This window comes from Pelecanus crispus, chromosome 6, assembly GCF_030463565.1.
Source record: "Pelecanus crispus isolate bPelCri1 chromosome 6, bPelCri1.pri, whole genome shotgun sequence".
Lineage (NCBI taxonomy): Eukaryota > Metazoa > Chordata > Aves > Pelecaniformes > Pelecanidae > Pelecanus > Pelecanus crispus.
In genome coordinates, this window is record NC_134648.1 from 33,517,139 (window position 1) to 34,019,396 (window position 502,258).

General features: G+C 42.9%; 2 protein-coding genes across 4 annotated transcripts; one reads left to right on the top strand and one right to left on the bottom strand.

Annotated features, from left to right (window-relative positions):
* Positions 1-19,787: 19,787 nt before the first annotated feature.
* DPF3 (double PHD fingers 3) lies at positions 19,788-111,495 on the top strand. Of its 3 annotated transcripts, XM_075712439.1 has the most exons (14): positions 19,788-19,827; positions 24,943-25,050; positions 27,282-27,283; positions 46,329-46,418; positions 47,519-47,520; positions 49,048-49,192; positions 53,111-53,206; positions 54,242-54,280; positions 57,919-57,997; positions 69,358-69,495; positions 81,420-81,548; positions 108,851-108,963; positions 110,295-110,376; positions 111,425-111,495. In XM_075712439.1, exons 1-14 carry the CDS (start codon positions 19,803-19,805, stop codon positions 111,493-111,495), a joined length of 1,119 nt encoding a protein of 372 aa, XP_075568554.1. In that variant the 5' UTR covers positions 19,788-19,802. The 3 variants fall into 3 exon arrangements, with proteins under 3 accessions (XP_075568554.1, XP_075568555.1, XP_075568556.1); XM_075712440.1 differs by lacking the exons at positions 27,282-27,283; positions 46,329-46,418; positions 47,519-47,520; positions 54,242-54,280 and having other exon boundaries at positions 49,065-49,192; XM_075712441.1 differs by lacking the exons at positions 27,282-27,283; positions 46,329-46,418; positions 47,519-47,520; ... (2 more) ...; positions 110,295-110,376; positions 111,425-111,495 and adding an exon at positions 84,389-84,585 and having other exon boundaries at positions 49,065-49,192.
* A 46,242-nt stretch (positions 111,496-157,737) lies between these two features.
* On the bottom strand, positions 157,738-436,156 carry RGS6 (regulator of G protein signaling 6). Its single transcript, XM_075713032.1, has 18 exons — positions 436,073-436,156; positions 266,807-266,906; positions 229,458-229,508; positions 227,963-228,069; positions 225,539-225,590; positions 222,800-222,864; positions 219,745-219,821; positions 216,563-216,644; positions 215,961-216,035; positions 214,507-214,605; positions 213,381-213,442; positions 208,839-208,949; positions 205,549-205,674; positions 196,003-196,189; positions 181,435-181,524; positions 173,463-173,516; positions 164,950-165,010; positions 157,738-157,886 (listed from the first exon to the last, which is right to left on the bottom strand). The coding sequence occupies exons 1-18, from the start codon at positions 436,154-436,156 to the stop codon at positions 157,738-157,740; spliced, it is 1,632 nt and encodes a 543-aa protein (XP_075569147.1).
* Positions 436,157-502,258: the final 66,102 nt, after the last annotated feature.

The following is a 502,258-nucleotide window of genomic DNA, read 5'->3' on the forward strand; positions in this document are numbered from 1 at the left end:
AGAAAATTTAGATTTACAGTGAGGAGTGACTCATATTTTCAGACTCTCTCCCTTGGAGATTTCAAGAAAGGGAGAAGGCAAATCAAAGATATGTTTGTCTTCTAAATTGAGGACCCACTTTTGTTCAAAAAGCGGGCAGCCATTTTTATTTCCAGTCTTGACTCTATAGCTATGGGGAAGTCATTGGAAGGTGTAGTGGGATGTGACTTCTGCTGTGTCCTGACACTTCCACTTCATGAGCCAGTTTTGGGGCATGCTGGCTGAATAAAAGTGGGGACAGGAAGGGTTGCTGGTGCTGCTTCTGTCTCTACCCATGGTTTGTTTTTCTGGTTTATTCAAGACAGAATCAAGCTCCAGGGACTGCAACAGATTGCAAATGTTAAGTTTCACAGTCAAACCTAGGAAGGCAAAACAGTTAACAAACAGGCTAAATAATGAGAATTACCTTTGGATTGATTAATTACTTTAATTTTAGCAGCCTGAACTGTCTCCTTCAATATGCTCTTTTTAAAGTCTTGTCAGTCCCTTGAAAATGTCTTCTGTTGTTACAGAGCTATAGGAAGAACAGTACAGAGTGTCCTGAATCTCCGTTTGCACTGATGGAACTCAAAAGTACTCTGAAGTATGCAGGAACTGAGTCAGCCCTCTTCCAGAAAAGCATTTTCTTCACGGGAGAAAAACAGCCTGTATTTAGAGTTTATTTAATTAAGGGAGACCTGGCTGGTGGAGAAAGAGGTTTCACTGAACTCAAATTCCCAACTTTTGCTGAGATGTGTGTTAGGGACTAAGATGCTACTATGATTCTGTGTTTATTCTCTAGGCATTTGACAGTGATTCTGTTAATGCTTCCAAAACCTGCTACTTTCTGAGCAACTCCAGCCCTAGAAGCCAGGGGCTGCATGAAAATTTCAGTTTTATAGCTGAAATTTCTGGCTCTGCTGGCTGTAGAAATATCTACATCTAACATAATCTACCAGTTCAGAAACAGGACCTAACTCATGATTTTTTGGAGTGGTTTGATTTGGAAATACTGTAAGTACCAGGTGCAGGTGGTAGCTGGAACACAGGAAGAAAGACAGGAATATCAGGATAAAAAAAGACTTCTCTACCATAAGTCTGGGGTTAAGCTTCTTGAACTTGGACTTCATCTCCTTTCTGTCTATTTTTCCAGTTAAAATAGGAGATGTGCCTGAATCTCAAGTTTAAGTTGGAACCTATTGGTAAAGTTTCAGTCAAGTACTACATTGTGAAGCTCCTGCATCTGGGGAGATGGGGAGTTGTGCCTGACCTGACTTTTCCTGCTTCCCTCCACCATGATATTTCAGCTCTAGCATTTGGAATGGGCCTTTATATACAGTTTTGAGGTCTTGTCATCCCTTGTATGCATTGTGATATAAAAAGAAGGATGGATAGGAGGAGTCCACAGTCCTAGAGACGCTTGTCAACTGTCTTCTTGGTCTCCTCCTTTGCCTTTCTCTGTAGCATGGGATATGGATCACCTCCTGGGACCATCTAAGCACATTCATCTCATGAATCCCTTGGAATTGTGCATGCCCTGGAACACTGGTGATGCCCTTTTCCTGGGGCAGATTATAGTACTTGAGAGGCCTGGTCCTTTTTACTGTAGATCTTAAGGTTTTTTAGAATACTGAGAATTTGTACTCAGTGTTTTGTGGACCTCTACGTGCTAAATACCTTGTACATTATTTTCTGGGGTTGCTGGAGACTGGGGTCCATCTTTCAGTTTGTAATTTCCAGTCCTTTGTTGTTCAAAGACACACAGTCCCTGCTGTGTGCTGTTCCATTTACTGCTCCCTTTTCACTTTTTTCTTGCCATCTTTCCTTCCTTATTCAAATTTGTCATTCCCAATGGTATTGCTGTTTTGTTCAGTGGGAGCCATGATTAACAGTTTCCCCATTGGACTGATTTGGATTGATGCCTGTCTTTTCAACCCAGCAGTCTTTGAACAAATCCCTCAGTACATAGGCAAATACCAACACCGAAGCTGTGGCCTCATTCTTCTTCCATCTTGTGCAGTCTTTTTACTTTAGCGAGGTGAGTGTAAAATACTAGGAGAAATCAGAATGGAGTGCTCAGTCTATGCAAGCGTTATTGGCAACCAAGTGTACAATCGCATGGGGAAATGATGTTTCTGAAGTTCAGATTCAGGCCTTAAATGCAGACTGAAGTTAAAATGTAGTGTGTCGTAATTTACCTGTCACTGCAATATTAAATATTTTAGAAAATCAAGTTGTATTTTTTCTGCTTCCACATTTTTTCTGTGCTGTTGCTGTACTCAAATGTATTGACAGTTGCAACCACATGGAACAATATTACTACAGTAGCCAGTCTGGTCCTTCAAGACATAACATAAACATGTTCCTCAAGTGACTGTAGAACATACGACCCTAAAGGAAGCAGATAATTGCAGAATCAAAGTACTATATTTTTATTGCCATTTTCGGGACACTAACAACTCTCTAAAAAGTGGGTATTGCAAGAACTTGGTCCTCTTCTTTCTGCAGAACCGTGTGTTCTGGGATTCTGCTCCAGTATTTTATCAAGATTTTCTCTTTTATGTAGGTAGAATTAACAGAAAACAGACAAGCAAACAAACATCAGCAGAAACATGCAGCATAAAGATTCTGAAAAGTGTCAGATTTTGGATATTAAAAACAATCTTAAAACCATATCAGCCTATAGTAAAATATAATCATACCTGCTATCACCTCAAATCCTCTAGGAATTTTTGCCACAGATGCTTGCCACATGCTGCAGCAGTTTCTGGCTGTTTCTCCACTTTTGAATGCACCAGGCAACACTGAGAAACATCATCCACTGATGGACAAACTTATGAAAAGTAAAATGGAATAGGAGCTGCTTAGTGGGAACAGACAGAATTTCATCTAAGATGATGCTGACTGAAGACATAGATGCCAGCTGTTTATCAGCTGGCTTCATACTGAAGGTTCATTTTCCTTTAGCGTGCTCTGTACTTATACTTCCCCTCCTTCCTTCAGTCTTTTGGCTTGCCAGACCAAAAGAAGGAGTATAAGAAAGAGAGCCATGAACTTATCATTCATATAAGCGCGTTGTTTTCTTATCATTGAACTTCTTTCTGGCAAGAAGTCACATGGAAAGCAAGAGAAGAAATTGCCCAGCTCTTCATTGCCCTGTGACAAGAACGACCTGGAACGGGTAGTATCTAAACACATAAAATGTCAAATAAACACCAGGCATTCTTTGCATTAAAAAACCAAATGTGAGTTCCTATAGCTCCTCCAAAGTAAAATACTCGAAGTCATTCATGGCAGCCTTACAAACAAGAATCTCCATGTGGCAGTGATTCATTTGTAAGTATATGCAATCTTGTCTGTGTATAGGCAACACTATAGATCAGTGATAGTCAAACCTGAAAAGTTTGGTTCTTGAATAGACTGAGAGGAAGTGACATAATCACCAGGGTGTGGTAACCTGATGCTTATGCTGTGACGTGCTGTCTTTAATGCTTTGTCATCATTGTTGCATATTGATGGTAAGCTTTGAGCAGATGCCTTAGTGCAGCGTCAGATCATCACACCATGATTAGCTTGTAGAACTCTGCAATTGTGTTTTTCTCCTGACTCCTGGTGAAAAGAGTTGCTTCCCATCTCTCCATCTTTCTGCCTCTCTCTCTGACTACATCAAAGAGTAAAGAACAATCTCAAGTGCTTTGAAATATTGGCTAAGCTTTCTTGTTTGTTGAGCAGAGAGGCTCTGATTAAGCCTACAGATTCCTCCAGAACCCACATGTGATGTTCTAAGGAACTCAAGTTGAGCATTCTTGAGCTATGTAATACATTAGATTATTTTCTGACTTTTGCAAAAATATTCTGTGTTTCACTGAGTGACGTGGTGCTATCTCCTAGTCTTTCTCTTCATGCTGAGAAAGATTCAGTGTGTAAGTTTTTAGTGTATGTTACACAAAAATGCCAAAGAAAGAATCTCTGATGGACTTTTCTCTCATAAGTCTCACCAAAGATGATGAGATTTTTTAGTATTCAGTGCATATGGTTTGCGGTTCTCTTTGGGGAGAAGAGGGGAGAGTGTATGTTTGGAGAGAAAGGAGATAATCATTCTGTCGTGCCTGTGATAGAACCAACAATGTTGCTGTCAAATAGTAGCGGTTCCTAAGCTAGCCGCAATGGAGAACCCCCAGTTGAGGGCAGAGGAGACATTTTACCTGCCTGCTTTGTGCTCAGTAGCAACTACACCAAGGTGATTCATCTGTGTTTGATGGTCCTCAGAAGCAGAAGGTTTCCATACCCTCCTTATTTTGTGACCTTTTTGCAGATCTTTCCATTTCCTCCCCTTCTGAACTCCTGCCAGTGGAGGGACAGTTCCCTTCCCCCTTCCATTGCCTTGGAGCTGTTTTGTTTCTCCTGATGAATGTCAAGTGCTTTGGGCCTTCAGCCCTAATGGGTGGGGGCTAAGACTTAGATCTACCCCTGAGACAGAGTGGAGCCAGCAAAGATGGGTTATTTTAAATTGTGTGGCGACAAGCCTTTTTTTTTCCCTCCCTTTTTGTTCCCAGGGATAGCTGGGGAAGTTTGTTGTGCCAAATGCCTGGAATGTGGTTTTTCTCCTCTTCTTCCCCCTTCAAAACAGAAAGAGAAAACTTTATGCTGTGAATTGTGTTAATTGGGGAACATAAATCCAAACTGTAGTGCAGCATTGCTAGGCCTAGGCTCCTATTGAAGTTTAATGAGGGAAGAGCAGATTTTTCTTGCCCTCCCCTCTTACGCTCTCCCCACATCAAACTCTTTCTTGTGGTAGAGTCCTGTTCAGATGGGAGTATGGGAATGCCAGGGAGAGCATGTGCGTTGGTCCAAAGTTCTCACGGGTCTGAAAGCAATATGTGACTCCTTTAAAATAATGCAGCCAGAGTGAGGCATGGACGTTGTCCCAGGCCAAAGTTAGTTGTGTTGCCAGTGTAGAAGAAAGAGAGAGAGATTCCTCTGGGTACCTGTCAGAAGTGGCTGCAAGCCAATTTGAGGCAAATCCACACTGCAACTGAGATTTGATGGTCCGTGTGCCCTGACCATATGTTTCTGGACTGATGACAGGGTCCCATATGGGATGTTATATGACTTTTTACTCCTTGTGTCAGGCCTGATACTTTCTCAGAACTTGATGATGAAGTATTTCCTTATGATTACTGACTGGCTGAAGAGATGTCTCATTACATCCAGAACTGAAAATAAGAATCCTTCTCCCTGTCCCACCCATGGCACTGGGAATAAATTGGTGCCCATCAGCTTGTACAGGATGTAATGGAGTCCCTTACACAAAAAGCCAGCCTGCGAGGGCCTTGATCAGAGCATGAATGGGAGTGTAATAACCCACTGAGTGTGATAACATATACTTTAGCAGAGATGGACAAGTTCATCTGAAATGGCTCTGGAGTGAATGCCAAAAGCAAAAGCTTCTCTTTGGCACTGATATTCCAAGAACAAAACCAATTCACATAGTGGAAGAAAGGTAGATTGGGAGGGTAACAGGAAGAAAGCTTAAATAGAGGGCCTTGCGAGTCCCAAAATTTATTAAAACCAATACTGACTGGCTCTGAGGTCTGCTGCAATAAAATAATAAAACACTTTCAGGTAAAAATGCTTCTCATGGTGGTACAAGACCAGCATTCATCCTTCAGTTCTGGATAATACAACATTACTACAGGAAGTAGTTTAACCTGCTGGTAATATTTTACTGCTTTTGCCTGCAAGCTCATCAATGTTTGTGTAGCATTAAGCATTAAAACTCTTATTTTTATCAACTTCACTAGCCCTTGCTGATGCAGCATGGGAAGTCTGGGAAGAACCACTTGCTTTTGCTTTGAGAGATGGGATGAAAGGTTAGAGGGGGTGGATAGCGATTGCATGAGCAATGCAGGTCAGGTTACTGGTGGATTCTTCTTGCAAGATAAGTGAGAGCCCTCTGAAAGGTAATTATTGGAAAGCATAAATTCCTGAGATAACCTGTCCAAGAAGAAATACTGACAGGAGCAGAGGCCATGTGTTAAAGGCTAGCCATTACTCCAGGGCAATGGGTTAACCTCTATCTCTCGTTTTTTCTGTAACCTCTCCTTGCTCTGACAGTTGACTCCCTCAGTTCTTTTTCTCCAGTTACTTGTCAGTCTTTTCCTGGTCTTGTTTATAGACCACTGTGATGCTTGTCTCCATTCTGTAGTACTTGGGGTGCAGATAAGTGGAGACTCAGTATGCAGTTTAGTTCCATGTCCAAATTCTTGTTTAGTCATTGTCTTTGCTTGTCATTGTCATTGTCACTGCAGTGTTCAGGTAGCTTTTACAGCATGTCGGGAAAAAAGAAAGGTTGCTCTTGTATTTTTTTAACGGATTTTTGTACAGAAGAGCTTCAACTAGCTTTCAGGGATGACATGGAGTCAGCTTTGCCTCTGAATGAAAAGAATTGCGGGATTGCAGTTGGGGAAGGAAGTATTGAAGAGTGAGAAAATGAATTTCAGGAGAAAAGATGGAACAAAAATGGGAAATAAGAAAAGTGCCTTCTCTTTCTCTATGCTTTGTTATGCAAACTCTCTGTGTCTCATCTGTAACGTAGAGATAATGATATCTACCCAGCTCCTATTTCCACTGGTTGATTGATTAATGACTCTCTCATGATGCCTAGATTACACTTTTGTGGCCTACAGCTTTAACTATTGCCATGTATTACATCCCAGAAAGAAAATGGAAGTAATGTGTTAGCTCTGGCTAGTTTCAGCTAGGAAAATGTGATAAACTGACCTGAACAGGCTTGCCCATGTGTACCCGCTTCTAAGATCTCATTCTAAAAGTGCACTGGAGTATGTGCTGCCTGTTCAGCTGCCATCTCTGTTCAGGAAGACATTCAAGTGTCTGCCTAACTTTGGACTGAAGGGGACCTGCACACTCAGTGAGATGCTTTGCTGAACTGGGACCTGATGGTTCGTAACAGGCAGGGTTTCATCATGAGTCTTTGAAGACCTCGGTGAACACACAGGGCCAAAGATGGATCTGAGATCTGCTCTAGCATGTTGGGATAGGTGTTAAACAACTGGAGTCTTTAAGAATAGTGAAATTTGCCAAAAGAGTAAGTTGTCTGAGCAGAAGAGAGGATCTTTATTGTGCAGTGATAATCGCAGCAACACACTTCTGCAAGTTTTGCTAATTGCTAAGTGAATTACAAGGCTTTTCTATTTGCTTTTCTATTTGCTTTAACTGTTTTACAGTAATAACTACCTCAATCTGATAGTTGAGTTAAGGTGGTGCTGAGAATAGGAGGCAAGCTGGAAGAAAAACACGTGCAAGGAAATTTGGTGTATAGAGGAACAACCATCAGATATTTGAGTTTATGAAAGCTAGTTGTGGCAAGTGCTTTTTCTTGACTTTATCAAAGAGTTCCTCTTATATGCTGCATAAGTATCTATAGAAACAGGGCACAGGTGTTTGAAACATCACTCATCAGAGTTAAAGCAATGTGTGTATTTGCAATGATGGTTTTCTCTGGTCCCATGGGATGTGCTCCAGGTGCAGAAGATCCTGTGCCTAGACCTTTGAGTGAGTTCAAGTGTGCTCTCAATACAGGGCATTCTTTGTGCTGAGGAAACTGTGAGATGATGTGTTGGAGGACACAGTGCATCTGTTTCACCTCTTACTTCTAACTTCCACTGTTCCTTTTTGAGGAGTAATAATGATACTTCAGCAGAGGAATACCCGTAATCTGCCTTACTTCCATTTGCGGGTAGAACTGGGGGAAGGAGGTGAAAAAAGGAAATCTAATTCACAGTCCTCTTGGGAATTCCCCTATGTAGCATTAGTCAAGTATATCCCAGCTGTACATCTGCTGAGGTCAGTAGATTTATACAAGTAACAGAATGATTGTTCCTGTATATACAAGAGAAATAATAACTCAAAGAATCATAACCTTAATTATCTAGGCTTAAGATGACTTCGTAGAGAACAGAAAATATGATTTCCCATTGTAAGTGTTTTGTGTGGTTAATTATTATTGACTGGGTAGAATAGATTTTCGTGTTTTCTTACATGTGTATTCTATTTGTCATATGTATCGTGACTGAGGAACTGAAAGTGCTACCCACTCAAGATTAGTAACTTTAAAGTATTGGCTATAGGTGATTTTTTTTTTTTTTCCCAAGGCTGACCTTAGAGGCAAAGTAAACTCTAATAATTATGTGGTTTTATTTAGATCTATATAAATCTCTGCTTTGCTACTTGTGTGATCATTTTCACCTGAGCAAAATGGATTGTTTCCTGTAGTGGGATTTCCTTTGCAGCAGGAGATACAAGGCTCCTACAAAAGAGGCAAGTCAGCAGAAAAATGTGAGCTCACTAACTCTTTCTAGTCAAAGGACAGGAATTACCTAAAATATTGATGTAATTACAGTTCTGTGTGGTGGGGAAGCTTGCCTGCCATGCCATTTAGGAACATTTCTACTACTTTTCTACTTGCACATTTATTTCAGTCTTTTCTAAATTTTGCTATTCGGATTGAATGGCACTGTACGTTTGTCTACTAAATAACTGCACAAGGTGCAGGGGAAATCCCAGCCTGGGAACTTCCAAGAGGGCTAACAGAGGTCATTCAGACCAGAACTGTGCTGTAGAGCTTAGACAGTTGCAATTCTGACATGGCTAAAAGCATGCAAAACCTTCATGCTCTTTCCTGGCATCTCACTGCCTGTTGAGATCTGATGAAGGTACATGGCTTCATGAAAGATGAGATACATAGAGACACATGAAAAGGAGTGCCTTTGTCAGCTTAGCTGATGCCATTTGGGCTGATGATGTAACTGTGGTGGTAGGGAAAAACTCCTTCCATTTGTATATGCTGTGTCTCCTGAGAGGGCTCTGCTGACTGAGTGGCATAGCTGTCACCACTGATGGTGTGGACAGGCTTTTTTCCATTGCAAACAAACAAGTCTGCTACTTAAAGACTAACCCAAGCTGGTTGTACTACTGGAGACTACCTCTGGTGGCAGAAGGGGTTTTGTGAGCTCACTCTCAGCTCCTCCAGGCAATGTCAGCTGGGTTTGCTCAAACAGATCAAATTGGGCTTGCCTGAAGTAGATGAGGGAGCACGCACGCAAGTAATGCTATGGGCGGGAGGTATGGGAACAGTAAGCTGTAGGAGCCAAGCAGTGAAAAGCAGCAGGGTAGGAGGGAACAGGTGATATTTTTAGCCAGCACAGCTAGAGCTAGGAGAGGATGTCTGTTTATGATCTGAGCATCTTTTAGTATAGACAGTGCCTAAAGTAATGCACATGGTTTATTAGTGAGGTAAGTGTTCAAAAAACGGGTAGATGTGGCACTTCGGGACATGGTTTAGTCTAGTCTACCCTTGATTGGCTTAGACTAGACTTGGTAGTGTAGGTTAATGGTTGGACTGGATGATCTTAAAGGTCTTTTCCAACCTAAACGATTCTATGATTCTAAGTGTAGGGTGTTACCCGTGTTCTGCAAGGGAACTGTTAAAGCTACAAAGGAGGTCGCGGCAGAATCGTTTGTAGAACTCTGCTTTGCTGGCTTCCTGGTGCCAGCTCGGGTGGCAGATTACGTTTTTTACTAATCTACCTTTCTCCTGGATGTAGGAATGCAAAAGGTCCACTGTGGAAAATCAGGATGGAGGGAGCTGAATGGATAGGCTTTGTCTTTGACTACACCTGGCCCCTGAGGCTATGATTGCACTAAGCCAAACAGACTTCTGGTGACCCCAAGCCCTAGCAGCTTGAGATGCTTCTTTAAAAATATATATAAAAAAATCTCTTGGATGTTGTCATGTCCAATCTAATATTGTAGCTGAAGTTTTCATTAGTTCATTCCTTTAGTAATTGGAGAGAATTTTTGACCTTTTGGGGGAGGTTAGGACCAAGCTGAATTCTGACTGCTGTCTTCAGATACAAAAGAGGTCTAGGTTATTACCTTTCACACCTGTTGTTCATTTAATTGGATGATGCTGCATCTCTTTAAAACAGAAACCTTGGCCTGAGAAAGAATAGATGCTCTTGAGATATCCCCAAGGAGTCTGCCTCTGAGATTAACCTAATTGGTCACTGTGCTGAGTTTAATAGAGATTGTATGCAATGTCTGTCTATGGAAACACCTTAGATAGCTTGGTGTGTGACATGGTAACTGCTGCTGTTACCTGTCCATGGAAATGGAGGAAAAGGAAGAGGAGAAGTGGACAAATTAGCACAAGCACCATAGTATAATTGTTCACAGTCCAGTATATTTGAATGGGGCCGAGAAATTAATCTTCTGAAATACCTCATCTAAGCACACATCATTTTGTACCATACACAGATACCTGTTGTATCTAGCCAACAATTCTGTATGTTAACTGCTGAGTAAAGTGGGCACAGTGATCCCACCTTTTTTGCCTTTGAGAGCTGGGAATGTTGCTATGGGCCTTGTGTGGGGCCACGTGCAGCTGCAGGAAGAGGAACACCTCCATCTCTGGTCCTTCTTCCTGCACAAAGATGGCAGCAGGTCTTGACCCTGAAAGCAGATTTCGCCTGCAGGCTGCTGTCAGCGAAATACCTTGATGTACCACACTCTTTTTGGCAGTATTAACTTGTGCTGCTGTTTCTTTTCTTTAAATGGAAATGCTGGCAGAGCTCTTGTACTTCCACAATACTTGTGAGGATGAGGCTAATCAGATCAGTTTTCCCCAAATTGTAAGCTCTGCCTACCTTTTGTCGTTTTTCTTCAGAGACAGATTTTTTTTATGAGATGATACCTGTAGTTTCACACTGGATTAAATTACAGTCTAAGACTGTTTCCAGAGTAGTGAATTTAGCTCACTCTATGAGGCCAAGTTCTCTGTTATGATTCAGTATCACACCATGATTGAAGCAGTGAGAAGCCTGTCGATTCTGGCCACAAACAGCCAGTAGGGATTTCCAACCCACCAGGGGAAGTCTGCTGATAAATACCTGGTAAAAGGGGATTCCTTTGCCCTGGGTGCTCACAGGATGATGCTGGAAAATCTCACATTGCTCTCTCACTGATCTAGGATTCAACCTAGTCTCGTAGCTCAGGGCATCTCCTTGACTGCTGTAACATCTGGGCTGTGACAGTGCTGGCTCAGGAACTTGTCATCAGCTCTCTGATGGCTCCTAATCTCTTGCAGCACATATAGTCTATGCACCTGGCATAATACTTTTGAACAAATGCTTGAAAGCTTGTCTGCTTTGACCCAGCTGTATGAGTTCTTCCACTGAAAGGCATTAACTCTCCTTGCAAGCCTTTCCTTTCATTTACCCTTTGATCATTGCTGTTCCAGCAACACTCTTGTATTGGGTTTGCATGGCAAGGTTTTGGTAGTGGCGGGGCTACAGGGGTGGCTTCTGTGTGAAGCTGCTAGAAGCTTTCCCTACGCCTGATAGAGCCAATGCCAGCTGGCTCCGATATGGACCAGCTGCTGGCCAAAGCCAAGCCAATCAGCAACAGTGGTAGCGCCTCTGTGATAACGTATTTAAGAAGGAAGGAAAAAAAAAAAAAACAATGGAACATAAACTGCAGCTGGAGTGAGAATATGTGAGAGGAACAACCCTGCAGACACCAAGGTCAGTGAAGAAGGAGGGGGAGGAGGTGCTCCAGGCATGGGAGCAGCCCGTGGTGAAGACCCTGGTGAGGCAGGCTATCCCGCTGCAGCCCATGGAGGTTAACAGTGGAGCAGATATCCACCTGCAGCCCGGGGAGGACCCCACGCCAGAGCAAGTGGATGCCTGAAGGAGGCTGTGACCCCATGGGAAGCCCGCACTGGAGCAGGCTCCTGGCAGGACCTGTGGAGAGAGAGGAGCCCACGCTGGAGCAGGTTTGCTGGCAGGACTTGTGACCCCGTGGGGGACCCACGCTGGAGCAGTTCATGACGAACTGTAGCCCATGGGAAGGGCCCACGTTGGAGAAGTTCATGGAGGACTGTCTCCTGTGGGAGGGACCCCACACTGGAGCAGGGGAAGAGTGTGAGGAGTCCTCCCCTGAGGAGGAAGGAGTGGCAGAGACAACGTCTGATGAACTGACCGCAACCCCCTTCCGTGACCCTCTGTGCTGCTCAGGGGGAGGAGGTAGAGAAAATTGGGAGTGAAGTTGAGCCTGGGAGAAGGGAGGGGTGAGGGGAAGGTGTTTTAAGATTTGGTTTTATTTCTTATTACCCTACTCAGTTTTGATTGGCAATAAATTAAACTAATTTTCCTCAAGTCGAGTCTGTTTTTCCTGTGATGGTAATTGCTGAGTGATCTCCCCGTCCTTACCTCGACCCATGAGCTTTTTCGTTCTATTTTCTCTCCCCTGTTCAGTTGAGAAGGGGAGTGATAGAGGGGCTTTGGTGGGCACTTGGCATCCAGGCAGGGTCAAACCACCACAACTGTCTCTGCTTGCAGCTGTATACTGCTCTGTGGTCTGATTTGTGTACTCTATCTACTACTGAAACAGTTCTGCTAGCCATTTTTTTTGCCGGACTCCCATGCTGGGGGAAGTTATACAGGCCTCTTTTTGTGCATCAGGTGAAATTATTCAATATGCATAGGAATGAAATAATTTGTCTCAATGACTCTGCCTCTTGGAGAGTCTAGGATAGACATGTGTTTGTGGGTCTTTATAAAGCTGCCAAGTTTACGTTAAAAAACTGAAAGCCCAGAAAGTTTAAGTCATTCTGTAGCCCATCTGGAAATCCTGTTTTGCCTTTGCTCACGTTCACACCCCTTACATCATTAGAAGATGTTATGCAGGGACAGACACAACTGACCGTTATGAGAAAACTGAATCTGCACATTCCTGCACTTTCTGGCTTGCCCTCGGAGTTTGTGGTAGGATTTTGAGCAATCTGTTACGCTTCACCTAACATCAGGAAAGCCATTCTGTATTTCTGTTGAGTCTTGGTACCCTACCTCTCTGCAGCTGCAAAGGGTGCTTGATTGTAGCATTTAAGAGCTGCCTGGAGACTAAAAGTTCCAGCGATTACAAAGGAGGGGCCCAGCCAGTCCTTTGTTGTTTAATGCTTAGTAGTGGTCTGATACTCTTGAATACGTCATATTTTCTTTTGCTTGGATCTTTTGATGAATGTTGTGTTAGCATCTTGCAATGTAATGTGAGGATGAGCAGAGTAGGATACTTTATCTCTTCTGGGAAGGTGCTCTGGAGCTGGGGGTCTGCTGTCCGAAGGCGCTGCAGGAGTCTGGTGATACTGGGCTCTGTTAAGCACAGGTTTCCAGTTGCATCTGCTGTTCTGGGTCTAAAAAGGAGAAGCAGTTCTTCAAGCAGCTTGAACATAGTCCACTGTGCCCTTTGTGAAAACCGGTGGTGTTTCAGAGTGTATGAGGAAAAAGCAGGAGGACAGGCTGGGGACTACTGATCTCTTTGGCTTGCTTTGTGATAGGGTAGATACCACAGTTTTGCAACTAGGTCTGTCTTTGTTGCTTATCTAGTCTAAGGTAGAGACTCATAGTAGGCAGCCCAGATATGAAAAACACACATGAGCATGGCCAGACCACTGCTTGAAAAGAGAATTATGCTGACTGGACAGAGAGAGAGAGAGAGGAAGGCCCTTTTGATGATTGTGTCTATTAGATTGTCCACATTAGCGTCTGTCTTTGAATCATAAACAACGTTAGCTCATAGTTTGTAACATTTCCCACTTCCAGCCAACCTCACTACTATCTCTTCTGACTTCAGCTTCTGCCAGCCATGCTACCCTTGCTTCCAACATTGAGAGACTTGGGACAGTGCTGTCTGCATGAGCGGGGAAAAGATACATAAAGCTGAGTGTCATCAATGTAATGGCTGGCACTGCTGCCCATATAGTTCATCATATTCCCTGGAGGTTTTGCATAGATATTAAATAGAAGTGGTGGAAGAATTGAGCCCTGTGGCATTCTTCATGTCAAGGCTCATGGAGAGGAGGAGCAGCCGCCTGTCAGGGGCCTCCTGGGATCTGCTGGAAAGGAACGAGTGTAGCTAGCTCAGTGCAGTTCTCTCGGCGCTTGCCAAGACATGCGGTTGGTCAAGCTGTACCTCTTGGTCTGCAGTGTTGCAGGCAGCTGATAGCTCAGGTAGTATCTGCATGATTTCTTAGTCTCTGTCCATCTTTGTGAGAAGGTCCGAGACCCCACTGGTGCTTCATTTTCAGACTCATTCATGAATGTCTCCAAAAGGAGAGTACAGAGTATTTTCTGAAGCTGTGTTGCATCACTTGTTTCCTGCCACTTCTCAGCTCTTGCCCAGTTTGAAACTGGATGGCAGTGCTGCTGAAGAACAATTTCTGATTTAAAATGTCTTTTTCAGTTGTCCTCAGTGTTCCTCACAGTATCAAATTATCTAAAATATAAGACTAGAGGCTAAAAGGATAGTAAATGAAAACTCCATGGTCTTGAGGAGAGCAAGTCCCACATTTTTGATCATGGCTGGGGACCATTGCAAACTTCAGAAGGAAAAGTCTGTTACTTTCTGTTATGTGATTAGTCATTTCTTTCTGTGCTATCAGCTTTTTACTTGCCTAGTCATGTAGTGAGCATGGTTTTAGAGGGAAATGACTAGAAAGGGGCCTGGCCTCAGGAACTGGAGACAGTCTGGATTCATACTCAGAGGATCTGGTGGAAATTTAAGAGCTGCCCTTAAGGAGGACTGGTTCTTTGTTATGCAAGTTTTCCAGGGGTGATGTGGACCTGTAATCATGGTTGAGCTTGGCTGGTTATATGTCTTCAGCGAGTGCTCTCCTTCTTTGGATCCTAACCTGAGATGGGATAGGCACTGCAAGAGGGGTGCGCTAGATTCTGCCCATTTCATAGCTTTTGTAAAATGTGTAGTGCACTTGAATAGCTGGGACTTTGCAGGATGGGCTGGAAAGTAGTGGTGGAGAGCTGCTCTGCTGCTTTCAGGGCCCATCACGATCCCTTGTCAGCAGAGAAATGAACATCTTGAAGCAGCTGGAGTGAAGCCAGGCTCTTGGTCCTTGTTGCTAACTTACAGGCTTATAAGCCAGGCCAGTTCTTGTTGATTTTTTTTTTTTTTGTTTGTTTGAGGCATGCCTGGACAGAGGAGTCATGGCACTAGGTACTGTACAGAAAAGTAGTAAGTCAGAGTCTGCTCAGAAATCTTATGGTCTAGTTAGAGCAGGCAGGCAAAGGTTGAGAGAAGGGAAGGTTGTTCTTTGCTGACTTTGTTATTAGCTGACCTGATTCCATGACAGAAAACCTCAGATTCTTAATGCTTAAAAGGACAGTGACCACATGAAAGTCACAGGGTCTAATCCTCCATCCTGGTGTATGCTCGCGCTCATGCCAGTGACTACCTGCAAGGCTGCATAGAATTGCACCAGCCTCACATCACTGTCCCAGGACCATGGAGCTGGTGGTGCTTTTAGAGTGCTCACCTCCCCGTTCACGCTGTGCTTCGGCTGCTCTGAGCCTGCTGTTTAGTTTCAGTCCTGCCCTTTTTCACCAAAAAAGAGCCCCTAACTCCTGCTAGACATACCCCTCCTGTGCAGCCTTGCAGAAGATTGTAATAGCATAGGTTGTTCTTTTCCAAGCTAGGGAGCTTTTATTGGTCAGCCAGAACCTGGTTATTTTAGTGTCCTCGGGCTGGAATGTAAATGCAAAGCCTGCACGTATGCCAGCAGTGTCACTGGCCCGCCTGTCCCATGCATCTGGGATTTCACCTGTGGCCCTGCGCTGAGGGGCTGTGTGCTTTTTGCAGTGTGCTGACAACTTTATTCTGTATTTCCAGTTGTGCTGCTTTGAGTACGATTTGCCTTCCTTGGCCAGCAGTTGTTCATGTCTGTTCCTTGATTTTTTTTTTTTTTCCCCTCAGCATCTTTGCAATCTATACATATGCTGATGATTTTGTGTCATTAATATCAATCTAGACAAGTCTGTGTGACCTTTCACTCCTGCGTCCAAAGGGAAGAATCGACCCTTGCAGTCAGTCACAGCACAGCACTGACTCATACATACTTTTCATAAAAATAATGCAAAAATTCCCCATAGTTTTTACAGATCTTTTTTTTCAGGAGATGAAGTGTAAGTCTTCCATAGCAACACAGCTTGGGAAAACTATGAAGCACATAACATCAGATAATTAATCTTTCTGACATATGATCCACTTTTTACTATTAATGTTGTCCATTTATTTTTTTTCTGTTCGTGTATCTCGCTTGCTCAAACTCAGCCGAGCTGTTTGAGTTTCATTTGAGCTCATGTGCTCTCCAGTCTTATTCCCGCCCTTGTCTGTTCTCCAGCTTCATTATAAACCTCCTGGGAGGAGGCTGGGATTTGTCCCACCTCCATGACTCCACATAAGATAAAATATGCTGTGTTTAGATATGTAGCACATATTTTAGATATGTAGCACAAAGGAAAAAAAACCCTCTAAGTTTAAAGTTCCTTAAAAAAGAATAACTGAAATTTGGAACGAATCAGAGCCACTTCAGTGAAGTCTCATGGTAAAACAAAACAATCAACCACCCAAAAGTAATTGCAGGGAAGCTGTTTGCCGCTGAGATATGAGTGTCATAAGGAGATACCGTTTCTTTACTTTCCTGTATTTGATTCTTTGTCACTTTTTAAAATTCCATTTGTAATTAAAGTCAGGGCAAGTCCTTAAGGTCCCAGTATCTGAATACCTTTCCAGTGAATACTTAGGGACTGTGGGTTTTGGTCAAGCTTGCAGCAGTGGAGCCAAGGCAAGCTTTCTTAAACTATGGACTAAATGCTTCTCCTAAATTATTATTTTTCTTTAAGGCAAAAGATGCATATTTAAAATCTTTAAAATAAATGTAATGAAACAGCTGGACTACAAGATTGTGTCAAGAGTGAATTTGACCCTTTAACTTGGTAGCTTCTCTGCCATTAGGATCTCAAAACCCCTTTTCTCCCTTTTAGAAAAATCTGAAATTTAATCTTACACTCTACTTGACAGAGTCATTTAAGGCCAAATATTTAACAGTCTAAGATTTATAGTTATTTTCAGTCTTAGCAGAAGGTGGAAACTGAGGTTATCTCCAGCCTGATCCTATATCTGGGCTGCTGAGATGTATTGTTTTTGTTAATATGGATGCTTTGTGGTGTGCATATTCTAATGACTGGAGTAATGTTTAGCATAAAGAAAACCTATGCAGTGATGGCAGTTTGTTGTCACAAGCTGTGCTCTTCTTTCCAGTAAACTCCTTGGAGTTAGCAAGCATCCTTGGCTTAATATAGGGGGAATCTGACATAGCTGTGTGGAAGCTCAAGTGTTTGTGGAAAGAGCTGTTAATCTTTGATCAGCTGGAGACTCCTTGTTACTGACTTTGATTACACAAGTGTACAACTTTAATTACAGCTTTTAATAAGCTTTCATTTCTTCCTAGTCACATTCTTTGTATAGTAGTGCAGCTTATCTTCTCCTTTCTCCTCTGCTCCCCTTCCGTCCCCCCCCTGCTTTTTTATGGAAAAAGGGGTTTGAGGTCATTGTGGGGGATTCAGTGTCTGGAGGGATCCCTCTGTACATGCTCTGCCCTCTGCTCCCTTGCACAGTCCAGAGAGCTCTCTCCTTCAGCTGCCCTGCAAAGGTCCCCGCACCGGCTGCTGCCCAGGAGCTGGTGGTCAGCGGGGGGTAGACAGGGCTGTGAGGCACCACATTCACACAGAGATGTTCACTGCTGCACAAACCCACTGAACAACCCTTAGAAAGTCTCTGTAAGCCAAAGGATGTACTGACTCCTGTGTGCAATTCCTGCTCGTGGGGGGACTGCCCCCTTCTCTTCCTTGGGGACACTCTGAAATGTGGGGGCTGAAGTCAGAGTGGCAGAGGGCAGCAGGAAGCTGGTGGGCTCCAGCATCCAGCCATGGTGCTCATTCCACATCCAGGGGCTCAGCCTGCTGGATACTTTCTGCTCATTAGAGAAATGACCTGCTGGAAGCTTTGTGAGAGATTTATGGACTTGTAAATAATTGAGATACGGCTTAAAACAAGCGCAAGGAAATGCTTTTTTCACATGAATCATATTTCAGCTGTGGAACTTATTGTCCCACAATGTTTTAGGTATGAAAAAGATAAGTGGGTTGAAGAATTGGTTGGATAAATTCATGGAAGAAAGATTCATCAAGGTCTATTAAACATAATATCCCCACTGTTGGGTAACCTGAGACTTGGGGAAGTTAAGTTCTGGTCACCAGAAGTGAGAAGGGGGAACTAGAGGTGCCTCCCTCTGTATTTGTCCTGCTCTTGTGTTCTTCCCTGAGCATCTGCTGTTGGCCCCTGTCAGCAAGAGGATATTGGGCCAGGACAGCCCAGGGGAAAAGAGTATGGCTCCCATGGAAGTCATAAGGTACAACCAAGGAGGGACTTAAAAGACTTGAGTCAGAAAAAAGACACGGATGGTAAAACAGAGCAATTTGCACCGATTTGACATTCAGAGGTGTGCGAAAGGAGTATACTTTTAAAATGCCAGTTGTGCCTATGGAAGAGGGTAGCAGGGAAAACAACTAATAGAACAGGAAAGGGAGCCTCTTTTATCTCTGTGCATGCATCCCTTTGGCTCCCTTGCTGTGCATGCTATACTCTTTTTGCACACTAATGAATATCAGAGTCAGAGCAAGTTATGCTATGTATCACTCTAGTCCTATTTTCTAATGAACTTACCCCTGATGGGTAGTTTTCCTAGCTATTCATGTCACGACTGAATTTCACCTTGACAATAGATCAAGAATGAGGTTCAGCAGTGTGGCCCACCTACTTTGCAATGCTCCAGCATGACAGCTGCTTTGTGTCCTCAGGGTAGCTTTACTTTGATGCTTTTCCCTGTTTAGAAAAATTTGGAGGGAGGATTTTGGTAATCTGCAGCAGGCAGACTTTTTAAACCTTTCTCAAGGGAAGATGAAGATTCTACAGAATTTTTGAACAAATAGTTATTTATGAAATAAGTGACATTGTCTTTAGAACTGTTCCTCCCACAGGGCTCCAGAGGAAAGCAGCATTTGCCATGCTGGATCTTACCAGTCGCTGTTGTAGCCTGCTGCTGTTGGTGCCTCAGGCTTGACTGTGGAAAACTCTGAAAGGGTCATGACAAAATGTCTAGTCTGACTCTTGCAGACATGGCCCTAGTTGTTAAGGGGTGTGTTTTTGTGCCTCAGAAGCACACGATATGAGGACTATGTCCTTTGCTCTTATGGGCCCGCTGACACCAGAAATGCTGGAGTGAAGTTCTTCTAAACTTGGCTGGCTTTCTGGTTGCTCAAAATATACTGCAGGAGTTGCTGTAACATAGGATTGAAATGACTGGTTTGCTGAATTGTCTGGACAATCTATGGGGGAAGAGAAACAATAGAATGACTTCACTGTGATGTATATGTTGCCTGAGCCAGGGTCGTGGGCCAGTGTGGTTGTATCATGTGCTCATTCAGTAGCTGTGCCACTACTGAAAAGATCTGTGTCCAATTCCTGAGAGTCTGATCTTTTGGTGGCACTTTCTGCACGATCTGCTTCAGCAGTGTCTCATGTCAGCAAGCTTTGCACGTGTTCAGGGAAAGCTTTTCTGCTTGTCCATTTTTAAACCAACCTTACATCCCCTTTATCCTAGTCTTGTTTGAGGAGGGAGTGCAATCTTTCTTACTCTCTGCCCTGTCTCTTTTGGCAGACTTGGGGACCAGTTCTACAAAGAAGCAATTGAGCACTGTCGCAGCTACAACTCTCGGCTCTGTGCTGAGCGAAGTGTCCGCCTTCCCTTCCTGGATTCACAGACTGGGGTAGCTCAGAACAACTGCTACATCTGGATGGAGAAGAGGCACAGGGGACCAGGTTGGTAGCATTGTGTCTGTGTATGCATGTGCATATATGGAGGGCTGACCACTGAGCCCTCATGGGGTTTAATTAATAGGAACTCAAACCTGCTACAGGCCACACAGAAGAGAAGCTGCCTAAACCTCTGTGCCTGCAGGGGATTTCCTTTGGTAACTGCAGAGAGCTCATCCTAATTATTCTTACTCTACCCAAAGAAGTGTCTGACATAGCTACAATGATGCATTCTTAGAAACTACTCTTTTAATGCTGTTGATCTCAGTCTGTAGCAGAAGACACAATGCTCTGCTCTGAGCAGGACTGGAATTATCTTCAGAGTGGAGAGGTGGAGCTGGGAGTTTCTCAGATGAATGCTGAAAATAAGGAATTATGTTGGGAAGGATATAAAGCTGACGTAAAATATAGGAGAGTCCAGTTACTGGAATGAATGTTGTTCTGACGGTTAGAAATATACCTATAACTCCTGGTTCTGCTTTGGACAAGTTACTTGGATATCAGTTCTGGAGCCGTAGTTTCCTCAGGTGCAGAAACAAGCTGGTATATGTCCTTAAAGAGCTTTGGCTAATGCCTCTTCCAAAGCTCAGTGAAGCTCAAGGGAAAAGAGCACTGTTATTTTTGCAGACTTTGGTCAGTCTTTCCTTTGTTAGAGTAAATCCATCTGCAATCCTTGTTTGAAAGGCAAGGGACAGTCACCAGTTCAAAGACTGGAGATGTTACTCAGGCAGAAGTCCTCCTAAACACCAGGGGGAATTTTGCTAGAGTATGGCTCAGGGAACAGAACCCAGCACCAAACTGGGTTTGTATTTTTTTGTCTTTTTCAGTGCAGACCAGAGAATCCAGGCAGGGACAGGGCTAGGGTGCATGGGCACTGGAAGCATGACATACATGGCATATACACATGCCAGTTCCTGTAAACCATACCGAAAAAAAACCCCCAAACTCCAGGTCTGGAATTATGGGAAGGTGCAGCCTGCTCTTACCTCCTCCACTGGCCAGTTTGCAGGAGGTGGCATGGGAGCAACACATAGGATATTTCCCTTCCCTCCTGGGGACAGACTAAGAATGTAATTGCTGCATCTGAAGAGTGCTCAGCTGAAAATTTCCCTCTCCCTTTCCTAGGATATACTGAGGGAAGGATCCTTGCACTGTGCCTATTCTTAAAATATCCAGTAGATTTAGTATTGTCTTGCAGTACTATCGGAAAACTCTTTCTATAGTAGAATGCAGCCACTTCTGGTGCAGGAGACAACAGGTGTTTTATCAGTGTTAAAAATACCCTGAGAACGTCTCAGCTGCCAAAACTACTGGGACCACTGAATGTGGTTTGCAAGCTGAGAGTTGTCTGAGGTTTTGGGCTAACCCTTCTTTTGTAGGTTGCTTCATGACCACAGTTGCGTTTTTGTTTCAGCTGAAAATTCCCCGTTCCTAAGAGATTACGTTTTAGCAAAACTAGCTTTCTTTTTTTTTTCGCTAATCCGTTTACTCAAGGAATTTCTGTTCTTGTAGCATCTCGTTGTGAGTAAGGTGCTGCTATTTTTATCCTTTTGAACACAGTCATAAGCGGGTATACATCCACTATATCCACAAGTAATGTTTTGGCAAGAGCATCTGCTACAAAGATAGACATAGGTAGTCTTGTATGGGTCTCGTTGGTGTCTCGGCACTTACAGAAGAAGTCATCATAACAGTGTTACAGCATCATACCAGGAATCAAGAGGTCTTAAAGCTTTGCGTTTCTCAGCCACAAGCTCTCTGCACTACCTTGAGCAAATTCACTGTGCAAATCTTTCTTTCCTTACCTCTGATCGTGAACTGTTTGGCAGCTTACCCTGCAAAAGAGGATCAGTGGCATTTCTCCTGCAGAGCTTCAGGGAGGACTAATGGTAGAACATTCGTCACAGAGAGTCTTAAGTGAAACAAGCTTCCTGCATCTGCATCAGCCACCAAATCTGATGCCTTTGTTATTCTGAATTAGAATAATCAGTGCAAAATGAAGCAGCCCTCCTCCCCCATATTTGCTCTCCTCTTTCTTGATTTTTATTAGCCCATTTAGTGCTCCCTTGGGTCTCTTTGCATCATCTATTTCTTGTAGTATTATGGTGGGTCAAAGCATCCCTCTACGGTTTTAGCATGCCTGTTTTCAGGCTGTACACAATGCGCTTATGCCCATACGGAAGGACTCTGAAAATTCTCTGCCAATGACCCTGGTGCCTGTCTTGTGTGCTGTATTCACTGCCATTTACTATGCCTAACCTGAAAAACTGTATAAAGACAAATGGCAAAGCTCCAGGACCTCTTTTAACTTACAGAGGGCTTGAAAAACAGAGAGGCGAGTCAGGATCTCAGCATATTAACCTGGTTTCATGCTGTCCTCTTTGTTAAAGGAGTCAGAGAACTGCATCTCATGATAAACAGTTCAGGGTTAATTTCACACAATACTGCACATAACTCCCTCCTCCTTTTCCCCTCCTCCCCCGGCCTTTCACACGAGCTTTGAGTTATGACTCTCCTACACTAATGAGATAAACAACATAACTCACTGCAGGTTCTGCTATTTCCTCTATAAGCAAATGGTTGGAACCTTCTCTGGTTGCCCTATAAGGCACCAGAAGGAGAGACAACTGAGCCACGACTGAAGACAGCAAGACCTGTATATGCATTATTTCCATATGCACTGCAACATCGACTGTGGAGGGGCTAGATTCAAAGCGTTCAGAACTGACCCTTTCCTTGTTGCCCCTCCTTTGTGTAAACAATCAAAGATCCACGCTTCATGTGAGCTAGCACGGTGACAGATGGGGGGTCAGGGTGGAGAACCGAAGGTAGCATTTGATGGGTTTGCATCAAGTGAAGGTCTGGTATATATTTTAAGTTCATTGGATGGCTGTATATTAATGAGTAAGGGTATTGTGAATAGGAACAGGGAGCTTACCTCAAGGGGTGCAGAGATGGATGTCGGATCATCCATCTTTTATTGATCTATCTGCCACCTGCTGTGGGCTGTATGTCCTCTAGGGAAGAGGCTTTCCCACCTCTGTCTTTTCAAGGATACCTGCTTTGTTTCTTGTTGGGCTTTCAGCATTTCTGGTTGGCTTTCACTGTCCTGGCTGAATCCAGAACTGGTAATTCATATAAGTGCTCAATAATTGAACCCACATTAACAGATACTCCCCCGAAACATCAGTAGATCCTTGCTCCTCTCTGTCTGGGACAAATGCTCAAAGCTGTGGTGCTCATTTCATTCAGATGACTCCTCTGTGGAAGCCTGTGGAATGGAGCACTGATTCTCTGTCCTATTGCTTTGGTCTAGCAACTGCCATTTCAATGTTGTGAGTGAGTTCTTGCACAGGACCTGCTGTGAAAGGGTGAAGCTTCTTGCCTCCACCTCTTTAATGACTTACATCAGAGCCAGGCACAATCCACCTCATCATAATAGCAATTGTTTGCAGTGGTTAATGTTTGCAAAGTGCCATGAAGAATTGTGTCCAAACACTATAGAAGTGCTAGTTATTTGTATTTTTATTCCCAAACCAGTCCCAAGCACCGCGCTCTGAAATGTATCCTTCTTGGGTGGGCGTAATGCCCAGCAAGCTGTGCAGCAATGAAAGAAGGACATGAAAAGCCCCAGTTCAGTAGCGCTCTGTGTCCTGGAACAGCCAGGATCTCTGTGAATGCTCCATCATTCCGCCGTTCCTGGGCAGCATGCTGTGGATGCTCCTTTTATGCACCAAGGCCTTGGAAGTGTGTGGAAAGTGCTGGTGTCTGAACTGGCATTCCCAACAGTTGAAATATTTTAAACCAGGAGCTTAGGCTTCACTTGCAGAATTTGATTAGCTCATTCTCTTGAGGCAAATAATTTTGTTGTGTCTCCTCCCCCCCACCACCTGCCAAGTAACAGGATATTGTTTTTTTCATTATCCTCATTTGGTTCAGTGTGTCGGTTTTGTTCCCAAGCTGGTACGCTTCCCTGGCTGTTTCAGAAGGCATGGCTGAGAACTATTGGGGCATCCTGCTGCCCTTGAGCTCTTCTGCTTTACTGGCACTGGCTTGATGTTGTCCAGCTGTTCACTGTTGGTACAGTTTCAGATATGGTAACACCACTCCTGTCCTCTCTCTTATGTGGTCTTACCTGTTTTCTAAGGGCAATGAGTCTAGAATTACAGTCTCGCTTTGTAGCCCCCCCGAGACTAACAGCAACAGCAGAAGCACAGAAGAGCCAAAGCAGAATTGGTGGATGGAGAGGGCAGGGGAAGCAGGGGAGAGAATGACATTCTCCCAACTTTTCTGTATCTTGCTGGGAATTTCTCTGTGTCATGAGTATCTGGGGCAGTTGAGGATACTTTGAAGCATTTGGCAGTGTGCTTCTGTGCCCCTAGTACTTGAGACATTCATGAACCCCTGCTGTGTTCTGAATACAAGAGAGCAAAGCATAGCTTGACTGTTGGCTAAGGGGTGTCTGTCAGGAGAGCCAGGGCAGCTCAGAAGCCAGTGATGCCAAATGTGATTCAATGAAGCATGCAACAAGATAAACATTACTGATGTATCTCCCCTACCTCATTCAGGGTGTTGGTATGAGGAGGTAATAACCAGAATGAAGAATCTGTCTTCAAACAAAAGTCCAGAATTTAAGCAAAAATACAGAGTCCAAATAGCCAGACCTCATGGATCTTGGTTTGCGCCTGCTTGGAAGACACAAATTTTCTGAGCTGCTCTGCGCATCAGGGACTTAAATGATTTGCATGTCAGAACTTCATCTCTTCTCTCCCAGGGGGCCTTCTCTGCCCATGGAGGAGGCATCACCTCTGTGACCCAGGAGAGTCTGAAATTCTATTTACCCTGAAGAAATCACAAATTATTTATGTGCAGCTCTGGTTTCAGTGAGCTGAGTGAAGTGTATAAGTGAGACCTAGATTCTCTGTAGGCCTGATCCCAAGAGGTGCTGAGGAGCCTCAGGAGCACTGGATGCCTTGAGTCCGTAGTTCTGCTTCACGATTTGCAGGATTGAACCCTCCAACAAGGCGGCACTGGAAGGGCAAGAACAAAGATGCTAGAGACAGTGCTTGTGGTTTACAAACTGAAATGTGATTATATTTACTTTTTGCTTTTAATCTTCAGGCCTGGCCCCAGGTCAGCTGTACACGTACCCAGCACGTTGCTGGCGCAAAAAGAGGCGTTTGCATCCCCCTGAGGATTCCAGGCTGAAGCTGCTGGAAATTAAACCTGGTAAGTATTTGTTTGCTTCACTCTCTCTCTCCTGTGCTGCAGAGCAGCTGGCATACATGCAAACCTGGCATGCAGACCTTGGGCTTTATCTTTGCCCCTCTCCAACCGTTTGTCTTTGCATCGGGTACATCTTATTTGATTTTCTGTAACAATAACCACCAAACCCTCTGCACTCAACTCATCCCTTAAAGAAATGTCTACAACTTGTATTGAATGCAATGGGAGCTGAATTTACCTTCCGTAGGGGTGAATCCTGGCCTCTATTAGCAAATTCATAAAGATGTAAAGGATCAATGTATTACTAATTATTGCCTCAGTGTGTTATTAATAGAAAATCTCACTCTGGCATCTGCTGCCTAATCTTTGTGAAAAAGACTGCTGTGTGCGTGGAACAGTACACTGATAAGATTTTTCATAATGGGGCTGGGGACCAGGGGTGTGACCAGATTATGAACAGCAAATAATAAAAGTTAGTGAGCATATGCCACATTTGTATATGTGTGTATGCTTGTATGTGTACCTTAGTCCATTCTTCTTTCATTCTTGTCCTTGGTACTCTTCCCGCACAATTAAACTATGTGAAGTGATGAGTCTGGATGCTGAATGAGTGACTGTAAAGCACATGTGGAGGAGCTACAGCTGTGTCAGGTAGAGCGTAGTGTTGTGCGTTCTTCCCTGCAGTTATTAGTAAAGGCTTGCTGTCTTTGGGGTCAGTTAATACGAGAAAGAGGGAACACATGTACTCACAGCTGTATGTGGTTTTTAAGAGGCGAGACGCTGCCAGTATAAAAAGTACAGGAGAAACCCCCAAAATGTAAATTAAGGATATTTAAAAAGCCTGTTTAACAGAAGAAGGTGTCTGGGAACTGAGCTATGCTCAGCAGTACTGATGACTTTTCTTCTGTGCAGTAGTTGGTGAAGAGAAAGGAAGGGGTGATAGAGACAAGTACTAAACCCAGTAAAATCAGAGGCAAATTTCATGTTGATTTTAGTAGAAACAGTTCTTGAAGGTTCCCTACCTTCAATGCAGGAGACATCAGCAGATAGTTGGACAAGAGGAAGAAATGCGTGTAACCACCCAGCTGGGGTTCAAACCAAGGGCAAAATCTCAGCCAGCAAATAGAACCAGACCTCATAGCAGAGCTGATCAGAAAGAACTGGTGAAATAGTCAGGTTACACTGATGGAAATGAGGCTGGACTCTAGGAAGAGGATGATTTCTACATTGGCCCGTAAAAATGTCTACCTCGGACTTCATGATGATGCAAACACTGCTGTGCCTTGGTAATTTAGTAAAGTAAAGCAGTAGTGTAGAGTTTGACTCTTCTTTATTTGCATTATGTTTCTTTGCTGTATTCACTGAATGCCAAATTAGGGCATCCTACATGCCACAGGGCATGAAAGGCAATTACCACAAAGTTATCAGATAAAGAGACCTCAGCATGTCTGTCTCTGTGTTGTTTTCCCTACTATAAACATCTCTTCTGCATCTCAGGAGTGCTACTTTTGTTGTATTGCCGGTGGCAGCCAAATAAGGCAAGTTATATTGCTCTGCCATTTAAATCTATTTTCCAACCAATTTCTACCTAGTGATTAAGTTTCCTTATCAGTTACACCACAAAATAATTTCACTCCATCTGTGCATATCCAGAATAGACTCACTAGCCAAAAATGTGGTTTTTCCCTTCTGTGATTTAAAAGTATAAAACCTGTGGAAAGCATTGGATCTCTATTTGCAGGTAGCTTTTGACAATTTGAGAAAAAGATTTAATTTCATGTACTTTGTTTTCAGCATGGATAGCAGAAATACTATCTGTTTTGGAGCGGGATACTGGTAAAGCCTAATGCTGAACCTAGGAAGCTACCTTATGCTGACCTCTTTATTCCTCAGTTAAACATTAGACGACTGTGTGGGGCAAAGATATGGCAATTTAAGATCCCTTAAGAAGCACAGAGATGACAACTATAGGACATCTAAAATAAATTTGGAAGAAATCTAACCTAAATGTTCCATAGTTTCACTCCACCTAGGGCATGGACATCCTAGTCATGGCTTAGAGCTGTTAGCAGCTAGAGAGTGATTGTGCTGGGTTATGCAAGTAGCTGATTTTTATACAGGAGGCTGTTGAATTGGTTATATGTTATATAACATATGTAAGCAATGCAATTCTACAACATCAAATTAGGGCTAAACCTTAGTTTTATTATGTTTTATATTTGTTAACTGTTTAGAAGTACTTCTAGTAAGACTGCCACTGTAACAAACACAGAAGGGGATCTTAGCTTCAAAAGTTGTCAATCCAGCAGTCAATGGGAACAGCATCAGGGCATGTGAATACTTGCTTGGACTGCATCTGGGCTTTTGGAGTGGCTCATTATAGTGATAAGTCGTATCCAGAAGTTCAAGACTTTTACGTAACTCGGGAGATACATAGTCCTACGATTTTTGTTTTGGTCAGTAAACCAGTTCAACAGCCGGTCAGTAACTAGAGGCAAACTATTGTCTGGCTAGCAGTTCAATGGTATAATAAATCATTTAGTAATAATATAGCATTTGTAGTTACAACCTCCTTTTGCAGTGTTGGTATCTTGCAGGTTTAGCAAGTGCCTGGCCCAGCTCAGTGAGTGAGAGCTTCATATTTGGTAATACCAAAACCTAATGAAGAACATAATCATGCTCCAACAGTCTCCTGTTTTTTGTAAAATGCAAGTGCACTATAATGTTTTTCTTGGGGTCAGTTGCTGCTTGCTTCTTAGTAGAACATGGTGCTTTTATTGTCCTGGTCGGTTGCTTTTATTTGGTTTCAAGTAGAAGTGTTTGTTTTAAGAATAGTTACAGCCAAAGCTGTAAAGATCAGAACACTGGAATGGGTGTTGCTGATGCAGCCTTTAGATGTCTATTTTCCTCTGCCACTGTGCTCAGAGTTACGTGCCTGCATTGCCCTAGTAAAGTTTCAAGGGTCTAGCAGTGTTCATGTTAGTACTATTCCTAAGCATCCTCCATCCCATCCAGTAGCCTGTCCAATAGATATGTGGCAGAAATAAAGTATTGCCAAAACTTACTTATGATAACCGCTTCAGTGACAATACAGTCAATATTATTACCAGACCTTTAGGAATTACAGTAAGTATTCCCATTCACATGGGCTGGTGGTCTTCATCTTTCAGTGGTATGTTCATATCATCAGAACCAAGTGTTATGGCTCAAGTGCAGCCAAGTTTTCATTGTTGTAATGGATATGAGCTGTTACGTGAGTCATTATAGTGTAGTAGTCAAGACTCCTATGAACAGTGGTATAGATTTGAAACACATCTCCAGTCATGGGCAATAAATTGACATGTTGCTAACACTGTGATTTTCTAGGTACAGAGTGCTGAAGTTACTAGATGTTGATACTCTCATAACATTCATGAAACTAGGCTTCTGTTCAACCAAGTATGGGCAAACCTGATTCTCTGCAGAACTGGACAGTGGTATTTGCATGGCATTTCAGTGCGGAGTAGTGGGAGGGCTGGAAGCAGCTTGTCTGGCTGTTCTCCTGCCCAATAAAAGAGCAAGAGCAGAGCAGAGCTCCTGTGCGTGCTCCCATGTGAGTCTGGGAATGGGTGAGGGAGAGGGTTGGGCTGGGTTGGGTAGCCTGTTCTTCCAGAGGAATGAGAGAAGAAGGAGAATTTCCGACTCTCCTACCACCACCTTGAACTGCAGGTGCCGCAAAGGCAAGCAGGAGGGTTCTGGCCCTCAGTAATATCAGAGCAGATGGAAAGATGAGGGTTGGAAGTGGAAGAAAGATCCCTGATTACACCCAAGGCCCTTTGAAATCTTAATTGCTCCTCGTCCTATATACTTAGTGGTTTTGTGGTACTGGGTGGTATCATGATTCTGTGTTGGGTCAGGTATCAATATTGTGGAAGTGGTATTACCTACAGTAAACCCTGCTGACAGTCAGGTATTACCCAAGCTTTGCAGCTATGCAGATGAGAACAGATAGGGTGTGTATGGCCAAAAACTCTGGTGGAATTTAAACTGGTAGTGTCCTACTTCAGGTTTACAAGATGGCTAAATACAGATACATACATACGTACACACTGAGCTTTCATTTCACGTGCTATGTAAGTGTAAAGAATATGACTGGAAAGCTTTTGTCTCAGTTCGCTGCTGTCCTTCGGTTTTGGACTGAAAGCCAACAGTGAGGTCTCACAGTGGGCAGCCTTCCCACCCACTTGGAGGGTGGGGAGTAGAGTTTGTGTGTGCTGCTAGTCTGGTGAGACTGAGCTGGTGTCCTGTGCTAGTGTCTGTCCTATTACTTATCTCTGGGCAGTCTAGTGTTCAGCTAAACTACAGAAATGGCTTTTTTTTTTTTTTTTTTTTTTACCAGCTGTTGAAGAGGTAAAAGTAAGCAAAACTATTTTTCATTTGCTATGATGAACCATGGTAGAATTGTTTGAGGCAAGCGCTGATAACAGATTTTTAGATGCCACTTAAACAATGCCTGATCTGTTTTTACTCTGACATATAGAATATACCTATGTGAGTGTGCTTGTGGATGAATGAACGTAACCCTTAGAGATAAGCTATTATCTCTTTCAACCATATCAATTTACCTTGTAGAGACTGTGTCTGATTGTACAAGGAAGGTACTATAGTCTCCTGGGAGGTGATGAGTGCCCCCAACTCTTGTGGAAGATGCTTAGCATGTCTGTGGAGGTCAGTGCTCTTTAGGATGGAGCACTTCACCAAGATAAAGTTAAGATGAAATTAAAAAGCAAAGGACAGATTTAGCATTAGTATCACTTGGATGGTAGCATCTAGAGACTCAAGCAGCCTGTTAGACCACCATCCTAGGGATCGTTGTGAAGGCTTCTTATACTCTTTGCTATAGTCATATACTATAGAAGATCCTAAAATCTGAATATACAAAATATAGTAAAGGAAGTACTTTGATTCCAAAATGGAGAAATGAGTGACAATAATAAAACTACTTGTACGAAGATTTAACCAGAGGTTTGTGCTAGAGCTGGAAGTTGAACCCAAGAACACAGAAAGAGCTCAGTTCTCTTGAGTTCCATATTCTTTTTTCTTTCCCTGATTGCTATGTCTAGTGTCACCCAAAGACATTAGAGCCTAAACATAATTGAAAACACTAATTTCATGAGAATTTCTTTTTATATTTTTTTCAGATAGGCAATTAATATTGGCTAGTTTCACTTCCAATTTCAACAATTTCTACACAGTCACACGTTGGTTCTTGTTCGGTACAAGACAGCAGTGTTGTTTCGCTATGAACACTGTAAGGAAAGGCGTGTTTTTTCTTAACAAAGTTTTGCTGCTATTTCACATACATGGAAACTTCTCTGTGATTAAAGGTTAGATTCCTGTTATATTATAAAACCTACCTATGGCTCCTTAAGATCCATTAAGACTGTCTTAGGATCAAAACTGGCAGAATAATTCTGGTGCCAAATAAGAGTACTTCTGTAAAATTCAGATGAATTGGATAAATATGCCTGAAGAGGGCTATAATATCAACGTATTGATTGTTCAGACTTCTGACAGGTTTCTGCAGATGTGAATTTACCAAAGATACTTTTGTGTAGAGCTGACTTTATTTGTTTCAATTGTTCATGGCTTTTATAAACATTTGCTGTCATGAAACCTAAATTTGGGGCAGATATGACATGACAGCCAGCAGACAGGAGCAACTTTCGTTCTCTGATGACTCGGTCCGGATTCCTCACGTAAAGATGGCGTTTAACAGCCTGTTATCAACTACTGTGACTTTTGCTGCCTTCCCTCCCAAATCTTGAAGTTAATTTTTTTTTTTTTTTTAAGGTCTGCTTTTTGTTCAAGTACTTCTGCGTTCTTGAGTACTTTGTCTTTGAAAACAACTCTCCTCATCTTTTGTAATAGATTCCTTAGTACTTTAAAATACCACTGACTTTAGGATGTTTGAAAAGATTTTTTTTTTTTTCCCTTTCTTTCTTTCTTTTCTTTCTTTTCACATGCCTGGTTCCACCTGCCAGGTGCTCGGTGGAGGTGGGCAATGGGCAATGGGCTCGGCGTGACGCCCGCCCCCCGCTCGGGCACCCGCGGCAGCCGGCGGCGCGGCGGGGCCAGCAGAGGGCGCAGTGAGCAGCGCGCCGCCGGCGCGCGCAGGGCCCGGCTCCCGTTCCCATGCACCGGAGGAGAGCCCGGAGTTCCCTCTGCGGAACGGAGCGGAGCTCCCTGGGTGGAAAACTAGGGTGGGAGGGGGACTGAGCCTACCCCATGAGTCAGCTTTCTACCACGTTTTCTTCTGTGGCAGGAAGAGCCTGTTTTTAAATTATTATTTGTTAGGAAACAGGGTTTGATCGTGGTAGGTGGTGCCAAAGCAACAGTCCTGCAGTGTATTTAGGTCAATTAGGCAAATATTAGGTCAAATGTCAAATGACTCAACATCACAGAGTGCCGACGATGATGAGCTTCATATTTGAAGAAGCTGCGTGACCCACGTCGAAGAATTTTGCTGAGCAATTCCACGTGGATCCTGTAGTTTCTGGTTGAGCTAAAGAAGATCTCGTTTCCACCCATTCCCGCCAATCTTTATTTTTGGCACCTCATGTAAAAGAAAACAAAAAAATACTTAACTCTTTGTGACAGGGAGGGTGAATAATTTTCAGTTCTCATTTGATGTGTTACAGTGCACATCTGCATGCTGGCTATGCTGAAAACTGAGGTTGGTCTATCATGTACCTATATATGTCACATTTCTGTAGTACTTTGGAATAAAATGAAGCTTTATACTGTGAATCCACATCTGGGAGCAGGAATGCTGGAAGGTGTTGGTTTTTTGGTTGTTTTTTTGTTTTTTGTTTTTTTTTTTTTTTTAGGGCTAGATGGGAAATTTCAATGTGTAAGAAAAAGGAAACACTGTAGGAATCCCTGAACACCCGAACTGTTTTTCTCCTATCATTTCTTTAGCAAATTGGGAACCTCTCATGCAAATGGGGGGAAAATTAGTTTTTTACCAGCTCTAGCTTTTATTTATACCAAAATAAATACTGATTTCTGCTGGGCCTTCTCTTTTGGGCTTCTTATCCAGCAAAGAACCTAAGTATTGGCCTAAATTTAAGTAGGCGTTTATTCATCAGCTAAGCCTGCAGCTTGCAGATGAGTCCATCAATGCTACTGAATCAAAACAGTAGGTTCCAATTCTCCACTAATCTTGCCTTCAGATTGTTCACAGCAGGACATGGCATCACAGGCAAGAGCTGCTGCTCTATGGCACTTACACATCCAGCTATGACTTGGTTAGAAAAAGTAACTTTCTGTCACCAGGAGAAAACTCATCAGTGTGGGACCTCCTTGTGAATCAGCTTCTTCCTTTTACACACAGATTTAACCAGCCTCTATTCTATCTCATCCACCACCTTTAAATTCTTCCTACAACGGGGACCTTTGCTGGTCCAAATCTCTGGCCAGATAAGGCTTGCTTTCCTTTTCTTACGTGCCACTAAGAATACCGGAGAACCTCTCTGTTTCTGCATGTATTCACTGACGCCGAATCATGATGTAGAAGTCCTGCAGTGAAATATCTTTGTTCCATTGCCAGTCTGCAGTAGAGGTGCCAACCTCTGCATTTAATGTCCTGCCTCACTATCACATACTTGCATCACCCGTACCCTGTACAGGACTACACAGGACCAGGGACAAGGGAATATCTCTTTTTCTCTCAGCTTCTCAGTGTGTAAAATGAAGGTGCTAAAACATTGATCTCATTTATCTGTCTCAGAGAAGTGCCTAACAGATAGTTAATAAATCTTTTTAGAGGGTTTGGGAGGGGTAGGAGAGACCTTTTTATTTAAAGGAATGTATGAATAAAGTGTGCCACTTGCCAAGCCTTTAAAGTGCCAGTATTAAATGTTGTGGCCATCAGCACGAAGCCTTGCAAAACTGGTGTGAAAGTGTACCAGCTCTGGTGCAAAACCTGGGCTTATGTGTACCAGGATGGTGATGAAAAACAAGTAATTTGTTACACACCCATATACACAAATAGACTCACTCACCATAGGTGAATTGTTAAGCCAGTTTTTGCAAGGCTGGCTGTGCAGTGTCTTAGAAAGATATCTCAAGTTTTGCACAGCGTAACTCTTCTTGCTTCTTTTTGGCCACAGATGAGCTGGCTTTCTGTACGTCATGGTGGCCGGGGCTGTAATAGCTTCTCCTTCAAATCATGCACTGTTCTTGCTGGGTATTGTTACATGTGATAAGCTGCAAATTCTTAGATTAATTCAGTGCAGTAGGTTCAAGGATGTGAGTGAATATGTATTTTTCCCCAAATGGGATTTCGTGATTTTGCAGGTATGGAATTCAAACACACTAATTTCTAGAAAAGCAAGTAATATTCTATAAATAGTCCAGTCAAGAAAACAAAAACATTGTTTCTGCTGCTTAACTCTGCAGTCATGCTGTTAGAATTTACAGGATTAACTTTGTGTAAATAGTTTCTCTTTCATTTGTGGGATCTGGAACAGGTCACTACAAGTATTTTATATGCACAGTTTTACCAGTGCTCGTATGAATCACCTGGGATTACTCCTGGTTCTTGTGTGGCTGAGCCAGTTTGCATAATTAGGAGAAAGCTGCGTGAAGAAGCCACCAGGCTTTGGAACCTCTCCGGGTTTTGATCAAAAGCCTATTGAAGCCAGATCCCTCTGGCTCTAGTCATCAAGCTAAGGCAGAAGTAGCAACTGAACAAGATAAGGCAATTTTGGAAACTGCTAAATCTTTATCTGTCTGAGTTCTCTGGGTCTCATCCCTGAGAGTGGGAAAGTAGGCTGCATGTGCAGTGACCCACAGATACGAGGCTGTTGTAATTTCAGAATAAATTCAGCCACTTAGAGGTGATTTTTCCACCTGTGTGTAGTCTCATCTGTATTTAGTATATTTGTGAAAATAGAGTTATGGTGACTTTGGAGCCAGGCTGCTTTGAAAAATTATTTGGTCACTACAAGTAGGCCATTAAATTGAAGGAATGGGTTGTGCTAATGAACTCCTCAGAGCATCTACAGCGTGACTGTAGGTCATCTCCTGGGGCTCGATCTGCGGGACGTGAGGAAAGCTTGGAGGGCTCAGGCAGCTGAGATGGCGTTGGCTTGAAACACCTGGGCTGCTTGAGGGGGAGCTTACTCATGGTGCCGCCCCCCTTTCTGTGTTACCCAGCCCATTGTTTTGCTCTCTCACTTTTCTTGGCTCCTGTGTGTTTGACCTACATCTGGCTGCTAGGACGCGTCTTTGGGAAGAGGTTTTTCAGCATGTGCCTCTTAAGCTGCCAGGGCCTGACTGTGAATGCCGTGTCTCTAGGAGACATATTATTCCTACTGGAGAGGTAAAATGCTGTGGGATTTATCCCCTTACTATGAAGTTAACATCGATGTTTGTAAGTAACCATCAGGATTACTTATTTCTGAAATAAATGGATTTAACCTTAAAAAGAGGGAAGTGCAGGCGAGCTGAGGATGAGATTCTCTTCTTAGGGAAAAGGTGGCTTTGAACGAGTGTTTCGGCACTCCCCGAGTAGGCGTGGGGGGCCTAGGAGTGGGTTGCCCAAGTAGTTCCCTCAAGGCTTGTCAGGAGGAAGGGGTGTGGGAACACCTGGGGAAGCGCCAGGGGATGGTACCTGGGGAAATGCTGGAACCTGGCAGATTTGTTTCCCCAAAGGCGCAAATCATCAGCTCTCCAGCAAAGGGGAGGGGTGGCTGGGAAGCCGTCTGCCCTGTAGGAGTCTTGCAGCTAGAGCTGAACCTGAACAGCTTTGCTGGCAAACCTCCTGGCACTTTTCTTAGTATAGCTGGTACCGATGCCCGAAAAAGAATAAGCCACATTGGCAAAAGGATTTTTGTGAAGCACAAGAACAGTTTAGATGCAAGTACGAGACGCAAGATCCTAGAAAGTGGGTATCTTTTACCTAATTCACTCCATCTATTTTGTATGTTCATGTGAGTAGTCCTGGGAGTTCTCTGGTAATCACATGAAAAAGGGTTTATAGGATCAAGTCCCCAGGGCTTAGTCTTGCAAGATGCCAAGCTGCCTAACCCCAGACAAGGAAAGTACCTGAGCTTGGACTGTAAGAACATGAATGATCTTTTTGTAATTAATGGGACTTGTCACATGCTTAAAATTAAATCCACATGTAAAGTATCAGGTTGGACCAGACTTGCAGGTCTGGTACTCAGCATCCTGCCAGATAGAGCCCAATAAAGTCACTGGGCTGCTAGACCAACCGTACAGTAGAACCTGTGCACTATTTTATAGAAGAAAATGTTAACAAAAAATAGCAAAGAGATTATGAAATATCATTACATTCAAAATATGATTTTTAAAAAACTTTTATTCAATTTTATTGTTCTCCTGACACATAGCAAATGAAATTGTTTTGTAGTCTGAAATGCTATAAAATTTATAGCAGGTGATATTTTTCTGGTGCATAATATAAAGGAATGAGCAATAAATGTTAATATAAAGTCCAGTTTGAAATCTTACAAGCCAAGCTTTACAGATTTTTCTGAGAGTAGAATGGAGAGTGTGATGGCTTCCCCTCCCACATCCCTGCACCTCCCACCACCATCCTGGGTGGAAGTCTTCAGTCTGTCATTCCCATTCTCTGGAGTAAACATTTTACGGCCTCATAATCATCTTGTACCTGAGAGATATTAAGTATGTTTTTACTAGATAACAATTCATTTGAATATTCCCTGCATTTTGCATTTGATTGCTTAATAGTTTGTTACAAGTATTTTGTGCTTCAGGATTCTGACACCGTTGGTGTTTGCCAGGGCGTTCATTCCCAATAATGAACTCCTTGGGTGAAGGAGGGTCGATGCAATGTGTGTTTGGAGGGGAATTTAAGAATGGAATAGATGGATATGGCTTTTCTGCGCAATGTCTTCCAGACCAGAGATCTCACTTAGGATGCACTTGGAGCATGGTTCCCCTTAAACCAACAAGGTAATTTAGGGCCAGGACCTTAGCTGTTGTAGGTGGGTACAGCTCCATTAAAGGCTACAACGAGCAGCAACTTCCATCAGCTAAAGTTGTCGTTCTTGATGTAGGAGAAAGGATGAAAACTTTACTCCTCTTGATGGAAATGATCCACTCCTGAATGCATGTGATAGCCCTTGGGAAGTATGGGGTTGACGTCTTAGGAACACATACGGTCATGGTTAATATCCTATGCATGTCCTACAGAGCTGTAGTGAAAATCCTTTTGTTGTTGGCCTAAAATAAACAGCATTGCATGATGGGATTAAAAGACAATTTTCAAAGCTGGCTCAGACAGTTAGAGTACTAAAACTACATTTAAACACCTTAAGCAAGTGACTCATTTCTTTGTGTTTTTGAGAGATGATGAATGCTTTTATCTTCTCATGATTTCCTTGGTGCAATATCTGTGAATGACACAGTTACAGATATGTGCTACTCTGACAAACTGAGGTTCGTAGTTATAGGAATTTCTGGAGTGATACTGTATTTGTAAATGATACTATGGGTACATCTGCCGTGTAATGCTCATTGCCTAAGTGAGGTAGCAGCATGGCAGGAGAACTGGAAACACAGAGGCTGTGTCTATGAGCAATGCGATAGACCAGGACAGTATCAGCAAACAAAGACACTATTAACTAAATAGAAAGGAGTCAAGATTAAGTGCTTTGCGCCTCTGAAGCTGCTATACCAGGGTTGGCACTATAAATATACTTACAGTATATTCTTCCAGGGAGCTTTCTGTTAATATCTGAATGGGCAAAATAAAAAAAATTAACCCCTCTCTGCTAAAGATGATGCCCCAAGTACATCTGAACTCTCAGCAAGTGCTACAGATGGAACCAGAGTGCATCCAACTTTTTTGTTTTGCCTTTCAATCCTGAATCTTAATTAGTTCCCTACTGCTTTAGTACATGCACAACATTTTAATAGTCATAAGGACTTACTCCAATCCACGTTGCCATTTCCACAATTCACTCTTTCATACCAGGAGCAATTCTACCCCCCCTGCCATTTAGGAATAGCATAAAGAAAACTAAATAGCCAAGCGTGTAGCTGTAGATTGATGAGGTTGTCACACTATTCTCTTCACCGTTTTCTTCCGACCTGCACTGTGCTCTAATAGATGGATGATTGCTGGGGGAGGGAGAGAGTTAGCAAATCCCACAGCCAGATGTTCAGGGATGGACAGAGCGACCTTCTCAAGGAACCCAGAGGAGTATAACTGTGTCCTTCTGAGGGAGAAGGACACTCAGGTGTCTCCAGCTGCCCGTGTTTATCTCTCTTTTCAAAAGGAGCACGAATGGGCTCAGCATGGCTGCAAGGATGGATGTTTCTCAGTGCATCGGGGGAAATGACCAGTCATCCGTCTCTTCACTGTGGAGTTTGCCTGCAGCCATCAATCTTGTAGCCCAGCACGGCAGCTCCTTTGGCTTAGTTTGGCTTAACGTTAGATGAACAAAGGGAAATGAAAGCTGAGCAGGGGGAAAGGAGAGAAGAGCAACTATTCTCTATTTCACTTTGTTTTCCCCTTGCATGGCTATCTCTCCCTCTTCCCCATTATAATCTATTTTCACTGTGTTTTGCAAGGTGCTGAAAGGGCCCAGAATGTATATTTTCAGGATCTAGGAGTTTACAGAGTTTCTCTGTTAGCAGAGAGGAGAAAGGAGAGAGATACTGAAAAGGCATAATTCAAAGCCCAGAGCTACCATTTTTCAGACTTTTCTGTGGCAGTTTTGAGAACAAGCCTGCCATAGTCTGGCTGCAGTAGGCAAGGAGAAGGAATATAATAGCTTTCCTCCATCTTGCTGTTTTTCCCCCTTGTTCTTCCCGATTCCTTCCTCAATGCCACTTCGGTCTTTTCAGGTGTGTACTTCATCTCTCCATTCCTGTTCTCTTCAAAAAACAATCAACAGAGCCACATGATGGGGCTTTCTGGACAAAGGTATATATTGATGTCCGCAGTCCTGATGGCAACTCCTGTCAGCAGTTACAAGCTCGCTTGAGTCAAGCCTGCTTGATGCAACAGCGCTGGGGCTGTGCAGGCTTTGCACAAGCTGCCTGAGCTCATCCAGCACCCGGGGTTTCTACTGTGAAACTGGAGGTCATGCCAATATCTTCATTGCAGTTGGTATGCAGCCCATCAGAATAAAAACCATTCAGATATGTCTGCTTGTACACTTAGCACTGAATTAACTGATTTCAGCACTGAACTCAGATGGGCCAATTTTGCCTGAAATACTCAGATTTGATGTACTTTTAGCTAGGCTGGAAGGAAAAGAGGCGTGTGAATTTGCTACCTGCTGGACTCCCACAGCTAGGGTCTGCTTTTTTCCACAGTGAGCTGTATGTAATGTGGTTGCTTATTCTGTTTTCCCCTAAAATTCTTGCCTCTGGATGTCACAGCAAAACATGTTTGGCTTATTTTGCAGAAGGCTTATTTAGAGATAGCATTGTTTCCCTTAGCACTGCCCCACGGTGGTGCTTGATTGATGTATTTAAAAACCACGTGATTGCATTTACTTTTTAGTTTTCCTGGTTGACCTCAATGATCTAAGCATCAGGTCTGAAAGAGCCAGGCTCCTGTGCAGAACTGTGGTAGGAGATTTCTCTCTCCCACTACTGTAGGCAAAGAACTGAGATCCCTGAGGTGTACACAAAGCTTATTAGGAGATTCAAGGCCCAACTAAGCACTGAGACAGAGCAAGGGAACTCTGTAAAAGCAGATATTGGACACAGAGATGTGTCTGAGGACTCTTTACCTGCTTTCAACCCAAATGTGCCATCTGGAGTGAATAGACTTATGCCAAGATGGGGAAAATTCATACCCTCATGGGTTTAAAGGGCTGCTTTGCAGTTTTTGCTGAGGTTTGGGTTTGGCTTTTTTTTTTTTTTTTTTTTTTTTTTTTACCCTAAACCTAAAGCATAAACCCTCAAGGAAAAACATTTGTTTAGAGAAAACCAGTTTCTCCTCCCCACACCTTGTGTGCGCAGGCTTTACAAGTGGGCACAAGACCTTTCGGAGTGGGGTTATTCAGGGAGTTCTTTTGTATTTTCTTTACAAAATAGATACATCCTTTTCCAACCTGTGCATTTAATCGTGCCCCTTTTGAATGAATGGTCATATTTTCTGCCGCTACCCATTTTGCCTCCTTGCAAATTTTGAAAAAGACAAATCTTGTTCACATTGTCATGAGACAGCCTACCCCAGATGGCACATCTGTGTCTCGGAATGCCCTCTGGCTGGCCTGTTGGCAGGCATTCCCGTGGCTTTGAAGGTCACCTTGTTTACACCTTGCCTTTTTCCCCCTCCCTATTCAGAGTCTTGCTGAGCCTGCAGGCTGGGCTTCACCATCTGCATTTTCTCTGGTGCCATTAATCTTCCTGTTTACCATTCTGTTATTAATTCTAGAGTTCACCTTTTTGTCTAAACGCTTTATAGGCCTCTTGGAATTTCTTGCCTTTTTGTGGCAAGAGATCTGAGCATCTCAGTAGATGATTTGCTTTGTTCTTTCCCATTTCTGAAAGGATACCTACTAGCATCTCATGCCATTTTTCTGTTACAAGCCTTCCTTCTTATAACATTTTTCAATTATATAGCTTCATCTGTCAGATGCATCTTACCGTATGAGTAAATATTATTCCTTGGAATCTGTGAATTGGCCACTGAAATCTGGTATCTGTGGAAATAGTCTTGCTTTTTCAGTGTTTTTCTTGGCTGGAAAAAATATGTTTAAACCTGGCTTTGCAAGAACCTGTAAGAACACCTTGCATTTTTGGTGCATTTTGTTTGAATGCCTGAACGCCTATGAATATTCAACAAGCCCTACCAAACCCCAGAGGATAGATGAAGACTATCTCCGTTTGACAGATGATGGAAAAGCAGAGGGTACCTTTGTTAGAGTTTGGCCCAAGATCACATGGTGAGACAGCAGCGATGCCAAGGGCTGCGTCTAGGATGATTGTTCCCTATCCCATCCTAAAATCATTGCCACTTTGCTGTGGCCTTTCTGTTCTTCAGTGGTTTATGCAAGTTTGGTATTTACTGAGCCAGGGATGCTGAACCAGCTCTGCTTGGCGTGGCTGACTTCTTCAGACACCATGCCATGCGAATGTGGCTATCCTGCTTCCCAGGCCTGCCTGGGTTGCAGAACACTGTCTTCCTGCAAGTGGGAGCTTTACAGAGATGCAGGATTGGGACACCTGTAATCTGGCTGAGTGGTGCTAATGCACCCTGCCGCATCCTTGCTGATGCCTTCAGAGCTGACTGCATGTCTCTGCCTGCTCCCCAGCTCTGGGTTTTAGAAGGGCCTCATTAACAGAGTTGCCGCATCATGTGGGCATGTGGAGCCAGCCAGAGCTGAGCGCTGTGCTCAAGCAAATAACCCCGCTCAGTCCGGAGCATGAGAAAGTGCAGAGCAGGCTCCCAAGAATCATTGCAGGACTCAGATTGGCTTTGGCAGGTTTATCAGCTCTGGCTTAGTGCCGGCTCTGCTAGGCCCGGACTGAATTAATTGGGATGCTTGTGCACTGCAGTTGAGAGATAACTGCATTACAGAGATTTATCTGTTACTAAAGGTATCCCCTCCACTGTCCTCGATAAGGAAAAGGAGAAGCTATGCAGAACCTCACAGAATTTGCAGCAAGGTTACAGCATGGCTGGTTTTATGCATGGTTTATGTATGAGTTTGCATTCAGTATGAGTGGTTTTATTCAGTGCTGTCACATGTGGAAATAGTACGGTTGATTGCAGTGGAAGTCCACTCCCTGTTACCATTTGCAGAGTGTGCATTGTGGGGGTGACTGGCCCAGCTGTGTGGTGTGGGGGTGACTGGTGTTTGCTGATAGCTGTCCTGTTACTGGACAATAATCAGATTCTGGTTCTTCTGGTGGGTCAAAAGGCCCATCCATCTGTGCAAGTGTATCCATATGACCACTTGCAGATAGGTAGGCCAAGTTATTATCTTACTCCAAACAGGCCAGAAGCCCTGTTAGGGTGATGCAAAGCCCAAAGGAATAGAATTTGTACTCAGGAATTTCGTCTAAATTGTAGCAGTTACCCAGCCTCTGTCCCTCGATGCTGCCTACAGCGTTCCTTGATGCTGCAAAAGTCCTGGTACAGTGTGAGCCCAGCTAGAACGTAAATGCAACAGTGACCAGAACACAAATGAGTGCTAGAATAATGTTATTGACTGGAGATATTCCTTCATGATTTGAGCCCTGAGGGTAGTTACCTGATCCAGTATTTAGCCTGATACTGTAATTTGGCAATCTTTGAGAAGCAGGTACAGTATATTATATGTGACAATGATTTATATCTGTGCTGAGAAATAAATCTGTAAAGAACTTCCAAGAGACAACTGACAGGAGGGCTTTTTTTTTTTTATTGAGAGATTTTATAGAGGCATTCTAGTCTGCCAAAGAAATACAGCTGCTTGTAAAGTCCACATTTTGATGATGGGTTAAACTAAACAATGCTTAACCTTATGTTTGAGGGCCTCTGCTGTTTTCTGCAGCTTTATTTCTCCCTCCTGTTGTGTTGTAGCCTCCTGGGATGTATTTTAGCTGGGGGCTGATAGAAGTTTTGCATTGGATCCTGGTCTTAAAATTTGAAGTCACCCTCTGATTTTTCTGCAGTTTATGGCCAGGCTGAAGAGTGAAAGTGTACAGTCCCCCCATATGATAGCTTCCTCTGTCTTCTTCCATCTCTTCACTTTCTCCCCTTGCCCCCTGCTCCCCCCCAACCTTACCACAAGACTAGCAGCTTTGCAGGAGGAGATGCTAGGGAGACATTGGGATTTTCCAATCTGCCAGTGCTTCCTAGAGCAAATCTCAGTAGGGCCTAAAAGTTGTAACAAGTGTTTACTAAGATTCATTTCAGAGCTTTATAGGATCCCATGGCTGCAGCCTGAAGAGGAGTTTTCACTTAATGGCAGATAGTCCTCCAAACTATTCTTTCCACACAAAATGGTTTGTTTCTGAGGAAGCAAATAATCTTTGTTTTCAAGTGCTCTTGCTTCTAAAACTGGTTTCTCACTCTCTTTGACTGGATTCTTGTTCTTACCATGGCCCTGTTTACCTTGAGAGTGCAATAATAATACATGAGGTTTGAGGGTGGAATTGGTGGGGGAGACAAAGAGTTACTGGAGTAGCCTTACAATCTCCAGTACATCCACAGCTTCATTGTGCCTGGCTTGGATTAAAGATAAAGTGAATTTGATGTTTACTAGTCTATAGGGGTATTTGTTTGGCTTTACGGACTTACTGTGAGATTCTGTGTTATCAGTAGTCTAGTCTCAGGGGAGGCCCATGGCTGGTCTGGCAAGAGGTCCTGTGGACCAGGGTTGGAGAGGGTTGTAAGTGTAGAACTGGCACTGACAAGTCTGCTACAGATGGGTGCTGAATTGCAGTAGTGTTGGGAGAGCAGGCTGGGATAGCAGGGACTGTGGAGGGTCAGGATTAAAGCATAACAGCAATGATGTGAGCATCTTCCCCTGGGATAGCAGGAGATGGTGCAGTGAAAGAAGGTTTCTGAAGCTCCAGATCTGCAGGAGGAGTGAAGGTCTGTGCTGCGCTGTGCTGGCAGAGACATGCTTATGAAAAAAGCTTGCAGGGCCTTGCCTTTAGTATACCTGGTTCTGGTCACTGCTGTGAATGCATCCATTCCAAGGATGGTAACAAATCACTGTACTCACCATGAACATAACAAGCAAGCAAGCAAACAAGCTGAGGAGAGTCTGGTTGTGTGCGCACAGAAAAGCTACAAAATCCAGCTATTCATGTAAGGCATTGTCTCCTCTTTCTTTCTTAAGGGATTCCATCCCCCCTGCCCCCACCCTTTGCACTCTAACGCTATATTTGTGCCTTGGAGATGTGGAGATGAGCATATGATGGATGGATGGATGCTGCTTGTCTGGGTTTTTCACCACCATTTCCCCTGGGGCACTCTGTCTGCTGGCAGAGAGCACCATCCCAAAAGATGGTATCTTTTGCAAACTCGACAGCTAACAGACAGCTTCTCTCTCTGCATATTTCCCCAAAGAAGAGCAGGCTTAATCTGGTTTTTATATGGCATATTTCATTATAATCTTTTTGACTTCCCATGTTCCCAATACGCCATCATAAATAAAATGCTGGGGGTGGGAACAGCAGAGATGCTGAGGCTTCACACTCTTGTGACACTGATAGATTCTCATTTTAAACTGTCAGGGGATTTAATTGCTTGCTGAGCCACTGCACTGCACTTTCAGACACATCCTGCCACATCCTCTTAATGAGCTTAGTGGCTGCATTCGCTCAGCAGTAGTTCTGTTTGCCGTGAATTAGGTGGCTTTTTTAGACCACCTATATGATTTTAAAGAGGTAGTGGTTGTTAAGGTAATATCCTTGGATTTATCCATCTTAAACAGCACTTCATGGACTCTTAATATATAGTTTCCTCTGGCACTTTTTATGTTCCAAAAAACCAACACCAAGAAACAAAAACGCAAGAATCTATGTGCAAAGTCAGTGTTTGTCTAAGAGGGTTTTTGGAAGCCGGATTGCTTTGGTTTGCATAGTAGCTGTCTCTGGCGTGATAGATCATGCTGGAACTCACCCAATAAGTATCTCTGTTCCCAATTAGAACTGGAAATGGAGCTGCTTACGAGTGCGCAGAGATGATGGCTTGGGTGGCAGCTGCTACTGTGGAGATGGAAATGATCCATTGTAAAACAAATACATTGCACTGTATAGAAAAAGGGATGGTTGTTTTTAATTTATGTTTCAAAGAGACACAGAAAAGTTGCTTAGCTCCCAGTGCGTTGTAAACCAAATGTAGCATATTTAAGGACAGGCATTTGCAGCTATTTTGGTGAATCAAAACTTGAAAAAGCCCACCATTTTGTAGGATTTGTGAAAATGTACTTCTTTTGGAGGCAGCAGTTCAACAAAAAACAGATACAGGAATGATGCTGGCATGGGTGCTTGTTCAGATTCTACCACCACAGTCTAAGGACCTTGATAAATAGAGAGGTTGTTGCACTGAGCTGGTAAGCAGAAATAACCATGTTAATTTAATCACTATGAAAGGGACTCTGCCAAGTTAAGAAACATAAATTTTAATTATATGCACACACACATATTTGAATTATAAAATATGCACAATATTTAGCAGAGATACCAATAATACTGTGGTTTATTATAATGGGAAGAATTCTTAAATAACTTTATATTTTTCATTGATGATTTTTGTTGATTTGACACTTCTGTTTTGTATGGTTCTATTTCCTGAATCTCCTACAGTAAACAGGTGCTGTTGCATTTGCAATACTAATCAAAAGGAAATTTATCTACAAACCTTCTTAAAATTTTTATGTAAAAGAGTAAGCTTTTAGTTACAATGCTTTTACTAGTAGTTATTACTTGTAATAAAGATTATGTTCTCTGAAATTGCAATGTCTGAAGAAGAGCTTGTGATACAAACTAGGAGCTACAATAGAAAGAATTCAGAACAATTAGTGGGTAGCAAATGTTATTACCTATATTTAAAAAGGATTTGGATGTGATTCAAGGATTTAAAGACCCATAAATTCTACATGAACATTTGAGAAATTGATTGAAACAGTAATTAGGTATAAGCAGTAAAGCACCTGGGATGATATAGGAGGTTCTAACTGACTTGTTTTTCACCAAGGAAAAGTACATCTCACTACTTACTTAAAATTCTTTACATGATAGGTAAAGGACTAATAGATAAGGGGGTTGACAATTTAGTTAGACTTTCTGAAGACCTTTGGTATGTAATAGGCCTCCAAAGAGAAACAAAGCATTCTTGGATCAAAACTTTCAGAACAAAAGATGAAACAAAGAGCATAATGAAACAAAGAACTTTTATTATAGAAAAAAGGCTAACGGCTGGTGCATCAAGGTTTGGTGTTTGGTCCAGTGTTGTGTAATATAGTAATGAACAAGCTGGAGAGAGGGAATACCTTGTAAACTGTAAAGATTTGCACATAGTACAAAGTTATTTAGAGACATCGTGGCCAAGGAGGTCTGCGTGGGCCTCCTTGGGGAGATCTGAATGTGCTTGGTGAATGGGCGGTGGGATGGATGTTTTAATTTGTCACCTGTGTGTTGAAAGTATTACTTACGGGAAGTTGTTGTCCCTGTTACAGGGTTCCTAATTGTGCTTAGTATACAGCTTGGACACTGCAGGACACTGCCTGAGGGGTAATATAAAGAATATTGTAATGCATTTGTTTAAATAGGGGATGTGGCTTCATCTGAAAATATCAGGTGCAGTATTGGTCCACCTTGGGAAGATTATTGAAGAATAAGAGGAAGTTCAGAGAGGTCTGACAGGACAAAGCCATATGGAAATCTTCCCACAGCAGAGTAATAGAAAAGACTGTTTATCCTCGAAAAGAGACGAATAAAAAGAAATGAAAAAAAGTTTCGTCAGGACTTCTATTTTTCCTGTCTCATAGCAAGAACAAGGGGGCAAGCAATAAAGTGAAACACTCCTTCTTTCAAACCATAGTTTAACTGTTAAACTCACTTAGTTTAACATAGAGGGCAAAAGTGTATAAAAATTCAGAAAGAGCTGGACTATTCTGTGCACTTCCAGAAGAAACAGATTTAGGATAACTGGAGGTGTTACTGCATTTATCTCTTAGGACTGACCTGTTAGAGATCAGCATGAAATGTTAGTATTAGGGTAGATAATCTTCTTTGCATTTCTTTCCTGACAGACACTCATACCTTCTTCTGCAGCATCTGATGTGACTGCATAGTATAGCACAACAAATATCAAAGCAAACAGAGGCAAGTGTGGGGTCACAACTTAATTTCTCAAGCCTAGAAGACCCTCTCTGGTCTTGTTTGAAGCTTCTGACATTGGCTGGTGCCTTCATAAGCAGGACAGTGGGTGGAACAGACCCTGCCTTGCTTCCGTACCGCAGTTCCTGTGGTCTGGGGGAAGCCTTGATCTTTCACATGAAAACTACATTTCAGGCATTGAGTTGGCTTCTCAGTTTTCTTTAGGATACAGGCATAAGAGAAAAATATACTTTTCTAGCTTTTGTGGGAAAATCCTGGAGAGTTAAATAGGAAAGAGAAAATTAGGGATTTAGTGAAATGAATTTAATGATCCCTAGTAGTGATTAACTATTTCTCTAGGTTAACTGAACCATCATTTAGATTTTTGGAGACTTTCATCTCTAGGGATTCAAAAAGTGGTTTGGAAATGTAATTTCCTGTCTTCATTACTGTATCCTTTACAGACTAGCCATTTTCCAGGAAGGACCGAATTCATTACAGAGATTGAATTCGTTACTAAGAGGTTGTCTTTGGACCTTTGTACGTTTTATACTGTAAACTTTACATTCCAGATCAGATAGCATCTGCCATTTCCCACTTATTAGAGCCGCTTAGGAATGAAAATGGACTCCTAGAAGCTACCAGTGGACAACAAAATGAAGGAGCTGAATAGCAGTAAGCTTAGTGGGCAGATGGGAGGCAGCTGCCCTGAGTTTTTTTTTGCTGGTTTTCCTACTCACTAACTTAACTTCTTGGTGACTCAATCTCCCCATCAGTAAACTGGGAATAAAAGTATTACCTCACACCGCCTTGTCAGTGGGATGTTAAATTTAATAATTAAAAAATGCTCTGAGAGTTTTGCATGAAAAGTCTCCTGGAGTGTTGCTGGTGGGAAGTAGCAGCACCACACAAAACAAACATGCCTATTAAAGACAGCTGCTGGTTTTTGACCTTAAAGCCTACCTTTCCCTCTGACTTAATGTTCAATGTCTCTGGAACAAACAGGAAGTAGTTTTACTTTCATATACATTTTACTTATCCCTCACCCCTTCCTTGCCCATTCCCTTTTACTAATGCGTTTGCTTGATGAGTGTATCGGTATCTAGAGACAGGCATAGCTTGTCACAGTGAAGACATGTTTGTTTCTGATGCCCTTGAGCTTGCTTGAAGCTTCTTCTCTTTCTGAATGTATGATGACCCCTTGGGTTTTGCAGTCCCGCAAGGTCCTAAATACAAAGCAAATGCCCTTTTGCACCTAAGCACAGGGCTTTGAAACCAAGTCAAGCCCACAGCCAAAGATGATTATGGATGTTCCTTAGTGGCTTTAGATTCAAGTGTTGGGATTTGCACATGAATCAAGTCTAAAATCCCTTCTTTCTATTGAAATGTCTGGATTTAGCATCCAGAGGGAGGTACTAGGAGTTCATACAGGGAAATTCAATCTGTACGATTCTCTGTTGACTTCTCTGTCTTTTTTATAGCTCAAGTAAGGGAGAAGTTGGGGAAGGTGGCAAATGGGTGTGTGTGCAGAGCTTAATGCCAAAAACAGAGGCCTGATTGAATAGACCTCCTTGTGATGAGAAGGGGGATCAATTCACTGTTGACCCCATCCCATTGTGTGGGTTGTCTTGGGAGTTTCCTTTGAAAATCCCAGTGGTTTGGGTTTTCTGCATGGTTTATACTCAGCCTTTCCCTCCATGAATAGAATAGCTTTTGCTGGAATTTTTGCTGGATTTTCTGTGGTTATTGGCTGAGCAATGCTCTCGCACTTCAGAAGGCTTGAGCAAGCGTGTTGTGGAAGCACTGATCAGGGACCCTGAATCATTTGCTGGCTTAGAGTTTTTCATATATAGAACAAACATGTTCCTGGGACGCAATTGCCCCCAAGAAACAGGCTATACTTTACTGTCCCAGGTGGAAGTGTTCATTCATTATTCAGATTGCAGGAGTGATTTGGGGCTTTATAAACACATGAATTTCTGCCCTGCAGAGTTTACAACTCATGGTGATAGGAAGGCAGGGAGGTTCAGGCAGACTGGGGAACACAAAACACAGTCCTAAAAGATGAGAAGTGGACAGAGCTATGAAATAAGGACACCAGATGATGATTTCTGAGTGTCTGTCCTGTACATTATTACTTTATAAATCTGTTGGTCTAGAGGAAGGAATTAATTTCAGAATGGAGGGAGTACTTGAGAAATCCACACCTTGGCATTGTCAGGTAAAGAGACATTCAGGATGTCTCCCTGCCATAGGGTTGCTCTGAATGAACTCCTGCATGAGTGGGGTAGAGGCCAGGATCTGCAAGGAAAACGGAATTCTCTAGGTGTATTTTAAGATCTTGCTAAAATTGACATGCTGTATTTGCCTGTCTGCTGCACTCATAATCTGGTGGCAGCATTTGGAAGGGGAATAAGGCCCTGTTCCTTAAGTTGTATGGCCAGTTGCATTAAACTTCCTCATAAACCTGTGCTGTCTCTTGGAGTCCTGTGCCCCGGGCCTGCCCCCAAGCCAGCCTTTGGCTCCTCTTGCAGTGGCTGGGTGTTGTCCTATTTTATGGGCTGGATTCTGCACTCATAGCTGCGTTGACTGGTGTTCCTTCATTGGTATAGGCCCATTTAAAACAAGCTGAAGATTTTATCTAGTGAATATTAAATGAAAATTCAAGACCCATCCCCTCATTTTTTCAATTTAAGTTCTCAGCACTGGCCCCACACTAGCTTTCTGCTTCCCCACGTGTAGGACATGCCCTGGTGTAGGAGAATGCTACTTGTAGCTGTGCGGTGTAAATTGTGCCAGATGCTGAATTGCATTCAACTACTTTTCTACTTCAAGAGATCAGATCTTCATATTTGTTATTTCGGTATCTTGGAAAGTCCTTATTGTGTTCTTTATTTGAAGCATAAGGAGTTTACATAAAGGAGAAGGATTTTTTCCCCCCATTTATTTCCTCCTGGTACAATATGTCCAGCCTTTTTTTCCTTAAGCAAACACAGCGACTGAAAAGATATCAGGTTTTCATTAAGATAGAAATGAGTCCTATATGGGGATCCTTAGCAGTTAAAAGAAGAACTTGAAGAACTCTCCTTCAAGGTAGAAACAAGCTTGAAAGTCTGTCAGTCTTCTGTTTGTCATCTCTGTCTTTCTGCTTGTTAGCTGTCTGGGTGAGACACATACAGTCAGTGTGTTTTGTTTTTCAGAAGTTGATCTGCCTCTGAAAAAAGATGGGTTCACATCAGAAAGTACAACTCTGGAAGCCTTGCTGCGTGGAGAGGGAATAGAGAAAAAAACAGACACTAAAGAGGAAGACACTATACAAGAAATCCAGGTAAAGGAGAGCCCCATGCCCTGACAGCAGGGCTGGATTTTACAATTTGTCTCTAAGCCCAGCAGATTTTGTCCTGTAGCAGAACAGTACATCTGTTGATAGTTGTGTCATTTTACTGTCAAAATGTTATCAAACCATTGTGCTACACTGTGATGCTCAAAATGAACTCGGGATCTCGCACACTTGTCCTGTCACAAGAATCTCAGTCATTTGGCTGTGTTCTGCACGGCTCCTGTGTTGGAATTTGTTTTGCAGCACTATGAGACGATTACATATAAAGCTGACAAGCAGAGATTGGTCCCAACCATAAACTGAATTTTAGTGCCTCAGATTTAAAGTGAATTTGGACACGGATTTGAAGTTGGATTCACAGCTGCTGACTGCAGACAAAAACGTGTTATTGCCTTGTCTGTTGTTTCTTATACTGAGAAGTCTTCAGGAAGTACACAAGCAAAATAAATCATTAAAAATATTCTAATGTTAATTATCTCAGTTATTATTAGTGACGCAGGAATGAGAAATATTGCCTCTTTACACCCATTATGGCTTGAAAGTTATTTGTCAAGATTCCATCTCATCCTTTAACAATTAAAAGTAGAAACACATTTGTGGGTCAGTCATAGAAGGAATTCAGCTAATATAAAGGGTTCTTATATAAGGGCATGCCACTTTAGAAAGACATCTTAAATCACTAGGGAAGTGAGCCTTTCCCGGGGGAGCAGCAGCAAATCTTTGGTGATGCTAAAACACCATTGTGCTATGAGTCTCTCTTAGTGATTTTTAGCAAGAGCCACTGGCACTGTGTCAAACTTGGTAATTTTGGCTGAGATACAACATGATGCATCTATACCTGAAACTAGTAAATATTTGAGTGGGCAGCCCCATGCTAAATGAAACAGAAGAGCGTGGGCATCAAATCTATTTTACTTGGAGCTCAGTCCTTCTGGTCTTTTTGCTAGAAATTTCACACGTGTCAGGGCAGCAAAATTACGTCTCCCATTCCCAGTTCCACAGGTAAAGGAGCACCATCAAAGAGGAAGCATCCCATCTTCATGGAGTGGGGAAAAGCTTGGCACGAGGCCACCTCTGTGTTTCCTTCTTCAGTAGTATGCCTGGGTCTATTAAGCTGAGAGCCCTAAAGCTCTGTTTATAACTGCTTCCAAGGGCACAAGAAGTCATGGTGCAGCATCCTTATGAGATTGACAAGTGTCTTAGGATGTTGCTGTGCAATCTGAGCTCCCAAATTATCCCCAGCAGCAGTCCAAGGAAAGAGTCTTCAGAGATGGTGGAACTGACGCAAGTCTGGGCATTGCAGAGCAGGGAGGGGGTGCAAAAATATACAGAAAGTTTTCAGCTAAACTGCCCTGGCGGTGACCTGTCATCTGAATGCTAGTTTCATCAGAACAAATGCAAAAGGCATGTCGTGCTGTTGTTTCTGATGCAAGCACAGCTTATCTGGATTCAGTCAATAGAACAATGATTGTCCAAGCCTTTACTGGTAGCCAGCTTTCAGTGTGTACTTCAGCACCTGGCAGCTAGACTGTACCAGATCAAAATAATGATCGGTGCCTTTTATCCGTATGACAAATAAGAGAATGCAAATCTCTCTTTTGTTCCTTTGCATGCTCTTCTGTGCCATAACTTGAAAGGGCCCAGCCCCAGTGGTGGTGAGAGCGAGCAGGCGGGATAGGCATAGTTGTAATTCCCACCTCAGTCCCAGCCACTTACCACCCTCTCAAACTCACAGTATCTGTCAGGAGGAGACAACTTGGTGCTTAGCTGCACTGAAGTACGTTGGGCGGTGAAACTTTTGCAAAGACAGAATAGGAAAAGAAATGTTACTTTGCTAAAAAGGGTAAGGGTTGCCCCTGCTAAATAGATGCAGTCATTGGGACCTGCTGTACCGTTGGTATTTAACAGGGTTGAGGGTTTTGCCCTACAGTAAATTGGTATTGAACATGTGTCTCCATCGTTTGCTGGAGAAGACTTAGAATAGCCTCTCGACCATTCATCAGAAAGGCTATGCCCCTTCTATCAAGAATTAAAGTCATTACCCTGGCAGTGTCACCAAATTCACACTTGGTTACTTATTATCTCTTTCCTAAATTGATGCTGCAATTTTAAACAAAGAAAGTGGTTTGTAATATTTCTCTTAACTGCTCTTGTGTAGTATTATTGTTGTAAACTACCTCCTTCCCCTCCCACGTACGATATAGTTGCAGCCTTCTCTTTTTCTGGAGATATGTGAAAATACAAACTCATATCAGTAAGTTTGATTATTTTCTTACATACCACTAGTCTCCTCATGTACAACTTGTACACATTTTCCAAGTGCTTCAGTTTCCTAAGATGAAGGCAATTAATGTATGCAATTACATGAATTTTGAAGAAACATTGTATGTTTGTAGAACTGGAACTTGCTTAACTTTTACACCCTCTAGTATTTAGTACTCTAGTATTACGCAAAATTCTGTTTCATGATGGTCTGACTTCATTAACAGCCTCCTGAGATTTAAAAATAAAAGGAGCAAAAACCAGATGAAGACTTGATCCTCTACCATGTTCTAAAAGTTGTTTGTACTTTTTAAAAGGGACACTGTCCAATATTAGTCTTAAAAATTTAGCTGGTAAAATAAGAATAAACTTGTATAGTTGGTTTTCAAAATACAGGCTTTTTTAAAAGTGAAATTTCTGTTGCATCCTTTGAAACAAATTCAGAATTTAGTGCTTGAGGTATGTAGGAAGGAGAGAAAGTGAGTGTGATTTGCTCCTGTTCTCCCTCTGCTGGCTCTCAAAGAGCTGTTAACTAGAAATTATAGGGAAGGGACAAATACAGTAAGACTGAAAAACCTCTCCCCATCAGTTTAAAGTCACTGATCTGAATCTGCATCATGGCTGCGTGGTGTAATTTAAATGAATGGTGACACAGAAAAGATAAGTTAGTGATTCCAGATTAGTCCCTTATGAAATGGCACCGCACCATGAATGGCAAGAGTGGCTGGGGCCCATTTCTGTATTTCTAGCAGACATGCCCAGGGTTGAGGGGATTTCAATGGGACTCCTTTCCACATTAGTGTTGTGATGGTTTGTCTTGCCTTTGTCCGTGCAATGTCTGACTTGTGCATGTTTTCAGGCCGGCCAGCCTGTGTTTGGTTCTATGGAGGTTACATTTCAAAAGATCAAGATAAAAAGATTGAAATTCCCTGTCTTGGGCATCTCACAGTTATGTGAGATGATGAATTATTGTTCCTATTAGATATTTAATTGAAGGAACTATTGCTATTGTTCTTATTAATTTCAATGAGACCTGTATTTCCTCAGCATTCTCATGCAGCAAGACCCCTGCTTCCAGATTACAGATTTGTACCTGTGGTGTAAGCCCTGAAAGATGTCACTTTCTAGATCCAGTAAACATGCTGAAATATATGGGGGAATTTTCTGTCTTTTTGCTAAACAAAATTCTGAGCTGCCAAGGAGACAAACGCTGATTTTTGTCGTCTTAAAGTGCATTCTCAATATTAGAGGAAAACAAAACAATTTAAGGTGCAAGAAACCAAAATAAAAAAATCATGGAAACAATTTCCCAGACAGGGCCTGCAGTTATGCATACTAATACTTGTGTCGTCTTGGGATATCAGTGCTTGGTGATGCCACTGTTATTTCTTAGGAACTTTTTTTTTGTAGTTGACTGATATCAGTGGTATTTTTTAATAAGAACTCCCTGGAGAACTGAGGGTGGAAGGGAAAGCAAATTTTGCTTCAGCAGAAAGAAGTAGGGGTTCTGGGATCTGATTTGGCATTATATCATTAATCAACTGTAATTTAATAACCTGCAGTCTCTGTGGGTAAAGAGCAGCAGTTGGTTGTATGTGTCATCTTCTTTTCTTCTAACCATTCCTGTTTATTGTTCAACCACAGAGGGTTTTAGAAAATGATGAAAATGCAGATGAAGTGAATGAAGAAGAGGATTTGGAAGAAGATATTCCAAAACGAAAGAACAGGCCTAGAGGACGGGTAGGTGGAGACTTTACTGGAATGGAAAGGAAGGAAGCAAACCTCTGCTTTCTAGTGTGTATTTGTCATGTGTATTGTATATGCAAAGTTTTTATCCATGGATATATGATAGTGATAACACTGTAGGTAATTTTCTGTCATTTCATCAAAGATTTTTTAATATTTTTGCAGTTTATTTTTGTGAATTACCAAGAAAAAAAGACTATTTGGAGAGTAAAAAGTTGGGCTAAATTTATTATAGTGTTGTAATGTTAACTGTAATGATTATGATGACATCCTGCTATTACGATGTTCTTACTTTAAAACAACTTTTACTAATTACAGAAAGCAACAAATTCAGTCATGACAGCCAAAAAAAAAAAAAAAAAAAAAAGTAACTTGAACTGTGTTAATATGTTTTGCAGCTTTCTCCAAGGTAGCACTTTGTGGCCGACACTGGCCCTCTTGAGCCAATGGCATATCTTCCATTTGCTTAAAATGGGCATTATTTTATTCTTAGGGGAGTCTGTGTCCCTTCTCTTACCTAAGATGTCTTTTCACAATTTCAGCAGGGCACCAGTTAAGTAATGAGGCCAACATTTTAAAACTTGGAATCAACATTTTCAATTGTGGCCCCTTAAGCTAGGCATCTATTATAAATGTGAACACAATTCTCAGAAGTTTTGAGCATTTTCATCTTTCTTTGGCTCCAGCAGATGCTGCAGGGGCACAGGAGCTCTACAAGTACCTTTTGATGTGTTTGTAGGAGTCAAGCAAGAATGGCCACATTTGAGGCCAAATGAGCAGGATATAATAGCTTTTGAATAAGAGAGAGACATGAAACCACATTGAATACTTGCAATGTACTTATGCATCAGACCCTCTCTTTTGGTTTCTTCTGTTGTTGTGTTGTTTCAGTTTTCTGCTCCTCTTTATTTTGGAGCTTAAGTCCTTTAATATAAGATCAAAGCACTTTAATAATTGGATAAGTATATATTTCACCTTCCTTATTCTCAAAATCACCTGAACCAGTTTCTTTCTTTCTTTCTTTCTTAGCCAAAGACCCCCACCTGGAAAAAAATTTTCCAGAAAAATGTAAGTTTCAGAAAATTTGTATGAACCAGTAACCAAAACCAGGAGTTAGAATCAATACATGCACACAAGCTTGACTATAGTGATCAACTAATATTCCAGGCTAACAACTCTTTTCTAATAAGTTGCTCTCACATAAATTGCGCATGCTGGTTAGGGTGAGTGAAAGGGAGTGAATAGCTAAAAGCAATATACTGCTCAGGAGAAGGGAATTTGCTGTATTCATATATCCCAGGCCTACACAAACAAAGTCCTGAAGTTACTGTTATGTGCAAAGTTTTACTCCCCTGTTCAGGAAACTGTTTCAGAATAACTCTATTACTTTTTCTCTGCTACTGTAGGGAAAGGAGTTGGAGGGTACTAGATGTCCCATTCATTTTGAAGCATAAATTTACATTTTATTTTCTGCCCTAGAACTGGCCCCCTATTAAGTATAGGAGCAGCAGGATCTCTTGCCTTTTTCTTGCAACTAACTCCTACTCTGCTAGTGCCCTGGCTTCACTCAGTACAAAAAAGAGAAGTCTGAAGAGTGCCAAATACTTTAAGCAATTTTCGTTTTTATTTGATGGCATCAATAACCAAAGCAAAATGTGGTATAAATTAGGATTTCAAAATTAGGGCCAGATTCCCTAGCTGCTGAAAACTGGTAAGCCTGAAATGCAGCCTGAATTGCGTCTGGTCAAGAGTGTTTTGCCACTCTTGAAGCAGCCCTTCTCTAACATGAGCCTGACCCAGTGTAGGGAATCGGGATCCAGGATTTGAAATTAGGGGACATGAAACCTGGGCAGCACTTTGTTTCTGGGAAGGAGTTGGTTAGGTTATTTTTAGAGGGCAGAAGAGGGGAAGGACATGCATAGGAAACTAGATCCTGCAGAGTGTGGCCTTCGGGGATTCAGAGAAGGAATGAGAAGGGCTGACAGCATTGATGCAGGATTAATGCGACAGAATTACTGCTCTGGACTTTCCAAATTGCACATGCCCCTTCCTTTCCCTATAGCATGATTTTATTTTTAATGCTGGACTCTCCATCTGTCCCTCTGGCTACTCTCTCTGGCTGCTTCAGGGCTGCTTCAAGGCTGCTGTGCCATGGCTTCCAGGCCTCGCACGTCAAGTCTCGTAGTCTTTGCTGCATCCCGTCAGGAGAATGAAGGCAGTCGGATTCAGATGACTGAATTCAACAGACTGGAGTGCCGACAGCCAGCACGTGGCACTGGTGCCTCTGGGGCAGCTGCTCGGTTTACTGACCCCTCACGGCTAGCCCTGAAATTGTGGGAGCATTAGAAAGGACACTGAAGGCCGAAGAGATGGATTTACGGAAGGAGTTTTTTAGTACCTTTGCTGGACAGGGACAATGTGGTAGGAGTTGGGAAGGATAGATTGCTAGGAGAAATGAGGAATGCATCTGCACCTGTACAGATTGTCTGCTTGTCGGCTGAATATCCCATGGGACAATTTCAAAAGCACTAAAGACATTTAGGAACCCAAGTCCCATTGAAAGTCATTGACTTGAAAAATCTCCCTCTGTGTGTTCAGTGCATGAAAAAGTATATCTGACGTGCGGTCATGATATGAATGCTGTACCCTTGCATTTCTGTAGAGAATGGTTTGAAGGGAAACAGCTGGCTGTAAGACTAGTGAAACTCCGAGCAACGGACCTTAAATTACCATCTTATTCTGAAAGGTGCCTATGTAAAAATAGTGCCTTCTTACTCAACAGATCTGTTCTCAGTGTGTAAACAGAGTCAGACCTACTGACTGGTGACAAAAAAAAGACTTTACAGCTTTTTCACAGCCCTGAAAAGCCAATGCAGCTGGTAGGATAGGGAAATTGGATCCTAATCCAGGTATCAGCAGAAATATTTATTAAGGGCCAATCACTTGTCTCTGTGAAGACTCTTTGATGAGCTGAGGGTTGTATAGGAGCTGCCATGGACCGAAATTCAGCTTGCAGCCCATTTTGCAGTAGTGAGGGAAGAAAGGAACTAGCCTGGGATTGGTTTCATAGCCCAGAGGGGGTTTACAGAGCTGGCAGTCAGAGAGAAAATATTGCAGATTAGTAAGATGATTTTATGTGATATGGTCAGTAAAGTAGCTTCCACCAAACAATTGTTGCTGGGGCCTTTTCCAGGGTGAAACTGCTTTTCAGTTCACCCTTACAAATCTCACTCCGCACATGTGTGCTGATCTGCACAGAGGTCTTTGCAGAAGGCAGAGCTAAACTTGTCACACCTAATAGTATTTACCCCATCCAGACAGCTGCAAATCCATGTCTTTCCTTCAGGACTGTGTTAAGAGTTAGACCTGAGCAATCCCAGGGAAATAACATGTTAAGTTTTTATAAATCCCTGTTTTGACAGACTGTGACAGGCCAGTGTAAAACTGTTCCTTGTTCCTTCTCTTTAGATGTCCGATGGAATGCAGCTCAAATAGTGCTAGTTCAGTGCCAAATCCATAGAAGAGGGACAGAGCTCATATGACCCCTTTGTGTCTGGGGCACTAATATTCTCGGAATTTCTACATCTTCTCCAGCTTTACTTGATGAAGCTCTGTCCCTTTCTTATTTTTGCATGCAAAAGCTCGAAGGATTTTAGTCAGGAGGCCTTGTCTAGGGTGAGAAACATCAACAGTTTAGTAAGAAGAGCAGCAGAAACAATTTTGTTGCTTTTACCCAGGAATAGAGTAGCTGGCAGAATTAATAAAGGGCTACCTAGCGACCCACATGCCGATCACTTCCTCAAAAAAGATCAAGTCTAAAATTATTGTCATCTACAGACTATACATTAGTGAACATGAAAGAATTGAAGGCCTTGGCTCAGTTCCCAGTTCCACATCGCAGCCTCCACCATTGGACAGATATCAGCTGTCCCCTTGTTGGCATCTCAGCTGAGAAGGGTCAGGACCAAGTAACTTTGATGCTGAATTCTACTCTTACCCCTGGAGCTCAGGACAGAGCAGCCTGTGCTGTGGAGAAACAGAGCTTTTCAGTTTCCAGGGCTGCCCACTGGTATGTTGTAGGAACACAGAACTGCAGAGAGACCTTTCTGGGTAATTCCCATTCTCTGTTATTGCAGGTAGCCAGGTTACCTAATCTTTTCTACTAACTGACCAAAGCTCCATTTTCTAATTAGCCATGGTGTCTTTGTCCCAGAAGGGCATTTCAAAACATTGCTTTTCAGCTAGAAAACAAACCAAACCAAAACAAACAACCCCCCCTTTGAAAATATTAAAAGGAATTATTTTACCTCTGTTTTATTTGGGGCCTGTTTTCTGGCTGATTCAATGGTTATATTTATCCTCTAACACCTGTTCATCTATTCATTCATTCATTCATATTCAGTTAAGCAAGGTATTTGAACATCTTCAGAAATGAATGTGTGATGATACTCAACTGAATATGTGGTGGCAGTGACCTACTGCTATGGATGAACAGTTTGGGTTATCTGTGGAGGGGATCTCCACTGCATTAGAAGGTCCATTAACATAGTGCATATCTTAGGAGATGGTCAAGCCCACCCTTGACAGACTGTGTGGAAGCTGAGGATTTGTTTAGTTTATATTGCACATTTTTCATAGGAGGGTGAGGGGCACAAGAAAACCTGAGGGGCGATGGAATAATATTAACATTCCTCTTGTCCTTGCAGGCTCGGGGATCTGGAGGTGGCAGGAGACGGAATGATGCTGCCTCCCAGGATGATCATGACAAACCCTATGTTTGTGACAGTAAGTAGCACCCAGACAGCTGATTCTGCTTCCAGCCTGGTCCTACCAGCTCGGTGCACTCAGGGCTTCATCTTTTCCCTTCCAGCAAAATATTCTGCTGCTCTCTGACTTGCATGTTTGCCACCTGCTGCTGCTGCTGCTCTTGGTGTTTTTGCATGAAGGAAATAAAATTAAGTTCTCGGCAAGACTCCACTTCCCTTTGTCCTATAATAAATCATCTCTTATATTTTCTTTCTCTTTCTCCTTCTCTTATATTTTCTTTCTCTTTCTTCGTCTCTTTTTCTGGCTACTCTGCCTTTTGTCTTCCTTTCCCCCATGTAAGATTCACCCTCTATTTCTTTCTGTTTCAGATAGTTACAAACAAAAGCATAACTCAAAAATCTCCGACAAAGGTACTTTCACCCTTGTTGTATCTCTTCATATATTTGGTGATTCTCTTTCCTTCAGTCCTTTTAAAATCTCACTGGGCTAAATTTTGAAGGTCTTATTCTCATCCCTCACTCAGAAAGTACTCTTGTGGCATCATCAGGAGTTGAGCCCTCCTAAGAAACAAACACAACTAGAATACTTTGTTTTGATATATATTCCCTTTGGATATGGCCACGCTGTTTGGCATCTTGCAGTGGGACTGCAGGTAAAGTAAGGCATTGCCCCAACTGAAAAATTATACCAGAGCCCACTGCCCAAACTGAAGAAGGATACCAGAGTCTTAGTATGAGGAAGGAGTCTAATATTTGATACACAGTGTGGGGTTTTTTACAGTCTAGTCCTTGGTGCTTTCCTTCTTCTTTTGATATTCTTTTTGCTTCACTGTGCCTTTTCTGTGAAGAGCACTTATCTTACCCACATGTTTTTGAGGTCTCCCATCTTAAGGCTTACTGTAGAGTGTACATGCAATAATAATTTGTGCTACTGGGTGCCTTCTAGCCTATAAGACAATAACCTAACAAAAGTTAATAGGAGAGTAGCAGGAGGTCTTCACTTCTGCGATCCAAAAATGTTTGGTGGTTTTGAGGACAATTAGAATCCTCCTTTCTCCACTATTTACCTATCTTGCAACATTACTGACCTCAAAAAACCAACCATTACTATGTCAATCTATGGGGGTATTTCCTGCTTATTTTTAAAAACATGAAGAAATAAGGAGCATGCAATAAGAACTATATTCCATGTGATCAAATCATATTCTTTTATGGTGACACCATGTGACCCTGCACAGTACAGTGATGGACATGTTGGGTATTTTGCTTCAGCAAGGTGGATATTCTAAAGGCAATGAGTAGAAATGGAAAGACTTGCACATAAAAGGGAGTATCTGTACACATGATCATGGAGGAAGAGCTCTTTAGGATATGAAGAGTCAGGAGATTTCTCTGTGGTTAAATAACTGTTCTTGTGTGTTGGAAGAACTAAAATGTGTCTTCTAAGACTTCCCTGGGAGCCCAGTATGTCTCTTGCTGAAATCCACAGCTTTTCTCTGCTGTTATATGCATAACTGTCTTTATCTCTTTTCTGGAACATCCTTCTAAATCCAGGACACTTGTCAGTGGTAGTCATTTTGAACATAATGACTATTGTCTGATCTTGCTTTGCTTTTGGATCTTACAGAGAACTCACAACATGCATAGTAGTGATTTGTACAGGGTAGATAATACATCTAAGATATCAAAGCAGACAGCAGAAATCTGGGCTGAAATCAAGGCTCTGGTACATTGTTCTACTGATGGAATTTTGCCTTGGCTTACATTTTGGAGCATAAATTTCCTCTTTGGTTTTGGAAACACAAACTTTCCTATTTCATTTGGCTGATATCTTTCATTTTCAGGAAACTTACAGTTAGAGGTGAGTCATAAGGAGTTTTGGAATCTAGACTTTACACAGTGACGACTGCTTTTCCATTGTAGAAAGCTGAGAAAAGGGTTATGTGGTAGCAGAATTCTTTTACCTGACTATGGAGCAGAAGGAAAGCACTGTCCCAATTGCAATGCCATCATCCTGAAGTAATATCCTGCCCTTGTTAACTTTCTGTAGAAATATTACATACAATTCATTGTGAATAATGGGCTTAAGTTGAGGCCTCTTCCTGCTTGGGTGGATTTCTTGAATCAATTTTTTCTTTGAAATTATCTATTCTTATAGATAAATCTCAATCTGGTCGTAGTAGGTTAGAAATTGGTTTGCAGTACTCCATGTGCAGACATTTTTGGCAGATAGTTTTGTTTTACATGGAAACATGCAGGTCAAAAATAGTGAATCTGTTTCCTGTTTGGGAAAACATGATTCCCACAATCACATTGTTGGTATAAATAATTACCTTAATGGGTTGACACTTTATTTTTTCTGTATATTATTTAATTTACCTCCAGGTTGCTTTTTCTGCAAGTGTTCTGATATTTGAGTTTGGAAAGTGACCACAAAGAAGAAAGCATAAGCATTATCTAAACCAAATTAATTTTCTTATTTAACTGCACGGGCACAAAAAATGATTTGCGGTGAAGAACTACTCTGCTCTTTTTTCATAGTTACACAGTCATATTTATGGGAAACAAGAATATATCACCAGGTTTCATCAGTAATAAAAAGGTTCTGGGAAAAAACTAGTCTGTGTGTCAGTAAGATGATCCAAGAGTGGTACCCAGCTGACACTGTCCCTTGTGTTGGAAGATAGCAATGTTATTTTTGAAAAGGCCTGCCTTTTTTGGAAGAGGCATTCAGCTATACACCAATATTAAACCTGGTCCCAATATTAAAACTGACTGGAAATATGGAATTTCTATATGAAGGAAGATTTTCAAAGCTTAAAATGTCTTGTCATCCTGTGTTTTTAAGAAAAGGTGGTTGGTTGCTTGTTTTGTGGAATGAAATATTCTGAAATACTTCAGTTGATTTTATTGAGCATCTACTACAGAATTTCAGAATACAATGTTTGACCATTCAAAGCATCAATAAAATTGCTCACATAATCATGAAATGCCTTGTTTCATCCAATCAGCAAGTGGAAAACTAGTTGGTCAGATTTTCAACCAGTTGCATTGGGTAGTGTTGTACCTTAAGCTCCCTTGGGATAAATGCTTGGATAATGAAAGTGGCAGGACAGCCTGGTGTGAGATGGGTATAGGCTGGAAATAGTAACATAGCCAAATGGGTCAGCTGCTGTATGAGACCAGACCCAAACATAGCTTGAATAACTGGCTAGGAGATAGAGCAGGTGCCTCAAAGGATGGCAAAAAGTAGGGCTTGAGGAGCAAAGCAAAGCCTCTGATGTCAAGCAAGAGAAGTGGAAAATATACCACCACAGCTGTCCACAATAAACTGGACATGTGATTTTTAAAGGAGGGACAGAGTGAACAAATGTATGAATACCTACGTATGTAATAAGAATTGATGTCATGTTGTTGTCAAATGATCAGCTGGGGAACCACCAGTTCTACCACAGCAGTCATCTTAAAAATCATTCTACTATTTTCATATTGGTTTTCATATATTATTTGCTACTTTTTTTTAAAAAAAAGCTTCTCTGAAGTTTTGTCTGGAAACTTGTATACTGGTTTAAAAGTTGCAATCAGTTGTAGCACCTGAGCTTCATGACTCCAGATGTCTACTTCCTTTAGCCAAAGTGGTTAGTTTGTGCTGAATCTCTACAAGTTATTAACTTTCCTGCTGTCCATCCTCATTTGTCTGCTTTCATTCTTCTCATGTTCTCACAGAGACTTACCTACATACGTACTTCCAACTTTGTATTCTGTCCCTCTATCTAGGGAAGATTTCCCTTGCCCATCTCTAAAAGAAGTTGTTTCTTTCTTTTCCTTTTACCAATATGTCCTTGTCTCCTTTTAGTTTTATTCCTGTATAAACTGCTATTTTAGCATAACAACTTATGTTTGTATCGTATCCTTTATTCACAGTCCCTCTGAGGCTGCGATATGCATTCAGATCCATTCCTTGTGCAAAACAAGAATTGACTGAAACCTTCCTATGATCTCTGCTGGATCAGTGACTAATGCAACCTTGCATGTACCCAGAGATACTGATCCTATAGTGTTTTGCAGAAGCTGATTCTTTTGTCAAAATCTTCATTTTCACGTTTCTCTAGTTATTGAACCTGACTTTTCTCTGCTGCAGTCTAAGACCAGCAGTTCTTGTTCTGTTCTTAGTGGATAATGATGTCTTCTTTCTATGTCTGTAAACAGCTACTGGGGCTTCTTTCAGCTGTGTTTTCTTCAGCTCTTTTACTAAGCTTGTTTCTTTTCTCTGAAAAATCTCCAAGGGGTCTTATTTAACTAGTGGTGGCCAAAACTAAGTAGAATGTGCTGTTCTGAGGATAGAAGGAATTCAGAAGACGAGTGGTTGACACATTTACATGTAACTTATATTTGCTTATAGAACTTGGATTTATGCAACTTGCTCTGTTATGTATCTATGAGAGGTACAGAGATGGCTGACCTAATAGGTTGCTTAGTAAACCCTTTTTCAATGCAAGATGCTCCTCTCCAGTGCTGTGTCATGTTTCAGTGGCAAAGGTATTTCCATCCTTGTCCATCGTGTGAGTTCATATTTAATATATCATTTGCTATGGCTGCTTGTTCCTTCCCTGTTCAACGTGTTTCTACTCAGGCAGATTATCTATCATCTTTAATTTCCTCATTATACTTCTTTGTCCTGTTTATACTGTGTTTTATTTATCTATACTAGATGTCATATTAGTATTTACTAATTACGTTACTGTTTGAAGGAATTCGATTAATGAAGCTCATATGATATATTTCTATTATTATTCCAATATTTTTTCCAACATCAGTTCACTGTATGTTTGATTCTTTCACTCTCTATTCCACCCTCCAAATTAATGATAAAAACAGAGGCAAGAATTGGGCCCAAAATAGACTCTTTCAGATGCTTGAAGATGCAGAAAGGTGGCTTGTGAAGTTTTCAGAAAAATTAGGCTCCTAATTCTGACTGATTTCAACTGGAGGTAGGCTCCTAAACTGTTTTTCCTGAATATCCCACTACGTGCCTATCTGCTTGTATTGTGCCTACAGATCATGTAAGGTTTTGGTCCCTAAGTAGACACTTTGAACTTGACTTTGAACTGTTAATAATTATTCAGAACATGGTTCTGAATAATTAAAAAATGCTTGACCCTACATCCAAATCACTATAGCTTGAAACATCCTCCTGCTTTTTCTGTAAGTTCATCATCTAGCAGGACATTGAAATTTCATTATTTTGAGGTTAATTTTTTTCTTCCCCATTCCCTTTCTCCACTAAACATATAGTAGGTGCTGCCAACAAAAGGCTGGAGTCTTCAGGTAGTTTAAGTGATTTACAATGACCAGATTCCACTGAGTTTCAATAGGTACTGAGGATCTCTCTCTTTTAGTTTCCTTAAAAAATCCCAGTTAAATGTTATATTGTTCTAGCATGACTTGCCAAATGCAATTCCTTGAGGCCTATTCTCTAGGAACTCTTTTATTGTATATGTTCACGAAGTGACAACTCTAGTAATAACCTTCCTAATACACCTGCCTTCTTTCTCATCTCCTTGAAATGCACCTGATCCTGTCATACTCATTTTAACAAACATCTCATTGATTCTCTGGTAGGTTTGCTGGAGTACAAAAGGCCTACAAGATAAATCATGATTTAGCTTGATTTTTACCAGTTCTCTGACATTTAATACATTGTCTTAATTCTTACAGATAGTATGAATGAGTCCAGCACTACTAACTGCTGCTTCTTAGGACAGACCTTTGGTTAAATATCATAATGACAAGCTGATTTGAAAATGCTTTTGATTATAGCATTATGTTTTTACATGCTTCTCATAAATCTCCATCATGACTTCAGCTTCCCTTTAAACTATTAGCAGTTTAAGCCCTAAATCATCTCCTGGTATTATCCTTTCTAGTGAATCCCTAAGTAGTTAATAAGCAATAAGATCTAGAATAAGATGATTGTTCAGATGAACCTAACAAAAAACTCTCCCACCATAGCTGCTATACTTGGCATTCATTGACTACCTTATTGGTAGAAAAGCCAAGATTAGAGTGGGAAGGACACTTCTTTTTTTTTTTTTTTTTTTTTTTTTTAAATATTGAATAACACAGGTCTGGAGTAGAGCACATGGTAAAAGGGGAACAGAGTTGACTCTGATAGTTGAATATTTTCTACTCATATAGGCTACCTGTTTTCTCCTTTGCCTCTGCTAGCAATTCATTTATTGAAATAAGGACATATTGTTGACCTGTGCACGTTTGGCACTGGAGTTCAACGTTCCTGTGATCTTAATACAGCAGGTAGATTCTGGGACTTGTCCTCTGGGGGCACTGAAACAAGGACTATTTACTACCTACAGAAAATCCCCTGTGAAATGGGTTACTAAATAGCTGCTCTAATACTAGAGGTGTATAGCATGACAGTAGTGATCAAAGCAGGACAAACGTAATGCCTTTCCATCGGTGGAGGTCAAAATACACTGTTAGTATTTGAGGTCTCTACATGTGCCAGAGTGTGGACATAACTGTAACGGGGGAGATTATATTACCAAACCAGTGCAAAACAAGGAATGTTTTTTTTGGAGTGGAGTGAATGGTGGGACAGGAAGATAACTTTGAGGAATGACTGCCTGCCAGCAGTTAACTTAAGATTTAGCATTTGACACAGCCCAGCTGAGAAGAAAGAACAGGAGGCAAAGGAGAAAAGCAATGAAAGACAATGAGGGGGGCAAGATTCAGTGACAAAAAAAAAAAAGCATGTACTCCCCCAATTTCCTGTTTCCACTAAAAACATGGATTGTTTCCTTCTGTCTCATACTGGTGACAGATTTTGCAAAATGTATGTGGAGAGCTGGCTGGAACATAGCTCACAGCCTGCCAAGGACCAAATGTGTAACAATTTCAAAATGACAGCAACACAGCCATTATATATTTCATGAGGAAGTCTTTTAAGTCATAGATTTCAAATCCCCTTTTAAAGCAGGGGAAGTATTTTATAGTAATTTTACATATTGAGAAACATAAACCGAGTGAGAATTTGCTTATCCAAAGAGTTGCAGGCTGTTACAGGCCAGAATTTAGAACAGAGCTCTCTTTTATGAAACACTCAATGCTTGTGATTAAACTGTCTTCAAATTAGGTTTTTCCCCCATAACATAGTCGTATAAAGTCTTTGTTTCAGTCTTCAAATTGGAAGGCAAGTAAGGTTCATCATAGGAGTGTGTCTGGTGGCCTAGTAAAATCTCCCTCTCTTCCCCATTTGTGGGGTTAGATCTGCACTGCGGTATCACTGTTTACTTACCCAGTTTGTTCCTAAGATGGCATTCACATCAGGTTATAGCAAAATATATCCTTTGAATGCAGGAGGAATTGGAGTGCGTTACTTCTACACACTCCTGCTGTTTTCATTGGGCTTGGCTACCTAATTAAAGATCAAGTCAACTTCCCAGTGTTGAGATTCAGGATGAAATCTACCACATGCAAGGATGATGAGCCTATCCAGCAAGGAAAATTAAAGATAAAAAAGTCAAAGCTGCTGAAAGAAAGGCAAGGCCACCCAGCAAAGTTTATGAAAGGCACACTTTCACTTGCTATGTGTGAGCTGCATAGTGTTAAGAACGTAATCACCAGCGTACATTTCAGACTGGGGGAACCAGTTCTCATTATGCTTTTGTCAGCTTGGAGAATGAGAAAGATGTGGTGTGAGCACTGGTCTGGATGCTGGAACTCATGAATTCCAATCCTGGTAATGACAAAAGATCACTGTGTGGGCAAGTCACTTAACCCCTCTGTGGTTCTCTTTTTTCAGAAGTGAAATGAGAATACTATTTCCCACTCAGGAATGTGGAGGAAGATTAATTAATGTTTGAAAAGCCAGTCTTGCAGTGGGAAGAGTTATATAGGAGCTAAGTGTTTATTAATGATTGCCCTTTTATAGAAACTACTTCTTAGCACAGTGATATGGTAGATTAATAAAATGTGCTCTGTCTGGAAAATAAGAGATTAGGGTGAATTCAGGAAGATTCAATCTGTTGGAGAAACCATGAAGTTCTGACTTAGCTTTTATTCTAGCAAAGTCTCACTAAAGCCAGTGGTTCTTTTGCCCGACTAATATATGATACCCTTTTTCCCCCTGCAAAAGTCTAATTTGCTTGGGGAATAGGAAATCTCTGCAGTTTCAACTCATGGCATCACTCTGGACTTTTTCCATGACAGAACATGAATTTGAAAGGTGGAAAAGTCTAGACACCAAGAAAAAAAGCTGCTGGAAGCTGCACATCTTTGGTCCTACAAAGGATCTGCTGGGACTGTGCAAACAGAACTCGTTTGCCTCAGCTCTGGTTATAAAGCCCTCCAAATTCCTTTTTAGCTAGGCATGTCTCAGCTTGCTGCCACCCTTGAAGGCCATCTGAAAGAGTTTTGGCAGTGGGAAGGGCTCAGCTGCAGAATTACTACTGCCTCAGCTTGTATCAATACTTGCTCTTTTTTTTCCTTGTGAGCTGATGCTTTTTGGCTGGAGAAGGGCAAGTCTGCAGACCCATCTGATTTCCTATGCCATCCTAAACTCCACAGCTAAAATCCCTGTAGGATCCTGTAGGCAATGGAGGCAGGGCCACAGCCTTGGGACTTCCTGCAGGGTATGCTAGTTTCCTTTTGTGCATTGAGGGAGAAAGATGCATGGGACCTATATTCAAGGACATGGTGCTTTTGTAAGGTAACAACAGTAGAGCAAGAATTGTGTGTATGTTTTCTGGTAGAGTTGAATGAAATAAAGTCTGGTACAATTTTTTGAAATATTTGGTTTGAAATTTGAAACTTCCTCAAATAGGCAAATGGGACTGGGGTTTAGAACTTACCTGATTTTGCAGCTAGGTTAGCAGTAACACAGAATCAAGCTACATAAGAGCAAGTTATAGTTGGACAATAAATATCATACAGCTGTTAAATCCAAGTGCCTCCTCCTTTGTCAGTACAGTGCTGATCAGCTGACAGTACCCTGAAAATAATTTAAGTAGACAGAAGTTTTTGAGCAGTATCAGTAATTTGTAGCAGAAGAATAATTTTTTAACTTTCATCTTCAAATGCACACAAGGGGGATAGAGTAGGATACTTAGTATGATACTTAAATGATCTGCTAGAAATGTAAATCTATCTCTCCCTTCTAAGAAATGCTATAACATTTGTGTAATTAGAGGAGGGTATCTTTCTGAAATGATTTAAACAGTGAGCATTTTGTAGCTGTCTCTGGTTTGATGATTACTTTTGTGTTACACTTTTCCCAATATTCAAAAAGTAGAGGCGTAGAGACAAAGCTGTACAGAACTGTGGATATCTTGCTGTTTGACTCTGTGTGAGCATCTGTTCCACTGCATGTCCTTTGCTCTGTAGGACCTCAGAGGAGGAGTTTCCTTCTCCAGAATGCATTAGAATACACAGCTGGCACTAGAAGAAGAGAGACCAAACTGACGTTTTGTGGAGAGCATATATCTAAGAGCAGCCTAGTTGTTCAAAATGTCTGGCAATAGAGTTAGGTTTACATAGGAAATGAGGGCAGATGCTTCAAACAATGGATGTGCATATGTATCTGGGCATTTTATTTCTCCCCAGCTTTCCCCCCTCCATCCTGCAGGAATTCTGATTTCTAAATTAAGGGCATTCAAGACTTAAAAAACCCCTGTGTCTAAGGACACGTTACATTTAGAAACAGGTTTTGTCCTGTTATGATGACTGTATGACCATCATCTTGCAGGATGGAGAAAACTGGGATAAAAGTATCTAATATTCCAGATCACTCATTTATATCATGAGGTTGTTTTACACGTTTCTAATAAGGCGACGTATTTTCCTTGAGGGATTTTGCAAATCAGCTAGAAGAGATGGAGAATGAAATATGTTATCATGCTAGGCTTCGATTTACAATTTTCTATCATCTGTTCCAGTATGGTCCATCAATTGGCTTTTTGTGAGTACTAGCAGAAAAGTATAAAAACGGAAGCTTTACTTTTACTTACATTTAAATGAATAATTGGGGTGGGTCTTTTTTTTTTTTTTTTTAATGGAGCCTTATGACATTCCCAGACTGAGGTGTCTGGGGAATGGGCAGTAAGTATCTATACACATTGCAGGATACATTTTCAGTATTGGGGCTGAGTGAAGTTTTTAGGAGTGGATGGTGACTTCCTCCTTGGAGATTTTTTCAAGGGGTCTAAAAACAAGACAGAATTAGAGACTGCTGGGTTCTCTTCTCTCTTCTGGCACCACTTCCTTCGCTTTCCTAAGAAAGCTATGCAGGGCGGACTACTGGGCATAACATTTATTCCTGTGTGAAATCCTTGAGGTTAATAAAGCTAATAAAGTGACTGAAAATGTGGCTGGGAGTAAAAATTTGCAGGAAGGCCACTAAGCTTCTTTGCCTTTGTTTCCTAATCTTTTAAAATGGCAATAATTGTATTTGGTAGACGAAATAGCTGTATAAAAGAAAACGGACGTTCAGAGACTGCTTTGAAGTTGAAAAGAGATAACTTTTAGAGACAATAACATGAATTTAAAACTTTATAGAAGCTGAATTTGTATGTAATGAATCTTATGATGAAGCTTGCCTTTGTGGTGAGCTCCCTGTGAAAATGTTGACCTTTCATCACCCTGAATTGTTTGATCCTGTTCTTAATATCTGTTGTCTTATTCCTAAAATAAACAAAAGTTCAGAAAGAGGATTCTCTCTCACACATTGTATTATTTATCGGTATGCTGAATATGAAATTTACCTGGACAAACAAGTATCACTACTGAATGTTCTTCTAGCAAGAAACTGTGGATGGTTTCCATTTCCTTGTCGTGACTGGGAATCTGCGAATAAAGCTATTTATTACCCTTTTACAGAAAGCCTTTTTTTGCTTGTTTGTTTGTTTAAAAAAAGTGATACTGTTTCCTTTTCTCAAAGAGCAGTAATGAAGAAAATAATGCCCTTTCTTCTCAGTTCAGTTTCCATTGCTGTGTATTGTGCAGCACCAACATCGGAACTGGCGTTTCATTTAATTTTATGTGCAATCTTCTTAGCAATCTCAGCAGACAGGATTAGGGCTGTATGAGCTGCAGAGACTAAATGTTCAATTTGCCTAGGCCTGTAGGAAGGACTGCTGGCAGCATGGTGGGAAGAAAGCTTGTGTGGGGATGACCGGCTGCAGGGCTGCCCTTCTGTCACCTTTCACCAAGATCGGTTGGAAGAGTTTCGGGCAGGCGCATGGAGTGTGTGGTGCTGCTCTTGGGGGAGAAGGGAGTGTTATTTGAGAGGATGCTGCCATTGTTGCAGATCACATTCATTTTTCCATTCTCTCTTCCCCTCCCTCATATCTCCTTTCCTCCCAGTCTGTGGCAAGCGTTACAAGAACAGGCCTGGGCTGAGCTACCACTATGCTCACACCCACCTTGCCAGCGAAGAGGGTGATGAAGCCCGCGAGCAGGAGACCCGCTCTTCCCCTGTCCACAGAAATGAAAACCACAAACGTGAGTAGTATTTTCCCTTTGCCTTTGAGATCCTTTTCAGGGATGTTGCCTCCACCCTGTCTTTGCCTTGTAGAAGCTGGCATGATTGCCTGGCTCCGTTGTGAGTGATTGGGACTTGGATGCTTGGAGCTAATCAGCCGCAGCTCACACGGGTGCTGGCTCAGCTAGTCAGGAATTCATTTCAAACCCAGCATTATCTCTGCAGCAAGTCACTTTTCCATTACTGCTCCTGTGGGGAGGAGGTGGCAAGGAGAGGGGGGAAAAGAAGAGGTGCCCAACCCATCCATCATCAAGCAGCCTCCCAGCAGCTGTTAGCAGGGATGTCAAGGAAATACACATCCTGTCTTTGTTTTGCCTTTGAATAAGTGACATTTATCCATGTCTTAGTCTTTTAGGTATGAAATTCACAGCACCTGTCCCCCTTATCCCTGCATCTCCTCCCCAGATGACTTACCCTCAACTTTACCAAAAGCCACTTCTTAGTTACAGTTTGGAAAAATCTATGAAAAAGCATCAGTACTCATCTGAAAGGAGGAGAGCTGGAACATGGGAGGAGAGAAGAATTATGTGCCTAGATTCCCCACACTGGTACAGGGCTGAAAGAAATCTTAGTGGTCCATGTGGCCCTATTTGGCTGTCCTTCCTCTGCTTCTTAGGCACAGAACTGGGAGTCAAGGAGACTGTGTTTTATTGCTGATTTTTGCAAGTCTCTAAGCCTCTGTTTCTCAGTTTTCCAGTGTGCAATACTATGTGATGGTTGCTTTCATCTTGGGATTTGTGTAGATGCCTTTGTTCACCTTCAAAAAGTCCTTTCAGATCACCATGTGAACTGTGTCATTTTAGTTCAAAGTAATGAACAATGTGGACAAAGTAATAAAATACTTATGGGGAAAAATATCCAGGCAAACACTTTCTAATACATTAAGAAGAACTGGAAGAAATATGGAAGTAGGAAAACATTTCCTTTCTAAGCAGGATAATTGATAATTGTCCCCAGGGAAGTGTGGGAGGGGGTTTCCTTCCTCCAAAGCATCTGCTACTAGCCCCTGTCTGAGCTTGAAGGGCCGTTTAGTGTGATCCCATTTGGCAGTCCCTATGTTTCTGTCACTTTTATGCTCTACCTTTTAGTTATTCACATGTTTTGTAGGTTCACAGCAAAAGTAATTTTGACTCCTCCAGCTGTTGATAAACTTGAGCTGTCAATGCACTAAGAGCAACTGCTTGGGCAGGCTGGAGAATGTCAGTGTTCAGCCAGTAGCTTCTGTTACTTAGCATTTACATCATCTCTGTTGGTTATTTTTTTTTTTTTCCTGTGTCTGTGGTAGTCCGTAATAGTTGCATATCTAAGGGGCTTATTGCAAATCTGTATTGAATTAATATGTATAATGGCCTTGCACAAATGCCCAAACAAAGAAGGGTAGTGTCCCCTACCCTTCAGCTTATCATAGAGGCCAAGGACAGTCTCAGTCCTTCTGTTTCTGGTGCTTAGGAAATGATAGAATTTAGTAAGAAGAGGAGCTAGAAAAGCTGTAGAAAGGTTAGCAGCAGCTGGCCATGGAAAGAAAGGTGTGCTCTGCACTTTGGGAAAGGGTAGAGCGGGAGCTGCTTGGGCTTGTGTTCCCCCAGAGCTCCTGTGTGACGCGTGTGGCAGAGGGAAGCTGCTGATGCACAGATCCCCATATAGGTAGAAGTTTAGGGCCAGTGGGGTAAACCACTCTCAGACCCAGATTCCTGAGCAGAAAGAATCTGCTTAACAACCATCCAGGAGCCAGTGAGGTACAGGCAACAGCCATGTGAATGTGAAGATCACCCCTGGGGAAAGTCCCAGATGCCGGAAGGTAACTCTCCCAAATGGCTTAGCTGTCGCAGTGGCTGTTTGTTCCTTTTTGCCTGTTTATTTGTTTACAGCCTTGAGCTCAGATCTTGCATCTTTGCTCTTTCACTTGGCTATATTTAATTTATGCTGCCATTTATCTTCCATGTGAATGCTAATTGTCCACATTGCTAATGTGCAGTCATTAAATGGTCCCTTTGTACAGGGGAATGGTGGGAAGCCAGGGCATCAGATTCTTCCTCTCCCCTAAGAACTGCTAGGCATGTGTTATGAATTAGATTTGACAGGTCTGCAGTGTCGCAGGGCTTGGGCTGCAAGAATCCTCTCTGCATGGGCTTGGGGGGTAGGGGGGAGGGAGAGGGAGAGGAAAGAAGGGAGGGGATGTTAATCCAAACAACTAATCTGCAACCTACTGAATAGGAGGACCAGAGATATGGTATAGAGCAGGGTCTGGTTATTTGCTTAACAGTGTGTCAGAGACATATGAGCAGCCTGATTTAGAAAAGGCAAGGCAAATTCAAACCAGCCATTTGGAATTTGTTGTGCTGTGGGAGGTGAGCACTGGGTCAGCAAAGTTCAGGCGGGTGGCTGCAGTATGAACTTCCTTCCTTCGTACCCGCGTCTGCTCTGCAGCCTCCGCTCCTTGCAGTACCTGTGGTAACAGCAGCTGTGCTGATGCAGGAGGGAGCTTTCTGGAACAGGGCTTCTGCAGGATTCAGCTACTGATGCCCTGGCTGGTGCCAGCTCAAGTCTTTCTGCACATTCAGTCCCCTTTTATCTTTACTCTTCTCCTCATGCACGGACCAATTGGGTAGTTCAGTAAATTATCCAGGGACTGGAAAAGAGATGTAGATAGGAGGAACCTACCTGAAAATGAGAACCACTGCATAGATGTGTATCAAAGAGCAGGGACTGGCCCAAGCCTCAAGTCTTGCCTCCTCGGCACATCTCGCTGTCCTTGGCTGTTGTAGAAGGTTTGTTTATTTACATCTCTCTCCTTCTGTCCTTCTTCCTCACCTATAGATTACCCTTTGCAACATGGAAGATAGTTCAACAGTCTACTCTGGCCTTTGCCTTTCCTAAAATAACAGCCTGTACTTTGTTTGAGCTTTAGTTGCTTTGTTTGTATGTCTTATCTAGCCCTTTGACACAAATAGCCCTTCCTCAGTACCTAGCCTTGCCTCTGCCTACACACACATTTATTTTTGACCTACTCTCTGATTTTTTTTTTTTTTTTTTTACCTGAGTATGGAACTGTGAAAAGGAAGTTATAGAAAAGCCTTAAGAAAGTTAACACCTCCCTTCCCCAACTCCACTGATAAAAAGAAATGATCCCACACCATTCTCAGCGTTTTTTTCTGCTGGCTTTTCCTCCACATGTTGGCACCGAGAGCGTGAGATTTGTGAGCCCAGGGTGCATCCAAGCCTGCCACAAAACACCTGCTGTTTTATTCCATCTCACTCCATGGGTACAGGCCAGCTCTGAGGACAGCTGGTGCTCACAAATTTTGAGACACTTCTGATATAGGGATTACATTAGGCTTCTATCTATTGAAATGTGTGTGTGAATGAGCGTACTAGTATAAATGCTCTTCCTTAATTCCTGGGAGAATAGGATAGTGTGTCTACACGGAGAAAACTTCCTCTCCTTTAAAGGAGAAGAGTTTTCAGTGACATTTTGCTGTGTGAAATGTTGGTTACAGGCAGCTGTGCAGTAAACAGCATCTGAACAGATCTTATGCCCACAAACATTCTGGCCAATGACAATCCTAAATAAAGCACATTGTGAGGGCTGCTGCTGGCCTAGCTGCCGTGTGCAGGTTAGTCAATCCTGCAATACATGTAGTTAATGAGAATGCAGTCCTGTGCCCTCCTGTCACTCTGCTATCTTGCGCATCTGACCTGCAAAACCACCTGTGTATGTTATTTTGTGGCATCAGCCTGTTGTGCCCAGTTCCATCGCAGATTTTATGATGTGGATAAATCTCTACTGGAGAGACCAGCCAAAGTTGTTTGTGTACTCTAAGCATAATTGGATACCCAGTCTCCAGAGATAAAAAATTAATGTGCTAACCTCAGTGTGCCTCCAAGCTGTCCTCCAGCTCCCCCACACAGTCATCTTTGAAACATTTTTATTTCCATCCAGGCAGGGGGCTGGCCATGAATAAATGACGAGAGTCAGCCCCTCAGTTGGAGACGAGCTGTTTGTTCCTCTCCACAAGCAGCATCAATTTGAAAAGCTACATCAGACCTACTTTTTCCCTGCCTCAGTGCTGATCCTTGCTGGGGCCATGATGGGAGCTGCTTCTGAATGCAAGGATGCATCAATGCCCACCTTGCGACAAGATACCCTGCAGCAGGTGCCTTTCAGTGAAAATATGTACATTACCTTGATTTGACTTCTCATTAGTTTAATCTGTTCAGGTTTTTTTCTTTTCCAGAGATTTTTTTCATAAGGAAAAAGAGTCAGAATACTAAAAGAAACAGTAGTGATTGCAGAGTCTGGAACTGCGTAACAATTTCCACTTAAACCTTGTTTGCAGCTGTAAGTTTCTCAGGCTTCTGCTCCTGTGTTTTGGGATGCTGAGGAAAAAATTAGATCAGTTGTTTAGAGTTTTGGAATAGTGGAAAGTCCCAAACTTGTCTCCTATGTACAGGGACCCATAAGGGACTTTTTGTTGTTTTGTTCGGAGTTGGGGGGGCGGCATTGGTAGTTTGGGGTTTTTTTTGATATACTGCCTGGCCAGGACCTGAAATGTTGTTATCAATGGACGATTCTCATTGAAGAGAAGCACCTAGTGCTTCTTAGTAGTTTATGGGAAAATGTTTCCAATTTGACTAATTAGTTTTTGAAAACCATATGTTGCTTCAATAACATGTCAGCTCTTGAGACAGAATGGTATCATTTATGTATTTGTAATTTTTTTTCCTTTCTTGCTATCTCCTTGCTTTCTTTCTCCTCCATGTAGAACTGGTAAAACCCAAAAGTTTTGACTGAATTTGAACTTAGGTACTCTGCCTTCTCACACTCCTCCAGTGAGTAATTTCCAGCTCCGAAGTCTACAACATATTGCAGGGACCCATTTCATGACACTGGCCATTCTTACCTGAATACTGAGGGATGCTGCTGGAGGGGGCTGTAACTCCTTGAGTTCCCTGAGCTGATGAGAATGATGCATTTCAGTGCAAGTCTCAGGAGGGGTACCCCTCAAAATCAGGAAATCTGTATGTTAACATGTCAGACTCTTTTGTCTGCCTTCCTATTCTGTATTTCCTACTGTTTATTGTCATGAGGCACTGGACAGTTACAATGATTTATTGTGAGCAGTGGGATTTTGGCCCATGCTTTAGGTGTTCCTGCAGAAGACTCTGTAAGATCAGTGCACAGACATTTCTATGAAGCACTGCCTTATGGTTCAGGAACGCTGACTCCCCAAATCTACGAGATCTGATCAGTTGATTCTATATTTTCCTAGCAGTACCTTCCACTGCCAACCTCCCAGCTCATTCATTAACTGTTCAGCTTAAGGGCCATATCGATTCCTGTAAAAGACATGATCAAATGCTCTTCCTTCCCTCACATTCAGAGGCTTCCTCTGACTGCTACAGATGTACCTCCTTCTTGTAGCACTTCTTGTAGCTTGTAGTGCTCCTTGGCCATGCCTCTCCATGAGCCAGGGCTGTAGGAAAGGGAAACCTGTCAGAGTTGCTAAAAACTGTGCAAAGGCAACAGCTTCTTCTATCCCCACAGCACCAACTGACTCAAAGAGGAGATAAAATCCAGTTACTAGGGAGAACTGGCAATACTTTGGGTGGGTGGTTTGCAGCACCACTCTTGGTAGCGTAGCCTGCTTCCCTGGCTGCCAGCAAAGGGCATGCCCGTGCTGTGCGGGGGAGCGTGGTGCGGGGAGCCTGAGCTAGCGGACGCCCATCACGCTGTGCAGGCTGGTTAGCTTGGCTCTGGGAACAGAACAACAGCTGTTTCCCAGTGCTACACCCAAGTTCAGAGCTTATTTGGTTGAATACTGTGCCACATTGATACAGATGTGCTGCTACCAACCTAAGCTGCACTTACAGCCTGCTGGCTGGTCTCTGTATCAAGTGCCCCAACACTTCCCAGTTTGAGGTTAGCCAACATGCTTATCTCTGGTGTTAACAACAGAGTAAACATGCCCAGAGAGACTGGCCATTTCCTCTCATTCAGTTTGATTTACATTTTTTCCTGGAAAACTGCAATGAAAAAAGCCTGTACTTAATTCACGGGCGAGGCGGCCGCAGAAATGACCGTGCGTATCTCTGCCTGGCTGCGCCCATACGAGAGAGCAAGAGCCTTGAACGCATTTCAGCTGTGCTTGGGCTGTTCTTCACCACACCAAGGTTTATATATATATATGTTTTTCTTTTATTGTTCCTTTCCAGGGCAGGGTCTAGCCCCACGCACAGAAGCACCTCCACAACCGGCCTCTCTGACCCCCATCATTGCTCACTGCACCCCAGCAATGACCGGGGCAGAAGTGGGTGCGTGCCCAGCCAGGCATCTCCCTCCTCTTCCTTCGACAAAAGCCACAGTCCAAGTGCCGCTTTTCTTTTCCCTTCTCCTTAAAGCCTTTTTTTTTTTTTATTTAATTACCACGTTGTAATTTCTCGCACAAGCCTGCCTATCCTCCACCGATGCATTTGGAGCGGCAGATGAAGGGGGCCGCGCTGCAATTCCTTACACTTGAGAGATGAAGCAATAGCAGGTGGCAAGGCCAGAGGCAGCCCTGGCCGGGCACTGCGGTCGCCATGGAGACGGGCCAGGCCTGCCAGGGATGAGCGCTGGTGGCGGCAGGGGGGCGTTGAGCGAAAGCACATGGGGGCACTTAGGCTATAGGTTGGGATTAGATGTCATCAAGTCCTCCAAGGGGCTCGATGACCGCAGGCTCAGGCTCTTGGCTGGTGTTTTGCTGCGCAGGCGGCCAAACGCTGGACTTGCACTTCGACAGAGAGAAAAAGGGAGGTGTCAGAAAGGAAAACTGGGCCCCCGCCTCAGACAAAGGGTCTTGTAGATTAAAAAAAAAAAAAAAAAAAAAAAAAAAGCAAACCCACCCCTTTTCCTCCATTGCTAAGGGCATTGACTTGATTCAGGCCTGCACGCAGATTCCCGTGGTCTCTATTGTACTCTGCAAATTTCTGTTGCAAACAGAGTAAATGGCCTGATTCAAAGCCTTTCAAATTGAATTCAAAACCTCCAGTGGACTTTATTGGTTTTGGATCAAGCCCAGAAGAAACAGGTAAAAGCTGGACAAAATGTGCTAGGAAAAATCCCTTTGGGAGCACATACATGTCCAACTGTAGCCAATTCACTGTAATCGTTTGAATGAACGATGCAGAGCCCCCCACTCTGACAGCAAGGCACACACTCTACTCCTCATTCTCCACTGCCTTTCCAGTAGTGTGGGTAGGATAAAAAATAGGGATAGAATGCTACCAAACCTAGATGCACAGCTTAAACCGTGGTTAAGTATTATGCTGTATTACCTACAGACTGAAGAAATATATGTGACTGTGATTTGGTATCAAGGAACAGAGAAATCAGTTTTTCTTTTAAGCAGTGGTTCCAGCTCCAGGTTTTTAAAGATCGTGATCCAAATCATCAAAACAACTTCTCTTAGAAACCAGAAAATTGAAAAACTACAAGGTTCTATTTATTTGGCGTTTCGTCTATATGTATTTAAGGGTCACATTTTGAAGGAAAGCTATTTAAAATATATGTATTCTGAGTTTTCTGATTAAAAAACAGGGACAAGAACTGCTGCTTCTAAACTTGCCTTCCATTCAAGACATTCTCTGCAGCCATGAGAGCTAGAAAACTGAGAATCTTACTGAGTCATGTGGCTCCAGGAGATGATGTAGAAAAGAAAAATCCTAATTTCTTGATGTTATTTCTCTAGAAGCAGCTTTCTTTTATTATTAAACTGAAACCATGAGGAAGATAACTTCCAGGTTTTTTATTACTTGAAGAGGGGAGAAGGGAAGCTAGAACTCTGTTTAGAGCCCCTCCCTTCAAAATCAAGAAGGCACAGAAGATATTTTAAATATAAACCAAATCAATTTGTTTAGCTTTTTAGGTTTTGTCTACAGAGCAAAGTTACTGTGTGATATATTACAGAATTTATTTAATTTACAGTACTTATTTTGCAAGAAGACTCCTGTGAATGATGGTACCATATTTTAAATAGGTCTTTATTCTGCTAAGCTTGATATAGTTTGAAATTAACTTGATTAGGCTAAGATGAAAAAATATATTTCAGAATAAGTGCATACCAAAGTTATTTGGAAATACTGACTTCGTTCTCAGTCTGCATCCTGTCTTCACACGAATCAGCCTTCAGGTACAGAGAAACCATCATTTGAACTGTGCAGATCTTTCTGTGTCTCTCCTTAATCCATTTTTTAAAGTATTTAAAAAAATTGTATACTCTATTTCTTTTGGGGCAGATGTAGATGAAGACAGGGCCTTTGATGAAACTAGAAAGCAACACTGAGTTGAAATGGCAAGAGGCACTGATTTAAATACACCCCCTATGAGCACACCTTAGCTCAGGCAGTACTCCTCAAAGCTCCCCGGAGCTTTTGATCTGTTGTTGCACTTTGTAATGTAAAAGAAAATCAGAGCAGTTTTGAGTAAGTTAGGGCAAGACCATGGTTGGTTTTCTAGGCTTTGCTTTAAAACAGTGTCTGATTCTGGGTGAACATTTTTTAGACAAAATTCTTGGTTGTAGTCACTTGATCCAAATGACTGAGCTAGCAGTGAGTTACTTCCCATTAGCTGAGCTATTGTCTGGCTTAAGCTAACACCTTCTACTTTGTGATTAACGTGTGCAAAAAGTGAATACCTAGTAAATTACTGTGTCTCAGATGAAAAGCAGCTACATGTTAGTCCTGAGTAATTTAATTGCTTTCACTTGTGAATCCATTCCCATACTTACTTTTGTGAGTAATTTTATTGATTAAGGGGGGGGATTAGGGTTGGGCTTTTGGTGGATGATACCCTTCTCATGAATATTGCACATTATATGTTGTTATCTTTGCTTTGTTTATTAATTCCCTCATCATTTGTGAACCACAGTAAAATAGAATTAAAAGCTTCAAGGGCATACACACAAAAAAATCCTTTGAAAGTAAGAACCCTACTTACTGTCATCTGGAAATCTCTTTGTTCTCAAACCTTCTGTGATTTAGCCTGGGGCTTAATTCACTGTACAGCACTGATCAAGAAAATAAACTTGAGTCATGTTTGATTCTAGTTTTTGCACCTGTTAAACCAAATAACCATTGAAGAGGATAACATTGCCTGGCTTAATTGGCTCTAGAGATACATCATTTAAGACATCATTGATGTAACTTCAGGAACTTTTCATCTGTGTATGACTTTTCAGGCCTGACGTCTCTATCACACTCAACTGAGCCAGGTCCATATTTATGAGTGACAAGCAATAGATGAGCAGATAGGCACTCACATGAAAAATTAAATTAAATTGGAAGAAAAAGAAAGGAAAAAAGAAAAGAAAAGAAAAGAAAAGAAAAGAAAAGAAAAGAAAAGAAAAGAAAAGAAAAGAAAAGAAAAGAAAAGAAAAGAAAAAGGAGGTGATCAAAACCCATGCTTATTCCCTTGCCAGTAGTCTAGGAGAATCCCTTCAGCTTCATCGCAGTCAGCGAATACACTCCACCTGTCCCACGCACTGCAGACGAATTAATCAGTATATGTATTTTCACAAGCTCCCCTGTCCCATTTCCAGCTTCACAGTCAGTGGATCTTAGGGTCATAAGCTGCACTGGAAAAATTTAAGTGAATATATGCAGAGTATTAAATCAATTATACCATTCTGAGCGGTAGTGGAAGCAGAGTTCTTTCTTAAGTCCGCTGGCTGGCACCATGAATGCTTATTTTTATTTGTGGCCTCACCACAGAATTGTTGTGTGTTTGTGAGTAAGCCAGTTCATCGCTCTACCTCCAAGTCTTTCAGCTGTAAAATGCAATGCTGCCTCCTCACCATGAGATTTAATTAGGGCCCAGCAACATTTTGGTTAGAGTCAATGGTAAAAGACTTTTGACCTCATTGAGGGTTAATATTAGCACCTTAGGATATGTAAGGCACTTTAAGAAACTTGGAAGAAAGGTGAAGTAACATAATAAGGAACAAAAAAAAAAGTCACTGAAGATTGAGCTTGCTGAGTTTGCATTGCACATGGCTTGTCTGTAGATGCAGCGCAATATAAAGAAGTAATTACTTAACTTTTTCAGAATGGGGCTGTAGTGGGAAAAATAAATGCTAGGGAGATCTGCTTTTTATGCACAAAATATGTACAAGTAGCAACTTTATGATCATTTTGTTACAGCTCTTAAAATGATCCGGTATGCTAGGCTTCCACCTGGTTCCTGTTCTTTTTTGCTTATCTTGCATGAACGTATTAAATGCCCCTCTGCAAACAGGCAAAATACTAACCAAACACTGGGAGCTTCTCTCTGGTTTGGGGAGAACTGGGGATCTGCTAACCAGGACCATTTCAGAGCAAAGCCCATTGTTTAGTAAGTAAATACTGTCAGGGACTCAGCGACTATGCAGGAAGATATTGATGTGTTTGCAGCCTTATGGGGTTTAATTTTTTTCTTCATTTCACCTTACCTGCCATCTTTCAGTTACCAATCTCCAAAAAGCTCAGCTAATCAACAGCTGGAAGTAAATTAGTATCTAGATGCACCCAAACCAGAAAAGCAAACTGAACTCAGAGGAAATTTTAATTTTAAGTGTATGTCTTGGACTGCTACCAGAAGCCCTTTAGAATGTCATTGTTCTTTGGGGGAAATTTGGATGTGGACAAGAAGACCATTAATAAAGTCTGTCAAAACATCTGTTAAAAATCTGCAAGTTACAAAATATGCATTAAAAAGATAATTAAATATAGATGGTACAGTTTAAAGGTCTTCATTTTCTAGTTTGTAGAAATCTTCATGGGGTAGGACTAGGCCAGGTATACCACTGGTATTTTTAAGTTAAAAAAAAGAGAAACAAAGACAAAGACCAACCATTCCCCCCGCTCCCCTCTCCCTTCCCCAGTTCCTAGTTAGAGTGTGCAGGAACAAGAATTTTTCCCTCTCTGGAGAGCAGAGGAGAAAAATGGCAGCTGTGAGAGAGAAAAAAAGCACATTGCTGTTCTGCTCAACTAATACGAATGCAGAAGACCTCTGCCCTTCTTTCCCATCTAGGGGAACTGCCTCCTCCTCTGAGCATTAAATGCTCAGTGTGTGTCTGTTCCTTCCCCTATTCCTAGCTGGAAAATAAGAATGTGATTTCCCTCCTTTTTTCTTGGCTGAAGGAGTTTTTAGCTCTGCCAGCTAGGACGTCTGCCCCAGGCTGACTCTTTGTACCTGTGGTGGGTGCTGGGGTAGTGCTGGACCTGCTGCCCTCCCCGCTCCTCCCAGGGGACATGCACTCTGCTGCAGGTAGCTTAACCCTTGGGTGAACCACCCACAAGTGGCTTTACCTGTGAATATTCATGGGCATTTGAACCAACTTCTTGACTAAGGACACCCCGCCACTTTGAGATGTACTCCCCAAAAAAGCTGCTTGAAATAAAACCAGTTAGGGTACCGATCCCCCCATCTCCTTGCTGTTGGTTTTTGAGTTTTAGGGAATGTATTTTTCCTTTCTGAATTTGTATTTTGTGGGTTTGCAATTATGATTGCTGTCTGAAAAAACAGGCTTGGCTCACTGACAGCACAGGTCTGATTCTGCATTAGGCACTGTTTCTATGCCTGTGCGTGTTATCAAGTCCCTGAACTGTACAGGGACCTCTGGCAGCAGGTCTTTCTGAGGGACTGGCCCAGCTGGCATTATAAAGGAAACGGTGAAGTGCATTTCAGGCAAAATATGTACAACACAGGGTGTACTTAAAATGGAGGTGACTTCACTTTTTGTTCTAATTGACAATATTTTGGGAAGACTGTGGCCTGCAAACTCACCAAGCTAACATGGTATCACGGAGAAGGGGGAAATGTCCAAATTGAATGCTCTTTAAGTAAATCTGATTTCTAACCCGACTGCAGCCCAGAAAGGACCAGACGGGGTCATCATTCCCAATAACTACTGTGACTTCTGCCTTGGAGGCTCCAATATGAACAAAAAAAGTGGCCGGCCTGAGGAACTTGTATCATGCTCAGACTGTGGGCGCTCTGGTAGGTGACTCCTTCTTGCAAGTTTCTTGTACAAAGGCATTTTTGTGATTTGTTCTTTGCTCTTTCTGAAGATTTTGAAGAAAGGCAGTGCATTTGGGAGGGTATAGAAGATAAGGTTTACCTCTTGTCTGTGTTTGTGGGAAAGGATGACTGCGAAATTTTCTGTCATAAAACCCATTGTTGGATTCACATTTTAAAAATGCCGATGAGGTCCTACGAAATAATAAAGTTTTAATGTATTTATTGGCTTCTGTGAACATTGGTACATGTACTAGTTGTTCTTCAAATGGAAGGAGAAAATCCTGTGACAATGTTAAAGAATGGGCTCTGTCTTCAAATGCTGCAGTTAAAACTATAAATTACTTACAAGATTTATGAAAGTTGCATGACAAGCATTTCCATTGATTACACATTTCATGCATTTCTTCATCCAAAAAAGGAAGAGGGAGGAAATTACAGGGTAGGGATGGGGATAGCTGTCAAGAATTATCCTCTTACAAGATGACTATCATTAATTTTGTTTAAAGAGGTTTTTATTTCTCCGTTTTCTTCCCTTCTCTCTTTTTAAATGTAGGCAATTGTGTCTTTCCCATTCTGAGTTGTCTTTATTTTGGGACTGTTGTTTTCTTCCTTCCTTTCTTTCTTTTTTTTTTCCCCTTTCTTTCTCTTTTTTTGGGAAATTTTATCTCAGCTGAGCAGTTATTTATGGCTCACATGGGAGGTGGTGGCGGTGGTAGAGGGAATGGGAAACCTTTAACAACTGCATATTCCAGCTTCGGTCCAAGTTTCCAGTTGTGATATTTCTGGACAGTGGTGATACTAGCAGTGATAAGACCATCACATGGAAATCTGAAAACCAAAGAGACCTTGAATTTCAGTATCGCTGCTGCTGCTTCTGTACTGTAATCACTGAAAGATGTCTGTTGCATGATGGCTGAAATGTGTTCTCGTGCCAAGGGAATGGCCTTTTTATGCTCCCGCTGAAATTCATAGTAAGCCTCTTACCACATTCAGTGGGAGCAGGACTAGACTCTCATTGACAAATTGCCTTCTGCAGTTGTGACCTTTGAAGACATTGTGAAGTGATACTGACTGGTCACCAGAGGACCGATGGCAACCCCTTCGGTTTTCTCCAGGGGCGTTCTTACAAATGCTGTGCAGTCAGGAGCATGGACCTTTTAGTGTATACGTGTTTGCTTCTTAATAATTGAAGGGGGAAGCTCATGTGGTCTGTGATGCCATCTTGGAAAACCATTGCTGTTCCCCTTGACTGTTATAGTTCAATATAACTAGTTTCAGCATTGTCCTGATACGGCACAGTGAGACGGATCCATATTTTTTCGCTATTTAAACATTGCTATGGTGATTATATCAGAATGTAAGACAAATACATTAATTCCCTTGATTCCTTAGTGTGATAGAACAAGTAGATCGGCATGTAACCTAAATTGTGCAAAATCAGTTCCATTAAATGCTATCCTTGTACAAATTCTGACCCACCTGGGTCATTCATAGGGGTCTGCAATGGTGTGACTGATGTGTGATGAAAGTGATTAAGGTACAACCACACACTAATCTCTAAACTAAAACATTGAAACCTCTTTGGTGGCTGCCATCTTTCTCTTTCTTGATAATGGAGAACATTTTCATTATACTGAAAGAGAGGTCATGGAAATTATATTGTTTCATAAAGTCAGTAAAATCACATCTCTACAAGGTGGTTCATCTGCCAATAATTTTGTTATATCCATTTTCTTTTTGTGAACAGGATTTAATTCTTCGTGTCTCAAGCAATGCAGTGTACTTGTTATATGGCTGATTCCTGTAGCTGGAGTGGGGACCAAATAGTTGGTTACTTAATACCATGCTACTGTTTCTGAATAATAAGATAGCTGTTCCCTAAAATCTCACACTTTCATTTTCCTGGGGCACAAGAGACATCTTTTTCTCTACCTTTCCTGAAGAGAGAATTTGAAGGCTATACTATTAATCACATAACATGTTTGACTGAGGGAGAAAATAAACCTCAGTTTCTCAGGTTTCAGTATTTGACTTCCCTTTTTAAGAGTCTTCTTTTTGTTGTTGTTGATGTTGTTGTTGCTGCTGCTATTGATGTCCTGTGTGGAGAATTTCCTGTTCCATATTGAAAGTTGGATTGACTCACACACATTTGAACTTTTTGGTGTTCCCCAAGACAGGTCACTTCTCATCTTAGTTGTTTTAGTTGCTGAACTGTATATATTTGTTTGTGGGGGGGGTATTTTTGAAGGAGATGCCATGAAATTGGAATAAAAGCATTTGTTTAGGTTACTTTCACTTAGTCTTCAAAATATACTTCATTTTGTCTACAGAGGAGGCTCTTTAGGATCAGGTGAAGGACAGAGATAAAAAATAGTCCCGAGGTTGATGAACTATCTAGTGTTCTATAGCAGTAAATTTATGACAGTTGATGCCAGCCTGAAGGACAGTGATTGTGCTTAGAGCTAACGGTGTCTAATTACTTATACGGTCTAAAAATCTTTTAGAATTGATTTAAGTAATCATGAGGAAATATTCTAATGTCTTTTGAAGAGAGGAAAACATGATTAACCCTTTCGCTGCCGTATCTATGGGCACCTATGTTGTTTGTAGATTTTCTTCTTTGAAAGAGAAACTGATCCTTTTTTATTTTTCTTACTGTAGTTCTACTGAGCTATGTTGTTGAGGTGCACGGGCACATACAAGCACATACCTATGAGCTCGATAGTCTGAATTGTTTAATAATAACAATGATTAAAAAAATTATGATGATGATGCCTGTTGCTTAACCCATGTGCTGATATATTCATCATACATGTCAGCTCATTTGGGAAGAGAAGGCAGGAGGGACGAAGCAGCGCCAGCACGCACTACGGAGGACTTGTTCGGTTCCACGTCAGAAAGCGACACCTCGACCTTTCATGGCTTTGACGAGGATGATGCAGAAGAGCCTCTCTCAAGCCGAGGAGGTGGCTGTGGTGGCAGCTCTCCCTCTGCAGACAAAAAGGGCGGCTGCTAAGATAACTAAAAAGACACACAAACTCTGAGCAATTTGCTGTCCTTTTTACTACTAGGATTATTATTACCTTTTTCTTTTTTTTAATTTTAGGTCCTTGGGGTTTTTTTTGTTGTTGTTGTTATTTTTGTTGTTTTTCCTGTGGGGTGTACACTGAAAGCACAAGTGTTTAAAGCTCTTGACAACTACTTTGAAGAGACAGAAGGTTTTGATTTTCCTGTTATTTTTTTCATTTTAATTTGTTTTCCTCCCACTCCCCTCCTTCTCTTTCTCTCTGGAAACGTAAAAGGTGGATTTAATATTTTTTTTAATAGTGAGCAGAGTTGATTTTCTTGTCTTTTAATATATATATCGTCAAACCACAAAAAATACAGATGGGTTGGAGAGCAGAAAGCAAACCCAAATAGGTTTTTTTAATTATTATTATTTATATATTCTATATATTATTAGAAAAACTACTTTTTAAATAAAAATACAAAAAAACAAAAAAGCAATGGATGTCTACTTGATAATAGAACTGTTTCTAGAGAACCACTGTGGGCGGACTTTATCAGAGGACAAGGAAACCCTTGATGTGATGGCTTCTGCATTTTGAGATTTTGCACTTACTGTAGCATGTGGAGTTTGGCTCTTCTTGTACTCCTGCTACGCTTGTCTTTAACAGCCTGAAAATATGAGCAGCACCATTGAAGACCATGACCTTGGGGAACACGTTTCCATCCTTCCTTTGGACACCTTTACACTCAATAGATCTCTTCCTCCCTGCACCCCTTCATGTCTTCCTCACTCCGTCCTACTTTTTTTTCTTTTCCTTCACCTTTCACTTCATGGACAGCAATTTCCAAGCATAGGGATGGAATATGAATGGCAAGTGGTAGACATCAAAGACAAAACAGATGGAGGAGCAGAATCATGGAAGAAATTATATGGAAAAATACCTCACCTGTACTTTTCTTTCCGTTTTTAAATTTTAATTCACAGCATTTTTTCCTGTGTCACCCAGTTTTTTCTCTCTGTAGTGTCTTGTGAGACACTTTGTTTGCTTTTCAATAGCTTCTCTTGAATTAAACCAAAGCAATACTCATTAAAGTTCCAAGGGCAATGGAGAAGAGAGTGACTCCCTTCCCAGCGACTTTCCCAGAAAGGAGGAAACATGCAGCAGGATTTGAAAGGTATGTCCAAGCTGAAATGTCTTTCACTCAATTTGAAATCTCTGTGCCCTGGATTTTCAACAGACCCTTGACTGAGCTTTGTTGTAGGAGTAAGTCCTGTGGATTAAACTGTGTTATGAGTATGCGCCACGTTCACACTCCTGGTGAAGCTAATGGAAGTTCTGTGGGAGCAGGATCCAGCTTTGTGTACAGTCAGAAGTGATTCAAAAGGAGTCAGTTTGTAGGTTACATTTTGCTGTCCTAATGCAGGCAAAAATCTCCCTGGAGTTGGGGCAAGATTAGGTTCTAAGGATATATTTTTACTGATGTGTATAATGCCAAACAGGGATCATGACCTTATTTAAATCAGAGGCAAGATAGATATTAATGGGCAGTGCCTAATCCTTAACCTGGAGGTGTGTGTTTTTGATACCAGAATAAAAATCTCAGCCTCACAATGAAGACTTTGGATATATATTGTTCTAATGCATGAATGAAGCCTATCCAAATGGATTCAATTTCTCCTGTTTCTTTTGCTGGAGTAGCACAATACTGTCTGTAAGAGCTCTTTCAATTTTCCTTTCCCCCCGATAAACCTTAAAAAAAAGAGAAAAGATCCAGTCTCTAATTTTTTTATTGTTCACTTTTGACATAGAATAAGCAGTGGACAGATTCTGCTTTTAGGTACATGGGCGTAAATCCAGAATACATGCTGCTGATGTCTAGGTTACATTAATAATCTGCTTTCAGAATGGTGTTACAAAACGTTATGAAATACCTCTGTGTGTTTATACCATAGGGCAGTGGATGCCAGAGCCATGCACACCTGCCAGGAGAAAGCCTTGTTTAAGCTTTCCCCATATTGATAATCCTTTTCTGTTGCTATTCTGTTCCTGCTGGTGTATTATAATCGATCCAGTGTCAAATCAATGATATTTTGACATAATGCTGTCCATGAGAAGTGTACTTTCACTGATAAAAACATTAATTCCTTCCACAACCAGTCCTTTTTTCTCTGAAAGAACACAAGATAAATTTATACTATTTTGCCACTCTTCCATATTTACTAAAAGCTCAAACTTCGGATTGTTTCCAGGGGTCAGGCACAGACATATAGGTGTCTGCTTTTCAAAAATCCCTGAAAGACTTAGGATAGTGTGCATATCTGTATCATTTTATATGTGTGTGTGTGTGTGTATAGGTAAACATGTATCAGAAATGTATGTACACAGAAACATACACATGTATAGGTAATGCAGACATTAAAATAAAGACCAACCAGCAGAAGTCAAGATGGAGGACACTTCCCAACCAAGAATGGGTGGAACCAGCCCTTGTGTGAGGCACTGTGGGCTCACTTGTTCCATACTGACCTTACTGTAAGCAAAGAATAATATCAGTAAAGTCCAGTGGATTTTGTCTAAATTTATGCTAATGTAACTGAGAGCAGAATCTGGTCTAGAAGTAGCGTTGTTCCCAGTTCACAAGGAAATACTGCAAACCTGAAATGTTAAAGAATTTAAAAAATGAAGTTCAAATTGATTTCTTCTGCTACTCCTGCCCTTCAAGCCCTGCACTTACATTTGTGGTATTAGTATTATATTCTCTTCCTTTTAAAAACAATTTTTTTTTTCTTTCTCTTGCTAGTCTTTAACATGCCCATGTGAACAACAGGGAAAATAGAAAGGGAGCAAGTACCTAGAAATGTGCCAAATCCACAGTAAACAAACAACATGATTTCTTGCATCCATCTTGTGTCTACTTCTTGTATCCATGTAGCAGCCATGTCAGACAGATTAGAAGGTTAAGAAAAGAGTTTTAATTTTACCCAGTGTTCCTCAAAATACAATCAGAGTATGCTTTGATAGGGAAAGGCTCACAGGAGTCATGGAGATCTGAATTGTCAAGGACTTGAAGAGAGTTCAGTTTTCATTTGTCTACCTTTTACTGCCTGAGAGCTGTAGGCTTGACACAGTTGGAACCAGCCAGCTGCACCTGGCCACTGGTGCAGGGATGGTAGCACAGAGCTCAGCATTTACTAAGCGCTGTATTTACGCAGCTTCTTGCATGCTGTTGCAGCCCATCCGGAGCTCTGTGCTGCTGTGCTAATATATTCCTTGCAGCACCTGAGCTAGCTAGCAAAACCTACCTACATATGTCTTTCTGAAGAACTCCAGTCACTGCATCAACTACAGAATAAGCAAACTCTAAATATAATTTTTTCCAAGTGGAGTCCTTACCATTGTCTTTTGTGAACCATGCCTAACACATTCTGGGCTCTTCTAGAATACAAACAATAATCAGATGCCCATAATTCATGAAGTCTTGATTTAGTTTCACAAATGCAGTTACTATAACAATGCATACAGTCTTAATCCTTTCGCAACCTAACCACCCATCTTTGTGACAACCGGGCAGCACAGTACCCTCAGAAAGAAGCCACGACAGCTCACAGAGTGCATAAAAATTGCCAGCTGATATTTATTACAGACAGCATTGAAAAATATCCATCGCTGTTACTTATACCGTTAATGTGTATATGGACGGTCACTGGTTCAATCTAGTCCTGAGAGAAGAAGGAAGGTAAAATAAATTCATCGTTATCTTATTAGACTGAGATAACCAACATGAGTTTAGTCCAGCAGGCTGAGTAGTGTGGTACTGACCATAGCAAAGCATCAGTCATAGGGAGGAAATTAAGATGTAGAGATGGAAGCTAAAAGAGTACTTGTTTAAGCTAGGTTGTAAACTAGTGTTAACAGTGAATATTGAAAGAAATGTTGATACAGAAATGAAATATTCTCAGGGCAGGTACTGCTGGAGTAAATGCTGGGAACAGGGAAAGAGGGTTGGTAGCTTATAAGTTAAAGATGAAAGCAAAGCAAAGGGGCTGCTACATAAGACCCTCTCAGATGGACAAAGGGAAGATGACAATGTTAATGAGACAGAAAATATGTAGGAGGAGATTTCATAAGTGCAATGAAAAAGAAAAAAATAGAGGAGCCTGACACTGGCCTAGCCAGGTCAGAAATGAGAGAACTACACAGTGTCAATTGTATCTTCAAAGACTCATAAGTCCCAAACCAAATTAGGATGGCGTAAAGAGAGTTTTCAATGTGAATTCTGGGTTGTACCTAAAAAATACAGTCATCTTTGAAATCAGAAAGGAATGTGATGCTCTGTATTCCCCAGTGATTTCAGCAGTTCAATGAGACCTGCTGTTCTGAGCTTCATAAGAAGATCTTTGAAGGTGCAGTCCTTCAACTAATCACAAGCCTGGCTCTTCCAGTCCACCTCCAAAGACGTGCTTCTTACTAGAGGAAGGTTAGCACAAGGCTGTCCAAAGATTATCCTGAAACACAGGCTCCCCCAAAACCCATGTATCAAAATAAGACAGCTCCAATGTGAAATGTGAATAAAGGGATGTTTCTTATCAGGTCCTAAATTCAGACTTTTCTGTGTTTATCATGTGAGCTGTCTCCTCAGGCACCTTTCTACTGCTCCATACTAAAGGATCTTAGAAAAGACACATAATTTCCTGAGCCTCTGCAAACTCTGATTCCCAGATGGGAGCACGAGAAATACGGAAGTGACGTGCTGCTTGAGCAGCTGATTAGTGGGAAGAAAGGCTACGTAGACTGTGCACTGATCCTTAGCATGTTCCCTTTTGTGGCTCTTAATTAGTTGACATTTTAGCAGAGACAGACCTCAGCTCTTGCATGAAAACAGTTTAAAATTTTAAGCATAACAATATATATTGAGAAAATTTTAAGAAAATATGGGATTCTGGCATAACAGTTAAAAAATAAAAGGAGACTGTGGGGCATGTGGCAGAACAGGGATGGAACTGAAATCTATTTTCCTTCACTTTACATCTCTTCCCTCTACCTGGGACCCCCCCAGTTTTGTGGGTTGGATATTTATTTCTTGTATATGTAATGGTGCTTGGAATAACGTTGTACATATGTGGAAGGTCATAAATGATGAGCCTAGGCTGCTGAAACAAGGTCCAGAGAGAACTTTGCCACTGGCTTCAGAAGGATTAGCACTGTGCTTTCTTAGCTGTTGCTTTTATTGAATGAAACCTCACTGTTAATACGCTTGCTAGTATGGTGAAGACAAGCTCCGAGATGGCCGTTTGTTTCAGCAGAATGTGTTATTAGAATCCCCTCCCCGCATTGTTTTGCCTTTGAGCTTTTACATTAGTTATTCATTTTGAGTTCCAGTTTGCCATTTTACAGACCTCAGCTTAGGCTCTTGATTGAAGACAGAGACTCAGTTTGCTGCCTGCTGATGCACGGAGCAAATGAGAACTGCACCCAGAGAGTCGCTGAGTCCGGGCTGTGCCGGGTCACCACTGTGTTCTCTCCTGCCTGCTTGGCCTTTCTTTGGTTAATTCTTGCAATGATATTTTGAGATGGGTCCTAAAATTATAATTCAAATACTATCAACTATGGAGCTTTCAAAGCCTGGCTCCTCATGCAATTTGCCTCTTCCTCATGGCAAGCAATTTGACTGAATCAGTTCCTCAAGCAAACATTGTATTGACCCCACTGGGAGTCATCTTATTATAAAAACTGCAAAATCTGCCCAGTGTGTTTTCTGCTGCAACATATGTAGATGTTTCCAATAAACACCCATTTCTTATTCTCCGTGATTTTTTTCTTATTTATATAAAATTTGTAGCTATGAGTATATGTGAAGTATGAGGCTCATGCATGTGTTCATGCTGGCATGGGGTTGTTTTGACAAACCCTCACAGTGCAGGAATGTAGCCAGGCTGAATTTTTGCTGACTGAGCCATTACAATAAACCCTACCAACCTTTGTTCTCTTTGCCAGATATCTACCAGGGTTGAAAAAACCCCAACCTGTATAAATACCATAGAATACTGAAATTGGGTTGGAACTATTTTCATCTCCCTGTCTGTATTTCCATGAGTGTTAAGTTGCCAATTTCAGACAAGACAATTTGTAATAACATTTAGAAAAAAAACCCAGCTGTTGCGATTTCAAGTTCTGATACCCCTGTTAAGGGGATGCTACCAGTTCATATCTTTGAGTTATCCTTTTGGTCACTGGCATCTCCTAAGATTTTGGACCTTCATGTTGTCCAGAACTGATATGAGGGGTGTGGGGAAGACATGGGGGGAGGCACTTGCATTTTGTGGAAATGAAGAGATGATTTTATTGGCTATCTAATACTGCTCATGAGCAGTATGCAACTTGGCCCATTCATGGATTAAACACAATGCAAAATGCAGTCTTTCACTTATTTCCAGAAGTATCACATTGCTGCCACCCTATGTGTACTGTTAAGACTTCTAAAAATGCCTTTTGTGCAGCACCGCATACACTTGTGGCTCTGTACAAATTGTTAGTAATATAGCAATATAATCAGAGCAGGATTTCATAAGCAAAGGTCTTAACATATCCAATGAAGAGACAGCTATGTAAGCTGAATGATGAAGGTTATTTAATGATGTTCACTGTAAGAAAGATTGACAGCATTCGGTGCCTTTCTTTTGGATATGCTCCTTCATATCCTGTTTGTTTGCTTTGTATTTACTTATGGCTCCCACAGTCAGTTGAAACTGAGTCTGTCGAGCTATATTCTCAAAGAACTAGAATGCAAACAGTGTTGGAAGGTTGGTTTGTGCTTCTGTTTTTTTTCTGAACGCTTGCTTTTGTTGTCTGTTGGAGTTTGTTTAGTTTTACTTTGTATTGCCTTTCCTTCTGCAGTCAGCCCTGCCCTCATGGACTCCAGCATCCTTCAAGCAAGACATTTCAGAAGAAGGCCAAGAGAAGCCAGGACACTTTGATACTTCTCTCCTTGCCCTGACCCTTCCGTACCCGTGTTTCATCTGGCACAGGAGCCTGGACTGTGGGAAGCTGGCTGCCAACTGTTGAGAGAAGTTCTGGGGATGCCCTAAGCTGGTGCAATACAAAGAAGTTTTTTAAAGTCTTGATTTCACTTTCTTTTAAGCGTGTGTATAAACCCAGGTCAAACTGGAATTGATCTACAGTAGAACTGACTAAAAAACAAACTGAAAAAAGACTTAACTATTTTATTTATTTCGATATTTAAGAGAGAAAAGAAGTGCTGAAGTTGCACAGTATTTTTGTTTGAAATACATTTTACTTCAAATTTTAAATGCAATTTTGTGAAGACATGAAATTTTAAAAAGCACTTAATGTAAAATAAAGACTGAATATTTACTTTAAGGAAAAAACTTTTTTTAAATAATGAAAATAAAGATCAACTCTGCTCTCTCTCTTACTTTAAAGAAGCCATTCATACATGTGCTGGGTATCTTTGTTTTTTGCAAATTGGATGTGGTAAGTGAAGATTGTTCTGGTTTACTTTCTCCTTAATAATATTATCCTGTTAGATGCTTAAAACTTACTTTGCTGTACTGTGTTAGGCACAAATCTGAACAAAAACTGTTGAAATAGCAAAGACCAGGCTCAGTGGCTGGATTTTTTTGTTACCAGATTTTGTGTCCCATTCAAAGGACTGTCTTCTCCCAGTAGGATTGATGTGTCTCTTCTGCACAGTAAAAGAGGTTTGCTCTTGAGCAACTCTGTGAAATACTTCTGCTGAAAGAGGGGTTTAAAAAAAGGAAAACAACTCTGTTAATTTTAGTATTATTTTTTGCTTTGGTAATTCCACAGCTGATTGTGACTTGGTTGTAAGGGAAGTATCTAAATGTTCAAGTGCTCTTGGCACAGAGCTTCCTGTTGGCGTCAAGGATGATGCCATGTGTAGAAACCTTGTGTACTTCAGCACTTTCTTAAATGGTAGTGGGCTTCAAAAAGCGTACAGGTGCACCTGCATGTCAGCAGTACGCAACAGGGGTTATGCAGCAGAAGAGTGTGAGTACCTGCAGGTACAATCCTAAATTGTCCTGTGAGGCAGCGGTGAGGGATGTTCACATCCTGAATTCTAAGTTGTTAGTCATCTTCTCAGTGAAATAAGGTGTTCTGCCCTGTACAAGCACTGGAGGATTTTGTCGGCTGCCAAATCTGCTCCCAGTGGATAGCACAGGACTGTTTGCTGTCATGTGTGATGCAGTCTAGTAAGGATGCAGGATAGCCTTGCGTCCTAGGAGAAAGGTATTGGACTTGGCTCTGAGATTAGCTTCTCCTCTGTAACAGGGGTGCCAGAGGTACCTATTGGTATAGACCCAGGGTATAGATAGAAAAAGTGGTTTTGTTAATGTGGCTTATGTTGGCTTTTGGAGTGAAAAAAGCTATGTCCACAAAAAAATGCATCCTGAGTAGGTGAAACTGCCAGAGAGCCTGATCCTGCATCGTGTTTCTTGCACACCTAAAACTCAAACTCACCTCATTGAGAGGTTTCCATGTGTCAGTAGCAGCAAATTTTGTCCTCTTCTCCCTTCCCCTTCTCCTGCTTCTTCTCAGATTAACACATAGGGCCCAAAATAACCATGTAAGATGTCTGGTAGACCTGAGTCCTGCTCCCACTAAGTTAAATGACAAAATTTATGTCCTAACCGGGCTCTTTAGCAGGATGGGTTTGTTTTGTTCATTTTGTGGGTTTCTTAACTTGCAGTGGTGAACTGCCTATAGAGAAAAAAAGAAATCAAATTTTATTTCATCAAAATATAACGACGCACAACTGTAATGAAGGTTTGCAAACTGTAGGGTCTGTGTTCAGCTTGTGTAATATTCCTTCCAAATAAAAGTTCCACTTCCAACGTCCCTAGCGTATACTCCTCTGTAAATATTATTTTATCAAACCAATTCCACAAGGTCTTTTTTAGTGCAAATAATGTCCTTTTAAAAAGACATTGTCGAATAACATACTTGTACATATACTTTTCTAAGCTCTCCATTGTTTATAATACTCTCTTTGAAGCTTAAAATAAAACTTCCTCCTCTATTGATTTTGTTTCCCTTTTCCATTTTGTAAATTATGACATTTGTCCCTGGCTTTTGTTTTGTATTTCTTAATGAAGCATGACGTTAACCAAGAATTCTCTTCCTTTTTCTTTTACTTTCTCTTCTCCATTCATTGGACTACAGAAACTGGTCCTGTTGCTTGCTGTAGTGAAGGTAGGCAGGAAATAAAATACTGCTTTTGTGTAGGACTCATTTTAAGAGTGTTTCCTATCATTTGGTGGTAATAGAGGATCTTCCTAAATGTGTTTGTATGTTAACAACCTTCTCCATGAGATTAATAGAGTTGCATTAAGTTAATTTAGATTCAAAGGTGGAGTCTGAATTATACGAGAGCTTTTTGTATAGATTTTAGTGACATTGCCTTAAGGAGTCCTGACCCTATCTATGCCATTTCTAATCCAGTCACTGGAGTAACTGGAAACAGTGGTTCCCTTTGCTGCATTTCACAGTGCAGGCATGAACCCTCCCTTTCCCTTTACACACATTAGATTAGTAGTATGGTTGTACAGGATGGGAAGAAAAAGAGGAAGTACTGTTTCAGATTAGATGCCATCTTTTTAGGAAACTCTGTGTGTCCTCTTCCCTAATAGGCCTGCTGTCATTTTTATGAAGCTCTGTTGCCTTTCCTCTGCATTCCCATCAATTTCTCTGCTACCAGTAGAGGCTATAGATGGCCCTTTTTTCTTTGGCAGCTGCTGGCAAAAATAGCAGCTGAGGTGTAGTTTTTAAATGATCTTCTGACGTGGGCATAGATCCTTTAGAGTAGTGAACTGCCCCCGCTCTCCCCCCCCTGCCCCCCCTCCCCCCGCAGATTAAACGGCAAATAAGTCCTAAAGAACACATCAGAAATTGATCCAGTCAGGCAATATAGGAATTGTACAGAATTGTACAGCTGGGCTCCTACTTGCCTGATTTTTAACAGTTATGTTAAAAATGCACAGACAGAGTGTGTGTCTTTGCAGCAGAGAATTAACTATTCTTGGTCGTCTTTTATAGCTTTTCCCTATAAAGTTTTATTTTTCACATGTGTAATTTTAATTTCCAGCAGTGTTTTGTTTCTTCACTCTTTCTTCAGGTGATAGGACTTGAAAACTTCACTGCTTGCCTTCAGACCTTATCTTTACCTGTGCAAGGCCTTTGGCTGATCCATTGGAGGAAGGAGGAAACCAAAAGGCAGTTTCAGCTACCTTTGCTGTCCTCAGTCACTGTGGCTCTTGGGAACCTCTTTGGGATCTGATAGAACAGCTCATGGACTCCTTACTGGGTTGTCCTCAGCTTTTCTGTGGCTAAAAAGGTCTTTCCTTCCTTTTCACCTGTTGGGCACTGGGGACCAGAGGCAGCTGAAAAAGTGGGGTAAGGTGCTAACCGTACTTCTGAGCTGTGCTGAGAAGGTAGCTATGATGCTCTCCTTAGAGCACATACTGGGTGATAGGATTGCTGGCTTTAAAGCCCCTCCTAGCAACTTCCAATTTCCTTTCTGTGATTTGCTCTCAGATATTCTTACAATAATCTGAGTTGATATTCTTACAATAATCTGAGCTGCAGGCCTACAAAACTACTTTTCCATAGGGATTTCACAGGGGGCAAGTGATCTTCTTTTCCTGCCCCAAAGCAGAGAGAGGAGGGAGGGTACATGATGACAGATCCTGAGCCCCTGGCCATTGCTGCTTTTGTTGTTCTTCTTCTAGCTCCTTTTGAGCTTTCTGCTGTGCTGCATAGGACAGAGAGACCCAGACAGAGGTTGGACCGAGGGCAAAGCTGAATGCTAACAAATCAAAGAAAGGAAAGTTGAAGAAAGGAAAGAAGGAAACTGCTTGTGGCATCAGTGCACTTTTCTTGTTCAATAGGTCATCTCCCATTCTAACTCAGTTGTCATTTTCATTGTCCCCAGTGTGATGGATGCAGAGAGCAGAGCTAGACATTTCTGCTAAGGTAACCAGGAGTGAAAGTGTACGTTGAAATTGGCCTTTATGGATGTCTGTCAACACCCTGTTTAGATGAATGGCATCCTTCCCACCACAGCAGAGCTATTGTTACAGGCTGTCAGACTCCAGAGAAAACTCTGCATAAGTCTTATTACTTTGAACATTTTTGTGCCTTTTTTGTTTGTTTGTTTGTTTGCTTTGGGTTTGGGTTTTTTTTGAGCTATAGGCCTGGAAATAGAATTTTGCAGAAATTATCTGAACAGAAAAAAATACCACTGTTCCTTAAGCCCCAGAGCAGATTTACATTGGCATGCTGGCTAGGAAGGTATCTTATTTTCCTGTCTGGAGAAAAGTTCTTGCTGGTGAGAGTCAGACATGGCAGGAGGAGGGAGTAAAAATGTCTGCCAGCATTGTGGCAGCTAATGGGTGCCCCCAAAGCCAGGTTTTCCTGGGCTGAGACTGAGATGAAGGTTGGCAAAGCTGAGGGCTAGAATCCCGAGTTCTCTGAGTGGGCTGAAAACAGCATTGGCTTCTTTGCTTTGACCTGAACTAGAATATTGCACTGGTTTAAGATTTATTCCAAACTTTTGCCTGGAATCAGGGGAAGAATATCTGGTTAAATTTGCATCCTGGAGCTGTGAGCCCTACTTGTAATCAGATCCATCAGCCTACAGATGATAAAAAAACCCATAGCCCTTTCTCTCGCAAACCAAGCTTTTAATGCTCATTAGCAATGACATAAACTTCTCTGTAACCCGTCCCAGCCCTAGTGTTGAAGATGGCTGAATAGGACCTCAGCTACATAAAGTATACGTAGCAGAGCACATAAGCAGTGACTACTCCCCTTAGCTTTGGCTGGGCTTTTCCAAATTGTGGCTTGATGTGTTTAAGATCTCCATTGTCCCTTGGAAATTATTGTAAAATTGTATTTCCTTTGCTGCACCAAAGCTGGACATTTGCCATAGTTTAGTCATATCTTTGATTTTAATGACTTAAGATGAGTCATTAAAGTCATCCATCTGTGGCATTTTAATGTCACCAGTATATTTTTTAAGACCTGACTGCATTTTTTGCTGTTGCAACAAATGCTCTTGCTGTGTGCATTAGAAACTTCTACCATATCATCTGTTATTTGACAAAGTTTTGTCCTTGCAGCCTGTAATTCTTCATGATTCCATGGTATGTGCATCACAATGGGAGAAGGATGGCATGTACCTTTAAAAAAGCACAGATTTCTGGAGCGCAGTGTTGTGGCTAATATTGCCATCCAGGTTATAATTAGAAACAGTTTTATTTAATGGTGTTGTCTAAGATAGCTGTGGTAGCTCTGAATGGCCTTCAAACCAACTATGGCACTGCTATGGAAAAGGCAATACACTTTGAACATTGAAGCTGGGTGCGGGGCTGAAGCTCTTGGAACTACTGCTGCCTCCCTGAGAGAGGCAGCAGCTCTGGGGAGCGTGCAGAGGAGTACTGCTTCTTTGGGATCCCAGCTGATGGATGGTACCTCTTGAGCAGGAACAGGTGTAGCTTCCCTTCAATGTCTTACGCTGAGTGGTTTTTTTCAGAGTGGTTTCATTCCTTGGTGCTGTTCATCTTCCATAACCAATTCTTAGTAAGACCTTCTCATTTATCTCTAGGTTTGCACAGGTGTTGAGTCATTTTTTGCTTGGACTGAAGCCCCTTATGTTTCTTCAGTCTTTGCTGTTAGTTTCCTGGTGTCGGTGGCTTCATTGTGGACTGAAGGAAGAGAATGATTGTGACCAAATCTTTCAGATACAGCCTTCTTTTCTGAAGTAGATTAGAGATTTTAATTAATGCTGGAGAGAGTTTTGTCAAGTATTGCTGAAGACTTAGCTTACTAATTTGGATTTCTTTCATAAGCCAACAGCCATTAACTTCTTCATATGATGATGTCAGGAGTCAGTGTTGAGGCCAGCTCTCCAACGTGAGAGGAACTCATTGGATGGGAAATCACTGAAAGCTGTGCTCTCACTAAAAGGGTACTTTTATTTTAGTGTCAGATAGCCAGTGAGACATAGCTTCCAAGTTCATGTAGCACTTTGTATGGTGGAGTTTACATGGGGTGGTTTTCAGCCTATGGTCGCAAAATTAATTTTCCCCTGTTGGTACAAATCATAGTTGCTTCATGTCTGTGCTCTGCTGGGGGTGGCTTAAATGTGTTAAACAAGACCAAAGTCTTTTCAGCCCTTTCCTCAGGCTCAAAAACTTGTTTTACAGTGCAGTGGATTCTGCAGCTGGGTCTTGGCTCATAAGTCTCATCCATTGCTGGGCTATCTGGGCTTGGCCATCTTAAAGAACAGGTCCCAGCTCTTCCCATGTCTTTCCGCACCAATTGTGTCTCTGAATATGTCCCTCAACCTGGAGGCTTAGGAGAGTTTTTAGCTGTCCACAGACTCTCTCTGGGTTGAATTCAGATTGCTGTTCAGACATCCAGATGGTCCAGAGCCATGTATTCCTTCACCTGGAGAAGACGACCTTCCCTGGGTTAGGGAGATTCATTTCCCGTGCAAGGCCAGGTCAGCCTCTTCATTAATTAGCTCTCCAAGACCCCTTCCTCACTTCCATTAAGGGTGAGATTTTACAGTACTTAGTGATCTGAAATAAAAAAATGGAGAAGAATTTCCTAAGGACATCTGCACCTATTAGATTCCTCTGTGACTGTTTACATATTTACGGGTCTGGCATTATGTGAAGAAGAACTAGTCCCCATTAGGCTCAGTGCAGCTATCATTGAGAATTGCCAAACATCTCTTGGGTGATGGGATCCCACCTAACAGTGAACATCGCAGGTGATGAACACCCTCAAAAGCTGTTAAAGGTGAGAGGAGTTGGGGTGCCCAGAATCTCGTCAGACCAGCCTGCAGGAGAGGACTTCTCAATCTCTTTGCCATTAACAGAACCACCGAGCAACAGTCCCACTAGCAATGTAGAAACCAGCTAAGAGCAGGGTCAGAAGACTTGCAGATCCCCGTAGTACCACAGAAGATCATTTTCTGGAATTAATACGATAATGTTCTACTTTTGTATAGGCTTTGTTAAGCAATTCCTCTGGTGTTGAAAAGGAGCAGGACTAGTGGACTGTTTAATGAGGGACATTTGTGTCCACTGCTGTGGAACTAGCTAATTTCTTGTTTAATCTGATCTGATATTTAGCTGCTATGAAGTATTGGTTCTGTAGGTTAAAGCAACGCTACTCACTTGTTACAGGTTAAAGAATGGCCTGCACTTTGACTTGGCTAATCTGGGGTGGAAGGTCTGGTGAGCTCTGAGAAAACAGATCATGGATTTTAATCTGGTGTTTTTCCAGTGAAAAACGAACAAAAAACCTACTGTTTTGGGGTCTGTGGCAGCATTTTGTTGGACAGTTACTCAAAAAGGTTGTGTAAATAACTGATCTGAAAAATACCCTGGTAAGGAGAAAAGATTTTGGTTTGATTCAAAATGAAACGCGTTCTCTTTTTCTCAATGAAACGACCCTTTCCCACTGCCAAGTGTGCACAGGCTTGAATGAAACATTTAATCTGTGAGTATTTTTTCCCTCTCTTAAAAACACTCCATTGAGCTCACTTTTAAAGCAAGGTACTGCTCCAAAATGAAAGGCCGGCTTCTTGTTTGTGAAATACGGGCACAAAATGTCTCACCCTTTCTGAAAAATCAGTTTCTCCCTCTGCTGCCCCTTAACCCTTCCAGCCCTCCTGCTTGATTTTGACTGAAACTACTTCATTCAAATTCACTCCTTCACTCAGATGTTTAGATCACCCTGAAATTGCATTTTTTAGAGAGCAAACTGAGACATTTCACCCCCCCACCGAGCGCATACTGCTGCTCTGTAGGGTGCACTTGTAGCTCTTCCCTCTAGATATTGATGTTGCTGGGACTTTGATGGGGAAGTGAAAACTGGCTACCATATTGATGAAATCTCAATTGGCACTTAGAAATTCTCAACCAAACGGGGTTTAACGGAGAAGGGAAAAAATCAGTAGACAATGGGATTTTTCCAGCTTCTGGCACTGCATTACAAACAATGGAGAGTGTGAGTGGAGAACACTGCCCGTTTGGCAGCTGAAAGGGTTTCTTTAAATCAGTGAGGGACTGAAGTAACTTGCTCCAAATTGTTTTTGTTTGTGTTTAGTTGAGTGAGGCAGTTCTACTTATATCTGAATATAGAATCACATTAGCAACAGTGTAAATTATGCTTGCATGGGAAAGTCAGACCTCTTGCATTTACAGCGTGTTTGCATCAGTTATCAACCATTTACCCGTCATGTGCTGAATTTCTTTACCTGGATGATACGTGGTTACCTCATGTAACAGCAATGAGGTCACTGCCTGTGCAATGGCATGGTGTCTTCTGCATAGTTAAGTTTATTTAATATTAAAATGATGACGTTTAAATAACTTCTCTGGAGTTTGCCATTTGATTTGAAATTTCTGGAACCGTGCTGGCAGGGCATTAGTCTTGAGCCGTTCCTTAATCTTTCTAGAAAGAAAGTTTGTCCAGAGATTAGTAATACTCTTTCCTTTTTCCCTTTCGTGTCCCCTAATTCATCAGCATAAAGCCAGCCTACCCTGTTTTCAATCGACAGTTACTTTTATGGGACGGCTGTTTCCTGGCCCATGGGTGAAATCACCTCTGAAGTTCTCCCCAAAGCCCTCGGTGCTTGAGGAGGACTGCAGTGGTGGAGAGGGCTTGTCTTGATGCTCTCCAAACTGACTGGGTGAACGTGGTCACTCTTTAGTGAAGAGATGCCCATGTCACAAAGCATTGCCTCCATCGCGCTATTCTGTGTAATCCCAGCAGAGAAGTGCCGGTCGGAGTGCCCTGGGGAAACGACGTGTCCCCTCCGCTGTTGCCACTGGCTTGGGTTAGACACACTTGGTCGGGTCGGCATGAAAATGCTGGGGCCAGTCTTTCTGAACACTACCTTGATAATATGGGTACGCTGGGCAGTGCTGGGTGTCCCTGCAGACGTGCTGCCGTCTGTCTGGGTGTGTTAGCGGGGCAGTTTAACACCAGGAATGTTGGGGAATGTTGACCAGATATTTGGGCAGCAGACACGGGTTCAAGCAGGTAGCAGAGTCCTTGTTCAGGTTAAAGGGAGGGGAGGAGGGGCAGAGCTGATATCTTCTTTTATGGGGGGTTTTAACAAAGGTAACGCTCTCACGGAAAGCTATTCAGGCTGCCGTTTCCCTAGCATTTTAAATACCACCCCACTCCTCTCTTTATAGCTGAGGATTTTGGCTCTCCCAGGGGGGAGGAGATGTTCTAAATGGGCTGCCAGGGAGGTGGATTTAATGCACTAGGAAGAACTGGCTTCACCAAGTTAAAAAGCAAAACAAAACCCAATCCTCCATTCCTATTTTTAGTGTTTATGACCAAGTATTTTTGCTTGGTTGCTCATTTTGAAAGGGTTTAGTGAGCCTGCCAGTTGATTGAAAGCTCTGTGGTGTGTGAGCTGGCCTGGCTGGGGAGCCTGCAGTGCATAGCGACGAGGTCGGAGCCGCGCCGGAGGTTTTTTTCCACTGCAGTTTGTTGAAGGGTAACAAAAATGTCCCCCGGGCAAAGGGGATGTTGGCTTTCCAGGTTGTGGTGATTCATCTTGTCTGGATAAGCAGCCTTCCTCCCACTGCCGCATTTTCATCTTCATCTCCCTCACCCCTACTTCACTGTGCAACCAAATGCAAAACCTGGGCATTGCGTGGGCAGTATTGCTGGGGGGGTCTCACATAGCCGACCCCCGCGAGGTGTACCTGCTGGGCAGCATTAGCATTCGGTGCCCGTCCTCCTGGCCGGTTCGCGCTCTATAAATGGGTTTATTCTCGTTATTAGGAGCTATGTCCCTGGCATATGGAGTCCGTGCGGTGCCTGCAGGCAGGTTTCCTTCCTGTTGGTGTTGGTAAGCAGCCCAAGTGCCTCCTGGCAATTAGCAGATCGTTACCCATAATGCGGTGCGCAGCTATGCAGCCTGGTGGGTTTTCTGGAGGTCACTCTGACCTAATTCACCCCCAGGAATTGTACAGTGCTGGCATGACTTACCAGTACATTAACAAGCTGATGCTTCAGTACGAGGTTATTTGAGTGCTTCCACATTATTTTTCTTAGGCAAGAAATAGCCATTTTGTCTAGTGGCCAACAGTGGCTAATAGGGGCTTGTCTGGAAGAGGAGGGAGCAGAGTGCTGGCTGGTTTTGAGATGGGACATTGTGGGCGTGCGGTATTTCCTTTGGCTTTAAGGTTGGGGGCCATTTCTGATCCCCCGTGTTGGAAATGCACAGAGCCCAGTCTGCTGCCTTACTTCTGCATTACCACAGCATCTTTGCAGTGAACTGAGCAGCGTGTCAGGTGTGTGCCCGAATCTCCGCTGCTCAGCCTCGGAGGGGAAGACAGAGGAGCAAGATTCTGCAGACCTGCTGCAGCCCAAACCCCCAGACGATATGAAATGGAGGTGCAGATGTCAGCTGTCCCATGCAGTTTTGGAGGGGCAAAACAGGGTGTTCTCCCAGGGCAGTGATCTGTATATGCCAAAGTTAATTGTCGGCAGTTTTTAGAGGCTTTTAAAAACTGTAACTTCTGTTTTCCATTTCTCCCTGCTAAGATATGTATGGCTGGACTGTGCATGCTGAGGAACGGGGGCTACGCAGGCAAAGGCACACACAAACCTATCGCAGTAAAACTCTTTTAAACCATTGCTCAAGTAGTTTTCCTGTAAGGCTTGTGGCATCTGCTACCAAGGGGATGGTGTGTGGGGAGGGAGTGATTTGACTGACAAACCACTGGGATGCCCAGAATAACTTGCTCCTGGCTTCTCTCTTTGCATGCTCTGGAGGTCACCCCCAAATCCCACCCAGCTCCTCCCACCGCCCCATGCCAGACAGAGTTACTCTGCCTTGTGCGTGGCCGATCTCTCTGGGTGCACGTGAGTCTGTGTATGCACAGATCCTTCATTTTGTTTATGCACATGAGCAGCCTTTGAGCCAAGCTCTGCTCCCGATGTAGCCCAGGCTCTTTGTCCTAGCTCATGCTCTTGACGCTTCAAAATGTTTCAGAGGAAATTATGCGGCGTTGTAGAGTCAAAGCTGGGAGCGAGTTGAGCTGGTGGGTGGACTTCCCTCAGGCAACAAAATTTTCTGGGGAGTGCCTCAAGATAAGGGGTGTTTCAGTAGGAGCTCACTCCTCCGATGCCCTTTGGTGTTTGCATGCCTAAAGCAACAGCAGGGTAGTGCAGGAGAGTGAGCTGCAAGTGCCGCCTTCCGCACACCACCATTTTGTAACTTCCTCAAGATCTCTGATGTTAATTGCTTTCAAACACAGGTCTGTCCCATTGACTCCAATTACACCTGCCTAACTACCACTGGGGCTGAGCTACTATCTTTTGCACAGGGGTTTTATTTGTCCCTTGGGTGAGCAATTAAAGCGGGCTCTCCTCTACCGGTGCCGAATCTTCGAGCAACTGCTTGTAATTTATGTCTCTTTTTCCACTGGAACTGGCAGTACTGAGAAGCAAACCACCACCTCCGGAGTGCAGCTGGCTGCCAGTCCCGGGTGCTAATGCAGCAGAGTGCCCCTTCCATTTCTGTGGGCTCGGTTTAAGCTCTGTCCATGCTGGCCAGAACGACTGTAGGGCCAGGAAATGAAATAATAGGAACTATAAGCTCTGCTATGGTTGAATGGTTTCAGAGCTCCATCAATTATTAAAAGCGTTAATTCTTCCACAATTACTAGGCATATTAGATTAGAGGAAAGTTGGTCTCTGACCAAATCAGACTGACCAGCCTATTCACCGAGGCCCCCGAGTCCTTTTGGACTCACTTCTGCAGCAGAGTTGGTGGTGCTGGAATACAGTGCCTTGGACACTGGGAGAAAGAGCCAGATTTTCTGATTTCCATCAGGATGTAGAAATTCAGGGTGGTAATATTTCTTCTCCTCTTCTGTCTAATAGTAATAAAACCCAAGGGTGCCTACGAGGAAGACTTTCTTTTTTGTTTGTTTGCTTGTTTTTCTTCAGAAGCTGGATTCAGCAGGGCTCTGTGCTGGAGGGGGTGAGACAAGAGCTCTGCACCTGCAGCCTCTGACACTCACCCCTGCCCTGGCCGCTGGGAAGTATGTTCCATTTTTCTATAATGAAATACTCCTGCTTCCCTGTATCACAGAGGTACTGTGGCAGGTGGTGCCTTGGATCCTTACCCCACAAACAATTTTGAAGGCTTCTGTTTATGAGTACCTCCATTTGAGGAGGCAGGCTTATGTCCCTGCATTGTAACGCCTTCATGTTGCAAGATGGGAAGGGCCAGGAAGATGCCAGGAGCTCCCCATCCTCATCCTGTAGTAATGTTTGGTCCTTTTGAGAGTTGCAGCTCCTTGAGCCCCAGGTTTCTGGCAGAGCCAAGCCTTTTGGTGTTGCTGTGTGGTTTGTGCTTTTAAGGGCCCTTTCTAATCTCTCTGTTGTTGACACTCATATCTATAAGCATGCATTCTTAGACAGACAAATGAGGGCTAAATTTTTATGTCTTAACCATAGAATCATATCCCTTATTAGAATTGCAAGTTATTTTCCCTTTTTTTTGTACAAATAACGGTAATAATTCTGTCTAACGATGGCAGTGGTCACAGCAATGCTTATTCAGTCTTAGCAGGAGGAAATTTTGCAGTTTCTTTGCATGTAAAACTTCCATTATTTGGATGGGGTTCCTCTGACATAGGTCATTATATCTGTAATATGTATTTATAGTTGTTTAAAGACCTGAACAGTTTATGGAATAAATTCTGATGTGATATAGCCAGGAGCCCTGTGAGTTTTCATTATGCCATTGATTAAAAAGCCCACCACTACACAGTGAAGATAAGGGAAAGAACTGGAAACCGGGTGAAAATTCTTTTTACTCTATATAAATAATTTCACATTTGTTTTAAAAAAGGAGTCTTTGCTTATTTTTTCTCTCAAGATAATCTCTGCCTTTGTTTGAAAAAGGTTATTGATTGGATTGTTAACTTAAATAGTCTGTGGCGGGTGTGACAGAGCACATGGCTGCAATTAATCTTGCGATGCAGAATCCATTATTGAAGAAGCACTAATGAGCCGTTCTAAGGCCTTCACTGGTCACAGAGCGCCTGGGAGCAGCAGATTGCTCCTGCCCTTTAATGTCAGTTTTGGTCTTTAGTGTTATACAGCCAGTGTAAGCAGAAGAGATTTTTAGGATTTGGCGGGGGGGTATTTATGTTAATAAATACTCCTCAACAACAGTCTGCAATTGCACCGGGTGTGGGAGTCAAGAAATGGTCTCTAAATGTGTTCACCCCCCACTCCTCAGACCAGATGTCTGGTGGACATAGTGTACAATTAAAGTCAGTGGCATGTGAAACATGGGTGTCACTATAAAATACAGTCTCAGTTGCAGGGTTCAGATCCAGAGGAGAGTTTCAACAAAGATGAAGGAGCTTTCAGGCCTGATCTGTACTTTAAAATATTGCTCTAAGACAGCGGGATGAGCTGTTGGAAACCTTCTCACTGCAAGTTTTATTGTCTATGTTCTTTATAGCTATTGCGGCATAGCAAAAGTTTAGGTAGAGAATAGTTATGGTAGATTAGAAACTGTCGATGTTAACATATCACCTTCTCCTTCAGCAGAACTGCTCCTGGGGTGTATTTTAGAGGTCTGTCTATTGACTTTGGTGACACCATAAATATGTGTTACTTCTTCCCTCTGTTAGATCTGTGGAGCTGATACAGACATGTGAGAGTGATCCAGGGTTTGCCAGGGCCGAGCCACCACCTGAATTATTAACTGAGCTCTAGCTGTAGACTCTTTGCTGCACACCTTTGTGGTAGCAAATTTCGTTTATCTCAAGATTAGCAAAATGAAACTGTTTCTTCATCTTGACCACATAAGTGATGAAATTAAGCAAGAAAGACCTTTCCAGCTCTCTGGCTCGTGTGCTACCACAGTGTCTGTAACTTGAACCATATTTTGGACTGCTCTTTGTGTAAAGCAAAATTGTGAGCTGAACTAGCCTTTTTTTTTTTTAAAGGGAATTTGAATCTACCTATAGTACCCCACCATATGCAGCTGCAGGGCTTTATCTTCAGATATTCTGCCACGCAGGGAATGCCAAGCAGTGCTGTGATATGGAGCAGAGATCATGTTCACTAACACTGCCCCAGGAAGTCTCAGATGTGTGAATTTTCTCCTAGGTCATGAAAAACACTGGGTTTTGAATCAAAGTAGCAGGAAAATAGATTGTGAAGAAGGAGAGCAGGGAGTGCAGGAAAAAGAGTTTTAATATTTTGAGTATCTACTGACATGCTTGCCATATACTACAGTGCCTCATCACGCTGTTGGCATAAGTGAAAATAGTCTTTCCAATGACATTAGGTTGGGGTCATGTTACCACAAGGCACATTGTTTAATGTGAAAGAGGATCTGACTTGGAGGCTGAAGAAAGACATGTCCACGAGGAATTCTTTTTCTCTTAGACATGTCATAAGCCCTGGGCTAACAGAGAGCAATCTGCGGCTATGCAGACATGGCTGTGGGCATTTGTTGGACTCTTTCGTAGTCACAGCATTTGGAGAGAGAGCCCAATGGAATGAATAAATTGGTATTTTTTCGCAATAGAGTCTTGCATTGCCACTAAAAAGAAGCCACCATGGCCCTCACTCCACTATTAATATTTTCTAAGCGATACTCAGCCCACAAGAGCCCATTTCTTTTAGGTTTGTGATGGGTATTGTTCTTAAGAAGAGCTCTGGAAAACAGGATGGATCACTTCAAGGATGAGGCACCATCGATACAAGATGCAGCACAGAAAACCTGCAGAGGTGTTTTTGAGGCAAATGAGGAATGAGACAGTCAAGACTGATAGCTGGAAGAGAGCAGGAATGGCTGTGAAGGGACAGAGATAAAGTAATGAACAGAACCTGACCTTCATGTCATTTGAGAAAGGGAGAGACTCTAGTTGAAGTCTCTGCAATGAGCAATGTGTGTACGCAGGCAAGTGAGCACGTGAATGTGTGTATGCATTTAGCCATGATTTATTTCTGTAAGTTTGATTCCATTCTTTCCGTTTCTTTTCAAATGTGACTGAAGCTATTTAACTCTCTGATTAACTCACCTCCCTGTATGAGTTGTTTTCTGTGATGTATTCCAGCACCGTACAACCTTTCTGGAAGCTGACTTGCTGCCATTGGGATGAATTCCTCCCCAATGTGCAGTGTGGCACATTTGTTCTATTTACTGGTGTTGGAATGAGGTTCCACATTTGCTGTAAATCAGATCTGGAGGAACATTTCAGTGTCATGTCATGTTCTGCTAGTTTGGTAGTATCAGAAATTATATGAAGTCCTCTCAGCAAGAAAAGGTATCATGTCACAAAATCTCCTTCTGCACTGTTGTGGTTTCAAGGTCCCCAGAACTTCAGTTTGGACTTGGTCTATTGTAAATCTCAGTAAAATCTGACCCTTGTTTTGTGCTGACATTTCAAGGGCTCCAAAACCCAGTGATCTTCTTAGCCAATCTGAGATCATCAGTACTGTCAAAACATTTCTTTATTCAAAGGCTTAAGAGTGATATGAACAATGTCATTGATCCCTCCTTCCTTAAATACCTCCTTTATTTTCTATTCAATTTCCTTAATAACTTATGTACACACATTTCTTTGCTGGACAAGCTTAGTTTTCATATCACTACCATGCGAATATAACTGGAAAACCAAAATCCTTATTACATCATTTGGTGGTATCATGGGCACATAAAGGAAATATATTCCCTACAGCATTACTGCATTACCCAGTAATTCTCAGCAACTGTTTGCTTCACTAGCTAGAAAATATAGAAGCTTCTTGTAGGGTGGTGATGGGTGATGTGACAACACAGCAAAATACCGCTGATAGGTCTGGTAATGAAGATAGTGCATCTACTCCCACATCTACTGTAGCCATGCCTCTTTTTCTTATTGGAGAATCAGCCTTTCTTTCTCTGCTCTTGAAAAGATATTTAGGCTGGTGGAGGTGGAAATTCCACCCTTTGGCTGTAGTCTAAGAACAGCAGATTGGCTAGAGGTGAAGAACCCCCAACCACCTGACGGTGTAAGGTTCTAGGAGTAGCACACGGTAGTGCTGGATGTGCGTACCTGTATTTCTAGGTTTTCTATGTATTAGCAATTGGCTATCCCAGTCCCATGCCCCCCGCTCCCAACTATGCGCAGTGTTAATTCTTACATGTGTCGGAGAGGGGTGCTAAATACAGGGCTTTCCAAGAAGGCAAGCAATAGATTATTGCAGGTGACTTAGGGACTGCCTCAGCCTGATAGGGGTGGTCTGGAGTACAGTACTTTATTTCAGCGGTATATTTTTCTTGTTTTGTTTTGCAGAAGGAACGCTGATCATACCTTTGGTTTGTTTGTTTGTTTGTATTTTCCCCTCCAGAAAGCCCATTGCTGACCCTGCTACTGTGATACCGCTGTTTTGCAAAGCTGGAGTCGACACGCATGTAGGGGTGGGGGTTGTAACTCTGGCATTGTCCTTCCCGATTAGATGTGACTGTTCTGCTAGCTTTCCCTTCTTTATTCCTTTCATTTAGTTCATTGTGGGAGTTGGCTTGGGTTTTTTTCCTTTTGGTTTCTTGTTTTGATCCTGGAAGGTTAGCTGTGCAATTTGGTTTCTTCTGTGCCAACCAACTTTAGTGGCAGAGCTCTTAAAAAAATTAAAAGCTGCATCCCTCCACCCTGTCTTGCTTCTTCTCTGTACACTACTGCTTCCATTTAAGCAAAGTTTACAGAATTACTCCACCCACTTGGACACCAGGAAGGGAAGCTCTGAAATGGAGAATAACCTCATTTCCACAAGGTCCTTCAGTCCGGTCGAAACAACGCTAATTGAAACTGTAGTCCAATTTCTATTAAGACGGATGGGCTCTCTGTGAAATTGCGTTTGTTTCTGATTTCATCCTTTCTCTTGTTTTCTTTCCAAAAAAAGCCCCATGAAAACCAAACCCAAAGCCAAACCATTTTTAAGAGCTCTGAATAAAACTGCTTTGCCAGTGGGGAATGGGTGGGGATGACTCTGATTTTTCTCTTGTGCCCGGCAGCGAAAGGGTTAATGCCTGCTTTCCTCTTTGGTATCTGTTAGTTGCAGCCCATGTTGTGATCAGTCCATGTCCATGTGCGTTTTGTTCCCAAATTTAATACCGGTTAATGAACAAGCAGTAAGTGAGCCTTAACAATGACAGTTGTTTTCGATCTTCCTCAGGACACCCGACCTGCCTGCAGTTCACCACAAACATGACTGAGGCGGTTAAAACCTATCAGTGGCAGTGCATTGAGTGCAAATCCTGCAGCCTTTGTGGGACCTCTGAGAACGATGTGAGTTCATTTACCTTTTCATGCAAACAAGTGTCACTGCAAGCTACTGTCATGCCCGCCCTTGAGGAGCACGTGGCAATGATGTGGGTCATGGCTTTACTGCTGCTTTCATGCATCTCTGAGGAAGAGCCACCTTGAAAGTAGAGATGGGCTTCTTCCCAGTGCCCCCATTCTGCTGTCGGTCTATGCTGAAATCACCGCGGGTATCATGTAGGGCCACTTCAGATGGCGATACTTGTGGTTTGTATGCTTATCCAACAGAAATTAGCTGGAGGCCATAAACTCATGTCGCAGGGAGCTGCAAAAGAGTGGTATTTTCAATATGGTAATCAGGAGTAGATGTGAATGGGTGATAACCCGAGAGACGGCAAGTATATTTCTTCTGTCCCTGATTTTGCTTACCACCTTGGCATGATTTTTAATCTTAATTATGAGACTTGGGAAACATGAAAGCATTTGAACTGGGATGGCTAGGCCTCGCTCTAGTCATGTAATCACCTATCCCAGTGATTTCTAATCCATGATCCAGACTCTGCAGCTGAACAGTGTCCTCTCTGTGGGGTTTTCAGTTCAAACCTGATGCTAAGGGTCCTTGATAGTCTGTGAGAAACTTGGAGAATTGACAGTGTCTGGAGAACATTGGAGGTGATTGGCTAAGACTACAATCCCTATAACAGAATAAATTTGAAGCCTGAGATTTTGTTCTGCTTTAGCAATAAATATGGAAATCTGAAAACAGGGAGCTGTTCTGTGTTAGGAGTCATGGGATACTTCAGAGCAGATTTCCCCCCACAAAAGTATGAAAGATCTGCAGACCACATGGTGGGACCACATCATTTCTATCTGTTTCACAGATCATTCACCACTCAGCTGAGTTTTGGAGAACTGCTTGAGCCCAGGCTTTTGATGAGAAAGGTTTCCCCTGAAGGGTTGAGATCCAGCACGTGGTCATGTTGGAGCCCAGCAGAGTGGGGATGCCTGTCCTCTTCTCTCAGTACAGCATATCCCTGGCCTAAGAGCTTTTGCTCCTGCATTGTGAGGCCACCTTGGAGAGGAAGTCCTTCACCTCTCAGACAGATTTTCCAGATAGAAACTGAACAGACTTTGTGATGAGAAGGGTGGTGGTTGACCTTGGACACAAACGTGATGCCTTTTATGTTCCCAATAGTCTCTTAGTCTCTATGTTGCCGCTCTGTGTTCCTAGCTGAGCACTGCTGGTTACCATGCTTATTTTCATCTGGGCAAGAGACTAATTTACATCATTTTCTCTCTCTCTTCTCCTCTTCTTCTCTCCCTGTTTCCCTACTGTCTCCCCAACAACCCTGCCTCAGGACCAGCTGCTCTTCTGTGATGACTGTGACCGTGGCTATCACATGTATTGCTTGAATCCACCAGTCTTTGAGCCCCCAGAAGGTAACATGTGTTAGAAGTCTGCTTTGAAAATCCTTCTGGAGAAGGGAAGAATTTCAGAAAGGTGGCCTGGGCCATGCAGAGTTAAGGAAGTAGTAGTAAAGCAGAGGCAGGCAGCACTGGAAGGAAAGGAAATTAATAGACATGGAAGTCTAGTGTGATCTGAGATGCCCTATGCAATCTTGCCTGGTGTCTACCTCCTCTTCCAGGACATGGCTCTTTTGCAGGTCATGGATACCTTTGGATGTCCCAGATGGCATTAGACACCTCAATTTAGTCAACTGAATTGAGCTCCTGTGAACTGTGACTTTGGACTTCCTAAGAAGTCAAAGTCCCAGAGAGAAAGCCCCAGTCAGGGAGGTCTTCTCTGGAATAGCTGAGAGTCTGTTGTCAGGAGACTGGATTAAGAGGAATGACCTTCTTTGTTCTCCGGTCTGTCTGTGCCTCAGAAGGCTGAGAGCTTTACAGTCTCTGTTACATTTGGTAGGTAGTTCTGTCCTCTGCAGGGGATTCAATCTGAATATACTACAGCTGGTTGTAGTTTGTCACTTGGGTGGGGAGCCAAGGAACTAGTCCCTTACCATTATTGATTCTCTGACTAAAATCTACAGAGAGCAGTAGAATTGGAGAAGGAGACATGCAAGTGCAAATGATTGCGGTTTACATGAGGGGCAAGACAAGAATAATTACAAATCAATCATGCATTCAGGAGCTAAATGTCTGTAACTTTGATAAAGAGGAAACTAAATTAGGAGGAGAAAGTTTTGAAATGAAGCTAATAATTAGCTAAAGGTTTCTGTTTGACTGGGAAGTGGTGTACTGAATGTACAAAAATATAAAACACCTAGTGGCAATGTACACCCCAGCTATGTTGTAACTTGTGTAGAGAGCCTACGTACACAACACCAAGGGCAGCAGAGCCTGCTTTCAGAAAAATACAGGCAATTCCAATGTTAGGAATATTTGATATCCTGTTCAAGCTGATTGTGACATAAAGTCTGAGTGCCTGGATTTGACTTCATTCCTATAAGAAGGATTTCTTCATTTGCAGGGAGCTGGAGTTGTCATTTGTGTCGGGAGCTGCTCAGAGAGAGAGCATCAGCTTTTGGCTTCCAGGCCTGAGGAGCTCCAGCAGTCAAGAAACACTTTGTTCCTGGTGTTGCCATACCAGCACACAGTTCCCATCCAGAACACAAAGGCACAACCCACATCAAAACAAACGGACACTTAAATATGGGAAGAGGTATCTGTGGTATTATTCACTGTCACTAATGCCGTACCTCCTGGGCTCTACTAGAAAGATCATGTACTTTCCCGATGCTCCGGATGAAATCTCTTCACTGCTATGCATGGTCGCTGCTTACCATTACGGGCTCACCTGCATAATAGAAGGGGGAGGGTTGCTATATTGACATGGAGAAGTCAATTTTGTGTGGCCTTGTGCTTTCTGTTTAGTTTTCTTTGTAAAGAAGAAGTAATAAGATATCTCCCAAGGAATTACTGGTGAGTACTTTAGCTGGGAGCAGCACCAGTTGTTTCTCTTCACATGCTTGACTGGAACTCTCTTTACTGCAACCACTTTGTATTCATAGGGGGCTTTGAGAGTTGCATTAGTTCAAGACTTCCTGGGTCATGAACAACACATTGTCGCTGAGAGAAGCACTGATCAAAAATTTTGGGGGTGATGCTTTATCCCTTGGATCAAATGCTTTGATTTGGCAGATCTTTAGAAATCTGGTTTTAGTATCTCTGGAGGAAGAACAGTACCAGTATGTACACACAGAGATGCTTAGAAAAGTCTACCGTCTTTGCTATTTCAGGATATTCAGGCACACTGTCCCACTGCAGTGCCAGCATACAGTCCAGGCTCATAATTTTATTTTTGTTCAGAAAATTGTGAATGGTTATGTATGTAACTGACTTGCTGTTTAGCTCAGAAAACTGAACAAAAGAAAAAGGTCATCTTAAGTTGATCGTGGAAAATAAAATTGTCAGTTTTCTGAGCATTCTAAAGTAAGCTGCAAAAAGGAACAACTTTGGTTTAGGGTCAGATGAAGCACTTTTGATTAATTTTTTGAAATTTCTAAACTAAAATGTTCTGCAATTGAAAGTTGCGTTTTATTTGGGGAATTGCCTAATCAGGACTTCCAGCATTTCCAAAGTGTTAGTGTTTTTTATCAAAGTAATTATCAAGATCTAGCTGAATTTTCAAGTATTTTTTCCCCCAAATTCTCTACAACTGCATTTTTGGCAAACGTGATAATTTGGCAAAAAACCTTCCCCAGCTCTAAAGAAGGGAATAATTTACTGAACCTAATAAGAAAAGAAAGATTTTCATAATGACTTTAAAATTTAAACAGAAGTAGTTGTACTTTATTTAAACAACCCCCTACATGTGAAATGGAGAAACATTAAGCAAGAGCATCAATTGAAAAACTATTATTACAGTTGAGTCTCTTTGAATAATTTAAGACATCTCTAGGAGGACAAGTGAGTACATTAAAGAATTTTTACCAGATACATCTTTAAGGTTAAAAACCTGCAAATCCCCAAACTGCCAAGTAGCCCAGAATGACCATTTTCTTGGGTATGATGTATATTACTTTCTATACATAGATTTAAGTGGGTTTATAATATAAATTCAGGGGAGTCCCAAGCAGCATGTGACTCAGGTTGCTTGTACAAGTAGGTAAGGACACTGAAGATTATATTGGGCATATTTATATTGGTTGACTTTTCCGCAAAATTAAATGTCCCCAAACACTTGAAAAGACTTTGTGAAAGAATATCGGTGAGCTAATTTTTCTTCCTTCTCCTGCTCACTTAGTTAGAATGAGCTATACTGACCTAATGCACTTTCCCTCATTATTTAGATTCTTCACCTTTTGTATTTTGTTCAGCTTGCATGCTGAAAGTAGCCATGTCACCTGCTGGATTCTTCCATGTACTGTCGCAGTCTCTTCTCAGACTGAAGCAGGAGTATTGTAACCTGTTAGAAAAAGGCTTTACTAAGGTTTAGAAAGTATTTATCCTAGTTGTATTGGACCAAATCTCTCCCAGAGCAGCTGCACCGGCTGCCTGTGAAATTCATTCAATACCTTAGGCTTTCTGTGTGATGGCCCCTCAGACGAGCCAAGAGTACAACAGAATTTGAGCGTCAGGTGTGGGGAGGGTAAAGCGGGAGCCTGTGGACCTGCGTTAGGTGTCTGTTGGGACAAAACTCTATAAAAAATGTAAAATAAAGCATCTTCTTCCCAGTCTGGAACTGTCCTGGCCCTGGGGAGCACTTGGGGGTCACAGCTCATCCGCATGAGCATTTGCACCCATCTGTTGGTGTGGTTGAACCCTGCTGATCTGGCACTTTGGGACCATTGCACAGTTCAGGCTGATACAAATTCCTGTTGCTGCTGTGGCCAGGAGTGCAGGTATGTATTCACCAGGACACTGCTGGGCTCTCTCATGGAAAGTGAGTGTTTTGGCAAGAAGGACAGGAGCTGAGAATTGTGTGCACCAGAGGAAGGTTTTGTGGTGGTGCTGGTGGTGAGAGCAGCAGAGGTGCGTTAATGTTTGGGCTGGTGCTCAGCTACCAGGCCTGCTGGGCTTAGGGGGCTAATAAAAATGGCTATTGCCTTCCAGTTTCCTGGTATTTGCATTGACCTTGGGAGATTAGTAGGACATTGTCTGCATTATCAAATGGAGAGGAAAATGCATATTGTTGTAGCCAGTGTATTAGGGAGACAGTGGTGGCTCATCATGTAAGTCTCAAGTAGCCTTATTGGTGGGACCAATTCTGGCACAGAAAGTCAGTGCTCTGACACTGTGACAGAGACACTGCTAAATGCACTGTGCTCTGCACGCACACTTGCTTTCCTGTTTTGTGGTTTTGATCCATAGCACTGACTCTTTTCTCCTCCCACAACCATTCTGCAGTGAACAGTGTCTTTCATATTTAGAAATATTCCTCAGTTGCCTTGCTGAAGTTTATCACTAATGAGATACAATGGAAGGCGAGATTGCTAGATCTTCAACAGCAAAACATTGTTTGCCATTTGAGATTGGTGTAATAGGGTACTTACCCACGGTGGTCCAGCTGCATTTCATTTCCTCAGCTTTGTTCTGTGCTGCTGTGTAGCCAGGCAGCTCCAGGTAACTTTGGCAGTAGATGACATGCCAGCTCTCCCATGCTGAGAACTTCCTCCAGCTACAGTCTTCCTTCTTCACTAGCTCGGTCTAAGATGAGGGGCTGCAACAGACCTCTCAGTGACATTTTTAGCATGCATTCAGAGCCATACATCTTGGCACACTTTAGAAATATTGAGTGAACAATGCTGTACCCGCTCTACTGAGATGTGGAGAGGTTGTGGCAGAGCCATCAGGGTGAGGAAGAGTTTAGAAACTCTGAGAACTGATTCCCTGTCACCTGGTACACCCTTGGGGACCACCTTCCTGCATGACCATTGATGTGAACTACTTGGCCGACTCCATCTGCTGTCAGGCAAGTCTTGAAACAGCTTGTAGCAGCCATCTGGTCTGGGCAGCAAACAATATGAGGACTTCGACTCTTTATGCTTCTCTCTCTTTCTATGGCAGGATGTGCAAGTTTGTTGGCAGCCCTTGAGGTGATCAGACTCTGGCATATTTCAAAACTCTTCTGTGTAGATAAGGCAAGCAATATCTTAGCACAAATCAGGGCAAACTACCATGGGAGATGGTAGATCCCGCATCCCTTGAAGTCTTCAAATCAAGAATGGGCAGCTTCTCAGAAGATGTATTTTAATTAAATGCAATCTTAGTTAATCACAGGAATGTCTGACTGAAAAAAGCTTGTGTTATAGAGGAAGTCAGGCTGGATGATGTAATTGTTCTTCCTGTCCTTATTATAAAAACAGATGTTTACTGTGGGAGAGGATGTATTTAAATACAAGCTGTGTCTGCATAATGGCCTTAAAGTATGTTAGTTAAACATATTCATGTGATCCTTCTCATTTTTAACCCATTTTGGATAACCTAAAAAAGGTCAGTTATAGAAAATCGCCTTTACTGATACAGTAAATTGCACATTACCTCCTTCATGCCCACAACGGCAGCTGCATTGGTGTTAGCTACCTCAGGCTGCTCCAGAGATTGAACAATGCAGACTATATTGCATGGCACCATGGGTTGGTTCTGGCTTTCCCTCCATCACATTTGTGTGCTGTGTTGCCCGGTTTTCTGCCCCATGGTGTGAAGACTGGCTGGGGAGGGGAGCTGCTGCAGTGGCAGCCTCGGAAACCAGAGGGGTGGAGAAATGGTCACAAAACCAGGGTGCATCCAAGTCGTACCACTGAGGAGGTAAGGTCATGTTACTGTCACAGAGCTTCCTCTGTAGCTCAGAAAAGGCAATACCTTTAAGAAACATGGGATGGATCCGATTCTGCCTCCAAACTGTACTTCCATAGACGTGTCTTTGGGCTGAATTTACAGCATTTCTGTAAACGTACCTTAGGCCAGTCCTTGAGCTAGGAAAGCCACCATCTTTTGAAGCAAATGTTCATAGACTCATAGAATCATAGAATGCTTTGGGTTGGAAGGGACCTTTAGAGGTCATCTAGCCCAACCCCCCTGCAGTGAGCAGGGACAGCTTTAACCAGATCAGGTTGCTCAGAGCCCCATCCAGCCTGACCTTGAATGTTGCCAGGGATGGGGCCTCCACCACCTCTCTAGGCAACCTGTTCCGGTGCTTCACCACCCTCATTGTAAAAAATCTCTTTCTTATGTCTAGTCTAAAGCTATTCTTCTTTAGTTTAAATCCATTATTCCTTGTCCTGTCACAACAGGCCTTGCTAAAAAGATTGCCCCCATCCTTCCTGTAGGCCCCCTTTAAGTACTGAAAGGCCGCAATAAGGTCTCCTTGCAGCCTTCTCTTCTCCAGGCTGAACAACCCCAACTCTCTCAACCTGCCCTTGTAGGAGAGGTGCTCCAGCCCTCGGATCATTTTTGTGGCCCTCTTCTGGACCCACTCCAACAGGTCCATGTCCTTCTTGTGCTGAGGGCCCCAGAGCTGGATGCAGTACTCCAGGTGAGGTCTCACCAGAGCAGAGTAGAGGGGCAGAATCACCTCCCTCGACCTGCTGGCCACACTTCTTTGGATGCAGCCCAGGATTTGGTTGGCTTTCTGGGCTGCAAGCGCACATTGCCGGCTCATGTCCAGCTTTTCATGTACCAGAACCCCCAAGTCCTTCTCCACAGGGCTTCTCTCAATCCCTTCATCCCCCAGCCTGTATTGGTATCAGGGGTTGCCCCAACCCAGGTGCAGGACCTTGCACTTGGCCTTGTTGAACCTCATGAGGTTCACACAGGCCCACCTCTCCAGCTTGTCCAGGTCCCTTTGGATGACGTCTCGTCCTCCTGGCATGTCAAACACACCACTCAGCTTGGTGTTGTCTGCAAACGTGCTGAAGGTGCACTCAATCCCACTGTCTGTGTCATTGATGAAGATGTTAAAGAGCACCGGTCCCAGTATGGACACCTGAGGTACTCCACTTGTCACCGGTCTCCATTTGGACATCGAGCCATTGACCACTACCCTCTGGACGCGACCATCCAGCCAATTCCTTATCCACTGAACCCATCAAACCCATATCTCCCCAATTTAGAGAGAAGGATGTTGTGGGGGACCGTGTCAAAGGCTTTACAGAAGTCCAAGTAGATGACATCCATTGCTTTTCTCTTGTCCACTGATGCAGTCACTCCTTCATAGAAAGCCACTAGGTTGGTCAGGCAGGACTTGCCCTTGGTGAATCCGTGCTGGCTGTCTTGAATCACCTCCCTGTCTTCTGCACGCTTGAGCTTAGCTTCTAAGAGGGTCTGTTCCATGATCTTCCCAGGCACAGAGGTGAGGCTGACAGGTCGGTAGTTCCCAGGGTCCTCCTTCCTTCCCTTTTTAAAAATAGGCACAACATTCCCTTTCCTCCAGTCACCAGGGACTTCACCTGACTGCCTGGTGACTGGAAAATGTTGCTCTAAATAACTTTGGAATCATTATTTCTCAGCTTTCTTTAAAAGGAGCTTAGTAAATTCTGCCCCAAAGGAAGACTCTCCCGCACCATGCAGTGTTATGGGACTGTTGCATGTTCTTTACACCTACAGCATGTGTTTTGACAGGGGTCATTTGGGAGGTGAGGAGTGGATGGGGGTAAAAAGGAATATTAATTAAGCTTGTCACTGCCGGAGGGACAGTGTGCATTGTGCGCAAGGAAATTCCAGGTAGAGCTGGGCATGATTTTTCTGTGTGGAATAAATTTATTTTAAAAAAATGTATTTATGAGAGAACCACAATTATTCACATATCCAAGTTCAATCTGGAAAATTATTTTGTACAAAAAATATCAGAAGAGTTGAAAATGCTCATTTCAATCCTTTTAGAATTAGTCACTTCAATATTTGAATTTCAAAGTTAATTTAATTTCAAAATAAAATAAATAAATAGCCTTCATTTGACGTAAAACATTTAATGTGGGGCTCAAAAGTATTTCAGGTCTATCTGAATTGAAATTTTCCAATTTTTCCTATTTAGTGTCATATCCACCACTGTCTATCTGGTTAATTCAGTTCCAGCATGTCAAGAAATTGCATTAGAGAAAACTTTACAGAATCTACGTAAAAGAAAGTTAACAGCTATGAAGGAATAGGAATCTTTAACATGATGCCACTGATTCATCTAAAAGTAAGAGAAGATAAATAAAATGGAGAAATATGTAATCTTGAATGCTAGGAGCACTTTATCTTAGAGTGAGACATCTTGGTTGCTCTTGTCTGTCTGTCTATCTAATCATTTGGCAATGCCAACTGTTAGTCTATAAAACTGTCTTTCAGAGCAGAAGGGGAAAATGCTTTATGTTTTCCTGCTATATTAAAAAAATGGACAAAGCAACAGAGACTATATTGGGAATGGTTTGGCACCAGTCTGGGAGGGCAGAAAATGCAAATCATATGGAGGAGATGATTAAAAGATGGATTGTCCTGTCAATTTTGTTATAGGAGGCTGCAGGTTGGACAAGAGGAGGTCCTCAACTGAAATTTTAACAGTGGACAAGATCTATATTTTTGTAAAAATAAGTTCTGTGGAGAGGAGCAGGCAGACAGGACAGGAAAGCCCTCTTCTCTAGGCAGTTCTGTGTTTGTTACAGTCTTAACATCTCATACTTTTGCATGATATACTACATGGCAGGACAAGGGAAATATGCATTAATTTTCTTTAGGCAGTCAGGCAGGGTGACCATCACTGCCTGTGCTGGAGCAGACGGGTGCCGTCCGTCTCCTGCCCCGGCCCCCACAACAAGAGGTGTCTACAGAAACAACCCGCAGCTAAACAGGCAGAGATGCTCACATACTCATTGCTGTACTTAGGCCTCGGTTAACAACAGCTGACCCGAATGGGACACAGCCACAGCCTGTACAGCAGAGCTGCTGGCTGTGCCAGGCTGCCCGCTGGCCTGGGGAGTCAGAGCTGCTCTGAGGTTATCTGGCAGCGTGACATTTCGCCCCACCTAAGCAGAGTTACAAAGTGTGGGGTTTCTTTCCACTTAGAACAGGGAGTGTGGCACCGCTGTAGGCAGGTACACAAACTCTCTGTGTCTCGCTTCTGGAGAAAAGGCAGGATGGCAATTCTTAGCTGTTTTTGTAAAGCACTTGGAGGCTGCCAACTGTGTGCAAGCACTGAGTGCTGCCATTTACTGCAGTGCTGCAGACCCAGGCTGTGGCAGAGCAAGCAGAGCCAACGCTCCTGTGCTGTTCCCTACGCCATTTATTTCTGCCCGTTGTGGGCCCGTGACGCTGCCCCGGGAGATGGGAGCAGATGACAAGCCAGGAGCTGGATGCTGAAGGTCCGAGACCCTGCAGAGGAAATGAGAAGTTTTAGTTACTATGGCTGTGCTTCTCCTCTGGTCAAAGAGGGCAGGAGCTCGGACTGGCAGGCAGCCAAATCCATCTTCAATGGTGATATAATTACTAACAATGACCTCCAGCCCCAGCAGTATTTAAATGGCTTTTCAGGGCAGGCACCAAACTCGGTCTGGTTTACATAAGATAAACTCAGTTTTGCTGGAGGGGAAGGGAGAGGAGGGCGGTCTCTGGTCTGAAAGGGACTGATTTATAAGCGCAGCTGCCCAGCCTGCTCCCCGTCATGTTCCCATGGCAGTGCAGGCTCAGGCTGCCTCCTTCCTACCAGTGCTGGTGCCATCGACCGGGGCCAGAGCATCAGGTCCCTGCTCCTGGGGAGCAGTTCTGCAGAGGGAGTGCTGGCATGGTCCCAGCTCTCTCCCCTGCGGTGCTGGCCTCTCTTACTGCACTGCAGACAAGGGCGAGAGTGACCAACGCTGCCAGGCAGCGTCCCTGGCTCATGGGGAAGTGTGCCTCTCTTCAAGTAGCCAGGCTGCAAGATGTGGGAGCACAATTTGGCTGTCCTGATGACCAGCTCTTAGTGCAGGGCAGAGGAGAGGTGCATTACCATCCTGTCTCTCCAGCTGCACCACTGGGCTGTTTGGCGAGTCCCACCACCACTGTGCATTCAGGCACTTAACTGAGGGTGGGGGGAAAGGTAAACAATAGCAATTACTTCTGGGGGACAGGAGGGTTTTTTAAGGTTTACCCTCTTATTGCATAAATGCCAGTGAGAATGCCAGACATTTTGCAGCGGGGGAATCAAGCCAATAGCTTAATAATGTGTGTTTCTGGCACGTTGGATGAAAATGTAAAGTATTATTACAGTATTCACCCATGCATTTAGAATACACATTGTTACTGCTATTTTGAAATGAGGAAACTACTATTTCCAGGTCAGCTTCCCTCCCTTTGCATGCATGAAGTTAACAATAAAACACTTCATACCTGGAAATTGCTGATTTTTCAGGTATTGATATTTTCTTTCAGACTCCTGTCAGTCTAGTCACCCACCTGAGTCAGTTCATTGTAACAAACCATAGGTTCCACCTCCACAGTGGCTCAGGAAACGTTCCCTCTGTCCCAACTTTTCGGAAGCCAAGGAGAGAGAAGGGCAGGTTTTATTCTTCATATTCTGAAAAAGTGATGAAGAATGACAAGTCTGTTTCATGTTCATCTCCTTTCCATGTCTTGAATGAATGAATTGGTTGGCTGGGAGAGAGCTCCTGTCTGTAGCAGTCTGAAAGGTCTTTGCTAGCATCTGTCTCACCTGTGCATGAGACACCACAGTCTGGAGTTTTGTACCCTTGGATAGGACTCTTCCTGCTGTTGCCATATAAGACACTGAAACTGCTAATTCTCATCAAGGAACCATGTGTCTACAGTCCTAAAAATCAAGATAAGGACTTCCCTTAGATTCCTCAAGATTCTCTGCCAGGAAGGCAGAAATTCCCTGGCCCATGAACTCTGCTGGAGCACAGATCTGTTTCCAGCCCAGACATCTGCTTCTGCTGCACTCAGGACTGCATTTTCATGTCCACTATGCACTGCCAGTGCAAACTTTGCCAGTGACATTAAAAGCAAAATATCTGCTGAAAATCAAAGGATGAGATATGAATGTTATGGCTAATGTACTCTTCCTTCATAGTTCTCCTAGGAGTATAACACAAGAGGTGTGCCCCTGCATTCTTTTGGAAAGCCTATAGCAAGTACACAAGGAATTTCCGAGTGTCATCTCCTTTGAGCTTCATTACAGACTATCCTTCATTGTTCATTCTTGTTTTTTTTCTTCTCTTACAATATATTGCTGGATTTCAGAGACAGTGTGTACCAAAGCTGATTTGAAGGGTCTAGAGCAATTCGTAAATAGAGAGAGGTCCAAACTGAACCATCAGCTTTCATCTTCCCCTTAGAAGTGTTCAACAAACCCTTGATCATTGCAGGGAATCAAACTTGTGTGCTGACTTAATCCCAACTCAGCTTTAAGGTCACACAATAGTTCATACGGACTCTTTTGTAGTCATAAAATGCTCTTTAAAAATGCAGGGAGAAGTGTTTCCTCTTTACCTTGATGGTTTTCCATTTTTTGTGCTGCAGCAGAGATCAACAGTCCTATTTACTCTGACTTTCTTCCAACACTGCAGCCTAGGTCAGCAGGGATGGGGACAGGCCTGGGAATAATTTATTTCACTGAATTGCAGATGTAAAGAGAGGCTCAAGAGCATTCAAGTAAATTTTCATCTGTACTAGACAGCCAGTTCTCCTAAGAACCAGAAGTTTTGTGTGCATGTTAAGTTATTGTTTCACCTTTTCTTCGTCTGCCATTTCAGACTGAGTGTGCCATTGGTATACACATGGTTTTTTCACTAGAAGCGGTTGCAAAGAAAAACATCAACAACTAAAGTTGGGGGCGGGGAAGACTGAGTTAGGATCTTTGCTATTGATCCTGTATTTGACTTTGGGACAACATTGTTCCCATTATTCAAAAGGGGACTAGAAGAAGGATAAATCTGTGACATCACAGATGATCTCTCAGATAAAAACTGTGATGTCATCAACTTTTAAGTGCACTTTTAAAATGTTTAAGTAATGATCCCAAAATAGTGACATTCCCATTAATACATTGGTAGAGCCTTACTGTGTGATGCTGTAGTATTGAATTTTAATTAGAAGGAGACTTTAAGTTATATATACAAGTATATATGTATTTGTGTATCATATTAATGTTATTTACTGTAAATATTGCTCACCTATCAGGAATAGATCTGAAGTCCTATAATAAGTGTTACTCACCTTGAAGGAGAAGAAGGAGGAGGGAGAAAAATCTTATTTGTTTTGCAAAGGTGTGTCAGCATTCTAACAAAATAAGACAAAGCATTATCCCTTACAACTTAATCCCAGTCCTATTTGGAGCATGATTTATTGACACATGAAAGAGTACCCATACTCTAAAAGATAGGCCAGATTCTCAGCTGCTCTCAATCAACATTTGTCCATTGACTTTAAGCCAAGAGGTTGTCCTGGTGTCTTATAGAGGCCCAGTCTAAGTAGTCTTAGACTTTAATCTTTATTAAAAGATGCATGGTGCTTAATAGTTGAGCACACGCAACATGCATAAGAAAATAAGTATTTCTATCCCAGATGAGTCTGGTCTGTTTACACTCAGTTCTGGTTCAGCCTGGTTCTGGTGGTGCCATGTCGCAGGCTCCAAAGGAAAGTGAGAAACCTCAGCAAACAATAATGGTGGAGAAGTCAGCAACCAGGGTAAATTTCTCTCTAACTCAATGGAGTCTGGATTTGATTCATCAGTTTTCAGGGTATTGCCTTCTGATTTTCTGAAAACAATGCCTTACTGCTGTATCAGGAAACAGTGAACAGCAGTGCATAATTTTCCTCTTCTGTATCAGATCTCACTTCACTCAGCTCTAACCTCCCCTCTCTTACCCATTTCTAACCTGTTCTAGTCTTTTTGATCTCTCTGTCTCCTCACATGGAAATCTATTCCAGCCCCTATCATTTTTAGCATCTGTCCGTGGAGTCAGTCCTCTTCAGCATGATTTGCTCTGAGACAGGCTGAAGTGAAAGTTCGCATGACCAGGATATGCCATAGGTTTACAGCGTGGTGCTTAAACCTTTTAAGCTTTACTTCTCTCCCAACGGTATGTCCTGACAGCGTCTTTGCTTTTTAGCCACCCTGTGAGTGGGCCCATCCTCACCTCTGGAATATTTTTCCTTTGTGGTTACAGCTCATCTCAAAAGAACCTGTTTTACAGCAGTGAAGCCACACAGCCTTGCTGCCGGCACACACTCGCCCTCCTTTCCCCAGTGCTCCAGCTGGGGACGTGGTCAGGCTGCCGGCGCATGAGATCACATCCAGCACGGCTACTCCCTGGAAGCCAAAGTGTTGCTTAGTAACCCACTCATGGAAGTACCAGAAGCATTTTTCAATCTGTCACATTGGCGAAAAACACTGGCTTCTTGATTTAGAGGCATTCTGCTGTGCATAGCGGGGCTGTGCTCCATTACCTTGCATCCAGCACTATCTGCAAGTGAGGAAATGAACCTCCCATTTAATGGAGGGGCTGGGGGTGAGGGGGGACATGAGGCACAGAAAATATTTGCCCAGGATTGCATGTGAAGCCTTTAGCTGGTTCTCCTGGCATCTAGTCCTCATCTTAATTCCCTTCCTGTGGGAGATATTCCCTCCTTATGAAAGTGCACTCCAGGGTCCTATAGCAATTGGCCAAACAGGACCCTGCAGCACCTTCATCTATTATGAGACATTACTGCAATAAAACATGGTGTGTCATACAGAAACTGGATGAGGTATTGCAATATTTATGTTGTAAGCCTCAGTGTCATGGACAATTGCTACAGAATAATGTATGTCTTTTTTTAATGTAGTGGAGTCACAGCCACTTCACAAGAGCACACAGAACACAGACCATCTGGGATCACATGGTTTCCTCAGTTATTTTCAAATTATTCTGTTACAGAGAGTTAAATGAAAAACATCCTCTCATTTAAAAATAGGCTGTAAAGGCTCTTAGGTTACTTCCCTTCCCTTTTTAAGAATAATTCAATTTTGGAGCAAAACATCCAAGAACTGTGTTCTGATTTCAGAGGGTTGCTCCTTTATCTGGCATGGGTTTATCCTTAAAAATGGCTTCAAAAAGTAACTTGAGGGCTTTTATTTGAGGTACCTTATTGATTTTGCTATCAAATCTCCTCAGTTTGGTAATGAAAATGTATTTTAAACCATGTCTAGCTTTGAGCTCCAGGGTCCGGCTGGGATCTTCCCCTTCCTACTTCTTGTCATTGGAGCGGGTAGAGCCATAGTCTGTGTCCAGCCATGGTATCACTCATTTCTGTGGCTTGCCTCTTGTTGTCAGAGTGTGTCCTGGAAGCCCTCTGCAAAAAAAATGAAGGGGTTTTATAAGGGTCATGGAATGTCCAGAGTGGTCTGAAGACAAGGTTGTTAGACAAGTGTTCCCGAGAGGCTCTTTTGGTCTTCAGAGAGTCTCTTACCCGGGACAATGGTCAAAGTTGTGGTGATGAAATCAGCAAAGTTTTTGTCCTGTCCAAAGCCCTTTCAGTGCAAGGTCAGTGACACACATAACAGTTGTGGGCTAAAGCTTGACTCAGCATAAAGATGAAAAAACATCCCACAACATGAGAAGCTTCTGACTTGATTTCTGAGGACTTTCTGAGGAAATGAGTACATTCCTGTGGTCTTTCCTAGTCTAACAGATAAATTTGTGTATGGGATAAAGAGTCTTTTGATGTTATCGCACGTGGTTGTGTTTTTGTTGCACATAGTTTAAGAAATACAGAAAGTGATCAAAAAATGTTCCTGATGACTGGTGTGTAGCCAGCGTAAGAGCAATTGATGACCTGCTGTGGGTCCAAGTGCCAGAGTGTCTACATCACACAAATATTCAGAATGAACTGGCTTCTCTAAGGGGCAGGGAGCATTTTTGGCAGGGGAGCCAAATACTGTGAAGGCCGGATCTACATTTTAAATCTTAGAACTGGCTGTGCCAGCTCAGGACTGATGGAAATCTTGCCCTTGTGATGCTTTGCTCTGTGGAAAGAGGCTTCAGAGAAGCACTAAGTGTACAATGCATCATTTGTTTTAAAAGTATCAGGGTATCTATTTCCAGTCTTCTCATACATTGACCTTGAATTTTGTTCGTAATTAAATAGTCTTGTCTTACCAGTTAGCCACTGAAGCAAAAGAACTGTTGTTTTAAAGAGGGTGGGCTAGGGAAGAGCAGGTGGACTGGGTAACTTCTAGGCAATACCGAGAAAGCACATCCACTCCCTGCATTCACAGGGGAAGAGCACCTCTTTCTTCGCACGTTCTGCACATTCTGCATGATAAAATTATTTGGGCTGAGAAGGTTTTTAGAGCAACTGGGTTAGCTACAAAGCAGGGAATATTCTACTAACATTAATTCTTGTTATTTAGTTTTTGAGGTTTCTATCTGCTCATATACTCACAGCCTTCTTTTCAACATTGGGGATGCTCTAGGCTATCTCTGTCTCACCTAACTGGGATCTGCCTGCCCTTATGGAAACAACAAAATGTGGGTTGGAACCTGTCCCACTTCCTGGCTGTACCTATGCATGATATATGTGTATGTTGAGTGACTGCATCATAGTGGCTTTTGTAATGCAATAACTGTGGTGTCAAGATGATGTGGTTGGAGAAAACTGGGAAAACTTAAACTTAAAACAAATAGAAAATCAAAGTCACTGAAAAGGTGATACAGCTGAAGAAGCTTTCTTACTCTGAGCCACCACCGTGTTTTCTACAATGTGCCAACTTCTGTATCCCCTAAATAGCCTTTTATCCTCTTTGCAGCAGAAGAGAACTTGACTTTTGTGTCTCTACTCTGAGCTGGAGCCATTGGTGTTCAGTCTTTTCATAATGTGCTGATGAATTGAAAAGCTAACTTTGTCATGGGTTTGCCAACTTCCATAGCTTCCCACCGAAATAATCTAATGCCAGTCAGTGAATAGCCTGGAGGAGTTTTGGGTGCTGCTCACTGAAGCATGCCATTGAAATGTTGGTCTTCAGGGCAATAGTGATAAGGAGGTTTTGTATCGATGCTCATGAGAAAAACCCAGCAGTCTCAGATGAAACCGATTGTCCCGTTAGTCCCATGGTAAGTACAGAGGTGAGCCAGGACAACTGAGGGAAAAAATAAGGACTCCTGCCTGAAGAATACCCCAGATATCACTCTCACTTCAGAGGAAAAACCCTTCTGTGACCTATCCTGGGGTGGCAAGTAGGTGGGCTCAAAAGGCTGGAGAGACACATCACTGTAGCATGTTTGTCACTGTGTCTTCGATTCTGGAAACGTACCAGAATAGGAGAAAAATGCCCATCATTTCTTTCAAATTCCTTTTCAGCTATGTACACTAACTCCAGGTTGCTGGTTGCTATCCCCTGAGAGGTCTCATGGAGTTTACACTACGCTGCTTGGTATTCGATTACTTTTGGTGGCCACAGACTAAGATTACAGGTTTGGGAACCAGTACATAATTGTAAGGACAGCTTCTTGTGTTATTTTTTTTCCCTTTCCCTCCTTTGTAAAGTGTGAACTTTTCTTTTGAACTCTGAAGTGACTGTATCGTTACAATGTATGTATGTAGAGATTTGTTTTGACACGGCTTGTGTGGAGGACCTTTGCTCTTCTTATCTCACACTCAGTTTTATTAAGTGCTTGATAGCTTTGCCAGCCTTTTATGGGGGAGGAGAGGTGATGGGGCTGGTTCTTACACTTCAAAACTTGGCGTTTTTTGAGGGAAATTTGCCCAACTTTATCTAGAGTGGTGTGAGAATCCAGGGTGCTCCCGACTGTTCTTCAGTCATCCCAGTCTGATTTCTTCCAGGAGAAAGAGATCAGTCTTGAAACCCTCAGAAAAATATATTGCTTAATGCTATGAGCTAGCACTGACCACGAAAGCTCATCAGTTTGTCATGCATGGAAACTTGCATGATGTTTCACCCCCATCTGAAGGTGTCTATCTGAGCAGAGTGAACCACACCCTTTGCTCATGACAACTGACTTTGCTCCGTGGACACTAGTGGAGCTACCGCAGCTTGCACCAGCCAAGGATCAGCCCTTCTGTGTTTTGGTGGTTAGGAAATCCATGAGAGAAATCCTACAGGGGTTTGAGAGAAGAGGGCACTGTGTGTTGGAAACCTCTCAACTTTGCAGGATTTCTTTGGTATTCATACACATTTGCAAGAATGTATTCCAAGCATCTTGTACTGTTATTAGTAACTTGTACTGTAGTTTGTTAGCAGTGTTGACTACCTACGTAGCTAATATTCCGTTGCAACTTAGAAAAAGTGTAAACACTTGCAGAAAACAGGAGTTTAGAACTTGTATGTACTTTTTTTTTTTTTTTATATTAAAGCACTTCAATTAAAAGTACAAGGAAAAATGCTCCTGTAGCCTTTGTTGTACATCCAAACGTGTGGAAAGAGAGGGGAGTGCTCCCTTCCTGAGCTCTTCCCTGTGTGCTTTGGTACTAACAAAAAGAGATGGTCAAACGCTGGGGAAGGACTCTGGATGTTAAAATTTATTCAGCAAACAGAAGATGTCAGCAACCTAGTCCAGTAGGTATTATAAACTGATGGAGTCCCTGTGACTGAAGCCGAAGCGTCTGAGGGATCTCCCAGCCATTACTAAGTGGTGATTCACACAGATGTGAGTAGCTACAAAAGGGGTGGTAACTGGGGAGGAGTTAATGAATGAGTCCACCGTGTAATATGTTAGATTTCCTTTATTTTTATCACAAAGTGCCTCAGAGGTCACTGGGAGTCTGTTGATGTAAAAGTGGAGGAAAAGCATGCACAGTCCAGGGTTACTTCAGGAGTGCTAGAAAGCTGTGGGTTTGGGTACCAGAGGAGGGGTATTGGAAAACAGCAGCACACACAGGCAACAAATGGTTCTCACCACACATCCCAGAAATTGTTTTTCTACACCTCTCCTCCCCTCCCCACCCCCCCTCCAAAACGTGCATATCCAAATACTTTTATGGATCACATCACTGTGGGATCAGCGTGCGTAAACAGACGTCTCTTAAAGCGGCTTGTGATTTGGTGATCTCAGCCCAGCTCTTAGTAGCCAGATGCCCATAATATGAAAACAACCATCAAAACTGTCTCTTTTGCTGGCACTGTTTAATCAAAGGGACAATGAGAGAGAATGGCAGTCTTATTTCTACAAAGAGCCCTTCAATGTCAAATTTGCCATACAGTAGAGTAGCATTCACCTCTGTGGCACAGACCACAGCCACTCCAGAGAGGAACAAAAGCTCTCAGACAGCACGCAATTAATCCAGCATCTATTAAACCAAGCACGGGTAATTTTGAAGGAACGTAACAGATTTCTGCTTTAAATTATTCTAAGCACTATTTTTTTAACTCTAGACGGTACGCACAGCTCAAAGTACAAAACAGAAGGCTGTATTTCTGGCAGCTGTTATCTTCCTGGTAGCTGTTTTACATCCCACCATCTCATAATCCTGAGACAAAAATCAAGCAAAGCACAGCAGAGGAACAACATTAAAATGCTGCTGGCTTTCCTGCTGCCCACAGCCATGATCAGGTGCCCAACGCAGGAGCAAACAATTAGTTCCATGACCAAGGGAACTAATGAAATCTGGTTTCCTATGGATTTATGACAATATGTTGCCTTGGTGCCAGAGACTTGAGGAGTTATTCTTTCTGCTGATATCTTGAATCCAGATGAGGATTTTATCAGCTATAGTCTCTGGATTGGCTTAATGAACTTTGAAGTAGTGATACATTTAGAAAAAAAGATATATTGCACACTACATACGGTAAGAGATGAAATTTAGTGGTGGGAACTCACAAGATAATTTAAAAACACCGATCAAAGCAAATATAGCTTGTCTGCTAAGTCCCAAAAATGGGACGGCTGCTGGTTTTCTTTCTGTAATGTCTGTCTACACTTTTTCCAGTGCAACTCTGTTCAATAATAGTGTGATTGCCAATGGGGTGGTTCTAATAAAAGACACAGAGTAGTTGCAGCAGTAGAGTATAAAGGTGTGAATAAACAGTATGTTTTCACAGAGGAGGAAAATTACCCAGAGATCTAAGCAGGACGTGTATTTTTTAATCTATTTACAAGTGATTTGGAAACGAAGATGAAAAGTGAGGTGAGAAGTTTACTGAGAATGAAAAACTGTTCTGGGCAGTCAAAACAAGAGTTGACTGTGAAGAGTTGCAGAAGTTTTTCATGATAATGAGGGACTGGGTTGTAAAATGACAGATGAAATCCACTGTCGATAAATGCACAGTAATGCTTCTGGGGAAAAAAAACCACCCTAATTATACATGCATAATGAGGGGCTCTAAATCAGCCATCACTGCACAGGAAAATGATCTTGGCGTCGTTGCTAATTTTGAGAAAATGACAGGTCAAGGCTGAGCAGGTGTCAAAAAAGCAACTAAAATGTTAGGAATTACTAGGAGGGGGAGAAAAAAAGGAGAAAACAGAAAACATCATTATGTCCCTGCATAAATCTGTGGTGTGGTCCTATGCTGGGTAGTGTTTGCAGCTTCCCCATGCCCCCACCCTCCCATCCCCACAGCCCAGCACGCATCCAAAAAGCCTGTAGCAGAGCCAGAAGAGGCACGGGGGACAGCCAGAAAGCATTGGCGCTATGGGGCAGCTTCCATGCAAGGAGAGAACAAATGCGCTGGGACTCGTTGACTGTCAAGGGAGACGGCAAATGAGAGACAGGTTTGCAGGTTTGCCAGAAACCGTCCGCCGCAGTGAATGAGCTGCACCTCCAGCCCCAGATGTCCTGAAACATCTGGCTTCCTGCAGCTGAGCGGACACAGCCCAGCTGTGGGGCGCATGCTGGATATGCACCTTGCTTCTCATATGTTTGGCCCCCAAGCTTCCTTTAGAGGTCATTGTTAGGGAAGGATATTTCCCCAGCCAGGCTCATACTTTGGTTCTCACACCTTATATTAGCAAAGTTTATTTCTGTTCCTGGATATGTTTTCCTACCACTTTAGTATGTGCCCGTACTGGGGAAGGAAAATCTATTTGACACGTTAACTGTAGTCCTTCTCAAGCAAGTTATGCTGTGCCTGCTTATTTCATTCAGTATAGTTGATAAAAGGTTATCAAACAGCTTGTGGTTGAAGCTTTCAGCATTTTTCTGGCGCAAAACCACTATGAAACAGTAAGTCCAAACTCAGCAAACCACAGCTAAACTTGGGGGGTGCAAACCTAGGACGACGTAAGCAAAGGGTGAACCTCCCATCCACTTCGGTGGGAGCAGGATTTCATCTCTAAGTGTACGAGCTTCCTAAGAAGTTACAAGGCTGATCACAAAGACTGAAGGTGGCCTTTCACAACAGTCGAAATTGATTTAATGGCTTTTTATTATGTGCTCCCAAAAGGCCCTAGTGCAACTATCTGGTTTGATACCACAATAGCTCACTGCTGTGCAGCCTCTGCTTTAGTGATTTTTTTTATATGCCCACCTTATTCCCAGGAAATAAGAATCCATAGGAATTGAAAGAGCCTCCTCCCCAAGGTTGCCTGCCTGTGCTGAATGGAAGAAAGACCCATCAGTCTTGAGGAGAAGCTACAGAGAGCAAAAGTACCTCCCCGGCAGCCTGACCTTGGCAAGGAGACAGGGGACTCAACATTCGTGACAGGCGGCAGCTCTCTTTAATAAATATTTCACGGCAGAGAATGGCAGACTTGGGGAGAAAATGGAGGGCAGGGTTCAGCCTGTGACGCAAGGTGATGTGACCGGACCTTGTCTAGCGGGGCTGGAGGCCACCTAATTGGCATTCCCGCGCCATGCTTACGAAGAGCATTCTGTAGTCCTCTGGGAACGCAAAAATAATTAAAAGGCCCCTTAGCACGCAGTGTTGCTAATGGGCTATTGCCTGCCATGTGATGTTTTTGTGCTCAATTAGAGCTGAGCAACACAGACTGCTAAAAATTCACGTCTCCCTCTGAGAGACACCTGGGTGGACCAAGCCTCCTCTTCTGCTGCATGACGGCCCTTGTCGTGCATTTGCCCTGCAGGTTTGTGATAAGGAGCTGAAGGTAGAGGCGACGGCTAAGCTTCGTGCAGCAGAGTACACAGCACTCTATTTACTGTGCTGCAGACTGAGCTCTGGCACTGGGAGCCTGAGTGAGCGAAGCTGGTCGGTTCAGAGCAGTCATCCTAGCATACCCAGGCACCTCTGTGGTGACCTTGAGCTGCAGAATGACCGTGCATATGGTGTGAAGCAAAGACCCTGGATCTCTTCCAGGCAAGAGCTCGCTCGCGCATTGCATGTCTGTGTGGACTTCTGGCTTCTCCCAGCGCAGTGCAAGGCTTAGCCGGTGCCAGCTGCGGCTGCCTGGCAGAAGAATTCCTCCAATAGCCCCCCTTTCGCTGTGCAGATCCTGTACAAGATGATGCTGAGAGACCTATCAACACCTTTTGCATTTTCTCAGGAGGGATTTGGCCACCGCAAGGCAATTTCTCTCTGCAATCTCAGATTTGCCTTCTGTCCAGGCACCTCTTTTTATTTACCAGCTCTGCTGTGGAGGCTGCCTTGCCAGGTCTGTGTGCCTAATGCCTTGTGTCTGATGCTCTCACAAGCCTCAGTTCGCTTTGCGAGCCATTGGTGCTTAGTTAGGGCCAAAACAACAATTCATCTCTAAGGTATGGTTGGTTGAGTATTCATGGGCTAAACTTTAGGTAATTAGCATTGTTAATGTTCTCTGTGTGATATTACAGCTGTGGGCCTCATTAAAATGTTCTCCTGGGAGAAGCCAGGCGAAGAGTCAGGTGTCAGCTTTGCTTCATGTGGAAAAGCCTGCCTGTTATTCCGAGAGAATTATTTGTTTAAACACAGGATTTACACATGATGGTGTATTTAATCCCCAGTGCCTCTGACAGTCTGAGAGGTGGGCTGAGCTGCTGGGCAGCATCTGGCGTGGCTCAGATGGCCAGCCCCTGGCAGCCTCACTTCCAGGAGGATACCTGGCCAGAGGGAGGAACTCAGCAGCAAGGTTCTCCATCTCATCTGCCTAGGAAAGCCTCGGGCCCGTGGGCTCCTCCCCAAAACACAGACAGCAGGCAGCAGGCAGGAGCCCGCAGGCTGATCTGCCCCAGTGCCCATTGTCTCACCCCATCAGAAGGCCCTCTCAGGTCCTACCCGCCAGCCCCAGCCCCAGCAGCGGGAGACCAATGAGCGCACTTAAAAGAAAGGAGAAAGACAAAAGGCCACAGAGGAGATCAAGCTGGTCTCAACCGAGGGAAGTTCAGATGGTGAGAAGAGAAGTAGAGGTTGCATTTCATTCTCTGGGGGAGATTTCCTGTTCTTGCTACCAGGGAGGCTCCAATGGTGAGACAGGAGAATGTGGCAGCTCTTCCCACCATGGATTAACCTCCCTCGGCGTGGGTCGCCATACAAGCCACCCTTGTATCAAGTGCCACACCATCCTTCAGCATCTTCCTGGGGCAGCACCAACTCCTGCTCCTTGGGGAGAGAACAGCATGGCCCAGGGCCACCTTCCTATGGCACCACCAGGAGCAGTGCTGATTATCCCACCCTGCCTCCATATTTTATACAAGGAATGGGAGAGTTGAGCATGTTACCACCCTGGGCAGGGGAGTTATGCCCCAGTAAGGGGCCTGGAGGAGTCCATATACCTCAGGTACTGGGCACAACAGAACTGTGCTCTGCAGGTGGCTCTGCATTTGCTCTGTGACCTTCCGGAGTCCTTTTCCCCAGGCCTGCCAGCAGCTGGTCGGGCAATTATTTATGAATGAGAGCAGAGCTTCTTCAGCTGAAGGTGGTAGCTGTGGACAGATGTCAGTGCAACACATAGGCACATACCAGCTGTTTGCAGGCTTTGAGCACAGGCAGGCAGAGATGCCCATTAACAGAGACAGAGATGTACAGCAATGCGTGCTGGCTCCAAACCTGGCCTGCCAGTAACTGCACAGAATTTAAAGCATAAATACTGTTGCTGTTGTTATTTTTTTAGATTTATTTTTTATTTTTTTAAGTTTCTCCCACTATGCCCCCAGTATCGCTTACTGGGGTGCCTTCAGGGGAGTATGGAGAGCTGTGCTTGTGCCTGGGGAGAATGGCCACCTATGTGGCTAGCTTGAGTGCTCAGTCCCAGGCAAAGCCTTCCATTTTGAGATGCCACATGTGACTGTCATCTTGCCACCATCTGAAACCAATGGCTTCAGCTTCTAGGTAAGTTTCTCAAGCAACAGATTTTGTTGCTATGTCCCTTGGGGAGTTTGGCAGGCTGCTCAGATGGGTGATGACCATGTCTGAAAGTCTTTCCCTTCCTTTCCATTTTAGCTAGTTAAATGTCCTCACTTCCCACAGATCTTCTTTCTGCTCGTGGGAGTGGTAGGTAGGTGGCTGGAAGAGCAGAGAGATGGAGAGATGCAATGGAAGTATCGGGTTCCTGGTTTGAAAAGAAGCTGAGGGCCTGGGTGGGGATGAGGGATGCTGACAGGCAAGTAGGAGGAAGCCTAACAGGAGTGTGAGAGAAGAGACTGCAGGATGGGGACGGGGGTTGGAAGATTACCTGACTACAGGGAGAGGATTTGTACAGGAGGATGCTGCTTTGCATCAATTATGCAAATCACCTGTAAGCATTGCACAATGTTTTCTTGGTTTTGCTGTTTTGGTGGAGGAAGGCTGGCTGCTCCCAATGCTGCTGCAGACACTATCAAAGGAAACTATGTCCTTCCCAGAGCTCTGCTGACACCATTGCCTGTCAGCACCCAAACTCAGATGCAAATGAACAGAGCCGCCTCGATGTCTGCTGAGTTAAAAAAAAAAAAACAACACAAAAACCACCCTTAAGGGGGAAGGGGAAATTGGGCTTTGTCTGGTGAAGACCTGTAGTTCAAAATCTTTCCCCAACACCCCAGACAGTCCAGAGACTCACCCTCTAACACATCATTTTCAGGTTGCTGTGGCAGGGCAGAATAAAAGCAAAAATCCCCATCTCTCTGGAAGCAAATGTGGTGATGGGGGTGTTAATGGCCATCTGTCTGTCTTACCAGTGTTATTTAATAACTTCTGTTGCATTCCTGCCTGGTTTTAGCCCAGCTTCCGAAGGAAAGAAGACTAGTGCCATCATTCAATCATCTGCTTCCAGCTAATGCTTTCTAAACTTGGTCATTTCAGCCAAGTATGATAAAACCATGTAGTTGTTAGGGTCTTATAATTTTATGAAAACATGTGGATGAGCAAGGGCAGGAGAGGGAGTGCAAAATATCTTGTTAGTCCCGTCTGAAGGAAAGGACGCAGCGTGACATTACACCATATTAAACACTAGGGAATGAGAGAGAAAGATTATGAATGCCCCAGCTGAATGGAAAATTGCAATTGGAGCCTGCATCTTAAAGGCATTGGAGAATCCCATACAAAGCAATAGAAAACCATAGAAAACAATGCATCATTTCTTCTGCTGCTCATGGAGCATCATCTCTCACACAGTGGTTGAAAGATAAAAATGTCTGTCAGAAATGTCATGGTGGACAGCACCAGGCCAAGAGCACAGGAGGGTAAATGTAATTGCCTTGGTCAGCTCTTCTGGTAAACACCTCAGCTGGTTCACATTGGAGTACCTCCACTGAGTCTGCTATGCTGTTTTACACCTGCCAAAAATCTGACCCATCAAATTTTGTGCTGAGAGAAGTGTTTAGTTCTTCTTTCACTAATAAAAGTGTAATACATCAGCAAAATTACCTGTCATACCAGGCCCTGCCTGCTCTTTTAGGAACATTTCACCAGAGCTAAATCCAGCCCACATCCCTGTTGTTCTGGACCTTCTCAGAGCTGGGAGGAGCCTGGGGCAGAAGAATGACACGGTGTAAAGCTTAGGAGGATCCAGTTTTTCTCCTGGGCCTGTCCAAATATCCGTAGTCCATCCACGCCCAAGCCTTCAGTGTTTCCAGACGTGGTCTGCATTTCAGCAATAGGACTTGTGAAAAGCGGTGTCCTTCCTCAGGAAGAGAGTTGCGCACAGCACTCTCTGCCCTCATACCCCACAAATGGCTCTTGGAAAAATTTGACGACTCCTGTAGCCAGGGTGTGCAGCCAAGTCAAACTGCAAAATCTGGGTCCACATTTTGGCTGGTGCATGGTCAGGGTATTCAGAGTAGACCTTTACTTTGCCTCATGGGTTGGAGGCAAATAGCAGAATTCAGAGGTGGCAGCGCTTGCCCCAAAGTCTGTGCCATACCCAGACCTTCATACACCTGGAGCAGAAGCCATGGACAGAAACTCCACGTAAGAATGGGAATCACGTAAGAAAAACAATTTTGTTTCAGGAGAATTCAGAGCAGGTTTTTATACGGTGGTAGAGGCCAGAGCAGTGCAATATCAACTATTAACATCTTTGCTAATAACACTAACTTTGGAGAATTGCTGGGCGCAGGGATTTTATCCAATTTAAATATAGCTCTCCTGCGTTTCCTTTGCTGTGAACTTGCGCAGATGAAAGGAAGAATAATAACTATCTCGCAGACAAGCAGTTCCACGTACCGGAGATTAGCAGAGGCACCGGTGAGGCACAGGGCTCCTGCCGGGTGCTGACATTCCCGTGGCACTGAGCAGAGCCTGCATTCAAATTATTCTGAGGAGAGCCGGCTCTTCTGCAGGGGCAGCACAAAGAACGCATCAGGGACCAGGCAAAGGGGTGCTTGTTACTCACAGCTCGCCGAGCGCAGGAGCGTCCGCTCGTTATCTGCCCGATGGACCGGTGTGTGCCTCATGCTCTGGTGCACGTGTGCGTTTCCGTGTGCATCTGTGTATCTGTTTCAGGGCTGACATGTTCATCTGATGATACATATTTAAATAATGTAAATAATTGACATGCAATAAGGAAATGTGCTTTTTCAAATGAAGTGAGACCAGGCAAGGCCCAGCATCAATTCATATTCATATGCTGTGCATTTCCTCCCTGTTTAATCTGTGTTTTAAAGGAACCTGTCCCTACTGGGAATTCCACTGCCAGCCCTCACCGGCCTCATTTTGTGCATAGCATGCCTTCAAAACTAATCCATCCTCAAAGCCAGAGGCTCATGTCAGCTTCATTTTGAGAGTGAGCATTTAATTTCTGCTTGCTCCTGTCCTTTAAAAAAACCTCAACATTTAAGCTAATAAAGGGGAAAGAGCAGGGAGGGAGTAGAGAAACAGCAACCTGACTCTCCATCCATCCATCACAGCTAAAGCCAGCATTTTATTATGAAGATGGATTTCTCAGTGCCCTCTCTCTACCCTGCGTTGACATTAGGACTTTGTGGAAGGCTCCCGAGGCCCATTTCTCATGGGTTTAAATTCAATGCCCCTGCACTTCTTTCTCCTGCCTTTAAAAGTTCCTTCTCCCCTCTGCTTATTTTGTACTGGGAGCATAAAGTTTTGAATGACCAAACAGGGACTTAGATTTGTAGCGCCTCGTGATCCTGACGGCAAGTGCTGGCTGAACAGTACAAATCTTCCCTAAATCCAGCTTGCCTTTGATCCATCCGTGTGTGTACCCTTTTCAGTCTCTGTGCCTTCGAACGTTTGCGGCGTTCCTTCTTTGTTTTTGGGAATGTGTGGAGCAGTGCTTTTATTAATTGTGTGCCGCAGCCTGTGAACAAATTAGCATGTGTGCACAAAGGTGCTTTCCTGGCCACCCTATCCGTGCAGCTATGCTTAATTGGTGTGAGTGTGCCAAGGGAGAAGCGGTCAGGCAGGCAGTGCATTTAGCTTCGCTCTTTCTTCCCCTCTCACTCAGGAATTCAGCTACATTATTTTTGAATCGGAGTCTCCAGGCATCTTGTTTAATTTATGCTGCAACTTTCTTATCGTCCCCGGAAATGCAATTGGAAAGAAAAAATCCATGCGGAGGATCTTTAGGAGAGGGCAAGGGAAGCTGCCGATGGTGATTATGCAGTGAGACGATCAGCATGAAGAGCGGCTAGTGCCTCTGAACAAACAAGTTATCGGTAAAAAATGGCAGCTTTGATCAATTTGTGTTTTCATTTGCCTCCATGCAAGGCTGTAACCCTTTAACTTCAAGTCCAGCCGTTAAACTCAGGCTGCCCTTTCTTGAAAAAGGACTACATGGAAAAAACCCCTCTCTTCCCCTCCACCTCCCTGTCTCAGGCATTTAGGATTGGCACAGCATCTCTGAGCTCATGCCTGGTGTTTCTTCACCTCCTTCTGAGCCTGGGCTTTTGTCTTTGGCCTGTTCTGCTTTCCTGTGCTTTGTCCTGTTTTCACTCACATACAGACCATGAAGAACCTGCATGTCGTCAGTGTTTTCAAGGCGGGGGCTGATGAATGCACTGCTGGCCAGGGAATATGCCCCAATACAGTGTGAGGGAGCGTTTTTGTGCACCTTGCCTTGGGTATTTGCAAAGCTGCAATCCAGAGGGAGAGCTTCTGCCACTGCGCAGGGAATGTCCCCCAGGCATTTGCCTCCAGGGTTTGTGCCTCCCATGAGGGTGGGGGTGGGGGGAAGTCTGCAGCCATCCCTCAGCCAGGGTGTCCCCCAGCACATCTGCAGCTGGAAATCCTGCCACAGCAGGTGGCCCTGGCACCCCACCCCTTGCAGGGGGGCAGTTGGCGGTAGCACAGCACTATCCTTTCCCAGCAGCACTGCTTTTAGGGACTCAGTGGCCCAGCAGCACTTGGTGGTCTGTAGGGCTGCAGAGGAAAGCAGAAATTAGCATGCATGTCCCCATGCCTCTTGAGCCCACAGCATCCAGGTCTCATAAGTCTCCCTTTCTCTGTGCTGTCCTGATGCCTCTATTGTTTCTCATCAGCTCTCATTATGTTGATTTAATGTCTTCTGCCTTCCCGGGGCAGAAATAGCACTTGTCCTTCCCCTGCATCTTCAAGACAACGCTGTGCAGCTGCAGAGAGTCTTTGAGAGTGCATTAGTGGCAGCTCTGACCCACAACCATCTCTTACTTATCTCCTCCAGACAAGAGATTGAATTCCCCAGTCCTACAGACCATAATGAAAAGATAAATGGGAGACCAGGGTCGTTACCTGGGTAAAGCAGAGCTGTCATGCTCTCTGCAGAGGCACTGATTCAGCTCCCCCTCGGTGCTCCCACTCAGGTATGTTGATGACAATTAGGAGAGGTGGTTTTGGTACTGTCAGAACAGTGCTGGTTGCCTTTTTGGACCATGTGTAAACGAGCAGGATTTCCACAGGGCACAAAATCCCTGGAAGATGCAAGACAGCTTCTCCATGCTGCCTGTTTTTCCGGTGCTGCAGGTGTGCAAGGCGGGGTATACTGCCCAGGCACTCAGTGGAGAGAGAAACTGAGGCACGCTGTGGTGTGCCTCATGACATGGTGCAAGAACAGCAGGTTTAGTTTGTGCTGAAATGACGCAAACATGTGACTGTCCCAAGGCCATACACTGTAGTAGAGGTTTCATTCAACACAAAGCTTTGGCTCACTTGAAATGAAGGAATTGCTGGAAAACACTGTCCTGAAAATCACTCAGAGATATTGCTGGACTCAACAGCTCAACATCTCCTGTAGAGTTGTTCAAAAGGTAACAACAAGCTCATTTGAAATGTGGCCTGAGGCTTGCTTGGAAGCTAGCTCCAGGCTGAGAAGGCTGCTTTGCCCACCAACACCCCAGCCCAGTGCTGACTGCAGCCTGTCTCCACCTGAGCTGACTTGCTTGTAGGGCAGCCCCAGGCTCCCTGCAAACCCAGGACCCCTGTGAAACATTCATCAGTCCTAGACAGTCTGCAGCTGAGACTGAGCTTAGCTTTGTGTCTTGCACAAACTGAAAAGCCAAATATATTTTCCTTGGTTTCACTGCACCTCCTGTTCTTAGTCTTTGGCTCTCATATGCAATGTCACTGCTGTTTGTTTTCTCCTAGGGACAAGTCAGACAGGCAGCGGCATCTTGTCCTGCCGTCTCTGAACCCACCGAAGTCTTCAGTACTTTTTCACAGAGGTGTTCCCAAGCTCCTCTGGTTTGCAGTTTTGTGCCCCAGCTTCCCTTTCCCTCTCCCACCTCTCCCAGCTGCCGCAGGTGCATTTGCCCAGACATCCGTCCCCACCATGGCTGAGTGATGCTCTGTGCTCTCCAGCTGCTGCAACAGCTGGGGCTGGGATTTGCTCTTTCATAAATGGGACTGGAGGGAGGCTGTCGCATTAAGGCAGGTACCGTGACACCGATTCAGGGCAGCCTGAGCCAGGAGGGACGATTTTGTGTTGGTAATTGGAAGTTGATGGGAAACCCAGTGCAGGAGCTGGAAGCTGGCTATTTCTGGCCTTTCCAGAAACTTGAACCACTGGGAATTTTGTGAGTGCAGAAGGTTGGGCAGCCAGGGGCTCTGGCCTTGGACAAGAACCACCCTGGTTCCCTGCTAGAAGCTTTTTCTCATCCCTCCCCTTTGGGTTTCTGCCTGCTTGAGGAGGCAGGTGAGTTGTGATCTTGAGGAACTGGCATGAACACGGAGCCAGGGGAGACCAAGGGCAAGCAGACAATGATGGGAGCTGTCATGGGAGTAGGTTAAAGATGGGAGTAGAAAGAAAAGAGGGAGGAAAACTCAGACTTAACCTTCTGCCGCAGTTTCCAGGGAAGACAACCTTATTCTCAGCAGTGAAAAGGTTAATTCCCGTGACAACCTCTCCCCCTCTTTCCCAAAGTCTATCTCAGAAATAATCAAAGTATTTAATTAATATTGCACTAGTCCAAATAAGTACAATCATCTTCCAGGAGTATTTACATGTCGGGCTATAATTAGCAGCCTCCTTGGCACCAGCCCACATGAGTTAACAGGTCACGGTTTCCATTACATACTACCTTTTTCCATATCATTGTTCAGTCATGAGTAACTATGAAATGAGTTAACCAGACTCAGCAGAGAGGAGGGATTGAGTGAGACATAGTGGGGAGCAGAAGAGGAGCAAGTGATTTTTCTTGTCAGGAGCTTGCTGAGAACCAGCACCACCTCAGTTAAATGACTACCTCCTAAACTATACTTTTTTAAAGTATGGTTTTCAAGTAAACTGAGAAGTGGAATTTCAAAATTTCTGTATTTCCTAGTGATGATGAACCATTTGTTCCCTGACTGAATTTCTTTTTCCTACTGAGGTGGAGAGTAGTGCTTTGTCCAACCTACTGGAAGATGCCTCTTGTTCCAACAGAGGCAGATGGGTGAAGGAGAGATGGCACTTAAAAACCCAAAAATATTCTTGAATGCCTTTTTCTCCTAGACCTTGCTGTTAGTTGCTCAGACAGGACAGGACATGTAAGGAAGCTCAGTGAAGCTTCAGACCAGAAATGAACTTCTGCCTGTGGAGGAAAGCTATTTGGTTGTGATCAGAGCCTCAGGAGGCCGAGTCCTTGAGCATGGGCTTCCCCCACTGCATTTACTGAGATTTTTCAGCTTGTGTCCCATGCATTGCAGCTGTGTCCCATACATTGCAGCCATGTCCCATACATTCCAGTCAGACAATGGATGGGCTATGCTAATGCTGCAACTGAGAAGCAAAGCTAGAAATGAACCCTTACACAACTTAAATACCAACACTCCCCTTGGCCTGACCCCATAAATAAGGCTTAATTAACTTAAATAAATAACTTAAATTAACTTAATTAAATTCTGCAACTATAGTCAAGAACAGCTTCACAACATTGTTTTTTCCCTCAGGAAAGACACCACCAGCATTACAGTGAAACTACCTTAGGATTTTATTTATCTTTTCAATAACTTATTGCTTTTTTTTTTTTAATATTTCTGGTTTTTTCCCCTCATTTCAAGAAACTGTTGCTATAGATAATCTATATACATTCAAAGAAGTAACAGCTTTTATGGAAATGTCTTGTTATAAGTTGAAAAGCAGTACAGGTCATTAAAATAAAGAAAGTTAAAATTTTCAGTGAGCACGTGAGATAAATGAACATTTTCCTGAGGAAAGGGATTTCTTTTCTGTCCGAAAATGTTATTTCATCTGAACTGAAATTTTCCACAGAAAGATGACCATACACTTGATAATGAACTATTGTGAAAAAAAACAGCGAACAACCCCCCTGATTAAAAAAGCCATTTCAACTTGAAATGTTCAATTTTGGTCATCTTTAATGTCACACTTTAAACGGCTTTCTCTTAATTATGTTAATGTCAAATTGAGTTATATAATAAAAAGTAAAGGTAGAATGAAATAATTTCCTTTTAGCTAAGTCCAACACCTGGATCAAAATGAAAGTCAGTTTTTTTCCTAACTTAATTCAGAATTACTAGGCATTTTCTGTTTCATTGCATTCTGCAGCAGAAGTATGAAAGTCCCACCCTCAAGTGAAAAAAAAAAAAAAAAAAATTTGCTACATAGTTCTTGGGAACAGTGATAGCACCTAAAAGATTCCTTGTGAAAACATGAGATCTTTGCCTTGTCCCTGGAGGCACCCAGTTGGCATTTGACAGATTTGTGATGCTGCGGTAAAAGGTACAGGAAATCTGCTGAGGACTGCATGGTTTGATGCTGGAAAAACATGGAGTATATATACAAAGGCTATTATTATTATTATTATTATTATTATTATTATTATTATTATTATTATTATTATTATTATACTTTAAAAAGTGATTCATAAATGTTCCAAATATATACATGCATAAATCTAGAAAAAAATATCAATGAGCAAATTCTCACCTTTTCTTTTACAAAAACATTAGCATCCTTATTTTGTCACTCAGATACACGTGTTGCCTATTTGCAAGAGCAGTTGGGTGGGCAGAGGCCCGGTGAGGTGGGCACCCATATTGAAGAGAGTCCTTCATTCTCCCTGGGTGCTTTTTGACTTTCTTGCTGGAAATTTGGCCCTACATAATGTACAAGGGTTTTGCAGAAATGATGGCTCTTGGTTTGGTACCATGTTCACTCCTTAACTGGGTTTCTGCTCGGATGTGAGCTCCAAAGATGACTTTTCTGCATTGCTCCTCACTCCTGGTCCACTCAGAAGACGACCCATGCTGCAGTTTGGGTGGGAATGCAGAAGCACTATGTTTGAAGGGGGAGGAGGGAAAGGAAGGATGAAGCACTTAGGGTGCCTGCAGATTTCAAGCTGATGCCCTGCCTGGCTGCAGTGAGGAGACAGGAACATTCATGCTGACCCCCACCTACGGGTTCTCTTGCAGCTGCAGCTGGACAAAGATGCTAACAAGGAAAAGTGCCTCCTTAGGCAAGAGAAAGCCAATGAAAATCTAGCTACTGCGACGGGTGAGGAAACCTAAATCAGATGTTTTTACAGTGAAGTTTTTCTGCTGAACCTCTTGCCTGGGCCTCCCCCGATGCCTCATGCGTGGCTGCCACTGGTCCCCTGTGCTCGCGGCAGTGGACTGCCCTTCATGCCTCGGAGCGCGCAGGGCTCTATTATGCGCTTGCATATCTCCCTCAAAATTGGCACCATCTGGACCACCACCTGAACGTAATTTTTTCCTGCACAGCTTCTCACATGATTTGCCAGCTTGTGTTTGTGATTTGGAGAGAGGGGTGTGAAAGGTGGTGAGATCTGGCACAGGTTTTTTTGCATAAGCAGTGCCACTGACAGAACTTTTTTTTAGGATTTAATTGATCTTTGCACCTCTTTGGAAACCTGGGGCACTTATTCAGAGGAGCTCCCTAAATCTGTGTCCCTCAGCCTCCAACCAGGAGTAAGTGGAGTGCTGCGATCCCTCTAAAAAAAGAAACACATTGACCAGCCTAAGGACAACCTCAGAAATAATAAGCAGCTTTTTATTTGCAGTGCTTCTACAGGGAAGGGAGAGCATGCCGGCACAGGACTTGGAGAGGCCGGTCTGTGTTGGGTGGCTGGTGGTTTAGGTAGCGTAGGCACCCACTCAGCATCCTACGATCAGTTCTCACTGACAACCTGCTCTAGGATGCGCAGGTAAAGCAAGTATTGCTCCATCATCTACAGTGCAGATAAAGCCCTGTTCGTACAAAAGTAACCACAATCACAACGTTCTGTTTAGGAGTTTGCTGTATTCCAGGACACAGACTCCTAAATCAAATTTTGATTTCATAAATCTGACAAATCCAGGCTGTTGGCCTGTTACTGCAGATTATGTTCCTGTACCAGTGCTGCCTCTGCTACCAGCCAGTTGCTGTATGGATGGCACAGGAAAGTTATGTAAAAGCCACCATTCCTATAGGCTATACTCAGATGGTACCTACACACACAGTGTCCAGTTGTACAGGATCCAGTTACGACCTGTTTCTCTTTCTGGGATGAACAATAACAAGTACATTGGACCACAGGGAGTGAAATTATTTGCATACACCAGTAAAACACAAACAGGGCAGACCATACAACATTTAATAATGAAACTTTTAAAATACTGAAGTTTTAATAATATTAAATATACTACTTCTTAGAGGGATGCTTTGAAAGGAAAGTTCAGTGCCTGCTGCCTTCACAGAGACCTTAAGGAAATGAGTCAGTTGCATTGCAACCGATAAATTACAAAATTTCTAGTTAAAACCTCTTTGAAATCATGCTGCCTCACAGTTTATGTCAACCAAACAAGGGTTTAAAATGTTTTATCACATGAAGACACGCAGTTTTGTCACTACATGTGCCATCACTAGTGAGCTAACCTGAGTCGCATGTCTCTCTGCCTTTCCTGGTACAAAAGACTGTGCAGTTCCCATCATTGTGGAAGCTCTGTAAACACACAGATATTTTCTAGATACCTGTGAGCACTGATCCTCAAGGACAAGGAAATCTAGCTATTGCCTCACCAATGAAGCCGATGGGGAGCCAGGAGCCATGGAGAGCAGCACCATCTCCAGGTAGGGACTAGTCATGTGGAGACTGGGTGACACCTTCACTGGTATTAAGAGGAGGATTTGCCATTTTGGTTCTACCTAATGGTCAATGCATTAAAAAGCAGGAGTGGCCAGTGTTGGCTCCCACTGAAGAAAGGAGAAAACAGGTGCCTTGCTGGGAAGGGCTCATGAAAGAGCCTACAGAGGCTATATGCATACTCTATAGAGATACTGCGCATTCATATTCGCACTGCAACATGCAACTGCAGCAAGCCCAGGGTAAGGGAAACTTCAGGAAGACATGTTGCCTCCACTGCTAAGGGAATTCTTCACCATTCTTCATTCACTATTCACTCTGCCATTTTATCTGCTGCCTAACTTCTTTTTTTGTGTGAGGGTATCACACTGCTGCCTCCCCACCTGCCCAGGTCCATCCTGAGAGATAGGGGTCTGCTTACATACTTTTCAGTTTTGGGGAACTGGTCACTCCAGGTCTACTGTCCCTGCTCCTCTCATTTTTCCAGCCAGTGAGGCTGTATAATCCGCTGTATCATCTTCATCTTCCACATTTACAAACAAGCCAGCTCCACCATGCGACAGCCATGTAGCCTGGTAGCCTTCTGGTGGAGTCTCTCTGAAAGCTCTCCTAGGTTACAGCCAGCACATATATTGTAGAGACCAAGACAAAGATCATATCCATTCCTAAATACAGGAAGGAGAAAGGGGTATGCTGGGCCATTCACAGCTGACTACAGGTAAGTGGGGTAGGGCTGTAGGTCTGTACTAACCAAAGGATTTGCCATGTCCTTCTGGGAACCAAAGAGGTCTAGGTCAGCCAGCAGAAGCTCTGCCAAGGACGGGCCATGGGTCTTAGCCTTTTATTTGAAACTTAACTTCATTGCAATGTCAAGACCTCAGCTGCTGGTTCAGCACAACCCTAATTAAAACTGTATCTATGACCCTTTAATGAAAGGTGTAACAAATGTGAGTAGGCATTGATCATGTATCAAAAGTCAGTTCATTTTGGCTGCTCTAGTAAAACATGAGCAGTACTTGCACATAGCTTCAAAATAGGTCTTAGCCTGACACACAAATGGATTAAGACACAAACACAGAATTAACTCCAAAGAAACTTAAGGAAAAATATGCTTTTGATCAAGATGCTGGGAGAAGAGGTCCTTTTTCTTCCCAAAGTGCCTGTCCTAAGTTTGAGGAGAGGATGGATGAATGGATGGGTGGAGTAGGATAAAATAAAATGATTGAACTCACTGATACGTTGCTTGTTTTTAACAGAAGGAACTGTTGGGGTTTTGGGGGGCTTTTTTTTTTTTTTCCAGAAATAATCAACCACATCTTCCATGAAGTCCAGGGGGCCAACAATTGCTCTTTGCCTCCTAAAAACTGAGTCTTGGAGTGGTGCCAACTCTTGGAGAAATAAAGTGCTAGCCAGTGGCAAGAAATGCAGTTTGATTTATTGTATACCTTTAAAGTGAGTGGTAGGCCTCTATGTACATTAAAACCAGCAGCCTTTTAATTATGGATTGGTTATTTCTAGTAGCCTTAAGATACAATTATTATCTGTCCAAATGAAAAACCACTTGGGTGGCAAGGCTGGAATACAGGCTTGCTGGTTTTGCCCAAACAAGGAGACTGTAACAACTTTCATGGAAGTTTTAGCTGCATAAATACCATAGGCACCTACCCTGCAGCTGGATACAACCCTGCACATCCCCTGTGTCCAGAGCACAGCACATGACACCAACTACAGCTTTTCAGAAAATAAATAATTATTTAGGTTTGGCTGTTTTCACACCTCTTTTCTTTCCAGGAATGGTCTGAGTTAGAACTTGACTTAGAGAAATGTTTCTGGAAACAATCAAATGAAAACAAATACCAGAGAAGGGTTGAGCAAACCTGACAGTAACAGTTGTATCCATATTTTTGGGTGGCAGAGACAATACCAGGTGACCTGCACGTCCAAGCAAAACTTGAATTTCAACTATCCAATGCCAGTAGCAACCACTTTGCAAATGAGCTGCAGATCAAGAATTTCTCCAGGAATAACTCTCTGGCAAGTAAATATTTGGCAAGTATATTCCAATAGTGAATAAATCTTGGAGATACTGCAATCTACTTGCAGGCAATTTGTTAACACAAGAAGAGATGGAATTCGTCAAAGACATCTTTGCCCAGGAATGACAGGCTCATAGGCTAATAGAAATTAATTTTCCATCTCTAATATTGGGCACTACTTCTGCCTGTTATCACAGACCTTGACACTTCTTTGGCGTGTGATGTTGAAAACAGCCAGTTGCAATTTATGCTTGCTTTTAAATTTACAGTTTACCCAAGGGGGTAGAGAAATGCTTCCTGCTGGGAGCAAATTCGCCCCTCCTCTGGGCCCACACAGAGTCTGCACCATACTTTGAAGTTCCCTGTAAAACCTCAAAGCAGCCTGGCTGCGAGGTGCAAGCCATGCATGGCCCCACCTGGCCCTGGAGGGAGGTGTGTCACCCCGTGTGTGACCTCTCAGGAAATAGCTGGGGTAGGGACAGGTTACCTTCAGCACATTTGAGGTTAACACGTTATGCTCTGCCTGCATTTTCAAGTCTCCCATCATCACTGTTGTGTAGTGGTAATGAGCCTAGTATGGATGGTGGTAACCCCCTCCATGATGATCATAAATTGCATCCCTGATGCAAGTGCTATCTTAAAGAAATGACCCTATATTCCAGGCCATTATCCAAGAATTCTGGAGAGGCTGGAGGTGATGGCCAAGATTTACACACACAGAAGCTCAGCAGCCTCAGGGGAGCTGAGATGGTGGGAGGGCGGCAGGCCAGGAAGGACTTTCTGAGTCACCAGCTCATCAGCTGGGTCCTTGCCTCCAAGGATCGGAACAGAGAGAGCGGGAAGGGTCGGGGCTCACTGGGACCTCTTTCTCAACCTTCTCTCCCGTGGGGATCTTCCATCAGCCTAAGTGGAGTGCCTACTTCTGCCCTGCTGAGATGAAGCCCGTTGAACCAGGTCGAACTCTGCTCCCTCTGCCGTACATATTGCCAGCAGAGACCCCACTGCAGCAGGTGCTTCTGTGGTCTTTCAGGGGAACAAGTAAATTGGATCATTTCAAGTGCACTCCCACACAAATGCTCAGCTGGGGTGAGTCACCTGGAGCAGGCTGGTAATCTCAGCAATGTCTCATGCCTGGCTGCAGTGCTAGTACAGCACTGAGGGGAGCACATTTTATCCCCAGGTAAGAGCACCTGCAGGGTATACTCTAGGAAAAAACACATTTCCCTTATTTTATGTGCATAGAAAGCCCTACTTGACTTTGGAAATATCTGCTTGAACATATGTATGTATTGACCAAGTGTGATCATATAGTGCTGTATAAAGCTTTCTCTAACATGACTGCAGGATAGTTGTATTACATGCAAACACTAAAAGCCCTGTGGCTATTAAGTAAGCCCGTTCTGTGGAAAAAACAATTCCAGGAGTGATCTAGGTGGTTTTAATGCATTTTATTGGAACTGTTTTTGAAAAGACCTTTACTCATTGCAGCCAGGTACATTAGTTTCCGTGAGGACAAATGCACAGGGTTTTGAGAATGTCATGCATGTCAATAACAGAATTATTTTCTTATCCTACAGATATTATAGTTTTAAAGTCTTTGATGGTCTGCTCTTCCTGGACTGGGCACAATTGCTGATTCCTCTTGCAGTGCTGGTCATAACCCCTTTCTGATGGGAGTCAGCTCCCCTTTTCAGCTACTGTGACAGAATTGAAAATGTGCCCAACAGGAAAGCTGGAGTGGGTTTGGCATTGACTCTGTCTCCCCTTGGCACTCTTTCTAGGGTAAATTTGCAACTGAAATTCCAAATTTGGCAAGAAAAGGAGGAACCATTTTCCTGGCAGCCCTCCATAGGTACTCAGGAGAGTGGATGGGGGGTGGTAGCCACAGAACAGATGGCAGTGTGGGATGAAGGTAGGTAAAGTGGTCAAAGGTGTGCAATAAATAGATTTAACAAATATGTAACAGCACAACATGTGTGACACATGCATGTAGTTTGCCACGAAGAGTACAATGCCAGGGCAATACCTTACTTACGCACATGATTGAGTAATTGAGCCGTATAGACGAGCACGGCCCTTCTGTCTTCACATTACTATGTTTATCCTGAGTGATCTTTTCAAGAAAGAGAAAGGCAGCAAAGTTGATGGCAACCTTTGAGAAACTGGCATATGAGAAGAGCCTCAGCCATTATAGTCTGAGGTGGGGATAAGGCTGAAAAGAGACATGATAGTCCACAAATATCTACACTGTGTCACAATGGAGAGTGGATGTTGATGCAAAATGCAATAAACTCAAGACAATGCAAAAAAACACATTAAGGGAAATACTTAGGGAAAAAATCCACAGTGCTGAACACCTTTGCTATTTGTGGCCTACAGATGGCTCTCACTGTTTTTAAACTTACTCAGAGATGGCTTTTTATGTTGTACATCAGACGTTTGGTTTTTTCCTTGCAGTAAGAATACTTCAAGTATGGAAAAATGTGTTCCTGAGGGCATCTGCTAAGGTCCCATCCCTGGAGATTTCAGACGTGTACTAGATAAAGCAACTTTGGTGAATATTCAGTAGGTAAAATCCTGCTGATTACAGGGAGCAATGCAAGATGAGCTGCCAGGTCTTTTATTATCTATGACTCCATGACTATTGGTAGTGAAGGGAGTTCTTGCACAAAAGCCTTTACTGGTTTTATTTATGCCAAGGCTGCTTCCAGGAAAGGGGAATCCATCATGTCAGAGATGAATACAAACACAGAGCTTTCTCTCTTGCCCCCTCTGTCCTTTTGGACTGTCCTTCCATCTGACATGGAGACTGCAGTGCTCTGTGTATAATCTGCAACTTGTTTTGCTTAAAACTCCCCTGAAACAAAGAGACACTGAAGGCAGGATCACCTTAATATAGTAACTTGACTGTTTTCTGGGAACTGCTTGCTTAGAAGAGAAAGTCGGGGGGGAAGGCCAGGTCCTACAAGAGTGGGCTGCAGCAATGACCCGATGGCCAGGCAGGGAGCCAAGAGAAGGATGCTGATCTGGGTCCCTTCACCTGCAGCCAGGGCACATCATTCCTGTGACCCATCAGAGACCTCAAAGCCCTGGCAGATGAGTCGAAAGGTCACACAGAAACCACTGTCACAGTGATGCAAAATTGCCACAATATTCATCAAGTCAATAATACCCAGGGTGAGAAAGAGAAAGCCCACATGACCAATTTAATTTCCTACGTGGTGCAGGTAGCTCTAGCACTGCTCTTGCCATTGTTTCCACATTTTAGAAGCCTGTGGTTTGCTGAGCTGCTTTCCATAAGGCTCTGACAACTCTCTACTTAAAGGATGGCAGAAGGCAGCTGAGCTCTGGCTGGCTTTGGCTGTGAGGGCTGTTTTGCAGAGCAGGAGGCATGGCGCAGCAGCGTTCAGCATCATGGCAGAATGGCTCTGTGACCAGAGGCAGGTCATCACAGGAGGACAGGCATTTTGGGTAGGGTAGCTACGTACCCAAAATGCATGACATGCAGAAGCTTAGGAGTCTGGCTACAGGATAGGGCTTGCAGTTTGCAGGTGGCCCACAGCAGATGATCCATCACACTGAGCACAGAAAGATGGGTTTTCCCCATGTGTTCGATATGTGTGTGTATGAGCAGGGCTGGCTGAGGGTCCTTTCTGGTACTGGCAAGACAAGCTTTTTCTAGACTGCAGAAAGCTCAAGTTAGCTTGAATTGGCCAGACCATGCCCAGAATCTGTCTGTGCCCCAGCATGGAGGATCTAACATCTGGTGTCAGCCATCGACTGAGGGAAGGACTCGAGGCTTTCCCTGCTGCCATCTGTATAAACAAATATGCAGCTGCACTGACAAACACATATAGAAAATGGTGTCAGAGATTTCAGCTGTCTCGGAGGTGACAGAACGGCCAAGCAGTCCTGAACACAGTGTGCAGGCAAATGCTGCAAACTTGCTTTTGCCAAGGTGCTGCCTGAGCTCAGGATGTGCCAGTCCTGCTCACAGGCCAGATTGCACTGTGGGGCTGAGATTCAAAGAGGGGTGAGTCCAAACCTATGTATGCATGCCCCTCCCCCATTTTTGTAATTGCAGAGCAGATATAGAGCTCAGTAGCCTTGCACATGGCAGCCCTTGAGGAGCTTTTCTTTTAGTGAAGAGACTGAGTCTTCAGCCAGCTTAAGCAGGGAAATGTCAGTTTGACAATGCCTTCATGAGCTACACAAACCAGCCTCTCTGAAAGGGGGTCAGAGAAAACAGAGAAAAGAGTGGAGTGATGACGGGGAAAGACAGCTGAGAACCGCAGGTGCTGAAGCAACGGGATGCAGGGAAAATCGGGTGTAACGGCGATGCGTTGTGCCAGCAGCATGACACATGGAACAGCACCGATGCTCTGATGAGCAGAGCTGCAGGATGGCTTGAAGGTAAATAAACAAAGCAATTAAGCCTGTCCTGCAGGACAAAGGACTGCACACGGCAGCTCTCTCAGTCTGCTTCCCAAGATATTAAAGATGCACTCTCGTGTGTGCTAAGCAGGGGGTCTAGTTGATGAGGACATCAGTTTCCCTGCCCTGTACTGGTCCCTTGCTTCAAAACCAGCAAAGGTTACAAGTGCTGCAGAGACAAATGGCAAAGAGAAAAGAGAGATGCTCTGAAGGATGAAAGCGTGTAACTCCCTTCAGCCCAGTGGCTCTGAGCTGCTGCAGCTTGGGCACAGTGCAGGGGTCACAGGCAGGTCTAGGAAGCGGCACAACCCTCAGAGCAGGGGCGCTGGTGGTAGCAGCTCATAGCTCTGCAGCTTCACTTGCACAGGTGTGCATGGGTTGATTTTGTTGAAGAGGAAAGGTTGGGCTGCAGCTCTCGGCTCTGGGACCTTTCAAACCTGAAAGGTCGTGCTCTCCTGCGAGGCGGCTCACCCAGCTCACCCAGCTCACCCAGCTCACTGAGAGGCCACTTCCCAGCTTTTTTGGGGGGAGCAGAGCCTTTCACAGGGTGTTGGTGCCAGTGGAAGGGATGAGGGCCACAGAGGAGAACATAGCTGACAGCAGCATGGATGTGGGCTGAGGGGAACCAGGTGGCTTCAACACCCCCTGGCATTTGACAGAGCTTTCAAGCTCAGAGCAGAGCCTTTGTTTTCCATGTTTGCAAAAGCTGGAAGGTGCCTCAGGAAGGGTTAAATCGCCCCGCAGAGGTGGGAGGCTGGCCAGGCTGTGGCAGCCAGGCTCCTGCTCCCCACAGCCCCAGCAGCAGCGACCCGGCACCGCCAGCTGGCTTCCAGCCCTGCCCACAAGTGTCCAAAGTCAAAATCCTGAGCGGCCTCCATGCCTGTGTGAGGCCAAAAATACTCAGCAGCAGTAACAAATTCCCACTGTGCTGGGAAGGCGGTCAACAGTGAGTTCATGAGAGGGTACGCTTCTTCCCACCTCCCCTGCCCCGGTTGTTTTACCAGCGCACTATGGGGCAGCACTAGAGGATGATGTTTCATGTCCACTGCAGCAGGGATTCACAGATCCCATCTGACCTCTGGGAGCTCACCTTCACCCACCTTTGTGCTCCTCATGCAATGGCCACCACAGCCCCCCATCCCTCCCCACCATGGGACTCCCCTCCACCTGTCACCCAGGCTTGCCCTCTGCCAGCATGGGGACGCGGCCCTGGGGAGAAACGTTGAGCCTCTGGTGTTGGGCAAGTCCCCACGGACAGAACTTGCTGTCCTGGTCTGGATGCTTTCAATCACACCATGGGGGTAGGAGGCCCTTCAGACTTTTTTCCTTGTAGAGGAAAAATCCCACAGTGCCTCATTTTTCCATGTTTGGCCCCAAATGACCTCCAAAGAGCAGAGTGTGGCATTTCAGAATCCCAGATGCTTTTAGGGGAAATGATGTGTTGTATAAAGCATCATCTGAATTTCTTATCTGGTGTGCCTTAATCCACGTGGCATCAGGCTCACGCTGAATTATGACAAGAATCAGACACCCATGGTGCTGGGCTATGAAGCTATGCAGCATGCAGGAACAACCTGCACATGGATGGATATGAGAAATCTTGACAAGGATCCAAACGAGAACAATCACTCCTGAAATCCCAGTCTAGACGAGGATCTCCTAGTTCACCCATAGAAGGTGCTGCTCAGGACTGGCCGTTGCCTGCTATTTATGGAAGGATGGCATGGTTTAAGTCCCCAAAGATGAGAGAGAGAAGCTCAGTTTAGTATCTCTGCTGACAGATAGCAATATTCAGGGATCAATGCCACAGAGAGTTGTCCTCTGCCACACGAGATGTTTCAGGGTATCTTCTGGGTCCCTAGACAGGAATGCACTTGTAAATCCAGTGTCATTGCTCTCAACCCCGTGTGGATGACCTGGGCACTTTTGACCATCTCAAACAGCATTAGACTCCTTCACTTGCAACTGATTTGAGCCCTGAGCCTGCAAATTGCTCCCTAAATTCTGCCCCCTAACATCCACCCTCTGCATGGCGTGAATCCGCAGTTTCCTATTGCAAATGTGAGAGGGCAACCACACTGACACTTGTGGCAATAGCCATAAATTCACATAAATGGCTTCAAGTAATAGCATTGCTGTGTAAAGACAGCCTTTGAAAAGCTTGTTTCCAAATGCTTAGCAGCAGGATTAAAAGGTTGCTGGCTCTTAGCTGTGAGCTTTGCAGATGCTAGGGGCTGGCAAAGCAAAATCTGTATCACATGAAAAAGTTGATCAGGTCTGACTGTCTCCTGCCATGAGATTACTTTTCTCACTACAAAGCACTTCTCCTCACCAATAAGTTCAAAGTACGTATGGGCATGAAGATAGCGTATTGTTCACCAGCTCACTGTTCTGCTGAGCAGCCACCTCGCTTGTTCTCCATCTCAGGTTATAAACAGTGTTGAGAAGCTGCAAAATTGCTCACAGCTTAAATGACGAAATCATGATAACCTAGCCTATCTTACCCCACTGTGAGCTCTACTTTAATAATCCTGCTTAATCATTAAACCACAATAAGAGCAAGCCAAGGAGTTTAAGGCAAGAGCCAAGCCAAGGCATATCAGAGCACTGCTCAGAACTTGAACTGAGCACAGTCAGCTAGAGACAGAGGAAGCCACATAAAGGGACAGCAAAGCCGTTGTGCAAAGGGTCAGAAAGATGTGGCAGAAAATTTGTATCTGTTGGGACTGGCTGAAGGAGCCAGAGCCAGCTGTAAGCCGCTCCTGCTAGTCAGGAGTCTGCAGTGGTGCCCTATTTACATCCTTTTCCAAGGAGACCATCTTGTTATCTAGCACACACACTCCATTCAAGCCTTGCTGTTGACATAGATGCTTTGACTAAACCGCTATGCCTGATGATTACTGAGTATAACAGGAGTTGCCGGTTATTTTCCAGAATGCTTTGCCCTCCACTGAAGGGTACAAAGGCAGCAAATGGGCACACCTATTCTTTGCCCACTGTGTTGCATATTGTCTTTTGCTAAGGGCATTTCATACAGAAGTGAGGTTAAATTAAAAAAAAAATACGGAAAAGCAGGAAAGGAGATAATATAAAAGAAACTCCAAACTTGAGAAGACACACTGCTTCTGTCACTCAACTGGAAACACTAAGAACAGGGTTAGGTCAAGCCCCACCCATGGATGCATCCAGGACTCGCACTGATTCCAGCAGGATTATTCATGTGAGCATGCGTGCATGACAGAAAAAACAGATTTGGTCCTTACTGCTTCGACTTTTCCAGGATGCTCAATTTATTTGTGCATTTCAGGAAACAGACCAGTACAGTCAGATGTTCTGTTCCTGGGTTCCCCTTCCCCCACCCTGAAACAGAAATAATTGTAGGCTAAAAGCATCACCTATGCCAGAAGATGAGAGCGCCAAATCCTTTCCAAGGCAGAAGACTCACCGAAATCACCAGGGTTTCACCTGAGTAAGGACTAGCTGAAGAACTTCTCACAGTCTCTGGCAATTTGCCTGAAGAGACAATGGGTCAATTTTGTATTTTCAGACCAAAATAATAGACTGGATGGGGGAACGCTCTTGCCTCAGCTTCCTTGAAAGCAGGGAGTGATAGGATTGGTATTGCTGAGATCATTCCAGAATTTGGGTTACTGTGCAGAAAACTGACTCATGTTTTGCAGTCCAAAATGGGGCATATTTTGTCTTCATTGCCTCACTGCCACCTCTTGTAGGATTTGACTGCAGCATGGAAGCATCCTGGTATAACTTTACAGTGCATCGTGTTGTTGTTACTGTAGTAACTTATTACTAGGACACCTTGTGTTAGCTTTATTGCTGCAGTACCTGGTACAAATGTACCACCGTTTGTCCGCATACACTGTTATTACTGCCTTATTCCCCAAACTAATTTACTGCAGCGTCCTGTTGTGTCTTATTGCTGCATTATCAAAATGCTACTTTACTGTAGCGGCCTGTGTTACCTTATTGCTACATTTATCCTGGTATTATTATGTCAGCTTACTGCCACTTTTTATGGCTGCCCTGCTACCATTTTATTACAGTACTCTAGAGGATCTTAGCGCTGAGTTATACTGAGAGTACATTAATCCATTTGCTTTAGCCTAATGCTGTCTGCACAGGCTTGTCGAACCTTCCTAGTGCTTGTCCTGGTGCCGTTTCACCACAATAGCCACAAATGCTCTGGATACTCTATTATCCAAATAACAGTGCACAGCCATATTTCACAGCCATAGCCCTGTAAGTATGGGAAGCTTTGTAGCTAGCTTGCACAGCATGGACATCGTAAAAGCTTTCCAGACTGCCTTTCCTTGAAACAATGCCATTTAGAACATAAATAGAAGTGGAAAGCTGATTTCCTAACTCATCTTCAGGACTATGAGGTAGTTGGAAGACATGGGACGCTTATAAAGCAGCGGATTACTGCTTGCAACACTCAATGGGATACTGGGAGTGTACAAGAGTAGCATCACTCGGAATAAGCAATGTCATTAAAAGCAATAATTCAAGGATGCAGTTCATGTGGAAGTAGTTACATATTAGTATCATCATACGTGAAGTAAAAGACAGGTGAAGAGCAGTTCATATGTGTTCCCAGGAGGAGGCCTTGTCTGCTCTCATGTTTGTTTTAGAGAAATTTAGTCAGGAAATGAGGAGCAAAGCTTCCTTCTCTCCAGAGAACATGCAGCTCTGTCCGCTCAGCTAGCCATTACTGAGCAGATTAGCTTGCACGAGTGTGCATTTAAATGGCAAGCTGTTCAGCAGCCAGGCCCCCTGATGTACGCCCATATGTGTGCTCTCTGTGTCTGTAAAAATTCCCTCCATGCACTCAACTGTTCAAACACAGTATATTCCCCACAGGCAAAACACTGTGGCAGCCAACATGACCGTCCTGCAGGAACAGGGCAGGAAAGACAGAGCAAGGCGCTTCGCTCACGGGGCAGCGGCACATCTCCAAGGTAAAGTCTGGCATTGCAGCTCCCTGCACAGACCATAACCCAAATTCTACCTGTTCCATGCACCCGCCAGCATCCTCCAGTCCTGCCCACATGTGCCCCCCTGCTGCAGGACACTGAGGAGTACCTCCATGGAGCTACCCCATCCTTCCCTCAGGAGAAGACCTGTCCAGTGTCAGGAACTCACTGCAAAGCAGAGGACCCTGGTAACACTTTGCCATCTCCGCTCCTTGCTACACACCAGAGTTTCGTGCTTTATGTGTACATTCCGCTCAGGAACGCTCTGCAGACCAGTTTGGGGGTTCACAGGACAGACCTCGCATAGGAAATGCCTCAGCCTGGAGGCTGGGAAGCACTGGCAGTAGAGTAGCTTGGGGTGTGAGCAGCTGTTGGTTTACAGAGTTCCAGTGATGCGTGGCAATGGCGGGTCTGACACAGATAAAACCACCATCAACAAGGCTCTGAGAAAAGCCAGACTTTGCCTTTTCCTAGGGACGATGTAAGAGGACATGTATGAATGTGCACGAATGGACACCTGGGCCTGTTACATGAAGACTCACAATTACCCAAGGGGACCTTTCAGCTGGGTGGGCAACAGAGGACAAATGGGTCCTGCAAGGACAGCTAAGTGACAATTTGGAGGGGACCAAATGTCCCCATCAGAGGCAGGACACCACCTGAATGTACAGGCACAGCCATGATGGTTCTGCAGCCCTGGAACTTGCTTCTGTGCCATGTGTGTGTAGGATGAATTTGGTCGGAAGACCTCAGACAGCAGGCTGTTTACGGGAATTAGATGTGTGAAAAGAACAAATATCATACTCAATATTTTACTGTACATTCATGCAGGTGTAGAGTGTCTTACGGACCTTAGGTAAAATTGGTAACAGGATTTTTCTGGGAAAAAAAAGAGGTGTCAAAATAAGAAATGTCATGGGTAAAGAGGGAAGGTCCTTTTTCTGACAGAAACTATGCTGGCCTGATTTTGTGCATACATAGGCCTTAGATATTAGGATAATAGTTGCCTCAGAAGTGAGTATTGTCAATAGCCAGCTGTCTACTTAGCTAGATGGTTTTGCCTAAATAGGAATGCAGACTTGTAGCCATATAGCAATTTCTACCACCTGCACAAAAAGCCAATTTGCCTTGGCATGAGTGAAGAAGACCAAGAAATGTCTATTTTCACATATGCTTCAGATCTGAACGGCTTGCAAAATACAGGAGGTTTTGTGGCACTAAGTCAACTGAGTCTTGAAATTTTCATACATAGGCAATATACTATATGTGAATGCAGTCCATTTTCCTGTCTGCAGCTAGTATACACGGATTTTTTAATTAAAGTCCCTTCAGTTCTGTCCTCATCCTAACCTCCATACTCCCAACAGTTTGAAAGAAGCTACTGGGTCATCTCTTGCAGTTGTATTCATAGGCTGTAGGTCAGATGAGGTTTAGTGGAAGCTTATTTCCTCTAGTGGTACAATTTCACTCTTACAGTGGTGCTTCTCAGCGGAGTCAGTTATCTGAGCTTTCTATCACAGCTGGGTGTGCTGCTGTTCAGGAACACGCCTCGCCTGCCTCACGCGAGGCACCCAGCGCCCTGCCCGTTTACACCCTGCTTTCGCCAGTCCCATCTCCATCAATTCTCTCCTCACTGTAGACTGAATTTTGACACCTGTCCACATCAGAGTTGCCTTTCCCTGTATACATGTGAGCAGATTTTGGCCCTCTGCTGATTGGAGTTGGAGTCCAATTCTATCTACTCGGAACAAAGCTTGAACATCCATCATTGAGTAAGTACGCAAAACCTTAAATAAATAGAAAATCAAATACAATATAAAACAACTCACTTTTAAATACTGCATATGTGTGTCTGTGTGTGTGTGTTTGTGTGTGCATTATACATCTAAACCATGACTTTTTAAGCATCAGGCAGAGTCTGACCACATTTGCACATGCAGAGCGATTCCGCCAATGTCAGAGGATTTGCACCAAGATCAGAGTCTGACTCAATGGGGCAGATCCTCAGGTGATGAAAACCACTCACGCTCTCCTGCCTTCAGCTGAGGATCTCACTTCAGCTGAGGATCTGGTCATCATCTCTGGACATGCTACATGCTATTGGAAAGACAGCGAGTGAACTTAAATAGTGCCTTTTTTTTTTTTTCATTGCTTTAAAGGAGAGACATACGAAAGAAAAACAAAGCTAAAGTCAATAAATCTGCAGGAGAAATGCATTTGAGATTTTGTGAGATGGAGAAGCAACTTCCAGCAGATATTTTATTGGATCCAGCCGGCCACAAGAAAGGGAGCAGGTGGGACTGCGGCACCATCTATTACAGCCATGTTTGTGCCAGGGAGAGAAGAGACGAAGGAAAAATACCAATCTCGCTCAGCTCTTCTTTCTCCAAGTTGTGGTTGGGTCTGTTTCCTTAAATAACAAGACAGCAAGCCCTTGCCTTCTTGACCTTCTGGGTATGGTGACGTGTGCTCTTCCAAACCTTGGCTGGAAACAAAGTACCTGCACAGAGCTTGGTGTCCTTACAAAGCTGTACAGGTAGGAAAGTGTTGATGTAAACTGTGAAGAGAGGTGCTCCCCTGGCGCGTGGCACTCTGCTTGCGCTGGCTCAGGCTCTCTCCCCCGCGCAGACCTGCTCTCCCCGAAACGCCCCATCCCCGGCGGTGGCACCGGCGGTCTCTCCTGCGGGGCGGACAGCTGAAGCCGTCAGGAGGACTGCATCAGGCCCGTGAGGCGCTTGCTCACCAGAGACTTTCCCTGGAGGGAGGGACAGACAGACAGACAGAAGAGACCCAGAGGTGTGAGTGATGCCGTGGGATGGTTTGGCTGCAAGTGAGGGGCGGGGGCCTTCCCCCAGAGCCCGGTGCGTGTCTGCCCACCCCGGCCCTGCCAATGGGGAGGCGGATGATGGGGGGGTGAGTGTGCCCCCAGCATTTTGTGTGCCTGCGGTTTTGCCCCAGGCGGGTGGTTTGGCAAGGAGGGGTGGTGGCTAGTGATGTCCAGGTGGCTCAAAGCAGTTGGCTGTGCCCTGGGACACTGTCTTGTGAAGACGTTTCCTTTCGCTGTTACATGGGAACTGGTCAAAGCAAAGCCCTGTCCTATGCTCACCGCTACTCATCCTGCCCGGTGCCGTCCTGCCAGTGCCAAGCCATGGCTCCCATGCAAAGCATTACCGCAGGTCAGGAAGGGCTGCAAAAACTGAGGCTGCAGTGAAGGCTGGGATGCCCTTCCTACAGCCTGTCAATCAGTATCACCTGCACATCGTCCATCAGAAACAGAAAAAAGTGATTTTAGAAATAGCTTAGCCTGTCTCTGCCCTACTGCCACCCTACTTTACCCACTCCTCAGTCTCTTGTCTCCTTGGTCACTGCTTGTCCAGTCCTGTCTGGCCTCCCTGCCTTTCCCTGCCCTCTCCTCCAAGCCACCATGCAGGTGTGGCTGTGGCAGCCTTGGTTGCACGCTGCTGGCATCTGCGTGAGGCCAAGCAGCCCCTGCTTTCATCCTGAGCAAGGGAGGACCTACAGCAGGTCTTCTCCACTCACAGACAGTAGGAAGAGTATATGCCCACAGGGGATACTGATGGCTTTGCAATTACTGATCCAACAGTGAAAGGTTGTTTCAGGTATTGCACCAGTTGCTGTCTTTCTTTGGTTAGCTTTCCTCTTGGAAAATGATGTTTCTCTTAAAAGAAAAAAAAGCCTTGGTTGAAATAAACATCCAGGAATACCAGAGAGCTGTGGAATACCTAGCAGATCTTAAACAACCTCCTCTGTGTTACTATATTTAGCCTAGATTTCCTTTGCAATAGAAAGTCTTACTAATTGCTGTTTGAAATACAGATCCACACAAAGAGCAAGAGAAACAGATTATACAGTGAAAACAAGTATGTGGAAAATATAGGAAAATTTGAAATGTAAAATTTAGCAGGTCATCTGAAATAAGCTTTGTTTAACAAGTCAAACCCTCTAAGAAAAAAGAAACACCACCTCCACTTTGATTTCTAATCTCTTCCCATTTAGGGCTGTACCAGGAGGATGTGACAGTTCTCTACAGAAGCTTAATTTTGTTACTCAGATGTGTGTGCCTTTTACCAAATAATTTGCTCAGCTGCACAAACACACATGGCCCAATCTGACCGCTTCTGTACATTGGCAGTCGGCTGCTGGAAATGCTGTCGTTATTCGGACTGTCCTGCCCGGGACAAGAGCGCCATTGTCACAGCTCTGCAGCTTCTCCATCTCTACAATGGCACTCATGCTGAGGGCACAGCTCGGGAAGGACCAGCTCCCTCCCGGAGTTCAGCAGACACGCCAGCACTGCTGCTCTTTAAGGAAAAGGTGCTTTCTTTCACTATAAAACAAATTCTTTTTTGTCTTTTTTTTTTTTTTTTTTTAAGTGCACTTCTGGGAAGCTTGGCTTTGTGCCACCCCAGGAGGTGGCCAAGTCTTCTGCAGGGCAACATGGCAGTGCTGGGGGGCTGCAACCACAGTTGTCATTTTGCTGCTGTTAAGAAACACCAGAGGAAGAGTGCTAAGGAGTTACCAGTTCCTGAGTCTAATTTATAGGAAGAAGAAGGTAAACATGTGGATGTTAATTTGTGGAAGAATAACATGGCTGGTTTTAGAAAAAAATGTTAGTTTCCACCTATATTTGGATACTTCCTTAGGAAAAAAACAAGTAAGCCTTGGGTTTGTATAATGACTATTCAGTCAGACTCTAACTAATCTGTAACAGGCAGTTCCTCTTGTTATCTTCTCACAGGCAGGCAGCTTGGGGGTATGCCAGCTCCCTGCGTCAAGGTCCAGCAGGGAGTGAGGAGCAAACACTGTTCCACATCCAGCCCCGATTTCGACATGCACATGTTCAAAGGGGGAAGGGGGAAATGCCGGTGCCAGGCTGGGCTGAGGGGAAGGGGTAGCTGACAGAAAGGCTGCCCTGGCGAAGGCATCGGATCAGAAACAGAGCCGATGGCTGTGGTTACCACAGAGCAAAACCTCGCTCACCAGTTTCCCAGTGGTGACTGCTTCCCGTTGCGGGCAAAGGCGGTGGGCTCCATCTGCAGCTCCCCCATCTCGTGGGAAAGGTGTTAGCCCAGGAACCCAGATCCGCTTGCTGGCTCTGCAGCAAACTTCCCGCCTGCAGCCTGGGATGAGTCCCCAGTGCGGAGCCCGGCTGTCCAGGAGTATAACTGCGTCAGGGAAGCGTGAGGTGCCAAACAGCCTCGCGCCTGGGGACACGCAAACAGATGGGTGCGAGAAGCTCTGTTTTAAGACAGCGAGAAGCAGGCAGCAATGTTGTCTGCTCGGCTGTCATACCCACCTCTGTGCTAAGACAGATGGTGAAAGGATCCCTGGAATCACATACAGAGATTAATGCTGTGACATTTTTGGCTACAAGCAGGAGCACTGGGGTGTAAGTAAGTGTAACGTTTGGCTTTGGTACCAAAGTGGCCCCCAACTACAGCATACTGATGTAGGGGATTTTGTTTCAACTCAACACAGAGACAAGTGTCAGCCTCACAGCATGGGTCTAAGCGATACGAACATCTGTGGGCTGGAGGTGGGTGGGATGCAGGTGATGGGTTTGGGATTCTCTCATCTTAGGGATTCTCATTAAAAAAAAAAGAGGATCAGGAAAAGAACTGCATTTCATTAGGAAAACTGGTATCTGTTTCCTGTTACTAAAATGCACACCAAGGTAGTAAATTGTGTCACAGGTGGAAATGCTGGATGGGATCCACTTGCTGAGGTAAATCAACATGACTTAGTCGTTTTCAGAGAACTGCTGCCGATTTACACCAGTTGAAGGGCTGGTCCATGGCATCTCTGTTTCTGGTTTAGCCCTCCAAGGCTTCTTAGGAACAAAGTCCAGCAGGAGACACAAGAGGTTTGTGTTAGTTGACTGATATAAGCCAAAGCGTAGCTAGCACAACAGCTTCTTCGGGGCGGCACAGCGGCTCACTCCCCAGCCAGCCAGCGCTCTCCCCAGGACCCCCAGACTGTCCAGACCCACCCACCCCTGCTCGCTGGGAGGGTCCCCAAGGCCAAACGGTCCAGGATGGCACCAGCGTGCCTTAGCATCATCGCTTTCCTGTGTCCAGAAAAGAGACATCTGGGTGACCAGGCGAGGGTGGCCTGCACCTGCCTTGAGACAGCAGAGGTGAGACGCACGCCTGTATTTTTTGCGATCCCGTACGGCGTGAGTGCCTGAGTCAGTCAGATGAAAGGCTGCTCGGAGAAGCTGGAGGCGCCTAAATGAGTTCATAGTTGGGTGCAATACATGCCAAAAAAATTCAGGCCCAACAGGTCATGTTGGGTCTCATCCGACACTCGGCTGGGATTCCCTTGGGGACATCTCTGATGGAGTGAGGAAGTTTCAGGTTATTGCAATGCGAAAGTTTGGCACAAAGAACTCCTAGTTTCTTTAAAAAGGTTCAACCAAAAAATTTATTTTTTCCTTCTCCAATTCTTTGTTTAGCATGAAACCAGCCGCTGCCCCCACATTTCTACCTCTCCTTTCCCCACTGAAAGAAAATGTCAACAACTCCTGCCTTATTTCCGGGAGAAATTTCATCTAAGCTGTGCTGGCAGGGGATTTGGAAAGCATACGATTTCAAGCTCAGCACACTGCAGTGCTTCTTTTACTCTGTTGTATGCATATGCTGAATAAGTCAAGGCAAGATTAGAGTGGACGTAAGGAGTAAATTTTTTACATGGGGTCTAAAGCTTATAAAGAAACCCCCAGTCCTCCAGTTGCAAAATATGTCACTACTAATTAGGGTTACAACAATTAAAACCCCAGACTGTTGTCGCTCAAACAGCATAGCACAAGCAGTAGGGCATATGTTGTAGGGCATATGTTGTATGTCTTGCTGGATGCAGGAAGGCTTTCTTTTCTCTCATTCCCTGCAAGCAGCTGAGCTGTAACACAGCTTTCAGGCAAGGATCATGTGAAGCTTCAGCCCCATCTTGGTAAAGGTAACGTCCAGTTCTTTCTATGCAGCTGAATGAATGATTTTTTTTTTTTTTACCCCTGAACACTGGTGTGACAGGAGCCTCAGTTTTTAGAGGCAGTGTAAAATCTGAATTTTGAGTATCCTAAGGAAAACATCAGGAAATTCTTAATAAACCTTATGAAACTGGCCCCCAGAATTTGACTTCCAAGTATGCGTCCCATCCTACTGCTTGGGTATGTGTCAGGTAGGGGACCAGACCTTGGCACTTGTGGACCATCAGGGCTCTCACTGAGGCCCAGTGAAGTGAAGATTAACCTGTAGGTCATGGGAGATGCTTAGTGTCTTTGATGGCTGAGCCTTTGCTGAGCAGCTACTAAACTAAAGTGTAAAATGCAATTAGCAATTATTATAATGAAGCAGAATTCAGCAATTTAACGTAGGCAAGAAGCCAAGTAAGGGGAAAAAAAAAAGTCTGGGATTTGACACAAAAAGGAGACAGCACTCTTTTCAAACCTGTATGAGGTACCGGAGTTTCCATCTTGCTCTTTGCTTTTATCTACCAAAACTAGCACTTTGCAGTTTGGAGAGAAGGTAAACTGTGAACTATGTTTTTTAAATAATTTAAAATAGAAAGTTTAGTTTTGTCCAGTACCTGTGGTTTCACACAATGCTAACGTGCTCTGCCCAGTACAGAGTGCAGTTTGTGTATCTAACATGCAGACATTCACTACCACCAGCATGCACCAGCCAGCACTCCCTTGCATGCCGTCAACAACTTACCTGAACACCCAGGCAGGATTTATCCCACAGGGAGCTTTGTGGCTGCAGTGATGGGGTGAGGAAGCATGTGGGGAGCTTCTGGTATGGCAGCACAGGCTCCCTGTTTTGCGATGTCAATACAGACCAAAGTGCTTTTTCATGCTGACTGTTCCCCTCCAGGCTCTCCACCCACCAGCCTAGGACTTTGTCTGCTATAGCTGGCTCCCCTTTTTGCTTTCTACCCCTCTTTTGCGCTCAGGGCTGTCCTTTTCCCAGCCTGCTGCCCAATCTGCTCCAGCCAGAAACACCACCTTCCTGGAGGAGAAGCCATTTCCTGGGGAGCAGCGTTGCCCTGTCCCTCTGTAAGACCCCCAGCAGAGGACTAGGGCTGGTCTGCATCTCCACTGAAGATGAGCAAACCCTACTTGCTTGGATCTGAGGTTTTTCACACGGTGACAGGCACTGCTCAGATCTCCTACCTTTTAGCTAAAGTACTGCAGAACTTTGGCAGTGGGCAGACAATGTCTTGCCACCAAACTTTATTTCTGAAGAAAGAGATTGCCAGGGCCCTAGGCCTGCCAGCACTCTTTGGTTTTCAATGTTATATTACACTGAAGATCTTGGGGAAATTTTATTTTTGTGTCATCTTAAAAATATTCTTTTTATTAGATTTTTTTTTTCGTGAAAAGATACATTGCAAACTAAGATAAAGTAACATAAATTAACAAAGTTAAATATGAAACAGAGTTAAAAACGTAAACAATAAAAGAAAATAACTTAGTTCAACATAAAATAAACACAGACACGTAAACTATGAACATATATAACATAAATTAGCACACAAAATGTGGTGGGCAATACCACCAGTTACATGCTGACACAGGCTGAAAACAAGAGCTGCAACGTGGCTGTAGAGGGTAAGTAGGGGAGCAGCTGCTCCCGGCGTGGAGGATGCTCACCCATTCTCACCAGCACTGTCTCACAAGCTACCCCTAAACTCCTGCAGAGTGGGCCCCACTCCTCTTGTAAGGCTTGACTGACAAGTTACCTGAGCTTCTCGCCATTACTGCTGACCGCAGTGAAGCTGAGCAACCATGGGTTAGGCTCCTACATTTGATATTGCTTTTTTTCTCTTCCAGTTTATATCACTATGGGAACAGTTCAGAACTGTAGTCCAGTTAAAATTGGCGTCATCCGTACCTATTTTATTTTGTGAGGATTTCCTACACTTCCTAAGTGAAGCATTGCACTTTGAGAAATACCAGCAGACCACTGTGTACGGCACAAACCAGGAGCTGACACAAGCCCTGTACTCACCCACTCCTAGAACAGCTTCATAATGGCTGGAGCTCTGCTCTACCATCCCACCAGCACCAGGAGGAAGATCCTCTTCTGCTGTGGCGCAGTCTGGGCTCCTTGTATCTGAGGACGTGTTCGAGCCAATTTTGGCATTAGTTGAAGCAGCCTACGGACCGCTTAAACTTACCACACTACGGAGGGCACTTTAGCACAGCCCTGCCAGGCGGGCGGCCTCGGGCTACGGATCTAGGGCCCGACAGTCCCTCCGACAAAGAAAATGGGACGACGGAGGTGCAGATGGATCACTGCAGCCAGTATACAATAGTGTAGCAGAGTGTTTTTTCAAGCCACCTCAGAAAATGCCCTTACTGCATGTTGCTGGTCTAGCTCTCAGGCAGGGTGCGATTCTGCTCTTTCCTTTGTGTGCAATGGACTCAGTTTGTTTAACTGCCTCAGTGGGACTGGGAACCAGCTATGTAAATACCTTGCACAGTCAGAGGAAAACAGAAATACACTGAAATAACAAACTCCTCTGGAGTATCAGAATAAGCTTGGCTGAATCACAGCAGGGTCTAAGCCTGCCCTCCCCTCCCCGAACACCTTGCTAAGGTCCTGGTTCAGTATCTGCAGCTAGCAGCTAGACCTGCCTGTAGTAGGAAGGTACCAAGTTTTATCTTCCAAAGTTTGTGTGTGGCTGGAATAAAAGACAGTAAATGAATACTAAGTATATCCTGAGCTCCACAGAGTGCCTTTCATCCAAAAGGATCCCAAAGCACCCCATGAACCATATACACAGGGATCACTCACCCACCGCTGGAAGGTAGTGACCTCGAGGGCGAAAGGCAGCTGCCATTCTGTGCCAGCAGCACTACACAGCAGTGTTTTTGGGAAGGGAAGTGAAGAATAACTTATCCACTAGAAACAATGAATACTTATTCTTTAAAGGAGCCCCTGTATACAGAACAGACTACACGGCACACATGCAGTACACGCAACCCACCACTTACCAAACTGACGAGCATGCAGCGTAAGCCTACACAGCGCAGACATTTTCCAGGTAAGGTACAAGGCCGATACCAGGAATAGATGCGACATATTCAAGCATGCAGCAACCAGTCAATACATGCACTGTGCAGGCCATGCACGCGGTCCCCCGCAGCGTTAGGTGCTGACACTGACTAGTTATCACACGTAAGAGAACAATCAGACGACAGGTTGCAAATGTTGACTGACTCACGCTTTGGGTACATTCTGATGCTTTCCATCACCTACGTAATGCAAGTACCTTTTCCCAGTAAAAGCTAGTATTTCTTAATGACTGGAGTAGTGGAGCAAGTACATTTTCTTTTAAAGCAAAATATCTTCCAAAGATAAAAATAACCCTTTTCCCAGATGTCTTTTCTTGGTGCCAAATCTAAGAAATGTTGGCATCCATTCCTATATCCTTCCTTTCTAGCTGTCTGTTCTGATACCCACTTCACCAGCATCTCAGTGTTATCACCTTTTTATACTTCCCAGTTTTTCTACCACTATTCTCTACCCATAATGGCTTAAACCTTTGTCTTTATTATATTGCAGGTCATGAATACTTTCCATGCCCTCAAATGCTGTTATCTATTTATGCAAGCTGGTAGAGCTGGGAAAGTGAAAAAGTGGCAAAGCTGGTAAGTGTATGACAGTTCTATGAGATTATCAAGGAAACAGTTAAAAAGAGAGCCCTGATGATATCAGGCAGCAATTCTTTCTCCAGCCTTATGCCTTCTTCACTGTGTTCATGGTTAGTATTCGTAATACATCACAGTGACACACAGCCGTGCAAAATATCACACAGTTCACCTGAGAAAGATAAGATCCCATCAATACATTTCATGTGTGTGACACCATACTCATGAATTAAGAATAGGACCAGGACAGTTTGAGTGTGACTTGGACTCTGATCCAACAGCAGACAAACCGAGAGGACAAAAACCAGCACGAAACAGTAACAGTGGCCAAGGGATGAAGCTGAGGATCAGGAAGATGGGAAAGTGGCAGCAGGGAAGAACAAGGGTAACAGCACAGAGCTGGAAGAGAAGACTGTTGAGAGCATCTAGCAAGGGCAGCCAGGCAGGCAGGGTAGACACTAAGGCTTTCATAGCTGTATAATGCAAATGAACAGATACACATAGAACTGAAACTAAACATGGGAGTTTAGATTCTCTGGGTACTGAACTGAGAAGCACTTACAGTCCTCAGCCAAGGATAGTTCAACATGAAATAGCCAAAAGATACCAGATAAGTAAAGCAGAGGAAATGCTACAATGAAAATGCCAGTTTGCACCACTGCAAGGATGAAGAGGGCGTTTTAGACTCCAGACAGAAAGCATCCTGGTCACTGAGCATGACAACGATATCAAATACAAGACCTCCAGTCCTATTCTTGTTCCTGGAAAAGTCATCCTTGCATGAGAAACCAAGGTGGGACACTGGCTCCACAGTCATTAAGGATGTAATGTGGGACTTTGCCTACAATGCTTCTGGACAAGAATACAAAACCACCCTGCTGCTGCTAATGCAAGGACTACAGCAGCTCCTGCTTACCAGCTTCTGCCTTCTGCCTACTGCAGCTCTGTCCCCTATGGTTAATGAAGCTGGGCCAGTCTGTCAATTCAGTTATTCACCTATGCCTGGGAACTGAGACAATCTTCAGTCTTCATTGACTTGCTGTCCCATACAAAATGTTCCATCCATAACATCCAGGATTCTTTAAAGAAGGCTCATTAGAAAACTTTAATTCTTATAATCTTAATCTACAGTCTACTTCCTGCGCAGCTCAAACACAGACGACCTCTTCCTTCACCTTATTCTCTTTCTTCACTGAGTTGAATTTACCACTTGGAAAAGCTCCCTGCTTCTTCATACCTGACTCCTTGATACACTTCACACCACATCTCTTCTCTGTGTCTGATGTCTTCTACTATGCTGACTTTAAAATAAATTTCCCCATTTCCTCTAGGACTTAACAGGAGGGCTCCTTTCTCATTAAGTATTACACTCTTTACGGACTGTAATGGTGAAAGACGACGTACAGCCTTGTAGCTTACCATGTGCGAGCGTAGGCTGTCGGCAGCCACGGCAGGCCTATGCACATCACACCTCTGCATACACTGCGCTGGACCACTATGGCTTGAGGAAGGAGGTAGGGAAAACACAGGGAAAGGGATTTCCCACAGACTCTGATAGCCAGCCAAAAGTCTGGCACTTGCATCTTCGCCCCCCAAGTCCTGTGCAGCACTCTCTGGCTGAAGCTGTCGGTTTTGCCCGGAGCTGCCAGGTCCTGCCATTGCTTGGGCCGAGTTTCACAAGGGACTCTGGCCAGCAAACACCTCTTGCTTCTCCCAGGTTGTGCAACTCTTCTCTCTGTCTTCAGGCAGTGGAAGAGACGCACAAGAGCTTCTTTACCTTCTTCAGGTAATGAGCTTTTTCAGTCCAGGAACGCAATGACTAACAGTGTGCCACGTCAGTTGGCAGTCAGAAGTTGTAAAAATTCTGAATAAACAATATCACTGGTCTGGCCACTCTCTTGTCCTTTAAAGCACGAAGATTGAGAACTCTGTTACTCAAAAGTTGTACATGTGAGTGCGCCTTTTGTTCTTAAAGAAATGCCAGCTGGGACTAAAATGCACAGATCTTCTCAGCATTGGGTCACCACCTTGATACTGAGTCAGAAACTTTAACACCAGTTTTCTCACAGGGGAAATTCCTTCCTTGGAATATAGCAATTTCAGGAAAGTTTGAATTCAAGTCTGAGTATCATGGCCCAGGCTTATCTAAGTTACCTGCTGAGGCTGGTACCCACAGGTTTAATCCCTGTTATTGCTGGAGTAACCATTGCTGCTTTTAGAGATAATACTCAAGATGCTGCAAGATGCAACAAAGGAACCCCTTCCTGTTTTCCCCTTTATTAAATGTAAATGGCCACCAGCACAATTTAGGCAGAGACCTGGTGGCTTCCTTTGCGAGACAAAAGCAGCAGTGGTTTCCCTAAATGTACTCATGAAAATATATTTTCCTTCTACTCTTGGCCCTGAAGGATCATCTCAGCTTATGAGAACTAAGCTTCTGCCTATCTGATTATTAAATCATTTCTAAAGCAGATGGGAAACTACAGTGGTTTAAACAGCTAGGCTGCGACTGCATGGCTAAAAATAGTATAGCAGGCTCCTTTTAATTAGTAAGATGATCAAATATGACAGAACAGAGAGATGTAGATATATGGATTTGTGTGCATGTGTGTCTTTAAAATTAAGTTATTACCTCAATACCAGGTATTATTTATAACATATATGATACATGATGTCTGATTTTTATGATGCCATTTATCTTCACTTGGGAGAGAAGACAGGCTAACTCTGCTTTCATAATGTCAATCCTTGCTGTATTCAAAAGGAAAATTGTAATAAGATAAACCTGCCACCATGCGCAGCGCCATCATTTTTTAAATGAGGTGGATTAGTAAGCGCTCCGATGCAATAGACTGTCAGATCTGCAACTCCCTGAGATCGACCCTTCCCCAGGGCTCCCGTGGAGAGTGTGGAAGAGCCAGTCTAGCTTTATACTTGCAATTTCAGGGCACGAGCCTGGCATAGGGCTGACGGGGTCAGGAACCATGATGTCTATCTTACCACTGTGCTGCCCATGTATTTTTGAGGACTCTTCAAAACCTGAACAGGGGAGAAAAGAAATCTGCTGCCCCTCTGCTCCAGCAGTGCTGGGCAATGTGTGCCCCATAGTGATCTGCTCCATCATGCGGATGTGGCCCAGATGACTGATGACCATGACATTTGGTCCTGGGACCGCACTGCAGCTGCCCAGGCTGTGGTGGGGGGATTGCCATGAAACACACACTGACGCCGCAGCTGCAGACTTCAGGCAGGTAAGCTGAGGAGGCTGAGGATGTCTGTCACGTTCGGCGCTGGGTCAGACAGATGTCCCCTTGCTCCAAGGGGAACCCAGATAAGGAGGCACTGCAAACTATGCCCTTCGCTACAGGAGGACCTGACCAGCGGTGGGCACAACCCTCTTCTTGGCCATTGCACAAAGGTATCAGCTGATACTTTGAAAGGACCTGGAAGTAAAAGGTAACACCTTCTTCACCACAGTGAAAATTCTCCTGGCAAAATCTTGCTGTCAGTGTTCTGCTTAATGCGGACCAGATAGCACCTGGCTTCCAGAAAGATTTGGTGCAAAAACTCAGTGCATACATTAGTCATGAGCTGCCTCTCCTGGTCAAAAGTACCAAGCCAAGGAAGATGAGACAGTGGGTCTTGTAGGAATTGAAGAGTGGTATGAAAAAATAAATCTGTGCAACCCTGTTCTTTCTCATTCCCCATTGATCCCCTTGAAGGTGGCAAGCCTCTGGCTGGCTAGCAGGGCTCCACAGTGTCTTTCTAAAGGATGTCAAATGGTCTGGAGTTAATCTCTGTCTCCTGGGTTGTGACCCTGAGATGAGCAGGAGCCCTGTGGGTAAGATGACTTCCACTTGCTCCAAGTCTGCGCTCCCACAGCCAAGCTGTACAGCTTTCCACCCAGTGCAGGAGAGCAATTCAGAAGCACTGAAAGATTCTGGGGAGACGTTAACCGAAGTAAGAGACAAAAAGCGTACGATATTTTTTGCAGTTTGTCGACAAAGCTTTACTGTTTCTTTTTCTGAAGTGTTGCATTTTTTTCCTGTCTTTCTCAAACAAGAGATGGTGAGATTCAAGCAACTAGAACAGGCAAACCTAGAGAGTCTGATTTTTTTTCACTAAAGTGAAGACTCACTGTCTAAGGAGTCAGGCATGTCTGGCTACAAATAGGCCTTCTCTGGTATGGAAAACAGCCCTGTAAGCACAGCATCATGAGCAAGGAAGGGGTCATGAACCTCCACCTCCACGCTCCTACTCTGGTCCTATGCCACCTACACTGTTAGTGTAACCAAGATGCCCAAATTTGAGTACAGTGATGAAAAAGGAAACCATAACATCATTAGATATATGTTTTCCCTGTGTTGCTTATCACAGCTGAAAAGTTACAGCAAATTTAATCAATAGTAACTGCTTTATTTGAAGAAACAACGGCTAAAAATTATTCAGGGGAGGTCCTCAATAGGCCTGAAGTGCCAGAGTACTATAGGAAACAATGAGTGATTGATGCTGGGAGACAATTTGCTCCATATTTCAAAACACATTTCAAATATTCTTATGACCTTACTAATAATCATGGTGATGCAGAAAGAACAAACACAGCCAAGCCGCTTTATTCCCCACCGTAAGTGTCTTTGAGCTATTCCTCAATTAATAATTTTCCTGATGTTTTTGCTAAATGACATACATCTTCAGTCAAATTGTGTTCTTGAAATCCGTATTTAAATCTTCAAATTCAAATGCAATTTACCTTAAAATTCATGTTTTTACTCAAACCCAAAGTTCTGGAGTTCTGCCCCAAGTTTTGCATTGCATTTCCATTTCCCGTAGCCTTGGCAGGGTTTCCCGGTGAGTGCGAAGGCTGCGGGGCACGTCTGGCTGGGCTCAGACCTCCGGGAGCTGCCCCGGCAGGCAGTGCATCTGCCGAAAGTGCCCAGCACCGTGAGGCGCGTGGCCCGGAGCACATGCTGCCGCTGTAAGACCAAGCCTTCAAGGACCTCATGTCAATCACTTCCCAAAACGCTGGGTCACATGCCACAGCCAAATCTGCAAATTTCCCTGGGGGTCTACTGCACCCTCCCAGTGCCAAACAGAGCGGCCCAGTCTGGAGGTGGCCCAGGTCCATGGGCAGTTTATAGTTCCACCGGTCTGGGAGCTACTACTTCATCTCAGCGATGGCTCCTTAAGGCAAATAAACTTCTAGCCCTGGTTGTTTTGGATGCTCCTCTTACAGCCATCACTGGAAACATGACCTCATATTATTCTGTTTGCAAAATAGGCTTAGGACTCCCCCCTGAAGACAGCCGAGCATTGGGGCTCTGTTCCAGCCAAACCTTAAGCATATGCTTAACTTCAGTGTGCCTCTGCAGGGTCAGCTTGAATATGTGATCCTGTAATGAGCAATCACTAAAGCACAGTGGAGCTCTGGGAATGAGGGCCACTGTATTGCTCCACTCCTACACAGTCCAGGAACTGCAGTGCATTTTGGAGAACTAGAGCATGCAAAATTAACTTTGTCTTAGTTTAGTCCCCTGAGTACGCCATAAAGTTACTGCTTTGGTAATGCTGTCCACTGAGGACATTATGACATGTCAACATAGTGACTATTTTCTCATCTGATGGTAGTGACAAACTGCCATAATGCAAAGTATAAAAAATTCAGACCCTTCCTAGTTCTAGTAGCTACCATGCCATCAGAGGACAACATCTTATATCTGTATTAAGAAAAATGAAAGAAAATGTTTACAGTATGCTAGCCAGTAAGACAAAAATGAACTAAAGTGCTGACCGATCTACAACGATTTTCTTTACAGGTACTTACATTATAATTCTACCATCCCAAACTGAGCTTGTCAAGTTACCCTTCAAATCAAATGCAAGAGAAAAAAAATCTGTCCTTGGCTGTGTTACTATAAACCCAGCCAGTCTAGTAAAGTGGGAGTTACTCTTCTATGTATTTGGCAAATCTGGGAGAAGAATTTACCACTTGGTGTAAATATTTCTGCTTAGTTTGTTTAAAAAAAAAAAAAAACAACTTGCCTATTCCTCTTTCTGGCAGACTCTTAGAAAGTAGTAAATATGCAGATGGGCATAGCGATATATTTTGTATCAACATATTTTAAATGTGTGCATATGCATTAGCTATATAAATACATTCCCCAGGAAGTCTGCCAGTGGATATACTACAAAGCTCTGCGTGTTACATTTGGGTTTGCTTGTGCAGTAACACGGCAGCATCAGAAAGAACCCCTCTAGGCTTATTTGCTCTATGACAGCTCACACTTACCTGCGCAGTTTCCCCTTTCTATCTGTATGTACAAATGTTTTATATTTATATGCCATGTGTATGTATATAGTGTATATATAAATATACACACATACATACACAAATGCAAGCATATGTACTGTATATACGCATTGTCCAATGCCTTCATTATAAAGCTGTTATAAAGCCATAACAAGGTCTATGAACTTTCTGTGAAACATTGCTCTGTACAGTAGCTTCTACGGGAATCAACCGCTTGATGACTCTCTGCTGTCCCAGTATCACCTTACAACTGATGATGGGTGATACATGAAGACCATAGCAGTATGCCAAAACCATAGGACATATCAAGTCAAAGCGTACTTGATACTGAGCAACACAAGTGTAATTCCTCACTGACGCAGTTGCTGCATCTTCAGTTCTAGCCCTGTGCTTGCTCATGCACACTGCCTGTCCCACCCCGTGCTGCCCAGTATCCCCGCTCCTCCACCCCACTTGCAGCATCCGCCTCTGGTCCTGCCCCCTCTCCGTGCTCTTCCCTTTTTCTAGAAAATCTGCTGCATATGCAGATCCCTGAAAGCAAGTGGGATGAATGGGTCTTGCCCAAGCTCTGGGGTCCTGTCTTGGGGGCTGGAGAGAAGCAGCCCTGGCTGGTGCCCAATGCCACCCTGTGCTGCAGCATCCCTTCACAGCCAGACCAGCTTCCCCCACCTTGAGGGACTGGCTGGAGGTTGGAGACTGACGAAGGACAAGAGAGGAGAGGACATCTGTCTGCTGCCCTTGAGATCCCACCATCCCTTTATCTAAAAGGTTTAACAGTGTCTTGTTTCTTGCTGTTACTGCGCTCCTTTTCCGGTATCGGTATCATGAATGAGTCAAAGGGTATCGCCCATCACTATTTACATGAGCACTGACAGACAGGCAACGGAGGAAGCGGCTGCAGTGCTGTGGGTGGAGATGTATGTGTATATACATACGGTATCATTAACCATGCACTATATAACCATACAGATACTGTTGCAATGGCACTATAAGAACCATGCTCTTCTACTTCATTGCACAAGGAAAAGCCACAACAAATACTATAGTGGGAACACAGCAAAAAGACAACCTTGCATTTAATTCTAGACAAAAATCAATTTGCTTTTGCAGTGATGATAAGCTAGAATGAGCATTATGGAATTTTGCTTCCTGCCGCCTACCCCCCCCCCCCCCCCCCCCGCCTTCTTTAGAGCTACTACTTAGATGAGCTACAGTATTAAAAGAGAATCTGCAAAGAAGCTAGCTGCAAAAATAATGGATGAAATAAAAAGTCAAGCATCCACATTCCCACCCCCCCAACTGAAAATGAAGTTCTGAGGAAAGGGAGGAGGCAAAAGAAAGGAACTTACCACGCTGCGAGTGAACTTTTCTAGAGAAGTTCTACGACCTTGCTCATTCTCTGGCTTAACAGGGAAAAAAGTGGGGAGAAAAAAATACAGAAAAAAACCCTTCAGCTTAAATGCAGTTTTTCAAAACAGCAGCAAAATATAAGGAAGCAGCAAGGGGAATAAGTTGTAAAAAAATGTAAAAAGCAGAAATCAATGTTTGCAACAGCAAACACGAGAAACAAAAACCCCTTAAAGAATGACAGACATCACTACTTTTACTCTCGGAGAATGTCACCTTTTCTCCTGTGAATTTTTTGAACGGTTCAAACAGGTCTGTGCATTACTGTGTCTCACAGCTATTGGTATTGATTTCTTGTTCATGGAATTTTCCTTCTGTGGCTGTTTGAGCTGGGACCTCTGATTCTGGTTAACATCTGCCGAACAGCTGATCGGAGGCGCCCATCTACTTGCTTAGAGAGATGAAAAACAACACAGTAACTTTGACAATATTAAAAAACAATGTGTGAGTGAGTACAGCGCTGGAAGAAAACCACCACTGGACTCATTGCCAGGGAACCTACACTCCTCTATTTATCCAGAGGGTAGAAGCATATTTCCAATAAGTTTGGCTATATCAAAACACAAGACAGCATATATATGTCTGTGCGAGGCCACGGAAAGATACGGGCAGATTTGGGGCACTGATATTTTTGTATCTGGAGTACAGGACTATTCATACGAAAGAAGACATTCAACTTCACTGCAAGAAGACAAGCGTGTGCATCATGGCTTTATTAATGTATCCCTGAGAAGGTTGCTCACTGCAGCGCTTCATTCATTTGGCACAAGGGAGATCTAATTGTCACTAACAAGGAAGAACTAAATAATTTATTGGCATGTTTGCTGGAATATCTAAGAGAAAAAATTGTTATGGAGAAGAGAAGAAACTCAGTAATCATATGAAGGAAACCTCACTGCAGTCAGAAAGCTGTGGGCAGTGCTGATTTCCAGGAGAGAAACTTATTTTAATGGGGTGAGCCAGAGAAATGGAGGTGGTAAGACAGAAGTAAAACTGCATTGAAGGGGATAAGGAGCTACATATAAGGGAAAGCCACAGTAATGATGGTGCATGACAGTGCACTGGAAATAAGCATTGCGTCGGAGGTGCTCATCAGAGGCGCCTACCTGCCGTATCATCTGTCACAGAATCAGCTGCAGTAACAACCCCCAGGACAGAGCACCAGTGCAAAAAACAGATAGAGAAGATGTAAAGAAGCCAAAAGCATATCAGATAAATTGGATGAGAACTTGTGTAGGTGAGTTTAGGCAAAGCCTTTTGATTCTTCTGCATGTTCACCACAGCTGCCACAGTTCTCTGATACCTGCAAGGTTAGTCTGAAGCATCCCAGGCAGAGATGGGACTGATGCTCCCTGCCACAGAGCCAGAGATGAGACCAGAACATAAGGCCCTTTTAAGACAAGCAATATTCTTTGTCCAAAAGAAAGAGTCAAGCAACCTCCCCACTTAAAACCATTTGAGGAAACCACACCATCAGCTCTGATGTCCCAAAAGCGGTATCAAAAGTGAAAGCTAGAGGCATGTCATTTTAGCCAACACTGAGGATGGAACCAAGGCCTCGGAGCATGTGCCAAGCGACAAAGCAGGCTTCCTGGCTGGCAGGGAGGCAGTAACATACCCACTCCAATGCTCCCCAAAGGAGTATTTAACATGCACTACCCCAAGGCTTAGTTGCCTCTCCCTGCGTGTGAGAGAGGAAAGGGAAAAGAAATGTCAGCCTCACTCTTCTGCTGAGCATAGCAGTGCAAGTGCTCAGAGCATCTCAGATCCCCTCCTTGAAGGAGCCTCAGAGGCATCCCTGCACCCTGAGACAGCAGAGGCGACAGAGAGGGGCTGCGGTCCTGCCACCTTGGCTGAACGCATCATGACGAGCGGGATTGAGGACAGCAGTGCATAGCCATGCACCGAGCCTCCGCGCTGGTCTCCTGCAGGGGCAGCAAGACCCACCAGCAGCCAAATTAAAGGCACAATTTCACCCAGGAGAAGAAATACCTAGACAAAAGACAGTGTTCTGCAAGGCTCCCTAGGGGAGCAAAGCACTTGGAGTCTGCAGCATCGCATTGCTGCGGGCTGGAAAATCAGCGTCTGGCCCAACTGCATTTTAAAGTGGAGCTTTGGCATGCACTGGGAGGCAAAGGAGAGCGAACTGCTGAAAACAGGCCACACTGTGCCCCTGCACTTGCCGTCAAAATTTAGTGTCTCTGGTTTTGCTACCAAGCAAAACATGATGCATCTTCCCACCTGGCAGGAAGGCAGGAGCAGGAAGGCAGGATGGTGGTCTCCAAAGATGACGAGCACCTTTGTTGCGGTGCTGAGAGCTTGTCTAGCACAGGGGGCCACACACAAGGCTGTTTCCCTACGACAGCTGAAGACATGCATGAGGAAGCAGGCATGGAGAGCACTGATGGTGTCCCACAGAAATGCCTTGCAAGCACAGGCTGCAGCAACCCTGCACATTTGGCATGGGGACAGCAGGCTGGGACCAGCTGGATGTGTGGAAAACTCCCCACAGCATCCAGTTCTGAGTCAAAGCATGACATTTTCTAGCAAAATAAAAAGCAGCTGAGGCAAGCTGGCTGCAGAGTGATGAGCCGGCCTGAGCAGTTTTAATGGCAGTGGGTGTGGGTGCTGGCTGTATGGCTCTCCGGCTCTTCCCGCCTGCTTGCCTGCAGACTGCATGGCTGGCAGCCTGCTGCGGAGGTAACTGCCTGCCTGCATCCCTCCAGCACGGCGCGGAGGTGTGGAGGCTGCCTCACACAGCAGAGGAAGGAAATTTAAAAATAACAAACTAAAAAAAAAAAAAAAAAGAAAACAGACTGAGTCAGACCTTTCTCAGTCCTGTGAACAGATCTGGGGTCCTGTACAGGGAGTGTCTGACGAGGCTGCAGACCCTGGAGCCGTGCCTGCTGCAGCACCGCAGCAGCGTTTGCACAAACACACACTGAGAGTGCAAAGGGCAAAGGCAGAGAAACACAATTGCGTGACAGGTCAAGCAGACCTCCTAGGTGCAAAAAAGGCCATCTTTGCCAGTAAATACACCAACAGCTAATGGCAAAGGACGTGTACATTTGGATAAAATACGAAACCAGCGCCCTGGCAGCAGATGAGAACCTCCCAGCCCAGGTACGTGCAGAGAAATAGATCTCACTACTTAGGAGATGTTCACTAATTATTGACTGTCTCGTCCAAATTTTCCTTTTTGCATGATTAATTATTTACCCAACCATCCCAGTTTTAAGTTCCTTTGTGTAGATTCTGCTAGCGCAGAGCAGTGTAAGTAGAAAAAACTTATGAAAAACAGCTGACACTGATTATTAAAAGTAATTACGAGAAAACTGCTCAGCATCTTTACAACATTCAAACCAAGTCCTGCCACTGAATCAAACTGGTTATGTGTGCTCTGATGGGACTGAGGAGGGGAGAGAATCTGCAGTAGAAACCTTCCTGGCCAATATAGAGCAGTTGGGAAAGTGTCTGGACAAAAGCAATGCTTCAAAAGGTGTGTGCTGAAAATGGAGCCTGCTCTTCATGGCATGAAGTTCCTAACCACTGCCTTGCTGACACTTTTTGCCAGGGATCGGAAAAGGGGTAGGGAAATACATCCAAAAGCTTGGTCTTCTGAACTGCAGGTCTGCAAAAACCTCTCCCTCCCTCTGTGCATTCCAGGATTAATTTTGTTGGCTATTGAATTCTTTTCTTGGTATGAGACTTCGTGGCTTGGGGTGGGTTTTTTTTAACTTGAACTTGGTGAAAACCATATGTTCCAGAGGGAATGGTGTCAGGCGAAATAAAGGATAATCACTTCCCTGACCCTGGCTCAGGAAAAGGCCAGGATCAGGTCCCTGGCTTCTCAGGCAGTCATGTACCCTTGTCCAAAGCAAGAAAGCAAAGGGCATGTACAATGCTACCAAATGGCCGCAGCAGCATTTTGCACCTGTCTTGTGTCCATTTGTGCAGGACCACAGAGATCTCGCCCTTCTCTGAACCACCTGGAGAGGAAAACAATGCTCTAAACCAAGCAAATACCAACCTGCTTTTCCCCTGGTGTGACAGGGCTCACTTCCATGGCTGTGCAGCCCGTCTGCATGGCAGCTGCAGCCGCCTTCCCGGGATGCTCCCCTGCCTGCAGGCAGGGCCGGACAGCGGGAAGCCACCCCATGCCAGGCTGACTCAAACACCAAAGCCATGACAGCTCGGCTGCCACTTCATCTGGCAGTCAGGTGCCTGCTAACGTGGAGATGCCCACCAATGTCATTGTTTCACCTTTACAGGGAGTAATGGAAAGTGCCTCGTGGTCTCTTCTGTTCCTTTCTCTCCCTTCTCAAAAAAAACTAACAGAGCACGTATCTGGCTGCTCCTTCACCGTTAACAAAGGTCCTGTGCACACCCACCCCCTCCCATGGTGCACTAACTAGTCTACACTGCTCTTTCCCCAGGGAATAAACCCCTGCCTTGCAGCCAAATCACCCAGCCCAAACTCCTCCTTGCCTCGAGCGAGGTTTGTCATGGCGCTCATTCTGACATAAGGCTCGCTGCCATCTAAGGACATCCAGCCACCATTTTGGCTACCGTGGAGGAGGGCTGGGGGGTGGTGCGGTGGTGATTACCTGCTGTAAAGTAGCCTGCAGTAACGTGCATATCAGCAGAAATAGGAGCAGGTTGATGCTTGACTCTGCACAGCACGAGTGGGGTGTGTTGCATAGGTACACAAATAAAACATGATGAGTCTGTCGGGGATCTTAGCACCATCCAGCCCTTCGCCACTAAGCTGGCCGTTTTCAGCGGTCCTGTGATTTCTATGTATCTGCTGCAGGGGGAAGGCTGGGCATGGAGGCAGAGAGCTCAAATTGGGCTGGGGGTACAGTCGTTCCTCCTGAGGACAGGGCTCTGCCCTCACCCCTCCTCTCCTCCAGCCTGGCAGGCGAGGCAGACTTCTGTGCAAGGCAGGGAGCTACACCCAGCTTTCCCCCTCTGCAGCCCACTGCTTCCAATCACACCCTTGCTGGAGGCCAACCTCATGTTCCCTGCTGAGTACCATGAATCTGCAGGATTGAGGCCAATAATACTGTGGTTATTTGTAATAATGACACTGGGAAGAACGGAGGAAAAAACATCTAAAATGGATTAACAAAGTATGTATGCCTGGTCTGTATGCAGCCTATGTCCACTGTCTTGCATCAGTTAGTGGTGTGAACAATATGTTCCTTTTATCCTCCCTGGTGCCCCTCATAATTCTGTCATTGTATCTCAGTCCCGACCCTCCATTACTGCACTCCCAGAGCAAGGAGGGGAAGCTCCCACATCTGTGGTTATTGTATGGTGTGGAAAAAAAAGTAACTCTTCAAATTTACAGTATCTAACAAATCTCAAAAATGTCAAGCATGTTTTGAGGCACTAATCAAGCCTTACCACCTCTCCACTGAGCAGGTCGCTATTATTATTCCCATTCAACAGAGAAGAGGGTATGAGGCAGGCAAAGTTGAACCTTCTTTTCCCCAAGGTCACACAAGAAAGTAAGTGGGGAAACCAGGGGAAGTGCATGGATTTTGTGGCTCCCAGTCCCATGTTTCAGCCACATAGCCAACCTTTTCCCTTCTCCTGGCCACTCAGCTTGCCACAACCCAGTGCTGGAGGCTAAAAGATCCCAAACGACATAAGCTTACCCACAAAATATTCATGTGTGAGTCTTAAGCCATAGAGATGTTAATTTGCTTTGCTCAAGCAACTCTTTTAGTCCAAGTCCATCATGCTGTGCTTCTGATGGAACTTATTTTCAGTAATAAAAGTAAGGCTATGTCGTATCGGTGTGGTATACAGGCAATGTTAGGATAATGTCTTTGGGGCAAGACATACTAATGCCCCAGAGTGACATACTCATCAAGTCTTAAACAACTACAGTGAATTTCTACTCACATCAGTGAATCTGGGACTTTGTATGCAGGCTCTAAACCAAATCCTCCATCCACGGAGGCTCTGATATGCCACTGGGTTTCTCTTTTCCTTCCCTCTGCCTTCCAGCTATTCAGAGGAATTTTAAAGGGATGCCTTCTCAAAGCTGCACCAAAGGTACTAAAGATCTTACTGTGTAGCTCAGCATACAGAAACTTCATGTTCTTTCTGTCAGCTTCTCTGTACCTACACTGCTTCAGGAACGTCCACTTGCCCAACACAATGCAACGTGATTGCAAAGAGCTTTACAGATTCTGGAGCAACGTCAACTCCCCTCCTGCATCATGTGAAGCTGGTGAACAACCCATCTACACAAATCTACTCCTGCCTTTTTTGTGCCTTGCTATGTTTACTCATGCACCCACAGCTCTTTCTAAAAGAAACTTGATTCTTACTTTCATGGCTGTGTTAACATGACACCAAAACGTGCTCCTCCGGCAGTTTGCGGGGGGAATGAGTATGTCATGCTGACACATCCAGGGCTTGATCTGACAGCAACAAGGATTGCAAAAAAAAAAACCAACAAAAACCACCTCCAGTTTGAATGGGCTCAGCTGGGAGGAGAAAACTCTCCCACTTCAAAGCACACGAACCCTCACATGTTCAATGGAGACTTGGGAGTGGAGGTCACACACCGTTAGCTGATAGGGGTAGGAAGATGGCAAAGGTTTTTTTATACTTTATAGCATCAGAGGACTGGTGCCTTGCACCTCCTTCTTTCCCCACAGCCTCTGAACTCTAAGTCAGGTCTAACCTTTTCAAATGCAAAGAGCACTGGTTTATGCTGTCTCAAAACAGACATTTTGAAACACAGGGCTGACTGCTGCCCTCCATTACCTTCCCCTAATCCACCTGCCAGTAGTCCCAAGCACAGCAGACAGAGGGGTTTGTCTCCTTTTGTCACCATATGCATGCTTTTAGGGCACACAATGACAATCAGGACAAAAATACCACTGGGATTTCATTGTATTGTGACGATGCAATGTAACTTGGCAGCACACAGAGAATGCAGCAGAAAAACAGCAGGGAAGATGATGATGGGAAACCACACACTCAGGCTGCAGGAGTCAGGAGTCAGTTTATGTATGGCCCTGAAAACCAAATGTAAGTGGGACACGTACACGTGTACATGCATGCACATGAACACAGATGGGCACGTAAACTTACGGGAATAAGTCAGGAGGTGCAGGAAGCATTTGAACACAGCCACGAATGCAGAGATCAGTAGCTTACCTCCCAGCCCCCTCAGAAAGAAGGGACACTTGGACAGGAGCTGCCGTAACTCTACGTAACCACTCCTTTGCTACCCTGAGCTGGGGGGTCCTGGCAGAAACGTGGTGCTGGCAGAGCACATGCAGACACCAAAAAGGCTAAGAGCTCAAACCCAGTTCTCCTGTGAGAAAATGTGGCTGGAATTCTTGATTACTGCATGGGTTACAATTATTTCTCATCTCCAAGGAAAAGGAAACATCTCTGGGGAGCCAAAAGCAAGGGAAAGGGAGAAAAGGAGCATGGGAATCACTGCAGGGGGGTCTATAGGTAAGGCATCCAAAGGAAAGATCACATGGTGAGGCTAGGGAGGTGGAAAACAGAATGGGTGAAATTTGCACCAGTAATGCATAGATTGATGGGTTCTGTTCTCATACCAGACACCATCTTTGTCATGAGGAAGAGGTGATACAATTTTAATTGCCTGCACTGAGTTTGGGAGACAGCTGTGCAAGACAAACACTTTTCCATACTATTTTTACCATGGGTCACCATGTTTTCCCCAAAACACACAATGAGGCTGTGCATACAGATGCCATACCCTGTGCCCCCAGTGAAGAAAACAAAAGTGCTCATTCCTTTCTTAAATAAAGGAAAAAAAAAGGAAACAATATTTTCATTTTCACACTAGCAGCAAGCAGCAGGCGAGAATCAAGAGGTGCTAAGAGATGCAAGCACGTCCTTTCCAACAGATACCTTCTTCTTCGCCAGCAATAAGTCCTGGTAAGCATTCGAACGGAGGAAGCGCGCATAGCTGTCACTCTTCATCAGCTTGTAAATGTGCTCCTGTGGGACGGGAGGAAATGAGAGACAGAGAATTGTTATCAAACCTCATTTAGACATCACAGGGATTTAAAACACAGCGAATTAGAAGGAAGAGAGACTGATCAAAGTTCTAATTAAGTCTGCTATTATTGATTATCTGTGTTGTGGTAGTGTACAGGAGGTCCATCCTGGGGCAGGACCCTGCTGTGCCTGGGGCTGTACGAACACAAAACAAAGAGATGGCCCTCACCCCAAAGGCTGGCACACATTATTCAGTAATCAGTGTTATTCTGCAAAGACTACAACTCTCTGAAGTCCCCACATTATAAGCAGGTGTCTAGCCAGGCTGAAACTACTGGCATGTCTCAAGAAGGAAGAAATAAACACGAGAAATTGTCCCATAGATTAGGTTTCATTTTACCACTCATAGCTGAACTATCACCCCGCACTCCCCTCCTGTTCATTTAATCTCCACTTAAGACACATACTTAAAGCAAGCCAACCTGTTAATGTCCTGAAAAAGCCCGTATCTCTGCTGACTATGCAGGGAGGTTATACGACTAGCTCAGATGTGGATGGCTACATCATCCATATAAAGTTACATCAGATAAGTCCCTCCCATAGGGTCTTTTTTCTCCTAGCAAGTCAAACTACTGTTATCAGTTTGCTCTGAGAGCACTTACTACATGCAACTTCAAACTTACAAAGTGGTGTTTCAAAGCAGAACTTCATGCCTGCCCTTTTCCAATCTCCTTGCTTAGTTGTACTTTCCTGCTTAACACAGTCAGCTCTTCTTCTCCTAATTATCCCTGGATTTGTAATAGATATTATCCCAAATGCAAAGAAAATAAAATCAAACTACTTTGACCAAATAAAGACTGAGAACACACTAAAGGAACTCAAGAGAAAAATAGGCACCCTGGACATTTCTCTTAGACTTTGCCCAAGGAAGCACTTTTAAAGACTTAATGAGCAATTTTATCTATACTGATTTATACAACATGAAATATTCTCTCCTGCCCCAAAGCCATTGTACATGAAACTTCAGAAGAGCCAAACCAGACTGAAGTTGCATAGCTTATTTCACAGTGTTAACAAGCCAAGCAGAATTCCCTTATCTTCACCATCATGGGTAATTAGTGATGACCTGCCTGTACACAGAAGAACTGCTTAATTCAGCTTTCTTGCACTATTTTGTGTAGTCCTAAGAGGGGTGTAACTGCCACTGGTTTTCCTATGACACAGCATAAATGTATCCTTTGAGCTACAACCTGCTGTGGAACAATTTTTACTCGTTAATTTCCATACTTGCTTTTAGACCTGACAAATCCTCATTTGTGTAGCACTATCTACCTGAAGGATAGCACAAGATTTTGCAATAGAAATCCTCATATAAAGACATTTAGCAACTGTCACCCTTCCTTGCTGCAGAAAAACACAAGGGAGGGCATGGCTTCATACTTCTCACCTACAGCACTGCCATAAGATTTCACATACAGTTGTGGGACATTTGTTCTATTTATTCAGAACAGAATGAGCCAAGTACGCACTAAGACAAGAAGAGGGAAAATAATGCACTGCGTGGATATGGTCATCAAAAGTTTTCTATTTCTCTGGTGTGAATAAGGATTTTCAATATCAGCTCTGTCTCAGATACTTCAACTAGCAGAAACTCAGGATTCAGTTGATTTAAACCCAACTATATTGCAACCAGTTCACCTGTATTGTTACCTCTTAAGGTTTCTCAAGGAGACTCCATGTCCTCCTAATGAGTTCTTCATAATTACCTGGGGAAAAACCCCACCTAACTATACACCTAAAAGTCTTTTTCCTTCGTCTTCCAGGACCATGAGGAGACTGATGAGTAGGTGAGGCAGCCACCTTCTAGCCCATCAACAGTAAAGGGCCTGAGAGGTCTCCGGAGCCTCCTTCCTCTTAGTGGTCCTCCCTTGCAGCACCCAGTACATGCAGGGTGCTGGTTGGAGGGGGTGCTGAGGCAGGCAGGAAGGTGCTGTGGGGCCGAGGTAAGGTGGCAGGTGACAGGGGTATTTTGATTAACATTTTGATAGATATGTGATCAAATTTTTTTTACTACCTTTGAACTCCAAATAGTTTCTTTACCTGTGGTCAGACAAGTGGGTCTACTCTGAAAAACAATGATAACATTTTTGGAAAATAACATTCAGTTCTCATTGCCGTGCAGACAGATCACATGCCTGTTTGCAGGCAAAGGAGAACACACCAGGCTGGCCATACAACCCGCCAGCACGCCAGCAACAACGATCATTCTTGCTCATGTCAAGACTACTTCATGTATTTGACCTTAAAACAGTATAAACTCAATATCTGGCTGGGGGGAGGGGGGAAAATTACTTCGATCCTGAGATGAAATAAACCACAAGCCGACTTCTCAACTGAAGCCCTTCCCTGAAAAACAGGACTATTGCACACCCACAGCCCAGCCGCCACCACAGTTAGCTAATTGGTATGAAGCATTTTCTCTGCTTTTCACATCTTGGAATCACTGAAAAGCAACATTGCTACCTTTCAGCTGTTCACCAAAGATATAATCAAACAGGGAATAACTATTCCTAGGCTTTGAATGCTAATGAGGAAAGAAGGCTGGGCATAGGGGAAGGGAAGGACATGCATAGCTTCAGAAGCAAACTTTACTACTTAATTGCAAGAATTCAAAGGGCTTGCTTTGAAGAAGCTCTGGACTGGAGGCACGAATGATACACTGATCATTTATTTTACAGCACTGCATTTCTGAAGCACCTGCTGGAAGTCTGAGCCAGTTCCTCAGGTCAGCAAAGACTGCCTTCCAATTTGCAACAGTACAGGACAGCTTACATTGCTGCAGCCAAAATCCCTGCTGAGACTGCACCATGAAGGTTCCTGCTAAAATTGTGGCTGCAGTGTGTGTTCAGCCCAGTTATACAACAAACCTAGCTGCAGGACAGGAAACGCCAGTAGCTGGACATTTGTTTTGATCTTTAGCCTGCTCTGTTCTTCACCACCAAGATATTTTCTGTTATACTTTCTGAAATCTGCAACTTGCTAGGGAGAATTTACAGCTAGCGTTTAGCAGCTCCTCATTTCTTAAATACATTGAAAGCTACTGGAGGTCTAGCAACTGAGCATATTCTTCTGAAGAAGCCTGAGCAATGGGCCTATCAACAGAGGCATCTGTATGGATTTAACTCCTCTGTGCAACCTGTGCGAATTGGCTTGTCCCCTACTATCACGGATTTTTAACTCACTTTGGATCACTGCAACCCACTGGTCTCTCACTTCTTATTTTACTGAGCAGCTGCTTTTGTTCCTCCTCTTTATCACATGTTGGAGAGGGAGCATAACCTCACCAAAGACTGCAATCTCCAACTGCAGCCAGCATCTCTATTGATGCACTTTATACACATGCACGGTCTTTGACATACCTGATGCTGCTGGCAAGAAATTGGAGCCTTCCCATCCTTATGCTGAGAGAACTCTGCATTTTGTAAAGTTGTTTATTAGAGGGTAATGAGCTCATTATTACTGGCTCCCTGAATACACAGAGCAAATCCACTGCTTGTGTAATTTTTAACAACACAGCTGCAGCTCTGGACATTACAGTCTCCTGCGCTGTGAGCAGTCTGGCCAGAATGATCACTGCGACATTTCTTTGTAAGTGCCATGGGAAGTTCCTGTGCCACATCTGCACAACAGCAGGAGCAACATTTCATCTAGGCAGTGTAGCATCTCCCAGACATTGCTGGGTACCAGTTCCCAGGTAGGGCTCAGACTCCCACCTCCCTGCTCTAGACTTAAGACAGCAATCCTCTGCGGAGTCCCATTGCAAAAACAAAAATTCTAAACAATCTTCTAACAAAAATTGCCCAGCTGATCTATTAAACCGTTGAACAAGGTAGCACCCTGCTTTTAAAAACAGATAGAAAGCAGAATAAAAAAGCCTTTCAAGATTTGTCAAGGAGTTGACAGGCATCACGCGTCCCACTGGCCTCCCCTGCAGCCTTGGCAGCTATCTCCGAGCACCAAGCCGCTGTCTCAGGCCACTGTGGTGGCAGCTGTGAGTGGAGACAGGGACTGACTTGACATGTGTAAGCAAGCCCTGGTGAGCTGGCTTTTGGAGCTGACCGGTCACTTAGTCCCTCACGCAGCATGCCGTTAATGAGTGCTGGCTGTACTGATGCTCCCCTGCGAGGATGGATGCACGTTTGGGAAAGTCAGTCTAACATGGAGTCTAACGTGACACAATAACCTGCTTTTGTAATTACGGTGGATTTAATCTCCAGGAAGCAAACAATTCCCTCACAAGACTCCTGCAAGCAGAGCAGGTTTGCTGTCAAACATCCCCAGACCTGTTGTTCCCCAGATCCTGAACCAAGGCAACAGAGGCAATGGGGTCTGCATGCATCTCTTCTTGAGAAAAAGGCAGACGCCCTTTCGTGTTTTGGGCACCTGAATCATGTTTCCTCCATGGTGGGAAGAACTACACAGTGGGCCTGAGGGCTATCCAGCTCCACTGAGCATATTCTCTGTACCTAGGCTTGTATCATGAGAGTTACACTTCACAATGCGTAACCATTCCACTTGCCATCGCCATTGCATGATATAAAGGAGAACAAACAGTAAATTTTAAAGGGGGAAACGTTGTCACTTCTGTGAATTAGAAAACAAAGGAACCAGCCAGGTAAATCACAAAAAAATTCTTTTCTACAGTGACGTGAAACCAAGAGGAAATCCTGCGCCAGCTACAGCTAACAGCTTAAGTGCAGCGAAATAAACCCTGCTAAGATTCAGCATCTCTCGGCTGTTTTCCTTCCACAAGCTCTGTCTTTGGAAGGAGATGAAGGACAAGCTCTGTAAATTTTCTTGACAAGAGGGGAAAGGGGGAGGGAAAAAAAAAAAAAAGTAAGTTTGCAATCCAGACGGGAATGTGGGAGGTGGCTGAGATAGCAGAAACTGTCTCAAAGCTGCACCTGCTTCAAATCAATGTGCTGCAATGTGATCTCAGGTCTCTCTCCCCCTTTGCAGTCAAAGCGCAGTGACCCTGAGGAGGGCACAGGTGGCAGCCAAGCAGGACCTTAGGAACACCCAAGAAATATGTGGGAAAAAACCTGAATCATAAAAAATAATAACACCACCTGACTTGCACAAAACACCTGGTAGACCTCAGGAATTGTGTTCTCTGTTAAGAACATTTCTTAGCAGAAAGTCTTGGTTCTTTCCTCTGAAATGTGTATATGAGACAAAAGCAGTGTTGTTGGTTAAACATATCCATTTCTAATCCCACCTGTATCTTACCCACTGTGACATTTTGTGACAGGCTTGAGACTTTTTGGGGGTTGTGAAGGCCAAGCACAATGTTCTCACGACCTTTGAACACCAGTTAGGAGCCCAGAAAGCCCTTAAATTTTAACTTGTTGACAGAAAGTTTTCCCTGTTAGTGCCTAAACACTACGTAAACTTTAGATGATGAGGGAAAACAGGGGGAAATTGCAAATTCTTTGCTAGTTTCAAGCACAGGTTTCCCATTTAGCACATTTTTAGCCCATTCCGGGGGACTTACACTAAGGCTACATAGCTGTTCAGATTCACTTGAGCCCCAAGGGCCCACGTTGCCCTTTGTAAACTGGTCAAAAACCTCCTTGCTCTAGCTATCCCACTCACACTTTTTGGATTATTTTGGAGCACCCCTTCACCCTGTCACCAAGACCTGGCATTAAACTACTGAGAGCTGATTTGGAGACCCCTTTGTATTGCAAGCATGCGAACACCAGCAGCTGCCCCTCTGGCCAACTGCAAGGGAGATTTGCAGAATGTCAGACAAATCCATTAGAAGAAAAGCCCACAAGCAACATAAAGCAGTAGATTAAATAACTAAATAAATAACAGCAAACTGCCATGAATGTTAATGTTTATTCTACCTGTATGCTGGGCACTGGGGAGGAATTTATTGCAGATTTGCACATGAGAGAGCAGAGCCTCACTGAATGCCTTGTGGCCTCTGCTGGAAGGGTGGCAACAGATGCCAGCTGAGGACCTGCCCGGGGTTTGCTTTTTGAAGAGCTGTCTCCACAGCACAAAGAGGACGTGGGAAGGAGAAAGCAGGGAGATGCTTTTCCGAGCATACGGTGTGCGACTGCTGCAGCTTCCAATTAGACTTGGCAGCAGCCTAATGCCTTTCTGTCGGCACCTCTACTCTGCACGGACATCTGTGGCAGAGGGGGTGAGGTTAACCCCTGTGCCAGCACGCATGCATACTGCAGTCAGCAAAACCTGCTATCCAGAGGCTGTTGGAGACACATCCTATTCACTCTGTTGTACCTTTCCCAGCCCATCCTCAGGAATCCTGCCTGAATGGCAGGACCATCTCACCACACCACCACCAGGATCTTCCAAAAAGCTGCAGAAAGGAAAGGAGACCTACTTCTCATTAGCAGTTACTTGTGCCACTAAGGAATGCAACAGTTTTTAGGAGCAATTATGATCAATTGCCATTCAGTCTAACTGACGGTGATGAAATACCCTTTTGAGAAAGCAGGAAAAAACACTGCATTGGCTCTGGAAGCTGAAATAGTTGGTAGCAGACACAGCTGAGATGAGGCAAGCAGTGAAGAAGCTGCAGAAGAAAAAAGACCTTCACACTTGCCCTGACTGAACCTGATGGGAAAATACCCGTGGGTAGGAGGAGGCAGGGAAACACGGGGGTTTTATTCCATTCCCCTTAATGTCTCCAAATCTCCATTAAGAACGCCTCTCGATCTGCTTATTCTGGTCCTTGCATTTAGGATTTTACTCTTCTCAAAAATGCTGTACTGCGGGGTTTGAGCTGTCTGCATGCATTAACCAGGGAGAGCCCCCCTCCTGCAGCCTCCCTGGTACCTGGCAGTACTGCCATCTAGCAGGGCGAGGGGTAAAGGAGGGCTCCGGCTGCTGCAGGAGTGCAAGGCTTTCCTTGATTTATAGTTTAGAAAAGAAATGTTTCAGGTTGGTAAATGGCACATAAGGGTCTTGGCCTGAGCGTGAATTGCTCTGGAAAATCTGAGCAATATCTTTTTGGCCACTCTCAAGTTATTTAAGTGACACAATAATTTACACCCACAGTTTTAGCTGGTGCATTTTCTTCACACTCAACCAAGTTGTTTTTGTTACTAAGGGGAAAAAAAAAAGAATAATTATACTGTAATATATACTAACCTCCCTGCTAAACTAAAAAGCATAAAACCTCTTTTCAGGCCACAAATGAAATTACACCGGGCTGAAGGCACAAGAGCATAAGAGCGAGCTTTAGCAGGAGGGATAACTGTAAGCAATGAGAGCTCATTTTGAGTAATAGAGTAATACACAGAAATCCTTTGTTTAGCCCTGTAGATACATAGTTGGAAACACAATGTAAATCTTTCGGGGGAAAGTGCGTTGATAAAAGTAACACATACATTTAGCTTTGGCTCCTCTGTAAATTGATGAGACAACTGGTTTGCTTCACACCTCCAAACGTACAAATGGGCAGGCAGAGCTGCCGGGGGCTCCATGGCAGACGCGGTGCCACGGACTGCAGAGGCGAAGGGTTGTCGAGTGCTGTGCAGTTCAGGGGTCAGCCTGGTACTGCAGGAGGATTTAGTCCTAAATATAGCAAGGGCTATCCTGGGAGACAAGAGTGGGCTGCTGGGAGTCTAACGCTGTATGAGCAGCTTTAGGTTTTGAGAACAATGGCTAAGAGGCTGATTCTCTCAATATGGGCCAAATCCTGGCTACTGGCAAAAAGCCCAAGTGAACAGGTTTAGCTTGGAAGGAGGGGACAACCTAGTGTAGCATTTGGGAGATTGGCATCTCTTTTCCAAACAATACAATATCTAGGAGTTGCAGCAATGAAGATGGGGGTTTGCACTCCTATACATGCTGTGGTACAGCCATGAGATGAAACTACTCAACTTTTTGGCCAACACCCTGACAATTGCAAGGCTGTCTGCAGCTTCCTCTTTTGTTTTCTCTGGCAAAAATCCTGCCAAAAACCTGAGCTGTGCCATGGAGAGGAGCACGCTGAATCCCTCACACAGCAGAAATGAAATTCTGTTGCACTGGGGCTGTCTATGACCTCCAGGAGATGGTGACAGAGCAGGATGCAGCCTTCAGAAACAACAGCATCTGACTTATGCATCAAGGTGGCTATGCTGAGATAGGGACCACCAGCCCTGCTTGGATACCTACCTAGAGAATATATGCTGAATACATAAACAGCCTTCCACACGTCATCAACATTTTGGGCTGTAGGATATCTACTGCTATATCAACTTGGACCTGCCTTTAAGTGATTGAGCTTGAACTCTTGGAGCCCATGCTATAAATGCATATCAAAATCTTGCATCTGTTTGCTGATGAACCCCATCCAGACAGCACATGACACTCATACCTGCTGTGGTCTGAGAAGGTGACATGTGAAATGCATTGTTCATAAACCTTCCCAGGGATATTTTTTTTTTTAATTTTTTAAATTAGAAGGATGAACACTTTGAGTGTTAGAAGAATTAGACTGCAGTGTTCCTGCAGCATGTGGGTTTGGCAGGGGTGGAACTGAGTCATCTGCAAGAACATTCACCCATTGTCCATGAGAAGTGGACTCCTGGAGTCCTGGCTTCTCAGGTAGAAAGGGAAGCATTTTCAGGCACTTTCATTCCCTGCTTGGGAGAAACAGAACAGCATCAGCTGCTTCCTGACTTCCACATGTGAGGAAATGCTCTTGCTCTGGATTTGACATGCAGTTGTTTCTTGCATTCAGGCAGCACAGTGCACACTACTGGCACAAGAGGCCCCGAGTCCGAGTGTTGAATTCAATTTTTAAGAAAGCTAGAGACTTTCCCATGTAATCCATTTAAAGGTATTTTTCAGAGTTAGGAAATGTCTGGCACATGAGGCATTGTTATTGCTCGTGCACATGGTTCTAGCCAGCTTGGCAGGATCAACACACTGAATAACAGGCAGACTATTGTCCTGTGGGAGTATGCTGACTGTTTTTGTCACCCCATTCTCATCATCTTTCATTTGGAGAGATCTGCTGTCTACTGTCACTGTATGTGCAAGGAGAGCCCCTTTCCTGCCCATGTGTAACAGGGGCATTAGCTTAGACAGTTGTTTGATCCCCGATGCCTTCACAGACAGAGAGGCAACAGCAAGGCAAAGGCTGGATGTTAGATGTTTTTCATATAACATGACTACTAGACCACAAATTAAAATGAAAGGCAAAGGATAAAAGAAGTACTTTCTGATATGTGGTGCATATGTACATTTCAAAAAAAAAATTCTGGGAAAGTAACAACACCGAATATCTGCTCCTATGCAGACCTCTGCTTCAAGTCTTTTCCTTCGTCCTTTGCACAGCATCAGGCACGCCAGCATAAGCCTCCAACATCACTTTCCTATTTTTGCTCCAGACACCTAATTGCTCTTCTGGGTGTATTTGTGGGGCTCTTGGTTTTAGATTCTGTTTGGTTGTAGGTTGTTTTGTGAAATCCACAAGGGAAGGAGCTTGCATTTTTGTTTGTGTGTGTAACAAATACACAGCAACAGCAAGGCTTCGTGTGAAGGCTGTTTCTACAGTCACTGTAACCCACATACAGGGAAGGCAACTGGAGTGCAGTGTAAGGAAGGATTTTCTCCTCCAGTCCCACAGAATCAGAGCCAAAGGAGGAGAAGAGAATAAAGGTCATGTCCTTGTGCAGTCACTAACCTCCACAGGAAGGTCTAGGCTGTCAAAAACCTCCAGGAGGCCTGGACACCATCCATGTATACATATGGATGCAGCACTGCAGCACTTTCAATTCCCTGTAGTGCAATCGCCAGGTTTCCGAGCAGCACTGGCTCAGGTAGACTTGAGCTCCCCTTCAAGGCAGAGTGCCTGGGTCTGCCCCATGCCCCCTTGCTGACTGCCCACGCTGCCGACCAGTGCTGTTTTGCTGTTACCTCGATTCTCCATCCTTAGTCACCGTCCTTTACAGGCATGCAGCTGAGGTGACTGGGTGAAACTTTAAGAAAATAGGAATAATGTTTCTTCAAGTTGTTACATAAAAGGCGATACAGATGCACAATCAATGATTATTTTCATGTTTTCCTTCCGTGCTGTGATTTTGCTCAAGACCTACAAAAGGAGTTCTGTATGCCCACTGAACAGGCACCAGGCATACATTGCTCTGTATGCTTGCTTTCACATCCTGTGCATGCTTGAAAAGACAAAGTCAGTGGAAGAAAGGTCACTCCCTCATTTTCCCTTCTTGGTAGAAAATGACATCCCACTACCAAGAGATCCTTGCTCACACTTGGAGTTTGGTTTTGAGTTCAACAGGATCCTCTCAAGTTCTGTCAATGCTCCCAGCTTCCTGATGCGACCAGAACGCAAACTGAGGACTGATCACTGATGAATCCTGCAAGGGCTTGTATCTCTATCACAGTCCAGAACAACCTGAACCAACACCTGGGGCAGCTGAGAGCATGAATTGGGTCCAGATCTGGGCCAGGTACATTTCTGGTTTGAGCAGCCTGGAGTTTGGCATTATAGTCTAAATCTCCTCTGGAATTAGCCAAGGATCTGCACAGCACAGTTAAAATCCCTAACTGAGCCGGGATTAGAACTGAATTTCCCCGACTTGTCTTCACAGAAACAATAGCCGATTAGTTCAGGTAAAGGAACGTCAATCTAAAACTCTATTTTATTTACTAAAGAAGAAAAATAAACAAAGCAAACAAGAAAGTAATTCCAAAGACAACTATGTAGCTTACCTTACTTTAGCATACCAGTAAAGCCTACCAGTAAATGCCCCTACAAGCAAACATTACTATCAGGACACACAACACATTCTTGTGATACTAGTTCCCAATGCCAAGGGACTGAGGCAGGGATTAAAGACTTGCTGACGGCAGAAAGAGATTTCAGGGAAGGCAAGGAGATGCTTGAAGTTGGGGGGAAAAAAAATGTTTAAAAACTAATTACGTGTTGTACAGATAAGCCATAATGGTCACTCTCACAGCTCTGGGTTCCCATGTTAAAGATGAATTACTCTGGCTGTCAGCAGCTTCATTAGCCAAAAGAGGCCATTCGGATGGACCCGAACCTATTTACTTTCCAGAGCCGGCTGTGCCTGCTTCATATTGCAGGGCCCCACACTGGTTGTTCAATGATGCTGATAACTCCTGTGGGAGCTTACATCCTGCTAAGTAGTTCACTGTTTAATTGAACTGACCTTTCCTGACAGTGCCCCTTGTATTAAAAGCTGCTTTACTCCCCAGTGAAAGTGGTTTGATAATCATAATATTTTACTCAGTGGACAGTTGTTTAAGGGTAGAAAATAATCAGCTGAATTGGTAGGCTCGCCTCTGGAGGGCCCCAGCACTAAAATGACAAAAGGCGCTGCAGATCAAGATAGCTGGCAGAGCTGATGATCAGGACAGAGCTAGGAGTGGGAGCTGTGCTGCTTGAGGATGGGGGATGTCAGCAAACCTGGATGGCTGTGGGAGGCGAGCGCAGGCTCAGCTGGCGCGGCGCGCACTGCTGAGAGCCGAAGCAAGCCGGCACAGCTTGAGCGGGGCACGGGGCAGGCAAGGGCATGTGCAGGAGACGCAGTGGCTCTGTGCAAGCGGAGTGATGCTGGACTGCAGAGTGCAGCAGCAGTGAAGGACAGACAACAGGGCAAATATCGTAAGCTGAGATGGGGAAATGGTTAAACGCTTGCTTCTGTAATAAAGGAACCCATCTTAGACAGAGCTCTGTCCCAAATAATAAATGCGCACCAAATTCGGGTTTGGATTAGGAGCCCTTTGAGGACGTTTGGAGCTGAGATTTTCAGTGTCGCTTTTCTTAAATAGAGGAACCATTTGCCTTCAGAGAGTGAGTGGCTTTGGGACGAAGAGGTCTTAAGCGAGAGGCATGCTTGTTGGGAGCCCCCCTTTCTCCCTGTTTTCTTCTAGGCCAGTTGTCTTACCAGATGGTTGTGCAGCATCTGGGAGAGCTCCTTGGGGCTGGGAGCCAAGGTTGTGCAAAGAAGCACATCCATGTAGACTGTTAAGCACCTGATAACAGACGATGCTTTGCTTTCAACTTATGTTTATAACGCATTCACTAGCCTGAAGTATACTGCGCTCTGATACGCCTTCCCCTCCCAAGTATAGCAATGTGTTCATTCCCAGTGCTTTTTATACAGAATTGGCATTTTGTGGGTCTCCCAGGTCAGCGTAAGGCCTAGAGTGCCACATCACCTTCTCCTATTTTTCCACTGCAGGAACAGCAATTTCCTTTTCTCAGTTCAGTCAACCCTTTTCTTTCCTCTTAGTCTTAGTCAGAGCTGCAGGCATTCAAAGAATGTGCTGTTCAGTAAACTAAATTTTTTCTTGTTCTCTATTCACAAGGACATTTCAGTTGTTTTCCTCTTTGTGCTAAAGCTACACAGGACAGGACAACACTCATATTTTCCCTCCCACAGTGGGGTGTTTTGACTGGTTGTATCTGGTTGAGTCCCTAGGAATGCGGGATGTGTGGGAGCTCTCATGGGCTCCTGGTGCCAGGGTGCCAAGATAAGGCAGCTGGGCTACAACCTGCTGCAGATTTGTGGAAAACAGAGCCCCCAAGGTGGCCGCGCTGACCTGGGGGAGATGCCAGGACAGTACCTGGGAGATTCAGAGTGCACTGTGGGGACCTACGTTGGCTCCCGTGAAGTGGATGTGCAAACAAAAATGCCCCCTCTCCAGGATAAGCCACTAAAAGCCAACATGGCTCCAGCTCTGCCAGGGCACTATGCCCTTCAGCAGTGTGCTGTTTCTCCCTGCTTTTGTTAGGCAGCCTTCTTAGCTATCTGGTCAAGCAGTCAGAAACAGCTTGCTTGGCCTTTGGAGAGCTACCAGAAGTCCACTGCACAAGAAGGTAACTGGGTTCATCTTCCACATTGCCCTATCCTCTCTTGGCACAGATTCGGTCTCCAAGAGGACCATAGCTGGGCCTGAAGGTCTACCTTTGCCTCATACTTCTGTTTCCATGAAGTAAAGCAGACAAGTTGAGGACATCTGTCAGCATAAAAACCCTCTGAAATAAAATTAACCCAAGGAGCTAAAATTGCAGTCTAACTGCAAGAGCTCCAGCTTGATTTCATCAGCTTCCCTTTGAATGGCAATTACATTGTGAACTGATCAGTTAAAGCCTAAATCCTCTGTGTCTTCTTCTGACTAAATACTCATTGTCTAAACATCCATCTTATTCTCAGTACTTCTACTTATCAATTTAATCAATTCCCCCATTATTCACCTATCTGTTTTAGCCTGCATTTTGCCATCATCATTTTTTTCAGGTGATGCAAATTTGCAGAAGTTCTTGTTCACTATAACTGCAAAGCAAAAAATATGACTTAGCTAGAATGCCTTCATACTCCTGTGCTTCTTAGCTTTAAAAAGAACATTTAAGTTGCCTGACATTCACAGGGGATTGCCTTGAAACTTTGCGTACATTTCTTCTATGTTGGCCCCAAGGAGCAAGATTGCATTCAGGAAAATACAGGATTTGATGCTGGTTTGAAAACTTCATTGCCTAACCTTGTATAAGTGGTCCACAACATCTCCCCTGAGATGGAAATATTTTGTTAGTAGAGTATTTTGAAGAACTGCCTTTGAATGCCAATTTAAAGAAAATGTAAGAACGGGGATTCTTTTCATCTGCTGTTGGTTTTACTACATGCTTTTGATAAAAAATGATTACAAGGAGGATATCTTTTAATTGTGTCCCTGGTAATATTTGCCAAATGATCCCTTCTTCCTTTTTCTGTTTTAGCCTTTATAAAATGGTATTTCCACTTTCTCAGAACGTTATGCAGCTTTATCCTTGCTTGTAGCAGTTTTTCTCAAATTATCTGTTTTCCTAAAGGCATTTTCTGTGTACATTTTATCTGTAAAAGTTCCCTGATAAATCTGGGGCCCTTAGGAGGGAAGGATTAAGCTCACTGCATTGCCTGCTGTCCTATCATTATTCTAAGGTATTGTCTGGTGAACAAGTTTCTAGCTGCGTTGGAGGGAGCTGCTGCATTTGGGGTTTGGTGGGGAGGTGGGGGGATACAATTAGCTATAAATAAATAAATGATTTAAAAAGTGTCTTAACCAGGATTTTGATATGATATCAGCCATTCTGTAAATACGCCAGACTTTGGTGACAGGGAGTACAAAGAGCCAAACTGAACTTTATAGCACTCTTTCATCTTTGCCTTCTCTGAGACATGGCTCCAGCTCACTGCGCCTTGCAGACTTGTAAATTTTGGAACATTTGTTCCCAGAGGAGCATTAGCCTGTTATAACTGACAGATTCAAAGAAAATATAATTTTCCCAGCTTGAATAGATATCCTCAAAGTCACTTCAAACTGTGCGTCTCCTTTTTCTTACAAGTGAGCAGTGACAATGTGATAGTGGAGTATCACAGTAAAACTGAGAGTTTTATTAGCAGTAGTTCCATAAAATCAAAAACAAACCTGTGCATCTTCGTATGTGTATCTCCCTGGGTCTTTGACATTTTGGCTTGTTTTCTCATAGCTGTGGGAATCCAGGTTGATAGCACTTTGGGCCCCAGGAGCTAGAAACTCTTGCCAGATTTCTTCCACTCTGGTGGTTACATCCTGTAGAGGTTGTTTCTTGAGATCTTGGACAGCCAACCAAAACCTGTACTAGGCAAAAATTAAAAAGGGAGAAAAGAGAAAAAGAGAGAAATCTAGATAAGACTTCATGGATAAGCCTGGGCAGAGTCCCAAAACACAGACGTAGAGCCTAACCCCGCATCTGGCTGAATTCACAGAAGACTCTCCATTTAGCATGATTTCAGGGGAAGGTGTGATATACTTTACACCAAACCCTCAGGCTGTGGCTAAGATCAGAATAGGGACTTTAAGAAGCTATACATTCTTATACAAACTGTCCCTACAGAAATGTGACATTAGGTATGCAAACAGGAAACCTCCAGAGCTGTGCAGCTGGAGGAGGGGAGCAGGCTCTGCCTCCCGCAGTCCTGCTGCAATCCACTGGTCATTCCTGCCTGCAGGATCGGTCATCCGGAGGGGATGCAAAATGCAGAACAGACTTAATATTCATATCATTTCCAGGGTGAAGTTGTAACAATAGCACTTAGAGAAATCTTCTTTTTTTTTGACTTGTAAGCTGACCAGCATTCAGATGGATGCCATGGGAAGAGATGAATCTTGTCATAGCCATACTCCAATTTTACAGGGATTTTTTCTTGACTGGACTTATGAACTAAAATAAATTCATAAACATTGAGAAGATAATCTCTTTGACAGCTAAGGGCGTAATCCACATCTCGATCTGTGAAACCAAAGGCCATAGAATATTTTTGCAAGCGTGACATGCATTGTCTTTTACCCTAGAAAAAAAAAGTTATTTTATTGGTGGTGCTGGTTTTATTTATTGTTGACAGAAATATGCTCTTTCAGGTGATTAATTCAGAAGATGCACAGCCCCCAACAGCCTTTTGTTTTGGTCAACTCTACCTTCTAGCAAGAAGATATCCCCCGAGGCCTCTGCCCTGGGTACTCAGGTCCTGCAACCCGGCTGAACGGGTACAGTAGTGCTCTGTAGGTAGTGCTGAGGGCTGCAGGGCAAACAGGTTACAGAAGGGACCTTTGCAGCCACCTGCCATAACCAGCTCTTTCCTACCCCATGGCAAAGGAGCCCATTGCCCAGGGGTGACAAGGAGGGCAGGGCTCGCTTTGGCCATCCCTGCCCTGCACCACTCTCACACGCTCGCTTCTGCTTGGCACACTGTGCAATGGCGACAAGGTCTGTGTGGGTCACTGCTTGTTCAGGGCATCTGCAAGAGCTACTCAACTTAGAAAATCCTGTGTCCCCTCTTGTCATTATGGGAGACTACTAAATAAACCAGTTGAACTTTAACTGAAAGCCTGATTTCCCACCCTGAATGATTCAGTGGTGCCAGTGTGCTGCCACTAAGGCAAATGTTCCCCCATGGTGGAAAGAGAAAGATACAGTCTCTCCCAAACCAAAACCCCGTTGGCAGCGAGGGTGGGTGGAGGAGCCAGCAGCCCGGTTACTCCTACACTGTTTCTGACCCTCACTTCCTTACCAGCTGCAGGCAGTACCTAACCACCCCAGAAACACTGGGGTTATCATAATCAAATGAGGCCGCTAACCCATTTAGCCTGGTCCCCTACCTGCAAGAGGGAAACGACCAGTTTGGGAAAAAAAGACATCTGCACTGCATGCAAGGCCAGGCTAAATCCTCCTTGCCTGTCCCCCACCCCTCCCCTGCCAGGAGGGGGCCTAATGCCACAGCCCTGATTCACCCAAGCCACTTGGTCATATTCCTTCATATGTTTTTCCCTGCTCCCTGGCAGGCTGTCAGTAAAATGGACCGGGGTATGCTCAGACAGTACATCAGTACCTGTGGAGCCATACACTGGTGGTGCTGACACAGTGACATTTGGTTTTATTAAACTGAAAGAGAGTATATGGGATTGGCGGAGGGGTGTGGTTGGCCTTTTTCCATCTTTGAGATGTTAAGTGCGCCTGATGTCCTGCCTTGTTATTTGAACCATACGTGACACCCCCACTTATCACATGCATGCAGGGAGTAAAGGGCAGCACTCACTGCGCAACAATCTGATGCCATATGTGGCTTTCTTTACTTTGAAAATATTTTATCATTCAATTTCAGATGAGATGGGAACATGTGAATGCAGAAAAGGCATAGAGAGAAAAGATGCTAATCATTCCAGAGTAGCTGGGACACTTCAGACAAACACTTGGCTAGAAAGAACGTTTTCTGCTGGCTTATCTTCTGCCCCTGGAGCCGGGGAGGCGGGCTGGGAAAGCACGCTCGTGAGAGAACTGGGCGCGCTGTGAAGTGACAGCTTGCCAGAACAGGAGCACCATCCATTTTAATAACCATTTGGCTCAATCTGAAAACCAACCAACCAGACCAACCTGACGCTAACAAGAACAAGTTCTTTTTACTGCAAGCGATTGCAAATTCATGCCCAAGGCTGGATGTCCTCTTCAAGGCAAAGGCGAGTTTTGTCTTGGTAAAAATTTGAAAGCTATTCACTATAGCTGGTATCTGAAAATTGAGGTACATCAAACAGGGGTACCCAGCCCTGCAGCCTCGACTCCAAGGCAAATTCACTGCCACAAGGAATCATCCTGAAGCCAATGCATAAGCAGGGCTTCCTGTGGGATTTATACAGCATTTACAAGAGAGAAGCAGGTATTTCTGCCCAGGAAAGGAACAGATACACGATGGCTGCACTGGAATTTGTGCTCAATTATAAACTGCAAATACACTCCGTGAGTCAGTCCCACAATTTCTGAAGCACAAGCCTAGCCCCAAGTTCACAAGGAGTCAGGCGAAGATCCCGCATTGCCTCCTCCCTTTCTCTGGGAGGCAGATCTCCAGTGGACACCTCTTGCACAGGGCAGGGGAGGAGGGAGATGCCCTCGTCCACCCTCTCCGCAGGTGCCCTACAAGCAGAGCAGGACCGGCATGGGGACTGTCTGCACAGTGGGAACAGCAGCACTGATCACAGGTTCTTTGCCCTTTATAAAACAGCATGTAAGATCTGGAGAAGGCTGATAAAATGGTGTCCTAAAATGTTGTCAGAAGCATAAACCATTCCAGCCTCATCCAGCTTGTAATTAAGCTGCTGTCACTTGCAGGAGATATCCCGTAATGGCGCTTTAGCCTGTGCAGCCCCCTCACGGCACAGCGAGCTCCTGGGCCTCAGCTTGCCCACTCCGCCTCCCCGCAGGGCGCTGCGGAGGTGCTCCGTCACCGCGGGCTGCTGTTCGCAGATGCCCCTCGGTGAAAAGATGGCTGGGGAAGGCCAGGCGATTGCTTCTGAGGTATGTTGTAAAACAAAAATTAATTTTCAAACCTGATCAAGAGACGAAATACGGATGACTCCAGAGACTGAGGAACGACTGTCGACATAAGGACAGGTTTGTATCCCCACCTTGAGGAGGACACGATACCCCTGGCTTGCCGCTGAAATCACCGAGGGACTATCTGGGTTTGGAATATGAGCGCACTCAGTAGCTGCATGTATCTGGTGCCATCCCCCCCCCGTCTCACATCCTCATCATTCACAACGTTGCTCTCGCTTCCGTTCACCAACAGAAGAAATATCATTTTAACATCACCGCTGGGAGGGGAAATTAATGAAAGTAATAAGTATAAATCAACACGCAGTTCAGACAGGGGAAACAGTTACATCTTTGTGTCGCTTAATGGCCAGATGCTCGCTAGGGTGAGCTTGGCGTGGCTGGGACCAGCAGCAGCCTGTCCTGCGTGGGGCGTGTTGGGGACAGCTGCCTGCAGCGGGGCTGGGGGCTAAGGGCGCAGTCCCTCACTAAGAGAAGCATTTCCAAGAAGGAGGGCGAGCCCCCGGCTGGCCTCCCCCTCGCCCTCCTTCCTCCTCTCTCCTCTCCCAAGCCGCGCGCCCCGCGCCCAAACTCCAAGTCCCTCTTGCTGCTGCTGCCTTTGAGTTTTCTGAGGCGGGAAACGTCTCTCTGTAGCTAGCCAGCACCCGGTCGCTCGCCAGCGAGATGCCGGTGTCCTCAGGACCGACAGCCGGCGCGGAGAGACGCCGGCCCCTCACTCCCGCCTCCCCGCGGGGCGCGGGCGGCCGCTCCCCGGGCAGGCCGGGGCCGCCAGCCCGCCAGCGCCGGGCCCGATCGGCGCACGGAGCCGGCTCAGGCGCGGAGCTGCCGTGCCGCCTGCTGGCCAGCCGGGGAGGGGCCCCGCCGGCCGCGGCCACGGCCACGGCCACTGCCACGGCCCCCGCTGGGCCCCGGCCACGGCCCCGGGCTGGGTGACGGCCCCCGGCGCTGCCCCTTGCAGGGGGCACCAAGGAGCAAGCGCGAAACGCTCAGTACTGCGCCCGCCGTTCTGGTGGCTTCGGCAGTGGTTCAAAACCTCCCGTGTAAGTGCTTTTTATTTAGAAAACAAGGGCCTTGGGTGGCTTTTACTTAGTATATCTGCTCTCCTCCACGCCCCGAACTTTTCCTTTCCTGATGTACGCTAAAAAAAAAAAAAAAAAAAAAAAAAAAAAAAACCAACATCGGCAACAAGTTTCAGTCATTAGGGGTCATATAAGATACAAATAACTTTCTGCCTCCCAGAGAAAGGGAGGAGGCAATGCGGGATCTTCGCCTGACTCCTTGTGAACTTGGGGCTAGGCTTGTGCTTCAGAAATTGTGGGACTGACTCACGGAGTGTATTTGCAGTTTATAATTGAGCACAAATTCCAGTGCAGCCATCGTGTATCTGTTCCTTTCCTGGGCAGAAATACCTGCTTCTCTCTTGTAAATAAAATTCTTTTCCGGCTAACTCGGTTTTCAACATACAACTCGGTTTTCAACATACAACTCCGTTTTCAACATATGTTCACAGTAACGCACAAAACGCCTGCATTTGCGCACTGCAAGCTTCACGGCGCATTCCTATAAAGCGTCATGTGCTCTCTGTTTAGATCTATAAAAAGGTGCGCAGTCTCCTTTCCCTTCGGGTAAAATTCCTGTGTCCCATATTCCCACTTAGTTGTTTCTCTTTCCAGCTGACACTCTTTGAAGTTGGGGGGGGTGGGGGGGCGGAATTCAATCCACCAGTTAGATGAACATCTCAGCAATCTTGAGATGTCTCAGGAGATTTCCAGGTCATAAAAAATGCATAATAACTCTCTGTTGGCGGTTTGTTTTTTTTTTTTAATTGAAGCTTGGCATTTTGTCTGCTATATTTTGGGTACTTCAAAAATCAACAGAGTCAAAACAAATTGTAGATGAAAGATAACAACAGAGAAGAGAAAGAAAAGAGAGCAAGAAAAGAGTTAAAATAAAAACAGAGAGAAAAATACCCAACTGACTGGCTTTCCTGCTCTCACATAAATAATGGACAGCCAGTAAATAAATAAGTTACAGGGCTCAGCCGAGCCCAGGAGACTGGTGGACATGATCCTGCAAGTTTATTAGAACACAAAAACACAGCTGGAAGGAGACCTGGGAGGTCACTGAGTCTAGTCTGCTGCTATCTCCCACAGTGTCTCACTTGAGACCCCCACCGGGACCAATTTTTCTCAGCTAGGAAGATATGGAAATACCCCACCACAATCAACCCTGTGATGTGGGACTTGCACCATTGGGTAGAAGAGCAGAATTTGGTCCCCTTGCTATACCACTGAATTACATTAATTTCAAGGCATTCTCAAGTGCACACTTCATGAAATCTTTTCTAGCACTGCCAGGAATTTCTAGGTTTTCCAGCAGTCACTTGCTCAGATCCGCCTTGAGGACAACACAGGGGCCTACAGGACTCCTGCCAGCGTTAATGAAGATCCTACTACCATTCCCAGGAGAGAATACATCCCAGCTGCAACACGTCCCATATCTCTGGATAGTCGTTGAGAGGAAAGTCCTTAAAAGATAACTGGAAATGTAATTTTTCTAGCAAGGTACTAGATGCTGTGCCCTCAGAAAGTTCCTTACAGCTTCCCAGGGTTTGGGTGGGATACATCTCACTTAAATGTAGATGTCTACTGTGCAGACACTGTCATTTGAATCAGTCTCTCCAGGCTTATAGATGGTAGAGAGAGACAGGCGCTTTACAGTGTAATTTAGGTGCTTTTAGTTTTGTTTCCACTTAAAGCTGAAACAAATCCTTCCCAGGTGATTCACTGACTCCTCTTCAGCCTCTCTTCTCTCACTCTAAAGAGAGCCTGGATGATACAGAAGAAAGCATGTGCTTCCAAGCTGCCAACTTAAGTGAGACAGATCCCAACCTTGCTGTTGGGTGTAACTTAAATTTTGCTTGCATGTTTAAGCATCCAGCAGTTGCTTTCCTTTCTGCCACACACTCCTAATGAGAATTCAGGAGCTTTCTCTGCCATACCTGAACCCTGGAGAGCCACCTTCTGCTCTCTAGCACCACCGTTAACAATCCATCCTATTCCAGTTTTCTTCATTAATATTTCTGCCTTTATATCCTGTTGTTGTTTAAAGCTTTAAGCGGCTTGCTAATCTGATACATTATTTGATAATAATGATACCACACAAGCCAATACCATAATAATGAATACCTTAAGAATGATAGCAAGGTTCCCACATTAATTAATGATGATACCAGTGTCTTCCAAAAAGGATGCGGGATTTAACCTCTCTACCCCAGCCCACTGACTTGCAGCCTCCCTTTGCTACAAGCCATCTCAAACCCAAAGAGAACACACATTGGCAGGAGGAGCAGCTCTGATTGACCGAGGAAGGTACATGCTTGCCTTCTCATAATGAAACTTTTTCCATTTGTTTGATTAGGATGAACATGGGGGACACCCGCTAGTCATAAAACCTGCTGGATTTCATTAGTGCAACCCCAGATATATTTCAGAAAACCCATTTGAGGAGTATTGCAATACAGTATATTAATTTTGCACTTCATCACTACAATTGAATTGCAACTGAGCACACTGTACATAAGTGCAGTAAGCATATACAAGTTTAGTACCTGTTCAGCAATAAAATTTCAAGCTCATTTATGTAATTTAGTAACACTTCCTTGTTTATCTTACAAGTTAACTTTCAGGTTTTTAAAAATAAGAAACGTAAAAGTGCATTGATTTTTCACTGTTTGGCTGCTGGCATGCTTTGTGTGTTTCTCCTCAGACAGGCAAATCTGATAAATACGACGGTCAAGTTCCAATGTCGTTTAAAGTCACTTTCTGGGGAATTTCCCTCAGCTCTCACAGGCTAGCAGACTGCACTGAAGTGGCAACTGCTCACATGCTTTACTAATGTATTTGATTTTCTAAGTGAAAAAAATTAACAAAACAGAAACTTACAGGCTGTGCAAGCCAGTTCTTAGCCGGTGTAAGCTGAGAACAACATCAAACCTACTCACTACCAGCAAAGGCCAAAACCCGGCTGACTGCATGCTCAGTTGACAGCAGATTTCCTCATCCTGGGAGCAGGCACGGTTCTGCCTGTGAAACTGTGAGCTCTCTGGCCATCTCTGCCAACGATCGCTGGGCATACTGGAACAGGACTGCCCCAAAGAAAGCTTGTGAACTGGTCCCTGTGCCCATCCATGTGCTGAGACAGCACCAGAGCACCACAACGAAGCAGTGTAATTCAGACTCTGTAAAAAAAGTGTTTTTTACTGGATACTGCCAGGCATAGGGCAGTCAAATTACATTACTGCTGGATCCTTCTGTGTCTCCAGGACTAACCAGGGGAAGGAGCAGGTGAGGAGCGTTGCAGATAGCTGTGAAGTGCCTCTGACCTGCTGTACCTCAGTTAAGGAGCCAGGTTAAGGATCCCACACACAGGAGTACAAGAGCACAGACTGGCACCCTGACACCAACTCAAACCCTTGCCTGCAGCACAGGCCAGTGGCTGCAGCCTGCCCTGCTGCCAACCACAAGTCATCCGCCCTGCTGCTAACCACCGTCTTCCTGCTTCTGCACAAATGCAAGAATGTGGCAGTAAATTTAGATGTTTGTCACGTGCAGGAGAGAGTCTGAACCGTAACGTCAGCCACTGAGTATCAACCTCTACCTGTTCAGGCTGCCCCTCTGGCTGGCACAAGCCCTCTCCCGTTGTCTTTGGATCAAACAACAAAGTTAGCATTTAAACGCCTGCAGTCCTGAACACTGATCCCACTGTTTGCCCCAGCCCTGTTTCAAGCATAATCCTGGGAACCCCAATTTCTCAGAGCTCACTGTAGTACATTTGCTTGTGCTGTTATGGGACCTGTTGTGGTTTGGTTGTATCTGCAGGATACAAGAAGACACTAGCTCTTCTACAGACCTCACCCTCTCCACAGCAGGAGATTTGCTTTCCCTAAAATGAACTTCAGGGTTAGGGGGTGGGAATTAGAGTTAAGATTCAAGACAAGGATGATAAAACATGTGGCTATATCCTGATTAATACTAGGACAAGCAGCGGACTTGGATCCTTGCTATATAGGCAGGGCTCTGGGTTTAGCTTAGGGTCTATGGGAGGTATCTAGCTAGACCTCTTTTTCTGTCAGTGTGAGAAGATACCTGGTATCAGTAAGGGAAAATGGCTTAATACATTAGTTCTAGGGTACATAGGGGTGACTACTGAATCTTAAGTTGCTGAGTTTAGCACTTAGTTTTGCAGCTGGAAGGGCTGAAGAGATAGGCGTACTCTTTGAAGGATTACTACCCCAGAATGTTGGCACTTCCAATCTCTTTTCATCAATTCTGCAATGGGACTGTATTGTGGAGCAATGTGCTAGGGCCAGAGACTGGGTTTAGAACAGTGTTACAGACAAGGCCAGAGGGGCTGGATCTTCTAGGAAAGGTTTTGTCTTCATCTAGTGTTGGTACACAAAAAAAAAATAGCAACTTATTACTGCTGCCTATTCCTGCTGTAGTTGAAGTAGCAAAATTGTGCACAATAGATTTATAGACTCTCAGTCTGATGCAGGATCACGTGGGTATCTACGTAATTTCATAATAGAAGTTTTGTCTTCTTCACAACATGAGAAGCCAGATACTCAGAATCCCCACACAGAGAGAGCTATTCGAGTCAAGCTCTCGAATAGTTAGGAGATGCCAGAATTAAAAGTAGTTGTTGCAAACCTGATTTGGTGAGTGCCAGTACTGCAACAGTTTTTAGCTACATGATCACCATACTACATTTCTGTCACGCAACCCCTGCCACAAATACACATGTAAATCCTATATGTTGTTAGGGGGCTTAATAGCAATATGCCATGTCTCATCACATTATTACAACTTTGCAAGCCTTCGTATATGATACTTGACAACACTGGCTCTGCTAAACACTGTTCCTGAGATTGATTACTTAGTTCTAGTACAAGCATCCGTAGCACTGCTATGGGCCAAATCCTGCCATTGTCAACTTTATTCGAATGGGTGTTTTGGTGTTTTTAGCGGACAGACAAAGCATTGCATTTCACCTATGCAGGAGACTAGGATTGGTGCCGTTCATTTCATTCAAGTCAAAAAAGGTTTCACCTGAGATTTTCTGAGCTGAATTCTGATTCCAGGAAACGAAGGAACTGGTCTCGTCCTACTGGGTCCTTCAGCACCTCATCCATGGAGAAACCCCATCTTTTCACACGCTGCTGACTAGGTTCTTTGCTGTTTGGAGAGAGAAGGGAAAAAACAGATGGAATGTGCATTTCTGCCTGCTGTCCAAGCAGCTGCTGCTGTTTCTGCTAAGCAGCAAAGGGAGGAAGATTATCAGACAAGGAGATGGTGGTTTTTTTCTCAAGATTTTGCAGAAATACAAGTTAGGAAATAACATACAAAAAGCAGCTATAAAGACCAGGGTCATCATTAAAGCAACTGCACTATCTGGGTGCTACGTACACAGCAAAATGAGAGAGACAGTGAATGATATGATTTTCAGAGTAATTCCTGGTAGATTTCATGTAAAGAACAGCATACCATACTTGAATGATTATTCATTATGCACTTCTTATATATGTCCTCAAATGTACCTTGGGATTTATTACATGTCAAGGCAGAAATTTGCCAGCAGTGTTCCCTGGGCTGCTGGTGAGCTCCAGAGCATCTCCTTGTGTCCCACACAGTGCTGGCTGGTCACTTGGAACTGGCTTCAGAATTTCAGTTCCACATTTGCATTAAAAAAGCAGTTTCACTAAGAAGCAGTGCAGACAAGATTTCTAAAAAATGATTACTGGTTTGTGGTCTTTCATTTTTCAGTGCCTCTGATTTTTGGATGCCTAAGTCTTGGAAGACTAAAAAGCGTCTCCCTTCTACCCTCCATGATAATCAGACTCTTATTTTGTGTCTCAGCTGGGACACTGAGATGCAGAGGCACCCAAAATCACTAAAAACCTTTCTCCTAAATTATTTCTTAATACAACCCCACTTACATAAGCTGTTGTTTGAATTGCCAGACATGTTGCAGAGATGCCTATAGGGAGAGGCAGTGCCTGGGAATCACAACGAGGATCCTACAAGACAGTCCGCATCAGAGAGTAATCTGGGCTCACAAAGTGTTTGAAAGCTTCTGGTGTGATGGCGTCATACTATGAGACAACCATTAAACTACAACTCAGCTGCTCACATTTGTGACAGTAGAACCATTGTTAACAGTACATATCTATTAAACTACACGTCTCGTCATGTCCACAGTGATTCCTAATCCTGGAGCCTTAGGGGACAGTGGCGATCTGCGCTGAAGACAAATAAGCCAAAGGGGTAAATAAAATGCCCGCTTTGATTTCCTCTTGGTGTAAAGACTAAGCAAAATTGATGGGCATGTCCTCACTCGAAGTGCAGAGCTCTTGGGATGGCTCCTCCTGCACTCACCCAGGAGCCAGCAGCCCTGCGGACAAGGGCGCAGATGCCAGCCTACCTGTTAAGTGAGCCAGCCTGGACATGGGGACATGAAAGCTATGTTTGTGCAGAGCTTTGCATGAGCTAAGCTCGGAGAATTTCCTGCTGAATCCAGAGATCTGTAGCTGCTCTTCTTGCCGCTGCACAATGTTCTAGCATGAACGAAAAGGCCAAAGTGCTGTCTAAAACTGAAGGCTTTCTGTGGCATTTCCAGAGTCCTGAGTGCCATGAAGGATGAACTGTAGTGGCACAAGGCTGTCCATACTCAGCAGCTGGCCTCACCATTAGAAGTGAGAGGCTCTTTGTTTTCCTGAGCAAGGGCTCTGCTCTGAGGAAGGAACTTTGCAGGCAACACAAGGGCTACTGCAGCTCTCGGGGATCATTTAATTATTCATGCAAGTTGCAACTAGATGCAGATGCAGTGAGTTCTCTTACAATAAAGTGGAAATACAGAGCTGTTTGTTCTTCCATCTCCCAACAATAAAACTTTCTCTTTTCATCAGCAGGAGAATCACCTTCCTTAAATCTGAAATTATAGCAGAAACCAGGCGTTTATTTTAAATTCCTATAAAGGCCATGACATCAGGTTAATTGTATTCTTCAGGGACACAGACATCTTTTCTGGGATTTGTGGCTACCTCAACAGATGCAGAAATAATGGGTGCCTGGATTACGTTGTGGGTGGGGGTTCCTCCAGAGAAGTATTTTGCAGAGGCTGTATCTGGTTCTAGCCCTGCTATGGAGGATGGAGAAAATGAGAGAAACTGACTAAAAAGGAAATCCAAAATATTAAAATTATGTGAAGAGGAGCAGAGATTAGGGAACTAATGGATTTCTGTGACTACCAGAGAAGCAGGTGAAAACACCTTTCACATACCAGACCATGTGGTTTTTAAACAGGGAAATAACTTGCCTTTTTTCTGGAACACTGTTTCACTACAACTCTTTTCAAAGATTTGCTGAAGTGAACTCCCAGTTCAGATTTGGTGCCACACAGCAGCAGCTAAACACTAGGAAAAGCTGCTGAGCACTTGCAGTAGTTGGCCACAGGATGTGAGTAGTGAAGGTGATATGTGGCATGGTGATTCCATTCAAGCCTGCTGAGATAGCTGCTAGGCATAGAGGCAGGCAGGACAATTCTAGCCCCACTACAAGGGCTGTGGATAGCCTGTGATGGCAAGAGATGTAGACACTGGCCAGACTTCTCTTGCACCAGCATCACATGAGCAACAGACAATCTAGACTGCAGTGCTGTGCTTTTTTTTTTTTTTTGAGAAACTCTCTCAGGTGCAAGACATTGGAGATCCTACAGTCATTCCTCCTCCTTTTCATCTATTGGACACCATAACAGAGACAAGCCAGCTTGTTACTAACAGATGAGGCACAAACTCACTTTGTCAATCTATTATAATTCTGACCTGCCAAGTCTTACACATTACATGTGAGCTACACTCCTCTGGCTCCTGTGCTAAATCCACTTTCGCACAGTGGGAACGACCACTGCCCTATAATCCATCCTGTTCTGCCAGTGGCATCTTTCATGGGATCCCAGGACAGGAGCAGGGCTGGAGCACTGCAGCTGGGGGAGGACCAGAGAGCAGCCTCCCATGGGTCAAAGAAGTTGTGCTGGAACGGGTATCTCTAAGCAGTATCCTGTTATCTGTGGACTTTTAGACCTGAGTCTGTGCATGTCCTTGACAGGCATGAGAACATCCGTTACCTGACTTACAAAGTACCACACATCCAGTCATATGGAAGTGGAAGGGCTGAATAATTCACAGAAGTGATAAACCGTAAGCTCGTTTAAACTTTAGCTATGCACTTGTATCTTGTAAAGTTACAGACATCCAACTTCCTATCCAAACAGGGCAGTGGGAAGAGCATACAAACAAAATGGCAAGACAACTCTAACATTACTTAAAACTACCAATTCTTACCTCATTTCAATGTCCCACAATGCTACATCATCACTTATCCAGGGATTGGAAGGCTCAGCAGGAGTTATAAAGGGGTCATATTCCACATACTGCTCTGTGTAGGCTATTAAACTGACAGATATAAAAAAGAAAAAAAAAAAAGAATCAGGGCCTGAATACTCAGTCACATGTCAGAGTGGTACAGCTTTTCTTTTTTTTTTTTTTTTTTTTTTTTTTGTGTGTGCTTCTTTTTATTTTTGTAGGGATTAGTCAGCTTCTCAGCAACCACAGGAGTCCCTTTTCCCAGGGATGGTGTCTGCAAGGTTTTCTCTGCAAAAACCCACCAGCTCACTGCAGTATTTTCCTCGAGCTCATCTCTGTCGAGATGCCCACAAAAAGCCCGATGAGGCAACAATGGATTGCTAGGGTAGGACTTCCCCCAGAGAGCCACAGGATGACTACGAAGCGTGTGTCCTCCTCTTCATTTGTTGCATGTTGCTATTGCCTCTTACCCTTTTGTTTTTTGCAGACTTTTGCACCCACATAACTTTATGCATTATAAGTAACTCATCTAAATAGGGTCATGTGCTGTAGCTAAGAATATACTTAAATCTTCGGAGGATCACAGTCCTGAGCATCAAAGCTTCAGGCTATAGATCATTTTTTTGTTATGTTGGTATACCATTTAGTCTAATGGCACTATTGTAAAATACTTCAACAGTAGTTTATAATAATTAACTTAGAACATAGTAAATTATATCCATGTTGGAAAAACACCTGGCCTTTATATTGGCTTGCTTCATGATGAGTCAGATGAGACATATAGCCTCTAATCCTCACTAGGGTGATATTCAAAGAGCTTCCTGGGAAAAGGACTGTGTCTGCTTGCATAAATGATTCAGGTATTCCACGGGGGTTGGGCTGGGGGCGCATTTTTACAAAAGAAAGACAGCATGTATGAAATAAATTAAAAGAAATTTGTCCTAGTCTATATTGGAAATACTCCAAGGCACTTTTTAATTTTTTTGCCTAGGTCTGCCAAGTAATTAACTAAGCTAATTGAGTCTCATCATACTGAACAACTAATCTACTTGCACTGTGATTGCCCATGCTAAACTTTACCTCTGGTCTTCCACATCTCAAAAAAGCAGGAGAATGAAAAGAACCTATGAAACAAAGGGTCACAAAAGGCAGAAAGTTTCTCTGACCTGCTCTACAGTAATTATTTCTTTTTGTTTGTCCTAGCTCTTATCATGAGGCATTAAAATCACACACTTTTGTAACCACAGCAGGTTCCCATTGCCCCTCAGGGCACTCAGGGCTGTCTCATCTCATTTCATTAATTACATTTCATGACTGCTGTGGGTCAAGGGTTGGAGGAGGGAGCAGCGTCCAATTCAGAGAGCAGCAGCAATCCCTGAGACATCAATGAGAAAGAAGGTTGGTTAAAAAAACCCCGACAAAAAGGATCAATTGGGAGATATCTACTGTGAAAGTTATAGATTAAAATAATAAGAAGGCATCAGAGGTGCTAGTACAAGTACTAGCAAAAATAAAAGGGGAAAAAACTAAATTAAATGAAACAAGGGGGAATTGCTAAGCACATTTTGCTTATTCAGTATAATGACAGCAGCGGAATCGTTGCCTCATTGTCTAAAGGAGGCTACAGACAGGGGACTCCTAAGGGGAAGCATTTCTGTCAAAATGCAAACCTGGACTTTTGGCCTTTGAGGTGATGCACTGTAATTCTGGTAGAAGGGGTGGTGGGAAGAGTTCACTGAAGGGTGCAGAGCTTGCCTTGAGAACCCAACTGTCTCGCAATCAGGGGGCCCTGCGGAGCATTCACAGTAACTTTGAGGAGCTGAGAGGACAGCAGAGATTGTCATCTAGGGAGCTGTGATTGCTTCTGGTTGGAATATGCTCTGGTTTTCCCCAGCCATTTCTGTGAAGCCACCTGTAGTGGCATTGCACTAACACTGCACAATGCAGTCAGGGAAAACAGTAGGTAGAATATACTGATAGTTTTGCTCAACGGTTCTCAAATCTCATTGCCAAATCCTAAACCTGACAGTGTGCAGGTCCCAAATGGGGAGAAAGGATGTGGAAGAAAGGAGAAGAAAACTGTTTCCAAGGTGCCTGGAGCAGCTGAGGGATGCCTGCTCCCACAGTTGGTGCAGATCTACTCCTGGAAGGGTAACAGGGAGGAGGGGGAAGAAAAGTTTTAGTAGTGGTCATTTATTTCATGGGAGCTGGGGATAACCTTTTGAGAGCCCTTCCATTCCTCTTCTGCTAGAGAAGGGCTATCCCATAGAATAGCATGCATTAATGGAAAAATGTATGTGATTGGTCTATCATTATTAAAATAATTTATATCTTATTCCTATAACAGATCAGACAGCAGCTTGTTCCCTCACTGTCCCCTGTCTTATTTGTTCCTCGTTAATTCCCTCGTCCTGCCTGAAAGTGCCTTTGCGCTGTACTGAAAAAATGGCAGGTGATGCCACTGTCAGGCTTGGCTGTCGAAAGGAGCGTGCCAAGAAGTCGTTTCCTGCACCCCGATCTGCCACACTGTCACTTAAACTAGTCCTGAAAGTGGGGCCCAGCCTGAAAAGTTACTTGCTAATAACGGCACCTCCTTACGCGGCAGATTTGTTCCTGGCGCTCGTATTCAGCATTTTATATTGGGCTTTCAGGCCACACAGGTTTTTATTTCAGGCAATCGTTCAGCTCAGGTCATCCACATTCATTCCTCCTCACCTATCCCCACCCCTGCCAAGCCACTGGACTCATCAGCCCCTCTACTTCCCTCCCGCCTGCTCTGTGACGCTCCACATCCAGGCTGCACTTCCCACCGCTCTCCGCACCAAGCCTTGGGACCCTCCAGCAATGCTGCCACCCAAAGTCATCACATAACCAAACACTTCTTCACAAGATATAAATATCACAACCATGATTTTCGTTCTTCATAATTTCAAAATGAAACTTTCAAAACAGGAGAAATGAACTTTTTGATGGTTCTCATTTTATTTACTTTTCTCCTGGTTATCAATTTGCACAGGTTTTGATAGCAACATTTTCTTCTCCAATTTGGGACCAATAAAAAAAAAAAAAAAAGGCCCAAAGTCCTTTCAAACCAGGAAAGTTTTCTGTCCAGGTTTACTGAAAACTAATAGGTTTTTTTGGCATTGACAATGTTACATGTATAATGTCAGTAGCTCCTTGTGAACTTGAACAACAGGTGTGTTGTGTGGACAGCATTCGATGTTCACAAGTGAATGAGTTTTACTGAGTCCATCTTATTGAATAAATACCTACCTAGAAAAAACTCAAGCAAAACAGATCTTGCTTGTAAATTACCAGCCTGGAAATTATTACTGTCTCAGTATATTAAGGTCATTGTAAGTAAATTCAGTACAACCTGAGTTTTTCATAAAGCACAAGTGTATCTTCTTAATAAAAAAGAACCAGAAAGCCTAAAACATAAATATGAATGTGCTAATTTCAATTGTACAATACAGTGTATGCAGGATTTCAGGGAGCCTCTGAATACTTTCTATTTAATTGGATAAATTGTCATTTTAATTGTTAAACTTTATGAGCCAATAGGAACTGACTTTGGGGCTCTTGCCATTTAATTTGCCTATTTTAGTACACACATGCTAATTACAGGTGCAGGCACTGCAAAGCACATTTCATAGGATAATCTCTTTTTAATTTGCTTGAATAAAAATTCCTCTATTATTTCTCTACAAGGCACCAGCCCTTACCATGTCCCTCATGTTCAACACAGTTTTGCTCTAAAAGTGATGTTACCGAAAGCATGCTGATCCCTACATTTGTCGCAGTGATTCCCCTGCAAATGTGCACAACTTAGAAATATCTAAAGGAGCTGTTGCTCTTCAATTAAATTTGAGCTTGTTCTTTACCTGTTCATACTTTCCTACCAGAACTAAATATTCTGCAAGTCAAGTTGTGCCTTGGCTTGCCTCTACGAGAAATCCACCTCTTAAAACACTGCCTTGAGTAGTCCAGGTACAACCCCAGTACTTCCCATAGGGTTTCATATATAAAGTGGGAGTAGAAACCGGCCCTACAATCCCAGTATGAACATGGACATGAACACCACGTGCAACAAGACGCAAACGCAGCTCCTTCCCCAGGCTGTGCCAGCCTAACAAGAGATGAGCACTGAGAGTTCACCCACAAAAGAAAAAAGGGTATTTTCAAATTGAAACAGGAACGACTTTTCTGAAAATAAACTCTAGGGTTGTGAAGGGGCGGGAAACAAAAGTATTGCAAGGGTTCTCTTTTGTGAATAGTATTTCTTTTCCTTTTACAGTACAACAGCATCCTCATTTTTCACCTACTTTTTGTCAGTGGCAGAAGAGTGAGTGCAGAAGTGCCAGTGGTCAGCAGACAGGCAACACAGCCGGTCAAGGAGGGGGAAGGATTGATGCACAGAAAGGGGACCTGCCTTGTGCGTTCCTGCCTGCTCTCTGTTTCTGGAAATGCCAAACTGGAGATGAGGAAAGAAAGGGAAATCATGCAAACAGGGACACTCACCTTTCTGCTACTTTGGACATCTTTAAACAATGTCTTTCTATCTGCACGTTCAGAAAAGTTATCTGAGGAAAGAGATGACAAGGACATTAACAATCCGTGAGCTCTACAGCACACATTGATCATATCCCAACACACTATTGATTTCTCTTTCCAAACAGCTTGAAAGTAACTCAGAAGGAAATGGGACCCTTCCCTAGGTATTAGAAGAAGCTTATTAACTGCTTCAAACAGGATTCTCCATTTCCTATGGCAAAGACCCAGGGGAAGCTTCAGAAGACATAATTAAAAGTAGGAAAGGCACATACTTGGGGCCGAGGTTCCTAGACTACTCAGGATGCAATAGGATCGCCTTTTTACACCACACTTCTCTCTTCCATTTCTCTGACTGGTATCACAAGACCAATAACGGTTTTACAGCACATTTGCACTCTGCTATGAACTAGTTCTTCACAGTACTCTGAAGCCTATGTTGCCTGTGATAGAAAAAGCTCAAGAAATTTAGTGTTCAGGTCTAGTTCAGAAGACCACCCTAAAACTGCCTAAGAAACATGTTTAAAGCTGCCTTTACTAAAATGCTGACCTAGCAATTCCTGCCTGTACTTCAGTGAATGCTGCTTGTTGCAGGAAAGTAATTTTGAGGAAGAGCTCCCTGTGCCAGGGTAAGGATGTGCGAGTCAGCTGGCCATTCCTTGAAGTGATTGTGCAAATAACTTCTTCCTAGTTCCCTGAAAGCTCTGACTGTACAGTCTAACAGTCACGCACCAACCGGTCCCCAGCCTGTGCCCCAGTATGCTGGCTTCTTCCCTAGACTTTGTCACTGCCCACTTTTCAGACATCCTCAGTGAACTGGAAATTAATCTGTCTACTGGTCCACAGACAGAATAATAGTAGATTGAAAGGTCAGTATTACCCATAATACATACCATCATACAACTGCACTGCTCAATGAAAATATATCTATATCTATATCTTTAAATACTTACTACTTTATGTAAAGTATGTGAGGATCAAGGACAGGTAAAGCATACAATTGGTTTTGCCGATATCGCAATAACTTTTATATGCTTTTTTTTTTTTTTGGCAGATAACAGTTCTCAGAAGAGTTGCCGTATAGCTGTCTACTTACTTGTTTCCGGAAATCCTCTTTTGTAGTTTTGCGTACAGGTTGGGAGGGCACGTGCACAGGGCTTTGGGACTGAGACTCCTCTGTAACCCCGTATACTGACTGTGAGGAACCAATAAACAAACAGAAGAGATTATGGCATTTTTCTCTGTTATGCAATGGGGAGAAGTGCAGTATGCAAAGCAGTAAGGTAACAAGCCAGCAATTTCCTACTGTTTATATCCACACAGGTCAATAATCATTCAGCCTCGAGCAAAATTTACAGATCAGACTGTGCTTGGAGATGCCTGCACTTGGAAGGTCTGCACACATGTTAAGAAAAGACTTTATTTTAAATGTTAAAATGCAGCTGATAATTCTTAGGAGCTCTGAAGGCTGTGTGTGTCAATGCTTGCCGGATGAACACTGGGAGCGGTCATCATGGTGAACGAAGGGGAGAAAGAAAAGACTAGAACCTAATCCTATTTTCTTTCACTTGGTTTAATTTCTTGTCATAAAACTACACATTGAAGAAAGAGCTTAACCAGGCATGAATGGGTCAAGTTCACGTGAACCTCTCTAAACAAAAACCTGCAGATTGACTTGTAGCTATTCATTTGCAGGACAGAGACCTGCACTGAAAGTAATATCAGTTATCCTTTTGTGCTTTTGCTTTTTATTTAACATTTGTAAGAGACATGTGAATAGCTCTGCTGCAATGTAACTGCCAATGAAATTTCAGGAGTCTCGTGTCACCTCCAAAACAGGTAACAAGCGATAGGACGAGAGGAAATGGCCTCAAGTTGCACCAGGGGAGGTTTAGATTGGATATGAGGAAAAATTTCTTCACTGAAAGGATTATCAAGCACTGGAACAGGCTGTCCAGGGAAGTGGTTGAATCACCATCCCTGGAGGTATTTAAAAGACGTGTAGATGTGGCATTTAAGGACATGGTTTAGTGGTGGACTTGGCAGTGTTAGGTTTATGTTTGGGCTCGATGATCTTAAGGGTCTTTTCGAACCTAAACGATTCTACGATTCTATATACACAGAAGAGCTAAAACTTGCTGGAAGGCAAAGTCACCCAAGTTGCTAATGATCCAGCCTTTGAAATGATTAAGGTGGGTAAACAGCTCTGAAAAATCCATGCCCAAATAATTTCTGAAAATGGGACCTACGTACTTTTGCCAATTGCTTTTAATTTTATGGGAATGCAGAGCCAGCAGGTATCTGGGACACAGAGCTCCTTAATGCCCTTCTCAGCTCTACCCATCACTCAGTCTGTACTGCTCTACTGGTAAAACAGGAATAGTAAATTCACCAATTAGAACAAAATGGAAGTCATATTTGCAAAAAGCTTTTTTTGGTTCCTATTGGGTAAGTCTGATATACTGTAGGTGTCAAGCGTGATTTGCATTAAAAACAAAACCAACAACAGCAGCAAAAAAACCACAACCAAACCCAGAAACTCAAACTGACCTTTTTCACCTTCTGTGGGTTTTTCATACGACGACACTTTCTAATGTCCATTTCTGTGGTGTTCACACAGCCTGGCTGAGAAGAGATGGTAATCGTATTACTCCTCTGTTTACAATCCACATGCTACCTTACCTTTCTAAAATATACAATTAGATCTTGTCCAAAATTCTTTCCTGAAGTTTGTGTCCCATAAATTATCCTTGTTAAACAAAAGACTGCATATACCCAAAGTTGGCATCTCAGCATCCAATCCATTCACTCATAACTTTGGCACCAAAAGGAAATATCTCAGCTAAGTGGGCAGCTTTTTCTAGGAAGTCTGAGCCAAACTAGGTAAGCTGCTTTTCTTTTGTACACACAATAACTAATCTTCAAAACTTCACATTTATCATATATTTCCAAATCAATAGTTCCATGCACGCAAAAGCCTGGAATGTCTAAAATAATCTTGTAGACACTTGGTGTGTTTTGAACTGTGAGGAAAATCCACATGGTGACTTTAAAGGCAATGTCTTTATGTAATACATGGCACAATGTTTACTAATATTAAAACTTTCCTGTCTTCAAACCTGGAAAGTCTCATCATTCAAAAAGAGCTTTACCACAGGCCTGTGCACATCCCAGAATGCTCTTTCCTGGCTGTCCAAAATCTTTCTTTCTGTTTTATCCTTTTTTCTGTCGATTCTGAAAACAAAAGCATAAACATTTAAGTCAATGTACAAGTAATGCTTTCTTCTTTTTTACAGTTCCTAGCTGGGGTTTTTAACCCCATGATAAAAAAAAACTTACAGAAATCCACTTTTTTGTACAGCAGTGTCACACGCCCGCTTGCAAGGCCATGTGCCATGAACTAAATATCAGTGCTGTTTACTCCAATATGTGTCAAAAGAGATTTTCCTATTAAGGTGGAAAATTTACTTTAATATCTGTTTTTTCATCTGGAGAGGAAAACAACCCTTTCCAATACTCTGCTCCCATTCCCTGATTTGGCAGGCTGGGGAAGTTCATGTTTGGCTTTGTCTTTGTCAGGAGACCCACAGGAACCTCTTTACTCCAGGTGAAGCTCTTGGCTGGTGCTGGATGGAGGTCCACATCGGGAGGCCCCGTTGCACCCTGGTGCCCCAGCAGCACTGCTGGCGTGACCACAGATTGCAAAGGAGCAGCTATCCCAGGCATTCCCAGCAGCAGCAGCACGGGCAGCACGTGGGGCCACCCTCATCAGGGCTCTCAGCAGACTGGCTCTGCCCCCCGCCCGCCCCGGTGTTGGCAAAGCGAGGGGTGACAGCATGGGCAACCAGAGCAGAGCTTGCTGCATGACCCCATGCAAGCCAGTGCTCACCTGAGACACGCGACTGGGCCAGCACAACTGTAACTCAGTAATTTCAGCCCTGATGCAGCCAGTGAATTGACTCCCTCAAAGCACACACATCAAAGGCGACCGGAGGTTGTTCAAAACAACTGTTCCCCTATCTCTCAGCAGCATTAAGCAATTTGCTTCTGGTGCCTCACTCCTGTGCTCTGCTCTACACGTGAGCACAGCAAAGTCACCAGCAGCTTCCAAGATCTACCTGCGGAGAGACTGGGTGAGGCACGGGAAGGAGGAACCGCCTTTGCCTCCAGAGCAGGATTGCAAAGCTGACAGCTTCTGCATTGCCGCCATCCAGGAAAATCAAAGCAGTGAAGAAAAAAACAACACCAGCTGGGATTTCCAACCATCAGTTTCTCCCCACTCCAGTTTTTCTTTTGGAGGGGCAGTGATCCTCAGCTAAGTCTGTGCTAGAAAAGGGATTAGGAAATGGGGGACTGAAACTGAAGTTTCTGAACACTCCTCCCCACAAAAAGCCCGAGTCCTCCACAGTTTGGTATCACTTTCTGAATATCCTCCCTGCAAGGCCGAGATGAGAAACCAGCTCTGCACCAGCTCTGTCCCCGCACAAAGACAGAGCAGCCGCCAGACAGCAGTTGCCATACTGCACTGGGGAGCAAACGCAGACACCCAGCCCAAAACTTTTTCTGAGCAAGCCTTTTGGCCCAGCCAAGGGGGAAGGCGAAGTCTTTGGCCAACCTCACACCACACACGAACTGGAGGTACTCTTCAGAGGCTCCATGAATTGTCTTTGCAGGTGCTTTGTGCTGAACGGGTTCATATCTCCAAACTTACTGATAACTCAGTATTTCACATTTTAAACTATGAAGACACAACATAATTAGATGCTCTGGTACTGCAGTTTTTGAGCAATGTAGGTACCGCAGTGGAAATCCTGTGTGCAAACGAAGACATGGAAAGCAGAGCAGCAGAACTTGATAAGCAGGAGGATTGTTTTCAGGTATTTTTTGTTTGTTTTCCTTTTTAGTTAATTCAGGGCTGTGAATTATGCTATGAATTACACTCTGAATTCCAGCCCGCCTTGTTGGAAACCTGAAGACTGAACTGTCACATGAACTGGGAACCAAGAAGCTGAAACCAGCCAGCAACAAAAGTTGAGAGTGGCCAGTCCATGCTTCCACTTCAAAGAAAACTGAATGGAGAAAAGATGAATAAGCAACAGTGATCACATCAAGAATCTGATATCTACATTTCTTTCTTAGGTAATAATCGTATGCTGTGGACGGAACGCAGAATTTTGTTTTGACTTAGATTTTTTTTTTTTTCACCTTGGCAATAAACCTTTAAGTAACTGAAAGTACAATTGCTATCTTAACTTCTAATTTTCTCTTCCAAACAGAACACTGGTATTCTGGTCGGAAAAAATCCCTTAATTACTTTGTAAATTAAAGGATAATTACCATGTACTTAAATAGTGCATAATTACAATGTTATTAACCAAAGAATTAATCAAAATTCCAAAGAGTTAATCAAAGATAGAGACATATACCTCAGCCACACCCTCAAAAAATGATGTTCCTTAACTTTTTAGCATCTAATGCTGAAAGTGCAAATTCCTTCTAGTGGTACAGTGTCAGTACTGGTGTTCTCATGCGCCATCTTCACCAACATTTCCATTTTATAGGTGACAACTACATACACTAAACAGACACGGAGGGTTTTAGGCGCTAGTTTTTAGACACTGGTCTACAAAACCTGGACCATACCCATTTTGCAGCAATAATGAAAACGTGCTCAAAACATTGAGAGGCTTCAAACTGTTTTCACAAGGGAAGATGAGAAAAAAAATGTAGATTTCAATTATGAGCAGAGGATGGGAAAACCCCAAATACTGAATCTGAGTAAGTTTCATGTAAGCAGTACTCAATTCTCCACACTAATTTAGTAGCACAAGTCGGACTGCAGAGAGTAGCGGTACAATGGAGTCAACTGGGGATTGGTATAAATGAGAAAACCAAATCCAGTCTGCTGTAAATACCACCCTTATAATGACTTTGAAGTGGCAGTATGTTTAAACTCAGAAATACTTTACAAGGATAGAGTAACATAGACAGATGACAAAGTTCTGTTCTTTCCATTTTTACAAAACAAAAATACTACACAAAAGTAGAAGCAGAATGGGCAAGTGAATTGCCCAAGCTCCCATGGTGAATCCAGGCTCAGGAGCTCCTGACCAACATTTCCATGTACAGATAATTAAACCCATCTTTCAGATTCCAGCACAAACCTTCAAAATTGGCTCTCTATTGTTTCTAGTCTGCCGATGATTAAAATTCACCAACACCTTCTGAGCTTAGCTGCAGTAAAGACTTCGACAGAGAAGTTTTATCTGTACAGAATCCCCTTCCCTTCACAGCTCTAAATACTGGCACAGTTTAGTGCTCCAGGATTACTCACTTCACTTGGGCCTCAGCTTGCATGAAGATGAATTCCCACTTTCTTGCAAATGCTCTCTGAAGTCTTGCTAAGTTTTCCTGACAAAAGATAAAAATAGTAAGCACAATTAATCCCTGTAATTATAACAAATGCTTAAGAGCACAGTTAGCATGGTGGGTGTTTATTTTGTTCCTTTTTTTTTTTTTAATCTGGAAAAACTCAAGACACAGAAGTCAGTGTTGGTTTCAGGTGAACTACCTTGCAGGCAAAGCAAGGCTGTAACACATCCTTTTGGGCTGCAGCCCCATAGCTGCAGCCAAGAGGGCCCTGTCAGAGAGAAGGAATGGAGTATGATGGAGACAGCCTGAGCTCTACTATGAAAATAACAATGGACTTGTTCCCAAAAGATAACACTGAGAAGCTTTGTGAAGCTGATGACTTTCATTTCTGATGGTAGATGGCTGCTACCTGCATGTTTCCCTCTCATCCCCACTTTCCCTTCCTCCCCCCACTGCTCGCTTCTCTTCAGGCTTTTGCTAAGGTGCAAAGCTTGAGCATCCCTTGCTTTGCTCAGTCCTGGTCACTGCTAAGAGCATTGCGCAGCTGCACAGCACTGAAGGCTGGGGATTGCCAGGGTGATTCATAAAAGGAAATAGCTTGTTTGTCTGAACAATGAACATTGCTAAGTGCAAAGACTGGGTCCAGATGCAGCCTTGCTCTACATCTGAAGTAAGAGCTCTGGTCCAGACCCATTACAGAGAACATCGTGATCTGAACATTTGGAGGTGGATGTGACTTCATCACAACCCAAGGTCAAACTCAGGACATGGCCAGAATTTCAGGCTCAAATGGGACCCCGAGGTCACATATCCACACCCACCCTGACAAGGAGGCCTACAAGACCATTAACCTGATGCTCTTCTCCATTACAGCTGGCTCAACTGTTGCAGATTTTCATTGAAATGAACACTATTAGTTCTACTGCTGTTCTTTTTATACCTATTCCCTTTATTTCAAGAAAGAGCTTAAATGCATGCATTTCAATGCTAGAAGAAATCTTCCTATTATTTACTTTAAACTGTTGTATAATACAAGGCATAAAACTTGGCCCTCTTACCACCAAGTCCATGTAAGAGTCTCAGTCTGTATACATGGAAGAAAACAGTTAAGCAAATGATTTACAGCTGTGCTGAACTGTGCTGATTTTCTTAACTGTGGCTACAAGGAAGAACTACTTGTAATTATCTGCAAAAACAATTTTTTGTGGGTTTTTTTTTTTTTTTTAATTTTAAATTATGTTCACATGTGCCCTCTGGAGCAAATATGCTGAAGCCAATGAAACATCACCAATTGAAGCAATATTTGAATTGTGCTTATGTTTGGCCAATTACAAAGAGAATTGAGTGCAATTATGTAAGCTTAATCATATCATCAAGACCCCTGCTCTATCAGTTTAAATGGGAGGTGGGGGGGCTGTCTATGAATGCTGCAAGCAAAGCCTAGAAAAGAGATGTCCTCTGAGATGCTTTGTAGAGATTCTCTTTGGAAACTCCAGGTCAGTGCTGATGCCTACAGAGAAGCATTCTCATACTACGTCTCCAAAAATGTGTACTAAATATACAGGGCTCCTTCCCAGTCCTGTAAGACTGTTTGTCTCACTTGTGCTCAGCTTACATCTCCATTGCCGGATCTGCTTCAGCTCCCATAATGACTAGGAAGAGTCAGTGCCATTCTTATCTGATTGTCTCTAATTAAGAGAGCAAAGTTTGAATGCAGAAGCAATCTCTAATTGTGCAATGCAATATTCACAAGAAAAATGAGAGACTGCCAAGATCTAATTATTTGCCATCACTGGAGCATTGCTACTCTCAGTAGACAACGATGTGCAAAAGTACTTAGCCATAGCCTTGCTGCATGTGTGTGGGAGTATGTGCGCTGCTGAACAGCCTTTTGTTGCTTTATGATAGATCTTTAGAGTACTTACAGTTAATTGGTTGGCTGTGAGCAATTTTAATGGTTTTAATAATGAAATCAACAATATGCAGAAGAGAAAACTCAGCAAAAGGATGTGTAAGTGCATGCAGATTATTACATTCCTTCCTTTATGCCTGTGCTTCAAGATTAGAACTCTTGGGAACTCTGGATGCGTTTCCAGGGTGGACTAGATAAGTGGCAATTTTTGCATGCTCTTCACTGAAAGGACCAAATGACATGTATAATATACCCATGTGCACAGAAGTCCCAAAATGTAGAAGGCAAGGAAGAAAGAAGTAGTCCGTTCTTGGAAAAAAACCCTAAAATACATGCAATGTAAGTGTTTTCATTGTAATAAACATGAACACAGAGAAGTCCACTAGAACTAGCTTTGTAAACAAAACCTCCAACCAAAAACTCAGCTGTTACGCTGTTGAGCTAGTAAATAGAAAAAAAAAGTCAATATGATAGGAAGAAAAGTTCAGCTGGTCAGTGTTACACTTCTGGCACTCAAAGAAACTCACACCAGCCCAACCCCTCCTGCCTCCATCTTCCCATTCCTCTCTACCCAAACCCTGCACAATCTGAAGCCAAGGTTGGGGTTATTTTTATGGATAATCTTTCATAGCAGAAAATACAGCCTGAATAAGCTTGAGTAATAGTTTTTATATGGCATATTGAAAACAGTCCAAGTCTAGTATCTGAAAACTTCCCTTTTAAGGTCCGTAACTAGATGGGTCATCAGCAATTTAATTGTCCAATAATGCATCTGAAAGCCATCATTTTCATGTGTTAATATCTGCTATATAAACGAGGAACTGTTAACTGGAAAGAGGAAACCACTGTAAACTTCTGTGTAATTTCCCCAATCTTGGAGGGCTGGCTATACAGCAGATGCTTTAATCTGAGATGTTGCAAAGCCAGGGACATTCCCCAATCACGTTCCTGATGTTGTCTCCAGATCAACCTCCACACAATTCTGACAACTGAAAAAAAAGACACAGTAAAGGCTGACCCCAAAGCACAAAAAGGCAGCATTCAATTAGCAAGCAAAGCTCTCCCCACACCCCCCAGCTTTAAACTCTAGCAGCAGTGTACCTACGGCTTCATAATCCGCCAGCTCCAGCCTAGCTTTGTTCTGCATGGTCCGTTTGCAAAGATAGATGGCTAAAGGTAGAAACAGAATGGAAAACAATTACAGACAGATTATTAGTACTAAATCTTAAAAAAGAAAAACGTGGTCCCTGCATTGTTCTTTCTCATCAGAAAGCAACATGAGGCAAGGAATGAGAGGGCTGAATACTGAGCTGACATTATCCACTAGTAGTCTCAGAGGCCTTAAACATCTGGGACATCTCATTTAGAAGTGCTGAGAGTAGATGCCAGGATCTAACAAGATCTCTAAGAAAGGCACAATTGCTTCTGGGGCTGGTAAAAGATTTAGCATTAGCAACCTGTTCCCTTCAGCACTTTGGGAATATGTCTGCCAAAGTGAGCAGCCCTGCACTTCTTTTCCCTTGTTGTTTAAAAAAAAATAAAATTCAGGATATTGAAATGAAAACAGAAATACAGGCCAGATCTTAAAGGTATGATCTGAGCATTTTTTCATATGCTTCATCCCCTTATTCTACACAACTCAAATGGTTAAGAAAAGCCTTCTCACATTTCACCATAGGCAGACACTGCAGAAACTGGTGTGGTTTGGGATTCTGAGGGTCATGATGAGCCCAGTGCACGACACCAAACCAGTCCCAGCTGGGCTGCTAGCTCACCCCATTTCTATTACAAGCTGAAACACAAGGTCCCCAGCACACCCTGGGTATACAGTCAGGTCTGAACTACATAAGAGAGGTCTAGTGCTCTCATTTTGGGATGGATCTAGATGTGAATTTTATAGCTTCCTTGTGTTTTGCCCTCTCATGCTGTAGGGCCAGGTACTTATTGTCCAACAGTGTACCAAACTGGAGCAGGGCAGAATGCAAAGCATCATCTACATAAAAGTGCAATATATCTTTTTGAAAAAATTTCAGCTTTTCTTTGAAAACCATGGGGTTTTGGTTTCCTGGTAAGTACAATTTTCTGACACCTCCATAGATGTTTTCCATTGGAAACCTATTCTTCTATTTAAAAATACATGTAAAAACCAGCGCTACTCATGTAATTCTATTCTTTGCTATTCCTATATTTCTAACCTTCACATAATGAGCTAATATTATGCACGGTAACCAGAGCTGTTCAGTTCATATATATTTATATTTATACATCTCAAGAACAGTTTCATCCATAAGCCATTTACAACACCAAAGAAAGTGAGAGTCAGTCATCTCACAGTATTTCTTCATGCTAGGCAGTGACCTGCCATTGGCAAGTTAGTTTCTGTCCTGTGAGTGGATCCATGCAAAGAGAAGTATGAAGAGCTTCTGGGATTTCAGGTTTATTTGGGTCTACTGCTAGTTTGGGATTAATTCTTGGGAAGACTCCATCTGTACAGACCTCTGATATGCAAAGACTGATTATAAGCGTATGTTAGAGATTTCTGGGACAGATGAAAATCTGTCACTACAGGGCTCAGAGCTAATGCAGTTGCAGCTTGTCCAGCTGTGGGTCAGCTCATATAGGACTTTATTTTGAGGTGTACTGTTCCACTCAACGCCCTTGCAGCACAATAATCTCACTGCAAAACCAGTTATTTATCAGATACTATAAGAAAAAACAGAACTTCCCTCTTCAGATTGTTATTCTGATATTTACAGAATACATATTTGGCACAGTTCAGACAGTTACATATTGTGACTGTAAAATCTGGAAATTATTTTGCATATAATGAACAGTATCATGTTTTCTCCTAAGCACTTCCTTCACTGGGATAAACACATAAGTATGTGCTAGCTTCCCTGCAGATGAGGACTGCAAATGAACTATCCCATGACAGACACCATTCCAGAATCCGTAATGGTGAGTAATTATTGCCCGGGAAAGAAAAAACACCTGATTATTCAGGGAGGAGTTCTAAACTGATCGTAGATTATGAGATATTTCAAAAGAAGCACTTCCAGAAGCTCCTGTTTTATGAGAACACACGTGGATTCACTTCCTCTTCCAATGCCACATCAGGATGCAACAATTGACTTTATCATTTAACTGTGAAAGAAGTGCAGTTCTGGAAGAGACAGCAACATTGCATGCAGACAGCTAAAGATAACAACACTGACATATTTTCTTTATGTATTATCACTGTCTGCAGGCACTCACATGTTTAACGCACCATGGTGCAGTTTATTAGCTCATAAACCATGCTCAGTCTTCTCTTTTTTACCAGCTATCAGCTGGTAATCTTAAAAAAATCGGAAAAATAAGTCAGATGTCATATATCAGAGAACTTTAACTATGGGTTGCCGTCAGTTATATACTGGTTTATTGATCAGCCAGATGAATGCCCAGATGAGGTAACTTTTTATTGATCAACATATCAGATTCAGCTACAGATCAGAGTATGTTCTCCCACAAAAGCAATATTGGTATTATTTAAGATTCCCAAGGAGCAGTGTTCTGCTTGCCATAAATCCTGCCGAAACGAACAGAGCTACGGGAGAATGAAGGTAACGGTAGGTAAAACCCTGGCCCTGCTGAACTCGACAGCTACAGCTCCGTGGGCTTGAGACACCCTGGGATTTCACTTCATGTATTTCAGACAGGCACAAATCTGCCTCTGATGCTGCGGTATGACAAGAAGCTCTGCTGATGAAGGGTTTAGATGACTAACAGTAATTGTTTTAAGGACAATTTTTTCCACCACAAACTTTCTTACTAACTTTCTACAATGAAATAATTATACTCTCACCATAATCTGTGTTTTCTGGTTCCCAGCAGTTTGAAGGCCAAAAGTACGGTGCCTAAGAAACAACATATGCATTTTTGTAATTTAAGAGATGAAAAACAATTCAGATGCAGAAAAACATTACAAGTACAAAAAGAAGAATCACAAAGTCTACGGCCCAATCTCTGCCCTCAGGGGAAACACTGCCACAGATCTCAGTAAAAGTGAGGAAGCTTTTGCAGGAAGGTATCACATTTAACATTGCCCACTGCAGGTAAATAGAGATGTTGTAATACAAGCATCTCTTGAGGAGAATGTCCAGTATCCTGATAACATTTTAGACGCTGTTGCCATCTCATCTGAATGTGGACCTCTTACCCTCTATCCCCAGAACCTCCTCTTTCCCCAGGAATTCACAGGCACCCTGAATATTTTTTGTTGGTGGTTTTTTTTTGGTTTTAGGAGCATGAGAAACCTCATGGCCTTTTAGATATGCTACACACTACTTGCTTTTTTGGAGCAGCTACTGGTGTGGTTGGCAGCCTACAAGACAACTTACTTTTTAAATATAACAGATGGCAGAGGACAAAACTCAGCTGATTAGAGTAATTCTGAAAGCAGAAGTCCTGCTAAGCTTACTGTTTTTGTTTTCTATCCAGGTCTGCATATTGAAGTTGCTACAATTAATCACAAGATATTACTACATGCGGTTGTATTTCAGTTTTAACATGAAAACTGAATGAATGAAACATGAATAACATTCATTAACATGAATAAAAAATAACGTCCCTGTGATCGCACAAATTACAGAACATTGCTTTGCCTTACTGATGTAATTCTACAAATGGGCATAGGACATTACACACACAAAGACTATTCCTTTCACCAAAGTACAATGAGAAAACATGGAGGGATCAAACAATACAGTGTTCAATGCTCCTCACTGATATATATCTTATGAACTTCACAAAATGATGAGCTACTGTTAAAGGTGCGACTGATGTTGAGGAGAAAGTGGCAAGAAGAGAGTAATGGAAAAGAAAAATTATTCCATCAGGTTTTTTGTGCAGAAAACAGCTGAGGAGAACCATTGCAGGAAATGACAACAGGCAAAGAATAAGCAAAAGTTGCAGGAAAAGATAAGGGAAAGAAAAGTCAATAAGCTGTCAAGACAATTTGATGATATAGTTTACACAGGCTGAAAATAAGGAAAAGAAATTAAATGATACCCTGCTTTTGAAATCTAGCTCCTGAGCGCTGCACAGGACAACTTCTTATGGTGTCATTCTTTTAAAATAGAGAGAAATACAGCTAAATGGGCGATCAGCATTACCCCTGCTTCTGTCAAGTCTTGCATGACAGGAGGAGCAGGACTTTCAGAAAAGCAAGGGAACTGTCATAAAAAAGTCTTAGTCTGAATGATGCCAGGTAACTAGAAGGCGGGGTGAGATAAGGGGAGGTCTGTGATCTCCTGGGCTTCTTTGTTCACTGTGCCATTGGTCTCATATGATAACACAATATCACATTAACGGCAGGACAGTGAGCATGAGCAGCAGCAATGTCAGATGCAAAGAGAAGGACAGGCTTTTCAAATAGAAACTAAGTAAGAGAAAACAAATGTAAAGGAGGAACGGGAGGGTGAACAGAAGAGAGGTCACAGGAAAGATAAGGGAGCTGGCTGGGATCATGTAACAGAAAAACACAAATTCAGCCAGCAGGATTAGGCAGTAGGACTCCAGGTCTGAACTTATTGCCTCTTTTAAAGTTATATAATCTGTCCAAAAGGAGTGTTGCAGCATAAGCACTCAGTTATCTAGGAGGTTGACAGCAGCAGTTTTTGGAAAAGGCGTGGAACTCAAGCGCAGGATGCTTTAAAAATTCAACACATCTGGAGGTACAGGGACACTGAGGGATAGAGATGTCCCTGCTTAGGTGACTGCCAAGGTCATACATCCTCTGTAAAAGAGCCAAAGCCTGAAGCTTGCCCCCTCTCACACCAATCTGTAACCAAAAGAGGATAAAAATTTGAATTTTCTGCTGTGCCAGAGCTTGAATGCCCAACTCCAAAGTTTGCCCTGGTCCATTTTGCACAGGAGGGTGGCTACTCAATTCTGTGCCAGGGTTAGAACCTGAAAGTCATTTTCTTTCTCCTGGTTTAATTCAACTCTGAGTACAACAGCACTGAAATCACCTATGAAAAATAACCACAGGACATATCAGTTATTCATGTAAAAAACTGTGAGTCAGAAAGTAGAAAAGAGTGATTTTGGATTCTAAAGCAGATCTTCTTGAAGGGATCTCATAACCTCCTAAGACCTCTACCAAGATAGCCTCAATCCCTGGCTTCATAGATTTAACAGGTGCTTAAGGATAAAGGCCGGGCGATTTCAGCAGTATTATTGCAGGGACAGTAGAAGGGGCCGCAAGGAAGGCAGAGGGATCACCAACCTGAAAACGATAGAACGTCCCATCATCTTTCAGGGTAAGGACGTGGTCTGAGATTGGGAAGACATAACCCTGTGCAGCGATAAGACTTCCCAAGTGTATCGCTTCCCCTGTGAAAGAGAGAAAACAGCAGGGATGTGTCAGGAAGACATGCACTGCACACTCCTCTACTTTCAGCAGTGGCCCTGGCAATGACTCGCACAAAGACCTGGTGCACACATGCCTCCCCCTACCCACACCGCATCTTTACACCTTCCAACCAAACTGCACAAAGCAGGAGAGCAGAAATCAGCCTTCAATACAGATGAAACACTGCTCAAATATTTAACCTGCTGGTTTTATGTTTACAAAATGTCACACACCAGTTCAGCTCTAGAGACTGAAATTCAATTTAAAGCACATTATCCACCACAGGTGACAGCTGAGAAGCCTGTTCCATCAGTGAACCCCACTTGCCGCTATCAAATCTGACAAAAATCTGCAACACCAGGTCATTAGCAGCATGTTTATTCATAAAGACAAATCCTGACACTGTAGCATTGCCATTTGTTAGAGGAAACAGTGCTGAGGTAAAGCAAAGCACGTATCCAACAACTGCCAGGGCAACCTTCACCACCGCAGAGGTACATCTGCACAGATTTTCAACCAATGTCAGCTGTCAAAAGCTGCATCAACTTTCTCAGAATTGTAAAATACACATCAGCTGCTCATGCGCCCCCAGGCAGATAATAAAGCTACTGTCTGCAGCTGAAATTCAGATTTGGGACTTGACTGGACTGATGAGAAGGGACGGGTGTATAGGGATGCCCTGGGTGAGACAGCACTTATCTGCTTTTACATGGTGACAGTAGGCAGCAGAAACAAACTGGGAAGTGAGATGCTGGATTTTTTTCCTTTCCAGAAAAGGAAAAGAAACTTCTGGACCTGTGGATCTTTTCTTCCTCTTTTCCCAATAGTTCTTAACTGTGCCAAAACAATTTTGGTTTCTCTGAAGAGTGAACTATTTGGACTGGGCCCATATACTGATCATTGTTTATGGCTGATTATCCATTTATCTATCTGCTGTGATAAATTAGCAGCCATCATCTGATCCCGTGATGGTGTCTGTGTCATCCTTGGCCAGTATGTCTTGTCAGTCATGGCTACCTTCCTCCACATGAAAAACTGTCACTGCCTTTGCCTGCTTAACCACGCACATCCACCAACTTCCTTTGTAAGTCTGGGAAGAGCCTTGAAATCAATCAGGCTTTCTTAGGTAGCAACAAATTCACCGACAGGCTAAGACTCCTACAAAGTGCTTTCTGTGTGTTGCAGTGTAAGGCATTAGACTTAATTAAGATGTTGATTCTTATCTCTTTCCCTCCTCCTTCCCTCCAATGCTTAAATCAACCTTGTTGTTCTACTGGTATTTTAGACTGCAGCAAAATAGTATCTGCTGTCTAATGGCACATGTAATACAGATGGAGTATCTGTTTCTCCCCAGCTGTGGTCACCTTACCTGGATCCTCAATGCTGAGGTTCTTCATAAGCCACTGCACAATATCAGCACCTTAAAAAAAAAAAAAAAAAAAAAAAAGTGAAGAAAGCATTAAACACTGAGACCACAAGGGTTGAGAGCCCTAAAGAGAGATAACATCGAGATGGATACAATAGAACTGACATGAATTTTATTCCATTTTCCTTTTTATCTCCACTGAGGTTTCAGAATGTTTTTCCTTCTTGTGCCATGCTGTAATTATATAGTTACTGAAAGCTACTAAATCCTAAAATACTAAATACTAAAGTATTCTGTGTGATAGCAGCCTTGATACTTTAAGCCAGATATTACTCTAATGGTTCCATGTAACTTGTTCTCTCCCAGTTGCTTCTCTCTCACCTCAGCATACAGGGAGTTACGTTTCTGCAAGCACTAGCTAGCAAGGAGACAAAGGAGCATTTACTGGCACCTTGCCCCTGTAATGTCAGAGGCAATAATTGAAAAGTACAGAACTAAGCTATCAGTCAAAAAAAGACAGAGGAAAGTCTCTTGTGTCAAAGACAAGCAATGTCTTGGAGAAGGAAGTGGGATTCAGTATGCCTGTGACCAAGGCACTGTTGAGCTCTCACCTGCTAGTGATCGCACCAGCAGCATGGTGGCCAGGAGCAGAGAAGTGAGTCTTTAAGGCCCATCAGGTAGTTTGTTAGGTTTGCAGGGCCCATCAAGCAGTACAAAGCTTGTCGTTATCTTATAAACAGCATAAAGATCTCTAGGATCGATCCACTGCATGTATACAACCTCTCTGTTGCTCACATGGAAATCACAGAAGCGGAAAACTTGTCGCTGTTCAGTAGAAGCTAAGGCCTTTTATCAAAATACAACATGACAAGGCAGCAAAATTTAGTTAAACCCCATACTCAGAAAGTTAAGCTTAAAATGAAACATAATGGTCGTACAAGTCAGCTAACATGACTTGTCCAAAGTCAAAGGCAATCAGCAAAGGCACTTGGAGGGAATTTAGCAAGTCCATGCCAAGTTATGGCAGCTTGCAGCACAACCTAACAATGCCATGCCTGGATGCAGACATAACACCAAGCCCTTCTCAGTGTACAGTCAATTTGTTGAGAAATATTTGCATTCACATACAGTAGGCTAATAGCCCCAGTAACACTTACTGCTATGCTTTGTGATAGATAAGTTGAAGATAGCATACAAAAAGGAACTGATCAACCGTATGGTTCAGGCTTACTAAACAAACCCCAAAGGATCTTATTTGCATGGAGCACATCTGAGTTTAGGCATGGTGGGTACTTCAAGAAACAGCATAACCCACACGATGCCTGTTCCAGAAAGGGTCTGAAGAACATCTTGTTTTCCACAGGCCCAGAGCACACCCTCAACAAACCTTAAATACAACAAAGGCCAGGAGTCACAAGTATGATGTGCCACAGAGAGAGAGAGACAACAGGCACTACTAGTGTCCCAGGTCCCTGCAATATCTTCAGGTCTGCGTGACTCCCCCATACAGGTGAAATTCCCACTAAAAATGTGGGCTCTACTCCACGCAGTAGGACAGCAGCTCCAGCTCCCCCCAGCAATGCAGGTTGACCCACAACTCTGCAAGGAGCACCAGTAAACCCTCTTCAGTCAGGCTTCAGCGGCGAGAAGGAATGTGGGCCTGACCTCCCTCGTCCCCCACCCAAGGCAAGTGAAACAACTTACTTGTCCCCCACAGGCAATCAGCAGAGCTCCTGAAGATCAGGGAAGCATCTGCTTTTGCTTAAATACTGGGCAAACAGATGTGACCAACAAGCAGCAGCTGGGCAGTCTCAATATGCCTTGTAGGTATCAACAGAACAGATACTAAAGGATCAATCTCACAAGCTTGCATTCTCAGCTCTACAGTCACTCTCCATACCTTCCAACTCCACCTAAAAGAAATTTAAATTGCCACTATCCTATTCGGAAAGTTATTCCAGAACCCTTTTTTTCTTTTTTCTTCTTCTTTTTTTTTTAATATAGAACTCTTTTTGTAACTTCCCAGCCTAAGTTTATTAATATGCAATTTATATGCATTTGATATCATACCTGTATTATCATTTAACAGAAAGAATGATCCTTCATCCTTGACAGTTCCTCCAGAAAGCTGACATGTTGCCTCCTTACCTCCATTTCACTAAACCAACCAAACTCTTAATCTCCTCTTAAGATGCTCTCTCCCTCTACTTTATCATTCAGCAACTTTTCAAATTTAAGTTCCATTTCTTTGCACTGGGGTCACCAGAACTGCAGGCAGTACCTTGCAGAACATCTAACCAATGCCTCTGGCAATGGTGCCAGCACTTTCCTGTCTCTACTGAAAACAGCTTGCCAGGTGCATCCTAAAGTCACATCTTTTTTTTTTTTTTTTTTTTTTTTTTTTTTTGTGAATAGTAAATTCATTCAGAAAAAGATGTCTGAGGGGTCCAAAACTACCTGTCTAGATGAGAACACATTCAGTGAACCCTAACCTGAATAACATATGGGGAAAATGTTCAGAGCCAGTAACTGTTGTTTTGACAAGCTTCTAATAAGATATTCTATTTTATAAACATGAATGTTCCCTTTGCCTTTTACAAAACGAAAATATCCTAAAGATATAACAAAACATTTGAGGTTAGAAAAACATTTCAAGAAGACTCAAACTGAGGTACTTCTGTATTGTTAGAAACAAACCAAAACCTGACAAAATGCTGTCTTTGTTCACGCTGAACCAGAATCTTTCTTGTTTTTTCTGTTCATGCTCCAAGCTAAAAAGTCCACTATTTCTCCTGATTTTGGTCGCAGATTATAGGCTTGCAGTGATCTCTTAGGCATCTTATTGCCAAGTGATGTGACAGCCCATATCTGAAAATCATCTAGAGTAGTGCATTGCTTTGCTCAAGGGAGGTGAAGTGCATTCTGCATGATCCCTTTCCAGATATACAGGAATACTTAATGCAGGATTAAGTCCCACTCCATTTTTACATAGAACGATTGTGTCCCCAGTGCTATGCCTCTTTTGAGGAATCTATTCAATTTTCATCAAACTACAATGAAAAATTCAAGTAATGCTGAAAGCTGGTTCCCCAGTCTTTCTTCCCCCTCTTATCAAGATTAAAAAAAAGAAAGGTTTAAAGGGGTGAGTAAACTGAAGGCACCGACTCAATCAGAACTTCTGTGATCAGCCACTCTGGAATATAAGCAGCACTTGAGATCAGGGATTTTAATTTGTCTCTGTTAAAAACATGAAGTCATTCCTGAATGTTGCCAAGAGCCTGGAAGATTTTATAGTTGTTCTCCAGTTGTCCTGAGGCAGACAGATTATCTTTCTGCTGAGTTTGCTGAACCATTATTTATCACCTGCCAAGACTGATTACTCACCCTCGGGACAATGACAAGTCTTTCCTTCCTCTGTTAATTACTGTCATCATTAATAGCCATGTCACTAATTAATATTCAATCATAATGAAAACTCTTTACTGCCATCTCCCACAACACCTTCAATTTTTAGGGTTACCCTCACACATTGGCTTTGCCTCTGCTTGTGGTTCTTTCTATCACTGTAAGCTACTTTTGCCCACATAGAAATACCACTTACGCCCTTCCTCAAACAAGAAAATTCAATTTATCCTTATAAGACATGGTGAAGACTTGAGTGAATCATTTACAAGACTCTCCTCTGTCAGACCAAGACACAGATTCCTTTATCATTAAGTTTTCCAGAAAACTTCATGTTAACCTCTCCTGTAGGTTAAGCCCAACAGACGGTCCTCACGTAACTCACCTTCCCTAAAAGATCTTTTCTGGCTGGTTTTCAGATTCCACATTTCACAAGCTCTTTCAGAGGACACCTGAGGGAAACTCTTGACCCTGAACACTAGTTTAGTTTCCACTAAACACTAACGGGACATTTGAGATCTTCTGAAAACAAATAGTTAGGCGTTTTCATAACAGAAAGTGTTGCTGGATCCAGGTAGAGGAATGGCTCCCATCTTCTCTATGCCCCTCTCCATACATCTACATTTCCTCTGAGCCAGTATACTCAGTTCAAGGATAGTCAACGGCCTGTGAACATCTATTTCCTCCTTGCCTATAATAAAATATATCTTTTTGCTTTAGGCTCTTCTTTGAAGCTGAAGTAGATTAAGTTGCTTAACGCCAACAGAATAGCTGTGTTTCTATGTGCAAACATTCACAATGACCATTTATCCAGCTACATGGTTTAGAGACAGACTAGCAGTTTTCTATTTCCTGCTATTTTCCCCATTTTCTGTTCAGCCTCAGTGATCCCATAATAGTAGCTAGTGTTCTCAGAAGGCCATTGCCTGTCAACATGACAAATGAGTGGCCAGCCATGAAAAGATAAATTAAAAAAAAAGTTCACAAGGTGTGAGGCCATCTGCAAGATGCAGTTAACAAGGTGAGTCACCACCACTGTATTTGATACCTTTTCTACTCAACCTAAGTTGTTCTACCTCTTTCAGAAAATCCAGTACTTACTTGGAATATGTAGAGCCATCTATAATCAGATTTGCCCATCTTCCACACGCTGTATGAAATGGCAAAGGCAGACAGAACAATGCACCCTGCTCCAGCAATTTCTAATGATCTGCTGCGTGGAGTGCAGACTGTGCCTCTGGTTGTGGACAAAGGAGCCAGGACCACCGGGGTCTGCTTGTTGTCCAGTGGACTGGACATGTCCCTGACAAGGCATACATATGTACGCACACACACACACACATGTATACAAATAAAAAATACAAGAAACTTTCTGAAACTTCAGCAAATGTGCATCTTTGCATTTCTTTTTAGGCCTGATAAGACAACTGCATTTTTTGGTGAGTGTCCTAAGATGGCGGAGCTGGCAAGCACCGACGAGTGGAGCTCCACAGTGATTTGACATGGGACATCTCATGTTACCCAGGTGTGGCATCAGTGACTGTGGTGGGTTGACCCTGGCTGGATGCCGAGTGCCCACCAAAGCCCCTCTATCACTCCCCTTCTCAACTGGACAGGGGAGAGAAAATTTAACAAAAAGCTCGTGGGTCGACGTAAGGACAGGGAGATCACTCAGCAATTACCGTCACAGGCAAAACAGACTCAACTCGGGGAAAATCAGTTTAATTTATTACCAGTAGGATAATAAGAAAGAAAACCAAATCTTAAAACACCTTCCTCCCACCTCTCCCTTCTTCCCAGGCTCAACTTCACTTCCGATTTTCTCTACCTCCTCCCCCCGAGAGGCACAGGGGGACAGGGAATGGGGGTTGCAGTCAGTTCATCACACGCTGTCTCTGCTGCTCCTTCCTCCCTCAGGGGAGGACTCCTCACACTCTTCCCCTGCTCCAGCGTGGGGTCCCTCCCACAGGAGACAGTCCTCCATGAACTTCTCCAACATGGGCCCTTCCCATGGGCTACAGTTTGTCACGAACTGCTCCAGCGTGGGTCCCTTCCACGGGGTGCAGTCCTTCAGGAGCAGACTGCTCCAGCATGGGACCCCCACGGGGTCACAAGTCCTGCCAGGAAACCTGCCCCAGCGTGGGCTCCTCTCTATCCATGGGTCCACAGGTCCTGCCAGGAGCCTACTCTAGTGCAGGCTCTCCACAGGGTCACAGCCTCCTTCAGGCATCCACCTGCTCTGGTGTGGGGTCCTCCACGGGCTGCAGGTGGATATTTGCTCCCCTGTTAGCCCCCATGGGCTGCAGGGGCACAGCTGCCTCACCAGGGTCTTCATGGGAATCTCTGCTCCAGTGCCTGGAGCACCTCCTCTCCCTCCTTCTTCACCAACCTTGATGTCTGCAGGGTTGTTCCTCTCACATATTCTCACTCCTCTCTCTGGCTACAGTTGCACAGTTTTTTTTCCCTCTTCTTAAATACGTTATCCCAGAGGCACTACCACCATCACTGATGGATCCGGCCTTGGCCAGCAGTTGGTCCATCTTGGAACCGGCTGGCATTGGCTCTGTCGGACATAGGGGAAGTTCTAGCAGCTTCTCACAGAAGCCACACCTGTAGCTCCCCCCCCGCCCAAAACTTTGCAACGCAAACCCAATACAGTGACCAAGGACTAAAGTCTGTCCTTTCTCATGGGAGCTGCTAAGCTGAGCCCTGATCACTAGATGCCATCCCAGCAACCGCAGCCAATGAGGTGAGATGCTTTGGATCTCAGATTGTTCACAGCCTCACATTGCACTGACAAATACTAACAATGAAGAAAGTAAGGTCTTAAAAAAAAACCCTAAAAAATACCGTCTGATCATGTTATGAAAGAACTTGTCATATATACATGCCTACAAGAAGAGACATAAGATTGCTTGGTTATTTCCTGTCTTTTTCCAGTGTTACTGTAACCCTAACATTGTCTGAACATATTTTAATGATTTTTAAAAAACATTAAGTATTTTTGCATAGTAGGTTTTATTTTTATTTTACAAAAGGAATATGAAAAATGCGAAATGTTCAGATCCTTCCTAGACCTTATCTCCACGCTCCATGACACACTCTACGGGCAAACAAGCTACATGCCTAGCCTCTGTTGTTAGTCACCTCCAAACTCAAGGTCCAGACAGTCTTTTGATGCAAGGGTGAAAATGTGTTCTCCTTCCTGTCACTTCATTCTTGAAAACAGATGAACCCATTTTAGCACCAAAGTTTCCAAACAATTTGCTCCTGAACTCAGACCAATCTTTAAATATTTCTATCAGAAAAGCAAGATCGGGGCAGGGGGAAATATCAAAAGCAGTCAGAATAACGTAAGAATACATGCATAGGTGTATGAGCAGCCACTCAAGCTGCTTTCTACCCTGCCAATCACAGCAATCATACTATTAAATGGAAATAATGCGTTTTGGTCCCTCCCCAGACAGCACTGGGTCCTTGGTAAATCTAGGCCAAAAAGGTTAATTAGTTATCCACACTTTTACCACTGGGCTTGCAAAAGTAAACAAATGAACATCACCCACGATAAAGGGCAAAATGATTTCATACAAAATTTCTCAAGGCCTCCAGCGCTCCGTGCTACTATTTTTCTTACACAGAGCCCCCCACTGACTCCCACAGTGATTGCAGCTAGATTGGAAGTATAGACTCCTGCTCACAGTAGGGATTTAATACAAAGTGCCAATTTTTATGGCAGGGAAAAAAAAATTAGAAAGAAATATCTAGGTCCCTCCCTAGTATTGTGTTACAAATATTGGGGAAGCACTTTATAGAATTTGCCTACAATAAGCACATAAATAAATAACAATGCCAACTGAAAAAAAAGATCTCAGCAGTTGACTCAGAAAATGTGGTAATTGCAGCTCTCCTCCGTCAGCATGTGGTAATTGCACCACTCAGTGTCAGCAAGGAGCATCATCAAAGCTACAACAGCTCAGAGCTTCTAGCAATAGCAATTTTCCTTTACATTACATTCACTTTAAATCTTGTTTGTGAATTATTAACAATCATTAGCAGCAGGAGCGTTACCCCTTTTTGATCAAAGTAGCCAAAGTTTCTAAGGAGTCTTTTTGTTCATCATAACTTTTGAGTGCTTGAATTTACAATTTACTTTTCTTGTAATAAAAAAATTTGTAAATGTGATACTTTGTATGAAGTAAGAATGATGTTTGGTGGGAAGGTGGAAAGCAGCACATGAAGCTAAGTTGTGCATGAACATTCTAGGATGATAAAACAATGACAAGGACAGAATATTCGTAAATTTAATGGGTTCAAAATCTCTGATCTTCTGCCTTTTCCTGACAACAGCACGGGTTATTTATCACAGTGTTGGGGCTGATACGACATTCCAACCATTTCTTCATCCCTCCTCTGTCTCCTTTACTAAGAGTTATCTACAGAAAGCTGTTCAGTATGCTTGCCCATTTATATCAAATGTTGCTATTTCAGAGAGGAATCCCATATAAATACTAATCACTCGGTTTTGTATGTTGCTTTTGAACTTAGAAAGCATGATGTACCTCTGTTGCATAAGTGTCCGTATCTCTGTAAACAAAACCATATGGGAATCTGATCGCAGATTTATCAAAAGCCTATTAAAATTAACAACTGTAACGTTTGACTCGTGCACGTTCTTGTTGCTGATGCCAGGCCCTGAAGCAAAATTAATAGCAAATCTACTAATAAATTCTTTCACAAAAGGGAATAATGACCCAGACCTATGGCTGCACTGCAAGGTGTTGATAGACACTTGTGGTGTTGGGAGAGTGACAGAAGATAACCTTCTAAGGAGAGATAAAATGCCATGGGCTCCTGTAATCATGGTGGGGAAAGATGATGAGCGGCTCAGGGAACCAGCTCAGGGAGCAAGACCAGGCAGAGGGCAACACACCAGAGTTGCAGAGCTGCTTGTGTGCTGTAACTAGGAATTGAACGGGAATTTCTAGCAACCGAGTGCTAACACACTTCGAAATAGCTTATGAAGTAATGAGCTGCAAATTCACAATTTAACCATCAGCACTGCAGTGTAAATTTGATATTTGTCTCCAATATGTATTTTACATGTAACACAAACACACACAATCTCTCCTGCCTATGTTTTAAATATAGACAGAGATGAAAGATGAAAGATGGAGATTTAGATTTGTGAAATCCAAATTCCTTGTATACTTTCACCCTGTTAGTAGTTCCTTCTTCTGGACTGCTGTTCGGAGGGACTTTTGCCTTCTCATCAAATTGGCCAGGCTACCAAAGTGCACGTACCCTCTATGATGCAGACCTGTAGAGGGAGATTTTCACCAGGCAGGAATCAATAAATGATCAGACGTGACAGCGCAGAGCTCTGTGTGGGCTAATTTACCCAGGTAACAAAGATAAATTAGAGCGTAAGATCTCAGAGATATCGTGGCCAGACGGCTTTCGTTACAATGCTGCCCATCTAAAAATAGTTCAGGTAGCTTTACAATGTGTGAAAGCAACTAGCAGAAGACACACCTGAAGACAGGTTTCTGGCTTGCAATACCCTCCCATCAGCAACGCTTAAAAGCATGCAGCCAGCGCTGAGGAGCAAAAGGATGCCACTAGCTGAGAGCCCTCAATTTAAAACGATTGCTCTACAGTGGTATTAGTAAGGCTGAGTTAGCAAACCTCTTAATGGATGCACAGTTAATCCCAGTGGAAGAAGTCTGCCAGCAGAGCTTAAACCAGGTCCTCAACTGGAAAAAAAGCGGTACCGGCAAAAGGTCTTTTTCCAGTTGACCTGCGCCGATATAGAGCGTTTGGTGCCATGCCAGCCTCAGCCTTGTTCTCACTCTGCTTCGACAGAGCTGCGTCACGTCGGCATTGGCCCAGCCCTCACACCCGACGCTCAGCGCCTTTGGCTGCTTACCCACTGATGTTTGCTCACACTGAGAGATGCCAAGCAGTGGTCTTACCACAGGAGCAGCCACAATGATTTATTTGTGCTAAACATTCCTCACCTGCCTTGGAAAATCTGAGCTGCTATCAGGTCTGTGCTATGTGACAGGCCTGGCATCAATAAGCATGCTGATAGACCCAAACAGACACACGCACCCTCCAGAACTCGGAATATACCATAACCCCAGTGCAATCCCCGCTGCTGTTGCGTCGCTTGACTAGAATTTGACCTGCTCTAAATTAGAGACATACTGTGCAACCTGTGCCCAAACCTTGTTCTCTCCTCAAATGCAACCCCAAACAAACTGCTGTTACTACAAGTACGGGAGGAAACAACAAACCCCAAAAAGTAACAATTCCACACTTTGCGTCATTACCTGTTCCTCCTATAACACCCACAGAAGACGAGCATGTTGCTTTGAGAGCCATTATAAAGGTATACAAGAGGCAGGAAAATTGTACCTTGCAGTCCCAGCCTCCCAGCAGCAATAGTAACAGCATTTCGTAATAGCATCAGAAGTTATCTCCTTTTACAAATCGCTAAGAACTACAAGAAGTCTCAAGATGTGCCTTTTACCTTTACACCTACAATTGATCACAAATTTACAGTTGCTTTTCAGGCTGCTCTGCCTTTGCATTACTCAGACTACAGAAGTGGCTCATACAGCTCAGCGGTTTGGCGCTCTGCCATATAGTAGTGCTTAGACGCTGTTCCTCACACTGTCAAAATGATTCAGCCACACAACAGCAAGGGAAGCAACTCCAAGCACTGCTGGAATCGGGGCTTTTGAAGATTCCCATGTCAGATCTTGTTAGGGCTGAAACGTTTTTACTGCTATGCAATTCATGCACACAGTCCTTAAATCAAAGGCAATCTTCCTGTCATTTTAATCATATGTTCATATTTTTAATAGCAGATGCTCTTCGCCAGGAAAGAGGAAGATCGATAAAATGTAGAAGCGACTGGTGTATTTCAGCATGTGACTATCAGGTCACTTCACACTGCGTCCTCATTCACAAAGCGGGTTTCAAAGGCTGTCACATCAAGGCCCTCCTTGCCCTCACCAGTGCTGTAACTGTTTCCCTGCAAAGGTGTAAATGTCACCAACTGGTGCAAGACGGTAAAGTGCTCTGAAAGCTGCAGCATTTTAACGATTTTGGCACAATATTTATTTACTAGGAGATCTGACCATGTAGTCCTCATGTATACCGGGTTCCTATGAATTTCCACAGTAATTCTGTTTGCAGAAGCACTCAATTTTTAAACCTCCTGAAGAGCTCTAGCCATGACAGTTCTCTCTTTCACAAGAACATGCACTTCCACATTAACTGTGGCAACATTATTGTCTGTGCTCTCTATTATAGGTGAGGATAATTAGCATCATCAAATTCTCTAAGAAACCAGATTCATCATAACATATTGCTACTCTTCTCCCTCTCATTCTTCAGGAAAGGTTGAGAACTACACGCAGTGTTTGCGGTAATGCAGTAACAGTCATATTACCTGGAAAATGAAATAACCTGACATCTGTAGCTCTTTTCCCTCGAGGAGTTCCTTGTCCTGAAAATGAAATAATCTGTATTGTACAGCTTTTTCCCCCTTTCCCTGCTAGGACTTTCTATCATGCATAACACAGGGTGCACTGGAGTGCAGCTGCCTGCACTGGATCTCTGTACCGGTGCAGCAGTCAATCAGGGACAATTCTGCAGCGGGATTAAGGTTGCACATATAATTTCTTTTAGCCAAGGGTAATGCCAGATGAATTACGATCATATAGCAATTGCTGACAATTAACTTACTGCCACGCTAAACAAAGAGATAGCATTGGCACTAACGCTAGAGGCCGCCTTTTAAACAGAGCTCCTTAAAACACGTGAAGGGTGCTTACACTGGCAAGGAGCTGCTGATTTTGCTGGCAACAGCTCGTTCCTGCATTTCACATTTGGGCAGAGATATATCTCTGTGTGAATTTTAAATGTGCAGAACAATTTGATGGTAACACTGAAACAATCAACAAGCACGAATCTGTTAGTATTCATAACTAACTAACAAGTTCAAAATAGGTAAATTACTTGTTCTTTTCTACATTTGATGGATTTCACAGGGCTGCGCATAATAATGAAAGCAGTAAAAACAACAATCAACTTCTCTTAAACACCTACGTTTTAAAATTGCGTTTCCTGTCTGGTAAATCTTTCAGGTTTATTTTACCAAATAACTTCTGAAAATAAGAAGCATTTTAAAAAGCTGAAAGCTGCAGTAAACAAACACCATTAAGTTTAACTCAAACTACTGTCAAAACACTGCATAGCTTAGAACTGCAAAGTATCTGTCTATATGAATTTTAGAAGGCATTTTTGTTTCCACACTAAGACAGAGAGAATCTAGTAAAGTATTTTCTTTTCTTTATCTTTTTTCCCCCCTCCAAGAATTTGAAGACCAACATTTGACCAGCTGGGTCAGCTCAGTTGGTTAGAGCATGGTGCTAATAATGCCAAGTTCACAGGTTCAATCCCTGCTTACTGCAGGGGGGTTGGGCTCCATGATCTCTCAAGGTCCCTTCCAACCCAAAGCATTCTATGATTCTATGATTTTATTTAACTCCTCTCCATGTAAGTATGGGCTTGGAGTTGGAAAAGCTGATGGGCTGCTCCAAAGCAGCGATGACTTTAGACAGCAACAGGCCCTGAACGTGGGATGGGCTCAGAACAGACGCGGCTGCTATTTGGTGGTTACAAGCAGGGGCACAAAGCGTAGCTTTCCTACAGCCATTCATTGCGTAGTGAGGATCAGCCTTGTTCAAAGCAGCTCCTCAGAGAGCTTCGTGGTGCAACAGCCGACAGCAGTGGGACAAACCAGACAGTGCTGCTGCTTTCCCATTTCCATCCAACAACGCCTCAGTCTGAGGCCCAGCAGCTTCACTCGCCTCCTTCTGGAAACCTCACGAGGGTGAGGGCAAGTCGTCGACTGTCACCGTTGACTCTTAACAAAACCCAGTGTGGTACAGCTCTCTAGAAACAATGCCACCGGGCACATCAGCCGCTTTGTGTCCTCCGAACTCAGCCGCGTCCTGGCGAGTGCGGCAGGAACGGCCTCGGACCTCACGACGTTTCTCAGCGTTGCACAGTTTGCCTGGGCAAATTTACACAAAACAGCCTTATAATGCAGCAAAACACATTCTGGCGCTTTTAGTTTCCAAATAGGTGAAACTCAAAATCCTCTCTGTGTAAAGCAAAAGTTTTTTTTAAAGCCTGCAACACTCAGTTCTGTAAGGTCTTGGGAAGTATTTTAATTTATCAGAAGTTTAGGGAGAGAAGTCTTAAAAGATCTTCAGAGGACAGAGTTTCACAAGTAATTGGAGAAACTAGAACTATGCAAATACTTTAACGAAAAACCTTCCTGTAAATAATAAAATTAAAAAAAAAAAAAGAAGCAAATACATTTAGCTTGTGTTCACAAGACTTTTGTATTTGCTTTTCAGTTATAACAACCATTTCACATTTATATTGTAATATCCTCTGGGTCCCGCCAGTAAGTGCTGTGCAAACACAGACAGAATTAGTCCTGCTTCTGAATTTCATTACAGCAGCAAGCTGACTGACAGGCATGTCAGAGCAACAGTTACGTTTCAACGAGCAGCGATGGAAAGCAAATGCTGGTTTTGTAGACGTGAGCGTATCTGCTGGAAACCTGCTTTACAAAATCCCGGGCACTGCCCGCAGGGACCGTACCACATGGATTTTATGGTAAATCAACGCTTATTGCAATTAAAAAAGAAATTTTCCTGGGATTACAAACAAAGACTTTCAGATCACACTCACGTTTAAAACACATATTGCTCCTTCCCCTCGTTTCACCTTTTGCCCATTCTCCCTCCTCTTTGCCCCAAACCTCTGGGTCGCAGCTGGGAGGTTGCGCTCACCCAGCACCAGCCCTGACACGGCCTCTGAGGGGGGGAAACAACGCTGGGGCTGCCCGCCGGCCGCCTGGGCCGTGCCTGGGTCGCGGCAGGGCGGGCAGGCCGGCAGGGCGGGCGGGCAGAGAGGGCAGGCGGGCGGGCGGGCGGGCCGGCAGGGCGAGCAGGGCGGGCCGGGAGGGCAGGCAGGCAAGGCGGGCAGGCCGGGCGGGCGGGCCGGAAGGCGGGCAGGCCGGGCAGGGCAGGCGGGCAGGCCGGGCAGGCAGGGCGGGCAGGCAGGCAGGGCGGCGGGCAGGCAGGGCCGGGCGGGCAGGCAGGCGGGCAGGCAGGGCCGGGCGGGCAGGCAGGCAGGCAGAGAGGGCAGGCAGGCCGGGCAGGCAGGCAGGCAGGGCGGCGGGCAGGCAGGGCCGGGCGGGCAGGCAGGCAGAGAGGGCAGGCAGGCCGGGCAGGCAGGCAGGCAGGGCGGCGGGCAGGCAGGGCCGGGCGGGCAGGCAGGCAGAGAGGGCAGGCAGGCCGGGCAGGCAGGCAGGCAGGGCGGCGGGCAGGCAGGGCCGGGCGGGCAGGCAGGCGGGCAGGCAGGGCCGGGCGGGCAGGCAGGCAGAGAGGGCAGGCAGAGAGGGCAGGCAGGCAGGCAGGCAGGGCGGGCGGGCAGGGTGGCCGGCCGGGCGGGCAGGCAGCCGCCCCGCGCGGCCGGGAGGTGGTGGTGTTGCCCACGGAAAAGCCGGCAGCACGGCGGCGGGCAGCGCGCGGCGGCTGCCCCCGCGCCCCTGCCCGGTCTCGGCGGCTCCTGGGCAGCCGCGGCTCGGGGCCCTGCGCTGGGGACGGGGGACAGCGGCTTTCCCAGGCTCAGAGGTCCTGACCCGAAACCGCCCGACGCCAGCTGACCGGACGCCGCAAGCGGCAGGCAAGGCCGATGGCAAAGCAGATGGAGCCCGCACCTGCTTTGAAAGCACCGCCCGTGACCCTAAGATGTAACTCATTTCGCAGGTAACCACAGCGAACGCAGACTCCAGGCTGCGAGGAGCGGGCACCGTCCTCTCCCTGCCCCGGGGAGAAACACGGGACAGACACGACATCTCCGCTGAAGTCACTCACAGGGCGCAAGAGAAGCGAGACCAAAAGGTCCCAATCAACACGCAGAATTACAACGTCACGGTAAAATACGACAGGTCACGCCATCAGGTTGAATCTGAGAAGACGCGTGGAAAGGTGAAGGGAGGAAAGGCCTTGTTGATCTGCTGTTTATTTTTCACTTTCATCTCAGGACCACGCATTCGCGAGGAACACGCTCAGCTGTGCGATGCTCCTGGTTTTCCTCAATGAGTCATCAGCATCTCGCGCCAACAGTCCCCAGGAAAGGTGGTGACAGAGCGGACACCGCGCTCCAATCACCACACCATCAGCCCGGGGAGAGCCGTGGAGCGGTGTCCGTCGCCCATCCCACACAGCCAGCTCACCAGCCTACTCCCAGAATAAAGTTAGCTAACATACAGAAACATGTGTAAGACCTAGTGGGGATGCCGAGCTTTTTCACTGTGCTATAGACCTTGCCTTTTATAAATGTATTCACTTCTGTTTTACTGGGGAGGCAAAGGACAATCTTTATTTCTGTGGATCTCAGAAATGCAATCAGATAAAAAAGCCTGGACCTTGAGGAAAAGATGAACATCTGTAATCTGAACTTCTGTCCTCCCAGAGGAAAACAACCCACCCAAACCTGAATGGGTTAAAGTTACGACCTTACAAATTAAACTGAATCACTTAACAGAGTGGAAATGTAAGCAGTGAAAGATACAGAATGTATTGAGAGGAACAAAAGTTTTGAAGAAAAAAAAAAGTGTTTTGAAAGTACTACAGCAAATTAATCTAAAGAACGGTATAACAGAAACAAGTGAAGAAAGTCAGTTCCAAAAGAGATCATGTTAAGCCCAGGGGAAAAAATGAGACACAAGTCACTTCTGTGTAACAAAATGTTTTGTCACATAGAGAGGCAGGCACAAAAAATGAGGTAAAAATACAGGAATCCATGGCTTTGTCTCCATATATCCACACAATCCCTCCTCAGGAGCACAGGTCAGAGAGTAATTTGCTGGATTGCTTATGTATGGTCCCCACTGCAAGAACAAGCATGAAAGCAATGCGTGGAAGAAGTGGGACCAGAAACCCCACTGTACAAAAGCAAGGTTAACTCAGTGACAGTTAATCATGACACCTGATTAAGCATAATGACACTGAATACATTTATTAATTTTATAAATACTACACAGATCTCAATACAAAATACTCTTCCAAAGGCCATATTAAAAAAAAAAAAAATCACAAATCAAATCAACTCTGACATAACAAAAGGCCTCACAAGTGGCCTTGTATTTTCTGTGAAAACATACAATTAGCAAGTCCCAAACCAAGAGTTATACTCTCGGAAAGAACTGTCTTCAGTGGGCCACTGGGAAACCTTTACTGGGTCTGTCCTCTCAGGGCTGCTAGGCTACATATCTTGACCACAAGAGATTCCAAAATGAAGTATAATCAAGAAACAGTGCAGGCCCTTGTGCTACTTGTAAAACTCAGCTGGCATTGACCAATTCTTCCCTTACTCTTTTCCCCACCAGGTATGCATTTTATTATCAATGTTTACTGAAAAAAAGGGCGAGAGAGACAGAATATCTATGCTTCAGCTAAAAGCAAAGTACAGGCAGGAACCTTGCAAAGCTTCTCGCAGACTATGCCAAAACTCCCTGGAGGGACCTCACAGAGATTGGGAGAATTACTTAATCCTCCTCCTGGCCACTTGGCATTGTCAAGGAGGGTACCACTAACAACTGCAGTTTTTTGTGATGTAAAAGTTTTTTCCATAAGGAGTTAAATTGCAAGCCATAGATCAGCACACACACAGCAATTCTGAGAGAATTTTTGAGAAAACCAATTTTCAGATAAAATACTCTAGAAAGGCCAACTTCTTTTATTCTTTCTTTCCTCCTGCTCCTCCCCCCAGTGATATACATAGAATAAGCCTGTGGGCGTACCTCATATTCCTTGGTCAAAAACTGCAAACAAAGTGTCTTCAGCTAACTGCAACCACACCACCCCGCCAGTGTTGGTTGAGCCTTCTCCTTGCTGTGGCCAGCATTTGGGGTTTTGTATTGACTACACTGCTAATGGCACTGTCACGACTCTGCTGAAGCCAGTTGAAAACATGGCTGGTCACTATTTACAACCGTGGTATCTCACAAGCTCAGCAGATTCTGTCCAACATAATGCTTTATTCTGAAGTAAACTTTTCAGCCTGTTCACACTCCGATTAGCAACAGCTCATGCTGTATGTACAGAGGCAAGTGCAGGTGTGCAGAGCTGCATGCTCTCCACTGCCAGCTCAGGTTTGTTCCTTGCAGTTAGAAGGAAGAAAGATTGGGAGTGGAGAAAATGTACTAGGAGCAAGAGGATAACCCTGTAAAAAACAGTCCCAAGGAATAAGAACATAGATGTTGAAAACAATGATAGGTATGCAAAAATAAATTACACTTACAAAACCTAAATGGTCCAAATGCTACTCTGAAATATGTGAACATATTTTCCACTGAAGTCTGTAAGAGTCAGCACATATACCTGAATGTAGGTCAGAAATATAAAAGATGACAAAGTCCTTTTCTGCTACTCATTGTACCTGGACTACTTCATCTAGTACACTGGAGCTTGACATCAGGGATGTCCAAGCTTCAGTTCTGGTACATTGCTGTACAGCTTTGAAAAGACCATATGATGTTCCTGCAGGTCAATTATATGGCTGAAAAAAGTGCAATAAAAATATTCAGGCATCTCTCAGCAGGGTTGTAACGATTAATGAATTGATGTTTACCTAGCACTTTGAAAACATAAAACACCATTCAACTTCATAGTGCGTTGAACATTAATACTAATTCCTGCCAATGGAGTTTCCCAGTCCTACTCTCTTGTGCAGAGTCTCTCCTCTTGAAATGCTCATTTCTGATTTTACTTTCACAGATTGAAACCTGTCAGTGCTTTGCAAATTTTGCTAGCATTATGCCCAGAGCAAACCACAGCATGTCTCAAGGCAGGCAACTCAGAATATTGTTTCCAAACTGAGAGAACAAATTGAAAGGGCAATATTTACATTCTCTTGCCAGCTTACTCACAGACTGCGTTGTGCAAACACAATCAGTCTAGGACAAGGCCATGCAAATTTGAAAACAAGATCCCAATCACATAACTTTATCTTTGCAAGATATTACTTGGCATTTGTTTGGTACTGTCTAGTACTGGGCAGGTCCTTTTTGTAAGGCCCACAGATACTAACCTCATTCAGCCAAGGACCATGTCCTCTATTTGACCCATTCCTCTTATTGCACAGCTTCAATGCTCCAGTCTCAGACAATGAGCTCGCACAGCTTCATTCCATGACTATGACTACCTGTGCTGCAAACTTTAAGCAAAGGCTGCCAGATTATGGCTAAAGCAGCAATTTGTTGCCAGGAGCTGGTCTGGTAAGAGGAAAAGAGATTAAAGCAAGAGTTGATACTTGCTTCTGGAAGTCATGAGGGTCTTCTATGCATTTAAATTTGAAAACACACGGAGAGGCATGTCACAGATGTGGAGGTGATAGCCTTATGATAAAGCACAGTACAGCATGACAAATTATTGACCCACTTCTTAAAGAAGCATCTCACACACCAGTTACATCTCATCTTCCTTCCAGTATCTAAGATTGCAAGCCACAGTCAGCATCTCCAGCTTTCCCCATATGTCCCATTGAAAATAAAAACCTTTCTTCAAACTACACCTACAAAACTCCAGAATGCTGGTCTAGCCAAATCACTGCATTTCTGCCAGAGATGCTTTTGATATTATGACTAACTCTCCTTAGATTTAGACCTGGACCTCACAAATAGACCTGGACCTAACCCAGCTTAACAGGAACAGCTGGTCTTGTGAAGGCTTCCTGAGGATACCAGTTCCCAGTAAAAAGCAAGCACTTACATACATCAGTCAAAACCGATATCATAGAAGCCTCCAGAAAAATACAGAAAAAGCCAACAGACTTGTGGCCTCATCAGTAGACCATAAACAGATCAAAGAAGCACAAACAAGTTAAACGGTACAAGATATTTATTTTGATGTGGTTAAACTGTTCTTCTGCTCTTCCTCCAGCCCACAGGAAACAGAACTGTAGCCCCCAATCTAGATGGGTAAGCTAAGGGAGAACAGATTTGTCCCTTGTTTGAAACATAAACACAAAATGGTAAGGATGTGTTTATTTCACAACCATTTCAGATCTAAGTTTGCAGAAAACTGGCTGATTCAGGATATGCAATCACATCCAGGAAGCAGAGCAGTGACAGCAAAGCAGAAAAGCATACAGCAGGCTTGCCAGGGGCAACAAAAAAGCAGTTTTCAAACATTTGCAGATGCTCAGGAGTGGGAAAGTTGTTGGTAATGCCCATCTGAAGCACTACTTGCAGGGATAGCCAGCTTATGCCTTTTGGGCCACATGGCATTCACGAAGGGCTCAAGTGAGGTTCCCACCCCAAGTGACTCCCTTGCACAGGAGCTTCTAGCTCATCCGAATCCCTGGCTCCAGGAGAAAGAGTGCCTGCACTGCTGGATTTACATTGGAGCCAGCATGGGGAGGTGGATACCATGGAAGGCCATGGGCACCTCCACCAGCTAATCGCTCTTCCAAGTTACGCTTCTGAGGCTTGTAAAAATGGGGTCAGGAAGTTGGCTGCCTCCAGCCTTTTGGCATGATTCTGTTACCCACTCCGTAGCACAGAGTTGCCTAGCTAGCCCAGGGAATGCTCTGACCTGTCACCACATCAAGCTGTCCTGGCTGGGCAATAGCTGGCTGGGTTAAGTTCTGGTATTAAGGAAGAATGTAATTGCCCATAAATACAGACCAGTTTGACCACTACTGAATTCCTCCCTGAGGAGACAGAGAGCTCTATACAAAACCCACAACACCCCCTGCCAAAGCACATGGTAATGAAGACAGCCACACTGTTGATGGGGCTTAATTGCTTTCTTAGTATTAAAATAATGGAAAAAAGTTGATCTATAGCAACAACAAAATGGGGTGGGGGGTGGTTATCATCTTGCTGTTAACCTTTTTGCAGGAAAGCTATCGGTGGCTATCAGGAATGGAGATAAGTAGGTCCCCAGGTTGGCTTAGATTCAGCTAGAATTTTTTTTCCGTGAAGATCTCTTCAGTTTTATCATCTGGTTATTAAATGCACATTTTTGTCTTAAATCTATTTTGGAGTAATTATATGGATTATGCTGGTTTAGAATGCTCCCTTTTATGAAACTAAATTGTTGGGTATTTGTATGCTGTCTGTAATTTGGTATTCAAAAGTAATAATTCTGAGAGCAAACCAATGCACTTCCTTGCCTGCTTCTCCTTTTCTTCTTTGCCTCCCTGAATACACAAAGACATGGACATTTCCCTCAGATCATTAGTGGGCCATGGCAGCCTAATAACCATTCATGCTTTTGAGAATTTCCCCTAGATAGATTTGTTACATCTTTTGACTATAAAGGATATCAACCCCAGAAAAATACTAACACAATTAAAAAGTGTCCTACAGACAACCTTTCTGTATTTTTAAAAGATGATGCTGGACAAGTTTCAAAAATGCCAAAATGACTTAGACTCCTTTGTTCCATTTTCAGACTGAACGGCCCTCAGGAACCTACATCCTATCAGCTTTCAACAAATATGTACTGGCATAATAGTTACAGCATTTTTTTGTTTTAAACAGCAGAGTTACTTTTTCAAAGGCACTTCAAGTGTTCGACCTAGCCAGTAGATAATGGAAGAACCGGTCCTTGGTTTCAAGCATTCAACTCTCTCTTAAGCTGGCATATAGTCCCAGGCTAAATTCCATAACTCATCAGTTATTTCTTTTCCCTTCACAATTCAGCAGTCAGCATTTTATAAAACAGATTAGGATTTCCAGGAAAACCTGGGCATATTTTTCTCTAGTTACACTTTCCTGTATAATTATACATTTTTAAAAACCATCCACAATGTGTAAATGTTTTAGTTCGTACACATTAAAATAAACAGCTATGTAATTCACATCAGTCTTCCAGTACTGCAAAGATTTCTTCTAAAATGATCAAAGATATGTATCAAAATTGTCCCTTAAGGGCAAGTGGATAATTTCTTGCATGAAAGTCATCACTAATGGAACATTAAAGGGACAAACCACCCTGTAGTTCACATATTTGAATAACTGTAAGCCACACACTTTAGACCTTGGTGGACATTTGGGGTTTTTGGTACATTCCAGGCATATCTATAAATCAAAAAATCTAAAAAAAATTAACAAGTTTTGCATCAAAATGCCACCATTCAGCATGATCCCAATCAAGCATAAAAGGGTAAAAAGCATCTGTGTGACAAGCACAGCCCAGAGATGTCAGGAAAAAAGACAAAATAGGGGTGACGGCAAGTGGCAAACAAGATTAGTACAGCAGAACAGGTCAAGCGTGTCGTGGGATGTGTTGAGATAAGAAAGGGAAAATAATTTCCTTGAACTACAGGAAAAGATGAAACCTTCAAGCATGCCTGCACACTAAGGGTGAGATGTCCTGGCTGCTGAAGGTAATCAGTGCAGGATCCTCCTGCACAGAGCAGCTGGTTCTCTGTGGCACTAGCAGTACCTCCAGCTACCAATGCATGTTCTCAGCCAGCCTCTTCATCTTCAGTTAAGTAACCGAGATAGTTACTTGACTGTCATTTATTATATTAGTCAGGTTAGAAGCAAAGGACTACTTTAAATACCTACATGTTAACCTGAATGTTCTTTCGGTCAAACACTCAAATCCAGCTCTATGAGAACATACTTTTGCCTATGTCACACACACAAGGTAAAAAGTACATTATGTGTACACTTACATGATTTTACATATGCCAATGTAAAATGCTGAAAAAATTATAATCATATTCCAAACTATTTCCTATAGGGCTTTTTTATCTTTACTGTGAGGTAAAAACATTTCTTCTGCATTTCTGAAAAATGAAAACACGATCAAATCCAAATAAAATGGGAAAACGTTTGACTGTGTCCTCCACCGAGTCCCTCCTAGCAGACAGCTAGAGACTGAGGAATATACCACCACAGCATTGCTCTACATGGCGCTTTTTTTTTTTTATCCTTATATACTACCCTAGATATCCACTACAGGATCCATGGCCTAACAGAATATTGATGGGCGTTGGTTTGACTCAGAGCAGGCATTCTTACTACCTCCCTTAGAGCCCACCTTTTGCAATTCATACCTGCTAATGTGCTCCATGTTAGTTAAAAGTCTCACCTCAGAGAAATCTCCTGTAATGTCTCATTAGGTGAGGTCAGTCCCTTCAGCAGCTGCAGGTTATGAGGAAAAAGGCAGAAGCAGGAGGGAAGGGACACAACTGACAAGGACATGCCTTATCTTCTGTCCCTCCCAGTGCCTACAGGGACCTTGCAAAGGTATTGTCTTCACCATAAGGGTTCCAAGGGCAGCTGCATACATGCATGTCCACAGGAGCCTGGCTTCCCTGGAACCTACCCTTTTAGAAAACTAGTATCCCAACACCAACAGAGATCCTTGCAGAGTCTCTCTTGTGACTGTCCTGCACAAACCCACCTCAGAATAGAGCACTTGCAGCTAATTCCCTAAACAGAAACAGTGCGGCTCCTCTAGACTCCAAAGCCCCTTCAGCAAGTTCTTACCCAAAATATGGTATTGCACATTTTCATCACTACTACAGCCCTACCTGGCAGATTTGATTATTTACAGAGAGTAGGCTGTATATTATCCTGTGCCCCCATAACATACCATGAAATTACCATCTTCAACACCAAAAGCTTAACCTATAAAGCTCAATAATAAAAAAAGGTAAGTTTACATGACAAAAAATGCAGTTGCCATTCATGTTAATGTGCAAGTCTATATAGGTTTTCATTAGAGGTAGGACAGTGGAATTCAATACTACTACTCAAGAAATAAGGTTTTCTATGCAATGGGACAAAACAGGATGAACTCTGCAAGTGACTCCCTCCCTTAGCAAAGAGAGGCAGAAAGAGGCTCAAAGACTCAGTCAGGCTGATCAGGCACTGCCAAGTGACACGGCTGAAGAGCAGATGCTACCTTCCTTTAATTTAGTAAATCCAGCAAGGTGGCTCAACCGACCCATGCAGACATGACGCAAACCAGCTGCAGGTTTTACCTCTCACTGTGGCAGCATATTAATCCATCTCTCTCAGTACCACCTGTGAAGGACATCCCTCCTGTTCTACAGGGCAAACCTCCAGGTCCGTATTAACGATCACTGTTACCCAGAGATAGCCTCAAGTGAAAATGTAATTGCAGGTGACCATAACAATCAAGATGTGATGGCTTTTCAACCTCTCCTCACATAGCCCCCAGCTCCCACTCCTACGTGCTGTCTTGCCACACATGCCTGCTCTGATCCTTGAGAAATGTGGACTGTTTTAATCTGCCTCTGCCCCGGATCCTGCTTGCCATGTCTCCAACCTTCTCATAGCCATAGCGAGGAAAGGGACACTCTTGTACCTAGGTCTCCATGCTCACCTGTGCTACAGCCTTCTTGTCTAACACCAGGCAAATCACTTAGTCTTTATCTTCACTACTTGCGTAAATGGATACAATAAAACCTCGGAAGGGTGCTGTCAAGCTGCACAGTTTAGCAATGTAAGAGACAGAAAGCCCATACGAAACCATAGGCAAGGAGCTCAGCTGCTTGTGTCTGACCTGTCTTCAACTTCTTAACTGGTGAGTTAGCATGGTTAATTCATGTTTTCAACCCTGGGAAACAAAAGATACTAGAAACATGCAAAGGCTTTCTGAAGGCACCACTCTGATAATCACCAATGTACCTGGCAGCCAGGTTGTGAGAGGCTGCTCCAAGCACAAGAAATAGCAGAGAACAAAGTGTGAAGCTGGGAGGAGAAAGAGGACACCAGAAGGCGGTGGGGGTTAATGGTACCAAGCGCAGAATGAAGCGATTGTGGGCTTGGAGCAAACTGCAGTGGATGAGGCTGTGCAGAACCTGCCAGTTGGGGGAGGCACCACACACAAACGCAAAAAGAGCAGACTGGGACTGAAGGGTGAACTAGGAGGAGCAGCAGGATTTCTTCATTTTAAAAAAGAAGCATTTTTTGAAGGTGCTAGTAAGGCACCTACTGCAGTACACAGATGCAAACTTCTAACAAACTGCCCCTAAAACAGGCAACCCCTTTTCCAGGAACAGACTAGTCCAGGAATCCCAGGAAAGAGGAGTGGGTGGTGACAAAACCAGGTGGCTTTTTTTAGGATCTTTTCTTTTGACAGCACGGGCCCTAACAGAGTGAACCCTGCTTTAACGACAGTAATCGCAGACTGACAAACCTCCAGCCTGACACTGCACATGAAATGCTTTTTTTCTTTAGTCTGGTACTCTACACTCCAGCATGACTTTTCCAGCGCTCACACAATCTGCTTTTACAGTGTTGGTATTATTTTGAGTCACATAGTGTAATAGTCTCTGTTTCAGAAAATGCTTCATGGCCTGAGACTATTTAGAAGAAAATTCATGCAACACGTTGCTGAATCTGTCCAAACTGGTAACAAATCCTTTGACTGCTAAAGAGAGGTAATGAACGGGAATTTAGTCTTGACATTTCTGGATTAAACAGTTGACACGCAAGGACTAGAGGACTCGGTGACACAGAAGACATCTGTTTCCAGAGCTGTGCCTAATCTGACAGTCTAGATGTTATGAATGAGAACTCGGCAGAGCCAGAGAAGCTTGTCACAGCAGAGGTGGGAATCCAAATTTTAATGATTCAATGAAAGAATGCCAAGGCTGGTGGAAAACACCGAGCTATTTCTACCTCTATGTCCTTACAACTGCCCTCACGCTACTGTGGGTGTAATTACATAAGACACACAATCCTTTAATGGAAGGTAGAACTATTTAAGGAAAACAGCTGGCAAATTTAGAGCTAAGTAGGAGCACAGAAACGTCAGTGCTGAACTGAGTGTGTCAAACATGACCCAGATACCTAATTAGAAGTCATGCTCAAATCTAACTTGCACAGGGCTCAAGAAACAGGCTGACTGAATACAGCAAAGAGGCTGCAAGAGATGCGTTCCTGAGCTTTATTGCCCTGATTGCATTAGATACTGTTCTGATCTCCCTACTCTTCCCAGCTTTAATTTCACTGCTGAAAAATTTGCCAGGGAAGAGGAGGGGAGAGCAGCATTACAGAATAATGACGCAATGAGCCTCATCTGTGAGCTTTGAGGGCAGTGTCAAGGTTGTGAGGGAGCTTCTCCCAGCACAGAGAGGTGGGAGCTCACTTGGCTTCATGTCTGTCCCCCACTGACCTGCTCTGAGCCAGCACCCAGCCCTGGGGACTGAAGAGCCAGGAGGGAGGTGCTCTCCCGTGTGGTGCTGGTGCTGGCTGTAGTAACGCCTCTGCCTCAAGCAGCCCAGCCTAACAGGTCTCTGCATCCCTGGAAAGTACTTGAGGAAAGAAAACTGGGCAACGCGGAGGAATCCGCAAAACCTGAACGCCATTCTGTCTTATTTATGTTCACACAGAGAACAAGCGTCTGCAGCTGAGTCCCAAGCCACCAAAAGGATTAACAATGTAAGGGAATACAACACATTATTTAAAGAATGGCTCTATGAGAACTAACTATAATCAGTCAAAATAGTACTTTCTTAAAATACAGCACCCTGCAAGAAAAAAAGCTCTGGTCATGTTTATTTTAATTTTTCCTTATGCTATTCTCCACTGAGGCAGAGAAATAAGTTCCTTTGTGTTTTTAAAGGAAACTATCCAAATACAGAGGAACACACTCAGCTGTCTTGTACAACGAATCAGGGGAACCCACAGAGATCTTCAGTTATCTGAATGAGTCAGATGGTCCCTACAGGACAGCTCATACAAGTTAATGGAGAAGAACAGTCTGCAAAGAAAGATTCTAACATGCCAACATGCTCTCTCACTGGAACCAAGACATGAAATAATGTTTGTAGACTAAGTATGTTTCTTAACTTGATGCTCAAAGACCATTGCTAACAACAGGAGCAAAAAGCTGAATAGGGAACAAATGAGGAGTATGTCATTGGCAGAGGTGATGCCAAGATACGCTAACATACTATGTAAAAGGCAGAAACTCATTCATCTGTTTATGTATTATGTATAAGAACAAAGGTAACAGAATGCTTACCAGATCCTTTCTTGATAAGCATCTTCCTGTTGGGAAATTGCACCCAGTAGGCAAATGGATAACCTGAGCAGTCAATGTGGTGCTCTGCCTCTGAGGGGGAAAGTGGTTGTGGAGCGGGATCACGGAGGTTATGGTACCCCTGCACTTGGCACCAGTGCAGCAATTAATGGAAAACTTCAGACAGTTCTGGTGCTCGCTGTTCAAAAAGGTTGTTAAAAATTTGTGTCATGGTTTAGCCCCAGCCAGCAACTAAGCACCACGCAGCCGCTCGCTCACTCCCCCTACCCCGATGGGATGGGGCAGAGAATTGGAGGAGTAGGAGTGAAAAAAACCACTCCTGGGTTGAGATAAGAACAGTTTAATAACTGAAATAAGGTAACAACAATAACAACAACAACAACAACAATATAATAATGATAATAACAATATACAAAGCAAGTGATGCACAACCTGTCCAGTCAAGTGATGCTCATCACCTGCCGACCGATACCCAGACAGTTCCCGAGCAGCGATCGCTGCTCCCCAGCCAACCCCCCCCAGCTTATATACTGAGCATGACATCATATGGTATGGAATAGCCCTTTGGTCAGTTTGGATCAACTATCCTGGCTGTGCCCCCTCCCAGTTTCTTGTGCACCTGGCAGAGCATGGGAAGCTGAAAAGTCCTTGACTAGCATAAGCAGTACTTAGCAACAACTAAAAACATCAGTGTGTTATCAACATTCTTCTCCTACTAAATCCAAAACACAGCACTATGCCTGCTACTAGGAAGAAAACTAACTCTATCCCAGCCGAAACCAGGACAATTTGGAAAAGGGTCCAGGAGAGAAGTACAAGAGGAATTAAAGGCCTGGAAAAAGTGCTCTGTAGTCAGACATGCTTTCAGGGACACAATTTATTAACCTCACAAACGGAAAGTGAAGTGGCTATTTCACTGCAGTGACTAAGTATTTTTTTGGGGAGAACAGATATCTTCATTGTCAACCATAACACCAGGTTCAATACCAGAAAGTGATCTGGACAAAGTCAGACCAGAAAAAAGGAACGACTTTTGGTCATAATACTACTTCTTTTGAGGGTGACGGTAACTTTTTTAAAGGTTACAGCAGATTTTTTTATGCCAGTCATTTTTTAAAATTGGATACTTTCCTATAAGATCTACAGTTGTAAAGAGAATTTGAGGCAGGGAAGCTGTATGTAAGCAGACCAAACCAAAGGACCAGCACAACCTCTTGCTACACAAGTCAGCACAAGGGACAAAGGTCTCCATCCCTCCCCTGCCCACTCACGGTCAGCCCTCTCAGCCCAGGAACATGCACTGCACTTAACAACAGTTAAAGGACACACAACAAGACTTGTGAGCCTTTACACCTGTGGTATTTATTGCTGGACATACAGCTGCAGTGTGCAAAATGGTGCCCAGCCACACCAAACTTGTAGCAAAGCAAGTTTCTGAAATCGGTAAACAAAGGCATACTGACAAACTCATTTTGATTTTTTTTTTTGTCTTTTTGGGGTTTTGTTTGTTTGTTTTTTTATGGTTTCAAGGTATGTCTTTTCAACTTCTAGGCATGTGTCATCTCCAAGTACATCTTACAGCTCTCCAAGAAAGCAAGCTACTGTGTCAAGGACGCAACACTCTTTGGAGCTCTAAAATCAACTCTTCCTACTTGGGGGGGGTGGGGGGGGCAGGGGGAGGAATCTGTAATGCAATATCCATGTAGCAATGACGTAAATGATGAATAAGCGATGCTACAATGGAAAACTATAAATCACCTTTTAAGAGATCTAGTCTTCTGATTTTCTTTTTTCTACTTGACAAAAGAAATAAACTTTGATGAATATGCCACTGCCAATTCATTAGTTTTAGCAATGACAGCCTTGAATAGCCTTATGATTGAAATTTTATTAGAATACAGTAACTTTTATTTCTTTTCCATGGCTACTACCATTCCCTTAGAAAGCTCACCTGTCACTGTGTCTCTGGTAGGAGAAAATTGTAGACAGCATTCAACAAAATACTGGACATTTCCAAACAAACAAAAAGAGATGCAATCCTATCCACAATAAAAATAGGTACAAAAATAACAGAATAAGACTTTCTGTGCAATACAACAAAAAACCCTACAATAATTAGATGCAAAACCTTTCCACTGCTACAGACATACATTACTTTTCTTATCAGTCTATGGGGTTTTTCTCTGTGTGTGTGAGTATAATTAGCATTTTACATTAACCAACTTCTCAAAGGTTCTTACCTGTTTTATTACTCATTTCTAGGTAAGAGTTAATCTGCAATCCTGGCCATACTGTGGAGGTATCTGCATGGAGAAAATTCTTATTGTGCGAGTGGCCTTATGGACTATAATCCTGAGACTCTCTTCTTGCAGAGCATGCGGCCATCAAATAGGAATTAACTGAACAAAGACCTAATTGCTTAGTTTTATTTCTCTGCAGGACCAAAATATAATTTTCGTCCCTGCATGTGGTAGTGAATCATACATCAAAAATATCCAAGCTCATCAATTCACACCATACTCAAAACAAATCCATGGGAAACCAGCATGCAATTTTGAGAAATGTATCCACACAGGAAAAAAAAAGTTAAAGAAAACATGCAAATGTGTATTATTTATAATAATGGATATGTATGGAAAGCCTGAAAGCTCTTTCTTTTTCCTGTTTGCCATTTCTGATGGAAGGTTCTAAAGCCAAGTCTATGGCATTCTCAGGTGCTATGTAGTGCAAATACGTAACAGACTGAAAGAGCTGAGTATTTCTACTGGAACAGGCAGAGTAAAACAAGTTATTCACCAGCTGTTCAGGGTATCCAGACAAACCAGGTGATACAGTTTGTCCACTCTAGCACTATGCCAACCCCCTTCAGCTACAGCATCTTCTGGAGATGTATTCTAACTGTCCTCAGCATGCCTTTTAGCAACAGCGATTTCTGACTGATGCACTATTTATGGCTGGTAAAAATAAGCTGTTGCGCTATATAATTCTTTGTACTTTTTAATGCTAAAAGCCAAAACCAACCCTTCCTTTTCACCCCACCCCCAACAGTTACATTAATGGTAACTTCAATGTTGTAACTGAGATACATCATACATAGAAGAATCATTCACATATCAAACATAATGTATGTTGAAAACAATAGAAAATAATCATAGAAAATCAATAGAAAATAATCCAGTCATGAGACTGGATTTACAGTTACAGAAGTTAACTTCTGCATTTCATTAGAACAACACGTTGATTAAAGTCAGGAAATTTAAACTCCAGAACAAACTGCTGTGTTTTGCAATGTAAGCCCTTTAATTAAAATGCAAGTAAGAATCTGCTTAATAAATAATACCCTGAAAATTACTTTGACTAAAAAAGCCAAAGAATCATAGATAAGAATGAACAGAATATACGCATGGAATAATGAGGCAGATGTAGTCACCGAAAAATGAGAGGGGTTTATTTTTCTAATGGCTGGAATGGCATTGAATTAAAGCAACAGCTTCAAACCACACTCAAAGATTTGCTCCTTCACATTGCTATTGATTACCACTGGGCACTTACATATCATTGCTTTTGCAGTACCTCAAGGTAAAAATGGTTTGTCTAAGGGTCAGATCTCCACATACACCTCAGTGGGTATGAGGCTTCCCAGGCACAGCGGGAGCAAAGCTGCTCTGCTGTGTACTTGATGCTTAGCAGCCCACAGGAGTGCTGGAGGCAGGGCAAAAACAAAGCTAGAGGTGTGAAAAAACAAAACTGTTGGTAGAGCCTTCACCACGCAAATCCCAGGTTGCTATGAAGTGAAGACAGGAGAGGTGAAGTATTGCAGCTTGAGTGCAGTCTGCTCAACATTCACATCCAAAAATCAAAGTCATGCAGTACTCATAATTAATCTCTGCTCTTTTGCTGTGTCATTCAGATCTGGAAACAAACTTTTGTAATAATGCTGTGCTTTTGAAGATAGCAAGATGACTGCAGAAAAGCATTCATCATTCGTTCCTATGAATTTCTACAGGCATTGAAATATTGTTGACTTTTCTTTTTAATGCTTTATTCATTAGCCACAATATTCCATCAGCTAAAAGCTGTGTTTCAGAATAAAACTGCAGTCAGCAACAAGAATGCTCTTTGTAACATTTTTTGTTGTTGTGGCTGAATTACTAATTCATCTAAACACTGGAGTTCAGCAGGTAATTTATCATCAAATCTGTCTCTATTCCAGCTTTTAGTCTCTACTGAAAGCAAGTCTTGGGGGGGGAGGGGGGGGGGGGCAATTAAACCATTTTTAATAGACCTGCTTTGTTCCAGGCTCATAGCTTTCATTTAATGCCTTCCAGCCCAGTAATTTTTATGCTCTTATTATTCAATAAGAGAAATTATAATTTTATGTTGTTATAACTTCTGCCCAAGTGGCTGGAAGGTCCTCTTGGTTTTATTTTCCCTTCTGACAATATCTCTGGTGACTAGGAAGAGCAGCCAAGTCACTGCAGAAAGATAAAGCTGGACCATTTGGTGATTTTAGTCATTTTTCATTGTATTTTCATTGCCAACAGGGATATTCATGTAGCATAATTATTTAAGCTTCTGATTTATCATAGCTTCACTTGACAGATGCAGAGGTTCAAATCCAGCAAGGACAAGTAGGACCTTCACAATTCTAGTGAAAGAAAATTAAATTCCTCATAATATTCAGGGCTTTTAGATAGCACTTGAGACACCATTTTTCTGACTGAATACTGAAGTCTCAGGATGTGTTTCATAAGCATTCTGTAGTGGCCTAACCCAAATTTTGACGTGCCCACTGCTGTGATGTGCTCTTCCTCTAGTGTTTTCTACCTCAGGTATGACTACTTCGAAGTGCTGTCACATGAAAGTACACGGTTATGTAAAATGTCCAATTTTGGTAATTTTAAAAGTGAAGCTTAATCTCATTTAATCATTTAGGCTTTATCCCATAATGTGTGCACACATTTTTAAGGGATACATAAGCTTCACGTGATGTATAAGCACACTAGTGCAGAGGCAAGCAGTCCCAAAGAGAACAGAGAACTATGAACAAGACACATGGAAGTGGCATCAACAGCCAACTATGAAAACCATTCTTCCTCTCAAAACTCAGAGTAGCTGTGGAGCCACGCATACTGCAATATTTGGGCTGGGTTCATGCCACACAGCTAGGGGGGGACCACTACTGTGGAACGAGCTGCACACAAAATGCGCCACACAAACCACACCTGAGCCGGGAGAGCACAGTACAAACACAGCATGGCTTGTGATGAAGGTGAAGTTGCACAAACTGAACTATAGCTTAGTTGCGGCAGAGGGCAGTGATACACAAACACTAGCAGTCCTCATTCTGCGTAGCACCTGCAAATGCAGAAGCCTGTCCTTGTTTATTTCTAGCATACAAGACTTACCACTCTTAGGCTTATTCTTAAGAAAAATTGCAAGCTTTTTATTTGTATTTAAGTGTACACATGTGCAGATGCACAGAGAGCTATATATTGAATATTCACTGTTTAAAATATTAGTTCTGGTTGCTTTCTCTTATTTCTTTGACAGTCATACCCTATTCAATTAAACTACTATCCCCTTCGTCCTCTGAAAATCAAATCCTTTAAACTTGTGCTTCACAATGCATTGACTTGCATCTTATCAACAGGCAAAGAATTGCTACCCTTCAGAGAGCTGATTTTCATCTTTCCCTCCCCCATCCCTCTCACTCTTCAAAAGGTAGGAAGCTGGATGCAGTTAAAGAGAAGCAGGGAGGGAGGAGGGAGCTGTGGATGAAGACAGCATAACTCTTTGGCTCCTTAACTGGGTTAATTTGTCTCCTGGCATGGGAATAGAGAGCTTAAGAGAAAGCTACAGGGAAAAAAACATTGCAAGGCATGAGCTACTTGTGTAATAGCTGACATGTCTAATGCTATGTGATTCACAGCAGCTTTGAAATACTAGATTAAAAGGTATAACAATCATCTTACTGAGGGAAGGATGGATTACATTTCCATTGGGTGCAATTTGAAGAAAAGATGCATGAAAGGAGAAAACATAAGTTGTGTTGAAGAAGCCCAGTCTTGACTTGAATTAGTTTAAATGCACCTTGCTCAGGGCAATTGATTTTTTATGGGAAATAAGTGTATTTGTAGGCTCGACCAGTGTTTGCAAGCCAGTTTCCACCACACAGTTGTGCAACTGCTGAATTTACTCTGAGGCATCTGCTGCACATAAATGTGGAAAACCATCAGAAATGATATAGTACTATATATGTATATATAACTATATGTCAATTTTAACCCACAAGCATGTTCTTTGTATCCTTTACAAATCGTTAAACACCCAAAATTAGTCTGGATATTGATTTAAGTTTTGGCAAAGTTTGGTTGGGTTTTTTTTTTCCACCTTGTTTTACTTGTTTTAACTAAATAGGCTTATTCATATTTAGCAAACAATTGAACTTAGTTTAGATTTGGGACTATCTGCATCTACTAACTTTGCCTGAAACAGAGTCAGTACCACATTTCAAGTCTCCTGTCTCTCAAAGCAAAACTGCAGAGGAAAGACAAAAAGAAATAAAATTTAAAAAAAAAAAAATCAACCTGGGCTAGAAGTTCAGTCTCAGACACTCATTTTGACAAATGTTTCAGCTGTTCAGGTTCAGAGACCAGTGCTGTCCCAGATCTAGGGGTGAGTGGTTTAGGTCTAGAATGAAACTACCCAAATGTTCAGGGAGATCTGTATCAGGCTCAGTCCTCCAGTTAAGACCCTATGGTCAGGCGATGCAAGCAGCTGGACAGACAGCCCAGGGGAAGCCAAATCCATTTGCAGCCAGCTTATGGAGTTTTTTTGGTCCCAACGAAAGTAGTTTCTGTAAGGCACCAAGGCAAGAACTACCCTTGAAAAAAAGCATTAAGAAAGTGAACATTGTGGCAAAGCACTCAGCCTCACAGCCTGCTCTCCAGGCCCCGCTGGGTGATGGGTGCTGGCTTTTGTCAGCATTGCCAGTCCTGTTCCTGCTGCCCACGCCACGACCTCTTTCTTTGTACAGTTCCTCTGAACAGGGACTTTTCAAAGCCTGGAGACGAGGAACGTGCTCTTTTCCCTTGCGCCTCTGGCTGCCACATCTGGATGAGAGGTGTGTTTGAGCTCCTCTGAAGGGAAAAGGCTATGAATACCTTGAGATTGGCATCAGCAGAACTCATTTCACAACGAGCGCATGAAGTCCTCCAGCAGAACTTGTCTGTCCTGAACTACACTGTCAGGGAAAGCTATCAATAATAAAGTCTCTCTTTCCCAACACTATGGGATTTCCATACTCCACTCAAATGCATTTTCTTTGAGCAAGCGACATTCTGATGTGTTCTGGGACAACTACATAGGCATTTGCCAAGACACATGCTGGCTTCTTCAGACAGAGACACATGGCAGTTTAAACTTGGTTTAGATCATGAGTCTTGAGTAATGACAGGCCATCTGGCACATTTCAGTAATACTGGCACTTTCTCCTCAGAGAGGGCCGGGACTTAAATAAGACAGACATGGCAGGTCAGGAGTGAAATGCATTGGCAGGGCTGCGTGCACGAAGCTTGCACGGCAGCACTTATCCCAAGCCAGTACAGCCAGGACATCACCCATCAATCCATTCACAGCCACACAGGCAGCTTTGGGAGCAGAGCAAGACGACAAGCAAGCGTTGGAGTAAAGGTCAGGAGCAGTGCGTAAGTGAGGTGCCAGCTAGGGGACTGCTGCGGGAAGGAGGTATCACTCAAAATGGAGCTGTGGGGACAGGCCTGCTTGAAGTCAGGGGGTTATGGGTCAGGATGAAGTTGTATCAACGCTTCCTGGGAGGAGGGCAGAACGGTGCAAGGCTTGTAGATTGTATGCCTGCCTTGGGTTGCAGTAGCAAAGATGCTGGTAGATGGCATCAGACAGTACACAGGACCAGGAGAAATCTGGAATGAGGTTGTAGGCAGATTGGCGAGCATGAAGGAGGCTTTTTGCAGTGGGAAGTTCAGCTGTTGCAGCACTAACTTCTTCCTGACTTGTTTCAGCAATGTTGTATAAGGCCAAGTCTGAATCAGTAGGAGAAGAAAGTATATGCATTTGGTCCTTCTACTGAACAGGAGGTTAGTTTTAAGATGCAATTGTACAGAAATGAAAGAGAAGATTAGAAAGCCAGGTGTTTGTTGCTGGTTAGTACAAGGAGATGTTCTTACAAGTCTGATGACTGCGAAAACGGAGAATTGCTGATTCATTTACAGAAACAAAATCATTACTGAGGAAACTGTTTTCTCGCTAAAAGAGAAATGTGAAACTTCATTTATTGCAGCAACTGCCATCATGGACATTGACGGATGACCCAGCCTGGGCATGGATCACAGCACTAAACACCTACCCTCAGTCAGTTTTTCCCTTGATTCATCCATGTCAGTGCTGTACTCAACTTTCTGTTGGGCAATCTCCATCAGTTACATGCACACAGATGCCACATGGACTGGTTTCATCTTACTTTTGCTCTCTGTGGCTTGCCCATAAAAGTGAAGACTTAACCAAGAGTATAGTGGTGTGACGTGTTGTCCTACTTTGACTGACCTACTTTGAGCCAAAAGCCAGGGAAGAGGATACACAAATCTACTTCTAATGCAGATTAAAGCCTGCCTTTGGCACAGCATCCCCACACGGACTCATCATACATTCAAAAAACGTCGGTTTTTTCATCCTTTTCCCAGATTCCTGTTGTCGAGAGGGGACCATTAATGATAACTCCCTGAGGCTCCTTCTCCTCATGTTACACAATGCCTCATTCACAACTTGGGCATCAGGACAGATGAAAGCAAACCAGAGATGAGCAGTTCTTTCCCTGGTATTCAAACTTTGAATCAAACACCCACTTCGCTGTACTATAAACACAGCTGCCTGTTTAGAGCACCAAGACACTGCTGTAAAGTTTCTTTTTCTTTAAGATTTTACATTTCTCCTGTGAGAAGCAATTACAATAGAAGTGTCAAGCAAAAGTAAATCCCTGTTAATCACAGTCACTGTGAGCCTGCCCAATAAATCACGTCTCAGTGTTGCTGTTCCATTCTTCAGGTAGAAATAAAAAGTGCGTGGGAATGCTAGAGTCTAGAAATTAAGCTCTTCCCAAGAGGGGGCCCAAAGTTTTTGAAAATACAAGCTCTTCCCTTGTGTTCATGGCATTGAGTGGAATTAGACAAGCACTAAAATTGAGTATCCAGTGATCATAAGAATAATTCAGGTTCGAAGGATTCTCTGGAGGTCTTCTAGTCCAACCTCCAAGCAAAGCAAGGCCAGATGCAGAGTTAGGTCAGATTGCCCAGGTCAGCTATGCTCAGGGGTTTTTCTGAACAGCTCCAAAATGCTGGTTCCATCACCTCTCCAGGTTGCCAGGCCCATGCTGGCAGCCACTCCGACCACCAGCTTTCTTCCTGTATCTAGTTGGGCTTTCTTTTCCTGCAACTTGTGTACATTGTCTTTTGTGCTTCCACCATGCACTCCTGTGAAGGGTCTGACCCCATCTTCTCTATAGCTTCTCATTCCCTTCAGCTTTACCTTCTCCAGACTGAACAAACCCAGTGTCCTCAGCTTACACTCAAACATAGGTGCTCCTGCCTCTTCAAGTTCTCCAGCTCTTTACCCACCTACCACAAGTACTGAAATGATATACAAATTTCTTTTGGTTTTGGTCTATATCAGCAGGTCTATGCATCTGAAAGGAGAAATGAGAAATGGAGAAAACTTTGGGCACTCTTCTGAGACATTATTTTCCCATACTTTTCAAACTCAGAGGCTTCATCCACTGCCCCGTGCATCACAAGGGAGTTGCATTCAAATCACCTGAAGGGATGGTACTGAGATTCTCCCCCTTCAAATCTGAGAATTTTCTGTGAGCTTTGGAGGGAGGTTTTGCTCTTATTTTATCTTCATCTTTTCACTATTCCCCATGCTGTGAAAACCCAGCCATTTCAAGGTGATGCAGTTACAGCTGCTGTTCCAGGACAGCAGAGTGCAAGTTTCCAGCATGCCACAGGGCTGCCAACCAAGGTGGTACCTAAGGATCAGTATAATCAGTTTAAAGATGCTACAAGGTCTCCCATTTCCTTTTTTCTTTGAGTAACAGCTAGCAGCTTGACAACTAGATCAATTGCTTAATCAATGCTATGAATATTAACAGGAATATCAGAAACCTGTTTTAGCTGAGTAAATCTTAAGACATCCAGTTTATGTATTGTGGACTTGAGCTCATGGAATGAGTTTTTAAATCAGATAAATTGGTATTTTCCCCAGGAACCTTCAAGAACAGTTAGCTCATACATGCTTCAGCCATAACCTGCAATTTAGTAACACAATTTTCACATCTCATTCTACATTCAGGTTTCTCTTCCACAGTAAAACCCTAATCCTGCCACTGCCAGTTACACTGAGTCACCCCCTGAAATCAATTTCAGACAGGAGAGCCTGTTGCTCAGTAAAAAGGGGTTAACTGGACTGAGCCTAATTTAAGTAAAAACTTCATTCCAATTTCCATATTCCCTGCCTATTCCCAAGAACTCTGCAAACTTGTATTCCGTCCCTGTAGCTTAAGTTGGACATCTTTCTGATACAAGGATATCAATTCACACTCCTGAATCAATCAACACAACCTCAAACTCTACTCAATTCAACCATTTTCACAGTAAAGACATTTTTGAAGTACTTATATGCTCCACTGCAGGGAACCCTCTGCAATGACTTTAAACCAGCTGCATTGCCAGCATCCCTGTTGACTAGGGATATTTCCCCATTATTTTACAACAGTATAAAGTCCCCAAGAGCAAGAAAAGTCCCACTGAACTGCCAGTCTTCTCAGTTATTGGTTTGCTGGCTATATGCAACAATGCAACTTTTGCATTTTTAGTGATCATCTGAATTTTACTGCACCAAAGTCGCAGCTACAGAGAAGGAAGCCCTTCACTTTTCAGAACAGAAGGGGAAACTTCCCTAAACAGAGTCATCAGTGTGTATGTGGTCTGACTTGGAAAGAGGCTCCGCAGGACGGATAAAATCATATTTACTTTGCAGAGATAAACAACATCATAAATTATAAGTAACAGGAGTAGTTAGGGATCTGCAAATGGACAATAGTCTGCTGGTACAGAGAGGAAAAACTAGTTTTGTGCCACCATAATGAATACTGCTATAGAGTTAGTGGAAGGAGATACCAGAAATGCAAGTACAAATCCTCCAAGCAATTTACGCCACCCTGAATAAACTCATCATCTATCAAGTTCTTTGTTGCACCGGAAGATATTCTCTCTGGAAATATGGGTAGGAATGGTTTTGTAGTCTGTCTCCCAGTTCCCGTACCATCCACGCTTTTATTCATATAGCTTTAATAAAACAGCATACGTGCATAAAAGGTATTTCACATTCCTCTGCATGTCACAGAAGAGGAATACTCTTATCAAGAGTATCTGGGTATCAGTGAGAAAACACTGTTTCAACTTTCTTTCCTGAGTTCTTCCCCAAGATCTTCCTACTCCCATCATAGGGAATGACTCTGCTTGGTTATACTGTAATAGCCACAAAAACTGTGTAACATTTTAAAGTATAACTCACCCCAAAGAAATATAAATGCTTGCTTAAACAGAATTAAGAAACCTTGGTTCAATACTTCACCCCATAGCAACAACATGCAGAAAACATAAGCAGAGGGGGCATTTTTTTTTCTTTCATTTTTTCTTTTTTTGTGGCTTTAGCAATGTGCTTGCTTAGAGCCAGTGAGTAACAGCTCACACTGTCTTCCCTGCTAACCAGGGTCCTTACCGGTGACGACGCTGGGGATTTTGGACAGAAAGCTCTTGACAGTGCGGATGGGAACTCCACCTGTTTTGTCATCCTGCATTCTCGTAATGATGTCTTCAATCTGTCAAAAGGAAGGAGAGACTTAGTAGTTTATGCAAAATGATGACTTATGTTTGTATAACATGAGTGCTTTGGAGCCCTGCTGGTAGGAAGGGCTTCAAATACACTGTGTGTGTTACTGCACAAACACAGACCTAGAGACATGACTACCACCTCCCAAATAGAAACCCTGACACTAGAAACCATGAGACAACATAGACCTGCTTAAGAGATGGTGGTCTGAGCATACTGACAATTCTACTGCAACTATGCTTTTTTGCTGACCAGGGGTGACAGAAACATGTTGTTTGGCCCACATGTGAATTAGATTAGACTCTATACTGAGATCAGCTTACGGCGCTTCCTGTCCCGTCCAGTTTCCCTCCCCCCTTCTCCCACATTCGAGTCCTCGATACTGTGACCTTGGGAGGGCTTTCATTTTCCAAAGGCTCCCAGACATTGCCAATGGCCTACGGCTTGAGAAGAGCATAAGACAAAACAACCACAGGGTGATTTCCCCCTGCCTCATGCTGTAGGCGGGGATGGTACGTGTCTGTGGTCACTGTATGAAGTACACAACCAAAGTTAAAATGATGATAGAGAAAAACTGGCTAGATTTTCACAGCCAAGTTAACTTTTACTTCACAAGCACATAATCTATCACATACAGGAAAATACACAATCATCTTCAAAAGCCATGGCAATCAGAGGGTCTGATTACTGAGGAAAGGAGCTTAATCCTCCTCCCATTTAAAATGGGAAGGGATTTTTTTGCTCCTTTTGAGGCTACTACCCACCCCGCATTTACTTGAAGGCAACACCAGGGAGAACAAAAAGCTGAACATAAGCACAGAGCAGAAATTTGGTATCTCCAAAACCTCTCTTCTTTCAAGTTAATAAGGTCTCAGAAGCCCAAGAAAAATAAACCCGAAGCTGTTGGCTCTGTTAGCTCGAGGGGTTGACAGCACAGCCCCTACCCGCTGGCAACAGGGGGCCGAGACCAACGGCAGCCAGACAGGGAGCACAGCTCTGATTTTACCTGAAGTTTTTCTCCTCACAGATGCTACAAAACACAACCTTGGCAGAGAGGTTACGTGGTGGGAGCATGGCCCCTCTCTCTCCTAAATGCAGCCTGAGAGCTCAACCAGCTCTCTTCAACTCTGGAAAGCCAGCTTCGTCTAGATGTGCAAGTGAGTTTCTTTCACAGACTTAACACCTACATTTCAAAACAAGTTTAATTTCAAGTCTTCCCGAGGCGGTAAGACAATCTCCCTGCCAACCTCAGACACTGAATTTGATCACTGTGTTTTTAACCTCAGGCTATCACTTCACTGAACTGTTCGCACCTTGTTTATATATTATTTTTAAGTTAACACATGCCCTGAACAAATTCTCAGCAGGAATGAAGTCACAAAGATGAAAATATCCTGAGATATTCAATAGATTACAGGAGGGTTAGGTACCAAGAGTTAATTTGCAATAGAATAATGCTGCTTTCCCCCCCAACCCAAACACTATGAAAATTTTTTTCCCCTTTACCTGAACTTTATGCAAGGTTATTTGCTGATCAACAGTTTCTTCCAGTCTGAGGATACCCGAGGAGTAACTGCTCCTCTCAGGCTGGGCAAGAAGCATTTTACAGCACCCCATGGTGTTGAGAGGGGCCTGGCAGCATTGCTCATTGTTAACCCAGACCTTTGAGGATACAGTGCTCTGACACCAGACCTTCCAGGGGGACAGGACAGCTCGGTTGCTTGTGAAGGGTGGACCAAGAAGGTCAGCCACACTAAGAACCACTCCAATAAGGCAATGAAAAGGCCTCTCTGACCAACTGGTTACATGCCTTCATCCATATGCACTTGTAGCTGGCACCAGAGAGAGATTGTTCCATGCATATTAAGATGAAACTACTCTGGAATGTGTTATGAGTCCCATCGGGAACACTTACGGGCTTTAAACACACAAGCATAATTTTTGGTAAAACTGTTGTTTTCTCTTTTTCTATTTCAATGAAAAGTTCAGAATGAAAAATGAGCTAAAATACTTGTTTTGATGCAGGAAAAAAACCTTCTTACTCTTTTGCTCACTGTATACTAAAGGAACACCATCCACGATTTATGTCATTATCACCCCAAGAAAAGTTCAATTTCAAGCAAAATAAACCTTTAATTATATTAAAAGCAAAATATATTGTTTTTACCTAAACTATCTCCATTTCAAGCAATCATGCAGGCACTGGTGTCTCAAATGGGGCCATTAATTTGGGTTTCAGTCACAATTACAAAAGCGTACTGCAATTTTAAATCAAAATAAACAAAACTGCCCTAGAGATAACTCCTTCCCAAAAGGCTCCTTCTTCCTCTCGTCTTCCAGCCTGACTACCGGCACCTTCTGCTCTCCTTATTTCTGACTGTCAGATGTTTCTTCTCTCCTTCCCTTTCTACTCAGATGCCACATCTCCTTCCTTCCCTGTCCTCTCATCTGATCCAGACATGACTACACATCATCCTCCTACAGCACGCCAGCATTTGCAGCCTGCTGCCCGAGAGCCTACAGAGTTACAGCCTCTGGTTGTACATAGTCTTTCCATTCCCAACCTGCTTTCCTTGTGCTCTCCAGCAAATTTCTGCACTGCTCAAAGGGGACAACATAGCCTACTCAAAGAAACATTTGACGATCATTCTATCCTTTCTTAAAGTTATAATCAAGTTTTAAATAAAATATTAAAAAACATATTTAACAACCTATGACAAGTTTTTGTTCAGTCCACTACAAAGAGAAGGTCTGACCCTTTGTACCAGCCTTTGTGTTTTGCATCTACCCAACGTTTGCAGATGTTACCACCCTGGATCCAAATTCCTGCCTAGCTATGGAGATGTTTAATGAAATAAGTGATACAGTGACAAAGTGGAAAAAAATTATTATTAGAGCTTCAAGTGTGGAGAAAAGCAAAGAGGGAACATCAAGCATGAAGGTCACTTTCATCGAAGCTTTTCGTCTTAACTTTTAAGAGAGTTACCTAGACACTTCACTGCTAATGATTCTCCCTTCAGTTTCTGCATGTCATTAAATATCCTTTAGGTTTCCCTATCTGGCAGACAGGGAATAAGAGTCCTTGGATAGTTCATTTCATCAGGCTAGGGGGCAGGAACTAGTAAAACTAAGCGTTCCTCATATTTATCACTCCTAAATGAGCGAGACTTCGTGAACTGACTTCTGCCCAACAAAAGTCATTGTAAGAACAGGCAATGGGGTGTGGTTTGTTTTTTTTTTTTTTTTCCTATTATTGGGGTCACTGCTATTTCAACCTGGTCTGATTTTGCATCAGTAAAGGGAAATGTTACTCTTTCCTCCGAGTGGATTCTGGGTCAGCATCTCCCTGAGAAAGCCAGAGCCAGTTATGTATCTGCTGTTGCTGTTAGCTACACACTGTAACGTATGCCAAACAAACTAGATCTGCTTTTCCTCCCAAGTAGTTGCTGACAACTCTGCTCCCTACATTTGTCCAGAATGATTTTATTTCACATTACCCCACTTGCCATGCATTGAAAAGAGCGTTTGGCTTCAGGAGCACATTATCAGTGGAGACAGGACACTACAGCAGGTAGTTTATGAGAGTTTACCAACACATTCTGTCTAACAGAATGTGCTGGGGATTTAATGCATATATGGGATTTGCTGGTTATGCTTTAGACTTTCTTCTTTTCCACTATGAGCACTTTTGTTGGCCTAAGGAGGGTGAAGGCACGAAGTAGACTTTGAATTTTTGTCAGAGCCGAGATGTCTATCACTGGGAGATGAGAAGTCCCCTTTCTGAGGCAAGGGAAAGTAAAATATTGCATTGATTCTATGATTTGTTGATGTGATATAATAAGTAATTCATAATACAACAACAAATGTAATGATCACAGTCTGGCAACTTTGGGTCAGTGCCACGCAACGTTGCTAGTGTTACCATTATAAAGGGGAAAAGGGCTCTCAACTTTGCAGTAGCTTCTCTCTCTCCCAGCACCAAAATAAAGCAGGCACCCAGACAGCAGCACATTAGCGTGCACAGCCTTGCTGAGCCCTGGAAGCACCCTGCTCACAGTCAAGGCTGACCTTGGAGGCAACACACTGAGGGAAGGGCAAGTAACACACAAAACCCAAAAGCTAACAGCTCCTACCTCCCATGCCTCCATGCCTGGACACCAACAACAGCTTACTGGAGCTACCCGGCTGAGCATGTTTAATTGCAACCAACTACCACATAATAATGTCAGAGGCCACCACAGTCCCATTTTGCCAGCACATTTTTTGTGAGCTAGCGAGGGAAACAGTGCCCTTTTCATATTCTAGCTTCTGAGTTGGCTGCACATGCTCCCTCGGACCCTGCAGGAAAGGTCCTGCTGCCTATTTCAGAATATTTCGATACGCACCAGATTCCTGTCTGATTACTCACAGCAGGTACCCTAACTCTTGGGGATTCCTGTCACCAGCTAACCTGTGGCTGGAGAGTCTCTGAGCATCACTCATCAGTGTCAACATTAAATATATAAGGCTGGATAGAAAACTCTGTGCAATGCCAAATATCCTCGTTGACCTGGCAGATGAGAGCTCTCATGAATATTGGTGAAGCTGGATGATACAGGAAGGAAAGGATCAGTCTGTTGTCAGCTAGCATGATGGCAACAATTATAAATACATTCGATCTTTTACTCTTCACTGAAATATAAGTTTAAAATAGACCGTTTCTCACGTTGCCAACCCATACGGGTCCCATAAGCACCTCTGACTAGTTCTCTGACACTACCAGCGTGCCTGTGCCTTCTGCACCTGCTGACTCCTGCCACGCAGCCCCACACACACACAGACAAGGAAAGTTAATTTGACAAGATGTCTGAAGCCAACTTGCCTCACCATTCCAGACAATTTCACTTTGTTCAAACACAGGAAGAGCAGGCTGGGAAAAACAAAGGGCTAATACACCTCTCCCTTTGGCACCGTTGAGGGAGAAAGGACAACCTTGCCTCTGAGACAGCGCTGGAAAGCAGCGGAGCAGCACCACCAGAGAACTGCTGCGTGACCTTCAGCAAACAGCTTCATCTGTCTCTGTCCAAGTCTCCCCTCCTGTATAATGGAGATAATACCGAATCACACAGGGGCAGTGAAACTTAATTCAGAGACATCAGAGAAGGACTTGGAGTGCCTCGGATAGTGGATGCTACACGACTACGAAAGATACGCTCCCCATCTCCGACAACCTTTCCCAATCCCAACAGCAGCAACAAAACCAAAGCACGGCAGAGCACCGACGTGTCAGCCGGCAAGGCCATTTGGCTGCTTCCCACATGACTAACTACCAACGACGACTGAGGGCAGGGGCACTGATGGGACTTGTCCTCTTCCCAATGGAGCTTTTATCTCTGCTTCTTTTTAAATTTCAGGGCTTATTTCAGATAAAGGCAGAGTATACCACATAGCTCCCTCATGCTTGAGTGTGTTTCAGGGAAGAAAGAAAATAACAACTATGTTCTTCAGATGCTTATTGGAAGGGTGAAACAGAGCTAATGATGTCACCTTGAAACTAGTAACATGCTTTAGCATTTATATATCTCTATCATGAATGGGAGGGAACCAGTGAAGGAACAACTACCAAGGCACTCGTTGCGATTATTTATATACTGCTGCTAATCTAGCTAGAGCTTCACACAGGGATTATCTACTCGCCAAATCATCATGTGCAGGGACAGGTTTCACTACATCAATTGAATTGACCAAAATGATGCTTAGGGAAAAAACTGTGACACGTCTTATTCAGCTTCTGAGGTGCAACACCGAAGTCTGGGGAGTACCAGGCAGCAGCTTTTTGATCAGACCATGCCTCCCCTAACACAGGCTATGATACCAGCTCTGCACGGCACCCCTGGCTCGCCCTGGGCTGCATTATAAGAAAATGTAGTCATGGAAAATGGGAGCTGGAGATATTCCCCTCAGGCAGTATATGCACAGTTGGAAAATAGGGTTTAATATTCAGCAGAAAAAACAAAGCTTAGCAAATTAATTCAGCAGACAGAGATTCTCCAAATGAGCTGAACTAATGCAATTTTCTCCCTCCCCAAAATCAAGCTTTTTAGCCCATCAGTGTCAACAGTTAGAAGCAAAAGACATCAATGTGTCAGTGTTATGCAAACTCAATTTTTCATTAAAAACATTTTGACAGACAACTCCTGATGAGCTTAAATTCTACATGAGCTGTAATTGCTTAAAAGAGGAGGCTATTTTTGTGTGTTAGAAAGCTATATAAAATACTAAAAGTGAACACTTTGTAAAATAAATAAAATATTTGAAATATTAAAATATTAAAATAAAATACTAAAAGTGATTGTGCAACTATAATTACAGTAGCAAGTGATTGGGACTCTTACATTTTACAGCATAGCAGAAGCTTCTTGTGAACAGTGGTGCATTTTTTTCCCCATGCTTTCTACAGTTACAGTAAAGATATCACATGTGTGCATGTAATGAGCTTGAGAGATCTCGCACTACTTACAGCACAGCCACTCTAATTAGAAACCTTCTCAGGTTAGCTGCAAATTAGACCAAATATTTACTTTGCTCTGTAAGCAGAAGTGTTAAGCTTTTTATGACTGTAGGAAAGTATCATAAATATCCAGTGAATACGATGTGAATTTTAAATAAAGCACTCCAATGGAAACCAAATGGCCGTAGAATTATCACTGAGGTGTGATGCAAGTCACATTTTGGTGAAAGAAATTATACCATCACTGCCATACAGTATGTATTGAATAGGCGTGGCTTTTTGTGTGACTTATGAACTATGCAAACACATATGCAAACCTATGCACAGATACACACATAAACGCACAGACTGTTTCAACCAGGAAAACTGTAGGGTGGAATCATCTATAAACTGTTTCTCAGTGTATAGTCTGAATTGGAGGAACCACTTTGGGGAAAAAAAGGAAGAAGTGCAGTCCCTCTGTCCCCTAAACAGTGCTGCAAAGGGAGCCAATGGTCCTGACATCATTTGGGCTGTTGGTATCTGCCAGCTAGTGACAGCACTGAACATCCCAGACCATTTTACACAGGTCACACCAGTCACATAGTACTAACTACTTCTGACACCACCATCCTCAGCAAGATTTGAACGGATAATCCTGAAGTGCTCTGCAATGACTATCTGCATTTAGAAGGCTGAATCAAAACAAAACCAGCAGCATGGGTTGAAATATCAAGGAACAAAGTTACAACAGGAGATCTAGAGCTGCACTTAGAGTAATACATTCACCACAGTCCCCTTATGTCAATAACCAAGAGGGGCATGGGGGGAGCACAAGAGCATGTGATTTCTTTTGACGAGCTTTTACTGAAGTCACCGACTGTAGGGACTGACAGCATCCTGCTGCCTCGCTCCAGCCAGGGTCTGACGCACAAGTTGCCGTGGAAACAGCAGAGATTTTATTTTCTGTTGCATCACTGCACCGAATGTAAAACTACACAGGTCTCCAGATTGCTCATCTGGTGATGAATGAGGAGCAGAGCAGACGCGCTTACCACAGCCCGCACAGGGACTACTGTAGAAGGAGTAAACTCCATACATGACATGGCAGAGCTCCTTTGGGTGCCTGCTCCCACGCGGGCATGCACATCTGGGCCCCTTGCCACTCCCACCGCAGGCAGGGCACCAGGGTGAAGCCCATTAACTCAGCTTCAGGAATGCCCAGAAGCAAAGCTGTGACGCAGCTGCCATCTAAAAATCACACTGCACAAACTCCTTGAATTGGCAAGTGTCAAAAGGAAGAGAGTTTAGTTCAACAGCTTTGATTTTGCAAATGCTTCTTTTGGGGGTTAGCTCCCACACCCTGAATTTCACTTTGAGGCCTGGCCATCAACCAATGATTCTCACGCAAAACAAAATTGTGCTGAAACCTGTTTTTGTGCTGGAACAACTGAGAAAGCTCCAGGAGTCTTAAATCCTCCAACAACACTGGGCTGAGTCGCCATCATTTGAGGCCAGTTTTTCAAGCCTGACTAGAAGGAGCACATAAGAATTTTAGTATTACGCTAGATTACATGAAATAGTCAATAATCCTAGCCTGTGGGGGTCTATGCATGACCTGGCGTGAGAAAGCAGCACCTCTCTCCCCCGTGATGCTGAACTGCAATTTGATAAACACAGTACTTGCCGAGGAAGTTCACTTTCCTCTAGAGCATCAAATACAAGGCACTTCCAGACAGGAAAATGCCAGACTTCGGTGGGTCACCTATCTGTTCCCACACAGGAGCTTACAGTTCACCAAATCTTGATAAAACTGAAGAGCTGGTTATGAACTGCACCCAAACCGCTTCAAACCAAATCCACTAACCCAAGCAGACTCTCATTTGCACCTTCCCAAAGCTGGGAATCAGACAATATTCTCAAGGCTCATCATCCTTCTCCAAAGCTGGAAACACAGGGCTGCCACCTCCCACCCCGCCTGCCTTCACCGCAAGGCTGGGGAGGAAAGGACTATCCAGCCACCTCTTCCACAGTGCCACTGGCGTGTGAAAACGAGCCTTCCCATGCAACGGGGTGGAAAAGGCCATTCCTGGGTCTGGCAGAAAATAACGTACTTTAAACAATGCTGAGGAGGTGTAAAAAGACAAGTCGTTCCTCATGAGTGACGTTCCCCCCCACTACAAAATGCGGCAACTGCTAAATAATTAATCTGAAGTATTTCATTAACTATATTACTTATCGAAAAGAAATACAGAGACATAAATATTAAAGCAGATAGGAAGTGGGGATGGAGCTGGTGGATGCCTGATCAGGGTTTTGGCATTGCTACTGCTGTCTTTAAAAAAATCTGAGTAACGATGAGCAGGGAATGTCATTGTACCACCTCAAACTCTCAGAGAGGACTGTTGTTCTCCAGTTCTCACTTTTTTAAAGCAAAACAGATTTTCTACCCCACTAGCAGATCTTTAACAGGGAGCAAACTCTGCAGTGGGCTGGCGGGGGGAATCTGCTGCATTCCTGACCATATTCTGCATACAGAGGAAGAAAATGGAAAGAAACCAACTCCCATTTGAAGTGACTATTTTCTGTTTAAAATGGTAAGGCCTAAATTTGTACTTGGATTTAGGCCCCACGCCTGAGGGAAGATTTGCGTCCATACCCTCGTGAAAGGGCAGAAAGGTTTTTGTAGTAAAAAGAAGGACACACGACTCATGAGACAAGACTTCTACGCTGCCGACTTCTTGTTTCAATCTGAGCTTCAACAAAGTACTATCGACTGCTGGCAAAATCAGATGAAACTATGTAGTACGGACTTGAAAATATTATGATTTAATAAGAAATGCAGCGTACCGTCATTTTCTATTCATTTTACAAAGCTTCATAAACATGTTCCTAACTTTTCCCACAGTAATGAAGCTACTTGGAGCCATTCAGAAAATAATTCATAACCTATTTCCAGTATGAGATGCAAAGCTTTGGTTTTGTTGTTCCCTGCAGGAACACTGTATCACAGGCACTGAATCTCCACCGTTACATTCCCTAATGAATTGATGAGGGAAACTATCTAGCATATCCCTTCTTTCTATTTTGGTAGTTGATGGGCTCCTGTGGCTTAGCTAAAATAAATTATGCAGAAATATATATATACACACCCCAAATGTTTCTCTTCAAAATAATAAAAAAGTGGGGCATCAGGAATTGTTTTTTTGACTTTTTTTTTTTTTAAGGATACCTCTGTGTATATAATACTGTGGCACATAATGCAGTGTGACAGGTCATTTCATGCATCATTTAACTCTTTGCACTGCAAAGTGCCATACCACAATAAAGATTAGATACACACCCCTCACCCCAAATGCTGTGAAGTAGATGCAAAGCAGAGCAGTTTATAAATTACAGAAAACCCTATTCACCACCATCAAAAGGTTGTATTTTGTTTCTCTCCCTCTCCACATGACAGTGTCACCTTGCAAATTTTTTTCCCTACATAAAACTAAAAAATTACTTAAAAAATTTATAAAGGCAAAGACACAGAAAAAAACCCAAGTTTTCCACCCAGTATTTAAAGGTACCACTGCAAAAGGAAACTTTATCTTCATTTGAATTTCAGAACAGAGGGAAGAAAGAGGCTTAGTGAAGATTTGTTTGTTGGAGAGTAAAAGAATGTAGATTTGGAATTTTTTTTCATAGCTCTATGAACTACATCTTTTCTCCCCGTTGCTTTTTAATACTTTTTAAATACATATATAAAAAAATTGATAATTTTATGATCACAAAAATGTACAAGATTGCCAGCATTGGAAACTGAAGACCTTGGTTTAGCCCATGAAGAGACAAAGCTGAAGTGTTTAGCAGTGCAAGACTTTCTGTACTAGCTCTAGGGAAGAGTTCCAGACAAAAGGCAGTGACTGGCAGGGCTGGTCTATCCGCCCACACCACATCTAAACACTCTGCAAAGTACACATGCCATTTTCTTTAGTGAGGTGATAAGGTTTGGGCATTTAGCAATTATTGAAAAAACATTTTTCAAGTGCTCTGCCTCACACTCTGATATGTTAGTGAGCAGCAGTAAAACAAAAAGTATTAGAGAAAAATTTAAAATAAATCTGAACATTAATCAAACCAGATCTGATACTGTCTGACCAAAGTTATCTTAATTTAGGAATTAATTTATACAAATACGCTAAGTTATGCCGACAGGCCAGTTTGCATAATGTAGGAGTCCCAGAGCCTCTTGAACCGAGTCACTCAATTGCTTTGGCCCTTGACTTTGATAGCAGCTATTGCTAGAATGAAAAACCCAAATCCAAACCTCACAGATTGCTAAATGGAAGGCATGCATTAAAAATGCACATACAATTCTCATAACATGATCATCATTACTGGATTCATTAACATTTTCATGCACTGCAACTACCACTTATTATTCTAAGACTGACTGGTGCCTTCCCTCTGGCAAAGCAAATGTTGCAAACCAAACAGTATTTACAAGTTCTGCTGCGACTCAGCTACAGTCCCCACCATGGGTGAAGTTATTTACTTCAACACTGATTTTTTTATGATTTACTCAGCGGTTCTACTACTGGTAGCTCTGTCCTTTGGTAGCAATGATATTGTCAATTTACTAAGAGGAATACTTAAACAAAACAATTTATAACAACACTTTGGAAAATGAATAATTTTCCTTGTTCATATAAAAAGAAATGTCAGATTCTTTTTCCTCCAACAAACTTTTCCTCCTGCTAATAATGAATCAAGGAATACATCACTTGCAATAAACTTGTGGCAGTTAATAAAAATGATGGTAGGTCTGCTTTTCTTTCAAATCTCAGCATCAAACTGCTGTTTGACTCAACTCTGGCATTTAATATGTTTAACGCCCAACTGGGGCTCTGCTGTTCCTTTTAACCCTCTATTTTATGATACACATTGAAACACTTCCCAAAAGAGTCAGAGGTGCCCCAGCTCTGCAGAACACAAGTGCACATTGGTTGAGCAGAAATGGCTACAACTTCTGTGAACCCTGCTGGAGACACCAATTTTAAAGACCACTTCGTCTTGACACCTAACCAGTATTTTTCTTAATTCAGGGTGGGTGTGGGGGGAGCTGGAAGAGTTACCTGTAGAATGAAAGTTAGAAAACCTACAAAGAAAGATATCGTTTACTTTTGGTAGCTTATTGCTATCCTCTCTACAGGGGCCTGTGTAAGAGGCAGCCGAAGACACTGCTCACAATGCAGAATTACTCAGCAAGAACATGAGGTGCTCTTGCCTGCCTCTCCTGCCAGCAGACAACACAAAAGCCTGTCTCTGGCCCTGTAATGCTAACTTGCCGTTTTATTCACTGAGAAAGGACAGAACAGAATAAAAGGAGCAGACACTGCATCCTGTGGCTACAGCTCTGTGGCTGTTTCAACATGTGAACATACCAAATGAAAGCGAGCAAGCTACCTCCAGAGCACAACGAAACTACTCTTACCCTTTTTTATGTCATTGTCACGTGATATGTGTATCTATACGCAGGATTTTTTTCTTTTAAATGCAGAAAGTATTAGCTCCAAAACATAAACAGTAAAGAACCCTTTTGCATGACACAGGTAATTTTTTTCTCATAGATTTCATGTTCAATTAACTATGTTTTTGTTGTGTGGAAGGAGAACATCTAGCACAGATAACACCACCATAAACATACTAAATCTTATTGCACATAAACAGCTGATTGTACAACATGGTCTTGACTTCCACTCTACCTTACTTTACACAGCAATGGCTTCTGCACTAGTATACTTTTGCTTGTAAAATACTGTTTGGATTAAAAAAAAAAAAGTTAAATACCTATACAACTCAGTTGTGTAAGTCCACAAAAATGGTTAGCCAGAACATCTTTTCCACTACATTTTTAACTGCTTGATGCCAAAAGATGGAATTGTTAAATACAAAACTATGTTGCAAGAGTGGATTTTTTTAATTGTAAAATATCAGCCGAGATACAGATGGGGTATTTGGCATAGTCATATCTATCTAATGTACTGAAACAGAGTAACATACTAAGCAGCACACACTAACAACATGGGTTTTAAGCACATGAGTTACAACATAAACCACAGGCCACATTAAAATGATTTACCTTCTTCATTCCAAGACAGAACAGAAGCAACCGTACACACAGATGGGAAATACATTTCATGGTTTTAGAAGTACACCGGGATCACTGTTTTATGATGTTTTAAGCTGTTCTCCTCTTCCAGCTTTTTATAAACGCACTTAACCTTCAGAGCTATGACTTTGACTTTTAGATACAAAGGAGTTACATATTAGCAGGCCTGACTTGTACCTCTATGCTGTTTAACCTTATTAGTGCTCAAGTCTGACACTAGTACTTAACAGTAAATTATTAACAAAAGAGTATAAGGGGTTTTCACTTTGCTATAAAGTCATCTTCTTACCAGCTAAGGTCATTATTAAAGTCACTGAAGTATTGAAATATTCACTATTGAGGTAGATTCAAAGTCTCCCTGTTCCATAATTTTCTAAGAAATTATCTCTCAAGTTTCTTCTCTGTCTGACTGCAAAGCAACATAACTGTCTCTAAAACAGAATTAAAAGATATCTAACACATTTCCCAGCAAATCATCTTTCAGTGGGCTAACTTTTTGTAGCAGTATAGCTATAGGTCTATCTATAAATGGACAGAAAGAAAAGTAGGATAGTAATTCTTGTTGGCAAGAACAAACTTTGCACAAAAATAAATTTCTTTCAAGCCTCCTCGTCTCACAAGGAATAATATACTTTTACCCATAAATTCTACCCTCAAATAAAACTATGTAGTTCTGCAGCAGTGGAGTTCTTTTACTCATAGAGGAAGAAAAAAAAAAGAAAAAAACAACCCACCAACAAAACAACACAAAAAATTTACTCCAGAGTATCTTCTCCTTCATGTTTGCCCTTCCTTGGCAGCCTCTTGTGCCCCTCATCCACCCTGGCTTGCTCCTCCATCCAGCCACCAGTTCCTGCCCCTGAGCCCCCACCACATTTCTCTCATTTGTGCAGGTTTTCTGAGGACTTGAGCGCATGCAGCTCTAAAGGGATAAGTGCTATATGCATTGAAATATGGTGCCACATTTAAGTCTCAGTGTCTTCATCCCTCTGCACAGCAGAACCAGACAAGAGGCTCAGCAACTTTTGATCCCAACCCTTCCTAGGGAAGGAGAAGAGCACAGTAACCACAAGCCCTTCCAGGCTGAAAGCCAAATGTGGTAGCTCACGTCAGTGCTGCAGTGGACGACTGCATCCTCCTGGATTGCTATCGCTCAGGTTGAAGATGGTGCTATGACAATAAGTGGTAGGTAAAAAGTTTCAGCAGAACCAAAGGTGCAGGCACTTAACCATCAGTTACAAGGCAAGAGAGGAGTCTCAGGCTGCCTGCGTCCAAGACTACGTAGCGGAGAGAAAGGAATGGTTGGGCTCCTGGCTCTATGTTGCCATACAGACTCTGTTTATTAGGTTTGGGAAGCTTACGATGCTCTTAGCCTTTGTCTATTAACAGAGGAGATTGGCTAAGATAAATAATCAAAAACTTGTCTTAGTGTTTGTCCCCTACATTAGTTGAACACCCTAATTAGCTGTTTGCTGTTAAAATATCTTAATGACAGGCTTCTTGGGGACTTTTTCTTTTAGCCTGCTAGCAGAGAGCAGATAAACATGTTTAAGCTAAAACCTAGCTTTGATGAATATTTTTGATTGTGACCATCTCCTGAACCTAAAAATTTATTTGTATTTTTCAGGTAGTTTGAGTAACAAGTTTTGCAGTAAGCTTCAGTAACTATTCAGAGCAATTCAATAACTCTTCTGCCACGTGCCTAAGAGTGGTTTCTTGCTCTGATGCAATGTCACTTTTTGTGTAAGACACGGAAAGACCAAATGTGGATCCTTCTATTAGTGCATGAATACTGCAACTTGCATAAAGCTAAGAACACTTATTTGAAATAAAACCCTTCTCTAAAGACAGATGCACATAATTCTTACCTGTGTGAACATGCTTGGCTAATGAAAAATACATGCATGTGCACATGCGTACACCGTTAAAAAAAAACAATCTTCAAACATGAATGACAGTGAACTGAATTTTTTTTTTTTTAGACTCAACCATGTTTGAATGCTGTGTCTATTCACATTTCCACAACCATAATGAAATGCAAAGGGTATACAGTGAACTACTTCTCTTTACAATTTTTAATACAGAGCATTCCTTTAAAAGTGACATTTTATGTCCTATATAAATGTGACTAAATGAGAAACTTAAGAAACCCCTGACATTAGTACTGACAAATTTTTGTCTACTTATTTTACCATAAGTCAAATAAAAGTGAGTGAGCAGGATTTGGTACTTAATGCTAACAATTTCTTAAAAAACAAACAAACAACCCCACCCAAACAAAAAACCAACACTGGTGAAAAATCAACAGGAATTAGACAGTTAACGCCCATCTAACGTATCTTATGACACCAGTTGTCTGAAGTGCAAAGGCAGGAAACATAAGACTGCATAAATCTGTTACTGAAACAGGGTGGTAGGGGGCAGTGGTGGAAAACCCTTATACCTGCAGACAACTCAGCAAGACACAGCTCTGCATTTCTTACCCAGCTGACCAGTAAGATATTAAAAAGAAAATGAGTAGATAACTGGATAAAGAAGAAGAAGAAAAAAAAAAGATTCTCTACAAGTCCTCTTCAGTTTCTGCGCCAGTACCAAGCGGTCCCTATTAGTGCTAGGAAGTACGCATGAAAAGGAACAAGACTTGACAGCCTGGAGATCAGCAGCTCGGGCTCCACGCTGGTCTCTGCACCTGCCTTGGCTCAGCGGTGCACAAGGGCTCTGCAGGAGCAGGGCGAGGGAGGATGGTGGAAGGCCATCAATAATACATGTCTGAACAGCCAGAGGGAAGAAGAAGGGAACTGCACGCTGCATGGAGATTTCAAAGCTGGCGTTCCTGAGAGCATTCAAGGCCATTTCTGTGAGCATGGCCACAGTATCTTCCAGTACCTAAACAAGCTGCTGGAAGGGGTTTACTCTAGACTGCATCCCAGGCCTGAGCAGCTCTCGAACATGCTTGCAGAGAGATGGGATGGTCTCTACCACAAATTCAACACCAATTCTTCTCCTTTAACATTCAGGACTCGAGTTCGTATTCAGGGAGATCTGACTGCATTCTCACATTTGACACATCAGAATTTGGCTCCTGATACATAGGCAACTAACAGGTTTGCAGATCAGGCAACTAACATTGTGAAAGCTTTTCAAGAGCCAAATAATCCATAGGTGTCTCTTCTCTGTTGCTCATAGTCCTTATTCAGACAAAAGATTCACCACCAGCTTCCACATATCATTTGTCTGGTCATTTCTGTTGCCATCCTGCATCCTGAGACATCACTCTGTGGAGTCAGCAACAGCCTTTTTCATCTTCTCGGGACTAAGAACTAGCACATTTCAACACAGCTGAAGCAAAGCTTTGCAGCACACAATCACAGTACAGTCAGCCTCCGAAGTTCAAGTCATCCTGAGAGTTTAATGCTCATCTTCCTGGTATTTGCCACTTCCCCTCCTGTCTAGATTCCTGTCCTTCCCACTACCCTGTTGCCAGCAAGAAGAGACTGTCCACAAGCATTTTGTCTTCACTTCCAGGTGTACCAAGAAAGTAGTTTGGATCCTCTTTCTTCAGGATATGCAGCTCCTCCTCGTCAGTTCCCTGGGCTTCAGGGAAGGTTACTTCCCACCTTTCTGCATCTTTACCTCCAAGCGCCTCAGTCTCCTCATCTACTTTGTCAACCTGCTCCCCACCATGGATTTGCTCCTCTGTAAATACAAGAACAAGTCACTCCCCAGTCCCAAGCTTGGAGAGCTCTCTGGGGGGTACAACACATGGACAGGGAGAATGCTCCAAAATCTCAGCTTATTCAGTCTTGCTGCCTTTATATTTGATTCTCTCTCTGAAACTCACAGTTTGCACAACTTTTGAACCCACTGGCCCACATTTGGTGGGGAGGGGGAGATACCAGGTACAATTACAGTTCTACAGGTTCTACAAGTGATTACGTATTAGCGAGAGTTCATCTTTCGTGTCAGCGCCACAGCTGTGGGAATTGCAGCAGTGAGCACTCAACACCCATTTGCCCTGAGACAACCCCCACGCCAACTGAGACCTTACGTACGACCCATCTATTTGGGAAGAGCTCCTGCTAAAACTTGCAGTCAACTTGGACATGCAAACCTGAGAGAAGCTGTGTTTCTGTTGTTCACCAAACTGCCTAGCAGGCCTGCCTTTCCTGTCTCAGCAGTCCTACAGCACACCCTGTTCAACACCAGCACCAGTTACGTGCCTCCATCCCAATGCAGGGCTATTTGTTCTTGCCCCTGCATTGGAGTATGCTGCCCTTGGCAAGGTGCCAACACAATTAGTTGTTAATCAGGACATAGGAAAAACTCTACCTGGTTATACTGTACGAAGTTGGAAGGCAACTACTTCTGAACGTATCAGTTTGGGGGGGTTCAGGAGAGGGCAGATTCTTGAACAAGAAAAAAAACAGTCTACAGTTCAGTATTTAAAAACTTATCTGGTTACCTGTGAAGAAATTCACAGGAAACTTGTCCTCAGTTTTAGACAGTAGCAAAAGTTATGTTATTTTCAATAAGAACAATAAATGTTTCATATCTCAATCATAAAAAAAAAAAAGTACTATTATCATCTTGATAGGTAAGTACTACTAGGTATCACCAAGTTAATTAATGTTGGCTTTTTGTTAAGCACATTGTACTAGAAACTTCAAGCACCGCAGGAATCCATGTTTGTAGTTTTACTAAATATCTACTGAAAAAAGAATACCCATTCACACAGTATGAATACACGTATACAACACACACACCCCGCTTTCCACATCATCATTTCATATGGCAGATTTATGAACAAGTGACACAGTTTTTGACATCTCCAAATAACTTCAGTAGAAGTTAGGGCTCCTCCCTGTTTTTAGAAATTAAACTGCTCAGCTACCATATAGCATCTTTCAGTGGTTCTCTTTCAAATTCTCTGTAGGTTTTCATGGTCATGGGAGTTGCAACAGGAGTTTGGCTGTGAAGTTTTTCTTTATAAAATACCGTAAAATATTTTAAGAAATTATTCTTTTATTATTTAAAAAGAATAACAGTGATGACTGTCTCAGATTTTCCTTCTCTTTTGATATTGACAGCTGCAAATAATTATTTTCTGATCATTTTCATTGACAAGTTTAAAGTTTATGAGTGTTTCTATTAAAGTATAACAACTCATCCCACTGGAGTTGTATGTGTAGTTTGTTCACCCCTCCCAGCTCTGTTCCTACATGTGTTGATCTTACACATATAGCAAACTGCAGTACACGTCCCTATCAATTTATTGATAACATACTGACAAACCATTAAGTAGATATTTAGAGTATCTTGACTTATTACCCAGCTGAATAGAACAGTTTAAAGGATCTGTGACAAGAAGGAGACAGGGATACATTCATGCAAACCCACTTAACTAGACTGGTTGCCACTGCCAACAGCTATGCTTTGGCCAATGAAAGTCTGAGCCAACAACTATTGCTATATGCCCTGCACATTGAAATACAGAAATGAGTTATCCCTAAGTGGTATTACTCTGAATTGCTTTTGGCTTTTTCTTTACTACAGCCAGATCTTGTGTGTTATTTAAAACTATTTTAATAACGTTTCACTCATTTAAAAATGCTACATGTAACCTGGTGGATTTGCTTCATCTGAATGATGCTAAAGGCAACTCTTGGCATGCCCTAGTTGCTGAGCTCAAAACAAACAAATCTTTTAGCGATGTATGCACGAACAGGGGTTTGTTGCTGTATAGCTCTGTCTTAAGTGGAAATATCAAAAAAGCCACAAGAAAAGCCTATCTTTTTAGATCGAGTCTTCTATTTTCGTCCTCTAGGAACTGAAAACTAAACTAGCATAAAATACCCTTCTCTCCCCTTCCTTTGAGGTCCCAGTAAGACAACTGGGCAGCAGCTGCAGACACAGGCAGAGATGAGCAGTGTGCTGCCTAGGGGGGAACGCTGGAAGACACACTGCTTCACAGAAATCTGGGCCAATATTTTTAAAAGCCCGCACTTAGTCTCCAATACCTGTATTCCTATCCTTGTTGCTTTACCTGCTAATTCTTTACCAGAATTTCCTCCTCCAGAGAGCCAAATGAGAAATCCCTCCCTTTCCTGCAGTTTATTCAGCCAGCCAGCCTCGGTGGCTGAGGTCAAGCAGGGACAGGGCCACATCTCCTCTGCCAGCCCTCTCCCATGGCCTGCTTTGCCCTCCAAAGCAGGGCAAACAGGGCTGTCCAAGCAGCATCTGGACTTGAGATGCTATCTCTCAAAGCATGCTGTTGAGGGATCAATCTTATGCTCCGTTTTCTTGCACAGGGTCAGGTCACAATCTGGTCTCTTAAACTAGCAGCAGCCCTTCTACAATTTTTTCTTTTTCTCAGTAAGGATCTCAAGGAATTGTAAAGATGTGTGACTTAGATGTTTTTCTTTAAACAAATAGAAATTTAGGAAGAGTCAATGTTGTGTCTTTTCAGCCTTACCTGTCTCCACAATTTTTAAAATAACTCATGACTACACAAGTTACAGGATGCTGTTTTGTACAAACTTCTGTTGCTTATATTGCACTAAATCACATTTATGAATTGAGTCTATTATCACTAAAACATAAACAAGCTACAAATACAAAAGCAACTGCTATTACTATTAGCACTGGGAGTCCAAAACTTAGTCCAGGGACATTTTTAATCACAACCGACATGAACCTTGGATTTTTGTTCTAATTAACTGAATGAGAAATGAGCATAAAAACTGTATTTTGGGAGAGGAGAGTTGCCTTACAAACCTGTTGCCAGCTAGCTAAGAAATAGTCAGTGACCTTCACAGCTGGGTGAGGAGCCATGGAAAAGCAAACCCCAAGAAGATACAGAGCCCCACTGACTCAGACACAGGTCAGGGAATTTAACCCACTGTGTGCTTCAAGTCACAGACAGCAATCAGAGATGAAGAGAATTGCTTGCTCATCTTCTCTTGGATTTTAAAGGTGCTTCGCTAACACAATTAAAATTGAATGCCCAAACATCACTGGACTAAACAAGTAAAAGCTGGAGCAGGCCCTGGGCTCTCACCATCCCTGCCCCTCCCCTGTGCCAGCCGGCCCTGGGGAGGGGGACAGGCTATCACTGCTCCAGCAGCTCCCTGAGAGTGGTGGCTTTTGCCAGTGAGTGTTTCCAGCCATTTCACAAAAAGAAAAGCACACACGTTTCTGGGTAAGGGCAAGGTGGCCCCTGGTTCTTGCCACAGGCAAACTGGGGACCCAGGGACAGGCTGTGCCACCTCCTCAGCCCTGTTCAAACCTGCTGCGTGGGTTAACGTGGATGAATCAAGTCAGACTCACCCATGCATGTGGGACAGCTAATGGAAACAGATGCAGCTTTCCTGCACAGGCATAGCAAGTAAAATGGCTCTCACCTAGCCCAGCAAAGTATCTTTAATTAGAAACACACCTTCATGAGAGTCTTTAAAAGGAAAATTCAATTTGCACCTAACTTGAAGGCTTTTTACATTGCTTAATTAGTAGCAACTATCCTACCTAATGAAAACTAAATACCTTCTTCACATGCTCTTACTTGGGAGGTCATGAGGTGCAGCTGCACATGCAATCAGGCTTTCACAAGAGCACCCTGGAGACAGGAACAGTGAGGAAACCTGGAGTTTGCCAAGGGCTGATACTGCCACTGCAGCAGCTTCTTGCAGGATGCCCGGCCAAGCCCTCTGTGCAGCTCTCCTCTCTGGAGGCCTTCGCTCTCCACAGGTCCTTTAACAGGCTCTTCCAAGAAATGAAGAAATGGCATTTCTCATGTGTAAAATGTCCCAGCTGAAAGAGGCAGGTTGCCCTAAGCATAACACCGTGCCTCAAAGGGAAAGCTGTGGCATTTCCTTACCCTGTCTCCATCCTGCCATACTGAGCAACATCTCAGTATTTCCAAGCACCTGATCTTCCCTGAGCAGAGAGGAACATTCACAGACAGTGTGAGGTTGCTACCACAGTTACCCTTGCACAGCTCTTGAAATCATGCTCGTAGTTTCTAGTAGTCATAAATCCCTTCAGAAATGCCAGTGGGCACAATGTCATGCTTCAGGCATTGCAAGTTCACAGGAGCTTATACTGGGTGCCTGTTATACACACAGGGTGCTTCAGCTCACACTTGCTGATGAGCCACCGCAGCAGCTTAGGATATTAGTGTCCCAGCTGTGTGTGTGACAGGAGTTGCAAATTCCCCCCAGCAATGTCTGCAGAAGCAAGTCTATACTTAGGTGCAGTTCACACTCTGATGTCTTAGTGGAAACTCCATTTCTTAAGAGCTTTAAGGTATTATGCTGGGCTGCGAAGGGGTGCAGCTAAGGCTTAGAGCACATATTCTTTCCAGGCTCTTGTACAGAGAGGAACATTCAGAGTAATAATATCTGAAGCCACTCTAGCAAGGTTCCCCTCAAGCTCATCCCTAGCACACTCATCTTGTCATAGCCTGCAGCAAACACTTGCAAACACAGGCATTTTTGTTTACGTATCTTCTGTTCCTCCTCTAGATCTGACCTCCAGCAATGCATTGATAAGTGCTTCTGAGAAGGGTACCAGTTTACCAGCTAAACCCTTAGCTCTCCTCTTGTCAAGCTGTTAACCACTTGCAATCAGACTGTAACAGGTATGGCTGTTAGTATGTGCAGGTGACTTTGGAAACACCAGCCTGTAAGCAGTGAGTCATGGTAGTAAGTAACCTTTAGTTCCTAAGTGGCATAAACCCCAAATTTAGTAACTTGAAAGCCTCAGGAGGCTGGGTAGATCAAAGTACAGCAAGCGTGTCTGCAGCGTGAGACCCTTCCCGTCTTTTCCCGCAGGAGCGAGCCCACCAGCTTTGTGAGTAGGCTCACAAAACCCCAAACCGTGGCACATTTCTAGGATCTTCTTGTCTCACATATGGCACATCCCTTCTGCACAGTGACTGGAAAAACAAATGCCTCGCTGCTCTCGGTGCCTCAGCCCCCTTTAGAGCCTCCAGACACTTGAACTTCCTTTGAGCTACTCAACTTCAGCAATTTTCTTTTGAGTATAAGTCTTCAGTTGAGAGATAATCTGTCCAGTTCATCAAAAAGCCTGCACTAGCAAAAAACAAGCATTTCGCTTAGAGACCCCATTTCAGAGGATTTGCTTGTTTCCTTTAGCTGCATATTTCCTTGGCCTGTGGGGGATGTACGTACCATCTTTGACAAAGGTCTGGCAGCATTGCAGCATCTTTGACTGTTTTCAGAAGTAACTGATTACAGCAAGACTGCAGTGTGCTGGTCACATCACTTCCCTGACAGCCCAGATAATGAAAAATATGCTGTATTTTGTTCTCGTTACACTTTGGTTTCGCCTTGTTTTTATTTTCATCACCACTACTCCCTACCTGTCAGCTTCTTCCCACTCAAACCAGACTTTTTTTACTTTAAGTACTCATTTATAACAGTGAGAGCATAGGATGCAATCAAATATGCATATGCATTATATTACCTTGAACACTCTTGTTTTATTCAACACCTAGATAACAGGCATTTCCTCATTCAAAGCAGCATCTGAAAACAGCATACTTATTTAAATACTTATTTCAAATGAGACCTCAAACTATTTAAACTATTTAAACTATTTAAATGCACAACAAAATATCAAAGGCTATCAAACTATGGACCATTTGACAATAGTATGTATTTAAACTACTAATGGAAAATTGTGGAGTTAAAAAAGTACCTTAAGTGCAACACGCATTTCCATAAAAATATTGACAATTAAAAAAGTTCATCCTCCTGTGGCAGCAATGACCTAAGAAAGCATGTTCATTGGACCTGTTATTTATTGCAATATTCACTATACTAGAGCAAAGCAAAGAAAGTCAAGCTCGCTTGCTCTGCTACAATTTCACCCAGTGTTTCTTTGTGAGACCTGGAAAGCCTAAAGCCAGCCCATGCTTTTGCTGGCAGACGAAAGCCAGTTGGGTCTACCCGGATTCCTCTTGTCCTACAGTTACAACAACTGAACCATGAGTACATAACAGGGATTTCTCAAAATTTCAGAGGAGCACAAGACAAAAATCACACCCAATTTACTCTGTAGAGTTCAACAGCACCTTCTCCTTCCTTGGCACTGTTTTCCCCGTCATTGGTCAGTATACTACCCTTATCTATTTTCAGTGCTACAGCCACTGATCATAAACAGCACAAACACGCGAGGACACCACTTCAGGAGTGCTATGTTGCTTCATTCTGCTACCACCCTAAGTTTCAGCATTGCATTTTTCCTGGACATATCTTATCACAAGTACAGTGCCCTGTCATTCCTGATTATAATTCTGCAACAACTTTAAGAGGTATGTGTACATGTAAGCTAATTTAAACTAATAAGACCAGGTTATGTGCCCTTTTCCTCTCTACATTCATCTACTTTGTGTCCTCTGCCACAGTACTGCAGACCTGGACGTCAGCAGAGTGATTTATGACCAGTGATAAGCTGTGCTGCAGATCAGATCCAAGTTACGTTGCCAGATCAGTTTGGAAGCCTGGGCTGGAATAAAAACATGGCACAAGAAGAGAGGGACGCTCTCAGAGCTGTGCACACGCATGCATCTGTTTATGAGCCTGATGATGACCACGGTGGGGAGGAGGTCCAAGACTGAAATAGCACAAGGAATTGCTAAAAATGAGGATTAAGATGCATCGGCAGGGCTGTGAAGGAACCTTTGCACATAGGCTGCCTACACTGCATCTGACTGAGCTCCTAGTCACATCCGTATGAATAATATTCATCAAACACTCAAATGCAACTGTTTGCGGAACAGTATCGGTGTGACTGGGCCAATTCAAACAGTGTAAGCGACTCACCCCTCCCCAAGTAATTTCAGGTTTGCAAAACCTGCAGTGGGCTTCAGTTTCAGATACTGCAAGAGGCATACATAGGGGTATTAGAAAATACATTATTATGGTCCTTTAACTGTCTCACCTAAATGAAAATAAACCATGGAGGGAAGTACAGCAATTGGTGCAGCAGAGGCCCAAGCTGTTCTGCACAGCATGCTTCTCCCCGATCTATTATTCTCCGAGATCACTCAGAGCACCTTTTCTCCTGATCAGTAAAATTTACATTTACTAATGAGCCCCAGACACACAGCAGCAGCAAACAGAAGAGAAGACCCCACTGGGCAGTAACCAAATGAAAGGGGTATGGTGAGAGCGAGGCACGCGTTGGCAATGGTGAGGAAGGTAAGGGCTGCCGTGGGAGCCCACCACCGTGGCTTCAGGCAAGGCTGCAGGCAGCCAGGGAGCAGAGGTGGGAGGCCAGGCTCTCAACAGAGTGAGGGACAGCAGGTGCTGGAGCTGTGGTGTGGGCCTAGATACTGAACCATCAGTCCAGATAATCATTCATGCTCATTAACGGAGCTGCTGAGATTTCCTTTGTTCCCACACGTCGCTTTGGAGGCAAGCTGTCTGTAAGCGCAAAGCACTGCTAAATTTTTTGATCAGGGATCAGACTCTTCAGACAAGCACTGCTCAGTTCCAGTGACCTATCATGTGCGACCCCATCTGCCTTGGCTCCTCCAAATTTTTCCCTCTGACAAAATCTTATCTTCTTTTCTCTGAAAGGTAACCCCAAGGCAGGAGACCCTTCCTCACCTTTAAAATAGATAACCTGTCAAATCCTCCAGTCCTGCACTTACTGCGTGCTATGAATCTGAAGTGACAGCTTTGCTCTGCCCCACACATGAACGTGAATACCTGACACAGGATTTTTGTTTAATTTTTAATCACAGATCAGGATTCAACTTGGCTCTGCAAGATCTTAGCAGGGGGTGATGGGAGGACAAGCAAATACCTGAAAAGTTTATACCTGCAATCTTTTAATGATGACAGCACTCATCCGTGTAGCTTCTTTAAGTAATAACAACTAAGATATTTTATAATAGCTACTGTACAAGATGATTCCAGGGGATACGGCTACTATGGAGCAATCAGTCCCATAGGATTAGAAGCAGTCTGCTGAGCCTAATGCCTTAACATCTAAGAATTATTCATCATCTCATGATAACCATATTTTCTCTAATGTATTATTACTTATATGTTAATGGCACCCTTACAGCATTTAAAAGCCTGTCACACCCAGCACCACACTGCCATTTATTTCCTGTATATATACCGCTTGCTGTCATCAATGCCTCTTCTCAAACCTTTTTAGCTGTTGACCCAATTTAATGCCTTGCTGGAGATTGTCTTCCCAGCTGTAATTACAGTAAAAAAAGGACATCACAATAAATGCATTTCTCCAGTGCCCATAGCATCTGTTAACTCTTCTCTCAGTGTATGTGCTTGCCTGCTAGACATGTTCCAAGAAGATACAGGTTTGGTAGCATAAATTCTGTGCCTTCCCAGTACAATTCACCTCAGAATAAATATTTAGATCCTAGTAATGAAAACTCAGCTAATGCTTTAGCTGACATTTTGCAGTACTATACATGCTTAGAAAAGAACTTGGACATTATAGCGATTTGCAGTGTGTTACTCACGACACTGCAATCCAGCTTTACCTCAGTGGTGATTACAGCATGGCCATCAGTCAATTTAACCTAATTTGGTTGCTCTTTCTCTGACAGCTTGACACTAAGATTGCAACAAGCCCTATCTACAACATGATAATTAGCAACATGCATTAGAATAAAACAGCTCATACACTACACATTAGCAATCTCTAAGATTACATTAGCTGAATGACCTTCAGGTATAGCCTTTCTAATTCTATGAAGTAAAATACGTTTGGGGTTTATCTGAATTTTCCTGTGATTCTTCCCTTTCTGCAACTCAGATCTACATTAGAAATAGATAATAATGCTGACAACTTGCTGGACAGGACAATCCTGGTAAATGATCGTTCACAGTATCAGATCAGGCATCCCCAAATATTAAAAAAAAAAAACCAAGACAAAACAAACCACAACCAAATAAACAGGCCACTGCTATTTCTTTATTGCCCACCACTCGCTACAGAAGGAACACATTTTGAAGGGAAAAGAAAACTGTACTGAAGGTGCACTTGTGGTTCTCTTCTTGTACTCTGTGTCTATATAGGAGGGACATTACCCACTCTTTGCCTCTCTTCCAGGAAAAGTATTTCCCTGCCCATATGAACCTACTGGAGGTTAGAAAACAACTTGCCATCACAGTCAGCCTTAGGATTTCCAAAGCTGGGGCACAGAGCTGATGGGACCGTGCTGTCCTGTGCAGATAAGAGACACCAGCTTTGAATGCAGAGTGAGTGCGTCCAGCCGGGCTCACACATCTCACATACAGACTCATTTCATTCATGAGCAGGCAACCGACAGACATGTGTGAATCCCAACACCAGGTTAAGGTATCCTTTGACACTGGGACACCCCAAATAGAAGGATGCAGAGCCTCCTACACATCCATATTTGTTAATCATATCTGGATATGTAACGCTTCAAGAAATTTTACTGCTTCATAACGTGAGAGAGATGGAGGAAAGGGAACAAGGCTAGACACCAGCAGTGAGGGATCAGAACAAATCAGCCATGCCAGTCCCCACAGCATGTCTGACACTAGAGAGCAAAGCTTAGACTGAAGCGTTCTCTGCTGTTTATTACCTAACGCCTTTTTTAGGACAGGGACGCAAAGCGATAAAGCATTACCAAGTAAGGAAAAAAATATTACAAATAAAACTCACCAAAAGACAGAAAGTTGTGCCAGTCTTGCACTAGCTCTTGTGTTTAGCGCAACCTCAAGCAGAAAATTTTCTCTACCAAATAATTAATAAGGAGAAGAAAGTGTTTACAGCAATACAGTCTCTTTAGAATCAACGGGGGGGAAAAAAAAACCCCACACTAAAAAACTACCAGTCACAAGTAGGCAAATGCTTGATTCTGACACATTCTTCGCTACTACTAGCAACTGAACATTAGGAAAAGGTTCTTCACTGAGAAGGTGGTTGGTCAGTGGAACAGGCTCCCCAGGGAAATGGTCACAGCACCAAGCCTGACAAAGTTCAAGGAGCATCTGGATGATGCTCTTAGTCATATGGTTTAGTCATATGGTAGTCCTGCAAGGAGCAGGGAGTTGGACTCAATGATCCTTAGTGGTCCCTTCCAACTTGACATATTCTATGATTCTATGAACTGTTAGCTCTGAAGCGAGCGCCATTTATTTACTTTGTAGGTAGCAGCAGGGTCTCCAGCCATACTTGCCACGTGCATGGGGAGGTATCAATAGTGCCCCAGGACAACCGAGTGAGTGTAGCTCATTGAGTGTTTGCTGATCTCCTATGCAGATACAGTTTTTGTGATACACCAGTAGTTACATGGTGGCAAACTAACAAGACACAGATTATTCAGCCTGAAAAAGAGTAGTGTTAGAAGGAATTTAATTTCCTCAGACTTGACAGGGGGTGGAAAAGACTCATCGTGCTGCTCTTCCTCTTTCACATGAGGATAAGGGACTTCTTGGGGAAATGAGCGTTCAAAACTTAGAATCAAGAGATAAAATCTGTAAATTATTACTGTATTTCTCCACAACTTACTTTCATCCTGCTGTCTTATTTTGCTTTTAAATGCACGCGTAGTTTTTTCTTTTAAGTTGAGCTGCAACCTTCTTGGGTCAAGCACATATCTTCTATTTGCATATAATGAGGACAGTGGACATCTCTATAAAATATAATTCAGTTTCTTGAAGACAGTGAATTCAATATAGCAGGTTGCTACATCTGGAGATGTAATAATTCTAAGTGATAGTGATGAGCAATCATAGTAGGCTGTCCTGAAGCCTATGCATTTAGCAGGTGATCCTCTGTTTAAATGTTAGGCATAATACACAAAGGATTGATTGAAAGAGCACTCCATGGTAACATTCAAGACTATGCAGGAAACACCTTCTTAGAAGACAGCTGCAAAGATGCTTCTTACTCCTCTTTTTTGAGGAAAAAAAAGAAATCCTACAAGAAATCAGAGGGAAGAGGGAAAGGGAAAAGACTCTGTGGCCGTGTCTCTCCAGCATCACAGTGCATCACAATGCCAGGCCTTAGCAGTTCTCCAAGTCACTAGTAGGAGACATTAAGCTGCTTTCAGGCACTACAGAAAGTAAGTACCACTATTCAATAAAATTTGCAGCTGTGCAATCTTATACAATGGGACAGGTTAATCAAATTTCATGCTTCAAGGCATAATATGATTACCTACCAGATTAAGAAAGCAAGAAGGCCCATAGTATTTTACAAACAGTTGTTCTTATCTTTCTCAAAAACAGGAAGATAAATAGGTGTTGCACATACGGCCATATACGACAAATCATACACAGGACACTAATTTGAACCAAAGAATTATCAGAATCTTTTTATCACTTCTCCTTGCTTCTTATTTAGTCAAAAGAGATAGTTGGAAAAGGCTGAAACTCTATGAATTATTAACAGAAAAATGGTAGAAAAATGTTCTAGTCTCTGCCTTCTCTGTTTTTAACATACACTTAACCTGAGTTCAGTCACAGCCTGTTGATTAAAACTATTTACATGCAGGTTTTGTTTCACCTCATATTAAAAGATTATTTGTAGCTATGGCACAGCTAAAAAATACCCTCTGCTAAATGAACAAGTATGAAGTAAACACCATTAAAATCAAGTTATTTTAAGCAGATATTTTCTTGAACTGAGGCAACATTGGCTAACTTCCATTTATGATTTCCCCCCCACACACACACAGTGGCTAGGCTAGAATTTTGCTTTTTTAGTCTGTACCTTTTTGTGATAGGCCCGACAGCCTTGCCTTGTAGGCACATCCTGTGCAGGGGGTGGAAAAGGTTAAAGTCACATTCAGGCTGTAAAGTCAGCCTCTCAGAAATTAAGAAATTCCAGAAAACAAGGAAAATACAATTAATGACTATTTGTTTCAAGCAATTTGCTCACCGCCACGCAGGAACTCTGTGGCAGAGGCAGAAAGCAGCTACATGGGCTATCATCGCCCTGCCTTCTCCTTCTGCCCATTAACTTCATCCTCTACACATCTGCTGCCTTCTGCAACACGTCAGGCAGGGCCTTATGGGTGAATTGCTAAGGTGTGAGAAACTCCACAGAGCAGGGACACGTGTGGTAAAAAAAAAAAAAAAAAAAAAGGTGCAGTTGCAGGCAGAGGTAAAGATTGTGGAGATGGAGACATTTAACATCCAAGAGGTCAGGAGGAAAAGCACCGAGATGAAAAGACATCAAGCTCTTCAGGAAAAACGTGGAGTTGAAAGACCACACCTGAGCAACACAGAGGACCAGCCCCTTCCAGGGGGCTGCAGGGTCCATCCTGTCCCCACCTACTGAAAACGGCCCAGCTCATTGCATGCCTTACTAGGACTGCTTTGCTCAATAGCTTCCAAATTGTACCCATCTGCCTTGTGTATTGCCCAACAAATAACTGTTTTGTGCTTTAATCTTGTGAATGTCCTGCTTGCAGAGCCTGTGCACAGCAAAACATACCTCAACAAGCTGACCCAGAGAAGAACGGTTACAGGGTTGCTGTAGAAGATTTAAGCACAAACTGTGCACACAGACTGTGATTAAATATCTGTTTTTTGCAAATCTGTTTGTAGAGGAGAGAGTGGAAGAATCATAAATTTACAAGGATCCTGAAGGCTTATCAGATAATAGTTAACAGATAAAATCCACATGGGAAACATTCCCTGAAGAATTAATTTTATTTCCTAAACATAGCATGAATAATATATGACATGAAAGCAGGGCAGAAAAATATACCTGTTTTTTCTTTATGGCAATATCACTGCACAGATGGCAAGGAGCTCTTATTAACCACAGTAACAATATTCCATCATTTGCACAATAATCTAAAACCCTAAGAGCAAGACTTTAAGGCCAACATTGTGTAACTATCTGCAGTTATTGCCTGAATTGCCAGCCAGCCTGTAACATGATCACTTCAGTTTTGCAGAAAAAAACCTCCAGACACAGAGGAGAATACCTACTGGACAGAATTGCTCCAGGCTGTTTACTAGCACCATGTCATACAAACCGTCAGAAGGTTTGCATGGATAAACCAAAGTTATGACCAGTGAATGAAATTCCTAGCAAAACCAAGAATAACTTGCCAAATTAGCATCCCACCATGAAAATCCTCTAAGCTAAGGTTCTGGTGTTCTCCAGTCCCTCCCCACTCACTGACCTGAGTGAGTGAAATGAGAGGGTTTGCAAAAAATAGTTTTCATGAATACCTGACTTTTGCTTGTATCCTGACCAAAATTGGGAAAAATTTCCCACGCTAGGTGCAAGGAGCTAATATAATGGCATTAACAGAAGATTTTTTTTTTTTTTTTTCCCCCACTGTAGATAATCTGGGACCAAATTCTACAAGGTTCTCATGTACGGAATGATAAATTGCAGAGCAACATTGCAATTGCAAAGCAGATGGGAGAACACGTGAAAGCAGTTCACAGCCACTTCAAAGCCTCACCCCAGAACAAGAGGTATATGGGACCTTTGCAGATACTGGAACCCTGTCCAATGGCTGCTATTAGATGGATGCAGAAGGATGCAGAAGAAAGTATAAAGTTATGTTTGGTACAGGGTCAGGAATCATGCTTAAACTCCCAGGGCTCAACTCTGGGTGCTACCATGGCTTGCTCAAGAAAAACTTTGAGCATTATCATAAACTGATCTGAACCCAAGTTCATATCTGGTTCCAAACACTAATCTGACCATTTTACCTTATATCCATTTTTGGTGGAATGGCTAAAAATGTGGGGTTTTAACTGTTTAGATGAACTGAAAGACAATAATTAAGCTGTTCTCTGGTTCCTTCCATAAGCAGAAGGCAAATCTTGGAAAACGATGGAAGAAAAACTATTACTGTTAACGTATTATTTCTTGCCTAAGAGAAGAAGAATATGCTTTTTCTAACACATTGATTTTTTTTTTTTTTTCTTCCTCACCCCCTTAAAATGCATCTAAAGCAGATTTTAATTTGAAACACTGAGGTAAAACCCCTGGCGACCTTTCAAATTCAGGAAGAGGCAAGCGCAATGATTGGTGCAAGTCCCTTCCATCATCCTCCTCATTTTTCTAAACATAGCATAAAATGCCATTGAATTTTTTTTCAGTTGCAACCCTAGTACACAATTCTGGGAAGCTAAAGTTCAGATTTCCTTCCTCTGCAGTTAAATAGGAAGCTTTTCCATTTAAATTCAGGCACTTTTTCTGAAAAAAAGTGCAGAACCGGCAGCTAGGCAGAGTCCAAGACAGCAGTGAAAATTTTTAGTCTGCCAATACTGAAACCTGCGAGAGAAATGTTCAGTTTTTTACTTTCTGGACAGTGTGCACTTTAAGAATTTCTTCTTTACCTGTCGAAGCTCCCAGATGACATCTCTTGGGGACAGCTGGCATTTTAAGGCTCTTTTTCTTCCGAGTTTCTGAAATGAGGTCATTCTTTTTCCTACTGTCACCTTTTAGCACAGTAAAGTTTCTTTTGTCAAAACCTTATCTTCTCACAACGCGCTTCAGAGAAAGCTTTCCATGAACTTTTCTTCAGTTTGGATTTTGTAGGGAAACTTGCACAACTCCTGAAAATTTTTCCAAATAATAGTTTCTATACTAAAAAAAGCCATTATTATCTGAGTTACTGTGCTTTGAATCAATGTATTTTTCCTCTGGATCTCAACATTTTAAAAAGACTACCTAGCAGAGCAAGCTCCTCGCACAATTTGCACCATTCTTATTAGACTTAGCTGGTACCCATTTCAAAAAGCTGCTGAAATAGCAGGAATGATTCTGACCGTATTCATGCGGCATCACTAGTATTTCATTGACTTCACCAAACTACTCCAAACTTGTATCAGCATAGGTAAGCTAAAACTCAGTGCACATGCACCAAATGGAAAGAGGGATACCTGGGTTTATTCTGGACTGAGATTTCTGGGATTTTTATCCAAAGTCAGCTGTGCATGAGCCTGCAGCACTATATCCTGCTGAACAGGCAGTGAGCCCTGCAGCGCTCCGCAGTGTCCTGCTGCCTCAGCTCCCTGCTTGTGGGTGGATCCCAGACCCTTGCTCCATTATATACTGTAGACATTCCCCCACGTCCAGTGTCTCTGTACCGATTAAATGTCACAGGATCTGATTCAGCAGCATATGAATCCTATTTCTTATTGATTGAATCCAGTTCAGATTTGGACCTGCCCAAAGCAGCAATGAATCAGACAAAGTGCTTCTAAACTCTAGCTCTGCAAAAGACCAAGCTCTACCATCCCTTGTTTTCAAAACTTTTTTTTTTAGAAGACTTTCAGTTCTTTACAGCTGAAAGACTTAATTGTTCTGCTCGGTAAATTAGGAACACATACTGGTTTGCCTCCTGCATAATCCCTTCAAAGAACTCAAAAATATTTTCTAGTCCTTGAAAACAAGTGAGCAATTTCAAAACGTCAAGTTGAATTTGGCATGAGACTAAAATTAAGAAATTGCCTTTTATTTTCATCACATCACTGTACCGAGGACGCATGCTGCAAATATTTTTTCCCCAAATCAAAAAACAGGCAGTGCAAAAGTAACTGGCAATTTCTTCCTTCTGTGTAACTGTAGCCTCCCAGCAAATACTTTTCCAGCTGGCAGCTGGTCTGCTCGTACTATTTTCTGCCCATTAGTCCTGGTTTAAGCTTAGAGATACCAGGGCCAAGTGGCACATGGCTGCTACACTGATGAGATCTTCCAGTTCCCAGCCGATGGATGACCCACCAGGGCACAGCACCAGCCCACACACGCTGCCCCAGCACTGCCAGGGCGAGTCATCATGATAGGAGAGCTCGAGGGAGAAACACAAGACTTCTGCACTGTGCAGTTCTCCAGGGAGAACAGACTCTGGTCTAAGTAAGAAGCAAGAGAAAATTAAGTTTCTCCATTTCCAAATTGTATGCTGTTCACGTTTTACAGTTCTTGGTAGTCTCCGCAAAATCCTACTCTGACTTTGTGGGGATGCGAAGAGGAATAAGTTAGACTGATAGGTCGTAAGACTGAATGTACACTAGGAGGCAGATGTCTGATGAGAGTCTGTGTATGGACTATATGATTTCAGAGAACTTTCCAATGGAATTATGCACTGTATCTTGCACACGGTAGGCTGAACTATGGAAAAATGTTTACAGTTGTACCATGAGCCATCAGAAATTAACACAGTTATTTTTGAGTTATGACACTTGCCAACACTTAACTGAAGAGCAGGAGCCTTTTGATGGAAATGGTGCCCGTTTCAGGTGAGCACAGCAAAGCACGGCTTGGGACCAACATCACTCTACTCCACAGCAGCTCTAAAAAGGAGCTGGGAGCTTTCACAACTGGACATCAGGCCATAAATATGCCCATATATTATTCAGTCTAATTCTTCTAGAATAAAAGCAACCTTGTAAGTGACAGAGAGATCAGATTACCTTTTCCATCTAACATTTCCTGCAGAGGAAGAAAGAGGCAAGCACAGAGAGCAGAGGCTATAGAGGGATCAGATTAAATGCTGCTGTGCAACATCTAAGCAGCTGGGGAGCCGCATCAGGTGGGGCTGGCCACTGATGTGGATTGGGTCCTTACATGTCTTCCTTCTTTTCAGGTGTTCATCATTGTCTCCTCCCTCCCAGGGAGGGACAGGAGACTGCCACACTGCCATAGCCCACAGGGTCTTCTCCATTTCAGACTTAGATGAAGGGGGACTCATGGATGACTTCTCCTCCCTTTTAGGCAGTAAAACGTAAAATGCAAGAACACAAAACCAGCGGTGCTGGGTCAGGCCAGAAATCCACCTACTCCTCCACCCTGCCTAAAACACTGGTCGGTAGCACATGTCTAGAGAAAAGTGCAAGGTCTAGGCAATCGCAAAGATACTTCTAAATCTATTCCTGTGCACTAATTGTGGCTCCTGGACATTTTATTTGGTACTCGGGCTTGAGGGGTTTGGTTTTTTTTTTCTTTGGTGTTGTTTTTTTTAAGGGCTCCTTTCCGCTGACTGCAGAACATCTTTACATGTATGGACTTGACAGAGCAAATATCATCCTTGCTCCAACTGTCCCTTGTAATGCAATAATTACAGCTGATAATTTCATGCCACTTCAAAATTAAGGTATGCCTTCCAGCTCTCAGAGGAGTTCATAAAGCTACTTTGACAAATGAAAAAAACAAGCTGAGAAGAGAGTGAATCACCTACACATGGCTATGAGAAAAGTTAGCAAGAAAGTGAAAACAAAGTCCATAGTCTCAGAGTTTTGATTCTGCTTTAAAACCAGGGTCTATCCTTACTTCTACACTTCACTTGTGAAGCCTTCAAAAAAAAAACCTAGAGAAACTGAAGACTGTTATTGCCTTCACATTATGCCTGGAAGTGCCATTTTCATGGCTGTATAGACAATGACATTACAGATGGTGACAAAAATCAAGGTAATGGTTTGTGAAGTGTTGCAAGTACAGCCTGTTTAACTGTCCAGTGACTAAGTCATCATTAAGGTCTTCATTCAGAAAAGCATGGAAGCATACACCTATACCGTTCCTATTATGCAGAGCACCTGCTTAAGTTCTGAATCACTTATTTGGGGAGTTAGGTGTATATTTACTGCCCTTTCAAAGAGGGATGGTTTGCTGATGTGATAACTACATAAGATCATAAAATGTAACCACAAAGGAAATTAATTCAGAGTCTTTCAAGACTAATGCCATCCCACCATACAAGCTAACTGGGCAGGGCCCTAAGCTGAACCAGTAGAGGGAACCCAAATGCTGCACACTCCGGCTGCCACCCAGCAGAAGCAATGTTATACACATGCAAACACAGCAGTGAGAGCTCCCTGCTTTTAAGCTGCAGCATGGTCCACCGAGGCTGCAGCATGCCTGCTTCTGCTAGAACAACCTAGAAAGACACACCGTTCTTAGTTGCCTTCTGGTCTGTGATGGATATATGGGCATTTCAGTCTACATACATTGAATTTCTTAAATTAATTTTTAAAAGGACAAATATATTAAATGTAGTGTAACCTAGCTGATTTGTGAATGAAGTAGTAAAGTTGGAAAATACATTATGTCTGTCTTCTGTTACACCACATAATCTAATGTTCACAGTACGCACAATGATGAACACCTGAAAAGAAAGAAGACATGTAGACCAAATCCACAACTTTGCTATCTTAATTTTATCTCTCTCTCTGTTTGGTAGCACATTTGTACTGTTTTCTCACTGTATATATTGGTTTGGGGGTGGGGGTTGTTGCCATTGATACAGGTTTTTCTAGCACAAAAAAAACCTTAGAAGTGGGAGTTTCTCCCCCACTGCCTGAGAATTTCTTGTGCTTAAGTGTTTTGGAAAAGCTACAGTGGGTTTCCCATGAGTTTTCTGGCAGCCTACATGAATCCCTTTTCAGCATCTTGAACTGAATTTGCATGTGAAAACAGATTACCCTAAGACAATTACAATGTCAACTGATTAAGAAACTCCTGCACTGTCTAGGGTTGCGGAATTTATTTAAAAAGGACAATGAGGACTTCATGGACAAGTGAACACACTTGAAAGACCTTAGGAAGCTTGAAAATTGCTTTTTTCTTATAGCATCACATTCTGTGGGAGAGATCTATTGGCTTCTTCATAAGTTAAATTCACTCAACCACACACCATTTCTTTCCTGTTGGACTGTCCACAGCAAAGTTTCACACACTCTTTCAACAAAAGTGCATCTGTATCCATTCCTCCTGAGGATGCAAGCACTCAATAGATATGCCCCAGAGTGACAAAGGCAGCAGAGCCATGTGAAAAAGACTGCAGGGAGTCAGACCAATGCCGACCTGAATAGTAACTGTGCACTCACTTTACCCACTGCCTTCATGACTCCATAAAACATGGAGGTCAACCCTCCTTCAGCTTTCGCTCCAAACTGAGGAATCTCAGCTATTTCAGCATCTCCTCATAAGATGGCTGCTCTATGTCCTTGATGATTTGAGTTGCCCTTCTCTGTATGTTCTTGAAGTCCACCATGTCCTCCTTGAGATGTGGACACCAGAAACATTGCATAGACTTCATGAGGAGCAGAAGTATTTACTGGCTTCCCTAATGTCATCTCTGTCAAAAATCTGTAATTCCCTCCAGCCCTGCTTCCTCTACAAAGATAATCTGCTGCTGACACCTGTTGTCAGCAGTGAGGGTAGTTTAACAGGGACTGAACATGCTCTAGTGAAAATACTCTCAAGGCTACATTGCATGCAGCTGGATTTCAGAAACTGCAAGTTGATTATATCCTCCCCCACTCCCAGAAAAATAAAGGAAACTGTGGAAAAAGAAGGTTCTTTTGCATAGATGCAAACCCAGAGAATTTGTCACAGATGTTACTTGCACAACTCCCCGAATTGCCTGGAGACAAAGGATAGAATGAGCTCAAGGGGTTGGGAACCATGAAGTGGGAAGTTCATTCTACTAATGTTTACATGGAGGGGGGGAAGAAAAAAAAAAAGAATGTACAACCCTCTCGTATTTTTAGACCAGAAACATGAGACCATAATTCATTAAGTCAAGCACTGATTCAGGTTTGGGGAGGAAAAAAAAGTAGGTTCTGGCTTAATTTAGAAGCACATTGGGTGAATCCAAAACCAGGTCTGTGCTTCTGTGATTTATAATAGGATATTGTAATAGCTGGATAGAAGTAGATTTATATGGCCTGTATGTAACTTCAGTCCAAAAAGAGAGGCAGTGTCACTTATAATGAGCCTTAGCTGTAAGGTATGTCCCCCATTCTCTTGCTTGTCAGGCATTTCAATTGGCTCCCTTGTACTTTGTTATAAATAAAGCTGCAAAGAGACGTTTTAATCCAGGCTGTCTGGAAAAACCAAGGGCTCACAGGAGCCAAGATTCACTTGTGTAGTAACCAGGTTTTAACTCAGAACTATCAAAATCCGCGATTATATTCATACACAGAAAAAACCAAAGTGTTTTACTACCACAAAAGGGCAGTTGTGTTTATCCCACCAGTGATACGTAACAGTCACCATCATCTCTTGATTTGAAAAGCAACAAACTCCAAGATGTGCAACATGTTCTGAAATCCCCAGTTTCCGACAGCTGGCTTTCTGGCCAAGGGAAGTTCAGCCTTACTCTCAAAAGCACATAGCTTCAGACGCTGACAACCTTGCTACTATCTGAATTGCAAGACAGTTGCACCAACATTGACTAACTTAGTTCTACAACCTTTTTCCTTCTACTTTCATCGCCTCTCCATAGGTTGTCCTGCACTTTGTCACATGCAACATTGCTCTCATTTCAGAAGACTATTATATGAATAAAAAACTTTATAGCATTTATAATGTATAATATATCTATTTTATGCTTCATATAATACTGCACATAGATAGGATAGCACCACTTATATATTACCAAGTTAAATGGACCCTATTTTGCTGCTTTGCAAATATATTTCCTGGCAAGTCAAGAGCTTTTACAGACAAATTACTTTCCTGAATATTAAATTCAACCTACACTAACAGGAATATTCTCCAGTCCTTTCCTCAGACACCTACTTGCAGGCAGCCTTTGCTAAGACTTACCTTTTGTCTGTTAAAGCTCTTTTTAGCTTTAATAAGCTACAGCTTCAAAATATTAACTACAACTACAAAATACAGAGTTTGAAAGTCAGTTCTTGAACTGAGAAGACTATTTTCTCACCCGCACATCCATCCGGACCACTGAGATCCTAGGAAATGCAGCTCAGAACAACAGCTTGTGCACAGAGCATGCCTAAGAAAGGTAAGGGGAATGAGCAGAGGGGAGTAAATACCCAATCTTAGCCACATCCAGAAACAGGGCAGCCTCGCTTACCTGCATTGACTTCACCTGAGCAGTTGCTTTCCAGGAGCTTTCCTAGAGGTGATGCCTGTAAGTAGCCAACCAAGAAGTACAGATAATTTTAAACTGGGCAGACAGCCACCTCTACCTTTAAAAATGTCTAAAATGCAATCCTGAAAGGTACAACACAATTTTACATTACCAGAGCACACCTTCTGTTTTCACCTCTTGAAATGCAAAGAGCTAATTAACAATGTTTTGGTTTTCTGTGACTGGAGGGCAGGTTAAATTTAACCTAATTCCTCTGCCACAGAAGGTGACAGCATTTAAAGGCACCAACACCAGCATTTTCTTGCTCTCAGTTACTTATGCTTCTGGACTTAACAACGTACTGGTAGTATAAGAAAGCACATTCTGCTCCACTACTAATTTGTGTGAAATTTAAATTAGGAATTAAATACCCCATGGCAACCTCAAACATCACACAGCACTCTACCAAATATGTATCCTCCCAACAAGAAAACAGTACTTGGATCCACTTTTCATCTGACATTGCTGTGTTTACAAAATTTAATTACCCTTCCATGACAAGACAGGAACAGCTACATTAATAACCTGTACTACTCTGGTATAGTGTCTTTAGGACCACAATAATGGTCTGCCCAGTTACTGTATTTTTCCACCCTGGGGGTGGTTAAGCACTGGAGGAGGTTGCTCCCACAGAGCTGAGAATTATCTAGCCAAAGGGTGTCCTGAAGTGGCAAGTAGCCAAGCTAAGGCCAGGCCAGGTCCCAAAAAAGGGACTTCTTGGAAAATGGCCTCGTTAGAACAACTGTGTGGACATCGGTAGGTACCTCACAAAACAGGTGCAACCCATTTTGCAGTTGTAAAAATATTTGTCAAGAGTACTATTGTTCTCAGAAATTATACTTTGCCTTAAAAAGGCTGCTGAACCACTGGTTATTACTGGCATTCAATAAAAAACATAAATAATAACCACCAAGAAAGTGACCTGGATTTACCAGTTCATCTGGTATTTACCTGTTCCCAGCTATGCTGGGAACCTGTCTCCTAAACTGTCTGCTAAGCGAAAAGGTAACTTAAGTCCAGCACAGTATTTATACATGTACATAATACTGATAACTGTGTGATTACACTGCTAGAAAAGAGAGGAAAAGGGAGCTCCCTTACACTTTGTGGCGTTTGGAGCACACTCTGGAGTTTTGCTAAACTATTAAATGATAGGGACAGCGAAGGGATGTGAATGAATTGGTTGTATTTGCAAGAGATGCCCTGGAACGTATCATGTACTTTCCAGCTTAGCACAGGTGATGAGCAAGCACATATACATACACACAACCCTCCCACGAAAGGATATATATGCATTTTATAAGGATGAATGTGTGCCCCTCTTTAAAGAATGCTTTGCAAGGAGGGCGGGAAGCAGAGGTTTTGCCATTATTCTATTTTAAAGCATCTGCCTAAAAACATTTTAATTGCTTACTAGCTACAAATAAATGTATTGCAAGGGGATATAAATACAGATTCATTTTGAGGCAGCTGGCATGATTACTGTCCTTAAGTGATGAAAATGACTATGTAAACCAAAGCCATTAACTGAGTGAAATGATTGACTCCCAAACCACCATCCAAGCATTAAAATCTCCAAATTGGTAATAAACCAATTCTATGTTCAAGTAAATATTTCTTCCTTCTACTGATGCTTAAACCTAGGGATTCCTGGTGGAAATTATTACCACTGGAACTTTTTATCAACATAATAATGAAAACAACAGCAAAAACAACTGCTAATGATTACAATATAAATTTAATTAACAGCAATGAAAAAAGTGATATTTTAATTGACACAAGTGTCATACACAAGTGTAATACAGGACAGTCAGGCAACCATGGGACTATATTAATCCCTGTGATAACAGAAAAACGGTAAGTGGGGAGGTAAGGGAAGACACATTTTTTTGCAAATCATATAAATACCAAGAATGTCATCTATATTATTACTAATTTTTATGTGGTCACTATAAACAGATGAAGGCAAGTTAAAGTTTGATTACGTGCTGGGAAGACATATACAGAAAATACTTTATAAAAGTGTAGAAAGTATAGCAGTAATCTGAAAGATGCTGTAACCTCCCCAAACAAACTCATCCTGAAAGAGAAGCAATGGGAACTGTAAGAGCAAAGAGCACACGTGGTAGTTGTTAATGCTACTAAAGGTGCATTTATGTAATTTAAAAGATTCAGCAAATTAGTGCAGAAAAAATACAAGTGACAGTGAGGAAAGGATTTCTACCTTTAATAAATGTAGGGAGGATGCATTTGCCCGGAGAGAAGTCAGAAGGACAAAGCAACCCTGGAGTAGAAAACAGGAGCTTCCCAATACCCAACCAGTTCAGCTACTGGAGCAGCTGGGGGGACCGTCTTTCAGCACTACCTAGAATTTTTATTTACTGTTTTAGATTTCCCTTTTGTAACATTGACCATAGCTCTGCATGCAAGAACAGGAACCACTTTGCTAAATTTAATCTGTTTTTCTTTAAGCTTGTTTGATGATATTATTGCTTTCAGGTTACTTGCAATACTCTGGGAGCAATGTATCTCCATAATAAAGCGTTGCGAATTCAGCAGCATGTCTTCTGCTGCAGTCTGATTTTACATAGTGCTTACCACTGCACAGAATTGCTGATGCCATTATTTTAAAAATGTGGGGTTTTGCATAAATTGGGCTTCAAAACGTTGTAGTATGTTGTCATGCCCCACAGCTGGCATGGTTTAGGGAGTGACCTTGGCGCTGCAAGTTGGGGTGGGAAGCTCAGCTCTACCCCCCAGGAGTACTGTCCCCAGAGTACACCCCCAAAGGCAGCACAGAGCGGCAGCAGTCCCCCAAGCTCTCTGGGGTCCTTGCAATGGCTTCAGCACATGCAGCACTGTTCTCCCTCCTTTGCATGGCGGCTCTGCTGGTGCGGTAACCCTGCAACCGCCCTTCTCTGCTTTCTCCTGCCTCCACCAGCCCCTCCAGGACCCACCAGGCTTCACAGTGGAAAAATGCAGAGATTAACTCAGATCATATTTCTAGATATGAGTGTGGAAAGACAAGACTATGAGGGAAAAGAACACAAAACACAACCCGAGCGTCTGTTAAGGCCACCCGCTGGCTGGTTCCACCACCCATCACCAGGATCTCCTCCATCGTTCCAAGCCTCACTGACCCGCACTGTGGAGAGCAGGTGCACCCTTCCCGAGCTCTGCCTGTGCCTCTCCATCCTTACATTCTTCTGGAAGTAAAGTTTGGATACCAGTGTGAACGCCTGCGGCTGCTCTGCCTGGGACTCGGCATCTGGGGTTTGAGTTGTGATGTCCCCTGCCTGGCACTTGACCAGCCAGGGACATGCAGTGCATAAGCACCAGGGATGAGCCTTTACCCAGGGTCCTTACTCGGGCTGCTGCTCTGCCCCATCTCCAGTGCTCCTGCTGTTAAGGACTATCAACGTACTTAGAGTAAATATGACACAACACTTGGTTCTGCAGACTTTCTGCGAAACTCATGATCCAGGGTTTGTTGCCAGATTCCTGGCGTGATCCCGCAGACCAGGGGCTGGGTACTAGGTTATTACCACTGTCTCGTCCAAAGAAGAAAACCCTGTTGCTTTCTACCTTCTGAGGAGGAAGTTTTTGCTCGGGTTCCTCTGTCATGCTTATCATCTGGATTTCTGTTTTGTAAATCCTCAACTGTTTAATTAAAAGGAAGCTGGTAATTATAGAATTAAAGTTTAAACCTTTGAATTATTTCTTGATAGAGGTTTATTTGCTTACTTAAATCAGGTGCCTGATATGTGCCTTCCAGCTACCCAGCAATCCAGCAACCAGCAATCCTGTACTGCAGTGCTGAAGAAAGGGACCCATTTTGAGGGTTTTTTTCCTGTGATATTCTGAATCATCATGACACCAATTCTTGAAGAACAGATAGCTATTTACCTCATTGACACAAAACAGGCGGTTACTGTATGTCTGTATGAAGCAGGCTCAGATAACAGCTTTTTTCTGGATTTCCTTTCTGGGGATTGGGTGTGTTGCTAATCCTTATAATGCTCTCAGTTACTCCAGTGACTGACATGTTACAAAAACCATCTAATACCCATAATAATCTGTGAGACAGAGTTAAGTGAGCCGCTATAAACACTGAGCAAGGATTTGTCAATTTTATACTTCCACAATTAGAAAAATTCTGATGTTTTGATACAAAGGAGGGGTGTCTCACTGAAGAATAACTGTTCTCACCACAGTTTAATTTCTTATACACTCTCAGCTGCTAAAATATTATTACACCTTCTGACACAATATTATGTTTCAGTGTGTTTGGTGGAAGAGCACACCGCTTCACCGAATGCAAGCGCTTCATCAGAGGGAGAAGCTATTAGATCTGTGTTTATATCTCTTTTAATGTAACTATGGACACTAAGGCACTTCAGGCAAAATCCTGAGGGGGCAAAGAAATCCAAAATAAAAATGACTGAAGCATAACTAGGTATATACAACAGAAAGAAAATACTGCCATTTAAACGTAATATGCTTGGATATATTTCAGTGCTTTCCTGTTACTTGAAACAATTTGCATTATCTTTGTAAGGATGCAATAGTGACGATGAGCAAGCTTATCAGATACAGTTTCTGTGATATAATAGTTTAGAATTAATATTCTAATTTTACATAATTAAATCTCTTGTAGCAGAACAAAAAGAAAGCTACATACCAAATAGTTGGTTAAAACAATCTTTTAAACTTTCTCTGATTTCCAGAACAGAGTTTCCACAGAATTAAAATGAAAGAAAGAAAACATTCACAGTTAAATTCAAACACCAGAAAATGTGAGGCTGCTAAATGATTCTTTCTTTTGCTACCAAATACCAAACATAAGTAAACAATGCTTTGAAACTAGCAAGTCAATGTTTGGATCAAAACTGCAAAAATTTATTCTAGCGTGAAGCCATTTAATAAATAAATAAATAAATAAAATTAATTGTTTTTCCCAGCCATTTATTACCTCAGTGTTTCCCAAACATAAGATGAAGTTAGTCAGAAGACAACTGGGTAGCCCTCTTACGCAGAATTCAACCAGAGTCAGCAAGTTTGTCTTGGACAGGGTCCATGCAAACATCCGCCAGCAACTCTCCTCAGCTTTGTCCTGCAGTCCCCTAACTCCTTTCATCTGCATTTTCTTTGAATCTTGGGATGCAAGAAATTCCAAATCTGAATGCAACAGTCTGCCGTGGACTTGGTCATGTCAGTCTTTTCTCAGTGCCATCATCTGATCACTCTGATGCTCTGTGAGTTTGATACAAAACAAGACAAGCCTAGATAGTTTTAAAGATGTTCACTCTACAAGTGATCACTTTGGGTGGAGATGATCTGAGTTAAGAAGGCCATGACATCCGCAGCTTGGTAACTAAATAACAAGTAGCCATGACGACATGGCCCTCCAATCCACAACCCCCTGATAAAATTCAGCTTGCTTTCATGTTTCAGTTCAAACATGTGAATCTATACACCCCACCTGACGGCTGCTCAGCTTCCTTACATAAACACAAACCAGGATTCAATACATCAAACTCCAAACATCAGGACTTGGATACTGCTTGTATTTCTAGAAGCAGTGAGAGGTGCAATATCAATGAATTTACCTTCCTTCAGTAAGGAGAAAATCTGTTCCATGCTGAATATATTTGCCTTTCAAACCACCTGATTTAGCTGAACCACCCTCCTGACCCACTCTGCGTAAAGCAACTGGTGTGTAGATCAGACACTCATCCATAATGACAGCCCTGCGCATCGCACTTGCAGGTGGTCAGTAAGTGGCCCACCAGGCACAGCAGCTATTTGCACTTGGCCAGCATGCTTGTATATAATTTATTCACATGTATATGCATGAACCTGACTATGTGCAGAGGCAGAAATACTGGGAGTAGTTCAAGCGTCTTGTGGGAGCACCGATGCTAACACCACCAACCGCCTGTGACATCGTCCTGACTCGAGTCAGCACCCCTATTCTCACTCCCCCAGCCATGGGGACGTGAATCACAGTCATGCTCTGTACTCATTGCAACAGCAGATTGTATGCAGGTGGCACCACCTGCTAGAAGAGCTTTATTTTTTGTCAGCCTACCCCTGCGATTCTTGGACTCGGTATTTTAAAAGGCTCTCCTGAGCAAGAAGAAACAGCATAAAGGACAGAAGTTGGTGTTTTGAAATGTTTTGTTACTACCGTCCTCAGAAAAATGAGTGTGAACGTGTCAAGTAGCTGAACACAGGCTGGCCACTGCGGGCTTCAGGCTTGGTATTTCTGTTACAGCAATCTCTAATGGAAAGGCAGGAGAAACACTCTCAAAAAACGTGCTTCCTCCCATGTTGCTGGTGTATTTCTGTTGCTTAGACAGTAAAAAATGAGGTAGGAGCAGTGAGTCAGGCACTAGCCAGCTACCACTGAAAGCCCACGCAGTATGAGTCTGGCACCACCACCTTTGTCTTCCTGTACTACCAGCGCTAGCAGGTATTGGTGATCTGTTGGCTCACAGATTTGGAAGACTCCAGGAGACAGAAGACACCAGCACCTGAGGCATTTGCGAGCAGCCGGGAAGAGCCCAGCGGTTGCAGTGCCAGCAGTCCCAGAGGGTGGGCTGCACCAGCATTAGCCTGACCCTGGCGGGACAGAGACTGAGAAAGGGAATTCAGGTTTGAGGTCCTGCCAACTTCAGCTGCACCAACTGCACCTTCAGTATGCCTGAGGCGCTCATCCTCCTTGCTGCATGTCTGTAAGAAGACAGCACTCATGTTTGTGCCTGCAAGAAATAATCATAGCTGCTTACTTGTTGCCGTCATCATGCCCAACTACTTTTTAGTCAAAATAACGACACATCTGGAAAATACAGAAGCTCCTGCTCTTCCTACATTCAATTTAAAGATATACACGGGGACTGATCTTGGTAGTGCTGCCACACACAGCCTGATGGTCAGATACAAAAAAGTGGTTGACAACCCTTCTTTACGGTGTGAGAGCTTCCTGTCTGGTGGTCTCTCTGCAGTAACTGTGGGCAAACTGATTTAGCCAGGTGAGAGTGCTGAAGAGCATGACTCCTTCTCCTAGGCTCGTAGCCAGAATTGGCCCTCCCCAAGAGAATTCTGATGGGCAGCCTCTCAATGATATTCTTATGAACAGAGCAAACTGAAATGACTGCTGGCACGTGTGCACACATGCGCACACCCACACTCCAACTCCTAGAGCAAGAAGAGCTCACCAGGTCTCTGCCTACTACTGGCTGTGGTATGAGATGGGTTGTTTAAAAGTATCTGTACCTTTGGCAGGCGATGGAGAAATAAAAAGAACCTCTGGTTACGAAGTGAACAATGTCTCTAGAGGAACAGGAGCTGGCTTGCAGTAACTTGGATTATCTCCTTTCCCAAACTGAGGTCTGACACCACCAAAAGACGCAATCAGTTCCCACTCCCAAAGTGCACACACTGAGTGAGTACTCTCAAGTGATTCAACCCAGTCAAATTTACCCTACAATTTATTAAAAAGGGAGAATTCTACACAACAGGAATGCCACCAATCTGCAGCTGGCGTAACTTGATTTCAGCAAGTCCCTTCTTATTGATCTTAGTTTTAAATTAAACCAAGTTTTGCAAATATTTCTTGCTTTAAGTATTTCCTGCCCTCACTGCACATTCTGTTCATTTCCCTGAGCAGGCTGGGTATCCTCTCCAAATAAGTAAGAGTGTCTTCAAGTAAGGGATGGCATTACAGGTTGATACACAACATGAGGACGTCTGAATAGATTTTTTCAAAAATCTCCACTGCCCAAGCCTCCTGCTAGCGCAGGGCTGTCCCAGACCTGTATCCCCCTCTTCCAGTCTCTCTACCACAGAAACCAGAAAAAGCAACAAACACTCTCATGCCATCTTGAAAATAATAAGCCCTATCTACACTGATTGCATAGTCCCAACACAGTAATTAACATAACATTTTCTAGCAAAGAGCAAACCTTCTGGCCAATAGCCATATGCCCATAGTTTCCAGGGCTGGCAGCTCAGAAAAACAACCACCTCACTATACCCATTTCCCCTTCAAAGCTGGGGAAAAATACACTTTAATTATAAACACGTACAGGGAAATGCTCAGCAAATAACTTACTGACCTGCTGTGGTTCTCTTGTGTTACACCTATTTAGTGGTCAGGTTTGGCTTCTGGGTTTGGAAGACTCAAGGAGAAAGGGAAATTTATGTTACAAAATATCCATGGACATGAACCTAAATCACAGAACGTGCTCAGTGGAATTTCCCTTTCATAAATACTACTTATTACTCATAGCAGTAATTCAACCTATAAAACAAAATATTAGCCTCTAAGTTATTTCTTAGTTGCAGTTATGATCTCAGTCAAAAACCCAGAGCTTTTCCTGGAAGAGAACTAGAGGCAAGGCGACCAGCAAAGCCACGTTACTTACGTGAACTGTCAAAATGTGAGGCACAAGAGATTTTGCTTCTATTCATACTTATTTAGAACTTTTGCTTTTCTATAGCTCTAGAATCAGTGATTATATAGGCATAACAATTCAGATGAGATTTTTCTAAGCTGACCCTTTCAACACAAGTTTAGCAAGACTGCATTTTTTTAAACATTGTTCTTTAAATGTGGCATCTGCCCTCCAAAAGGCTTTGCAGATAACAAGCTAGAGGAAATTTTTTCTCCCATTCAGTTTCTCACTCGGTATATTAAAATACAAAACATAAACTACAGTGTAAAGATAAAGAAGCAACTTTATAAAGCATGGGAGGAATTTAAATAAACTCATTACACAAATCATTGTATTATGCTTACAGAGGCCAATCTTTTCTTTAAAGGAAAGGAGATTTATATTGAGTGAATGGTGTAGACAGGGAAGTGGAAAAGATTTGCTGTTACAGACAACATAGAGTGTTATCAGACATCATAATTGTGCAAAAAGCTGCAATGAAAGCCCTCAGCCTTCACCTCCGGAGGTACAGCAACCCCACACTGAGGCTAAAAGCTTCTGCAGCACAAAGGAGCAGACCTGGCCTCATCCTCTCTCTGCCTCTCTCCGGCTGGGAGGCACCTCACACAAAGCTGATCCCTGCCGTGTTTCCCCAGGGAAGCTGGTGGGTCTCTCCAGCACCTGAAGACTGAGACCACCGCTAGATCCATTTCTCTCCTTTTTGCCCTCTAATTTATTTACATGCAGACATACACCTTGTCGCCATGTAGCCAGCTGACTGCGGGAGCCAGCTTCATGCTCCTGGCGTAGACAGGCTGAATTAGTGAGCTAACTGCTGAAATAGGGCAGAAGGTTTCTGTGAATTGGGGTAAATGACAATGGTATTTTTATTCATGCACATCTAAAAGCTATCATTAACATGGGACTCTGAGCATTGCTAGGTGTCAGACTTTCCTCTCAAGGTGGAGTTTTCCCTCGTTCCTCCTCCTGTGTCATGAGAACAAGGTAAGAAATCACTCACCCACCAAACCCACCAAATCTAACACTCAGCTTAGAGCTGTCTTCAAGCTTATAATTTCTTGCAATCTCCTGCAACCAAACCATTCTTATTTGTAGCAGATGTTAATTATTGTTTCCTTATCATCAGGGTTACATGCAAAGTGGTTTGAGCATCTGTAAGCCTCATTTGTTGGTATTTGTTTCTTCATTTGTTTGTGACTAATTTAAAATGTTTCATGAAGCCTGAAACAAAAGAACTGAGGCAGGAGGTTAAACCATCACTGCGGGATTCCTCCGCTCTCTGACTACTGCTGGTATTCGAAGAAGACAGAAAATCCTTTGGATGCTGTGGATGTAATCAGACAGCCCAGCCTCTCCCCCACGCTGAATTTAGAACTTCCAGTTGTAGCTTGTACAGTTTGACATCCCTTCAATCCCTTCACATGATGGAACTGCCATGTATGGTTCGGGTCATGCTCTTCAAAAGCAAGTCACATATTCCCGCTCAACATAAGAGAATATACTACATTATCCTCTGTTTGAGCAGGGCTACACACTGGCTTTACGCTCAGACTGCTGTCTCAGCTAAAACCAACACGGAAGCAAGATGTGATTTGTTTGCAAGGAACAGCAGGGCTTTGGCATCTTATATCCTTCAAAAATCTAGATCATTTCATAGGTACCATCTCCCAGGTGCCCTTGAGCCATGGCTCTAATGCTACCTATGCCAGATGCTTCAGCTTCATACTTTACTAATAAAAGCTGTTCTATAGGTTTCATTTTATATCTCTACAAGCCTCCATCTTCTGTGCAAGTGCATTTGTGTGAGTAGAGGTGTATGGAAAGATGGCAGGACATCCTCTCTCTCTGTTGCTGAGTGACCTGTTGTTTATTGATTAACAACTTCTTTTGGGGAGGGGACAGACAAAGAGTCATGCAAAGGGGAAGACAGACCTCTCTCTTCTTGTTATTATTTTGTTTCTGGGGTATGGCAAGGGAAGTAGTTGACCTGATAAAGTCCCATCTGCTGCTTGCTGAAGTGCTAAAGACATGACCTGAAACCATACAGTCTTTTAAAACCTCCCCCCCCCGCCCTTGCCAGTCTGCTATTTGGCACCTATTTCAGGTTGTTGGAAGAGTATCCCCCATGGTGGGTTTGCAATGGCTGCTGCCATGGGCCCAGCATACGCAGTATGCTATATATACCACCAACGGCACTGTTAGCACCTGTGGCAATTCATTAGCCTGAGTGTCTTTCTGTTTGCTGTGGCTCTGGTCATTCCTCTCTCTTTTTCTTTCCTAAGACAGTACCTCTTCTTTCCTGGAATAGGCATCAACTTCCACAACCGTGCATCTGGAAAATGAATATTTAATGAAAATTAATGAAAACTTCCTGCTCTAGAAAGCATTTCCAAACCCAACAAGCTACATCACCCACCATTTTCAACCCATGCAGATGTCCAAGTGATCAGTCAAGGGCCTACAGAGTGGTATTAAAATGCTGATATCAAATCAGTCACAGTTGCTTTCCATTTACAACGTGCTCTATAAGTTATATGTTTTCTTCAACTTATCTAGAGAGGTATGACTTGCAACTAGATCTAGTAAATCAGAATTTTATTGTTAAGTCAGTATTGGGATTAGAATTTCAGATTAAGCAGTCCAAGTACACTTGCCCTATAAAGGTGTTTTATTTTTCCAATCTCTAGATAGATACCAAGGTATGGGAAAAGACTTACAAACCTCAAAGGCATTGAGCTTCTTTGATTCAGTACATGCATTCCTTTCTGAGAAGGAAGAAGGACTGTAAATTTACAGATACTGGTATTTTCTACCTAAGTACATACTTAAATTCACCAAAAAGAAAAACTGTAACTAACAGAAATCCTGGCTACAGCAGAACTGCCTATCAAAAGTGGTTAGGATTTTCTTGTTCCCTTCTTTTGCCTGTTTCTGTTCTACTTAGAAATCAGCAACATCTCCATATTACTACAGTGTGATCTGTAACTTTCCAATTTAAAAAAGCTGAAAAATGTGAAGAATAACTGTAGATGTTCTTTTCTGAAATTGGCTGTCATGTTTATGTTCCACTATTAGTGCAGTTATTTGTAAGGACCTTCTCTAGCTCATCAGAACAATAATAGAAAAAAGGTTTATGATGGAAGCAAAGATTTGTTTCTCCTAGAAATCCATTACCTGTTCTGTCTCCTGTCATTTACCTTTTTCCACAGCATTGCAGTGCTGTGGAATCTGAATGTTCATACAGATTGCCAATATTTTCACCATTTTTAACAAGTCATAAGGTCAACTCCTTTCAGAGGAGATAGGAAAAAAGGCAGAAAAGACTTTTGAAAATTCATTCACCTCCTATTTCACATTGGTTAGTACTCTTTTTCTTCTGCTTGGACTATCTGAAAATAAAACCTTAGACACAGATAATCTATTTTCAAATGTTTTAAAATAAATGTAAATGCAGGAAAGTTTAATACAATGAAACAAAATTATTTCTGCAACAACAGGACCTATGCCAAGAAATTGTGACTTAGTGCTGCTCCGATTCTCACAGAATTCTCCCATCTCCACTCACGTTGAACTCAGCAATGAGAGCAATCTCATTTGCTGGCATTATAATTTGGTACAGTGCTAGCACAAGATTCACCTGCTTTTACTAACATCAATGTGCGTTTTTCCTAGACTGTGCATAAGACCCTCCACGAACCTGGAGCCTTCACCAATGGAAGGACAGTGACCAGGCTGGTGGGACAAGGTGAACCCGAGTCATAAATGCTGCCTGGGGTTGGTCTGTTAATCACTAAAGTACCTGTAAACACCTACTCGTAGGGTTTCCAGGAGACACCTCAGCAAAGGGAGAGACAAGAGATCAAAGTCAATGAAGAACTCGGGAAGCAAAGACCTTATTCTTCCTGTCCCTCCTCAGATGCGCAGGATAAACGAAACTCCCACAGGAGACTGCTCCTACAAACTTTCTTCCAGCCAAGAACTGCTCTCTTGAAGAGAGTGATTCAAGACAGTGTTTAAGCCTGGTTATACAGCATACATTGTAGACTGACATGCGCTGCTTTCCAGACGCCTTCTTTCACTAAATGCAATAGAACAATAACAAAAGAATAAGGTATTTATGAAATAGGAAGGCTTAAATTAGTGTTTAAGAGAAGCAAAATGTGAAAACTCTTGTCTGCTGGTTTGCCAACAACACTGAACTTGATCTCCCTTACAGACATTTTATACCAAGGATAATACATAGTTTCAAAAGAAATACTGTTGATTTCTACCAGTAGGACAATGGAACCAGCCCTGCTAAGGGCCCAGCCTCAATGATGACCTTGATACGTTGCCGACCTTTACTCTAGAGCTGGGAGAGGGACAGATGAACACTGAAGCCAGCAACTGGCACTGCAGCTGAGAAATCGAAGTGCTTTATTTGTTTCCTGTCCCTGTTAATTTTAGGTGGACAGAGGAAGGAAATTCATGCTACCACTACAGGCCAAGAGATGCAGTTCTAACAACATCGAGTTGGTTTTTTTAATTAATATGATTAAAATGCATTTTCTATCTAAAAAGAAATTGAACATTCAGAGTTTAGAAACTGGAAGATGAGGAAAGGAGAATGCATGCTCTAAAAGCCTTCCAGGAAGCCCTTGATGGCTTACTGCACCTGCTTTCCTTAAAAAATGTTTCCTTGCTATTACTAGAATTTTTATGCCATGATACAGGATCCATTCAGATGGACTCCTCCCTCCCCACCTCTATCCAATACCTCTTTCTCAGGGTCTTGGATTTGCGTGGCAAGGTTTCGGTAGCGGGGGGCTACAGGGGTGGCTTCTGTGAGAAGCTGCTAGAAGCTTCTCCTATGTTCCATAGAGTCAATGCCAGATGGCTCCAAGACGGACTTGCCGCTGGCCAAGGCCAAGCCCATCAGCGATGGTGGTAGTGCCTCTGTGATGACATATTTAAGAAGGGGAGAAAAAAAACCCCAAAACACCAGAACACAAACTGCAGTTGGAGTGAGGAGTATGTGAGAGGAACGACTCTGCAGACACCAAGGTCGGTGAAGAAGGACGGGGAGGAGGTACACCAGGCACCGGAGCAGAGATTCCCCTGCAGCCCGTGGTGAAGACCCTGGTGAGGCAGCTGTGCCCCTGCAGCCCATGGAGGACCCCACACCAGGGCAGGTGAATGCCTGAAGGAGGCTGTGACCCCATGGGAAGCCCGCACTGGAGCAGGCTCCTGGCAGGACCTGTGGACCCATGGAGAGAGGAGCCCACGCTGGGGCAGGTTTGCTGGCAGGACTTGTGACCCCACGGGGAACCCACGCTGGAGCAGTCTGCTCCTGAAGGACTGCACCCCATGGAAGGGACCCACGCTGGAGCAGTTCGTGATGAACTGTAGCCCATGGGAAGGACCCCATGGTGAAGCAGGGGAAGAGTGTGAGGGGTTGTCCCCTGAGGAGAAAGGAGTGGCAGAGACAATGTGTGATGAACTGACTGCAATCCCCATTCCCCATCCCCCTGCGCTGCTCGGGGGGAGGAGGTAGAGAAAATCGGGAGTGAAGTTGAGCCCAGGTAGAAGGGAGGGGTGGGGGAAGGTGTTTTAAGATTTGGTTTTATTTTTCATTACACTACACATTCTCACTCCTCTCTCCTACTCAGTTTTGACTGGTAATAAATGAAACTGATTTTCCCCAAGTTGAGTCTGTTTTGCCTGTGACGGTAATTGCTGAGTGATCTCCCTGTCCTTACCTCGATCCACAAGCTTTTTATTTTTGTCTCCCCTGTCTAGCTGAGAAGGGAGTGATAGAGAGGCTTTGGTGGGCATTTGGCATCCAGCCAGGGTCAAACCACCACACGCAGCCGGATGTCAGATTTCTGTGGAACCATGAATTCCTGTACAATCCTACTTGCAGGTGATGAAAAACCAACTCTGGTGGCCCTTAAAAGGTACAAAATGTATTTAAAGATTAAACAATGTCAGAGATTTCCCGTTTTCAGGACAAGATATAAAAATAATTTTTCTTTGAATTACCTGTATCTGAAGTTACAGTTTAACACACACACACACAAATTCATACAAACACATGTAATGACTAACAGTTGCTTTGTAAATACTTGCAAGGTAATTAAGCTACAACCATGGCAAATGTGATATCATAGAATCATAGAATGCTTTGGGTTGGAAGGGACCTTGAGAGATCATCGAGCGCAACCCCCCTGCAGTGAGCAGGGATTGAACCTGTGAACTTGGCGTTATTAGCACCATGCTCTAACCAACTGAGCTAACCCAGCGTAGAGATACAGTTCTTAGCATTCCTGTAGTACCTGCCTTTTGCTATTGCAGTGGGGCACAGAGGAATCAAGTGCTTTACTCATCCTCACAGAGAGAATCAGTGTCACAGGTAAGAGTAAAGAGCCAGGAATATTGGCCTGTATCTATAATCACTGAGAGTACTTCCATTCCTTTATTCCCTGCATCTCTACTGTGCTTTCATATTCAGAAGTCCTTTCACTTCACCACTACCAGCTACCCCTCTAACAGTGACACCACTTAAATCAATAGCAAATGATTAAAAAATATTCTCACTGACTCACTTTCCTTAATGAGACAATCAGTCTTATTCAGAGCAGTACGTCGGAGCTAAATAAACACACACTTATTGACTGCAACCAAATCATGACATACATTGTGAACAGATTTATTTTCCTCCAGATTCTTCTTATAAATAAAAAAGCAGTTGTTACTTTTCTTGATCAGGTATGACTGCCTCTGTCACTGTGTTATGCTGCATGACTCATATGGAGATACTGTTTTCATTGCCCTCATTAGGATGCTCGCAAGTAAGCTTGGTTGGTAACTCTGTCAGCCCTTATAGCAACTGCAGAGCATAAAAGGCTGTTCTGAATGGTTTTTTGGCTTTCTGAGAATGTTCCTTAATCTACATGACCCACCACACAGTGGCAACTGCATTTATGCAGAACAAAAATGTAACTCTACCTCAGGAAGCAATTTCATGACAGCGAAGAGGCATCCCTCAGAGAGCCGAAAATTCATCAAGCAGTTCAGATTATAAAGCAAGATTATAACTCATCATGGCAAGTTTTCTTGGGGGTGGCATCCTTTGGCAGGGAAGAGAGAAGTAACTGGGAGGTCACGTAAGACATATTGTTCGGCTAAACTGAGGAATGTGACCTACTGGGCAACTTATAGTCCATGTTCAGATTAATGCTAACTATACCCAATATTTTACTAGCTCCAGGTACACAGAGTGGGGCAGGAGGAATACCTGGCACCTGTTTCCAGGGCATGTAGCAGGAGGCGTGCTGGGGAATGGGTATCATGCCATGCCGTGCCATTCTGGAAGTCTGCATCTGTTTTAGAGGATTCTTTATCCTTGAAAAAGAGCAAGAAGATGGGTTTTCACACTGCTCAGGCCTCTCAGCACAACAACTACACTACAGAGAATGATAACAAAATTAAGGTCTGCAAACAACAGAAAGAGCCTTTCCCCATGGACACCCCAAAGCCCAGCTTATATGCTTAGCCGAGCCTCAGCACCGGCGATGTGGCTTACTCCACTAGGGATTCTTTGCACATGGGCAAAGAGCTTCCCACCAGAGCACTTCAGTGGCTGTGGAAATAGGAAATATGGAGTTAATCTTGAATGGGTAATTGTAAGACTTTACCTAACTGAAGTCTGGGATAGCCTGAGCTCTCCTTACACTTTCCCCATTGTAATAGGACCATATGAATGGAAGCATTTTTCTTTCTTAATTCCCCTTAACTTCATCTCAGCACATCTTTCCCTAACAAGTATTTTTTCCTCTTTTGATCCTGCTGTGTCTCCATACCTGCAGGATCATTCTGCCCCTCATACTTTTAGGCAAAAGTTAAGTCTAAATGATACTTCATGCTGTACTGCAGATACCCTGCAAGAGCAGTAGCTGCATATCGAATAAAGCCAGCATCCTCCATGAACTATATTCCTATGCGCCAATTTGGTCAAGTTTATGAAGGGCTCCATAACAGACACAGACATGGGATGAAAGGTATTCAAGAGCCAGAGCCATAATAGTGGCCAATCACAACCTGCTCAGAGCAAGTGAGACAGGTAAGGATCAGGAACCGACAATTTATCTTTTTTTTTTAAAGGAAAGTGTGTGAGGAAAATATGAGATCTACCTCCCAAATCAAGCATCTAACTCATCATTGCTAGATGACACAATGCCATACCCCACCTTCTCAGCCTGGACTACACTCTTCAGTGTCAAGGTGAAGACCACCCATTTCAGGAATTTCAGCTGTAAACCAGCCAAATTTCACATGTTAATAAAAATGTTTAGTACTAGTGACAGGAGACAGATTGGCAGCTCTTTATCTGTTCACCAAAAAGGCACAACATTAATGCAGACTTCTCTCGTGAATCACGGTCACACTGCAAAATGTCTCGAAAAACAATGTACCAATGATGTCCACTGATGAGTGGGAAAAATACTCACCATTAACTAGGCAAGACTTACAGGCATTCAGCACTCCACACTTTAAGATAATTCAAATATTTCTTATTCCATGGATTGTGCAAGGCTGTTGTACTCCAGACAGCACAGTATGTACAGTTTATAATGTGATGCTTCTATAAACAAATCAGAGTCTGCTTTAGAATGAAAATTTGGGGAAGGTGGTGGAGATTGGTTTATTTTGTGTGCTGTAGAAGACTGATTTAATAAGGCTAATTTCACTGAAAACCCTCTGCTTTTTTATGAGTACTTTTTTAAAAAAAATTGCTAATACGTACAAATAGCATCTCTTTACTTAAGAAAAAAATTAAACTAGAGTATTCCTATCACACTTTTCTCTTTACAAATTTAAGTATTAATATAGTTGTTAGATAATGATGAGAGGATATTTACCTTTCTATGGTGTTTGAAATCCACAAGACTATGCTGCAGCTGGGAACTGCATCCTAAACTCTTGAGGGAAAATGTGCTGTGAAATGAAGTCCTGTGACCAATACATCTGGGTTCAATGGACTGAATTCAGACCATCAGCTATTTTGAGCAGGACTCTTTTGTAACTCCTGATAATAATAGTTTGTCCAGCAAACTACAGTAGCTATATGGGACACAGACATTTAAGTTTCATCCTGATGGCTATTCTGAGAACCAGGAGAGATGATAAAATAAGTATTTGTGTAGTTGCAGATGATATGCAAAAAGTCTAGCCATCAGAGTCTGGCGCTGGTAGTGCACATGGACTGCAAGAACGGGTATCACTGTACTTTTACCTCTGGCACCATGAATGGTTGGACTGAAATAATTCACAGGGCTACAGCCAATTCATGCTCACATACTAAAGATGATTTCTCCGGGTAGGAAGCATTTGTTTAACATCAGGCCAATGAACTTGTTCTGCAATTTGCCACACAGAAGATGAAATCCCCGACTAATTCATTGATTTCATAGAATCATAGAATCATTTAGGTTGGAGAAGACCTTTAAGATCAAGTCCAACCGTAAACCTAACACTGCCAAATCCACCACTAAACCATGTCCCTAAGCACCATATCTACACAACTGCAGTTGTGCCAGTCATCCCACCATGTTTCCGTGATGGCAACTATACCATAGTTTTCCTGCTGCACAATGGCTTCCAGCTCCTCCTGTTTGTTGCACATGCTGCATGCATTAGTGTAGATGCACTTCAGTTGGGCTACTGTTCCCACCACCTTTTTGGGGGCAGAAACCCTAATTCCTATGTGACTGTTCTCAGGTCCTTCCATGGTTTCTAACACATCCGTAACCCTTGTGTCTCTGCTGCCACATGGATCTCCATCCCCTACCTCCACTGAAATGGCAGACCAAAGGACCTCGCTAGCACACCGTCCCTCACCGCTAGCATGCCGCCCCCAGGCTTATCTCTAGTGATCCTGATTTTATCCCTTTCCCCCTTCAAATCTAGTTTAAAGCTCTTTCAGTGAGCTCTGCTAACTCCTGTGCAAAGATCCTTTTCCCCCTTTGAGACAGGTGTACCCCTTCTGTCACCAGCAGGCCTGATGTCATGTAGACCAACCCATGATCAAAAAACCCAAAATTCTGCCAGTGACACCAGGCTTGGAGCCAGGTATTGATCTGCTGGCTCCTCCTGTTTCTTCCCTTATCATTTCCTGCAACCGGAAGGATAGAGGGGAACACTACTTGTGCTCATGATCCCTTAACCAGTCGTCCCAAGGCCCTGAAGTCTCTCTTGATAGCCCTTGGACTTCTTGTTGCAACTTCATTGTTGCATACCTGAAAAATGAATAATGGATAGTAATCTGAGGGATGCACCAGGGTAGGAAGCTTTCTCTTCACACCTTTAACCCGGGCCCCAGGGAGGCAGCAGACTTCCTTAAGAAATGGGTCTGGTCTGCATATTGGTCCTTCTTTTCCCTTCAGAAAGGAGTCTCCTATGAAAATAACCTGTCTTTTTTTCTTTATGGAAGCAGTTTTGACACAGGGCTTAGGCCAACTCAACCTTGGCGACACCTCCAAGCTAGATTTCCAGTTTTCCACTTCCCGCACACCACAGGCTTCACTCACTAGGATGAAGGTGCTGAATCTCTGCTACAGGTGGGGAAAGTTGCATGAGCTACTCTGCTTTTCAGTGAATGACATATATTGAATTGCCTAATTGAAGTAGCATTAACAATACAGTAGCACTTTCCACTTCCAGAGCACTTTACCACTGCAGAAATCAAAACACTTCACAAAGATGTAGGTTACAAAATTCCTAGCTCTGTGTGATCCTGGGAATAAATTAGCATATTTCTGATCAAATGCTCTTGTGTTTTTAGGCTGACTTCCACCAGTCTTTGCGATTTGAAAAATTGTAACTCGCAACTACAACTTCTGTGAGGACACCTTAATTTTGCTTTTCTGACTTCTGAGTAAAAGGGGTCTTTGCTTCTTTGTTTTATTCAAGTAAAGGGAATGCAGTGTATTAGTGGAGCATGAATTACCTAATAATCTCCTGGTAAAGTGTGATAATGAGCTCGGGCATATCTAATACCCCAAGTATACTGCATATGAGCGACATTTAGAGTTAGTCACAAACTGGTAGTGTAAAGACAACCCATGGGCTCATGAGAAGTAGGATAAGAGTGGCAAGAACGCTGGCTGTGTGGATTAGAATCACAGACACTCTGCAGCCCAGGTTGGAAGGGACCTGGAAAGGTCATCCATTCTGGAGGTTTTAAAGAACAGTTTAGAAAAGCTTCTACCAAAATTTGTTGAGCTGATTTGATTTTGGAGTTTGGTATGTCTTGGTGACCTTCCCCTTCCTCAGTGTCTTACATTCCAGGAAAAGGAAGCAAAGGGAAGCAGTGGAGTAGTAGCTTTTGCTCTTTCTTTGTGCTGTGCTTAGCACAACGGGCTCCTAGCCCACTACTGCTCTCCTCAGTGGTACACAAGCTCAAATTTCAAGCAGATGACACACTATCCTGATTTTCCCTTTTTTTCTACTCCTACAGTCCCTGCCTCTATCTCCTACCCCATAACAAAGTTGTACTGCTTCCTTACTACATTTCTTTGCTTGGGTGTTTTACATACATCTCCCTACCCTTCAGATGCTTGCAGCTTTGAATCATAGAGTCTCCAACTCATGGATTTGTGCAAAATTCTCAGTACAGTCAAGCCACAGTGTCAATTAGGATCTTTAAAGGCTATCATAATTTTTATTCCTGTTACTACTACTACTAATTAAACGTAATGGATTCTTTTCTCAGTTGTTCCACTGACAAGTCATTTACATGCACACTGCTTCTGCCAATTACAAAGTAAGGTAAATAATTCTGCCTTATCATTACAAAGCACTTCTCTTGCACCAAAATCTCAAAAGGGGAAAACAGTTGTTTTACAACTCGGTGGCAATTCCTTCCACAAAAGAATAAAGGAGTATGAAGAAAGAAGAAAACTGTTCCCCCTTGGTTTTCATTCCTTTGACATAACAAGACAGCTTTCCAATATCTGGTCTTAAGTGCGTATCTGCAGAACACGTGCATATTTGAACAATGCAGTTACACCTGTACAAAGAGTTACTCCGGCAGAGGTCCTTCAAAGTCTTACATATACCAATGGAAAGGATGAAATTAAGATTCTGACTGTTTTGAGTGACGATGGCAAATGCAACAGAACACTAATTGTATAAGGAAATTTTAAAGGTGCCAATTACAGTATACTGGAACATCACCTTTAAAAAACAAAGCACACTGAATGTATAACATCCATATTCTGAGCCAATTCCTCCCTAGTATATTTTAAACAAGGGAGTCTAATCTGGTACGGTAGATCAGCAAGTCTTGCAATCACAACTGGAAATGAGCGGGCAGTGCTCACCCCAAAGAAGCAGCACAGTACCTAGGGAGATTCTGCACAGTTCTCAAAAGGTACCATCCAAAGCGATCTAAAGGCGAGACCCCCGGGCTCTGCCGCAGCCTCCCAAGGGGAACAGCAGAAGCCCATCATGTGATGCATTTAGGATGAGACTACAGAAAATACAGGGAAACAAGACTGCAGGGAACAAAGCTGATGGGCTTAAGGGGGCTTGGTAAAATGGCTTAGTGGATTTGTCTCATTTTTAATTTCTGGGATTCTGAACCATTGCGTGACTGTATACAGAAGCTTTGCTTTTCTCTTCATGTCCTGCAGCACTATGTACACTACAAAAAATCACAGCACATCTGATTAGAGTGGCTTACAGCATACATCAATAAATGCTCCCACAGCAGACCAGTACTTCTTTTCACATCAAGCTATCACCATAAAAGTGATCTGGGAAAGACCTGGAATGGTCTGACGTACTGCTGAGTAGTTTTTATTCTAGCCAAATAGAGAATGTGAGAACAAAAGCAATATAATCTTAAAGAGAGAATGAGAGAGAGCCCAGAATACACAGATAAACAGCCACTCCGTTGGCAGATGGTAGTAATGAACAGTGAAGCACTGGAGTTTGTAATTTCCCTTTCAATTAGCAAAAGGAATGAATGCCATCACAAGCAGCTCTCCACCCCCATTTCCAGTGGCCTGCACTATACAATGTTTCACTGAACAACCCAACGCTCCGACACAAGATAAGGGATCCGAATGCTTAGCCAGGGGACGGCTTTGCAATATTCAAAGCAAAAGCCTACCTTCCTCATCAGGGCTGCACCTGCAGCTTCTGCACCAATGGCTATCGCAGTGTCCTCCCCACCAACTGAACTCACGCCTGTGAAGTGTCTTGGTTATCTTTGACACTTCCATCTCTTCAGGTGTTCTTTAATTTAAAAACCACTTATGCTTATACGGCTATTTCTGCTTCACCCTCCACCAAGCTTGGATCTACATCAAGAAAAAGAATTATTTCACCTTACAGAAAAACACATAGAAAATTATTCAAAAATATCAATGGAACTAAGATTTTTTAAATCACACCAGGAAAAAACTAGAGATGGGCTAATCTAAGCACAAAGAAAGAGGCAACCAGTTGACTAAGTTACTCTATTCATTTCACATTCATTTCACTCCATTTTTGACATTCACACTTCAAAAAAACCCACAAAAAACACAAATAGAACAAAAAAGTGTAGCACATCTTCCAGCGGACTGATTGCTTTTGCCTGATGCATATCTGTGAATCAAAGCACACGGACTACTGCCCAGAACTGAAGTCAAATGATTTTTTGAACATGTTCACCTTCCTTCTCTGACTCCCTAAAACACTCCTATCCCTTTTTTGTTGCTGTTACCAACCATAGAATTTTTTTTACAAAAGGATGAAAAATAACTGCATGGGGCCTAATTAATCTTTTCACTGCATCAGTTTTCAGCACTGTAATTGCATTGACTTTGAGCAGATATCCCACTGTATTTTGAATACAGTCACTAAAACAGACCCATAAATTCTGTTGCTATCTTGCTGTTGCATTACGTTACTTGACTTAAACCAAGGAACTGGTATGAATGCCACTAAGGACAGAAGAGAAAGGAGCACAGACCAGTGACAGTAATAGACAGAAATAGCTTAGGCATTTCTAACGTTAACAGCACTCAACTGATGTGCAAGAATAAGTGTGACAAAAGTCTGTATGTTTTACGTTCTGCTGTTAGGAAGCAATGAATGAGAATTCCCTATAAAACACAGGGCTCCTACCTTCTGTTGCTGAGGCCCAGTTTTCCAACCAAGACTCATTTTTAGATGTGTATATACACACACACACAAAAAACTACATGTAATTTTCCTTCTTTCTCAATACATTTCCAATTATTTTATCTTCTGCTGTCTTCTTGTGAAGCAATGACCAAAATACTCTATTTTGACTCATATTTCTCCTCCACTGTATTTCCTCAATTACTTAAGTATTACTTAAGTGACAGTTTTATTTTTATCACCGCAAGGAATCCCAAGGGTTCACGGGTTGGCTTATAGTATATAGCTCTGATCATATGCAACTTGGCTGAGTGAATAGCCTGCTTCTAAATTCTGAACAAAAAGAGAGTCCCACAGTACTTAACATTTTGCATAAAGAACAAAATAAGGTCTCTCTAGCTTCATTTTAGTCATATGAAGAAACACATGGTACCTGAAATAAGTGAAAGCTCCTAGACCTGCATACAAGCAATGCTGATGGCCAATGGCCATGAAAATCAGAGTACTGTATCTTTTGTAATTAAGGCACAAAATATTATGGAGTTAATTTTATTGCTGACAATAATACACACTTTAAAAAAAAAAACAAAAAAAGCAACTCCAATTCATTTCCAGATCCCAGGCTGAATATGAGAATTTGACAGGTGAAAACATTATCTTATGGATGGGCACACTGGTAAGAAAATATTGAGGGGAAAAAAAAAGATAGAATCATGCTGTGTCTTTTTTTTAACATTTAATTCAACACATGGAAGGAGCAGACCTGAAGGCACTTACGCAAGATGTCAATTAAAGAAAATATAAAGGCTCCAAGACCTACCCTAGTCCCAGACCAAGAACTATTCTCATCTAGGACTTGCATCCCAGCTTAAATGGGTTCCAAGCCAAATAATTCCATCTTCTGTTTAACAAAATTATTTGCACAACCTTGTTTTCATTGACTGCTCATTGCTCTCCTGCAGCACTTACTATCGCCAGCTGGGTTGCTCCCTGCATCTTAGCAGCCCCTGTTAGGTAAGTGACCACCTGAGATAAAGGGTATTTTTCTGAATCAGGCTAGAAGGGACAAGCTACCACAGTGTTACCCTGAGGCACAGTGAAGGCATATGCCTCGGATGGTGGAGAGCGGTGAACAAATGATGAAAGGCTAGGAGAAATACCTCTTGGATTTGCTATGGCAGCCTTTCCCACGAGCCCCCAGCCATGACACATAAAAGGGATGGAGAGACACACAAACTATCACTCAGTAAGAGCAGTGGTGGGGGACCACACTGCTGGATGACAACATCTCCACCAGTATTTCTGCACTATAACATGGCAAAGAGATGCATGTAAATGTACCCAATTTTACAGGTAAGTATTTAGTGAAACGAGGAGGAATCCATGATCTTACTTTTGAAGCCCTACTATCCTCTGTCTACTCCCCATCACTTACCTGGTGTTTTGTCTAAACACTGCAGTAAGTGTGGGATTTACCTGTTATGAACACAACTTTAATCCAAGCCATACCATCTTTCCCGACGCTTGTAAAAAAACCAGTACATGCATGGATCAGGAACAACTGCTCACCTCCAACCCCACATCACTGGAAGGGAGCTTACTATTTCCCCTTCATGCAGCAGAAGGACTCCTCAAAGAAATATCAAAATGCATCACCTCCATCTTCATTTCCATCTCAGAATCAAGAACTAGTATATGGAGCAACTTCAGACATGTCTTATTGTTATGACTCAGATTAGGGAGCATCGGATATAAGGTGAAAGATGGCCACTCTGTTCTTGGAAAAGGAGTGATCAGCTCTTCCAGCAACTGTTGGTACCATTAAGAAGAAAAGCTTTGCTGCTTGCTAACTGCCAGGTAGCTGGGTAGGCTGAATAAACAGACACTATGACAGAATTCACTGAGTAACACTGACAAATGCATGAATTTACATCTGTATTTAAACCTGAGTGCAAACGGAAACATCGCTATTACCAGGAAAATAAAAAGCCCAAATGAGATGATAATACCCTAGATGGCAAATGGAAACAGTGGCAGGTGGATTTTTCTATTTACTTGGCAAGTGGACATTATACTTTTTGACACTGGCTGTAAACCAAGTGAAAAAAAAATTAATTGGATAAGTAGCAATTTTAAGCAAGACTGCTGCATGAAAGGACACATGCTGAGCAAGTGATGGATTTCATTGCTAAAAAGATTGGAGGCTCTTAATGGATTGTTAAAATGCTATTACAAAAATGGTTTAGAGGTCCACCCTCTAGAGAGATGTAAGGGCATTACTTCCTACGTACCAATTTCATCCTCAAGGGTGTGCGCAGATGGGCATATAGTCCTTTTATACGGTGGTAATTTGCTGTGATGAATATAGAGTGTATGTCCATTAAAAAGCAAAACCTGCTATTCGGAACCTCACGTGAAATGAGTTGGTACTCTCAGCTGTCTTTACAGTTATGTCTACACAGATGTGACTTTAAACAATTGAGTTTGATTTCAGTCTTGGAAGGGGATCACACACACCAGAAAACCGTGTCCAAACCTGATATCCTGCCTTGCATGACGCCATGAGGCTTTCTAATGATAACAATCTACTTTCTTTTCCATCTTCCATCTCTACAGTACAGTGACAACAAGCCTTGCTGATGGACCTTGCTGATGATCTTTTAGAACAGAAATTATTACACAGATGTATAAAATTTAAAGATAAGAAAGCTTTCTAAAAAAAAAAAAATGTGCATTTACTACCTGAATTATTAGGAGAAGCTCCCACTCAGTGCCAGGCATCTGGTTTCAGCTGCTAGCCCATATTCCCAGAGGGGCTAGCTGCAAGTGACAGATGCAAGACATCAGACTTTTTCTTGAGGATGCAAGTTATTTTTAGTAGCCCTTTAAAGTTCAAGAACAGTGATATATTTCTGAATCTATCTCCATGTTTGGTACTCTGACTGTCAGCCTCTGCAGGGCGGTCAACTATGGAGTGGTCTAAACATACTCACAACTCCTCTGCCACCCCTTGAAGTGGTCACAGTCAAGTAACAAAGGAAGGACAGCTTGGAGAAAGCTGGTATCACTCTGGTAGTATTGTCAGCAAAACAGTGAATTTATTTCCCCATTAGACTCCTCAGACCTTGCACTACTCAAAACTGATTTCCTCCCCCCCTGGCCCCCAACACCAAGATTTGTTCCAGTTTCAGTTTTTTTGTCACTCTCATCATTAGAAGTCTCCCATTCAAAAAAGAGATTCCCCTATTGGCTGTGCTTCTAGTGAGTCAGGACAGGACACTGGCTTTTTTCATATCTTATCAAATGTGTTAAAATTATCGTGGAGGTATGTAATCTGCATAGTTATGCAGATATCTCTCTCCTCGAGAGAGTTATTTTCAGACAGTTTTTCCTGAGGAAGCAATGCTCATGTGGTAGTATGGTCTATGCATCAGTCTCTGTCTGTCTGTCTGCCAGACGTCTTACGCTTCAATCAGTTGGCCAGTTTCAATGCAGTTAAGCAGACTGTAAGAGTCACAAAAATGCGAAGTTTATAGCAGTGTTTGGAAAATACCAGTGACCAGGTGCAAGAGTCTGGAAATCCCATTGGTGCCACACTGAGGGAAAGGCAGTGAGGGGAATGCAAAACTTAGCATCATCGGACAATTACCATCAAAGCAGGTTTTGTGCGTTTTATCTCACAGAACCATTTCTTAGTCATCCTCTTTAAAGAAGGATCATAATTTCAAATACTACAGCAAAATCTAATGAGAAGTCTCTTCAGAATCTTGATAGGCAAGAATATTTTACATGACAGTTATTTAATCTAAGTACTGGTAACTGTTGCCCCTTTCCCTTTTTCCCTATCATAGCAAGGTGATGTTTTCCTACTACTTACACAGCCTCCACCGCATTCTCAGTCTTAACAGCTCCATCTCATCAATGACACTGGAATTATGTAAAGCTGCACAAGAATAAAATTAGATCCCACCTGGTCAAAAGAAGACATCTGAAAGCCAACATGTTGGAAAAACTCAGGAGAATATTCCAGCAATAGAATGTAATGTCAGTGATGGTACAAGTAAACTTCGCTGTTTTATTTTTTCCCCTGCCCTAAAGGTGGAAGGTTAAAGAAAACCCCAGTGCCATCTGCCAAAGCCAGTCCTAAATTCCCAAGACCACCTTGTGGTCGCCAGCTTGTCAGCGAAAAGGCAGTAATTTGCAACAGCAACCACTATCTGGAGGCTCTCCATCGGGCAAAATACATTACCCAGCCAAAGACCAGCAGCGGTAGCTGTCTGCAAGCAGAGATTACAGGAAGCAGGGACTGCTCTGTCTGCTTGGCAGCTTCACCTAACACTTTCTGACAGCAGACTGACTTACTCCCTCTGCCAAACTCTGCAGAAACAGGGTATCAGGAGTCTGCAGAGCAAGGTTACAGAATAAAAGAGCAAAACAAAACCAGCCATCCTCAGTCACTGCTCTGGTTCTTTGTGGTTTCATTCTCCCATGACGTTGCTTCAGCAAGTCTTCCTCTCCAAAAAAATATAAATTTCAAAATAAATATTTAAATACAACCATTTTTATTAATATGGCAATTATAGTAATGCTTGCTTAAAAGATCATGGATTCAAAATTCACAGGAACCTAGGTGCCAGACTTTATACAAAAGGCTATTATCACAAGCTGGGAATGCTAAGTTGCACTGTAAAAGCCAAACTTAAAATTTCATGAAACAGTTTTCTTTCAAAAAATGCCAGTCAAAATAAAAAGTATTGGCCCCAAACACGGTTAATTCAATGAAATGAATAGATACAATTTCAAACTAAACGAAAGAGTATTTGTTCCTGGTTTATCATTTTTCTTCATCTCTAACGTCTAATTTTTGTAGTGTTTCAGACTTCCATGTGTTTGAAACTTATTATACAGTGGTTCAAAACCTGTCTCATAGAAGATATTGTATAGAATGCTAGCAGGCAGTAGGAGAGATTTAACAAATAACAGGATCTTCCCTTTCTGGCATGTATAAAAATGTTATAAATTAGTTCAATTAATTTTTCATATTTTTACTAAACTGCTAGGAAATCTAAAATAAAAATAAAATCTTGTGTATTACTGTACTGCGAACAGTTTAACCCCTGGCATTAAAAGAATACAACAGGCCAAATCAAAAGCGTTTATATAATTACATGCAAAATGACTTTAACCATGACATGTAAATTGACTCTAATAGTCTAAGACTGAATGGTAATGATTATATATCCAAAATACCGACCAGATCTGGGATTTTTCTGGACTGCAACTGAAAGCTACAAATTCTCACTAGAACCTTGCATAGTTTTATATTTCTCATATTTCCCATAGTGCTGTGTTTTGGATTTAGTAGGAGAAGAATGTTGATAACATGCTGATGTTTTAGTTGTTGCTGAGTACTGCTTATGCCAGTCAAGGACTTTTCAGCTTCCCATGCTCTGCCAGGCGCACAAGAAACTGGGAGGGGGCACAGCCAGAATAGTTGATCCAAACTGACCAAAGGGCTATTCCATACCATATGACGTCATGCTCAGTATATAAAGTGGGGGGGGTGGCCGGGGAGCAGGGATCGCTGCTCGGGAATTGTCTGGGTATCGGTCGGCGGGTGGTGAGCAATTGCATTGTGCATCACTTGCTTCGTGTATCATTATTATTATTATCATTATTATACTGTTACTATTAGCATTACTATTTTACTTTATTTCAATTATTAAAGTGTTCTTATCTCAACCCAGGAGTGTTTCTCACTCTTACTCCTCCGATTCTCTCCCCCATCCCATCAGGGTAGGGGGAGTGAGCGAGCGGCTGCGTGGTGCTTAGTTGCTGGCTGGGGCTAAACCACGACACCATGACATGTAAATTGACTCTAGTAGTCTAAGACTGAATGGTAATGATTATATATCCAAAATACCGACCAGAACTGGGATTTTTCTGGACTGCAACTGAAAGCTACAAATTCTCACTAGAACCTTGCATAGTATTATATTTCTCATATTTCCTTCAGCAGCTATCTGTCACTCAAAGGCTCTTCAAATTTTATTTGATTTTCAGAAAGTTCTGTTCCTTTGACAAAAGTCCATTTTAGAACCCTCGGATAAACCTTCCTGTGCAAGGACAGGCAACCTGCAATGATCTGTAAAACAATGATGTCAAAATGTAGGCTCTAAAATTTCATTTTATTTATTCATTTATCCTGAGACAGCAGACTGCAAAGCCCCATGCTCCACCTTAGTTTGACTTTGTACAGCAAAACAGGAAATATATTTGAACCAACATTTTATATTTCAAGGAGCATTTATTATGCTCCTTGAAATGTGTCTGCCTATTTTGGTTATTATCTGGGAATATTAAGATTTAACCATTTAAAGTCCCTTCCAACTGAAATAGTCTACTTTCTTTTCTATTCTATTCTTTTCTATTCTATTCTATTCTATTCTATTCTATTCTATTCTATTCTATTCTATTCTGTGGGAATGAGTGGATTGTGACGGTGATCTGAGATGAAACTGTAGCTACAGTTACTGGAAGATTTATTACTGGATTCAAGGGTGACAGAGTTTGTCCCTGGTGTATGAAAAACATTTCAAAGAAACACGACAAGTAGTGCTGTAGGAATGGAAAACAGAAGAGGTGCCAATGTGGCTCATGGGAGGTCCTGGCTGTCCCTGGGCTCCTCTCTTCCCACTTCTGCACACTCAATGACTATATTTAATTTAACCTACTGGGACACTGAATCCCCCCCCAGACAGGACTGTAGACAGTTGCCCTGTTTTGTACTTGCTTAAGCAAGCTCCAGGAGATACTGTTTTTACATAGGAGCAGAGAGTAATTCAGGTTGGGGAGCAACCTGTGGAGGACATCTGGTCCAGCTCTGCTCTCAGAGCAGGGCTAGCCTCAAAGGCAGATCAGGTTTGGAAACCTCCAAAAACGGAGCCCGCAGAATCTTGCTGGGTGCCTGTACATATATTTCTTGTAGTGCATAAAAAAACCCCTCAGTCTAAGTGCCATTTACAAAAGTACAGACAATAAAATATTTGTCAATACATGCAAGATACTTTTGAGTTAAATGGATAAACAACCATAAAATTAAAGTCACCGAAGGAAGATTAAGGATGCAGTAGAAGTACAAATCATTCACTCTTTAGTCACTTGTTTCTATATATTTTCCTGAAATGAAGATACTGCAGTACTTCTCAACAAAATCAGAATAGCCTCAATCTCTGCTCCCCTATGCTTTCAGGACTGCCTTGCTTTTCTTCCATAAAAACCCACTGCCATAAAAATAAGCACAGGTTTGACTTGTGGCCTCTAGTCCACTACAAACATCCTAGGGTGTTGCAGAAAGCAACTGATACTCAGATGACCATCTGCTTTCCCCAAGATGATATACAGACTGACACTTGGAAGCACCACAGTTTCCTGAATCTGGTCCTCCTCCTCTTCACACACAGTTGTTTTAAGGGTGCAGAAACAGAGCCAGGGAACAAAAGAAACTGAGGACACTCAATGAGCCCAATGTGCTCAAAAAAGGGAGAAAATAAAAATTCAGGGGCGGACATTGTAAGTCAATACCATGAGGATGCTAGCTGCAAACCTTGAACTCTTACTGGGTTTTATATACGATCCTCCCATGAGGAGGAGAATGCAGGCTGAAAAAATACAGGGCTGATCTCACGCTGAAAGATGGGATGCCCTTTGGGGACATTCAGCAGTTAGCAAAGATTACAGAATCATGCTCAGGACACCTTTGTTTAGGAGCAACACAAACAAACTGGCTGAATTCTTGGCATACAAGGCAATGAATCAAGAGAAAATAGAAAGTAGGCACAAAATTCCCATTTAGTATTAGTCTATCAATATTAACATAGTATCATTTTGTGGGTTTAATTTAAGCGAAATATTTTGTGTATTTCAATACACTGTCGATATATCTAATTTTAGCTCCACATTGTAGAATATTGTAATGCTTTTTTTCCCCTCCAAACAAATACATGGCTCATTTTATATTCTGCGGACGTACAAATTGAAATTGCCTTCTATCACAACAGCTAGTAGACTTTTGTAAAGGAAATAATAGAGCTTGTTTTCGAATTAATATATCCACAGAACTGATCCTTCCACTCCAACCACACTACTGCCTGGGCTCCCTGCTAATGCTCACTGTTCTAGAGCAGTTTAATGGCTTCAGAAATACCTGTTAGTATTATACCCAAGCCGAGGCACAGAAGAAGATGGCAGTGATAGGGGGAAAATGTGTCTCCCACTCCCTTCTCTTGTTAACCTTCATTCTCCTAGAGCTAGAAATGCCCATGTTCCCAGTGAAGCTTCTCAAATTGCCACTGCCCCTTGAGGAGCCACAAATGCGCTGGAGCATTGCACATGGGACAGGAAAGGTCTCCATGGGATGCACAGGGAGCCTGGGATGTCTCCCCAGGTGGCAGGGAGCAGTGTGAACTGTGTTCCCATCTCATGTCCAACACAGGGGCAAGGTGCAAATACACCCCCTGTGCACCAGAATTGCTGCCAGGCATCATCATCTGCCCAAACACAGCTCTGATCTCAAGGCAAGGCACATAGCAAACATATAGTGGGTCATGCCAGCACTTTTTCTTGCCCATTACAGTCTTCTGACTGCGATCATCACCAGGTTCTTTGGAGGAAGGAGCTGAACTCCCCCAAATGGAGTTCTATGCAGAAGCAGCTCAAAACAAACAGGGCTGGAGGTTTCACTGCATGTTTGGTTAAAAGCCTGCTCTAGGAAATAAAAAGCAGACCTTTCTCTCTGTAGGCAGACTTCTACTGTACAGCACCGCACAACAGCTGCTGAGACTATCGTAAAAAAAATTTCTTACTGACAGCGTAAACTTCCTCTCTTACTTTATGGATCTTCAAATGAGCATATATATGCATGCGTATATGTATGCACATGTATGTGTATTCATATATATGTATAGATATATAAATGCAGACATACACAGATGTTTCCATCTCAGTGAGGTTGGAATACTGTTTTAAAATACTTTATGACAGAAAGCTCTCTGGATGTTTATCATCCAGTTCTGTTGACAGGCAAGTGGGTTTCCCCAACTATTTGTGCAGTTTCACTTACGTCACAGCCTACACCATATACTGGTAAAAGAGAAAGCTGACAGCAGAGATCCCGAGCAAGAATCTGCAACAGCCCCGGGACTGTCTGTTTCTCAAACTATGACTTGTTAGCACTTCTTCTGAGAAAGATTTTGCTGATATGCACTTAAACAACCTGTGTATGAAATGAGAGCTCCTTAAGGACTCACACAGCTTCCCAAAAGGATCATTATGAGGAAATGGAAATCTGTGCTGATCTGCATGTAGAAAAGAGGATCAATGCTTTGTGAGACATTACAGAAAGCAGTAAGGCTTCATTTCCAAGTCAAGCCAAAATGGATGGCAACAACTTAATTAACATCTTATTCATGTAAAGCATCCAGCAGCATATGCAGGACATTGTATGTAATGCTGGCCTCATTCTGAGATCTGTGTTATGAAAGATTATCTCCTTATGTCCCTTCACTACGATATGAACTGTTAGCAGACTTGCAGTGAACTTTCGTTGCTATCTCAAAGCAAGCCACAGTGGCTCTTCTTTTATCTCTCAAAGGATATTTAGGTTTACTAATTGCTTTTCAGAAGGCTGGTTTGCTCCTGAACAAAATTGCTGATGGAAAAGAACATAATCACGTACTACTTCCATCATGATCGTCTCACTAATGTTATCATCTCACTAATTTTATTCAACAAATATGAAACACAAGCAGTTTATGCACCTATGCAACTTTGATTTTGTGTAAAGAGAAGTGTCAGTCTGTTTCCATCACCAACAACCTGTATATGTTGTGGATTTCTAAGCTGCCTTGTTCACTTGCATTGTTTGCTTATATTAAGGGAGCTGCTTTGTGTACAACCTTTCAGCTTTGGGGGGATTTCTGGAAGAACAAAAATGATTTACAGGCATGAGAGGGAACACCTGGCAAGGACAGATCAAAAATTAACAAGGGAAATTTGACCAAACATGACCCTGAAAACAAGGGTCACATAATGGACCATCCCTTAGGATGGAAACAAATGGTCCATAAATATGGAACTGAAAATATCAGAATAGAATTGAAACAAGGAAAGAATTGGAACAATTTAGGAAATCTTCCTAATGGTGGGGTCTGTTATCTCCAAAATCTGTTCCAACTCGCTGCTTGATAAATGGGGTTTTGCAGGTGACGAGGACATGTGTTTTCCCATTCCTCTGCCTTAAACATGAAAGTTAGCAACCCACCTCCACTCCAAATGCTTTCCTGAAAATCCTCACTAGAGGGTTTACTCCAGCTACTGTTAAAATCCATCTCATAGCAACTTCCCTTGCCTGACTTTTGGAAGCCATCACAGACCAAATCACTATGTCCTGCCAGCTGAAAAGTACAAATCAGGAAAGTTGTGAATACATAAACTACCTCCAGTGTTAAAAGTTGGTCCTCAGCTCTTCTCCACCGATACCATGCTGTTCCTCGGAACAACACACTGATTTCCACAGGGATGATACAAAGAGAGTTGCTGTTAATATAACTGGAGATCACTTCTGCAAGTGTTCCTGTGTATATGATGGCAAAAAATTTGGAAACATTGCAACTGAAATGCAAGGATTCAGAAGTCCCTAAGCTTGCTTTGCTAAGCTGACATAGAACGCAATCAATACACAGTTTTACTGAAGTTGCAGTTTTGAGCTGTTATGTAAGTTAAAGAGAAATTTTGCAGCTCATGAACATTACACACATCTCTTCCTAAACAGCCATTCTTATGTTGTTTTAATTTACTTTATAAGAACTTCATAGGATTATAGGAAAATTCAGGTTGGAGGGGACCTCAGGAAGTCTCTAGTAGAATCCTCTCCTCAAGTCAGGCTTAGATGTGAGGTGAGACCAGGTTACTCAGGGCTTTGTCGTATCAGGTCTCAAAAACCTCCAAGGACGGATATGGCACCATCTCTCTGGGCAACCTGTTCCCTGCTTGATTGTCCTCATGGGGAAAAGGTTTTTAGAAAAAGTCTGAGAAACACCATGTCTTGTATGAAATGTGTATCAGAAGGCATTTGCATAGATTTGCTTCATGATAGCTGGGTTTCTGTTCATTTATTTACCTGTCAGCTGCTCTCCACAGTGTAGTTTCACTATTAAGGAGCTCTGCCAGGTTAAAACGAGGTCAGGCTCTACTGATGAACATGTGGCTGAAATGGTCCTGCACTCCAGCCAGAAACAGGTCATCTCACAACACCTCCCCATTTTTAGCTCAGCTAAAATGAAACAAAAGTTTTTCAGCATTTCAAAGGCTGAATCTTACTTAGCACATTGTAAAACCAGTAGTGTAAGCTTGCAAGCAGGGCAGAAAAGAGGCAGTTAACATGAAATTTCAGGCAAGCTTTTCCCAGTGAAAGGTGGGCCTGTGCTGGCTGTGAAATCCACATTCTTTCTGGGAAGCTGGTGGATCATGAGTACTTGTATGTTCAGTCACCAAACACGTGCTTAACTCCACACAGTAGTTTTAAGTTGCAATGTTGTCGTGACTGTAGTTCATTGACAGTTTTCTTTTTTCCTCCACCAAATACTAGAGCACAGACCCTGTGCCAAGGCAGGTGAATGCATCACACAACAGGGCTTAACATTTGTATTGAAGACAACAAATTCAATCATCTCTACAAATGTGGGCTTAACATTCCTGTCCTGTTCTCCTTTCCAGAAAGCCCATAAAGGAAAATTTTACGCCAAAGACTTGATTAAAGTTGCTAATTTCATACTCCACAGTTTAGGCAAAAGTTACCCTGCTTGTAATGCGGAATTACTTCACCTGGTATTGTTCTTTCAATGTAATTTCACAGAAACATGTCTAAAACCCACTTGGACTTAAGCTGGGGTGCATCACTGAATATATCAGCATTCAAAAGATCCAAACAGTTAACAGAAAGGCCTTTTACAGCAGTAAATATTATCCTTGGCTACTACTGAGCACCAGCATATCCTCTCAAACATCAGACTGGCACCAATCATGTGGTCTGCTGAAATATTATCTTCATGTCAGGCATCACTATCACTCAACCACGAGACACAGGGCATTAGTTAATCAGGTTTCTGGTCTTCCTGCACATACTTGCTCAGGAGCAAAATGTGTCCCAAATGGCATCTGTTCCCTCTCTTGCTGGATAAGGTTAGGAGCAAGCATTTGTTTCAATGGAAGGACAAAGGGAAACAAATGAGCCTGTAGATTGTTCCCTCTGTCAGCACTTGGGCCATGGATACTGGGGAATTTACCAGATACAAAGTCCTGGTTCAAGCCAGTAACAACTTATTCCCCCAGGAGAGCATGTGTTGACATTTACGACTTTAGCAGGTCATGGTGGGCATAACCCAAGGCTTTTCCACAAGAGAAAAGAAGGCATAAATATGTTGTCGGAGTTGCTTGCTACACCAGTAGCACCAGCCATTTGTCCAAGTAATAGCTAAAGAGGGGGCTGGGAGTGCAAGAACTGACTCCTTACAGCACAGTTTAAAAAAAAAAAACAAAACCATGGAGTAATGTTTCATTAATAACATCTTACATAAAATGCATTCATTATCTTGCTTCTCACTGTTGACACTGTAGTTATGCGTTCAGCAAACTCATAATAAAGTCTACAGTTTCAGAGGTATGAAACTTGGCCATAAACAACAGCTTCCCAGCCCCTATTTTTGTAGGCAGGTCATTAACTTGGTAACAAGTTAAAACATTTCCTTTTTAAATTTGACCATGTTTTGGCAAAATGCATGAATATCATAAGCTCTTTTGTTCTGCGTATCATAAAAGCATGTATAAAACCCTTTTTTTTTTTACGCTTATCATCAGCTCTTGTCAGCCGTTACTCTGTAATGTGGTGAGCACTCCTGGGAGGGTGGGGGGCATAAAATCAATCAGGATTCTTCACAGCGCCTGTCGTGAAAATTCCTGCGATCTCTATGAACTCCCCAAGCTTTTAGTTTTCTTTGTTGTGTCTTTTAGAAATCATTACATACTTTGCAAAAGCGAAGAACTGAAACATGCAGAGCTTACATCTAGGCAGAGTGGGGCCGAAGAAGGAAGGAGCGTGCTCTCTGTACCAGTGCAAAGGCCATACATTTCAGACTGTTTATTGTTGTTATGCTCTGGTTTTATTTTTAGTTGTTTTAATCTTGCGTTAGATTACTCATATCCTTTAAAATACCTTTTTCACTACAATATTACAACTTGACGTACTACTTCTATGTCAATGGTGAACTGCATATTGTGCCTTTGGCAGGAATTGTACTTAGTAATTTTTCCTCAATAAATGAGTGATAAAACACTGCTGTTACTGAATAACATAAAAATGCAGTTTATTATGAGCCTTACTGCCTGCAATTATTCCTGTTAGTAGCGTAATGGTAACTTACAGACCTGCGCTGCCAGTTATAGGCTGGATCACTGGCCCACTAATAAGACAAATACACATGAAAGCCCACAGATAATTATGACTTCACGCTTTGATCTAGGCTAGACATGAATGCACAGTTCAGACATATAAGATGAGACAGTTTTGAGGGCAGAAGCAATTCAGATAGATCCAGACACCAAAATAAATGCACAGAAGGAAACATCAGGGATAGTGCAAATACTGTCATAGCACATTTTCACCTGCACATTTTATATTTAATGGTATTAACACCGTAACTGTCCATTTCAAATGTTTAACCCTTTCTCATATATAGCTTTGTTTCTGTGCTTCTGCTTATGCAGAAGCTTTGTGCTTCTGCTTATGCTTTGTGCATGCACAAATGTAGGAGGATACATGGGGGGGGTTCACTTCCCTGATCTGGTGTAATGGTAGGAAATGAAGCCGTTGCCTTGGCTCTTACACTCCTACACAAACATTTTGAGAGACCCGCAGATGTTAGATGACAACTTCCATTAGACTGGTATGGCATTTGTTTGCTTCACATACACCTGTTTCTTTCAAAACTCTAGGTCTTCTGACTAAGAATGAGCAAACAGCAATCTCGACGGGGAGGGAAAGAGCTGAGACCACTGCTCCATTCAGTGCCTGCACTGGTCAGCCTGGCAGCTCCACTGGAAAATATCACAAACTTTCAAATGATATGTGTGATTACCTTTAGCCTCCCTTATGACTTTTCAAGACAAAGAGATACAGGTTACTTGGAAGATGAACTGCAAAAATCCTAGAGGTCCTGACAACACAAAAGGACACTATTTTTTCCTTCTCTTTCATGCTTGCAAATCTATACGCATCAGCAGCTCCTGAGGTCTTGGACTTCACCTTTACCTACACCTTCCCTTCCTCTCTCAATTACAGCTCTCCTTTCAGATTTCAGCTTGCTGCATGCATAAATAGCCGTTCCTTTCATTCTTCCTTTTGCACAGAAGCAAGACCATGTTGCACAACTCTCAAACAGCTTCCGAGTCGCACATGGATTTCAAGCGGTAGTTCATGACAATTTGTACATTCGGCATCTCCAGTCTCTCTACTCTCCAACTTGATTTAATGTTTGGTTCTTGTTGGCCCATTCAGTTAATCTTGTTGCTGTTAAATACAGTAGCCTTTCTCTCTGCAAATCCTACCATCTGGAACAGTCTTCTACTTATGTTTCAGCAAATCACTCACTTTTAAAAATCTGGAAGCATATCTTGTCTCCCCTTGCTCAAAACTAAATTAATTTCTTTATCACTGAGAAAGTGATACCACTGCACATAGGGCTGGTTTGTCCCTCATACCCAAATGTACTCCTTAACTGCTGTTGTGAACCAACCTCTTCGAAATTAGACGCACAAAGCAAAACCCAGACCTTTTAGAATGGGTTCACCTCTTTTGGTTTTTTTGTTTTGGGGTTTTTTTTTTAACAGACCATATGACAAAACCATGCAGCATCTGGGGATACAGTTTGCATGAAAGCTTTTACACAAAATAAAGCTGCCTTACTCTCTTAACTGGCCAGTATTACGTGTTCTTGGAATTACTTGTGATGAAACAAACAGCCTCCAAATAAACAGCAAAACAGTTAGTTGTGTCGTCTACTTTGAAAACATTTGCTTGAAATAGAGCAATTAGTAATTTGTCAAACAAATGGTGACAGCTGATAACTGCTGCTGATATACTGCCTGGCATTACTCTCATGTTTTAGAATCAAAAAATAGACAGCAATGTACATATATTTCAACACTTTGTGCATTACTAGCTATCTCTCTCAAGACTCAATATGCCATCAGAATTTTAACTGAACAGCCCTCGCTATTTTAACATCATTATTCTGTAAAGATGGCATTATAATAATTCAGAATATAGCGTTAGCCCTGGCTGTTGGATAGATAACACCAAAACCTTAGGATGGCAATGAAAGATACAGACGAAGGTCTGATGTCAAGATTCTCAGGTGATGAAGCCTCTGTGCATTAGGCCAAAGATCTTTACCTGGAGTCATAAGCTTAAGAGCTAATTTCAAAGAGAGTATCCACTGCCCTGATGAGTTTGGAGTTGAGAGCTGTCAAACATGTTTGATACAGGTATGACCAGCTGTCAAAGGAAAACTACAGCAGCTTTAAGCAAGTGATGGAAAGGTATGGGATACTTCTCCTAGCTCCCAGAGAAAACACTTTTATCATACGCTGTTGTTCTCCGGTTGATCTGGCCTTCAACCGGGGTATGACTTCAAATCATTGCCATGGAGATAGGTCCACGTGTGAGTTATCACACTGCACAGCTCCCGTGAGACAAAAAGAAACAACCGTAGTAAGAGAAAAGAGATGGTACCGTCTCCGGCCCCAGGTGCTGCGGTGCGCAGCACAGTAAGCAGTCAGATTTTTTCTGAAGAGCTGCTCCTTTCTGGCCGGCCTTGCTTGGTGATCTCATCAAGGGTGAACGCCTTGTGCCAGCATGCGTGTCTCTGGCTGAAATCTGATGCAGGACTGCAGAAGCCTTCCAGCTCTTTTCATGAGGTCTTCAGGGCAGACTGAACTTGTTTTTATCTTCTGCACTTTTTAAAGCCGGACAGGTAGACGTGGCACTTTGGGACATGGTTTAGTGGGCATGGTGGTGTTGGGTTGATGGTTGGACTGATGATCTTAGAGATCCTTTCCAACTTTAATGATTCCTAGTTTTTACTTTCATTAAAAAATAATCCAGCCACCAAGCCAGGAAACATGAAATTATTACTCTACCTTTAACTGGTTTAGTGGTGGACTTGGCAGTGTTTGGTTAATAGTTGGACTGGATGATTTTGAAGGTCTTTTCCAACCTAAACGATTCTATGATTCTATGATTCATTTTATGAAGTTAAAATATTAACTTTATTTCCCTTGCAGTTATGGTACCATAACAATGGCTAAGACACTATATTAAGAGATGTATTTTGTACTTCAGTTTTTCTTATTTTCTTACATTTTCATCTTATCTCTGTAAATCACAGAATGTATGAATCACTTGGCAGAATATGACTATCTCTAGTCTCAAGCACATGAACTAGAAGTAGAAAAATAAAACTCGAAGTTTCTTTTCTGCTATAGATGTGAGACTTAATTTAGAGGAATGTCAATGGAATAAAGCTGCTACTTTTACCCTTCAGGCATACAAAATTCATCATTAAAAGCCTACAATTAGAGAAAGGATCTGAAAGCAATATAGGTTTTAAGATGGAAAATTCTTCGTGGGACAAACAGGGGAAAAACATAGCACCAATTTAAAGCTAATCACAGCCTGAGATCTGAGAGAGAGAGAGAGAGAGGACAGGGGGGCAACAAAATAATTGAAGAGTCCTGGTACAGGACTCCTGTACATGTACAGGACAGTACAGTAAGTTTTATTTACTTATTATTATTAATTAGTTATTATTACCTGACCTACGTCACTGCTTATAGGATATGTGAACATCTATACTGCAGTGGATACTTTCTGGGTAGGCACTTAACTCTTAGTGCAATTACCTTTAGAAATCTCAGCCTGGAATAGGCTACAAAATGCAAACATTAAGCCTTCTCTAGAAATCCTCACACAAGGTATATGCAAACAGTATTACACATATTTTGCCTTGATTTGAAATTTCTCTGACATCACAAGAAGATCTCTTCCCCTAAGCATCTGGGGATTATAGCTCCATGTTTGGCATGTTTGTATTTGCTCTAGAAATTAACCTGAAAAATAGATACCAGGTCCTATATACAAAGGAAGTAACTTTTACATTGCTGTTTATAGATAAAATGTTGCCACTAGCTGAGACTCAGAAACCAGCCTTTCGCTTGCTTGGAAGTACTTGTGCTGGTTTTGGCTGGGATAGAGTTAATTTTCTTCATAGTAGCTAGTATGGGACTATGTTTTGGATTTGTGCTGAAAACAGTGTTGATAACACAGGAATGTTTTCGTTACTGCTGAGCAGTGCTTACACAGAGTCAAGGCCTTTTCTGCTCCTCGCACCACCCCACCAGTGAGCAGGCTGGGGGTGCACAAGAAGTTGGGAGGGGACACAGCTGGGACAGCTGACCCCAACTGACCACAGCGATATTCCACACCATATGGCGTCATGCTCAGCATATAAAGCTGGGGCAAGAAGGAAGGAAGGGATGTTCAGAGTGATGGCGTTCGTCTTCCCAAGTAACCATTACACGTGATGGAGCCCTGCTTTCCTGGAGATGGCTGAACACCTCCCTGCCGGTGGGAAGTAGTGAATGAATTCCTCATTTTGCTTTGTTTGTGTGTGTGGCTTTTGCTTTACTTATTAAACTGTCTTTGTCTCAACCCACAAGTTTTCTCACTTTTACTCTTCCAATTCTCTCCCCCATCCCACCGGGGGCGGGGTGAGCGAGCGGCTGTGTCGTGCTTAGTTGCCAGCTGGGTTTTAAACCATGACAGTACCATCCTGACCCATTACACAGCTATTCTTCATAAGGAAGGAAATCCCAGCTCCTCAACTCCACCTCTATATTGGAAATAGTAGTCCTTAATCAGATGTGAAATGGGCAAAGGAATGAATTAATGTCACTCGAACGGCACAGAACAAGAGAAATGAATTAACATGGTGAGTATTTGCTGCTCTCAAGGCAGCAAATTGCAGACTGGCTGAATACAAATAAAGAGACAACACATTACAAAAGATGGCTGATTGGTTATTCTTGACTGCCAAAAAGCTGTTCAGGACGCACCGAGAGAAAATTTCTGCAGCCAGAAAAAATTATTTCTGATATTGATAAGAAAAAAGGAAAAGAATCACTCCCTCCCCCCCCCAAAGCTTAAAACTACCTAAAGGTTCTGGTGTTTAAAACAAAGAAGAAATCACATTGAATCCGATTAAAGACAGATTAAATTAGTCAGTCGCATGTACTTTTTGGTGAAAAAGATGCTGTTTGGTGACTTGGGAATTACTTTAAAATGCATATTTTAAAATACCTTGTTTGGACTTTCTGGTATTCTTGCTTATGCTTCTTCCCAAAGATCAGAATAATACAGCTTAAATTTGGGTTTTGTTCACATGCTGCATAGAAAAGGTTATTTCAATAACCTCCCTGAAAAGACACTGCAGCCTTTCTGTTAGGGACACATCTGAGGAGAGCAATTTATTTTATTTTAGCCAAAGATAATGTTTTAAGTAATTCTTTTTTTATCTATTTGGAAGAAACGCCACTAATTTTATTGGCGTCTTCTATCCGCAGTGCAGTATTAGAAGCTGCCTGACAGTGGCTCTACATCCAGTTTTGAAAGCCTTGTATGAAATGAAGGAAACAAGAAGAAAATTAGAAGAATACTGCATCCCCAGAAATAGCTAGAAATTCTGGATTTAAACCTTGCATCCACTCCTACCAAAGCCTGAAGAGAACCACAAATATCTCCTTTGAGCCTTGTTATTTCTAGGCTTTTCTGTACAAAGAGAGGTGGAAATATTTAGGCAGTCATGTAACTTTAGGATACCAACATACCTTACGCATGCACTTCCACTGCACAAGCACGTTCTTGGCAAGTTCAGCAGTGATGGTACACTTGGTGATTAAATGGAGTTGGCCAGTGGGATCCCAAGCAGTGCCAACACACTTGAGCTAAGTACAGCATGATGGTGCCCAGAACCATCGTGACTCTGAGCAGAACAGTGAACTCAGCCTTGCAGCAATCTGATTCTGACAAATGATGTCTTCAAAGCACATAAATAAACTTTGCTAATAATAATACATATATTTATAATGCATCCTTCCTCCAGGAATCACAAAGCTCTTTACGAATATTAATGCATTCTCTGTAACAGACTTCTTGTTTAGCAATCCCAGGATTTATATCCCAGTACAACTGGCAAACAACATTTCACTTCAATGAGAGGTACTTCAGTGGCATCATCACTTGCTGGTTTAACATAACTACTTTGTCTTCCTTCAAACTAGCATTTAGACACAATCCCTGTGCTCTTTGAAAGAATAAACCAGCTGAAGTCTCATCTCTGGCTTAAAGGCTGTTGGTTAGGTTGAATGAAAAGGCTATTTCACTAGAATTGATAACAGCTGGGAATAAGAGTTATCTCACAGTAACATCTGGGAATACATGAAAACCCTGGATTTCATCCTGTTCTTTCAGTGGTAAAATTCAGCTGAAGCTGTAAGGCTATAAATCGGAGCAGAATACTTGGACTGTATTGCCAAACATGTTTATTCTCTTAAGGCCACCTAAGCTTTAAAGCTAAAGGGATATTTGGATCATGAATTACTGAAATCATAGTTCATTTCAGCAGAGTGATTAAAACTCCAGAACTCTTTGGACACTAGGTTGGTTGCTATTGCCCATTTTTATACCCAGAAGATACAATTTGCCCTCAATTATTTTTCCTCATGCCCAAAGAGTGTCTGCTCTAAACAAAGTCATTTTTTTGTCATCATCTCATTGACTAGTGTGTTCTCTAGCCAGCCAACCACAGGCACAAAAGCCAGCATTTTCTTCATGACCAACACTTGATGACCTTGAAAAAACCTGCAACAGCAGCCTGTGGGAAGTCTGGGGAGATGAAAGAAACAATTCAAGTTTGTATTCGAGTCCCATCCTATGTCTAGCACTGTCTGGAGTGATGCTACAAGAACTGCATATTACTATTATGCTCAGCAAGCACAGTAACAGAGCTGCAGAGGCCAGTAAACAAAAAGCACTGTGCTGCACTGAGTGCTCTATCTCTGTCAGCAAATTGCCAGAAATCTGCAGAGAACAAAAATTATATTGTGTACATCTAGACAAGTTTCTATCCACAACCTCAAATGCTCCAACAAACATCATACCAATGCATATTTGAGATAGACTGGGGGGTGTGTGTGTGTGTGTGTGTATGTGTGTGTATAGGTATCACTTCACCTATCAATCAAAATAAATTACTTCCAGGGTGGTATTGCATGGAGTGCTGTTATGCAGCTGCTTAACATTAGATTTAGAGAAAAGCCTAACTCATTTAAAGTGCCAGGAGATTTCAGGAAATTAATATGAAATTGAAGTCAGGCCAACCTGTAGATTTAAAAGTTCCTTATTTACAAAGCTTCTTTAATGAGTGCTGGTATCCAAGACCTCAGCTTTGTGTTTCAGGCAGGAGATTCTGCCTTTTGCAACAAAAGGCTGTGGCCCAGCCAGGCTACCCTATCTGGAGGGATGAGGAAAGAGAAGCCAGGCACATTGACACATCTCAACACTGGCTGCTTTAGAAAGTTAGCAATAATGAATAATTATCTATCTGGCACACACGCACGCCCCCCACTGCTCAGGGGATTTTTAAGTATTTGCCTACTGCCACCTCCTCACACAGGACAGCAGACAAGCACCATGGCAAACAGCAGGAAGCTGGGGAGGACCCAACTCAGTTGTGGTTGGGGCACAACTCAGAATTACATGGGTCCTCTAGTGGAAAATAACCAAAATCCAGGACTGGGGATAAGGAAGTCCAGCCAGAAGTGTCCGTTCACTAGCGTAGGGACAAGGAGGTTGCACTTTGCTTAGTGCAATCAGTTTTGAAACAGTCAAACAGTGCTTCAAAAGTGTATCTGGAAGATTCCCAGACTGTGCATTTGATCCTTTAATTTAAACCTCCAAGATCGAGGGCAGACACAGAAGCAATGAGAAGGATTAAAGGACGTTTCCTTCTCCCGCTCCGGTGCTGTTAGAAGAGGGTGAGTCACATACATCTTTTCTTAACCACTGAGCTACAACCCACCTCCCCCAAGGTGGGTTTTTCTTCTCCCAGCTCCCCAAGCCTCCCCTCCCAAACCTGTCTACTATTACCAGGCAAAGGCAAGACCAGCCCTTCCCATGGTAGATATGTATAGCTGTCAGTACACAGCAGTAAAATAAGCTGCAGTTTCCGTTTTCCATGATGGATCCTATAACTCTTTCTTGCGATAGGTAGTTACACAATTCAGTACCCTTCCTGGAAAGGAAGTTAATTCACCCAATTAGAACAGAAGGTGAATCAACGGTGCCATTATCACAACTGAAACATGGCCAAGATACTGAAATGAGCATTCTTACTCTCACACTGAAGGGATGTCTGTGCCATTTCTCATGTTCAGGACACAGAGGGATGCATTCGCAATGACTTCAGTTAATTTACCAGCTCCTTCTCTTGTCACTAGAGAGAGAGAGGCTGCTCCAAGAGGAAATTCAGAACAATGAAAGTTAATCTCTTTCTCTGAATTGCCCTTTCTAGGAACCCTATGAGTCCTTGCTGACAGGCAAAGCAATATCCGCCACCCAAGTCTCAAGGTATCCCTTGTACATATTCCTTGGAGAAAGACTACGGCATTTGTGATTTTCTATGTAACACCCAGAGGAGCTTGTTTTGCCATATTTCAGGCCTCTCAAAATACTAAGAGCCTATTTTAACTCTTTGTGTTTTGAAAACTACTCATGCTGAAATTTCAAAAATAGTCTGCAGATCCACTGGACATTTTTTGGAGTAAGAACATTAAAAAAAATTAAAAATCACTACTCTAGACAAAAATCCGAGGGTTATAAAATAATCAAGCCTCGAAAAACAGGGTGCACAAGACACAATAAGAAGTTCACTGTCCAACATGCTTGGCAAAAGTGCACATGATCTCGTAGCTATTATAGGTGAAATGGTTGTTCAGATAGTGACTTGCTGGGGTCTTCAGGAGCAGAACACACATTGTCTAGCCCACTAAGCTTCTTCCTAGCAAAATGAAACCAGTAATTCAGTTATCACCAGACATAACTGCAATGTGGTGCATCCCATTCCACACAGGGTAGCTTATATGCTTCATCATAGCTTAGACAAGTACTTGTAGATGTTCTGATGTCTCTAGAAACAGGTGTCCCAATACAACAACTATCCCATTTTCTAATGTGCTAAACACGCAGCACTGATGTACAGAACCTCCAAGCAAGATTATCCTGATGTATTTAAAACATGCCCACATACGGATATGTCAGCAAATCCTGACTCCTTAGCCTCCTCATTTTCAGCACCATGTCAATTTTAAATGATTCTGGCTGAGCGAGATGGCAGGTTGCTGAAAACACTGTCAGCAACTGGCAGGCTGACTCCATTGAAGCACTCAATACTGCTAACATTGGTTCAACAGGACTTAAAAATGCCTCCCCTGCGAAACCAAATTCATAAAGTTCTCCCTCATGCTGCCCACAGCGTGAATAGCTCACAGATTTCAATCCACATAAGTGCAGGGCTTAAGTGTTCCCCTGACCACGGGTCATTTTGCACTCAGGGTTCAAACAAAAATAAAATTGCAAATGGAAAAATGACTGGAACCACAGAGGATATAATTTTGTCCATTAGTCAAAAATTTGCGTAAGTTCATACGGAACACGATGATTCTCACACCAGCTTTGTAATGATATCCACAGTGAAGCCATGGGTGGGGAGGGTGGGAAGGGGGGTCCCAGGTTTTAATAAAAGGTCTTTGCTGACCTATGGCAATGTCAGACTTTCTCACATAAAAAGCAGTTTTAAGGCTTAGAATTGCACTGCCAACTCCAGGGATGGCTGAAGGAGATTATGCCACCCAGAGACTGGGGTCTGTGTTCGAATGTATTTAATCACTGAATTTCATCTGGCTTCAAAGTACAAAAATGTTTTCCTGATGCTGGTAAAAACCCACCAAAACCCACGTATTTTGTAAAAACAGTAATTCTGAAACTAACAACTGTGAGTATTTAAGAACATCTTATCCTATCTCCAAAGCCAGAAAGACTCCACCATGGGTGGCCTTGGAAGAGTCTACGAACACGCAGAGGTGGACCACTGAACTACTCCTGCCTCAATCTCCAATTCCTAATACTCTCTGAGATCAAATGAAACCCCAAATCCTCTACTCGGTTCCACTACATGAAGCTTTACGGCCTGTGACACATGCAAGCTGGAAGAGACAACGTTAATGGCCCAGCTTTAAACCTACTTATTTGAGCCTGAAAACTACAGAAGGCAAACATTTCCATCATCTTACAGGGAGCATGACTTTGGGCTCACTAAACCCCTCAGAGGCAGTGTCCTCACTGTTCATGCCAGCTGCAGGAACATAATGCCTAATTTATCTCTGTATCGTTAGATCAATAACATTAGCAACCTACTTCAAGCAAGCCTGACTTGGTAAGAGTTCGCGCTTACGGTATCTTTCCTCATCCAAAACATTTTGCATTCTTCTGGTGTTTAGGCTAGACTCAAATACTTAGCTCTTCAGTGGGATTGCTCTATTTCTGCATGATAAGAGCTCCCTGAAGAAGGAAAGCAATTAACCTCCGTGGAATCCTTGGAATGTATAAATCTTCCACACCTTCCTTTTGAATTTATATAGAAGTTATAAACGGCCAAGGCACAACAAGAACCTTATGAGAAAGGTGACTTCTTTTTTTCCAGAATTAATCTGTTCAATATGTATGTGAATGTCTGAATAGGGTCTCATCAGACAACAAAGAGAACAAACACGGTATACATCATTTAGTATCAATACGTTCTACAGATAAAGAATAAAATTAACCTGCAAAATGCAGATCATCCACATGGTACCTCACCTGAAAATTTCCAGCTTTGGAAGGCTGGAGCTTCCCCCCCACCCCCCTTTACTTTTTTCAGACTTTGATAGCATGACCACTTTCACAATGAATAGATTTGTTCTGTACACATTCCATCTTAATTTACTTGCTGAAGGGTGGATCTAACTGTGCAAGAAATAATCACTTTTTCTTAGGAATCTGTTTTTCTGAGCAAATATTCAAGGAAAGTTAGTGAATACTTCAGAAAAGTTTGTTTTGTAATTTTGGGGGCAAACCTGCCCTTCTAGGGAGATTCATGTGAACGCTACAGGATATATAGATTTGCTGGATTAAGTCAAACCTATCTGAAATACTGATAAAAACAAGCTGTACAGCAGCACAACATTAATACACAGGAGAACTGAAATGATAATGCCTCAGCTACCAACACCATCATGAAAAGAACAGACCACTGAAGCAAAACCTCTGTGATGAGTAAACGAGCTCCATCCATCTTCACACTCAAGTATGAACAATTTCCCAAGCAATGGTGAGATGTTAAGTCATTGCTGCTGAAGTCTCCATCACACATACCATCATTCCGCAACTCTCCCCTTCTAACCAGAAGGGAAAACAGGCCCTGCAGTTAGCATCCCAGTTTGTTCTTCATCCGTAACTTCTTCTCAACCTGCCATTTTGCTCAGAAACAAGAAACTTCTTACTAGTGCTGTAAAAGAAAGACATTTCATTCTGGAACAGACAAAGAAGTCTCATTACCCATTTCTGAAGCAGAGATAGAGCTGTCCAATCTTTATGATCTTTAAAACAAATCTCAAGAAAGGCTTGCTTATTTAGAAGCTGTCCTGAATTCCCTGAACACCTTCTATGAATAAGAGACAGGAAACTTGATTGATATGAATTAGAGTTTTACTAATTTATGGGTTTGCACAAGCTTTTAGTAGTTTACTAGTTAATAGCAAGAAGTTGGCTACTCACTACCTGGCAGTAGCTCTGTGCACGTGACCTTGCCCCAAAACAGCATCCCACCTGGCAGTGCCCACTTACTACCCAGTAACTCCCTCCCCAAAGCCTCCATCATCTCACCTCTTTGGCCCCCAAAATATGCATCATACCCTGCTGATCCCTCTGGGCCTACCTGGGTTTCTCAACCCAGTGCCCCCATCCCTTAAAGCCCTTTAGCCCCCAAAATACTTCCTAACCCAGACACCTGAGCTCTTGCCCCAGACACCCCTATGCCTCCACCCCTGCACTGCTCCAGCTGGTCCATGTGGCCAGACAAGCCCATCCCCTCCTCGACTTTCTCTGCAGTACTTTCAGCAGTGCCAGGCTGCTGCTATGAAAAACCCACTGAGGCACAACTTGGAGAGCAGAAAAACAGAACACCTCGGAGAAACCCCGGGCTGTATGGCAGCCCCGTCTGAGAAGCAGTCTCCACTGACCCATGCTGCTGCAGCCTGGAGAGCCAGGCCGGGAATGAAGAGGGAGGTGCACAGCTGCAGCTATAATTAGAGGCATTACACTTGCAAGACCAGGAGCTGAAATATGACTGATGCATCTAAGAAAGTTGATGCATGTCCTGGAGGGAGCTCATATTCTATTCTACCCCTAAGCAAAAAAGTAGGCGGCACAGGGAAGGAATGATCATAGCCACCTGCTCTCCTTTATCCTGACAGACCCTTTCATTTCCGTAGGGCACTTTTACCAGCATAAGAGCCTCCCTCTGCTCTATAGCCTGACGATTAGAGAGCAGCCAGGCAGTTTACACAAATGCCTTCATTTGACAGTAAGTCTCCTTAGTTTCAGCATCTTTTATTACCTTTGTCTTTTTTTTCTTTCTTTCTCTCTCTTCATATCTGCCCAATTCTTTTCTTAGTGGCAATCAGCAAAGAATTAGAAGTAATTATTAGGACAGAAAGAAGGACATCTGGAAAGTGGTATGCATCATACTAAACAAGCTTTACAACGGATTCCTGCATTACTTGATTTATTTGAATATAGTTGATCAGACAAGTATATTTTATTCTGTATCTAGGCCAAAGTTTTAACATGATGTACTGAGCTAGCTAGCTAGCTAGGTGCTCATCAAACCTCGAAAATAAAGTTGGTGAAATTATGCCAAATGCAATTGAGTCAAATGAAGCTGGAACAAAAAACTGCACAGTGGCAGAGCACTGTTCATGTTCTTCTGAGTCACACATCACAAAAGGTATTTAAAATATAATGAGACTTCATGCATTTGGAAGATGGAAGGCAGGCAGTTTTTTAAAATTATGCCAGCTTTGTAATAGAGATGCAATGAAAATTGACTGCATTTCCTGACTAGCAAACTTTCTGTCTCAGTAATTAAAGCCTCTTATATTACTGTAAAATAAATGTGATCTAGTTTCAGGAGCATTCAAAAGCCGTTGGTTGAGTTTACAGGATGAAGCATATAGTAGATATATAGAAACCCTCTTCCATGAGCAATACTCCCAGAAATCTGGAGCCCCTATAGAAATGTGTATGTAGAGACTTTAGTGGCAATAGTATCTGGAGGTAAATACTTGGATCTACTGGAGATGAAGCAATAAATGCAAACACATTTCTCTTTCCGTCTGAGAGTGAAGGAAGATTTAGCATTTCACAGAGGCAGTTCCTTAACTTCTGTTGCTGAAGCTCTGCCACTGGACACTTTGGAAGAGACGTGCCAAACGGGGATGCCCGAGTGCCCTGTGCTTCCCAAGCTCACCACCTGCTGCAGTTGTGCAAGTCTGCAGCTGCCTCTCCTCCAAAGCACCTTCTTCCCCCAAGCACTGCCACTCGGGTACACCAGTGTCCATATCACCTTGTCCTCACAGCCAGTATGCGCAAAAAAACCCAATACCCCAGGACAATCATCTGGAGGTAGTGTCAGAAACAGAAACAAGTTTTTAACTAGAATCATAAGTCTATGTGGCCTCCAGATCTACAAGAGAATTGTAATCTGATATAACACTTTACGATAGTGGTAGTAAAATAGTAGAGTTATCTCGTCAACAGCTGAAAACTTTGATGAGAAGCACTACAGTGCCCATCCTTTCGGCCTTCTGGATACTTGAGTCTGTATACTTGTTTGTACTAAAATGTCAATACGTTACTCTCTTTCTCCAGGAGAAATTAGAAAATTAGTTTTAGCCCCAAACAAATACCCTGGTACACGACAGGCACTGTTATGCAGTCATGCCAGCAGAGAATTTAAAAAAAAACAGCATCACCAACTACTTCTCATCCTCTGTTCTGCAAAAAACTGTCACAATTAGAACAGCTTGAAATAAAACTCTTGAAGGAGTTGCAGTGTTTTAACCATCCTAATTCTCTAGTGCCCCACACTCCTCCATGCTGTGAGATGTTGACTCGCATACCTCTGCATTTGGAAAGTGAAACGCTACTCAGTTCCCCAACTATGCATAATTTTTCTTGGGTAAGACAGCGGTAGAGGTTTAGATCCACAATATTTACAAAGTAATTCTACCAAACCCCTCCTGCAACTGTTGGCAGGCCTCTTTGTTAGCTGTAGCCAGCTCCGCTAGCCGTCAGGCAAACACTTCTGATGGAGACTGAGTTTAGGAGAAAGTTTCAGATCAGCTTCCTTTTTGCTGTTGATCATGATTGTCTTCCCAGAGTAACCCATCACTCGCAGCCCAGCAGTGCTCTCATCACGAGAAGCGGCCTTGACAACTTTTAAGTCTCAGGGAAAAGAAATCTTCTTGCCAGTGAATAAGTGCTGTCATTTTCCATACGTTGCTCTGCTCTGGAGAAACTTCAGAAAGTTTCCCTGCTATTACATCAGTACTTATTTTGTACTTACTTTGACCCAAAGGCTTTACTACTCACCTGAACAATTACTGAGGATCAGTGAAATTTTCTATTTCAGATTCAAATACAACTTCACCAGGAAGCAACCTGTAACTTTTATAGTAATTAATCATCCAAGTTATATATTGGTTTTTGTACTCCACTTGGCATTTTTACTTCATGCCTGTGCTACCTGCTGCATACATGCAAGAACAGAACTAATGGCTAGAAGCATACAGGTCACCTTTCTTGTGAAGGGAAAATACCAGAAACTGGAAATATTGTAAGGCTCTGCTACACACAATTCATGAAATAATTAAACAGACACATTTTTCTTTCAGAAATGCCTAGCCCATTTCAGTCCTCAGCTCCCAGGGAGCAACTCTGCATTAACGGTTGGGTCTGACTGGAGCCTACAGCTGGCCCCGAGCCTTCCTTCAATCCCCTCCCCTCACAGCAGGCATGCTGTAAGTACCTACAAGTTGAGAATGCTCTTCCAAAACTGAACTTTCCTCCAAGAGACGGAAAGGAACTTGGCACACCACACCAGGACAAACCGGTGATTCTCAGCACGCTGTGCCAGCCAGGGCATGCAGGTGGCCACCTGCGCTGACCGAGCTCCCACAAATGGTGCGAGAGGCTGGAGAATGGAACGAAGTGGATTAACAAGACATTTAGGTCGAAGCAACTAAACAGTCTAAACCCCCTCAGAAAAATAAAAAATGTTAAAATAAAGAAAGAAAGAAAGAAAACAAAGAAAATAAAGAGCCTGGGTGGACCCAGGTTAATTTTGTACTCTCTTGATTGGTTTCTATTTTTTAAGCTTCTTCTAGGGTTGTAGTTTTTTCTTTAGGTTACCAGTCTAATACATTCAAGGAACTAAAAATGATTAATGATATGAACTGCCTTCCATCAGCAACTTTTATGCAAACAAAAACTTTTTAAATCAGGGTGAGATAAGTAATATAATTCCCACTTTGTAAGTGGGAAACAGAAACAGAGCAGTGATTTATTCACAGAAGTCATGGCAGGGAGACAGTCCCACACTGTTCAAGCCTGTCCCCATCCCTAAGTGGGAGATAATCATGCATAATGTGCAACAAGGGCTGTTCCTCTCTCTCTAGATAACAAACTTCTGAGGACATTCCAAGCACAAGCTAAAATTTGCCCCCCCCCTACCGCCCCGCAAAGTATTTAAATAAAATTTATAGAGACAGGCAGTGAAATGAATCTGTGAAGGAAGCTAGCTCACTAACTATTCTAAAATAAAAAACAGAGCCCGTCTCCTGTTACAGCAAGCCCAATATTTCACAAACCTCCAACACTGTTTGATGGAGCATCCAGAGCAGCACTGTTTATTTACTATGGCAGGGGAAGCATAAACAAACTCTGCCTGTAAATCACTTTCAGCAAAATTACATGTTTTGTTCTAAAATATGGAGCTTGATTCCCTGTGGCCTTGTATCTTCTGCAGTCATTTAGATCAGCATGAAGCATATCAATGGCCTAAAGAATCACTTCTTTGATGTAGCAGTCGTGCACTGGTGCAAGCCTCCTGTGTTTTGGAAGAAACAGTACAGTCAATCCGTTGGACAACGCACAGGTATGCATATATAAAAAAAAACCCAAACCACTGACATTAAAAATCTGCCTATGTATTAAAAAGAAAGTTAGGATGGGAAGAAGACAACTAGAGTGGACAGAATCAGTCTTTATTAATACTGTTTTATAAAGTTCACAAATATATCTTACACATGGAAACACTATTAAAAGAACCCTACGTTGTAAGATCGTGCAAGTTTAAAGCTTGCAGTTTAAAGCCTTAGAGATGTCAGAATTACAGTTGCTTCAGCAGCCTTAATCCAGCTATCAAGCATAGTTTGGAATACAAACTTTAGATGCTCATACATTTTTTTTCTACAGGGTCCTTCCTTCAATCAGTGCATAGAAACTATAGTTTCTATAGCTACTAGACAACTGCTAAGCGTGACTGCTTTCTCATCATACTTCTACATTTAGCCACAGGTCTCGCATACTGCACACTATTCACATTCTGCTCAGAAGCCTGAAGTATTAATTTCCTGCCGACTGTGCCTGTGTTACCATCACAACTGAACCCAACTGCTTCACAAATATTAGTTACTTTTTGCACTGTATCATCCATGTTTTACGTATTTGTAACTGATTTACAGAGAGATCAAGGTCAAAAATATACCCACTGACTTTCAGGAACCCCAGCTGAGAAGCATAGGGCATGATCTTCTCTCTGGTTTAGGTACGACTTCATTTGTGGTTGTGGTGCTTAACCTTTCTGCAAACCAGGACCCAAGTCTCATCCAGTAAGAGAGGATCTTATCATTACTAAAGAGCAAGAAGTTTGGTTTAAGCCACTTCAGGAAAATGATGCAACAGGCAGAAACAGGATGCAGCTCTCCAGGGCAGCTCTCACCTGCCTTTTAGCGTATCATTTCTTCCTGCAGTCTCTTGCTTCAGTCGCTGTGCACTTTTCAGCTGCTGAAGCAAATAAAGGAAGTGCAACAGCCTCTGTTCTGTACTATAAATGAGACCAAAGTATTGTGGAAAACTCAGAGTGCAATCATCCAGTTAGAAAGACTATATCACAATTCAGAAACAGAGGGGAAAGCAGGGTCACGGAGATACGCTTCCTTCTGGCGTTTCACGGCCTTGTGAGCACTGGCCTTTATAGCCTTAATAATATTCTTTGGAGGTACCTTGTTACCTGCATAACAATCTAGGAAGTTCTGTGGGTTTTTAATAGAGTAATTTTTTTAAAAGCCCAAATATTATATCATGCGGCACAAAATCAATACCCAATTCTGTTTTAAATCTTGTGGTATCTGCAATCAAGTTAGGCAGCCTTTTCGTAGACACTGCATGGGAATCCAGGGAGTTTAGGAATGAAGCAGGTTTCATCCTCAGTGCTGGTTTTGGAGCAAGACTCAGCATTGGAGCCCAGGGCTGTAGAAGTAGGGACAGTGATGGTCAGGCCTGTGAAAACTTAATTATTAAATTCAAAGAATTTAAACCATACTGCATGGATTCCACCTAGATGACACAAAGACCGAAAACCTCAGCTGAAGGTCATATTCTTGCTCCAAAGCATAGGATTTCTAGGTCTTCAAAGGAAAGGTCATGAAAATATTTACATGGAGGAGAGAAGATATTCTTTAATTCTGTTTCAGAAATGAGCCATCTGTTCAGACCCATAATCATTAGCACAGAAAACTTCAGCCTAAACAGTTGAAGTGTGACAAAAATTAGAAGCACCTGAAAACAGGGTCTTAATAATTAGGCAACACAGATAGGTAGAATATTAACGTTTTCTAGTCCTTAATGTATTTACACACTGTTGTTTCTTCAGTCTCTTCTGCTATATCTGATCTAACTATGACATTAGTCCTGCTCTGAGAGGTCCTTTCCAACTTTACAAGGAGAGTTTTCAATACACGGCTCTTCTCAGGTAGAGACCAATCCTGCTTTTTTCATAAGACCAAGTGACATCAGACTCAAGTATTATAAGCAGTGACTCCAAACTCTTAGCATGAGAAGGCACCAAATAAAACACTGACAGGCTTGAGCTCATTGTTGGCATTAATTTTCCAAACCATGTCTTTCACTGTAGGCAATTCTAGACAGGAAACTTTGTGTTCATTTCTTAAGTACCACCTTGTTAGCCAGTAACTATGGGTAAAAGTAACTCATCAGGCTTTTATGATCACTCCGTGCCCTGAATTACTGTCTGAGAAAACCAGAACTGTCTAGGATCTCAGTCCATTTTATTCAAAAGAAAAAACAATCCAGGAGGTACCAGATTTACTATTTCAGTGCTGTTTCCCTAAACCCACTGAAGCTGCAATGAGGTTTGCCAATTTGTCATTTGGTTCCCTGTGTACTTGGGGGCAAAGTGCACTTATTCTGTATGTAACTGCACCCTTAAGCTTGACTGAAAAGTGCTTTTCATCTGACATCCTGCAGAGAATTCAAACTTAGCTGCTTTCATTAATACAAGCGCCTATGCAGCTAGAATTTCAGATCAAGCCCCTGAAGCACTGGGAATCATTATTCTGTCCTCGGGCTTGCTATAAACAAGCAGATCATGAGGAAAAGGAGGATGGAAGGAAGAGGGATGGAAAAGAGGGGGAGGAGGAATTAATTTAAATATGCCTTCCCCATGTAAAAAGGTCTTTCTGCACTCTAAAGTGTGTTGCCAGAGCTAGAGCTTATCTATGGTGTGAGCTGGACTCTTAAAGTTATTTGCAGAACACTAAATAAAATGATAATAAAATAAATAAAACAATAAAATAATAAATTAATAAAAATATTTAATAAAATTTTAAAATAATAAAATAAAACTCCTGATTTTTAGCTTTGAGGATAAAGTACATTTTCTGTAAATCAATAAGATAACAGAATAAGGGAAGCAATGCTCTTCCAACCAACAAGAATGTTCTTCAGTTAACAGAGATAGATTTCTTGGCATTATATATATTGATGAGGGGAACTTAAGTACAGAGGTAGGAGAACAGTGAGGGTGCACTCTGAATGGATGCATTTTGAATCAGGATTGCTGCTCACCTCACTTTATTACCAGGATCTTAAACTATGCCTCCTTACTGAAATTCTCTTCTTTTAATGTTTCCACATACTAGCAAGAGTGAAACAGACTAAAACTCTAATATTTGGAATATCCTTCCCAATACTATTAACTCTTTCCAAACCGAAAAATATTTAATTACAGCAATGCAAGTGAAAGAGTGAGAGAGAGAAGAGAATATCTCATAAGGAAAAATTTGAAGATGATGAATGAAGAGGAAAATGGCACAGTGAGGAAGCACATTTCAAAAGAAAGGCTGTACATGCCAAAGGTAGGATGCTTATAGGAGGACAGGTTCAAATGAAGAAAGTGGATCTGAAATGAGGGACTGGCACGCATGATGAGGTGTGAAAGCAACAGGATTTGGCTTAACGCAGAAATGCTGAGTCCTGAGTGCTATTATGCATTAAATGTAACTCTTGAAGAAGGAAAGCACAGTCACTGCTAGGCAAAGGAGAAGATGCAAGGGAAGGGTGAAGGTTGCTTTGGAAAAAAGACAGACATGTACGGTAAGAATGATAAAGGATGATGACATGCAGCAGCTCTCGGTAATCTAGCAAGGCTTTTCCCGGGTAGGGGAAGAAGAGAAAAAATGAATATCCTAAAATCACCTGTATTTCAAAACAAAACAAAACAGCAGAGAAGCCATGCACAAACAAGAACAGGGAAAAATCCAGCTCTAATCTCTCTGCTGGCAAGCAGAGAGATTCTTGCCTGATGAATAATGCCCTGGGCCTTATCATAATGAATTTCTCTGTTTAGCATTAGAAGAAAGCTTGTCTTTCTGTGATTCTTTACCACTGTTACATGACTAATACTTTCAAGCACTGTTAAAACAAGCTACAGGACAGGCATCCTTTCTGCTGCTTCTTCATATTCATCATGCAACATGTACTGTTCTCATTGGGAAGTTGGGTTTCAGATGTTTGAATTGACCATAAGTATCCAGTGTGCAGTATGTGCAGCACACAGGGTTTGCACGCCAACATTTCTCTATGCACACAACTGAAACACCAACTACTGCACTCCTCCATCATTCTCTTACTTAAAACTCCACATCTTCTTGCAGCCTCATCCCAGAGGCACAGAAAGCATTACAGAAATAATAATCCCTGGCTAGAAAGTGGTACCTTTCTGCATTGCCCCATTTTCTCTCCCTGCTATCTGAAAACTTCAAGGACACCCAAAGTATGTGTAAGGGAGCAAGTGGGAAGTCTTCAGTGTGTTAAAGGAGGGATGACTGGTAAATGCAATACAAAGAGTTGGAGAGTGCGGCTCCACTTTGCACCACAGCCCCGTTGCTGGGAGAAGTAACCCACCACGCAGTCAATCACAGCTTCTCCCTTCAGGCACTCCAAGCAACATACATTCCTGGATATCACTCACTACTGACATGAATGCACAAGCCTTCTGTTCCCCTTTTTTGCCCTTCTCACCCTCACCCAGATATTGCTTCTTAGTAAAAGCTTTGCTTCTTGAATTTCATAGACTTATTTCCCTGCAAGCAACAGGGACAGTCTGTAGTGCCTTTGGTGATACAGCCAGATGAACCCAGCCAGCCCCTGGTTCCTTAGTGACATCTGAGTGTAGAAGGCCTTGCCTGCAGTTCCAAGTTGCCTTGTCTTTGCTCTCAGTCAGCTGAGAGCTTGCTTAGAAAGACTGATGAAAGGGGGAATTTAGTCAAGTGTCCCTTGCTCTGGAGTAACAGCAACTGGTCGTAAGTCTGCAGCACAGATTAGTAAATGATCAAGAATTAAACAGTGTCAGGTGGCAAACTCTAGAAATGCAGAGGATAACATAGGATAGGGTCTTCCATCAGAGCTACTTGGAGCAGCATAGGAGGCACCTATTCTGCTTCACAGCTAGCAAGAGGTGGCGGGGGCAGGGTGGATGGGAGGGATGGAGATGCCGGGCAATGGTTGCAGCCAGGCAATGCAGAAAGCAGAGCAGTAAGACTGCCAGCATGCTGCACGAGTGGAAAGGCACGCTTGCTGCCTCCTGTCTCGTCCAAGTGCTCGGGGCTTTCTGAGTTTGCTGCTGTATGTTGAATGAGAATTGAAGAAGCAGAGCTGAGGAGAAAAAAGCAGCAGAAGGCGTTGGAGACAACCGACATTCCCTCCCCTCTATGGGGAGGCTGTCTTCCCGTTTGGAAAGCTGAAAGGCAATGCAAGAGACCAGTGTCAAAGGGGACCACAGTTGCCAATTTCTTTGTGTGAAGTCTGGCAAATATTTATGCTTCTCACTTTGAGGTCGGTGACAACTGTACTTTACTTCAGATGTCTTCAAGAAATAGACTGAATAGATGAAACTGAGCATCTGTAAACTATCACACATTTCAATTCTCAGCTTTTGCCCATGCTAGGGAAAAAACATTTAAAGTTGCCCTGAACTAGCTGTGCTGTAACATGGTGGTGTTTGTACCCACAAGAACCCACATGAAAAGTGAATGATGCCACAGGTTCTCAAAAGTGGATGCTGCCATGCAGGCATGGGATATGCCATGTACAACACACAGCCTTGCTCTGTTTTAGTAACTGTTTTAATTACTACATTTGTATTGATACAGACATGAAAACCACTGCAATCCATGTCCCACTGCCTGTAAAAGCCTCTGTTATGCAGCAAGGTCTCAAAATCGGGATCTCTGCCTGGTATTTGCAGATCTGTCAAATACCATGCATCTGACACAAGATAGAGAGTTGGCTCCCCTCACATTCATCTGCAGTGTAGCCTGGACCTCATGCAATTAAATCCTGGCTCCTGTTTCAAGGCCCCATGCCACAGTCAATCACATACCCAGGCTCAGTGGGCAACGGCATTACTGTAGAAGAAAGATGCCAGGTCTGCATTTGCACAGCACCTTATACAGGGTCCAGCACTCGGGAAGACTCCTAAGGGTAAAGAAATAATCAGACAGAAATAATCAGGGGACGTAAGATTGCAAAATGGGTGCAGCTGCTGCACGCCAGAGTCCCCTCTGTCACTTCTTGCAGTGAGTACCTACCTGCAATGGCAACGATGGGGCAGTCATCAGAAAAGCCTTACTTTAGAAATGGTGCTCAAGTATTCATACCATTAGCCCAGCAGGTTGCCAACTTTCATTGTTTCTCTCATCTTAGCAGGATTCACACAGCTGATCACTTGAAAGCAATTAATCAGTGTCCTGAATTCCACCCACCAATGAACTCTTGCACAGTTTTCTTAAGAGGAAAAAATTAAACTTTTTAATTAAGTTTTTTCATCAAAAACCCAGTCCTGCTGATAATGGTCAGGAAGGTATGCAAAAGTAATTACTCACACAATCTGTTTTTCACACACTTGCCACTCTCTTCTGGGGCACCTAGCCTTCCTCTTCCAATTCATTAGCACCCCTGCCCTGCCCACAGTGCCTCAGGAACAGCATGCCCCTGTTTTCCTTCTCTTGGATTAAATGCTTCGGTACGTTCACAGGTCAAGAATTTGGATGCCTTCCCCCTTGCCGTAATTGCATAAATACAGCTACATTTGTTGCCTGTTTGCAGGAGCCTGAGAGCAAAGGAGGAATCCAAGCCCCACACTTCCCTGGTGAGCTTAATTAGCATGTCAGACAAAAAACAGGGGGAAGAAAATTTATTAAGAAGCTATTTTCAAAATTGCAGCCACCTGCTAGACGGTGAAACTCTTTAGCCTTTCCTCAAACAAGGAGGGACTGCTGGGCTCAGAGCAACCTTCACCTCTTGTCTGCCAAAGGTACAGCGCCAGTCAGCGCTAACTCAAACGTGAAATTTTGTGACCTAAAGGAAAAAACCCAAAGGCAAAGTGACTACTTACACCACAGTTACATGCCTCCTGGACCCTTCAGGGGAAACAGCAACGGTCGATAACAAGTCTCGCAATTTATGATGACCATTTAACTTTCAATATTTCCTGCAGCAGATGACGGGCATCTCAGTTTATTATTTTTGTCAGAAAACACTATACTGTATGGTTTACTGTATAACCTGTGTTGTTCACCACTGTCAAAATGAAAGCAAGTTAAATCATCAGGGCAACCTGTTTGCACCTCAGCTGGTTTGATTTCATTGCTTGCAACGAAACCACTTCCCCGTCAGCAAAATGGTAAGCATGGTGCTCAGGTGTTCCTCCCACTGCTCGGCACACATATTTTTACAGGGAAAAGTGATACTGCTTCAATCCATTTCTGAAATAAAAACCATATCCCCCTCTCTGGGGAGGCGGTGCTGCCATGGGAAATCTGCTGTAGGAAATCTTCAGTCCTTTGGCCAATCTCTGACCTCCTTTATATGGAAAAGACTGTGTCGAGAACCAGTAAGTTATGCAGCCAGGTATGAGTGCTCACAAATAAATCCAAGGCATACTATCACTCTGGTTATCAATACCTGCACTGAAACAATCCTTCACCAACTGAAAACTGAAATGCCCACCTGTCACTCTGAATTTGCTTATCTATCTTATTCCACAAGCAACCCATAGGATCAGACTGGTGGCACTCCAAGGTTGCCTGTGCATGTTTCTATCATGCAAAGATAACCCTGAGAATAGCAGCAGATCCTGCTTATGAAATCGTGGCCATAAGATCTGCAGCAATGTTCCTGCCCAGCTCCTCAAGCCAGGCAGCCAGAGCAACACTGTCACATAAGGACAGAATTTCCCAGTCCTTGAGTATTTCAAAAGAGAAATTGAAAAGTGGCTTCGGACTTCTCAAATATGAGAAGAAATATGCAAATTATAAGAAGGATGGGAGAAAGTTGTTTTTCCCTCAAATCCTTTCTGCCTTTTCCTGAACAACCCCTACAGCCTGCTTCACTAGACTTATACGAAGCACCTGAGAGAAGACCAGAAATCCTACCACCATGTTTTTAGCTTTGAACTTAGAAGAAAGCTTCTGTACAGAAAAAACCAAAACCCTCCATTTCCCCAGCTGTTGCTTCTCCTCTAAATTGCTCTGCTGACAAATCCGGGCACTGTCTCCACAAATGTACCTTAACACCCAGAAAATTGCCCACTGTTGTGATAGCTTGCTGTGTCGCACTTCAGCAGTGTAAGAGGAGGCAACGGGAGGCAACGTAACCTACTACCACCCAGGGGAGACTCCACGTGTCCTCCCATTTTCAGGCTCTGGAGTCTGCAGGTTCCTACAACAAAACCTATTTCTGAAAACCTATGCAAGTAGTCCTGTTTTAGGGGAAAAACAAGCGGCACCTGTCTCTCCACAGTTCAAAGCCAATTCAAGTGCAAAGCCTTCAACCGGTACCCTTAAGAAAGTCAGGCTATTCACTTAATTGCCTGACTTCAGGCATGGACTTTTGAAAATCCAGTCTTAGCTTTTATGAAATACAATCCTTATGGCCAAGATCATAAAAACGTGATGGAATAGCTAGAGTTAGGGTTGCCACACCAAAGTTTCATCCTGCTTATATTTCATGTACTGAAAAAATTCTCAGTCTTTTACTCAAAACCCATTTTCAGAATTTCTGTTCAAGGCAGTTTGGGGGTACAGTATTCCTTGTCTGTTTTGTTTAAGCTTTCAGACTTCCTGGCATTGGAGGAGAATCTGCAAATTTGAGGTCCATAAGGTGGCCATTAATACATTATTAATATTGAGTTAATGACTCAGCATTCATCTGCTGCATATATTTCTCTAACCACAGAGACTGAGATTAAATCTGATTGTACAAATGCTACAGTTTCCTACATAAACTATTCTGCAGATTATGGGTCTGTATGCATTGCTAGATCTGAAATAAGATTAATCCCTTTAGGGTTAAAGTAAAGGAAGGATGAAAATCTCCTGACCCACTTTCTCCTTCTAAACTTGAAAGCAGTATTTTTACAGTACCCTTATCTTCCTCTTCCCAAAAGACACAGCAAATATTACATCCTTGACTGTGTCGCTTGATTTTTAAAAATACAGCTGACACTGCATCTTTGACTAGAGCTACTTTCAGGAAAGCCTGGTTCACTGTTTGTGACTGTTTTTAGTTTATAGACCCCAAATATGTTCCCTGACCCTTAAGCCCCCCAGCACCTTTGTAACTCTCCAAAGAGGTTTATTCCACAAACTCATAAATCTATCCACAGACACACAGCATCAGGGTATATCTCTTTTTTTGGTTTCTTCCATGTGATTTTTGCCTTTTCTGACTAATTTGAACGATTTCCTAAATGTTTATGTTTCTCTTGGACATGGCTTCACCCTTGTTTGCTACATGTTATTTTTTATGTGTCTATAAGGTTTTTTACCTTGTCTGTCTTGGATAACTCAGAAGCAGTTATCTAGGATCCTAATAAGTTTTCAAATTCCCAATTTAAACAATTAAGGATACCTAAGTGCTCAGCAGTCTCATAAGCACAATTCTGCCACGAGTTGTTGCTATTTAATGAACTGCTGATTAGAGAGCGCTCTTTCCCTCTGCCTCTCTCTCTTTAATAGTCCCTGGATAGCCTTCACATACAATTTCCTTTCCAGTAATTCAAAGCAGATGGTCAGGCACCACTACACTGTGAGCATGCGTGTGAGCACACATATACACATGTATTTGTGTGGAGAGAGATCAAAGATACATATAAATAAAAATTAATGTAAAATCAAACACAGGGAAGACTATTCTATGTAAGCCTCTGATGAGACAACAGTGTAGCAAGAAGAAACAAGATGATTGTTGATAGCTATCCATGGATCTAAAGAGCAAAAAATGAACAAAAGTGCTGATGGGTATAAGATATTTTGGGACTGCATCATCTGTACACAGTAAAGGATCCTCTATTTTGATCCCAACTACTTCAGTAGTCCCCAGATGTATCCTCTATCTCCAAAAATTTTTAAACACAACAGCACCACTTCAGAGGGAGGGAGGGAGGAAGCACTATGACAAAGCCACCAGTCCATGCCAGAATCACTAGTGGTGCTCCTTTTCTCCTAGCATGGCTGTAAGGCGGACGTTCCTGTGAGTGAGGGCAGAGGCTCACGCCTCAGCTGCTCATCTGTGCTCCTCCCATAGGGAGCAAAACAGGGTCAGAGCAAGCATCCCTTAAACATGCCTCTTTCTCTTCATTGACTATACAGGAACGCAAGATAAACACAATAAAATTATTAAATAAAAGTGGGAATATTCAAACACCTGCCACATAGATGCTTGAAGTCAGATGAAATGAATTACCTTGTGTGTCGCAGTTCCCTTCCCCTCTAACAGAGCACTTATTTGTACATTAGGGAAATCCGACAAGTCCTTTGAAGCCCCCCAGATGAGCTGCTGTGCTGCAGAACAGCTTGTTGAGGGCAAGAACTTTTCCTGCTGCACACTGTGTAGTGGGTGCTGCGTTCAAGCCACTTCCCTTCAACCTTCCCCCAGGAATGGATAATCACGTGGCATCTCAACTAATGTCTGTGCAGTTCTGGACAGACTTCTGCACCACTTCCAGCGAGTGGCTCTCCAGATAACCAACCATTCCCCAGTTGCATGAATCATTTTATGACCAGGTCAGATGAATGCAATTTGCTTTATTTTATGGATATATTAAAAACTGTTGCACTGTCATTCAAGATGTTTCATTTGCCAAGCTCAAAAATACTTAGTGTCTTCAGAGGATGAGGGGAGCAGCAATAGAAAATTAAAAACTCTAAGTGTAAATAGAGTTTTTTATCATTGCTGTTCAGCAGGAAAGCAAAATTCTCCTGTTGTGACCTGATTCAAGGGATTTAATTCATTAGGAAATATTCCATCTCCTGCACAGAGTAGCAGGACCCTGAGTGACAGCTCTGTGTAGCTGTGCAGACGTTATACCCACCCACTCCACTTGCTGCCAAATTCAAGTCTCTTTCCTCAGGCAAGGGTATTTCTCATCAAGTGGCAAATCAAACACCAACTCTACAGAGAAACCTGAAATGGGGGCACTGACAAAACTGAAAGGCAGCAACTTTGAAAACAGATAAAAATGCAGTACTTCTTAGGAGAGCAGACAGTTAACCAGGGGAATTTCACTGCCAGAGGAAATCATTCAGCTAAATAAATTAGAGGGATTTTAGTGGTTTGAACATTTGTAAGAACACAACTAATATTTGCATTTGAATTGTAGTGGACTCCATTTAAAAGAATCAACTTTTAAACCAATGAAACTTTAAATTGTACCCACAGTGGCTTTATTAAAAAGCACAGCGTGCAGCCATGGAGAAAGGACCCACTTCATGGGACATGGGATGCAGCCCTGCACCATCACCTGCCTATGCCGCGTAGCCACCGGTGGTGGCAGCAGAACAGTAAATACACAAATGCCCGTCTATATACCCTACTCTGCTCCAGTATTGCAAAACGCATGGAGTATTTCAGTTTGAGAAACTTAATTGCTTTTATGTGATTACATGAATGACGGTGCTGAGCCGTGTACACTTGCACATTCAGCATCTTCGTACAAGAACACACAAAATAGGAATTCAGAGTAGAAGCCGTTTTTATCTTTTATTTCCCTATCTGTATAGTAGGGATAGCAATCTTCTATCGTATGACATAACACATGGATTTATCAATATTTATAAATCGGTTTGAGAATTCACCTGCAAAAGACAGAGTGGTGAGAGGGCATTCAGCTCCTCTGGGCAAAACAAGAATGGGCAAGTTTAAAATCAGCACAAGTAACTCCCACAGAGAAACCTCAATAGTAGCAATACTGTACGCCTTGATTACCCCCGCCCCCGAGAAACCAGAGCTACAGGCAGAACGCTGACCTAACTAGATTCTACTAATAACCATTCTGAACATGGCTTGGAGAAACTGTGCAAAGACAGCATACTCACACAGCAGAGTACCAAGCTGCAATGTAGTTCAACATACACAAACGCTGAATTTTTTTTAAGATCCTGGATATTAATCATGGGGTTTAGAGAGTTTTATGGAAACAAAGAGATTTAGCTGAGCATATGTCCTTGTATTTAGCAGCTGCCCCTGAAGCCACTGTGGCTATACTGTGCCCCAGTACTGCAGTAATGCAGAGCAGCAAAAGACCTACAAGTCAACAGTTCAACTGCTGTTTAAGATCTCATATTCCGGTCAGCTGTTTGGTAGTCCCACCACCCGAAACATCTGCTCACGTGTCATCTTGTGCAGACAGATGGTACCCTTCTGAATCCTTCACAGTGCTGAGTGCTGTGAAATATTGAGCTTATCATGAACGTGAAGGAACTACCATCACGTCCATGCAACTACGTGTTGCTATTCACTGCATGCTGTAGCTTAGCAATCTCAGCACAGCTCCTCTACTCCCATCAAATTTTGACCACACAAAATTCTTTTGTACCCGTGTATGGGAGAAGACTGGGGAGGGAGGCGCATTCTGGATGGTTCACCTCCCATTATTATTTTGCTTGTGAAACTTGTGTGTGTTTTACGGTATACAGAAGAGAGAGAGAACAAATATTAGAACAAGTACACCTGTGCAGAAGGCTTTGATTTGTGTTGGTTTTACTATAAAGGGGGAAAAAAAAAAAAAACCACAAAAAACCAGCCAACCAAAAAAAAACCCCAAACCCACAAAACAGAAAAAAACCCTAACAACCACAAAAAACCCGCATTTACTTGGACTGTTACCTCTTTCTAGGCTTAAATGACTGAGGAGCTCACACAGGGAAAGCAGCAGAGAGGACAGACTAGCATGGCGAATTGGGAAGTGAATTTTGGCACAGCAGCTCCCTCCTGCATGCAGAAGCCCTGAGTGCCCAGGGGTGCCATTTCTGACAGGGGAGCTGCAGCCTCCCAGCTCCTAACTCTCCTTCCAAGTTCATGTCCTTCGGTGCCAAACCTCTCCACTTCCACACTTGGGCAGGTACAGAAAGAAATCAAAATGCACCCTTCTTGTTTCTTTATAGAAGCAATAGAAGAAACAAACCTGAACAAAAACAGCTGAACAAAGACAGATACTGATGAAACACTGAAGTAAAACTTAGAAGCAACCTAAATATTCTTTCTTTAACCTTTACAGTTAAGAGCTGTCCTAGTTAGCTTTTAATTTTTAAAAAATTGAGGTGAAATTTAAAAATGAAAACGTCATTTTACTGTAAGTGCTTTTTATTCCCCTTATGTACCCCCCCCCCCCTTTTTTTTTCCTCATTGTTAGAACAACTCTGAGAGTCCCTCAGGTACAAAGACTGGTCAAATATGATTTTTAACATTTTTCAATCCAGTTATTCATCAAAATCAATGAGATTTGGGTTTTCTTATAAAAGAAAAACATGCTTTCTTGCTAATTAGTTGGAATTCCTTCCTTTTTTAAAATCTTGAAGTGAAAAAGAAAAACCAATGCCAGTGTAACATGGTAAAAGTTTGCTTACAGTTTAGAGCAGCTTTGCACTAGAAGATGCTTCCAAGGCTCAGCAGGAAAGCAAACATACATTGATCTGATATGTCTGAAAATCACCTGCTCAGCACAATGACATTCGTGTCACTGAGAAGCGAAATCACATTCTCCTCCCTTACCCGTTTTCAAGTCAGTCAAAATAATCTGTGTAAAATTCAGAAATATCAAACATAAAGAACCAAAATCAGATCTCAGGCAAACTCTCATAGAGTCAGCATCTTTCCAGAGGGTGCGAGGAAAGGTTGTATCAAAACACTGAAATACAGGAGTGGTCACCCGTGGTGAAAGCAGAAGTCTGTCCAGCCCAATACTAGTCCTCTGACACTAGACAGGAGCAAATGCCTGAGGAAGAGTGAAAAAGCCAAGACTAGCTATACCATGATACTTTGCCAAAACACTCTCCCAGTGTCAAAACAATTTGTCATTAAACTTGCTTTATGTTGGATGGGGGTAGAAATGAAGTGAGATCAGGATTCACAGAAAATGTTTCTTTCAATAACGGAATAATTAAAAAAGAAAAAAAAAGAAGAACGAACAGATTTTCTTAGAAAAAACATACTTCCTATATCAGAACAACTAAAAGGCAGCACAGTTCACAAAACACCTAGCGTTAAACCCTCAAATGAGAGAACAGCCAATGTGCTTTTTGGTTTAATGCAGGACCTATATATAGAAGGGAGTGGGAGTATTAAGACGTAGTAACACTAAGAGATATTACAGTCAAAGAATATCCCCCTTCCACCTCAAATAACACAGCTGACTGTGTCAATTATAATTGTGTCTGAACATTAACTGAGTTTTTGCTAAAGTAATGTTATTATAATATATTGCTAGGTGGAAGAAAGATGTGGGAGTGGAAATTTCCAACTACTGGGCTTAAAGAGCCTGGATCAGGCAATAAAAACTACACAGCTGATACTGGACTGTTGAGGAAAGACCCAGTAGCATTTCCTTACACCAATGTACAACATGAAACCCTACTTGGTAGGCAGAATTTCCCTACCTTCCTCCTATCAAAAATAAATAAGCACATGCAAATGCTGATAGATGTTATGTGAGAGTATTTCACCGAAAGCACTGCCCTGGGATGGGCTATAAAGCATCCCTGAATCAATGTGATTCATAGCAAGTACCTCAAAGGGACCATGTTTTGAGTCTACCTACAGCTAAAACCTTTATCTACTATGGATAAAAACAAAGCGTTGCAGAGCATCACGTCTCCCACAGCTGACGGGAATGGAAGGAAGCCAACCCCAAACTACAACACTGGGACGGAGGAAAAGTGAAAGCAAAATAGGGGTTGGACTAGATGACCTTAAAGGCCCGTTCCAACCCAAACTATTCTATGATTCTACGTATTCATTACACATGCCTCGAACTGCATCTCTGTAACGTATTATTGTGTTATGGTTACCTGCTAGGCTCCAGCACTCTCTGCTTGTGTAGAAAAGAAGTTGCCTCGGAGTTCCTAATAGCGATTTTCTAAAGCTGGAGGTGAAATGTTTTATCTAAAGTACCTGTATATACCCATACACTTGAAATGCATGAAAACAGTACTGCTCAATCTTAATTGCTTAAATATTTCCATTTATAATGACACTGCATTTTTCCACCACCCACTTAAAACAGGAGATACAAGAGTAAACAGTTACCAGAACAGATACTAAACATTTTTCATTGCAAACCTGTATTTACAAAATCAAATACAAAGAAACTAGCATGCAGTTGAGAGCATCAGATCTCAGAAAGACTCGGATGTTGTAGTCATATCAACCGCATCAATACTTTGGAGAGGTGCAAGATGCATCCTACCAGCCGTGCTGCAGTGCGTGCAGCCAGACCACACACAGGACAACCCACCCAGGTGCTCCAGAGCCGCACAGCCTTGGGGCAGTAGAAGTTCCCGGGCTGACGAATGCTGCAAATGGGAACGTGCTGTCTCCCGTTCTCAGCTGTGAATTTGCGGTCTCACTGGTGCAACAGACACCACACATGCCACTGGAGTGCTTCTGTTTGTGGTGTTTGCTTGGGGGTGCAGCAGAGAAGAAAACAAGGAACGGGAAGATTACAGCAGCGGGACGAAATACCTTTATTAACGTTCTTAAATCGACCTGGATTCAATACTGCTTTGGGATTATACACATTATTTCTGCTTGCTCCTAAGCATTTACAGCATCTTTCTAATATAGACCTAGATTTTCTATTTAAAATGTACTACTAAGACTGTAGAATAAGCACAAACCCCTGCCAGCAAACTCCACCTTTTCTCCTCCAACCTGTCCAGCACAGCCCTCTGCAGCCACCCATCTAAGGACGGGAGAGTCAACTGCCTTGGAAACATTTTGGTGTTGTTTCCATAGACCCCAAAAATTGATTACGAAAGTCATTTATTGCAATATGCATTAAGACAGTGGACTGTTCTTGTTTGGACACTTACAGGAGCTTACCTGCAGATAGGAAAATGTCATGAGAGAACTCAGAGAATGCAGTTTGGAAGTAAAAGCTTTGTAAAAAATACTACTTTTTAAATGGATGCAGAAAAAGCCTGGCAATGCTAAAGTGTTGGGGGAAGAATATTTGTAAGCCATAAAATATTAACTATCCCTTAAGAATTATTCCTAAAAAAATATATTTTGCAACAACATCACTTTAAGGTGAAAATGTGATCAGCCATTTTACAGATTTTTAAATTTTTTCTTGTAAACATTCTGCAAATTCCATAGATTATGAAAAAAAACAAACAAAAAAAATATATTAACAGTAAAAGCTGTTACCTATTTCACTGGCATTAGTAACGCTCTAGAGACATGTCTCAGGAGAATGAAAGTAATTCCCAGGATTATTTTTCAAGAGACATGAACAGCGATCTTTGCTGTTTTTCTTAACATTAGGAGACATGAAGTGACAGAAACATACACAGCGAGACACCTAATCTCTGGGTGGTGATCCTGCCAAATACCACTTCAGTTATTTCCGAGATACTATGATAAAAAAAAAAAAATGCAAGAAAAAGAAAATGCAATTTCTTTCTACACTGCCTTCTTTCTCACACTTGGTGGATTTATTAGTAGCTTGAATGTATGAAAATGCACTTGCGATTATAAATATGTTGTGTTCTTAATTTAATTCTACTTCACCGTAATATAGCACATAACTGTACACATTTACTGGGGTGAGAACAAAGTTAAGATGACCCTGGATTTAAAAAAAGGTTTTTATGATTTTAAACATCATAATATTTCCATTCTTCTGCTGTTCTCGCTGTTCTGTTTGTACATGAAAAATATTTTTCTGTTATATAAATTGTACCAGAGACAGAAATCTGCTTTGTTATTTTATTTGATTTACCAAAAGTGATCATTAATTATTCAGTCCATATAATTAAGTCCCAACAGAGACAATATTCCAGATGCAGGAAGACTCTCTGCTTTGGGCAACTGAAAAAGTGAAGCAGTTCCACTTCAGTGACTTACCAAATAATTCAAACTGGGGGTGGACATAGGAAGCATGCAAGATGCCAAAGCCTTCTTTCATTGCTGTGCATCGCTGGGATGCTCCGCCATTTTATGTCCTGCCTTTCCACGTGCCCTCCTTTCATTTCCGCTCATTCCACACGCCATGGACACATCCTCCTTCATTCCTCCCCTCCCTGCAGGCATACACCCATCTAGCCCATGGCCTTTTGGCTCTCCCCCCCACCATGCCCTTCCTCCATCCCCCCTGTGACTGGGCAGAGTGAGCAAGCTCTGAGTGGGTCACCACAGATGCAAGACAGACATTAGAAAACTCCTTCTAACAAAGTACACTAGAAAATTAGAATACATTGCTCAGGATACATGCATTCGCGGAGATAAGGAGGTTAAACAAAAGTACATTAGGAATGATGTAGTTATAGTTGGTCCTGTCTTGAAGGCTAGACCAGAAGAACTCTCATTTTCCCTCCAGCCCTACATTTGCTGTCATTACCTATGGTGTGTTTTATATGGTTAAGTTTATGTAGGCTGGCTTCTATTAGAACAGAGTGTGTATATAGTATATGCATGTGTGTATGTGTGTGTTTGTATGGAGAGAGACATTGTATCACCTTTTGGGATATTTGGTTTTTGAAATTTTAGCTTAATTCAATTATCAAAACCCATTGTACACTGAAATATGATGAAGTCCAAAAAAAGTCTCTGCACTCCAAAAGCTTCCTGAGTTTAGCATAATGCTTAGACCTACTCAAAAAATATACTGTCTGCACATATACATGCAAGGATGAGCATGAAACGCTGAAATTAAATAGCAAGACTGGCTGGCTCTGCTCTTGCCTTCACCAATTTTATTTAGAACATCTCTAATCAGATGTATCCATAGATCCCTTTGAGTCTGGGTATGCTTTATTTTTCCTGACTTACACAGGCAATTTTTCTTCCCAGGCCCTGAATTTAGAGCAGCAGAAGCTCACTTTACAACAGAAAAAGGTGACACTAAATTTGGAAGTTTTCACACCACCTTTAGTTGAGCTTCATCAAAGATTCTGCAAAAAGCTGTTAAGTTCCAGCAGGTATTTGAGAAATATTATCCCTTAATCCAGAGATAAGCAAGCTGAAATACAGAGCAGAAACATAACTTTTCTAAAGTTAGTAGCTGCACTAGGAAGACCTCAGATTTCCCCAGCTGCATTTCCCAAATCTAACCCACTTTCTGCATGTGTTAGACGATTTTTCATGAGACGAAGGCAGATTTGATTTTACCCATATTTTTTCAGAACTTCCCCATCCTTGATTTAAATCACTGGCTGAAAATGATTTTGGCTACCATGACATTTACTTTTTTCACTCACCCTGTGAACATACTTTACATCTCTATTAGTAATGATACAAAGCACAAATAATTCTTGCAAAAAGCTGAAACACAGTATAGAGGATTTTGAATATAGATGGAGAGAGAGAAGGCAGAGCATAGAGGATTGACGCAATTCACCACACGGATCAGATTCATATTCAGCTGTAGGTCACAACTGAAGGGAAATGTGAATAACAGTATCGTGAGCTCAGTCTACACGTCACTAAGATGAGAAAATCAATTTGGCACTACGGGTCATCTCCTAGTGGACTAAAACAACAGCTTATGTTACAATTCAGCAAGGAGACAAGCCAGAGGATGGAAGCATAGACTGTGTTAGCAGACAGCTTCTATGCACCCAGCAACAGAAAAATTTCTCACTTCAAGAGTGCTACGTTTACTCACAAGTTCTCAAGCATAACAGTCAGAAAAACAGAAAGAAAACCCATGAAATAAAATCTTTAAAATACATTTAAAAGGGCACAGCAGCAAAAGTAAAACATTTTATCCCAACAGCTCTCTAATAAAAGACAAAGCATTGGTAAATTATGGAAGAAAACAAATATCATTCTTCTACTCATTTCTCTTCAGGCTTACTGAATAGTCACTATTTCATAAAATTCATCACTTCTGCTAGGAGGGTGATGCAAAAGAATTTTTTTCCTATAGCCTCATAATTCACATCTCTTCCAGAAAATGTCGTATACATTTCTAACCCCAACGTTTGAGTGAAGCCCTAGCTGAAACTTGAAATCTGCTGTTGTCTTCTATTTCTCTTCTTCTTCTTCTTCTTCTATTTGACCAGAGCCTTTCAAGTATTACCTTTCAGGAAACTACCCAAGCCTAAACTAACAGACTTGTTTAGCATATAGATTAAAATGAAATAATCATAACACTGTTACTAATTCAGCCACCATTAAACACACTCTTTGATTTTATTCAAAGGCTGTGAGTGAAAATACTAACTACATTTGCTCTCAAAACTGGTCCTTGACAAGTTTTGTTAGTAATCTTCCTCTTAGCAAGTACTTCTTTTCAAAACAATCCAATGTTATCCTTTCAGGTAACCAATTTCTTACCCACTTCCTAATTCTCACGTTGATCTCCGTCCTCTCCCATGCATCTCCACTTCAAATGCTTTTATGAAGTCTACATAGATAAGCATTGCTACACTTCTCTTCCGTAGAAAATTATTTATTCTCAAAGAAATCTGTAAGGACTTTGAAGAATCTTTCAAATGCCACTTTTCACTTGGCTTTGTGTCTTTAATTAATCTTCCCTTCAAAAGTGAATCCAAAGCCTCACATTTGCTGAGGAACAAATGCAGCCACATGGTGAATCCAGCCACCATGGGTCTGCAGAAAGCATGCCAAGGAGACTACTTCTGTGCCTGATGGTCACTGCCAAGACAGAGCATGCACAAAGACTAAGCAATGCAGAAGGCCAAGGGGCTCTTGTGGTATAAAAAAGGAGAAACACACAGTAACAGCAAATTATGGAACAGATCCCATGAAGAATGTTATCTTTGCAGTTTAGGAAAATCAGGGAACACCTCCTAATTTTCTGCTGTCTTATCTCATTTCTCTTCTGTGGTTTATCTTCCGTAAAAATCACAGAGCAGTTGTCAAACTGCTGGTGTAGTTCCCTTGCTTGTGTCAGCGACACATTCAATAAGCTTCATTTGAATGTAATGATTTCAATATCAATAGCGAGCAAGCATGACACTCCTCCGTACTCTCAGCCAGAGTACCAGTGGCATGGAAAAGCTCTTTCTTTCGCACCTGGATAAACAGCAAAACTGCCTTTGATGTTTTTCTTTGAAGTCAAGGCAGAATTAGGTTTTTAGTAGCATTAGGAGTGACTCATTCACTTTGGATGCCAACTAGGATACTCTGATATTTTTATTTTTTTAATCTTTGTTCTGTCAGGGAAGAGACAGCTCTCTGGCTGACTCCTCCAGGACTAATGGCTATTATCTTACGGACTCTGCATCCATCTCAAATGTGCTGATCCTCCCTTAAAAAAGGTTAAAAGAACTCCCCCATACCCATGCATTAGAATTCACTCTAAGCTAAGTCCAAACACATATTGATCGGACTATTCCCAACAGTCAGACCCAAACAGCGTGAGAGCAGGTCCCCAAGCTGCAATGCAGTGCTGACAGCACCTCCACAAACTCCGTGCTGTGGTAGCCCACTTCTCAAATCCAAACAGTAAAAGGAAGCATGTGCAGAGAAATTGTCACCAGCAAAGCCCTGTATTTCAGAGGCCAAATTCATCTACACTTGCTATTCTGATAGTGGCAAGGATGGATTTAGGACCCTACAAATTGCATTTATATCTGTGGCCCTTTCTGTTCTCCCAATGTGCAGAAACACCGGTGTGGCAGTTCAAAGATCTCCTGACATTTCTTCAGGGGTGACCATCCATATGACATGCAGATGTCCAGTCAGCTTTTGCACATATCCAGTTAAAACACAGCCAGTCATCAAGACCAGCATTTCTGCAAGAAAAATGATTGCTGCAGACGTAAAGGAACAATTTCTTCTGATCTAAACAGACACACGCTCCCACATACCCACAGATACACTGTCCTGTACAAACAGGGCCATTAATGACGTTGGTGCAGGCTTAATTAGTGGGTCATGGGAAACGTCTGTTCTTTGCAGCAGATGGCAAGGGCTCCCATCCACCGTCAAACCAGGACCAGATCGTTACTGTAACTGCCGTGTTCTACTTTCCCTGAAAGATTCCTTTAAAGACTGGCATTTCTTCAGCTGCAGAAAGACCGAAAACCCCTGCTGCTCTTTGCCTCCCACAATAGCTGAACCGGATTAGAGAAAGGCAGTAGTACCAGGAAACATAGAATTTCTCAACCATGAAGGACAAGTATTGTGGCTTCTTTCATAAAGTACTTACGAGCCACTGTAGTAAAGTCTCCTTTAGAAAATGAACAAAATAATTTTCTCTCTACAGTGAAGAAATACTATTACCCTTCACGCCTGAGATATTCTTCCTGCTCCATGGGATTAATTTCAGTGGATTTCAAATTAAAACTCCTGGCTTTAAGCATAGCTGGCACCTACAGAAAATGAAACATGGTGAAAAAAATCTATGGATTTTCCTAATTAAAAAAGGAGAATTCCCCAAATGACTGCTTTGCTCTTGATTTTTTAACTTCTAACATTTAGGTTTGTTTGGGGGAGGAGGCAGGAATGCTAATGCATATTTTGTTCATTTTTTACTTGAAAAGAAAGATCCAATGATACATCTTGTTGGAATTAAGCAACTTTCTTTCACCGTACCACTCCACGAATGCACCCGCTTTGCAGCTTGCACTCTTGGACCTCTCCTACCTGGCCGATTTTACATCTGCCACAAGTTTGGCTTTTTTCTGTCAGGTCAATGTACAAGGTCAGTTCCTACTCTGGCTTACACTCCCATATACTCTACAGATGTGAGAAGGGTTCCAGGTTGTGTAATAACATCGTGCAATTCTGGTAAGTGCCAAGCAACTAGACAAAGATGAGGCCCAAGGCATTTACTGTGTAACAGAGCAAATGTTTGAAGCTTTGACCTTTGCTAGTCACATGGCGTAACTTCCTTTATCTTTTGTACATTTACCGCAGTTGCTTTTCAGCATGCAGAAAACAGTCCAGGAATAAAATTCCTTTAAGACTCAGCTTCAGGAATCCCACTGAAAGGTTTTGGACATCTCAGGCGGGATAGCCTAACCACTAAAGTGTTTTTAAAACAGAAGATTACTTTAAAAAGCAACACAACAAAAAACACCTTTAGAAAATTTAAAAGTGTTTCGCATTGACGAAGTTCACAAAATACACCGACAGCAGGCAAAGCTGCGCTGCATCAGAACAATTTAGCCCGAAAATGTTGCTATGAAGATGGCTGTAATTTTCAGATCAGTATCTACTTTGGTTTCCCACCTATTAAAGAGATGGGCAGTCGGTACTGCAGGCAGACGGTCCACCTGATCTCCATCTTAAAATTGAGAGCCAAGAAAGATACTGATTTATAACCTGCAGGAGGACTCCTCCCCCCTGCCTACCATTTGGTTACAGAGACAGTGGGAGACTTTTCAGAGATTCCAGAAACTTTGGCTAATTTTAAAAAAGTCCACAAGGGGAAAAAAATACAAATTACAATCATTCAGAAAGGTAAGTTTAATGCTATGAATCAACTCGGAAAAGTATACGAGTTATCGCAATAGGGCAGGATGAATGAAAACTGTATGGTTCAAACCGACAAATAGCAACACAATGCACACTAAAAACACATGCGTTGCGACGACACCATAAATAGAGCATATACTCAGAGCAGGTCTATACAGAGAAAACTGATTATGACAGTAGGAAGGCTATCAACGCCAGGACTGAAATCTAATACACACTGAGAATGGAAAAGTTAGGGCATTTGGTTAACCAATGTCTATAGGAGAAAATTATTTGATTGTAATAAATCAATACTATTGCTGTCAGAGAATCAGGGGGAAAATCAACATGAAATAATTAAACAACTCTGAATTAATTTAAAAGAAACATCATCACAAATGTATCTCCAGATTCTGAAATAAGCTGGCAAGCAACAGGGCCAAAATTCTGAATCTAGCTTATTCATGGTTTTTAATAAAACCTGAGGATGTCTCTAATAAGAGATGTCACTCAAACAAGAAACACCGCTTCACATAATACGGAAAAGTATAAGCAGAGCTCTACAACATTTACATCTAAGACAAATGCAAAGAGTCACAGACTTGCTAAGCATCCCCACCGGGTAAAAACATGAGAAAATAAACTGTATTGGGCAGACTTCTCAACAATGCCTAAAAGTAACCCACACAGAGAGAGCACACTGGAACCAACATTCCTCCTGTGCAGAATGGCAGTATTTAAACCATAAAAGAATTTTGCTTTCACCCCTAAAGATGAAAAACTAGCATCTTCACAAAATGACCGTTTTCAGTAAACACTGTATTTATCCTTGGCAGATCTGAAAATCAGATTGCTGCTAGCATAGGACTGGTTTCTGCAGTACCTCTAAGGCAGACCCAGGCTTCAGTGCCTCGTCGTTCACACATGCCCAAGGAACTGCTGCCGCTGTTGCATCCTGCAGACGGGACTGTGAGAACAACCATTTCTGAAGGGAGAGGGGAGCCCAGTTTTCAGTTTCTGAGCCACAAAAGCCTTAGAACCCGGAAGCAGGGGCTGACTTACAAGTAGTCACTTCTACCACACCAGCACCACACTACCATACTACTCTTTCTGGTAAGCCTAGGTAATAACTCTCACAGGTGGTACAAGAGCAGCAGTGCACAGAGCACTAACTACAGACATTTTCCAGGAGACAAAAATATGTCCCGTCACCTTCCATACAGCTCTGAGCCAGCTCCAAACCATACCTTTTAGTGTGCAATATCTGAAAGTTTCCCAAATGTCAAGAGGAATGGTTATACACCTAGGGTCTAACATCTAGGAAGATCTGGAGTCCTTCCTTCCAGAATGAAGGAGTACACACATCTCATGCAAACTTGGATGTACCCTAAACCATAGGGTTATGAGGACTTTCAGAAGAGTGAGCCTCACATCATCATCTATGCTAATCCAAAAGTCCTCTACTTTCCTCCTCGCCCTTCTCACAATAGTAGGAAATACAGCTGCAAATCTGTTTAGGACAAACCAGTGGAGAACTGGGTGTACAGAAGAGTGAGGTCAAAGGCTGTGGGCTGCATGGGGCAGAACATGCATTTGGACAGGAATCTGCTACATCCTTGTCCTGGTTTCGGCTGGGATAGAGTTAATTTTCTTCCTAGTAGCAGGCATAGTGCTGTGTTTTGGATTTAGTAGGAGAAGAATGCTGATAACACGCTGATGTTTTAGCTGTTGCTGAGTACTGCTTATGCCAGTCAAGGACTTTTCAGCTTCCCATGCTCTGCCAGGTGCACAAGAAACTGGGAGGGGGCACAGCCGGAATAGTTGATCCAAACTGACCAAAGGGCTATTCCATACCATATGACGTCATGCTCAGTATAGAAACTGAGGGGGGGTTGGCCGGGGAGCAGCGATCGCTGCTTGGAAGCTGTCTGGGTATCGGTCTGCGGGTGGTGAACAATTGCATTGTGCATCACTTGCTTTGTATATTATTATTGTTATTATCATTATTATATTGTTATTATTATCATTACTATTGTACTTTATTTCAATTATTAAAGTGTTCTTATCTCAACCCAAGAGTGTTTCTCACTCTTACTCCTCCGATTCTCTTCCCCATCCCATCAGGGTAGGGGGAGCGAGCGAGCGGCTGCGTGGTGCTGAGTTGCTGGCTGGGGCTAAACCACGACAATCCTAGCAGACTCCTGATTGGCAGGTTATTCCGCAGTTAAAGTATTTTTACAGAAGGTCACAGTTTTGTCTCAATTCAGTGTCCAGGAAGATATTTCATTCCAGACCTCAAACTCTCATGCAAAAAACAATCAAAAGTGACACATCCTCATGAAAAGTCTCATTTTCAATGAACGAGCATTTTGAACAAAACTCCCCCACCCCTAAGCTAAACCTTTGTAGAAACATCTACATTTTCTTGCAGACCTCAGACCCTTTATTGTATAAGGCAGATTCAAAATTTGTCACTAAATCATCTGCTTAGGCTGGTCAATCATTTTCTGACTACACTGGAATAGGATATTTGCAAACAATGGAAGTCATAGAATCATAGAATCCTTTGGGTTGGAAGGGACCTTTAGAGGTCATCTAGCCCAACCCCCCTGCAGTGAGCAGGGACAGCTTTAACCAGATCAGGTTGCTCAGAGCCCCATCCAACCTGACCTTGAATGTTGCCAGGGATGGGGCCTCCACTACCTCTCTGGGCAACCTGTTCCAGTGCTTCACCACACTCATTGTAAAAAATTTCTTCCTTATATCCAGTCTAAATCTATTCTTCTTTAGTTTAAATCCATTACTCCTTGTCCTGTCACAACAGGCCTTGCTAAAAAGATTGCCCCCATCCTTCCTATAGGCCCCCTTGAAGTACTGGAAGGCCGCAATAAGGTCTCCTTGCAGCCTTCTCTCCTCCAGGCTGAACAAACCCAACTCTCTCAGCCTGCCCTCGTAGGAGAGGTGCTCCAGCCCTCGGATCATTTTTGTGGCCCTCCTCTGGACCCGCTCCAACAGGTCCACGTCCTTCTTGTGCTGAGGGCTCCAGAGCTGGACGCAGGACTCCAGGTGAGGTCTCACCAGAGCAGAGCAGAGGGGCAGAATCACCTCCCTTGACCTGCTGGCCACGCTTCTTTGGATGCAGCCCAGGATTTGGTTGGCTTTCTGGGCTGCAAGCGCACATTGCCGGCTCATGTCCAGCTTTTCATCCACCAGTACCCCCAAGTCCTTCTCCCCAGGGCTGCTTTCAATCCCTTCATCCCCCAGCCTGTATTGATATTGGGGGTTGCCCTGTCCCAGGTGCAGGACCTTGCACTTGGCCCTGTTGAACCTCATGAGGTTCACACAGGCCCACCTCTCCAGCTTGTCCAGGTCCCTCTGGATGACATCTCGTCCTCCTGGCATGTCAAACACACCACTCAGCTTGGTGTTGTCTGCAAACTTGCTAAGGATGCACTCAACCCCACTGTCTATGTCACTGATGAAGATATTAAAACAGCACTCATCCCAGTACAGACCCCTGACGGACACCACTTGTCACCAGTCTCCATTTGGACATCAAGCTGTTAACCACTACCCTCTGGATGTGACCATCCAACCAATTCCTTATCCACTGAAAGTCACTAATAGAGGAGAACCAGCAATTTATTACATTTGTCTTCCTAGTCAACCTCAAATTATAAAATGAAACAAAGATGGCCCTTCGAAGTAAGCATTCAGAAGTTCAATATTTTCATCTCAGTGATATGCTGCAGGGCTGCTCCACTTCTACATATTTTACATATATGGTAGAAAGATGTAGGCACACACAAGCAGTTAAGTGATCACTAGTACAATTACCTACAAGCTTGCCAGCAAGACAATGTTTTTCTTGTCTACTGCTAAATGCAATTTTAATTACTGATTGCAAGTTACATAGGAATGCCAAAGTCAAGATTGTCTGTTCCCCTGATAACACAGTATGTCTGACAAAAGCCACTTTCTCTCATCTTGTTCAAGTGTATATAGCTGATTTCAGCTGATTTCTCTCTCTACTTCTGGTGCAAAAATTCTAGAATTATAAATACTCAGGCAAGAAGTTGTAGCTTTATAACCCTGGACTCCTTCATCTGTTTTTCTCCGAGTTTCTCCCCACAACAGCAAGGCAGGAATTACATTACTTCAGTTTTTTTCATTGAAGGATGCCAATCTGGTAAAACACAAATTGCTGTGGGAAAAGTCTAAAACAGAGAGGATGTGATTAACTGAATACAAAATGAGTTGCACGCATTTTTCCAACACATAACCCTCTAATTGAAACTAAACACAGGTTCTCAACCAAATACAGAGATTGCTCAACAGCTGCTATGTATTTTTAGGGACAGAAAGCCAGAAGAAACCTTGCAAGTCCTTTCATTCAGTCCTGTGCTTTTGCAGACTATCTTTTGTAAAGGAAGCTACAAATTCCATGTTCCTCCTACTGGAAAGCTCTTGAGGAGCTCACTCCTTTGAAACGTCTTCAAAATTCTAGCCCAAATTTTCTTACAGCTATCCATTTCCAGATAGCCATACTTTCTACTAAACTGAAAGGTTCTCCCCTCTGTGCGTTTACCAGCTCCCAGCACATGGACTTTCCAGTTCTCTGATCTTTCCTGCAAGCCCTCTTCTGCATCACTTCCAGCTTTAGTATACTTTTCTTGAAAATATGACTTATTAAAGATGAGGCCTTGATGAAGAACTATGTTTGGGTACAGCAATCTTGCCTTACATTTCAGTCCTTAACTAGAACATTGTATGATCCTACTTTCACCTGGTTTCTTACGTCACATTAGTCGTTCATGGCTCCTTTTATGATTACTACACTCTGATCCTCTTCAAAGGATGCACTTACTACAGATGAAGAAATTTATGGTTTTGATTCAACATGCACAGGCTTGCACCTTGGACCAGTCAGTTCCATAGATTTTTTTTTTTTTTTTTTTAAATTGCTCTAATCCTCAAGCTCACCCAGTTCTTTCCAGAACATCCTTCAGTCCTTCCCCATACTGACTATAGCTGTTAGCATTGCACCATCTGAGTATTTTGTACTCAGGTCATCAGGGAAAACGCTGAACAAGCTTGTTCTTTAGAAACTATCCATACTGTTTTATTTAGTAACTTTTCCCCCCCCCCCCCCCCCCCCCCCCCCATGTTTATGTACTTGCAAATACTGTTTGTTCTGTTTGGGCAGAGGCATGCCCAAAGGAAAAAGAGTGCAGTTCTGCAGCCAGAGCAGAGCAGAGCAGGAACACTGGAACTGTAACGTCTGGGGAATTCTTTCCCAGAGCAGACATGCAGAAAAGCAAAACACTGGATAGGAACAGTAGAAAGGCTTGCTGGAACACACAGATTCAATCTTTTAAGTTTAAAAAAAAAAAATTCTGAAAGCGCAGATTAATTTTCACCAATCAATATTTACTATCATTGTACCTGCCTTCAAACAGGAACTGGAATGATTTAGATAAATATTTAGTCAGGTCATCTAGTTTCACTGCAATTTCTGGAAGCACATTTGGTAAGGTGTCCTGGGAATGCTATTTTGAAACTTCCTATTGTAATCTCAACAGCTTTATCTTCCTTTGCAGTGTGTATCAGAATTTCATCTGCTCTGAGAGGTCTTGCAATGAAACCTAATATTTGTGCAATTTATGTCCAAAATGTATCTCCAACTTTTACTTCATTCAAATCCAAAATGTACACTACATGACAACCAAGTGCAAACTGAGGTAGCAAAACAGACCAAGACAATTATTATTTAATCTTATTTATTTCTTATTAAATTTATTATTATGAATTATTAAATTAAGTTTTAAAAAATTAAGGTCATATTTAATCAGGCAACAGAAAAATCACTGGAGCCAGGAATGGAAATGAGGAGTTGTGAGTGCGTGATAACAGCAGCTAATATGTTGCAGCCATCAAGTGAGCTTCTGCTACAGGCAGTGCAGTTTTGGCAAAACAAATTTATTACTGATTTGTCAGACCTGGAACATACCTGTCTACAACAAAAGTTTCAAGACAGAGATTGGTTGTGCAGCACTATCCATGTGTATTTGTAACTGCTGGAAACATCCTTTTCTAGCCTGGACTAGGTTATTTACTTTCATAAAGATGTTATAAGGGTTGGGTTCAGGGTTTTTTTCGGTTGGTTGGTTGGGTTTTTTTAAGGTTTCTGCTGCAGCTGGGCAGTGATACAATCTGGGAGAAGGGGAAAAAGTTTACAGCTTTTAGGGGACACGCTGGGTATGCTGCCATGGGCAGGTCGTAGGGAACTGGTAACATTCAGCCTACCCTTACCCTACTATAAATGCAAGACTCAAAGCGGAGTATGCAAGACTCAAAGCGGAGTAAGCTACCTCCTACTTACCATGTGATAAGTCCACAGAGAGAGAGGTAGGAATTGTGGTGTAATCAGCGAGCTGTGACTCCATGGCATAGCTTTCTTATTACTTGCACAGATAGCCATACTATAGACAATATCTCATGCCTAAAATATTATTTTAAATAACTAATACTATTTTAACTAACTGCAGACATAGTGTTTGACTGAGCCATATTCCATTTCACCAAGTCTAGCCCTGCATACAAACAGCACCATATGAATGTGAACTAACAAAGAGGCAAAAACCCACTTTTTCAGAGGCCAAACCAGTGCTAAAGAATTAGACATGGCAAACAGTTGTTTCACTGATTTAAAAGTAAGAAACAGGGGGGAGGGGGGGGGGGGGGGGAAGTTTCACTCCTCTTAAGAGCCTTGTTTCTATGGAGGAATCACAAACAGAGCTAAATGAACCCTGCAGTATTCCAGTCATGAGACACCTGCACCCCCAGAATTCAGCCTGCAAGGTCTGTAGACGAAAGCTTCCTTGGAAGCTCAGTCTCATACTCCTGTGGCTACATGAACTTATTGCCTCCCATGGCCAAACCCCGACTGGGCCAGTGCTTTGACATGGAAATGCTTAAGACTTCTCTAGCATGAACTTTCCACAGGAGGACAGCATTTAGAGCTTAAAAATCACAAGACACAAAAATCACAAGGTTTATAGTGCTTAAAAACTCAAAACAGAATTTTTACATCAACTCAAAACAACTAGGGAAGGTGGAAAATAAATGAAAAAGTTTGTGTAAAATGTTTCCACAAACCTTGAAGCCCTTGAAGGCAATTCCTTGCTTCTGTGCTCAGCTGCAATTAACTCAGTGGCAGTTGACAAATTCTGTGTAGTCAAACTGTTTTTCTTTCCAAAAACAAGCAAAAAAATTGCCTGTTTCTTTATTCATTCTTACTTATTCTTAGCAATACATCCTGTTCTTACACATCCTTCAGACAGAACAAGCAGGATGTGATTTGAATATACGCTGGAGTAGGAAAGGGGAGATGTAGGGCTGCTTGCTTTCCCAGTCTAGTTTCTTATGGAACTCTCACTGCAGAAAGTGATGCTTTCCCTACACCTTTACCTTGTGGCCTTTGTATAAATACATACACTGCTCTTGGCCCTGACAATTCATGGAAGCATAGCCTGTGACTGAAGTGTTTGTATATAGCTACAAACTGTTCCACAGCTTCAAAAAGCAAGCGTTGATTATAGCAGCAGAATGAAAAACAACTGTTACAAATCAATACAAGGATATATTTCTCCAACTGGAAACGAATAAAAAGGCTAGAATAAAAGTCACAACAAAATCCATGATCCAGAGTAGAGCTCAATCTGCCACCAAATCAGCCTAAAAATAAGAAAATACTTCAAAATTAGAAAGCCCTGAAAAAGAGCAGATAAAAAGGCCACCCCCGAAAAGCAACGCACCTCTGCAGAAGGTCTCAGTAAAAGCAGAAAGGGGAAGTTAGGAACTTAGGGACCTGCAGGTACCAGAGCTCACAGACGGATGTGATCATGATGAATAGCCGCACACGAGCCACTAACCCACGCCTGACGTCCTCCGCCGTACGACAACTGCGGTAGCTGCCGGGAACTCATTACCTTCCCATAATAGTTAGCTCATGCCCACAGTGGAAGGAAATGAATTTTGCACCGAAAAATGAAGTGTTCCCGAGCAGACCTGTCATTCCACAGCAGACAATTTCCTGCCCAAAGGCATAAGCCCACATTAATTTCAAGCGCAGCTAGGAGAAGGTGCTCGGGCTGACTGCAGGTGCCAGGTGGGCACACAGGCAGCGCCCTTCAGGAATCCATGGGACAGATCGCATGGTCTTCATCACTGTGGCATAACAAACAGTAGGTGTTTCCATCTACCCTTACTTCTGTGATAACAACCTTGTTAAGGTTGAATGGCCATATTTTTAAGGTTTTAAGTACATAAAAATACAGGCAGGCACCCCTCATGGAGTTTGTAAAAGTGCTAGAGAAGACAAACATTAATCCCCTAAAGAAAGAGATGCTCAACTCTCAGTGTTTTCGAAGGATATCCACATAGGTACCCATGAGGTTTCTAAATAATCCTAAAACCTAAACCCAATATGCAATCTTTCATATATTTTAGGCACTGGTATGCTTGGTTTAGTAAGCCCAGAACTACTCCAGGTTTATATACGCTCACACTGCCTTATGAAGCATCCATACACTGTTGCGTTGGTCTCAAATAAGCCCGCACCATTCCAGGTGCAAAACCTGTACTGATGTGTCTGTCCTTGCCATTTCTATGTCCGAGGATTTTGTTTTGCTGAGCATTGGAGGTCCTGGACAGAAGGCACTGGAATTCCTCCACAAAACATGCATTGCAAATGGTTCTTCCCTGTCAATCTACTGCATCGTGCAGGTATTGCAAAATACCACCATTTCAAAGATATCCCATGGAAGATGAAGGTGACGCTGCCAATTGCTGCAACACCAATAGTCACTAGTGCAAACACACTCCTGTGCTGGTAGTGGTTCAATGACAGCCAGGGCAAGGCAGAAGAATTCACCTGAGAGAACTTCTGCGGGGATTTTTCTTTAAGCACTGTCATTCAATGAGCCGTCACCTCCAGATTCAGCCAAATGGCATGGATGGGAAGCGCAGCAGATCCGGCAGTTAAGCTAACTCCCTAGACATTTTTGGAGCGCTCAGAAGGCGCTGCTGAAACTATTCTGATTGTATCTGTCCACGGCAGCATCTGCATGCCAGAGCTCCTCCAAAATACCTCCTTTCAGGGTGGCTTTGCTGTTGTTCTATGAAAGGATTATATGAGCAACTTGAAGATAATAAATTCACAGTGACAGTTTTAACTTTAATAAAAACCCTTTCAAGATTTCATAAATAGCCTAATTAACAGGTGGGAAGTAATGATTACCTGAGAAATGTTATCCTCCAAAACAGTATTTGAAAAGGTTCATTTATTAACAAGCTTTATGCAGCATCACTTCTCTTGTCCTCTTCCTGTGTTTAATCTCCTGAGGATGGAATGATTTAGTCTAATTTAGGGATTAATTATACGAAAGTAATTTTGTAAAACACATTTGCCTGTCATACACAGGTGGTCAAATCAGCTCACCTCACAGCCCTTTCTAGTCTTAAAGTGTAAGAAATTATCCATGTACTGAAATTGTCACAAAAATATGCCAAATTCTGAAACAAGTCAGTAAGTAACCTAGATCGCCACTATATTTAAAATGATAGTAGGTGGTAAAAACAGAGGAAATCTCAAGGCAAAGTTATCCTCTGCTCAATACAATTTGCTCTTTCAAAGGACTTCTTTGCTTGGCTTTGCAGTATCAGAAATAAAATGTGTAATCCACTGTAGAATGTACAATTTCAGTATGTCATTTTAACTAGTTCACATAACATTGCTATAGTTTTAGGAATAACCTTAATTTTAAAAGGGCAATCAGTCTCAACCTGGGTTAGGACAGAAGGTATGGGTATACTCTTTTCCTGCACAGGAAAGGATCTTCTCGCTTTCCAGGCAGCTCTATGCTACTAATTACTTGCTTATGTCTTGTTACCCTATTATTCTAATTGGGCTAGTGGTGTAGAAATGAATGATAAATTCTTGCTTTAAGGAGACAAAAAGCGGGCAAAAGCCTTCTAGAGGGTCTAGTAGAGTCTCATTCCAGTATGTCACATAAAAAAAACAAACCAAAAAAAACCCCAAAAGCAGCTAAGAAACTCTATGAAGTGCATGGGGTTGGGAGAGGGATAAAATGCCAGAAGGGAAAGCAAGCCCCCTGCAACTGATCAAGTGTTTCCTATCTGGTGCTATGACTCAGTGCAAAGAAGTAGCACCCAACATTATTTAACAACTAGAACTACAAGCTTCAAAGTGGCTGTGTGGTGCCCAAGAAGGAGCTGCAAGTGTGCTCAGCTAAAAGCTCATTGGGGCCCCAAAGGAGGCACAAAGTAGTGTGTGAAACTGCTAATAATCAGGTAGAAGATCTAGGAGGGAGAATGAAACACACAGGGAGGGGAATGACTGAAAGCAATATGCAAAAGTTCCCAATAGATAAAACTAAAAATTCAAAATTTGGGAATCTGGTCAAAAAAAACAAACCCCGGCTCATTTTTTTCCTCTTTTTCCCTTTTGGGATGGGAAGAGAACCTAAAAAGTAGTTTTGATTATGAATCCATGTTATAGGTATTGTCTACATACTTTAACAAGAACAATTTGCTTCCATACACCTTAGGTAAATTAGATTCAGAGAGTGATCAGTTCTATCCCTTCATGTTCCCTGCTCCACGATAGATTTCTGCAGCTGAGAGAATACATTCCTACAGCAGAGCTTTGCACAGTACTTGAGGAGGTCAAAAAATAGCAATTCCTGAAGATCAAAGGCCCATTGTGCTATTGGCACCACTCCCCCTGTTAAAAATAATCTCCAAAATGAGGATTACTTTAATATTCTGTCATCACCATTGCTATGACAAAAAAGAATTGGGTTAGCCAGACAGTGAGCGTCACCGTGCAATTCCCACTTTTTCTGTTTCACTTCAGTAAACGAAGTATTAAGAGCACTCTCCACTAGTGTTAATGAACCACGCCTATAATTGCATCCAGCTATGATGAGCTGTTCATACTTGGCTGATGCAGGATAAAAGCATTCCAAGGACATTCAAAATGAAAAATAAACTGTAACAGACAGCAAAATGATTGCAGATTATCCTTAAAAATGGGTAGCCCTCCTCCTCCTTTCGATTTGTACTGGACCACTGCGAAGTCACGAGACAATGTACCATCAGGTACACTGAAAGCCAGAGCTCACTCACTAACAGAAACCTTACCCAATTCCCCAAATCAAAGCATCGGAGGGTTTGAAGTTAGAAACAGCTGTGAGAAATAACAGTATTCCTCCCTCGCCACCCTGGCAGCAAGAGGAGAGTAGAAGATGCTCAAATTTATCAAAACACTAGTTAGGTTGATATGAACTGTGGTACCACCTAAACAGGAAACTACACATTTCTTACTCATCCCCACAGGAAGTGGAGGTTGCAGGACTGAATCCTTGAATTGATGCGGCCCTGGAGAATGAGGACTTCTCATCCCACCTCCTGCACCAGTCCTCCTTGAATGATTCTCCAGCATTCAGAGAAGCCACTGGATCATTTATCAAACCAGGAGGATGATAAATGGCAATGTACATAACTGGATCGCAGAAATGGATGGGCATCGCCAAAAAAGGTCACCTTTCCCCAGGTCAGTTGAAATACAGCTTTAATTGTAAAAACAGAAGGTATCATTTCTTAAAGAATAATGTATTGCTGTTTCTACAAGTGAAAAAGCCTTTTTAAAACAAAAAACCCAACATTGCTAGATTATTAAGGCTACCCCAGCAATCCTGTTACCAAACATCTTAAACCGAAGCTGTGCGCCACTCGTAACATTCCCCTTTTGAGGGTCATACTCTGCCTAACCACATGGTCATATGCTGTATCTGAAATACCACCACACATGCGCTCCACTTTGCCAGCTATCCTTGGTAAGTATTGCAGGTCTTAGTATGGTGAATGTGGAACTGTGTAAAAACGATTGCAGAATTTTTAAAACTGAGAAATTGAGCATTTTCCTAGTAAAAGTGCAAATTTAATTTTATGTACCATAACTTATAAAGAATTTATACTAGACATTTTTCCTCAGCTTAAGAAGAATCAGTTTCATATCAGGCAAGGACCAAACTTTAAAAGATTCAACATGTAAGGGAAGTTTTTGACTTTTTAAATGTATATTTTATTAATAAACCCACCTGCCCTTACAGTGGCATCCAAGACAAACGCAAAGAAAAAGCAATACAAACACTCAAAAAAGGCATAAAAATTGTTGCAGTTTACCTTTTTCTTGCCTCTCTCCATATAACTCGAATAATATTTGCAGAGCTGGAATACAATCACAACCAACAGGTTTTGTAATTATCGAGTGTCTTAGCTTCACTGTACGTTTAATCACCAGCAAACACCATTCACTGCCTCACATACACCTTCACTGTGAACATTATCATATAATTAAGCAAGATGAAAGTAAACAATGTCATAAGAGCATGAATCTCATTTTATGCAGTGCAGTCTTAAAAAAAGAAAAATGACTGAAAGAAAGTCCAAAACATGTCATCCCACACATTCAAAGATGGCAACATGACCAACTGAGGTATCTAGAGAAAAAGTAAAGTATTCGAAGTGTAAAACGCCAACAACTGGCAAACTTACAGTATTCATACTGCCAAGTTGGATTATAGACTTTAAAAAAAAAAAAAATACCCTATAATAGACGTCTGCTGTAGGCACAGCATTGCATCTTTCCAAGCTTAACCAATGCTGTATCTTCTCCCTGTAACTGCTTGGGTTAATGACACAGAAATACAAGTGCTCAATCTTTGTTCATTTTGAATTCTGAGTATGCCATTACTTATTAATCCCTCTATATTTCTTTTATGAAGTGTTTTTTTTAATGATCCTATGCTATATTGGAATGATAGTGCATGAGGAAAATGAAGACATAAAATCATACTCACAAAAACAGCTCAAAACTTTACAAAATTACATATCCACATACTTACTGAGATGAGCAACCTTCATAAAGAAAGGCAATGTTATAAAGCTATAAAGATACCCAGCAGCTCTCAGCATATAACATGAATGTACATTTTTGACCTAAGGTTTCATTACTTGAAACAGTAGAGGGACTTGAACTGCATCACTCTAGAGCTCTGTGCATTTAATAATTCCAGTATTTGCCTGGCAGTTGTTGATGTGTCTGTTAGGAACAGCACACCAAAACTACACAAGAAACCACCAGGTGACTGGCTGGTCACAAAGATGACCTCTACTTAATCTTATGATAGCCAGCCATGTTGATTCCCCCCATATTTTTGGCACACAGGAATTAACAGACAATGCCACAACTCTGGTTCCCAAGACTGAGCAGTTATTTCTGCATCTTTCAGCCGAGCCATCATGCAGAGAGGATAACACACCTGCTCAACGTGAAAAGAGAACCCATGCTGTCTGGCAGGCTGACATGATCTTCTGGTACACCAAAGAGACTTTACCATACAAGACTTTGGTGAGGCCCCATCTGACATACTTCTTATTTGAACAAGAGTGACCAGATTAAAAAGTATCAGAACTGGAAACGGTGCAAAGAAAGGATTTGAGGATAATCAGGGAAGTGAAGAGCACAATTTTCCTAGAGATTAAAAGCTTGACTTGTTTAGTCCTGTGGACTGAAAGCCAAGAAAAGCCAGGATTGCTCTTCCAGCATAACCACTGGGGAGGGGGGAAGCAAGATTAAGTCAAAGGACAATGACAGCAGTGGAGTAAATGGGTGTAAACTTGCCCATTAAGAAGCTTAGCCTGGAAATGTGAAAAGGATTTCTGAACAGGCTTAAATTTGAGATTGATTACTTTACGCAAGGCATTATGTGAGATGCAAAAGCAGGGACTGGAGTCAGGAGCCCATATATTCTCATACTTTGCTGATTTTAAGCAGTTCTGATTAGGGTTTCCTTCTCTCTCCCCACCGGGGCAAGAAAGGGGCAGATGGGCATCTTTGGGGCTTCTGCCTCCTCCAGGCACGCTCAGCTCACCCTGCAGTCCATGCTGCTCAAGGACCCCAGCCACCACCTGAACCCCAGCTCCTGACTCGTGCCTTCTGCCCAGCTCCTGAGGAACCAGGACGGAAGCCTGCGCTGCCATCTAAACCACCCAAGGGTCTGTCCAGGCCCTGGCAAAAATTCTTGAGTTCCTCAATAGCCTGGAAAAACATTCAACATGGGCGCAGCACACTACAAAGTCTGTAACACCACCAGGAAAGTTTACACCTTCACGCTTTGCTTCAGACTTCTTGCAGACTGAATGTGCTGAGGCATTTTCCAGATTGTACACATTTTCAAGGTTGTTTTTTTTCTTCCAAGAGCATAAGGAACAATCAAACAAACAAACAAAAAAAAGCAGCTCTGAAAATTCAGAGTACAGTTCTGCAACACAGGATAAACTCTGTATTGCAAGGTCAGTCCAAAACCACAGGATGACTTGGATCCTGCTTTCTTTTTCATGTAAAATGACACAGCTTGGATAATACAACTTCATTAACTGGGTAGCTCTATGAAATTGGGCAATACTTGTCATCCTCCTGTACCCAAGACCAAGCACGTAGCACCAGGTGCTGTAATCAGAATGTTATTTCACTGCAATTATTTTTAATCTTCCAAGAGTGAACAAAAGCTGATCTCATTAAAAGACAAACAGAACTAGATGACTACTTGAGTTAAAGGAAGAAACAAAACTAAAGCAAATAGATACCATGAGTATTTCTGGCAAAGTAGCATCACTGTTCAGTCAGTGCTTGTGTACTGAACACTGCTTAAACAAGCCACAGTTAACATATACAACCCTAATGTCTTCACTGGTTTGCTCAGACTCAGAGGAGCTGCAACTGCTGAGTAACAGAGCTAAATTATTCCTGCTGCTTATTAGTAAGCAGCCTAATAAACCCCAAAAGGAGAAACAGTTTCTAGTCATGGTGAGGATCTTCACAGGTGGTGTGCAAGAGTTAGCCGTGCCAGCAGCAATGTAGGGAAAACCAGGGGAAGATTCTCTGCCTGCATTTAAAACTGCCATAGGTGAAATACAAAACTGTGGACCATCACATCTAGCAAAGGCAGGGACAGCAGCACAAGAAAGGTGGAGAGCAGTAAGAGTCTTGCCCAGGACCTTCAGACATCATAAGGTCACCCAAGTCTGGGGATATAGCCACTCCAGGAGCTGTAGCTTCCCCATCCAGCACACTGGAACGATACTTGGTTGTGAGACACTACAGAAGTAAATGTTATCACTAAAAAAGCTCACCAGAGAGATTTTGCACCTTACAGCTGTATTATTACAATCAAATTTCTGAACGGAAAAGCATATCAATTACTATTTTATAAACAAAACCTTCCTCAGCCCTTTACCTAAGCCCCAAACCAATGAACCACAGCTGGTCCTTTCTGCAGGAGCTGACCCACTGCCTGACTCCCGGAGAGGTATTCAGGAACATGCGTCAAGCAAAGGATGCAAGTGGCTGAATTGCCGCACCATGGATGCTCTGTAACGAGAGCAGTGTGTCACTGTGCGACAGGAGAGAACAGCTGTGACTCATTTCATAGTCTACTGAACATGAAATGAGTTTGTTTCCATCTGTGATAAACTGTGCTACCACTTGCAATACATATTAGGCATTGATGCTATCATGTCTTCTAATACTGTGGTAAAAATTAAAGACTAAGCAGCAGTGAGTTCTCCCGTTTCTGCTGCATGAGAGAGTGACACAGTTTCGGCTGCCACTAGTCTCACTTTTACACTCAATGATCAGCCCTGTGAAAACAACAGAGGGCCAAGCATTGGTCCATTGTTTGTCAAAATGCCCCATTCACACTGATGCCAAAGGCTCATTCACTGCTCATTGCGAATCCCCAGCTAGGACACAGAGAGGGATGCGCATTTCCAATAATCAGAAAAAAAAAAAAAAAAAAAATAGTTACTCATAACGTGCATCATTTTTCTAGCACCAGATCATGAGATCTAATACCCTGGCATTACCCAATCATTCTTTCCAAGGGACTGTAGTAAATCTTGCAGTCCTGGCAGCTGAAATACATGAATCCCAAGAACATTTCAAAGTCAAACATGGCTCCCTTGTTAAGCTCCTTTACTCACTCACACGCACACTAATAACGATACCTCCTCACAAGTTCCCTTAGCCATCTTTCTGCCACATGGCCCTAGCACAGCACCAGGCCCCATGGCAATGAAAGCTGCCCGAGTCGGCATTGGTGTCAGGTGGTTGCTGACCAAAGAGACACCCTCGTAGCTTCATCAGGTTAGAAGTCTCCACGTGGTTGATATGCCGTTTGAGAGTGAAAATGGGATGGCATGTAAAAATCTAATTAATACACATGGATTTCAGCAAATATTTAATGAAGTGGCATCCAAATTAATCATTAAATGATATCGTGAAACTAAATATTTTGACAGTCAAACAGTTGGCTTCATTACCACTGTCACTCTTTTTATGACATACGCAATTATTATATCATTTCCTGTCGTGACAGTCAAAATAAGTTTGCGTGTTAGGACACAAACAGTTAACAGGCTGCTTTTCATTCCGATTCTGAATGGAAAAACCCAAAACATTGCCATTTCCAGTACAGTGCAAATTTCAGCTTATGGCTAACTCAAAATTGTCAAATCTTGGCAAATCAGCACATTATCTACCTTCTCCTCAAGAATTATTCTGTTAGCAGAAAGTATAAGTGCTTTTAATGAAGAAATAAAGCTTCAACAGAAATTCTCAGCAAGGTTTCAGAGTTGTGTGCATTTGTGCTACCACAATGCCAGTAGTATGCTTGGTTTTTTTATTCATATTGCAACACAAAATTAAACGAAAAAAAAAAATTACTTTTCCTCCAGACCAGTACATTTAATGGGCCTCAGAAGCACAACCTTTCTTTTTCCCTTCGCTCTTCGATGAAATGCTAAAGATGTGACAGATGCAGTATAGCTGTAGGAGGTTCCCAAACTGTGATACAGTTGTACCACAATCTACCTCAAAGTGGTACCCAAACACTGTCTCAACAGCCTAACATCTCTTCCTGAGCACAAGCACGGCTAGGCACAGAGCCAGGAGCTGCTGCTGCTGACAACAGTAGCATCTTTGCAAATTTAATTCAGGAAAGCAAATTTTTTTTAGTGTAGGACTGGAAGCCACAGGCTTCTGAAGTTTAATTGCAGTCTAAAAATGATTCCCTGAGCACCCTCAGGTACATCACTGTCTTTCATCTGCCTCATACACGCCCTTCCTTTTCCTCACAATTTCATCTTGGTGCCTTTTACAGCTAGCCATAAAGTGAGATTTCATATAACCAAATCCAAACACCTTGACAATAATGAGTGTTGTGCTTCACAAAACTTTTTAAAAAGGTGAACAGACATTAGACCAAGCATGTGTCCTGCTTTTGTATCACACTGCACTGGTTTCTCAGGAATGAGAAGGGCTGAATTTCATGGAGTGTTGCTAAAAGTAATTTAAAAAAGAAAAACAAATAAGCAGAATGCAAGAGTCAAATACTGTGGAAGTTTTTAGGCATTTAAGAAAACCTTTGCTCTTGGGGGCAGAAGAAAAAAAAACAACAGCGTGCAGCCCAAACACCAAAACAGGGCTCCCCGAGAGCACTAGACCTTAGACCCCAACCCGGGTGCAGTTTCCTGCCAGAGGACCAGGACACAGCAGTGCTTGCAGAGAGGGAAAATGAAAGCCCAGGAAACCCACTTCTCTGTTTCCCCATTTAAGCAGGCTAGACCTTAACAGCCGGTGACAGAGTGATGAAGAATACAGTTAAATTTTTTGGCATTTTACTAGGAACATTTTTACTCTGAAACTTGTTAGATACACAGGCAAAGTAAAAGCGTTCAAGCTTGGATAATTGGAAGTGGGATGAAGCCCTGTGCTTGGGAAGGAGCGCCTTCCCTCGGGGAAATCCTGCTGCAGCTTCGCCTATTTCTGAAGCCAAAAAATTTCTCTGGAGAAATTATTTTTATGAGCCACTGATGATTCATCCTTGGCAGAGTGATTTAACTTTAGTCAGCAAAGCTGAACTCCAGCAAGAGGAGGAAAAACACCCTGGTCTTTCTGTCATTTTGATGGCAGAACTGAATAGCTTCTTGTTAGCAAGTCCCCTCCAGAGCATTGTTGGATGCTAGGAACACTACAAATACAATTTACCAAGGACACACTAACGCTGGCAGTAAGAAGCTCATTAAGGGGAGTAGCTATCATCATTAGACAGGTAATCCCACCTCCAGGATTTTCTGCAGCACAAAGCTCCTACTACTCAGCTCGTCTCCAAGGATATAATTACCTTCTGGAAATGAAGTGTGGTTGTATGGGGGAAACTTCTGGGAAATATTCACTTTCATACAAATCACTTAAATGCTGAAGGCTTTACATGTGCTAAAAGGCTTTAAAAGACCATGTCATTTTGTCAGTGGGCTGTTTAGCAGCAAACATTTGCTGTATAAAAATGATTATCTGATTTAGTCTTCTATTAGCTTTGTCACCACTCCAGAGAAATGAGATGAACTAATACGATTGCAGTTGCTGTTTTACAAACGTAAAATATATGCTCAAAATTAGCAAACACCTCCTTCATAAAAACAGGTCTATTCTGCATTTGGCAAAAATCATTAGAAGAGATCTGAGGGCATGGTAATCATCTCATTTTTCTTCAGCTAAAATTATTTAAATATAGAAAAGATCCTTTGCTGAGAAGGACTAGCAGCACTAAAGACAGCATGTCAAAGATAATGACTTGCACAGCTAATCCCCGTGTATCACACTGCATATTTACCCCTTGATATAATAAGATCTGTGTTTCTCTAAATAAGAATTCATCAACACTAATATCATTGGCAGAAAGAGGACAGAGAATGTAAATCTTGTAAACAGGCTTTATAAATAATATCAGTATTATTTTTTTTTCTTTCCACCTAGCTTCCATTCCAAAACCCATTCATCACAATTCAATAATACAGTAATGCCGGCAATCTGCAGCACAGGTGATATTTAGGAAACCCACCCCCACCAACTAGAGGACACATGCCTGAGGCAGCCCATTCATCACTGCAACCTCCTTCCTAACCTCAGATATCCTGGGGAACCTCAGTATCCCTACGTGAGGCATGGGCTTCCCAAAGACCAAATTGGACTTTCAAACATCTTTGGTGGGTGTGCAATTAGCATATGTCTACAGAGATGCTGATCTACAGCTCTCAGATCCAAGCTGGCTCAGTAGCAGCTCCCAAGCAGTGTGCATTCAGGTCAGCACACACTAACACATAGCTCACTCTCCAGATAAAGCTCTCTCCAAAACTTTATGCTTCCCAGCACATTCCCCTATTATAATCCAGTTGCAGGGGATCAGCCAGAAGGCCTCATATTTTCACTTCCAATTGAGGGACCAATCTCAAGTGTTTGGTGGTGAAATCAGGACTACACCTTCCTTCCTCCTTCCCAGTCATCTTTGGTTGGGCTTGCAAAGCTCTCTCTTCTCCTGGGGGAGGGGGAGAAGAGTATGACATCCCTGCAGAAGTTCTCCTAGCACAATGGCATCCACACCTGCTGTTCCCTGAGGGACAAGGACAGGTCTGTGTGGTTGCCTCAGGTTGCCCTTCCACAGTGAGTCTGGTGCAGCCCAAAAATATTAGTGTACCCATGTGCCCAGTGGCCACCTGCGCAGTATCCATAGTGAATGCCGTGCAGTAACCAGAGAGTACAGAAAAGGAGGCAAGGGCATTCAGGTGGCCAAGGGCAGACAGGTTTCTGTCAGAGGTTCCCTATCCTTGCTCTAGAGTTTCTCATAACACCACCATATTTCTGTGTGCTGCACAAATCGCAATCCATTTATCCTTCTTCCTAATGCAAATTACAGACCTGTTAGAATCACATCAATAAAGGAGAAGAAACTGTTTGCTGAGATTAAGGAGATGAGCCGAAGACAGCTGAGCAAGTTGAAATGTTTGCTAACACTAATATTTCAGATGATGTAGCAGTCTATTAGAGGAGCGGTACGGAGCCCTGTTGCTTAGAGTAATTTGAAATAAATTGGAAAAGTTTCAAATATAACATAAACATGAGACTATTATCAGAGCAGCACAGATCTTGGAATTTGTGCCTCACAGACTATCAGACAAACCTCTCCTACAGTATCCTTTAATGCAATTATTTAATTCCTTAAACTCAGACTAATACAGAATGGTCTAATTTTGTAAGCATTTTGGAAAACAGGAAGGGTGGGTTTTGAAACAGCAAGAGAATCCAAACCCAAGTGATTTGTAGATATATTTTGCTGAGATTCATTATGATTTTCTGTAACTCGACTTTAATTCCATTGTTTAATTGCTTTAAGGTAAGGACTGACAAACTTCTGAAGATCCACTGGACGGGTCTTCTGTAAAATACTAACTTTTTAACTTCAGAGGAAAGGTGGGGGGTTTCAACCCACTACACGTTGCACAGAAATTGTATTACCAACTTACAGGCATCTACTCTTAGGATAAATGCCTACTCATCTCTTTGCCATACCATGAACCAACAAATGGAAATTAATCCAAATGATCTATGATCACCTCAGTGCAACCACCGATCAACTCTGGAACTGCTCTGCCAACTCAAAGCACCAAAGGATCTGGCCCCAAATGCTTCACTGCATGATAAGGAGTGAAAACATACTTAAGTCACTGTTCCCACTTCAGAATTTAAAAAAATTAATAGCTTATACTGCTTAAAACCCCAAAGTTAATGTAGTCATCTGAGCTCCCCATCCCCCCAAAAAAGAAGGGAAGGGAGAGAATGATGTTTTTCTTGCTATAAATTATCACAGAACTGGTATATCCTCGCAAAACATCTTCCAGTATAAATTGATTTTAAAACTACTGTACTTTCAAAAGTAGGCTACTCTGTATTATGTCCGAAAGCAAATATAAACATCAGAAAAAACTTACCAGGCTGCTGAAGTTACATTTAAGTTAAATGTTTATTTTTCTCTTTTCCCTTCAACCTATACTTTTTCTTTTAACTTTTATTTCTGGTTTTGAGGGGCCACAGCAAAAAGAGCATTTTTAATATGAGCTTGAAATTGCATTTCATTATGTTTTATTTTTTGCTGGGAATGGAATTACTTCTTCCACTAACTCCAGATCTGAGCTGCTGACAGCCCATTCTCAGCATCCCAAGTTACTGCTAATGATGACACAGTGGATGAGACTGTTCCTAAACGTTGGCTAGATAATCTGCAGAACAGCTTTATTCAAAACATCAACTCCTTCTCAATGTGTAATTTTTTTTCACTTTTTTAAAAAAGAAACACATCATTGGTTTAAACAAACAAAAAAAAAAAAACAAGAACAAACTCACTCCTACCTCAGGTTTGCTCCCACCCTTGCTGCATTTAGCACAGCAATCCACAGCACACCGAAGCCTTTGTGAAATTGTCCTTCAGGATAGGAACAGATAAAGGCATTATAAATTCTAAATATAGCCTTCTAGATATAAAAAATTAAACAACAGTTATATAGAATTTTTATTAGTATGCATATTCTTACAAATCAATACTTACTTTGCACCAGAAAAATAGCTCTAAAGTTATATAGTTAATGAGAGAGTTTCTGGTAAATGGGTGTTTTAACCCACATCAGGACAGATGGAAAAAGTACCTTTTGATAAGTGAGAAAATTCCAAGTAATGAAACAGAGCCGACTTGTGTTGCACTTGGTGGACATTGCTGAGAAGAATAAACACTTGCCAGTTATTAGCCCACACTTACCACACATCTCTTCTACTCTGTGGCTAAATGGAAACCACATTGTTGCTACGCTGAAGCTATTATTTAGCTCCTACATTTCAAATTATTTTAAAATGTAGTCATAGAGGTTCAGGCCTGTGCAAATACTACAACCATTCGTTGATGTGGATTTCTTCATCATTGTTTCCTGCATGTAAGGGGAGTTCCGAAGAGGCAGCAAAGGATCCACCAAAGGATGGATTCAAGCTGAACGGCAAGGTGATTCGTGATCCTTCCAGAGTAAAAGAATGGTTTACAAGCAGAACAGAAGACCCCCAATCAGCTGATGAGGGATTTTCTCCTATCAATTTCACAGCTTACATAGCATTACATGTGCCTGAGTTTCCTGAAATGAATAATGAAGATGTGTACGGGAGAACTGAGAGCTTTTAGGTTGGCACTGGTTGACAGAAGACGCTCGCACACGAAGTTGTGGTTCAGTGATAACAACCTGCCTGTTGCATCCCAGGCAGAGGAAGGAGGAGCAAGCAAAGATGAGGAAAAGAGGTGCTCGCACCAGCTAAGCTTTACATTGGGCTACAGCGCAATGACTCTGTGAGCCAGCAACACACACGTAGCCCTGGCCTCCTGGAGTCCCAGCAGACATCAATCTTCTGTATCTGCAAAGGTTGCACAGCTCTTCGGCACACTGTAAAGTGCTAAATGGCAACATCCATTCTTCCCCATGAAGCATGGTGAAGAGAAAACCAAAAATCCGGTTCCACCTCCAGAAGGACACCCGTGGCAGCGTGACAGCAGCCCCACACTCCTAGAGACCACATCTGAAACTTTTGAACCAGAGGCAAAGTCTGTGCCACGCTGAGTCTGGCCCAGTGCATATGAAACTGAGAAGTTTTGGAATCTTTCTTACGCCCTGCCCAGCGTTTGTCTTCTCAGCCTACTTGTGGCTTCATCGGGTGAGAGAATGCTCTGAAGCCCCTGCCTCTCAGCGCTGCTCAGCGGAGAGACTTGGCTGCCTGGGACTGGCACATACCCACCAGCCCAGGGACAGCAGGCTCAACACAAACAAAAAACACCACCACCAAAGGCTTTTAAATGAGTCTGCACCAAAATCTTTCAAGAAGCTTCTTTCATGAAGGGTTTAAAATCAATAGAGCAGCACTCCTGCTGTAATTACTCATTGATAGGACAGGAGTACAGGCTGCAATGGGAAGAGAGGCAGAAGGCCAAATTCATTCCTGATGTAAGCAAAGAGGTCGTACAGAGGATGGCAAAAAAACCATAACCTCTCCTTACGTGTCTGAATCTGACCCACAGTGCTCAAACTTCGCTGCTGCTGATCACTCAGATGAGACCATGGTAAGATTCGGGCATCTAAATTAACCAACAGACAGACAAAACTTGAAATGCACCATTTATTCACTTTGTGATTTAATTATTCTTTTAAAGAATAGTTGCAGCCTTAATGGGATATTTCCAATTAATTCAGATGGTTTCTGAAGTTCTTGCATATGCTCCATTTTTCTGATATTACTCATTTACAGCTGAGGGGAGCCTCCACTTACAAGGCTACAGCTCTCCTCTTTGTCAGAGTTAATAGCGATTCCTACCGCCAACATTCAAGCTGTCAGTCAGACAGACATTTGCTATAAACATCTTCATTTCCTTTTATTTCTGCAGTCACCTTTAAACAGCACCACCTCTCAATTCATAAGTCATATTAGTGCTGTTACTGTAGTGCGACATGTCTCTAGACAGTCTCGCATAAAATTAAATGCCCATTTAGCAACTTACAAACCTCACAGCAGTTGGTTTATTTTCCCTCTTTATTGTAACAGAGCAAGCAAGAACAGCAGACTATTATGGCATCATGTAACATGGCTTCTCTACCAACCCAGTGGCATAAAATTAAATGACTATCTGAAAGATGAAGTGAAATACCCTTTTATATCTGACAGTTTTGTCAGGCTACTAAGCAAATAACTGCTGTGGACAGATTTCTAAAAATCAGGACAGCTCAACTTGCCAAGGGTTAACCTGTTCACACACCAGGGCCTAAGCCTTTCTCTTGCTTAAGGACTGTTTAATTATGTATAACAAGTGGAATAGCTCCAGCAGGAAAGATTAAAACAGACTCTCACAGCCTAACGCAAGGACATTTAACCAGAACATTGGGGATGTAAGGCTACAGACCAATGTCTCCCATGTTCATGTAGGTATCATAAGAATCAGGGCAGGAATTTCATTCCCCAAGAAATTTTTTAAAAATAAATAAATAAATCTGAAGGATCTCGGTTACACACTGAAGTGAGGTTTGAAAACAGCTTTCATATGAAACAGGATTATCTGTTCCTGAACATCTCATGAAGTGCTTAAGAAGTGCTCAGATGCTTCTGAAGTACTAAAGAAAGTATGCAGCATGTACACCAAGTGATATTTTTCACTTGCATGGAAATAATAAGGTCCTTTAACTTAAAATTTATTTTCATGGGGAACAAAAGCCCTCAGAGCCAACCATTTAGGATGCTTCATGGCACCCCTCATCACTTACTCCATCAGCAGTTTGTCCTCAATACATAATGATTAAGAATACTTTTTGATACACTCTCAACATAACCCACAAGTGATAGAGGACATCCTTATGTTAGGTATTTTTATTTCTGCAGTATAATCTGCATTTAGCACATTCCTTTGACTGAGCCACCTAAATCCTGTCCCCCTTGTCCAGCCCAACCAGGACTGTTTTACCATTCAAAGTTTCTGAGCAGTTTGATACTTAATATTTATGAAAGTGGGGGAGAAAACCTCCACACAACAACAAAACCTAAACCCATCACCTTGGGGGGGGGGGGGGGGGGGGGGGGCGTGGCGCGGGAGGGAGAGACAAGACAACATACCACCCATCTCCAGCAGAAAGCCCAAACCAGCTTACTCCTCCTCACAAATCTATAAATATGCCGCAGTGGGGGGACGCACGGCAGCGGCAGGCATGGAGGCAGTCTGCAGAAGGAACCTGCTCCCTCTCCATCCCCAGAGAGGGCCGAGGTCTTGCAGAGCCTCTAAAGAGCAGAAGAGAGTTATCCTGAACTCAGCATACAGGGCTACCACATTCAGGCCGATGCTGCAAGCCCTGGATGACACTGGGAAATCGGCAATAACGTGGCACAGCTTTTCTCACTTGTGCTGCTCTTTCTTTATGCAACTACTGTAGCATTTTCTTTTACAAGTACTGTAGCAACACATTTGCACCAAGCTGAAACAACCATGCATATGAATGTGCGGTTCTCCGCAGAAGATACTAAAATTATTTCTGGACTGTTTTCCTATTCCAGACAAAATTCGGTTAAAGAAAATGAAATTTTCTATAAATTAATGGAAAGCAAAAAGAATTGACATGTGGTGCAATTGGATAATGGGGAAAAAACCCAAAATATTGTAACAAAAGCAAAACAGGTGCATAAAGGAAAGTCATTCTGTGTCCCTTTTACAACCTCCCAGCAGAAAAGCCAAGCAGCTCTAAAGACCACCTTTTTTTCCACCCTTTCTACCCATCACACCAAATTTCAGAGAGAGAGGAAGCATCTACAATTTTATTTTACAAGCCTCTGGAAAAATAAGATAGATTTCTCAAGCAACAGGAACTCTTCAAGTCTCTTTCATATCTTTTCTCTCGCAAACAGATGCCTTCAGGGAGCCCCCCTGCCCCCCTTTTAAGCCCAAGTACTGATTTAAAAATCAGGAACTCCAGGCTGACAAGCAACAGATTCCCAGAAGCCCAGGATATATTAACATGAAACTCCAGCAAGGTCTCAGAACTTTCCAGCCCACTTTTTTTATTTTCTGTAATTTAAGGTGAAACTGTTACACATGCAGTAAGTGGGTGGTAACGCGCACTGGGCACTCGGTGCAAACTTCTCTAGACTCCATTAGCTCCATACTAAAAGCTGCATTTTCCAAACCCTGTCCACTCCAGGAATTCTATTAAAAATTGAAACAACAGTATAAATTGCTGCACAGAGCCAATGTTAAAATTATGGTAATGGAGCATGTGTGCTCATTTAGTGTAACTTTTCAATAAACATTAAACAAATTCTACAAAGCAAACTACTAGCAAAGCATTGAAATACTTGCATGGATCCTCTCCATACCAAATTGCAGTTTACTGCATTCTGATCCATTCTTTTTTGAGCACCATTTTAAGCATTAGACAGCAACATGGAGCTGACCGAGCACCTCAGTTGCCTGAACACATTCATTTCAACTGCAGTTTTCTTCTTCTGAACATCCAAGCAATGTAGGTTGCTAGCATTTACATTCACAGAAAGCAAAAAATCAGAGCTATATACTTGAAAAGTTGTTGAAATTACAGCTGGGCTTCATTTGTGGCTCACCACAGACTGGAAATTATGTCACTGGACCACACCAGCCCCTCACAGCTGGGTGCCCAATCTCACATCTGCCTGCACACAGCAAGCCCGTATGGTAGAGTACTTTTCCATCAGTGCACATGCTATCACCGTGAGCTGCTCGCTGATCCCTAGCTAGCAAATATTTAGAGAGCTCTGGGCAACCCAGTTTTTCTTCAAGCAGAAAACCTTCCAAGCTTAGTCAGCATTGCGTGCTCTGTCATTAAGGGCATACCTTACTCGAGAGATGTAGAAGTACTAACTGCTGCACTCCAAAGAGTAACAGGATGCCATTTATTCAGAGTACAGCGCGCTTCTGAGCGTATTATTAAATGCCAGCAAGCGTCATTTATATCTGATATAGAAGTATCTAGCCTGGCTGTCAAAAATGCAGGTTCATATTGTTTCCTAAGAACATAACTATGTTACTTGCAATATAAATCCATTTCTACACTTGCTTCATCTTTCTGTGCTCAGATCTGTATCTGAATTCAATAGGTCAGCTTTGGAAAGTAGTGATAAGTTGCTGTTCATGCTTATTCCTATTCAAACCATAGCATGCCTGAGCATTCCCTTCTAAGGGCCTGGTTCTCACAATGATGAATGCTGTGGCAATTCAGTAAAAGAGCAAATGGTAAGATGAATAATACATAAAAACTGTTCTCAACAGTGAATATCTCACAACATTTTACACTTACTCTATGGGCTAAGGAAACAGAAAGAAAACAGGTGAAATAGTTTCCTGGAGATGTCTCAGCTGGTGAGTGGCAGAGCCAGCAACAATAAAAATTTAAGCCTGCTGACTCTTCTTCCAGCATTCAAACCACCATGTTTGTGCATAATAAGCACTACTTACTATGCTCTATCTTCTTTATCCCTTTTTCCACAGCAACATAAACCAAACCAATCTGAAAAGCTCAGGTTAAAGGACAACAATAAGTCAAGAGTAAAGTGCATTTGTACAGCAGACCAATTCTCTTTCTCCAATACAGAAAAGCGCTTAACTGCATCAGCTCGTAAAAGATGTCTCCAGTAACAAGGTACATCACAACTTCTGGAAAAGATGGGAACACAAACAAGAAGGCAAATAAATGGAGAAGTGAAAGGTTTTGACTAGCATCGTGTTGTGGGTTTGGCTGGTGGTTGTTTCCATTTTCAAGAGAGATCCTTCTCTTGTAAAGAGCCCTTGAAAGTGAGAAAGCCCAAACAATCTCATGTCTTTTCTCTGCATTGGCTTACAGGACAAAACATGAAAACCATGAAAAATTTAATTTTGTAAGCTTGAGCTGGCGCCAGTTTTGTCTGACAGTGCATCCACTTGTTTCCATGTCACTTCTGTGAGTGCTTCTCATTAAACCCTATCCACAATACGAGGGACAAAGAATCTCAGCTCTTCACAGCGAGGGCACTTCCAACACATAAGTGTGCCCCGCTGCAGTTTCCTGACTTAGCTCTCCTAGCGATGAGCAACAGTCCAGTAAAGGATAATGAGTAGAGGCTGATCAGCCTCCTATAAAAGTTCACCATTTCTAGAAAAGGACAAAGCAGAGAGAAGACAAATTAGATGTAGGTTAGCAGGTCTTAGGACATCATAGACACTTTCTTCAACGTTTCATCACCGAAGTGTGACTGCTGGACCGTGTTAAACACAGAGAAGCCATGTCAAGTGCCTCACCTTAAAATCTGGGATTACTACGTCTTTATTAGAACATGAGTGCTCCTAAGACGACATGAGGAAGACTGCGTAAATATTTTGCAATTCATGGTAATGTGCTGTTATCATTGCAAAAGCATTCCATTTCCTGGACAAGAACAGGAAAATCAGGAAAGTTTTGTCTAAAAGTTTGGAAGTCAAATATTAATTTAAAGATGGTGAATATGGCAAAATGCTTACATGCATTTTTTCAGCCATTTGTGGTATGCAAAAGCTGTTGTGTTTAGTCAGTTACAATATATGGTAGGCAGGCGAATTGCCAAAGTTCAGTCTTATGCTTGTCCTTTCAATTCTTCCATTGGTATTGATAGGACTAAACCACATAGTATCTGCTCAGATATTCATCAGGATCCACTCATCAGTCCTTTTGGCCTCTTTCATGTAGCACCACAAATACAACCATCTTAGTGTGGAATTCTCCCCAGCACTGAGGGGAAGCACTTTGCCATTGGCACCGTTATATTTTCTTTAACATAGCTCTTGGTTTTGCATCCAAGTTTGAGAAGTAATAACAACAGATAGAATTTGAACTTTATGTTGACACTGTGATAAAATCTTAGCCCTCTCAACTGCCCGTTCACCCCCTGGTTTCTATTTCTGAGAGCACTTCCATGTAGATGTACCATGAGTTGAATGAAGACCCTATTATGCTTGCAGTTGCATTTATGAACCCTAGCACTGCCCCAGAAAAAGAGGAAAGGGTGTAGTCTTGTTACAACACTAAAATAACTTTTTTTTTTTTTAAAAATATATATATATATATGGTCAAATAATAGGTAGAGACTGGCTGGAAGGGATAAGGCCATAAAATAGCACTGCTCATATACAGTGCTGCTTTTGTAACAAAATTGAGCTATCGTATATAAAATTTAATTTGAAACATTTTTTTCTGCATTCATCGCTATGAATATGATTTGGAAAACACAAGCTATGCTTGAAGTACCATAGCAGTGTCATGCTTAGTAGCAATTCCAAGCCAAGCCTGTGATAACTGTGAATGATGCAATCTATCCTGACAAAGCACGGAAACCTACAGATAATTTACATGTTCCCAGCACTTCACCACTGCTTTGGGGGAACACTTAGCAAGGCACATTGGGCAGTACTGACACCTGGACATCCTCTCAGACCAAGTGGCTCCTAGATGTATTCCCCAGGACAGAAGCAACAGTGCCCTTGAACATCCACCAGAAAAATCCAGCTTTCCTTTGAGGCAGACATAAAATGTAAACACAATAAATTGCAGCTGAACAAGAAATAAGAGCATGTAAAGAGCACAGTGTAATAGAGTTTTGTACTTAGCAGCACAGGTGGGGTTTCTCCTGACTAATCATTTTGACAATCCTTTCATTACAGATTTCCAATATGCCTGTAACAGAATTTCTGATCTCTGCACCTGAGTACTACTGTATCCAGCTCCAGTTTGATGCATAGCAAACAGGGCTCTGTTTGCTGTAGAAAGAATCAAACCACTAAATTTTGGATACCTTAATCCTACAGATGTCCATTTGAACCTTTCAGCATAGATGCATTACTAATTAAATACACCACAGTTCATTTTATTTTTCACTTCTGAACACAACTTTATGACATAAATTTATTTTTATTTATATAATTGATGCAACAGAAATGTTGAAATAATAGCACCAATTGTCACTGCAGTTTTAAAAAAAATTGTAAAATAACTATTAAGCCTGATCATATAATATAAAACTAACAAAAGGTAAAATTTGAAATGAAGTATGCTAGTGTTGTTAAAAGGAGATGTTACGCCACGTTCAAACTAAATTCGAACTAAAGGAAACAAATTCCCAAACCTCTTCTTTTTTATGTGAAGTAGAATTACCAATTCTCCAGCATTCATGGGATGGCTGGCCACCTTCAGGTCTCTCCACAGGGAAAAAAAACAGATACATGCACCATCCAGGAAAGCAGAAAACAAATCTGCTCTTCATCTTTTTAATACAAAGTTCAGTCAATAAAGATAACCATAAAGACCTGATTAAGTACTCCAAGTCTATAAGTTGTAAGATTTCTACTGTTCAAAATAACTGAAATCTTTGAAAGCCTCATGCAAATAACTGGTAAGGGAAGCTTTCAGGAACAGAGTTTCAGACAAAACGTTCCTGGCTGCCTGGAGGTCAATGTGTGCATTTTTTATCCGGAGTCAGTTAAACATGCCCTGAAGGCTAATGAGTGAGTTGGACCAAAAGGCTCAAAGGTGGTTGAGTCAATTTGTAGTTGCTGAATTTTTCTTTTAAAGAAAGTTTCCCAGGCTTAAGGAACTGCACTCGGTGGGAAATTAGGATTCATAAAACAATTTGAGCACCTAGTTAACATCAACGATTTCATTAACAAGATTTGAATAGTATAACTTCTGTAAACAGAGTACTTCACTGATCCATTCCCAAAAAGTGCATTTTGCAGACAGTTCTGAAACAAGCTTTCTTGGCCTCAGTCTCATCCAAAAAATGGGACAAAACAAAAAAAGGCTCCAACTAACTCAAATAGGTGACAACTTTACCTAGTATATAACAAGTCTGAGAGTTTTCAGATCTTCACACCCAGGAGAGTGGGAAGGACTACAGATGAGCTGGGCAATAGGTGCTGGCTAACCTCTGCCCTGTGGGAAAGCACTGCACTCCATACTGCTTAAGAGAGCTACCCTCTGCTGAAGGGAAGAGGAAGGGAAGAGGAAGGGAAGAGGAAGGGAAGAGGAAGGGAAGAGGAAGGGAAGAGGAAGGGAAGAGGAAGGGAAGAGGAAGGGAAGAGGAAGGGAAGAGGAAGGGAAGAGGAAGGGAAGAGGAAGGGAAGAGGAAAGCATTCAAACACCAAACTATCCTCCTTAATAGTCAAATGGAGGGATTCAACGAGGGCTGATGGTTTGACTTGTAAGACATGCCAGTGCCTCAGATGCCGCACCCTTCCCAAACAGCCCAGGCACTTGTGTCGGGGCTTGAAGACACAATAAGGTAGCGAATGGCAAGCTGAGGAGCAACTTTACAGCTCACTGGCTTTTCTTCACCAATTCCCAAAGACACTCATAGATGAACACATGCTTTCAAAGTGAAGTAAATTAGCATTTTTACAAGGGCTCTTTCCACACTGCCCCTGGAAATGCAGCTAAGGCTCTGTAAGCTCACAGCTCAGCACACCACGCTGGGCATTACCTTGCCTGGGCAGACGAGCCCAAAGCACCAAGATCAAAATAGCACCACAGCACACAGGAAAGGAGGAGTTCTTAAATTAGAATGTGGCATCTTTTCTTCTGGAAGCTTATTTGCACAGTAGAGTCATTCTTGTGAGAGCCATCATATGAAGTTGTTGACCAGATCAGCTGGATATACAGCCCACAAACTGCCCCTCTTACTTCCATCCCATCTAACTCAGCTCCAGGGTAAGCAGAGGTATGAAAAAGTATAAACACAATACTTCATAGGTATTAAATTTCAGGCATTTCGGTAGCCTCCACTGTAAGGGCGAAGGAGCAAAGTAGGAACAATTTCTTCATCCTTTTTAAAGTAGAGAAAAACCTCAAAAGTTCTTCACAGTGATCTCAACATATCTCCAATACTAACTGAGCAACAAGTAAGTAACACACACAAAAAAAAAGGTAGAGAATAATGATGTGACAAGTCCAACCCCTTTAAGTCTTGGTAACAACCAGTGTACTTCAGCTGGGTAGAAAGTTATGACTCTCATACCCTTCTTCCTGACAGTCCAAGGAGTGAAAGGATTATCATCTACCCAGCCTACCCACAAATAAGGAAGTGCCTCCATGCCAAAGACAAACAATTGATACAAATGTCTTTTCAAGAAACCATGGATATCCCATATTGTAGTCAATGAACACAAATAAGCATAGAAACATGTTGTTTTGCATATATACACATTACCTTCATTGTACTTAGGGATATATATATATATGTCAGAGTACTTAATTAGATCAAGGAAAAAGGAAATGTAACGTAAGAGAGTTAGGTTTCATCATTGACTAGATTGCATCTCTACAAAACACATTCTTGAGAAATCCCCTAGCAACTTAAACATAAAAACATTTCTGAATAAAGTAAGTAGTGTTAACTTTGCGATAGTCAAAAGCATCTAAACCTGAATCTTGCTTACACAGATTTCACAGTGAAATTAGCCTACATTTGAAGCATAAGTAATAAGTAACTCTTGCAGCTTACTAAGCGTGACTACCCCATCCTCAGCAGGTTATGCAGAGGTCAGCAGACACCAGCAGTTCATCTTCGATGTTACAAGAAAATCATTAGTTCTTTCTCTCTGAACAGATGACAGTTTCACAACAGACATCAATCAGCAAAGAAGTCACCCATAGGGTTTGACCAGCAGTTAGCAGGCAGAGCCCAACACCTGACATTGTGCCAATGAACCTAACTGCTACATCTGGTAGAGCACATCAAATTTCTACAGTCAATCTACTCATAGCCTTTGAGGGAGCAACCCATCCCCAAACTGTCCTCTTCAGAAATACGTGCTTCCGGTAAATCTGCTACTACCCACAATACTACAAACAATATCCATGGTGGTTAAGACACAAAAACCCTAAAACACTAATACACATTCGCTGAAGTAAAAACACATAAGTAAGACATGTCTTGCACCACTACATAGTCTGAAATACTTTTACCAAGAGAAAAACAATGTGACTAAAATGCCTCTTCAGAAGAGTATACTGACAACACCAGATAAATAAAGACACTGCAAATGCACACCACGCTTCTCTTGTGTTGATGGTTTGGCTTAGCTTCTTTGGTGAAATGCAAACATAAAAACAGAAAAAGTGTTTCACAGAATTTCACGTATGGAAAATTCATGCTTTGAGACCATTGTATACTTCTCTTTTCATATGTCATACATATGTTTTGTATGAAGTAGAAAGGAGATTTCAAGAAGAGTCTAAGAACTTACCTACCCTGGAAAAAAATCCATAAAATTGATTTTCAAATGGCAATCCTTTTCATAGTGACACTCTTGTTCCACACTAACTTCTTTGTCTAAGATGAGTTTATCCAATTTGCAATTGGATTGTATGAAATTACAGAAAGGAAGCATAATATCTAGGTTGGGAATAACCATAAAATAGCTACCGCAATTTAAATTCTCAACACTCAGATTTCTTAATATCTTCACTACACCTTTATTGTGAAGACAAGGTCCCCTGGTTTTAGCATTCTCAATATTGTGAAAAATTAAAAGATTTTTCTCTGGAACCGTTTTCTCAGAGTTGAGAGGAAACTGATGGGAGCACTTTTGGTGAAGAGAGTAGGCTGCAAAACATTCCATAAGACATGGGCAGTGACAGACCTCCACTTATACATGCACCCACACCAGACAAAAGTAAATGAGAATGGGGATGTTTCTGATTTAGTACGTTAGTAGTAACTGAACTTTACAGAAGTTAGGGCCATCCACAAGTTGTCCTCTCTAAGCAGTACACAACCTTTACACAGCTTTACTGTCCTGAAGACCACAATTAAGCATGGTCCCCACCTCCATGCTGTTTAAAACTGGCAAGTAGTGAAGCTAGTAGAGTCCTTGTCAAGGGTCCTTGCATTTCAGATAATCACTCAAGCAGTAGCAGCATGCTAATACAACACAAGGCACTGAACAAATTATTCACATCCCAGGAAACACACTCATTTATGGTGCCACCCACTAAGGGTCAAACAACAAGGAAACACATATAAGAGAGAGGATGTTTACAGATGAGCAAACAGCATAGTTTAACATGAACATTAGACGTTGTACCAAGCCACAACCCCGAAACTTCTTCAGACTCTCCAGGTTCATACTGTATTTCCACCACAAGAGCTTTAATTATCATAAGTTAATCACATCCCCAAGGCATTACAAGGCAGCAGGCAATGGTGGATGCCTCTAATACCTCTGGGGTGCAATTATTTCATAACCACTACACTTCAGGGTTACCTGACTGCCGTTACGGAAAATTTTATTCTCTCTCCTTTCTCAACCCAAGCCTTTTAAAATTAAATACCTCTCTGACCTATTTTACACAATCCCCGTTCTTTCCTTTAACGTGAAGTGTAGGACTTTGTTCTTTTCTTTAGACAGTAGAGGAGGGCTAATCTTTCTTCCCCCCAGCCACTTCATGGCATATCCAGCCCAGTGTAAACTACTTGGAGGCAGTATTTTCAAAGGTGACAGACTGTATTTGAACAGAGATTTATTAATTGCTTGATTGAGGAAGGATTATGATCCTCAACTTCACAACGAAAAGTTTATAAAAGACTTGTTGCTGCAAGAAAGCAGGGTCAAACACATGCAGACATGTTTTCAGCTACAGCTTACCACCTTTCTGGTGGAGGGGGTTTTTGATGTGATAGCTCGTTCCTCTCAAATTGCTTCCATATAATAAGATAAAACAGGATGTGGATCAACATGATTTTTTTTTTTTTTTTAAAAACAGTGAAGCCCTCTTTGCTTTGTCATCTCCAATCTCAAATCCTGAAGGAAGAGTTACCAAAAGAAACATAAGCAAAATAAATCTCACTTGAGGAATAGACCTTTTATTTTTAGAGACTGCCAATGCCAGATGAAAATGCCATTTTCCTCACCATGAAAAACCAGGTTGGGAATATAAGTAGTTTTAGAAAATACAAGAGAAAGGAATCCTCCCTTCCTCACCCAGCCCCTGGCAGAGTACCCCAACAACTTCCCATGTTACACCCAGGCCTCTGAAAGGGAACAACCAGGCTGAAGTCAAGGCTTTCAGACCAGGGCATTGCCATTTCTAGGTCTTGTCAGTACCCATCTATGCAGCTCTGGCAAAATCTGCAAACCAAAAAACTGCAATGACACAGTTCCCACATTGACACGTGTACTAGAACAGAAACTGGCAGTGCTCTCATGGCTTTAGCGGGGCTGACGTCAGACAGTGTTCAGACACCAGCAGAGGAGAATGAGCTAGACTGCATTTGATCTGATGATGGAAATCTTGGAATATGCTAAAAATATCATTCTTCCTCTAACTTTAAAGATCTCAAAAACTGCTAATATTTCAGGCTTTCCTCTCCCTGTTAACAGCTTTGAGGTCCCTGTGTACTTGTGTTGTTAAGTTCCCACAGGGGATAAGGGCAAAGAATTAGTAAACAAAAGCAAAGGGGTGAAATAAAAGGGGGAAAAGAACATTTCAAACCGAATCTGCTTGCTCAGCAAGAACCCAGGCAAGAACACTGTCACCCTTTGACAGAAGCAATAAAATAATCAATATAACTGTAAGATGTCATTGGATGTCAAGCACCTTAGCCAAACCCTATGGTATCTGCCATCTGATCTTGTGTCCTGACATCTCTCTCTCTCGAAAGTACACTTTTAGAGTGGGACTCTGAACAAATGCTTTCCCTTGCACTGTTCAGCAATAATGCACTGACATTTTAAACTATACAGGAGTCCAAACAGCTGATAACAACTCTCTTGCTAGCTCTGTTGCTATTTGGCATGGTAGTGAACAGATTTATCCAGCATATTTTATTTATGTGATACACCAACTGGATGGTTACAAATACTGTTTCTATTTGAATTTGCCAATTTTAAAGCATTTATTTAGACACCGAGGGAACCTTAAGTATTTAGGACCTTAAGAGTTCTGATGTTCAAAAATGACACTCTAGAGTTTCCATTCTAAACTCATTGAGGGCTCCAAAGCATCACATCTTTACAATACCTGGATATCTAAGTAAAAACTTAGGGGCTGAGTTTTACAGAATGGTGTTTTAAAATTCTGGCTACGGGATAAACCTTCATCTCTTCTGCTCTACTGCTGGTTTAAGTTTTCGCCCAAAGTGTTTCAAGTAAGCTCTGCAGTTCAGATGCTAAGCTCTCTCCTCTAAGGATGACTGAATCAAGACTAGAGAGAAATTTGCTGAGAAGGTAATTTGCCTGCACCAGTTCTCCGGAGGTAAACTCAGACTTGTTAGATAGGAGCAAATAAAAAAAAAAAAATTGCCTGCAGTTCATTGTTTTCTTTAAGGTATTGTTAATAAATCTCCTATAGATATCTTACAACAAGATTTCAGATAAATTAGGACAAGAGAGGCAAAGACATCATTATTTCAAAAACAACAATCTAGCCTATGTAATGTGGACTATGAAGCAGGCATCTTTAGTAAACTCTGTTAAAGTTTGAAAAGGAATCTATCAATGACTTTTAAAAGTCCTTCCATTTTCTGTTCTCCAGTGATTTCCTGATGCATTTCTGTAAACATTAAAACAAAATACTGATCTCTGTGATAATGGAATCATTTTATTTTAAGATTAATGACCAAAACACAGTGAAGTGCTTGAGTTCACTGACTTGCAAGTCCATATCAAAGTAAGGTTAATGTTGTTTCATTAATTGGCTAAAACATGGTGGGAGGGGGCCAGTTTTAGCCACTTAAATGTATATCAACTTGGTATTCCAGGAAAACAGCAGCACCGATAGTTTCCCAAATCATGAAAACTGAAGGTCTTATCTTTCAAATGGCTCCAGCTCCAACAGAATTACAAGCACCACCCTAGAAGCCTGAAAATAGCACTTTATCACGTTGTGGGTTTTTTCCCCTTCTCCGATTTAGTTATTTGACACTGTTTCTTTCTCCTCAAACGGAGCAGAAAAGAAGACAGCTAAACTGGACAGAAAGAGCTCAACACACTGGTAAAAATAAACAGTTCAACACATTTATACATACAGACTTCAACCTCCATATAATTGCTTTGAATCTGGCACTGAGAGGGTAAATAAGAAAAAAGGTATTTCACTTTCATTAAGCAAGTGCTAATCTGAGTGCCTGGATTTGGTGGGTTTGCCATTGTGTAGAGAGCCAGTCATAACACCAACACCTTAATACCTTACTTACCATCAGAATTGCTATCTCTGGCAATCACAGGGGAGAGTGATGGACTGGGAAGAAATGGAGGTTTTAACCATCTGTTGTAAAGTACATGAAAACATGGAGGGGAACCTCAACAGGAAGAGAACTCTCAGAAGTTTGACGAGAGAACTTTGAACTCAAACACTGTCACAGTAGAAACTTCCACCAATACTTCAATACTTTGAGGGGGAAAGAAAGAAAAAAAAAACCACCAAACCAGAAAGCAGCTGTTGGAACTCAGCATCATCTCCTGAAGATGGTTCAGGCCCAGACTGAACTGTAGGATAAACATTTATTAGTTTCTTCTAGAGCACAGGTTCTCATTTAGAAATACAAAGTGCTGATCATTTCATACTATTTGCCACTAAAGAGCAAGGACTCAGCAGTTAAGAACATTTAAGACCTGGTGGAGTACATACACCTGCTGTCTGCTAAGCACTAGGGAGTATGATGAAGGGGAGATAGCTGGTAGAGGTCAGCTCCACAAGCCAAAATGGTGGTTCAGAAATACAGTCAACTAATCCCAGTAAGCTGCAACCATTTGCTCCACTGGCTTTAAACTGCAGTTCCACAAACCTTAGGTTATTCAAATCACAAAGTCACTTAAATATTCAGATTTCTGTCACCACTAGACAGGAGACAGACAGGCAAATTATCTATGTTTTAAATTTGCGTAGCAGAAAGAATATAAGCTTTTTTGTTAATCGGCATTTCAGTTACTCTTTCATTTGATTTCTGGTTCTAAAGGAATACAAGAACAATTTGTTTTGCTTTAAAAATTATATCTATGTGATAAACTACATATGCATCTCAAGAAATCAAAAACATTACGACCCATCAGAAGGTGAACGCTACTCTGATTTTACAAGACAGCTGTAATTAAAGTATTATAAACGTATACCCTTGGGATGGGGCTCCTTCTCTGCCCAACTCAGAACTGGGACTGAACTCAAGTCATGGGCCATTAGGCTAAGTGCTGCGCAGGCACAGGGAAACTGGTAGAAAATACACACACAGGATGCTAGAGGGGATGTAGTAATGCTAACAGACTTCTGCAGAGGGGTTTTTTTGTTTTGGTTTTTTTTTAAATGCTTTAGAAGTTAAGGCTTTTAACCTAAGTAAGGTAGGGCAAAAAGAAATATCAAGTGAAAGAAAATTAAGGGAAGTGGTCATATACGAGAGGCTGTAGGAGAAAAATATTCGTATGCACAGCAGGAACTGAATAGTTTAGCTAATGACAGAGCAAAACAATAGTTTAAAGGCTATCTAGTCTGCCTAGATACAAGGAAGATATAAATATAGTGAGCGATGTCTTCAATTTATTAATGCAAATTTATACTGGTCATTAAAGAACAAATTGGGGGCTGTGCCAAGGGGCAGAGCTCCTCCAGCAGTGCTGACCCTGGGCTCCTCCGGAGGTGCCTGCCTGCAGGGCCAGTGGAAAGCACGCCTGGGACTTGGGGCAAGCTTTAGCCAGGATGGGACACTCATCTAGTAAGTTATCTGACACTTCAAAACTTACAAGAACATTATTATTACCTTAAGTTTATAAGGTTATACAACTTAAGTGCAGAAATGCTTTCATCCAATATGATTGTGATTTTATTTTAATTCCAAGATAGTGACTCTAGAGGAGCATCTTCATTTAATTTTTGATATTTTTATAGTGTCTTGATTTTCCTTGGCATCAGAACAGAAAGAAGTGCCAAAGCTGTCTCAAAAACAAAACACAAGTTGTCTTCTGGCAAACTGTACTAGCAAAAAGTCATCACTGATAGAGGAAGGGAATGATACAGGAAAAGCAGTGCTTTTGGTATTTCTCATTGAACGGACTGAGGCAGAGTGAAGTCAACTGAAGTAAGAAAGAAAAACAGAATCCCAGATGTGTGAAATTTCTCTCTGCCTCTTAATTCACAGGATATTTCTCCCTCTCTTTTTAAATATGATACACCCTACAGACATGCACACATATTCATATACTGTACCTATACAAAAACCAGACATATACACATGCATATATATGCACACACCTTTATGTTATACATGCAAAAATATGAATATTGTACATATGTATATAGACTTTACTAATAGAGGACATTTTCTGTAGTACTTATATCTAACAGTCCAATGGTTACTAATCTTAAATTTCCTCTTCCTGCTTAATTTCCTATCATATTAATATTCAGAAAATACGTATAGAGGATTTAAGCTTAAAACAACTAAAAAAAATTTGGCCCAGTCTTCTGCTGCAAAATCACGCAGAGAATTTATACTACTGCTGGACACATCTAGAAGTATTCAATAATCAAACATAAAACAATTTTATTGCATAAAGCAAATTAGAATGATGCCATAGCGATACCAGGAGCTGTTAGCGCCTTCCCACAAGCTGAGACAGAATACGCAAAAGGTAGTAGAAGGGGCTACAGCCTTTATTTTCACAAATCCCTTTTGCCCATTGTCAGAAGTGCACCTAGAGAACCAGGCTGGCCAGGAGGGAGCACAGGAGGACCTTTCAGCCACACGCCCCTCCAGAACAAGCTGCCATGGTCAGAAAACCTCCTCGGACATCAGCTTCTGCCCCTCTGGTAACAGAGTCGATGTAGCACTGCCCTCCTAGCGAAATTTTCTCTCCCTAGCATTCAACCTGAGCTTCCCAAGCTGTAATTCATGGCCCATGTCCTTTGTTATATCATCTGGCATTACCAAGAAGTGCTTGGCTCCATCAGCTTTGCAATTACTCTAAAGTCATCTGTAGGCTGCTATTAGCTTTCCTCTTTGCCAGGCTCAACAAGCCCAGCTCCCGCAGCCTGTCTTCACGAGACACATGCTCTGGGCTCCTGATCACCTTGGTAGCCCGTGCTATTTGGACTTGAAGCTCTCCACTGAACAAGCCTTACCTTCCTTGCTACCTGTTGCAGCAGCGGCAGATCTCAGGTTTTAACAATCATATTGCCCTAACTTTAAAAACCACACAGGAATACGCTGGTTCCTACCATATCTGAGCTGGTCGCTCAGTAAAAATGGACTTCAGCTTTTTCACTGAACTTCTTTTCATTCACAGCTGACACTCAAGGATAAATATAGCTCAGCAAACATCAAAATATACATACACACACACACTTTTCTTCATTTACAAGGAAATTATTTTGGGCAAAATTCAGCAACCCTTTTCATTTGTACTAGCACAAGTCCTGATCAAAAGCTTGCTGAAGGCAAGGGGAGCATATCCAATGACTTTAATTGGGTTTGGGTTAAGCCATTAACAATCCTAAACACAGCCAGATCTGAATTAGCATTTTTGCAAGGAAAAGTCCTATTAGGAGGTGGGAGAACTCCAAAGTAGATGTGGTATGCTTCAGAAGTTGTGCTGGTAATACACTGGGTAAGATCAAATCCCTTGCTCAGTATGGTATTAAGGCAGCTCTCAGACTTTAATGTCAGGTACTGACTGAATACTTATTTTTGTTAATGATAGTAAAGGTATCAGTCCCAGCATCTGGGACAAATTCCAATTTGAGTTATTACATTTTGATCCAGCTGAATCTTTCTACAGCGTCTTCGCACACAGAACACTTTTTCAGCTCTCAATATTAAGCAGCTTTCAGCTTTGAACTCTATACTCATTCAACCAAGAGTCGCCGCATTTCAATAGTCTATGAAATTATTATGTACAGTAAAATCTCTAGAAACATTATGGGTATTTATTTCATTTTAATATGAACCCATTAGTTAGAAAGAAGCCCCATTCTACAGAGGCACATCCAATTCAGCAAATTTAGCGTTGATTTTTTAACATTATTAGCACTAAATTACTCTCCTCCAGAATTATAATAGGCTGAAGCAAGATACTAATTTTGTCTGAGACTAAACTACATACTGAAGCCTACTGGACGCTTTAATTAGTTCAGCACTCCCAAAATCATTAAAATGAAAAAAAGTATACGAAACTAAGAATAAGCTGCATGCCACACACATAATTTCGTATGTAGCTTCATATAGCAAGATTGATGTCAGAGATGTTAGTTCAATCGGCAACAACAAGCTATCCAAACATTCGGCTTTTGCACAAACAGACAATCCAAAACCATGAACAAAGACACAGTAACTTCAAAGGCAGGTGACAGTACAGAGACCAGCAGTGTGTCTGATAGGGAGAAAAAGCACAGATGATATGGAAGGCAGCAGGACAGTTTATTTACCCTGTACAGCTCAAAATATCAAACTTCCCTCCCCATTCCCAATATTACAAAGCCACCCTTTGTCCCCAGCATCACCATGATGTGAAACACCTCAACTGACCTTCAATGTATTCACTACCCAGAGACTGTAACACAAGCCTCTTACATTTATTTCTTTGAAGCTTTGCTCTCACAGGCTCTGTTGGTAGAGCCAGACAGATTACCAGGACCGCTGACACTGTTAGTATTTGTATGCAAGGCAGCTGAAGCATCAGTAACAAGTAATGTCAGCTGTTTCTTCCTGAGGACTTCAAACATTTTCACTGGGATACAGACACAGGGCAAACTTCTGTATAAGCTAAAAGACCAGTTAGCTTTAAAACATATCCTCAGCTTCCCCACATACCACCCAGGAAGCAAGGCAGGCACAGATGGAGACTGAGGTCGGCAACAAACATGCAGACTAAGCAGCCTCCTGGGTCCTTCTCTACCTATTCTTATGCCACATTACTTATAAAGATCCTCTTGCACAGATGAGCTGGATGAGGCAGAGACAAAATGAGCATGTCCTAAGGTGACATTCCCTGCACCATCTCAGAGCAGGAAAGGCCACCAACCTCAGTTTCCCTCCACTCTTACATAAGATGTCAATATAGTAACTTCGAAGGCGCACATGGGAACACCAGTACAGACCCTGGCTGTACTTCATATGCACTTCCTTCAGCTGCCTGCCCTGGGAGAGCACTTGCTGCAGCAATGGAGTAACCCGAGAGGCAGAGCAAGCTGTCCCCCTGTACCCCTGCAGTCCATCTGCCCACGCTTCCTTTCCCCCAGTGCCCCTGTGCTCATTTACAGACAGCATCAACTACTTCATCAGGCTTCCAAGCATTAAGATCCACCAGAAGGGGGATGGCTCTGTCCTCATATGCTCAAATGCTACCACACAGCAGCTGTCTTACCTTACGCTGCCTGCCCAGCCAGTCATAATAAATTAGAAATGAGGAAAATGCTGTAGATCATCCTATGTAAAATTGGCTTTGAGGGACCTATTAACCTGTGTCATTATTCTGCCTCCTTGCTTCTCTGCAGAACAAGATGTAATCCTCATGTTTGCCTAAATTATCATGATGAGGTATTTCATGAGAGGTTTCATTTTAGCTCTGCACATACGCTGCTTCCAAAAGACATATTTGATACACCATCACTTAAATACTACACCACTGCCGGTAGATTTGTGGTCTTTATTTGGTGTGTCCATCCTGCTGCATGGAGTTCAGTACACAGAATCTGACAAATATATCAACTTCAGCAGATGCAAATATTTTTTTTTTCTTCCTGTTGAAGTCTGCACTAGCCTCTCAAAGAAAAGAAATAGTTATATTACACAATGTTCAGATGCTGGAAACTCATGACAGCTTCTCAGTCATCCAGAGGAGGCACTAAGGTAGCTGACTTGAAGGGAAGTGCTAAACCACGAAGAAAGTCAAGCGTAACAAATGCAGGGCAAATTAGTGGTAACATTACTATTACAACACTGAAAAACAATAAACGTATCTGAGCCAAGTAGCTCTACAGCAGCACCAATGAAGTACATCAATTCACTGCAGCCACTCCAACACAGCAGAACAAATATTTTGACCAACTTCACTGGAGGGGCCCCTCTTTACGCAATAGATTTGATGCTAGCAACTATTTCCCCTTTAAGAATGAGCAACTCTAGGATGCTATTTAATCAGGCCACCATCTATCCTGTGCATTCCCAAATGAAGCAAAACCAGCAAATTATTCTTTTCTCTCCGTTTCAAAGACAAGGGGAAACAAACCACAATGAAAACACTACAAAAAGCCATTAAAGTAAGAGACAACTGATTTTGTCATCAGATTCTTTATACATTGGACACAGACCTTGGACAACAGTACCACAACAGCACTACCCATCTGGGATTTCTAATGCCTTTAAGAACCCTAGATTTAACAATTTTGAGACGCACTTTAGCAACCACAACAACAAAACCCCCAAAAGGTCAGGCGCGTAAATTGAGGCCTCTGTATCCCAAAGGATTAAACCAGAACTATCTAATATTCATACTTTCCCTAGAGTATGTCTCTTTGGTTTTGAGTGCTGTCTTGAGACTCCTTGGCAGAGAGGAAGACTACGAAGTGCAGCTGAGCAGTTCTCTGGCCTGAACTGCTCTCAAGACAGCACTTTGAAACAGGAAGAGACAGGACTCAGGAGAACATATAAATATCTTATAAGGTGCTGGAACACTCAGTAATTAATTTTTCAGCAAGGAGAAGCTTTTATTTCAGCAATGTGTAAAAAATAAATTTCAAATTCCATACCCACTGCCTGGCTACTCATGCTCTGACCCAAAGTAATAGCAGAAATAGAAGAATCACGATTAAGGAACCTGCATAAAACTGGCCAAGAGCCCCTGCTTTTATTTAACCTGATTTCCACGGCAATAGATAAGAGCTATATTTCCATTACAGAACTCTGTGGAAAATTTTGTTTTCTTTCTGTATGAACCTAAGAGAAAAAGAGCACTCTGGCTTTAATTAGGACAAGAAAGGGGGGGAGGGGGGTGTGGGGTGTGTGAAAGATTCTGAAAGCTTTACCTGCTTCAGTGCAGAAATGCTTTTGTCATTCTGGAGTCTGGGGTAGGTTAGACAAAGCACGAAAGCACCAAACAGGAATGTCCAATTTTTATGGGAGTATTACCTTAAAAGTTATGGTGAGACGGATTCAACACATGATCTGATGGGGAAAAGAGTACTCCTCCATCCCTCTTCTCCCTTCCTGAGCACCAATTTTGCCTGAGGCTCTTCCTACACCATTTTAACCCATCCCTCCTCGATATATTGCTCTTCCAACATAGAATCATAGAATCATTTAGGTTGGAAAAGATCCTTAAGATCATCAAGTCCAACTGTTAACCTAACACTGCCAAGTCCACCACTAAACCATGTCCCTAAGCACCACATCTACATGTCTTTTAAATACCTCCAGGGATGGTGACTTAACCACTTCCCTGGGCAGCCTATTCCAGAGCTTGACAGCCCTTTCAGTGAAGAAATTTTTCCTAATATCCAATCTAAACTTCTCTTGGCACAACTCGAGGCCATTTCCTCTTGTCCTATCACTTGTTACTCACATGGGACCACTTGCCCTGTTCCAAGCTCTTCTCTGCAGTCCTGAGTAAACAATTAGTCATAGCCTCAATTAGCTCCCTGATTAGTTGACCTGCTGTGTCTGCCAAGATCTGGAGGACAGCTTTGGACGCGCACCTAAATGGTTCACTACACATTTCCACTTTCAGCCAGGAAGCCACAGAGAAGAGAATCTGTTTCTTGTGATGTTTCTGGAAAAATTTCCAAGATCAAGAAGTCATCAGACCAGAATATGAATTAAAAAAATGGTGAAGTTCCCCAAGTCCCTTGATGTCACTGTAAGAAAGAAATTAACTTCCTACACCATTGCTGCAGCCCACCACTGATGCAACAGTCCCATAATAAGGATGATAAACAAGATTCCTTTTCTGAAAAAAGTAATGGTTTTGACATATTGTTTCATTCCAAAAAACAGAAAAGGTATTTGAAGGAAAAAGAAAAAAAAAAAGTCATGGGAGGAAGGAAAAAAGCCAACAGAAGTCAGGAGTCCAGCTGTGACAACACGCACCTGATGCCACAGGATTGGGTTCAAATACCTGCCCTCAGTGAAGCAGCAGCAGAAGTTAAATCAAGGCAACGTATTAACATACCACTGGGAACCCAATAAAAATCCTTACTGATACCTTGTACACAAGTTTTCATAAACAGTTTCTTTAATAAAAAAAATTTCATCCTGATATCCCCAAACAAATGTACCTCACAGCATTTCGTTCCTCTGTGAATTATAGAGCCATTTTATAATGGCTCAACTATTTGCTCAGCTGCTTGCAAACTTACTGAACTAACAATGAACAGCAATTCTTATTAGATATTTCCGATGTTTCTTTCAAAGGTCTCATCCTTCGGAATCCAGGAAGGTAATACTGATTTCCAGTAGGTAAACATTTTGTCAGCAGTAATTCAAGTTTTGTACACGAAGCATTCCACAGAGGTAAAAAGACATTTTTTGGATCAGATTCCAGCATTAGCAATGAATGCTTAAGATCTAAGGCAGCAACATTTGAGGGGAAAAAAAACCCCACACAAACCCCAAACTTAGTAAATACATATGGACACAGACGGTGAGGTCACTGGGTTACCAAAGACAGAATGTCATAAACCAGACGAAACATTCAGCACTCCAGGTAAAAGCAGTCGCATTGACTGTCACCTTGCCGCTCTTAGCAGTTAAAACTGCTCACTATAGGCAGTGGAAAAGTCCTTTTCCAGCAATCCCCAATCACTTGATTAGGCATCTACCACCATACTCACCACCAGCTTCATTCTCTTCAGTTGTTCGTGGAGTTTTTCTCTGGGCTTTGTTTTGTTGTTTTGGGTTGGGTTTTTTTTTTTTTTAACATCAGAGGCAGCCAGTACTTAGTGAAGCTTTGACTTCAGCGATGGCAACAACACAGACAATAAGGGATTCCTTGTGCACCTCGCAGGCACTCTCCAGCTTCAATCTAGGGCTGGGTTTTGACCTTTCCGACAGCTTTTCTCAAATTTTGCTGAAGTGAAATTGAAAGATAACTCAAGATCTGGGTGTGATTTTTAGCCAAACTGCTGAGCACCAGGGGGACAAACAGAAGAACATCTGAGAAGCCCCTTCAGGAGTTAACCGTGGCAAGGTGAGGGGGAGCGCCTAAGGAGCCGGAGGGGTTCCTTTGTTCTGAAGCTGCTGCCTTCCCTTCTAAGCTGCTAATTTCCCACAGGATCAAACTGTCAGGTCGTGTGGATACAGAACCCCAAACCATCAGAATCAAGATGGACAGGCTGGTATTTTCTGGACATCTCAATTCATACTGCTTCAGTGTCTCCAGGATAATTTCTTTTGCAAGGGGTCTCTGTCTGCTACAAAATCAACCAGAATGAAATGATTTCCAACAGACCCACAAAGAGGTGGCAAATTGTTATTGTTTTCTTATGCTTTGAATTCAAGCCTGGCTGCGAGGTGCAAGCCTAGAGGCTAAACCAGCTGCCCCCTCTCTCATTACAATCTCCCTCCATTAACCAGTTTCCCAGCCTGAGAATTTTGCTTGCCCTGTTCAAAATACTCTTGGAGTGGCACGGCTGCCACAGAGAAAGCTGGTCAACTGCCACAATAAGTATGCAAAAAATTAAGATACTAGGGAGAAAATAATTAAAGTAGCGGAGCGGGTTTACCCATTCCTGCATGTTTTTTTAATTCATTTAGAAAGAAGCATCTCGGCTGCTTGTCCTTGAACACCCCAGGAAGCTCTCTGCAACTTGACATATTTAAATGGTTTCTTTGGTCATTGACTCTTTTTCTCAGCACTTCAACTGAATACATCAAAATCAGGGCAGTAAAGCAGCGTCCACCAGCCGGGTACACGCCCTAGCACATGACCACATCTCCCTTTCATTGCTCTTCCTCAGCCTGGCAGATGAACTCAGTGCTATTGAGACAAGAGTGGCCTAAAGGGCACCCAACCTTCAGTTAATTTCCACCAGCTTGAAACACCTACACCACGAGAATGGAAAGACTGTCAAATGAAACACTTGGGAGGGGGGCAGGGGCAGAAATCAGAAAACTACAAAATTGAGTAGGAGCACGTAGCTTCAGTGTGCCTTCACCTGCACCTCAGAGGTGACTCAGGGCCTCATTCTATGGCCAAACGTCTCTCAAATAAATCAAGTTTACACAATTAAAGATGACAGCAACAGACTACAATTAGAGCTTGCATGCAGCCTACAAGTGGAGTCAGATACTTTTAAGACTGCTGAAGAACTGCTTTAAGTACTTCTAAATATCTCTTGCAATTCTAAGTCAGCAAATGCTGTTTTTTTAAAAGCAATCTTGAGTCTTAACTCTCTCTCCAAAATGCATCACCCTTCCAGTTCACTTATCCTTTCTGCCTACTTTTGGTGCATTCTCCTTCAATCCTCTTTTTTTCTTTCAAACACTATTACCCATGAATGGCAGATACACACACGAAATGAACAGTTTAGCAAGGACAGAGCCAGAGCATAGGCCACCACCACAAAACTATTAGCTTGTCGCAATTCCATGCAAGTTTGGGTCAAGGTCTTTCCTGTGCCCCCTGAAAGTCTCAGACTCCTCTTAAGTTGGAGGAAGAGAGCACCATTGATGCTAAATAGACTATGAACAACTTAAACACCATTTTTATTGTTCAAAAAGAAAATGGAGGTTTCTTTCTTGCACGCAGAAAGGAAAACTTGTTATAACTCAACATGTTTTAAGTGCTTTCCAGTCAAAAATACTTAACAAGAAAAACCCAACCAAAACCACACTACCAAAGTAGAGCACCTTTCCTGGTAAGAGGACCAAGGGAAAAAGCACGTAGGCTCCCTGTTTCTGAAGAACAGATGCTTTCACATTATTAAAAAAATGTGGGTTTACTCACTGTTTTTTCCACAGATAAGTTTCCAGATACAAGTTGGTTGGACTATCTTCAGCGTACAAACAGACAACAGTAGTGCCATTATTGTAGCTCTGTTTTTCCACACATAGAAAAAATACAATTAACACAGCTCCAGTTAATTTTACTATTAAGACCCCAGTGGGGAACAGTGCAAGTGACAAGAACCCAGTGCTGCCAAGGCTTATGTGACATTTTGTGCAAGTTATTGAATGAGCTAATTTGTACGTAGCTACAAGCCCATGTTTAACAAAATTGTGTGGATTTACTGATGTGGAAAGGTATCTAATTATAGCATCAGTGAATTAAATATTCCCTTTATTTGGGGCACCACCAAAACAGCTCCAGCAGCCATGGTCATGCAAACAAGCAGAGGAGAATTGTGCTTGCAAATACAGAAGTTGTTAAACAGCCTCCACAATACTCCAGTTCCAGGTCTCCTTGCTAAAACTGCCAACTAATGCAAGACATAAGGAAAAAACATGTGAAATGGTAACAGGGCCAGACAGGAAAATTCTTAATATGCAATGGCCACCAAACCTATTTTCATCAAATGGGAAAAAATACAACTCAAAATAGCTGGTAGAAGAGGAGAACAGAAGTGACACCTGCAGCACTACATTCTGAGAAGCCTCTGGTACACAAAAGCATTTCCATCTAGAGTTTAAAAACCTAACCACAGAACCATTTTTATTTTACTTCAATTTCACAGAACCCCATTTTTACAAAATTGAAATATGAACAAAATTGGAGCTGATCTGCTCCCTTTCTCAACGAAGATACAGATCTGCATTATTCTTTTACGTGTTCCTGCATTAAATTCTTCTTCCTACTTATTCCACTCATCCTACTCTCAATTAAAGCATTAGGAAAATACATACAATATTTTGTCATTTCTTCTTGTGTATGCCACAAATATGTATCACTTTACCTTCAGAGGTATTGGTCCTGAATTAGTGGTCCAAATAAAATTTCCAAACACTTCAATGCAAGGTAATATTAATGAGCTCCATTAATGTTGAAGCAAAGTAGGGAGACATCTTGTTTAAATGAACACCTTTGGTCATTTCCCCCTCCCCCCAAAGACATGTAGCCTTTGAACTAAAATATCAGATATACTCAAGAATGAGAACACAATTCTTTGTTAAGCAGACCTGTGCACTTCAGTGTCTGGTTAACCAGTTACTTTTCATTTTCTTCAGTTCATTTAACTTTGGAGAAACAAGGAAAAAGAAGATACAAGACAACAACGGCAGCAATAAAGGAAAAAGAATAAAAGTAATTGCTTCCCCTTGAACATGGTATGACAGCTTCTCATGAAAAAAAGAAAGCGTGCTTCAAAATGTCTTAGGATGCAAAATATGAGTTTTTAAATGGAACTTCATTTGCATATTTTCATAGTCCCGCACATGTAATTCTATTTATTGAAATGAATCCTCCCACTCAAACTTTATCGCAGAGCCTTATGAAAGAAGTTCATAATCCTCTGAAGTGATATTTTATTAATCAGGATACAATCCAGGTTTAGCTGAAGTTCTATTACAAAACAAAAAAAACGTGGTTTCGTGTGCCTTTCATCCAATTCCATCCAAACGCTTTCCTCTTTCATCTTAATATTAGGGTTCAAGACTGTATCTGAAAGAGCCAGAAGCTGCCTCCTGGAAGGAGTCGGGCTGGCAGCTCTCTACTACTTCACTACTTCATTTTGTTTTGTTTTTAATAAATGAAACAATCCCATGGCTAAAATAATGCTTTAGGCAGAAAGAAAACACTCGTATTCAGCATCTTGCCCAAAACATCATGCAAAAGTAAGTCAACAAACATAGTGAAAATACTCCAAGACCATAACCTAAAATGCTGAAAACAACAAATACACAGAGAATGACATGAGAAAGATGCTGGGGGAATAAAAGAGAACCGTTTCCAAAAATGCAAGGCACTAAGTGCTACAGCTAGAATAGCATAATCTTACCCTCTAGCTGAACCTTCCCGTTTTATCTCTGTATTCTAAATTTGCACTGGTTGCTTTACTAAAAATATACTTTGAAGTTGTCATAGCTATTGGTCCTGGCGTGTCTTTTTTCTGCCTCTGAGAACAGCTAAAGTAATAGATCACTGTAATTAGACTTTTATAGGTGCAAGAGACAGTTTGTTTCAGTTACAAACAGGAACAGAGAAAAGATGAGCCAGAGAGGGAAGAAAACTAAATAAAACTAAATAAATTTAAGACAGACAACTGCTTCTGAATATTGAGAAAACTAAAAAAAAAAAAAACACCACATATAGAAAAGATAGGTACAGGCTTATCACCAAAACCTCTAACTATAAAGAGGGATACAATACACAAGAGCTAAAGCCACCTTTAGACTAGGGCTAGGGCCTTTTCCAAGACCAGAAAGACAGATTCATATGTGTAAAAAGCATTATTTGAATGGAAAGATTTAAGGCATATAGGATATATAAGAAAATATACCATACATACATATATCTCTCTCTTTCTCTTTTTACTGTATCTTATATATGTTCTAAGAACGTATCTCCTATAGCAGGCTAAACGATATAGCCAGGAAAAACATAAAGGTTGTTTGTTGATGCTCATTATTTCAAAGGCATGTAAGAGTGTGTGTGTGTGTGCGCGCGCGCGCATTTATATATCCGAAAAGGAAAACAAGAAAATAGTTATTTGAGGCTCTACCTAACTACCACGTTACATGCATTTCCCCATTTGTAACTTTGCACACCACCTACTAATCTGAATCTTTAACCTCAGAGCTAAGTCTTAACTATTACTGCGAGACAAATGATGGAAAGAAACAACAAACCACAAAGTGTCCAAAAGCCTTTCCTGCAGGTGGATCACCTCCACCTGACTCTAAAAACTTGTTCCTGCCACTTGTATGACAGCTTTATTTGCATCTAAACAACGATGAAACTCAGTTTCTGAAGCCCTCTGGGCGCTAACTTCTTGCAATTTTACACTAATGCCTTAGATCATTAATCATTCATACACATCTAACAGATGCGGAAATCAAACCCACAGTCCCCAGCTTTACCACAAGGTTCCCCTGACTGCTACAGTCAAGGTCAGTGTCATTAGCTTTGTGCACAAACACCAACACGTGCCAAACTTCAGCAGTACAAATTCTTTGCTATTGAATGCATAAAGGGTGTTTGCAGGTATTTTAGACAGTCCCTGTTCAAGGTAATCTGAAGATGGTACAAATGTAAAGCTAGAAAGACTTCTTGGCTCATTGTAGCTCCTTCTCTACTTTTGTAAGAAACGATGTCACACAGGCTTCTTCAAAAACATGCCTACACCTATCCTAAAACCAGCTGGCTTCCTTGGCTGCACTACTCCATGCAGTGGCTGCTCCAGAACTCTACTTTTCTGAGAATTAGGAACCACTTGCTAATTCTCATAGTGCATTTATTCATCAGAAATTTATAAAAATTTGTGTGCATGCCAGAACTATCCTCAACTTAGTAAGGTCTTCTCCCTGTGTGACATTTATCCCTTAGAGCACTCTTGCAGAGTACTTACATCTCTCCTACCTCATTTTGTTTTGCTCAGCCACATAAGCCACTTGTTTCTAGTCCATCCTGTGTAACCAGGTCATGTTTTCTGAAGACTGGAGATGACAACAGAGAAGACTGCACCATGACCTAGGTGAGGCTATATCACTGGCCCTTCGCATAATACTATTGACACCTGTCACTCCCCTGGAAATAGTTCTCCAAGACACTCTTGGATTATATTTGTGTTTTTCATTGCCATTGCACAATACTGGACCATGACTGTCCTGTGACTTACTAGCATACTCGCATCTCTCTTCTCTGCTGCTCCTACCCAACAGATCCATTGCACGCAGCTGTTCCCCTCTTTGTCCCCCACTGTACAGCCTCTCTCTGCAGGACTAAATTTAATGCCACTACTGCAATTCGTCTCCCCAGGATTTTGCTATATGAGGTATGGAAAGGAGAATTATTGAACATTACACCTGTTATTACAGGAAATGCCAAGAGGGAATCTCCTAGATAAAAACCATCCAGCCCTGCCTTTACTGCAGCTACAGTTTAACAAGTAGCCCATCTTACACACAGGCTTTTCCCCCCTCTCTATGCAACACGCTGTGCAAAGTTGTTGACACAGTAAATCAGTTGGATAAAGAAATTAGCAAGGTTTCAAGAAATGGTCAACTTTTGTTTACAGCCAAGGCACATGAGTATTTGCAGTGATAAATTAACTGAAACCTCCTTTTCAATGTGCAATGCAGAAGCACAGAGTTAAAGTTACCCTGCTGCCTAACCTGTATGTTAACACATCTCGGTAACAAGATTGGGTTTAAATTTATTTTTCAGCATTAACAATGCTAGTTTGGGGGTTACTCATCAAAAATTGTGCATGTTTCAATTCCTGAAGTACTGATATGTACTCTCAAATTCAGTCCAAGTTTAATCCTGGCTTACTGCTTTTAGTCTGGAAACAGTAAAAATCTGGAAATGTCAAGAGCAAGATGGCTTAAAACGCCATAGAGTAATCTCTAACAACAATACAGAAAAATCTTGGGGTAAAATTTGAAGACTATAGGTCTCCAGTGTTAGCAACTTATGTATTATCATCATAACTTTATAATTTTATGTTAAAGAACCAGTTACAAACCAGAAGCAATTGTGTGATAATCTCAGATTTCACATACAAAAAAAAAAAGGTTCGAGGTCTTCACATGTAGCAGAATCCTAAAATATAACTCAAGAGACAAATAAAAAGAATGACAAAAGTATTCAATAGTTTAAATGCATTTTAGGTTCTGCTACCTCTCACTAGAGCAGCATAAAACCTTGAAAGGGTTCAGAAACCTCAAAAAAGATGCCGACTGCTTTCATTTAATAAAGTATAAAAGATGTACGTGTTAAATCAGTCTCATTTTAACACACCACAGCTTTTTCTTTCTTTGCAACAAGTCATCATTTGGACTATACCCTTATGGGTTTTGTCTGCTTTTGGTTGCTTGGACAGCGTCCCATTAAGATAGTTTTTCATGTGCTATTTAGGACAACTTAAGAGCAAACAAACAGTTTTCTTGGTCTCCTGACTAGCTCCCAATATCAGCATTACTTTTTTTTTATCTGAACAGCTAATTTTAACAACAGTCTTTTCCCCCATCTTTCTGCTTTGCAGTCCATACAGTTTTTGCATGCATACATCTGTCTTCACAACTGCTTGTCCTCCCATTTCCTGCCCTATCACCACGTTGGACCAGGTCTGACAGCAACACTCCAGCTATTTGCCACAACTGGAACTCTGGAATCTGCCTGGAGAAAAGCTGATAATGTAAGGTTGCTTTTTTTTTTTTTTTTTAAATTATTACAATTCAGATCTTAAACCAGCATTCAAAAAGAGGGTAAGGCTGCCAAGTACTGAAGGTAGCAAATAACTCAGATTTTTCTGAAAGCATCTTGTGGCAGCTGCAAGTTTGTATTACGTTTACTTAGAACAGTAATTGCCTTTGGAAATTAGATTTTCCTGCTTGTTCAAAAGATTTATGAAGAGTAACCATAAAAATTCAAAATTTAACTCACTAAGTGCCAATGTTAGCAAGTAGATATAGAAGATGTGTCTGGCAAAATTAAGCAGAGATAGAAATGTACGATCAGATAAGCCAGGTCATTTCTTTGGCGATACCCTTTGATATTCCTCAGAGCATGCATGCTCACAGTGGTTCTAAACATCTCTAACAGTACAGCTTGTGAGCTCTTCCCCATCCTAAGAGATCTCTCTCAGGAACAAGTACACCTTTCTATCCAATCTAGATTTTCATTTCTGCATTTTCATCCTTCTTGTTATGTTCCCCAGGTACTCCTAAACAATTCTTCCTTATTGGTATTTTCAGTTCTTATTTAGGGTCAAGCCCTAAATATTTCGATTTTTCTTTTCTTTCAGTGACATGACAATTTTCCACCATCCTTTCTGTAAAAAGATTTGATTTGCCAAATTATTTTTGTAATAGGTCGTCTAATAGGTCTGGTGCCAGAAGGTGTCCATAAACTGTTTGTCTTTCAATATAGTCTGCAGAAGGTGAACTTTCAGACCTGGATTATTGGAACAATGAGCCAAAGGGCCCCTGGGACATAGTAACCAGCATTTGGAAGCAAGAAAGGCAATCAAGGGTGGCTGGATTTCAAGGGAATGTGACAGGTGTTTAAAATCAATTGATATTTTCTGGTACTGTTTGCTTGGAGTGCGTTTTTCTCCTCTCACTGGCTTTTTATTGCATTTTTTTCCTTCCGTGCTGCAGCACCCACACAACACTCACAGACTGAAGCGAGGACTGGGATGTCACTCACTTCCACAGAACCCCTTGTGTATTGACATTACCCGCTCCCATGAAAAGGAGGGTAGCGCATTACAAACAGTCTTTTTAAGCACTGTGTACCACTCTTCCAGTAGTAATCCCAACAAAAAAAAAAAAAAAAAAAAAATCAGCATCTTCTCCAGATGTGGCCAGATCGATTAAAGAAAACATGGCTCCTACGTTTTACTTGCAGAGCAGTACTTAAATGGCAACATAATTTCTGCAGCAGCCTTAATTTTTTTGTTGGATATCACTATGCCACCACACAAGATAAATGACAGCACATCCTTACTGCAGCACTACTCATAGCCCTATAACTAGCTCAGGGCTAAGTACTGAGACATACAGAGAGATGAGAGGAAGCACAAATCCTAGGAGTGGGATGCAGTTTGCTTAATTATAGATGTCTACCATATGACAGAAGTACCTGACAGGTAGGTGTCGAGGCACCCGTGATAGTCAATGGTTTAATAAGTGTAGGGTGAAGCAAATCACACCCTAAACACTACTTACCCTAATAAGTGCATCTGCACTACCTAATTCACACACAGATGTCTTCCAGAACAGTAGGGCAGCATTGAGCATTTTGGATTAAAAAAACCCCATGCCTCACAAGTTGATAAATATCAGCCCCCGAAAGGTTAACCCTGAAGGTAGAAGAAAATAAGACTTATCTCATTGAGACCATCTGCTATAGCAATCAAAGCAGTTAGAATCCATTTGCTTGCAGGAGTCCATAAAGTATATCACAAACTAATTGGAGTCAAAATAAATTAGTTTATTTTGTTCTGCATAGCCAAAATCCATCCCACTTAGTTTTACCTACCTAAGTAAAGAGAACAGCCTGTTCTAGGCTTTTCTCCAAAAACAAAACAGACAGAGGTTGCTCCAAAAGGACACTCAGCACCACCTAAGATCTGATTTGTCCTTTAGATGCATGTATCTCTCGCTAGTGATTGTAAAGAAAACCAGGCTACCACAACCACCCTCTTGGCTTATGAAATTCAAATAGACCTCAGTGAGTCTCAGTAAAGAAAGCATGAACAATTTTGGGGTTGTACTTGTAGGGCTTTCCTCCCTCAAAACCCACAAACGTGACAGTTATGACAAGCAGCAAAATAGTTGACGCTTACAGCAGGAGTTACTGTGGTCCCATTACTGGGGCCCACCCTTATTTCTTCTTCCTTAGAGGGATCAACAACTGCATCTCAGGATCCCTGCTGTGAGAAGCAAACCTTTTCTTTTACTGTGACACACCACCAACCCTGAACTGTATGGTATGCTGGCAGATTGTGTTCTGTATTTCAGGGAGTCCAGTGCAGTGTTTTTCTCATTCATTACTGGCAATCAAGCCATTTGAAAGGAAATGAGAGATGAAGAGCTAAACACTCATTTGGAGGGAGGAGAGATAATCAAGAGAATAGAAGCCTTATCTTAGATTTTGCATATGATTTCTCAACACTAAGGAACATATAATTGAGGTGTAATACATATAACTAATATCAAACAGTAAATTAGATTTAGAAAGTCAATCACCAATGGAAATTAACTTTGAAGAATAGGTAATATTAACCCTACTCTTAAAAGCAACAAAAACTCTGAACAAAAAAACCTGACAGACAAGCGTTAGGGTTGAAAATACAGGCTACAGTATTACTGAACAATGCATGGGGCATGCTATTCTCAAAGATAACTATGTATTTTGACAGACGACTGTATTATAAAGGGCTGGTAATACTGACATCTGAGGAACACCAGTAAGGAGAGGTGAATCAAATGGTATGAGTACACTCCCCGTTGATATCACAGAACTTGCAAGCCTTATTCTACAACAACAATAATGAAACACTAAAAGGCAAAGAAATGGAGAAATACTTAAGTAGAAATGCCATGAGATTAATAGAAAGTGAGGCACACTCAGATAAAACATAATGTTTTCAAGAACAGGTAAGTGGATTCTCTGTAGAGTCACATATTTAATGCCCTAATTCTAGATCATGCAACCAGAAACTTCTTTTATATCCAATATCTGCTTCAACCTGCTGGGGTGTTGGACCTCTCAGAAAACAGGTTCTAAAAAGATAATCTAACTGACTACTGCTACTTCCAAATTAGCAGCTGAAGTGTGTTCATAACACATTCAAAACAAACAAGCCTACACATTACCCAGAAAATTTTCCCATGTTAACAATTCCAGATTCCAAACCAAATATGCAACAACTAAACCAAAATTACGGTTATCAAAAAGTAACACTTTAAACAACTTATGCTCTATACTAAACCTAAATTATTTTCTCAGCATATGAAAGTCATCAAGATTGCAGTCATGCAAGCAGAAAACAGTATCATGTACACCCAACGCATTTTAGTTATTTAAAGCTATTTTGTAAGGTGTAAAAATGAATGAAAATATAAATTTTACCCAGGATCATAGTACACAAGGAAACTTGATTTGAGCTAGCATTGTAGCTCTTGAGTTAACAGAACGGTAGCTTATTTGAGCCATGCAAGAAATTTTGTCAGAACCATACAGCACTTTCACATGCTCCATGAGAAACATTTTGCAGGCTAAATAAAATACATTTACATGATTTCATTAAGTTACAAAAAAAGTCTCAGTTTCATAGATAACAGATACACCTACCCCCAAGTAAAACAATGCCTTAGCAAATGGGTCAATAGATTGCTTTCCTTCATCTTTTATACTACCTCCAAAGTACTTCAGAGTAAAACATTTTATCATGGTGAAAGAATGTTCTTTGACATCATGCACTGCTGTTACCTTTGTCTAATTCATTTTTCACTAGCACTTGAGAGGTATCTCTTTTTTAATTTAAGCAATGCAACAGGAATTAATAACAACTACCTGCAAAGAATCGAACTGTAAATTATGCAAGAAACAACACAATATGAAAATAGGAACAAAATGTACTAAAAGATTGTTGTATGCCAGCTGCTTTATGCTTAGTGTGATAAAACTTGGAAGGTTCGTACAATTATTTTAGCTAGGCTTAGTAAACTTGAACAATTAGCTAAAGTCACATCATAACTATTCACAAGAAGTTATAAATTTCAAGTTATTAGTTTGTCATCAAATATTTTATACTAACAAGCTTACATGCTTCCACTGAACAGAATAAGACTTCCAAGCTCTCAAATGCTATAGTTTTAAATACCTGCTTTCCTGAAGACTGTTTCAGCTACGTATCCAAGCAGGCTGAAATGTGCCTTTGACTTCAAAAGGGGCATGGGATCCTTTTACAAGCCAACCACATAAGAAGAGATTTTTGCGAACAGCTCCAAATCCTTACCTTTCTGTAGACTATCATATTTGGAGAACTCTCCTCTGGGTCAGCGGTTTCCACGTTACTTGGATCAGTGGGCGCTTGGGCCATGTTTGCCTCTCGCCGCTCAGACTGCAAGGACAGGAGCAAAAGTCATCATCACTCCAGGCTGGAGGGGAACACGGCGAGGACACGCGACTACCTCCAAGGCTGACAGATGAAGATGGTACAGAGGGAACCACGCTCCAGACTTCACCCGGTGCAGGATTTTATGACAGCATGTCAGACAGTTAAATGCTTTGAACTGATTTGTCAAAAGTGCAATACCCCAAGAGCAAGGAGCGCCAAGTCACATACAGCTGTCATTTGGGTCATCTCACACACACACATTTCTCCCCCAGTTCTGATCTTTTATTATAAACCCCTGTTCAATAAAAGACGAACTAATACTTTGCACACTTCCCTTCCTTGCTGTAAAGCACAAACAATTTACTAGGAGCTTTTGAGGTACCCTCAAACAAAAAGCCAAGGAGGATAAAGAGCTTGCTGTGAGACAGAGTGAAACCCCCCTGGAATCGGCGGGTGCAGCAGACTGTCAGGCACGCTGCTGGTTGTTGCCTGCGGACACTCGGAGCCGCCTCCGGCTCTCCCCAACCCCAGGGCAGCAGCTGGGAGCCCAGGAGGCATAGCTGCTTGCTCAGAGTAAGCAGCTTCCCTCACCTCTTCTCACGATACAGCCAGGAAGAGGCAGCAGGATGCAGGCAAACAACTGTGTGTAATACTCCTTAACCCAAACTATCTTCTAGAAGCACAGAAGTGCTGCCTCATCTCCTCCAGGTCATGCCAGCCTTGAGGCAAAAACATCAGGGTTTTTTTTTTTTAAAAAAAAAAAAAAAAAAAAGGCCCAGTGCAGGGAGGACACTTTAATTTCTAAGTCAAATGCTCTATTTTAAATTTTTTCTTATACCAGCACGTTTGACAAGTTACATCTTAAATTAAACGCTGCTGTGGAGCCATGTGGTGACCTTTCCTAGCCTAAGAGGTAACACTGCCTCTTACAGACACTGGCATTAAAGCTGTTCGACAAGCTCAATTTCTCTAACATTGAAAGTATTGAAATTTCCCATCTCAACATATTTTATTAAAAATTGAGACCAAAAAAATCTAAGTATGTTCACACATGCATAACCTGTACATTCATTCCCAAAACACAGTTCACCACTAAACTGCCTCCCTTATTTAAGGAAGAAGATACTTTCTTATTCCTTTCTCTGTTACCCGCTTTTCACATTCCCGCAGGTGACAAAGTGCCCCAGCATATCATATACATATATAGCATACGATTGCATGTATAGTACAGTCCCAAACCATTCTAGCTGTCAGTTATCAGCTCCCAAGGACAAGTCAAGTGCCAGAATCGCACAACCTCAGCCCATATTAGCTCAGTTGGTTAGAGCATGGTGCTAATAACGCCAAGTTCACAGGTTCAATCCCTGCTCACTGCAGGGGGGCTGGGCTCGATGATCTCTCAAGGTCCCTTCCAACACAAAGCATTCTATGATTCTATATCCCAGCTCCGTCTTGTCTCAGCAGTGAAAAAGCTATTGCTGTAAGATGGCATCCTCCACTGGAGCCAGAAGCAGCTGAGACACCCCTTTAAGCAAGAGATATCCCTTCAAGCGAGAGATAATAGAGACCAAGGTTAAATAATCTGCATCAATCCAGATATCTTCATTTCTCTCTTTTATAAAGTACACGTGCACACACATGACTGGGCACAAATGCGTTTGTATATGCACATACCAATTCTGAAACTCAGTAATACAGTTCTAGCTCAAATTAAACAACATACATATGTATCACCTTTCAAAGGCGTGTTCAGACCAATTGAGATGCTATTTTCTATTTAAAGGACATAAATTTATTTTAACTCCTATTAAACTGTCATGCCTTCCTAGAAGCCCAAACACTGCTCTGTTGTGCCAGGTCATGAGCTAAAAAGGAAATGGAATAAATTCTCTAAGGAAAATTATTAGATGAAAAAAAATTAAATGGGACAAACGGTGAAGGGTGAAAATTATAGCACTTTGAATGATTTACACTAATGTGCATTTTCACAGCACTTCTTGGTCATGATTTCAAGGCACTGAAGAGTTCGGCTCTAGGTATCATCACTCAGGAACCAGACAGAGATTTTACGTAACCTTCTAAAGGCAATTACAAGGCAGAGTTGAAAGCATATGTCAAGTCACCCAAGTTTCAGCTTCACCTGCAGTATATAAAGATTATGTTCAACACTTACATTATATCTGCGATCATACATGTATCCTTTAAAAGAAAACAATTGCCATTAACTTTTAATTGAGCAATGCTCCTTTAAAGAAGAAATTTCCAATTTCTAATCAAAAAGCCCTCTGCATCATTACTTAGCTGCATTTCACTCATTGCATTATTTGCTTTGAACATCCACGTTTACAAATTCTGTTGTTCTCGCTACGCTGCCAGCTTACTTGATCTTTTCGGATACTTCAGGATTTTCCCCTATAGCACATCTTGAAGCTTTTCATCTACTCCAGTGCAACAAGACAAAAACATCATGCACAATATGCAGTAGTGGCTGTCACACTGTTCACGCTGACATCGAGGGAGCCACCGACTGCCTCTGAAGATCTACAAAAGGTAATCAATACAAACAAACCTGTTGTTGGAAGACAGAAATTTTGAAAAGTACTTCCCACTGGTGCCCAGCATCTCCTGCTGGGTTTCGGTCAGGAGCAGCAGGAGCAGGGCCCCCTTTGCAGGAGCGACAGCAGGATGGATGTCGCTGGGGACAAGGCGACAAGGTAGGACTGAGGTACACCCCAGAGCAGAGACAAGTGCGGGCATCCCCTCCACGCAGCCCGGGCATGGCTGGCACTGGGATGAGCCTTAGCAGGGCCCGTGGACCAGGGGTCCCCCAGGGCCCTTGAAGAATTGTCAGGGCTCTGGCCATCATCCAAGTTTCTTCTCTTTTTTTTTTTTTTAGGCTGCTTTTTTTAAAAACACAAAATCCCTTCTTAGATGGTATTGTTATTCTAGAGGGAAAAAAAGACTATAGAGAAAGGAAGACAGTGCTATGACAAGGGCATGCTCTTGGCCCTTTGCGGTGAAAGCACAGCAACACTGGGTCTCCATGGATCCTGTCACACCTGTGCTTTTTAACATATGGGAGTGGAGTGGAGCTCAGCACCCAGTGATGCAGGACTGCTTCCGTGCACTCCTGCCATGCTAAAGCCTGGTTTCAAACCAATTCACAAACGGGGCGTTCTCACTAGCCTGAGGATTGTGACACTGATTTCACACCCCACGAATGCAGACAAACCGCCAGCCACGAAGCAGCAATACCTCTGCCCAAGGAGCAAGATCGGCACAGCCCCAAGGGAGCACCGCTTCGGCTCTGCCTGGGGGACAGACCCCCAGGGAGAAGGGCTGAGAGCCCAGAGCCAGGGCTCCAGTGATGGAGGCTACCTCCTGTGAACACAAATGAGACTGCTCACATTCAAAGTACAGGTTTTTTACCCTAATACTACGTAACGTGCTGCATTTGCAAACCTTTAGTTAATATAATGGTATGTGAAAGTCCTCATCTGACTTGCACTGGTCTCTGTTAAAAAACAAACCAAAAAACACCTGTAGCCTGGCATGAAAGAATCACAGGACTAATTTTTCAAGGGATCTTACTGAAATCTATTCTTGCTACACAATTTTTTCCTCACTGCCAGCCCAGTCTACTCTACAGAGCCTGCCCTCTAAACCTTTCTCTAAGCACATGTTTGCGATGCATCAGCCAGAACAGTATCCAGCTCAGTCTTATACAGACATTTCAGCTACACGGGGCTGAGAAAGGCAAAACCAAACATTTTATTTAGGTTTTTAAAAAAATTAGAAGTACTCATGCACAGCCTTCAGTTGAGAGCCTCACCAATTACTACCTGAAGAGTACCATCAGCTCCTTACTCCTACAGGCAGTTTACTACACTACCAGTGGCTAACTCATACCAGCCCACATCCACACACCAGCAATCCAAACCCAAATGCCTATCTTCAAAAAATAAATGGTCTCTGAATTCCAACCCTCAGGTTCAAAAGTTGCTGTTTTCCCACAGCCTTTTTTCTGAAAATAGCCACGCTTGCAGTAATCCAGGCTCCTCAGTAGCAAAAGTGATAAAAAATGAAAACCATTTGTGCTAACCATTCGCTCATTCTGCCACAAAGGAGCAAAGCAGCAGTCTTCAACTTCTTGTTTATGGATAAGATGGCCTATGAAGCCTTTAAAAAAAAAAAAAAAAAACCCGCTCCCAAAAATAAGCTAAAAAGAGAGGGTGCATTTGCATCTTGCTGATTTTTCCTTTTTTTAAATTTTATTCTTTATTATAGAACAGTTCTGCTTTTTCCTGAGAAACATAATCACACTGGACTAGATAGGCAGCGTTGACAAAATGCACTGAATCACAGTAAGAGTTTTATCTCTATCTTATCTGATCAAGTCTTCTCAAACTCTCCCAAAAACCAGAAGCTGCAAAGAGATATGGTTCCTGTATATTACAAAAGGATCAGTGAACTCCTTTAAACGGGAATAACCAATTTAAAAAATGCCCCGAAACGCAAGAAAACCATTTTTTTCCACAGCTCACCTCTTTAGAGTTTCTGATACAGGAGTTTAATAATAAAATTTCAAAGACAACAACCTTTACATTTTCATGCATAAATACTGTCAGTATTTAATCTCTACGTATATGTAGATTCATTGAAAACAGTTAAGCAGTAAATTCAGAGCTTCCCATTAATGTTCAAAAATACCTTGACTACTGCAAGAAAAGACCATTGTAAACAAGGGTGCCGTAAGAAAACTCTTAGAGGCACAAACACACATGTGCTTCACAGAAATTACCCCACCGAGCAGTCCTTATAGACTCCGTGTTTAATAGATAATAGAGAAAGAAAGAAGTACAACGTTAGAAGAAATTCTGTAAAACAAGCTATTTCTTGAAAACATCACCAGTGTTTAACAACCCCAATACAGGGTCATGTTTGGACTCTAAACCTGCATTTTAATAAATAAGTTGTCAACTTAATAAGCAAAATTGGTAGTGCAAAACATTTCTTGCACATCTGAGATAGAATGAGATAGTTTGTTATAACATGCATAAATTTAATGCTGGAAAACAGAACCTACTTCGTGAATCCCCATGTAAATATCCACCAGCACAACTCAGCTAAAATACAATTTTGGGTGACAATAAGTGGAAGTTAGTTTTATCCTATGTAATTAATATATTTCAAGGCAACTTATCATTGACATGTAGTGCTAATGTCAAATCATGAGATATTTGGAGCTTTAGCACACAACCACAGAGTAAAATATAATTTCATGTCATTAATACCCAGTTAATTTCTTTCTAATTAGTGAAACACATCTAGACTACATGACTTTTATGTGCCTGAGAAATCACATAACCACATGCCTTGCTGAACTGATAATTACCTAATAGCAAAAATCCCTACCTGGTTTGCTAGAATATTTAGATCTAATAGATCATGTTATTAAGGTGACAGGAGGGAAGAGACAGGGGAAAAAAAAATAATCAGTCAATCTGAATTCAATTAGTTCCCATTAATATTAAGTTGATATTTCACATCCATTACAAAAGTCTCTCTAGAATTGCCCTGGAAGAACGAAATTTGTAGCATGTTCCTCTCCTGGTTAACTATTACTTCATTAAACTAAGTCTTGGGCATGCCAAGCAAGGTGTGTATACTAGACGACAACGTACAGCGTTCCGTAGAAGTCATCCTGTTTACCAAAGCCAATACATCAACCAGTGGATCCCCAGGTCCAACCTGGGCAATGCAGTCTGCTTGCAACTGATGTAGCTCAGTCAGAGCACTGCACAATTCACCTCTACTCTTCCTTCAGAAGTAAACCCGTATGACTAGTGAAATAACTTTCCAAACAGGAACCGATACAACATCCACCTAAGTCAGACAAGCCAGGAAAACTAGAGATACGATCAAAACTCTACCATCTCCTCCAGTATCCTTACTGGTGAGGAGGGGGAAATGCTGGTATTACGCACAGCACTGCTGACCACTGCGCTCGGCAGAACAAGACTCTGCAAGCACGTTCCCCTCCTGAAACAGATGGTAAGAAAGGCACAAGGGCTAATGAAACAGGAGCTGGGCATCCCCACGTCGGGAACCACACCACAGTTAGCAGTGACAGACTGAAGGGTCTTGTGCCACTCTGGCTACCACGGCGCTGCTCCCCTGCATGGAGAAGCAGCAAAGGGAGCCTGCTTTCCGTCAGTGAAGTACAGCTCCCAAAGCGTCTAAAAATCCTTCCAATGACTGGTTTGGACATCAAATTGTAACTGAAGTTACTCTGAAAATACTTTCCCAATGGAAGATCATCCCAGACCTTCTGCCCCTCCTTGCAAGTGCTGAACACTGCAGTACTATCAACAACATTCAGTCTGTTGCCTTTTTTAAGGAACAAAGTATAAACACTTCCAGCAACTGCACTTAAAGTTCGAATGTTTGCCAAACTAATTCCTCTTTGTTTATGAGAAAGCAGTTTTGTTTATACTGGGAGAATTCATGGATTCTAAAGGACTCCATTCCTCTTCTTTCTGAGGTACCAGCTCACAGGGAGCCCCATGCTGAGGAACTGGAGCTCAGTGCCTCTTTTGCTCTGCAACCGGCAGGATGAAAGACGGGCACGCATCTGGGCATGGAAACAGCAGAGACTCTTCTGCCTCACCCTGCCAGAGCAGGAAGAAAGGACCCAATTCTGGGACACTCCCTTTTTCTTCTAAGAAACTGGGATCCTTGTGAAGGCTGGGGTTTCCAATTTCTGCTACTCTTACAGATATTTCCTAAAGGTGCAGTCTCCTTCCACACATGTAGCTGCTTCCTGTGAAAAACTTGCCTCAAAACATCCTACAGGTATGTCTACATTTCCACACAGTACTAGGGCAGGGAGCAAGCTCCAGGCTCCTGATCACCAGCACTGCTTAACTGCTAGTTTGCTCCTAGGTTCTCTTTTGTAGAGCTCCAAACCAGTATGTGGACATAGGTCTGGGAACACAGTTCTCGCCCATCACCACTTGTTCCCAAGAGTCAGCATGGATGACCTGACACAGGGTTTGGCTCCCTACTTCTTACCCATTCCTCCAGCAGTCTCCCAATAGATTCTGCAACCCCACAAGCCTCCCACCGTGTTTCAAGTCATGCGATGCATAACCTCATCCTTCTGGTGGGCTGCAGGACAACCTCACATTTTTTAAACATCATTGTATCTTCAGGCCACAGAGATACCAGCTAGCAGCCAGAGGCCAAGGATATGCACCATGGACACAACCATCTCTCGGACATGAGGCAATCCGAGCCACTTGGCTTCCTGCAGATAAGCACAGTCTACAAGTTTAAACCCAGCCTACTGTGTAATCCAATGTGAGCAGCTGGTTTCTGTATGTACTCCTCTCCAATCACTTACTGTTCCCAATTATGTATGTCCTTTAATAAAATGAGTAAATACTCAGTGTGGCGAGTCTAAGCAGAACATTGCTAACCAGGGATCACCAAGGCCTCGTACCACCTCCAAAAAAGGGCACACTCTGTGGTCTTGAGCAATTTTCTCTCCATCTGTGACAAATGTGGTAGTACTCACTGTCACATAACTGTACAACAGATGACACTAAGGATGGACAGTTCCAGTTGTTCCAGTCATGTTAGCCACAGGTGACCTGTCTCAGTCACCTGGCAGATGATCAGGCTGCTATTTGATAAACCGTGGAAGATGATATTACTGTCTTCCCCTTTCCCCAGGGAGCCACACCCCAGTTTGTTTCTGTATATTTCTGAATCTGCAGATATTTGTAGCTATTTTAGAATGCTGAAAATACTCTCTGCAACTGGATGTTACATCCAGGAAACCTAGGGGTGGAAGCCAAGATAAAGTATCCTGGCATCTGATGCTGACTAGGTCCTGACTTCCCTTATGCCTAATTAGAGCCTTTTTTTTTTTTTTTTTTTTTTTTTTTTCCCCACACACACAGAGAAATACACACTACCTGTTTTCTGGTCTGTCCACCCAAGGTGTGCTGGAAGCATTGCTGATGTAAAAGGAAGACCTTTCCCACCTTCAGAGTTTTCAATCTATTATTTGACAGATAGATAAACAAGGTGAGCAAGACAACCAAAAGGAAAAATGGAATGGGGATGGGCGGTAGTGAATATTGACACATGAATTGCTTATTAAGAAGGCAAATTTCTCCCTTTATGAAATCAATTGTTGAAATGGGCACTTGCATACCAAATTTACTTTTAATGGACCAGAATGATGTTATACCCAGGAAGAAACTGCCTCCAATACATCCATCCTTCTTCCAAAGAATTCAGAACAAAATGCAGTATCCACCTGTAATCAATCTACCTTCCAATAAAAAAATACTGCTGTGAGTGCAAGAGCTCTCGGAAAGGCTCTGAGCCAACACGCTGTTACCAAGGATAGCTACAGAGAATGTAACAGCAAATATATGCTGAATATTTAACTGAAACAAATGTCAGTGCTATACGAATTTAGAAATGCAAGAGAGATAGATATAGCCCAACTTTGAACTTCATCTGAATTGGTGACCCCAAACTACTGCAGTATTTATAAAGTGCTGTCAGGCTGCAAGGAGCAATTGCAAAGGAGAGAGCTGAAGCTGTATTTTGTTGTTTTGCAATAATGCCAGCTTATTGGCCAGAATCATTCCCTGTGGAAAATGAGTAACTGCACTGATAATACAGAGCTTGAGGGTAGACTTCTAAACTCTCTCCAAAATAAATCCTTCTCTGAAAAATCATCTCCCTTGGATCAGTTAAGGTGTGCTAAGAGCATCTTGTCCATGAAGTTGGTCCATCAAATACACCATCTCTGAAAGTACCTTGTACTTTATGCACCATAGAAAGTATTAATTGCAACTACTGTAAGCTACTTCCAGGGAGTGAACTGCATTTTCGATTTTACACTGTATCCAGTAAGTTGAAAACAACTGAATAAAATTGATTCAAAGAGAAAACTGAATGAGAAGCACTACAAACTAATGGATGCTCTAATACAGGCTGACAAGAAAATCAAAATATTAAAATAAAAAAATATAGGCCCCAGTACCTATTAGGTTCCAAATTCAGAATTACTTCACCTAAACTCCCTGTTCAAAATGGAGCTTGCTAAAATAAAGCTCCCTTCAAGTAGTCTAATGCAAGTTGATATAACAACCAATCCACCCCTGCATTGATCAGTGACTGCACAATTTCATTTAAAATACCCCAAAGTGCTGAGAGTTCTTGCTGGCTGTTCATTCTCAAAGGATGGAAAATTGCAAGTACCCTGCAATCAAATAAAATGTGAAAATTGCTCCCCAAAAGCACAGGTGCTTTTGAAGATGCAGCACCATGCAATACTCCTGGTGCAAAAGAACACAACTGGTTGCATCCCAGGTACTTCAAGGACATGATGCAATATACTATGATTTCACTGCCCTGCTGTTTATCACAACAAACACACAGCCTTTTCAGATGCAAATTACGTCCAAATCACTTCAGTAATTGCAATGTAAAAAGCATCTAAGCCACTCCTGAATTAGCTAGCTCAAGTTCACACACCCACACAGTTCAGCAGAGTCTCCAAATCCCACTGCAGTGGTTTGGCTACTCTGAACTCCACAATGCCGTTAACTGGACTACTATAAATACCAATATATGCTATGTGCATTATAAATACTAATGTACTTTATAGAAGTATTATAGCAGCAGTCGTAGTAAAGACAGTTCCTTTCATTGAGCTAATACGTGTCTATGCTGGAATGCCATTACACTAGTGATGGCATAATCCAAAACTAGTTGCTCATCTGTGACAGAGGCAAATATTATTTTCTTTTACAAAATGATAAACTAAATCACAATGAAATTAAGTGACTTCCCACATTCACATAATGGATGACAGAGCAATAAATTGAACATATAAGGCCTGACTTTCAAACCATTAGTAATTATTTGCTCAACACGCATCCCCATAGCACAGCTGGTCTGTAGTAATCAATCTGAGGAGCTTTTAACTACCCTGTGAACCTTTCACTGCTGATGCCAGGTTCTATAAGCACAGCGAAAAAGATTAAATATTGTCCCTTTCCACTGGGATGATGTTTGTAACATGCAATTGAAGATTCCTGGCAAAAACACAGCACTAATTCCTCTTCACTGCCTACCTACCTCATGGTCCCCACCACCCCCATGCAGGCAAAGTGCAGTGCCTGTGCCCTACTCTGCTGCTGCCGGCTCTAGGAACAGAGAGCTGTTTCCAGCATGACAATGCAGAGCTCCTGGGATGTCAAAATGTCAGAACCTTATTGCTCACTGAAATTTTAATCATCTACCTCTCTCTCCCCACATTCTTTGCCACCAGCTACAGAGATGTTAAAAAATAGTACGAGATCTGATGTAACACAAGTGGGTAGCAGCAGTCTCTCTTGACTCCACAATCTTTCTAGAGCTTGACAACCAATGAGGAAAATACAAATTAGCTCCTCTTTTTTGCTTGTCTTCATAGATAGGGCACAACAGTAGAAATAAGCTCATCCCCCCAGTCACCACAATACCCTATTACTCCAGCTGGAAACAGTAACTGAAATAATGGAAAAGTCTTTTCATGGTAAAATTTATATAGATTAAGAAAGCACTGTGGATTCACTAACATTAATATCATCCTTTAAAAACTTTAAAAGTCACTGTATCATTAAAGGAAAATTATAATCAAACACTGTGCGGAACTCTCCATGACACATCTATTATTACCTTTTCAAGGGTATTAAGATACGCCAAATTTTTCAAAGTACTTCAGACTGCGTGCATTCTAGCCACCTCTAAACCCCCATAAATCCACCACCTCAAGGACGGAACATAAGCAGTGCTTTCACAGTCACTACACAGGAAGTTAAGAGATGAAGAGTGGAGGTAGAAATTTGCAGGGGAAAAAACATTTTAGAGATGCAAGAACATAATAATTTAGTTCAGAATATGAAGACAGATGTTCAACTATACATAAGTGGTCAAAGATGCAAAGAGGAAATTTTGTAGCCTGAGGAAGTCAGATGTGTAACTCCACACAAACCAAGTGACTGACTCGTCCAGATGCTTCTGAAAACCCAAGGTGGTGTCCATCACCACCTACAGGCACCTAAATGTTTCCCAAATGTGCTTGGCCAGCACAGCTCTGGTCAGCTTTTCTCTAACAGGCAGAGCCACAAGCATTCAGGGTTAAAAGTACTACTACACCTGCAGTAATAGCACAGGGCCACGATATCTCACTGACATATCACCATATGTATCTCGCCTGATACTTCAGATGGCAGAGTGCTGTCTTATGCCACATTAGTGACAGCAGTTCAAAGGTTGACATGAAGAAACACCCTTCCAAATCATCAACATAATATTCTTATTGTACCCAGGTTTTCTTTGTAATTATAATACCCTGTTATGAATTGACACAGATAATAATGCAGTCGTGAAGAAGCTGAGAAGGAGTCCCTTGAGGAACCAGGAGCATTTCAGTTCTGACAACTACATGCATTATCTGTACCCTGAAACAGTCCAAAGCTGCTCAGTGAAGTGGTCCTGTTTGTTCATACAATCTCCCCTCTAGAGAGCCTAAGTGTGCTTGCAGAAACGCGACTGAAGCTCCAGGCGATGAGCACACACACAACACAATAACCGATCGTAAGGGCAAAACAGCGCTCTTGTAACACTGGGCATGGGAAGAGCAGCTCACCCTCCTTCTGCTGCCACTTTGTAATGGCAGGGTTTGATTTATTTAGCCAAAATCTCCAGCTAGGGCCTCCGAGTTAGTTACCCCTCACTCTTGAAAAGCTGGAGACTCATATTGTTATCAAGGACAGCAAAAAGATAATCGTCCTGCAACACCCTTGTAATTCCATTAGGAAGCCTGAGCCACAGCACTGCAAGATTCAGAAGTTTCACCACAGACTAACACAGCATCCTAAACGTACCGTGTTAAGACGACACACTGCAGCTATTTTGTCTTCCTGCTACTCCACGTACGGCAGCTTCTTTTCTTTCCCTGCCATCTGCTAGTTTGCTGCAGTCTGCTGGGACAGGACTGCCCTCTCTTTTTCTCCCCTTCTTGGCTGCTCAAAGGGACGATGACAGATCCTAGCATTTCCACTCCATACATTCAGCTTTCCTCCAGCTGCCTCAGAAACATTAACCAACACAGACGTACTCCCGTGAATGAACAGCGCTCTGCTCCTCTCTGCTGTACCAGCGGCCTCCACCAGAATTACATGCTAGACGCTGAAACACCTTGTAAGGGGTTAGCAAGGAGGTAATCGCAGCTTTAAGAGGACACACTTTTTCCTCTTATCCTCAGGTGTTATTGATTAAAACAGGTATCTGCACTACCGGCACCACAGGGACCATCAGAGAGAAACTAAGGCAAGCGGTGTTGACAATAACTATATGCAGCTGCTTATTATGCCTTTTCTTAGAAGGGAAGGGTAGTGAGAAGAAACCAGAAAAATCAATCAGGTAGGTGAACAGCAATCTTCAAACATCTATTACTGTAAACCACAGTATGAGATGGGCAGCAAAGAACTATTTCTCCTTCTGATCACTACTACAGTTCAAAATGGAAAAAACAAGGGCTATCGAAACTCCACCACGCTTGTCACCAGTTAGGAAAGAAATTGGAATGTTTGCCATTAATTATTCTATTAGTCAGGTCATTAGAAAAAGGTACAGCTCATCTAAAAGTCAAGTCAATATTGGCTGAGTCTAAATAGTTTCTTCAGCATTTAACACACACATTCAAGCAATGAACACTATTATTCTGTACTTGTAACCCAAGTCAATAACTGCTCTTCAACATCTGACCTCTTTTTAAAACAGATTTACAAGGAAGTACAGTGAAAGTGTTCCCAGTCAGCTGCTGAGAAAGTATTATGGATCATAACTACACAGCAAACAATTGCTAGTTCTTCTGATCTGCAAGATTAGGATAAATCTGACATTCAAAGGAAAAAGAAAAAAGAAAGAAAAGGATGATAGCAAATATACACAACCTTCCTCTTCAAAATAAACCCAAATTGACCTTGGAGAATATTTACAGTATCAAATGCCTTAAATCCCCAAAGCTATGCACTACAGTTAACCTCTTTAACAATGTTCTTCAGCAAGCAATTACAAATAACACTACACCTTTACAAAGCGCTTTTCACAGCTCTCAAAGCACTTCCCACAGAAACACACAACACAAATGAGACGTAGCTTTCTTTGGGGTGGGAAGCCACCAATATACAGCGTAATACGCCAACACAAAGGTGAGTTTTACAGTACAGCTTTATTTCTCAAAGACAGATTTTCCTGCTTCCCGATCCCTACACACTGGCAGTCAGCAAACAAAAAACAATCAAGAGCAATCACGCATATCCATAATCTTTAATTTCAGGGAAGCGCTGGGAAGTGCCACGCTGCTCTGTAGCAGGCAGGCTACAGCTGGGATGCCCTTCTGGCAAGCCCCTTGCGGGTCAGCTGAAGCGAGCCCCGACTTACCCAGGCCGTCCCGGTGAGGGCTGCGTCCGGCAGCACGAGCAGCGACGGTGCAGACGGGACGAGATCAGAGCCACAGACGGAGTCAGCTCCTTGGAGCGGCAGCCCTGACCGCGATTATGTCTGCACTGTACAAGCGGCAGCGTGCCGTTATCTATACAAAAATCTGCATCTTCCCCAGAAAAAAAATACTTGAAGCTCCTTGCTGGCCCCGCAACCTATTCCTCTATTTATGCCATCGCAGCTACTGACTAAGGAGATGCTTTTAGTGTCACAGGAGATTAAGGCTCTGGGAAGAGAGTGCCTGGCAGCTTTACTCTCACACACCGATCTGTCTTCATGCAAACGCACTTTGTCGGCAGATGAAAGTGTATCATTGCCATACGCTACCGAAGCGAAACAGTTTCCAAGTTTTCCCACAGGGCACCAGCTCCCCCTTCAAGCCGTACCCCAGGGCTTGCTCGTCCTTCTCCGAGGCCTCCCCCCCTTCCCCCCCGAAAAAGCTCTGCGGGTTCAGAGCACCACGACTTGCCCTGCGTCCCCGCCGAGCCCCGGCTCCCCGGGCACAGCCCTTGTACCTGCCGGGACAGCGAGTCCGCTGAGCCCCGCCCGAGCGCCGAGGGGAGCGGGCACCCCCGCACCGCCTGCGGGCAGCCGAGGCGGCTCCAGCGCCCCGGGCCGTCACCCGAGGCCGGGCCCCCTTCCCCGAGGCCCCCGCGGGAGGGCGAACCGCGGCCGCGGTGCGCTCGGGGGGGCCCGCACGGCCCGGGAGGGGGCACAGCTGCCCCCCGCCCGCGGGCCGGTACCTACAGGCACGGAGGTAACGCACGCACCGCCCCGCACCTGTCCGCTGCTACCAACTCGGAGCAAACTCCCCCCCGCCCGGGGCCGCCCGGGCACCCCCTCCCGCCGGGCCGGGGCTCGGGGCTCCGCTCGCCGCGGAGGAGCCGGGACGGGGACCCCGCTGCGGGGGCAGAGCTGAGCAGCAAAACCGCTCCGCCGAGCAAACGCGGATGAAGAGGAAAACAGCGGCGGCGAGCGCAGCCCCTGCCCCAGCCCAGCCCAGCCCCGCGTCCAGCCCGCTCCCATTACCTTAGCAACCGCGCCGCCGCCGTCCCCTGCCGCCCCCCGCTTCGCCTCTCCTCAGGGACGGAGCGGGGCCCGCACCATGGCGTGAGCCTGCGGGCGGGGCCGGCCGCTTCCCCGGGGCTCTCCTCCGCGCCTCTTCCAAAAATCTCCCGCTCTCCTCAGCGCCCCTCAGGCTGCGGCGGGGACGGCGGCGCAGGCGGCGAGAGCGCCGCGGGCACGGCAGGGCACGGCACGGCACGGCACGGCACACCGCCCCCCGACCCTCCGCCGGGGCCGCGACGGGCGGGCGGGGGCGGCGGCCCGGACGGGGCCGCGGGGGCGGTGACGGCCCCGGCCCCGGCCCCGGCCCCGCCGCAGGAGCGCCCGCTGCGGGCAGCCCGGGCACACCTGCCCCCCCTCCGCCCCGGCGCCGGGGGAAGCCCCTTTCCCCCCGTTTTTGACCCTACCGCCCTTTGCCGGTGAGGCGGGGAAACTTCAGCCACCCCCATCCCGCCACCTCGGCTGCTGCTGGGCGACTCGGCGCGGCTCTGAAGGCAGGCAAGGAGCCGAGGACAGGCCTTACATCGGTCTTGCACTCCTATTTACGCCTGGTATCGCATGATTAAAGCGTTAGGTAAAATCCTTCCATCCGTACCCGCGAAAGCCTTGTCTCTGTGGAGACAAAGTGTTCTCTCTGTATGTCTGGGTCACGCTCTTTGAACGCTCAGGATTTCCCACCTGAAGCCCGGGGTCGCAAGGAGCCCGCGACTCAGCGCGCCATTATCGACCGACCCTAACGGGCACCACAGCTTAAACAAAATCGCTGAGAGACCCGGCTCTTTTAAGGAGACCCGTCACAGGGGCAAAAGCCATTGCTGTTGGCTACGATGAGTTTCCGTACGTTAATTAGGTGTGCAACGTAGCTTGGATACTTCCTACGGCTATTCTCCACCAATTTCTCTATTGAATGGGACAAGGTTTTTATTCCTTTCCTTTTCCTCCAGGAGGCAAATTAAGCCCGCCTTGCCCAAAACTGACCCCCAAGTCCGAGAGAGCTGTGCTGGAAAGCGCTGGGCCAGACCCTTGACAGCAGGCGCCCACACCCATCTCTGTGCCAAAATTTCCTGCATTTCCAAGGTTTGGTTTCCACATGTCGGACTTATTTTTGAAGTTGAAACTCTTCACAGCAAGCTCCACAGAGGAAATGCTACTTTACCAACTTATACACCCTGTCTTAAAAGCCCCTGTGCAGTGTCCGTATTCCCCCCTTTCCTAACATCCCGGAGATTAAGCCTCATTTGGATGTTATCAAAAACAGGTTTATGTTTGATAAGCCTGCGGACTGACACCAGCAACCATCTTGTGCAGGGATGGCCTGTTATGTTATGGCCGTGGCCTGCCTAGCACATTGACTTTCTGGTGATGCCTGGTACATGAAACTGCTGCAATAATTCAAATTATAAACTCTGAAGAAAAGATTATTTCTGGTGCAACTCTGCATCACTTCCATTTCTACTGGATCTATATCTCTATCATTCTTTACCTTGCTTGGCTACTCCTTCTTGCAAATGCCAGGTTCCAGCCTGCGCAGTCTGCCCGTGCTCATGTTTTACAAAAGGTCCTTCATCTACACAGACTATGCATTTATTTCCCAATTTTTTTCTTCAAAGACATTGCACTTCTGAAATGTCACAGGGTATTTTTTCGATACTTTTTTGAAATAAAATTAATCTAAGAATATTTCCATTTATATCAATGTTGAATTTAAAGTTCTTGTCATTCCCTTCAAACAAACCTCAGCATGTTATACATTACTTGCCCTAAAAAGTTTTCTGGCAAAGAGGGGAGGGAGAGAGTGGCTACCTATGAAACACAGATATTTCTTTCCTGAGTTTTTCTCAGCAAAGCACTTCAAATCACTAGTTATATCAAGTTATGCTGGGGTATGACTTCATGTAACATCAAGGATGAACTATTCCAGTGTCGTGTACCAGCTCTGTTCAGGAAAAGCTGTTTCACCTCTGTACTACATGGTCTTCATTCTCCCAGCTGCCTCAAGGGAGTATACGTGCAGTAGTTAACAGGTCTAAGTGTTTAAATTTAAAACAGGTTAACTCAGACTAAAATGCAAGTTCTATAGAAATGCCATTTTCAAAATATGAGATTGATAGGAAACATTTCACCTGTGTCTTAATTCAAAGAAATTCTGAATATGTTTCCTGGCAGTGTTTCTAGGCTGACTATTACTGTATTACAGTAGCACATGATGCTGAGAAATAAGTGACTGGAAACATTAAAGCAAAAGTGACAACTGTGCTTTTTTAAATCATACTCAACAGAAGAAATTGTAGCCGAAAAGTACAAATAAAAGGAAAGGCAAATGTTAAGTAAAAATAGTTTAAATGTTATTTCAGTTTTGAATAATATTTCATGTCTTATTTCCACATTTTATACTACAGTTAAATGAATCTTTGTCTAGTGGGTTCTCTCAAGTAACAACTGTTCTTTGGTCCCCTGAAGTAATAACTGCTATACAGAAAAATGGCATAGCAACTTTTTTTAATTTCATGCATTAACTACTAAAATAAATGATACATAACTAAAACCAAAAGAAACCAAGCTAGGTTTTTATTTGCATTGATCCTTATGCCGAAAACCATGCAGTCGGACTTGGTTCATCACAGAGATCATTTCTCAGTTTAACCTCTTTCCCAGTGGGAGAGTCCAGCAGTTTGATGAGTGTGATTAGAGATGCAGGAACAGTTCCATTTAGATCAGTAGGACATCTCTAGCTGATGTAGAACTAAGCACGTACAGAAACGTTTGAGCAAAATAGACCCTCCATCTGAAATGTTTTGTTATGCTCAGGGAGAATGAATGGCGAAGGACTGCTCTGCAGTTTCTGGCCAGGAGGACAGAGTTTTGTTGTCTCCTCTCCGCTGTACTTTATGATGAGAACTTAAAGGTAGAAGAGGCCACCATGGTCAACACTAGGTATAGAGCATCACCTGTCAGTAATGATACATCATTAAAACCAAAAGAAGCCCACCTAGATATTCATTTTCACTAACATTTACACTGAAAATATTTGGTCAGCTTTACTTTATCATAGAGACTGATTTCAATGACCAAGACAGACCTTTAACACAGTTACCCTATCTTTTACTGAAGACTGCAGCAGTAGAAAACTCCCCCCACACCTAGTAATACTCTCCTGAAGTTGTATTATCCTCATTGCCGTAAAGGGGTCATTTTACCAGCTTTGAAAGGTACAACTTTCAGCCACTGCATATAGTGGCTATGACACTAGAGTTATACACGCTCACAGGCCCCACGTTAACTCTCTTACTCACAGCTCAACAGTGGGAGTCTCCAGGGTATTTCAAGAGCTTCTTTACATGGTGAAGAGAGTCACAGCACAGCATGTTCCCCTGTGATTGTCCGAAAAAAGGAGTAGGAGATATGGCTAACTTTCTGCCAGTAGCATCCTCCTCTCCTGGTGCTTGAAGAGAACTCTGAAAAGCAGCAGCCGGTACAGCTGCGGTGGTTGTGGTGCTCCCAGGTAGGGCCAGTGCTTTCCTTTCAGTTTGCAAACCAACAGTGTTGTTGATCCAACAACTAAGTGTTACCGTGTGGCACTCAGTTCATAAATATTCAATAGGTGTTAATGACAAGAAAAAATGGAGATGCTGGTTCTGGGGTGGGTGCCGAGACGTCACCAAACCAGTGCTTTTTCCCATGAAGGCAGTAAAGCGGAGTAAGTGCCTCTCTCTGGCTGAGTGCATGAAAAAAACAAAGAGGTTTTCAGAGTTGTTCAAGGTAGGTTCTATTTTTCATAAAATGTTTAATTTAACAGTGACCTAGTTTTGCAACAGCTTTCACTGTCTTGGCTTTTCTTATCTCCTGTGTCTTAGCCTACATCATTAGAACAACAGAGCAATAGGCTTTACAGACTTTGTTAAAGCAAACTAAGACCTTAGCTGGTGGATTAATTCTTCTCTCCTATTTTGTTTCAGACAGTCGTTATGGCACAGTTTCTTTGTAGTTTTAAGGAGGTTTTAGCACATCTTTTATGGCACATATTGTAGATTTTTTTTTTTTTTTTTAAATGTCAGCTCAAAACCCTTTGCTTATTTCATGGTACATTTTTGAGTATCAGGCTGTAGCAGCGGTCTTGAATTCCTCAGCCTTTTCACAGAAGGATCCTTTGTTTTGTAAATATTCAATTAACTGTATGGAATTGGTGGCTAGATTGACTAGCAAATTTGGAAGTTTACAAGCAGTACAGAGTCATGCTAGCATTCAGCAGGAGCAAGTTGTGGGGTGCCTCTAATTTTTCTCACCTTGCTTCACCTACCAGAAAGAAAAAGTTATTCTGCATCTTGTCATTGCGACCAGTAAATGGCAGGTCAAGTCATGTTTGCGCTCTCTTTTGCTGTGCGCTACATATGGTACTCTCAACTACTGTTTCATGGTCCCCCTCTGTGATTCCTACCTTGGTCTTTATGGAAGTATACTTTAAAAACTCCTGATACTCTACTGTGTGTATGTTCCACATGGATTCAGCCGACAAAGGGATCAATTAGAAAAATGGTTGACTTCAGCCACACAGCCCCAAAACACATTAGGTCTGCAGAAAGATGGCTCTTCCCTCCACCTCCATCTCAGAGATTCTTAGGAAATTTTATCATTGGAGAGTCAAGTATGGGGAACCCTGCTATGCTGAGTCCTTCCCGCATTCCCATCTGGGGAGGGAAAGCCAGCGTAGGAGATGCTGCCACATCTGCCAGGTTTATACGAGTGCGAGAGCTTTCTCTACAGGGAGAATTCTCCCATGGGGAGCTCAACCCACAAGGGGTTTCCTTTGATTCACGTTAACGTGTTTTGCAGAAATTGAACGTGTCAGGGTGAAGAACGCAGGTAATGTATACTGGCAGTTTCTGAGCCATGTGTTAAACAGCATCAAGCCAAATGTATACTTCTACATCTACAAGGATCATGCAAGCTGAAAAAACAAAGGCAAGTTAATAGGAACCATTCACAGCCAGCGTGCGCTGGCCTTGTTGAGCTTCACTGAATTCCTTCCTTTGTGCAAAGGGATTTCAGCTGTCTTTGAAAACATGAAATTTGTGTCAGCTCTAATGCTTCTTAAATTTTGCGTGACTTCTGACAAACTTCTCAGTGACTTGTTACCATCAGGAAAAAAAAAAAAAACCATGGTGGTGAATTTCAGGCAGGAAGGAACTTGTGCCTTGGATCTAGGGAAATCACAAAACCAAAAGTATTCAGAATAATTTTTTTGTATAAAGCTGAAAATATCAGAACAGCATTAGTCATGGTCCCTCTGTTCATTTTTATCAATAAAGAACACTCTGGAAAAGCAAAATTCACAGTCTTTGCAAATACAGCTGGGACAGTCTAGAAGACCTTGTTTGCTGGAAATATTGAACAGAGGTTTGTGTAAGAAGCTTTGCCTCATACTGTCTTATCTGGAGTCCCAAAATGGACCAAGAGCAATACAACTAACCAGAATGGGAAAAACTCAGTTTCGTTAATATTCTGGTTCTTGCTCAAGAATAGCAGAGGCATCCTTTTCTCTCCTGCCTTGGAAATCACAAATCTGAACAATCAGAGCACTGGCTGAGTGAGGAGATTAGCACTCTGATTCTTTCCCGTGCTAAAAGCAGGTCTTTAGAGGGGATTTTAGTTTTTTCTGGTTTTAACAGGTAGGAATCTGCTAAGATCTCTCCACCACTTCTTTCAGTTCACCAGGAGATCAGGTCCTTAATATCTAACAATGTTTCTTCTTTTCTGTCCTTTGGACAAGAACAGCCTTCTGCCCAGGCTCCATCAACCTGATCAGAACTTGAAAAGTTTTCCCAGACCAGGTAGGGCCTCTACTTCTGCCTCATTGAGAGTCCAAGTATTATGAAAGCTCACTGCCCTAAGTGGCAGAAATGGGTGAATTTCCATAGAATTCATACTTTCTCCAGTCAGTCTGTACCTACTGGACTGGAAAAGGTGCACAAGGAATACTTTGAATAAATCACAACATCCTTGGCTATTTTCTTCTGCAATACCGCAAAAGTTTCCTGTGGACTTTTTTCAGTTTGAAATAGGTTTTATGATGATTAATTACATAAGCTGTGATGGGAGCTGGTGCACAGTGGGATTGAGGAGCCTGAAGTGTGGAGGAAGGCATGAAATGTGTTTAAAAAAACCCTTAAAACTAGCGAGATACAGTATGTGCCTTTCATAGCCCTGATCATGCTGTTTGTATGCTATATCACTCTCTCACCACTATTTATCTGTGTCTTATTAAACTATGCATTTGTCACAGCAGAAACTATATCATCTCCTGCTTTTGAAAAAGCATTTAACATATGGAAGAAACTGCAAACATCACCATAAAACATGTTTCTTTTCTGTACTTGGATGATTTACAGTACCCACCAACACAGTTCCAAGTATTGAAACGCATGTCTGTGTGTTTGTGTATCTATATATATTCACTTTGTGTAAACACACATTTTTATCTATAAAATCTTTTCCCTAATAGTTACAAAAAATTTGCAGGGTGTTAAAGATTTATCTAAATCACATGGTGCCACTTCTCCCTCATTGGCTAATTTATGTAGCTAAACATCTCAGCGCATTTTCTGGTTTTGGCAGGGGAGTTTAACATTTGACATTTGCTTTTGGTAAATATTCAGTTACTTAAGTTTGTTTCTTTTTTTTTACCCCCACTATTAACAGCAGTAAAACCTGAGCAGTCAAACATTTCTGCAATTTGAATAAGAAAAGTCCCTAAAACTTACTTTCAAATTGAAGTGACTATTAATGGGTTACTTTTCAATTATTGTTCCAGCTTGTCTGCTGCTGAGGAAGTACTGCACATGGAGGAGATCTGGCTGAGCCGGGGTCACTTGTGCAGCACTCACCAAAATGAGTGGGAGGTGGGAGGCAGAAGGACTCAATAACCAGATATTAGCCTAGGAAACCTCATTTTTCTAGGCTCTCACTAGAGGCGGTGGGTAGAGACAGCTGGAGATTCAAAGCTGTAGTGTAATCTCAAATGCTCAGAGCTGTGCCAGGAAGAATCTTTCTTTCTCTCTGCAGAGCACAAGACAACCATAAGGAGGTTTGCCTCACTGGACTGCAGTCAACCTTTCCGAGCTTTGTGAATCCCCCTCGCCTACAAAGCCAGGAACCCAGATGCCAGTTTTGCAACTCTCGGCAGCGTGAAAGATGAGATGGATCCCAGGGCTCAGTTCTGGTCTCATCTTCCACCTCTCTGGCTAGAACTCCTCCACCGGCAGCTCTCTCCTTGAATCACACTCCTTACTTCAATACTCAGCCTCCTAAGCTATGACAATAAAGAGACTGACGCAGCCCGATTCAATTAAAACACATTTCAAACCGTTCTGCTCTGTTAAACTAGAACACCACACTTGCACAATGCGTAATTCAAAATAATGCATAGGGCCTATTTTAAAAAACACGGGTTTAATTATATTTTTTTCTAATTACCCAAGAAACTGCTTCAGATCTGCATCACCATTAACAACTCCACAAATCTTTAAAAGATGTAACACACTTCATGTCAGGATCTCAAAGAGCATTATAAACGCTAATGAAACAGTGAGTCCTCAAATCCACTTGCAGGTAAATAACTATGGCAGGCATATGATTGAAATTCTGCCATTCTTCAGCTGCTTAGGCTGAAACATTTCATTTTATGGACTGGCACAAGGCTGGCTTCTTATTTTCTATCTTTTTTTTTTTTTATGTTTCAGCAAAAGCAGTTTAACTCGCTTCAGGGAGATTTGATGAAAAAAGGCTTTTGCCCATGTTAAATATATTTTTATAATTGAATATGCCCAAGTTTTGAGGCTATTGTTAAAAATGTATCAGGGAGATGGGCCTTGGTGACAAGGATATGCTGCTCTGTGAAAATCTGCCCAAATTTTGTCAAGTTACAAAGTCTGAAATTTTCAACTTGTTCCTGCTTACATTCTTAGAGACTGAAAGCTAAATTTCCCTGAAGCTCATTGCAGTGATGCATATTCAGAATAGTATAGTTAATTTTAACTAAACATGTAAATTGCTCAGTGGGGTTTTTTTTCTACTTCTTATTACCAAATTGTAGCATGGACGAGGACTGAAAATCACTGAGGCTGCCCCACTGCTCAAGGTAGGCTCAGTTATGCCTAACTTACTCCTGGCAAGTCCTTAAAGACATTCAGTGCTGGAGATGCCATAGACACTCCAAGAAATTTAGTCTAATGTTTAGTGAAGCACTACCTGTACAAAGTTTCATCCTAATATTGAAGATGAATCTCTCTTCTTAAAATTGGAGCCCATTACTTCTTGTCCTCCATTATGGATGTAGAAAGCAGGTTATCACTGTTCTCTTTGGAGCAGAACTTCACATTTTTTAAGACTTTTACCCATTTTTCTGTATCAGATTAGACAGCATCAATTTTCTTTCCTTACAGCTTGTTTTTTCAATGTCTCACCATTCTGATTGCCCTCTTCTGGACTATCTCCAGCTGCTCCACATTTTTCTTGTGTCCACAAGTGTACACACCACTCTCGCTGATGCCTCACCAGTGCCAAACAGAGCACTCTGCACCTGCACAGACAGCCCAGGGTGGTTTTCCCCTTTTTTTTTTGCACTAGCCCAGCATTATTGCCTCCTGTTCCATCTGTGGTCTAGGAAGCCTGCTAAATATTTTCCCACAGAATTGCTGTGAACACAGTTCTTTGCTGTCCTATGTTTCTGCAGTTCCTTGTTCCTGTCTAAATGTAGCTCTTATTCATATTGAATGCTATCCACCTTTTTCAGATCATACCTGCAATTTATCAAGATCACTTAATTTTAATCCTGGCTTCTAACATACTTGCAGTCTCTTGCTGCTTGAAATTATCTGCAAAGTTAATAATGATTCTCTTTGTGTCATCATCCAGGTCATTAATGAATTTAATGAATACTACCAGACCTCGAGCAATCCTCTGATGAACTTTATGCAACTCATATGTATATATTTACAAGTGCACAATTTATCTTCTGCAAAATAGTTGTTTAAAACTCATTCTTTTTTTTTTTTTTTTTTTTTTGCCAGGAAATTATTTTATTAAAATATGAATGGGGCTCAGACTTCAAAGGAGATTGAGCAGACATGAAGCAAATTTCATGTTTCATTTGAATACTTAATTATGGGAAATATCTTTAGGTGCACTTTTGTTAGCATCCACAGAAGGTAGTCACTCTGTTAGATACTGCCTGTCTCTCATTGTCCTCCCTTCCAAAAACATTTCTCAGATTTTAGCTCAGCAGCTGATGGTAATAACACACAGGAAAGCATAAATATTGAAACATGGAGAAAGAAAGTCCTTAATACTCTATTGAACTACCTCGCTTTGAGTAAAATCTTCGTATTTGCAGTGACTTAGAGACCTTATGCTACAGCTCCGCTCCTTTGAACCCCATATTGTGCAAAGGAATAATACCCTCTGTAATGGTTAGAACATATTTAGAAAAGGCCCACAGATCAGCTCATGTGGCTGTGAGCTATAACCTACCCACACATGCTAAAAAAACAGAGCTCTCTTCACTCTGTTATAATCAGCTGGTCCTCCTCATCCTTTCAGAATATGAAAGAAAGTCTCTCTTCCTAGATACTCAACTATTCAGTTTTTTGAATGATCAGGAAAACACAAAAGTATTCCCAATGTCTCTACCTCTCGAGCAGGCTGTCTTCCTTGCTTCTGCATGTCTGGTACGTGGACTTTTCAAACAGAATAGTTCTAAGTAAAATACCAAGAATCAAAAGTGTAGTGACCACCTTTGGAGATCTAGCCTAGCTGGGAGCTCAGACATCACCTTGAAATGTCAGCCAAGCTTCTGTTCTTTATTAGATCTCATGCTTTTATTTTGCTTTCTAGCTCTGAAAGCTCTCAATGAAGATGAGACTTTCACTGTCCTGTCCACATCTGCAAGGAGCTGCACGTTCACCCACTGCCACCCCCGTGGATGTAGCCTCCAACAACCAGTCCAGCTCACCAGTCCACTGGGCTGAGGAGTGCAAGTTCGGTATACAACTGATCTAACAGGTACCTGCTACCAAAATGCTGTCTCCTCACCCAGGTCCTGGCCACACATTCCCCATGCTTCTGTCAGAGTGATCTAGTAGCCACGTGGCTACAGGACAGGTCAATTTGGCTGGCAGATCTGATGGAAAACAATGGCAACAGATGAAGATGAGTCTGCAGATGGAACAGGGGGGTAAGACTGCCTTTGAAAAAGGCTACTAGTTTTTAGCTCACTTTAGATGCATCACAAACTGTTACCTCTGCCTTCTCTCTGCATATTTATCTCCTTCCTACCCCCTAGCCTCCACACATAAGCCCCTGCCCACATGTTTTAAGTCATCAGTTTTTAATTATTTTCAGCAATTTTCATTTTTAATCTGCAGTTTAAAATCCTATGCTCCATGACAAAACCCAACCTTGGCTCTTCCCTGACTTCCCTGGCAGTGCATCTTTTTAAAAACAGATGCACTTATTTGGCCTTTGCTAGACCAGTGTGTACGTTAATCTTCCAGTCAATTTCACAGTAATTTAGATTATCAGAAATTAATTCCAAACAAAGCTAAAAATACTCTGCTCATTCTCCAGCTCAGCCTTGAAGGACCATGTTATCTGATGGGGATGGTGCACGGATCCATGTAGTAGGACTGCTCTCTTACACCAAAGTAACTGATCCACCTTATGACCTCTGCCGGGCAAAAAGTTAGGTCCTCCTCTAAGACAACGTCCCAGACTTCCTCTATAGTCATTGGGGGGCAAGTAATTCACCTATTTTAGATACAGATTTGACGATGGGATGCGTTGCCCTCTGGAGTTGACACCATCTCATCCTTCTTTTGGGGAGGGCCTGGACAGCTCAGGCCAGCCAGCTGTTAAAGGGAGGGAGCTGGGGAAAAAGAAATTCAGATAATGAATTTTAGTCAGAAGAAACTTGTTTCTGCAAAGCAGTCTGAACTGTCATGGAAGTTTTGGACAAACCATTAGCCTTCAGGATTGTTTCCTAAACCTGAGGAGAAACCAAGCATAAAAAAAGTGGGCTGAACCATGGCTCACTTAATTCTTGGGGACTTAATGCTTCTTTTCTCACATTTAATGACCTATCCTGTTACATATTTCTAAAGGAAAGTGGTAAAAATTACAAAGGAAAATGCAAAAGGAAAATGCAAAGATTTCTTAATATGGCAACATCCTTATAGATGTCATGTAGCAGATCTCAAGTAAACCAAGGTTTCTAGCTTTGCAGCCACCATTAAAGTGAGATCACAAGACCAGCAGTTCAATGCTTAACAGTTTTCATACACAGCAATGCAAACTACTACACTAGGAAAAAATAGGACCAGCTTCAAAGGTACTTTTTGCACACAGCATTGGATGCAGGGATAGCAGGCTTAGTCTGTCAGTAATATCAAACAATTTTTCTCTGTGACTGACCCTGCAGATGAAAATTTTTAGTGCCTGTACACTGCATTGCTAGCTACAACCACTGGACTGTCAGGAAAAACTCCTGAAAAGGAAACTGGTAAGCACAAAGAAAATGTGAGAGATTAAAACAGAAGTGAGGGAGACTAATCAAAAACCCAGTTTTTATCTTCCTGACCCCGTCACTTGCTGCCTTAGACCATCCTATCATTGTCATGATATAATCCACTGTAGGAAGATATCTTCCTAGTTTTCACCTGAATGTCTTAAAGCTGTTTTTTTCCCCACTGAAGTGTTACAACCCTGGATATGCAGCAGTGTTTTTAAAAAGTTTCCTAGGCAGATAATCAAGTGTTAGCTATTGCAGTTTAAGAAGAAAACTTTGGCAAAATTTTAACAGGCTGACTTATCAGGGAGTTTCAAATAGCTGGAAATTATCTGATTTTAATATAGCAGCTAGACCCATCTCCACATGGGAAGAATTTTTGGTCCAAGCAGATTAAGGTTCTAAGTAGCCTTAGGCAGGGAAAAATACCATGGGGGTGTATAGAGGCCATGGGAATGTTCTGTAGTCTTAAGCTGCCCATTGCCTATCCCACAACTTTATTTACACAGAGAACACTTCTGCAGCAAATGCTGAAAAATATCCAGAGCCAGTGAAAAAGAATGGAGAGTAAAATCCTCTTTCCAGAAGTGTTGTGCCATCTGGTTGTTACCATACTACCCTTTTACAAAAACTCCCCAGTGCATCGCAGGTTTTACTCAGTCTCTTCTTCCTTCAGTGCTTCTGCCTTAATTTTAACAGGTACTACAGATTCTGAAAATATATAGATGTAGGCTATCAGCACCTTGCATTTTGCCCAACCTCATTATCAAGAAGAAAACTGCAACGTCCCCTTTGTAAGAAATGCAATTCCCTGCTTTCACAGACCTGGGACATTACATGTAGGCTGCTGTTTACTGCAATTAACAGTCTCCGGAAATAAAGACCACGACTAATTTTGTGTTCCAGCAGGATTCCTATTTCTCATTCTCCCTCTATTTGCGAAGCAAATGCAATGCTGTTCGCAATAATTTTTCCCTACCTTTTATTTTTGGAAAGCAGCTAGTTCTGTTCTTAATTAATTCTCTTAATTGAAGCTCGGTCTGAAGGGCACTGTTCGTTCATTCTCTACTGCCACCATACGCCTGCTCTCTTCAGATGTACTCTGTCCACGCTCCCACCCCTCCACTACTCCCCATCACCAAGGGTCAGCTCTGGCCTTCCATACCTGTATAAAAGCGTGGCCCCACATTTCTCTCTGCCTACACAGCATGTCAGGGCTTCAGACAGACCACAGGAGGGTGGCCCAGCCTGGCCCTTTGCTTTCTGTTCATCACAGACCATAATAAATGTGGGAAAGTTCAGGCAGAAGGGGATCCCTGAACACTTTTGTGTTCACTTTTGTTTACTGTGTATATGCAGTGCTGTTTTTCAACCAGCCCTTGTATTCTCATACTTGCCATGACTGTGGCACCTGTGTCCTGTAAGTTACTTCCTCCATAATGTCAACATGGAATTATGCATTTCTCTGAAAAGAAACAGGGAGACTTGCATGATCTTAAAGGTCTTTTCCAACCTAAACGATTTTTTGATTCTATGATTCTATGTTTATAGGAAAACTGCTACTCTGATGATGATGGAGCAACAAAACTGCATGTGTCTCAAGTCTGGCACCAGCAGCACTTACACATTAATTTTCTTTACTGTCCAAAAGTTGTAACAGCGTTCCTAAACACAGATTTGGGTCCAGCTTTGCAGAATTCACATTCTGAATTCAGAATATATAGTTCATACATGAACTATGGCTCATAAATACAGAGTACATAAATACAGTTCATAAAGACAGAATTCATAGCTCATATTCCCCCCACCAAATTACTACCTTCTGTTTGCAGTGCTCAGCTGTACGGAACAATCCTCATTATTCCTGCTTTCATCGGTGCCATCATTTCCTCAGGGCTCGGTGAACATAAAATAATACTGGGATGCATAAGGGAGGAAAAAATGGAACATTAGAAGCTCTCATTAAACATTTATATTATCAGACATAGACTGACCGGGACTAGGGACTGTTATGACAGGCATTTTTTAACAAAGGTAAACAATTCTCTCTCTGCGTTGCTTACAGCTGCTGTCCTAAGACAGGCTCTCCCGCTCCCCCAGGCACACAAGCCCAAGCATACCTGGCACAGCTGCCTTGTCTGCCCCAAGCAGGTGAGATGGATATCTTACCCAGCTCTTTGGACAAATTTGGTAATTTGGTCTCTGAAGTCTTTGGTGGTCTGGCTACCCAGCTACAAACAGTACAGCGTGGGCATGTCCAGAACATAAACAGATAAATCTAAACCTCTTGTCTTTCCAGAGTATAAACTAAACCCTTACAGTGTGTACCCCTTTTCAGGTTATAAGCAAATCAATATATCCTCTCCTACCACCAACCCTTCCTCTCCCCTTGCTTTTGACAGAAAAATATCTGGATTGTAATCTGAGATGACATGTTGTTACAAATGAGGGTTATAAAGGAATTCAGCCAAAGAAAATCTCAAAGACTACTTTCCTGTAACAAGAATGGAAAAAGAAGGGGTAGCAAAATCCTCACATGACCCTTTTCTCGTCTTCTCCCCTACCATCTACCGGAAAAGTGCTTTTATCTGTCCAGAAATGAGGATGGAGAGACGACTCCAAGCCCCATGATGCCGGAGGGCTCTCTGTGAACCATGGTGAATTTTATACTCTGTAGCACATAGTACAAGTCAGTAAAAAATACCTGAAATTCTGTAGAACATGGACACGGAGTTTGGGCATTCAGTTTTGGTTCAGTTCAGAGATGTTTATTGTCCAAGTCCTTTCTCTGGCAGGGACGGAGAGCCTCAGCACATAGCCTCAGCTCTCATCAGTTAGCAAAAGAGGACTGCTGGTGTGTACTGATTTTTGAATGCTGCATGGGCTTTGGGCTCTGAGGGGACAGTCCCTGGGACATCTCAAGTTGATAAAATGCTAGAGATGAAGATGCTCTCCTGGAGAGCAGCAGTCTGTCAGCCTCTGTGGAAAGGTGAGTACAACCACAGGCAGCATCTGCTGAGCTGATCCTCCTCCTCTGCCTGCAGAGAGATGCTCACTGATGCACACCCTAAAGCAAGAAATTAATAATTAGAAAAAACCCAAACCTCCTATGTGTTGTCACAGCTAAGTTGGAACCAGGACTGGAAGCCTCCCAAACTCTTGGCATCCTGTGAATAACAAGAGAAGGAAAAAATCCTTCAGCAGTCTTCATATCACCCAACACACTGTTTAATAACACTTTCCAAGGCTTTCAAGGAGGATGGATCCTGATACAGCCTTGCTTGTCACAGCATCATTTGTGGTCATGCAGTTACTTAACTGCCCAAGGAAAGCAACTGGGACTGTGTAAGTGATTGCTGGTCTTGAATTCCATAAACATCTTGAAGAACAACTCACAGCAAGGATTTCCATAGGTTAGTTATGAAATGGATAAAAGTACCCCCTTCTCTCTTTTGGTCTTTTTTTCATTTGTTGTCCTCCCTTCGCTTTCAACACTCCCCTGTTACTGCACTCAGGAAGCTTGCACAGGACCCGCATGTACTTTCTCTGTTACTCAGCATTGTGCAAACCATATACACTGTAACTCATCTTCTCAGTAAAATATTTAGGCTTCATCTTCCCCATCTGTTCTCATGTGGAAATCTTGTCATTCTCTAAATTATTTTATTACCTGTTTCGAGTCTGTTCTATGTTTCATGGATTTTTTTCTGCTGGTGTCATAGTTTAGCCCCAGCCAACAACTAAGCACCATGCAGCTGCTCGCTTACTCGCCCTACCCTGATGGGATGGGGGAGAGAATTGGAGGAGTAAGAGTGAGAAAAACTCCTGGGTTGAGATAAGAACAGTTTAATAATTCAAATGAAGTAAAATGGTAATGATAATAATAACAATATAACAATGATAATAATAATATACAAAGCAAGTGATGCACAATGCAATGGCTCACCACCTGCCAACCGATACCCAGACAGTTCCCGAGCAATCGCTGCCCCCTGGCCAACCGCCCCAGCTTATATACTGAGCATGACATCATATGGTATGGAATAGCCCTTTGGTCAGTTTGGATCAGCTGTCCTGGCTGTGCCCCCTCCCAGTTTCTTGTGCACCTGGCAGAGCATGGGAAGCTGGAAAGTCCTTGACTAGCATAAGCAGTACTCAGCAACAACTAAAACATCAGCGTGTTATCAGCATTCTGCTCCTACTAAATCCAAAACACAGCACTATGTCAGCTACTAGGAAGAAAATTAACTCTATTCCAGCTGAAACCAGGACAGATGGGTAGCCAGAACTGAGGGCTGCTCCTGCAAGAAGATGAGGTATTTTTCCAGAGGCAGCTGTATTTGCTATTCTTCACCCTCCCAGGAACAGTGGCTGTATATTTTCTGCTAGTTCATATTCCAAACCTCTTTCAGAACATGATTTTCTCTCTGGTTCCCAAATCCTGACTTCCTGGCCCCAGTGGGAGTTTTCCCTACCAGGTATGGGGAAAAGCCTAGGAGCAGCTAAGACCGGGCCACAGGGAAAAGTGACTTCAGAGCCAGGAGCGGCAGTGCCACGTCACCTCCTCACTGTGCTGCAGCTCCTCCAGAGATGCCACAGCCCTGGGACACTGGCCAAAACAGCACTTACCTTGCAGAGACTGGCAAACCCCACACATTTCCTGACCTAATGGGGAACATCAGCACCTCCGCCTGCCAAAATGCAACGTGCGTGTTTGTGGCTGGTGGTACGAGCCTGCATCCACTACAGAAACCGAATCTCTGCAGCCTGAATACTGCAAACCACCATGGGGTCCTTCCTCTCTAAAGGGGAGAGTTTTAAATGATTGTTAATTGCAGAAATACACTGGCAATCTCCCCATTAACCATTTGGGGATGGGGGAATGCAACCACTCCCAGAAAAGCTGTAATTAATTCTTTCTGAGACTAATTCCCTGCTTTATATCTTAACAGGAAAAGTTTTCTCTCCTTGATATGATTAGGTGAGCATTCTGGTTTGTAATGTCACAGAAAGACATGTCTTAGGATGAAACTTTAGCTTCCCATACTGAGCTAGACTTGTGGGGAAATACATTTGTAAAAGAACTTTTCACACCTTTCTTCCATAATGGGCAGGAATATTTCTTTAGTACTTCAAGTAGCTGGGGAGAAGAAAACCTTATCCCTCTTTTCCTCTCAGGGCCATCCAGTCCCCTCTAAAAAGGGTAAATATAAAACCTTCAGAAATAATGATCCATTTTCTAACATGCTTTATTACTTATAGGGACAGACCCAGTTATCTTTCCTTTGGATTTATTTGCAGATTGATTAAATGTAATGTGTATTAGGCGTTACATCTTTGAGCATCTTTCTTATCGTGCTACTAGTGGAGCTAAAAACTGGAATACACATGTATTATTGTTATTGTTCTGCTCATTCTTTGACTACCTATCATAAAATAGGGTCTCAGGGAGAGCAGTAGGACCTAAAACACTGGACCGTCTTTTCCCAAGGTTCAGGTTTCTTACAGGAGCTTGCAAAAGCTGTCTCACTGTACTCCCAATCCAGCAGGCAGGCTGGGAAACTGCCATGAGTCTTAGTCTTGCTCTAGACTCAGCACCACTTTGACATTTTGTGAAACTTTGAGCTGAAAGAAACAAAAATTGCTTTTTCACTTGCTAAAGGAGATGTATCAACAGTACATTGTCATAGTAAACTAAGGATGAGAAATGGCTGTAGACTTATCTTGCAGACATTATTCATCCTGAATATTTTTCCATCTTCTTGAAGTGCAAGAATGCACTTTAAAACACAGAGCAAGAGAAAAAACTTAAGCAACCAGGAATGCCATAAAATGACCTGATTAAAAAAATCAGCATCTTAACACAGCTTCAGTTGAAGCAGCAATCAGCCCCATGGCCTGAAGAAATGCAGCAGCAGCAGCAGCAGCAGCAGCAGCAGCAGCAGCTGAGAGGCAACTGTGGCCCTCAGCTGAAGCAGTGTGTGACAGCTGGACCAGGAAATACAAGCTGATGACTGTCCTGATATGCACCACCTTGCCCAAATGAAAGGCTCATTAACCCCAATAGGAAATAACTGCAGCTTTTTAATTTACTCAAAATGTACATGTCGGAGCAGTGACTAGAGGACTGGGTTGGTTTGATTTTCACTCAGCTGTCAAGGAAGACACAAGTACACACAATTGTTATGGCTGGTAACTACTAATTTTGATTTGTGCAAAGATGTAAAAATCTGTGCTCCAGATTTGCCCTTGGCTGTTGCTAGTGGTGAGAGCTGCAGGGTCTCATCCTGCTCGCAGCACCTTGGCCCTGTGAAACCGAGTGCTTCCCAGGCACAGCAAGTACGCCTAGTGCAACACCTCTCCAAACCCAATCTCTGCAACTTCTGATGCAGATACACATAGGTACACACTCTGTCCACTGTGTGGTCCTATTCAGGGACTGCATCAGCTGTGATGCAAGCACTCAGTAAATACTTAATAATAGTAATAAAACTGCTCTATCAGATAAAATATTGAACAACAAAATTGGAGATACCTTCTCTCTGAAACTTGAACTGTAGAGAAAAAAGTAAGTAAGTGTCACTGAACAAAGTCCCCGTAGCTTTGTAAGGAATGTGGTGGGCAACATTTTAAATGTCAACCTTACGCAAGGTGAGCTTGGTGCCAAACGGCACTGTGTGGAGTAGGGACTACTGGGCTCACCAGTGTTTTTGGCCATCCCTGTTAAAAGCAGAACTGATAATTGAGACAGTCTTGTATTTCCTTCTAACTTGGTTTTGATAGCTGAAGCCCTTCAGAACATAATTAATGTTTATATATCCACTTATGAGCAAATTAGTGAGTCCCTCAGAAAGACCGTTAACTTGATTTTTTTGCCACTATGCAGTCTGACCAGTTATGAACCCAAGATTTGCAGCTATTAGATTCACCTAGAAATTCAGAAATTGCCAATATGTGAATTGTAATTTAATAAAGAATGAAAGATGGACAAATTCATTCAGATAGAATAAGAAATGATCAAATTCTTTGCTGAAGCATGTAAAATAACACAATTAGAAGTAAGGATGTCTGAGTCAATCTCTTCTTTAAGTAGTTTTCACCCCATTCAGTTTGACTTGGTATATCCACTTTATTCCATGGAAGAATACCCGTGACTCCAAAGTGCAGATGGGTTGTGCTTTTAACTGTACACTGCACACTTTAGACTTCATAGATGGCATAAAGCACAACATTTCTGGCTTTGTGTTTGGGGATCCTGTTATTTCCAGGAATCCAAATTACTAACAATTAAAATGCTGGATAACAGAAAACATGTAGGAAAAAAAAGTCAATAGATCTTGGCATGTCTGTCCTGAATAAGAGATGGAAATGTGCAAAGAAGAGCGTGCACAGAGCTGCCTTTTGGGGTTTTTTTCTTAAACTGAAGTCACTATGCACACTTTGTAATGTCAGAAAATGCTCTACCTCTGCTAATATTTGTTTCTCTGTTAAGATTTCCTGGTAACATAGGATGATACCAACATTGCAGGCCAGATCCTCTGTTTCCGTATACCAGCTTTGCAAGGAGTTCATCTATGCCTGCTTCCAGTTTAGGATCTCACTTCATGTTTTCACTACCTTCAAATATACGTAATATGCTCTAAGTTGTGTTTTTAAGGTATATAACTGACTGGTCAGTGCTTATTGGAGAGGGCTGTGTTTGCTTTCCAAGGTGCCACCTTTGCTTTTCCCCACAGTATAGTTTGACAGTTCAGTATTGTAGTTTCCAGCTGTTTTCACTGTGGTGAACATCAGGAGCTCTGGGCGATTTCAGGCTTTCTGTTCTTGGTAACAATGAACAGAGGCTCCTCCACAAGCTGCGGGACATGGATGTACAGGGATTGGTTTGGACAGTTTCAACAGATTTTTAGGTAAGTTTGTGCCATGAACCTGACTCAGTTTCCTTACACATTCCTCTCTAGGTTTCCTTCTGGATTTCATTTCCCCAAGTTACTCATAATGGCCACTTGAATGAAAATCATAAGTTATTTGATTGCTATAGAATAAGCATATCAATTCCAAAAATCCATCTGTCCCACAGTGCTGGAGATCCAGAGGCTAGCTGGACTAGTGGTGGCACCAAATGGGACCAGCACAGTGATATATTAATTCTTTACACTGCAGTAAAAAGTCAAACTCTTTTCCCTACAAAAACCAGGCCAGAGAGTGGGAGGTGGGGGCTTGGAGAGAGAAAGAGAGTGGGAGAGAGATTAAACAGCCTCTGATATTCAATGCCTGTGGATGACAGTTTCAAAAATATTTCTAGGATATACTTGGCAGGCGCTTGCCTGCGATTTCCTTCTAGATACATATAAACAGCAAAAGCACACAAACGGCCTCTTATTAAAAGATATATAATTATCTTAATTTTCCTTACACGTACCAAGACAGTTTACAAGCTGGCTAACACACGGCTCCCATCACTGCCCCCTTCCTCCTCCCTGCCCTTCCAGCATCTGGTACTCACCAAGCGGAAAGGCAAGACTTGAGGGAGGCCCTTTGGCATGACAAACTGAAGTGGTTTGCGTTCCCCTGATCCTTTCACAGCGCCTGCCATCTCAAGGTTTCAGGCAGGGTCCTGGAGTCCTGGGAGATTTAGGGGATGAGCTCCCAATGCTTTTTAAAGAGATATGAGTGCCTCTGTATTCCAAGATCCTCTGAAAATCCTACAGTCACAGACCCACAAAGAAATATAAACCAAGTGACAATTTCCTCCAGCGTGCAGAGACAGTTTGTCTCTGGGTTTGAAATCTAATTCCTCAGGAGAAAAATACTAGGTTATAAAGAAGACCATAGATAGATGAATGGAAGACTGGGAAGTAGGAAAAGAAAATGACAAGAGGGAAGGATGGAAGGAACAGAAACAGGGAGACAAGGAGGAGAAGGGGGACATATCAGAAGGGGGAGAGTATGAATAAAAGCTGGAAAGAACTTTTCACTGTCTTTCTGTTGCTTTCTACTTGGCTCCTGTACCTTTTTCTCCTTATTTTTGTTTTGTTTTTTCTTTGCTTGAAAAATCAATAAAGAATTTATAGGCATTCGAGGGAGAAGGAATGGAGAGGTTTGAAGGAGAATAGGTGCAACTGACTTCTGCCAGCTCTGTGGTCCCATTCCAGCTGTGCAGGAGCTGTGCATGGCCACCCCCTCCTTCTGATCTGTGCTGGACACCCAGCTCAGGATGCTGGGGGGAGCGAAAGGGGGGTGGGAGTAAAGGGAGAGAAGAAGGAGTAGCAAAGGTAGGGGAGAGCAAGGTGCACAGGGCTTTGGAAGGAGGTCCTGGCGTGGGGGCAGGTAGTCAAGCAGATGAAAATCATAGAGGAAGAGGCTTGTTGGCCTGGCCATGCTGCAGTGACTCCAGGCTGGCTGAGGAACCTCTTCAGCAATGTATGGCAGACCCTCACTGCTGGCCGAGCTGCTGCTGCTGGTTCCATCCAGCAACTTTATCTGGGGATAAAGAACAAAGGCAGGAGAGGAGGGGAAGGAAGGAAGCAGGGAGCTGCCTCCTGCCACCTTCTAACATCAAATGGCTGCAGGACTGTAGCCTGGTAACCCTTTAAAGTGTGACTGATCCTCGTAAGCTACTAAAGTGGGAAAAACCTTTTTATTTAAAGCAAAAAAAGTTACATGAAACTAATGTCACCATTGGGAATGCAGAGCCGTAATCCCTGAGTGGAAGCCAAGCCCTGCTGAATCCAGCAGGATACCCACAGCTCTACGGAAGGGGCAGGAAGGAGGACAGCAATGTCCTTCATGGCTTTTTGCCTGATCCCAAGGATTTGCCATGTGTTGCAAGCCTTGCCAGTCATTTGAAATTTTGGCAGCTCTGGATCACCTCTAAAGCAGTGCACATAAAACAGGGAGGCTTGTAAAAACAAGAGTCAACCCCACTGCCCTTCTTAAACACTTTGGGGTTCATGCATGTTTCAGCAGGGCAGGGATTTCAGGTAGGACTGATAGGTGTGCATTACCAGTCTGGATATTGATTTAACTTTTTTAATTGACTTGACATACTACTGCCATTCAAACAAATACCATATACTTGTAAACAGGCTGAACTCAATCATTAACTTAACGAAATACAAATGACTGTCATACAGTGAACCCTCAGATATATGTGCAAAAAGTACCATTGCAACTAAAATATGAGATAGTAACTCAGAAAGTAGACTGATAAGTAATTCCTTCACCGAATTAACTAACCTCCTAGCTATATGAATGAATGGTAATTATAGGTTTCATGACACGGAGTCACACAGTGTAACTGCGCTGTAATTATATTTGCTGTATGAAAGTGTGACCCTGGTATTACAATGAGAAATGAGATGAAAAGCAGAAGAAAAATCCCAGCTCAGGATCCAAGCGGGTGGAACAAAGCCACAATGATACCTATTCAGCTGATTTTACTGCCTTACCATCTCCCTGCCAGAGGTATGTTCCAGATGTCTCTGGAGTGACAGTGCTGGTGCGTATATCGGTACCAGGATTACATGCACGGTGCTCTGGCTTAGTATCATCGCTGGAATCACTACTCTGTGCCATTACCAGTGACAGGCAAACTCCATAACAGGAGTAAACTGGTGCCTGCACAAATTCTGTATTTTCTCTGCAGTATATTTGGTTCTAGCTGGCTTAATATTAAATGCACATATATGAGGCTGGTGCCAATGCACTCTCTCCCTCCTGGTCCTTTCTGCCTAAAGCTAAGGAACTGAAAGGAGGAGGGGAGGTTGTTTTTGTTGGGTTTATGGTTCTTGGGTTTTTATATATTGCTTTTTCAGTGGCAAAGCTTGCTGATTAGCTCTGTGACTGTTCCAGTGCCCAGTCAGCTCAGAAGAGGCACAGAAAACTCTCTAGTATGCACTAAGAAAAAGAGAAAGAGAAAGAGAGCTGAGAGGAAAGAAAGCATGGGAATGTAGTCCTCAAAGAAAACAAAGAGGATGGGAGAAGGAAATGAAGGGAACCTGGTCAGAAGAGTAACAAGTACATCACAAGAGGTCTTACAGATGCCCCCTCCAAAAAACACCTATTTCCAGTAACAGGCATGGCATGCTTTGTCTTTATTCCCAAACCTGGAAGAAAGAAAACCTGGTTGAACTTGTGTAACACTGCCATCCAGTGCTGCCAGTGTGCCCCAGGCTGCAGCCCCATCTCTGTGCCCTGACTTATCCCACCCCAGAGCAAGGCCACCGTCCCAGCAGGGCCCAGTTATCACCACCTTAGGGCAATCTCCCGAGCTGTATTCCCTCACCCATGGAAGTCCTGGCAGGGCTCTAGCCTGTTCTCCAGTTTTTAACAGCTCTAGAAGGAAGGTTTCTTATTTGCTGAATACAATGATGACTAGTTGCTTGCTCTTGGGCTTGAGAATTGATGTGGTAACTGGTGCCCTCCTTCCTGGAAGGGGGACATTGTTGCTCAGCCCACAAGGGAGATGGAGTCACAGACCAGTCATGAGGATGCTGGTTAGGTTTTGCTCTAATAGTCACCACAGTTAAATTTGATGAGAGGCATATTTCCTATGTTTAAAAAAAAATGAGAAGTTTCATCTCCCTCAAGCAGTCAGAAGGGATATTCTTAGACATTTTTCAGCCTTGCCCCAATTTTTTATTTTGAACTGGCTAAAACCATCAGACTAATATTTTGGGACCCTTTTCAAGACCTCTCTCATAATAAATGCAATAGGTTGATTAATACAATACCAAATAGCTTACATGCAAAAGCTTCAACATATGCAAAAGACAGTCTTCGCCCTTCTCTTGCTTCAAAGCAGAGCTTTTCATTTTTGTGATGCTAGTTCAGAGCTGTGTGCAAGCCTCTCCCAGGCCAGCTCACTCCCTTTTGTAGAGGAACAGTTTTCTTCTGGATCTATTTATCAACCTTCACCAGAGAGATGTCTGGAGCTTTTTCACTACTAACTAAATTGATAAATTTGCTACTGAATAATTACAAAAATAGCTTCCTTCAACTGAACAGCAGCAGAATGGACTGCAATGAATCACAAAAATAGATCTGTTGGCTTTTGAACATGCTTCAGCAAGAAATGTGCAGCTGAATTTGATAAAATACAGCCACTTTCTCTGCTGACTTGCATAGTCAGGAGAAACTCTGCCTTTCAAATCAGGTGAATTTGAAAGGAAATCTTTGATCTAACACACAGAATAATGTCCTGCATAGCTGAGGGAGTATAAACAAACAAATGCTGCTTCTTTATTTTACTGTAGCTATATTTAGTTAATATTGAATGGATGATTTGAAAATTTACTGTAAGGATTGATAGCAGGGATTGTATTTTTATTCTTGATCTGCAGAGATACATCATTATTAATTAAAGCAGATACTGTACCTGCTGAAGCCAAGTATAGAGCACGTAGCATTTTCCATTTCTTTATGCTTAAAGTTTTTCAATCAGATTTCTGGAATATGCAGAGTAATAACACTGTTTCTGAAAAAAAAAAAAATCTGAATACTGATTGATTTAGATGGAAAGATACAATAATTATTACCTTTACCTAGGAAAGCAAATCCCAAAAATTTGGTTTTGGTTGCGTGCTGTTTCTGGGCATTAGTTTTGGCTTACTCCATGGAGGAGTGTTAAACTCCAGAAATCTTTCAGGTGAAAGATTTCAATCAAAAGCTATCAGGAAGGGAAGGGAATTGTTTTCAGTTTTCAGTCTTCCCTCAGCCTCCAGGCTTTTCTTGATCTATTTATATTGCTTCCACCTGCTCTGATAATCTTCAGCCATTATTTCCCATTTCTGATAATTGGAGGCCCCTCTTTTGATGTTCAATAGCAAGGGAGCACAGCACTGAGCATCACCTGTGATGTCCTTCCAGCACCAACCTCATCTTGCAGGCATAGACTATGCTTTCTGTGCTTCACCAGCCCCAGCCACTTTAAGATGAGGATAATAAATGCCAGAATCAAAAGGCTGTTATGAGAATTATGTGCAGTCCATTAGAAAAAACATTGTGTTTTTCAAATGCTGTTCATTACAAGCAGCATGCCAGAGGGTCATTATCCTAGTTTTCCTAGTTTCCAACTTGGGAGAGCATCTCCATTTGGGCACAGTGACCTCTGACACTTCATAACTACAAAAAAAGCCACATGGAAGAACTGCAGATCTTCGATACAAATGTGTATGGTGTGCCAAGCGCAGTAATGACAAGGTGAAAATCCTCACTCACAGAGAGCTCACCTTTAAGGACAGAAATGGAAACAGTGTGCGTGTTTGTATAGGTCCCTGTTAGTACCAGGCTATTACAGCACTGCTGTCTGTGTGGGCAGTGAAACCTGCTGGTTTGGTTTCCACCATCGCTGGCTTCCTTATCCCTGCTGGCAAACATGATGGAGAAATATTTTGTCTTAAACGTGAAGGTGGGTCCTTCTGTTTTTAAGTTCCCAACATCAGTGCCTAGGCAGGACCTGATTAACAGAAGCAGTGCCTCTCCAAAAATCTGGTGTGTGAAACAGCTCAGCTGCGCAACAGGCAGTCAGAGGTCCCAAAAACTGACCTTGGATGAAGGTCAAGTTGAGCATTTGCATGAGGGAGAGATCCCCAAGGCTCACAGCAGCCGGAGGGCACCAGTCCAGTGGCAGAACCACTTCCCAGGCAGCAGGACACCAGGACCAAACAAGCTCCCCTTGACGTCCCCAGCTGCTCATCCTGCTCTGCCCATCTTTGCACCTCTGCTGGATAAATCAGCTCTATACATTATTCCTCTACCACAGCAAAGCCAAGCCTCGTCCAAATCACTGAGAGACCTTGAGCCAGCCCTGATCATGAGTATCTCTAATGGGAACTAACAGGTATTTTATCTGCTTTCACCCCCTTTTCATAAATTTTGGACCTCAGCCAACAGGGGGTCTTCCAAATGCTTCATAAAAATGAGTCTTTCACATACACCTTTTTTTGCCATCCTCTGAAGACCATTGGTTGCTCTTCCCACCACTCTCTGGTCCCAGTAAAGCACTATATTCACGTTACCTCCTGCAGGAATCCTGACTTTCATACTGCATCTTTAGATTAGCTCTTAAAGTCTTTTGGTGCCAGAAATGCTCCCGGTTCAATAATGCAATTACATTGAAAGACACAGGAATAAAGGGAAGCAACTAAGTTTCTGTGAAGCAGAATCAATTTGCAGCAGATTTATGTATTTCAACTACATGTAGTGCTTACCTTGTATCCAGACCCAGAGTCATAGAGGGTCATGATGCGAAGTCCTGTTCATTTCCATCAGTCAGTTCTCTGAGGTCCAAGGGAGGAACGCTACCCACAGTGCATCTTGGAGGACTTTTTCACATGCATTTCTAAATTAAACGGTCTTCAACTCTTGAACAAGAACTCTGACAGACAGAAGAAGAGCACTGAGGGGAATTTTAGGCTTCACTTTGCTCAGACAATTAATATAATAAAATGCTGGCTCCCCATTGCCTCCCATCTTGCACAGTTATGCAGACTAAATCTACAGAGAGATTTTTCCTTCATTCAAAATGCAAATCCTCAGAGCCCCCTTTTCAGCTGTTGTCTAACTTTGGAGCTGGCTGAATCCCCATGACACCTAAGATCCCATCAGTAAAGCTCTCTGGTTACTCAAATTTCTGCCTCTGGGCCTGTCCAAATATACTCAAGTCCTGACAGCACTGAATAACTCAGTATTTCAGTCCTACAGGGATTCACAGATAAGGCATTCCTCTTCCAGCAGCTGTATCTGCTAACTGGGATCCCATAGGAATTTCAACAACGCAGAGCTAGCATAGACCATAGCTGCAGGAAGGGGATGGTGGAGTTGTATAAACTGCCACTGCTATAATAAGGAAGAGGTGGGGAGAAGGAGGGGCAAAGTATTTCTGAAGAGCTGGTTGTGGTGTGTTTCTGTTGCTCCTGGACATACCTGCAAATCCCTAGTCTAAATCTTGCAGTAGGAGGATTTCACTTACCTGGTGAATATTATGGACAACAGCTGGGCCAGCCACCTAGGTAATTGATGCCTTGGATGAGCAGCATGAATGACGGGAGGTGCCCCCATCATTCAAAATTAAACATGTGGCTCCTGCTTCTCTCTTGGCATTTGCTGCTGGCCATCTCAGAGAGTCTCTGACTCTGCATGGCAGCTTTTGTAGCTCTAATTAGGCACCTAAATATCCACTTAGCCAGGCTGTTCATTTCACTGGGCATCAAAGCACCTAAGAACTAAGCAGTGAAACACTAAAATCAAGTTGTCTGCACAACTTGGCCTCTACTTTGCAAGTGAGCTTTCCCTGGGAATCCCATTTTTCCCCTTGGATGATAAAAAGCTTGCAAAGCAGCAAATTAGCCCTCTGGATTTAATTATGCATATGCATTAGTAATGGGAGCAATTGCGCGCTCTCAGTCACATTGCATAGCGTAGTTACTTGAAACCAAGCTGAAGAAATACCACTGGCAGCTACAGAAAGACAGACCAGATAAGAGGACACCAGGTGCAATGAGGCTACAAGATTGTTATCTCACCTGCTCTAGTAATTAACAGCCACAACTCTCACCATGCAGATCACGATTCTCTCTGTCACTCCCTTCTGATGAAGGGTTACTATCAGATTGCCATCTCTCAGCAAGACAGCCTCTTGTATGAAAGCTAAAGAGCTGGAGGAGGAAGTTTATCTCCTTACTGTATATTCACTAAGAGCCTCAAATTACCTGACTGCTTCCCTGGACCTGCCTATAGAATAGGAGCATGCACTGGGTATTCATGGTCTTAAGCTGAAACAACACAGGGCTCATGTCTGCAGTGCTAGTTCTGTGCTGCTGTGCAAAAGGAAAAATAAATATGCAGGGAAATATTCCTCCTTATCCACCAAGAAGTCCCAGGACACAACCCTCTTCCTGCACTAAGCCCAGCAACATATTACTGAGAGCAATACAGGGCCCCAGACATCTGTTCACTCAACAAATTATTTAAGTTGAACTGAACGTGCGAGACAAGCCAGAAGTGTTCCCCATGGGCACTGTGTAGTGTTACGAAGTACTGGAGACAGTTTGTGTATGTGACTCGCACAGGCTTAGAAAGGGAAGCTCAGTTTAGTCCAAATTTGTGGAGAAACATCTTTTTTTCCTTCCTGGTGCAAACACTTGCTAAAGTAGAGCACCCTCCATCAAATGCCATTTTGCCTGTTTTGCTGTCAAACCCTCCTGGTCCTCCATGGTCTCTCCCAGAACAGTCGACACTGCTGCCTTGATTCAAAATAGTCACCTCCCATGTCCTTCTCCTTTCTGAAGTTCTGAAGGTGTTTTCATCTTCTTTGACACAACGCCAGGTTTTAATTCCTTGATCCCAGCAATAGCCTTGGTGGTCACCAAGTGCACCCAGTGTCCTTCAGGCTCACCCTCCTCCTGTCTATGATTTTATAATTAGCAACTCAGAAAATAGCAAATAATGGAAATCTGGCACATTTATCTTGTCATCCTGACATCTGTCTCCAGTGAGTGGAAAACTGAACAGGTATGTATGTGCTCAAAACCCATTTTCTATAAGTGTAAGCAAATATAAAGAAGACATGACAAAGAAGAGTCAATGCATTTGTGTATGGAGTTCAAGTGAGGGACACCAACCCAAGAATAAAAAAGATCAAAGTGCCATGCCACTCTGCATACACACATGCTAACTGGGAAAAATAGGTCATGTTTATACTCAACAAACCTTCTAGAGCTGCGCATTTCAAGTAAAATGGTATGCTACTGGATAAAACATGCTCCTGTCACTTTTTCCTTCTATCTATCCTGTAAAGCCAGGACAGCCATAAGATGATTTATATGCATCATCAACTTAAACACCTTTGGCCAAGACACTGGAACTAACAGAGGGAAGTTTTGAAGAGTATAAAATCTGTTCTCCATTTACCTAAAACACATCCCTACAGTCCTAAGTGTGGAAAGAGATAATGCCATTCAGCAAACCAACTGATCACGCAGAGTCTGGCATTTCTCTTTGGGCATTAAAGCAGAGGCAAAAAAATGCATACACAACCCAAGACTTAATAATGAAGGGACTTTCAGCACAGTTAATTAAAGCATTGAGGTCATTATCTGCCAGTGTCCACCCATCACAATAGGAAATACTGTCCTTCTTTTAAAGGTCCCAAATTATACAGCACAGGAACGCATTCTTTCCTCTTCCTTCCCTCTCCCCTCTTCTACCCTTTGCTGCAAAGATTTGTTTTTCTTCTGAGAAAAACAACATCTATTTCACCATCCACTTTTAAATATTTATTGGTGTATTTTGTGTTCTTTAGTATTCTTCAGCGTTCCAGCTTCCCCCATTATTTTACCAGAGCACATTAATCCACATTGGTGAAGACTAGGAAAATGTCAGGGTTTTTTTTTTTTTTTTACCCTTGCTCAAATCAGTGTGATATAAACAGCATCCGTAGCCAGTGAAGCTTGTGGTTCTTCCTCAACACAAGGAGCCAGCGCATCCAGGACTTACCAGCCTGGAGAAAGCTCCAGCTGAAACAGTGGTAAACTTCTGCTGCTGCCCTTGGTGGCGCTTGAAGAGGACAAATATGCATATATGCATACATGTGTGTATACATATACACACATATATATATGTACGCATACACACAGTAAAAGAAGAGGAGGGAGACAGGTGAATTTGTAAAGTGATGGCTCTCCCTTCGGAGAATTATCTGAATAGCAAAACCACCATGGAAGAGCTCCATAAAGCTGAAGGCAGTGCTGGCTGGAGGGACAAAGCTGGTGGGGTCCATTCTAAAGCAAGTTCACTGCAGACATAAGAAGCCGCTATCCAAGAGCAAAGCAACATGTAGGAGGAAATAGCAGGGCAGAGCTGGGCAGAGCAGGCACGTGCTGCCCCCAAACTCGTTCCCTGCATCCCACTGCTGAACTCATTCCTGACATTTAAGAGCTGCCACTGCTATTGCCAGTGCTGGAAGGAGGGCAGAGCCTGCTTCCAGAGAGAAGATAACTGCCCTTTGGGACTGGCAGGGCTAAGCAGCATATGGAGGGAAAAAAGGTCCAGCCATCCTTTTCCAGTTCAGGAAACACATGTGAGCTCTCCTAAGAGGTCACATAAAGATAATTTATTCTGCATTACACTTTTATTAAGCATTAGTGCCCTAATTAAAATGATTCACAGTCCTTTTTTAGTTTTGTTTCTGTGTTATCCCAGCTGGTGGTGGCAAATGGGATGAAGGAGAGATTTTAATGCCCCTTTATATGTCTGACAAGAGACAGCTTATCTGCTCTAGCCTATCCCAAGGGTCCAGTCCAGCTTTCAGTTCTGCTGCCACTGCTGGCACATCAAATGCCCTTGGCTTTTAGGGCCAGATTTCCTTTGCAGGACGGAAAAGATGACGAAGGACAAAGGGAACTTTTTTGCCTCGCAGCCACGTGCTGGCAGGCAGCTCCAGCCTGCCAGCACTGATTTGCTACACGGTCAGTCCTGGTGCCGCCATCGCTCCCTGAGGAGCTGCCAAAAAGGACTGTGGTGGCCCAGCTGTCCTGCAGGGAAAGGGTGGCCCCATGGTGATGCTGCACACCAGCCAGTCCTGCCACCCGCATCCTCTGCCCCGGGGCTAAGTCGTTTTATCTGCATGAGGCAGTGCAACTGGAGTTGTAGCCAAATACTGCAGGTAGGTAGCAGATACTAAATCACCCTAATTAAACAATATCAGACCTTGGAAATTGCGTGCCTGATACTAACATGACATCTCAGGATGGAGAATTTCAGGTTTTCCTCTAGGTGAAACCAAAATTCAAGACCTAGATTTTGACCTCCAAGGGAACCCAGACCTCCTTGCATAGAGAGCCTACATCATTACTACAGTGACAAAACCCAATGGCATCACAGGTTTTATTAGCTAGTTCAAAGCTCCGTATTTTGCCTCAGATTGCTGACATGCTCTTTCAACACTTCAGTGAAATATTGAGTGGCTGATTTATAGTTTGACCTCAAAACCAGTCCAGTTTTCAAATGAGTTTCAAAAAAATTTCAGGCAGGTAAAACCCATAGGTCTATGTCTTGGAAATGGCTGCTCACAATTCTCAGAACAAATCACTGGGGCTTTCTACAGCTTTTGTCCAAACAGTGGGCAAATACTGCAATTGTTTGATGTAGAATCTCTGGTATTTACCCTCCACCACCCCTTCAACACATACCCTTAAAATACAGTTTTCAGAATGGATCCAGAAAGATTATAAATATAAAAGACAGCAAATATACTAAGCTGAAGTACTAACTGAAGTCCAAAGCCTAAGGATATTTAAGATCACAACAAAATCAATAACACTCACATAAAATAAACTAGGTGAAAAAGCAAAGAAGTAATTATACAAAAGAGACGAGAGTAAAACAGAAATGTTGGGAAAAGAAATGCGAGTGTGAAGTTTAAGATCTCTGCAGAGCTCAGTCTGTGTTGTGTCCCGGGATCTACGTTCAGATGGAGCCACGTGCACATCTTGCTTTGTCTACAAGTAGCAGCAAAAGCTATGCTGACACCTTGCAGTCAGCAGCTATATTTATTTTGGGGCTCAGTACAAACAGACTTTGTGAAGGAGCAACGAGGAAGGGAGCAAGAATAAAGGCTATCACCTCCAAAATCTACATACATTCAAGTGGGAGTTACTGCAGTAACAACACGAGCAATAAAAATCCCAACAGAAGTCCTGTCAGTTCTTACAAGTGTCCTTTAACCTGATTCTCTGCTCCACCTCCTCTTTACCCAGGCAATATTTAGCAATAACCTGGTAGCTGCGGATCACAGAAGATCCTCACAGAGAATTTTCCACACAGGAGAGACACCTGCTGATAGTGCATAGGTTCATAGTGGATCATCCCTTTTTCCTACAGGGAGCTCCACTGAAGCAACGAAGTCAACGGGACGACACTGTGGATGACCTAGTTTACGTTTAAGAAATCAGCAGTGACGATCATTACCAACACTGGTCAGGAAAATTCAGTGTAAACAGGGTACTTCCTAGTAATAAAAAGGTGTGTTGCACCCCTGAACTGTGGTGAATGGCATCTCTAACTGCCTTCTGGTATCTTTATTAAGCAGTTACGCCAAGTGACCGTATTCAGGAAAGAGCTTTAAGATTTTGGTGACACAAATAAGCAGCAGCAAGATGAGCTGTGGAATGGGTAATAACTTATACTGTAGATCATAATAATCTTCTGTCTATTATAGCCACAGTAGAGTGTTTGTTACCAAGAGAACATGAAAAAAAAAATTGCTATCTAATTGAGTCACGGGGCAATGACTTCTTTTGCTACAGTGGTCAGTTTGAATTACAATGAACATAGAGCATAAATAATGATAGACGGTTTGTGCTGTTGTCCCAGTATTTTTAGGAAACACCATTTCCATCAACTTTCTTGGCCATACAGGAAAATCTTTCAGGTCACTCATTAAGTAAGAGGATGTCTTCCACTTCTCTGATAAGTACAAAGGCGGCCAGTAAATTATGAGTGCACATCAGAGTTCAAATGCCTGTATTAGGGAAGTTCATACTAACTCTGAAAAGAGGATAAAACCAACCTATGTTCTAAACATTTCTGAGGGCTCCCAAGTGATGGCACATCAGTCAGGAGTGAGCCAGTGCCGTGCACCCAGGAGTCCCTGCGATGGAGCTGTGGCCGCTGCTGGTCCTGCAGAGCCAGGTGTGTGCATGGGGACATCTCTGTGTGACAGTGCCCCGCTCTCCTGGCTGCATCAGGGAGAGCCAGCAGGATGTCTCTGAGTTGGTTTAATTCAGAGCAAATATTCTCACTGCCAGAATGGGGATGTGGTCACAAGGGTATGGTGTCTGTGCCTTAATCCATCCCTCTCCATTCCTATGGAGGGGACATGCAAATGTGAAACGATTCCCTGGTTTAGGCAGCAGTAAGTAAAATGCTCTAAAGCTGCTCACCACGGCTCAGCCCTGCCAGGAACCTGCATTAGCCACTGGCCCTGGCAAACGCTGTAGTTCCCCCATCTGGGGCGGGGGGATGAGGAGAACTCTGCCAGGGTTTTTTGGAAGTCTTTGTGGTTTCTACAGTTATTTGATCGTGTCATGAATAGGTCTGCATTTATTGTCAGACTTGTGATGCTTTCAGCCCTCTCCGTGAACACAAGGCTTTTTGTTGGCTTTCCAAAAAGTAGAGCTGCTAAGCAAGGAAATGACTGGGAAGGCTTCCATAAGTGCTTCTAGTCCTGGGGAAATCATAGCAATCAGTCTAATAAAGAAATTTCACAGAAACTTTCTAGTAACTTTTCTGGACTAACTGCACACTACCAGGGTTACTCGCAGTAATTCAACTGTGCTATAAGCCATCTCACCAGAATACCCTGGATTTTCTGCCACCTGTCATTAGCTGATATGAGGCTCAGCCGTCCTATCCTTATCCCACTTGCCACACTGCTCCGGAGGTGAGGAGTGGATGCAGCAGTGGGGGGACAGACATTAACAATGCAAAAGTCCTAGACAAAGCAGATTGGGAGCTACATTTATTAATTTCTCTGCTACAGTAACACATATAAATATAAATCTGACTTACTGTCAGTGGGCAAATGCTGTATGCCAAGTCTGCTGGCAACACATCAAACCCCCTAAATAGGAGAAAACAGTGAAGAGGTTCTGGAGCTGCACGTGGGCAGAATGGACAAGCTGCAAACTGGCAGTGGCTTCCCCTGGCACCCCCCTTCAAAGGGGATGCTGCCAGTCCTGAAGCTCAAGATCAGCACAGGGGGAAGGTAGGTGCTGATGAAGCAACAATACGTCTAGCCCCCAGCACACAAGATAGTAAGAAGAGATTGAAGCAGTATGGAAATTCTACACATATAAAATGTTAATGAAACACAGTTTGCTTTTGCACAAAAGAAAAAAAAAACCTGAGACCTTGGAGAATTACATTAATTCCCTTAAGACTCACTTAATGTGTATGTTACAGCAGAGGCACTTAATATTAAGTACAAACCATTTACTAAGTTTTTTTACATTACTGTAATTTCCTCTTTTTAATGGATTTGCTTTATTGGAAAACTTTCCTATTAAAGCTGATTGTTGTAAGTCGTCCTTCTCATGTAGAAAAAAGATAGTCAAGTATCCGTGTGAGAGGATTACAATGCCCCTAAGTTAAACACATGCTTAAAGCACTTTGGTGGATGGCTAAAATGTTAACCAATTTATTGGGACTGAGCCTTGAGCACAGGAATACTTCCCATTCATCCTTAGGGGGAGCTCAGCCACAAATTTCTGTGACAGTCTACAATGCAGTTCAAACTTCTCAACAGCAAGAGGTGCCAAGGTTGAGATTACAAAACTGATTCATGCTTAGGTTCTCAGGAAACCAACAAGTCCTTAAGAAACCAACAATACCAGCATCAAAAGGCTTCAGTTAACAGTAATGATCAAAAGGAAACTTTACCTTGGTTTTTCTTTTTTCTTTGGCGTGGAATAATCCTGTAAGAATTCTTTTCTAAAATTGGCAGGTGGATGCAGAGTCAGTTTTGCCTGATGGATGCTGTAATTTTTTTGCCCCCTGTAAAGGCATTTAGGTACACTATTTACCTCACTGATGCTCCCAAAGTGGAAGAGGGTGATGCAGAAATTGGGAACTGACAGCAGAGGCCATCTCGTGGTTTTAATACTCTCCCAGCTTGCTAGTACTACGTGCCACCCTGCTGCGTGTGCCACTTCCATCTCCAGATCTGGGGAAAGATGGATGAAATCAGGAAGGAGTCTGCTGGAAGAGCCATCAATGATTGGCAGTAGTGCCCACCACGGCCAACCTGGGGCCTGCCCGTGGGGCAGCCAGACTGAGAACAACTCAAAAAGACTCCAATATTTGTTAAACCTTCAGACCTTTTTCCATTCGTTGTTCAAGCAGGACAGTACAGCACAGGCTAATGGACTGTAACAGGATGGTTTTGCTATGTACACTGTTAGTGCTGAATTTATTTGTAAACTCTGGGTTGGTCTTTGGTATATAGCAACTCTTTTGCACATACATAAGCACGCAACTCACTAAAAATAGGTACAGAATTAAGTCAATACTATCACAGTGTAGTCAAAACTGTTATTTGGCAGCATGTGGCACAGCTCCCCTGCCAATTTCAGCAGCCGGGGCAGGGAGCTGGGGTGGACTCTGCACTGACCTCCACACATGGTTACAAGTCCCCTTCCAACCTACCTAATGATGAGAACTTAATCTGGAATATGCACAGAAGGAAAAAACCACTAAATGTGATTGTGCCATTTGAATGAGCCTAATTAGCTAATAAAGGTCAGTCTCATTAGAGGCTCTTCAGGGAAGGATCCACTGAAAGGAATTAAACAGCAGAAGAATTTTAACAAGCTGTCCTCCAGTGCCTGCACCAGACATTTCGAGGAGGACTCTATGAGAAACCAAATTTCTTGAGCAAGCGACGAAGGAGGGTGTTTATACACAGGCATTCTGTGACAATAAAAATGCATTTCTTAACTGTCAGAAGATCATTCAACATCATGCGGAGGGGTTCTGCTTACTCTCTGCACAGGAAATATTGGCTGCCCTGGGTCCATAAGCAAGCTTGCCTCTGAACTACATCTCTTATTTGCCTCTCTACTCCCCAGCACCCAGAATCCCATCTGCCTCCCTGTCCCAGGCAGTTGGGCTCCTACGCAGCACCCTGACATGCCATTTCCTATGGTTTCAGCACATTCTGCCTCCTTCAGTTATGGGTTACTAAAAGTTGTTGTCTGCTTGTGGGTCTGCCATCCTGCTGCTGGGATAACTCCATTCATGTATTCATTCACTCCAATAAAGACCACTCATGAGTTATGTCTACCTCCTACTTCCCTCCTCAGGAAAATCTACCTCCAGAAGTCATAATGTGTTGCAGTACAAAAATGTGCAACTAAGTTACACCAAATATTTTTTCAGAGCATAAAACAGATCTTTGCCATGGTCTCCACTGTGATCACCCCGGCTAAAGAAATGCTTTTAGCTTTTTCCCCTTTTGAAATGGCTTGGATCAAAGCTGTAGGTTGGTTGGATTTCCTCCCATGTAACTAGAACTTCCTACGGCATAAAAGGGATAGGGAACAGGTCAGGCCATTTTGGAAGCTGGAAGTTTAACTGAGAAAGGGACTGACAGCTCTCTGCCTTGCACTGGGCACTGAAAAAAAAAAAATGCAATGGTGAAGGAAGAGAAATTGATTCTCCATTTTTTCCATCACCAGGTCAGAAGAATCCAGCAGCAGCACACTTGATGCTAAAGTATGTTCTAGTTTCAGATGTCCTCTCATCTTCTGCATTCCTTCTGCCACAGCAGATCCCAGAAACATGGGTGTCTGGGGGAATAATGGGGAGACAGTTATTGCTTTGGACCCAGAAAGTATGCTGGTGTTAATGAAGACTCATTAGAGTCTCAGAGACTTTGATGCCTATACCTTTTTAACAAGGTATGAATGAAGATATTTTTTAGCTGAGCCACGCTGACAGGCTCCCGTAGGCAGAGCTTTACCACATCATCTTGTCTGACACCAGAGAAATTTGACCTAGTCCTCAAAGAGACAACCATCTCATTGGGGCTGGGCTGACACAGAGACTAATTTTCCATGTTGACAGTCACAGGAACGGACTCACCATACCATCCTGTCTGTCTCACAGACATCTACTGCTGGTCCCTACAGGAGGTACAGGCATCTCTCAGCAAAGCAGAGTAGTAAATGTATAGGAAAGGTGTGAGTTCAGGGGACCCTCACTTCCATTGGGGACCAGAGTAAAATAGGATAGGCTTTCCCCCACGGGGCTGCTGTCCCTCCTGTGGCTAGATCCACTTCAGCAGAAAGGAAGAAGAAAAAACTGGTCCAAGAGATCAAAGCATAATAGATGTGTAGCTGCTACGCAGACAAAGAAAGGGATAAGGGGAGTGCCATTTCTTTAACAAGGATGTAGATGAACTTCCTTACCACCAATCCTGCAGTGCTCAGCAGGCCCTGGGGATCCTGAGTCACGCTTTTGTGTTTCGCTGCTGGACACCTTCCCCATGGGATGGAGTTGGTGGTGGCTGCAGCATCATTCGTTCCCATTGGGCTCTTCTCTAGATGCTTTGTGCAGCTCCAGGGGAAAAGAAAGAAAAGAAATTGTAAAAACCTCCTGAGCGTCCTTTAAATGCTGCTGTCTGTGACAGAATGCATGTGGGGTTGTCTTCCTTCCCCTACTGTGGAAAGAAGAAATGTGTTTTGAATTTGTTCATTCTTTTGTAGTAACCAGAACAAAGATGAAGAAAACATATTCAAGTTGATTTTTCTTAGGTAGCCAACATTTTAAAAAATTCCCTGCAATCTTTTGCCTGAAATGGAGAATAAGTGGAGGAATCGGGGGTTATCAAGCAAATAAATGAAGCAAACCCCCTTCATTCAGATTTTCAAAATATTTCCTGTCAAAATGCTTTGATTTTCTTTGCTTTGTTTCCTTTTTAATTTGTTACTAAAATCAAAATTTAACCCCGCCCCAAAATAGTCACCTTAATAGCCAAATTTTACAGAAAATTATTTCAATTAAACTATCTTGACTAGCTCTTTTCACAGCCATGAAGCCCTTTCTGACTGATGCTCTGCCTTAGTGCTGTAGCACTAAGTTACTGCTGTCATGGGACTTGCAAACGTAACATTTGGGAAGGCTTGGGCTTTCATGTGTGCTTGTTTATTTTTAAAGGCAGAGTTTAAGGGGCTTTGAGGCCCTGAAGTGGCCCCTTCACTCCCTATTAAGCGATAGCTGTTCATGGAGACTGGTTTTCCCACATTGTTTTTATACAGAGACATTTGCTAGCCTTTTTTCTGGTAAAATTCAGCTTTGTCCCTAGCTGGCCAGAAGCAGCTCTTCATTCAATGTTACCTTGCCCCTTTGCTGTCTCTGCTTTCTTTGTGATTTTTGGACCGCAACCTTTCTGCACAGGGAAGCACAGTCAGTAGGCAATAAGCAGGGAGCTGCTCCACCCAGTGGGTGCAAGCAGCAGGCACCACACAAGCTTCCTCAGTAGGAAAGTGTAGAAAACCCAAAGAGCAGAGGAGCTTGAGTGAAGGATGCATACCCCTGTCCCTCAGGGGGAGACCACATCACGTCCCATCTTCTAGCTGCTCCAAGTGGCATGATGCAATTGGGAAATCAGGTCTGAACCCACAGAAGAGCTGTACCCAGTACAGTTTGTTACTTGTAATGCTGAAGCTCGATGTTGTTTGGTTGCCATGGGCCTGTCTACGGAGGCTGGACAGTTGCATGGACTCTGCACTGGCCGGCTGAGGAAAGCCAGGGCCCCCAGGCTGACACCAGTGGGTCAAGAGCTCCGGTCGGTCGGCCAGCCTGGCTGGGAGCACGTGGGGCACATAGCCCTGGGGCCGCCACAGCCGAGGGCAGGCAGGGCTCATTACACCAAAAGCAGCACAGTGCAAATGTATTTGTGCTAGTCTGACGCCACGAAACCTGGCTGCAAATAAAAACAGCCCTTACTTTTAGTAGTCCAGTATATCAATATCAAAGTTTGTGCGTTGAACACACACGCCCACAAAGCATAACTAACAATATCTCAATAGATGGGGGCCGGGAAAAAACGCTTTGCCCGTGCCCTGGCCTTTCCCTCCTAGGCACTTCACACCGGGCACAGTCAGGCAGGCTTTTGTGTCAGTCAATACAAGCAGCGCTGTGGACGGATGATGTGAAGCCTGGGCAGAAGCACTCCTGCTCTGCCGAATCACCCGGGCGGGCAGTCCAGGTCAGCCCTGTTAATGTCAGCTCTGAAATGTTAACAGCCAAGTCCCTTGGGGGAAAGATGATAACTTAAAGGAGAGACAAGGCCAGGGCTTATCCAGTATAGAGAAATACTTTAAGGCTGAAACTGTAAGTACAGCACTATTTTTGAAGAAGGTGATCTCAGATGATAAACCACTGAGCGCTAGAAGCTACTGAAAAATAGCAAAAATAGGATTTCTGCCTATCCCTTTCTGCAAAGGGATAAACAAAAGGGAGATTAAAAAAGTGTGTTGTGACACAAGCAGCCCTGGATGGAAAGAGAAGACTTCTTTGCTCCTCTCATAAACCTGCTGGTTAAGACTTGACCCTCAGATGTACTTTGCAGGAGGCTAGAATGACTCCGGGCCAAAACAGCTCTTAGTTCATGATCTAATCCTCGTACTTTTAGGCGAGAGTCTGCAACATTACTCTGTTTCCTGTGAGACAGGAAAGTGCTGTTACTATTATTATTTGATAGCGTCATACTGCAACAGCTGCAAGAGCATCAGGAAAGTTCATCTGAACTGTGCAAGGTGCTGCACAGATTTATAATTGATGGTACCCCCTTGAAGCATCTCCAGCATCTTACAGCAGGCAGGCAGAACAAGCACTTGCAGCAGGTGGTTCAGGTCGGTGCGTAACAAAGCATGTCAGGCACTATTCTCTGCTGACCAGAAATTGAGACTGGAGCTCTTTGATGCCTTCCTTCCTCGGGTTTGGGTGCATGGAGGGCCTGGCAACACCAGGCAACTTCTCTGCCCTCACTGTTGCTCCCACTCATCTCCCCCAGGCTGCTGGAAAGATGGTGAACACACCACTGCAGAGGTCTGGGGGAGCGCTGGAGCCTGGGATCCCTCAGGGTTAGGCTCTGACAGAGGACAGGCTTCTCACCCCCGAGAGGATCTGGGCCAGAGGAGGAGGGTAAGAAGTCAGGGGAACCCATCCCAAGCGTGCCTTTGCTACAGCATTAAAACAAGCTTTTAAGTAGGAGCAGCCTCTCTCCGCATATCCTTTCCACATTCACATCAGGTTTTAACAGTGCTTGCAACCTGGGCTAGCTGGCCCAGTGTGGACCACATGCTCAAGATAACTGCTGATTTTGCATAATTAATAATCTACTCACCTTGGCAATGTGGATGCATGCAAAACACATTTATTTCAGACCTACAGTGTTAGATTTTATGAAACTGCTCCACAGCTACTGCCCAGAGGAACAAAACGGTTGTAGGAAGGTGTAAAGCTTCCCAACTGCAATTACACACACATTTGTTCTCTGGTCTGTAATCCTGCACGGTGCTGGCTACGCACTGACTGTGAAGTACTTGTGGGACCAATGAGCCTTTTCAACCTGGCTTCAGATGCTGAGAGCTCTGTGGGGCAGAGGAATGAGATCTGTCAGAGATGACCAAAGAGGCCATTTTGATCTGAAGGATGAGCTCAGCGGGAAGATGAGATGCTATGTGTCAAGCTATCCCCTTGAGTGTCAATGTGATCTCTGGACCAGCCTTGCTGACTGCATCCCCTTTGGCCTCCTGACAGGCCCTTTGGTTCCTTGTGGTGCAGCTGATGGACTTCCCAAGAAGAGCAGCTAGGGAATCTGAAATAGCTTGCATTGGCTGAGCAGAGAGAAAGACCTCAGTGTTTAACGACCCTGAGTCCTCCTTGCTAGGCTGCAGCATTTGCAAACATTACATGGGATGAGGAACGACCTCATATCATCATGGCAGTAGTGATGGTGCAAAGTGCTGCAGCTGTCGGGAGGACAGGCAGGACTCTGCATGAGTTGCTACCGTTAAGTTGTTATACTGCCTCTTTCCCACCATGGCATTAGCAGGACTTTGGGGAATTGCATTTGCTCCCTAGGTGTTGAGTGCAAGAATTAGGTTCTCAAAACATGTCTTACAAGCAGTGTTGTGGTTTAACCCCAGCTGGCAACTAAGCACCACACAGCCACTTGCTCAGTCACCCTCCCCTCCCCACAGTGGGATGGGGGAGAGAATCCAAAAAAATAGTAAACCCCATGAGTCGAGATAAAGGTAGTTTAATAGGACAGCAGAGGAAAAGAAAGTAATAATAAAAATAATAATGATAAAAGAATATACAAAACAAGTAATGCACAATGCAACCGCTTACCACCCGCTGACCAATGCTCCGCCAGTCCCCGAGCAGTGATCGCTACCCCCCGGCCAACTCCCCCCAGTTTATATACTGAACATGACATCATATGGTATGGAATAGCCCTTTGGTCAGTTTGGGTCAGCTGTCCTGGCTGTGCTCCCTCCCAGCTTCTTGTGCACCTGGCAGAGCATGGGAAGCTGAAAAGTCCTTGACTAGTATAAACGCTACTTAGCAACAACTAAAACATCAGCGTGTTATCAGCATTATTCTTATACTAAATCCAAAACACAGCACTATGTCAGCTACTAGGAAGAAAATCAGCTCTATCCCAGCTGCAACGAGCACAAGCAGAAAGATAATGAGGATGAAAGAAGCAAAGTTCATCAGAGAAAGACACTAGCTTGGCAGGCCACCTATTATCATTCACTCACCTTCGTTTTGAAGGTAGGAGTGGAGTCATTTTTTGGTGGTACCTCCAGCTTTGCTGGTCCACTTTTCCTTTTAGCAGAAGCAAGACAGGTGCAGGAGAAAGATGAGCTCCCAGCAGCATGTAAATGCAGTTTTGTCTCTGATTCTTGCTGCTTGTTGCTGGGAAGACTAGCACGTACTACATACAACCCCATTACCAAATCCCGTGTCTTGGCTTTACTCTGCTTGCCCTGGGGAAATCATTGAGATAGACTGCTCTTCAGCCAAATCTGTAAGGACAAATTTTTCCACTACTCATCAAACCACTTGGTCTTTTTCAGCTTGCTCAACCGAATACAGCTGAGCACTTCAGCTCTGAACCTGCTGTAGGAAAAGGGCTGAAAGAATTTGATAATGGTGGCAACAGACATACACAGGAGGAAGAACAGGCTGGCCTTCAGGACTCTGTTGGGGCGCAGGCCTACAGAGGATACACCTTCTCCTGTTGCCCTTTCTTCTTAATTAATGTGCTCGGTGTGGCTGCAAATTTGTGGTCCCAGGCAGTGGTAGCAGCCCCACACTGCACCCCGCAGCTCCTTGGGTCCAGTGAGCTGCCAGCTGCTGCTGGGAAAGAACCTCCTATGTGTGGCAAAAGCTCTGTAAACCCTGTGAGCAAACCAAGTTTCCAGCTGTTCGTGTATGGACAATACATTCCAGCATTGTTTTCATGCTTACATAACTTCACTGACAGCACCAAAAAACAGTCAGCAGTTTTCTTTTAGCTGAGGAACACTTGCAGCAGCAATTTTACAGATGATGTTGATAGGTTAAACTGACCCCACCACCACCTTACTCCTAGCTGAACAACTGAAAACTTCATCCCAAGAAACACGAAGGCACAGCCAGGGTATGTTCTGCATCTGCTGCTGCTTTAAGATTAGCAACCACATCCATTAGCCCACAACAGTGGATGTAAAAAGCAGGAACTGCACATTTCTTATCACTTGACAGCTGATTCCACCCGCTGAGAAGAAGCTCTGCTGTCTGCAGCCTTGATTTGGCACAGCGGGAGGAAAATGGCCTGTGACAACCACACTGCACATCTAAAACACTTTACAACCATGAAAAGGTAGGAGGAGAAACAGAGATTGAGCAGAGCTGCCACTTACAAAAAGTTAAAGGAGCGTTCCTGAGAAGAGAGTGGGTTTTGCAAGAAAACCAGGATGTGCAATTCTTTTCATCTCCAGCCTGCATCTGTGGAAGACATGAAGCAAGAGGAGAATAGGGAAATCATGCAATAAGAGCATTACATGCTTTCTTTAACCAGGGAACTCCTGCCAAACTACCAGCACGCTTTCTTCTTCATCATGACAGCTATGTAATATTAATAGCATTTACTAGCTGAGAAATACATAGTTACCCCTCAGAAACACAGCTGCAAAACCAAAGATAAATCAGCCCTGATTTCTTAAAGGAACAAATCGCAACTTTCATGCTTGAAAGAATATGTGGACAGATTACAAATGATATTTGTAAGCAACAGGATCTTTTTTGCACCAGACGGCATTCAGGCCCTCAAAGGAGAACAGTTTATCACAATAACCTGGGCTTCAGCGCAGCCCCCAAGTGTGTGGCTGCCCCATCTCTGTCCATGAGGCTCGCAGTAACACCGTTCCTACGCAACATGTTTCTTTAGCAGACAGCGCTGTTCCTATACAAGTTTTTTTATAGGCAAATTTCAAAACACTTTGCAAGGAAAGTAGAGCTCCTGTGCCCATTCTCCTCACTGGGAACCTGAGACAGAGACATGAAATGACTTGCACAAGATTATTCCTCAAAAAATGACCGCACTGCTGGGAAAAAAGCACAAACCTCTGGAACAACTGCCCGTCCTTGTATCCAAGGGGCCCAGCTTCTCACTTAGCTGTCACTTAGCGGGGCTGCAGATAGAAGAGCGGTGAGATAATGGCATTTTTCTTGCCCATTAGGAACAGCCTCCCGGATGCTAAAAGTGGATGACAATTTTGGGGGAGAGGGGGATTACTGGAAACCGCTCGCAAGAGCATCACAGTCAACGCCGTCAGCGCAGCCCCGAGCTTGGGGGTTCGCCCTTTGGTATTGACGTGCGTTTGGATGCAATGGCCGCAAATGAGAGGTGTTCAGCCAGTGCCTGTTCTTCACACAGGGACCGAGTGACAGCAGCGGGGCGAGGGGGCAAATAAAGAAACAAACCAAAGGCAGAGGGCTGTGCGTGGAGGGAAGGCAGCGGCAGGAGGTGAAGGAACCGCGGGCTGGCGAGGGAGACGCCCCGGCTCTGGAGAGCTGCTCCGCCCCGGCGCCCCCGTCCGCGCCTCACGACTCGGCGCTGCCCGCCCCGCAGCGGGAAGAGCGGGCGGGGTCGGGGCGAGCTGGGCTCCCAGCGCGGACTTCCAGACCTACAGCGGGGTGGCTGTTCCTCAGGCCGGGGCGGGGCGGGGCCGGGCCGGGCCGGGCGGCGGGGCCGGGCCGGGCGGCGGGGTGGGCCCAGGGCCCGGCCGCTGCCGCCTCCGGGCGCCCTTCCGCCGGCCGCGCGCGCAGCCGCCTGCTGCGGTGCGCGGCAGGGACCAGCAGGGGGAGCCCCGGCCCTTCCCGCCCGCCCGCGCCCGCCCCGCCCCCCGCCCGCGCGGGGCTGCCCTGAGGGTACCGGATAACCCGGCCGGGGCTCTGGGGCAGCCCCGCTCCTTGCCCCGCTGCCTCCGTGACAAGCGCTCCGTGAGCTTGCCTGAGAAGAGGGGGTGCGCGGGGCTGGCCTGGGGGGGGTGACAGCGATCCAGGAGGCTGTGGCTGCTGCAGCTCGGCTCCCCGCACCGCCGGGCTAGGCGCTGCCTCACCCGGCATCTCATGGCTTTACTCCCTCTGGGCCAAAGCACTTTGCAGCGAGTACAGCCCATCCTGCAGGTAAAGGGTCTCTCAGACTAAGTCCTACAGACCTGTTATCGGTGACCAAACCGACCACAACAGAGTTAATCACCCCCAGAACCGTAGGGTCAGTGTAGAACCATAGAATCGTTTAGGTTGGAAAAGACCTTTAAGATCATCCAGTCCAACCATTAACCTACACTACCAAGTCTACCCTAAGCCAATCAAGGGTAGACTAGACTAAACCATGTCCCCAAGTGCCACATCTACCCGTTTTTTGAACACCTCCAGGGATGGTGACTCCACCACCTCTTTGGGCAGCCAGTTCCAATGCTTGACCACCCTTTCCGTAAAGAAATTTTCCCTAATTTCCAACCTAAACCTCCCCTGGCGCAGCTTAAGCCCATAAGTGTAGGAGCCTCCCTCCCTTTTCTCTCATTTTACTTCATAGGAGGGGAAAAATATCCCCCACATGGCTTCTTACCAGGGCGTTTTGCCTCTGCAGCTAACCAGCCCTGCGTGTCTTCCCCACCGGGCCTCTCCACGCTGCTCGCTTGAGACGCTCTCCCACCCACAGCGAGGGGAGCCCCTCCGTCTGCCACCCAGTAAAGCATTGCGTGTCTCTCACAGATAAGTTTACATGTGGATGCAGACCCAGACTTTAAATTGCTTGTGACAGGTAAGAGGACGGCTAGAAAAGCCTTTGGAGGTGCCTGAAACCTTAGGGGGGCTGAGTCAGCAGCAACTGAAAGTAGCCTGTTTTAGAGCAGCAGGCCCACTAAAAAATAACACCTGTGAGCTATGGTAGATGTGTTCTGATCAAAGCATAGGAAGTGCGCTTATAAAGAAGACCCATAGATGGACCGGGACTGATTTCTTGTGGTCAAGGTCAAAGATCCTGTGTTCAGTGGACCAGTGGACTTCAGCTAGAAGAAACCCTAACTGAGCTGCCATGGGAATGGAGAGAACCTGACACCCTCTGTGTTGGTCCAGAGCACCCCTTTCCACCTCTCCAACTCAGGAGAAGCACTTACAGAAAAGCTAGCATTTCTAACAAAGTTTCTACCTCCTCCTAAACCCTGGATATGCAAAAATTGCTGGGCAAAGGTCAGGCATTTCTCAGGTGTTACATTCTCCACCTTTCCAATGGACTTTTTTTCAGACCATGGTCAGAAAAATGTGCTAAAGACAAGGCTAGTATTTCATGGTTTCTACCCACCTCCCCCTTCATCATTAGAATAGTCAGTGTTCTCAACTATGTCTGATCCCTCCTACTGCATCAGGCTAACGCCCAGCTGCCTGGCAGGCCACAATCTGCTCCTCTTCTCCTAGTTCCTGTCTGCCACTGAAGGCACACAACGTCGCAATCTGACAGCCACACAAGCTGCCAAAATCCTACCCGATGTGAGCCAGCACATCCTGAATTCAGTGCAGATTTTCCTATTAGTTTCAGCCGGCACAGATCAGAAACCCTCTCTGCTGCTGAAAGTCCTTTCCAAGTCAAGGGGCTTTAGCCCCCATCCAAGCAGCTCCCAGCCATCACAAGGCTGTTCCTAGAACTGGCCATTTGGTAAGTGCGGCAACTGGAGAGTTAAACAGAAGCAGCCTTGTGGCAGTCAGAAAGCTTCTTGGACCAGGCAATTTCCAAGAGCATTGAGTACCTCTGAAGAAATCACAGCACTGACAGGAGAAGCAGTTAGGTCCAAATTATTATCTGAGGCCAAAGAGTTTAGTAAGAGTCCTGAAGCCAAGTTTCTGGGTCTGTCTGTTCTCTGTTCTCTTCTGCTTTCTTAAAAACACAGAGGAAAGCTGCCATGCACAAACATTTTAATCATCATCTCTCAATACCCAAAGTGCCTGACACAGCAAGAAGAAACCTCTCCTTTGGTACCATGCAGTCCTGAAGCACATTTTGGAAACAGCTGTCAGGCCTCATGAATAAAAAGTGAATTACAAAGTGCATTAGAGTATCACTGTGTCAGCTAATACCCTACTAAGAGTTTCTGGCTTTATCACAGGCATCAGATACAGAAAAGATCTTACTAGGCCTAGCTCATCCTTGGGGAACACAGCAGGATTAGTCTTTGTAGGATAAGTGCAAGTGCTCTGTTTTACCCAAGCAAGAGAGATTTGTGATTGATTTCCCATCTTCAAGGTCCTAAGGACAGGAGTGCCAAAGAGCTGAGCTGGGCCAGCGCTCCTCTGCTCCCGTCCAGAGCTTTACACCGTTACTGCAAGCCCAAAGGGAAAAGAGTTCCTTGCTGATCAACTGTCATTTGACTTAATTATAATTCTATACCTACGTGGTTTCAGTCACATCTTTTTTTCTCCCATCACCTGGCAAAGTTCATCCCTGCTTTCCCTACCTCTGCCAGAGAAGCTGCCCATAATACACGCTGGGATCTGGCTAGGTGAAGCAGCTGTGGATATCCACAATGTGCTTTCTCAGAGCAGCGACATCCACAAGAAAGGGAAATGCTCTGAAGAGCACTGACCTCTCCTTCCAGCCAAAAGTGGGGCTGAAAGCTGGCTTGCAGCTTGTCAGAGCACTGAGAGGCCTCAAACACTGTGACATATTAACAGGGGGTTCCCAGGACATCGTACCAGCTAGGGACTCTTTGTGTCCCTCAACACACCCCCTTACCTATTTTTCTGCCTGCTCTCCTGTCCTTTCCAGGGACTACTTACAGGCCCTTCCCCCATGACAGCTCTGTGTGACCCAAACCTGCCTTGTCCCCATCCTGTTTCCTTTTATTGGGTTTTCCAACTTCTCCTCCAAGTGCAGTGCAGGATTTGGTAACCCTCCCTGTTTCTGGGGTGTCACCTTCCAACTTGCCTGCTAGATGTTAGGGTCCCCATTCCTTTCCCCATCATAGGAGCTCTGGGCACACACATCCCTGCACCGCTCCCACTTCCAGTGGTTCTGTTCGCAACCTTTTCCCCGTACGCATCATCCCTCAAAGCATCTGAAGACAGAGCAAGACTGTTCAATAGATTAAGGTGTTCTCTGGGAGGAACAGGAGCACGTGGATGATGGATGCTGGACTTCACTGTGAAGAAGGTGGTTGAGGTCTCTCTTTGGCAGTGCTACAAAAGCCAGCACTAGCTGTTTCAGATTTACATCTCCCACTCTCTCTTAATCAAGCATCCTCATGTGTGGGCTGTACACAATTCTTCTGTCAGTCATTTTCATTGCCATTGGTTCCACTTTCAACTGGAGGAACCAAATATTCACTGAAACAGCAATGGATAAAAAGGAACCTAAATGACAGTCTCCAGGCTAGAAATTCCTATCCCTTAGTCAATGCATATTTTAGGCCAAATGAAAGATACCTAACAAGAAAAGCTGAGAGAAAATACAAGTTAAGCTAATAGTCTGGTAGTTAGGATGCTTCCCTGGGAGACGGAATATTAAATCCCTTTAGAGAAAGGAAGCAACGAAGCAGAGTTGTTCACCATCCTGGACAAACTCTATACCCACTGGGCTGTTAGGTAGAAGGGAGGTAATACTGGCACTTTCACCCTCTCTCTCCCTTTCCTCCTCCCACATTGTCTTCTTGCTGGAAACCGTTAGAGTTCTTTGAAGCAGCCAAATATGTAGACAAGAAAGACTCAGTGCATACAAGCGCCTGGTTATCCTACTGATGCACCTTGAAGCAAGCTTCTGCCCCCCAGGTTCTCTAGGAATATGAACTCTCGTGTGATAAGGATTGGATGAATAATTAAAGGATGGGAAATAAAAGTGGAAATAAGCAGCAATCTTTCACAACAGAGGGAGTTCACCATGGCAGTATCAGAGGGATGAGTGTTGAAGGCTGTGATGTTCCATGGACTTGGTAAATTACCTGGTAAATGAGTGGGTAATAAATGTGACAAACCTGCTGGTGGCATGAGGATATGCCGAGTAAAAACAGACGGGTTATCTGTGAAGAGCTGCAAAACAACCATATGCTACCGAGTGACAAGGTGAGAAAACAGCAGAAAAACTGCAGCCTAGAAATTCAAAATAATGGACATGGGAAAAGCAGTGCTGACCTCATTACATCAAGACAGGCTCTTGAGCTGATTCGTAGAAATAATGCCAGCTTAGTTTATGTTCAGTAGCAGTTAGAAAATGAAGTGTTTGGAATACTTTGGGAAGGGGGTAGAGAACAGAATGAAGAATGTCAGGATAACACGGCAGTGTGTCTGCATCCCAAAGACTGTAAAGCACTCCTGGTCCTGCCATCTGCAAAAGAACTTAGCAGAACGTAAAGGGCTCAGAGAAGAGCAACGGGTGAGATTTGAAAGTGATTCTATACAAAAAGTAAGACCAGGGCCAGGCTAAGACTGGGAGCGAGACAACTGAAGGACAATACAATAAAGTTATTTTAAATCATGAATGGTTTGGGGACAGTAAATAGTGAGTGATCATTTGCTGTCGCTGACTTGCATAAACTGAGGAGAGTCAGGTGAACTAGTGGCTGGAAACTCAGAATAAGCTGACGGGGTTACCTGCAGAGTCCCTGTGGGACAGACACAGCAGCTTACACTGGTTCTGAAAGACGTAAAACAAAAGTTCATGGAAGAAAATCTACTGAGGGCTTTTGCATAAATCATGACCTCTCCGGTCAGGAAGTCGCTAAACCAAATTGCCATAGGTATATTCTAGGGGAATAACCCTGTACATCTGCCCTGTTCTTGTATCTGTAGCTAGATGCCCAGTGCTGAGCACTGAGCTAGGCTGGCTTCCATCTCATCTAATACTACCAACTCACCAAGATCTCATGTGCCCTGGATGGGGAGTACTGCTTCAGATAAAGTAGAACACTTGCTTTATGTCAAATAAATAAAAATTTATTTTGTTAGTGTTTATTCATGTCCAGACGAGGATAACTAAAACATATTTCAGTTCAATATAAACTAATTTATGAATATATCTGATCTCAGAAATTAAACCAAAACTAGCTCACAGCATAGACATAGCAGCAGAAGAAACTTTAAGCTGCCATCAGCAAGGCGTTAAATATGGCTACAGACAGGCCAGAAGCATACCATCCTATGACTCTACATTTTTTTTTTTTTTTTTTTCTTTTTTAATTTCAGAGTCAGCCTGGTTCTGTCTGTGATGCTACATCATTACCTGAAAATGTGAAAACAAATGGATTTGGCATTAATGCATTTTTCCACGGCAGGCAAATGCAAACATTTCATCATGATTTAAGAAGTCTCTGCAAGACTGGCTGATAAATAGCTTTACAAGCAGTGAATAGTTTGATTAGCAAAGCCTTGTATGAACACATAATTAATGGATTTCTGTACATCCCACAATTCGCCTGTCAGGTAGCTCCTGGTATGTGTTATCAGGCCAAGACCACAGAGAACTTGGAGAAAAGTGGATGGCACTAAGATTAAGATGTCCTCAAAGGTTGCTACTAATTTTGAATGCCTTAGTTTGTAAATTCATTGTTAAGAAATCATTTTTGGTCATGCCTTGCACAGAAGGCTTCAACCTCGTGAGTACACAGTAGCAGTTAAGTGGTGAGTGCTGGTGCCATTAAGATTGGGTGTGCAGAACTACCAAGTACTTTGGCAGGGGAGCTTTGCGATGTCCCCTCTGGTCTCACATCAGAGGATGACAGATCTGGGAAAGGAGTTTCTCAGCCCTGGCTTTCCAGACCCTGCTCCCAGCACTGCTCATGTGTGTAAATTCAGCTTTCTGACCCCACAATTTTAAAATAACGCCAGCATAGACCAGTACATATGAAATATGCTATAGTCTGCTAACAGTATGGAAATTACATTAAAATGAAACCAACAGGACATTTTTTACTGACACTTGAAAAAACAGGTAATCCAATGAATTGATGGAAACCACTAAGAACCTGGAATCAACATTTACTATAGCTCTACAGCCGTCTCTCACCAACAGGCACCCCCTTGTGCGGGTGCAAACAATGTATTCCTCATTTCAGTTTTCCAATTAGTGCAATGTAGTTATCAGCTCATTTAAAGCTGAGAAACCAATGGGAAACCGAAGAAAGAAGGCTTCCCCTGCCACTTTTTCTAATCTAGGTTAAAAAAAGAGACTTAGCAATTCCAAAAGTTATGGGACAGGGGGACCTAGATCAATCATTTCAATTAATTAACCAAAAATAATGCCTTTTCATTTCAAACAGAAAGTAAGGTCTAATAAACTTGTTTGTTACTTAGTGTTATTCTTTTTAACTGATAAAATTTTCTGTTTTGTTATACTAAGTTTCAGTTTCCATCTGAACGGACACAAGTCAGGCATGTAAATGAATCAAATTAAAAAAAACAAATGCATCATCCATAATTTTCTGACCTGAGAATGTGTACAAATATGTGACTTGTTAAAATACATACAGCAATCTGTATTTCAGTATTTTAATGTATCCCTTGATTAAGAAAATGTACTGTACAATACCAAGGGTCATGTTTAGTTGCAAACCAGCATGCTTCAGTGCTGAAGAATCGATACATCTTTCTTCAGTGAAACATCTAAAAAGTATAAATGTAGGACAGAATAAAAACCAACTTCTGTAATGGATTTTTGTGCATCCAACAGCAATTATATTCAACTGTATAAATAAGCTTCATTTAAATCACCCTCCTGGTTTATTTCTTACTGCAACATAACCAACCTAGAAACGTTCATCCAAATCTCTCAGCACGTGGTGCAGCTAAAATACAAGCCAGAGCCGAAACGCTGCTTACAAAGGAGAGCAGCATCTGGCTTCCCACAGCGCAGCCGTGCAAGCAGTAGCCCAGAATGCCGGCTCTGGAGCACAGGATCCGTCACGCTGGCTCAGGCCATGGCATGGGGACCCATATGCCACCGTTGGCAAAGTCTGCAAAAGCTCTCACCGCATCCTGCATGGCGCACACAGGGAAAGCTCGTTAGTGGCTACAGAGGGGATCAGCTTACTCCCCCAGCCCGAAGACTGATTACGCTTAACAACCACAACTCCAAATGCAACAGTCTAAAAAGTGGGTCAGCCAGCCTTTTCCGAGCCCAGCCTGAAGCCTTGGCCCAGGGACCCGGCAGCAGCTCCAGGACTGCTGGAGCACAGAGCTGCTCCATGCTCCTGGCTGGCACACCTGGGCTTGCTGCCGGCTGGGCACCTCACCTCCTCAGGCCCTTTGGGAGATCCTACCTGGACTCCATCAGCCCTGTTGTGCCTTTGAGAAATCTGGCACTGTTTTCTTGCTTTCTAACCTTTTTTCCAGGTCTCTCTGTAGTCTCCCAAAAGGACTCAATTCCTTCTGCTTTCTTCCACAACCCAAAGAGGGGCTTTTCTGAAAGCATGGCCCTTCAAGCCTCATGTTTTGAGCTGCTTGTGGCTACAAAGCCCACAAATACAAAGCTATGTAATGGCAAACCTTGTTGGTTTTTCCCATCATCTGGGGACAGAGGTGAAGTTCAGGAGCCAGCAGAAATTCAGCATTTCCTCCACTTCAGTGCTTCTTAAACTAATACAGCCTTTATCTGTGTATTTAGATACTGCCAACTGATCTTTTCAAATCTGCCCTGCATAAAACAGCTAAAATAAGGTCCATTTTAAAACAGACTAGACTGCAAGTGGATAGCATGCCTTAAAAAACCAAAACAACTCTCCCTCCTCTCCCAAAAATCTCACAAAGCTGAAGCAAAATTTTCTGTGTTC

Coding starts and splice junctions, on each gene's coding strand:
- DPF3 (XM_075712439.1), top strand. CDS start 19,803: ATGGAGAAGAGGCACAGGGGACCAG. Junction 54,281..57,918: donor AAAAAATTTTCCAGAAAAAT/GTAAGTTTCAGA, acceptor TTGTCCTTGCAG/GCTCGGGGATCTGGAGGTGG. Junction 110,377..111,424: donor AGTCTTTGAGCCCCCAGAAG/GTAACATGTGTT, acceptor CTTCATTTGCAG/GGAGCTGGAGTTGTCATTTG.
- RGS6 (XM_075713032.1), bottom strand. CDS start 436,156: ATGGCCCAAGCGCCCACTGATCCAAGTAACGTGGAAACCGCTGACCCA. Junction 228,070..229,457: donor CCTCAGCATTGAGGATCCAG/GTAAGGTGACCA, acceptor TCTCTTTCACAG/GGGAAGCGATACACTTGGGA. Junction 225,591..227,962: donor GGACGTTCTATCGTTTTCAG/GTTGGTGATCCC, acceptor GTTGTTTCTTAG/GCACCGTACTTTTGGCCTTC.